This window comes from Ursus americanus, chromosome X (genome assembly GCF_024610735.1).
Source record: "Ursus americanus isolate L20-20 chromosome X, mUrsAme1.1.p, whole genome shotgun sequence".
Lineage (NCBI taxonomy): Eukaryota > Metazoa > Chordata > Mammalia > Carnivora > Ursidae > Ursus > Ursus americanus.
This window is the reverse complement of record NC_142164.1, coordinates 9,136,311-9,713,026: the sequence shown is the minus strand read 5'-3', so window position 1 is coordinate 9,713,026 and position 576,716 is coordinate 9,136,311. Positions and strand designations below refer to the sequence as shown.

Genomic DNA, 576,716 nt, shown 5'->3' with positions numbered 1-576,716 from the left:
AGCTCAAAGTTCTGTGCTAGAGATATAATATTATGAGTCATCTGCTTATATTTGAACTCAAGGAGTATATGATTTTGCCTACGGCAAAAGTGAGACATGAAGGGGGACAAAGAGATCACTGAGGAACTCTGACATTTAAGGGCTAGCTAAATGATAATGAGTCCTCAGAGGAGAATTTTGAAAGAGCAACTAGGAACCTAGGAGGAAGATACAAAGGTTTCTTAGGATCCAAAGGAGTGCTCATGAGAAGTCAATTCTGTCATATGTAATAGAGCTGTCTGGCGAAAGGAAGACTGAAACTATTACTTGGACAAATATGGCAGTCATTGGTAACTATGGAGTAAGAAGTTTTTGTGGAAACACAAAACTGGTGGAGAAACAGGAAAAGACTGAAGTGGTTTAAAAAGTAAACAGATCATAAGATAATGAAGATAGCTAATATAGGCAACTCTTAAGAAGTTTGCCTCTAAAAGGAAGGAGAAATAAAGAACTAGCTGAAGGAGAAAACTTTTAGTGCCATTGTAAAAGCATATATCTATTTTTTAATATACCTTCTCATTAATACTGGTGTGAGACCAGATCAAGAAGTATAACATCCTAAGGAGTTTGGAATTTTTTCCTGTAGACAATGAGGGACCATTGGGAATGATAAAAACAGATATAGATTTTAGAGTAAGGGTTTTTAAGGATAAGATTAACAAGAAGAGAAAAACTAGGTGACTATTACAACAATCCAGCTGAGAGATAATAAATGTCTAAAATAAGGCAGTTGTGGGGGCGCCCGGGTGGCTCAGTTGGTTAAGTGTCCAACCCTTGGTTTCAGCTCAGATCATGATCTCATGGGTCCTGCGATCCAGCCCTGCATCGGGCTCCATGCTCAGCAGGGAATCTGCTTGAGATTCTCTCCCTGTGCCCCTCCCTGCACTCCACACACACACTTTCTCTCTTAAATAAATATTTTAAAAAATAAAATAAGGCACTTGTAGTATATTTAGGGATATTAATGAGATGCAATTAACAGGATATGGAGGTAAAACTAATGAGAATATTAAAGATGACCCATAAATATTACTCCTGAGTGAATGGGTCAATGGTGGTGTCACATACAGAACTGGGAAAAAAGGAGGAACAAGTTTATGAGTAAGGTAATGGTTGGATTTGAATATACTGTACTTGTGAAATACCCAAGTGAAAATGTGTACTAGATGTATGGGAGATGGAAGATGGAAAGAGATGATTACGTAAAAGAATAACTGCACTTAAGGTGTTTCATTGCATAGAAGCCTGGTGTGAACTTCTCAAATTTCAAAATCCAGGAACATTTTTTGTTTGAAGCTATATTTATGTTTTCATTTTCCTAGATTGAGTATATAAAACTATAAAATATACAGTTTCATTAGTTGAAAAGGTTTTCCCTCTCTAGGAAACTGTGTATCAAGAATTCTACACAAGAGTTGTATAATTCAATAAAGTCCCAGAGGATACTTCAGGGGAGAAATAACTACCAAAGAAACCAACACATTTGGACTGACAACTCTAAATGATGTATTTCTGTTTTCACTGACAAACAATTCTTTGGCTTGGTTTATTATTAATATCGTCTCTCTCATATATGCTTGAAAATTACCCACCAAGACACACAATTCATCTTAAATATACAGTAGCCTACGTTTATCTTGATGGGTTGAGGTTGGCTGACTTTATGGAGCACTGGAATGTGCAAGCCTTTCAAATCAACTTCAGCTCATTTTATTTGGAAGAGTGAGTTTGTTAACACTTTAAATGAAATTGGGGGAAAATGACTGTATCACATTTGTTTCCTGAGTCTGAGTGACATATAAGTCTGTATATGTATTTTATTCCTAACTGCCATCTTCAAAATCAAGGGACCCTAATTGGGAAACTTTATTGTTTGTATGCACTCTGCCAAATTCTGACATCCGACACAGACACAGTGTAATGCATACTCGTTTCCACAGCGATATGGTAGGTGTGGAACTCATTTCTGCTTATGAATAAAATATATTTTTTAAGTTTCTTACTTTACTCTGAAGATATTTTTTTTAAAGATTTTATTTATTTATTCGACAGAGATAGAGACAGCCAGCGAGAGAGGGAACACAGGCAGGGGGAGTGGGAGAGGAAGAAGCAGGCTCATAGCGGAGGAGCCTGATGTGGGACTCGATCCCAGAACGCCGGGATCACGCCCTGAGCCGAAGGCAGACGCTTAACCGCTGTGCCACCCAGGCGCCCCTGAAGATATTTTTTCTTAAACGTATTGTGTTATAGATTCTGCTGTGGTTGTGAGTCATTAACTCTAGGCAATAATATATATGGTGTGAAAGGGCAGTAATATTTAATAGGGCAGATTGAGACTGACTAGAAATACAAGTCTATGGATGCCAGTCTCCATATGTGACCCTGAACAAGCTATTGAACCTCTCCAAGCCACAGCTTCTCTATACAATGCAAACATTAAGCTATTTGGAAACACTAGATAACTAACTGCGTTCATAAATTCTTACCTTCTATCCCTGCTCTGGGTTAAGTTCTGTTTCTCCATCCTCCTGGAGTAGTCTGAGGAACATGATTACTGGCCTTACTACATTGTTTTTAAAGGTTCTGTGCAGGGCACCTGTGTAGCTCAGTCGGCTAAGCGTCTGCCTTCAGCTTGGGTCCTGATCAAAGGGTCCTGGGATGGAGCCCCACGTCGGGCTCCCTGCTTGGCTGGGAGCTTGCTTCTCCCTCCCTCCTGCTCGCTCGTGCGCACTTTCTCTCTCTCTCGCAGTCTCTCTCTCTCTCAAATAAATAAAATCTTTAAAAAAAATGTTCTGTGCATAGCCCTGTACCATAAGGATTTTATGTCTTACTCATCTGTTCATCATCCATACAAAGCAAAGAGCATAGAGCCACAGTATGTGCTCAGTAAAGCTCTATTATACTGAATATTTTCCCATTTTCGTCCTATTGATCTCACTTGTATAGGATTAACCACTGGTCTTTGCAGCCCCACTAGCAGAGAAGATGTATCGTCATTTATCCATTTTATTTTTTTATTATATTTTTTAGTTTAAAGATTTATTTATTTACTTTAGAGAGAGAGCATGCACAAGCAGGGAGAGAGGTACAGTAGGAGGGGCAGAGAGAGAATCTCAAGCCAACTCCATGCTGAGCTCAGAGCCTGATGTGGAGCTCAATCTCACAACCCTGAGATCACAACCTGAGCCAAAAGCAAGAGTAGGAGGCTTAACTGGGGCACCTGGGTGGCTCAGTCATTAAGTGTCTGCCTTCAGCTCAGGTCATGATCCCAGGGTCCTGGGATTGAGCCCCACATCGGACTCTCTGCTCAGCGGGGATCCTGCTTCTCCCTCTCCAGCTCCCCCGTGCTTGTGCTCCCTCTCTCGCTATATCTCTCTGTCAAATAAATAAATAAAAAATCTTAAAAAAAAAAAAAAAAGAGGAGGAGGCTTAACTAATTGAGACACCCAGGCACCCATTATATATCCATTTTAAATGTCAACTCCTCTAAAAGGTCAGAAGAGTTCTCATGTCAATCAGGTTTTGTTGGTGAATTATAAAATGCTGAATTCAATTTGCAATAGAAAGACCCTGTAATAATTGTTATTAATTCTGGCTGATTATATAGCTTAAAGCCATACCATGCATAATAGATTTGGTTTCTGATATAAAATCTATGAAGGATATAAGTGATGGGAAGGGAGGATCAAGGCCCTCCAGTCTCAAGACAATCAGAAATTTACTCAAACCCAATCTCAGTGTAGACAAACTAGCAACTGAAGGATGATTTTGAATAAAAATAAGTATAAATTTATTTCTTTATTGAAGTTGAAGAAAAAGTGGGAAAACTTCAAAAATAAATGCATGCCCCAGAGCAGTTTTGCAGGAGTGAAAACAGACCACTGATATAGCATGCTGAGATGGGGGGGGAAAGATCAATTATTCGAATTAATTTCAAGTCAATAATTCAGCAAGAGTATATTGTGGGTATGGCAAAGTCACTGGCACTCTGGGCAGTGCAAAGCTGTAACAGATTCAGTACCTAACTTCGAAAAGCTGGTCACCTAGGGAAATAAAGATACAGATGCAGACAATACTGGGTGCTAGAGCAGAGGTTCAAAGTACTTTAGAAACACAGACAATAAGAGAAATTCATTTGGCCAAGGATTGAGGGAAGGACTGACAAAGAAAGTAACATTTAAACTGGACAGTCTCTTGAAGGACAGAGAGTATTTTGACAAGAAGACATGAGGAGGGGTGGGAGCTAAACCAGCGCCTGGCTCGGAGCAGTCACCTCGCTGTGGCCATGGAGGGTTTCCCTGGCCAATGTTGCCCCCACCCATCTACAGCATGGAAAATATCTTCGCCAACCTCTTTAAGGGCCTTTTTGGCAAAAAAAGAAATGTGTATGCTCATGGTGTGCCTGGATGCTGCGGGGAAGACCACCATCCTGTACAAACTGAAGCTGGGTGAGATCGTGACCACCGTTCCCACCATAGGCTTCTCTGTGGAAACCGTGGAGGACAAGAACATCAGCTTCACCATGTGGGATGTGGGCAGCCAGGACAAGATCCGGCCTCTGTGGTGCCAGTGCTTCCAGAACACACAAGGTCTCATCTTCGTGGTTGACAGCAATGACAGAGAGCAGGCCCTCCCCAGCGCCATGAACGCGGCTGAGATCACGGACAAGCTGGGGCCGCAGTCCCTGTCCACAGGAACTGGTATATTCAGGCCACCTACGCCACCGGTGGGGCCGGGCTCTATGAGGGACTGCTGTCCAATCAGCTCCGCAACCAGAGGGAGCCCCCCCCCCCGCCCCCGCCTCCCCTCTTCCCCCCTGCTTTACTCTCCTGTGGTGTGAGTGCCAAAAGCTGTCTCCATGGTTGGTCACAGCGGGCCTCACCAGGCTGTCGATGTGCAGACGCAGCCTGTAGCCGAGCTTTTATTTAATGTAAATAGTTCTGTTCTCGATGAGGCCGTTTCTGGTACTCCTAAGCAGTACTACTCAGCTTTTTTGAATCAACCCACTGTTCAATACTGAGAGGGATTTTAGGCACACGGGGCCTCCAGGAGGTGCTGTGTCGGACCAGCCTGGCACTCCTCCTCGGGCGTCTCATCTGTGTTTTGAGATCTGTTTTGGTGGCTGGTTTTTAACCCGAAATTACAAGACAGGGAGAACACTTGAACACACAGAATGGTTCTGCAGCGGAGGCCAGAGTCTAGTCCACCAGTGGTCCGTTCTCGTCGGGAACATGAGACGGGGCACAACCAGCCGCGGTCCATTCTGCATGGTCACGAGAGGGTCCCTGTGATTCGCTCTGTCTTGGGTCATCCCGCATCCCCTAGCGTTTGTGCTTGTTCTTGTGCTTACACAACTGCCCAGGAGACAGGCTGGGGCTGTGGCCACCGCTCACCGACCCCTCGGAGGGACCCTGTCCTTCCCTTCGGTCCGTGTGGTCACTGTGGCTTGCTCCTGGCTGCCCGGGGTCTGACCAGCACCAGTGCCAGCAGGCGGGCCAGGCACCCTCCAGCCTCAGGCCCTACCACAGCCCTGCCGTCTATATGTGCTTTCACACCCTCAGCCTGCAAGGGTCAGACTTGCCCTTGAAAGGACGACCTCTACTGTTTTCTTCTGCATATTGATAAACACTAAAGAAGCTGGAGCTGTTAAACTTTATCTTGGGGAAATCCTCAGAACTGGTTTATTTGGTGTCGTGGAACCTCTTACTGATTTCAATGCACGATTAGTAATCAACTGCTTTGGATACTTGTTTTCAGTTTTCATTTTGAAAAACAAGCACTGTAATTATAGGTACTAGAATAAAATCTCTTAACTATTTGAAAAAAAGAAGAAGGGGTGCCTGGGTGGCTCAGTCAGTTAAGCGTCTGCCTTCGGCTCAGGTCATGATCCCAGGGTCCTGGGATCCAGCCCCACTTTGGGCTCGCTGCTCAGTGGGGAGCCTGCTTCTCCCTCTGCCTGCCGCTCCCCTTGCTTGTGTTCTCTTTCTCTGTCAAATAAATACACAAAATCTTAAAAAAAAAAAAAAAAAAAAAGGATGACATGAGGAGGGATGGTAGAAGCAATAGCTCAAAAGCAGAAGCAGCACACTCAAACTCTAAGCAGTCGACTCCAGAACAAAGCGTACTGCATTTACTTGATGTTTATAGTGTTGACTCGCCAGCGTCTCTTACCTCTTTCTTCTAGTAATGGTGCCCACAATATCTTCTGGAGTTGATACTTTTCTTTGTGTTCTTTCATTCGGTTGGAACTGAACTGACTCCAATAGGTTGGAGTGCAAGACCCAGGCCTGGTCGATTGATTCATGGAATACCCTTAGCCACAGGGATGAGTTAATGAGTGAACATGTGACCTCAGCTGGTCCAATTAGAGTGAATCCTTGGATCTGTACTGAATTTATTGGGAATACATACACTCTCTTTACTACTATACTTGAATTTGGGCAGATTCAGCAGGTCACTGGATAAAGCTGGATAATGAAGACAACACAGGTGAGGGCAGAGCTAAGAGTGGAGACACACCAGGCCAGGATATCAGTGTTTCGGCTCCTAGTTCAAGTCTTACTCAGGACTTTTTTACATAAGCTAACAAATTCTCCATTTTTAAAGCCTGTTTGTGTTAGGTTTTCTGTCACTTGCACCCAAGGGGTCTTGTCTAATATTCACAGAACGAGAGAAAAAATAAGAAATGTCTAGAAAATTAGGGTATAACTTGTATCAGATACTTGCCATGTCTGTCTCTTTTTTTACCTGTTGCTTCCCACCAAAGCACAGAGGCTGCTTTCTTGAAGATTCAAACACTGCCAGCGTGGGCTAGTAATGAAGGTATGAAAGGTACGGGCCCAAGGCCTCAGCAGCTCATTGGTCTTCTGGTGGGGCTCCCTACTTTTCCCATCTTTGCAGCAATCAGTTAACAAGCAGTCTTCTCCTGGATCCCAAGTGCCTCACTAATTTACTTTGAAAAGTAGCAGAGCTGGTGCCACAACCATCTAGGATCTCTGCAGGATGTTATTTGCAAGAACAGCTTTGAATGTAATTCTCTATCTTAGAAAACTACCACTTTGGGGTGCCTGGGTGGCTCAGTCGTTAAGCGTCTGCCTTTGGCTCAGGGCATGATCCTGGCATTCTGGGATCAAGCCCCACGTCAGGCTCCTCCCCTGGGAGCCTGCTTCTTCCTCTCCCACTCCCCTTGCTTGTGTTCCCTCTCTCGCTGGCTGTCTCTATCTCTGTCAAATAAATAAATAAATAAATCTTAAAAAAAAAAAAAGAAAACTACCACTTTATAGGCATACATACAAAAGAATACTACCTTGCTAAAAATAGGTTGCCTCAGTTACATTAAAAAAAAGAGAGAGATCATAAAAAGAAAGGTGAGGTTGATGGAAATTATGAAAACTTCCTTTTAGCAGAGGATGGTTAGAGCCTTTAAAATGTTAATAACAATAATCCTTGCTGATTTTATAACATTCCATTTATTACTTCCTAAAACATTCACTGAATGCCTACTGTGCTAGATGTTTTGCCAATATAGATGAATCTGTTGTTCTAGCCCTCAAGGAACTCAGAGTTCTAGGAGGATAGATAAGACCATCTTTCCTTCCTTTATTCATTCAGCCAAAATGCCTGCCACATGCCAGACAATGTTAGGCATTATGGACTGAGCAAGAAAAAAAATATTAAAGGCAGAAATTGGGCCTGAATTGTGAAGGCTATGCATCAGCAAAATATCAGGCAAAGAACTGAGTGAAGCGACAGACTTATTGGTATGTGGTAGCCAAAATGCAGGCAAAGCAGACAACATCAGTTCTAGAAGAAGCAGGCTCTCACACTGCTTGGGGCTGTTGGTCTCTAATGGAAAATGACTCTGACAAGGAGCTTTCTTTTCAACTTATTTTGAAATAATTATAAATTCAGAGGAAGGTGCAAAGATAGTACATACAGGTCCTCGGTATTCTTCACCCAGTCTCCCTCAATAGCTACATCTTCTCCATCATATAGTATCAAAACCAGGGAGCTGATATTGATATGATATGTGAATATAGCTCTATGTCATTTGATCATATTATGTAGATTGGTAAAAGCACCACCTTAGTTGAGATACAGAACTATTTCACCATGACCAAGATCTCCCTTGTGCTACCCTTTTAAGAACAATGCCCTTCAAATCCAGTTGTGAATTCATTTGTCAACAGAACTGTTAGAAATCTAGAAGTGTCCAGATGAACTTGCTCCCCCTGATTTCTGACTATGAAGAAAGGTAGTAAAGCACATGCTTCCAGGGTATAGTTACAAGGCAACATACCAAGAGGTACAAGAGAAAGGACGTCAGTGGTGTCTGTTTTGCATTGGCAGTGCTATTGCAACATGCGAGGTTTTGATCACCATTCAATATAGTTTAAGATTATTGGTAAGATTTTTGTTTTGTTTTGTTTTAAAGATTTTATTTATTTATTTGACAGAGAGAGACAGCCAGCGAGAGAGGGAACACAAGCAGGGTGAGTGGGAGAGGAAGAAGCAGGCTCTTAGTGGAGGAGCCTGATGTGGGGCTCGAACCCAGAACGCTGGGATCACGCCCTGAGCCGAAGGCAGTTGCTTAACCACTGCGCTACCCAGGCGCCCCTATTGGTAAGATGTTTTAATATTGAGTTTATTTTTTAAAAATACAAGTGCAGTAATTACCTCTGTATCCACCATTAATTAATGCCTAAAAAGAGGTTACTTAAGCCTCAGAGTTGGTAACATGTAAGAAAACATCTAGTGACCAAACCAGTGAACAGTTGACAAATGTAAGTAGTGATCTACTAAAAAGTCTGGGAAGAGCAAATTTAACAGTTCAACCTATCTAAAGCGATAACATCTTTCATATGGTGAAGCACCACTTTTGGGAACAGTATCAATAGATCAATGTATGTTTGTTTGTTTTTTTTACCCGATATTCTCCACAGTCAGTGATCTAAGTCACACTGTGTGCACTATACCTACAGCTTCATTACAGGGTTTTTAGTAACTTAGAATAAAATTTTGGCCACTTTTCAAGGCAAAATGGTTTAATCTTCAGGATACAGTTCTCCTGTGGAAAACCATTGTCTTGGACATCTGCTGAGTAACTAATAGAATCATTTGTGTATGTGGAAGTTAGGCTTATATAGAGGACATCTTTCTGTGCCAGAAAAAGCACATGCTAAACATAAAAGAAATCATTATGAACTGGATTAATAGATGTATAGAGAAAGAAGTTGAGAATCTGCCATTGGTAAGATTTGGCAACAGGTGCAGGATATTCAAACCCTAATTTCTCATGAATGAGGAATGAACATCTGCTCAGAATAGCAATGGAAGGGAATATTCAGATTTCTACTAAATACACTCGCAACAACAGGAGCCATGGGACCATAACCAAGACATTTTTTCTGTATCCATTTATGTGCTAGTTAATACTCCACTAACTCTGAATTGAGCAGTATTCTACAGCAAAAGTTGCAATTCGGGTTATGCATTCTGATCACCATTGGAGCTTACTTAAAATGCTGATACCTGTTTCACACCCCAGGAGTACTGAATCAGAAAATTCAGGAGTGATGTTCTAGAATATGTATTGTTGCAAAGCTCCACCACTGATTTCAATGTGCAGCCAAGTTTGGAAACCACTGCTCTAAATACTGTTCGGTAGAATAGGTCCAGAACTAAATTTACCTCCTTGATTCTCAGTCTACTGGCCATCCAATCCATTCCACCTTCTATATACATGTATTTCTTCAATCCATCTCGTTCTCTCAGGCGTTACTTACTACTACTGCCTTAGTTCTGGGCATATGAACTTAGACCGTGGCAGGAGTTAGTTTCAGTCTTGCACCCAGAGGGTAGTGCCACATTATAGGGCCAACATCCATCCATGCATGGGCCTCACAATAGCCTTACTTGGAGAACACTATACAACATAGTTCTGCTCCTGATAATAGACATTATTGCAGAAATCCTGGAGGGGACAGGAAGCAGGTGAGACGGCTAGGAGAGAACACAGTGTATTGTAGGAGAAGAGGCAAGAGTAAAGCAAGAATATGTCAAATTGGATATTTGATTTTATGTCTAATTTTCTCAAGAAATATTTATTTTCTTGCAATGTGTAGAGATGTTAGGGTTATATTTAAATCTGACTTGTCATGTCCCTACTGAAAATGTTTCACTAACCCCACACCCCACTGACCTTGTGATAAATTCTAGATCTTTGTATGATACTTCATGCACCGTATGATTTGCCCGCCTGCCTCCCTTCCTTCATCTTCACCTGTTTTTATGACTACCTTCAGACACCCTCACACTAGACGTATTTAAACATTTACTCTTTTGTTTCTTCTGCATTTTGTAGACACTTCTGCTCTGACCTTAATCATTAAACTAATCATTTGTTCATGTGCCTGTATCCCTACTACATGATCAGTTTCTTGAAGTTGAGCTTTGTTTTTTCTGCTTTATTTTTCCATATCTTTAAATATTTGTGAAATACTAATTAAAATTTCATTGTGGCCAGTGCTCTCTTTGGCAGCACATACATATACTAAAACTGGAACAACACAGAGAAGATTAGCATGGCCCCTGTGCAAGGATGACACACAAATTCGTGAAGCAGTCCATATTTTTGTACATAAGTGATGAATCACTAAATTCTGCTCCAGAAACTAATATTGCAGTGTATGTTTTCTAAAATTTAAATTGAAAAAATTTCACTGATGCTAAATATTTCATATTCTATGACTATTCCCCAGTTTCTGGGATTTTAGGATTGTTCTTATTTTCTCTTTTATACATCATGCCACAAAATACATCTTTATATATAAATATTTGACTGTTTCAGTGTATATGTCTTTTGGGAATATTTAAAGAATTTGGTTTAATGCATCAATAAATATGGAAGTTTTTCTTTTCTTTTTTTTTTTTTTTAAAGATTTCATTTATTTATTTGAGAGAGAGAGCACAAGCAGGGGAGGGGCAGAGGGGAGAAACAGGCTCCTGGCTGAGCAGGGAGCCTGACATAGGGCTCGATCCCAGGACCCCGAGATCATGACCTGAGCCAAAGGCAGACGTTTAAGTGACTGAGCCACCCAGGTGCCCCAATAAATATGGACTATAAGACTTTTTAATTCATACTGAAAAAGAGCTCTAAAGAAAAACTGTAAATTTTGAATTCTCATCAGCAGTGTGTTAGGTCTCCTTACATTCAATGATATTTACAGACCATCTTCTCTTTCCTATTGACACATTAATTCTTGGTAAAGTTATGTAGTGCCATATTCTAAACAGTTTATTTATAAAGGTATATGTTATATATACATATATATAACTCATAAATTTACATTTATAAATTTACTCCTAAATCTGTATTTCTGTCAGCCCCTAACTTTCCTATAGAACTCCTGACTCATATATTCAACTGCCTATTTGACACCTCTGCAGAATTCATCAAAAAGTAACTGAAATTTAATTAAAAGTCAAAAAGAACAAACTTTCCCTCTGCCACTTATTATATATTATATTTAAAATTATACTTCATATTACATTTTAAAATTCAAGACAGCTATAACAAGATACCTAAGAATACACCTAACCAAAGAGGTGCTAGACCTGTACTCTGAAAACTATGAAACGCTGATGAAAGAAACTGAAACTGACATGAAGAAAGAGAAAGATATTCCATGCTCGTGGATTGGAAGAATAATATTGTTAACATGTTTATATTACCCAAAGCAATCTACACATTTAAAGGAATCTCTATCAAAATACCAACAGCATTTGTCACAGAACTAAAACAATCCTAAAGTTTGTATGGAATCACAAAAGACCATAAATAGCCAAAGCTATCTTGAAAAAGAAAAGCAAAGCTGGAGGCATCACAATTCTGGACTTCAAGGTATATTACAAAGCTGTAGTAATCAAAAGAGTATGTGGTACTGGCACAAAAACAGACTCACAGATCAATGGAACAGAATAGAAAAGCCAGAAATAAACCCACGATTATATGGCCAATTAATCAACAAAATAAGAAAGAATACCCAATGGGAAATAGTCTCTTCAAGAAATGGTGTACTGTATGGTGACTAACATAACAAATAAAAAATTTTTATTAAAAAAAAAAGAAATGGTGTTGGGAAAACTGACAGCTACATGCCAAAGAATGAAACTGGACCACTTTCTTACACCTTACGAAAAAATAAATTCAAAATGGATTAAAGACCTAAATGTGAGATTTAAAACCATAAAAATCCTAGAAGGGCAGACAGGTAGTAACTTCTTTGACATTAGCTATAGCAACTTTCCTCTAGACGTGTCTCCTGAGGCAAGGGAAACACAAGCAAAAATAAACTACTGGGACCTCATCAAGATAAAAAGCTTCTGCAAAGCAAAGGAAACAATCAACAAAACTAAAAGGCAACTACTGAATGGGAGAAGATATTTGCAAATGACATATCTGATATAGGGTTAGTATCCAAAATATGCAAAGAACTTACAAAAATTCAACACCAAAAAAACAACCCAATTAAAAACTGGGCAGAAAACATAAACAGACAATTCTCCAAAGAAGATAGTCAGATGGCCATAGATACATGAAAAGATGCTCATCATCACTTATCAGGGAAATACAAATCAAAACTATAATGGGTATCATCTCACACCTGTCAGAATAGGTAAAACCAACAACACAAGATACAACAGGTGTCGGCAAGGATGTGGAGAAAGAACACTTGGGGTGCCTGGCTTTTTCAGTCAGTAGAGCATGCGACTCTTGATCTCAGGGTCATGAGTTCAAGTTCCACATAGGCATGGAGCCTACTTAAAAATGAAAGAAAGAAAGAAAGAAAGAAAGAAAGAAAGAAAGAAAGAAAGAAAGAAACAAACAAACAAACAAACAAACAAACAAACACTGGTGCACTGTTAGTGGGTATGCAAACTGGTATAGCCACTCTGGAAAACAGTATGGAAGTTCCTCAAAAGTTAAAAATAGAACTGCCTTACCACCCAGCAACTGCATTAGTGGATATTTACCCAAAGAATAAGAAAATACTAATTTGAAAAGATATATGCACCCCTATGTTTATTGCAGCATTATTTACAATAGCCAAGGCATGGAAGCAGCCCAAGTGTCCAATGATCAATGAATGGATAAAGAAGATCTGGTACACACACACACACACACACACACACACACACACACACAGGACTATTACTCAGCCATCAAAAAGAATGAGATCTTGCCATTTGCAATGACATGGCTGGAGCTAGAGAGTATTATGCTAAGTGAAATAAGTCAGTCAGAGAAAGACTACTATATTATTTCACTCATACATGGAATTTAAGAAACAAAACAAGCAAAGGCAAAAGGTGAGAGGGACAGAGAGAGTCAAAGCAAGAAAGAGACTTTTACTTATAGAGACCAATCTGATGGTTACTGGGGGGTAGTGGGGAAGGGAGATGGGTTAAATAGGTGATGGGGGGGCGCCTGGGTGGCACGGTCGTTAAGCATCTGCCTTCGGCTCAGGGCGTGATCCCGGCGTTCTGGGATCGAGTCCCACGTCAGGCTCCTCTGCTGGGAGCCTGCTTCTTCCTCTCCCACTCCCCCTGCTTGTCTCTCTCTCACTGGCTGTCTCTGTGTCAAATAAATAAATAAAACCTTAAAAAAAAACTAGGTGATAGGGATTAAGGAGGCACTTGTGATGAGCACTGGGTGGTGTATGGAAGTGTTCAATCACTGTATTATACACCTGAAACTAATATTACACTGTATGTAAACTAACTGGAATTAAAAGAAAAACTTTTAAAAATATAAATAAAAAAATAAAATTCCAGAGAGCTGATCAATAGTCACTAATATGTCCTTTTATTTATTTTTTATTTTTAAATATTTTATTTTTAAGTAATCTCTACACCCAACATGGGGCTCAAACCTAAACTCTGAGATTGAGCGTCACATGCTCCACCGACTGAGCCAGCCAGGCACTTCTGTCCTTTTAGTTTTAAATGATTTGATTTTCTACATTAAATTATTTGATCTACTTGATTTTGTTCCAAAGTACAAGAATTATCTATATTTATGTCTTCAAACAGTTCATTTAATTATTGACTAGGCCTTAATTCTTTATGATTTTTAATACATTTCTCATAAACTTACTTTATGCACACATGTGCGTGTGTGTGTGTGTGTGTGTGTGTGTAGCAGTAGTGGAGGTGGTAGTGGTTACAGTAGCAGTTGTAGCAGTGGTAACAGCGATGTGCATAGACTCTGGAATTGGTAAACTGGATTGGATTACTAGGCCAACCATTCAATAGTCATATGACTATGGACATTTTCCCTAAATTCTTTGTACTTTAGTTCCTTGCATATAAAATGGGAATAATAGTAGTCCTGGAGTGTAATGTTATATGTGGATTAAAAGGGAGATAACGTGTGTAGCAGAAGCTATTAGCCTCCCAACAAAATCCACCCTCCCCTTCTTTAAGCCCATAGTTACGTTACTTTTTTGCAGCTGCTCATCCAGTTAGGCAGGGCCATGAGACTAAGTTGTCTCCAGAGTAACAGGTATGGAAGTGATACATGAAACTTCCACATGTGGCCCACCTAAACCTCCACCATGCTCTTTCTGCCTCTGGCTAATGTATGTAGGTGGTAATCATGGGAAGCTTGGAAGCCATTTATGTCATATTTTGAAAAAGGCAGAACCTCTGTCAGCCTCGGCCACTTTATAAATGACTCATACAGACTAGAGCAACCAGTAAACTGGAATCTCTACATAAGACTTATTATAGAAACAAGATACAAACTATCTTTTGAGCTATTATATGCCTGGGTCCATTTGCTACCACACCCTAACCAACTGTAATATCACATATAAATTGATGACTAGAGTAACTAATTAGCACATCATAAGGGCCTAACCAGTATAGATATATAGCAAGATAAGGAATAGACAAACGCAGATAAATTTGAGATATCAAATATTAGTTGCTTGTCTGTATGTTCTGTTTGATGACCCTGTCAATTCTTGTACAAATATCACATTTTTTATAACATTTTGACTACTGTAAACTATGCTGTATTCCTTAATATCTCGTAGACTGAGTGCCACTTTATTAATTTTCTTTTCTATAAATATCTTTTTTTTCCAAATAGATTTTAGAACCATTTTGTCAAATTAAAAGAAATATAAGGGATTTTCAGCTGGATTGTTATTAAACCAATGAATTAAATTGGAGATAATTAATACATCTACTTTATTCATTTCCCCAGAGTAATAAGCTATTTATATCCACTTATATGCTTCTTTTAGAGAAATAAAATAAATGTGTGCTTTTAGTTCATTTCTAATGTTTTTGTAATTACTCTGAATAAGATTTCTTATACTTTCAATAAAAAGATTATTGCCCACACATATTACCAATCTCTCATATATATATATATGCATATATATATATAATATTATATAATCACATGTGTTGAAGCTGTTAGCTGTCCATTAAAATCCACCTTCTCCTTTTTTAAGCCCACAGTGAGATTACGTTGTTCCAGTTAAGCAGTTAAGCATGACCACAGAACTAAGTTGCATCCAAAGGAATAGAAAGATGGATAGATGGATGGATGTGTACATATGTGTATATGTGTGTGCCTATATTTATAGATATATAATCTGTATCTCTGTATGTTTTATCTCTAATATATATATATATCCCAATATATATATACATATATCCCAAACAGATATAGATATATCCCTGTGATAGTTATGTATTTAGGTGTATGACATGACTTCCTTGAGCTTTCATCATTTCTACTAATTCTTATAGTATTATAATTTTAATTGGTTATCTTAGCTTCACTAGTTATATGATCTCTTACAATTCATCTCTTTTTTTTCTATTCCATCTTTCTGCCATGACCAAGATCTATAGAATAGTACTAAATATTAGAACTGATAGAAGATTTTGTTATATTGATCCTTATGTTAATGTAAACACCTCTATGGTTTCAGTATGATGCTGGCTTTTTAAGAATCACATATTATCAATCTTATTAGTAATACATTTGTACTTTCTAGTTTTCTACTTAGGATTCTACTTTAAAAGTGGTCTGTAGTAAGGGCACCTGCGTGACTCGGTTGAGCATCCGACTCTTGGTTTTGACTCAGGTCATGATCTCAGGGTCCTTGGTTGAGCCCTGTGTTGGGCTCTGCGCTCAGAAGGGAGCTTGCCCGTCCCTTTCCCTCTGCTCCTCCCCCTGTGTGTGCACTCTCGCTCTCTCATGCTCTCTCTAATGAATAAATAAAATCTTTAAAAGTGGTCTTTAGTTTTTGTGCTTATTTTAAAAGGATTTAGTATCAAGCCTGTATAATTTGAAAACAAATTGAGAAATTTTATGTACTTTTCTATGATTTCAAATAATTTATAGAGCAAAGCACAAATGAATCACCCATAAAACTGTTTATTCTAGAACTTTTTGGTTTCAGGGTTTTTTTAAATGTCTATAAACTTTCTTCCACACTTATTGATATATTAGTATTTTCTACCTTTTGAGAATTTTTAGTCACATATATTCTGAGAAAATTATCCACTTCAGTTAGATTTTATAATTTGTAAGCATATAAATGACACAGCATTCTCTCCCTCCCCTCTCTATTTCCATTTCTGTGGTTATGCCACCTGGGTGGCACAGTCGGTAAAGTATCTGCCTTCAGCTGAGGTCTTGATCCCAGGGTCCTGCTCAGCAGGGAGTCTGCTTCTCCCTCTACCCCTCCCCCTGATCGTGTTCTCTCTTTCGCATGCTGTCTGAAATAAATTCTTTTTAAAAAAATCTAATTTCTACACATTTTATGTCTTCTTTCTTCATCATTGGCAGAAATTTTCCTTACTTTATCTTTACTCTATCTCAAATTGTCTTGATTATTCATTCACTAAAATTTTAATTCTTTCTGTATGTTTTATTTACTTAAAATTTTTGAGGAAACAATTTGGGGAAGACTAGTTTCTTTTCTCTACCTTTCTAGCTTATAAACAATTGGGAAACATTAAAAGAATGAAAATATGGTTGGAGTCACACTATAGCAACTCAAATGCAGTTAAAGATGTAGTGCAGAATGTCCTCTTCCTGATATGAACTTATATAGCCAGTCATATGCATGTACAAAAGATGGATAGTGTTTGCGGGATGTGGACCAACTCTTACAGTAGGCTTGTATTATCACATGGTAGATAGCAAGCAAAGTACATACTTTCTAAGGGCATCCATATTTAAGGTAAGAGAGAAGGAGGGACAGACATGCGCACAATGATTGACTTTTTCCCTGTGACTCCATTATTGATTAACATAGTCCCACTGGGTATTGGGACGGGACCTCCCTGTCTTCACCAGTCAGACACATATCTTTTACTATGCTGGGGAGGCCTGGGCTATGGGTTTTAGAATAGAGTCAGAAAGGTTAACTCCAGTACTGCATCATTCTGGGAAGTGCTATGGGCTCTGGAATCTGACTACATGTGTAGTACTGGCTGCTGACAGCTTAGACCTGAGTATCTCCTGGTAATTCCTTCCAGTGGGAAGGAACTTTCATTCCCAAGGTTATACTCATTCCCTGAGGGCAACCCAAATCCAAAGTTGGGTAGATGTAAGGGTATAAAGGTATTCAGCTACTGTGCCTCAATTTGAGACAAATATAGAGGGCCACTCCAGATCCAGACCTCCCTGTGACATTGACTATGGCAGAGACCTTTGTTACAGCAGCTAAAGTTCAACTTCCTCTGCCTAATCCTTCTTTACTGTCTTACATGTAATTGTTGCTGAGAGTACTTACCAATAAACTTCCTCATACGCAAATCTCTGTCATCGAGTGTGTTCCCTGGGTAACTCAACCCAAGACAAATCCATACTGGAAATACCCAGGGGCTTCTTAATAATACTAGACCCCAACCCCGGAGACTCTGATTTAATTGCTCTAGGATAAAGTTTAAGCATTTTAAACACTCCCCAGATAATTCTAATGTGCAGCTAGGGATGAAAACCACTGTCTTAACCCATTGAGCTTAGTAATGAGGCATATGGTATGGCCATTCCCCTTGGGAAAGTAAACTAGTAATATATCAGGGCAGTACTTCTCCAACCCTGATGAGGTAGCCCTACTCCTGCATCTCTAGTATCAACTACTTCTGTTTTACGTATCTTTCTGGAACCAGCTGTGAAGACAGTTCAAATTTTTGCCCTCAGAAGACTACAAAGTGGGTCAGAATAAGACATTAATAAAATTAACTTCAAGGCTACATTGTACCCTAGGCAGAATATTTTATCTTTATTCTATTTTCCATTTCAAATTATGCCTATCTGCATTGTTTAATATAACTCGCCAGAGATTATGCAATTAGCCCAAATAATTACAACATGAAGGATGCCCCAAATTTGAATACTCTGAACCCCCCTCAATTATTTCTTTCCCAGAGAGAAATTAAAGAACAAAAATGAAACCTCCTCAAATTAAAAGTTCAAAGAAATTAAAGTTGAAAATGTTTGCACTTCCAAATTTCTTATTCCTGTAGATCTCAGACAGAGGGCATGTGTAGAGATGTGTTTCCTTCTTCAGCATCTATAACTAATCTCCTCTGGAAATGTGTAAGTGCTTGAGTACTACCTCAAAAGTTGAAATAATCTAACTTCCTATCTCTCATGTGTTTCCCTTTTCCAAAGCATTTCAGTGCCAGGCCAACATCAAGAAAATTTAGGTATCAGGAATATAAAGCCAGCAGCACGTAAGTTCCCTTGAGTGACATTATATTCCTAGAACCTGGTATTTTGTATGTTACAAGTGCCCATTTTTGTTAGCAGCCAGACAAAAGCAGATACAGCTGGTGTAAAAGAAGGAGACAGAAAAAGCGTAAGAGATGAAAAGGGTAATGCAATGATTATTTTAATTTTTGTGCTTTGTTATTTGATTACTGTCGAAGTTGAATATTTTCCCATAAGTTAATTATCTTAAATACTTTTTATGTGACAGTCTGTCCAAGATTTGAAGTATGTAATTGACACAGTATACTTAGGTTCCTTAGGGCAATGAGAAAACCATAATAACCTTGTGAATTGGTTGGTTATTGATTTATAAAACTGTACTAGTTTTCACAACATAAAATTATGGGGATATTGACTAGTCCAGAAGCCTTGTTAACCATATACTATAAAGGAAGTTGAACACAAACATGCTAAAGTGAAAATGCATACAATGTTCCCCCAAAATTAAAAACTCCTAAATACAAATATGCTTTAAATGCAGAGTCAGGCCTACTGTTGGAAGCTGTTCACTAGTACTGAAGAAGGTCATCAATTCACTCTACTTCTTTGTATCTAGTTAATTTTCTCCTCTGCTTTGCTCAACTTCAACCTACTCACATATTATTTTAATCTGATTGTTTTAGGTGCCTTCCCCAGACAGTCTCAATTGAGGCTCTCCTGAAATCAATCTGTCCTTATGGGAAACATCAGAAATCTACGCCCAAGTAACAGGCAGAATTTGAAATTTGTTTCACCATTCTATGCCATCAACTATATGCCCAGAAGGAACCCTCAACAATTCTGGGTACACCTAGAGGTAACTTGCACTTATCCTTACCTAACTAATCCAGTCTCTATTCCTACCATATGTTCTGACACTCCAATTCCCCATGGGTTATGGAAACCCTGAACACCTTTTCCTCGAAAACTAGATTCTTGATTCCTGTGTGATCGCTGCTAACAATATTTGATGGGATTCCCACAGTTATGCCTAATAATTGAAACTCCTTGGATACAACAACCTCCAAGGGACCACACTTGAACAGACAATATCCATTTTGGTTCTAACAAGTGAGATTTCACATCCTCAGTCCAGATTTGAGTTTAGTTGCTGCTACTATAGAACATCTCTGCCTGCCTCCCAACACATACATACCAGTTTATCTCCATGTATATGTTTTTGCTTTGTAAATGGTAGAAGAGGGAGAAAGGCTGATGAGAGATTCATGTGAGGAGGTATAACCAGAACAGCTTTATTTCAGTGTTTTTACTGACTATAAACTATCACATCATATGTATATATTATGCTTTATTTGATCATTCTCATACTAATGGGCATTTACTTTGGTTTCAGGTTTTTTTGTGACCAGTGCTAAAAAGGAACACCCTATTACTTATGCCCTTATACACTAGTGGGATTGAGTAAAAGGAGGTATATAAATAATATAAATGTAAGTATATATAAAAGCAAATATAAATGCAAGTATATATATAAATCATCAGAATGGGGTGCCTGGGTGGCTCAGTTGGTAGGGTGTCTGTCTTCGGCTCAGGTCATAGTCCCGGAGTCCTGGGACTGAGCCCCACGTCAGGCTCTCTGCTCAGCAGGGAGTCTGCTTCTCCCTCTGTCCCTCACCCCCTTGTGTGCACTCTCTCTCTCTAATTAAAAAAAAAACTTTTTAAAAAATAAAACATTTGTAACGTTTCACATCTCTACTATCAATGGGTAATCTTTCTAATATTATCCACTTAAAGGATACAAAATGATATTTGTTACTTTTAGATTTCCTAACTACAAGTAAAATTTGATCATGTCTTCATGTATGTGTTGGCCATTGGATTTGTTCTCTTGTGAAGTGTCTATTAATCATTTTTTAACCATTTTCCTTTTGTATATTCTTTTCCATATCACTTTGTAAGAGTTTTCTGTATATTACAGTGTTTTATTTATTTTTCTAGAGATTTATTTGATAGAGAGAGAGAAAGAGTGAGTGGGGGGAGAAGGAGGGGAAGAGAGAGAATCCTCAAGCAGACTCCCTGCTCAGTGTGGAGCCTGACACGGGGCTCAATCTCAGGACCCCAAGATCATGACCTGAGCTGAAATCAGGAGTCGGACACTTAACTGACTGAGCCACACAGGCGCCCCTATTCTAGTGTTTTATTTGTTTATCTCTCATTTGCCTATTAATTTTGTTTGTCATGTTTCTGCAACCAAAATTTCTAATTGTATCGTCAAATATGTTTATGTTTTGTTTCATAGCCTTTGGGTTTCCAGTCTTGGTTAAGAAGTTTTCATGAATCCCAAATTATACAATTAATTTCATTTATTTTCTTACAAGATTTTATGGATTAATTACATACGTAACTGGAGTTTATTTGGGCATATAAGATGAAAACCCACTACCTTTATCTCTCAGATGGATTGCCAATTGTACCAGGACTGTTACACAATTCTTTTCTGACAGAATTGAACTACCTACAACTGTCATATATTAAAATATCATACATACTAATATACATCTCTGTACTCTTAGTATGTTCTAGTGATACATTTTTCTATTTCTTTACCAAAACCTATTTCATAATACTCTATATTATGTTCTTGTATGTATTAAGGAAATTATTCTCACCTCTCTTTTTATTTTTATCGGCAATTTTAGAGCATATATAATCATATAAGTTTAAAATCATTCCATAAATTTCCCAAAATAAATCTTTTGGGATCTTAATAATAATTGCATTAAATTTACATATAATTTCAGAAATTAATACCTAATGGTTTTAAATCTTCTACAAGGAGACAGTGACATAAATATTATCCACAGTTGATTACAGTTAAAAAGAATGAAGTAGATCTATTTATCTATCTGTACATCATCTATCTATCTATACTTTAACCTGGATAAACCCTTTTAAAAATGCACAAAGTAATATGTAATGTATGACATTTTTGTGCATTTAAAAAATATGAGGGGCGCCTGGGTGGCACAGCGGTTAAGCGTCTGCCTTCGGCTCAGGGCGTGATCCCGGCGTTCTGGGATCAAGCCCCACATCAGGCTCCTCTGCTGGGAGCCTGCTTCTTCCTCTCCCACTCCCCCTGCTTGTGTTCCCTCTCTTGCCGGCTGTCTCTATTTCTGTCGAATAAATAAATAAAATCTTAAAAAAAAAATATGAAACAATACTTTGTATTATTTACAAACATTTTACATATGTGGTAAAAAGATATGTTTTGTAAATATTTTGTGTATTTTAGAGAGAGAGAGCATAAGTGAGTGTGGGGAGGAGCTGAGGAGGAGGGAGAAAATCTGAAGCAGATTCTGTGCTCAGGATGGAGCCCAACTTGGGGCTTGATCTCACAATGGCAAGATCATGACCTGAGGTGAAACCAAGAGTCAGACACTTAACTGACCGAGCCACCCAGGCTCCTCAAAATATTTGTAAACAATAAGTGGAAAAGATGCATATCAATTCAGAGGCACCTCAGTGGCTCAGTCAGTTAAGCATGTGCCTTTGGCTCAGGACATGATCCCAGGGTCCTAGGATTGAGCTTCACATTGGGCTCTCTGCTCATCATGGAGCCTGCTTCTCCCTCTCCCTCTGGCTCTCTGCCAGCCTGTGCTCTCTCTCTTTCACTGTCAAATAAATAAAATCTTAAAAAGAAAAAAAAAAGAACTACCCTACAATCCAGCAATTCCACTACTAAGTACTTACCCAAAGGATACAAAAATACTGATTCAAAGGGATACATGCACCTGATGTTTATAGCAGCATTATCAACAGTAGCCAAATTATGGGAACAGCCCATGTATCCACTGACTGATGAATGGATAAAGAAGAAGTGGTGTAGATATACAGTGGAGTATTACTCAGCCATCAAAAAGAATGAAATCGTGCCATTTGCAATGACATGGCTGGAGCTAGAGAGTATAATGCTAAGTGAAATAAGTCAGAAAAAGACAAATACCATATTCATATGTGGAATTTAAGAAACAAAACAAATGAGCAAAGGTGGGGGAACAGAGAGAGGCAAACCAAGAAACAGACTCTTAACTCTAGAGAACAAACTGGTGGTTTCCAGAAGATAAGTGGGTGGGAAGTTTAAATAGGTGATGGGGATTAAGGAGCACACTTGTTGTGATGAGCACTGGGGGATGTATGGAGGTACTGAATCACTGTATTGTACACCTGAAACTAATATTACACTGTATGTTAACTAACTGGAATTTAAATAAAAACTTAAAAAAAGAAACAAAACAAATGAGTGAAGGAAAAAAAGAGAAATAGATAAACCAAGAAACAGACTCTTAACTATAGAGAACACATTGATGGTTACCAGAGGGGAGGTGGGTGGGGGGATGGGTGAAAATGGGTGATGGGGATTAAAGAGTACACTTACCATAATGAGCACTGAGTAATGTATAGAACTGTTGAATCACTGTATCATACACATGAAACTAATACAACACTGTATTTTAACTATACTGGAATTACAATAAAAAATGTATCTCAGAATTGATCTCCCTCCACAGAGTACCCAGCATAGAACCCAACAGTACATGGGCACCTTGTGGATTTCATTCTGTGGGAGTCTCCTGAGATGACAATGCTTGACATGGACATAGACATGTCCATGGAAGTTAGTGTCATCAGTGAATTTCTCTAGGAGGCTTTTCTAGCAGTGGATTAAAAAAGTAGGAAATAAGGGCATCTGGGTGGGTTAAGCATCTGCCTTCAGCTCAGGTCATGATCCCAGGGCCTGGGATTGAGCCCCGAGTCAGGCTTCCTGCTCAGCAGGGAGTCTGCTTCTCCCTCTCCCTCTGTGCTCTCTCTCTCAAATAAATAAAGCTTTAAAAATATATAAATAAAAAAAGTAGGAAACAGAACACATCAAGGTGGATACTGTGTACTGAATATAGCTGCCAGACAATCAGACCTGGTTGTGATGACTTAAGAGAAATCCTTGAGAACTTGCAGAAATAATTGAGGTATGTTTTGGATGAGAGGACAAAGATCCTTGTTTGTATACAGACAGTAAATATCTGGGTAGCTTAGTAATAATAATAACTAACACTTATCAAGTGAGTTCTATGTGCCAAGAAATGTGCCAAGTGACTTTTTCTACTTGTATTAACTTATTTTTATCCTTTCACTGTGTAAGGTTATTACTGTTGTTACACCCTACTTTACAGGTGAGGCAACCGAGACTAAAGGGGTCAAATGACTAGTCTAATGTCACAAATCTTTAAAACCTGGGTACTTTTAGTCTCCCCATTCTATAATATATACATTAGAACTGCGAACTTCACACAGGGTAAATATTGAGGTCTATAACACTACCTGGTTGTAAATTAATAGGCACTGAAAAGAGTTTTAAAAACACAGAAATCTCTCCTAAAAGAGACAAGCCAGTTAAGTAAGGGTTAAGTTGTCAACAAGTTGATCAAAAGCTGTCACAACCAAGCCAATCACAGACCACCTACAGGGTAAGATTTGAGTGACATCTATTAAACATACTGCAAACATTGAAGACACATCCATGTGAAGATTTACCATAGGCTCTTCTGGCTCAAGATGGTGAACTGACCCATGAATTAAATGCAAGTTTCATCAGGGAAGCACTGAATATGTGCCTCATATTTCACTGAAAATAAACTGAGGAATTCTCACAGGAAGTGCAGAATGACTAGACTGAAACAAAGGTAAATTGGACAAAATATGTGAAATAATGTTTCCAAAAATTTTTCATTGTGGAGATTAAAAAAAAAAACTTCACAGGAAATGAAGCTATTCTCTTGATAACTAACTTTGTAGGAAAGCTCCTAATGAAAATTCAGAATTGCTACTTTGAATGAAGTAAGCTACCCAAGTTCTAGGATTCAGATCCTTGAATTGGTCTTAATCTCTGAACTGTCAGAGCCAAATAAGCAATTGCTCTTTGTGCTTATATGAGATACTTTATATATGTGTGTGTGTGTGTGTATATATATATATATACATATGTGTATATATATATATTTACACATAAAATCTCATGGATCTTAAAACAACCACCAACTTTATTAACTGTAATGTCTATCAAGCAGAAAGAATGGTAATCAATTCATAAACTCTCCTTTACAATTCACAAAATGGGCTACAAAAAATAGACTTAGATATTTTTCTTCATGATTAGAGATGCACGTAATGTTTCAGAAAATCAGCTTTTCACCAGAAACACAAACAAGGAAGTGGATACCTAACCTCAGCTGTTCTTCGTTATAAGCAAGTTAGTATTTAATAAGTGATATATGAAAGAGTTATGTACAAAATATTATTAATATATGTTAGGATACTTAGTTTGTGATCAATTTTGTAGTCTTCTATGATAGTCATAGAATCACTATAGCTATAGAAATAGGAATCTAATGTAGATTGCTTGTGTTTGGTTAATTACTAAAGACATTAAACTATAATCCATCCATGTACTCACCCATTCAACCAATATTTATTGATCTACTACTATGAAATGGGGATAGAGCAATAAACGAAACAGACAAAATCTCTTTTCTTCCTAACCAACAGTGCAAGGATCATATTTGAGGAAAATAATTTCCCTTTTCCTTATTTAGTGATATTTCCATAGCAGCTTCCTGAGAAAAGTGTTGTTATGAATACACACAGGGCAAATTTCATTAGTCTTGAGCAGGGGTTAGAAAACTTTCTCTACAAATGTCCCGATGGTAAATATTCTCAGCATTGCAGGTCATATATTTTCTGCCACAAATACTTGACTTTACCCTTGTAACATCAAAGCAGCCATAGATAATATGTAAAGGGATGAATATGACTGTATTCCAATATAAGTTTTTTTGTTTTTTTTTTAATCAGATAGTAGCTGGATTTGGCCCATGGCTCTAGTTTTTTAACTCCTGGTCTTGACCATTTTCAGGTTAAAAGAAAAAAAACTTAATTTATTAGAAATGGATTTTCATATGAAGTGAGTTAATTTTACAGTGAAATCATATATACATAGATGGCCCAAATAAATGAAGGTACAAGACTGTGTAAACTTGCAATCTATGCATTTATGAATCATAAATGGATTAAATTAATGATAGATAATTGATGGCAGAAAGCTATTGAATTGTGCTGCCAGCAAACCCATGGAAAACTTGTCTTTACATCAAGCTCATAGTAGAAGACATTTTTCTCAACAAAAAGATACAAAAATTGCCTCCAATTGCAAAAGTTCAAAAAACTCTGGTCACATAGAAAGCAATGGAGCCACCAAAAAAGTACAAATATGGTTTACTTAATATTCTGATTTGAAATACAAAGCTACAGCAGTATATACCTCCAGAGATGGAACTAAGCCTTTTATACAATTGATAAAAACTCAAATTAGAGGAGTTCCATTCCTAGCCCGCACATAAGTAAAAACATAGACTTAGCAATAATATCCCTGGAAACCCTCATTACTAAATATAAGTAGAACAGGAGCAATAGGACACACAGACTAGGTAGGGCCCTTATGAAATCATACCCCTCCTCTTAGTCATACTGATTAAGGTTATCAGCAATTCCTTACTGCGGAAGAACCAGGGAATAAGAATTAGAACCCCCTTTATATACTGTTTCTCATTCCAGAACAGGGCATTAGCCCTTCTCAACTGATACTTCTGTAATCTTCATGGAACTCCTAAGTCAAAAAGCCTCCATGAATGCAATTCCTCCATGAGTGCAATTAAATATTGATACCTAAATTTTTCAGACCCTACCTGATTATTAGAGTTAAGATTCTGTTGCCCACGGAAGCCAACTCTAATGGGTTTCTACTGATCCACGACAGGACAACTTGATTATCAAGAAAGATAATAAATGCATTATACTGATAAACATCAAATACATAAACATCTTTGAGTTCATAATACTAAATAATAACTCATTGGACACCTTTGGAGACTGTAAACAACTCATTACTATACAAATCCATAGAAGGAAAGAAATAAACATTTACCTTACCTTTCTAATGCAACCTCGGGGTATCCAAATAGTTGAAAAAACACATTTATCTTTTACAACAGGATTCTAGCCAATAAAGGCAGAATGAAGAATGGTATTAGGAAAAACACTTTTGTAACCCTGAATAACATAATGGAGCAAAGCCATTATCATCATTGTTAAAACCATCAGATGAAATATTGATGGTAACTTTATTTTGGAGAGATCAGGCTGATATACCTGAAGGCATTGATGAATCTTGATATCACTAAAAATGGGACATCCAGATCTTAATTATCTCATGATTTCTTGCAAGAGAAAGTACACAAAACCTCATAAAAAGTACTCGTTTAAAGTACAATTTAACCTGAATCTAATCATGCCTCCAGATCTAACTCATAGTTTGCGGAAAATACAAGATAAACATACCACAAAATTACAGCAAAAACCAGGATGTGAGCATTCTACAGGACAAAGGACTTTCTCTAATAAATGAATTGCATGATAAAGAGGTATTTGGGGACTATTTCAAAATAAATGAGAGGAGACAAATCAATCAAATGAAAACCAACTATAAAAAGACATTTTGAGACAATCATGGCTATCTAAACATGAACTGAATATTACCTGATTTTAAGTATTATTTTGTTAGATGTGATAATGACATAATGGGTATGCCAAAAAAGTCCTTAGAAATTAGCAACTCATACAGAAGTATTTATAAGTTAAATGATGTGATGTCTGGAATTTAATCTAAAATACTCTCCCTCAAAAAAGTGGGGAGACTAGGTGATATAAGGTAAAATGTTGGTAACTGTTGAAACTGGTTAATAGATTCATGAGAGTTCATTATAGTAATATTATTTACTGGTTTGACAATTTGGGAGATAAAGAGTTAAAAGATGCTGGTATCCAGATGGGCAAAACAAAGTAAGTTATACTCAATATAGAGAGTTAACAAAATGAGACTTGTTTTGAATTGGATAAGCTTATATGCTATACTCACATACAATCAAGCATGCTATTTTTTATTTGAAATTACCCAGTATTTTGGTTCAATTTACTAGTCATTAATTACTAAATAGTCAATAAGCTAGACTTGTATTTCATAAAGTCATTTCCCGCTTTCCCATTATAAAGAAAAAGATCTGTGTTTCATTCTGTGTGTGTTAATCAAATTATCAATATCTGTTCAAATCTCAAATACTAAACATAATATAAATACAAAGAGCTGTTGATTATCAAGAAGTCAGAGACAGGTCAATGCGCTGAGAATGTGTTTGTGCAGACATAGAGTCAATCAGGCCTGCATTACCAAAACCTAAATATGTAAGAAATGTTAATGGCATTTTAAAACACAAGCATAGCAGAGACAAAGTAGTGGTAATATGGAGCCCAATACGAATGCAATTCAAAAGATGATGAAAAAATACACCAAATACCAGGAATAGCATCTCAATAGAGCAGTAGGTCTTCATAATGAAACAATAGATACATTTTTATTTTCTTCTTTGATTTCCTTTGCATTTTAAAATTTCTTCAACAAAGATATCTCATTTATGAGATCAAAGTCAATTTTAAGAAAATAAATTCAGAAATAAGTGGGAAGATGTAGGACACCTAGATGATATACTATGAATGTGCGTTTACTCTATATACATGAAATACAAAGAAAAGGTGATCAAGATCGGAAAAAGGACAAGACTTGGGGCACCTGGGTGGCTCAGTCCTTAAGCCTCTGCCTTTGGCTCAGGGCCTGATCCCAGGGTCCTGGAATCGAGCTCTGCATCACACTCCCTGCTCCACTGGGAGCCTGCTTCTTCCTCTCCCACTCCCCCTGTTTGTGTTCCCTCTTCGCTGGCTGTCTCTCTCTCTGTCAAATAAATAAATAAAATCTTAAAAAAAAAAAAAAAGAAAACAAAAGAAAAAGGACAAGACTCTCAGGTTTGTAAAGGCTCTGTTCTTTAAAAATATTAAGGAATAAGACGATGTAGCTACAGACCACCTTTCTAGAGGGGAATAAGAAAGCTTTGCTTGTTGAAATTGTATTATGTACCAGGTTACATGCAAGGAATATTTAGTCAGGAACTTTTGCCTGGTTTTATTTGTTGCCTCATCCTTGGGACTTAGAGTACCCAGTGCATAGGGGGCACTTACATATTTGTTGAAGGAAGGAATACATGAAGGTATTTTCTCAGTCTCTGCAAATAAACCTTTGAAATAGGTGATGATAGAGAGGTGAGTAATTTGCACAAGATCATACAGGCAAGAGACAGGAACCAAATAGGACTAGAATCCTTTAAAGTTATTTTTGGGGCCTTCACATTCTCAAATTGCATAGGTAATTGTAGCATTTTTATTGAACAGTATGTACATCAAAGTGACTCAAGTGTGGTTACAATGCAAGCCCCATGAGAGCAGAGATCTTTCTTTTGCTCACTGATTTATCTTAAGTGCCTAGAACAGTGCCTGCCACACAGTGGATTCTCAATAGGTATTGAATGAGCATGAGGGCTTATGGGAGACCAGCGAGCCATCTATTTCCTTATGTCTGTAAAGCCAGATTACAGATAATAGGAAAGTATAAGTATAGATGTTATCTAGAAACATTTAGGGAGCCTATGCCAAATCACAAATATAATGGAAGTTGGGTTTAAGAAAAATATTTCAAAGGATTTCCATTGATTTTGAGATAAATAGAAAAATCCTTAGAATTGACTATAAAAGCCTACATGGACTGGCCCCTCACGACACCATCCACAAAACTCTCAGCATGCTCCATGTCAAGTCAATGCTTAAGCCACACAGCTTGCTTGCTTTTTTTTTTTTTTAATATGCCAACTATACTCATACCACAGAGCATTGTATATGCTATTCCCTCTACTTGGAAAAATACTCCTTCCTCAAATTTCCTGAGTAAACCCTACTCATCCTCCAGATTTTAGCTTCACTATCACTCCCTGTCAAATGTTTCCCTTGTTATCATCAAGGTTAAAATTGTACATTTGTTGACGTGATTTGAAAAAATTAGCATCCAATTTTCCAACTGGACTGTATGAGGCAGAGAATGTGTCTCCCTTTACTTCACCGGAGGAGCCTCTGCTTCTGGAATAATACCCAGCATATACTAGCTGCTCAATAATAACATCCTAATTAATGAGTCAATGAGTAAACACAATTCTGGCAGTCATACTCAAGATTAATTAGAGAAAGCAAATTATATGTATTTATGCAAAGAAAATGAAAACACAAATTTGAGAAGATATATACACTCCTATGTTTATTGAAGCATTATTTACAACAGCCAAGATATGGAAGCAGCCCAAAAGTCCATCAATAGATGAATGGATAAGGAAGATTTGTGTGTGTACACACACACACACACACACGCATGCACACAATATGGAATATTACTCAGCCACAAAAAGGATGAGATCTTGCCATTTATAACAACATGGATGGACCTAGACGGTATTATTATGCTAAGTGAGGTAAGTCAAACAGAGAAAGACAGATATGATATGATTTCACTTACATATGGAATCTAAAAAACAAAACGAACAAAAGAAAGGGAGAATTAGACCTATAAATACAGAGAACTGATGGTTGCCAGAGGCGAGGAGGATGAGGGGATGGGCAAAATGGGTGCAGGTAAAGGGGAGGTAGACGTTTCCAGTTCTGGAGTAAATAAGTGCCAGGAATGAAAGGCACAACATAGGGAATATAGTCAATGATACTGTAATAACTTTGTGTGGTGACAGATGGCAGCTACACTTGTGGTGAGCACAGCATAATGTATAGAGTTGTGGAATCACTATGCTGTATACGTGAAACTAATGTAACGTTGTGTGCCAACCATACTCAAAAAAAGAAAAAGAAAACTGTAAGACGGAGGTGTCAGATGAGAGACAGTACTTATAACTGATATAAGGGTATTAACTTCTAGACTAGGATTATGGCAATGGAAATGGAGAGAAAGGTATAACTACAGGGCTACTGTTTATTTGTTTGTTTGTTTTTACTATAAAACAATAAAGGGTCACCTGGGTGGCTCAGTCAGTTAGGTGTCTGACTTCGGCTCAGGTCATGACCTGGGGGTCCTGGGATGGAGCCCCACATCAGGCTCTGCACTCAGCAGGGAGTCCGCTTCTCCCTCTCCCTTTGCCCATTCCCCTGCTCATGCTCTCTCTCTCAAAAAAATAAATAAAATCTTGAAAGAAATAAGTATTTATTATAAAAACTTCACACAGCCCAGAAAAGTCTATATGAAGAATAAAAGTCCCCAGTCCTAGTCCCCTGAATCCCATGTTCCCATACAGTTCATTGTTAACAGTTTTGTTTTCCTCCAGAGTGAAAATGTAAGTATGTTTGTATATAAACATGTACATTTTTTCACTACACACATGAGATTTTATAGGTATCTCCTTTTGCATCTACATATCTATTTTTCATCTCCTCCACCCTGCTCTTTTCCGAGGCAGACTGAAACGTATGGATGACATCACCAAAGTTCTCTTGCCCTCTCCTCTGGCTTTCAAAAGGGTTCAGCCAATGGGAGGCTCTAGCAGAAGATTAGAGGGAGGCGAGTTACATAGGAACTGTTACCTCTGTCCGGGCTCCCTCCTTGCTAGGGCGCTTTACCTCTGCTGTGTCCCTCCACAGAAGAAACTTCTCTCCATACAACCTAACCTGCATGATTCTCTCTCCTTCTCAATCCTGCTAACTCTTCCCTTCTCTCATCAATGTGGCCCCAGGAGTGGAAGCAGCTCTGCCATTGCTAGATGCAGGTTCCTGCACTATTCTCTGTGGCTGTGACCCACCCGCATCTAATTAACTGCTTCATAAATAAACCCTCTTCACATTATCCTAATTCGGTGGATCATCAATTTCCTGCTGGGATCTGATTGATATCGGTATCATGCTCTATACAGCGTAGTGTAGTGTCCTTGATCTTTCCACTTGCATCATTTTACTGATTCTGTGAAGCAAATTTTTCATATTTCAACATCTTTGTAATTGGGATGCATTTTACAATTAATATTGCATTACAGCTTAATTCTCAGTGTTTTCACCTCCTTAGTGGTATATGAAATGGTGATGCCTCTTAGAATTGATGAAATACAATAATATATCTTGGACCTCTATGCCTATCAGTAAAAGATAGAACACAGAACATTTGATGGAGGAAAATTCGTTGTGGGGGCTTCTGAGCGATAAGACAAACATAACCACATATTGAAGCTCAGATACCTGAGAGAATAGTAGTGTCACTAACAGAATTAGGGCCATGAGCAGGGGGTGCTGGCTTGCATAGAAGACACTACTGAATTTTCAAAAGTCCACTGGGTACTTGGAGGTAATAACATTAAGGCTTACATTAGAAAGCATCACTAGGGATCATAACAAACTTTCAAGAAGAAACCAGTGTCCTTGGTGTAGACCTGTCTTAGTCAGCTCAGGCTGCCCTAACAAAATACTCCAGATTTTAAAAATAAACATTTATTTTCTCACAGTTCTGGAAGCTGGAAGTCCAAGATCAAGTGCCAGCACAGTTTGGTTCAGGTGAGAGATGTCTTCCTGACCTGCAGATGGCTGTCTTCTAACTTTGTGCTCATAGGGCTTTTCCGTGGTACACAGACAGGGAGGGAGAGGGGAAGAGACAGGAAGAGAGAAGCATTCTTTTCTTACAGACCCACCAATCCTACTGTATTAGGATCCCACTCTCATGATATCATCTAAAACTAATCACTTCTCCAAATAACATCACATTGGGGGCTAAGGCTTCAACATATGAATTTGGGGGCACACAATCCAGACCATAGCATTCTGCTCCTGGCTCCTCAAAATTCATATCCTTCCCACACGCAAAATACATTCAATCTATCCCAACAGCCCAAGACCGTTAAGTTGTTCAAGCATGAGCTATAAAGTCTAAAGTCCAAAGTCTCATCTAAATATCATCTAAATAAAATATGGGGGAGATTCAAGACACAATTCTTCCTAAGACAAAATTCCTCTTCTGCTGTGAACCTGTGAAACAAGTTTTGTGCTTCAAAAATACAATGGTAGGACAGGCACTGGATAGGCATTCCCTTACAAAAGGGAGTATTCAGAAGGAAGAAGAGTAACAGGTCCCAATCAAGTCCAAAACCTATCAAAACAAATTCCATTAGATCTTAAGCCTTGAGAATAATATTTTTGGTTTGATATCTTGCCTTCTAGACCTGCTGGGATAGTAGTATAATCCCCATGGCTCCGGGTGGGGAGTTCTGTGTCCATAGGTCTGCTGGGCTAGGGTATTGTTGGAAGGTCCAGCTCCCACAGTGCTACCAAGCTTGTCTCAGTTCTTTTATGTGAAAGTATTTGGGGACAGTCACACAAACACACACACACACACACAAACCCAAAAAGACCATGCTTTCTAAATCACCAAATAGTCTGTAAACTAGACAACATCAGCCAATTTCTAATTTGTATACTATTTCCCATCTTTATACCAGTGAGAAATAAGGATACATGGAAGTCGGAAACTGAGAAAGGAAATAGATGGAACAATAGTTAGCTATGTACAAGGGAGAGTCAGGGATGTCTGTTGAGTACTTTTCCTAATACTTGAGAGGTGATTTTTATATGTTGACATTTGGTAGCTTTTCAAAATGGCCATAACAAATCACTATAATTGTCATTCAATCCGGGCTGACTACTTTAGTCCCTCTTGTCCCAGCTAAAAAAATCTCATTCATTCAATTCATTCAATCATCAATTCAACAAGCATATTTTGGGGGCGCCTGGGCGGCTCAGTCATTAAGCGTCTGCCTTTGGCTCAGGTCATGATCCCAGGGTCCTGGGATTGAGCCTGGCATCGGGCTCCCTGATCAGTGGGAAGCCTGCTTCTCCCTCTCCCACTCTGCCTGCTTGTGTTCCCTCTCTCGCTGTATCTCTCTCTGCCAAATAAATAAAATCTTTAAAGAAAAAAAAAAAAACAAGCATATTTTGATCAGCTTTTTTGTGCCAAATAAAAGTCTGATTTTTTTTTTTTTAAGATTTTATTTGAGAGAGAGAGAGATAGCAGGAGGAAGGGGAGGGGCAGGCGGGGAGGGGCAGAGGGGGATTAATTAATGGTAACTTTGGTCTGTAACAGGGATTGTCAACTGGGAATGATTTTTACCCTCCCCCACTCCCCAGGGGCACCTGGCAACATCTGGAGACATTTTTGGCTATCACAACTGAGTGGGAGGTGCTATAGGCATCTAGTGAGTAGTGGCTAGGAATGCTATTAAACATTCTGCAAGGCACAGGACTGCACCCCACAACAAAGAATTATTTGACCCAAAATAGTGCTAAGGCTGAGAAACCCTGGACTAGATCTCACCATTCTCCAAAAGTCACTTGTTACAAGTAATTACATTCTTAATACTAAAATAAATTATTTAATGGCTATCTCCACTGCTACACTGAAGCTCCATGAGGTCCAAGACTATGTTCTGTTCATTGCCATGTACTCAATGTCTAGCATACTTTTTAGCACATAGTGGGCATTCATTGACTGAAAGGGAGATTAATAATTGACCAGGGACAGGAGTGGGCAAAAGTTAAACGAACTGTAAGAAGGTGCCAGATCATGCAGGGTCCATAACTTGGGGGAGAGATACAAAGAGTGGTTTAGAAGAAGGGGAGCCTTTTCCTCAATATATTATTAGCCATCTTCCCAGTCTTGGTTATGGAAAGCTGACATTTTCTCAGAGTGTTCCAAAGTGCTATGCAAAAGCAATTTTAAGATGAGTTCACTAACCCCTGATTCTGAGCACATTATCACCATAACCCCCTCCTAGAACTGCAAAAGCATTTCTTATCTGTGTAGAATTTCTGGAGGTACCACTGCTGTTTCATGAAGGGGCTTAGACTTTTTCATGGCAAGAATGGGCCATGACCAGACTTTCATTTTAGAACATTAACTCTTGCTGTCATGTAAAATGGTTTAAAGGAGTAAAGACTGAACACACAGAGAACAGTTAACAGACTGCCTGAATGCAACGGGAGATGGGAGAGGCTGAGACAAAAACCAGAGGCAGTGGAGCTGGAAAGAAGTGCATATAATTTTAGATTTAAAAGGGTTAGGAGTAGGTAAAAGAAGAAGTCAAAAATGATCCTAGATTTCTGCCCTGGAAAATTAGGTGGATGTGACAGGAGAGAAAATGGAGGAGGAACAGATCTGAAGGTGAAAATGATTTCTGTTTTAAATATGTTGAGATTAGGGTATATGAAAAACATTTGAGTAGAGATAGCTGGTATCCTGTTGCAATATGTTACCCTGAAGTTCAGAGGCTGATCTGGGCTGGAAATGTAGCTTTGTAATTCGAGAGAACACTGCTAATTTGAGCAGTGCCAGTGTCTAAAAGCACCAAGGCAGTAACAACAAGGGAGAGAGCATACAAGGGATATCTAAGTATTAAAGCAAAGGCAGAGACCACCAAAGAAGACTTTGGAAGAGTCTGCCATGTACAAGGAAAACCAGGAGAGAGTGTATTCACGGAATCCAAGGAAGGAGAGGTTTTTTTTTTTTTTTTTAAGATTTATTTAGAGAGAGAGAAAGAGTGTGCACACGCGCACAAGTGGGGGGAGGGGCAGAAGGAGAGAGAGTCTTAACCAGAGTGTGGAGTCTGACTCGGGACTCAATCTCTCGACCCCATGATCTTAACCTGAGCCGAAATCAAGAGTTGGATGCTCAACCAACTGTGCCACCCAGGCGCCCTATGAGATTTTTAGAAATAAGAAAATAGTTAACTGTGGAAGGTAAGGGCTGATGAATGGGTTTTGAATTTGGTGGTCACTAAAGAAACTATCAAGAACATTTTCAGACAAATAAAGGAGTGGGTTGAGTGGGTTGATACGTGGGAAATGGAGTGGGTTGAAAAGAGTGGGTTGAGACGTGAATAGGAAGAGAGGAAGTTCAAAAAGATGCCCAAACCTTAAGAGGCTTCACTCTAAAGGTGAGGAGGACAGGGCTAAGGTCGGAAGGAATCTGACATGGAAAGGGGGATTTTTTTAAAGAGGAGAGCTACCTGAGTAGGTCTAAATGCTAATAAAAGAAGCCAGGAGAGATGCAGTGGAGCTGGCGCATTCACCAACAGCAGATATAAATGGGACTCCTCCGACCAGGACTGGCAGGGACCAGCAACTGTGAGGAACAGCCTAACTGAAACGGCATCCGCAGCAGCCATTTCAAACATCCTCCACCAGCCTCCAAGCTCCCTCTTCATCACCTTCCCTTTCGCTCCCAACAAATGGTGTTCTTTTCTGCTTCACAGCAAAGAAAGGCATTCCTAAGGATGACACCTGAACCAAAAACCACAGAGGAAAAGATCTGGCTACAAAATAACTCCACATGTTCCTGTAGAGGAGGTTGGTGTAGGAGGTAAGAGCAGAGCCTCAAAGGTAGACAGACCTGCTTTAGCACCACCTGTTGGCCACTTACCAGCGACCTGAGCTTGAACAGACTGCATAACCTTGTTTGTCATCTACGAAACTGTGTGTAACAACAGTGCCTACTTACCCCTGATGTTTTGATAAGTTTTAGATTAGATAGTAAACGATCTGCTCGGTGTCTGGTACATAGTAAGCATGCATGCAATCAGTGGCAGACAAGAAAAAAGATCAATGTGATATAGAAAAATGGGCAAAGGCCCGAAGAGAAGCTGCAATGGCCAGTGCATTCAGGAAACTTTGTTTCAAAGAAATGCTTACGAGAATATCCATGAGAATTTTTTCCTAAAAGATTGAGAGAGTTTCAAAAAACAATGCTTAGAGTTGGCCTGGGTATGGGGAAATCAACATAGTCATACGTTTGCTTTTCCTTGGAACAAAAATTAATATCATATATCTGAACTTTTACAAAATATCTGACAGGAAAACTAATGTGATTCCAAAGCCTTTAACTGAGGCCCTTTGACCCACAAATTCCACTTCCAGGAATTTATCCTAAGGAAAAAGTCATCTTCTAACGAGATAATTACACACATATGTATGAAAACTGCCTTTTATCATAATGTTGTTTATTACAGAGGAAAAAACACAATCAATCTAATATCCTTTAATGAAGGATTGCTAAACCAGAGTATATGCCTTCTACAGGATACTGTAGAGCCCTTGTAAGTGATGATGCATTGTATCATGTGGGAATGTGGAAATGTGTTTATGATACACTGAAATGTAAAAAAAAAAAAAAAAGGAGGTTACTAAAGAGTATGTATATATCATGAGATGATTTTCTCTAAAATTAAAAGTACACTTGTGAGTGTATTCACAGATTTTGTAAAGTCTGCAAAGACCAAAACATTAATAGACGATGGCTCTAGGTGACGAGATTACAAATTACCTTTATTGTATTTGTTTTTATGACTTCCTGAATCTTCACTGAGAATATATTAATTTTATAACTGAAAATAAGATATTTCTAAAAATAAGGTATATTCTTATTTATCTGGTTATTTCATCTAGACAATGACCAAAAAATGGATTGACTTTGTCTTTAACGGAGGTAATGTGTCTTTTTTTTCTGCCTGTGGACTCGATTGGAACAGTTTAGAATGCCAAGAACACATAATTTTTAGAATTTAACTGCATCTAGATTTTCATACCAACTGAAGTTAGTTTTATAATACTAAATCTCTCTCTTCATACACACACACACACACACACACACACACACACACACACACACAGACTAAAGGCACCTTTGAATCTCTATAAAATAACACACGCCCTACAGTAGAGATTTGGGGATGCCTTTAATGTGCAAATAACTGATTCTGAAGAATGGTGCTTAAGCTACTTCCTGGTTTTTACAACGTTTCTCTTCCTAAAACGCCTCTGCTGAATTGGAGTCTACCTGCCCCCACCACCCTAGAGTTGACCAAATTTGTTTTCAAAGGGCTATAACAATCAATGAACTTCTTTATTTGCCTTTAACCAAGAAGTTCACCTGCAGTTTTCCACAAGTGAGCAGGACAGCTTAAGAACATTTTGAATCAGCTTGGGCAGAACTAGGCCAGTTCTTTGTAGAGACCTATTCCATGGACACCTATTTACTCTGGAGACTTGACTCTAGTTCGCTGTGTGACCCAGGGTAATTTCCATCCTTTCCAGGGCTTCAGTTGCCCTGGAAAGTGGTGAGTTAGATGATCTCAGAATTTTCTTACATCCCTAATACATTCAACTCATTTGATAAACTAATTTGCACCAAAATACAGATACGTTAATAGTCTCTCATGTCAAACTTGGGGTAACAGGGATTTTCAAAGAGTACAATTTTTCCAGTAATCCTGAGTGAAGGGTTTGGAGAAGCCAGGGACCTCTTTTAATTTAACAAATATCTATGGTCTCTAGTGTGACAAGGGCTTTGTTATGGTTTATCTACTTGACTTGCATTGTCTCCTTTTCAAAATTAATGCTAATTAGTTGTTTCTTGAAGGTTAAACATTAAAATTTCTGGACATAGGTATTTCAATATTTGCACTAGCTATCAATGGTTAAATCCACCTGTGTGAAGCGTGTGTGTGTGTGTGTGTGTGTGTGTGTGTGTGTGTGTATGATGGAAATGTAGCATATGCTACCTAAAGCAAATGCTTGGGAATTCAGATGCAAACAGACTTGGCTCAGTAATATGTCTGTTTATATGGGTTTTTTTCCTTTTGATGGAGTGTAAAAAGTGCTTCGCTTTACAAAAACCTATGATATGAAAATCCAAACATACAGAGTATGCAAACTAGCAAGTGATTATAGCCATGATAGATTTATTTCCAACTTCTGCAAACATATAATCAAGCTGCTTGGTCATATCCAGTCTACTCCATTCTTAGAACACTACAGACACTCAGAGATGAGGACTTTCTCTCAAACACAGGATACATACCTTCCTTTTTGCCACATATTTACGGAAGCTTGTATGCATGCATGACGGGGGTGGGGGTTGTTTTTGCTGTTGTCATTTACTTATTTTCTGAGGTGATTCTGCCTGCCCAGAAACCAGAAGAAAACTTAAAACACTTTATCACCTATAAATTAGTTATAACTGATGTTCAGAAAAAAACAAAACAAAACAAAACAAAAAACAAACCCCATCTTAACACCCTCTTGGCAGGACAAAGCTCAGCCTTGTAATTCTCCGACTCACCTACAGCACCTAGTTAACACTATGGGCAGTGTCAGCCTGAAACAGAGAAGCAACAGGACCACTATCATGGAAATGGGCTGCACTCACTGGTCTTCCTCGCCTGGAGAGCCGACTTCTCACCATCGCAAATCACTGAGCCCTAAGGCAGGTTCTTTATTCGATCCATTTACAAACGGAACTAGGATTAGTCAGGGCAAACCACAATTCTTCTATCTCAAATCCAGGAAAGTAAATGTATGAGCTTTGTCCTTCCTCTAGGGACTAAGTTCTCCTGATGTCTCAGAGATATGGAGAGAAATTAATCAATTAGCTATTACCCTACCACAAAATCTAAAAGGATCCCCAGATATCCTTTCTGACTAATCAGACCCAATAACCGCCTCAAGCTCAACTGCATTTTTTTTCAGAAAGTGTTAGTTGAAACATAATAATTATTCAGGAGATAAATCTCATTCCAATCTAATTAAGTCAAATATAAGAAAGTCATATATGATTATACTACTTTAATCCGTTATCATTTTAAGAAATGTTTAATTATTTCATTGGTATTATCAAGACAGTAAGTTGAATTTCAATTAAACTAAAATATCATTCAGTAAGCAATTAAAATATATTTAATTAACCTAGTAAAAATATTTTGTGTAATATTAAAAACCCAAATATCTTTCTAAAGTTTACATAGTAAAAAAAAATGCTTTCTGAAATATTCAATTACAAGGGAAAGAAACAACAGACAAGACATACGCTGAGTGAAATAGTAAGAAACAATGATATATAACAGATACATAAATTTAAGATGCAGGCCCATAAAAACCACAATATGCATTTTATTAACCCTCAGGCAAGGGAAAGGATATGCATAAAATTCATTAGAATGACTGAGGAAAAGGGGAATGGGGCCAGGGAATGGAAATAAAGGAGAAGAGAGGAGTAAATACACAGCAGAGAACTAGGGCCAGTCAGGGCAAGCCACTATTTTTCTACTTCAAATCCAGAAAAACAAATGTGTTAGCTTTGTCCTTCACCTAGGGACTAAAATTCTCGTGGTCCCAGGGATATGGAGAGAAATTAACCACTTAGCTGTTACCCCATTAAAAAAAATCTAAAAGAATCACCAGAAATCCTTTCTGGGAAAGGATATGCATAAAATTCCTTAGAATGACTGAGGAAAGGGGAAGGGGGGCTGGGGAATAGAAATAAAGGAGAAGAGAGGAGTAAATACACAGCTCAGAGACCTGAACAATTAACTCAAGGAATGTGATTAACTCATCCTCTACACTTGATGTCAAAACCCCTCCACTACCACCCCGAGAAAGAAAGATCTGGGGCGGTAGTATTTAACATTAGAAACCCTGGAATACAGAGGTGATAATAAAAACAGGACTGGCTGGTACTTGGTTTTACTCTCATACTAGAATTCTCGGTAGACAATGCTCCTCATTATTGCCGGCCCCCTCCCACTGCCCCACCCTTAGGAGGCCACTGCTATACCCCAAGTTTCTTACTAAGAAAGTACTCTAATTAGTGTTGGTAATTATGGCCTGCAAATACCATTATTTTAGTGTTTAGGGGATGAGAGAGCAGAAGGCAAGCTGAGGTCAAAGCACAAGCTAACCCCCGCCACCCCCACTCCCCACAAGTGGGATATGTGTGACATTCCTCAGGCCCTTCTGGCTGCCTGAGAACAAAGGAAAGGGAAAAACAAATGGTTAACTGACAGAGATCACAGTCGTGCAGGACAGCAGTCTCCATCAGTTTGCAACTGGCCTAATGATTTACAAGGAAAAAAGCAATTTTCAAAAACCTATAGACTCAATTTCCTGGAGCCCTAACATCCCCCTCCCCTCCATAGGATAGAAATCCTTTATATCAGTCACTCCTCACAACCCCAGTGCAGGTCTTTCTGCCCACAGGTCCTGTCCCTGTGCTTTAATAAAACCACCTTTTTGCACCAAGAATTCTTCTTCTTCTTCTTTTTTTTAAAGATTCCATTAATTTATTTGACACAGAGAGAGAGAGCACAAGCGGGGGAGTGGCAGGCAGAGAGAGAGGGGGAAGCAGGACCCTGGGATCATGACCTAAGCAGAAGGCAGACACTTAACCGACTAAGCCACCAGGTGCCCCTCTACCAAGATTTCTTTCTTGGCCATCAGCTACAAACCCCAACACTCCAAATCACATCAAGGGATGCTGTTGGTGATTTTCTGTAGGATGAGTTTTTTATCTAAGGGCCTTTAGATTCTTACAGCATAGGATGTCACGCAACAAACACCATGAGCTATGTGGCCTGGAGGTGATCTGTCTGCCTTTTTGGGAAGTATGCCACTGCCAACCCCCATTACATCTCAACCCATCTGGACCCCCATCTCTCTCTCTCTCTCTCTCTCTCTCTTTATCTCTCTCTCTCTCTCTCTCACACACACACACACACACACACACACACACACTCTCCATGTCATTTTCTTCCTGCCAGGGGAATAAAGTGTTAAGGAAGAAACTGGTTTTCAGTGCTCAGTCCTCACTTCATCCTTATGCCCTGTGTCTGCCTGACTGTGGACCTGCAGGTCTGGCCCCTGGCTTTGCAGGAACCCACATGCCTCCCTTCTGACACACTTGCTTCCTCCCTTCTCTCTCTCCTCACCATCAGAGAACTCACAGAGACACATCTTTTCATATCTTGTTGATTTTATTTTAATCATTGCAATCTGTGTACACTGCTGGTGTGACATTTGGTCTCGATGTGGTTGGCCATTTCCCCACAGGCTCCTCTGGAGACTTTGCAGACAGAGGTCTCCAGGCCTCTCTATACACAGTGCATTACTTGGATCCGCAGAAATCCCCTGGGTCTTTTGGTTCTGCTTCAGCTGAAGCTGTGGTCTCTTATTTTGATTCACTCTCTTCATCAGCTGCTGATAACAGACAAATGTTGTTGGTCTTGTTTCTCTCTTGTGCTTTATTGAACAGGTGACAGAGGTTTCAGAGGATCTTTTGCCCGCACGGGCTTACAGGGGCATCTCTACCCTCTTGGCAGTCCTGTGCACTTGGAAGGGCAACAGGGCAGGCATAGAGGGCATTGGTTTGGGGGAAGAGGATAGAGACTGGGTGGAAAGGGGGCTTCCGAAGAAGGAGTGCAGGCTGAGGAGGGGTTTGTGTGAGGCAAGGGCAGGCGAGGTCGATGAGGAAGAAGAGGAGAAGTGTGGGTTGGGTTATCTGACCCTGGCATTGTCCCTGCATTTGCTTTGAGAGAGTGTCATCCTCTCCTGCCTTTCTTCTCTTGGGGTTGCCTGTTTCCCCCTTTTGATTAGTTACCCCACACATGTAGTTGGCTGTTTTCTGCTTGTGTTTGACTGTTCAATATCTGTGCTAGGTTCTCATCCATGCTTAAGCCTAATAATGGTCTACTCCAGGGCTCCTACCCTCCCTGTATTTACCCCTCCCAAGCCAAACAGGATCCACACCCTTACCCTTTGGTCACTGCTCTGGCTAGTGGTAGCCCTGGGGTGGCTCCATGGTGAAAGGATTTGAGGCATGGGAGGGACTAAGATGTTCCAGTTGGATGGAGGTATTTCTTTAGCACCCCTTAAAGATTCATGCCAAAGTGACTTGCCACCTCTTCATATCTCCCCTGGTTCAATTCTGGTGGCACAAATGGCAGGGAGAGGACATTTCCTCCACACCATTCCCCATGGCCACCCCCATTCAGTGGCTCATTCTGTTGTCTCCCACCCTTCACCACTACCTAGTATTTTGGATGCCTTACCTAAAATCCCTCCAAGGCAAAGTGGCCATATTTAAGTGTCCATGGAGATGTTAGTCACCCCACTTGCCTTCTACAAATTCCTCTTATGCACCTTGAAGACCTTTCACTTATTGGCTACCACCAGGGAATTTTTCCATCCTACCTCCTTTTCCTGCTCTCCTCAGTTTTCTTTCTTTTTTTGTTATTTTTAAAGATTTCTTTATTTTAGAGACAGAGCAGGAGCGGGATGGTCAGAGGGAGAGGGAGAGAGAATCTCAAGCATACTCTGCACTGAGCATAGAGCCCAACATGGGGCTCAATTTCACCACCTGAGATCATGACCTGAGCTGAAACCAAGAGTCAGATGCTTAACCTACTGGGGCACCCAGGCGCCCCTCTCCTCAGTTTTCTATTGAAAATCACTGTCTTCAGGCTGCCAAGGATTCAGTGAATAAATTGCTCTACTGGGCATCCTCATCTTGTTTCAAATTTAAGGGACTGACTTTATCTCAGTAGGTGTAATACACAAGACTCAGATTTTACCACTATAGGCAAGGAGGGGCAAATGTGCACATGCTGGAAGTTGGGCTGGGTGTTTTCTTGCAGAAAACTGTAATTTAAGACTTAGGAGTACACTCAGGGAGGGGATTGTCTTAGGCAGAGGCGCGTGTGCCTTCTGTGAAAAGCACTTCTCAACATAAGTCCTCAGTCACCAGAGACTTTCTCACCTTATTTTACTGCTGGCACTGTTAACATCTACCTCCCTTCCTGCTCCTGTGGCCTCCTGGACAAATGAAGCTTATCTCATTCCTATAAGGAGGGACTCTAGGGGAATTCATATTTATGAATGGCTACATAACAAGCTTCTAGCTTCTTGTGAATAAGTCCTATTCATTTAGCTCATTATGTAAAGGGTCTCTCATGATTTTAGCCTTGGGGAAATGGGTGGTGGGATTAGCCATAGATCATATGTTCCTAATTCTAATAGCAGTTCCAGCCAGCTTCACCTGGGCAGATGTCCTTTTCTGTTAATGGATCTTTTCTGGGTTTCTTCTGGATCAATCACTTTCTGAAAGTTACTGGCTGCTTACTCACTGAAGATGCATTGATACATTATACTACTTAAAATATTTTCTTAAAGGCACAAATAAACATACCATAAGGTCAGAGAAAACTGACAAAATTGGAAAAATATTTAACACATATCACAGATAAAGGGTTAATATCATTAATATATAAAGACTTTGAGGCGCTTGGGTGGCTCAGTCCGTTAAGCACCTGACTCTTGATTTCAGCTCAGGTTATGATCTCAGGGTTGTGAGATCAAGCCCTGCATCAGGCTCCACACTGGGCATAGAGCTTGCTTAAAATTCTCTTTCTCCCTCTCCCTCTACCCCTCCCCGTTCGTGCTCTCTAAATAAATGAATGAATACAATACAATACAATACAATACAATACAATACAATACAATACAATATGTGAGAACTTTAAAAACAATGGGACAAAGGACCCCAAATCTGGTAGAGAATGGGGAAAAGACATGGAATGAAAATTTACAAGACACAGACTGACTCTTAATGATCTAAAATAATGTTTAACTTAACTAAAGAGAAATTCAAATTCAAACAACCCCAAAATATGGAGACTGATTCAGAACATTTGAGTTACTAGCCAAAGACATTTAAAGTTATTGTAACTATATTCTGTATGTACAACGTTAAGTACAAACATAAAAGATACAAAAGGGTCATGTAGAACTTTTAAGAGAAGAAAAGCACAGTATTTGAGATGACAAATTCACTGGATGGGATTAATGTCTGATTAGAGATGACAACTATAAAGTCTTATGTGTTTGAAGACATAACAAGTGAAGCCATCCAGAATAAGACAGAGAGAGTGAATTAATATATACAATGGATAATACACCATGACCAACTAGGGTTTCCTCAAGGAATGCAGGTTTGGTTAAACATTCAAATATCATTAAAGTAATATATCAATAAAAATTTTAAAGAGCATAATTGTATCTTCAATCATGTAATCAATAAAGGCAGAAGATGCATTTGACTAAATCCAACACTCATGATAAGAACACTCAGCAAATAAGAATAGAAAGTAACTTTTCCAACCTGATAAAGGCCATCTATGAAAAACCTGTAGCTAAAATTATAGTGGAAAGTGAAAGACTGAATTTTTTCCGTCTAATATTAGTGTAACAGGACAAGGATTTCCACTCTCCCTGCTTCTATTCAACATTGTACTGGCAAGTCTAGCCAGCACAGAAAGACAAGAGAAAGAAATAAGTGACATTTTGGAAAAGAAGAAATAAAACTATCTTCATTCACAGATAACATGATCATCTATATAGAAAATCCAATGGAATCACCAAAAAGCTATCAGAACAAGTGAGTTTAGCAAAGTTGCAGAATAAAATGTGAATACACAAAAATCAGTTATATTTCTATATATCAATGAAGAATAATTGGAAACTGAATTTTAAAATACAGAACTATTTACCAGAGCATCAAAATTATGAAAATGCCTAATGATAAATTTGACTGACAAAGATGTGAAATCCTGTATACCAAACTACATTGCTGGGATTTATTAAGGAAGACCTAAACAACTGGAGAAAGACCTAAACAAGTGCATGGATGGGATGATTCAATACTGTTAATATGCCACTTCTTCCCAAATTGATTACAGATCCAATGTGATCACATTCCAGTTCCAGCAGGCTTTACCCTAGAAATTAACAAGCTGATTCTGTAATTTATATGGAAATGTAGAGGACCCAGAATAGACAAAACAACTTTGAAAAAGAGGAATAAAGTGGAAAGACTGCCATTATCTGGTTTCAAATGGTATAAAGGTACATGTTTCAAGATAATGTAGTACTGGTATAAATATAGAAAAATAGGTTAATGGAACAGAAGATAGATTCCAGAAACAGACACATACATATATAGCCTGATGATTTCTGACTAAGGGGCAAAAGAAATTCAGCAGAGATGCAAAGGACAGGAGGGGCAGGAAAGAAGAATCACAAAAGGACAAAAGGAAACTTTTGTAGGTGCTAACCGTGTTCACTCTCTTGGTAGTGGTGATTTTATAGGTTTATGCATAAGTCATAACATAAAATTATATGATTGTTAATACACGTAGTTTATTATATGTCAATTACACCTCAATGAAAGTTTTTAAGATCACAGGATTTGGGTTTTTTTATTTTTTGTTTTTTTTTAAAGATTTATTTCAGAATGTGAGCGTGCACACATGCACACGTGAGTCAGGGGAGGGGCAGAGGGAGAAAAAGAATTCTTGACCAGACTCCCGCTGAGTGCAGAGCCCGATGCAGGGATTCAGGGATGCAGGGATGCAGGGCTGGATTCCAGGACCCTGAGAGCATGACCTGGGCCAAAATCAAGAGCTGGCTGCCTAACTGACTGAGCCACCCAGGTGCTCCAAGATGATAGGATTTAAATCTTTATTCAAATCTTGCTTTTGTCACTTAGCTATTTGCATGACTCTGGGCAAATGAATATTTCTAATTCTCTGTATCTTCATTTCTAAGATGGGGGTGATAATATTACTTCCTCACATATCTCATGAAATTATTGATTAAAATATGTAAATCACATAATGCTCAGTAAATGGCAAATAACTTTAGTGTCTATGTCATCTTGTTTAATGTTGTATAAAATCACATTGTAGATGTGTATGTCTTTAACCCACCCTGATTATTAGCTTCAAATTCTTTAGTATTAAATAAAATAATGACCCATCATTGCACATTTTTTGCACACATGCTCAATTATCCCCTTAAGATAAATGTCTGCAAATGGAATGTTTAATTCAAAGAGTATGCACATTTTAAAAGTTTTTTGATACATGTTGCCAAATGTACTTCTGGTAAGTTTTGTGTTAATTTGTATTCCCAGCAGCTCTGTATGAGTATATTGCCTTTTTTCCCCCTTTCCATATCCTAGCTGGCAGTGAGTATTCCTTTTCTTCTTTACTTTAATCTTTCTTATCTGATAGGAGAAAAAAGAATGTATCTTTTTAAAAATCTTTCACAAAGTCCTTTAAACTTTTAAGAGAAGACTGAAAACATGATTAGGAAAATGCAGATGTTATTGTGAAGCCATGAGATCACTTAATAAAAGGGTAGGGGCCTGCTAGCCTTAAGTCATGGTAGGCACTGTTGATCATCTACCCAATCTGTCATTTTTCTTCCTTACTGGTGGAAAGTTACTTTGATTCAGCCAGCTGCTTCCACAATGTGGCCATATGACTAAGGAGTAATCAAACAAACGAAGGGTATAAGGACAAGTCAAAAGAAAACACAAAATTTTTTTGTTTGTTTTTTAAGATTTTATTTACTTATTTGAGGGAGAGAGAGTGCATGAGAGAGAGAGGGGCACATGTGGGGGGGGAGGGGCAGAGGGAAAGGGAGAAGGAGACTCCCCACTGAGCAGGGAGCCCACTGTGGGGCTCAATCCCAGGATCCTGGGATCATGGCCTGAGCCCAAGGCAGATGCTTAACCAACTGAGACACCCAGGCGCCTCCACAAATTATTTTTTTTATTATTATCTGTTTCACTCAGTTTAGTGAAGGTCCACACAAGCTCAATTTCACCCTTCACAGAAACATTCCAGAGAGAGAGGTGAGTAAACATAATCCTGAGAAATTTCACAACCTACCCTCAATTCAGAGTGTGGCTGATGGGGAGAATTCAAAAGACAATGTGGACAAAGATGCAGAGTTTGATTATTTAAAAGGCCCACCCGTGAACCCCTCCTCCTCTAACTACAGTCCAGAAAAACTGCTAGAATTTGCTATGATTCTCAATTCCCTGCTGAGAGGAGAGTTGAAGAGGAAAAGCAGAAAGACCATAAAAACTCAGAACTAATTATCACTAGCAATAAACAAAAATTTGGTCAAACAGGAACCAGAGGAGGGACAGTGGGAGAAGAGGGAGAGTGAGGAGGGAGTGGGAGATGGAGCAAATGACATCTGAAAACACTTAATATCTCCTCCCAATGTAAGGAATCCTTAATCCAAGACCATGTTACACTTGGCCTTTTACTCTTCTGCTTGGGATGGTGGGAATATTCCTTGAAATAAAAAGGGAAAAGGGGAAAATAAATCTGGCTAGGTCTGACACAAGCTAAGCCCTAATACTCCACAATGAACAGGGTAAGCTACCTGACATGGTAAGTTCTCTCTCACTGGGAAAATGCAGGAAAAGTTACAGGACATTTAACAAGAGCTTAGAAGATGAGACAAAGCCCAAGTCTGGCAACCATTTCTATGTAGAGCCCCAGTTGATACCTTCCTTTCGCTGCACTCACTCCTGTAGTCTAGAGGAAACTCAGCTCTAAAACAATTCCCCTCCAAAATGGAATGGGAGTCAAGAAAAATTCATCCGAAATATATCAACAGAAATAAACGGACTGGTTAAAGCTGTTCATTCCTAGTATAATTAAGATTAAAATAAAGTATTAAGGCATCTCTGTAAAGATTCTATGGAAGAATGAAAAAAATAGCAAGCAAAACAGATAAAGCTTTTGCTCAAAAGGAAATAATCTACTCAGAAAACATTTACCACTATATTGACTAAATAGGATGTCACAATAAATTAAGAGCTCCAAATGAGATAAAACATCAGAATGAAACTTAAAATGAAAAGGAATGGTACGAAGCCAGGGAAACAACTGAAGACTAAAACATCATTATTGAACTAATATACAGTGTAGAAATAGCAAGTAGCTCAGCAGTCACAGATGTAAACCAAACATAGATGTTATCTTTGAAGCAGAATTCCCAACAAACAGAAATAGAAATGTAATCAAAAACATTTAAAAATCAGAATTTGTAGATCAAAATGTCATACCACACTTAAAAAAATAGATACAAAAGGATCAACATTTCATTATTCTGGCTATGTTATTTAATTCCAAGGACTAAAGGATAACTGTTTAGTCATCCGGGCAGAAAAAGTAAGGGAGTGGGAGAGCAGACAGACCTCAAGGTTCCCCATAGCAATATTCATCTGACAAGAGAGCAAGGTCTACAAAATGTTGGATCAAAAAAGTATAACCTCGGGCGCCTGGGTGGCTCAGTCGTTAAGCGTCTGCCTTCGGCTCAGGTCATGATCCCAGGGTCCTGGGATCAAGCCCCGCATCGGGCTCCCTGATCAGTGGGAAGCCTGCTTATCCCTCTCCCACTCCGCCTGCTTGTGTTCCCTCTCTCGCTGCCTCTCTCTCTGTCAAATAAATAAATAAATAAAATTCTTTAAAAATAAAAAAGTATAACCTCAAAGTATTTAATTAACAGTGGCAAAGACTGCTAGTTTTTCATGTATATCTATTCTCCCCTTCTTACATAGTAACAGAAGTTTTACTTGAGCATATAAGCATAAAGTTAAACTGTACCTTACTGATCTTCCCTCTTAGAGGGTGCAACTCTAAACTAAGATAAAGTACTGGCCAATGGGATGCAAACAAAAGTCTTATGTTTCATTCTAGATTATGCCCTCTCTTTATATTTTTTCCCCTTCTTATTGGCTCAAATGTGGTCATGACATTGGGATTCACTGTGTGTTGAACTATGCTTCTCTTAAAAGATATGTTTTTGGGGTGCCTGGGTGGCTCAGACAGTGAAGCATCTGACTCTTGATTTTGGCTCAGGTCACAATCTCAGGGTCATGAGACTGAGCCCATGTCGGTCTGCTTGAGATTCTCTCTCTCCCTCTCCCTCTACTCCTCCCCCAATAAATAAATAAATCTTAAAAAAATAAAAGATTCTCTCTCCCTCTGCCCCTCTCCCCTAAAATAAATAAATCTTAAAAAAAAAAAAGATTCTCTCTCTCCCTCTGCCCCAAATCCCTCCCCCCCCCCCCCCGCTAAAAGATATGTTCTTAGAAGAAAACCTAGGAGTAAATCTTCATGATTTGGGATTTGGCAATGGAGTCTTAGAAATGACACAAAAATCATGAGCAATATAAGAAAAAATAAGTTGTATGTCATCAATATGAAAAACCTGTGCATCAAAGGACATTATCAAAAAAGTGAAAATATAGCCTCTGGAACGAGGAAACATTTGCAGATCATAGATCTGATAAAGCTTCTAGTATCCATAATATACAAAGAACTCACAGCACAACAGAAAGACAAACCACATACACACACACCAAATTTTTAAAATAGGCAAAGAATCTAAACAGACATTTATCCAGAGAAGACAGACACGCTGCAAAGAGATATATGAAAAGATGCTCAGCATCATTAGTCATCAGGAAAACAGAAATCAAAACAACAAGGTACCACTGCACATCCACTAGGATGGCTGTAATTTAAAAACAAAACAAAATAAACAAAACCAAAACATAACAAGTGTTGACAAGGATGTGGAAAAACTGGAACCCTAGTTCATTGCTGGTGGGAGTGTAAAATGGTTCAGCAGCTGTGGAAAACAGTTTGACAATTCTTCAAAAAGTTAAACATAGAATATACCATATGACCCTGAAACCCACTCAAATGAATTGAAAACAGGAACTCAAACAAGTATATATACACACATGTTCACAGATGCACTATTCATAATAGCTAAGAGGTGCAAACAGCTTAAATGTCTATTGACAGATGAATGGAGAAACAAAAAGTTGTACAGTGTACAATGGATATTATTCAGCCAGAAAAATGATGTATTGATACATGCTAGAATGTGAACTTTAAAAACACCGTGCTAAGTGAAAGAAGCCAAATGCAAAAGATCACATGCTATATGATTCCATTATCTGAAATATCCAGAATAGATATATCCATAGCCACAGAAAGCAGATTGGTGGTTGCCAGGGGTTGGGTAAGGGGGATTTGGGAGAAACTGCTTAATAGGTAAGGGGTTTTACTTTGGAGTAATGGAAATGTTTTTGAATGAGATAGAGGTGATGGCTGCACATCATTAATGTACCAAATGCTGCTAAATTATACACTTTAAAATGGTTAAATTTTATATTATGTGAAACTCGCCTCAGGAAAATATTCTTTTTTAATTGAACAAGAGAACTATTTAAGTTTGAACCCCTGTGAGTGTAACTTTCTTTAGAAACAGGGCCTTTATAGATGCAATAAAGTTAAAATGAGGTCACGCTGGGTTGGATGAGCCTAATCCAATGACTGGTGTCCTGATAAAGAGAAATATTTGGATACAGATACAAGAAGAAGGCCGTGTTACAACTGAGGCAGAAATTGGAGTGGATGCAACTGCAAGCCATGGAACAAGGAAGCTAGAAAGAGGCAAGAAGGAGTCTTCCCTAGAGCCTTCAGAGGGAACATGGCACTGCAGACACCTTGATTTCAGGCTTCTAGCCTCTGGACTGTGAGAAAGTAAATTTTCGTTGTTTAAGCCACCTGGTTTGTGGAAATTTATTACGGCATCCCTAGGAGATGAATGTCGACCTAGAGCAGCAGCCATCAGAGACCACAGGATATAAGCCTCATGCTGAGAATGGCAAAATAATAAACCGTAAGAGGCCTGGGCATAAGCATTTACTATGCAAATAAAGCCTAGCAGTGTTGAAAGAAGATGTCTTAAGACATCATCAGAAACAAACCACTGAGAGAACTATGTCTGGCCTACAGAAAAGATGTATGTTGGAAAACCCGGTGAACTGGAAAAAGGGACTGCAATTTAAACTTTTTTTTTTTTAAGATTTTATTTTTAAGTAATCTCTACACCCAACAGGGGGCTCGAACCCATAACTTCAAGATCAAGAGTCACACGCTCCACCAAATGAGCCAGCTAGGTGCCCCTAAACTTTCTTAATATAACTAAAATAAATAATGCCACTGTGAAATGTTAAGTGAAAAACATTAAATCACAGGCATCAAATGTACAGATGGCAAGTTTACAATGAGTGCCTATCAAGCACAGTGGAAATTATGTGTCTTTTTTTTTTTTAACATTATTTATTTATTTATTTGACACAGAGAGAGACAGCCAGCAAGAGAGGGAACACAAGCAGGGGGATTGGGAGAGGAAGAAGCAGGCTCCCAGTGGAGGAGAGAGCCCGATGTGGGGCTCGATCCCAGGATCCTGGGATCATAACCTGAGCCGAAGGCAGATGCTTAACGACTGAGCCACCCAGGCGCCCCCCGTCAATTAAAAAATAAAAAAAATATTTTCATCACATTTGTTCTTTGTGTCATTAGTTATTCTGAAGTTTAACTTTTTTATTTTTAAAGATTTTATTTATTTATTTGACAGAGAGAGAGACAGCCAGCGAGAGAGGGAACACAAGCAGGGGGAGTGGGAGAGGGAGAAGCAGGCTCCTAGCGGAGGAACCTGATGTGGGGCTCAATCCCAGAACACCAGGATCACACCCTGAGCTGAAGGCAGACGCTTAACGACTGAGCCACCCAGGCGCCCTGGAAATTATGTGTCTTGAACAAAACTAAAAAACTAAGCTGTTACAAATTTCAGTTTTACCAGTAACACTGCTGCTCAGCATGTTAAATGCATGACTGAGCATTTACAGGAAATGTATGGGAAATGTTAAATTATCTGTTATGTCTTCTATTTCCAGATATAAGTGTGGACATAAGGTTAAATTTAAATTTTTTAAAAATTTTTAAAAATTCTCTAATGTCAAACTTCATGAAAATGAATTTATATTGTTTAGTATAATATTTTTAATTAATATAGATAGTATGAATCAATAGATACATATGTAAGTTTCCAAAGTGCATTATAATACTCCTCTGGAAATCAGAAAGACGAAGGCAAGAATTCTACAAATATCTCAGGAACAGTAACCCAAAATAAAAAAAAATTAAAAATTTAAAAAACCAAAGATTTTATTTCCAGGTGAAAAAACTTATATTTGTAAAAGGATGAGCTCAATGTCATTAAGCTGTCATGTGTCTGTCTTCCCCTGAGGAAGGTCACCTAGGTCTCCAGACCACCCTCAATGGGCTCCAAGGTTGTCTTCTTTACCAGCTCTTCCTTCATGTAACCTCAATGCAATGACTTCTGTTAGAGCAGGTGCTCTTATAGCATCTGTCTACAGACTTAGATAGGAACATTTCCATGTTTGTTTTCACTAAACTTTAACTGAAATTCCGCCTTTCCTTCCATTATGAATGGAGGCCAGCAATATTAGGAGTGGCTATGATTTTGTCACCAACAGCAATAAATATTTAAGATCACATTACAGGTGTTAAAGGTGCTTTTAAATGTTGTTCAGATTTAGACCAACTGCTAGATCTTGTTATGTAATTCAATGGGAAAAAAAACATAAAATATTCTATCAAACATTTGTTTTTGCTGTTTAGATATTTCATGGCTGGTAACCCCATAAATTCCACAGAGTAAACTCTCCAAGAAAATGAAAAACCAAAACAAAACAAAAACAAAAAACATCTGTTTGTATCCAAATACCATTTTTCCATCTATTTCGTAAAATTTCCAACTACCTTGAATATAGTAGATTAGTATCGATAATATGGTCATCATTATAAAAGGGACAGTACAGAATAAAATAACTGTTCCTGTGAAAAATGACACTGCTTGAACAAATTTCCTTCACAGCTATTCAATCTGTAAAACTGGGATGTCTTACAGGCTTGCTGTGATAATTAAATGGGATAATAGGATGGTATTTGGTATACAGTACAAGCATGGCAGCTATTACTATTAAGAGTATTGTTATATCATGTATGTGTTGCAAATTAAATTACCAGCAATTCATGACTTCTCCTTAGATATATATAACTATGTTTCTTTAAATTCACCACTCCAAACTGAATCTCTAACACATGAAAGGCTATGTCTCTAATATTTCAATTGAGTTCATAATTGAACTGCCAACATTTTGGAAGCAAAAGTACCAAAAGGTTTTATAAGGACAATATTGGGAGAGAAAGACATTTTAGTTTGTAATAATTAAAATTCTGGGCCTCTAAAATTTGGATTTTGAATCACTCTCTATTTGAAGAAATGCCCATCGTCTTGTTTTGGAAAGAAAAATTATTCTGAGACCTTCAAGTACATTTTCAGAATTCACATGGTTATATACAATTTGGGGAGGGTGTAAGAAATTATAAGTGAAGCTGGAAAACTAAGATTTTGGTCATGCCAATTGTGAAAAATAAATTCTGACTTCCAAAAGCAATATTGGGAAAGAATTTATTTAATCTTTCATAAGACCCAGTTCCCCATTGGCAAGGATCCAATTTATTAATCTTTGTATCCTCAGCATCTAGAATGATATATGGCACAGAGTAGTTACTTAATAAATGTGCACTGAATAAACAGTGTTGATTGCTGGAAAAGAGGGGAAATTGTGAACTCCCTCAAGAAAATAATCTGTAAAATACACAGATACAGGAAGATGGGTAGAGAAAAATTTAGAACCCAGAGAGCTCACCAAAGGAAATTGTATTTCAGGTCTGATACATCATACCTTGGTCCAATCTCTCTCCACATTAGCCTGAGAATGAAGAGGCAGAAAATTTAAGAGGAAGCTCTGCTAGGTAGGAAGTGAACTGAGGCAGAGGAACGAGAGAAAGCAAGCTCGGAATTTTGAGGTCCTTCTTTGCAGGAGGCGCTACACTGTGGATATCTTAAGGACTCTTTCAACAGTTCCCCTTCCTTAAACTGTCATAACAAAGGAGAGGAATGGAGGGAAGAAATCTGGAAATGCCAAAATGGCACATTGTGTCTACCCTTTATTCCTCTCTGCAGTAGAACCAGGAAGAAACAGTGAGGGGGCCCAAGTGGGCAACAGAAGCTCTGTGGTCCCTCCTTCCCAGTTTCTGTCATCTCACAGTGTTTGATTCCCCTACAATTCCTACAGCCAAAAAGTAAAAGTCCCCGTTCTAGTAAATGGAAGCAAATATTTACCTTTAAATCTACCATCCCCGCTATTCCAACAGTCACAGGACCGTCTGAATCATTTAAAAAAATTTTTCATATGCTTAAGTTTTAGAGTAGTTTTAGGCTCACAGCAGTATTGATAAGGTACAGAAATTTCCCATATATTCTCCATCCCCACACATCATCCTCCCCCACTATCAATGTTTCACACCAGAGTGGTGCATTTGTTACAACTGATCAACCTACATTGACACATCATGACCACCTGAAGTCCATAGTTTACATTAGGGTTCACTCTTGGTGTCGCACATTCTATGGGTTTGGACATACATATAAGGCTGCGTATTCACCATTATAGTATCATACAGAGTAGTTTCACTGCCCTAAAGACCCTCTGTGCTCCACTTATTCATTCATTATTCATCCCCCCCTCACCCCAGGAAACCACTAAACATTTTGTTGTCTACAAAGTTTTTTGTCTTTTCCAGAAAGCCATATTGTTGGAATCATACAGTATGGACCCTTTCAAATTGGCTTATTTCACTTAGTAATATGCATTTAAATTTTGTCCATGTCCTTTCATGGCTCGATAGCTCATTTCTTTTTTAGCACTGTATAATATTCCATTGTCTGAATGTACCACAGTTTATTTATCCATTTACCTACTGAGGGATATCTTGGTGGCCTCCAAGATTGGGCAATTATGAATAAAACTCCTATAAACATCCCTGTGCAGGTTTCTGTGGACATAAGCTCTCAACTCCTTTGGGTTGACACCAAGGAGCACGACTGCTGGATTCTATGGCAAGAGAATGTTTTGTTTTGTAAAAAACCACTAAAATGTCTTTTAAATAAGCTGTACCATTTTGCATTTCCACCAGCAATGAATGGGAGTTCCCACCGCTCCACATCCTTGCCAGTCTTTAGTGTTGTCAGTGTTCTGGATTTTGGCCATTCTAATAGGTATGTAGTGGTAGCTCATTGCTTTACCTTGTATTTCCCTGACAATGTAGGATGTGGAGCATCTTTTCATATGTTTATTTGCCATCTGTATCTTTTCTTTGGTGAGGTATCTGGTAGGGTCTTTTGCCCACTTATAATGGAATGGTTATTTTCTCATTGTTGAGTTTTAAGAGTGTTTTGTGTGTTTTAGATAATAGTCCTTTATCAGATATGCAAATATTTTCTCCCAGTCTGTGGTTTGTCTTTTCATTTTCTTGACAGTATCTTTCACAGAGAAGAAGCTTTTAATTTTAATAAAGTCCAGTTTATCAATTCTGTCTTTCATGGATTGAGGCTTTGTCATTGGGTCTAAAAAGTCATTGCCAAACCCAAAGTCATCTACATTTATTCTTAGGTAATTAATCAGGAGTTTTATAGTTTTTGAGTTTTACGTTTAGGACTGTGATCCATTTTGTGTTAATTTTTATGAAGGGTGTGAGGTCTATGTATAGATTTTTTTTCTTTTTGCATGTGGATGTCCAGTTGGTCCAGCACGATTTGTTGAAAGGACTATCTTTGCTCCATTGTATTGTTTTGCTCCTTTGTCAACTATTTAAGTTGGTCTGTTTCTGGGCTCTCTATCCTGTTCCACTGATCTATTTGTCTATTCTTTTGCCCACACCATACTGTCTTACTATAAAGCTACAGTAATCAAGTCTTGAAGCTGGGTAGTATTAGCCTTCTAACTGGGTTTTTGTCTTTCCATATAAACTTTACAGTAAGTTTGCCAAAATCTGCAAAATAACTTGCTGGCATTTTGATTGAGATTGCACTAAATCTATAGATCAAACTGGAAAGAACTGACATCTTGACATTATTGAGTCTTCCTATCCATGGACATGGAATATCTATTTATTTAGTTCTTTATTTTCTTTCATCAAAATGTTGTCATTTCTCTCATACAGGTCTTACATATATATTTTGTTAGATTTATACCTATGTATTTCATTTTTTGAATGTGTACTAAGTGGTATTATGTTTTTAACTTCAAATTCTACTTGTTCACTGCCAGTATATAAGAAAGTGATTGACTTTTGTATATTAACCTTGTGTACTGCAACCTCTCAATCCCTTTTTGCTTCAACTAACAACCCTCTATACTCCATTCCTCACCAATACAATCTTTTGATTCCCTTGCCCACAATTTTCTACTCAACTCTTCATTTTTCATGAAAGGGCAGAACTTGACTGATTTGGAAATATCTCCTTGTTCTACTCCAGGTACTTTCTGTAGGACCCAGAACTTGAACCATGACATTCTCCACCAACTCCCACTCAGGTAGCAGGGTGAGAAGGCCCTTAGCCTTGGCAAAGCTGGTCTGTTTCTCTGCTTATCTCCTGTTGTTTGATGACATGTGATTTTTTTCATCACTTCTCCCTAGGAAAAGTGGCTAGTATCCTTTTTTTTTATAGCATTTTCCAGCCCCAGCCATCTCTGGAAAACCAAGGGGAGTTTCTCCTTCCTGATACATTCAGATAGGAAATGACTGTTCTTACAACAATCAAAATAGTGAGCCACAGAGTATACTCTGAGTCCCTAAGCTGTGATAAAGAGCAGTAATAAAGTGATAAAGGCTGTGATAAAGAGCAGTGATAAAGAGCTGTGACTGGTATCATCTATACAACTCAATCTTTGTGGCTTAATTATTTGGATTCTGCTTAGGCTGCTGGATTCTTGGTTAAAGTGACAGCTACATTTCTGTTTCTTTTTCATGTTTCACCCCACACATACTGCCATTCCCCCAGAAACTAGAAGGCATTCCCTTAGAAGTTACTGCTATCCTGAAGCAGACCCATATATACAGAGAACAAACTGATAGCTGCCAAAGAGAACGGGGTGGGGGAATGAGAATATGGGTGAAGGGGATTAAAAGGCACATACTTCCTACATATAAAATAAGTAAGTCACAGAGATTAAGAAGTACAGCATAGGGGGTCGCCTGGGTGGCACAGCAGTTAAGCGTCTGCCTTCGGCTCAGGGCGTGATCCCGGCATCATGGGATCGAGCCCCACATCAGGCTCCTCCACTATAAGCCTGCTTCTTCCTCTCCCACTCCCCCTGCTTGTGTTCCCTCTCTCGCTGGCTGTCTCTATCGCTGTCGAATAAATAAATAAAATCTTAAAAAAAAAAAAAAAGAAGTACAGCATAGGGTATACAGTCAATGGTATTGTAATGGCCTTGCATGGTGACAGATGGTAGCTAGACTAATACATCCCTGTAGCTCTATGTGTTTAAAAAAAAAAAAGTTACTACTATCCTGCTTATACCTGTCGTGATAATTTTTATGCATCAACTTAAGAGGGTCACAGGATGCCCAAGTGGTTTAACATTATTTCTGAGTTTGTCTATAAAGGTTTTTTTGGATGACATTTAAATTGGTAGACTAAGTAAAGTAGATTGCCCTCTCTAATGTGGGTGGGCCTTATCCAGTCAGTTGAAGGCCTGAATAGAATAAAAAGGCTCACGCTCCACTGAGTAAGGGAATTCCTCCTGTCCCTCTGAACTGGGACATCTACTTTTTCCTGCTCTTAGCCTAGAACTGAAACATTGGCTCCTGCTAGTTTTCCAGTTGGCCAGCTTTCTGACTGGTACTACACCGCCAGCTCTCCTGGTTCTCAGGTGTTTGGACTTGGACTGGATCTACATTACTGGCTCTCTTGGGTCTCTAGCTTGCTGACTCACTCTGCAGGTCTCAGAACTTGTTAGCCTCCATAATTCATGTCAGCCATGATAAATCTCTCTCTGCTCTTGGTTCGGTTTCTCTGGAAAACTGTAACACACCTGTCTTCTCCATACTTTGATGTGAGAGTAGGTGTGTTGGCCTACAAATAGCCTGGCCCTTCCCTCTGGTACCCTCAGATTATTAAGATCTCTACTTTCCCCCATCCCTGCAGGCCTTCAATGCCAGGAACCTAACATGGATTGAGTATAAATAGTAGCATTTCAGTGTAAATAAATCCTGCATGCCCTTACTTATTTCAATAAAACTAGGTTTTTCAGTTTCTTTGTCACTACCATTTTTCTGCACAGGACCTGAAACAGTAGGAGTCACATTATTATAAGAGAAATTAGAATTTAACGTCAAAGCATCAAATGAGCAAAGATATTAATGAAAAGGTAAGTCACAATCTTTATGTAGTTGGATATGATTGTACCAAGACACATAAGGTTAAATTATGTCAAAAATATAAGAAGAGGGATGCTTGGGTGACTCAGTTGGTTAAGCGACTGCCTTTGGCTCAGGTCATGATCCCAGGGTCCTGGGATCGAGTCCCTCATCGGGCTCCTTGCTCAGCAGGGATCCTGCTTCTCCCTCTGCCTGCTCCTCCCCCTGCTTGTGCTCGTGCTCTCTTTCTCTCTCTCTCTGACAAATAAATTAATAAAATCTTTAAAAAATATATAAGAAAAAATTAACAAAAAACTAACTCATGTAAGATCTTAACACCTCTATTTTAGGCATTTCACACCAATTAGGCAAAAAATTAAAATTATGGAAAATATAAGTAATAACATTAATAAGGTTAAATTTAATAGCTGCATAGCATACTACATGACAAATAAATAGAAAATATAGCCTCTTACCCATATCTTTATGGATCATTTATAAAAATAGATCAATACTGAGCTAGGAAAATACCTCATTTCTAATTTCAGAAATTGTATAGGCCATATTATCGGACCACAGTGTAATAGAAAAAGAAATTAATAGATTCACCAATAGATTCTAATAAACAAAATAAAACTGCTTGGATTTTACAAATACTGTTTTGAAAATATATTATGTCAAAGAGTTAATGAAAGCCATAATTATGTAATTTTAAAAAATAATATATAAAATATTCTATATTAAAATTGATGGGATTTAATGCTTTTGTTATGAGCTAAGAGAAACTAAGTGAAAACAAGCATTTAACTGAGGTTAGAAAAAAAGAGACTATATCTAAGATGAGAATGAGTAAACAATAAGATAAAAAGCCAAAATTAGTGGATATGAAAATAGAAAATTGAAGAATAAATAAATGCAAAATTTATTTACTGGAAACCACAACAGTGGAACAGAATAATTTCTAGTCTAAACATAAAAGGGGAAAAAGCACAGATAGCTGCTCTTAAATCTTACCTTTGTGAGTCATTTATGTTGTTTCGCTTCAGTTTTAATGAGATGTGTTTTCTAAATACACATAAACACACAATACATATGGTGTCTTATAAAAAAGGTTGCATTCTTGAAAAAGCGCATGTAAACTAAATACATGTGTGTCAAAGCAATTTTCCCTTATGAAATAACTGTAAAGGATGTCATCACATCCTTTCCAGAAAGCTAGCTGCTGTAGGCTAGTATGAATTTCGTACTCTGGTGTTCACATATGGAACTGCTGAGGCCTGTCCTACTCTGTCTCATTGGTGAGAAGGAGTAACTGTGGAGAAGAAACCAAATGCCCCTGCACCAACTTGAAGAAAAGGCAATGAAAAACCACCTACATTACAACCCCAAATCAAGTGGCCTGAGGAGGTTTTTAATCAAGGATGTTTCAATATACCATTTTAGGTTGTTTGCATTGTTACAATATACACATCCTCTGGTTTCCCCAGACATCCTGGAAAACCTGCTAAACACACAAAGGCTTTATGTGGAGATTACACGGCTAAATGCCACATCTGGGATGTTCCGTGTACAAGACAGAAAGCATAAGGAGTGTGGGGAGATGATCTTGAAGCAGAACCAAGTCAACAAGGAAGGATACAAAATCAAAAGGAAACATGTAAAAGGAAGCCACATAAATCTTGAGGAAACCATGGGTCTTTTTACTAGGTATGGACTGTGGTTCAAGCTTGCTCCGAGATGATGGTAAGGAGCAGGGGGAGCCAACTAATCCTTGGGATGGCTATCTATGTATTTATGTATGTATGTATGCATCTATCTATCTATCTATCTATCTATCTATCTATCTATCTATCATCCATTTATTTCCATCCTATATTCCAAGTTGTATATCACAGTTAGGAGTACACCCAAAGTGCTTCAAGAAGATTAATCTTAGCACTCTACTCCCTCACAGAACTTATACTGGGTAGACAAGATCCTAGATATTTATCTTGAAAATTATTGGTATTAGATGAAGAGAGTGCCTTAGTTCTACTACAAATTAAGTCATGGGTTTCCAAACTGTTCTTATCTATATCTATAAATTCAAATCCAAGCCTGCAACCTCACTGAAGTAGTGAGTATGTATTTCCCCTCTGTACCATGTCACTCATCATACTAAGGATATTTTACAACTATTTTAAACAATGTCAAGACTGACCATACATCTGTATTTCCCACCAGTTTCTCCATCAGTTTCCTGTTACGGCACTTTCATGATATTCAAATGCCTGAGATTATTTATTTATTCATTCATTCATCCATCCATCCATCCATCCATCCATCCATCCTTTATTTTAGGATTTTATTTCAAGATCCCAATCACAACTACCTTAATGCGTTCCAGTGGAATACTGACCTACCTTCTTATGCAGCACTTTCAGGTTACATTAATTTTTCCCGTTAAATTTATCCACACAAAAATTGACAATGCAAGTCTCCTATAAGTTCTATCTTGCTTAAATTGTCACCACTGTCTTACAGCCTAGGGTACGTGCATCACTACTGCGATATTGCTAGTGGCTTTAATTCTAAGTCCTATTTAATTGCTTGACATAACTTTCATTATCTAAGAGCTATGGGCTTAAAATTATATTCTAAATCATTTTCAGTTTCTTAAAAAGAAAATTAGGTAGTTCTATACTTTTTAAACTTACATGGTTCACTCTGATAATAAAACATCACATGGAGACAAGTTGTAAGAAATGAAAAAGAATAAATACTTCTTCTTTGGTCAGAGCTAGTTCAAAATTCATATTAACAATAGCATACAAGATATATTTCAGTGAATTATTTAATAGCTTAAACATATTCAGCATTCAGTATTTCCATGACACATAGGTGGCGGTGATTTATCAAAATCTTTTGGATGATCAATTTGTAACAACTGAATAGGCTGTCTTTGTTTGCCTACTGCAGTAGTACTAAATTACTTTCCACGTGGAGCTGGGAGGCCATGTGAAATAAAGTTCAAATAACCGTTTCCTTCCACACAAGTATGAATTACCTATATTTACCAGCTCAAGGGTAATGGGCAAGGAAAGTGGTTCACTATTTGGATAGGATTCTCAAAGTAATCCAATAGTCCTACCCAGCACTCTTAGATGTTTCAAAATCTTTTGATACGGTGTACTGCCGAGAAGAAGAACAAACAAATAGTTGAATTGGGTGAAAAAATGAGGGGCAATCATAGCTAATGCATTATGTCAAGTTTTCATCACTACGTTTGTACCATTTACATCCCAAACAGATTATGACAAGAGCACCATGTACCCACTTCTTGGTGTTTAGTATTTATTGAAAACTCAGAAAGTGAATGGATAAGAATAGAAGAGTCTATCTGCTGGAGATGATTACAAAATGTTAAATAACTTGCTTCAGGGCTCCAATGTTATTGGAATTGTTAATGTCATAAAGCAGATAGTGAAGTGAGACAAGATGCAAAGCCCTATTTTCCATGAATATGATTAAGACAGCATGTTTATGGCAAGGGGCAATTTAGAGTTCCAGTCTTAGCCTTGTGCCAACAGCACATGCATGTGCATACACACATACACACTTTTCTGTGTTGTTTGGTTGTTATTGAGGATAGAAGAAAAATAGGGGCTCAGACGGATTAAGTATGTTAGATGAAAAGCACATATGTTTTTATTCCCTGTCAAGTGCCCTTTCCTTTTGCTGCCTTTAGACAACCAAAGTTACATGTGGACTTGATTCCAAGCACTACCATTTTATCCTTGTTGTTATAGGTGCAGTAAATACTGATGGGTTTAAATAGCACAGAGTAGCCTCCAAAAGAAAAAATTCAATGCATTCACAACTTTCTGAGGAAATAAATGTATTAGTAAGAAGAAATAAAATAATATGTTTTCCAGATTGATAAGGGTAAAACTGAAATTTCACTTAAACCACATCAACCTAGTAGTTAGCCTTGATTCCCCACTTTTTGTCTCCTCCACATCTAAGTCATCAGCAAGTCTTGCCCGTTCTATCCATCCATCTTTCTTTCTTTCTTTCTTTCTTTCTTTCTTTCTTTCTTTCTTTCTTTCTTTCTTTCTTCTTTCTTTCTCTTGAGCGAGCGAGAGAGAGCACATGCGTGCATGTGTGCGAGCAGGGTGGAAGGGGCAGAGGAAGAGAATCTTAAGCAGGCTCCATGCCCAGTGCAGAACCTGATGTGGGGCTTGATCTCAAGACCCTGAGATCATGACCTGAGCCAAAATCAAGAGGTGGATATTTAACCAACCAAGCCATCCAGGTGCGCCGCCCATTCTATCTTTACAATCTCTCTCCTTCCATCTACTTTTCTCAGCCTCTATCACTACTATTCTAGTCTTAACAACCATCATCTCCCAGTTGAGCTACTTCAACAGCTCCTCTTGTTTTTTTCACCCATTCCCGTGCCATACCCTCTGCACTGGAGAGATTTTCTAAAATGAGAATCTTCACATTCAAGTCACTTTCCTGCTTAAAACCTATTCAGAATCTTCTATTTCCCCTAAGGATAAAAGCAAAACTCCTTAACCTGGCTTCAAAAGCCCTTTTTGATCTAGTCCTTACCTATATCCCCAACCTCATCTCCTACTTCTCCCTCAACATGCATTCTGCACTTCAATTAAACCAATCTGCTTGCTGTTTTATAGACAGGCCTTGTTAATTTTTTATCTCTGCACCGTCTTTGGTTTCCTCTGCCTGGTTTCCCTGCCTACCATGGGTTGCCAGGAGAACACTGCAAGATGAAACTGAAGCCTCTGCTCCTGTTACTGTCTTCCACCTGTGAATGACACCACTATCCACCCATTTCAAAAACCAGAAGTTAATGACTCAGCCTAAAGTTCTCCCACTTTCAAAAGGTTTCCATATCCTGTGGATTTTAACCATTTAGAATCGATCATATCTGCCCCCTTGTTTTCATGTCTATTTCCTCTGCCCTAGTTCAAGCTCTCGTCAAATGTCACACCTGGATCCTAGCAACAGCCACTTAACTGGTCCCATGAACTCCCCACTCCTTCTAGCACTCCCCATATCCTACCAACAGGGAACTGTAGATTGCTTCACTTCAAAGCAGCCTGGCAGGATCAGCTACAGAGGAGCTGGGATCAAAGCAGTTGTACTTCAAAGGTCTTATACTTCATCAGCTGCAATGGCAACCAAGGAACAAAACAGAAGCCTTTCTCATGCCTTCATTATGATGGATTGTGCCCTACCCACCGCAGGTAGGTTGCAAATACACACATCTTGTTATCCTTGTGATTTGATTGCATCCTTTAGCAGTTGGGAGTTGTCAGAAAAGAATGAGAGATCAACAAAGTATAATACATAATTCATCAAAGTACGAAGCATCATCATGAAAACAAAGAAAGGACTAGAGAAGGAGAAGGCCAGGGGTGAGGAGCACCCAGGTGGCTCAGTCAGTTGAGTGTCCAACTCTTGATTTTGGCTCAGGTCATGATCTCAGGGCCATGAGATCAAGCCCGATGTTGGGTTCTGCGTTCAGCACGGAATCTGCTTGGGACTCTCCCTTTCTCTCTGCCCCTCCCCCTTCTTGTGTGTGCTCTCTCAATAAAATCTTTTAAAAAACTAAATTTTTTAAAAAGGGGGGGGCCAGGGGTGATAAGAGAACACAGGAAAAGTCACTGGGCCAGCAGAAATTCAACCTGCTAAATGTGTGGGGGGTCAGAACATAACTATTAGTATTGCTTAATTTTTCCTGCCAGCTCTGCAACTAACCAGCCGTATGTCCTTGGGAAAGTAATTCAACCCCTCTGAGCCTATTTCCTTTTTCATAAAATTAGGGAAATACTAAAATCTATCTCAAAGGATATCTGGGTCTTAAATGAGGTAACAGGAGTGATACACTTAACTTGGCATATAGTCTGTGTTCAATAAAGGCTTCCTCAGCATTCATAAGTCCCTTGCCACAACTCTTCCCAGGTTTAGTTCTTGTTTTGTTTCTTATTCTCTAGCAAATTACAGTCAACAGTGAGAGATGACCAGGCCATCAGACACAATATGCTTCTAATTTGTGCTTTGCTGAAACAGTGGTAATGCATCATTCTATCAGCTGGAAAATTAGTTTAATTAATTGGCTTCCCTGAGCTGTACCTTCTGGAGTAGATATGAAAATTTCTTAGGACACCAATATCTATGGGTAAGCAATCAAGCACTTTGTCCACATAGGGCACAGAGCAACTTCTGCTGTCATGAGGGACAGGCATACTTTAGTCACGTCCTAGAGATTTCCAGGAGCCCTTCATGTCATCCTTTGAACCTCCCTACATGCCTGCAGATTGTTACCAAATCTCTGGTTTCCTCAAAATTGTCTAGGGGATGGAAGATCTACGGTGAGTAACATGTGGTGTGAAGAGCTTGGTGTCAAGATCTTACATTGGGCTCTCACTGTGCTATATTCAGTGGCCGTGAGGTTCCTCCTAGCCTGATTTGTAAAATGATTTCCATGATTAATGAGTGGTTATGACAAGACAGCCACAAGGAGAAGTGGGTAAGAAAAGAGAGAGCTACTGGAGTGGAAACTCCCAAGAGGTGTGTAGAGAGAAGTGGTAAATTTAGAGTGAAAGGCTGTAGGGAATAGTAAATTGACTGTGAAAGGAGAATGAAGGGCTGGTTTTCAAAACAGAAACATAAAAACATCAGCCAGTTTTCCTATGGAGTTGCTCCTCTCCCATTAGTCAGAAGAAATGTCAGCAGTTAAGATGAGGTTCTCCATGGAACTTCTAAAATAAGCAGAGAAGATCTATTTTTTCCAAGACCCCATTTTGTACAGGGGGCAAGGTTTATCAGGTTTCTCCAGAGAAACAGAACCAATATCCAATAAGATTTTATCCTAGATTTTATACTATATGTATTATAAGATTTGCATTCAGGAATTGGCTCATGCATTGGTGGGTGCTGGCAAGTTCAGAATCTGTAGGGCAGGCTAGAAACGCATGCAAGACTTGATGTCCAAGTCTTGAGTTTGAATTTTACAGGGGAGGCCAGCAGGATGGAAACTGAGGCAGGATTTCTCCCCCCCTGCCAACCCCAAGGTAGGATTTCTATGTTATAGTCTTAATTCAGGAAGTCTTAATTAAGGCAGAATTCCAGGAAGACTAAGTTTGTGCTCTTAAGGCCTTCAACTGATTAGATGAGGTCCACCTATATCGCTGATGATAATCTCCTTTACTTAAAGTTAACTGATGGTAAATTTAAGCATGCCTTCAAAACATCTTCACAATAATATCTGGACTAGTATTTAACCAACCAACTGGGCACCATAATCTAGCCAGGCTGATACATAAAATTTAACCATCACACAAAGGAAAAATTATCAAGAAATTAAAAAAAAAAACAGCTAACAGAAGGACAGGCTACCCAAGGTAATGAAGTGGTGGACATGCTGTTATGCCCATTTTGCAGATAAGGAAACAGGCTTATGCCTTGCCTATAAGGCAAGTAGCAAGAATATTCAGGGCAAAATTATAAAATAGGAAAATCTTTCTTTTTTTTAAGATTTTATTTATTTGAAAGAGAGAGAATGAGAGCACATGGGGTGGAGGGGCAGAGGGAGAGGGAAAAACAGACTCTCCTCTGAGCAGGGAGCTCACCACCTTGGTGCTCAATCCCAGGACCCCAGGATCATGACCTGAGCTGAAGGCAGACACTTAAGAGACTGAGCCATCCAGGCACCCCAGAAAATGTTTCTTTTGTTGTCCAAACATTTATATCTGCCCCTGATGCCCAGTACTTTATGAGTAGTGTCAGCCAGTTGGAAAACCCCATCCTGGTCTGTCCTGTAGAGCCCTAATGCTAAAAGAATAAGACTGAACATCAAAAATCCTCAGCACTAGCCTCTGTTCCACCACTAAATAACCTCTCTCTAGGCCCCAATTCCCCAATCCTTAAATCATAGGTATTGACAGTGCATTATCCTGGGTTCCAAGCACTTTGTCCCTGAGGAGCTGATGGTTAAGACCAAGGACAGGATGGTAACTATTACAAATAAACAAGATGAAAGACAGTATGAGCAGAGCTTTGTCTCTAGGGACCTCACCAGAAAATATGTGCTGAATAAATTTCTGTAGGTTTGAATCCTAATATATCAGTTGGAATTGGGTTTAGCTGTAACAGAAACCGGACTATAGTAAATTAAGGAAACAGCAATTTTTTTTTTTAACGCAACTAAGTCGGGAAATTCATCGTCCAGGCTGATACAGCTTTTTCACAAAGGCTCCTTGCAGCTCTCATCTCCACCTTCTGCCATCTTTAGCATGTGGCTTTTTCCTTTCTGATATCAAGATGGTTTCAAAAGTTGCTGTTCCACCTCTAGGTATTATTTCCATGGCTAAGCCTGAAGAAGGATACATGTAAGCTGAGTCTGACTCTTTTTATCAAGATAACTAGCTTTCGTGGAAAACCTACATGGTATATTTCTGATTATCGGACAGAACTGTGTCTCATATATAGTAACCAAAGCTCCAAGATACCCCAGAAACCTGAATTTATAGCTGACCGCAATTCTACTCTGGGGGAAAATGATTCTTCAGTAAGGAAGTGAAGGAGAATGTCTTTTGAATAGACAAGTAGCAGTGTCTGCCATACCCAATTTCACTGCCAAATAGCTCGGCAATCTTGAGCAGGTTAGGTCACTTCTATGATCACAGGCATGAAGTCAGCCAGCTCTGGCTCAACCATGCCTAGTTTTGTGAATCTAGACCAATTCTTGCTAATCTTTTCATGTATAATAATTACAGGATAGAGAACCCGTCATTTTCCCTATTTTACAGATGACAAAACTGAGGCTCAGAGGAAGTAAGAAACTTGTTCAGGATCACACAGTTCATCAATAGTGGAACCAGGACCCAAACCAAGGTATGTATTACTTGAAAGCCTTTGCTCGAAAGTACTGCCTATGTTGCACCAATCCCAGATCAAATCACAAAGGAAGGGCACCCAGAAGGCATAATGGCTCCTTTTCCCTGTTCACTGTAGCCTTTGCAAAGTAAAGCTGACCAGTTAAACAGGTAAGGCAGAGCGGCCACACCAGCACATGATTTTATCAACCATATGGACATGACCAGAGTCACTGGGAGAAGAAATAGGTCCAAAGTATCCCCGAAGGCCCCACACATAGTTATTCAATACCTTCTTGTCCTTTTTCTTTTGATTGCACCCAGGTTCCCAGAGCAGTTTGTTTCACTTCTGGGACAGTGCCACAATGCTGCTTCCTTGACAAATTAGGCTCGGACAGGTTTCCCCTTTTGCCATTAGACCATAACACTATGGGCTGTGGTTGGACATCCTAGAGCCACCTTGTTCAGGAGTCTGCTACGGTACTTTCTTGAGTGATAATGCTCGTGCTAGTTGGTTTTCTTTCAAGGGAGTGCTGCAAATGCTACTTCGTTTCTGTGAGCAAAACTATGCAAATGACCAGATGTTTGTTTCTCCTTATGTCTTATAGACACCAATCGGGATTAAATTGACTTATTTTTTCATTGCCATTGTACTTTTGGTTCTGACTTTTGGTGCAGGCCTGTATTTTCTCAGATTATTAATTATTTCAAAAGCACTATTTAACCTTGTACACGATGATATATTTCATGATCATTTTTTTCCTATCATTTTCTCTCCAACACAAGCAAGTAAAGTGGTTCACTCAAGCTCACAAAGCTTACTAGTGGCAGAATGGAAACTAGAAACCATTCCTCATATTCTCAGTGCTTCTTAGTGTAAAATCCAATTAATCATTACAGTTAATTTATTGACCACTTATAAATATCTTAATGTCAGCATCTCTCTCATACCAACACCTTGAAAATTCTGTATTGTCCTCTATATTTTAATGCTACCATATTAAAAAATTAACAAGAAACCTCAAATATCTTTAAGATTGTTAATATCACTTGCCTTAGATTGAAATCTTACATAAACAACACAGTTTTCTGGGTCTATTGACCAAAAATATAGCCTTTGTGCGACTTAGAACAAGTTACCAGTTTAGAAAAGTAAAAGGAGTACCCAGCTTTAAGGTTTCTGCAAGTGTCCACCAAAGTGGACCAAACCAGATGAATTAACAACTTCCAGTGTGTTTAGATAAAAAGATGCTCAGAGGATGGAGAACATGGCCTTCTTGATTTGGTCTCCTATCTCCAACCTCATAACTTGTGTCATTAGCGTAAGAAGCTAATGAAAGGTATTTTCCTTCAGCAACAGATCCAAAAGATGATGCAAATCACATAAGATTTCAATTTTGCATTAAGATGGGCACAATGTTGACAACTTTTTAATGCAGTCACATTTGTTCAAAGTATACCCATGTATATTTAATATATACTGAATATTTTTCACTGCTAAGACTCAGTTGTGCTATTGCTACACCCTAATTTACCTCTGGAGGGAATATTTTCAGCAATTTATGACTGAATTGAAAATGAAAATAAAATATTTCTTAGCGATGACAAGTGGAATTCAGTCAAATTCAAGTCCAGAAGAAAAATGGCACTGCACCACAACCATAAACTTTTAGAGAAAGACAATTTCCAACAATGTGATTTATGTTCCTAACATTCTAGAATTCTGTCTTTTCCAACATAGCTTTGCAATCAGTTGAGAATGGCAGGCCTTGAATGCACATTATTCTCTAAACATGGCATTGCCCACTTGAATGCCACTGTAAATAAAGGAGCCACCGCACTGCCTGACATGTGGGGTGCCAGAGGGCAAGTTACCTCAAAATTAACTTCTGTCTAATATGATTAGCAGTCGGCAGCTGCAGGTGCCTCAATGCCTCTGACACTCCAGGAAGACCTAATTGCTTCTCTTCAAGAATTATAAGCAGAGGCTTTGAGCTTGAAGTTGGTTTTCGGACTCTTAAGATTTCTGAATCTCTCCATTCTTTTAAAGAGAATAATTTAACAAAACCAATCTCATTATACTAAGTTGGCCATAGGAGGGTGCAGACAGAATGTTAACCGGAAAGAAAAAGCATATTAAATTGCATATACAGTATGATCTCAAATAGCTAGGATACACATGCATAAACAAAGTGTTGAGGGTAATCCAAATGCTGGTTATAGCTTATCTTTAGGCAGTGAAATTATGGGAAATGGTCATTTTCTTCTTTGCATCTTTCTGGGTTTTCAAAACTCTTTTTAGTTTAGTATGTGCTACATTTTTAAGCAAAAAAAAAAGTCACCATTTTAAACTGATCAATTGAGAACATTTCTTCGTAACTGGTACCTTTTATTTCCAATGGTTGGTTATAGATTGAAGTGTTCATTTCTTTAGTCTAACAAAAAAAGAGAGCTATTTCCTCCTTTTTATTTTCCTGATTTGAAGATGCCACAATGAACTCCTCTGAGAAGTTTTTCCTGCATTTGATGGTTTGGCAGTAAGCCTACTTAATAGAGAATTCCTGAAATGTGTTTATGTATTTTATCTTATATTACCTTGATCTACAGCTACTTTCATGATGAGAAATGCATTAAAAAATAATGGAATGATTCCCTTCACCTTTGCTCTCTTACTTAGGAATGAGATTTGGTGTCAGAGTTGCTTTTAGGACCAAAGAAGTACTCCCTGGAGCAACTCGCCAGAACAAGAAGACAAGACTAAGAAGAGGGCATTGGTCATCCTGAGATAATGTATTTTATTAGGTTATGTTATATATTATGTTATGCTATATTATTATTGTATATCTCCTATGCAGTATGGTCCACAGAGTCACTTGGGATCCATCTCTGACTCAGAATCTCTAGAGATTGGACCCAGGAATATGCAACTATGAACACAAGTCCCAGGTCATTCTAGTATAAACCAAAGTTGTCAACTATTATAATAGTAATTCAAGAAATTGTAGCTTTTTTCTTTTTAAATCATTGTAGCAACTATGGGTGAGATTTCCATTCAGGATCACAGCCACAGTTAGGAAGATACAAAGGCTCACTCTGGAGTCATCATGTATTGCTATTCCTTTTCTAGATTTATGATCATTGGACCAAGTAATACAGAAGATCATTTACTCTCATTAGCTCAGGGAAGACAAGTAGAGATCATTTTTCTTCCCCATACCCTAGTTGGGTGGCTCTTGCTTCATAATGCTCTGATCATGAAGCAGTACTCTATAATTTTCATTTATCTATGCAAGCAAACAATTTCAGCACTTATGTGCTTATGCTTGCTTGGTACTTTGCTAGTTAGAAATACAGCAGTGACTAAGAGGTGGTACCTTACCTCTTTTAGTTTCTTATTACTTCAATTACCACAAACTTGGATAGCTTAAAACACAAATGTATTATCTTACAGAACTGAGAAGTCCAAAATGGGTCTCACTGGGCTGAAATCAAGGTGTCAACAGGGCTGTGTTCTTTTCTCGTGGCTCTATGGGAAAATCTGTGTCCTTGCCTTTTCCAGCTTTCAGAGGCAATCTGCACTTATTTCTTGGCTCCTGGCCCATTTTATCCATCTTCAAGGCCAACGAAGTTAAAGCCTTCTGACCCTTCTACCACTGTCATCTCATCTCTCTTTGACCACAGCCAGGAAGGATTCTCCAATTTTAAGGACTCCAGTGAGTAGATTGGGTCCATCTGTATAATCCAGGATAATTCCCTCTATTTTAAGGTCCTAACCCTTAATCACATCTGCAAAGTCCCTTTTGCCACATAAGGTAACATATTCATGGTTTCTGGGGATTAGGATATGAGCATCTTTGTGGGGGTAATTATTCTGCTTACCACACTATTCAAAGTTCAGTTCTGGCAGGGAGAAAAACATAACAATTACAGAGAAATGTGCTACAGCCCATAATAATGACACGTACAAACACCCATGGCAGCATAAAAGAGTAAGTAAGAAATTTCACCTTTGGATAGGGAATAATCTGGGTAGGTTTCCCAAAGAACGTGATGCTTGAGCTGGATTGTGAAGGGCATTAAGGAGAAAGAACATAACATGGACTGAGACACACGAGATTTAAACTCTAGCTCCACCTCCCATAAGCTGCATGATCATGGGCAAATTTCTTAACTATTCTAAGCCCAATGTCCTCGGTTGTATTTACAGAGTAAACACTTTACTTCTCATAAGTTTGTTGTATATTTAAATAAGTTAAAGGTGGTAAAAGTGCTATGCAAACTGTAATGTCCAGTAAATGAAATGGGTTACATTTATTAATATAGCTTCTAATAAGGTTTCTAGATATTGCAAATAAAAATATAAGGCAACCAGTAAAATCTGAATTTTAAATAAATAATGAATTTTTGGGGAGTATAAGTATGTTCCATGCAATATTTAGGATATATTCCACTAAAAAGATATTCATTCTTTATCTGAATTTAAATTTAACTAGGCATCCCATGTTTTATCTGGCAACTCTTTAAATTTTGTTTTAAAGACTTTATTTATTTTAGAGGGAGAGAGAGCACTTGCGAGCGAGGGGAGGAGTTGGAGGGGAGAATCTCAAGCAGACTCCCCACTGAGCGCAGAGCCCCATGCAGTCTGGATCTTACAACCCACAGAGATCATGACCCGAGCTGAAACCAAGAGTTGGATGCTTAACTGACTGAGCTACCCAGGTACCCCTTTAAGTGGGGTTGTAATCACTTTCTGCTACTAAGAGGACAGCTGCCAGATATGCTTTGTTCTTTTTGAAAAAATCTAAGAAAGCCTCTTTGTTATGCAAGAGAAGTCACTTAAATTGATGCAGTGGGAGAATTCAGAAGGAGCACTGGCTTTAGAGTCAAAAGGTCATGAATGCATCCCATAGTCCCATGAAATGCCACTTCTCTCAGCTAGAGATAGTACAGTGGAGAATGGATCATGGGCTTTGGAATGAGACATCCCTGGGTTTCAAACACAGTTTATTCCTTTAGAAATTTTATGACTTTGGATAATGGACTTAATGTCTGAGCCTTAATTTCCCCATCTATAAAATTGTGATAATCACACAATCTACTTCAAGAGCTATTTTAAGGATTAAATGAAGCATTCAGGTAAAGAGACTTAGCACAGTGTCTGAACATAACAGTGCATAAAAATATCAATATAACAATAAGTCCTAGAAAGCTTTATATTCTTATGACAGAATCTGGACCGTAATTAACTTTCATTTTATCAACAATAATGTCCCTAATATATCTGTGAGATGTAAAGACCTCATTATTCTTCCATTACATCAATACTCATTGGGCCAGGCATTCGGATGGGTCCTGATGTGGAATAATAGGGAACCAGAGTCCTCACTCTCACAGAGCTCACAGTTTCGATAGGGTGCCAGATAAAAGAATGGATGCGGTGAATATTGGAACTTGGCGCCATTTTCACCCCCTTCTCTACTGGTCCCTAGTAGGGACTAGAAGACTAGAGACTACATTTCCCAAATTCCCTTGCCAGAAGGATTCAAGGTACAGCTTAGGTTCTGCCAATATGAACCATAATTTGACATTTGTAAGGCGAAAGAGAAGCGGAAGCCACACTACCCTTTCTCTGGAGAAGCAGACCAACACCTGGGCTTTAAAAGATTTTGTAGCAGCCTAGAGGCATTTCCACAGGAGTAACCTATCTCAACGCTGCATGGCAGTTGTGGCCATATTCACCAGTTCCTTGCTGTTGTTTCCTGACCTGAGAGAAGGGTGAACAGCATTAGGGGAAGCAAGCAGCAACTCCTTAATTCTGGAAAGCTAGAGTTGAACCCAAATCTAGTGGTAGCCTTCTTGACCTTCTTTCGTCCATCTCTTCCAATTGATTCATAAGCACCTAACTTCCTGTGTTGAATCTCTTTCTTGAAATACTTGCAGTGGTGTCTGTTTTCCTGTCCAGCTCTGATATAACAAGCAATTGCAATAGCATACCATAAGCACAAGGTGATCTGGATACACATAATATGGACACCTAATAGCATATTTAAGGTACACGGAAGTTTCTTTGGAAACAAAATATAGCTTATAAAAGGAACATTAAGTATTCCAGTCTGGCTGAATTCAGAGACAAAGAAGAGCGGTGAAAGATAAGGCTAGAGAAACCGTGTGTGGGGCGTGGGGGGTGGGGGGTTGGGGGTAGGATAGACAGTGGTGAGATTGCAGAGGGCCTTGTAAGACTACAGACCACGGGATGGCAGTAGGGTAAGTGGGACTGAAGGAATTTAAGCAGAGGAATGATGGGATCAGATTTGAGAAAAATCATTTTGCTGCTGCTGTATGGAGAACAGTCTGTATGGCCTAACAACAGAAGCAGGGAACCAGTTAAAATATTGTGACAGATCGGGTAAGAAAACATAGTGACTTGGACTACAGACATAGAAATAAAGATGAGGGAAGTAGTTAATTTCAAGATATGGTTTTCCTTTAGAATTGACAAGATTTGCTGATAGATTAAATGTAGTTGGGGAGAGAGATAAAGGAGTCTAGCATAACACCACTTTCCGGCTTTAGGAACCACATAGAGGTGTCATATACTGAAAAGGGCAAGTTTAAGGAAGTACTCAGTTTAGGAGGAGAAAACCAGACTTGAGTATAGAACATGATAAAGCAGAAGTGCTTCTGAGGCACCCAACTGGAAATAGCGAACCAGCAGTTGGAGACAGAGGCCTAGAAATCTAAGGCAGGCATCAAAGAGGGTGGGCATCTAAATTCAGGAGTCATCAGTATTTAGATGGTAAATGAAATGCACTGCATATATGAGGTAGCCTAGAGAGGATGTGAAAAGTGAAAATAAAATGATAGCTCAGTACAGATGTCTCAGGAACTTCAAATTGAGGGGTTTCAAAAAGAATATGATAAACTGAGTTTAAAGCTATAGAGACATCAAGTATAGTAAGGTCCAAAAGAAACCCACTGGATTTATCAACATGTATGGCACTGATTATCTTAATATTGACTCTTCTTGGCAAAGTTATGGAAGTAGAAGATAGACTGCAACAAGCTGAAGAACACAGAGAAAGGGAGGGAATAGAGTCAAAGGGTGTAGAAAACTGAAGAACTCTAGCTAAGAAGAATCATATAAAAAGGACTATAGCTGGAGGGGGTCATGGAGTGAAGGGAGATTTTTGCAGATCTGAGTTTAAATGCTAATGAGTGGCAGCCAGTAGTGAGGTTGAAGATAGAGGAGAGAGAGGGGTTGATTGATTAAATATACCAAGAAGTTAGGAGGGAGTAGAATTTAGAATACTGATGCAAGATCGGCCTCACACTGGATAAGAGCTTTAAGAAAGGATGCATGCAATTGTAGATGTCTCTTGGTGAGGTGACAGAATACTGGAGAAATTACTACTAATAGCTTCTGCTTTTATTGAGAAGTAGCAGGCCACAGAATGGAGTAAGGAGAGAGGCAGCAGAGTTTTGAGGAGAGTAGTTTGAATTAGCCACACCTTTAGAATTTGCCAAAACGACAATCAGGATAACAAAAGGACTGATGGAAATATTCAAGGCCTCGTCCAGAAGCCAAATCCCAGTGCCTCCTCTTATTACCATATGATTGGTAGCATGCTAGGTGACTTGGATGAGTCTCAGTTTCTTTATCTGTTAAAATTAATAATAATATCCATTTTACAGGGCTGCCACAAATATTAAATTAGATTAGATTACTGAATGATGTAATGGATATCTGTGCTTATACCCTCCCAACATCCCCTTTCTTCCTTATAACAGAAAGAACCCTTCTTTCCTGCTAGGAGTGTGTTTCATGAAATTTGAGATGGACTTAACCTGCCTACCTGAGGACATGTGATCCAGGCCTGGCCAATAAGAATATTGACCTCCCTGACCACAATGATTGGATCAGATACCTATGTCTATGTTTATCTATAATCCAAACAGAGCCAACTGTTTTTTGTTTTGTTTTGTTTGTTTTGAGATTCCCATTTATAAGGTACTATACAGAGATATACATGTGATGTTTCTAGTGGCCATCTTTGCCACCACATTTCCCAATAAAAAGGTCTAACTTCCCTGATACTGAAAGTAATAGAGTAGAAAATTTACCTGTGAAGTGAAGAAAGGCACAAATCTGTTTCTTTCATTTGAGCATATAGATAAAGAAAGATCAACTTGTGGGTTTTTCAAGCCAGTAAATTCTTTTTTTTTTAACTTATTCTAATTAAGGTTAGTTTTCTGTCACAAACTAAAGAACCCCAACTACACATAAAGTGCTTCGAAGTTGTGTCTGGCACATGGGTTGAACAAACTACAGGTTCGTTATTATAATTACTGTAGTAATACTGGTATAAAAAACATAAGTTGTGGGGCGCCTGGGTGGCACAGCGGTTAAGCGTCTGCCTTTGGCTCAGGGCGTGATCCCGGCGTTATGGGATCGAGCCCCACATCAGGCTCTTCTGCTATGAGCCTGCTTCTTCCTCTCCCACTCCCCCTGCTTGTGTTCCCTCTCTTGCTGGCTGTCTCTGTCTCTGTTGAATAAATAAATAAAATCTTAAAAAAAAACAAAAACATAAGTTGTTTTTTTTTTAAATCATATTCCCACAGAGAAAAGAGACAAAGATGCTAGAAGCTTCCTTGGCATAGTGGGACAATGCAAAAAAGGCACAGAGAAAGAGTTGAAGATGTCTCCATGCTGCTTTAGCCAGATTTCAATGACACTGGAAGATGTGAATTGTCTTGCTAGTGGGAAGGATATAATGATACAATACGATTTATGGAAAAAGAAACCCCTTTCAGGCTGTAGTGATCCTTAATGAACTACTATTACAGACATACTAACAAATTTAGGAAGTATGTAGTGATTTGATATGATCAGACAAATGTCAAGGTTATAAAGGATAACTGAAACAGACAATGTCCTGTGAGTAAATATAAAACTCAACCAGTGCTGGTAAAGGTTGATTGGCACAATATGAGTTATCCTAGAGAGAGACTAAATACAGTAGTAAAATGGAGCAGCAGGAGTGCCAAGAGCTCTGAATAGGAAGGAAATAGGTACATCTGGAAGACAGTATCAAAGAGAAATGACTGACGGAGCAGTAGGTCTATGTGTGCTCACTATTTATCAGCACTGGTCTTGGCAGGATCCAGGTGCAAGCTGAGTCGGATAATAAAAGTCTAATAGTTGTCTGAAACTCACTCAAAACATTATAGAGATCACACTGTTAGCTCCCTTCCATTGGTTGTTATTACAATGATTTTTATACATTAGCAGTATAATGTAAACAAATAAAATGGGACAAATATAAGTGAGAAATATGAGAGTTAGGAAGAACAATGTGTGGTACAGATAAGTGCTTAATAAATGTTAGCTATTATTATGATCACATGTGTGAAGTAGAAGTTCATGTATCGTTTTTCAATATGAGCCTTAGGGAATATACTGATTGACATGTGTTTTTGAAAAACAGTAATACAGAGAAAAATAAGTACTTTCCAAATCTCTAAAGACAAAATGTCCAAAGAAACATGGTCCAGAGAAACAAAATGAAGAGAAGTACACAAACATAATGTCTAAATCATACAAATCAAGTGGACCAATGGATGGTTTGTGGTGGGTAGCTTGAGCATTTCTCCCTTCATCTATTCTTCAAAGCCAACTTCAATTCATAACCACAACTACAACAGTAAAAATAATTACTGATTTGATTTCATCTAATTTCACATAAAGTGTCAACAAATATCTTTAGAAAGCTTTGACTTTTATCGATCAGTAGATAATTAAAAACCATGTCTTACAATGTATACACAACTTGAAGATAAGTTTCCTAACCTTTCTTACAACTGAATACTACCTTTGGGGCTTAGAACCTACTCATACTGAAATTCTGAAACAATGAAATTATCATTAAGTTACACTAAAATTCAAAAGCTCTCATATTTAGGTAAAAATAAAATTCAACACTATCATTTAAAAAAACCTAATTCAAAAGAAGACATTTTTCAAATAAAAGTTACCAGCAAACACAAAGATAACAAGAGCAAGGATAACAATGTTAATTGAAAACTAAGTAAATTTTAAGTCAAAAGAGAACTGGGGATAAACAAGGTAATTTTTACCAATAAAGAGAGGAATTTGCCTTTAAATATAGCTTTCGTGATTTCCATAGGCCTTGATATAAAGGCTGAATGTAAGATTAGTCTGTAGACACAAGAATTATTCAGGTACATGTCCTTTTACATTTCCAAAGGTTTTTGATATTGTTTAAATTTTTATCAATTTTTGTTTGTTACTACAGCTAGAAAAAGTCTTTGTCCACATTCCGCATTTTTTAAAAAGATTTATTTATTTGAGGCGGGGAAGGGCAGAGGGGGAGAGAGAATCCCAACTTGACTCTGTGCTGAGCATGGAGCCTGACACGGGACTTGATCCCATGACCCATGAGATCATGACCTGAGCCAAAACCAAGAGTCGTAGCCTTAACCAACTGAGCCACGAGGCACCTCCACATTCTGCGTTTTTGAAGTTACCAATCAAATACCTTACAAACAGATTAATACAAGTAACCTTATGTAACTACTTGTAATAGCTGTTTACTATGTGAAGTTACTTGTATTATCTGCAGAGTATACAGTGTGATATTTCTCCATTCCCTCAATCCTATTAGCTACATAATTCAGATTTTCTGTCTTTGTTTATTTGATCAGTCAAAAACTGAGAAAGGCATATTGAAGTTTCCCAAAACTTAGTCAGATTTTCCTTTTTTCCCCCTTTTCTTTTTTTTAAAATTTAAATTCAATTACTTAACATTTAATGTATTATTTGTTTCAGGGGAACAAGTCTGTGATTCATCAGTCTTATATAATACCCAGTGCTCATTATGCTTCTTTCTTTCTTTTTTTTTAAGATTTATTATTTTGAGAGGGAGAGAGAGAGAGAGAGAGAGATATTCTGGAAGGGAGGGGCAAAGGAAGAAGGAGAGAGAGAGAATCTCAAGCAGACTCCCTGCAGAGCCCAATGCGGGGCTCAATCTCACAACCCTGAGGGTCACAACCTGGGTCAAAAATCAAGATTTGGACGCTTAACCAACTGAGCCATCCAGGAGCCCCAGATTTTCCTTTTGTTTCTAAGAGTCTCTTCATTGTTTGATTTCTGGCTGTGGTGGGGTTTGTTTTTTGTGGATATGAATTCTTAGATGTTATTTCTCCATGATTAAGTGTTGAGGCACAAACAGCATGAGGTCTGGAAAAGTACTCAGAGGGGAGATGGGCCATGATCCATGCAGTCAGAAAGCACCAGGAAGATCTAGAAAGAAGGAACACCAGTGTGTGCAGCTGTCCAGAAAAATTTAAGGCATCTGCCAACCACCATTGTGTGGAGAAGCTCCATGTCTGCAAAGAGTAGATGTCCGTGAGTCCCGGCTGCAGGTAGAAGGATGGGGTAGAAAGGACTGTTGAAAATAATTAAGGGGCCCTATGACAGAAGTAGAGTTCAGGAGAGGGGGTACTGTTATGGCTTTTAATTTACTTTAAAATACTTCAACATAAATAGTGGCATATGTATTTGTTCTTTAAGTTACACTTTGGCCGCAGTCAGTAATCCTAATTAAAAATTCACACCCCAGATATTTGCCAGGTGATATTCTAATCAGAAAGCCCATGCTCCATAGGTGACTACTAAAGCACTTCAGGTATCTTTACCTAGGAGCACCACCAGAGGCTTGGCTAATTGGCATAACAGAGATTAGAAATGGGCTCTCACTGCTGAAATTAGTTGTATTCAGGATTTGTGGACTGGATACACTATTTTACAGACAATGTGTACATATACATGAGAAAGGTTTTGAATGGGGTCTATACCTTCTCTGGCAGTGACCCCCTGGTCCTGACTCCAGGTCTTACTAGTCCATCTCCTCCTTTACCCATCCAGTCCGGGAGGTTAAAGGTATTTTCTTTTTATTAATCCCTGGGTTGCCACACTATCCTGTTTGGCCTCTCAGCTATCCTATCAGCTTTGTAACCAAATTCCTGCATTAAAGTGCCTCAGTTTTAAATAATTACAATGGGTCCTAATTAGATCATTCCTCTAGAATAAAGCTGCATCTATCTGCTTCCAGTGAACTTTTCGGGCAAGATGTGGGCAGAGCATACAAAAGCCCAGGTGAGTGGGACTTCACTAAGCTCACAAAACAGTTTGTATGATTTGTCCTTGTTTGTTAACAGATGTTTAACAAATACTGATATACTGGCAGAATTAGGTCCAAGATAAGCTTCATTATAATCTGGAAGTAAGGCTTTGGGGTGGTAGCTAACCTTCACTTAACTTCTAAATATTACTCTCTATTGTTATCTACCAGAAAGAACCTAAGGGCTGTACATGAACAAACAGGCTTGAGTCAGTCTGAAAACGTTACAGTGACAATGGAACAAGACACTGACCTGGGATTTTGAATTTTCACTGAATAGGAACAGAGCCTAGGGTAATAATAAGTTTGAAAATGGGACCAAATACCTTCAGCTGTGGGGTGTAGAAGGAAAAGGGCATGGAACAAGGATGTCATTGTATCTGCAAACTCAATCTAACTCAACAGTGTGATCTTGCTGCCACAAGATTGACAGGAACTTATTCTCCGGAACAGGGAAGACAGTAGTCACACTTGACTGTGCCAAGTTGAGGTAGGTTACTTTGTGTGTATCATGCTCAGTTGGAGGTATATGGACTGAAAAGAACAGAGACAAACTGCATTTACCAAAAACAGAATATCCAGACCATGGAGTGCATTTGAAATCCTGCTGCATGCAGGATTTCCTACATAATTTATGGGGTCAGTGTGAAACAAAAGGGCAAAAATTAAGAACTTCAAGGTGCTGACAGCAGAACATTAAATCAAGTATGAGGTCTTTCTGAGTGTGGATCCCCCATGGGACTGGCTCAAGCTACATGCCTATGAAGTCAGCCATTGCTGTAGGAGGAATACTAACATTAGAAAAGAATATTCTTCAAATTAAAGCCCATCAACAATGGGTTACTTGTGAGAGCAGCAGGCACTCTACCATGTGTTGTTAGCCCTGGCGTTGCACAAGGAATACCATCGAGAATTTGTTTAAAAGAAAACACAGTACCAGTCCAGAACCAGATTTAAATGGGCAGGCCCATCAGGCGGCTGCCTGAAATATCAATCTGTAAGGGATACACTTAGGTATTAGAACTTCACAGAGAATGTAAGGAGATAGAGTTTCATTTACCAAAACTCTGAGACAGACTACTTTGTACAGTTGACAAAAATATTTTGGAATGCCTCTCATAGTAGGTGGGTGGGTGAGTATGCAACAGGCATCTTCAAATATCAAGAGATGGTCACTCAAACTTTCTATGGAGCATGGATCCAAATAGCGGCAGAACTTCCTTGAAGAGGAGTAGAATATGTACTTTGGGATCATGACAGTCTTTCTTGGGATAATAGTCATCAGACATTCTTTATCCTTCCCCATGCTCCACTAAATAAATGAAGACATAAAATATCAGTTTTAAGGGGTAAAAAATGTATTAGCCCACAAAGGGTCTCACTTGCCTCTCTTCGGCTTTACCTAGGCTCCACCCTAAAAGACTGCTTCAGTGGGTCTGCAATACTTGATAGGAACAGATGATTTTTAACAAGCTCAGTGAGGTTTATGATGGACAGCAGTGTTGGAAATCATTGCTGTGGGTATTCCTACAGACCCTGGAGCACCACTTCTCTGGGACTTGGTAGAATGGTTCTTACTTGGTAGTTAGCTGGAACAGAGAAGGGCTTCACAATTTCTTCCAAATTGAATGTTCACTGATTTCACTAATCCACTATCAGTTAATTGAAAGAAAAGATGCTTCAGGCAGATTGGTGCTATTTCCCAAATGTGTCATACGCATCTCTACCACTGCGATTTTTATCTCTCATTCCCCACCTTTAAATTTCCACCCCTATTCCTTCTCCTTTCGCCCTCTATCAAGGCTCGCAGCAACTTCCCCCTTGCCTTCCAACCCACCCCAGCTCTCACTGACTCCGGCCAAGGGATAAATGTGGTCTTCTTTATCTACAGAATATGTAGAAACCTTAGCCTACATTAGCTCATACTATTACGCCTTTATTTATATCCATGGCTCATTATACCAACTATTTGGTGACCCTCTTAGGGACAAGTAGTATTTCTGACAGTGCCCCGGTAGGGTAAGTGCTTGATAAACGCAAAGCTTTTTGTTCATTATGTAGAGGTTACGTCAGCGTCACTTGCCATACTGACTTTTATTGGAAAAGGCCTCTGCCTCATCTGATAAGTGCAGGTAACAATATTCACCTCACACTTATTGCGGTATTGATATGAGAAAACGTATGTAAAAACACAATGCTTCATTCATAGTAGCTGGCCAATAAATGGAAGGTCCTTTCTTTCATTTCTTAAAGGCTTGGTTTCAATAGCTGCTTTCTTCTGAGTTTGTTTTTTTTACAGCTCTTGGAAAGCTCTTGGATGGCCATGTCAGAGCACAGAGGGGCAAACAGAACAGACGTTACTCGATTTGACTGTGAACACAGGTTCATGGTTGATCTACAATTTGCTCAGGTTTGGTCTGTGGAAAAATTTGTAATCACAAGTGAGGAACCTAATTCTCAATAACATTTAATCATCTTTAACTTGCCTGGGGAGGCCTTAAGACTTAGGTAAGCTTCTTTTTTGGAGCCGCATCTATTGAAAGCTCATTTCAAACCAATGTAAAACTTTTTTTATGGCAAGCATCAATGGATTTCACTCATATTCCTTATCATTGACTCTGTGTTTCTGTGCTATGCCCTGAAGAGGCTGGCAATGCAATCAGGGGATCTACTATTATATTACTGGAACATGTATCAGTCAGGATGGGCTAGGTTATGCAGCAGTAAAAAAGAGCCTATAAACCTCAGTGGCTAAAAGAACAAAGGCCTATTTCTGGCTTACACCCCACGTCCATCTTAAATTGGCCGGGGGTGGGGATGTAGCACAGATCTGCTCTACATTATTCTCACACAGCAACACAGGCTGAAGAAGGCTCCATTTCCTTCCTTCTACAATGAGAATAGGAAATGTAGTGAAACATGCAATAGCTCATAAGGATGTCACATGGAGGCTCGTATTTCACTGACTAAAGCAGGTCACTTAACTGTGCCTATTTTCAAAAGGGATGGAGAAGTACAGCTCAACCATGAGCCTAGAAGGAAGAGAAATGAAATCTTTATAAAGAGCTTTAATGACTATTATAGAATTTTATTCTGCATGACTAATGTGTATATTAGTTTCCAACTGCCCTGATTTTTTTTTTTTAAGACCTGGCAGGGGTGCCTGGGTGGCTTAGTCAGTTGGGTGTCTGTCTTCGGCTTGGGTCATGATCCTGGGGTCCTGGGATCAAGCCCCACATTGGGCTCCCTGCTCTGTGGGGAGCCTGCTTCTCACTCTCCCTCCGCCTGCTGCTCCACCTGCTTGTGCTCATGCTATCTGTCAAATAAATAAATAAAATCTTAAAAAAAAAAAAAAGACCTGGCATATATACTGCCATGACTTTGGACATCTTCTCCCTCAATAGTTAAGCAAGCACACAATCTTTTCCCCATTTGAAATAGGCTTCATATCTGTGATGCTAATACTTTCAGATCAGGTGGGCCATGCAGTGAAAGATAAAAATGTAAGTGAACCACTGTAGATATAGAAAACTATATCTAATTAAAACTTTTACATATTACATTCTTACTATGTGTCAAAATTTATACTGGAGATAAAATTATGACTGACATTTCTGACTGAAGCATTCTTTAATACTAAGTCTTACTGGACATTATACAGCAACATATTCATAAAATATTTGCAAAATTCAAGATAATGTTTCCCTCTAATTTACAAATCAGGGCTTTAAATCTGATTCAGAGTTTCTGAGTTCAAAAATTCCTACTTAGGAAAAAAAATGGGGCACCTGTGTAGCTCAGTCAGTTAAGTGTCCATCTTTGGCTCAGGTCATGATCCCAGGGGTCCTGGTATGGAGCCTGAGCCTGCATTGGGCTCCCTGCTCAGTGGGGAGCCTGTTTCTCCCTTTCCCTCGCCCTTCCCCGGCTTGTGTTTGCGTGCGCGTGCTTTCTCTCTCTCTCTCTCCCCCTCAAATAAAATCTTTAAAAAAAAAGGAAAAAAAGAATCCATTGTAAGTATACGTCAAGCTCTACCTTTTTAAACTTAACTATCAGCATAATTTTATGTATGTATGTATATATTTATTTGTAGATATTTTCCTAGTAGACACTTGATACAGACCCTTGGAAGTGGAAAAGTGAATCAATACAAAGCCATGGAGAATCAAAGAAAATATTTGGACTCCTCATTTTCAATCTTGTTCTTTTATGTTTTTGTGTTTGTGTAAGTAACTGCTCTTGAATCCTAAACCATGGAAAGGTGAAAGTTTTCATAATCAAAAAAACAGCAATTTCTACTTAGATGCCATGGTTATGTGATATTCATCGGTAAGCTACTGTATCTAAAAACATCAAGAAGCCAGATGCAAAGAGCTACTAGAATGATAAAATAAGGACCAGGGACACCATTAAATATCATGGATAAACTTAAGGAAATAGTCTAATAATCGTAGAATAACAGTTTTGGAAGGGAACTTAAAGGTCTTAATAGAAGAGAATATATTGCAGGATGCTATATTTATCAGAATCTGTTTTTTGGGGGGAGCAGATGTGTTTTCCTACAAACGTTTCTAGAGCAACGGCTGTGTACCAGCCACTTGATAAAGGCTAGGGATATCATAGACCTTTACCTCGAAAATTTCATCTTTTTGTCAAAAAGGAATACAGGGGGAAAAGACAACTATAAATTGATTATATTCTAATAGAACTGGCTATAATATGTTTTGGGAAAATAAATATAAGATTGATTGGCTGTCTGTGGGCATGGGAAATGCTGCACTGAGGAGATGTATCTTGAACAAGGAGCTTGCTCTCAGGAAAAGAAGGTACAGAGAACAGAGAAGCAAGCTTAAATTCTGAAATCCCAAAAGAACATGCTAAAATATGGAAATGGAAGTTTGGTATAACTAGAGCAGAGTAACGAGGGTAGGAGGGGTATAAAGAACGATTCAAATAAAAATCAGAGCCATGTCTTAGGTGGAATTACATTTGAGGCTACAATGGTTCAATGGCAACTCATGGAGGGGCTATAAACAGGAGAATAATATGATAGGATTTGTATTTTAGAAAGGACACTGTCAGTTTTATTTTATTTTATTTTATTTTATTTTATTTTAAAGATTTTATTTGAGAGAAAGAAAGAGCACGAGGGCAGGAGGGGCAGAGGGAGAATCAGACTCCCCATTGAGCAGAGATCCTGATGTGGGGCTCCATCCCAGGACCCTGGGATCATGACCTGAGCCGAAGGTAGACACTTAACCAAATGAGCCACCCAGGAGCTCTGTCAGTTTTTTTTTTTTTTTAATCAGGTTACTAAAGAAAAATCACCCTGATCATGAATTTTTTATAAAGTTGAAATTTTTTTTCCTAATTATTCCAAACAAGATTACCCTCAATAATGTAGATGTATCTCATTTAATCCGTTGAAGGTATTAAGAACAAAAACTGAGGTTTCCCAGAGAAGAAATTCTGCCTCAATATGACAGCATCAACTCCTACCTGAGTTTCGAGCCCACTGCTCGCGTATGGATTTTAAAAATTACCAGCCCACACTATCACATGAACCAAATCCTTTCAATAAAAAAATAATCCTTAAACACACACACACACACACACACACACACACACACACACACACACACAAAGCATACACAATTGTTGGTTCATAACCTCCTCAGGAGCTTCCCAGGTGTAATGTGAAACTGGAGGGCACAGAGAAGCAGAAGAAAGAGGCAGAGGATGGGGGGCGGGGTGCACCTGGGTGGCTCAGCCAGTGAAGCGAGCAGGTAGGGTCTGCCTTTGGCTCAGGTCATGATCCTGGGGTCCTGGGATCAAGCCCTGAGTCGTTGGACTGCTCAGTGGGGAGCCTGCTTCTCCCATTCCCCCTGCCACTCCCTCTGCTTGCACTCTCTTGAAGAAGAAAAAAAAAAAAAAAGGAAAGAAAGAGGCTGGCCATGCCAGGGTGGTAGATGGCAGGTTTAATAAGCCAAGGGAACTTACATAGGAGGCTTCTCTTGGGTGGCAGCAATATAAATAGATCCCCACACTTGCCCACCGAATCTTAGAAGCTTATATAGAGAAAGGCCTTAACTGGATTCAGTCAAGTATACTGTGTAGGTGTTCTCAACACTACATCAACCATCTCAAGGCTACGAACTTGGGAGCAACCTCTGGGAGCTGGAAAGGCAAGCAAAAAGCTGCATTCCAAGGACAGGTGAGGGGATGAAAAGCCTCTAATCTCCTGGGTCCAGCTCACAGGTCAACTGGCAGTCATGTCTTCTTGATGACCTTTTCCAACATTGACATGTTCTGGTTAGCTAGTTTTTGTCTTCTCATTACACAAATTTGGTGTAATTTCTCCTCTAATCACTGTAGTTATAGTACAATCAAAACCAAAATTGACCTTTTAACACTTAACCCCCTTTCTCTTATTCTATTAGAATTGGAACTGTTCTCCATCTGTAGGAAGGCAAGAAAATTCACGGCCTCTCAGATTCAGAGAGGTTACTTTGAGCTTGGTAGGAAACCCTCTTTGCTAATTAATTAGTAGGACTGGTCCTATGGACCAACTTTCTAGAAGGAAAACCATCCATCCCTCTCCCATTATTTTGTTGTTGTTTTTTAAATTTTTTAAAGTTTTCAAATTTTAATTCCAGTATAATTAACAGTTATAATAGTTTCAGGTATACAATATACAACTGTATCCAACAATTCTATACATTACTCAGTGCTCATCATGGTGAGTGTCATCTTAACTCCCTTCACCTGTTTCACCCATCCCTCCACCCCCTGCCCTCTGGTAACCATCAATTTGTTCTGTTTTTTGTCTTCTTTCTTTTTTTCTTTCTTTCTTTTTTTTTTCTTTCTTTCTTTCTTTCTTTTTTTTTAAGATTTTATTTATTTACCCGAGAGAGAAAGCAAAAGGGGGGAAAGGGGCAGAGGGAGAAGCAGACTCCCCACTGAGCAGGAAGCCCAATGAGGGGCCCCATCCCAGAACCCCAGGATCATGACCTGAGCCGAAGGCAGATGCTTAACTGACTGAGCCACCCAGGCGCCCTGTGTTTTTTGTCTTTCTCATTGTTAGTTTTGTTTCTTAAATTCACATATGAGTGAAATCATATGGTATTTGTCTTTCTCTGACTGTCTTATTTCCCTTAGCATTATACCCTCTAGATCTATCCATGTTGTTGCAAATGGCAAGATTTCATTCCTTTTGATGGCTGAGTAATATTTCATTGCACACACACACACACACACACACACACACACACACACCCCACATCTTCTTATCCATCTATCAAAGGACACATGGGCTGCTTCCATAATTTGGCTATTGTAAATAATGCTTTAATAAACATAGGGGTGCTGATATCTTTTCAAATTAGTATCTTCATATTCTTTGGGTAAATATCCAGAATTACTGGATCACATGGTAATTCTATTTTTAATTTTTTGAGGAACCTCCATACTATTTTCCACAGTGGCTGTACCAGTTTGCATTCCAACTCATTGTGCATGAAGGTTCCTTTTTCTCCACATCCTCACCAATGCTTGTTGTTTCTTCTGTTATTGATGTTAGTCATTCTGACAGGTGGGAGGTGATATCTCATTGAGGTTTGGATTTGCATTTCCCTTATGATGAGTGATGTTGAGTATCTTTTCATGTGTCTGTTGGCCATATGGATGTATTCTTGGGAGAAATATCTATTCAGGTCTTCTGCCTATTTTTTTAATTGGATTATTTGGTTTTTGGTGTTGAGTTAAATTCTTTATATATTTTAGATACTAACCTTTTATTGGATATGCCATTTGCAAATATCTTCTTCCATTTTATAGGTTGTCTCTTAGTTTTGTTGATAGTTTTCTTTGCTGTGCAGAAGGTTTTTATTTAGATGTAGTCCCAATACTTTATTTTTGGTTTTGTCTCCCTTGCCTCAAGGAGACATATTTAGAAAAACGTTGCCATGGCTGATGTCAGAGAAATTACTGCCCATGCTGTCTTCTAGGATTTTTATGGTTTCAGGTCCCACATTTAGGTCTTTAATCCATTTTGAGTTTATTTTTGTGTATGATATAAGAAATTGGACCAGTTTCATTCTCTGGTATGCAGCTGTCCAGCTTTCCCAAAACACTTTGTTGAGGAGACTTTTTTCACTGAATATTCTAGCCTCCTTTGTTGAAGATTAATTGACCATATAATTGTGGGTTTATTTCTGGGTTCTCTATTCTGTTCTATTGAGCTATGTGTCTACTTTTGTGTCAGTACCATACTGTTTTGATTACTATAACTTTGTAGTATAACTTGAAATCTGGGCTTGTGATACCTCCAACTTTGTACTTCTTTTTCAAGATTGTTTTGGCTATTCGGAGTCTTCTGTGGTTTCATACAAATCTTAGGATTATTTGTTCTATTTTTGTGAAAAGTGCTGTTGGTATTTTGATAAGGATTGTATTAAATGTGTAGATTGCTTTGGGTAGTATGGACATTTTAACAATATTTGTTCTTCCAATCCATGAACATGGAATGTCTTTCCATTTCTTTATGTCACCTTCAATTTCTTTCATCAATGTTTTATACTTTCAGAGTAGAGGTCTTTTCCCTCTTTGGTGAAGTTTATTCCTAGGTATTTTATTATTTTGGGTGCAATTATAAATGGGACAGTTTTCTTATTTTTTCTTTCTGCTATTTCATTATTAATGTATAGAAACAGAATGGATTTCTGTATATTGATTTTGTATACTTCAACCTTACCGAATTCATTTATCAGTTCTAGTACAGTTTTGGTAGAGTCTTCAGGATTTTGTTTTTTTAAAATTGAGTATCATGTCATCTGCAAACAGTGAAAGTTTCACTTCTTCCCTACCAATTTGAATGCTTTTTATTTCTTTTTCTTCTCTGATCGCTGTGGCTAGGACTTTCAGTACTGTGTTAAATAAAAGTGGTGAGAGTAGACATCTTTGTCTTGTTCCTGATCTTAGGGGAAAAAATTCTCAAATTTTCCCCATTGAGTATGATGTCAGTTGTGTGTTTTTCCATATATGGCCTTTACTGTATGTTGAGGTATGTTTCCTCTAAACCTACTTTGTTGAGGGTTTTTTATCATGAATGGATGTTGCACTCTGTCAAATCCTTTTTCTAATCTACTGAAATGATCATATGGTTTTCATCCTTTGTGGTGCTGACATATCATGTTGATTGATTTGAGAATACTAAACTACCCTTGCATCCCAGGAAAAAATTCCACTTGACTGTGATGAATGATTTTTTTAAATGTATTACTGGATGCAGTTTGCCAATATTTTGTAGAGGATTTTTTGCATCTGTGTTCATCAGAGATAATGGTCTGTAGTTCTCTTTTTTTTGTAGTGTCTTTATCTGGTTTTGGTATTAGGGTAATGCTGGATTCAAAATAAACTTGGCAGTTTTCCTTACTCATTTTTTGGACTAGTTTAAGAAAAATAGGTATTGACTGTTCTTAAAATGTTCACTGGGAGTTTTTTGATTACTGATTCAATTTCATTGCTGGTAATTCGTCTGTTCAAATTTTCTGTATCCTCAATCAGTTTTGGAGGTTATAGGTTCTAGGAATTTACCCATTTTTTCTGGTTGCCTAATCATCCCTCTCCCATTATCAAGGTGTTATTATAAGAAGTATTTTCCTTGATTTCTCAATCACCAAAGGCTAGGATATGATACAGTAACAAACAATTCAAAATCTTCTTGGCTTAATATAAAATTAAAAAATGTATGTATATCTTGCTCTTTCTGTCTGGCCATTACAGGTTGGCAGGGGGTTCTCTTCATTGTACTCATTCATGGAACCAGTCTGATAGAGCATCCAGCACCTCAAAAGTTACTAAATACCTTGCCAGAGGGAAAAGAGATCAGAGGGTCTGGACCCAGCAATTAAATTCCTCAGCAAGGGGGCACAATTCCACCCAACCACATGAGGGCCAGGACATACAATCCTACCAGGTATACCAAAGACAGAAAATTGGTGAACAGTACTAATGACAACCTTATCTTGTAAAACAGTCTTCTTCCCTCCAATCATCTCACCCAGGGAACACAGCAATTCAGAGAACCTGAAGTAAAAGCATGGCAGTGGTTGTATTTCACTGATGGTTGGCCAGGTAAAGGTATGAACTTGAAAATATGGTTTCCGGTCTGGGTCATTATTCTTCTTCTTTCGAATCTTGTATACAGTATGAAACAGTAGATCCACCAGTATTCCACAACATATAATTCTAAAGTTCTAGAACTGTTTCTGGTTTGAGACAGTTTATCCTCATTATAAACAGGTAGCTCATTATCTGTATCTGTGGCACTGGATTCCCTAGCATTAGATCATTGGTTTGATTTGTTGCCCAATTTGGGTTGTTCTGTCTTTTTTTCAAATCCCATTTCTATAATCTTAAAAAATAATTTCTTTTATAGTGTTGAGGTACCAGAGTAACTGTTCTAAAGTGTAACAGGACTGATGTCAAGCCCTTGCAATGGAGTGTTGATTTCTCAGGATGGAATAGACATGGCTGTAGTGACCTGTAGTATTGAAGCTCCTAGGATTATTTATTTGTACATTTTGAGCTATTTATTTGCACTCTGTCAAATCCTTTTTCTAATCTACTTTTTAACTATGACTACCAGCAAATGCCTATCCATCTAGGCTCTTATGTGGCTTTGGGATCTGAGTTGATATTGTCCATGGCATTAAGCAGAATTGTTGACTCTGTAGTCTACTTTTTCAATGATATCCTCATCCATAAAGGAGCAGCACAGAGTAACCAATGGCAGTACTGCTGCACTTTGACAGCAGCTGGAGACAGAGTTAAGTCCTGAACATGGAAGCATACAGACTTTCTTCAAGTTTGGTGCCTACTCAGTGTCAGAATACAGTTCAGCTTCTCTATTCCAGTGCCTCTCAAACTTTAATGTGCACATGAATATCCTGGGGATCTGGTTACAATACAGATTCTGACTCATTGAGTCTGGGGTGGGACCTAATAGTCTGTATTATTAACAAGCCCCCAAGTGATAATGGTGCTATTGATCCATGGACCACATTTAGGGTTGCAAAGATCTCACCCCTCTTCAATGTCCCCCCCCCCATTTTTTTTTTAAACAATGCTATGCCTTAACTTTGCCTAGGTCTCCAAATTTCCCAGGCAGATCAAGTTTTATAAGGGGTTCATTTCTCAACAATTTGCAGTCTGAGTATAGCCTGCATGATGCCTAATAGCCACCTTTAAGTGTCTCATAAATGGCTGCTTTAAAGAAAAAAAAAAAAGGAGTTACTTTTATTTAAGCACTCACTTTGCACGAGTGGTAAATAATTTCCTATTTAATGTTCTAATACGTATTACTCTGTGAGATAATCAATTTTCCACCTTTTACAAGAAAGAATAATAAGTTTCAGGGAGGTGAAATGACTTGCCTAGGGGCCAACAATTAGCTAATGCACTAATGCACTAATGCACTGGGCTTAAAATTTTGCCCTGTATTAACCCAGAGCCTAGGCTCTTCCTCCTGGGCCACATGGTCTCTAAATGGGAATTTCATTTTCCTATCTGCTGAAAGCCCCTAACAAACCATCCTTTCAAGTCCGCAAAGTCACTGTAGGAGAAAAGGGGAGATGCCAGTAGCCTATTAGAAAACTTTACTCTTTCCTCAAACAAAATATTCATGTTAAATAATGATAATATAAACTATTTCTTGCACATGCACTCCAATGTTTATAGCACCAATGTCCACAAGAGCCAAAATATGGAAAGAGCCTGATGTCCATCGACAGATGAATGGATAAAGAAGATATATACACACACAACCACACACAATGGAATATTACTCAGCCATCAAAAAGAATGAAATCTCACCATTTGCAGCGACATGGATGGAACTAGAGGTTATTATGCTAAGTGAAGTAAGTCAATCAGAGAAAGACAAATACCATATGATTTCACTCACATGTGGAATTTAAGAAACAAAACTGATGAACATAGGGGAAGGGAAGGAAAAATAGGATAAAAACAGAGAGGGAGACAAACCATTAAACAGACTCTTAGTTACAAAGAACTGAGGGTTGCTGGACATGCAGTGTGGAGGGGGATGGCATAACGAGGTTATGGGCAGTAAGGAGGGACCTTGAGGTGATAAGCACTGGGTGTTATATGCAACTGATGAATCACTAAATTCTACCCTGAGATTAATAATACATTATATGTTAACTAACTTGAATTTAAAACAAAACAAAAACCCACTATTTCTTGTTCCAAAGTCTCATTTTTAATAGAAATGGTCAGTAATGATATTATGTTTCTTATGATCTCATAGACCTTAAATCATTTTTAGTAAATTTAAGTTTTGATAGATCACCTTCTCTTCTGTCTACTAATACCGGCAAAGTTAAATACATCCAGAGGGGTTTAAGTGTTTGGAAATGCAACTGGTAAATTATTGCTGCAAAAATGTTGTGATATGTTAGTAGGAGCAACACTGGATTTTAGAAAACAACTTAAAGCTTTCATTTACTCTGACATCAATGTCCAATCAGTGTTCCATTCTTATTGTGTACAGCAATTTTAATTATAATTTTTTACATAGTTGCAGAAGTTGTCATCTTACTTCCTCAAATTTTATATGTCATTCATAGCACTGAAAAGGCTAATATTCTCTTGTTATCATAAACCTCTTTTGAAGATTATTATATCTAATATGGAGAAATAAATTGATTTTGATATTTAAAATATAGATGGGCCAATTGTGAAATTTAGATTCAAATTAACTTTATTCTTTCATTTTCTAGAATTTTCTATAATGGAAAAGTTGGTATTGATATCAAAAGACGCTACAAATTCTTAGCATCAGTAATGTATTTCCATCAACATCATAAGCTATGTTTTCTTCAAGTAACTTTTAAAACCCTGTGGTGCATTCATGAAAATTATGTATGTAGATTTTTTGTTCCTGCATAGTTGTCCTTATTAACTTTTTAGAACACCGTAACAAATTAGTACTGAATAAATACATTTAAAGATAGATATTTTCAAAAATATACTTTTGGCTTGTGATCTGAAATGTGTATCATTATTAATAGAATCAAAAGTGTCTAAAAAAGTAGAGTTCCCTGGGTGGTGCAGTTGGCCAAGCATCCAACTCTTGGTTTCAGCTCAGGCTGTGATCTCAGGGTCTTGAGATCAAGCCCTGGGTTGGCTCCAAGCTCAGCAAGGAGTCGGCTGGGGTTTCTCTCTTCCTCTCCCTCTGCCCCTCCCCTGTGCTCTCTCTTGCTCTAAAATAAGTGTATAAACTTTTTTAAAAAGTGTCTAAAAAAGCACTGCACATAGCCTCTAATTGAAGTTTTAGTGGCACGATGGCATCACCTTTATTTTCTCATTGAGTATTTGGCAAAGGCTTCAAATTTATGTAGAGTAAAAGCTTTTCAATGCATCCTCACACTTCATTGATAACAAGAAGTATTGTTTAGTTTTTGGATATTTTAAAAATTGGTGGCGTCAAAGGAATTTGATGCATTATTCACTCCAAGTAAAAAGTGCATACCAGGGAATATAGAATACTTTATAGACTAGATTTTTTTCCAAGCATAATCTATTTCAATCCATTGTTTTCTATACATAATTGATAAGTTATTGTATCCCTAGCCCCTCAAATACTGTTTACCTACATTTAGTCTTTGTAGGTAGTCCTAAAACATGTACATTATCTCTCTCCAGCTACGTCATTCCCTGGACCAAAAAAAATCTCAAAAATATACACATGAATATATTTGCTATTGGGAAATCCACAAATCTAACAAAAAGGATTATCTGCTCACTAGGGATTACAACAATGTATTATACACAAAATAATTAGGTACCTAACATTTATTAAACATTATTCAAAACTATTTCATTCATCTCATCTTCTACTACTTTTTACTATTTCACTTTGTATCTAAACTTCCAAGTAATATATAATATTATAAGGTATTAATGTTTGTGCTTTGTATAAATATTTTGCCATAATATTATAAAATGTCACTATGGTTTCCTCCAAATGAAGGCTTCATATGGTATAAAACGTCACTGTGGTTTCTTCCAAATGAAGAAAATTCACTATATCATATGAGGATCCTTTGAATACTAGACTTTGTCTCAATAGTTGAACCAGCAACCAACAACAAAAAGAAGCCTCTGAGTATGAGGAGAATCAGTATCTAGAATCACTTTAAGATATTACCTGAAGATTCAGTTTTTGAAAACAAATTAAAAGACATGAAAAGAAATGGGTGTGATTCATACACAAAGAAACAAAAGCAGACAACAGAAAATGTATTTCAGAGGGTCTAGATGTCAAATTGAACAAAGAATTAAAAGGAGTCATTACAATTATGTTTAAAGAACTAAAGGAAAACATGCTTAAAGAAGTCAAGGAAGGAATTGGGTGCCTGGGTGGCTCAGTTGGTTAAGCATCCGCCTCTTGATTTCAGCTCAGGTCATGATCTCAGGGCTGTGAGCTTGAGCCCTGCATCGGGCTCCCTGCTCAGGGGGGAGTCTCCTTGAGATTCTCTCCATCTCCTTCTGCCCCTCCCCATGCTTGTGTGCACATTCTCTAAAATAAATAAATAAATTTAAAAAAAAAGTCAAGGAAGGAGGGTGAAGGGTAACATCAGCATCATGGTGATGTTCTACGTTCTTCCTTTATGTCTGTCCCTCTTAAACAAAGAATTAGACATTCATCCATGAACGTAAATGCCTTTGTGGGAGTTGTGGGATTCAGCAACATATGCCAAGTGACCCAGGTGGAGTCTTACCAACTCATGCATCCACATATAGAGACAGATAGACCCTGATATGGGGTGGGTAACCAGCACAGCTAGCAAACCTGCCCTAACCTGTCTCACTTCAACTGGGAAAAAGCCTAGAGTACAGAGATTGGAAAGATATTCACAAATGAGAGAGAATTTGCAGAAACCTTCCTGCCTTCCAGTCTTTCCAAGGGAAAATTCCAGCATGCTACTAGAGCAAAAAAATAAGAGTTTGGGTGCAATAAAGACAGTAAGAGGAACTTTGCCAACACCACCCCTCTACCAACTCAACATAGCATGGGTATGAACTATCTAGCAGTGGAGACCTCCCCCACTGTGGAAAAGGAAAGCAGTGAGTGAGTGCCAAGGCTACCCCAGCTCTGCGGGACAAGACTGGGGAAAACCGTTTATCTCCAGCAACACCCAGAATACTAAGGAAAAACCTCCATGACTGGGAGCAGGGAAGAGATCAGGAAAAAGGCAGATAAGAATATCAAAGAGTATTCTAGGAACATAGTTCATGATGATTGTACTCAGGACTTCAGCAGGAAGTCCATCCATGAGCCTCTGCGACTGCCTCATCAGAAATTCTCCCTACCAATTCTATGGGAAAGCCCAATACCTTCAGTGCTAAACCCACACCTCCCTCTACTCTGCAGCATTATTCATAATAACCAAGATATGGAAACAGCATTAAGTGTTGTCAACAGATGAATGGATAAAAAAGGTTGTTGTGTATATATGCAATGGAATATTATTCAGCCACAAGAAAGAAAATCCTGACATTTGCAAGACTATGGATGAATCTTGAGGGTATTATGTTAAGTGAGAGAAGTCATAGAGAGAAACACAAATACTGTATAGTGTCACTTATATGTAGAATCTAAAAAGGTTGAACTCATAAAAATAGAGTAGAATGGTGGCTACCAGGGGCTGGGGGCTGGGGTATTTAGCGACATGCTGTTTAAGGGTATGCACTTGCAACTAGTAGATAAATTAGTCCTGGAGCTCTAATGCACAGCATAGTGATTTTAGACAATAATGCTGTATTATACACTTCAAAGTTGCTATTAAAAGAAAGGAGAGAGAGAATCTCCAGCCAACTCCGCACTGAGCATGGAGCCCAAAGCGGGGATTGATCTCACGACCCTGAGATCATCACCTAAGCTGAAATCAAGAGTTGGACACTTAACTGACTGAGCCACCCAGGTGACCCATGAGAAAGGTTTTGGGAGCAAAGTTGTATTACAGTAAGGAAGCTACACCAGATAGTAACTTGAATTCACAAAAATAAGTGAAGAGAATTCATGATGGTAAATAAAATCAATGTAACAAATTTCATAAATATATACTTGTTCTCTTTTTTTGTTTTTCAGCTTTTTACTAGGTAAAAGAATTATATAAATAGGGGCGCCTGGGTGGCACAGCGGTTAAGCGTCTGCCTTCGGCTCAGGGCGTGATCCCGGCGTTATGGGATCGAGCCCCACGTCAGGCTCCTCCGCTATGAGCCTGCTTCTTCCTCTCCCACTCCCCCTACTTGTGTTCCCTCTCTCGCTGGCTGTCTCTATCTCTGTCAAATAAATAAATAAAATCTTTAAAAAAAGAAAGAATTACATAAATAACTGTATAATTATTATAACAATGTATGTTGGGTTTGTAACATATATGAATGCAATATGTATAACAATAATAGAAAAAAATGAGTAAGAGTGAATAGAACTATAAAGGAATATTTATATTTATAGTGAAAAAATTATTAAAAGAATTAAGATATTATACTAGAAAATATTCACAGTCCAAAAGAAAGTAGGAAAGAGGAATACTGGGGAAAATGTTTGAGACCTATACAAAACACAAAAGTAGAATGGTAGACTTATAGCCAAGTATATCAATAATAATATTAATGTGAATATATTAAACAACCTAATCAAAAGGCAGAGATTGTCAGGCAGGACCAAACCAAACCAAACCAAATAGATGCAACTACGTGCTATCCACAGGGAATGTATTTTAGTTTCAAAGATACAAACCGGTTAAAACCAATTGTTTCTTAATCTTTAAGTTTTGTAGGCGGCAAAATATACTGTCTATCCTCCATTGTCTAAAATCATCCTATTCAGATGGGAAAAAAAAGAAAGAGGAATTAATGTAATGCACCATTTTAACAGAATAAAGAACAAAAAAATAATTAATCATCTCAATGGACACAGAAAAACCACCTGACACAATTCACAACACGAGGAAGAAAATAGAAGGAAATTTCCTCAAACTGATAAAAAAGCATATACAAAAAAGCTACAGCAAACATCATACCTTTCCCTCTCAGTTTAGGAAGAAGACAGGATGCCACTTTTGCCTCTTCTATTCAATATTCTACTGGAGGTTCTAGATAGGGCAAATTAGTCAAGAAAAAAATAAAAGAGCACCCAGATTTGAAAGAAAAAAATAAAACTATCTTTATCTGCAGATGACATGGTACTGCATACAGAAAATCCTAAGGATTGCAAACACACACACACACACACACACACACACATCCATACACACATATATAAACACACACACACACACACACACACACTCATAAACTATTAGAGGTAATAAATGATTCGGCAAGGGTACAAAATACATCATCAATACACAAAAATCAATTGTATGTTTTTACACTAGCAATGAACACTCCAAAAAAATGAAATTAAGAAAACAATTCCATGCTTAGGGGCGCCTGGGTGGCACAGCAGTTAAGCGTCTGCCTTCGGCTCAGGGCGTGATCCCGGTGTTCTGGGATCGAGCCCCACATCAGGCTCCTCCGCTATGAGCCTGCTTCTTCCTCTCCCACTCCCCCTGCTTGTGTTCCCTCTCTCGCTGGCTGTCTCTATCTCTGTCAAATAAATAAATAAAATCTTTAAAAAAAAAAAAAAGAAAACAATTCCATGTTTAAAGCATCAAAAAGAACAGAATATTCAGGAAAAAAAAATTTAAGAGTATCAAGACTTAGACACTGAAAACTCCAAAATATCACTGAAGAAAACTGAAGAAGATCTAAGTAGATGGAAAAACATCCCATGTTTATAAATTGGAAAACTTAATATTGTTAAGATGGCAACACTCCTCAATCTATAATTTCAATGCAATCCTTATCAAAATCCCAGTTGCCTTTATGGCAGAAATTGACAAGCTGATACCTGAATTTATATAGATAAACAAAGGAACAAAAATAATTTTGAAAAAAATGAACAAAGTTTGAAGGATGACACTTCCTTATTTTATTTTATTTTATTTTATTTTTTTTTATTTTTTTTTTTATTAATAACGATTTTTTATTATATTATGTTAGTCACCATACAGTACATCCCCGGTTTTCGATGTAAGGCTCGATGGACACTTCCTTATTTTAAAACTTACTATAAAGTTACACCGATCAATACCGTGGTACTGGCCTACGGACAGATATATAGATTAATGGAATAGAACTGAGAGTCCAGAAATAAACCTATATGTTTCTAGTAAGTTGATTTTCAGTAAAGGTGCCAAGACCATTAAATGGGCAAATGGTCTCTTCAATAAATGGTGTTGTGACAACTGGATAACAACATTCAAAAGAATGAATTTGGACTCCTCATACTATATAGAAAAATTAACTCCAAGCAGGTCAAATACCTACATTTAAATGTATAAAATTCCTAAAAGAAAACACAGGTATAAATCTTTGTGACTTCAGATTAAGCAATTAGTTTTACTTTGGCAGTAAAGCATAATAAGGGAAATAAAAACAGATAAATTTGACATCAATAACTTTTATGTTTCAAAGGACACTGTTACACAAAGTGAAAACACTGCACACAGAACGAGAGAAATATTTTCCAAAATATATTTTATAAGAGATTTGTATCTAGAAATATAAAGAACTCATACAACTCAATACCAAAAAGACAAATAACCCAATGAAAAAATGGGCAAAGGATCTGAATTGACATTTCTCTAAAAAACATGTACAAATGGCCAAAATCACATTAAAAGATTCTCATTGTCATTATCAATGCAAATTAAAACCATAATGAGATACTATTTCACACACACCAGGAAGACTACAATTAAAAAGCCAGATAATAACAATTGTTGGTGAGGATATGCAGAATTTGGAGCCCCTGTATACTGGTGCTAACACTGTGGAAAGTAGTCTGCTGGTTTCTCAAGTAGTTAATTATAGTTACCATATAATGTAGCAATTTCATTACTAGGTATATCCAAAAGAAATGAAAACAAACATCCCCACAAACAAAATGTACACAAATATTCATAAATGCATTACTCATAATAGCCAAAAAGTTCTAACAACCCAAATGTCCATCAAGTGATGAATGCATAAATAAAATGTAGTATATCCACACAATGTAATATTCAGCAATAAAAACAATAAGGTACTAATACATACTACAAATCTGGATGAACCTTGAAAACACGCTAGGTGAAAGAAGCCAGTCACAACAAACCATATATTGCATAATTCCATCTATATAAAATGTACGGAATAGACAAATCCATACAGACAAAATGTAAATTAATGGTTGTTATGGATTCAATGTGTTCCTCCAAAGTTCATGTATGATAGCCCACATACCCAGTGTGACTATATTTAGAGAAGGAGACTCTGTAGGAGGGCAAATGGGGCCATAAGGGTGCCTTGATCTGTCAGAATATGTATCTATTTTTTTTTTTTAAGATTTTATTTATTTATTTGACAGAGATAGAGACAGCCAGCGAGAGAGGGAACACAAACAGGGGGAGTGGAAGAAGCAGGCTCATAGCGGAGGAGCCTGATGTGGGGCTCGATCCCGTAACGCCGGGATCACACCCTGAGCCGAAGGCAGACGCTTAACCGCTGTGCCACCCAGGCGCCCCTGTATCTATTTTTTTAATGATTTGTTTATTTAAACTTAGCTGAATTGTGTTTTAGGGTTCTGTGGAAGGTATAACTTATAAGAGATGAAACTGAGGAGATTTCTAATCAAAATGTTAAAAGTATGGCTTGGTTTTTCCTTACTACTTATAGTAAAACACTAGAAGAGAGAGAAATTGAAGAAATTGTTAAGCAAAAAGAAACCAGAACTTAAAGATTTGGAAAATTTGCAGTCTGTCTACATTGAAAAACAAAAAATGATGAAGCAGGTTTCGAAGGAACACTAACAGTGTGGCTAAACAACTATTTGATAAGGAGATTAGTATGGATGTGAACCACACATTTAATAAGCCATCTCAGCAGAAGTCAGGGATGGAGACGAGATTATATCAGGAAATACACTGCTTGTTTGGACCACGGGGAATAGGACAGGATAACAGTTATTCAGTTAAGAACATGTTTCATCCTTAAATATGGAAGAAAGAAGAATGACTGTGATCCAGAAGGTGATCCAGAAATCTTCAGGGCTGCTCCTCCCACCATAGGCTCAGGAGGCAAAGCTGTTTCCTCAGTCTCAGAAATTTCAGAAGGTGGGACCTTCTCAGTTTCAAAGGGTAAGGCGACCCCCACCCAGTGGCTTGTGGGGCCAACCCAAAAAGCTGAAGGAGAATAGCTACACTGCAGGGCCTTGTGGGCAATTCTGCCACCCCAATGGATCTGGAGGGCAGAAAATGGAAGCAAAGAGGATTATTCGATAGCCTGAAAAGCCAATGTTGAATTTTTTACTTGCTTGTGACCTGTCACCCCTTTCTTCCTTCTGATTTCTCCCTTTTTTTTTTTAAAGATTTTATTTATTTATTTGACAGAGATAGAGACAGCCAGCGAGAGAGGGAACACAAGCAGGGGGAGTGGGAGAGGAAGAAGCAGGCTCATAGCGGAGGAGCCTGATGTGGGGCTCGATCCCGTAACGCCGGGATCACACCCTGAGCCGAAGGCAGACGCTTAACTGCTGTGCCACCCAGGCGCCCCTGTATCTATTTTTTTAATGATTTGTTTATTTAAACTTAGCTGAATTGTGTTTTAGGGTTCTGTGGAAGGTATAACTTATAAGAGATGAAACTGAGGAGATTTCTAATCAAAATGTTAAAAGTATGGCTTGGTTTTTCCTTACTACTTATAGTAAAACACTAGAAGAGAGAGAAATTGAAGAAATTGTTAAGCAAAAAGAAACCAGAACTTAAAGATTTGGAAAATTTGCAGTCTGTCTACATTGAAAAACAAAAAATGATGAAGCAGGTTTCGAAGGAACACTAACAGTGTGGCTAAACAACTATTTGATAAGGAGATTAGTATGGATGTGAACCACACATTTAATAAGCCATCTCAGCAGAAGTCAGGGATGGAGACGAGATTATATCAGGAAATACACTGCTTGTTTGGACCACGGGGAATAGGACAGGATAACAGTTATTCAGTTAAGAACATGTTTCATCCTTAAATATGGAAGAAAGAAGAATGACTGTGATCCAGAAGGTGATCCAGAAATCTTCAGGGCTGCTCCTCCCACCATAGGCTCAGGAGGCAAAGCTGTTTCCTCAGTCTCAGAAATTTCAGAAGGTGGGACCTTCTCAGTTTCAAAGGGTAAGGCGACCCCCACCCAGTGGCTTGTGGGGCCAACCCAAAAAGCTGAAGGAGAATAGCTACACTGCAGGGCCTTGTGGGCAATTCTGCCACCCCAATGGATCTGGAGGGCAGAAAATGGAAGCAAAGAGGATTATTCGATAGCCTGAAAAGCCAATGTTGAATTTTTTACTTGCTTGTGACCTGTCACCCCTTTCTTCCTTCTGATTTCTCCCTTTTTTTTTTTTAAAGATTTTATTTATTTATTTGACAGAGATAGAGACAGCCAGCGAGAGAGGGAACACAAGCAGGGGGAGTGGGAGAGGAAGAAGCAGGCTCATAGCGGAAGAGCCTGATGTGGGGCTCGATCCCGGAACGCCGGGATCACGCCCTGAGCCAAAGGCAGACGCTTAACCGCTGTGCCACCCAGGCGCCCCTTGATTTCTCCCTTTTAAAATGGGAATATCTAACATATGCCAGTCCCACCATTTTATTTTGGAACCACACAACTTGTTTGGCTTCACAGGTTCACAGCTGCAGATAAATTTTGTCTTGGTATGAATTATACCTCGAGTGTTAACATGTCTGATTTAGATGATATTTAGATGAGACACTGGACTTTAGAGTTGGTGCTGGGATGAGTTAAAGTTTGGAAGGCTGTTGGGATGGAAAGAATATAGTTTGCATGCAAGACAGACATGCATGAACTCTGGTTCAAGATGGCAACATAGAAAGACTCTGAACTCACCTCCTCCACAGAACATACCAAATTATACATTTTAAAAAGATTTTATTTATTTATTTGACAGAGAGAGAGAGAAAGAGCAAGCACAAGTAGGGGAAGTGGAAGAGGGAGAGGGAGAAGCAGGCTCCCCACCAAGCAGGGAGCCTGGTGTGGGGCTCAATCACAGGACCCTGGGATCATGACCTAAGCCGAAGGCAGACACTTAACTGACTGAGCCACCCAAGTGCCCCCAAATTATACTTATTAATAGAACAATTTCCCCTGAAGAAGAACTGAGGGCTGACAGAACAGCCACTGAACAACCAAAGATAGAACAGCCAGAGAAACAGACATGCCATGGTTTAAAAGCATGGCTAGCATAAACAGCCACAGCTCTAGCCAGCCAGCAAAAGTCACCAAGCACACACAGTCATATAGGGGACACAGTACAGAAGACCATTCCTTCGACTTTGGGAGAAGTAGCTGTTTTGCCTAAGCCACAGAAACAAACACAGAAAGTCAAGCAAAATGGGGAGATAGAGGAATATGCTCCAAATGAGAGAACAAGAAAAAAACTTCAGAAAAATATCTAATGAAACAGAGATAAGCAATATGTCTGATAAATAATGATCATAAACAAACTCAATGGGCTGGAGAAAAGAATAGAAGAATTTAATGAGACCTCTGATAAAGAGAAAATATTGAAAACAATCAGTCAGAGTTGAATAATACAGTAACCGAAATAAAAAAGACACGAGAGGGATCAACAGTAGATTAGAGGATCCAGAGGAATGTATCAGTGATCTGGAAGAGAGGGTGATGAAAAGCACACAAGATGAACAGCAAAGACAGAAAAGAATTTTTAAAGATGAGGACAGAGTAAGAAATCTCTTGGATCACATCAAGTGAACAAACATTTGCATTATAGGGGGGTGCCAGAAGAAGAGAGACAGGTGTCAAAATGTAATTGAAGAAATCATTACTGAAAATATCCCTAATCTAAGCAGGAAAATAGATATCCAAGTCCAAGAAGCACAGAGTTCCAAATAAGATGAACCCAAGGAGGTCCATCCACACATGGCACAGAATAATTAAAATGTCAAAGGTTAAAGATAAAGAGAGAATCTTAAAAGCAGCAAGAGAGAAACAAAAAATTACCCACAAGGGAAAACCTATAAGGCTATCAGCTGATTTTTCAGCAGAAATTTTGCTGGCCAGAAGAGAGTGGCATGATATATTCAAAGAGCTGAAAGGAAAAAACCTACAACCAAGAATACCCAGCAAGGTTCAGACTCCAAGAGAGATAAAGAGTTTCCCAAACAAAGGATAAAGGAAGTTTATCACCGCTAAACCAGCTTTAAAATAAATGTTAAGGGGACTACTTCAAGTGGAAAAGAAATGGCCAAAATTAGACCTAAGAAAAATATGAATAAAAAGATGTAAAATATAATGACATATACATAAAATGTGGAGAAGGGAAGTAAAAAGGGAAGAGAAGGGGGAAGAATAGTTTTTGTTTCTGTTTGTGTTTTAAGAATGTGTTTGAACTTAAATGACCATCAGATTAATATGGACTGATATTTACTAAGGTTATAAATGAACCTCATGGTAGCCACAAACCCAAAATCTATGATAGATATACAAAAAATAAAGAGAAAGAAAGGCAAACAAAATGCTATAGATACTCACGGATCACAAAGAGCAAGAGAAGAAAGGAACAAAGAAGAACAAAAACCAGAAAACAAATTTTTTAAATGGCAATAAGTACATACCTATCAATAATTACTTTAAATGTAAATGGTCTAAATATAAATCCTTCAATCAAAAGACAGAATGGCCAAATGGATTAAAGAAAAACAAACAAACAAACAATGCTGCCTACAAGGGACTCACCTCAGACCTAAAGACACAGACTGAAAGTGAAGGGATGGAAAAATATTCAGCATGCAAATGGAAGTGAAAGAAAAAAAAAAAGCCAGGGTAGCAATACTTACATCAGACAAAATAGACTGTAAAACAAAGACTGTAACAAGAGACAAAGAAGGGCATTACATAGTGATAAAGGGAGCAATCCAACAAGAGGACATAAAATTATACATGTCCATGCACCCAACACTCTAATGCCTAAATACATAAAGCAAATATCAAATGATATAGAAAGAAAGTGATGGTAATAGAATAATAGGAGATTTTAACACTCTACTTACATCAATGGATTTATCATCCAGACAGAAAAATCAATAAGGCAACAATGTTTTTGAATGACACGCTGGACCGGATGGACTTAATAGATATACACAGAACATTCCATCCAAAAACAACACTATGCATTCTTCTTTTCAAGTGTACATGAAACAGTCTCTAGAACAGATCACATATTAGGCCATAAAACAAGCCTAGTTAAATTTTTTAAGATTTATTTTTTTAACGATTTTATTCACTTATTTTAGATATATATATATAGAGAGAGAGCACATACAAGTGAGTGGGGGAGAGAGAGAGGGATAAGCAGACTGCACTGACCATGGAGCCCAAAGTGGGACTCAAACCCATAACCCCAAGATCGTGACCTGAGCCAAAACCAGGAGTCAGCTGTTCAACCCACTGAGTCATACAGGTGCCCCAAGCCTTGATAAATTTAAGAAGATTGAAATCGTACCATGCAACTTTTCCTACCGCAATGGTATGAAACTAGAAAGAAGAGAAACACTGGAAAAAAAAATCACAAACACATGGAAACTATACAACATGATACTAAACAACCAATGGGTCATTGAAGCAATCAAAGAAGAAATAAAAAAATACATGGAAACAAATGAAAATACAATGGTCCAAAATCTCTGGGACACAATGAAAGCAGTAATAAGAGGAAAATATATAGCAATACAGGCCTACCTCAAGAAACAAGAAAAAACTCAAACAATTTATTTAACCTTATGCCTACAGGAACTAGAAAAAGAAGAACAAAGCCCAAGGTGAGCTTCTAAGGAAATAATAAAGATCAGAGCAGAAATAAATGACATAGAAACTAAAAGAACAATATGAAGAAAAAAAAAAGAATGAAACCAAGAGCTGGTTCTTTGGAAAGATAAAACTGACAAACCCTGAGCCAGACTCATCAGAAAAAAAGAGAAAGAACCCAAATAAATAAAATCAGAAATGAGAGCGGAGAAGTAACAACTGATACCACAGAAATACAAAGGATTATGAGAGAATACTATGAAAAGTTATATACCAACTAAACAACCTAGAAGAAATGTATAAATTTCTAGAAACATACAATCTTCCAAAGCTGAACTATGAAAAAATAGAAAATCTGAACAGACTGATTACAAGTAATAAATTTGAATTGGTAATCAAAAACTACCAAAAAATAAAAGTCCATAACCAGATGGCTTCGCAAGTGAATTCTACCAGACATTTAAAGAAGAGTTAGTATCTATTCTCCTCAAACTATTCCAAAAAATAGGAGGAAAGATTCCAAGTATACTCTACGAGGTCCACATTACACTAATACCAGAACTAGACAAACATACCACAAAACAAACAAACAAACAAACAAACAAACAAAAAAACCCAACACCCCCCCCCCCACAAAACTGCAGGCCAATATCCTGACGAACACAGATACAAAAATCTTCAACAAAATATTAGCAGACTGCATACAACAATATATTAAAAAGATTATTCATCACAGTGAGGTGGGATTTATTCCTGGGATGCAAGGATCGTTCATTATTCAGAAATCAATCAACATCATACACCACATCAATAAAACGAAGGATGAAAATCATCTCAATAGATGCAGAAAAAGCATTTAACAAGATTCAACATCCATTCATGATAAACACGCTCAACAAAATGGGGTTAGAGGGAACATTCCTCAACATAATAAAGGCTTTATATGAAAACCCACAGCTAAGATTACCCTCAATGATGGAAAACTGAGAGCTTTCCCTCTAAGGTCAGGAACAAGACAAGGTTGTTCACTCACACCACTTTTATTCAACTTAATACTGGAAGTCCTAGCCACAGCAGTCAGACATGAAAAAGAAATGAGAGGCATTTATATTGTTTAAAAAAAAAAAAAGCTAAACTGTCACTATTTGCAGATGACATAATACTATATATGGAAAATCCTAAATACTCCACCAAAAAAACTACTAGAATAAATGAATTCGGTGAAGTGGCCAGATACAAAATTAATATCCAGAAATCAGTAGTGTTTCTATACACTAATATCAAAAGAGCAGAAAGAGAAATTTTTAAAAAGCAACACTTTTTACAATTGCACCAAAAAGAATAAAATACCTAGGAATAGACTAAACTAAAGAGGAGAACATCCTGTACTCTGAAAACTATAAAACAATGATGAAAGACACTGAAGATAACACAAATGGAAAGATACTCCATGTTCATGGACTGGAAGAATTAATATTGTCAAATGTCCATATTATAGCAATCTATAGATTCACTGTGATGCCTATCAAAATACCAACAGCATTTGTCACAGAACTAGAATACTAAAATTTGTATGGAACTAGAGAAGACCCCAAATAGCCAAAGCAATCCTGAGAAAGAAGAACAAAGTTGTAGGCATCACAATTCCAGACTTCAAGTTATATTATCAAGCTATAGTAATCAAAACAGTATGGTATTGGCACAAAAACAGACACATAGGTCAAGAGAACAGAATAGAGAACCCAGAAATAAACCCATGATTATATGATCTATTAATCTATTACAAAGAAGGCAAGAATATACAATGGGGGAAGAGACAATCTTTTCAATAAATGGTGCTTGAGAAACTGGAGAGCTACATGTAAAAGAATAAACCTGGACTACTTCCTGACATCACACACAAAAATAAATTCAAAATAGATTAAAACCTTAAAGTCCTGAAAGCATAAAAATCCTATAAGAGAACAAAGTAATTTCTCTAATATCAGTCACAGCAACATTTTCTAGATATGTCTCCTGAGGCAAGGAAGCAATAGCAAAAATAAACTATTAGGACTACATTAAAATAAAGAGCTTCTGCACAGCAAAGGAAATCATCAAGAAAACAAACAAACAAAAACAACCTACTGAATGGGAGAAGATATTTAGAAATGATTTATCCAATAATGGGTTAATATCCAAAATATATAAAGAACTTATACAACTGAACACCCAAATGCAATCCAATTAAAAAATGGGCAGAGGACCTGAATAGGCTTTTTTTTTTTCCGAAGACATCCACATGGCCAACGGACACATGAAAAGATGCTCAACATCACTAATCACTAGGGAAATGCAAATTAAAACCACAATGAGATATTACCTCACACTTGTCAGAATGGCTAAAATCAAAAACACAAGAAACAAGAGTTGACAAGGATGTGGAGAAAAGAGGAACCCGCTTACACTGTTGGTGGGAATGCAAGTTGGTACAGCCACTCTGGAAAACAGTATGGAGGTTCCTCAAAAAATTAAAAATAGAAATACCGTATGATCCAATGATTCCACTATTAGGTATTCACCCAGGGAAAACAAAAACTCTAACTCGAAAAGATATATGCACCCCCAATGTTTATTGCAGCATTACTTACAATAGCCAAAACATAAAAGCAAGTGTCCATCAATAGAAGAATTGATAAGGAAAATGTAGGTATATATACAACAGAATATCACACAGCCATAAAAAGATGAGACTGTCATTTATGAGCATCAAAATGGATGGACCTGGAGGGTATCATACTAAGTGAAATAAGTCAGACTAAGAAAACAACTACAATATGATTCCACTCCTAAATAGAATCTAAAAAAAAATGAATAAACAAATGAAAAGCAGAATCAGAACTATAGAGAACAAACTGATGGTTGCCAGACGGAAGGGGAGTGCGGGATTGGGCAAAATGGGTAAAGGGGAAAGGGAGATACAGGCCTCCAGGTATCGAATGAGTAAATCATGGGAATAAAAAGCAGAGCATAAAGACAGTCAGTGCTATTGTGACAGCGATGTGATGGAACAGATGGTAGCTATACCTGTTAACATAACATAATGCAAAACTCGTCAAATCACTAAGCTCTACACCTGAAACTAATAGAACACTGTATGTTAATTATACATTAATTAGTTAATTAATTAATAAAGACATGCGTTCTGAGGGGCCAGGGCACAATGTCATGGACTGAATAACAAATATATTTGGTGGTAACACAAACACCGAACCGCTAGTGTGGCTGTATTTGGCGATGGGGCCTCTAAGGAAGTAATTAAGGTTAAATGAGGTCCTAAGGGTGGGCCCTTATCTGTTAGAATTAGTATCCTTAGAAGAAGCAGTGACACCAGAGTGCTTCTCTGTCTCCAGCTCCTTTCTCCCCCTATGCTCACATTAAGGAAAAGCCTTGTGAAGACATAGCTAGGAGGAAGACTTCTGCAAGACAGGAAGAGAATGTTCGCCAGAAACTGCATCAGCCAGAACCCTTGACTTCTAGCCTCCGGAAATGTGAGAAAATAAGTTTCTGTAGTTTAAGCCACCTAGTTTATAGCATTTTGTTATGGCATCTCAAGCAGACTAATACAGTTGTTTATGTGAGGGGGATAGGTATTGTGGGAAATAGCGAGTACGGATTTTTTGGGGGGCGGTGATAAAAAATGTTCCAAAATTGGTTTTGCAATGGTTGCACACTATGAATATACTAAGAAACACATACTTTAAATGGGTGAATCTGTGGTATGTGAATTATTTCAATAAAGCTGTCAGTAAAAAAAGGTTAAATCATGAATATTATATTCTTAAATTATGCTGAGCTTTTCCTCACAAGTTGTCTCTGTTCTACAGCCAACTTCAATTCTGAATACTGAAGCCCACTATTGATGTGCAGTTTATTTTGTTCACATTTTCTAAAAATATGCACCCAATTATCTTCAATTGATTTTCTCAATCCACAGAGTGTGAAATAGAGAAAAAAATATTAAATCCTTCAAAGTAGAATAGATTAACCAGGATCTATTGATGTCTTGCCCTGCATCATTTGGAAGAATTCATGTAAATATGTTTCTGGAAACTTACTACCCTTTCAAAGTTAAATCTTTTATCTGAGGTGGATAATTTTCCACAAGAGTATCCCACCATTTAATAATCAAATTACACAGCCATGTTTCTGAATTGGGACAAACTGCATTTTTTTAAATGAATTACTGGGGTTTATCTTGAATTTTAAGAAAAAAAATGGACAACAGTTATGTTTTATATGTATGTAAAAGGTATCTTAATATACTACTCCATCAGGGACTTATCTATTCTGTATTCTACTGAAAGTTGTAGATCTGAATTAATTTCCTATTTATTTCCCTGGCATTTTATCTGTTTTCCCCAACATTTTATTCATTGCTCCAAATAATTTTCTTTCATATCTTTCTCAATGCCTTTTTGATTTCTGCTCTCTGATCCTGATATATACTTTAAAAATTTTCTTTCTAATTTATGTAATTTCAACAAATAAAATGTGCATAATATAGTTATTGGATTATTAAAAACAATCTCTAGTTTATGTCTGTGTAGTATAGTTTATTAACAGTAATACATGTTATTTATTAAATAGTAATTCATGTCATAATGGAGGTACTTTATTTAAATTGGGGACACAGCAATATCATCTGGTACAGTGAACAATTGGCTGATAATATGAACTGAAACATAAGTCAAATTCTGTTTAAATATGAGTGAAGCCCAGGAATTTGTATTTTTACACACTTTGCAGGCCGTTCTTACATGTAGCCAGAGTTAAGTACCACTCAACCAGGTTGGTGATGTTAAAGTGTCCTATCTGTTCTGGATCTATGGGACTTTTCAAATGAAAATCAGTATACAGGGTGGCCTGTGAAGCTCTCAGTTTCAGAGGCACACACACCAGGCATTTTATTTTAGCCCCCAAACATTGTTTGTATTTTAGAGATATTTTATACTTTTATTCTCTAGCTCATGACATGGCTGAATGGTTAACAGTGGACCGGGGAAGACTACAAAGGGCTGGCCTACAAAACCAGGAGATCCAGCTATAGGTGTCAGGAATAAGGGGGAGGGTTTTAGTAGAGTCAAACAATTAAACTATCTACTCTGTGCAAGGCCCTAGGTACTTACAGGAAATGAACTGGACATGGAATTAGAAGTCCTGTGTTCAAATCTAATTACCTATACTGACTTGCTATGAAACAGAGTGATGATTAAAAGAGAAGGATGCAATGACATGGATGGAGCTAGACAGGACTATGCTAAGCGAAATAAGTCAGTCAGAGAAGGACAAATACCATCTGATTTCACTCATATGTGGAATTTAAGAAACAGAACAAACAAGCAAAGGGAAAAATGAGAGAAAGAGGCAGACCAAGAAACAGACTCTTAAGTACACAGAACAAACTGATGGTTACCAGAGGGGTGGTGGGTAGGGGGATGGGTGAAACAAGGGATGGGGAGTAAGGAGTGCACTTCTCCTGATGAGCACCAGGTGATGTATGGAAGTGTTGAATCACCATATTGTACACCTGAAACTAATACAACACTGTATGTTAACCAACTGGAATTTTAAAATTTTAAGAAAAAAAAAATTTTTTTAAAGAGAAGGAGCTGGATCAGACTTCTTAAAGTTCAAACGCTGGCTCTATAAATTACTACTTTAACAAACTGCAAAACTACTATGCACTTCAACTCCCCCAACTATAAAATAGGTTTGGTAATAACAATTGTATAAAATAGGTATTATAAGGATTTAATGAGATGATATGCATAAAACACATAAGTCAGTGTTTCGTACATTTTGATCAGATATGCTGTAGTTACTATTGCCCTATTAAAATTAAAATTTTAAGATCTTCCCTATTCCTAGGCTTTTAGTATTAAATGCTATTTACACATTCATTTGTCAACATCCATTATGTACATGCTATATGGTGAACATCATTGAAGACCACAGTATTTCTGTACCAAGATGATACAGAAACACTGTCAAGAAGTTTATCATCTGGTATGGGAGATAACGTAAGTACATAATATAAACTGGAAGCATGCATGGTAGAAAGCGACCATGTGCTAAAACAGGTACAGATGCCACAACTTCCAGAGTTCTGGCAAAGGAATGATCACTTGCCACTGGAGCTATCAATAGGAGCTTGATAAATGTGTTAACATTTACTTCAGTGCAGGGCCTAAAGGATTTGGAGATGAAAAATTGGGAGGGAAGAACAGAGCCATTCCTGGTGGTCAGGCAGTATGAGAAAAGTGAGAAGGTGGTTAAAACTAACCAGGTCCATAAAACGATCACAAACTGTAAAGTGCTCGTCGCTGCATTTTAAGTCTCGAACTTCTTGGCATTCACAGAAAAACATTCATAAACATGATTGCTTTCTAAGACAAACAGGAAACCAGGGTACTGCACAATGATGTTTGCAAGAGAGCTTTGGCTTGTTGTTCATGAGGCATACTCAAATAGTAGCAGTATGTCGTCAACCCAGACCTAACCCAGTTTGCCTTATGTTAACTGGGCCAATTCCCACAGTGGAGAGCGGGATGAGAATCTGCTGACCTGCGAGCTACCCGTCGCCCACTCAGGCACATTAAAGGATGGGCATCCACTGCCAGTATTCCTAGCTGAGCTGCAGCTCACAGTAGAGAGGAGAGAAAACTGCAGCCACTGTATTTCTGAGCAAGCTGCTTGAATAAAAATAGAGATCTGCTGACTACGTATTCACTATATCTGCAGACATTTCCCAGCTGGGGAAATAGACTTTTCCCCCCCTAATTTTCCCCCTTTTGAACATTTACTTAAATTAGCCCCTCCACCATCCCTCCTTCATAAAAAAAGATAATTTTGTTGAATTAGTATTTTTAAAATACATTCATACTTCTATTTTTAAAATTCTACATTTGTTCCAATTGTTCTTAACTGTTAATCATAAAATATCTGCTTTTCTTTTGGTGATAAAACAAGGCCTCCATGTATTAGTCTCTGAATCTACTCATCAAATCAGTTTTTTTTAATTAAAGAAAAAGAATATGAGCCTATGACATCATTAATGCATTAATAAATAATAAATGATGCATTAATAAATGCATTCTGGAAACACTGAAGATTTATAACTATCTACAGAGATTTTAGAGAGGAGGTATGGTATTTTCTTCATTCAAAAAAACACTCTCAGGCCCTGTTCCAGCATTCTGCATATATTAAGCTCCTTAATCACTAAAGTAGCTCTAAGATTCTCATAGAGCTTTACACACTTTGCAGGCCATTCTTACATGTAGCCAGAGTTAAGTACCACTCAACCAGGTTGGTGATGTTAAAAAGTGTCCTATCCGTTCTGGATCTATGGGACTTTTCAAATGAAAATCAGTATACAGGGTGCTCTATGAAGCTCTCAGTTTCAGTGGCACACGCACCAGGCATTTTATTCTCATTTTGCAGTTAAGGAAACTGAGGCACAGCGAGATTTCATAACTTGTCTAAGGCCACTCAGCCAGAGTGTAAAGCAGAAGTGGGATTCACACCCAGGCAGTCCGTGTCCAGGGGCCATACTCTTCACCTCCATACTACTCTGTACAAATGATGATTTTAAGAACTGATACATTTTCACATCTGAAAAAAGAAACATCCAATTCCAAATGGGACTACAATCTCCTGTTTTCTACTTTTTTTCTCCTGTCCTAATTCATGACCACCGACCTTTCTGCTTAGTGATAATATCATGCCCCATAGGAGAGAGATGAAATGGTCTTGCCTGCATGTGACAGTACTATTAACACACTCTAGGATAATATTAGCCCCCAAACTGAAAGTAATATTGTAGCTAAGGATGGAGTTGTTGCACAGATTCCATGAGGTAACACAAGCGTAAGTTTTTGTCATGAAGAAAGCAATTAATTTATATTAGCTAAATTGAAAGGGATGGCAAACATGGTTTTCATGGTCTCTTCTACCAAAAATATTCTTTAGTTGCAAAACAAACCCGCACACCTTCATTAACCCAAACATTTATACTTGGATGAAAAACGTTTAAGGTCCTTCTTAATTAGAATGACAGATCCTGTGTACATTAAGCTTATAAAATTACAGATATTTCATTTTGTTGATCAGTGACATTTTTATGACTATGGCATAGAGAGAAAAACAATGTAGTACTTCAGAGCATGAACTCTAGAATTCAATGGCCTGGGTTCAAATCCAATTGTACATACTGACTGTGTGATCTAACACGAGTTACCTGTCTGTGCCTCAGTTGCCTTGCCTGTATAACAGGGCTGATAACAGCACCCAGTTCATTGGTCTGTCATGAGGGTTAAATGCACCGATTCATGTGGAATACTTAGATCATTGCCTGGCCCATAGTAATTGCAACCTTCAGTGAAGTCTAACACGTACACTCAGTGTGTGTGTGTGTGTGTGTGTGTGTGTGTGTGTGTGTGTGTGTGTATTTCATTGTAAAGAAATCATGGAAAGGGCTGAATCCCACATCTAGAATGATTTCTCATGGAATGGGGACAAAGCACATAGGACAATGAAGAAATCCCCGGCTTGCATTCATTCAGTAGAAACAAGGTATCAAAGCCACAGTTGACCAAGAAAGGTCCCATGAGTTTGTAGAAAAAGCAGGAGAGTATTTTGGACTCTCCACAACCAGGGGAAGTGTATTCTACCCACTCCTCCAACAACCCTTGGTGTTGATGAATTTTATTTTATAGATGAAGACACAGATGCAAAGAGAAGTTAAATAATGTGCCCAATTTTATCTAGTTTATCATTAAGACTCTTCATTTTATAGTTGAGGAAGATAAGAGCCAAAGAAATTAAAACAGCTAGTGTGTGTTAGTTGAGTTAGTAAACTAGAAGTTAGTTTGACTTCTAATTCCAAACACCTGCCACTGCGCCATACTTCATCTTCCTGAACAAAAGACTTGTGATTACTTGTGGGGAGGGGTCAGTATTGAACACTATAAAATGCATGAGACTGGTAGTAGGCTGCTTAAAACAGACAAGAGGAAAAAGGGAGGGGACGGAAACAACTTCAATTTCCAGCCCAGAGAACCTTCCAAAAAGCACAGCTGGCTGAACTGAGAGAAGTTCAAAAATATGTAAAATATACATTTATTTCTTTACTTTGTCAAGAACAGAAGACCATACAACTAAAAGTGTCCAAAATAACCAGCCAGACAGCATTGCACTTTTATTTATTTTTGGCTAGACAGACAGACAGACAGACACACACACACACACACACACACACTTGTTTGTTAAAATTCAAGCAAGTGCTAATAAAAAAAATAGCCCGCTGAGTTTGCATATGAGAAATTGTGCTTCATTACCTCACCTCAAAGATTCCTTCATGAATTATGAGGACGTATTTCTTGGGGTATTAGAGCAATAAAGCCATTGCTTACAGATGAACTACATAGTGTGGACTGGTCAATCTTCTGTTACACAACATTCTTTAATGCAGATATTAGGTCAGAAAGATGGAATTTCTTGACCATACGTAGTAGGTCCTAAGCATATTTTTATTGCCTGCCTGAAAGAATGGGCCAATGAATCTTACACGTCTTGTATACAGAACCTTGAAGGAAATATTGTCTATTATTTTAGATACATAAATTAAATATTTAGAGGCCTTGATTCAGAAATACGACACAAGAACTAACATGAATGTGAACTCTGCAACAGCTTCAAGAAACATTTGGCAATTTTCCATCATAAGAACATCTTATCTTCGGTTTATATCTTGAGAATTAAAAATGTCTCCAAGTAGTTTATGAAGTCCAACAGTCTCTTAGGAGCTGAGATACAATAAAGCACTGAAGGTGGAACACATTTTTACCAAGTCATCACTTCTGGGTTATCTATCATTAAATCACTCCAAACTAATAAAGAACAGCAAATCACTTGATGGTCACAGAGTCAACACTTAGCAGAAGATTGAAATGGTAGTTTATGAATTTGACTAGGATAGCCAACCAATTTAGATAAGTCTAGAGCTAAATGTGGCTTTTGCTCTGAATTTATGAAACCAGGCTAGGTCAATACAAACTCCAAAGAGATCAATTCATTGAATAATAAATTAGGCAAATGGGATGTTTTGTTGAAATACTAAAATATGTCAAAATATGAGTTCCATGGAGACACAGGCCATGTATAGTAGCAAAAAAACCCCACAGTCATTGAAGTCAAATAGCAGGTAAGGTCCTGGTTCCACCACCTACTGGCTGTGTGACCTCAGGTGAGTGGCTTAACCCTTTCTACCTCATTTCTCTCATCAGAAAAACTGGGACTGTTTCACAAATACATCCCAGGGGTTATTATCATGCTTCTATCATGCTCTGCTTTACCATTTGACAATATGAAGAAAACAGTAAGGAGTACTGAATTTGGAACCTTTCAGAAACTGGGTTTATACCCCCAATTCAAGGCATGATGAGTCTATCGTTGCAAAGAATATGTCAATATGCAAATATTATTTAGAAAGAGGTCAGTGGATTACTATAGAAAATGAGCCTTAAATATGTGTTAATTTTTTATGTGTGAATATTTTTGATTAAAAAATAGCTATTACTTTTTTCCTCGACCATACAGAAGCAGTAAAATAATTTTGATTCTATGCCCATATGACTTACATGTGAGGCATCCAGCACAGTGTCAATTGATCCCACTAACATCTAATGAAAGGCAGACATTAGCCGAAGTTTATTTTAGCCATATGAGGCAAATGGTATAAACACTAAAGAAACTGCTGAAATGTTTATTTATAAATATAATTTATAGCATATCATTTTCTAAACTCTGCCTTGTTCATCTCCTTTTCATGTTTTGTTTTGTTTTCCCAATTAAAAAAATATACAGTTCCTTATATGCTACAGTTGGAAATAAGTATAAATCAGCTGCAGGAACTGTATAAAAATTAGATTTCTTATATATTCATTTCTCTCGTTCAGTTTAAACATTTGGTGTCACTATGTAAAATGCTTTTAATGTTGTTAGTTGATTTTTCTATTCATGTTCCAATTAATCAGACACCATAATATGAAGTGATACAATAATTATGTAATTAGGTAGCATATATAAGGTTGTGGACCTTATATGTGGATGTATCTAATTTAAGGCCTCTGGTTTCTAACAAGGACACCAGATGCTCTAAGTCTCTTGGCCATCTGGCTCTCTAAGGAAATCATCTTTTTCTCCACTTCTTAGAATGCAACTCATAACTAAAACCATTCTTATTATATATTAAATTACAAAGACTGATAACTCCTAGCTTTGCTAACTTATACAAGATACTGCTATGGCAAGGTTATCAAGTAAAAATGCTAATGTAATATTTATATATACACTGAGGAATAGTGTACAGAATATACCCAGATTCCTTCTTTTAGTGACGATCCTATTATAATTCACAATGAAAGCTTGTCCATATTTAAATATTCCATTACAATGACGGTAGAGAAGGAGAGACCCTGGGAGATCTATTCCAACCTCTTCATTTTACTCCTCCATAAAGTATGGCTTGAAAATAAAATCAACTACAGCCTGGGGCTACAAGCAGTCTTCTGTTTTTCAGTGCACCCTCCACTGCTTTTTGCCACAATGTATTATAAAGAAAAATACTCAACAAAGAATTGGCATAATAAGAGTTTCTCAATGAAACATTATTAAACTTTCAAATATAAGAAAAAAGGAACACTCACTAAAATGAGATGTTCCCTCCATTTTTACAAATCACTGTTTGAAGCCCTCCTTCTCATGCCCCACCAAGTCCCACCAAGAATGTTGGTTCAGAGAAGTAGAAAGAGCTGGGAACAAATTAGTTCTTCCAGTGAAACTCATGAAACAGTGAGAGAGAGAGAGAGAGAGAGAGAGAGAGAGAGAGAGAGAAAGATCTACACTGTGAAGGTGTTCCACAGATGTGATCTCCAGAAGTCAAATCCATGCCATTCTGAAAAGAGTAGGCAAGCATTCCCCTATAGCTTTCTGTCCCAAGTCAGTCAGCCTCAGCTGCAGTCATACAAATTCCACACTAGTGTCCAAAATCACCAGTTCTATAGCAAGAGAAAAGCTGTGGCTGACTGTGTGTCAGTGTACATCAACAAAAGAGAAATCAACATAAAAGATTTTACAGATAAGAGATTTAGAGGTTAGGGGAAATTCCACTGAAGGAATATCAGGTCTAAAACTAATTGTTTAGCCCTAAACTGTTGGCAGCACGCTTAAGTCTGTTCATTTCAGTAAATTTTATCTGCATTTGGCATAATCACTGCTGCTACCCTGTTGATGATTATAGTTGCTGTGAGTGATGTTAGCCCATTGCCACCATAACAGCTGTTAAGCTGCCTGAATACGCTGTCATTTTATTGACAACAGAGCTTTCATTACAAAGCAAGGAAGAAAACATAGATTTGGTCTATTCAGCTTCTGGTAGTGAAAGACTATCACACCCCAGAGCGCCAAGAACGGGACAGCCAACACAGAGGCAACTGCACTACCTCTGCACAGAAATATTACAATGCATCTGAAGTGTGAGAATGACGGTCCACCAAGCTTGAGGCACACTCATAACGGATGAAGAAAATGTATTGCCATTTTGTGTCAGGAGGTATAATTGTTGATCTTACTTGGGAATCTGGAATTCACAGATAGCAAGAAACTAACTTAGCATGGATCACTGCAAGGTACTGTAGTTTTTTTTTTGTTTGTTTGGTTGGTTTTTATTTTATCCTTGAGAAGATTGTGATCTTGTAAAGAAATAATAAATACTGAAAAGTAACAGAAGTTAAATTTCCAGTGAGGCAAACAAGCGAACAGTTTCTAAAGGCTAGGTTAGTCAGGGAAAATCTCCTGAAGGACTTGCTCCTTCAAGTACAAGTAGGATTTCCACAGACCTAGCACAACAGGGAAGATATCAAGGCAGGAAAAGTAACATAAGCAGAGGCAGTAAAGATGAACAGACATTGAGTGTTTGCAGTAGAGTGAACAGGCCTGATTATCAGGAGTGGAGAGTGGAAATCAGGTGGGAGTAGGAGCTTCATGATGGATTATGGAAGGCTGGACCTGCCAGGTTTCATCTAGATTAAGGTATTGTCCAAATATGTATTTTTTTAAAGGATTTTAAGTAATCTCTGTACCCAAGGTGGGGCTCCAATTTACAACCCCAAGATCAAGAGTTGCATGCTGTACTGACTGAGCCAGCCAGGTGCCCCTCCAAATATATATTTAAGTCTAGGAGTTTTGTATACCTAGGATGTGTTTAGGTCAATCTGCCTTGAAAAAATGGGTTAGAGTTGAAGACAAAATAAAATACCTGTAAATGCAGGTGTTATATTTGTTTTATACAGAGAGGTTCTTAATAACTTTGAAAATGTCATTTGCCTAAATGATGATCATATACTTAGAATTATAAACATATATGTGTTTGTAGATATCTCTAAATAGAGTGTACTTGTTATATTGGATAGGGCTCTGACCTAGTGGATATAAATTTATATAAATATATAAATATAAAATGCAAATATATAATATGTAAATATGTGTGCTTGAAAATTAATGTGTTAAATGTTTTTTTTCTTCAAATACTTTAATGAAACATCACTGAATTTCAGAAACCAACTGAAACAAAAACTGAAGGGAAAGTCCATATGCTTTGGTTAGTATTCTAAGTAAAACCGCCCTAAAATTTCTTTAGGTGGGCCTACCTAGTAACAAAACAACCAGAAAGTGGAAAGTCAATTATTTAAATAGAAGCTTGGGGAGGGAGGTGCCTGGGTGGCTCAGTCGGTTGGGCATCTGACTTTTGGTTTTGGCTGGGGTCATGATCTCAGGGTTATGAGATCAAGCCCTGCAACAGGCTCCATACTCAGCGAAGGTCTGCTTAGGATTCTTTCTCTCCATTCCTCTGCGCCTCCCTCTTTTTCCCTTCCCCTCCCTGCCCCCATGCTCATGTGTGTTCTCTAATAAATAAATAAAATCTTTAGGGGCGCCTGGGTGGCACAGCGGTTAAGCGTCTGCCTTCGGCTCAGGGCGCGATCCCGGCGTTGTGGGATCGAGCCCCACATCAGGCTCCTCTGCTGTGAGCCTGCCTCTTCCTCTCCCACTCCCACTGCTTGTGTTCCCCCTCTCGCTGGCTGTCTCTATCTGTCAAATAAATAAAATCTTTAAAAAAATAAATAAATAAAATCTTTAAAAATGAATAAATAGGGGCACCTGGGTGGCACAGTTGGTTGAGCATCTGACTCTTGGTTTTAGCTTGCATCATGATCTCGGGGTTGTGGGATTGAGCCTCACGTTGTGCTCCATGCACAGCATGGGGTCTGCTTGAGATTCCCTCTCACTCTGCCCCTCTCTACCATGCTCTCTCTAATAAACAGATCTTCAATAAGTAAGTAAGTAGGTAAATAAATAAATAACAGCTTGGGAAACTACTTGGCAGAATGGGAATGTTTGGGATATTGATTTACATGAAAACGCAGCATAGGAAATGATACATATACAGCTATGTGAAATATTGACCTATCGGCAAGTACTAGAAAGAAATGTGTACATTTAGAAGATAGGGTTATGGTATTATGAAAGATCACTATTTAAAAGTATAGGTTATTACTTATAATTCTTTCTATAGTTTCAAATGGTAAATCAAGACAAATATGTTGATAATTTCAATCATGTTAGAAAATGGACAAAGGACCTAGACTGGCTTAGAGTCTAGGCAGTGGATAAGAAAACATAGTTGACATGGCAGTTATCTAGCCTGCATACTACCACTCCTCAGCCTGTGCCCATGACAGACATCACTAATCAAACTTGGTCTTCGTTCCTTATCTACAGAGAATCCCCAGAAGGCATTATCAATAACTCAGAATCTTCTCACAAGATGAAACCTCTGTGCTATCCACAGCCAATAAAAAGCTCTCTGCAATAGATACTCAATGTAGAAAATCTTCCACAAAAAAACTAAAACCAACAGATACCAAAATTCCACTTTTCTCTGAACCCACAGATTCATATTGTTTAAGCCAAGATGTGTCCAAACAGATTCATCAAATTCTTATCTGAGTATAATTAAGCTGAGCAAGATTTTGGCAAGCACAAGTCTATTTTCATTTTAAGCATTTTGGAGAAAATTGCAAGAAAATATGGAAAATACAGTAAGGACTTGATAAATTATAGATTTTATTTGCTTTGTCTATATAGCTTCCACTACTTCAGTCAACAATTCATTCAGATAAAATATATGCATTTGCAGCTACCATTGGCAGGATATTTATGGAGCATGTGAGAAATGGCTCCAGTGTGGAAACATCTCCTAATGGATTTTCCCTCAATATTGGGCTAGAGAAAACTTCTCTTTTGTTGTTGTTTTTAACCTCAAATACTACCGTAGTACACTGAACATTTTCATTAAGTCTCTTGAGTTGGTTTTCTGTCCCTGGGCTGAAAACCTCATCTAGGATAACAAGAGGGTAAAGTCGGTGTCATGGCCAGGACACACCTTTGAGAAAAACACCTTGATTCTGCCCTGATTATTGCCACCTTTACACCCCACTGCTCAGTTAGTGTCCTCTCTGTCCACGTTTTAGCAATATATCTAGAGGTTCTATCCAACATACATTTAAGTGAGAAGACAACAAGCCTGGGCAATAATTCTTAGTTAACTTAAGTCTCTCTTTCACCTTAGGGGAGTAACACTATAAAAACCAAACACAGCCAGCACTGAACAACAGCAACTCTTGAAAACATTATCCTGCCTTCATACCTGTAGGTATGCTCCTCACAAGGCCTGAGTTGACCGGCCACTCTGAGTGTTGGATCAACACCTTGCCTATCTTTTGTGACTCAGCATACTTGTTATATCTTCTATACTACCTACCAAGACACAGTTAATTTTTCTTCCCTTTTAAGCTCTCTACCTCTTGGTGTTTGCCTCCAGTACAGCACTTTCTCAATTCATTAATCACTAGTATTTAAATTCCTTGAAGGTAGGGAATAGGTTTCAGTAATTGTTATAATCCCAACAGAGTACACAATGCTGGGCATATAGTAGACACTTAATTTTCTGCATGTTGATCAAGGAATTATAGGTCTGGGTCACATATAAAAGTTGGAGGGGTCCTCTAATGGGATATAGGGACCCCAGATCATGTAGTATTCTTCAAAATGTTTGTACTCAGGTGAAATCAGAAGGCAACTTGGGTAGTACATTTTTTTTTTAGAAGTGTTCAAATAAACATTTGGCCAGCTGGGGTGTGGGAAAGAGAATGGAATGATCTCTGTGACAGGCTGAGATCATGTCAGAATTACATTAAGTGAGGTACCCCCTTTCCCACCATGCGCTACCTCTCTGTCTGGTTTCTACAGATTTTGTGTGTACGTTTGTGTATGCATGCACAACTGCTTGTAAGATTGAGGACAAAGAGAGAACTTAGATATCAGCCTAAGGAACTTAGACTTAATTTCATAGGCAATGAAGAGGTTGTGAAAACTTTTGAGCTGGAGAATAATAAGCCCAGACTGTACTTTAGACCAATGGTTCTTAACCAGGGATGATTTTGACCCCCTTACTCCAGGGACATTTGGCAATGTCTGGAGACATTTTGGTTGTCACAAATGGGAACGTTGGTGCCACTGGGATCTAGTACGTAGAGGCCAACAGGCTGTTGAACCTCCTACAATGAGCAGGATAGGCCCCTGCTGTAAACAATTATCTGGCCCAAAATGTCTTCAATGCCAAGATTGAGAAACCATACTTTAGAGCAACGTTTCACAGAAACTATTTCATAAACACTGCTTCCCTGAGATGTAACTTGAAAAAATATTTTTTTACATAAAAATGGAAAATGCTGTTTATAATATGCCTTTTATTCTTTTATTCAAATTCTATATATTGAGCACTTGCTATTTGATGGGCATCATATGACCATTCTGGAAATATACCAATGAAAAAGGCAAACAAACCTTTGCTCCCATGGGACTACATGTTATATTGAAAATTTGTTATGTAAATTAACATGCTAAAGGCTCTGAAAAGTGCTGTCATAAACACTTTACTTTAACCCAGCATTTCCTAATAACATTTGACAACGCCCTTTTCAAAAACAGCATACTCCCTATTAATATTCCTCAAAATTATCCTATTTGAAACAGTTTGAGAAACACAGCTTTTAGCTGATAAAGTAAATGCCAGTGGACAGGATTATCAGCGTGAAGTCTGGATTCAGAGAGGCCAGCTAGATTATTGTAATAGTCATAAAATAATAATGGCAATAGCCTGAAATACAGAATTACTGGTAGAAACGGAAAGAAGATGGATAGAAAAGATATTTCAGAGGCAGAAGCAACAGAATTGAACAGGGTGGGTGGCAAGGTTGGGGGATGAATAAAAGATGACTCTGACACTTTCAGCCTGGAAAGATGAACTCTGTTTTCAACATTTCAAGATCAAAAATATGCACTGAAAAATATGGGCTTAGATATTGAGACTGGAGATTTGGAAAATATAACATAAGCCTTGGCTTTAAATCTGATTTTCAAGGGTAATCAGGGAGATGGTTAGGGACAAGGGAAGCATGGTCAAAACTTTGAGAGACAGCACCACTGAGGGAGTGGGTAAATAAAAAAAGAAATCATTAAGGAGGTAAAGAAATAGAGACAAAGGAAGAGATCCAGAGAATGGCTGTGCTATAGGAGTCAAAGAAGCCTGCCTGTAGATTCTTGTCCTTTAGTTCAACAAAGATGACATTAACAGGAGTAAGGTTCACATCTCTGATACAGTCAATTACACAAAGTGGATCCTCTCTAGGGCCTGTTCTCAGATAGCATACAACTCAGTCTTCCACAGCTCTTCACCATGGTGTCTGTCTAGGTCTTGTTCTTTAGACCTCGGCATGCATTGCCCCATGCCTTTCTTAGGCCTAGAATAAACACAGGCCCAGGCAATTAGCAGTTTTCCCCACTGCAGTACTCTTCTCTTTGCCATTCTTATTATACTCTGGTGATCTTCACTGTCTGCCATTCAGTTTTCCTCTACTCAGTTCCCCTCAAAAGGGAGTCGTTCTGGCTTATCAACTTAATGCATATTCTATCTTCTCAGCCTTAAGCCTAGGGGGAAAAATTAAGCACAACTGTTAGTTTTGGTCTTCCTCGAAAAGGTTATAATTATCTAGGCCTTGCTGGAACTCTCAAAGCTGCTAATTTGATTTTTTAAAAAATCTTGGTAATTCTCTTCACCACTTAGGTCCTGAGTCACACCCACTCTTCTCTTAAATTAGGTTGTTGTTGTTGCTACTGGTTTTTAAAATATCAAATCTAAATTTGTATTTGACAATCTAGGAACTCCAATGATCTCATCTATAAAATGGAGATTGGGATTTGATGTTAGTTCCTATTTCCAAGGGTTGTGGAAAGGAGCAAATGAAATCATATGACAGAGTATTTGCAAACATCATTATTATTATCACCATTATTCTCTATTTATCTTGACTGGTATCAATTTCATACTGTTTAGAGCCACATAGTTTTGCAACGGGAAGGACTTCAGAAAGTTCACCCAGACACATGATCCAGCAACCTTGATTCCTGGGTTCACTCCCACCTTACCAAATTTGCTCCAATGTTTGTATTTAAAAACAAAAATCAGTGTTTTAAGAACTGACTTGCTCCTACATAGCCAGGAACTGCTAGGTATCTATAAACTAGTCCTGGATTCCTAGGAAACTTAAAAGGGATATTTTCTTTCCTCTCAAATCTATGGATTTGTGATCTTCTCAAATACAAAGGTAGCTTGCTTCCTCATTTGTACCATGAGCATGGTGACAATACCTACATCATTGGGTCACTACGGATATCGGAAAGATTCGCTATCAAGCATATGGCACAATTTCTATCCAGTATAGGCATTTTATATTTTGTAATATCAATGATTATAATTTTTAAAGATATATTTGGCTACAGACCCTCCTCTCTTATCTGCTCAAACAAAATACAAAAAGGTAGTTTCACTTTTTATCTGCCACATTACCTTTTGCTTTATTCCTACAATTAAGCAATTACTCCCAAGCTCAGACCCCCGTCATTATACACTAGACTTTATACACTGATATACATATACTTACTGCATGCCTGGCCCAAAGCATGTCTCGCCATCTTGATATAAATGTGCCACAACTCTTGGGTAATGGAGTCTAAACCTTTTGGTCTTTAATATGTAACTTTTCCAAATAGCTTGCTTCTGGTTAAAATTATTTCTCTTCTCTGTACTTTCAGCAATGTATTGGTGCCCATCATAGAAAGGGCATGTTTTACAAAAGGACATATGTCAAAGGCAACTTCAATATTGAAAAAGGACCTATATTCATCCACTAACTTTGTAAGTATTATCACATGAGACCAGTTAGTAACACTTTTATTTAGGAACGGTCACTGTAAGAACTAGAAGCACGTTTTATACCTTCAGAAAGGTTAGCCATTGGAAACTGCAGGGGGTGTGTCCAAGAGGAGAATTTCCATGTGTTTTAAATGTTCTCTTGAGGTTTGAGAGAGAAAGATTCCTCTTGGATTTACTTTTTATATAAAGGGATATACAGCCAAAGAAACTGAATGTACCTTACAGAAAAGTCAAATGTTAAATTAAGAAAAGAGACAATAACAATGGATAAAATACCGAAGCATATCATTGCAAGACAGCCAACCATGCAATTCTGATGTTTCTCTAAAATAAGAAAAAGGATTTAAGACTACAAAATATCATTTCTGTATTCTACGGGCATCCTCTGAATTATTAGTGGTAAGCTCAGTACTAAAATCAAGTTTCTTTCTCTGTTTAATAAGTAAGGCACCTATTATATATTGATGTCATTTTATAACTCAGGGATAATCGTTTTTAAGATTTCCATATTTGAATGTTTAGACAAACGATGATATAATACAGTGGATGACTGATTATTTTAAAGGACATGAAAGTGGGAAGTAGACTGCCTGGATACCTCTATATGAAATAGTATCCAGTTATGGAAGCAAAATATAACATAATACGCAAGTACTATATACACAGTCCAAAATACATTCACATTACTAGAGACTAGAAGAGGATATGGGATAAGCTTTGATTTGACTTTCATAATTCTTTTTATAGATCACTACTTAATTGCACAATTTTTAAGTGAAAACAATCTGCAATCTTTGCATAAAATTGAAAAAATCACAGGTTTTAAAGGAACCTTCAAGGTCAACTAGTCAAATATCCCCTTATCCACCTTAAGTCGCTGTCCATCAGCTTTAATACCTTAGTGATACAGGTGATACTTGCACATAAGCACTGAGACACACACATACACATATTATATAGAAAAAAAATAATTCATATCCCATAATAAAAGAAAGAAACTTGATATGCTGCTCTCAGGAAGAAATAGATACAGGTCCATTTGAGGAAAAATAGAGAAAAAAAAAAAAAGAATCCCTAACACCATGGACATTGAGTGGTTGTAGGAATTCACTTAAGAGAAAAGATCAAAGAAAAGATAACAGGTACATTTGACTAAATAATGACTAAGGAGTTGCTGTCCACAGGTGTTCAAAAATCCTAATAAAAGACGGAAATTATAGAGATGACTTGAAGCGTATAATTAAAAATAATGGGATTAAATTGAGAAAAGGAAAATGTACCTAGAATAGAAAAGCCCCAACTTCCAATGGGTGAAATCTATTAGACTGGGACGTACTCTTCTAAGGAAGGCAGCAAAGTCTTTCAATGCTCAGCACATGGTGGCATCATACAGGTCAAAGCCTGAAAACAGAAGCACAGAAACACTGCCCAGGTCCAACAGTGGATAAAATAGCCTGGAACATATTTGCTTTCCCTTTTCTTGGATTCTTTCTTAAGTAATTTCATTCACCCAAAATGAGGGCTATCTTTTTACCTTGGCTTTCATTTCTCAATCTAGCAAGGGCTAATGCCCTTCTTGAACAAACAAGAGAAAACAGAGGAGTAAAGAAGCCAGAGAAATCAAAAGGTAATTTAACTAAAGCTTTTTATTTTCCCTAAATCTGACTGATACCTACTCTGTTTTGGGGTCATTTTTCCCATGCCATCTAAAAAAAAGGATAGATGTTTGCTATATAGACTACATTTACATATTGTTATTATTACATTATTAATAGAAACACATGGAAATAATCCAACAAATACAGAAAGGTACAAAATTAAAAGGTATGGTTCTTCTGACTCCTCCCTTAGGAACACATTTGTATCATTTACAGTTTTAGATTGTCTTTGGTTGACTTCATAACTCTAAATAGTTTGCTTATAGCTATATTTATTTATAAAAATTAAACAGAATACCAATGGCTACTAACTATCCCCCATATGCATTCTCCTCTTCTACAGTAAAAGCATTTTTTTAGCTGGGTACATATCTGTCCCATTAAAGACAATATGTTTCAGTGTTTCTTATAGATAGGTGTGGTCATGTGACTAGCTCTGTGACTAATAGAATATTAGAATAGAGGATGTAAATATTTCCATGCCATGCCCTTAAAGTGATGAAATCGGTCTTCCCCCTCTGGTTTTCCTTATTTCAAGGCCTGGAATGAAGTTATGAAGGTTGAGCTAGAGCACCCACACGGACAGCAAGATGAAGGCCATGTGTTTAGGATAGCATAGCAATGTAATAAGAACCTAGATCCCAGATCCTGTCAAACCAACATACAGTTGGCATTTCCTTGCTCCAGCAGCATAGTTTACATTCTGAACAATAAAAAACTACCTATTTTGGAGTGCCTGGATGGCTCAGTCGGTTAAGTATCTGACTCTTAATTTCGGCTCAGGTCATGATCTCACGGTCATGAGATTCAGCCTCACATCAGGGAGTCTTCTTGAGATTCTCTCCCTCTCTCTCTGCCCCTCTCCTGGCTCATGCTCTCAAATAAATAAATAAATAAATCTTTAAAAGTACTTATTTTGTATCTGCTATGAAAGGTAAGAGATTTAACACACTCCTACTACCTGACACTCTCCCTCTTCTAATTTTTATAAATTATATATTTTGAGCTGTTCTCCTTCCTGACATTATAACAAATAATTTTTAAAATTTTATTTATTTTTTAAAAAAGATTTTATTTATTAGAGTGAGAGAGTGAGAGTCAGAGCACAAGCAGGGGGAGTGGGAGAGGGAGAAGCAGGCTCCCTGCTGAGCAAGGAGACCAATGCAGGGCTTGATCCCAGGACCCTGAGCCACACAGGTGTCCCACAAATAATATATTTAATAAATGTTTCTTGATCCTTCAAAACTAGATGGTCTCTCTTGACTTCCCATTGCATAAGATATGTTAACACCTGTATTACTTCTCTTACCCTCCTATTAAGTCATATCATATTTATAGTCTTTTTCAATTAAGTCTTCTGTGCTTTGTTTATAGATGGATTCCAAAAATGGCAAACCGAGAACACTACAGACCAATAGCTCTTGTGAACATAGATGCAAATATCCTCGAAATAATATTAGCAAATTGAATCCGACAGTGTATAAACAAGATTATACAATACAACTGGGATTTATCCAAAATATGCAAGGCTGGTTCAATATTCAAAAATCAAATAATGTCAAAAAAATAATATAATCCATCACATCAACAGGCTAAAAAAGAAAAAAAAATCATATGATTATATCAATAAATGACAAAGCATTTGACAAATTCCAACACCCATTCATGATAAAAAAAAAAGAGAGAGAGAGAGAGAGAGAGAGACTCTCAGTAACTAGGAACAGAGGGGAACCTCCTCAACTTGATAAAGGAGATGTACAAAGAACCTACAGCTAACATCATACTTAATGGTGAGAAGATCAAAGCTCTCCTACTAGGATCAGGAATAGGCAAGAATGTCCCCTCTCAATACTTCTTTTCAACATCCTAACCTGAGTCCTCACTAGTAAAAAAGGAAATAAAAGGTACTCAGATTGTAAAAGAAGAAATAAAACTATCTGTTCACAGATGACATGATTGTCTAATGTACAAAATTCTCAAGACACAACAAAAATATTCCTGGAACTAAGAAGCAATTATAGCAAAAGTTGCATGATACAAGATTAATATACAAAAGTCAATCACTTTCCTATACACCAGCAATGAACAAGTAGAATCCAAAATTAAAAACACTATTTACATTAACACCATCCAAAATGAAATATGTGGGTATAAATCTCACATTGTGTATAAGATCTATATGAGGGAAACTACAAAACTGATGAATAAAATTAAAAAAACTAAATAAATGGAGAGAGATTCCATGCTCATGGATAGGAACACCCAATATTGTCAAGATGTCAGTTCTTCCTAAGTCGATCTATAGGTTCAATACAATCCCATTCAAAAATCCCAAGAAGTTATTTTGTGGATACCTACAAGCTGATTCTGACATTTATATGGAGATACAAAAGATTCAGAATAGCCAATGAAAGAAGAAGAAGAAGAAAGTTGGAATACTGACACTATCTGACTTTAAGACTTACTATAAAGCAACAATACTCAAGACAGTGTGGGTGTTAGCAAAAGGATAAATAGGTAAGTGTAACAGAAGAGAGAGCCCAGTAACAGACCCACATAAATATACTCAACTGATTTTTCAGAAAGGAGCAAAGGCAATACAATGGAATATGGGCTTTTGCAACAAATGGTGCTGAAAAACTTAACATCCACATTAAAACAAAAACAACAAAAACCAATCTATACAGACCTTACACCCTTCATGAAAATTAACTCAAAATGGATCACAGACCTAAATGTAAAATGTAAAACTACAAAACTCCTAGAGGATAACAAAGGAGAAAAACCTAATGAGCTTGGGTATGGTGAGGACTTTTCAGATACAACACCAAAGGCACTATCCTTGAAAGAAATAATTGATAAAACTGGACTCATTAAAATGAAAAACTTATGCTTTGTGAAAGACATTAAGAGAATGATAAGGCTAGCAAAAGACATACTAATAAATGTTATTCAAAATATACAAATTACTCTTAAAACTCCACAATAAGGAAACAAAAAACCCAATTAAAAAATGGGCCAAAGACCCTGACACCTCACCAAAGAAGATATATAGATGGCTAATAGGTATATGAAAAGATGTTCTATCTCTTCTGTCATCAGAAAAATGCACATTAAAACAATGAGATACCAACCCGTATCTATTAGAATGGCCAAAATCTGAAACACTGACAACACCAAATGCCAGCAAGGATGTGTAGCAACATTTATTCATTGATAATGGGAATGCAAAATGGTCACTTTGGAACACATTTTGGCCATTTCTTATAAAACTAAATATACTCTCAATCACATGATCCAGCAATCATGCTTCTTGATGATGAATGGAAAACTTATGTTCAAATGTAAATCTGCACACAGATGTTTACAGCAGCTTTATACATCATTGCCAGAACTCAGAAACAACCCAGATGCCCTTCAGTAGATGAATGGATAAACTGTGGTACATCTCGACAAAGGAATATTATTTAGTGCCAAAAGGAAATGAGGGGCGCCTGGGTGGCTCAGTCGTTAAGTGTCTGCCTTCGGCTCAGGGCGTGATCCCAGGGACCTGGTATCGAGCCCCGCATGGGGCTCCCTGCTCTGCTGGGAGCCTGCTTCTTCCTCTCCCACTCCTCCTTCTTGTGTTCCCTCTCTCACTGGCTGCCTCTCTGTCAAACAAATAAAATAAAATCTTTAAAACAAACAAAAGGAAATGAACTACCAAGCCATGAAAAGTCATGGAGGCAGGTTAAGTGCATATTACTCTGAAAGAGACCAATCTGCAAAGGCTCCATACTGTAGGATTTCAACTATGTGACATTTTGGAAAAGACAGAAGTATGGGGTCAATTAAAAGATCATTTTTTTGCCAGGAGTCTGGGGTAGGGCGAAAGGGAGGCACAGGGATAAAAAGGCAGAGCACAGGGGTACCTGGGTGGTTCAGTCAGTTGAGTGACTGACTCTTGGTTTCAGCTCAGGTCATGGTCTTGTGGTTGTGGGATGGAACCCCATGTGGGGCTTGGCACTCAGTGTGGAGTCTGCTTCAGATTCTTTCTCCCTGTCTCTCCCCCGCCCCTGTCTGCCCCTCCTCTATCTCTCTCTCTCTAATAAATATATAAAATCTTTAAAAATAAATTTTTTTAAAAAAAGGCAGAGCACAGATGATTTCTAGGGCAGAGAAACTACTATGTATTATACTATAATGGTGAACACCTGTGATTATACATTTGTTCAAGACCATAGAACATACAACACTAAGAATTAACTCTAAATAAAGGGATTTAGGTGATTATCATGTGTCAATGTAGGTTCATCAGTGGTAACAAATGTATCACTTTGGTAGAAAATATTGATAATGAGGAGGCTATACATATGTAGGGGAAGGGGTATATGGGAAAAATCTGTTTGTTGGCCACAAACAAAACAAAATGAAATATGAAGATTGTGCCATAATTTTAGGCATTTTAGTGATGCAGAATGCCATCTTTATGGGTCTGCGCCTGATTGTACAGCTAATAATATTTACGTTATCTTATTATATATTGATTTTTCAGGTTTTTTTAGGACTTAGTTTCTTAGAGCAGTTGCAGTTCATAGCAAAATTGAGGGAAAGGTACAGATTTTTCCCATATACCCCCTTCCCCTACATATGTATAGCCTCCTCATTATCAATATCTTTTTTCTTTTCCATTCTTTTGCTTTTAAAATGTCATTTCAGTAGGTTAATTGTCATCTGAAGCTCTTTCATTATTAGATGATAATAATAAACATTAATAGATATCTTTGTATCATACAATATATTTTTTTGTTTTATATCCTATCATTTAAAAATTTCATTTTCACACCAATCTTTTGAAATAGCTTTCTGAGAGTAAACAAGTTCTCTACATAGCAGCCTACACAAAATCTCCAAAACAGCAGCACAAGCTAAAAATCAGACCAAACAATAAAATTGACAGAGGCATTTTCCCTAACATTTACCTCATTAACTCTCAACTTCATTGAGGAATAAATCAATCTGGAAACCTCAGTGTATAGCTATTAAAGCGACTTCTCTAGAAACATTAATTGGTAATGTTAGACCTCTGAACTGAAATGTCAAATAGAAAAAAGGCATTTTTAAAAAGTAACTACCATATATTTGGTGAAGGAAGGGACAGGTAATTTGTTTTCTGTGTTTCTGGGACTTCAGTAAGACAAAGGAGTAAAACTAGCCCATCCTTCCACACATGAAATAAAGAATTCCCTCAAATGACAGGTGATTTTTTTAAAACCGTGGTTGAATTCAGTGAAATGCCCATGTGTGCTTTTATGATGCCATATATACCACCTTTACCTTGAGTGATGATTATAATACCTTGTATAGGTTAAGTTTAGTTCCTGGCCTAAAAGCCAATTATCTGGAGAATGATGCTTTAATAATGTGCATATTAAGAAGGAAGCAAGACATCGAATCCCATAAATCATCCAAAATTACCAAAATATGACTTCTACTTTAAAGTGTTTAGTGGAGGATGGAAGATGGATCTTTGAAAATGTCATAGTTCAGGTGAATATAGTTAAAGTCTAAGAATAGTAAGAGTGATACTGAAGCACTTGGGAAGTACAGGGAAAGAGCTGTAATATGAACAACTCAAGGAGTAATTTTAAGAACATCTTGGGTGTGCTACAAGCATTCTATTCTTATCTAACAAATGGGGAGGGAACCTAAAAATTAGCCACATTAACCTCTGCTGCAAGCAACCTTAATCGCTTTGATTTGTATCTCACTGTGATATTTCCTGGTTCTGGGTGATGTTTTTAAAGGCTTAACATTCTGGTATACCTACAGGAAGAGGATATTGTTTTTATTCATCTTATTTCTCACAAACGTGTAGCAATTACCAGTAAAGTGAATCAATTCATCACACTCTTACATTTAATTAATTAGACACTATAGAAAGACTACAGATTTATTTCCATTATTGAAAGAAAATCTAATTTTATCAGATATATTCCAATCATATTCTCTTTGGGGGTCTACTAATACCTAGTGAGATAGCAATTATCCTTAATGTTAATAGCTAAAACACTTCCAATAGCCACTCAAGGTAGCAATGCGTCAACATATATGGTATGTAGAAAACTTCTTGCTAAAGATTATTATAGCTTCATTAATCACCCACTATGTAAATAAGGTTGATGAGAAAAAGCAAAGGGGGACTTATTTAGCCTAGGCAAACAGCTCTGTGAGAAGGCAGCAAGTATTAAATATCAGCTCTCAGGTGGAGGAAAGGATTCCAGTAGTAGAATCACATTCTCCTTCCATTGCATATGAAACAAAATGCAATGCTTTGAAAGATAGGATATTTAGGTGAGATGTAATTCAATTCCATTGGTATTTAGTAAGGCCTATGTAGGAGAGAGAGAAGGTAAACTACAAAGCACCTTGATGATAGGGTTAAGTGTGGAAGAAAACAAAACACCACGGACACAGTTAAATAACAAAAGAAGGGTGTGTGTGTGTGTGTGTGTGTGTGTGTGTGTGTGTATTTACTAAGGAGTTGTCAGAAAAAGGTAAGTTAACTGTGCACACAGATGAGTAGAATTTATACTCGTGAAGAGGAAGAAAATAAACAATCCAGGAAGAATGAACATAACTAAGAGAAAAGGTAGAGACGCAGGATTGATGCCAATCTAAATGGGGCTATTTCCTGGGGTGTGATGGAAAAGATGAGATTTGTAATAAAACTCCCTATAATTACTAAGGATCTTTACCATGTATGGAAAAGTAAGATTATATATATATGAATATGTTATCTTATTACTAGAATTATTATGCCTAGTTGGTAGATGAGGAAAAGACATTTCAGAGAAGATAAATTGTTTGGATAAGGCCTTATGGTTAGAAGTGGAAGACTAACACTGAAACTCATTCTTCTCTAATAGAATATGCCCTTATTATGGAAGCTTTCAAAGCTAGGGAAAGGAATTTGATCCTACAATCATGGAGGTCTTGTCACAAATATAAGATATTAGGTAGGAAAACGAAGATCTTACTGATAGTAACAGCATCTCCTCTCCTTGCCTGAAAATATTTAGGCATTAGCCAACTTTCTTAACTGACTTAACTTTTGGAAGTCAGATTATTGAAAACTACACCTTTGGGGAATTCAATTTGTTATCTTTTCTCTAAAGTGGTACTCTTTCTATTTAATTCAATCCAATCCAATCCGTAATACCTCCATCTTGTTGGTCATTCAGATACTCAGAGTCACTCTTATATTCCCTTTTCTTTGCCCAACTCTCATTGCCCACCACATCAGAATTCATACATTTCTATCTTCAGATCTGTAGCTTTTACAGTAGTCCAGGCTCTCACAAATCTGTGTTGGGAAGATTCTACTGGTTCCTAGTTCTTTTTTACTTCATCTATCTTTTCTTCAGCTGTTATATAGAGCGGGAACGAAAGCTTCCTTACACAATAATTAAATCCTCTAATTGCTGCTGTTTTATTAAATAATGATGATAATAATAGAAGCCTATAACTCAACACTAGTTTTATGTTTCCAACGAAGAAACAGTTTATTATGGTAGTTAATGGCATGGTTCTAGAGTCAAAATACCTGTAATATTAGTCTTGACACTATCATTTACTAGGTATATAATCTTGGGAAAGTTACTTAAGCCTTCTGAAACACATCTTCATCATTAATGAAATTAAAGTATTAATATTTTACATGCTGAACTGCTGAGTGGATTAACAAAGATAATGAAAGTAGAGCACCTACCCTAATGTTATTGTATTAAACTTTCAAAGGACACCCAGAATTTAATCTGATCCTCACAAAACTATAAAATAGGCTGCTTATAATCACCATATCTGCTTGACAGATGAAGAACACGAAAGGAAGAAATGCTTAGAGTCTTGGCAAAAGTCATTTTGAAAGCATTCAATAATGAGATAGGACTAAAAATCAGTCTTGTGTGTGAAAACCGTAAGATGTCTGAATGGAGAAGACAAGAAACTATGAAGAGCTGCACATGAAAAGGGTTTATCATTGTTTTGAGAGTGCCAGTTCTCACTGAACAATTAGTATATGCCAGGCACTGTTTTAAGTGATCTATAAGCATGTATCATTCAATCCCCTCAACGACTCTAGGTTTGGGACTATTAGTTTCCCCTCTTTAATGGATGAGAAAGTGAGGTTCAGAAACACTGAGTAATTTTGGCCAATGCCACCCAACTATTACTTGGCAGAAGGGAGACTTGACCCCAGGACTCTCTTAGCTACTAACCACTAACACATACCAAAGAAGGAAGTATTTTTTTTTTACACTGTGTTGCCACATGCTTGGAACATAAATCTCACATACAGAATTGTTTTTTCAAAGGGGCCTCTACTTGCTGAGACAAATAATCCAAGATAAGAATATACTAATAAACTGAATAAACTGTAGCTATAAACATTTATAAAGACGCCCCTGGAAGAAGTTGTCATTTAAGTGATGCTATTTCACTCAAAGGCAAAAACATCAAGGAGTCATCTGCTATTCTCTCCAAAATTCTGTTAACATGTGAACAAAGATCTCCTCAAATATAGTGTTTTTCCTTATGCTACTGTTACAGTCTTAGAGACCCACACAAAGAGGTACAGTCTTCACAGTCCTGAAGTACCCTTCCTTATTAAGACAAAGAACCTTAATTAAAAAGCTACCCCATTTAATTGTCCCTACACACTTGGAAAGGGACCATGGGATAATTCCTTACATATCTCTGCATGTATGACTTTATAAAAGTTGTTTTCTATACTAACTGTTCCTATATTCTTGGAAAAAACATTGAAAAATAAAGTATTATTGGGGCACCTAGGTGGCTTAGTCGGTTAAGCATCTGACTCTTGATTTTGGCTCAGGTCATGATCTCAGGGTTGTGAGAATGAGCCCTGCCTCAGGCTCCTTGGTGCTCAGCCGGGAGCCTGCTTGAGAGTCTCTCTCTCTGCCCTTCTCCCAACCTGCACTTGCTCTCTTCCCCTAAAATTGGTGGATAAATCTAAAAAGGGGGGGGGGTATTATTTGCCACCAAAAGTCCCCAGTGACTTGGATAAATAAACCCATTTCAAGGGGTGTTTGTCTCCCCACAATGTCATTATGAAGAATTACAAGCAAGAAATAGGGGGCAATTTGTCCCCAAACTGTACCTATACACATGCTAGGACTTGAAATCCTAAATGAGGACTTACATGCCCTCAGACTCTTTGTGTACCTTGGTAAAACAACCACAAGTAAACCCCAGATTGCCCTCATGTTAGCTCAATCCTTGGAAAACCACTTGAGATCTAGAGCTGTGAGCCTCAATCAGACGGCCATAGTCTGCCACAAACACCACCAAGCAAGGCCATATTTCCACCCAGAAATTCCTTATTCAAATGGAAAAACACTCTAAATAAAGATATATGTATCCTATATCACTAAACCCTCACCCAATTAATCCCAAACAAGGGTTTCTCTGTTTACAATCAGTATCTACCTACACACAGATTTAAAAATAAGAAATATTTGTCCTCGAAACATCACCATATAAGTAAATGGCCAGGGAATCGTGTATGCGAAATATTTTATTTCCTAAATTGCCTGCAAGTATGGGGGAAGAGGCTTAGGAGTTATTGGTTTCTAGCTTGCCAGTGATGCTGGGTTAGCAAAGCCCCGATTCAGGTTTACTCATTTTTTTGTTTTAAGATTTTATTTACTCATTTGAGAGAGAGAGCGTGAGAGAGAGACAGCAAGCGAGCACAAAAGGGAGAGAGAGCACAAGTAGGGGGGAGGGGTAGAACGAGAAGCAGGCTCCCCACTAAGCAGGGAGCTCAAAGAGGGACTGGATCCCAGGACTCTGGGATCGTGACCTGAGCCAAAGGCAGATGCTCAACCAACTGAGCCACCCAGGGGCCCAGGTTTACTCATTCTTAAATTGTCCCTGAACATACAGAAAAATATTAACTGGTAAGGCTTTTCTTGAAAGGAGTAGGTGTTCAAACTATCCTTGTATACTCAGGGAATGAACACTAAGTAAAAGCTATTTGTCCCCCCAAAATCCTTGTGTTTAATGAACTGCTAAAGAGTTCATTTCTCACAAAATATGACAATAAGGTCCAAAATAAAACCCACAGATACATGTATCCAAACCAACCTTGTGTTGATGACAAACATCCACACATTTATCTTCCCTGTCAATATAAAGATTTGTTTTTTCTGCAGGCCAAAATGCTACTTTTCCCCCACAGTTGCAAGGCATCTATAGAGCCTTTTTCAATCCTTTGAAGTCAGATATTTGCTTTATGTTCAGTTAGCCAGCATATAGCACATCATTAGTTTTTGATGTAGTGTTCCATGATTCATTAGTTGCATATAACCCTCAGTGCTCATCACAACATGTGCCCTCCTCAATACCTATCACCCGGTTACCCCATCCCCCCACTCCCTCCCCTCTGAAACCCTGAGACTATGGACTCCAAGATATTTGCTCCTAAAGCCAGAGTAGAGGATCAAGATCCTCTCTCCAAATGTTTAAGATAAAATCTGCCTTCAGTAGATTATCATTAGTAAAACCTCTTCATTTGAAATCTGATCTGATTCTCTTGAGAAACAAGAGCCTACTTTTCTGGCTCCCCCAAAATAATGTTATGTAATCTACCCACATAATATGTCATGATGAAGAAGGCCATCTCCTTAAACCCAAATCAGAAGTCATCCAGATTAATAGAACATCTGCTATCAACTAACTGCCTCCCTCCAACAGTCCCACTGCAATGAGCAAAACAATACTTAACAGAAATACACATCATCGCTGCAAAATTTTGCCCAGGTGCAACTAGGTTGAAGGAAGGGCTACATCCAAAGCAAACACCTGCCAGAGAATAAGTGGAAGAAAATCCTAGCAAATGTCCACCAACACCTCCAAATTCTGATTGGCAAGTACTGGAGCCAACCGGAAGATGAGGAACAGCTGATGCAGGATAAATCTTAAACCTATAAGCATCTCCCACTATGTGTATGGATTGGCGTTGAGAGAAGCCAGCCACAAAGCTCACCTAGATCTTGGAATCTGTGTGAAGGTGCCATAACTAAAACTGGGGACACTGTCATGGTTGGCTTATAAATAGGACAATGTTGCAAGGATAGAAGGAAGTGAAAAAAAGCTGAAAGTGAATTAAACAGCAAGAAGACTCTGTCATCACCTCTCTTTCCCCACCCCAATATCTCATTTTAGTTCCCACAGAAGGGTAGAGAAGAATGTGCAGTATAATGAGGAGTCAGGATTGTGGAATATATTAGTTTTAAATTTCTGTGTAACAAATTACCACAAACTTAGAGGTGTAAAAGAACACGGATTTATCAACTCACAGTTTCCATGGGTCATGAGTCCAGAAATTGTTAGCTGGATTCTCCGCACCGGGTTTCATAAGTCTGAAATTGAGTGTTAGGTGTGTCCTCCTCTGGAGGCTTGACTGGGGAAAGATCTGCTTCCAAACTCCCTCAAGTTGTTGGCAGAATTTATTTTCAGCATGGCTGTACAACGGAGGTCCTGGTTTTTTGGTGGCTGTAAGATGGGAAGCGCCCTCAGTTCCTAGGACACTCTCAGGTCCTTCTCACATGGCCCTCTCCAGAGGCCCTCTCGCACGTCAAATCTCTCTCACCAGGAAGAGCCCAGAACCTTTTCAAGAGTCTTGTGATTAGATCAGGTTCACCTGGGCAATCTCCTTATTCTAGGTCGTGATTTAGGACTTAAATTACATCTGTAAGTACCCTTACAGCAGCACCTGTCTGATTAAATAAGTGGGAGAAGATGTGTTTATAACAGGAGTGAGACTTTTGAAGGCCATCTCAGAATTCTTCCTACCACACTGAAGTGAAAACCATGCTGATGAGAAGAGTGGCTCCAAATAAGGCACCTCTCCTTTCTTTTTTCTTTTTGCTTGTTTAAATATAATCCAACAACACTAAAGAAAAGTTTTAAATACAGATTCCTTAAAAAAGGTAATGCATATTCACTGGAGAAATTTTAGAATAAAAAAGATAAAAATCACCTATAATCCCACTACCTAGAATTAATCCTTCTTAATATTTTGTAATATTACATTCCATTCTGTAATCTATATGTATGTAATAAAGATGGGATCACACTGTATATAGGGAAGACACTGCTCCTTTCATTAGTGGTTGGGCAGTCCTCATTTCATTTGAACTATGCATTCTGAACAGAAGCAATATCATCCCCAAAGGGGTGAAAACTGATTTGGATACAGGGGAGAAATCTTAGATATTACAATGGTTTGGGGACAACTAAAGCTCTACCTGACAAAATTTTATTCATTAGTATTTAATTTCTCTCATTAGGGAAAAATTAAATTAAATTAAAATTAATTCATTCATTGGATTAATGAATTAAATTGATTGATTTATATTGCATTTAAATTTAATTTATTTTTTTCCTTAGAGGGCCAATAATAAAAGAAAGGTTGAGTAACTCAGCTTTTAAGGATCCTCCTGGGCCTAAATCGTAGACAGCTCTCCACCCTGATTTCTGAAATTGTCACAGTTGCCTCTGTAGCTTTTCTTCTTCTACAATGGGAGAAAATTCACTTGCTGCTAACAGTATAAAGAGTAGGTGTCATACTAACTTAAACTTACTTAAATGTTGGTTAGCTTTCTCATTACCTAAAATTTTCAATTACAACCTCAGTAGCAGAGTCCAAGAACACGTATCATTATCTCCAGAAGCCAAAGGAATCTAATCTTTCAATAGTCTATAAAGCAAGAAGAAATATCACCTTAACCTTTAAATAATAAATCTGGCCAGAGATACTAAAATTGAGGTGCCCTCTACATATGTGTCAAGAGATTTAAAATTGGTCATATTTTTGACCTGGAAATTTAAATTCTAGGAATCTATTCTAAGGAAATTTTAGAGATAGGGATAAAAACTGATGTAGAAGTATCTTTATTTCAGTGTTATTTATAATAGTAAAATACACATCAACAGCTAAATAAATTACAGTATATCATAGGGCGATATATTAATCTAACATTTAAAATGATGTTTACAAAGATATATAAAGATGTGGGGAAACAGGATATAATGCTAAGAAAACAATGAGCATGTAAACATTAAGTCCTGTTTCATCTTAATGTTTTATATGTATATACATATAAATAAAGACAAAAATGCCAATAGCAATGGGATTATAGGTAATTTTATTTCTTTTGTATGTTTGTATTTTCCAAATTTTCTATAATGTAAATGTATTGCTTTTACAGTTATAAAAAGAAAACCTTAAAAAACAAAGGAGTCCTAAGTTGACAATGTAATTTCAGCATGCTCGTTGAATACAGAGACTCGTATTATCCAGTCAAACACCTTCTGCTCCTCATTGCTGTCATCCACCAACTCCTACTTGTTCGTGGAAACTGTATAGCTCCTGGATCACTGTCTTCCTCTTCACTCCAGCACTTGCCAGCGTTTCAGTGACATTCAATATCCAAGATGATGACCCATGCAAGAGCTAGGACTCAGGTCTTTTACCTCCTTAGTTTCAACTACCTGTACTTCCAACCTACTGCAGACACCCACTCCAACAATCACATTCTGGGTATTGTTATCTCTGGCAACTGTACCGCTTTTGAAACTGCAGTCTCTAGCATTTTCCTTTCTAACCTCCTATACCTCCAGCACACTTACTGTAGTAGCCAAATCTGACAACGCTTTTACCTCACTGAAACCTCCACATTATTGACCCCCACACACTTTTGCTCATACTTCATTAATGGATAAAGCCAAAAATGACATACAAATGGCTAACAAGTACATGAAAAGGTGCTCAACATCACTAATCACTGGGGAAATGTAAATGAAAACCGCAATGACATATTGCCTCACACCTGTTATGATGGCTATTGTCAAAAAGACAAAAGTAAGTGTTAGCAAGGGTGTGGAAAAAAAGGAATCCTTATAAACTGTTGGTAGGAATTTAAATTGGTAAAGCCATTATGAAAAATTGTATGGATATACCTCAAAAAATTAAGACTAGAACCACTATATGATCCAGCAACTCCACTTCTGAGTATATAGTCAAAGGAAATGAAATCAGTATCTCCAAGAGATATTTACACTCCCATGTTCATTGCAACATTATTCACAATAGCCAAGACATGGAATTAACCTAACTGTCCACTGACAGGTGAGAAATAAAGAAAATATTGTATTTTCCATTCCATATATTCCAAAATATTACACATATATACACAATGGAATATATAATATTTTGGAATATATGGAATACACACACACACACACACACACACACACAGGAATAGAATTCAGCCTTAAAAAAAGAGAGAAATCCTGCCATTTTGGACAACGTGAATGAACCTGAAGGGCATTATGCTAAGAGTAATAGGCCAGACACAGACAAATACTGCATGATCTCACTTATCTGTGGAATCTAAAAAAAGTTTAATTCATAGAAGCAGAGAGTAAAATGATGGTTTCCAGGAGGAAAAGGAAGGTAAGGGAAGTGGAGAGATGTTGGCCAAAGAATACTAAGTTTCAGATATGCAAGATGAGTAAGTTCTGGAAACCTGATGTACAGCATGGTAAGTATAGTTAAGAACACTATGTTGTATACTTGAAATTTGCTAAGAGAGTAGATCTTAAATGATCTTGCAACCACCACAAAAATAACTATTTGAGGTGATGAATATGTTAATTGGCTTGATTGTGATAATCATTTTATAATATTTATGTATATCAAAACATCCCATACACTGTAACTATATAAAATTGTTCTCTGTCAATTGTATCTGAATAAAGCTGGACAAAAAAAAAGATCATTGGGGTCTTTGATAATTTTTAAGAGTACAAAGCAAAGAGCTTGAGAACTATTGATTTAGACTAATAAACACAGGAGCACTTGTCAAAAATAAATCAAAGCTGGAGCCCTGTTTGTTAGGAGGAAGGGGAAGAATGACTGTTGAATAAGGAAGCAATAGTGCCTGCATCTCCTAGGCCTTTGCAGAAGCCTCCAATAACCATTCTCTCCATGTCCACTCTTTTAATCTCCATTCCTACCCCTATGCTATGTGGAGACATTGCAACTGGAAATGCATACTTAAAACATAGCTTAGCTTGTATATCTTTTTTTTTTTTTAAAGATTTTATTTATTTGAGAGAGAGAGCAGGAGAGGGAGGAGGGTCAGAGGGAGAAGCAGACTCCCCGCTGAGCAGGGAGCCCAATGTAGGACTCAATCCTGGGACTCCAGGATCATGACCTGAGCCGAAGGCAGTCACTTAACCAACTGAGCCATCCAGGCACCCTGTACTTCTAAGAACTGTTCAATGGATATCCATTACATCTACAATCCAGTTCAAACCCATTTTATTTTATTTTATTTTATTTTATTTTATTTTATTTTATTTTATTTTATTTTATTTCAATTTATTTTATTTTATATTTTAAGATTTTATCCATTATTCATGAGAGACAGAGAGAAAGAGAGAGAGAGGCAGAGGCAGAGGGAGAAGAGCCTGATGCGGAACTCGATCCCAGGACCCGACCTGAGCTGAAGGCAGATGCTAAACCAAGTGAGCCACCCACGAGCCCTCAAACCCTTTTTAGCAGCCCACGAAACCCTGTATAATCTGACCATTGCCTGTGAAGCCATACTGTGTTCTGGTTTAGAGCATGTGCTCCAACATCAATTACATAGTTTCGAGTCCCAATGCCACTCTTTACCAGCTGTGTAACTTTCTTTTTTTTTTTTTAAATGATTTTTTATTATATTATGTTAGTCACCATACAGTACATCCCCAGTTTCCGATGTAAGGCTCGATGATTCATTAGTTGTGTATAACACCCAGTGCACCATGCAATACGTGCCCAGCTGTGTAACCTTCTGCAAGTTACTCAAACTCTTCATGTATTCTTTTCCTCATCAGTAAAATGGGGCTGATAATAATAAAACCAAATTCACAGGCTTGCTTTGAATATTGATGGAGATAATCCATATAAAGTTCTTAGAAGAGGTCCTGGCCCAAGGATGCTCTTAGACAATGTTAACTGCTGCCTATTTCTCCAACCTCATCTTATGCCACTCTCCCCTTTACTTGCTAGTCTCTAACCTCACTTAAGCATTCCAAGTTCAGGAACTCTTCACCTGCTTCCCCCACACCCGCACCCCCCCAACTATAATATCTTTCCCACTGCTCTACACATAGGTAGCTTCTTCTGCTTTGGAGTGAGGCTTACATGTCAGTCCTTAGGGAGGGTTTCACAGACCATGATTTCTAAATAAGACTTTTTCTCATCCCCACCCCACCTCTGACTGCTACTCTATGTCACAACAACCTGTTTCTCAGTGGCACCCATCGCGATTTTAAATATTTATTGTTCACTCATTTTCTGTCTCTACCATTGAACTGTAAGCTCCATGATAGGAAGGAATGCACCTGTGTTCAGCCTGTGTCCTCGTGACTTGATGAAAGCACTAAATAAACATTTCTTGAATGAATACATGAATGAATACATGGCCACAAGATACAGTTTGCAGCCATGATTACCTGAACTTGCCGGTTCCAAGGGTCCAATAAATTGAGGGGAAATCTAACCAACATACAACCAACAAAAATTACATACAAAGTCTAAATGCCAGTTAGTGCCCATGATGATATGAATTAATGAAAATAAAAGTATTAACTATGTCTGTTTTCTCTTTTACAGCAAAATCATGTCATCTCCATATGTGTACCTAAAAGTATTGATCCTTTTTGCCCCTCGTTTGAATGGCAAGATATACCACATTCAAATGTCTTGAAAATCAAAAATCGAAAAATCCTAGGGGCACCTGGGTGGTTCAGTCAGTTAAGCATCTGACTCTCGATTTCAGTTAAGATCATGATCTCAGGGTCATGAGACTGAGCCCCACGTTGGGCTCCACGCTGGGCGTGGATCCAGCTTAAGATTCTCTCTCTCTCCCGGGATGCCTGGGTGGCTCAGTTGGTTAAGCCTCTGCCTTTGGCTCAGGTCATGATCCCAAGGTCCTGGGATTGAGTCCTGCATCAGGCTCCCTGCTAGGCAAGAAGTCTGCTTCTCCCTCTGCCTGCCGCTCCCCGTGCTTGTGTTCTCTCTTGCTCTCTCACTTTTTTTTTTCTCTCTCTCTCTGACAAATAAATAAAATCTTTTTTTTAAGAAAAGATTCTCTCCCTCTGCCCCCCCCACTCTAAACAAACAAACAAACAAACAAAATTCTAGAATCTTAGATATGGATGGAACTCTTAAGCTCATCATCCAGCCCAATACCTTCACTTTGCAGGAAAGAGAATATTAAGTCCTAAAGAGGTAAAGTAACCTGTGCAAAATACTACAAATGGAATTGGAACCCAGTCCTCCTGAACCCTAACCCAGTTTCAGAAAATTTCTCATCACGATCCCTGGGTAAATGCAAAGTTTCCCTTTTATAATGCTCATTAAAAACCATTATCAAGGACACACATTTATGTTGAACTAAAGTATTTTGGAATAGATGCTGAAACAGAAACACAATTCATGGATTTGATCATTGATCAGCCCTGCTGTGGAAGTTGAGCTTTTGCATACATACCTAAAATATCATAATTCCAGATTGAGGGAAAGCTAAGGATTAGCCTGGTGGTATGAAATATGAGCATTGGTTAGAGGTAAAGCTTCATGGAGTAAATGGGTTTTAAGTTGTGAGTTCTTTTCAAAGGCAAATGATCTGGCAATAACTTAAGTTGAAGTCTTTTAGGAATAAAATGCAACATTAGCTTTGTATTAGAATTTGTGCACCAAATCAATAGATATTTTGTAGATAAATAGTCTTCAGGATAACTGCATGAATCTTAGAAGAAGGGGGAACAAAGCTGTGCCTTCTTTCTCAGTATGTCAGCTTCTCAATACTTAAAGGCTACACCAGCATTGATTGTTGAAAACTACAAAAGATTAACATCCTGTGAACCTGTGAGCTAATCTGTTAGTGAAAGATGTTTCCTTCTATGTAAATTGACTTCATATATTTCAGTCTGGCGTCAGTTCTTAGTTCTGTATGTGTCTACAGATTTTCACTCCTTTACCTTTGAGAGTCATTATAATGAAGAAAGCACATGAATAAAGATTACATTAAAAACACTGGAATTTACAATTTCAAGAACTATAGCATTACTAGTATTGTGAATGCTAATGCTTTTAGTTCTTGCCTATGTTGTTATTCTTCGATTCTACTCTTTTATTTTATGTCATATTTTTGTCCTTTGTGGAAAAGGCTACAATTGTTAAATCACAATTCCATACTGTGGGTGGGCAACCTTGACTTTGAAAGTCTCAGTTTTTTCATCTGAAAGATATGCTAATGATAATATAGCTTACATTTAAGAGGGCTTTTAAAAAGATGTGATGAGGGGCACCTGGGTGGCACAGCGGTTAGGCGTCTGCCTTCGGCTCAGGGCGTGATTCCGGCGTTATGGGATCGAGCCCCACATCAGGCTCCTCCACTATGAGCCTGCTTCTTCCTCTCCCATTCCCCCTGCTTGTGTTCCCTCTCTCGCTGGCTGTCTCTATCCTGTCGAATAAATAAATAAAATCTTTAAAAAAAAAAAAAAAAGATGTGATGAGATGATAGACATAAGGCATTGAACACAATGCCCAGCATGTAGAAAGCATCCAAAAACGTTAATGGTTACCACTGCTCGTAGCAGTTGGGGTGGTGGTGGTGGTCACAGTAATAGACCAGTGTCCACTGTTTAGTCACTGTGCATTTCTCGGTGCGGGCTGAGCACAGCTCTGTGTATTCAGGTACGGAAAGGTAGGCAAGGAAAACATGCTTGGGCTCTGTTCATTGAGCAGGTATGCAGAAGGCAGAAGATAATCAGATTTTGACTGTTCCAAGATAGGTTGCAGCCAAATCTTCTTTTTCTTTATAATGAATCATTAGAACCAAATTCATTAAAAAGTTAATGTGGTAAGAGGATACCAGCTTCTCCTACTAATTCATTTTCACTTCATCTTTCATCTGGAAAGCTGAAGCTAAAATTATATTGTGGGTTTAGTGTCTGGGCAAAGCTAATGTTGAGTGAGCACAATGTCTGGTCCTCTGCCAGATTTCCAGGGTAGGTATCAAATGAGGAGAAAAGCACCTCCCTTCTGTGACCAACGAAAAATTATTTTTAAAAGGATGAAGGTGAGAAATTCTCAAAGCTACTGCTGTGTCTCAAGTTTTTGATGCTGAGAGCCTTGAATTAATACAGTAAGACACAGGATATGAACAGCTTTATCAAGCACATCCTACTGAGCTACATGTCTACATAGTACTAAATCAAACTCCAAGTCTTTTTTTAAAGTAATAAAGTATTAGGTGTATGCAAAATCTAGTGAAGAGTCCAGGTGCAAGCCCCAGGTAGGAGGGAAGGGAGAGGAAGTTGGCTTATGGACTATGTTGAAGCCATACGAGGAAGAGGTTCTTATCGGACAGCCAGGGTATGAGTGAGTAACCAGGAAAGGGAAAGGATGTCAAGGCACAGAGGCAAAGAGGATGAGAAGCCTAACAGAGCTACCTCTTCCCATTCCAGGATAAAAATACACTGGGGGGAGATGTCACTTAATAGCACCTCCTACAAAAAAACAAATCTGTGAGTTTACCCACTAGAATAAGAGGCAAATTGAGGTGGGGAAGGATGATGTTGACTAGGCAAATAGGGGTGTTGCTGAAGGGGTTCTGGTGGGCCAGCAATTTTGCACTTCTAGTATTCTTCACTCTGGAAAAAGTCAGCTGTAGCCTGGGTTCTGCTTTGGAGGGATCTGAGTAACATAGGGGTGGCATGTATCCCAGGAGGACAATTGAAAGATTTTTTTTTTTTAAAGAAAATCAGTCCAATCTGCATCTTGACACCACATAAGACTTCAAAAACCTATTTGCTTTCCTGAATTACTCTATTGAAGATTAACTCAACAAGTTTGTAGGAAGGTAAACCTATTCCAAGAGAGGTCTATATTGATTCCATTATAAATATTGTAAACATACAGACTAACAAAGGAAAAAAGATAGCATCTTCTTTGGTGTTATATTTCTTTCAGTGACTTTCCATGTGATTCATTAAAGATATTTTTAACTTTTTTCCCTCAGTTAAAAAATTACATATATAAATCCTGACTCTAGAATTGCACAAACATGCACAGCTGCTGGTCTAAGCTTATAAAAACAGCAAACAAAACAAAACACAACTTGGCACAGAGCCATGGTTAAACCTTTTGTAACTGAATTTGAGGGGAATGTAGGTAGAAATACATTCCACACAGAAGAAATAATTTAATTCTAGTTATATAGAGAGGACTCCATAATAATATAAATTATTTTCCATGTCATACTGGGAGAACACATTATTCTTAATCTCGTACAACAAGAAGGAAGCTTGATATGTTTTTGAGAGCACTTTGACTCCATGTAGGTATTTACCACTCATAAGAAATTAGAGTCATCTCCTTGTTTAGTGATAATTTGGGAGGCCCTTTGTTCAAGTTTTATACTGGGGGAGAGTTCCAAATTTATTTCTATTAATTGGCTTTTTGTTAATTTCTATAATAACTGGGAAATAACCAGTCCTCTCATAAAAGGCCTACTGGATAGGTTGAACTTTGGAAAGAGAAAGAAAAAAGTTTGCCTAAGGTTCTAGGTGAAGAGAAGTGGGAACATCAAGTTTTCGATCAGCATCCAGTTTTTTCTTTTTTTTTTTTTTAAGATTTTATTTATTTGACAAAGAGAGAGAGAGAGCACAAGCAGGTGGAGCAGTAGGCAGAGGAAGAGGGAGAAGCAGGGTCCCCGCTGAGCAGGGAGCCCCATATAGGGCTCCATCCCAGGACCCTGGCATCATGACCTGAGTCAAAGACAGATGCTTAACCGACTGAGCCACCCAGGTGCCCCTCCGGTTTTCTTTTCAATTAGATTTGCTGAAGCAATCCAGCTTCTTGAACCCATCTATCAAGTTGCAGGGTCTATAATCCAATGCCCTAAACATATCTCAATAAAGAGGACCAGGGTTTGTTTTTGTGTGGAGTGGGGGTGGACAGAGGGAGTATCAGGGAGAGAAACATGATGGATAAAAAATCACGTGATCATTGACAAATTCTCTTGCATTTATTCTAGACCTCTTCATAATAAGGCAGCCACCCTTTATCAAAAATCTAGCAGGTACCATCCAGTCACATAAAGGATACATTAAAGATGTGAAGGTTAAAGCCCCCTACCTACTTCCAAACCCTTTACCAAAAGAAAGGGGGATGGAGGTTGGAGGTTGGGAACTTCCCCCAAATAAATCTGCATTTGAAATAACAAAGGCAAATATAGCTGTGCCAAACCTGAAGCCTGCGAAGGTACCAATAATTCTTAGATTCAGCTACGTAATGTCACCTCAGTTACTGACAGAAGTCTTGCATCACGGATCTAAAAAGACCAGATGCCAGCCACTCCTCCCAGGCACTTTGACAACTCTCTATCCCCCCACATTTCTAAGTACCCACTAGGTGGGCAGTGCAGCCTCAATATGGGAAACATCGGGCCACGTGGTCCACTATTTCCTTCTTTTTTTTTTTTTTTTAAAGATTTTATTTCTTTATTTGACAGAGATAGAGACAGCCAGCGAGAGAGGGAACACAAGCAGGGGGAGTGGGAGAGGAAGAAGCAGGCTCATAGCAGAGGAGCCTGATGTGGGGCTCGATCCCATAACGCCGGGATCATGCCCTGAGCGTGAAGGCAGACGCTTAACTGCTGTGCCACCCAGGCGCCCCCCACTATTTCCTTCTTGAGAAGTTTCCCAATTGTGTCATTTCTCTCACCTTGAATGCTTTCTCCATCTCTCTTTAGTCTACGTCTTAGTATCCACATTAAAATCCCAGAAGCTGGTTCACAGTGACCCATCATCACTCCCATAATCCCTAAACTCTTCTTTTTACCACTGGTTTGGCACTTCGTCTGTACCACTGTTTGGGAGGCTTCCCTTGACCCTAACCCCGTGATAGGGGCCCCTGTGTGTTTTCTCTTTACACTCTGCATGCACCTCCATCTAGCACCTACCCCAGTGTTACACATTTGCCTGGCTGGGTAACTCTGTCTCCCGCACTCTATATGGAACTCCTTGAGGCTAGGTTTTATTTTAATTTGCTCTCCAGTCTCTACCACAGCACCTGTCTCAGATGTTGCTGTTACCAGCTTTATAATCTTCCATTATGTTGGCTTTGTATGGCAACAGGACTCATTTGTTTTCAGCTTTGAAAATGGACTAAGGATCCTTTTTTCTATGTTAAGAGGATGATTCTGATGCCTAAAAGTAAGATAAAATTTTTTCATCCCCCTATGAAAGTTTTGGTGGGGGAGGGGAAGCAAGGGTTGTAAGGTGTTGAATAAAACTAATGTTTCAAGATCATCTAACATGAGCCAGGTATTACTACTTTCACACATTATTGCAACACACATACACACAAACACATACACACAACAACCAAAACAACAAAAAGTGCAGAATTTATGTTATTATCTCCTTATCAGAGGTGAGAGAGAGAGAGACAGGGAGAGAGATTTTAATGTACTGGCCCACGCCGTTGTGGAGGCTGGCAAGTCTGAAATCTGCAGGGCAGACTAGCAAGCTAGAAAACCAGTTAAGAGTTGATGTTGCAACTCAAGTACAAAGGCAGTCTGCAGACAGGGAGGGAGATCTCAGTCTTTTTCTCTAAAGGCCTTCAACTGATTGGATGAGGTTCCCCCACATCATGGGAGGTAATCTGCTTTAATGATTTAAATGTTAAGCTCCTCCAAAAATATGCCTTCACAACATCCAGACTAGTGTTTGACCAAATATGTGAGTAATGTGGCCTAGCCAAGTTGACACATAAAATTAACTATCATACTGGGTAATACCAAAGAGTAAATACTAGCAAACTCATTTTTTATAGGCTCTCCTAGACACCACTTTATTTTTTGACCTTAAAAAAAAGTTTTGTAAAATGAGCCTACGAACTCTGAATCTTCACCTGGGCTGAGGTAGGGATTCTCTCACCCAGGCAAGGAAGAGGGAGAGAGATGTGATATGGGACCTCTGTGGGTTGGAGCAGGACAAAGAATGGAAGAAGAAATACCAGCCTCCCCCACCCCCACATGAATTCCTAGAAATTCCCCCTTTCTGAACCTCCTCTTCTTCCATTTCCTCTCCCTGCCTCAGGATCATCCGAAATTCAGCGGCCCAGCAGGACATGTTTTGAATGCACCTAATGCCCTGTGTTAGTTGCCTAATAGCCACATAATCTCTCCTAGTCATCTCCAAATCTTTGAAACTATGGGCACTTTTTCTTCTCCCTATCAGAATCCTTGTTTTTCTTCTGCTCCTTCCAGAAGGTATGCCAACAAAAAGCAAGAACATTCCTAAGGAACATAAAGAGACCCCTACTTGCCCTTCCTCCCTCCAGTATAAACAATGACCACAATGATATGGGCCATGGTTTACAATTTGTGTAGCTCCTTCACATTCATCATCATATATGACCCTCAAAAATTAGATAAACAGGATAAAGGTTATTGTCAATTCAGACTTCATATTTAAAGTTCTAAAGAGCAAGTAAGTTGAATGTATTATATATTGTGAAGGAGAAAATAATCTAATTTTCTTTTCTGGCATACAATTATTCATGAATATTGTTACTATTTGAATCATAAGCCTAGAGTAGACAGAAATCTGGATGACTTTCCAGGTCACAGAATTTTACCCAGGATCTATGCCATTGCTGTACCCATACTCTTCTCTGGAGGAACCATTTCTCTCCCCCTGCCCCAACTTATAGTGACCCGAATGGGAATTACTTGACCCTCTCTCCAGAACCCCAATGATTGGGATGATAAATGGGCATCTTACCATACCCCTAACCCAGTGATTAGTCCAAGGGAGGGACAGAAGCCTCGACATTTAGTCACCGAGAATTTTCAAATTGAAGATTAGAGAAAAAAGCCCAGTTTCTCCTCTGACACAAGTATGTAAGACTGTAAACCCAGAAGCCAATATGGACAAGGTTTCAACCATAAAATGATGGACAGCCTGAATGAACAAAGCTATTATTAGAGAATAGCAAAGGCATGAGATGGCCAGAGACGCTGAGAAAATTGTGAAAGTGACTGAATCCCTGCTCTAGCTCGGTCTCATCTTCCTACTGCTTAGTTACTGAGCCTTGATTACTTGGTTACTTTGTACTTAAACCAGAAACCAAAGGAGAGAGTTTTTTGAGGAAAAAAAAAGTTTCTTATTATCTACATACTATCCTAAGCAACTGAAGATAAATCCCTTAAAGTTTTGTTAACTGATTGAAATTACATATACATAGGCAGAGCATTTGCTTCTGGAAATAGTTTTAGTAGCGCTATATTATTTTACCCTTTCCTAGGCAATACATGGAAGTGCTCATAACAATGTCAATTTCTTTGTAGGAAAATGTTTTAACTACTTGGGTGACTTTTTTAATGAAAACTAAGTTTATTTTATAAAGCACCAAAGTACGTAGTTAACATAATATTACTTTTTTGAAAAGTGAATTCTGAAGGGAGGCATCATAGTAGTGAAGACTCAAAATTGTGAAGACACTGATTCTCCTAAAATTGATACACAGGTTTAATCATATTCCTTTCAATATCCCAGCAATATTTATAGATTTAGACAAGTTTATTTTATAATTCATATGGAAAAATCAAAGGAACTAGAATAGTGCAATTTTGAAAAAGAAGAATTTTAAAGTGTTAAGTATATAGGACCAGTCCGTTCAATTTCAAGATAATACATAGCTACAATCATCAAGAGTGGGTAGTACTGGTAGAGGAATAGGTACAAAGAATCACGGCTTATATTTGAGAACTCAGAAACACACCCATACAAATTTGTCTACCTGAATTTTGACAATGAAATTCAATAGATCAATTTTTATTTAACAAGTGGTGCTGGAGCAACTAGACATAATAAGCAAAAACAAAACAAAATGAAAAAACAAAATAAAAAAACCCCACCACAGCTTAGGTATCACACTTATACAGATATTAATTATAATAAAATATAAAAAGTAAAACTATAATAGTTGAGGAAAAAGTAAGAAAAACTTCAAGACCTAGGACTCAGCAAAAAGTTCTTTTTTTTTTTAAATATTTTATTTATTTATTTATTTGACAGAGAGAGAGGCAGCCAGCGAGAGAGGGAACACAAGCAGAGGGAGTGGGAGAGGAAGAAGCAGGCTCCCAGCAGAGGAGCCTGATGTGGGGCTTGATCCCAGAACGCCGGGATCACGCCCTGAGCCAAAGGCAGACGCCTAACGACTGAGCCACCCAGGCGCCCCTCAGCAAAAAGTTCTTAAACTGGAAACCAAAAGCACAATTCATAAAGGAAAGGGAGAATAAATTAGACTTCCTCAATATTAAAAAAAAACACACAACAATTTTGCTCTACAAAAGATCATGTTAAGAGATTACACAGACAAGTTAAGTACTTTCAGTTTCAACTTGGACATGTAAAGACCTTAGAAGTCATCACTCCCTAAGAAAAATGTTGAACAAACTGAAAATCAACAACCTTCTTAGATCCAATTAAGGTCACAAAGTAAATTGTTACCCCCAAATCAGGAGAGACAGATGAATACAGAGAATTACAGCTTACCAGGGAACAGAAGCTTCTATAGGCAGTAAAAGGGCAGAAATTACCTAAACAGTAATTTGAAAATTGTTGGAGGTTGAATGGTACCTATCTTGAGAGTTAAAAACTCCTGGGGATCCAGTCTTACAGGTGACCCACACTTTCATAAGTTTTACCTCTAGGAACCCCACCACACTGGAGCAAAATTCCCTCATGATTCCAGCAGGGGAAGGGTAAAACAACTGTTTTGAAATCTGACCAGGGCATTCTCTTCTCAGTCACAAAGGCTTACTCTCAATGGAAGCTACTTTACCAGAGATTTATCTGAAGTAGGATAAGGCCAAGTAGACAACTAGAGCTGCCTCTAGCTTTCTTATCTTACATAAGGGGAGAAAAAAAAGCTAAGAAACTCTTCTCAAGGTCACAGTCCAGAAACCCAGTCTTACTAAGAAAACTCCAAGATCTAATCTTTTTTTTTTAAAGATTTTATTTATTTATTTGACAGAGATAGAGACAGCCAGCAAGAGAGGGAACACAAGCAGGGGGAGTGGGAGAGGAAGAAGCAGGTTCATAGCAGAGGAGCCTGATGTGGGGCTCGATCCCACAACGCCGGGATCACGTCCTGAGCCGAAGGCAGACGCTTAACTGCTGTGCCACCCAGGCGCCCCTCCAAGATCTAATCTTATGATTTATAGAGAAATTCCCTTCTATAACCTCACCACCACATCAGCAGGGCTCCATTATAATAACAGTTGATTAAAACCAAGAGAGCTGTAAGACACAGACTTTAAGAAGTAGTTTCCAGGGAAACCCAAAGAAAATAAGGCAGACAAAAAAGATACTGGAGGAAACTGAAGACACTGACACCAAAGTTACAGCAAACATTAAGTGCGGCCTAACTTTTAGCTAAATAAATACAAAACCTCACACAAAAGACTTATTTACTTCCATTCCTATTACTCCATACACCATGATGGGATTTCAACAAGGAAATTACAAGACATGTTAAGATGCAAGAAAAACTATAATCTGAAGAAATAAAGTAAGGATCAGAAACAGAGGTAGACAGAGCAGAGATTTTTAATGATCAAACTAGGAATTTTAAAAAACAATTAATATGCTAAGGACTCTAATGGAAAAAGTAGACAACATGCAAGAAAAGATAAATAATACAAGCAGAGAAATTCTACAAAGACCCTAAAAGAAATGTAGAAATAAAAAACACTACAATAAAAACAAAGAATGCCTTCAGTGCACTCATCAGTAGCATAGACTCAGGTGAGGAAAGCACAGCGAGATTGAAGATAAGTGAATAGAAACTTCACAAACTGAAAAGCAAAGAGAAAACAAATGCAAAAAAAGAACAGAATATACAAGAATTGTGAGGCAATTTTAAAAGATGCATCATTTGTATAATTAGAATTATCAGAAGGAGGAGAGATAGGAGCAAAAGAAATATTTGAGGTGATAATGGCTGAATTTTTTTTAAAAAGTTAATGACAAACACAATACCACAAATCAAGGAAGCTCAGGTCCAGGAACACCAAGCAGGGTAAATACCAAATGAACTAACCTTAAGCATATAATATCAAAACTGAGAGAAACAAAGAGAAAATCTTGATAGAAGTTGGGGTGGTGGGGAGTGTTTGTATGGGGGTTGGGGGAAGACACCATACCTGTAGAGAAACAAGGCTAAGAATTATATAGGACTTCTTTTCAAAACCATGCAATCAAATAGAGAGTGGCATGAAACATTTAATGTGTTGAAAGAAAAAAACTACCAACCTAAAATTCTGTATCCAGTGAAATTATCAATCAGAAGTAAGAGGAAATGAAGATTTCTTACACAAACAAAAATTGAAGGAATCTGTCACCAGTAGACCAGCCTTACAAGAAATGTTTAAGCTCTTCAGTGAGAAAGAAAATGATGTAGGTCAGAAACTCGGATCTACATAAAGAAAGTAGAACATTACAGAAGAAATAAAGTAAAATATAACATTTTATTTTTCCCATTGTTAGTTGATCTAATAGATAACTGTTGGTTCAAAATACTGACAGCAACAATGTATTGGGTGATTACAGCTTATGAATAAGTGAAATAATGACAGCAATATTTTAAAGCACACGAGGGAGGAACTAGGAATATTCTGTCATAAAATACCTGTATTTCTCATGAAAAGATACAGTGTTACCTGAATGTGGACTTAGATTAGTTGCAAGTGTATATGGCAAACTCTAAAAATAACTTTTTTAAGAACAATTGATAGACTAATAGAGAAGAGAAAACAGAATCATACAAAATCTCAGTTAAAGCCAGAGAAGGCAGAAAAATGGGGAGGGAAGAAATAAAGAACAAGTACAACAAACAGAAAACAGTTAAATAATAATCCAATATTATCAATAACCACTTTCAATGCAAATAGTCTAAATATACAATCTTAAAAAAGAGAGACCAGCAGTGGATTAAAAATTAAAGCCTACAAATAAGAACTATATGCTGTCTACAAGCAACCCATTTTAATTTAATGACACAGATCAAGTAGAAATAAAGGGATGGAGCAAGATATACTAAGCTAACACTAATAAAAAGAAAGCTGGAGTACCTCTATTAACTCCAGAGAACGCATACTTCAAACAAGGAATATTTCCAGGGATAAAGAGGAATATTACACAATGATAATATCAATTCTCCAAAAAGACAAGACAACCTTTAACGTGTATGTGTCTAACAACAAAGCATTAAAATATATAGGGCAAAACCTAATAGAAGTGCAAGGTAATATAGACAAACCCAGTCTTTTAATTGGAGACTTTAATGCCCCTCTATCAGTAAGTCACAGACCCAGCAAGAGTAAAATCAGTAAGGATATAGTGGGTCAGAACAGTACTATCGATCATCAGTGTCTAACTGACATTTATAGACTACTTCATCCAACAAGAGCAGAACATACATTTTTCTCTCACATGGGACATTCACCCAGATATACCACATTCTAGGTCATAAAATACATCTTGACAAATTTAAAAGAATAGAAATCATATAAGAATATGCTCTCAGATCACAGTTTAATTAAACTTCCACCATAGGTAACTGGAAAAATAAGAGCAATGTAGACCAACTGCAAATGAAAGAAAAGAAATAACAGAGCAAAAAAATCAATGACATTGAAAATAAGAAAACAGTAGAGAAAACAAACCAAAACAAAAGATGATTCTTTGAAAAGGTAATGACATTGATAAATCTCCAGCCAGGGTTACCAAGTAAAAAGGAGAGAAGACACTAACTCTTCCTTTTTTTTTTTTTAGATTTTATTTATTTATTTGACAGAGAGTTAGACAGCACAAGCAGGGGGAGGAGCAATGGGAAAGGGAGAAGCAAGGTTCCCCGATGTGGGTCTCAATCCCAGGACCCTGAAATCATAATCAGCCACTCCACCAACTGAGCCACCCAGGCACCCTGACACAAACTCCTAATATCAGAATTGAAATAAGCATCATCACCACTGATCCCACGGACATTAAAAGAATAATGAAAAAATATTACAAATAAATCTACGCCCACAAATTTGATAACTTAGATGAAATAGACCAATTCCTTGAAAGACATAATCTAACAAAACTCACAAAATGAGAAATAATCTGAATAAGCCCATATCTAATAAATACATTGAATTAATAACTAATCACCTTCCATAAAAGGAAAGCACCAGGCCTAGATGGTTTTACTGGTGAATTCTACCAAACATTTAAGCAAGAAATGATGCCAATTCTATGCAATCTCTTCCAGAAAACGGAAGCAGATGGAACGTGTTCTAACTCATTCCATGAAGCCAGCATTGCGGTTATACCACAAGGAGATAAAAACGTTGTAAGAAAGAGGGGCACCTGGATGGCTCAGTCAGTTAAGTGTCTTGACTCTTGTTTTTGGCTTAGGTCATGATCTCAGGGTCATAAGATCAAGCCCCAAGTCAGGCTCTGTGCTCAGCGGGGAGTCTGCTTGAGATTCTCTCTTCCTCTCCCTCTGCCCCTTTCTTCCACACATGTTCTCATTCTCTCTCTGTAAAGTAAATAAATCTTTAAAAAAAACATTGTAAGAAAGAGAACTACAAACCAGTATCTTTCATGAACACAAAAGCAGAAGTCCTCAGAAGACATTAGCAAATCAAATCCAGCAATATATAAGAATTCTTCAACATGACCAATTGGTTTTTTCCCCCCAGGTATGCAACCATAGTTTAACATTCAAAAATCAATTAATAAAATTCATCACATTAACAGGCTAAAGAAGAAAAATTCTCATGATCATATCAAAGGTTTCAAAAAAAGAATCTGAGAAAATTCAACAACAATTCTTAATTAAAATCTCTGAGTAAACCAGGAATGAGGGGAATATCCTCAACTTGAGAAAGAACATCTACAAAAATCCTACAGCTAACAGCATACTTCACGGTGAGAAACAATGCACTGTCTCCTGAAGATCAGACACAAGGCAAATATGTCACCCCCATGATTCCTATTCAATATTGTACTGCAAGTCTTAGCTAATGAATAAGATAAGAAAAGGAAATTCAATGTATACAGATTGTGAAGGAAGTAATAAAACTGTCTTTGTTTGCAGATGACACGATTGTTCATATAAGAAAATCCCAAATAGTCAGAAAATTAAAAAATCTCCTGGAACAAATAAACAATTAAAGCAAGGCTGCAGGATACAAAGTTAATAGATAAAAATCAATCACTTTCTTATATATCAGAAATGAAAAATAGGAATTTTATATTACAAACTCAACACCATTTATATCAGCATCAAAAATAAAAGAAATACTTCAATATAAGAAAATATGTATAATTTCTATAGAAAGAAATCCACAAACTATAAAAAAAATCAAAGATCTAAATAGAGACACAGTCCATGTTAATGGATAGGAAGACTTAATATTGTGAAGATGTCAGCTTTTCCCAACCTGATCTATAGATTCAATACAATCTCACTCAAAATCCCAGCAAGTACTTTTGCAGATATTAACAAACTAATTCTATAGTTTATATCAAAGGCAAAAGACTCAGAATAGCCAACTCAGGGCACCCAGGTGACTCGGTGAAGCGTCTGCCTTTGGCTCAGGTCATGACCCCACGGTCTTGGGTTAGGACCTCACATTGGGCTCCCTGCTCTGCGGGGGACCTGCTTCTCTCTCTCCCTCTGCCTACCGCTCCCCCTGCTTGTGCTCCCTCTCTCTCTCTGTAAAATAAACAAAATCTTAAAAAAAAAATAGCCAACTCAATACTGAGGAAGAACATCAGTATACTGACACTACACAACTTCAAGGTTTGCTACAAAGCCTGGTAATTAAGACAATATGGTATTAGCAGAACACATACACATAGATAAATGGAACAAAAAGAGAGCCCCAAAATAGACCCACACAAATATAGTCTACAGATCTTTGAAAAAGAAGTAAAGGTAATTCAATGGAGAAAGGACAAACTTTTCAACAAATGGTACTAGAACAACTGGACATCCATATCCAAAAAAAAAAATCAATAATAAATCTAAATAGAGATTTTATATCTTTCACAAAAAATAACCCAAAATGGATCATAGACCTAAATATAAAATATGTAACTATAAAATTTCTAAAAAAAGAAAAAACACAGGAAAAATCTAGGTGACCTTTTATTTGGTGACGACTTTTTAGATGCAATACCAGAAGCATCATCCATGGAATAAAAAATTGATAACTTACATTACATTAAAATTTTTTAAAAATCTGCTCTACAAAAGACACTGTTAAGAGAATAAAAATACAAGTTGTTGACTAGGAGAAATTATTTGCAAAACACATATCTGATAAAGGACTCGTATCCAAAAATATACAAAGCACTCTTAAAACTCCAAAATAAGTGAAACAACAAACCAATTTTAGAAGTTTAATTAGGGGCACCTGGGTGGCTCAGTTGGTTGGGCATCTGAATCTTGATCTCAGCTCAGGTCTTGCCCTCAAGGTCTTGAGTTTGGGCCCTGCGTTGGGCTTCATGCTGGTCATGGAGCCTGCTTAAAAAAATAAAGAAAGTTTAATAAAACTTTGTACAATTGTCAAATTCAAAATATAAGGAGATGGGTTGAACAGGAGGTTAGACACAGCCCACAGCTGAATTACTGATCTGGAAGTAGAGCTGAAGAAATTATGGAGAATGAACCATAAAAGAGAAGTAGATGAAAAAACAATGAAGAAGAGGTAATAGATAAAACAATTAGAAAGACTAACATATGTCTATACATACTGTGAAAATAATGGACGCAAATGAAGACACATGCAAAGGAATCCACAGACTTTGAAACATTGTAGTAAAATTTCAAAAACTAAAAGGCTAGGAGAGGGCTTTAAAAGCAGGTGAGAGTAAAAAGAGGGAGTCCATGGGACTGAACATGGAAGGAGCACATGGGTAGTCCCAACAATATTGCTAATGATCCAGTTATGAGTTGGACAGTGATTTCACGGCTATGCTTCATAATTTTTACATATTATCAGTACTCTTTGTACTACCAGAAAGTACATAGTAAAAATCATTTTAAACTCTTTCCCATATATCATTTCACTTGTTTATTATACCACTCTGAGGCAAGTTTTCCCCACTTTACAGTAGGGAAATTGAGATACATTGACTTTTCCATTGTCATATATCAGGTAAATAGAGAAGTGAATCTAGAACCAAGTTTCAGACTTCTTCTACAGTGCTTTTTCAGTTAAACTGCATGGCCTCCCAGAAACATATCATGTGAGAGGTAATTCTTTGCCATCTACATCCATATTCAAATTTCTAATAAACACACATTCATAAAATTGACTAAAAGGAAAAATAGTCATTCTGGCTAAAACCTGACACTCAAATTCTCCATCCAGAAGCTCAATTATAGCCAAGTAGAAAACCCTATTAAAGTAAATTATGTTAAATGTGCTGACACAGCCATAACTGTATCAACTATATCTCTGCTTTGAACATTATTCTACTTTGACTAAGAATTAATGGGTTGTGGAGAATCAATTACAATCTAATAAATGTACCATTGGAAAATCTGAAGAAAAAAATGTAGAATCATTGTCATAAACAACAAAGCAAAAGAATTCAATTTACAAAGAACTTAATATTCATTTTTATACATTTTTTCATTCGTAATTCACTGAAGTGTTTACCTACACATCTTTCTTCCATTTGTAATCACACATCTAGTGAATGACAGAGTTAGATTCAAGGTAACATTGTGGAAGCTTGGCAGTCTGGCTCCTACTTAGGTAACTTTCTTTTGTGTTTCTCTACTAAGAAAAAGTATTTTTTTTTATTACTAGCAGTGGTGTTTAGTAGTGATTTTTCATTATAATTAGCTTTGAAAACAATACTCCTACTCCCCTACCTGATAAAAGTAAAGGCATTTTGAGAAGCTTTGTCCTTCTTACATTTGTGAAAATTCTTAATTCTCCTCCAAAATCCTGGTTTTAAAAGAAACTGCGGTTATATCTATCAACACACAAAAAGTCTGAGTTTAAAAATAAAGTAACTCAAATTATAATTCTAAAAACAATTCACTGAACTGCATTACTCAATTGATAGCCATTTGTTCAAGAAGCCCATATTTTGCTTAAAACTAATTAGTGAGCATAGACACAGATAAGTAAACTTGACATTATTAATTATCCCTCATACTTTATCTCATAAGAGAAAATGTCGTGAACACTGAGATACTCAACAGACTGAATGGTTCCATGCAACACACACACACATAACACACACATAGGCTCTGAAATAGGAGATTTATCTTTTAAAAATAGCCTAATATGATAAGGAAAAATATGCTTAAATTTTCAAAAGATTAAAATCACAATTAAATTCATGTTGAGACTTAAAAATTTCAAATTTTTGAAATAATTATTTGATCTGACTTAGAAAAAAGTTTAGTCCTTTAGGCAGCTATGATCTATTCTCAGGCTTTAAAAACAAGACAAGGTAGAGTTTTGTAAATTAAAGGATGACCCTGAAACAACATTAATTCAGAGACTGTGCTGCCTCATAAACACTTTTACTTAGAGAAACTGCTAAACAAAAAGCAAAGTATTTACCCATAAGTTAATTTTGTATTCCACGGAGTTACATATTTGTAGTTCAATATATACAGTAAACTGATTTTTTGAGTTGTGCCTTATTTAAGGTGTTGTGTTAGAATTTTAAAATGGGGGGCGCCTGGGTGGCACAGCGGTTAAGCATCTGCCTTCGGCTCAGGGCGTGATCCTGGCGTTCTGGGACCGAGCCCCACATCAGGCTCCTCTGCTATGAGCCTGCTTCTTCCTCTCCCACTCCCCCTGCTTGTGTTCCCTCTCTCGCTGGCTGTCTCTATCTCTGTCGAATAAATAAATAAAATCTTTAAAAAAAATAATTTTAAAATGGGCTTTTGGAGGTATCATTAATATGGCATTATGGCATCTATAGTCAGTCGATGAATAACTTTATTAACACAATATCATGAATAGATAGTAGACATTTACCACTAACATTTCTTAAACAATATATCTATTGCACTTTACATTTGATTTAATAAAGGTGGATAAAGTAGAGACATGGGAATAGCAAGTTATATTCAGGTTCTGGATGTGTTTCTTACTCGCTCTTCATGGCTTGCAAAAATCCTATAAAATCTGTATCTCAATTTCTCCATAAGTACAACTGGAGTAATAACTACTCTTCTAGTCACCAAAGTTTACATATAAAATCATGAATGTGAAAATACTTCAACAAAAGAACAATTCTATTCAAATATAAGGTATCATAATTATCAGCTGCAGTATCTGATTGTCTTACCTTTGCTCTGGAGGGAAGTATTTATGGGATTTGGAAAAAACATGAAGAATCTCAAATACTGGGGCACCTGGGTTGCTCAGTGGGTTAAGCGTCCGATTCTTGATTTCAGGTCAGGTCATGATCTCAGGGTTGTGGGATTGAGCCCCACATTGGGCTCTGCACTGGGTGTGGAGCCCACTTGAGATGCTCTCTCTCTCCCTCTCCCTGTCTGACCCTCTTCCTCACCACTCTCTCTCAAAAGAAAAAAAAGAAGAAGAAGAAAAGAATCTCAAATGCCATGCATTTGGGGAAAAAATGGCCACTATTACTACTTGCCTATAACCATGTCCCTTCAATGTAACTTTCCAGCTCTTCTAATCAAGGGATGAGGTCTATTTTATCTATTTCTCCATTTCTTGAATCTAGGCTAGTCTTGTAACTTGCTTTGGCTAATAGATAGTGGTGTGCTGATAAAATGTCAATAATACACTCTCCTAGGGAAAAGAAGTCTTAATTTGTAGCATATGCTGATTTCTGAAGTATAAAAACATTCCCTTATGACCAATTTCAAGGTATCCACATATCCTTAATGCTTCTGCATCAATTGATACGACCATATGATTTTTTTCTTTAGCTCATTAATATATCCACTCTCAGGAGTTCGTATACATTGGCTCCAGGATGCCAGTGCAAATAGAACACTGTAGAGATGATAGTGTTCCACTCTGATCCTAAGCCTAAAGAGGTATTATTGCCTATTACTGCTCAATTTTTTTTGGATCCCTGCCCCACTGTCATGTGAATAAGCCCAGGGAAACCTCCTATAGGAAGAGAGAGAGCTGACTCAATTACTCCCACTGCCCCAGCCAAGAGTTCACCAGTCTCCAGAGCAGAGACACCTAGCTGAGTTCCAGCTGACTGCAGATTTATGAGGGAGCTCAGATAAGAAGAACCACCGAGCTGAGAGAATTCCCAAATACCATGAACCCACATAAAACTATTCCAAATAAGTATTTGTTGTCTTAAGCCAATAAATTTTTGTGTGGTTTGTTACACATCAATAGACCCACACTATTAGTGAATATTATTCCATAACAATGAGGATTGGCTTCCTGTACTCTTTGATTATAGGGATAATCTAAAATATATATGTATATAGTTTGAGTTGATAGCACATTGAATAGTGATATATACACTTAAACCGAAGCCCATCTTTCAGCTAGAACACATAGATACTAGAATATTTGCTATTACTTATTTTTGTTGACCGTTTTGCTATAAAATATAAATGATTATAAAACACTAAAGATCAAATAAAATATGGTAGCCAAGGGTGTCACTTAGAAAGTAGCTCTCCTAATTGTCTGCATCCTCTTTCCAATTCTAAGAGTTGACAATGAGACGAGAGAATTGTTCTACTCAATGGTATAAATGATCATACAGAATTTATTAAAAGAATGAATAAATGAAAATGAACTCCATAATCAAACAAAGCATGTGTTTCCATAAAGTTTTCCAATAGCAAATGCTTAAAAAAGAAAATATTCACTTCTTCTCTGTAAAGTATACATTTAAAAAATGGATAAAAGTCTACTTTTGCTTTTTATTCCTAGGCATACATAATTTACAAAAATTCTTAGAAAAATTTTAAATTGGGTTGGCAAGCCAGTTTTGGAAATTCAGTTTGGTGGACCTTTGTTCCAAAGGAGGAAAAAATTTATCTGGTATGCAACTTCAATTTCTATTGATATGTTTTTCATCTTTAAGATGAAAACACCTTTTAAGTGAACACTTTCTTTGAAAATTACCAGGATACTTTCTTTCCCATATACTAGAAATGTTAAATGATACTGCCACTTAAAAAAACTGGTTCAACATGATCAAAATGGACGTCACCATTAAGTATAATGGTAGCAAGTGTGGTTTTGCGGATGATTTTTATCAAGTTCAGGAAGTTCCCTCTATTCCTATTTTTATGAGAGTTTTTGTGATGAATTTTGTCAAATGCTTCTGAATTGGTTGATATGATCATATGATTTTTTTTCTTTACTTTGTTAATATGGTGGATTACACTGAAAGACTTTCAAATGTTGAACCAGCCTTGCATATCCAGAGGAAACTTCAGTTGGGTCATAGTGTATAATTCTTTTAATGTATCACTCAAACCTATTTGCTAATATTTTGTTAAGAATGTTTACATCTAATTCATGAAATAGTTACCCTAGTTAGTTTGCTTGTTTGGGTACTGTGTTTGGTTTTGGTATCATTGTAATATAAGCTTCATAAAATGAATTGGGAAACGTTTTCTCTAACGTTTTCTCTTTTCTAGAAGAGATTGAAGAATCGGTGTTAATTCTTCAAAAATCTAGTAGAATTCTCCAGGGAAACCATCTGGGTCTGGAGGTTTTTCTTTTTTTTAATTAAAAATTCAATTTCTTTTATATTTATAAAGATATACAAATTATGTATTTCATATTGGGCGAGTTGTGGTAGCATGTGTATTTTGGGGAATTCATTCATTCACAAAGAAGATACACAGATGGCAAATAAGCACATGAAAAGATGTTCAACATCATTAGCCATTAATGAAATGCAAATTAAAACCACAGTGAGGTATCACTTCACACCTGCTAGAATGACTACAATTTAAAAAAAATAATGACAAAACCAAATGTTGGTAAGGATGCAGAGAAACTGGATCACTCATAACTTGCTGGTAGGAATGGAAAGTGGCACTGCCACTCTGGAATACAATTTCTCAGATTCTTAAAAAACTAAACATGTAACTTTCATTTTTTCTCTTTTTTAAAAAGATCTAATTTATTTGTCAGAGAGAGAGAGAGAACACAAGCAGGGGGAGAGGCAGGCAGAGGGAGAAGCAGGCTCCCATTGAGCATGGAACCCGATGTGGGACTTGATCCCAGAACCCCAGGATCATGACCTGAGCTGAAGGCAGATGCTTAACCAACTGAGCCACCCAGGCGTCCCTAAACATGCAACTTTCATATAACATAGCAATTATACTCCTGGGCATTTATCTCAGGTATGGGCACACAAAAACCCAAACACAAATATTTATAGCAGCTTTATTCATAGTAGTCCAAAACTGGAAACAGCCCAGTTACACTTTCATGAGTGACTGGTTAAGCAAACCGGTACATCCATATCATAGAATACTTCTCATCAATATAAAAGAATTAACTATTGATACATGCAACAACTTGGATGAATCTCTAGAGAATTATGACAAGTGTAAAAAGCCAATCCCAAAAGGTTAGACACTGTAAAATTCCATTTATATAACATTCTTAAAATAACAAAATTATAGATCACATATTAGGGTTATCAGAGCTTAAGGAAGGGATGAGGACAGGAGGGAATTTGGTGTAGACATGAAAGGGCAACATGAGAGATCCTTGTGATGATAAAAATGTTCCATGTCTTGATTATATTGATGTCAAAATCCCAATTGTGATATATAAGTTTGCAAAATTACCACTGGGTAAGGGTACAAAGTATCTCTCTGCATTTTTTTTTTACGACTGTATGTAAATCTATAACCACATTGAAATAAGAAATTTCTTTTTTTAGAGAGAGAGAGAGAGTGGGGGGCAGGGGCATAGGGAAAGAGAGAGAGAAAATCTTTTTTTTTTTTTTAAAGATTTTATTTATTTATTCGACAGAGACAGAGACAGCCAGCGAGAGAGGGAACACAAGCAGGGGGAGTGGGAGAGGAAGAAGCAGGCTCATAGTGGAGGAGCCTGATGTGGGGCTCGATCCCATAACGCCGGGATCACGCCCTGAGCCGAAGGCAGATGCTTAACCGCTGTGCCACCCAGGCGCCCCGGGAGAGAGAAAATCTTAAGCAGGCTCCACGTTCAGTGCAGAGCCTGACACGGGGCTCAATCTCATGACCTGAGATCATGACCTGAGCCAAAATCAAGGGTTGGATGCTGAACAGACTGAGCCACCCAGGCACCCCAAAGTAAGAAATGTTTTCTAAAACAGTAAAACTGGTTCAAACAAAACACATTTTTTTATATACATCCAACAAATTGTGGCTACTCTGATGGAGACATGTGAAATGAATAGTCTAACAGATCTTGGCATTGAATAACCTATTTAGGGTTAAATTGTTTATTATCACCTAATCATTCATTTGTAAAAACTTATATTTACTGAGTGACAACTGAAGAGTCACTGTAAGCAATCCATTGTAGTAAAATATGTAAAGATATTATGACTTGGATTAATGATATTAGATATTGTTTATCATTTGTAGTACCAGATAAGTTCATCCGACATTAAAGGAACTTAGGATATGCAAGCATTACTTACCGGATGAATGAAATACTCCCTCCAACACACTTCAATATGGCTTCCCATGTGCCAGGGAAGCTCAGATACTAGGTAGCAAGGTCTCCCAGAGGATGGTTTTAATGAGGTAAGGTGAAGATAAATGGGAGAATCAATCAGAGATGTCTAGAACCAGCAAGAGCAATTTTCAAATATATTCTGAGTTAAGTAACATTTTTGAGTAACTACTATGTGTCTGGAATTGTACAAAATGTCTTCACTTTCATATTCAATTTCACGGCAGTGTGTTGTGTTGCAGGTGAGAAAACTGAGTTCAAGGGGTCAGGTGTCCTCTAGCTTAACAGAACACTTATGGATCCCAGAATGTGGCCTGATTTCTTGCAGCCTTTTTCTTTTTTTCCCACTTAGCAACTTTTGAGGGATCCTAATGAAAATAAATATATACATATACTAGTAATTTTCAGCCTAGAAAACAATACACATTTAGTAAATAATACAGAAAATCTTTCCTCTACAGAAACCCATGACTCTCACACAATTATTTATATATCTAAAATGCATATACCCCCTATTCCATTTTCTCACCATTAGGAAACCACTGAAGCAGAGGAAAAATTTGATTGACATTGATAGCTGCCTGCAGAACAGGTTTTTGCGGAAAATTATAATGTCTTTCTTTTTGAAGAAAGCATCTGGGAATTATGAAAGATTGATAGCCTTGATGGCTAAAATTTTTAGCATATTCACCAAAAATGCAAAAAGGGTTATATATTTCTTAGAGCTCTCCTTAAAAGCAGTTTATTTTGTTCTTCTGTCATCATGTTTCATTAAGAGGCTGACTGATGATTCAATAAGCATGGCATTAATACTACCAATTGTTCTTTAGGCTAGATCTATGTGTTCAAAACAACCAAAAGAATATGGAGAAGGCAAGCAAAAGACTCCTCGCATCTGAGGGATCAGTGGACACCACTGCTGGGCTAATATGACAATAGATATTGACACCAATTATGAGAACAGCTCCAAAGGCTTCATAGATGCACCGGGGTGTCTACATGTAGGCTATGTCTGTGATACCAAATTCTAAATAAAAGTTGAAAACTTTGAAAAGTATTCAGATGCTTTGTCTATACAACATAAGCATTTGAAAATTCAGAAAACTTTTTATTGCTTATATTATCAATCAACTTAATTCAGTGATCCAGATTAATACAATGGAAACTCAGTGTCCCAATTTGGTTCTTCTGAGCCACTGAAACACACTACCCAATCACTGATACACATAGGATTCCTTTAGGAGAATTAGCAGTTAGATATTACCCAGTAAGGAAAGGCAGGTATTTATCTTTACATAGGGGCCAATGTGTGACAAATGAGCAGGACAATCCGTATTTCTCCCAGATGGAAAAAAAGCCTACTTGCATAGTAAATGTAAGATTGTTTTAGCCAGGAGCCTTACTTCTGAACTCCATGCCTTTACCACAGAGGTTCCACTCTTAGATGCCAGTTGAAATAAATTGACTAGGACAACAGAATTTGAAGATGCTGTCAGAAATAGAAGGCAGCAAGGCAGCCCATTCCTTTTTTTTTTTGTAAGTCATCTGACACACTTAGGAAGAGCTTCACTGATTCTGAATGGATCTCAGTGTATTATGGCTGACTTGATTTGACAAAAGAATAGCTGGGTCCACTTCAGTCAGGTGTAGTCAGGAACCTAGAAATGTCAACTTAAACCATTCAGGTGACTCTCTTCTTAAGAGTAGAATGAATGACACCAAATATTTTATTGGTTAACTATTCTCTCAAAAGAAATATCTGACTTTCTGGGGTGCCTGGGTGGCTTCGTCAGTTAAGCGTCTGCCTTTGGCTCAGGTCATGATACCAGGGTGCTGGGATCAAGCCCTGAAGTAGGGCTCCCCAGTCATGCTCTCTCTCGCTATCTCTTTCTCTCTAATAAATAAATAAATAAATAAAATCTTTAAAAAAGAGAGAAATATCTGACTTTCCATTGCTCTTATAGTAAGATCCAAACTTTTTTAAAAAAAAAGTTTATTAATCTCTACACCCAATATGAAGCTCAAAATCATGACCCCAAGATCAAGAGTCAGTGCTCTTCCAACTGAGCCAGCCAGGTGCCCATAAAATCCAAACTCTTTACCATGACTTATGGGCCCTATATTGTCTAGCGTCTGCCCACCTCTTCAGCTTCATTTTCTTTCATTCCTCCTGCCCCTCCATCCACTCACATCCATAGAGAGGCCCTTCTTAGAGTCCCCAGAATCCTGACTCATAATTAAACTCACTTATATGATATGATTTTAATCTTCCCCTTTGGTAATGTTACCACATTCGTTTAATGTCTGCCTCCTCCACTAGACTCAAACTTCCTCAAGGACAGAAATGCTACCTTAATTGCCACTGTCTCTTTAGCAGCCAGCACAGAGACTGGCACGGACTAGCTCCTTGGTAAATACTTACTGAAATTACAAATGGATGAATCCATGAGGAAGTGAGTAAGTAAAAGTGAGTTCTGCTTTATTTTAAGAGCAAAGGAATGTAGGGTGACAAACCATCCTGGTTTGCCTGAAATAGAGGGGGATCCTAGAACATGGATCTTTCAGTTTTAAAACTGGGACAGTTCTAGGTAATGTGGGATGAGTTGCTTATCCTACACATGACCCTTGATTTGTGAGGGTATAAATGTTGAACAGACACTCAGATTTTTGTATACACATTCTTCATGGATGTTCTCGACTGTCTGCCCACATAAAAACTAAGTGAACCAACCAGACAACCAAAACAAAAATGTTTTTTTCCTTAACAGCACATATTTTGAGGCCTTAGTTTTCCAAGTAATTACAAGTTAAGCAATCATTCATTCTTAATCTCACCTGGATAACAATAAAAATTTATGACTGTCTACTTCATCCTTCATTCATCTCAATCCTCTGATTCTATGGAAATCTGAGGTTGGAGACCCATTCTTATTTTGTCTCCACACTGACCTCACTTCTATAAAATTGGAAATTACAAAAGTCACCTTCTATCAAATGGGTTAAAAAGTGAGTTTTTGATCTTAGAAAAAGGTTTTGATCTTGAAAAAAAATAAGCTATTTGGATTAATACAAAGTCACTTCTTTAAACCATCTTTTTGCAAAAAGGCAGCAAAATAAGTGGTAATTTTGATTTCATGGACTATTTCTGACTCTGCAAGTTCTTGTAGAACACTATTTACAATAAGGTATATTTTCTGAAATTAGCTAAAAAATTCTTGAGCCACAGTATTAATTCACTTTAAAACACCCTTATTTTAGGAATGGCTAGGTGGCTCGGTCCGTTAAACGTAGGCCTTTGGCTCAGGTCATGATCAAACAGGGTACCCGCTCAGCAGGGAGTCTGCTTCTCCCTCTCCCTTTTCCTCTTCCCCCAGCTCATGCTCTCACTCACTTTCTTTCTCTTTCTCAAATAAATAAAATCTTAAAAATAATAAAATAAATAAACAATAAATAAATAAAATAAATAATAAAATAAGATATAAGATAATAAATAATAAAATAAAATAAACAGATAAAATAAACAAAACACACTTATTTTAGTAGGAAAATTATTATTTGGTGCTATTGTATAGATTTTAAATTTCCTCCAGTAAATCGTATATGATAGGTTTCAGTAGCCAGTTTGGCTTAGGCTGAAGAATTAGTTACATTACTTAAAGTAGGGCAAAGTAATTCTGGAACATTAAAAAAAAAATCTGTCATGTAGAGAAGCAAGAGGTACATCTATATAGTGAAAAGACATGAAAGACCTCTTCTTAGCCATCAGTTAAGCCATGAAGTATAAATTATAATATGCTTTATTTTACATAGTAATTCTAAAAAAATCATAATTTATAATTTTAAAAAATCAATTGTAATATGATCTAATGAACTTCTAAGGAGAGTTATATTTATACTCCCCTTATTTACTACTTAAACTCCAAACTTCATGAGGCAAGTATCTATAATTTTCTAGTTGTCTTTTTCTGACCCCTAATGCCAACAGATTTAAAGCTGCAAGGGGAAAATTAAATAGTATATCAGTGGACTTTAAAAACTGAAAATAAGAAAACATGCAGGTAAGAAAGCATGTTCTTCAAATTAAAAAAAAAAGCAAACCATTATTTTTTTAATAGTACATCTTAGAAAGAAACACAAACAGCTGTTAATTATCTAGCAGTTAATCTCAATATTTGGTACAATGCTGAATTATGTGAAGAACATGTTGAAAATACATATGCCTAGTTTCACCCTAGAACCCCTGAATCAAAATCCTTCGAGCTACTGCTTATGTGCATCCCTGGTTAAGCAACACTGCTCAATACTGCAAAGCCTTGGCCTCTGTGGGGAAGGAAAAAACAAACAAACAAACACTGAAAAGACAAAAGAAAACAAACAAATAAAAAAGCAGGTTAGTAATGCATTTAAACAACCAAGTTACTAGCCCATTCTTCTCTGATCAGTGGTCTTTGTTGAGCATCCTGAGCAAAGAAGTGTAGGATGATGAGAACGGAGAAACCTTTGTTAGATATATAATTAAGAAGACTTTTGCGACCCTGAAGGAAGCAACTTTAGAAATTGATGAGGGCTGACTTCCAACTGCAGAGGATAAGGGATTTAAGGGAAGGGAGGAAATAGGAGCAGTGAGAATAAACCTCTAAGAAAGACAGAAAACAAAGAAGCTCAAAAATGTTTCAGGACTAAGGGAGTTGCTTTTTTCAGAATGATGACAACCAAAGTCAAGTATATTTGTCAGAATAAAGAAGGAAAAGAAAGGCAGGCAGGCAGGCAGGCAGGCAGGAAGGCAGGCAGGCAGGAAGGCAGGAAGGCAGGAAGGCAGGAAGGTCATTAATGTAAAATGCATAGTCCAGTGCCTGGGACATAGTAATCACTCCATAACTGTTTGCTACTCTTAAAATTAATATTCATGCTGTTCTTGTTCTAGTCTGAGTAATTATTAGCCGAGATCCTTAACTATCTTTGAACAAATACGAGTCGAATAAATAAATGTGAACAACAAGCCCCATAGAAGTGACTTTCTCCCCTTTTGTAACAAAAGGAAGAGCCCCTTAACTCAAAGGAATGTGGTGAGAATGGAGTAAGAAGATATCTGTAAAGCCGTAAGCACAGTTCGGAGATGTAAGTGCTCACTAAATATTATGTACTATTACTACTGTAAACCCAATCTTTCCAATGTTACTATCATAAAGATTATTTAAAAAGCTGCTCAGAAAACTATTAGTTTATACTAATATATTCAATGATACTAATATATTGATAATACTAAGAATTATAAGAATAATATGTGAGTATTCACACATGTATATCCATACGCATAGTTCTCTACACAGAGGTAAATAAATGAATATATGCATAAATTTCTCAAGGTTGATGGTTCTCAAACACACATAGGAATGATCTGAAGAATTTATTAAAGTATAGGAAGTCTGGAACACAGTTTGAGAACAATGCTTTAAAATTCCAAAGAATATTGGGAAAAGCGATATTTAGTTGACTGAGTCTTAACTTAAAATAATTATCCCCTCAGTTCACTCGAATTCCTTTTTTCTGTTTTGTTTCCTGAGGGAAAGTTACCATGCTGTTTGTCCAGGATATTATTATTATTACACGAGCTGATTCCAAGGATTGCAAATAACCTAGAAAATGTTTGAAAACATTGCCAGATTACTCTCTGCTGAATGTGTTACCAGAGGCTCTAAAAACTAAACTGGGCTATCCAGACGCTGAAGACTCCGTATGGCCCTTCCTTTCTTTACCGAGGTGCTCTTCTTTGACAGTTAATTCATAATTTGAATGTTAATGAATTGTGGCATAAATTCCTGAACTTGGAAAATAGATATCAGGTTTCCTTATTTCTGTATTCACATGAAAATGCATTCTTGCTTCTTCTGCTCAAATCATGATGGGAAATGTGCCTTGAAGCACTCAGAAATATATCAGAACTGAACTCAATTGACAGTTGAATCATAAAATAATAAGAAACTCAATGTTTCACAAAATGGTCTCATTGGTGAATACTGTTTATCCCTACAAAATGCATTTCAGCGCATCTGTTTAGCTACCTTGTTTACCCCCACAGACTTCTCTCGTTTAGACCAATTTCCCTTTTTGCAATGTACCCCCTCAAAAACAAATGAAACAGAAAAATGATTTTGAAATGTCAACTATTTTTAAAATCTTGTATCCTTCAGTATTTCCTGTTGCCCTCTGATGTGTCTCCCCTAGCCCCATGACCTGTAAATTTGGGCAACTTCAATTAAAAAGAGTGCTTACTTCAGGACACAAGGAACAAAGAAGTCAGTTCTTAGTTTCTGCATTTCGAAAGCAAGATGATGACCTAAACAAGATTTGGGAAGACGTGCTTTGGTATGTCCATCCACCTGCCCACCTAGGGAGTGAGTCAAATGGTAAAGTACAAAGAAAGCCAAACTGGAAACCAGGAGGTGGATAGGAAAGTCTCAAGGCCTAGAGAAGTAGCAGGACTCAAACGGTCATGAAATCAAAATAAAGGAGGATAGAAGCAGGATTGAGGATGTGTCGGTACATGCCAGTGTTTAGAGTGCAACAATGAGGAGCAAACGTACACCTCACCTTCGATCTCTTAGCACAACATAATCTCTCCAAAACTTAGATGAAGGAAATGGGCAAACCCTAATTTAAGTACGTATTTCTGACTTGGCAGAATAGGGGCTCACAATACAGTTTTCAAGAAAATTAGACAGAGTTCACCTTATTTTGTAGAATTGAGACTACCATTTGTTAAAATCAAACGAGGGAAATCTTTTTACAATTCTTAGACCAAAAAAGCACGTGAGCATGGTGCCCAACAGTTTCTAAGTCTTCACTGATGGTAGATTTTAAGAATGATTTTAGGTAACTGTATTTTTTAGGTTGTACATTTTAAAAAGAAGATGGAAAAAAAGCCAGTCTCCATCATATTTCATGTCCCCTTTTAACTTGAATTAATGACAGCCATTTGTAAACAATGTGGCAGTCTGGTGGTTGTAAAGAACAAATGCTTATACTTAACTATAAAGTAGTTTGAGTCAACCACAGAACTGCTAACTCAGGTTTTAAAATCTGTTCTGCAAATCTGTGTAACAGAAGCTTAGACTTCTAGAGGATAAGATGCTTCTGATTCCAAAATCCTTTATTCCCAGTCTTTCTGCTTTCCCATGCATTGTTTTTTTTATTACATGCCAGGGAATGGTTTGTGAGTAACAAATTATTCTGCAGTAAATATCACATTTAAATGATAGTTAACAATAAACCTGGGTCAGATGCAAGTAATTAAATCCTATTCCTTGTAGTCATCAGTTCCATAAGTCACCTTCCCTGTCCACTGCCTTCATAAGGGCTCAGTGGAACCCCTGGGGCTGTATAGAACACGTCTTAAAAAAAGTAGTGCTCTAAATTGCACTTTTAAAAAAGAAGGGGCATACCGTAACTCAAATTAGAAAAACAAAGTATTGCTCTGAATGCGTCCCTTGGTGAATATGTAAGGTTTTATATAATATATTCTTTAGGCAGATGACTTTATGTAAAGAGCTACTTTGAGAGTGGCCAAGGATACTGGAAACAGTCTAGTCATTTCAACAGTTTAAACACTACCCCTTTTCCCTAATTTCTAAGATAATCTTTTCTTGTTAAACTCAATCCAAACATTTCCCAAAAGGATCGCTGTGATTTTATAACCCAAAGAGGCAGTTTTCTGCTTTTGTATCTAGAGAAGGACTTGTATGCAGAACTAGGCTGCATTATTAACTGTACTTAAGTCAGCTTAAATTGTCACTCTTTCAAGGGCTTTCGGTTAATAGCTAACTCTAAAGTTAGTATACTCACAGTCTAATGATTAGATTCTATTTAGAACTCACTCATATTTTCATGGGTAAAAACAACAAAAAACAAAAATATGACTGGTTCACAGCTTACTATATAGTTGGCTTGACAAAAGTACCTGCAGGTTCTCCTTCAGGCAGAAGGGTGACAGAAATTTCCCTAGAGGCCAGCCACTCTAATGAGAAAGTAGCCCAGGTATGGTCAACTAGAATTACTTGATGAAAAAACCCAGATAACTAGTGGTTGCCAGTGGCTGGGGGGTTGGGAGAAAAAGGACGTTGCTGTTCAATACGTACAGAGATTCAGTTATATTGAAGGAATAAATTCTAGAGATCTGCTGTACAACCCAGTTCCTATAGGGAGCAGTATGGGATTAGGCACGTCAAATTTAAAGAGCTGAATCTCATGGATTTTTTTTTTTTTTTGGCCTGCTATTTATTTTTTCCAGATTTATTGAGATGTAACTGACACTGTGTGAGTTAAGGTGTATAACATGATTTGATACACATATACATTGCAAAATGATTACCACACTAGGTAAGTTAACACATCTATCACCTCACATACCATTTTCTTTTTCTTGTTCTGTGTGTGTGTGTGTGTGTGTGTGTGTGTGTGTGTGTGTGTGGCATAAGAACATTAAAGATCTGCTGTCTTAACACCTTTCAAGTAGACAATACAGTATTGTTAACTATAGTCACCCAGAACTTATTCACCTTATAACTGGAAGTTCGTATCCTTTGACCAACATTGCCCTATTTCCCCCACCCTGCAGCCCCCTAGCAACCACCAACTTACTCTTTGTCTTTGAGTTCATTTTTTCTTAAATTTCAAGGTGTCATCATACAGTATTTGCCTTTCTCTGTGTGACTTATTTCACTTGGCCCAATGCCCTCAAGTTTCATCCATGTTGTCCACAAATGGCAGGATTTCCTTCGGTTTTAAGGCTGAATAATAATCCATTGTATATATATACATTTTCTTTATCCATTCATTTGTCAACTGACACTTAGGTTGTTTCTGTGTCTTGGCTATTGTGAATAATGCTATACAGTGAAGGGGGGGTGGAGCGGGGGCAGATATCTCTTTGGGATAATGATTTAATTTCCTTCAGATAAATACCCAGAAGTGGAATTGCAAAATCATATAGTAGTTCTATTTTCGATGTAATGAGGAACTTCCATATTGTTTCCCATACTGGCTATACCAATGTACATTCCCACCAGCAGTATACAGGGGTTCTCCTTTCTTCATATCCTTGCCAACACTTGGTATCTCCTGTCTTTTCAACAACAGCAATTCTATCAAGTGTAAGGGGATATCTCAGTGTGGTTTTGATTTACATTTTCCTGATGATTAATGATGCTGAGCACCTTTACATTTACCTATTGGCCATCTGTAAGTCTTCTTTGGAAAAATATCTATTCAGGTCCTTTGCTCATTTATAAATCAGATTGTGTTGTGGTTTTTTTTGCAATTGAGTTGTAGGAGTTCCTTAGGTATTTTGAGATTATTTCCTACTCTTCAATTTTTTGGAAGAGTTTGAGAAGGATCAGTGTTCATTCTTCTTTACTTGTTTGGTAGCATTCGCCTGTGAAACCGTCTGGGGTCCTAGGTTTTTCTTTGCGGAGAGCTTTTTAATTACTGATTCTATCTCCTTACTCATTATTGGTCTGTTCACACTTTCTATTTCTCGTGATTCAGTCTTGGTAAGTGGTATGTTTCTAGTAATATATCCTTTTCTTCTGGGTTATCTAATTTGTTGGCATATAGTTATTCACAGTACTGTCTTATGATCCTTTGCATTTCTGTGCTATCAGTCATAATGTCTCCTCTTTCATTCATAATTTTGAGTTCTCTCTCTTTTTTGCTTGGTTAATCTGCAGTTTGTCATTTTTATCTTTTAAAAAAAGTCAACTATTCATCTTACTAATCTTTTCTATTTTTTTCCTATTCTCTATTTCATCTCTTCCTGCTGTAATCTTCATTTCCTTTCTTCTGCCAATCTCAGGCTTAGTTTGTTCTCCTTTCCTAACTCCTTCACGTTTAAGTTTGGATTGTTTATTTGACATCTTTCTTTTTTTTCTTCATGTAGGTGTTCATAGCTTTAAACTTCCCTCTTATAACTGCTTTTGCTGCATCCCATAAGCTTTGGTATGTTGTATATCCATTTTCATTTGTCTCAAGATATTTTTTATTTCTCTTTTATTTCCTCTTTGACCCACTGGTTGTTTGGGAATGTGTTGTTTAATTCTACGTGTATGTAAATTTTCCAGTTTTGCTCTTGTTATTGATTTCCTGTTATACACCATTGTGGTTGGGAATGACAGTTGATATCATTTCAACCTTTTTTAGTCTGTTAAGACTTGTTTTGTGGCCTAACATGCAATCTATCATAAAGAACACTGTGGAGCACCTGGGTGGCTCAGTCGTTAAGCATCTGCCTTCGGCTCAGGTCATGATCCCAGGGTCCTGGGATCCAGCTCTGAATTGGGCTCCCTGCTCAGCAGGGAGGCTGCTTCTCCCTCTCCCTCTGCCTGCTGCTTCCCCTATTTGTGCTCTCTCTGTCAAATAAATAAAATCTTAAAAAAAAAAGAATGTTTCAAGTGCACTTGAGAAGAATGTGTATTCTGCTGCTGTTGGATGGATAGAATATTCTGTATATACCTGTGTGGTCCATTTGGTCTATAGTGTTGTTCAAATATGTCGTTCAAATTGCATGTTAAGTGTTATTACTACAACAAAGCAAAAATAAAAACAAGGAGATGTAAGAAAATTTTAGGAGGTATTGCATATGTCTCTTACCTTGATTGTGGAGATGGTATCACTGGTGTCTGCGTATGTCCGAATTTATCAAATTGTACACATTAAGTATGTTCTGTTCTTTGTATATCAATTACACCTATCTATATAAAGCTGTTAAAAACAGAACTATTCCTGGTCCCTAGTGAACTGCCAACACAATGAAATATATCATCCACTCTGATTCAAAACTGAGAAAATGTCACCTCTGTACTCCCCATGGCATATGAAGCCCAAAGTTATGATGGCCACAATTTCCTTACCTTCTCTGTTTCTCACTTTGTCCTTCCCAATACTACCACTTCCTGATATTCTTCCCTCAGAAAAGACCACTTGATTCATGCCCACTCATAGTTCCCTCACAACAACATGTGCATTTTTAAAAACATGTGCATTTTTATTGTTGCTTTTATTTAAACCAATCTGTCTGCTTCTGTTAAAGTTTGCTAGCAATTTATAACTTGATTCACAGTCACAGCCACATTACTCCTCTCAGGGACTTTGCCCTTTCTCCTCTTCTGAACTTTCGAAGCATAATTTGACTATACAGAACAAAACATATCCCTTTTGAAACATAAAAAGAACAGTGGTTTCTCAGGTTCTCAAATCATGACAAATCCCAAATCAATGGAGGGCAGATTAGGAGGGTATAACGTTTGCATGGGAAAACAATAAGGGCACTGGACCGGCCCAGAGCCAGCCAGGGAAGCCCAATGGGCAGTAGCACTGGGTGGATTTATCCCTAAAGCGGGAAAATGAGTTCAAGAGCATCTGCGAGAAGAGCTGTTGCCTCTCCAGAAAGCTTGAAAGGCAGAGGGAGCTTAACTCCTGATTAATGCAGAACAGTCAGAGTTGCAATTTGTAGGACCTGAATAAAAGTGTTCTTCAGTTGTCTCCCACTTGTTTTTCCAAATATAAACCCCTTCCAGTATCTGCCAAACCGTTTCTTTGGATTCAAGGCAACGTCACAGCTGTACAGTGACTACCACAAAGTGTCATCTTTTGCTAGCAAGTACAATTTCACACTTAATCCAATTTCTTTGTGGTTCACTAATTCTTTAGTGATTACAGAAAACACACACTTCTGATATTAAAAGAAACTAGTTTGATATAAGTATGGTTTCATCAGTGAGTGCCAACTTTTCAGTCTTGGAGCCTCAGTTATTCTAAACCATGTGGTTTTCTAGATAGCTGAAGGTTTATTACTTTAAGCTCAAATACTTGGTTTTAATAATTTACTATATAAATATTCTGAAACAGAGTGCACTCTAAGGGCCTTTGTAAAATGAGAAATCTGAACGGAAGTTAACCATTTCCCACTGTCTTAGGGTACTGACTATGAATACCAGTTATTATACTTCAGTGCCATGTACCTTGGGCTCCTGCAGGCTATTGATACATATACAGGGTTATTTGTCCTAGATAGCTTAGAGGTATGTTTTAATAGTTTTCCTACATTGTATTCACGAACAACTATCACTACTTACTTCAGTCAACATTCCAACCTTTAGAAACTTTTCTCACTTCTAATTTTGTGCCTCTAATGTAGGGTGGATTCAGAAATGAGATAATCCACATTTATTACTATTGTAGTTAGAAAAAGATAAAGAGGTACTGAATACAGACAAGAGAAATTGTACTATTACCAAGACTCATTAACTTTATCAGACATCACAACCTCTCTTTGGCCACTTTCAAGTCCTTTTGATTTAATGATGGGTTCCTGACTGTATTCCCTATAAGTGAAACTTCTAGTTTGGTAAAGTGTTACTATATTTTCATTCATCTTGGTATATTTCATATTTTTCAAAGATTAATTTCTTTGTTGTTTTTGCTTTTGTCATTCCAGGTAAATGTTTGTTGTTTTTGCTTTTACATTGCATTTTACATACAGGTAAATGTTTGTTGTTTTTGCTTTTGTCATTCCAGGTAAATGTTTGTTGTTTTTGCTTTTACATTCCAGGTAAATTCCAGGATGATCCATAGATCATCCTCTGATCTATGAATTAAAATATACCAAGAAATTTTATTTTTGTCTATACTGGCATAATTGCTTATATTTTGAAACAAAATAATTCTTATGCGATATTAATGTTTAGAAAATGACTTATGCAAAGGCCTTTTTTCCTTCCATTTCACTTGATCTAATCAAGAGCCATTGATCTGAATTAAGAAAGTACATTTCATGCTAAGAGAAATAAGTCATACTGAGAAAGAAAAATACCTTATGATTTCACTCATACATGGAATCTAAAAAACAAATGAACACAGACAAAAAGCAGACTCAGGCCTATAAATACAGAGAACAAACTGATGGTTGACAGAGGGAAGGAGGGTGGGGGGATGGGCAAAATAGGTAAAGGAGAGTGGGAGATCTGGGCTTCCAGTTATGGAATGAATATTATGGGAATAAAAAGCACAGCATAAGGAAATACAGTCAAGGGTATTCTAATATCGTTGTATGGTGACAGATGGTAGCTACACTTGTTGTGAGCACAGCATAATGTATAGGGGTGTTGAATCACTATGTTGTACACCTAAAACTAATGTAACATTATGTGTCAACTATGCTAAAAAAAATTTATTTAAAGAAAAGAAAGTGCATTTTGCTGGCAACTGTTTTTGCTATTTCTGAGCTAGTTAATATATATATACACACACACACTTTTTATTATATATATATTTCCTTCATTCACTTTATTCTTATTGGAAAATATTGTACAAATCTAGTATTTTAATTTCCCTTTTTATCTATAATATTATCTTCTAGAACTTGTCGTATCAATATTTTTACATGATTTTTCTCAAACCACAGAACTGTGCACCTAAAGGATGCAAAAAAGAATTAACATTTCATAACATTTTTTTTCTTTCTTAGGGACATAAAAACAACCTTTAAATGGAAAGATACTAAAATGAAGATGTAATGGATTTTTCTATATTTAATTGCTCAACTAGAATAATGATGATATTGGTTTTTATTTCATGATATAAGATTATAAACTTCTTTTTTTTTTATAATGGCCACTATTCTTCCATCCATATGTGTGCAGATATGTGGCGTGGAAGGTATGTGTGAGGTTAGAGTCTAGATAGGATTTTTGCTAATACCAATGACTATATAGCTGTATTTAGAAGTAGAGTATTATGTGGGAAAGAGTAGGTTTTGGAGACAGATAAATCTAGATTCATACATCCACTATCAATACATTAGCTGTGTGACCTTGGACAGGTTACATGGTCTAAGCCTCACTTTTGGATCATCTGTAAACTGCGGATAATAATACGTACCTTGAAGGATTTGGGGGAAGATTAGAATTGGTATGTCACACAGAAAGCACTAAATACATAGTAATTATTATGGTCCTCATCATCATTGTATCTGAATGGGAAACTAGCTAAAACTCAACTCAAACTTCAGCTGTTCTACTTACTAGCTGTGTGATCTGGGTCATGTTAAACTGAACATTTATGAGCCTAAGTGTTATCACCTGTAAAAAGATTATACTTACTTCTTAGTGTCATTATGAAGATTAAATGAGATAATGTATGTAAAGCACCCCCTATGGTGCCTGGCTGTGGTTCAGCTATCCCAAAGAATTAGTTTCTTTTCTACTCTCTTGTGAAGATCAGATGAAGGAGGGATTAGGACTGGATCTAACCAAGGTTTAATTATCATTGCATGTCTTGCAGTGAACATTCATGGAGTCTTTTTGCTTTCCGTCATTTTAGGAAAACGAAGACGTATGGAGTGATAGGATAAGGATGGAAAAACACAGATTTAGGGGCTTATTTATTTACTCCAACGCCCCTGAACATTTGATGACATCTACCATGTGCAAAGCCCTTTCCATGTTTTCGAGCTGAAATGTTTAACTCAAAAATTATATTCAGCTTATGGTGGGTTTTAAGAAATGTATGCAGATCATGTTTCTGCCATTATATCCTTAGCCCCAGGTACCTCTTTATTTAATACACAAAAGAATTTGATCACAAACCAGAAGACGGAACAGTGCCCAGCATGGGTTTCAGTTTTTCAGTTCCGGTAGTCCTATCTTTCAGCCAGGAATTATATTGCATAAAGTTTAATTTTATGTTATTAAGTGGTAAAGTATGAATAGGACATCCATTAAATGATTACAAATTCAATGGGTAGAAAAATATATACTGTAAAAACTCGCCCTCTTAGCCCACTGCTCCCTAGCAAACAATATTACATTCTCCTATGTAGCCTTGGAGGGAACTTTAAAAAGTTGTTCTTCACTCCTCCTGTTTCTCTCTTTTCTCTACTATTTTCTGAAATAAGTATGCAATGAACAGTCAGAAAGATGTGTGCATCTTGCCCAAGGTGAAGAGTCAGAGAGATGGTAGATGCTATTACATCAATTGTATTTACCATCATTACATTTGTATCAAATGATAAAATCAACTAAGAACCTTTTTAGTGTTACAATCCTTGAATGCATCAGAGATTTTCCCAGTGAGAGGTCTCAAGAAATTAAAATGAACTCTGTAGCTATGTTATATGGTGTTCCAGGACAGCTCAAAATAAACAAGTCACAGTAGCAAATATGCCCCAGAAAAACAGACATTCTCCCAGAGAAGACATTCATCCTGACCTCTCACTCTTGTGTTCATTACTTTAAAGAGAGTTCAATTTTGTCATCACAAATTCATTTGAAAGTACCTGATTAACTGCTGTTTGCCCTCAAAAATTTGGTATTACTCATACTTAAAAAAAAATTACACATTATCCAAGAGAATTGTAGGAAATAAATGGTCTCCTGCAACCATTTTCCTTTCTGAAGCTATTTCATTGCTATAAGCTGTGTACCAGAATTAAGGTTTTAGTGGCTTAAGGAGTTGAAGATGACATGCTTTGGAGCAAGATAAAACTGAATTCAGGTTTGGACTCCTTCGTTAGTGTGCTGAACCCCAGTAAGTCTCAGTTTTCTGTGCGTAATATCAAGATAATAATACCAGTGTGCAGTGCTGTGGTGAGGATTTCAAGGAACCATGTAACACTAGAGGGCACTTCAAAAGTAAATAATACCAGCAAGCACTCAAATGAGAATATTATTATTTTGGTGGTGGTGGTATTATTATATGTAGCAAATGAGCCTGAAGCAAACGAGCATTTGCTTTGAGCACATTTCAGGAATCAGAATGGAGGACATGCTGTATTTATGACAACGCACTATGATGATTCTAAACGTGGAACCAACTGACTGGTGAGAGTCAGCTACAAATTAAGCCAGCTAAAGACCAAAGAGGAGTTTTGATGTGGAATGAGTAGTAGTGGGGTATTCAAAACGGCGCATTTTCCCACTGTGTTGGCAAGGGTCTGGACAAAGGGAATACTAAATAAGGTGGAAGGAATACTAGACTTTAAGAGAAAAAATTTTTTTCAGTGCCCAGCCATATCACTTTACGTGTGACTTCAGCAATCATGCCTCCAGTTAGATTCCCCACACAATCATGATAAGCTCCAAGAACCCCTCTATTCCTGCTGTTTTATGAGTTTCTGGTAATGGAGTTTTTAAGAAATTGATAGGATGGAGCTCACAGAGAGGACTGCTCTTACAAAACATTGTTTGCTGTCTCAGTGCAACTGGTCAGCACCACAGCACCTACCACACCAGTGGGTGTACCACATAGATCAGGGAGCACCTCTTCTCCTACAAGCTCAACCCACTGTCCGCATGCTACATTCTCCCTTGCTAGCCCCAGAGATCTGCAGCACACCAAATTGGAAAAGGACATATGTAAGCTTCAAAATGTGTATTCTCTTCATTAACAAAATGTGTTAAGCAGATTGAAAGTCTAAGGCAAGCGTTTTTGTTTTACATGACATGAGAAGTCACTTAGTATCCTCTAGTTTTGCATTGTCTCAAGCGAAGACGGACCCAAAGTGGCTTCATTTTCCCACTGACCCTTTCCCATTTTGAAAAAGCAACATCTGGCTTGTGACCATAACAACAGTTTGTGCCTTAGCCTGTGAAGTAGCTTTTCCACAGATTGCACTTTAAAAAGAAGTATTCCTTTTTGTTTCACTCCTTTGAAAGATTTTGAACTGTGAATTGTGTAATATAATAGGTTACTTTTGTCTTTAAATATAAGAGCTATAGTTAAATGTTAATAGTTTATATTGACTGCAGAAGCTATCTCTGCTGACCATATATTGTATGATGTTTTTGTTTCCTGAAAAATTGAGTGGTTTAAATACATATGCAGTGGTGTGCTGAAGCCAGCTTCATGAAACTTGGCTGTTACTATTTTCCCCAAATCTACATTCAATGTCATATTGGTAGCTTGAAATTGGTTATGTTGGGAATATTTATACCATGAAAATCAGCAAATGCTACAAATCAGGAATTACCCACCCAACCCCCAAGCCAGTTGCTACACATTTCCTAGCACATCATCCACCATTTCCTTTACAAATTTGTGACAAAATGGCATCTTCATATCCATTAGACATTGATTATTTACCAATTTACATTGAGCCTTGCAACATATCTCCTAGGGATCTCTAATGCCCAGATCCAAGAGATAGATGGCTGTGAAGGGAAGGAAGTTAATCTCCAGTCTTCTGTAGCACTCAAACTGCTATTTTCACCTTCAACAAATACACTCTGATATCACTATTGTGAAAATATTTGGCTGATGTAAATGTGATGTGAGTGGTAATATTCTTTATTTGGTATTGCCCAGAGCAAAGCTTATCACAATAATAAGTGATATGCATGTTACCACATTATTTATGTTCAAATTCCACAACTGTATATAGCAAAGCTGCAATAAACAAGCTTCCCAAATATCAGTTCCAATTCAGAGAAAGATTAAGGAAGAACGGGAGTCTCTGAGCAGGGGGAAAGGTACAAAAAGAACACAAAAGACTCGTTTGGCATCAGCCAATATTTCCTAAACTGCTAATCAGTTGTCTGAGATAGGGAGGCAGGGTAGGAACTTAGGCAGGGGATGGGGAATATATCAAACAAGAACACTTTAGCTTTTAGAAAAATCTGAACTCTTGAGTCATTGAAATATTAAAGGAATTTACCAATCAAAGAAGAAAGTGATGATTTAAATGGTTTCAACGTGGAATAATTTCCAAAACTCCTAGTCAATTATTATTTGGCATAGATAATTAAGGCCCATGAAGTGATTTTCAACAAGGCAAAGATTAAAAGGTTGATCAAATCTGAGGATAAAAACACGGGAAAGAAGAAAAAACAATAAAGAAAATCTGCACAGAGTATAAGAGTTCTTAAGTCCTATGAATGCTAACAACTGTATCTGAAGTCATTTTCTCCCAGAAAACCAAAACCAAAAAATACTACTTGCATCTGTATTTTGGGAGTTTGTTAAAACAGACTGTTAGGGAGGTAAATCTGCAATAACTCAACATGATGATACTATTCCTCAACTTTACTTAAGCCCATAGAAAAGTCACTTACAACAATAAAACATTATATTAAAAGTTAGACAAAGTGAAAAATTCAATCTATTACATGGCCAGATTGAATAAAATAGTCACATTTTAAAAACTGAGCTAAAAAAACCTGAAATGATGTTAAATTAATTTGTAACTTGTATATACGAAGTCAGTGACTTACATTTACCGTATGGAGACGTACTGTCATTTATTAAGTTGGATGCTAAGTACTGTGTACTTAGCACACATTCATTATCTCATGTGATCCTCATAATAAATATAGCACAGGAAACAGTATTTGCATTTTACAAATAGGGAAATTGAGGCCCAAAGACATTAAGGAACTTATTCAAGTTCACACAGCAGGCAAATATATTAAAGCTTAGTGGGTTTTTTTTTTTAAGATTTTATTTATTTATTTGATACAGAGAGAGAGAGCACAAGCAGGGGGAGTGGCAGAGAGAGGGAAAAGCAGGCTCCTGCTGAGCAGAGAGCCTGACGGAGGGCTCTATCCCAGGACCCTGGGATCATGACCTGAGCCGAAGGCAGATGCTTAACCAACTGAGCCACCCAGATGCCCCTAAAAGCTTAGTTTTGTCTGACTGTTAATTATAGCTCTTTCAAGTTTACCAATTACTGAGCCCTTTTAAATGTATCCCACTTTTTGTTAGGGCAGTCATATAAACAGAAAAAAAATCACAAATTAAGATACCTCTTATTAGAGCTCAAAAAAACTGCATAGTAAAATCAAAATATGACTCGTTTCTGTAAGAATAGAGTCACAGTTTTACATAAGACTGAATGGATTGATTACTACTATCAACCTGTGTGTAGTGAATATTAGATTTCTTTTTATCTATCTAGCCCCTTTTCTTTCTTTCTTTCTTTCTTTCTTTCTTTCTTTCTTTCTTTTTTTTTTTTTGTTGTTGTTGTTGTTGTTTGTTTTAAGTAGGCTCCATGCCCAGCATGGAGCCCAAGGTGTGGCTTGAACTCACAACCCAGAGATCAAGACCTGATCTGAGATCAAGAGTCTGACACTTAACCGACTGCGCTACCCCAGTGTCCCTAGCCCCTTCTGTTTAGGGGGAAATCCCCCAATAGATGTAATCTTATGTAATTCTGTGTTTTCCTTGCCCTCTAAATTAGGAACCAAAGTGGGGCAGTGTCGCTCTTTTAATTTTCTGGCAGTGGCTTTGGGTACACAGTAAGGAAGGGCTAATAGGGCATTTCCATCTAAAACTTTGACTCTGGAATAAGTGACACAAAGATGAAAATTCAGTTCAGATCCTTTCCTGATGAATGTTGTGGTGTCCCCCTGGAAGTAGCAATAATGATCAAGAGTAGGAGAGTCTTACATAAAATGGGGGGATAACAGTAGATGTGCTTTCCTCTCACTGGCTCTTCCATAAATGCCTTCCTGCCTACCATTTCCCAAGTTCGGTCCTTCTACATTTTTTTTTATTAATTCTATGAGCCCCTGAGATCCTCCCAATGACTTTCCCTCTCTCTCTCTATTTAGCAAGAGTCAGCTTCAGGGTCTGCACTCAGTGTGGGGTCTGCTTGGGATTCTCTCTCGCTCTCCCTCTGCCCTTCCCCTGCTTGCTCACTCTCTCTAAAACAAATAGATCTTTTTAAAAAAGTAAAATAAATAAATAAAATATTGTCCATAAATGAGGCTCCCAAGTTTGCAAAGTATAAATGACTCTTTTTCAGAGACTGTAGCCCAAAGCCACCAGTACTAATTTAACCCACAAATTAATGCTATGTGAGTCAAAAACCATAAACCCTTGTGTAGGAGATAGTTTGATACTCAGTCTACCTTATAATCCAACAGTCCTACTCCTGGGTATATGCCCAAAGGAACTGAAATCAGTATCTTGAACAGATAGCTGCATACCCATGTTCACTGCAGCTTTATTCACAATAGCCAAGATATGAAAACAACCTAAGGGTCCTTGACAGACGAATGGATAAAGAAAATGTGAGATATTTATCTCTCTGATCATATATTATTCAGCCATAAAAAGAAGGAAATCTTGCCATTTGTGACAACATGGATGAAACCTGAGGGAATTATGCTAAGTGAAATCAAACAGACACAGAGAGACAAATACTATACAACATCACTTATATATGGACTCTAAAAAAAAAAAGACGATTTCATAGAAATAGAGAATAGAATAGTGGTTGCCAGGGGCTGGGAGGAGGGGGAAATGGGGTATTGTAGGTCAAAGAGTACAAACTTTCAGCTATAAGAATATGTTCTAAGGATCTAATGCACAACAAGGTGACTACAGTTAATAAAACAGTATTATATACTTGAAAGTTGCTGAGAGTAGGTCTAAAGCGTTCTCACCACACACAAAAATAATTTACTATATGAGATGATGGATTTGTTAATTATCTTGATCTTGGTAATCATTCCACAATGTATACGTATATCAAATAATCATACTGTACACTTTAAATATATATTTGTCAATTATTCCTCAATAAAGTTTAAAAAGTCATAGAACTTCTTTTTTAAAGTAGGCTCCATGCCCAGTGCGGAGCCCAATGCAAGGCTTCAACTCACAACCCTGAGATCAAGACCTGAGCTGAGATTAAGAGCCAGACACTTAACTGACTAAGCCACCCAGGTGCCCCAAAAAGTCACAGAATTTTAAAAAATATATAATTTGTGATTAATAGTTAAGACAACTCAGATTACTTGGGGATTATATGCTTTAAACTTTTTTTAAACAAAAATCTATTAAACAGTAGGGAAAAAGGAAGGAAGAACTGAAGGAAGGAAGGGAGGGAGGGAGGAAGGAAGAAAAAAGAAAGAGGAAGGGACGGACAGGGAAACACACCTAAGGAAAATAAAGTACTATCAACATATTCTATATCTGAGCCACTAAATTGCCTAACTTCATAATCAGGAAACTTTGAATCTTAGTACAATAACAAGGAAGTTCCATTCAAGTGTTCAATGTCATTCATATAATAACTACAAGTAAAAATAGTGCATAGTTTATAAAATGACAGTACTTACTGAAGGCAAAAACCCGTGGCTGACAGCCAACAGATGGTCTGTCAGAGTCAAACTGATGAAAATGTCCCCAACTACATTACTTGAAAACAACTTTGCCTGAGAAATCAGCTTCTTAATAGCAGAAGGCACATTTACTAATTGGTCTAACTCTGGATCATATTCCACACTCTTTGTTTAAAAAAAGAAATTAATTCATAATTTTCCTGATTATTGTTTAGGAAAGATCACTCAATTCAAAGGTTAATGTTCATCAGGCGCACAGAAAACAGGTACATGGCAGGCAGCTTCTAAGATTAAGACAAACGTGTCAGGCAAAGTCAGAAAAAGTTCAAGTTTCACCCATCCCAAATAGGGAAATAATGTCTGAGTCTTATCCAACTCCTCTCGCTGGATCTTACCACCAGACTCTGGGATGCAGTCTGGAAAAGCAAAGCCTGGGAAAGCAAGAACTCTTTTCTCAAAGGCCTACAATAGAGTTGGTATATGCCACCAATCAAGAGCTCCTTGCTCTGGGTCTCCCACCCTGGTCCTACTAGGCTGTTCCAGGATGGGGGATGTAGTAAGATGTTAGTATCAGGAGGGCCCAGAGACATGCATACAGACATGAAGAGATAATCAAACAGTGCTAAGCAATATAGACAAAATACAGGATTCCAATAAAAGAAGAAAACAAACCGAAGCTAAGCTACCAGATAGTATAGGGATTAAGAGTGCAAACTCATGAATGAGTAGGTGTAGATTTCCATAATTTTCTCATCTGTAAAACGGAGAAACTAGCATCTACCTCATAGAGTTGTTAAGATTGAATAATAGACATAAATCACTCAGAACAGTGTCTGTCACATACTATGAACTCAATGAGTATATTCTCTCTCCATTTCCCGCCTCTAAAGTAGTATGAACTAACAGCAGCTACCTCTTAGGGCTGTTATCAAGTTTTAATTGAGATAATGTGGGTAAAGCACTGAGCACTCTGTCTGGCCAAAAGTAAATATTCAGTAAGTATCTACTGTTGGTACTGTTGTTTATAATCCCTTTCTTTCTCCCACTAAATGTCCTACTGTCAAGCACATTGCCTGCTCTTCCCAAACTTAATTTAGAACTCCTCTTCCCATCACTGGCCCACTACTGGTAGAGGTTGAGGCCAAGAAAATCTCGAGGTTTCCGTGGGGGTTAGGGTGCTGGCCAACTCTGGCTAATATGTTGCCTTCAGCTCTCATTCTTATATATCAATTGCCATCACAAGAGATGGTCTTCATCATATAGGAGAACAAAATAGGGAACAAGCTAGAAAAGCTGTAAATTAGGGATTATGCTTATTCCTAATGCAAGTATGCATCCATATCCTCAAAAGCTTCCATTCAAGACTCTCACAATTGAGCCTTTCCCATGTTTTAACAAATAAACCCCTTCAATCGGAAAATCATTGACATGCCAAGGTAGCAGAGTTGATGGCGCTGCATGAAGGAGAAAATGTTTTATAGACCAGTGGATAAAAAAAAAGAACTATGTAGTGGTGACTGAAACATTTCACACTTTTGATGTCTGGCAAGCAAGCAAAGATTGGGTTCTGAAGCTGAATCTGTAAAATGTACATTATTGACATTTGATCCTAGAGGTAAAATTAATCCAGTTCCACTAACTTTTAAGAGTAGTTTCATCCATTTTTTCCTAGAATTTCCCTTCCAAGTGGAGAAGAGTAAGGGGCCAGGAAACACAGGGCATATTCATAAAAAGGAAATCAATCCTATTTGGCTGGAGTAAACAGTAGAGATAGGAGTGAGCAAAAAAAAAGGCAGGAAAGGAAGGCTGGAGTTAGACTGCGAGGGCCTTGAATACCATGCCACGGAAGTTGGGCTTTCGACTATTTTGAGCTGGCATGTTAAGCAAAGCTTATGTTACATGTATATTTTGATTATGTTATGAGTTACATAACTTTGTAAACATGTCTGAAGAAAAAGAAAAGGAGATATAGGACACTGTCCAGCTTTATTGTGTAGGTCAATGGTCATTATAAAGGACCATAAAGCTCTATTTTTTTTCCAATAAGTCAAGCATTCCATTACACTTTATATCTTAAAACTGGCAGATATTTGATTTGAGAGAGGCGCCACATATGTACATTCCTAATTGATTCATGCATTTTACCCCAAACCTTCTTACATATTCCCTTAGGCATGTTGCTACTTCTGCCTTTTAGAGTTCTATATTCTAGATCTGTTTTTGTGCATTGTTTTCAGGCTATCATTTCAAAGCCAAGTGCATTGTCAGAGTATTCCTTAGAATTCCCTTGGAAACATTTTGAAAATCTAAAGTTGCATATTTAGAACGAAAGCTTGAAGTGCTTAAGTTTACATAAGTCACGTAATATGTGGACTTTTGCTAAACTTAAAAGTCCGGTCTTAATGTTTAAAATTCTTTTTTTTTTAAAGATTTTATTTATTTATTTGACAGAGACAGTCAGTGAGAGAGGGAACACAAGCAGGGGGAGTGGGAGAGGAAGAAGCAGGCTCTTAGAGGAGGAGCCTGATGTGGGGCTTGATCCCATAACGCTGGGATCACGCCCTGAGCCAAAGGCAGGCGCTTAACGACTGCGCCACCCAGGCGCCCCAATGTTTAAAATTCTTAACCATAAAACATAAAACATAAGCACCCATATCTAATAGCCCAGGAGACTAATTAGTTTAGAAAACAAATGTTCTCAAGTCCCTCTCTCCATCCCCACCCCAACCCAGGGTCATTTTTATTTACCACGTTTTAAACTGAAAAAAATATTGAAAAAAATATATAAGGCTGAAATGGAAAAGCTTTAAACTAGTCTTTCAAAATATGGACAGACTCTTAATTATGGCAACAGTATAAATAGAAAAGGGCCCTTAGACTATGCATTATTTTTACAAATGCTTATAATGAACTCCTTTATAGAACCATGCCAGTGTAGAGCTAATTTAATTCGGTTTTCAATTAAAAATGAAGAGAACGGTAATCTATTGCCTACAATCCCTTTCTCAAATACAATGCAACCAACTTTCATTTTAATTATCCAGGAGTTTATTCAGAAGAATAGTGCTAACTTTAGGAAAGAATTAAATAATCTGCAACTGCATGTTATGAGCAATCTCATGTAAGATTCAGGTTATGATAGCTATTAACAGAAGGTATCACAGTAACGGTTTACTTCCATTAAAAACAGTGTGGTGTGTGTTTGTGTGTGTGTGTGCACATGTGCGTGGTATGTGAATGTACACTCTATCAGATCATGGTATGAAGCAAAATTTGACAAGCTCTAGTTCTTTGGCCAAATCCAGATCACCACCTGTATTTATAAGTAAAGATTTATTGGAACACAACCATGCCCATTCATGTCCATGACTGCTTTTGCAATACAACAGCACAGTTGAAGAGTTGCCACAGATACCATATTGCCTCTAAACCGTAAAATATTTACTGTTTGCCCTTTAACAAAAGAAGTCTCCAAACCCCTTGTTTAAAGAGTCAGACTTAGATACCGCTTACTAAAAAATTTTACTCGGTATCAAAAATTTACACAAGCAAGCAAAATGAAGACATTAGGCAAGTAGTCTCTCTAGCAATGGATTACAGTTATCGTAATCCCCAAAACTTACTAAAGATTTACAGGCACATCAGTGAGAGACAACATACAAAGAATCAATGGAGCATCTTTTGTGTCTCTTTTAGACATATAGACTTAGGAGAATTCATGAATCACTTTTGTCATTTTGCATAAGTGTTTTCCAGATCTCTACACACAAGGGCTGCATCTGTACCATCTATAAATATGTTCTAAAGGAAAATTAGTCAACTGGTTATTTTTCATATAAACTAGGTAAACCTAATTTTTATTGCACTTATAGAATAGTTTGGCATGTTTTGACAGACTACAATGTGTCCTTGAACAAAAGGTCAGTAGTCAGTCGATTCAAGCTTTATAGACAGTTTGAATGACTCAGCTTTACGTAGTAGATAAAACACACAGATTTACTCAGAGAGACCAAACCTTAACTCCTGATTATACTTCTTAGCAGCTGTATAACCTTGAGCAAGTGGTTTGTCTTCTTTAAGCATGTTTTTTTTCATTTGCTGATAGGTACTTCAGAAGGTTGATGTAAGGATTAGATGAGACACCACATACATAATACATTCTACAACACCTGGCACTTAGCCAATAATCATTAAAACATAACATCTTTTCCTTTACCAATAATGTCTATTTTTTTCAATCCTATTCAGATACATAAAGAATTGCGCTGGACTTAAAATTTTTTAAATTACATTAGTGTCAAATCACTATGTCGTACACCTTAAACTAATGTAACAATGTGTATTAACTATACTTCGATAAAAAAACAAAAATTGCATTAATAGTTTAAAAAAATGAACTACTGAAACCTAAGTGAGTGCATTTTAACAACTATGATGACTCTAAAAGATAGACAAGATTGGTGGAGTCAACCTGAAATAAATCTAAATCCAGGGAAGGGAGGGCAGGGGACATACACTGCTGCTGGAAAGAGATGCTCAAATAGACAGAATTTTCACAGAACCATTTGTTTGCTTTATCAATGATACATAATAGTTTGCTCCTTCTTCATTTTTTTTGTTTGAAATAGGCTATATGTCCATACATGCTACTGAAACTACCATCTTGCACAAAGCCGGAGGTACCACAATCTCAGATTTGAAGATACACTTCAAAGTTTATAGTAATCAAAACAGTACGGTACTGGCACCAAAAAAAAAGACACACAGACCAATGAAACAGAATAGAAAGTTCAGAAATAAGCTCACACTTTAATGGTTAATTATTCTATGACAAAGGAGGCAGGAACATGAAATGGGAAAAAGTCTCTTCAACAAATGGTACTGGGAGAACTGGACAGCTACAAGTGAAAGCATGACATTAAACCTCTTTCTTATATCATATACAAGAATAAACTCAAAATGGATTAAAGACCTAAGTGTGACACAGATCATTGGGACAGAATAGAGAGCCCAGAAATGGACCCTCAACTCTATGGTCAACTAATCCTCAACAAAGCAGGAAAGAATATCCAATGGAAAAAAGACAGTCTCTTCAATAAATGGTGCTGGGAATTGGACAGCAGAAGAATGAAACTAGACCATTCTCTTACACCACACACAAAGATAAACTCAAAATGGATGAAAGACCTCAATGTGAGACAGGAATCCATCAAAACCCTAGAAGGGACCACAGGCAGTAACCTCTTTGACATTGGCCACAGCAACTTCCTCCAAGACATGTCTCTAAAGGCAAGGGAAACAAAAGCAAAAATGAGCTACTGGGACTCCATCAAGATAAAAAGCTTCTGCACAGCAAAGGAAACAGTCAACAAAACTAAAAGGCAACCTACAGAATGGGAGAAGATATTTGCAAATGACATGTCAGATAAAGGGCTGATATTCAAGATCTATAAAGAACTTCTCAAACCCAACACCCAAAAACCAAATAATCCGGTCAAGAAATGGACAGAAGACATGAACAGCTGCTTCTCAAAGAAGACATACAAATGGCCAACAGACACATGAAAAAATGCTCAACATCACTAGCCATCAGGGAAACACAAATCAAAACCACAATGAGATACCACCTTACACCAGTTAGAATGGCAAAAATTAACAAGGCAGGAAACAACAAATGTTGGAGAGGATGTGGAGAAAGGGGAACCCTTTTACACTGTTGGTGGGAATGCAAGCTGGTACAGCCACTCTGGAAAACAGTATGGAGGTTCCTCAAGACGTTAAAAATAGAGCTACCCTACGACCCAGCAATTGCACTACTAGGTATTTATACCAAAGATACAGATGTAATGAAAAGAAGGGGCACATGCACCACAATGTTCATAGCAGCAATGTCCACAACAGCCAAACTGTGGAAGGAGCCAAAATGCCCTTCAACAGACCAATGGATAAAGAAGATGTGGTCCATATATACAATGGAATATTATTCATCCATCAGAAAGGATGAATACTTACCACTTGCATCAACATGGATGGAACTAGAGGGGATTATGCTAAGTGAAATAAGTGAAGCAGAGAAAGATAATTATCAAATGCATTCACTCATATGTGGAATATAAGGAATAGCTAACTGAACATTGAAAAAAAATCCAGAGTTTTTATGGATCAGCTTCTCCACAATCTACCTCCGTCAGGATATGTAAGAGCTTCTCAATCAGACTTAACAATCAATTCTTCTGGTTTTTAGACCCTCTGGCAAGGGAAATAAAAGTAAAATGAAACAATTGGGACTACACCAATATAAAAAGCTATTGCACAGTGAAGGAAACCATCAACAAAACAAAAAGGCAACCTACTGAATGGGAGAATATATTTCCTAGTGATATATCTGATAAGGGGTCAATATCCAAAATATATATAGAACTTATATAACTCAACACCAAATAAACAAATAATCTAATTAAAAATGGGAAGAAGATCTGAATAGACATTTTCCCAACGAAGACATACGGATGGCCATCAGACAAATGAAAAGATGCTCAACATCATTCATGTAGAAAAAGGAACCCTCATGCATCGTTAGTGGGAATGCAAATTGGTGCAGCTACTATGGAAAAAGTATGGAGATCCCTCAAAAAATTAAAAATAGAATTACCATATGATCCAGTAATTCCATTATTATGTGTTTACCCAAAAAAAATAAAAGTACTAATTCCAAAATATATATGCACCCGATGTTTATAGCAGAATTATTTACAATAATCACAATTATTTATAAGAGCCAAAATATGGAAGCAGCCCAAGTGTCCATGATACACAAATGGATAAAGAGGAGGTGGTGTGTGTGTGTGTGTGTGTGTGTGTGTGTGTGTATAACAGAATATTACTCAGTCATAAAAAATAATGGAATCTTGCCATTTGCAACAACATGGATGGACCTTGAGGGTATAATGCTAAGTGAAATAAGTCAGTAAAAAAAAGACAAATACCATACCATTTCACTGATATTGTGGAATTTAAAAAACAAATGAACAAAAAAATAATTAAAAACAAAGAAAAAAAGGGACAACCAAAAACAACAGACTCTTAAATACAGAGAACAAACTGGTGGGTTGCCAGAGGGAAGATGGTTGGGGGGATGAGTAAAATAAAGGGGATTAAGAGTACACTTATCTTCATAAGCACTTAGAAATGTACAGAATTGTTGAATCATGATATTAATTATCTAAAACTAATAAAACACTGTATGTTAATTATATTTGAAGAAAAAACTACCATCTTGCCCTGTGATTGGCAGAAACCCAACTGAAACTACTTTTTAGATGGAGTCTATTTTAAAGGGCAAGAAGAGTTATCAGAATGATGGAAGTAATTCAAGAAGTAATTTGGTTAATGATGGGTTTTTTTAAATTTGACATATACTTTAATAATGTATAATAGCAGAATTGCAAAAATTTTTAAAATAGTGCATGGAGTCAGAAAGAACACAAGAACACTCATGTCATTATTTTGAACTTTAAAAATACCACTACAGGACTAAAATTATTTTGAATGAATAGAAATATCAAAAGAATAAGGAGAAAAGAATCCCCAATGGTATATACTTATGTCAACATTTCTTGAAAGAATTCTTTCCATTTCCACTACAAGATAGATTAATGTATTCTTTGGTGAATTAGAAATGCAAGAGAAGGGGAGTTTTCATTCACTTCATTCAATTATTTGAGGGTAACAAAAATAACATCTTTGGGGACTGAATAATTTGATGATTATAAAGGCAATTTCAATTGCCTGTTCGCAATCCATATTCATTTCATATCCATTAAGGACAAATTACACCACCCTATTTAGCAGAAAAATAAAAGAATGAGGATGCTTTCAGAAAAATTACAGCTCTTACGTGTGGCCCCTTTTATTCAAGTACAATCAAGTGCATCTGTGTGTGGAAGAAACTGCAAATTCATGAATTAATTCTTAAAAAGACATAAACAATGAAGGTCAAGATACAAAACACAAACTCTTTTCTGTTGGACGTGGGTATCTAACACTCCATTATCAAAGGAAGATTTCACCCGGGGCATTATTTTTGAGATCTTGTTTAGAAAAGAAGTTTAAATGTGTCTATACAATTGATGTTTTCACAAATTAGATACTTGGAGCCGTAACTTTATTTTTGTATCAGTATGAGGAAGATGAAATGTCTGTCCCAAATTAAAATCATACTTGTGATTCTATTGTTCATCATTTAGAGTACTTTCCCTTCCCTTCCTTCTTGTTTATTTTTTTTTTTTTTAAAGATTTTATTTATTTATTTGACAGAGATAGAGACAGCCAGCGAGAGAGGGAACACAAGCAGGGGGAGTGGGAGAGGAAGAAGCAGGCTCATGGCGGAGGAGCCTGATGTGGGACTCGATCCCAGAACGCTGGGATCACGCCCTGAGCTGAAGGCAGACGCTTTAACCGCTGTGCCACCCAGGCGCCCCTCTTCCTTCTTGTTTAAAACATCCCTATGCACCGAACATTTTAATAAAGCAATTTACGTACTCTTCTGGCTTACATTGCATAAGGAGGCAGGTAGAGCACAAGTGGTTAGAGCACAGACTTTGCCGTCAGATGCGCCCATGTATAAATCCTTTTTTACCCTCTTCTTGGCTGTGTGACCATGGTCAAGTTCTTTTACCTCTCTAAACCATGGTTTCTTCCTCTATAAAACAGAGATAATAACAGCATGTCACGTGTGGCTGTAAAAATGTACAAATACATTATATTACTATAACATATGATACATTATTTACAAATATAAAAACCATATGTGGAATTAACTAAACTGTGATGTTTATGTGTATACAAACAAATGTATACTGTACATAGGATACATACATGTAATGTGTGCTTGTTAATGTACACATGGTGTTTGACTAGGATTTAGCCAATCCTAGATTTTATAGGTGAAAAGTACATGATACCCAGATAAATTGAATTTCAAGTAAACAACGTATTGGTCGTCCTGTATTTTATCTGGCAATTGTAACTAGGTTGCTTTATTGAGCTAGAGCGCTTTCAAATGTCCCCACAGGTAATAGTTGTCAACAAATTTACCTTCATTTTATAAGTTAAATTAGGGTAACAGCCAGTTTATTAAGTGGCCTGGAATAGTCCCATGCCAATTCTGATCAATCTGCTTCTCCATCTCTTGATAACATCTCTTGTAGATCATATAGTTCTCGTCACTTATAAAAACTATATAATTTTCAGATATTGGGTTCTATTTAAGATGGCTTATGTCTAATTACCTCTAAAACATCACCTGATCAAACTAACTCACACATTAGTGCCATGCCAAGATGTTAGCTGCCCCCACTGCTATTATGGGATGCTCCATGTCAAAACTACTACCTGAGCAAAATCCAGGGAACACGGGTCATGCTGTTCCAATCAATTTTTCACCATCTGACATAGTGGGTAGGACACTGTGAGAAGCCTACAGAGTTTCCACTATCCCACCAGTGTTCAGACAAGGGGGACAGTGAGCTGACTTTCTTATAGGCACCTCTAACCTCAGGAACCATTTTACCTGGTTTGGGGAGAGGAGGAAAAAAATCAAAGCCTCATCAATTGCTACAAATGCCCTTCAAACAATTCCTTTTTAAATATCTTGTCTTCTCTGAAACAAGCTAGAGGTGGATGGTGATGTTTGGACTTATTCCTTCTTTTAGCAAAATCCTACATGGATGTGTGTCTAGCACCTTTCTTTAGAATGTATGGACACTACTGTACATTTTTCTCAGCTTTGGGACTTCAGCTAAAATCTGAGACAATAAAAAAAATTTCATTTAACATCCAGATACATTATTTAATTCACACTAATAGAACTAATTTAATTACAAAATGCCAGCATTTTCAACTTCATTAATAAGCATCATACATGATATTTATTGACAACTTAAAAACTGTATTCAAGATAAACGCAGACTGTAATCATTTGATCTCAGTGAAACCATCATTTAAAAATCATCAACTCTGGCGGCACCTGGGTGGTTCAGTCAGTTAAGCATCCGACTCTTTTTTTTTTTTTTTCCTTTCCATTCAAAGAACTTCCTCTGGTTGTTTTTTTTCTTTTTTTTTCTTTTTTTTTTATGATTTTTTATTATATTATGTTAGTCACCATACATTACATCCCCGGTTTCCAATGTAAGGCTCGATGATTCATTAGTTGCGTATAACACCCAGTGCACCATGCAATACGTACCCTCCTTACTACCCATCACCGGTCTATCCCATTCCCTCACCCCCCTCCCCTCTGAGGCCCTCAGTTTGTTTCTCATAGTCCATAGTCTCTCATGTCCACAATAGCTAAATCATGGAAGGAACCGAGATGCCCTTCAACAGATGACTGGATTAAGAAGCTGTGGTCCATATATACAATGGAATATTACTCAGCTATCAGAAAGAACGAATTCTCAACATTTGCTGCAACATGGACGGCACTGGAGGAGATAATGCTAAGTGAAATAAGTCAAGCAGAGAAAGACAACTATCATATGATTTCTCTCATCTATGGAATGAAGCATAAGCGTCCGACTCTTGATATCAGCTCAGGTCTCGATCTCAGGGTCAGGAGTTCAAGCTCTACGTTGGGCTCTATGCTGGGCATGGAGGCTACTTAAAAAAATGATCAACTCAGTATTGATATTACGTGATCTATGATATTCTGATTTGGAACTCTGCAGGATGACTTGTAATCACTTTGGGGTTCATACATTATTTCCTTTCTTGACATTTAGCTTAATTAATCTCTAAATTCCTTCTCTGGAAAGTCCTTAATTTAGGGTTGACACAGACCTATCTTGACTAGTTTCATGTTTCTTACCATATTTATTACTTAGCAGTTCTGTAATTTTCATTCCTTTATTCATGGATTTTTTTATTCTTATAGTTAATAATTCCACTTAAAAGTCTTAAAATGTTTCCATCATTTCAATATTGAGTACCTATCCTAAGAAAATACTCTTAAATATAGAATACAAGTTTTATGCACAGAGATAGCCACTGTGACACTATTTGACATATAAAAATAACCTTTAAAATTGTCTATGCATAGAAAATTAGGAAAGCAAATCATGACACATATACTGAATATATTGTATGTCTATTTTAAGTGACATTTATAAGGAATTTGAGAACATAGGGAAATCGTTTTATTTTGTAATAAGTGAAAAATTAAATATAAATCTATATGCTTTATAAGAATTACATTTAAAACACTTAATTAATAATAATAATAATAATAATAATAATAATAATAATAATAAAAGGCCAGTAAGAAATATACCACGCAAGCCAAGGTTGACTTTGGGTGGTAGTCTATGGGAGATATTTTTTCCTTCTCAACATCCCAATTTCCCATTTCCCCAATTTTTCTGTAATGAGTATGTATTCCTATAGGATAGGAAAAAACAATTTTATTTAAAAGCAACTTTTCAGGGCACCTGGGTATCTCAGTCAGTTGAGCAGCTGATTCCTGATCTTGGCTCAGGTCTTGATCTCAGGGTTGTGGGTTCGAACCCCATCTTGGGCTCCAGGCTGGGCATGGAGCCTACTTAAAAAAAATGTTAAAAACAACTTTAAATGAGCCTTTGGAAAACTGCCTTCTTTCTCTTCCACAAATCAAATAGATGAAACAGCTTCCTCTTCCTCCTCTTCCTCTTCCTCCACCTTCTCCTCTTCCTTTTGTTCTTTCTTTTGGTCTGACATTAAATTCATTTTGACTTAAATTAAAAGCCACAAATAGTTGAATAAATGTATTCAAATGGCTGAACAAATGTATTCTATTGTTATTTTTTATCTGATGACTAAAATTTAAACTTTTCTACCAGCTATTTTGGTACCCTGAAGAGATAGCTATAATGTACCCAGAGATGAGGGAGCTGCTTTGTACTGTCATACAGTCTTCATTCTAACAAAAATTAATTCTTAATCTTTTGCATACCACTTTTAAATTGTCTTTTTTCCTTTATAAAAGATAATGAATTGTAGCCAATATATTATAACCATCTATTATTACTATGCTAACCATCATCATCACCTACTATTTATGGAACAGTTTCTTAGTTAGACTACTGAAAGAACCTTCTAACTGGCCTTCCTGCTTCTACCTTGGCCACATAACAGTCCATTCTCAGTAAGTATCCAAAGTGCAATCTGTGACGTTTTAAAATATGTCAACACATGTCATTCTTCTCTTCCAAAACCCCTCAATGACTTCCTATCTCAGAGTAAAAGCCAAAGTTTTTATAGGGAACCACAAGCCCTTTATTGGTCAGATTCCATTATCCTCTCTGGCCTCACCCCCTGTCTTCTTCCCTCCACCAAGGTCAGTTGGCTTTAGCTATGGCCACTGGCCTCCTTGAACTTCCTGAAAATTTTGAACACGCTCTTGCCTCAGAGTCTTTACATTTGCTCTTTCCTCTGCCTGGTCGGCTCTACCCAGTGCACATGGCTTGTTCCTTCATTTCTTGAAGGTCTCTGTAAAGTGGTCTCCATATGAAAAAGGACCCTTCTCCTTAGACCCTGTACTTTTGATCTATACCTCCTCCTTGATTTATTGGTCTAACAGAATGCATCATCCTCTGACGCACTACATATTTTACTTGTCTGTTTAGTGTTACTTTCTTACTAAAATGTAAACTTCATGAGGCTAGAGATTTGGTTTTGGTCACTGCTGTATCCCCAGTACCTAGAACAGTTATCTGGTATAGAGTAGGTGGTTGGTAAATTCTTGGTAAACGAAGGGGGGGGGTGTGAAGGGAAAGGAAGGAAAACTTTACATAGATTATCTCATTTATCTTTTTTTATTTTTAAAGATTTTATTTATTTATTCGACAGAGATAGAGACAGCCAGCGAGAGAGGGAACACAAGCAGGGGGAGTGGGAGAGGAAGAAGCAGGCTCACAGCGGAGGAGCCTGATGTGGGGCTCGATCCCATAACGCCAGGATCACGCCCTGAGCCGAAGGCAGACGCTTAACCGCTGTGCCACCCAGGCGCCCCAGATTATCTCATTTAAATCTCCCAGCATCTCTGTAAGGTGCTAGTGTTATTATTCCTATAGCACTCATAAGAAATCTGAAGTCTAGAGAGTTAACTTAGTCAAGATCACACAAACTGCAAATGACAGAGCTGAGACTAAAAACTAGTTGTCTGTCAGGACAGTCCATTCTCTTCACCTCCATGCTTTACAGATGACATTAACAAACACAAAAAAGGTACCAGTGTTTTATATTCGCCTCAGCCAGCGTTGTGCTGTTGAGCTGAAACAGCCCTCAAAATAGTCTTGGGAAAACTTTCATGAGGCCAGATCCAGCTGGGTGTCTTGGAAAACATGTCTGAGCCTCATCCTCCTCATCAGTAAAATGTGGTGGATGGAAATCAGTCTCTCAGTCCTCATGTCACTCCAGCATTTTTAGGAACCTGTTCAGCTATATGGTGAAATGCTTATCTTCTCCACTCAGAAACACCAAAAGAGAATTTCCTCTACTAGGCCGTGAACTATAGGATAGTTAAACTCTGGCACCTACTCTGGTTTAAAATAACATAATAAAACAACAACAAATGATCATTGTGTGCAATCTAAACAGGACCCCCAACTTCAAGATGGAAGCTGTTTTACTCTTCTCTGGAGTTTCAAAAGGAAACTATCAAACTATGTGATTCTACAGAGGATACAAAATCAGTGTTTACATCTGAATCTTTCCTTTAGTGAACAATATGGAGCGCTCACTATGCAGGGGCCTGGGAGAGTAAGTAAAAGAAGACATGATCCTTGCCTCTGAATCACTCACAACCTGGTAAGGTGGGAGCATCTCATGTGTATGGCCTGCTTCTGTGGAAATATTGTGTAGCTGTGGGTAATATGTGTGCATACTATACACACATACATGGTATATACATGTGCACATGTATATATTTATACCTATGGCATGCAAATATGTATATGCTGTATGTACAGTCGACCTTTGAACAACACAGGTTTGAATTATGCAGGTCCATTTATACGTGGATTTTTTTCAATAAATGCAGCACAGTACTGTGATGTATTTTCTCTTTCTTATGACTTCTTTTGTTTTTAAATAGGCTTCATGCCCAGAGTGGAGCCCAACACAGGACTTTAACTCATGACCCTGAGATCAAGACCTGAGCTGAGATCAAGAGTCAGATGCCTAACTGGCTGAGTCACCCAAGCACCACCCCCTTATGACTTTTTCTTAATAACATTTTTTTTCTAGCTCACTTTGTTCTAAGAACACAGCATACAATACATATAACATCAAAATATGTATTAACTGTTTATGTTACCAGTAAGGCTTCTGGTTAACAGTACACTATTAGTTGTTAAGTTTTTGGGGAGTCAAAAGTTATACACAGATTTTTGACTGCATGGTTGTCAGTGCTCCTAACCCCCATGGAGTGTGTGTGTGTGTGTGTGTGTGTGTGTGTGTATGCGTGCGTGTGGTGAATATATTTGCTGTGCATCATTTTATTTATATTACTAAAACTAAGGGGAAATGATGAAACCTATCTAAGGAATTTAAGTTAAATGCCTATATACTAAAATGTCTCTCCCAAATCTGTTACAGGGAAGATTATTCTCTTAATTTCTCACTAATAACTGTAAAATGGTCTCGGGTACACTATTCATCCCATAGAATTCATTTGTCTTTGGTTTTTGAAGAAAATCACTCCTACTATTGCCTGGCAGAGATGCTCAGTATAAAGACCTTCTGCCTAGCGTCAAGTAGCAACAGAATTCTCCTTTACTCTTTCTTCCTTTAAATTCAATCTGAATGGAAGCCCAACCTTTGCCAAGCTGCTGCAGTTTCTCTTTACTCCCTCGTCTCATCTTTAAAGTCTACATAAAGATGCCTGGGCCTGCCTGTTGCTGTTACCATAGCAACACCCCCTTAAGTTCATCTATGAGAATATTCCAGATTTCAGTTAAGTCTATGATGGTGTTACCTGGGTCAGTTAGCTCTGTGGAATCTACAATTAGACAAGCTCATTAATAGTAAACCATTAGCTTTGAACAATCAACTGCTTAATTATTTCCCTAAAATAAATCACATCACTCATTGTTCAGACTGAGTAAATAGATGCCAATGTTGACAAAGTTCATTTAACTTTTTGAAATTGCAAAGCAAAAAGTTGTGAGTATGCATTATTTATACATTGGTTTAAGACTGTGCTTGGTGAATAGACAGCTACATTTAGTAGTATTCTGAAACTGTCAGGAAATACTTAGAACCTAGACACCCTGGCTCTTTCCAAATAGGATAGCTGATAGAGGAGAAAAACAAACATTTGGATGACTGAATTTTCCTACTTTTCTTCCTGATATGTGGCGGTGTGTAAACTGATGATTTTAATAGATGCTCACAAATTCTGTAACTCAACCAATCAAGTTCCAGCAAGAGTATTTTTTATTTCTCCTTTTAAAAATACCGACTTTGCTGTCCTAATAATCAATTAACTAGAGTCCACTAAAACACTGCTAGCTCAAATGTCATTACAATTTTCAAATACTAATCAAATACCTTTTTTCGAGATATTCACTGTGGACATGTTTGTACTCAAACACTTCCAATTTTATAATAATTGGTAAACTACAACAGTTGGTTGAATTAAACATAATGGAAAAGACATTTTGTTTTTGTTTTCACAACAACAAAACAGATCAAATGGGCTATTTTAAAGTTGTATCTTCCTAAGCAAGCAGGTGAGTCATTTGGACTGTGGCCAGTTAAGTCACTGAGTATGATATCTCTTAGTCACCACCATCTGAATTTTCAATAATGTCTGAAATCCTTAGAAAATGGGATTTTCCCTGGGCATGTGATTGCTGTAGTCTGATACTGTGTTTAAGTCAAGACTTAAGGATATTGCTTCAGAATGGTTCATTCCAAGAAAGTTCCCATGAACATTTCATATTGTTCACATCAGTCCAGTGCCATGTAGTGCTATATTGAAGCCTGAGGCAAAAGGAAAAATCAGTACTACTGATCCTGTCTTTATTTAAAATTTTGATGTTATGTTCAGAGTGGATTTTTTGCATTAATTTTGATTTTTAAAAACACTACATTAAAATATTATTTATCTTGATTACTTAAGGTTTTGGCACTCCCTTAAATTTTGTGCCAGAAGCAACTGCCTCATTCACCTGACCTAGTCCTGGCCCTGCAGCAGTCAATAAAAATTTGAATTTCCAACCTCAGGCTGTCCAAACTCCAGAATACCTTTGGGGTATATGAACGCAGTTTGATTTGCAACCACTAGATGGAGACCTTTTCATTAGGTAACAGACCCCCTCCCTCAATCTACAGAAAATGGCAGTTGTCAAAGAACATTCAGATTAAACAGAACTAAATTCTTGGTTAATTTTTAAAATGTGTTAGGGAAAAAATTGGCAAGCAAGAAAGAAAGCTGGTATTGTCACTGGTAGAGTCTGAGTTGAAGAGTCCTGAGTTTGACTCCCAATCTGCTGTGTTTTATACCAGCTGTGTAGCCTCTCTGAGCATCAGTTTCCTTATCTGTAAAATACAAATAAGGTCCCAACCTCATAAGGTTGCTTTACATGCTTATGAAATCTCCTAAAAAATGACTGTTCATCAATAAATATGTTTCTTTTCTCCTTTGCTTCTCTTACAGAAGATTGGAAATAGAAGAACAGTCTATTAGCACCCAAGGAACCGCACTCGACATCATGCCCCTTTCTGGTTACCGTTATTTTAAACCAGGTTTAGAGGCACACAGCTTCAGAAATCCCACGAAACCTTAAACTCTGTGTAACCTCAGTCCTGAGACCAGCTCCTATTCTTTTTCTAAGTCAACCTACTTGCTATGAAAATTGACAAGTTCATTTCCTTCCAACAAATCCTTATTGAGCACCATCTATGCGCCCAGGAGTCTGCCAGATGCTGAGGCTATGAAAGTAAGACAAAACACTGTTACTAGGAGCTCACAGTATCTAAATTAGGTGTGAGGTTAAATAATAAAGGCATTACAAATTATGACTCAATTTTACAAATAAATGTTGAAATCGTACAATATGCAAGTGCTGTATTGTGCACTGACATGCATGCCAATACCGAGCAAGTCAGAAAAACACAGCCCTGGTAGAGTCAGAGAGACTAGCAATCATATCTACTTCTTTCTAGGTATGTGAACATTTGTAAGCCCCCAACTCTTCTGAGCTTCATTTACTTTTATCAGTAAGTTCGAGTCAATAATAATAATGATCTCGTGTGATTGTTGTGAGGATAACATGATACACTGCATACTGCATACTGCATAGGACAAGCTACGGCCCATGGTAAGAACTCAGTGTCACTCATTATTATTAGTATTAATAGAAATGTTGGGTTACATGAATAAACTGCATACTGTGAGGCTTCCCGTGCAGAGGAATTACTTTTATCTCATTTCCTCTTCTCCTGGCAGTTGGAAGAATGAGATGAGATTGTTTTTTCTGATAAGCCTGTAGAAGATCCTCTAATGAGGAAGACTCCCAGGACAATTTTCTTCACAACTGAGTATGCAGAAAGGAGAGACATGTGAGTAAACAGGCTGAAGGCAGGTGGTGGTAGTGACGGTGCTATCTTGTAGACTTTGTGGATTGCTTTGCTGGATGTAAATACTACCACTGTAGCAGATTCCAAGCTACCAGAGGTTTAATAACCAGTCTGCAAATTTTTTGAAAATTCAATAATCAGTTCTCCTGCTCTACTTTGAGCAAGTTCCAGCACACCACCAACAGAAAGCTATGGACACCAATGGACTTGTTTAAGGCATTGAGGACTTCAGAAACTTAAGCCTGAGAGCTTTTTTCAGATTTATTATTAATTTTTTATTACAAATTTTATTTTTAAGTAATCTCTATACCCAATGTGGGGCTCAAACCCACAACCCTGAGATCAACAGTCACACACTCTATCAGCTGAGCCAGCCAGGCGCCCCTATTTTTAATTTTTAAATAAAGATTCTGAATCTTATTACAGGACTTCCTTATATAAGGGCCTCTGTCCCTTGTATTTTAATACTGGTATTAACGCTATGCAATTTTCTCAGCTGATTGTATTTTGAATAATGGATTCTGAACCCTTCACTTGGAACAGTGTTTACCTCCTCCGTATCTAGCTTGTTTGTGTAGTGAAAATGGTCTACATTCTTACTAACCCACCATCAGTAAAAAAAGAGCAGGGATGGCACCATGTTGTTTTCCAGATTCCCCTAATCTCTCCATTTCAGAAGGAAGCTCAAGTCTGGATGGGTGGGGGGAGGTGTTAGTTGGGGAGGTGGCGGTGAGGGAATCAAATTTCTTACAATATGATTGAACAATTCTCCACAATTGAAGTATAAGGACGTGGGAAATTAACTTGATGACTGTTATATTTACCATCATGCTGGCTTTTGCCAATAAATAGTTAAAGGTAGAAAACAGTCCATTATGGACCTAATGAATGCTACCATTTAGTCAAAGCCATATAGTGACTATTATCAGGTGCTGTGTGTGTGTGTGTGTGTGTGTGTATATATATATATATTATATATATATATTATATATATATATATAATATATATATATATACAAAGTTGTGTCATTTAACCCTGACACAACTCTGCATGTTTTATAGAAATTCATATCACCATTTTACACACAAGGAAATAGAGGTGCAGAGGAACAAAATTACTGACAAAGGTCTTGCCACTAGGAAATAGAAATCAGGATGCAAATCCAGTCCATGTTCTCAGAAGTCTGGGCACTTTGTAAGGCTTTGAGTATATAAAGATGAAAAAGAAATTATCCTGGCCTTAAGCAGCTTACAGTCCAGCAGATCTTCATAAACATCTCTTATATGCCCAGGACAACCAGGCCTCTGTCAGCCAAACCACTAGCAACATAGTCTAGAAAAATGGCCCAAATCACCAACCACAGCAGCCCCACCTGCACATTATCAGTGCATCTATCTGCCTTCCTCACAGATTGGAAAGGTTCAAGTTTCTTAGGCTCAGGTGAGATAGTGCATGGGGGCAAGAGAAGGGCAGTTAGAAAATCACCTGAAAGCTTTGGGGACTAGTCTTCATAAATTGAGCTATTCAAATATGTACTTTCTGCAAATCGATGAGAAATTAAGTGAAGAATTCATACTGGCCATGGCGCCAGGACTCTCAACCTAAAAGTCTAGAAACATAAGTGAACCAGACTGAAATGCCTCAAGTACGGTTCTCACATTAAATACAGGACACCCACTAAAACCTGAAATTACAATAAACAATGAGTATTTTAGCATGAATATGATATATCGCAAATACTGCACGACATACACTTAATGTTGAATATACTTACTTATATTTAGTACTTATGCTAAAAAATTACCCATTTATTTGAAATTTAAATTTAACTGGGCATCCTGTACTTTTAATTAGCTAAATCTGGCAACCCTAGACTCAAGGGAAAAGTGGGTTCACAGTTATATAACTGTATATTGCTCCCATCCTAATCTTTGCCCTTTGAGTAGCCCGGCCTACTGTATATGGAGCTGCTGAGACACACATAAAAGCTAGCCACTGGCATCCCCCAGGCAGAAAAAAAATTAACATTTTCCCAGGATGCTTTTCACTTACCATTGACTTTACTCCTATCCCTTTCAACCAGACCACCTTAATACCTGGTATGCCCCAGGCATGCTTACTTTTTAAAGTTGCATCTCATAGCATACAAAACATATTTAAATGTATCCGCATTAATATCTTTGTCTCTATGTATACAGTTGAGTTCACTTGCAGGCGAATAGCTGACCCAATGTTAAGTAGTCATTTAATTAAGCATTTATTCATTTCAATTAAAATTTTTTTTTCCTAATTTGGAACCAACATTTTTCCCAAGTCTCAACCTTTTTCATAGTCCCGTGCAAAACACCTAAGTCCTAGGTCCCATACATTGTGTACCAAATGGATAAAATGGGGTCTTCCTCATCTCCCTCCATCTACAAGGGATGGCAAGGGCACAGGCAATTCAGAAATACTTGATTTTGTGCCTATCAGTGCTCCTGGAAAAGACAGTAGGCTTTATACATTTTTTTTCAACTGAATCCTTGCCAAATGCACTGGCCATGAAAGCATGACCCTTAACTGGGAGTAAAGTGATGGGGAACTCCTTGTCCTGGCTTAGTCATTTATGAAACCAATGACCCAGAGCCCTCCGTGAGCCTTGTACACAGAAGAAAAAAGAACAAATCTCACCCTACTTCCTCACACAACTCCTATAAGGATCAAAGGAGATCACACTGGAGAAAGTGTTTGGGAACCTCTAAGGTGCCTAAAGATAGTTGGTAACCACCCTCTGGATTCTTATCAACAGACTTCTGGGGTGATTTGTGCAAAGGGTCTTTTGTAATAAAAAAATTTTCAAAACACAGACACCCCATTTTGCTGAGCTATAAATCTGAATTTTTATACCAGGTTTCCTTAAAGCAAGATTTCTCTGTTTTCAACTACAGTAACAAAAAAAGGAAGACTGTCTTAATCAGAAAAACTGTCATTGTCACTATGTGGGTATCTAAGTCAATTACTAGGGCACTTTGGTAGATTAGACTCATTTTGAAAGTTGTTTGTGAAATGTATTTAATTGGTTTGTCTGTTTTGATTTTGAGTGTGAGTCTCTGTTGCTGTCCATGTAATTATGGCAGTTTTTGCAACACACCACAGAAAAAAACCAGTTGTTCAGTCTGAAGGCAAGACAGAGATTCTGTGTGTACATTGTATATAAAGCCTTCTGGCTGTGAGTATTAAACTCTGGTATAATGAAGACCTTGTATTTCTTGTATATGAGGCCAGCACTCTTCTTATAATGCCAGGGATCCGGCATCCTCTAAAGACTGGGAGTAGCTGCTGCCAAAAATGACTGAGTATCGTGAAAGCCCTTGTACTGTACAGTATGATTGTGGAGAGGGTCCATGGGAAAGACCTGAATTTGTAAATAAAATATTTACAGTCTGAGTTAACTGAGGAGCTCCACACACTGGATGTGTGTGTGTGCGTGTCTGTGTGTGTGTGCATGCGCATGCTCATTTTGATACTGAGTAGATTCCAAAGCCAACTGAAATGCAGTAGTTGTACAATTGATACTGATCGATTCCGTGAGAAAATTGGGATGAGTAAAAGATTTGCAGGCCTTGCTGTCTGAAAATAGTGTATACTATTTTTTAAGGATGCTGTCTTATTTCAAATACACATCACTTGGCTGTTCATTTTCTGCTCTCTTATGTCTTTAGGTTTTCAGGTTAAACTATACTTAGAAAACATTCATGGCTTTACATTTCCCCCCTCACTGAATATAATTTTTCTTTGATTTTTTTTCCCCAAAGGACTCACATGCCATCTTGATTTTGCCAAATGAGGTACCAAAAAAGGTATACTAAGGTTTCCAATTATAGAATGACTAGTCACAGGGATGAAAGGTATAACATAGGGAATATATAGTCAATGGCATTGTAATAGTGTCACATGGTGATAGATGGTAGCTACACTTGTGGCGAGCACAGCATAATGTACAGAGTTGTCAAATCACTACGTTGTACAGCTGAAACTAATGTAACAGTGTGTGTCACCTATACTCAGAAAAAAGTATACTAACATATTGAATATTTACCACGTTATAAGTAATTATACCCTCAGTGCCTTTTATGTACACTGGTTAATCCATCCAGGAGCATGTGAAGTAAAGACAATCAGTACTCTCAATTTACAGGTGACAAACTGAGACTCCAGTGACAAAACAGGTGATTTAGACATTCTCCATTAAATAGTAATTCATTTTTTTAATTTTTGCTTTTTTAGAAAAATTACTCTTTTCCTCTCTCCTTACACCAGATGATATTCTTATTCTTAAAAGCCATCATATTTCTGGAGGCATTATTAAAAGAACCTTTGAAAAAATATCTTCTCTTGCAGTCTCCCAAATCAGCATACAGGCTCCTCATTTAGTACAGATTTCAGTACGGCCCAACCAAAGATCAGAGAATGAATAAAATGTCATCCTTGGCAGACTTACAGTCCCCTTCACCGGACCACTGAGCCACCTGCATTCCTGAGCTCTGGCTTGCTCACACCCTCACTCAGCACTAAGTATTTGCTGAGCTGGTTGTCTATGGAATTACTCCAGAGACACGAAGGAGAGAATGTAAAGAGCGGACAGACCTGCTTTCCTCATCTGTAAATGAGGCTACTGCTGCCCACTTCATAAGGTAGTTGTAATATCTAAATTAGAAAATATATCTGAAATTCATTAGTCTTATCAGTATTGAAAAAACAAGAAAGGAAAGTCACTCATTTCAACCAGGCAGCTGTTTATTCTAAATGACCTATCTAAAGGCCTCTTCGTGACACATCTTTTTTTTTTTTTTAATGCCTCTGTTAGTTTTAGACAAATCTAAGATCTGGCTGACTTCTTATGATAAATGTTGAAAATAATATCTTCATAATGAAGCAAAAGCAGATTTTATTTAGTTAAGCAGTTGTTTACATTAATAGAGTACTTACTATGTGCCAGGTACTATTTAAGAACTCTTTATTCATTATTTCACTTAATCCAAACAACTTGCTAGGCACTGATTATTACCCTCATTTTCCAGATGAAAAAAAGGTTCAGAGTAAGGTACTTTAGCCAAAAGCCACTCTACCAATAAGTAGCAAATAGACCTAAATCCTATTCTATAAGATTCCAGAACCCATCAATGAACTACTACTAGACTACACTATTTTAGACTCACTCAGAACTGATGAGTGGGCTCACCCATAATTCATAGCCCTTAAGTATCAAGTCCCTCACCTCTCAGGCAGGTCTTTGTTTTTGTCTGTAAATTGAAGTAGAGAGGTTTACTAAAAATCAAATAAAATAACTTCAATCCAGATATTTGTGGAGGAAATAAACTGAAGAGGCATGAATCCTTAATCAAGACAGTATGGAGGATATATAGACCATGGGAGAGATGCAGCTAAGGGAGATATGGGGTCCGTGGGAATACATGGCCCAAAAGAGAATATGTGGCCCGTGGGGGATATGTGGCCAAGGAGAATATGTGGCCCAAGTGCCAAGAGCCATTCCAATCCCATGTCCATGACTAACATTCTACTGTGATCATGAAACTTTTCCCACTGAATCTGGACTTAACCTAAAAATCCTCCTGAACATAGTGCCCCAAGTCAGAGCTACTGCTCATTCATTTACATATTACACATAGGACTACCAAGTATACAGCTCTCTTCTCAGAGTTAGCGTGTGAGATGAAACTATTTGCCCATCCCTTACCAAAAAAACAAAAGTAGACATAAGCAGAGTACCCATTTCTAAGTTACAATGTTTTATTCCAGAGTTCTAAGGAAACTTGTACTTAATTTATGGGGATAGAACTGAAACATCTTTTAAAGGAGAAAGTAAATTTGATCCTTTTAAGCAATACTTGTTTAAGTTCTTGTTATCTTGCACAAAGCATAGAATATGTTTGTTTAGTCAGTTTGGTCTCTCTCTAGATTTTGTCCCTTTTAGACATTGAAAGCCCGCCTGTCGTCAGTAAGTACATGTCTCTACTTCTGTACAGGGATTTGTGAGGTTTAAGAGGTATCTTTCTGGAAGAAAGCTAAGCCCGTAATAGTTCTACAGATGATACTGGAGGTGTAGTCCATACATGTTCCAAAATTATGTTAAAATTTCTAAGGAGAGGACCCATAGCTTCACAAAGAGCCAAGTAAGATTTCTGGTTCAATTGCACACGAAGCCCAACAATATTTGCTGAGTAGATATTGAATAATAGGCACCACAGCTGAATCTAGGTACAAAGATGACTACAAAACAACTGCCAGCCCAATGGCGTTCACAGATGTCCAACTTTCTGTGCTGCAGAATCTAATGCCCCACTAGCCACCAGTTGTTAAATTCCATGAGGTAAGAGTATCCTGGAGTCATGTGGAGTACCTGAGCCCAACTCCCTCTCCAGGCCAGCAGAGACATTCTGCTGACAGCCACTCTACTGCATCTCTCTTTGAAATACACAGCCCTAGCTGCTTCACCTGGGAAACGGAAAAATGCCTTTCATCTCTTCCTGATGAGTTGCAGAAGAGGAAAACAAAGCACTAGGTAATTTCTCAATAGGTCCCCTTGCTACATGAAATTCTCAATAAATCATGCTGTTAACGTTTATAAAGATCACAGTTTGAAAAACAGCTTGGCACAAGGAGAGATTTGAAGTACAGAGACCAGTTAAGAGGCTATTGTAGTAATCCCAGGAAGAGATTACGAGGGCCTGAAATCGGGGAGTGGCACCAGGGACAGAGAGAAATAGAGGGATTTTGAGAGCTATTTTCGAAGGTAGAACTGACAGGGGCTGTGAGAAATGAAGCTCAAGATGTAGACCTGAAAGAGCATATAAAGGACTTTGGACACCACATTAAGGGAATCAGATATGATCCTAGAGGATAGAAGTTACAAAATGGTGATCCGCGATCCCGCTAGCCTGCAGACCCATGTTGTTTTCCCCACCCCCAAAGGATTAAGAAAATGAATTAGTTGCCAACATTTAAAATCAAGAGATGTAACATAAAAATCTGGATTTATACTTTCTCTTGAGGAGAAAAACAAAGGAAAAAGGGGCCCACAATTCTGCACGACAACACCAGGCTGGAGCTAATCAGCTAATGGGTTTCAGACTTCTCCTTGGGCCAGCTTCCCACATTTCTATTGCCTAAGACAACTGGTATGTTCCTTTTGCTGTAATGAAAAGTCCCTGAAATGTTTAAACTGGGAAGCTTCGTATTTTTAAAATAGACCACACTGGTGACACCATTGATAATGAACTGGAAAGAGACAAGATCAAAGACAGTGAAGGGGTTCAGGACAGCACCCCCACCACCACCCAAATGTGCCACTTTGGCATTTGGCTCATTTTGAGCCGAGGACACTTGAGACCCTGGGGGCTCAAGAGAAACTTTTGTTCCTCCCTTAACCACACAGAAGAATCTAAATTAGGGTCTTTCCCAGAATAAGGGTTATTAGCAGAGATAAATTTTATCGGAGTGACCCATCTGTATGGTAGGGCAAACATCTAATTACCAAACATCTACTCTTCTTATTGCCCTGTGAAATGCATTCCTTTTCTCTGAAATCCCAGCCCCTACACCCCCTTCTCCTTAATTCAGAATGACTGATATACCTCATTTTGCCTGTCTTCGGAATTTCCACATCTATGTGGATTCCCCATACATTCACCCTATTAAATTTTATTTTCTCCTGTTCATCTGTCTCATGTCAATTTGATTCTTTTTTAAAAATTTTTTTTTATTATATTATGTTAATCACCATACAGTACATCCCTGGTTTCTGATGTAAAGTTCGACGATTCATTAGTTGTGTATAACACCCAGTGCACCATGCAATACGTGCCCTCCTCACTACCCATCGCCAGTCTATCGCATTCCCCCACCCCCCTCCCCTCTGAAGCCCTCAGTTTGTTTCTCAGAGTCCATAGTCTCTCATGCTTCATTCCCCCTTCTGGTTACTCCCCCCTTCTTTATCCCTTTCTTAGTCCAGCTAGAAGGACCTTTGAGGGGGCAGGAATTCTTGCTCCCCAACAACAGGAAGACCAGTTCAGAGACTGTGGCAGTATTACATGTAAGAGAGGAGGAGACTTGAGCTAAGACTACCATTGGGTAATCCCAATGGAAAGGAGAGAGCAGCTTCCAGATCTATTCAAGGAGCTGAACCAACAGGGCTTAGTGATTGACTGGGAGTGGGAGTAGCATGCAGAGGTTGGGGCAGAGACAAGGATGACTGACTCTCAGGGTTTCTGTCTATGAGTATCTGGGTTTAGGTTAAAACTACAGAAGAAAAAGCTAATTGCAAAGTACAAATTCTCATCCTAAATTTCAATATAGTCGTTATTTTCTGAGGGAAAATGAAGAGCTGCTCAATGAGTCACAGACTATATGGAAAACTAACCCAAGATACTACTTGCCACCCCAGAAAATAAATGTCAGAAGATGAAAACTTTACTTCAGGTACAATTGGATGCATAATCAATTCCTTCTCCTTATATGACCACAAATTCTGCCCTACTGTGGCCAAGATGAACAATGGACTTCAAAGCAAAGTGAAGGAGAACAAGATGAACAAGCATAAAGTGAGAACACAAATCCATCCCATTACTCCCATTATTCATAGTTCACTAAAGGAGCAGCTCTATACTGTATCTATATGATGCCTGTGGATGTTTATTAAAAGATTATTACAAAGACTTGACACATAAACTTAATTCCATTTTCTTCTATATTAGCTAAGTCTGCCAGTGATAATAAATGCTGTCCTGAGGGGAAGAGGAGAGATTAAGGCAAATGAAATTACCATTAAGCCATTTCTTCTTTTCACACACACAGTAATATATAGTTCACTGAAAATGAGCATTCACAATGATTACAGAAGTGTAAATATTTACCAATATAGCGATTTAAATGTTCTCAAATTAGATGTAAATAAAGAGCCTTCAATTCTCTATCAAAAGAAGGTGAATCCTGATTTGCATTTTCATCGTTATTTACTATCAATTGTAAAGCTACTGTCAGGGGGAAAGGCATCTATCTAAAACTGGGAGATTTTGCAAAGCTGACTTAAAGTAAAATAAAATACCCTCTTTATCATGACCTATTTTTCCCTTTTATTCACCTCTCAGAGGAGGAGATGAATGGAGTTAGACTTGAAAGAAATTAAACAGATGGAGACAACTTGTAGGCAAGTTGCAGAAATCAACCCTTGATCATTTATATTAAAAACTAACACTTATCAAATTCTCTTTCCAAGTCAAATAAGCAACCAGAAAGAGGCATTGCTAATTTGTCAAGGATACTTCAGACTGAATTATGGTATGTAGCATGAACTGAGAATCTTATTATGGTAAATTTGCAACTCATGTCTCCAAATCAAATTTGCCTCTTTTCTACTAGAAATGATGTATTTTTATCTAATAGCTCTTTTTCCATATTATCTATGTCTAGATGCTATTCTTCCATTTATATATTGTGTTGCATGTCAACAGCTTACATTCCCAGAAATCTAGCCCTTAAAATCACCACCATGATCAACATGATTATACTAATTATATTGCTGTTAGACTCCATGGCATCAGACTGAGGTGATGTAATTATGGCTTCCAAGCAATGACTTTTATGGTTTCCTTCTTCCTATATAGTGTATTTCAAAACAATATGCTCAAGTAAAATTAGACCTCGCTACTAACCCTAATTTCACAGAAGGTTATTTAACTCCAAAAGTTAAATAGTCTCTGGTGAATGTGTCGTGGCTGATTACATTATTTTCCAAAGTTAACTGACTTTGATCCACTTGTATGTGCTTGGAGCCCTCATACTATCCCTTAGTCTTCTTAACTAGGAATGTTATCAAATGGTCCCACTTTAACTGCAGTTTCACCTTGACAGCACCACAAACCAACCTGCTAATGTTCTTGGAATCATAACTGAAGTGCACTGATGCCCTCATAGTTTTCCTGAATTTCAGATCTAACCCTAACCACAAACAAGATAGCATCGGTATATGAGGCTATATGAACACAAATACACATGAAAATTTTGTTAGTTTTTTTTTTCTGGTTGCATTCTATACCACCCATCAAACCATCACCAAAGTCTAAATAAATGTGATTTGAGACATCTGGGGAAACTGTTCTATTGATGGTTTTCATTTTATCTGAAACAAACATATTTATATTCTCCCAGGACGAGAGCAATCTGCTGGATGTCATTTAAAAGTTCAGCAACTTGGATTATTTCTCTCTGACCAACACTTGTCCCTTGTTTCTAATTTATGAAGAACATTCCAAGAAGCTTTTCTCCATAAAGAGAACAGTTATATATAGATAGACTCAATGAATGCTTTTTTTTCTTGGCGTTCCATTTACTAAGGACAACAGATGGACATTCTAAACCGTTAATAAATGCAGACGAAAGATGATATGCTGGCTGGCTGGCTGGCTGGCTGGCTGGTATGTTAGCAGAGTTTTCCCAAGAAGAAACAATGACTTAAGCTAAGATGAATGCTCCCCAGTTGTTTAAATAGATGGTTCAACACTTGTTTTACTAGGTAGTAAACACACGCAGTGTTAACTGACAATTTACAAGCATTTAATAATCATATAAATGTATCATACATTGATTTGAACATTGGACAGTTTATTGTTATCCTCAATAAAGGGCTTTGGAGGCAGAACACATAATTATTTTGTAATTCCATTTAAAAGGATAGAGAGCTAATCAAGCATGTTGCTAATAAGAAACAATCAGATGAAGAGACCACACAGCTGCTAATTTCCATAATCTATACTGCATATTCCTGCTCGAATCCTAGACCACAACTCTATTCCGAAATCCTATATCACAGTGGTTTCACACAATCTTCCATTTTGGTCACCACTTTCCCAAAATATTGTTAAGCCAAAAATAGAATATACATACAGACATAGCCTTGGACCAATATGGATCACATAAAAAGAATGACTGTCTAATCAAAGTCTATACAAGGTTAACAAATTTAGGCATGCCTATAGTCACTGGGTACTTGAATGCCAAATTAATGTAGCCATTTTCAAATAAACTTGAGAATAAGAATCTGAAGTGTTTGACAGTGCCTAATGAGCCATCATCATAAGCAATAGAGTGTTAAAATGGAAAGAGGAAAATACTGTTTGAGATGCAGTTTTCCTGATTATTTTTAGATTTTACACAGTATTATTTCCCTAATGCAAATGGCATGGGAATGACTACTTCTTCCTAATTTAGATCTAAAACTGATGCACTGTGACCAAATAACTAGACATCACTTTTTATCCAAATTCCTTGATCCCAAACACACATAAGAATTTTAATAGTTGTCTATATTTAGTGGGACTGATCATCTGGCATGCATAAAGGCCATCCCAAGAAGCCCTGTGGCCCTCTTATTTTGCACATGTAGGTAAATGCTGAAAGTTATGTGAAAGAGGTCTTTTCATGGAAGCTGATGGCAGTTGTGAAGAATTTCACTGATACTTTTGTTCTGACCTGAATCATTCAAACTAATCCAGAAGAGTCTTTGCAGTCACGAGCAGGATCTGGGGAGGGGGCTCAATCTGGGCAAGGCTGCTGCAGTTGGAATTAGAACTTGCATCAGATGCCAAGCGCCCCACCCCAGAGCCATGGTGACTGACTTGCATCCCTGCTGGAGGAGCCATTTCAGAGGCCTCCAAGGAAATCAGAAGTTGAGACTATCAGTACAGCCTGGCCTGGTAGAACAGGTGGCCCACAGTAAGGCAGGGTTATTGGTCTGCATTTGGCTTGGTGTGTCCTGCAATAAGCTACGTCTTGGTGTTCTCCCCTTTTGCTCCTTGTTCCTAGAAATAGCCACTTCTCTATCAGACTGGATTTCATGATATCTTTTTTGTTTGTTTGTTTGTTTGTTTGTTTTAAGCCATTTTCTTAGTGCCTAAAGACCATCAGTGTAAAAGACTATCTGACAGAGATGCCCTAACATTAACTATACAAAGGATACCACTGTCAGGTTCAGTAGCCTCAGACCTCTGACTTCTGCTGTTCTACTGGCCATCATACTTTTGCTCTCCCTCCTCCCCAGGACTGGCAGAGTTTAACTTTCATTAGAATTCATTTTTTCTTGCATGTTCTTTCCCTTTTCTCTTTTCCTGTGTAAGACACTACTCCTCCCAGACTTTTTGAAATATCTGTCCACTTTACACTTTATTTTCTCTTTCCCTAGAACCCTGACAACATCTGCTTTGGCTCAAAATCACAATGGACTCGTTAGTAGGGTATTCTAAACCAAACAGGCTTCAGTTAGGTGAATATCCCATAGATAAACAAAATGTATTTTCCATGTTAATCCTTTTTGAATCCAACAAGAGAGTATTCCGCGGAAGCAAGTCAATCAATTAAAAAGGCAAATATCAGAGAACTACAGAATGTCAGAGCTGGAAAGGGCACCTGGAGGTCATCTAAAACAACCTCCTGGGGCGCCTGGGTGGCACAGAGGTTAAGCGTCTGCCTTCGGCTCAGGGCGTGATCCCGGCGTTATGGGATCGAGCCCCACATCAGGCTCCTCTGCTAGGAGCCTGCTTCTTCCTCTCCCACTCCCCCTGCTTGTGTTCCCTCTCTCACTGGCTGTTTCTGTTAAATAAATAAATAAAATCTTTAAAAAATAAATAAATAAAAAAAATAAAACAACCTCCTCATTTTTTCATATGAGGAAACCAAGGCCCAGTGAGGGTGAGTTGCCAAAAGTTTCATTGAGTTAAGAACAGAGCTGTACGTGAACTACGTAGCAGAAACTATAATGATGTCTATAACTTAGTATGAAATGCACCCCAAAATAAGATGGATTAAGAAACAGATAGAGGGATAGATATGATAAGTCAAGTGCAGTAAAATATTAATGATAGGATCTAGGTGGAAGGTTGATGATTGTTTGCTGTAAATACTTTCAACTCTTCTGTGTATGCTTGAAAACTTTCATAATAAAATACTGGGCATTTGAGCATTGCAAAAGCCTTATACAGCTAGTAAGTCACCAAATTGGGGACAGATGCTTCATGACAGGTCTGATGTATGCATGAGTGAATGCTGGTATCCACAGTCATGGTAGATAACCTAATGTGGACTCTTACTCAGAGAATACACTTCTTTAAGATACATTGGAAAGACTCAAAGAGTTAAAATGGTTTTGATTTAGTCAGGACTCCTGCAATTTCAGGTGAAAGAAAATCGCCTCAGACCGGCTTAGCAAATAAAAGGACCATACTGGTTTCCATAAATGAAAGGTCTAGGGATAAACCTGGCTTGACCCTCCATCTCCTGGCTCTGCTTCCTTTTGCATCGGCTCCATACTCATTCAGGCTTTCCGTTCCTAGTTGGTAAAGTCTGTATACTCCCTGTTGATATCCTCATAGGCCCAAACTCAGAAAAAATGAGAACATGCCTCTTTTAACAGTAGAAGCAAAAGGCTAAAGAGTGCATTTCATTTGCTCTGCCTGAATTTTGTGGCCATCCCTAAACCAAAAACTATCTGCCAGGATACTGCAATACTCTGAGACTGGGCATGTCTAAACTGGCATGTGCATAGGGACTGTGAGGAGGGGAGGCTGATGTCCCAAAGGAAGTTCCAATCTGTATTCCCAAAAGTCTAAGGATGGATAACCAATCATTACAATGAAATGTCATACCACAGGTTTGCTGTCAGAATTATCTCTTAGATTGCTGAGAAAATCATCTTAAGGTCTGTGATGGCAGCAAGGAGTAAAGGTCCTAGATATGATCCACTTTCCAGTAGATTCCATAGTGTGTTTCTAATCTGAGGAATCTCTCCCCAAAGGATCACAAGTGCAAAGGGTGCAAGTGGCCCATTTCAAGAATGCACACAACTGAGGGCGCCTGGCTGCTCAGTCAGAAGAGCATGAGACTCTTGATCTCAGGGTCGTGAGTTCGAGCCCACATTGGGTGTACGGATTACTTAATAAATAAATAAACTTAAAAAAAAAAAAGAATGCACACAACTTTGGGACCACAAGAGTTCCTTGGAGAACAATCTAAGAGTTGGTGAAAAAGGAGCTTAAACTCTTGGTACACATGGATTCCAGACACATGGGAAAAATGATAAATTTTAGGACACTTAAAGTCAGAGATACTCTTGAAGCCACATTCTCAGGAATCTTAGCTTTTTTGTAAGTCAAATTGGAAGGAAATCCAGTGACAGTTCTTGTCTCTAATTTAAGTTAATTTCCAAATAAACTTAAGAGTAGATATGAAATATTTCATTAAATTAGGTTACATTAACTGGGCTAGTTATTCTGATTTGGTGATTATATCATCAAATATACTGTTTAATCAAGACCATTTTTATCTTCATAATCATGAATTAAATTAAGCAGAATTATAAATGCTCTAAAATTAACTACAGCTGTCTCTCCATTCCCCTTCCCAGGGTGGAAGTACCAGACTGACTAGTGCTGGTCAATGGGGCCAGGCTGCCACGAGCAGGGCGGAGTGTTGCCTGCAGGTGGCATGCATGGAGCCAGAGGGCAATGACCAAACAGCTCCAGGCGAGCCTTCCCAGATTACCCTCAGAGGAATATGTCTCTAATGGGTCATGAGAACAAGCAAGGCTGAAAGCCAAAGTCAGAACCATAGTACGGAGCCAAAGGTTTTAGATAACTCAAGAAGATTAAAGCAAGAGACTGTGACTCATGACTGGCAAAGGAAGATGCCCTGGACAAATCCTAGAGATAAGACTGCTGGCAACAGATTCAGTAAACTGGTTAAAGTATCCAGGGTGGGGAAATATACTGACCAGTTTCCAATAATGCCTGGCAGCATACTCACAAATCTAATTTGATTCATATAAAAACAGCCCTCCAGTTCCAGCCTGACCTAAGCAGTTCTTTCTAAATGTAGAGTGCTACCCAGAAAATGTCTTGAAGAAATCTTTAACGCGCAAGGGTCTTGATCCAGATATTTTCACCTCCATAATATCTTTGTATAAATTGTGAAATTTGCTGTTTTTCTACATTTTTCTCAGCTATCAGGAAGGCAAGGTCCATCTTTCATTCCAACATGACCACCAGGTTGACCAACATGGTAAATGCATAAACTGTAAAAAAAAAAAAAAAGGTATTTTCGTCCATTCAAGAATTTTTTTACAGAGTATCTACTACATGCTAAGCCTCATGCTAGGCAGTGGGAATGCAATGGTAAGTAAAAATAGACATAGTGATGAGAAGTGTCTGGAGGTGGTGCTGACAGGTTAGCGGGGCCAGAGCATCTAGAGCTTCATGGGTACATTAAAGAGTTTGGCCTTTATTCTAAGAGCAATAGAAAGCCTTTGGAAGAACTGGAATTGGGAAGGGAGGTGTTGTGATGACACCAAAGATCACTCTGGCTGCTGTGTGCAGGGTAACTGGAGGGGACAAGTGGGGACACAGGAAGATCAGCTAGAAAGGAGGTCACTGCAGTAGTCCAGGGAAGACAGGATGACGGTTTAAACGAAGGTGGTGATTACAGAAAATGAAGAAAGATTTTAGAGAGAGAATTTGCAGGATTTCCTGATTAATTAGACATCAGGGGTATTGGTGAGGAAGAATAAGGTGATAAGGATAGCATGCATGGAGTAATCTAGAACTTGATTTAACAGCAAATTCACTCCCTCTGTAGGGGTTCCTGTATCAGACAAACAGAGCAGCCCAATATCAGTTTTCCCCACCTCTTACAGACTAGTGACATATCTGTGTTCACATCACTTTACAGACCATTCAGCTTTAAAAGAAGCCTTTTCATTTTGCAAGGACCAGAAAGGACACTCTGTGCTGACCTAAGAGAAATAACAAATATGATATTGAAGAAGGTGTAGTACTTTCTTGATGTCATATTCAAAGGTTCTAATTAAAATGCAAGGAGCCCTAAGTTCTCCTTCATTAACCGTTATGGATTAATTATCCATGGCTAAATCTCAATTTCTGTTAAACCTATTTCAGAAACCACAAAGCAGGGAACAAGAAACACAGGATATTGGAACCCATGCAACATCTTCCAAGAGAGAAGTATTTCATTTTAGTTACCTAAGCACGGGAAAGGCAGCATGGTGTAGAGAACAGCAACACTAGAATCAGGAAAAGCTAAGTGAAAACCTTGGTTCTGCCATCTAGTAGGCGTGTGACCTTGAAGCACATTATTTCTGCAAGTATTTTCTTTTGTTTAAAATTCATTTAGGAATCTTTGACTCACAGATTGGTCTACGGTTGAATTAGGTAACTAAACATAGTTTTCTCAAACACCCATAATGAGTACAACAGTACCTACCCTTCGGGATCATTGCTGGGTTGAAAGATAAAGTAACAGACGTAAAATGTATGGCACACAGAAGACAATAAATGAGAGCTATTAGGAGGAAGGGAAACCCTGGGCCTGTTCTACATAACAAAATAGGAAAAATATCACTGAGAAAAATTATTCATCTCATTATTACATCTCATTATTTAAATAAAGCTGATATCAAACTAGTTACAGCCCCTTTGATGAAATTCTACTTCTTTTCAAACCAATATTGGGTGCAGTTTTAAAAATAATTTATTTTTAAAATACATTTTAATTTATAATGCAGTCATCTGAAAAAAAAAAACAACATTATTCTGGACTACATTAATGCCATGATGTAAAATTCTCAAATTTACCTTACTTCAAATGGTACCTTATCAGAGAGATCTTCTCAGATTATCCTACATAAACTAGTACCCTTTCCTCCATCCAACTTACAGACAATTCCATTACTGTGATTCTTCTCACCCCCTCTATCCTTTACTGCTCTCCATTAAGCACCTATCACCAACATCTGACATACTGGGTAATTACAGACAGTCCCCAACTTACTATGGTTCCACTTAGGATTTTTTGGCTTTACAATGGTGCGGAAGCGACATGCATTCAAGAGAAACCATACTTGGACTTTTGGATTTTGACCCTTTCCTGGGCTAGCGATATGTGGTCGGATCCTCTCTTGTGATGCTGGGCAGCAGCAGTGAGTGGCAGCTCCTGGTCAGCCATGTAATCACAAGGGTCAACAACTATTCTGTCCCTATATAGCCATTCTGCTTTTCACTTTCACTACAGTAGTCAATGATGTGACATAGCCAACACTTTATTATAAAGCAGGCTTTGTGTTAGCTGATTTTGCCCAAGTGTAGGCTCATGTAAATGTTCTGAGTACCTTTAAGATAGGTTAGGTGTATTAAGCACAGTTTCGATTTACAGTAGTTTCAACTTAAAATGGGTTTATCGGAACATAACCCCATCATGAAGCGAGGAGGATCTGTGCTTGTTGACCTGTTTACGTTCTATCTTTCTCCAGTAGAATGCAAGTTGAAGGAGAGTAGGACTGTTTTGTTGTGTTTTGTTCACTGATTTATCCTTGGCACCTAGAACTACACCTGGCACATAGTGGGCACCAAGACATAGGTGTTTTTAAATGAATAATAATATTTCCATACACTTACCAAATAAAGATACATTTACTAATATGAAATACTATAATAACGAAGCTTTTATGCAATCTACATGTACTTTACAGTTTAACCTTTTTTTCAGCTCACATTTCCTGTAAGGAGGTTAGAGAAGGCTTTAACTCTACTTTGCTGCCTGGCACCGCACTGCTAATGTATGATTCCGTTAGTGAAGCCCAATTCTAGAAAAAGCAAGTACAGTTGCAGTGTCACAAATGCAGAAATCACTTTGAATATGCAAAATAACAGTGTTCAGTTTGTATCTGTCATTTAATGAATTGCTTATTTTCAAGCTGAATTTCAAGTTTCTTGTATTAATGAAAGTATATGCAAATAGTGACTTTTTCCTCACCCTGAATTACAAAGGTTAAGGGCAAAGAATGAACACCTGCTGTGTGATATTGCTTTTGTACAGATAAAACAAAGATTTGAAGTTCGATTTATAAACATCTGCATAATAACAATGCATGATCAACAAAAAAAAAGTCTGGCTTCCTTCTGACAGAGAGTAACAGCAGCATACGATGTTTGATAGAGATCTGTATTTTCCCCTTCGCCACAAAAAATGTGTTTTGCTAATACAATGATCTGAGATAATTCCTGGCCGTCAGTGTCTTATTAAGCCCCACCCTAGAAAAATTGGGGCGTAGGCAGACCTTGGCTTTTGTGTGTTGCCTGTCCTTCCATGCCACCACCAGCGCTGTGATCACTCCCAGGCAACAACAAGCCTCTTAAAATAGCCCCTTTCTTCTCCTCATGACCTCCTCCTCTGCCAAATGTCCAGTGTAGACCCATCCTTCCACTCAAAAAAAAAAAAAAGTTGAAAGGTTAATTTATGCTAAATTGTTAAGCTCTTAATGATTCCAGAATAGGGGTGCCTGGGTGGCTCAGTCAGTTAAGCGTCCACCTTCGGCTCAGGTCATGATCTCAGGGTCCTGGGATCAAGCCCCCACGTGGGGATCTATGCTCACTGGGGAGTTTGCTTCTCTCTCTCCCTCTGCCCCTCCCTCTGCCCCTCCCCCATCTCACACGTGCTTGCATGGGCACTCTCTCTTCTCTCTCTCTCAAATGAATAAAATCTTAAAAAAATAATAATTCCATAATGATTTTTGGATTGAGATCTTAGCGAGAAATCAGGCTTCATCACTTACTATCTGGCTTTGGACAAGTCATGTAATTTCTCTTTGCTTCATTTTTCTCATCTATAGAATGGAGATAATAATAGGTAAGTACTTACCTCACACAGTTGAATGAAGATTAAGAGTGAGTGAGTGTGTGTGTGTGTGTGTGTGTGTGTGTGTGTCAAAGCACCTGGAACTTAGTGTTATTTAAGTATTTGCTTAAAGAGAGAAGTCATACAATATAGTCAAAGAAGTGCCAGATCCAAATTTGGATCTGACCAATTAGATTGATTTGACTTGATCTGATTTTTTTCCGTGACGTGGGCAAGTTACCTAATTTCTCTGCATCTCAGACTCCTTGGTAAAATGGGAATACTCCCTACTTTACAAAGTCAGATTAAGGATTACTAATGTCCTATATAAAGCATCTAGAATATTATCTGATGCAGAGAAGATGCCTGGAATAGTATTAAAATTATTCTTTGCAACTTAAAAGAGGATTGTGGGATGCATTCATGTTATTCTAAACTAATGAATGGGATAGTGGCCTCAAGGGAAGGGTTTCACTGAAGAATGAGGCCTTTAAGGTATCTTTTACATCAGATCACCATTAATGATAGAAAATTTTGGTTTTAATACCACATGTGACAGATTGTATTTTCCAGGGATTATCACAGCAATCTCTCCAATGCCACATGCTTCTTCCTGTGCAACTTTGACATGTCTAAAATTTAGAGGTGAGGTATATGTCCCCTCCCCTTGAACTTGGGCCTTGGTGACTGCCTTACCACTAGAGATGCTATATGACTTCCAAAGCTAAGTCCTGAAAATGCCATGCAGTTCTGCCTAATTTGTGGGGGACACTCCTTCTGGGCATGCCATCCACCATGTAACAGAACTGCCCTGAGGCTGCTATACTGTGAGGAAGCCCAAACCAGCCCATATGGAGAGAACAAACATACGGAGAGGCCCTAAGACTACATGATAAATGCTAAGTCAGAATGGCCCAGCTAAGCCCCTCCCAAATTCTGGAAGCTCAAAAACAGTGAGAAATAGTAAAATGGTTGTTCTTTTAAGCCACTAAGTTTTGGAGTGGTTTGTTATACAGTTTTAGATAACAGATTACCTACGCCATGGTTTTATTGTGATTTATTACGTGGAAAAATCTTTTATTATATCTTACTATATCTTATTTGACACAACTGTCTCATGAAAATAGATATTATCATCTCTTTTATGGCTAAGGAAATGGAAGATCTGAGAAGTTAAGTGATCTTCCAGAGGTCACACAGCCAAGAACAATGGCAGAGCAGGTACGCAAACACAGATCCTCCAATTTCAAGCCTAAAAGCTGGTCTCTCCATATCATCCATCTAAGAGTAAAGGACTTTGGGAACAATGATATCAAAACTGCTGATGATGCAGCTTTTTCTTGGGTTCACCAAACTCTTTCTAAATAGATATTGTATAGGCAGATGTGATTTACTTCAAATTTTTCCTAGTGTTTGGCTGATGGATTTCCATAGTTTGTACCATAATTATGAGTTAGTGTTGTTTTTAACTACTTGAAATGAAAAACTGAAGCATGTTCAATATTTACATTTCATTTTAGTAGATCTTAGTCATTTTATTGTTATTCAATTTCACATTGTAGTTTTATGATTTCTCACTTGCATGAATATTAATCGGAATGGGAAATGTACTCAGTGATTTAAACCCATGTTTTTTAAAGTATTTGGGGAAAAAATCTAATTAGGGCAATGTGTCCTGAAAAAATAATCTTTCTACAACAGTGAAAATTACTGCCATGTCATTGTGTTCTCTGAAAATGCACAGTGAACAAAGATAGCCAATTAAAAAGCATGATAACTGCTCTCTTGAAATTCCTACAGGTAATTAAAAATGTCATGCTTTTATTTCATCGTGTATATTTTCAACATACAAATGCCTCTCTTTTCTTCCTGATAATTCTGACTACTGTTTGTTTCTGATTGGTCATGGTGACTGAAGGCTGTCTGGTGAGCACTGTAAAGTGAGCATCAAGAATCATCTCTCTTCCAGAAGGGCCATATGCACCCCAATGTTCATAGCAGCAATGTCCACAATAGCTAAATCGTGGAAGGAGCCGAGATGCCCTGCAACAGATGACTGGATTAAGAAGTTGTGGTCCATATATACAATGGAATATTACTCAGCAATCAGAAAGAATGAGTTCTCAACATTTGCTACAACATGGACGGCACTGGAGGAGATAATGCTTAGTGAAATAAGTCAAGCAGAGAAAGACAACTATCATATGATTTCTCTCATCTATGGAACATAAGAACTAGAATGATCAGTAGGGGAAGAAAGGGATAAAGAAAGGGGGGGTAATCAGAAGGGGGAATGAAACATGAGAGACTATGGACTATGAGAAACAAACTGAGGGCTACAGAGGGGAGGGGGGTGGGGGAATGGGATAGACCGGTGATGGGTAGTAAGGAGGGCACATATTGCATGGTGCACTGGGTGTTATACACAACTAATGAATCATCGAGCCTTACATCGAAAACCGGGGATGTACTGTATGGTGACTAACATAATATAATAAAAAATCATTATTAATAAAAAAAAATAAAAAAAAAAATAAAAGAATCATCTCTCTTCCACATATTACCCTGTGTCACAAGCATTCTCTATGGTTCCAGACTGGAGTGCTTCAAGGTGAATGGAGCATGGAACCAAGGATTTCATTTGATTTCCCCTCCTAAAAGATCCCCAATTCAGAATTCTATTACTTTGGTATCCCGGATTTCTCTCCTTCAGCAATCGTTGACAAAGAAATGTTTTTGAGGATAATTATCAGTTGAGATTTTGATTTTATGGCTATTTTTAGAAATCTGAGACATGTCACTTCCTGAAACTCAGATCGACATCACCAGCTTGCCTAGGATTATAGAACATCAGAGCCAATGGACTCCCATGAGTTCATTTGGTCCAAACTCCTTGACAAATAGGCCAACTGAGGGTCTAAGACAGGAAGGACCTTGTCCACAGTCATACAGTAAACTGGTGGCTGCCTTCCCCTCTATCCAGAGCCCTCTTTTGCTGGATTTCCTTTACTCAGTGAGCCCCCTTTGTCAACTTTTGCCACTGGGAGTTTTGCCCCTGTCGTCCCACCTCACTATATCATAGATCAACATGACAAGGACCAAATATATGATCCCTATTTCTTTCCCATGCAACCCACGGTCCTTCAAACCCTTCACTAGCCACATTGCAACAAGCATTATAGGGCAGACAGCCAAAAGACTGTGGAATTTACAGATTGAACTCTTGGGTGATTGAACTCCAAGACGCGCTAGCCCTTCCTTATGCAAACACCTACTCACCCTGTGAAAACTGCTTGACCACATTGTGACAAGGCTGTGAGTACTGTAATAAACTATCTTCTTCTAAGACTGAATGCATAAGAATGTCCCCAGACTCTGCCCCACCCCAGATAGCCACACACTCAAGCAGATTCCTTTCCTATTTGCCCCTCAGGCTGTTCGCAGTTGAAAACCAAGAAAGAAATGTCTGTTTTCCCCCTTCTGGGCTAATATTTCCTTTGATCTTTCTCTTTGGTTCCTGACCAGCCTCTTTTGTTTCTAGAACGTCTAAATGGGAGAATTTCCTCGGCTCAGCATATATTGTTGTGAGTGACCAGACCCACTCAGGAATGACTGAGAGTCCCAGGATCCTACTTGCTAGGGAAGGAAGTTTGAACACATCTAAACAGAAGGAAAAAAGAAACAATGTTTTATTTTTAATTAAAGCTATTAGCTTGATTTCTAAAAATATTTTAACATTAAAAATGTAAATGAGTCATTTTCATACAAGTCAGACTCGCCTTTAGTATGATCTATACGGGACAGATGAATTTTGAAAAATAAAATTAACTAGGTAATTCAGGAAGCACAACTCTGATCTAGGAAGAAACAAATTTTGTAGAGGCCTGAATTAGCCACATTTCCCCTCTGTCTAAACCAAATTTAGTAAATAGTGCCTCATTTCTTCAACGTGCTTCAGAGTCATTATTCCAGGCCAAATGGAGTTTGCTCCATTCAGCAGCAGCATTAATGTGGCTCCAAGTGAGGTGTCAAGTTTCCCACCATGAACTCTAACACTGAGATAAACTGTCACAGCTGCAAGGGTAAGCGATGGTTCCAGGCCAGTCATCAGTGTAGACATGGCCACAAAGTGGGTATAAAGTGCCCTTATAAAATGGAAAACACTTAATTAAGCAAACAGTGAACCCCAGAGCTTTTCCCACAATACAGAGAAGTCCTCCAATGCAAAAACAACCCTATTATAAGTTTCTCCATGTGCCCACCATGTAGTAGACACGATATATTTACATTGTGTTAAAAACAAGGAGAAAAGAAATAATCTTCTCAAATTTGGCAATTAATATATTTCAGTTTTAATGAATACTATATATTTAAGATCTACACAACAATTTTATAAATCGGTGTTCTCAAACTTGAAGGTATGCACGCAGGAATCACCTGGGAAGCTTGTAAAAATGCAGACTCCGATTCAGTGGGCCAGGGATTCCACATTAGAAAACAAGCTTCCAGTTGATGCCTATGCTTCTAGTTCACACACCATACTTTAAGTGGCAAGGCTCTAGACTAGAACTTCCAACCCAGGGATGCAGTATTACACTGACAACTGACATCCACATCCCTTGGGGCAGCTGGGCAGGATCTGAACCAGAGCCTTGGGCAGTGAAGTTTATCCTAGGGTGTTGTGCAAATATTATCATTTTCTACGTGTACCACGAAAGAGGAAAGGTTTGGAGGCACATCTCTAAGTAATAATGGAGGTTTACCATAATTCTCATTAGCAATAAATTATTCTTAAGAATAATCATAACAGTAATAATAATTGTCATTTATTGCATCTTTACTATGTGCCAGGAACTGTGCCACATACTCTACATGGCTTACTCATAAGTATAATTCTTATAACAATCCTAAAGATACCTGCTGTTATTAGTCCCTAGGTGACTTCGACTATTCCCATGGCTTTGCACTTTAAATATTATCTATACATTGATGATTCTCAAATTTATATCTGAGCTCTGACTTGTCCCCTGAACTCCAGGGGTGTTATCCAACTGCTTACCTGTTTCCCACATGCTCCTCTCCCAAGCTGCTTCTATCCAATCGCTCCAGCTAAAAAGTGAAGGGTCTTTTTTTTTTAACTTCTCTTTCCCTCACCCTACATACACATGTGACCCATTAGGAAATACCATCAGCTCAACTTTCAGAAGAAAATCTGAGCCAGTCTACTTCTATCTCCGTTGGCACTATCAGCTCTGGAGTGGACCACTGCAACAGCCCCCTGGCTCTATTCTGTCTCTGCTCTTCTCCATGAGCACCTTCAGTTGTCTGGAGGGAGGTGCCATGTTTGCAAGCGCAGCTGGTGAGGCCAGACTAGTAGAGTGGAGCCAGATAACAGCAAACACGTATACTGCCCTCACTATGTTCTAGACAACTTTCGAAGTACCTTGCACAGAATAACATACTTAACATTCACAATAACCACATGAGTCATGTTCTATTATTATCCCCACTTTACAGATAAGGACACTAACGGACAGAGAAGCCAAGTAATTTGTGCAAGGTCACCCAGCTAGTGAACAATGGAACCAGGATTCGAACCAGGGCAGACTGACTCTAAAGTAAATGATCTGAACTCCTCTGCTCTATTTTCTTTATGAAAGGTTTTGTATGTCACACTAAGGACTATGCACTACGACCTGAAAGCCAGGAGAAGGAGTATTAAAATTGGCAAATTCAGGGCACCTGGGTGGCTCAGTCAGTTAAGCGTTCAATTCTGGATTGAGATCTCATGATCTCAGGGTCATGAGACTGAGCCCCTGCATTGGGCTCCACACTCAGGGGGGTAGTCTGCTTGAGATTGTCTCTCCCTCGCCCTCACCCTCTGCCCCTCCCCAGCTCAAGTGTGTGTGCGCTCTCTCTCTCTCGCTCTCTCTCTCTCTCTCAAATAAATAAATAAATCATTTTTAAAAAACTGGCAAATCCACTAGGTCAATTATGCGGTCTATTTGTCTACAGACAAGTAAACAAACAAAGTCGAGCAAATGATTACTTTTTAACTGAATTGATAATGTGAGTGAACTGAATCAAAACAGTCAAATTGCTTAAGCAAACAGGCAGCTTCCCTTGGAAGTTGTGTATATTGCTAATTCTACTAGTCTACTATATCCTTGTGAAAGTGTCCTTAGGGAACCCCAATTGCTTTAGATAAAGAACATTTGTCTGATGCTTCCATATATTTAGACCAGTATATATTTTTATACTTTTTCTCAATGTATAATTCTAGTTTGAATATGAAGTAGAAGAGTATGAATACCAATCTCTTTCATGACTGTAACAATACCTTGCCTATTCTGAAAAGTATCTCTCAAGAGACCTGGCTTATACTGAATTCACTCTTAGAAAATAAAACCTGAAATGTCATTCAGTACATCTCTGGCAGCAATCAGTCAATGCACTATGCTAATAAAACAGATCTATTCATGTCTATCACTTGTCTCTATGGGTTTGAGAGGAAAGCCACATAGTAGAGTAGGCACATACTCCCATGGTATCCTGTGCATGTGACTCTTTAAGCACTGACCACACTGTATCACCATGGTCTGCTTACTTGACCATCTCCCCACTAGACTATAGGCTCCTCCAGGGCAAAAACCATACTTTGTTCAGCTTTGGATCCCAAGCACCTAGCACAATGCTTAAAAAAGAGTGAGCCCCAGGTAAATGATTATTGGATAAAGGAAGTGACATTTCACATAGCTGATCACCCCTTCCTTCTTAAATACCTTTCTAACTTGATGTCTGGATACTACTGTCTTCTGGCTTCTCTCCTAAACTTACCGGCTATTCCTTTTTAGTCTTCCTATGTTCTACACTCACTCCTTTGTGGAATTTCCTGTCTCATGACTTCAAATGCCATCTATAAGTTGATGATTCAAAAATCTTTATACCCAGATCATTCACCTAAACTCTAAATTCATATAGTCAACTGCCTACTCCACGTTTCCACTGAGGTGTCTAAACACAAGCCTAATATATCCAACGTCTAACCCTCGATTTCTACTTCTTTTTTTTTTTTTAAAGATTTTATTTATTTATTTGACAGAGACAGCCAGTGAGAGAGGGAACACAGCAGGGGAAGTGGGAGAGGAAGAAGCAGGCTCATAGCGGAAGAGCCCGATGTGGGACTCCATCCCGGAACGCCAGGACCACGCCCTGAGCCGAAGGCAGACGCTTTAACGACTGCGCTACCCAGGCGCCCTCGATTTCTACTTCTTAATCTACTCTTACAGTCTTCCCCATCTTAGTAAGTGGCAACATCATTTTTCTAATACCTCAAGGCAAGAAATTAGAGTTTTAGGGGCGCCTGGGTGGCTCAGTTGTTAAGCGTCTGCCTTCAGCTCGGGTCATGATCTCAGGGTCCTGGGATCAAGCCCCACATCAGGCTCCCCCGCTGGGAGCCTGCTTCTCCCTCTCCAACTCCCCCTGCTTGTGTTCCCTCTCTCTCGCTGTGTCTCTGTCAAATAAATAAAATCTTAAAAAAAAGAAATTAGAGTTTTATAGCAGTGTTCAATCTGTCAAGCAAGTCCTGTTCTCTCTCCTTTCATACTCTATCTCTAATTCAACCATTTTTCACCAGCTCCACTGCAACCATCCTAGTTCAAGCCTGCAGTATTGTGATTTATAGGAAATACATACTTGGTCATTTAGATGACCAAAATATATCTCTCATATATATTTGGTCTTTTCCACAGTTCCTGGCTCACACCTCCCCAAACCCATGGAATTTCCTGAGTGATAAGAGCAATGAGAGCATCTTTTGTTATATTTGTTTTGTCCCTGTTCCCTAAAAAACTCTTCAGAGTCATAAAGGTGAAATGGGTGTAACCCAACTGGGTTTATGTTAATGAGGTGACTTTCAGAAAGCACCTAAGGATGGGGACTGGTTGCCAGGGGTACCAACCATGATTAGAGGGTTGGAGTTTTCAGTTCTACCCCCTGATTTCCAGAGAGGGGGGCAGGGCTGGAAGTTGAATTGATCACTGATGGCCAATGATTTAATCTATTGTGCCTATGAAGCCTCTATAAAAATTGAAAAGGAGGGAATTTTGAGAGCTTCCAGGTTAGGAAACCAGAATACTTCCATGTGCTGCAGTGCCATGCTCCAAACTCCACAAGGAGAGAGCTCCTTTGCTCAAGACCTTACCCTATGCGTCTACATCTAGCTGTTTGGTTCATATCTTCTAATATCCTTTGTAATGAACTGGCAATCTAGTGAGTAAATGGGTTTCCTAAGTTATGTGAGACACTCTAAAAAATTAATTGAACCCAAGGAGGGAGTTGTGGGAACTCTTAATTTATAACAGTCATTCAGAAGCACAGTTAACAACCTGGGCTTGCTATTGGCATCTGAAGTGGGGAAGGCAGTCTTATGGGACTGAACACTTAATTTGTGGAATATGATTGAGTCTCCGTGTAGTGTCAGAATTCAGTTGAATCATAGGACACCCAGCTGGTGTCTGGAGCATTGGTCTTTGACAAGGGAGGAAATTCCCACTTCACAAGTTGGAATTGGGTCCAAAACCCAAACAAGCCACCATCAATCTCTTGCCTCAATTATTGCAAAGACCTCCCAACTGGTCTCCCTGTTTCAAACCTTGCCCTGCTACAACTACTCTCAACAGGGTATCCAGGGAAAGAAAACCCTTTAAAACCTACAGCAGATCATATGACTTCTCTGCTCAAAACCAACCAGTGGTTTCCAAGCATACTTTCAAAATAAAATCCAATTTCAGTACGATCCCTTACAGGCCCTTTCTGGCCTGCCTGTTTCCACCCTTCTGACTTCCTCTCCAAAAACTACTCACTCTGCCCCTTGCTCTCTCTGTTGCACCTGTACTGGCCTCCCTGCTGTTTGGAGGGGAATATTCCAACCACATTTTTGTTGCTTGGAATGCTCTTACTTCATCTCACATTCCTTCAGGTCTCTTCTCAAAGGCTTCTTTTGAAGAAAGCTTTCCCTGACCACCCAATATAAAGTAGCCCACATCTCATCCTCATCAAGTTCTATCCCTGTTTACTCTAAATTATTTTATTTTCATAGTACTTATCACTATTTGACATGTGTAAAGGTGTGTGCTTTTTCTTACTGTCCTGCCTCTAGGCTTTAAGCACCATGAGGGCAGGGACTACTTGTATTTCCAGTGCTTAGAATAGTACCTGGAACAGAGTGGGAACCCAAAGAATTTTTCTTGAAAAAAAAAAAAAAGGATGAAAAAAATGACAGATTCTAGAGAGCAAAAAACCAAATTGTAATTATATTGTAGCTGGTGAACTTCAAATTCCAATTCCAAATCCCCAGAATCTGTGAGTTCAAATTATACTCATCTAACTTCGTGTCAGCTGGACCACTGACGCTGTCTTTCACAACTTTGTATTTCTAATGCCTAGCATAGACCATGGGACATGCAAGGTACTCAGTAAAGCTGAATGAATGAACATATTTTACCATTAGAAAGAAAGCCTAGCTATTTCAGCTTGTGCCCCCTAGGTTGATATGAGACAGGCTTGTTAAAGATGATTGTAAAATACTTTACAATTGTCGGGCACCAGGAGCCTGCATGGTAACAGTTGGAATTTTATTTGAATGGGGAAGCCATTAGCACTGTGGTTAATTCAGTGATCTGATTTGTCCACAAGGGCTCCTTCATGTGGCTCTAACAGCCCTTCTCTTATGAGGGAATTAACCTGCTTGCCTTTGCAGAATAGGATGATAGGGGCATTACAGATGAAATCACAACACTGCTTAAGTCCTATAAAGCTTTATATTTACACCCAACTAGAATCATCTGAGAATGACCCAGAATCATGAAGCCTATTCTAAAAAAAATGAAATTATGGCTGAGAATCAGGGAAATTCAGTTAACATACAAAAATGCTTATTTTAAAAAATTACTCATCAACATTGGAAAGTCTGTGCTTTTAAGGAGTACATAATATTCATTTATTAGATTTGTTTATTGCAATTTGTTTTTAATTCCTTGAGTATCATTTTCTGAAACTTCAACATTTCTTCTATATAACAGTGACTATAAAATGTGTTATTCAAACCGGAATACTTTGAGAGTGAAAGGGGGCCCTAATAATAATTTTCATTTACCACAGGGTCAAAATGAGACTACCTCAGGCCACCTGCAACATGGGGTTTCTCTGTTCAGATGTATGTGGATAAGCTCTTCTGTAGATAAATTTCATTTTTTAAAAATCCAGATTTCTGGTTGTGTGCCTTATGTTCAGGTCATGCAAAAAAAAAGTACATACCCAATACAATTAATCCAATTACCCATATCATATATATTTAAGTTTCTTTTTCTCCATGTCCTTTCATTTATGACTCAGGAACACCTGCTTATCATTTTTGACAGAGGAGGAAACCGAGAATATGCAGCCAGCTCAAGGCCCCTGCTGCTCCGTCAAGAGAAGTAGGATTCAAACCCAAGGGTCTAGACTCCCAGAGTTAAGATTAAAATACAGATATGTCTTCAGAGTCCATGCTCTTTTCAACCCAGCCCACAGCAACTTTCACTAATCCTTCTTAAGTTGGTGGGGTATAGATAAAATAATGTTCATGAGTTGATGAATACTGAAGCTGGACAACGGGTAAGTGGAGGTTCATTATACCATTCTCTGTAAGTTTTGTTTTTGTCATTTTCCATAATAAAATGTATGTTTTAAATCCCTTTTCTTCCTTGTACTCTAACTCCAACTTTCCTTGAATGCTAGGTTTAAGAATTAGAGTACATACATTGCTGTTTCTTTCTTTAACTTTTTACGATGACAAAATTAATACATGTTCATTTAAAAGATTCCTAAAGTAAAAGCAGAAAATAAATTTCTTTATAATCTACTCACTTCGAAATGAATATTTTAATATACTGATGGCTCACTTTCTACTGTATTAGTAAGAACTAAATAAGCTAAATGGATGCGAAGTGCTTAGACTCATGCTTGTACTCAATAAACATTAAAAATTATTATTTAGATCCATAAAGGTATTGCTGTCTCTGACCACTTGATATTGGAATATCAAGTCAGTTCAGTCAATATTGAAAGAAACATAATTTCTGACTGAAATGACTGTATGTTTTCACATCAAACAGTCAGTCACGCTCTCACTTTGTCAGCTATATAAATACTTTAAATGTCCTAAATTACTCTAGTGAATATAAGACATCTGCTTTAAAATGGAAAACACTTCAGACAATCATCCAGTCTGCTTTTCCTAAGTCCCCTAACCATTCGTAGGGGCCTAACACTCAAAGGCCCTTATATGAATTTACCTAACGTATAAGCTTGCAGAACTTGAGAACCTCAGTCCTAGGCCTCTCCACCAACCCTAACCACCCTGCTTTGAGGAAGATGGAGAATTTTCATCTAGTTTCACAAAATAATGGTAAAGTACCAAACTGTTCTGAAAATATCCAAAATAAAGCTTCAGAATTGCTCCTGGCAGGTCTTCTTGTGAAAGCAACACACTATCAACCATACTTAAAATATAATGATCATGGGGCACCTGGCTGGTTCAGTCAGAAAAGCATGTGACTCTTGATCCCGGGGTTGTGAGTTCGAGCCCCATGTTGGGTGTAGAGATTATTTCAACTTAAAAAAATATATATAATGATCAGATTCAAAAGTGGCAACACAAATGCATCCATACTCTGGTGATGACAATGTAAAGTCGTGGCCTGATCTTTAAGAAAATAATCTGTAGTTTTTGTAAGCATCATCAAAGGCTTTATTAAATGAGGTTTTACTGACTACTCCCTTTTTATCTTACCTCATACTGGGCACACATATCCTCTGAATCCAAAAAATATTTATGATTGGCTTATATATAATAGGAAACGATCACCTTTGCTTACCAATAGAAAAGAGTTAAATAATTTATCTACTTAAGGGACTAGTATAAAACAATGAAAAATGCCATCTATGGAGACTTTAGCAGCATGGAAAAATGTGGTATAATGGTGGGTGGCTAAAGTACTATGCAAACTATCTAAGCAATGTTTTAACTACGTAAAAAGGCACACATATTTTCAACAACTGGTGGTGGGCACAGAAGATGGTAACAACTGATCTAGGTGATGGGAATATAGATATATTTATTCCCACTGATTCTCATCAATAATTGCTGTGACACAGAAGCAGAATATACCATGCAAGCATATATCATATGTCATGCAAGCACATTACACACGGGATTTCTACTTGTCAGCTTTTTCTTCTAATCATATTTGTGCCTCCTACTTCTAATCTACAATGCCACCATTAGGTTTCAGAGACACTGAGTAAAGTTAAAACTGAGCTACAAAGACCTGGCTACTTCGGCACTCCACTAGCTGAGTTCTCCCCCATCATAAGGCTGTATACCAATGTACAGCTTCAATTGCCCTCTCCGGCCCACTGGGTTATGACTACACAGCTTCTCTAACTTAGCATAGGAGGACTTCACCCATATTCAAGAATACCAGAACAATCCATAGCATTCTCTCCTGGCCTATCAGCTTCTTTACACACATCTCAACTTTACTGTCACCTGTGACAGACAGAGGAATGCATTCAACCATGCCAGGGCATCCATTTCTCTCAGATTTTCTTTCTCCCAAGGCTGTTTTTCAAAAGCCTTTGCTCTGCTCTGCCTTCCACTCACACTTCCTTTTTTCTCCAAATTCCCAGATTACTTCCTTATGATTTCCTCTATACATCTTTGTAAGCCACCATACCTCCGGAATGAACTCTAAGAGAAGTGTTTCTCAGTGATGTGATACAACTTGCAAAGTCATCCCACCCCTTCAGCAGTGCCAACCAGGTTATGTGTTTCGGTTGTCCTGAAAGGCTTGAGACATTGTCAGTCCCTATGTCAGGTGCTCTAGAAGTTTGATAAAAAGCACAATTACAAGTTTCCACATAATTACTACTCTGAAAAGGGCAATGTTATTGCTTACCCTGCTACAGGGGAAAAAAAAAAAAAAGACGCAGACAGCCTCTCCTCTCCTGCCCTGCCTGCTGTTCCCTTGTGGTGTATTAAACTTCTATCTCCTTTAAGAAAAAAAAAATCAGGGGGCACCTGGGGGGGCTCAGTTGCTTAAGCGTCAGACTCTTTGATTTCAGCTCATGTCATGATCTCAGGGCGTGGAATCAAGCCCCACATGGGGCTCTGTGCTCAGTGTAGACTCTGCTAGTTCCTCTCCCTCTGCTCCTCCCTCTGCTCCCCCTGCCCCCGCTCATGCTCTCTCTCTCTCAAATAAATAAAATCTTAAAAAATATATACTTTACATCAATGTTACTAGATGTTTTTCCAATTAATGCAATTTCCTTGAAACAACTTCAGAAAAGTAACAAAGGTGCCCAAACAAGAGAAAAGCAATGACAGTCACATCTCATACAATTAAAATATGTATCTAGATGACATGGCAATGCTCTTTTCCCCCTGCAATAGCACCTCATACAACAAAGTCTTTGGCCATTATATAAGTTCAAAACCAGCTTATTTTCTTATTCCTTCTCTATATAGTGGTAAAAGGTGAAAGCTCAGGATTCAAGCTGGGTTGAAATAGCTTCACCAGGACAAGTTATTTCCCCTTTGTCAACTTCAACTTTCTCATCTGTAAAATGGGGGAAGAGTAATAGTGCAGAACTCAGAGCTGTCGTGAAGATTAAATGAGATAATGTGAAATGCTTAGCATAATGTCTAGACTGTGGAGATGTCCAATAAAGGCTGGTACTGTTAATATTAGTCCACACTTTTGCTGAAAAATGAAATACATTAAGGAAACTATGCAATCAACATGACTGATACCACTACTTAGTTGTAAATGGATAGAATGTGGCTTCCAATATTCAACATACAGAAAATAGAACAATTAAAGACTCAAAACTTTTTCTAAAAAAGAGAATACAATCTTATGAGAGAGTAAAGAATCGATGATATAATATACCTGAAATAAGATAATTACAACAAGTAAATATTGATGTTAGTTTTAGTGTTTTTTTTTTTTTTTTGCCAAGGGAAGTATAAATATCATCACCTTGGTTTTCATAGTCTATGTTGTCTGAACAACACATATGCTCTTACCTTTAGAAGCTAAATTTTACAGGGGCGCCTGGGTGGCTCAGTCAGTTAAGTGCCCAACTCTTGTTTTCAGCTCAGGTCATGATCTCAGGGCTGTGAGATCAAGCCCCACGTTGGGCTCCATGCTCAGTGCTCAGTGTGGAGTCTGCCTGAGATCCTCTCTCCTTCTTCCCCTTTTCCCCTCCCCCTGCTTGTGTGTGCACACACGCACTCTCTCTCAAATAAATAAATAAATTAATTAATTAATTAATTAATTAAAAAATATTTTTTACAAAAGAAGCAAAATTTTACAGAGCTAACCTCAATGAAGAATGTACGGTATTAATATTTATAGAATGTCTTCATTGTGGCACTTGCAACAGACATGTATATACTGTCCGAGTAGACAAGTTTTATGGTCAGGCCATCTGGAGTTCAGAACCAACAGTGCAGTAAAAACATTTTAGGCACTCTTCTTCCTGGTGATCTTACCTTCAAGAAAGCATTAAGAAGAATATTCCAACTTTCTGCATAGTTACAATTAAGATCAGCAATTTTGAAAGTCATAATAAATAAAAGGGGAAATTCTTTTTCTCAGAATGTAGGATTTTCATTTCCAGGGCAGCTATTAAAAAAAATGAAAGGATATAGGACAGTTAATAGAACAAGACTCTAGACAGATAAGCATGTTATCCCCCTATCCCAGGAGCTCCGATCTCAAATTGCATTTTTCTGGAAGTGAATATTTGACCAAATATATTCCTCTGAAAACTGGAAGAATGAGTTTATAGGAAAAAGGAAGCATGGCAGACTGTATTTTTCAAAGATGGCCAAACCAATATACCTAATTCATCTCACATGCCCTACCAACCAGTGTGAATGATCCCCCTTGCTCTGAGGCAGGCTCAATACTCTTTCCCATTGTATCTGAGTGGAAACTTCTGACGGCTCAAACAATAGTAGGTCAGAAGCGATGCCATAACTTCTGACACTAGGTTTCATATGCATGAAGCTTCTACTTGGCTCTCTCTCTGGGTACATGCACCCTTGGAACATAGCCACAGTGTTATGAGTAATCCTGGGCTACACGAAGAAACCACATGTAAGCGTTCTGGCAATGATTCCTGCAAAGATCTGAGCCTACATGCAGCCTCAATTGCCAGACACGTGTGTGAGCGAGCTTTCAGATGATTCCAGTCTCTGGCTGAGCCTCCAGCGGGGTAAGGATCCAGACATGAGCAGAGACAAGCTGCACCCACTGTGCCCTGTCTGAATACCTGAACTGCAGATACTGTGAATATAACAAATGGTTGTTTTTCACCACTGAATTTGGGGATAGTTTGTTATCCAGCCATAGTAACTGCAACAGGAAGATAAAGTAGGTTGCAGTGAAAAACCCACCAATTCTTCGATTATCCTCCTTTAAGTATATACCACCTATTGAAAGGTGCTCTTTTTCTTTTAAGATTTTTAAAAAATTTATTTACTTGAGAGAAAGAAAGCAAGAGAAAGAGCATGAGTTGGGGCGAAGAGCAGAGGGAAAGGGAGAAGCAGACTCCCCATTGAGCAAGGAGCCCAACATGGGACTTGATCCCAGGTCCCTGGGATCATGACCTGAGCCGAAGGCAGACACTTAACCAACTGAGCCACCCAGGCACCCTGAAAGGTGCTCTTTTTAACACCATATTAGCTGGATGAAGATTGGCTGAGCAAACAGGCAAGTGGCCTTCCTGACTCAGGAAGGGTTTTCCGGAAGGGCAAACTTGAAACTAATAGGCAAGGCAACACAACAAATAGAAAAACAGGCTCTGATTCTCCTACAAACAATCTCAAAGTCCATTACCGTGAGCATTCCCAAAGCAGTACTATGCAGATTTTTTTGTTAGGGATGAAATAGTTGAAAACAGATTTGGAGAACATCGCTACCTCATGTTATATAGCAAAGTTCATCTTCTCCTCAACATACTTAATCTCTCTACATAACCCTACATCCTACTCCTGGGCCCTTGATTGCTTACTTAATTTCCCTGCCTCCATAATGAGGTTAAACTCATTCATACTGATGTATAAATTTGGCTGATACCTAAAATTGGTGCTTCTCTGCTGTGGCTTGCCACCCAGATCCCCCTTTCAGAACAAACACATTTCTTTCCCCCATTGCCACAGCGCGGGCCACTGACAGTTCAGAACTGAGTCCATCCGTGAAAATTACTTTTCCAAGTCCAAGGTCACAACTCTTGCCTGCAGGGAGCCCAAATACAGTGACCGTTTCATGTGAGGATACAAAGTCTTTGCCTCATTTCAGGGAGATACCAGCTCAGCTCCAGAGCTCTCTTTGGGCTCAGCTGCAACCTCTGTGGTAGCTGTCACAGTTCAACTTCTCCCTCTGTCCAATCCTGCTTCCCTCCCTCCCTTATAGATGTCATGCCTGAGACCACTCCCCATAAGACCTCCTGCACACAAATATGCCTTAGTCTGTTTTTGGAAACCCAACCTGCAACACATCCCCAGTGGAATTTTTAACAAAGGTTCAAGACCAAAGCAAAAAGAGTGAAGCTTTAATCATGGAGTGTCAGGTATTAGCTAGCAGGTAAAGTGGGATTGAGGGTGAATATTGGGAAAGGCTGTCCTAGAAGAATGTGGGCTTTTTTCCTTTTTTTTTTTTTTTTTTTTGATAGTGACTTTCTGGAGTACTGTACTGAGAGAGGCAGGGCTTGGGGAAGGAAATATCCTATGATCAGCTGATTATTGTGTACCTTGGACAAGAGATGGCGTGAGACATCACACACACCAGGCAATTACCAATTTAGTGGTAATTATTCAATAAATAATATTTTTAAATAATTTTGTTGCATCTCTTTTTTTATTCTTAGGGTAAAATTCACATAACATAAAATGAATTACTAACCTCTTAAAAGTATACAATTTGGTATAATGAAGTACATTTAGAATGTTCAACTATAACTTCTATCTAGTTCTAAAACATTTTGCCACCCAAAAACATAACCCCAAAGGCATTAAACAGTCATTCCCCATCCCTTCCCCTGCCAGCTCCTGGCAACCACTAATCTGCTTTCCATTTCTACGGATTTGCTATGTCTTCTTGGATAATTGACCCTGTTATCATTAATACCCTCTTTATCACTGATAATTACTTTTGTTCTAAAGTCTGCTTTGTCTGAAATTAACTTAGCTACTCCCAGCTTTCTTTTAACTAGTGTTAGCATGGTATATGTTTCTTCAGCCCTGCAGTTTTGATCTATATGTTGCTATATTTAAAGTGAGTTCCTGGTCAACAACATATAACTGGGTCTTATTTTTGATCCACTCTGGCAGTCCCTGTTTCTTGGTGTATTTAGACAATGAAGATCTAAGTAGTTATCGACAAAGTTGGATTAATATCTACCATATTTGTTCCTATTTTCTACTCATTGTACTTATTTCTATTTGTGGTCTTTTATTATATTTACGCCTTCTGTGGTTTTAACTTAGCAATTTATGTGATGACATTTAACGTATCAATTACACTTTTTTAAAACTTTTTTTAGGGGTACCTGGGTGGAGCCGTTAAGCATCCGACTCTTGGGTTTCAGCTCAGGTCATATCTTGGGGTCCTGAGATGGAGCCCTGTGTCGGGCTCCTCACTCAGCAGGGAGTCTGCTAGAGATTCTCTTTCCCTCTCTCACTCCACTCTCCCTGATCTCTCTCTCTCTCTCTCAAATAAAGAAAAAAACACTTTTATTAGCAGTTGCCTTAAGTTTTGCAACATACATTCATAGCTAATCCAAGCTCATTTTCAAATAACTCTATACTGCTTCGTGAGTAGAGCAATTACTTTAAAGAATTCCTAATTCTTTTTTTTAATTCATCCTTCCTACTCCTTGTATCACTACTGTCATTCATTTCACTTATCCATAAACTGTAACCACCGAATTCATTGTTGCTACTATTATTTTAAACAAACTGCTATTAGATCAACGAAGAATTCAAATAAAAGTTCTTTTGCCTTCACTTTCTCTTTCTTTATAATCCTCTTTCTGTTTTATGTAGGTTCGAGTTTCTGACCTATGTACTTTTCCTCCTCTTTGAAGTATTTCTTTCAACATTTCTGACAAGGTAGGTCTATTAGCAGGAAATTTCCTCAATTTTTGTTTAAGAAAGTACTTCTTCGCTTGAAGGATAATTTCACTGGACACAGAAGTCTAGACTGGTGGGTTTTTTCCTATCAACACTAAATATTTCACTTTATTCTCTTCTTTGCGTGGTTTCTCAGAACTCAAATGTAATTCTTATCTTTGCTCTTCTATAGGTAAGCTGGTTTCTTCCCTCTGTCTTCTTTCAAGATTTTTTCATCTTTGATTTTCAGCAGCTTTAACGTGATATGCCTAGATGTGTCCTTTTTGTTTGATTTGGTTTGGTTGGGTTTTGTTTTGTTTTGTTTTTAGCTTTTATCTTCTTTGGTGTTCTCTGAGCTCCCTGGATCTGTAGTTTGGTGTGTCTGACATAAATTCAAGGAAATTCTCAGTCATTATGCTCTAAATATTTCTTCTGCTCCTTTCTCTCTTCAACTTCTGGTATTCCCATTATCCATATGGTACACCTTTTGTAGTTGCCCCATAGTTCTCGGATATTCTGTTCATTGTTTTTGCAATCTTTTTTTTCTCTTTGTTTTTCACTTGTGGAAGTTTCTGTTGACATATCCTCAAACTCACTGCTTCTTTCCTGATATGTCCAATCTACTAATCAGCCTAACAAAGGCATTCTTCATTTCTGTGTTTTTTATTTCTAGCATTTCTTCTTTATTCTTTCTTAGAATTTCTATCTCCCTGATTACATTACCCATCTGTTCTTGCATGCTGTCTATTTTTCCATTACAGCTCTTAGCATATTTAGTTATTTTAAATCCCTTAGTCTGATAATTCCGGCATTGCTGCCATTACATGCGTCTGGTTCTGATCTTTGCTTGCTTCTTCAAATTGTGTTTTTAAATTTCCCTTTAGTATGCCTTGTAATTTTTTGTTAAAAGCTGGACATGATGTATGGGGATAAAAGGAACTGTGGTAAATAGGCCTTTAATGGTGTGGTGGAGTGGGGGAGGGTAAGCATTTTATAGCTCTGTGATTAGGTCTTAGTCTTTAAGCCTGTCTTCTTAGACTGTGACCTTTACAAGTGCTTCTCAGTCTCACACCCTTTAGGAGAGCTAAAAAAGGCTGAAGGGGAATGGAGATGGATATTTTCCACCCCCCCCCACCCCCCGGCCAGTTACACTTTCATAAAACTTCAGTATCTTAGATGCAGGTTAAACAATCTTTTGAGGGCAGGCCTTGTTGACAAGAACAGAGCGCTCAAGGCATATTTCAAAATGGCTACTACCCCTTCCTCTTCCCACCCCACAGCCCAAAGCTGGAGGTTTTTCTCCAGTCTTCACTGTGAGGAACTCGTAGGGCTCCTGGAGGTAAAACTCACACAAAAAAGCCCTTTCAAGACTGTGCATGGCCAGAGTCTTTTTTACTCTCATATTTGTCCACACAGAGCCTCCAGCAACTCCTTAACTACAGTTTAGGCTTTCCTACCCTGGGGAAGTGATGCATATTTTTATGGGCATTTATTCTTTTTTTTTAAAGATTTTATTCATTTATTTGTCAGAGAGAGAGAGAAAGAGCGCGCACAAGCAGGGGGAGCAGCAGGCAGAGGGAGAGGGAGAACAGGCTCCCTGTGGAGCAGGGAGCCAGATACAGGGCTCAATCCCAGGACCCCAGGATCATGATCTGAGCTGAAGGCAGATACTTCACCGACTGAGACACCCAGGTATACCTATGGGCATTTATTCTTTCCCTTTGGTTTTGTGGGTAGGTAATTCTGCCTGGTATGAAATTCTTTATTGTCAGGAAAGTTAACTAGGGAGAGGTGGCTTCCCTCTCTAGCCATGAGTACCTTTGGGGGAAGGTCTTTAAATCTGTAGCAAGTGCCCCCAATTCCCTCAGTTGTAATTTCCTAAAGTGTCCTTTGCCCACAATAATTGTTAATAGGATCCTGAACAATTTCCATTCTTCTTTGCAAACTTGACATGCAAGAAAGAACCTCCTAGGGGCACCTGGCTGGCTATCGGTGGAGTGTGGGACTCTTGATCTTGGGGTTGTGGGTTTGAGCTCCACGTTGGCATAGTTTACTAACAAAAAAAATAAAAATAAAAATAAATAAAGGACCTCCTAGCCATTCCTGGCACACCAATTGGGCACACATTAATCTAGGAGATTAACATATTCTCACTTAATCCTCAGGGAAGTGGAGACAATAAGCAGTAGCCCCATTTTACAGGTAAGAACACCAAATCTCAGAGAGGTGAAATGATTTGCCCAAAGTCATGACTCCTGGTGTGCCAGGCTCCAAAACTTTAGTTGGCAAATACTGCACTATACCATATATAATATACAATATATAATATACAAAAAAAATCTTACTTACTAAAGAGAATATTGTGGGATAAAAGGAACTTAAAGAAGAAGGAAACATTCTATAATTTTTCAGTATCCTTTCCTCTGTATGTGTCTGAAATCCAAAGGTTAGATACCTCCTTTGTGTCTAATTTCATCTGCCTCGTGTTTTCTATTAACTTTATATAGTGGTAATACATTTGGGCCCTAAAATGTTATCACAGGTCATTAAAAATAAACAATGAAATTTTACTATGATTATCATCATTATAAATTAAGAAATATCTGATGTAGGGGCACCTGGGTGGCTCAGTGGGTTAAGTCTTTGCCTTCAGCTCAGGTTATGATCCCAGGGTCCTGGGATTGAGCCCTAGGTTGGTCTCCCTGCTCAGCGGGGAGCCTGCTTCTTCTTCTCGCCTCTGCTCATGCTCTCTCTCGCCATCTCTCTCTCTCTCTCAAATAAATAAATAAAATCATTTTAAAAATCTGACTTAATACTAGTCCTTCAAATGTTAAGAGTGCTGACTGAATTCACTATTTTGCTTTCCTTCTGCTAGCTGGTTATTAGGATTGTGGAAGGCAAAAGAAAAATAATATGATTTACAGCAAAGGCCTAACTGAAAGTGGGTCTTATGAAACTCCGCAATTTCAAAGTGCATCGGACAAGTATGAGATTCCTCAAAAGAAGAATCCCTTTTTCAGAGCAACAATCAGGAAGAGAGGAGTCCCATGTTTGAGACCACACAGGTTGGAAGACAGGTCCTGTGATGAATTAAACACCTTGCAGGACATCATAAATTAGAGAGCATGCCACACGCTCACCCAGGTGTACACTGTTAGTTGACAGAGCTGGTGTTTAACTAGTTTAGTAATCTCCATTGGTTCATGGTAATGGTTCTAACCATTGGTTCATGGTAATTGTTCTAATTTAACCCAGCTGCTGTGTTTTGCAAAAGAATTTTCCAAATGCATATGTTTTTTCTTTTTCGTTTTCTTTTTTAAAAAGATTTTATTTATTTATCTGAGAGAGAGAGAGGGAGAGAAAGAGTGCGCGAGTGAGCATGAGCAGGGGGAGAGGCAGAGAGAAGCAGACTCCCTGCTGAGCAGGAAGTCTTACCCTTGGCCCTGAGATCATGACCTGAGCCAAAGTCAGCCGCTCAACTGACTGAGCCACCCAGGCACTCCCATATATGTTTTTTCTAAGTGATGTGTGAAATGCGTGAACTCAAGTATGTTTAGATGTCAGTGCCATAAAAGGGAAAATTCCGTAATGCAATCTCTAAAACTAAGTATGCAATCATAATATCTTTGAATTTGTATTACAGAAAATATGCATATTTTGCCCTTATGTATCTGATGAAAAGTCAAGTGATGATAATATTTATAATGAGTAGATAAAGAGTTCAGACTCTTAAGACTGCCTGGGTTTGAATCCCCATTTCACTCACTTACCATGGGCCCTGTTCCTCATTTCCCAATGATAGTGACAGCAATAGTACTAGGCTCATATGTTGGTTGTAAGTGTTAAATTACATGATGTATATGAAGTGCTCGATATTTAATAAGTGCTAAGCAGTGCTGGACATACAGATATAATTATTTGAAAATGTTAGATGTTATTAGTATAAGTGTTCTTCACTGTTAGTGAAGCATTTCAATCCAAAGGAATTATTCTTAGTTTAAATGTGCATTGGTTTGCAGGTTACTAAAATGAAATAATTATTTGGAGTCTTTTTCATATTAAGCTGACTTAATATAAAAACAGTAATCTAAAATAAAATAAGTATATCTACTATCTGTACCCAGAACTTTTCTTTGGGTACAGATCAGCCTCTGTGTTCTACTGAAACCTAAGCTAAAGAGACTCAAATCTATTATCTTGGATAGTTCTGAACCCAGATTAATATGCCACATAGTAGGAACGAAAGACCCCAACTTTTACTGACCAAGTCTACATTCAAAGAATTAGATATCCAGAAACCACCTTCAAGGGACTTATGTAACTAGCCCAAGACTATATATTGAGTTATAGCTAGAGCTGGGACTAGAACCACATATAACATGAGTCACTGTCATTAAGTCTTTCTCTGCATTACTCTGCTACCCTCACTTCTCACGTCTGTACCATCATTCAGCAAATACTTACTGGTTGTCTATTGTGTCAGGCTCCATGCTAGGTCCTGGTGACGGCATAGCAAACAAGATTGAGGAAACTGGTGGTCAAGCCACCCCACATCCTTGCTATTGTTCAGGTTTCTACATTTAGTAACTCTTCTTTTTCAAGTGATACCAAGTTTTAAAAAAACAACTTTATGATTTCTGCCAGGGGAAATACAGTCAAAGTTGTTGGAGATTTTGGTGTAGAGAATGATTGGCATGGTAAGACATTCTAGCCCATAAGAAAGAGCAAAATGTCCCTAAATTACAGTTGAACATTTTGTAAATAGCTTCCCAGGGCGAACTCATCCAGATCAACTGCCTGAGGGCGGTTATGTGACTTCCCCCTAAGGCCCTTACTGTGATACTATTCATCAGAGTGATGACACTCACCAAGACCATGTCCAATCATGACCCCATGTCAGAGAGCTGCAGAAAGATACTGTTGGCTTCTCTGAGTTCAGTGTTCTTGGTATATCCTCCATTTGCATCACCAGATCCATTTTCCACTCTTCTCTACCCTGCCCTGTGCGAACCACGGACTATATTAATGGGCTCTCTTGACTCCTGACTTCTGCTTATTTTTGATCAATGGGAAGCCGCTAAAGATGACTGGAGGGGAAGGAGGAGAATAAAGTCAGAGTACTTACCTTTTGTGCAGGGTTTTCCTAGTCTTGTTTCGTCCCTTTACCTAGACCATCACGTTTGTTTCTGACAGTTATTTCCACAGAGCTCTCTCATTCTCCAGGTTCTAGTAACTACTATCTGACCTAGGGTTAGTAGCATTCATCCTGTTTCTAGCTCCAGGTTACGTCACTACTTCTTGCGGTTTCCCTATACTCTTCCCTTCCTTCGTAATCAATGCTTCATGAAATTCTTCTCTCATTATCCTATTTGAATTCGAGTTTAATCTGTTTCCAACAAGGGCCCTGCCGGCTACAGTTCCTTTCATTACTTGTCCTTCAAACAATTTCAAATCCCAACAGCATCTGCCGTGCTTTCCTCTGGTTACTATTTAATTTACCTCTATTCTTCTTAAAAGTATGAGGCCCACAACTGGAAATAGTTCTCAAAGTGTGGTCTTATCAACATGGGAGAATGTCACCTCTTGCTTTAGGTGCTACATTTCTATGGAACTTAGTCAAAGATACCAGTTGCATTTTGGCAGCCTTTTCACACCCTTGGCTCAGATTATACTGTCAATTGAAATCTCTAGGCTGACGTTTTAATACTACTGTTAAACCAAATGTATCCTATCCTATTCACAAGATACTACGTTTGGGACACCAAGATGTGAACATGCCATTTTTCCCTAGTAAATTTTCCTTGTTTGATTAAAGCCATCATTCTCGTGGTCCCAAGTCTAGCCTACTGAAACCCTTATTGGATTTAGATTCTGTTATGAAACAAATCTTCCAATCCTTGTGTTATTTTCAGACTTGATCCATATATTGTCTATATCCTTACTCTAAGCCATCATCACGCACATGTCCAAAAAAGAGGGCTGAGAATAAACAGACAGCAATTAAGCACATGAAAAGATCTCTAACATCACTAGCTGTCAGGGACAAGTAAATTAAGACCATGGTAAGATATCACTACACACCTACCAAAAAGGCTAAAAAAGTGATGAAACCAAATGCTAGTGAGGATGTGTGGAAAAACTGGATTACTCATGCACCGCTAGTTGGAATGTGAAATAATACAGCCGTGCTAGAAAACTGTTTGGCATTTTCTTATATAAAACTAAACACAGAACTATCACACTACCCAGCAATTACACTCCTGGGTATTTATTCCAGAGAAATTAAACCTTATGTTCACACAAAATCTTGTATACGAATGGTTATAGAGCTTCTTAATAGCCAAACACTGGAAACAGCCCAGATGTCCTTCAAAAGGCAGAATGATGAAACCAACTGTGTTACGTCTTATCTATGCCATGGAATACTATGCTAGGGATAAAAAGGAATGACTTATTAATACATGCAGCAACCTGAATGAATCCCCAGAGACTTATGCTGAGTGAAAAGAGGCTAATCCCAAAAGGTTACATAGTAAATGATTCTATTTATATAATACTCTCAAAATGACAAAATTATAGAATAGTGGCTGTTAGGAGTTACGAATTTGGGGGCTGGGGGGAGGGATTAAAGGGCAATATGAGGAGCTGCTGTGTTAATGAAAGTCTCCTGTATCTTTACTGTGGTGATTGTCAAAGTAATCTCCACATGCAATGAAATTGCAATAAATACGCACACATACACATGCAGATGAGCAGGTATAAAACCGCTGAAATTTGAATAAGGTAGATCGATTACATCAATGTCAATTTCTTGGTTGTGATACGTACGATTATATCAAAATGAAAAGTTTAATTTAAAAAATCAATCATAATTCTATATACTAACAAAGAATATGTGGAAACCAAAATTAAACACACAATATTATTTACAAGTTACTCCAAAGAAAATGAAACACTGAGGTATAAATCAAACAAAACATGTACCAAGTGGTAGGTGTAAATATTAAAAATCCAAATATCTTTCTAAAGTTTATAAAATAAAGAATTTATCTGACATATGCATTTACAAAGGAACAACAGACTAGACATACTCGTAGGAACATGGATGATCTTAAAAACAGGGCTCAGTGAAACATCAAGAAACAAGGATGGGGGTGCCTGGGTGGCTCAGCTGTTAAGCGTCTGCCTTCGGCTCAGGTCATGATCCCAGGGTCCTGAGATCGAGCCCCGCATCAGGCTCCCTGCTCAGCGGGAAGCCTGCTTCTCCCTCTCACACTCTCCTCGCTTGTGTTCCCTCTCTTGCTATCTCTGTCAAATAAATAAATAAAATCTTAAAAAAAAAAAGAAACAATGATGAATAATATATAAAAAAAAACAACAGATACGTAAATTAAAAGCAAATGCCCAGGAAACAATTAATACACATTTCATTAACACTAAGGAAAAGTATACACATCAAAGGGTGCATGGGTGGTACAGCTGGTTAGACAGCCGACTCTTGGTTTCAGTTCAGGTCACGATCCCAGGGCCATGACATTGAATCCCCTCTTGGGATCTGTACTCAGTGAGGAGTCTGCAGAGAGTCTCCCTCTGCTCCGCCCCCCAAACGTGCACTTGCTCGCTCTCTCTCAAACAAATTTTTTAAAAAAGAAAAGTATACACATCAAATGCATTAGAACAATTGCCTATGAAAAAGGAAATTGGGCTGGAAGATAGAAATAAGAGGAATGAATGAGTAAACAGGAGAGGGTCCTGAACAAGTCACTCAAGGAATGTAATTAATTCAACCCTCTACATTTTTTAAAAAATATTTTATTTATTTGACAGAGAGAGAGAGACAGCCAGTGAGAGAGGGAACACAGTCAGGGGGAGTGGGAGAGGAAGAAGCAGGCTACCAGCGGAGGAGCCTGATGTGGGGCTCGATCCCAGAACGCAGGGATCACGCCCTGAGCCGAAGGCAGACGCTTAACGACTGAGCCACCCAGGCGCCCCAACCCTCTACATTTTTTTTTAATTAAAAAATGTTTTATTGGATTTGTCACAATATTGCTTCCATTTTAAAAGAGAAAGATCGGTTCACAAAATTGGAATTCCTATTAGCTCAACTGAGTTCTTTTTCATTGACTCCCAGGGAAAACCAACATCATACATATGAATCACTGTCCACAATACATCATACCCAATAATAAGATACCCAGAACCTCAAAAAATCCAACAAGAAGTGACTGACTGCTAAGTTAAATAGATTTGGAAGAGAATATATACATTCATATCATTTCTTTGGTTCTCCATGTTGATTGGATTATGGCAATAACTGGTCAAATCTGCCATTATTTTGTGCATGTTAATAAACTGTATGCAAACATACATACTGTATGCTGTTCTGCTTCCGCAAACAAATTGAGCCTCTTAATTCCCACATCTGTAAAATGGAGGTAATGGTAGCAAGTTCGCTGTTTCTCTGAGGATCACCTGCCATAACATAGGCAAGTAAAGTGCTTACTCAGTGTTGGATACCCAGGAAACCCTCCGTAAGGGCAGCTGGTATCCCTGGTGGCTAAGGATGGCAGATCGTCCGCTCTGAAGCTCCATCATTTGCAAGTCCCGTCACCTTCTCTGCCTGTTCCTTCAGCTCTCAAATAATAGAGCCTACCCCATAGGGCTGGGGAGAAGAATAACTGAATTTGTAAATGTGCAGCACTTCGGACAATGCCTAGTACACCTGTGATGCTCACTACACATTAGCTGTTTATTTTCTGTTCTCCTGAGCATCGTACCCGCTGTTTGGATAAACTGCAACAAGAGCTTTAGCTGTCTTTAGACAACTTTAGCTATCATGAAATTCTTTTTTTTTTATAATAATTTTTTATTATGTTATGTTAGTCACCATACAGTACATCCCAAGTTTTTGATGTAAAGTTCCATGATTCATTACTTGCGTATAACACCCAGTTCACCATGCAATACGTGCCCTCCTTACTACCCATCACCAGCCTATTCCAATCCCCCACCCCCCTCCCCTCTAAAGCCCTCAACCCTCTACATTTGATATCAAACCACTCCATTATTACATACACACACACACACAGATTTTTTTTTTCTGGGGAATACTTAATTACTGACATTAGACATACTGAAGTATGCTGGTGATAACATAAAGATCAGCTTTTACCCAATTTTATTCTTGTATTAAAATTTTCTGTAGACAATGCTCCCCTTTATTGCCTGTGGGAACGGGGATAACCACTCCCATGGTCCCATCCTTGGTAGGCCACTGCTCCACCCCAAGCTTCTTAAGAAAGTGCATTAATTAGTGTTGATATTGTGGCTTCCAAATATCATTATTTTAGTGTGTGGTGGTGCTGTTAGTGACTTTCTAGAGGGTAAGTTTTTGGTCCTGAGGGCTTCAGGTCCTTATAGCCTAGAGTGGGTTACAACATATACCACTACAAGGTAGGTGGCCTGAAGACAATTTTATTGTTTGCCTTTTTGTAGGAGTGTCAGTCACTCCACACCCATTACAACTCTCCCCATCTATTGCCCCCCCACATACACACACTTAAAGAAATACCAAGTCCTTTTCCTCCTCACCTGTGAGATAAAATGTTAAGATGTAAATCTGTGTTCAGTTCTCAGTCCTGACTCAGTCTTTGTTCCCTATGTCTGGCTCACTGACATTCTGGTCTCCCAACCCTCCAGGGCCTGCCTTACCACCTCCCTTCTCCAACACCTGCCTATTCCCTTCCTTCCCTCCCCACCACCACAAAACTCACAGAAACACACATCTCTTATTGATAACTTGATTTTATTGTCATCATCACCACCATTTTTCAGATGTGGTCTCTGTGTAGTTGGCTATTTCTCCATTGCATCCTCATGAGACACAGGAGATAGGCCCAGATCTCTGGCCCCTACCACTCACATGCCATTACTTGGATCATCAGAGCTCTCTGGGGTCTCTTGTTTATACTCCAGCTGACTCAGAGGTATTTTCTTGTTCGTCCTGTAGTAACAGACTATTATCGTTGGCTTTTTTGCTTTCTCCATTTTTTTCAAATTCTGTTGATGGCCCAACGTTACCCTTCTGATTGCCTTTTGCACCTGGTAGAAAAAGAGGATGAAGCCAGAAGGACATTAGTTTGGAGGAAGAGAATAGAGGGTGGATGGCAGGGAGGCTTTATGAGAAGGGGTGCAAGTTGGGGAAGGGGCTTTTGCTAGACAAGGGCAGTGTAGGGGTTGTGGGATGGGAATATAAAGAGGAGAAGCATGAATAGAGACATCTTACCTTGTCATTTTTGTTGCTGTTGTTGGAGTGACAAGAAATGTTCTTCTTCTTCCTTCCTTTGGTGCGTGGGTTTGGCCATCTCATTCTCATACTTGGTTGTTCTACATTTACGCTAGGCTCTTCTGGTGTGCAGATTCTATCACGTATTTAAGCTTCCCAGTGATCTATCCCAGGGCTCCTGACTCCTGTGTGCATACATACACATATCCTCCCTTAGGCAATGAGGAGCCACACCCTTTGGCTTTGGTCATCAAGGCACTGTTTCAGGGAATGGTAGCCTTTGGTGGCTTCAACATCACAAAGCACTACTTCTGACATCTCTGTGGGTTGGGGGATATAGGTTTGATGCTGTGGTTGTTTCTTTCACACCCCTAAAGATAGATCCCAAAATGACCTGTCATGCTTCTTTATCTCCCATGTACAATTCTGATGGCAAACACGACAGAAAGGAGTTTCTTCCAGCCATGCTCCACAAACACGCATATTCTGTGGTTTATTCTGTCTTTTCCACTCTTCACCATTGCCTAGTATTTTGAATTTCTTACCTAAAATTTCTCCAAACTAATGGAAACATATTTAAGTCTATGAAGAGATCTTTTTTTGTTTTTTATTTTAATCACCCATTGCTCATCAGAACGAGTGCACTCCTAAATCCCCAATACCTATTTTACCCATCCCCCCAACCCACCTCCCTTCTGGTAACCATCAGTTTCTTCTCTATAGTTAAGAGTCTGTTTCTTGGTTTATCTGTCTGTCTGGTTTTTTCCCATTGCAGTCTCTGAGGAGATTTGAATCATCCCATTTTCCCACTACAAATCCCTCCTATGTACTTTGAAGACCACTTACTTCTTGTCTATTGCCGGGCAACTTTTCCTTTTTTTTTTTTTTAAGAGTTTATTTATTTGAGAGAAAGAGAGAGAGAATGAACAAGCAGGAGGAGGAGCAGAGGGGGAGGGAGAGGGAGGAGAAAGAATCTCAAGCACATTCTGTGCTAGGCACAGAGCCGGACGTAGGGCTCCATCTCGAAACCCTGAACTCATGACCTGAACCAAAACCAAGAGTCAGACATTTAACCAACTGAGCCACCCAGGTGCCCCAGTCCAGGCAACTTTTCTATTCACCTCCTTTTCCCCAATGTCCATGTAGATTTCTTCAGTTTTTGGTTTCCAGTCTGAAATCACTGCCTTCAAGCTGTCAAGACTTCAGTGACTAACTTTCGCTACTGGGTATCTTCATCTTGTTTTAAATCTGGAATGCATGTTCACATTAGTAGCTAGAGTATCCTAACATGGGTTTTACCAGTATAGAGGGAAAGGGGCAGATATTCAAAATTTTTTAAAAGATTTTATTTATTTATTTGAGAGAAAGAGAGCACAAGCAGGGTGAAGGGCGGAGGGAGAAGCAGACTCCCCACTGAGCAGGGAGCCCAATGCAGAACTCAATCCCTGAACTCCCGGATTATGACCTGAGCCGAAGGCAGACACTTAACTGACTGAGCCACCCAGGTGCCCAAGCAGCAGGTATTCATAGGACAAAAGTTGTTCTGAGTGTTTAAATGCAAAACCCTATAAGCTAAAACTGACTTGAGCACCCAGAGTAGGGGTTACTCAACTTTATACTGGAGGTTCTGTGCATTGCAACAAGAGAAGATATTCAGATTGCGGGGTGCCTGGGTGGCTCAGTCGTTAAGCATCTGCCTTTGGCTTAGGGCGTGATCCCAGTGTTCTGGGATCAAGCCCCACATCAGGCTCCTCTGCTAGGAGCCTGCTTCTTCCTCTCCCACTCCCCCTGCTTGTCTCTCTCTCACTGGCTGTCTCTGTGTCAAATAAATAAATAAAATCTTAAAAAAAAAAGAGAGAAGATATTCAGATTGGGAAAGGAGAAGTAAAAATGTCCTTCAAAGACCATGACAGTTTATGTACTAAATTCTATCAATGTGAAAAAAAGCTTCTAGAACTAATAACTAAATTTATCAAGGTTGCAGGATACAGGATCAATACACAAAAATCAATTGTATGTTTATATATTAATAATAAATAATTATAATTTTTAATTAATAAGCAATTAGAATAGTTTATTAATTAAAATTTAAACCTCTAAAATATCACTAGAAAATACGAAGTACTCAGGGATAAATTTGACAAAATGTATAAAAGACATATACACTAAAAGGCAGAAAACATTGTGGAGATAAATGAATGACATAATGAAATAAATAGACCCACACACTTTGTTTATGGGTAGGAAAACACAGTATTGTAAGACACCAATTCTTCCCCAAATCATCAACTCAATACCAATCAAAATCCCAGAAAGGCTTTTTTTAAAAAAAAGATTATTTATTTTAGAGAGAGAAAGTGGGCGGAGTGGGCGGGGGACAAAAGGAGAGGAGAGAGTCCCAAGCAGACTCCATGCTGAGCGCAGAGCCTCATGTGGGGCTCAATCCCACAACCCTGAGACCATGACCTGAGCCAAAACCAAGAGTCGGATGCTTACCCAACTCTATCACCCAGGCGCCCTCCCAGAAAAGCTTTTAACAGAAACTGACAGTTATTCGAACATTCACATAAAAATGCAAAAGACATAGAATAGCCAAAACAACTTCTAAAATGTGATGAATTCTTAATAAACTCTGTGGATTGAATCAATGTTAATGTTCTAATTTTAATAATATACTGTGATTATGCAAGGTTTTATCACTGAAGAAGGCTAGGTTATACACAGGACTCTCTTGTATGTAACTTTGAAACTTCTTTTGAATCTATAATTATTTCAAAATTAAAAATTAAAAAATTAAAAGAAAGAGAGCAAGAGAGAGCCAAGGGTAGAACGAGCATGTCCCTAGACTCCTCTAACAGGAATTCACACAACTTCATAATGAGAAAATAACTGGACTAGAGCCTTGATTCTTGATCCAGTTTTCATCCACCACATACATCTTCATCTCATACACCAGAACATCAAGAAAGACCTAGCAAAATGCCCTGCTGACATCCAGACACAACAAATTTATAGCATTCCCATGACCACAGACTAAATACAACCAAACAAAGAGAATGCTGTTACTAAGGTATACCATTTTCTTAGTGAACTCCAGGTGATGTCTAGTGATTACCACTTCCATTTATTAAATGCCCACAGGCCAACTTTTAAGGTTTTTCTTTAACTCTTGACTGTAATTAATATTGAGAATACCACCCCATCATGTGATGATATATGTATATATATATCAAATAGAGACTCAAAATGATTAAAATTGTTGACAATAACATCCTTCCATTTTCTTAAGTAACTGTTTTCTAAATTTGCTTACCAAAAAAATATCTCGAAGGGTGTAATGCTACCCAATGAAAACTCTTCAAAGCATTAGGAATATATTCAGTTCATACTTTGTGTTGAACTACTGTGATTGACTTTATAAAATAATCCCTGTTGCGCTCTTCAGTTGTTCACTTTTAAATGTTCCACCTAAATGAATGAGAAAAAAATTAAGGGCCATCAGTGTACACTAAGTTCATTTTTATTGAAACTTTCCATTTCTGATGTGTTCAGTTTTCAAGAATATTCTTCATCATACCGGATTGAGGAACACATTCAAAGTGACTCTCCCATGTCACACTGCAAGTCAGAGTCAGATCCAGGCCCAAAACCAGGGACTCCTATTTCTGTTTTTGCTTGTTTTCTGGGCTTTTGTACAAGTGGTACTGTAGACTGACACTGATTTCACTATAATAATAACCCTCAACGACATTTGCAATGACTTTCTCTATGCTGTTGTATTTTTTAACTATAGAAGGCAGGTTTAAAAACTACACAGAGCACCAGACATGGGATGGAATCTGCTTGAGAGTTTGCTTCATTCTGGACACAAAGGGCAAGGTGTCAGAAGCCAACGACACTTTTTCCTCTCCAGCATGGGCAACTAAAGAGCAATAGACCGGGAAGAGTTGAGGACAATGGAAGGAGGGTACTTCCTACAAGCTTTGCATGTGATTTGCTTTGGAAAATACCAACACCATCACCTGTACCACAACTCCTCTTACCACTTATAACACTACTACTACTACAAATGGCAAGATATTCCATGCACTAAGAACCTACTACATGCCAAGCTCCGTTCTCAGCATATGGGATCAGTCACAGCCCAAACAGAAAACAGTGCACACAAAATGGAATAATTTGACAAAGCGGAGGGTACAGGGAGACCATCAAGGAGACTGCAGTCACAGCAGCTGCACTGCTATTACCGCAGACCTAAAGAAAGAAGAAGAGGGAATGGTTTCTGGAACCTGGAAAGGCCAATAATCATGAGGAAAAAAGCCATCTTTAAAAGAGCAGTGACCTCTATCAGGAGAAGCAGCCAGCCCAAGGTGACTGGCAGACAGGAAGACAGGAGATTAAGCACCCTGCCCTCACTGTTCTCCCTACTTCATTTCTCCTTGGGGCTCCCCAATAATCAAACCCAGTGGACTTCTGAGGGTCCAGGAATGACATAATCCATAGGAAACAGCTTCCCTGGATGGAGAGCAGGGTCGCGGAGAGTGGATCCGGAAGGGCGGTGGGCACATATCCAGCAGAGACGCAAGATGCAGGGCAAAGCCCACTCGTGGATGCACGTTCTCATTCCAAAGGGCAGGCCAGGGAATCGAGGCCCCGAAAATAATCTGTACAACGTTGTGAAACAGGATTTCTAACTCCCGTTCTTCAGGCCCCAAGGTGCACATGCTTTCTGAGACTCTGGGTAAATTGTACATCCTCCTTCAACTTCAATTCCCCATCTACAAAATGAGGAAATAGGAAAAACTGGTGCTAACTTTTAAAAATATGCTATCATTCCATAATTCTCACTTTTAATAATATTAGAATTCCTTTAAGCTTTTAATCCTATTAGGATTCCAGCCAACCTGCTTACAACCCCAAAGTAGAAAACTCTACGGGGGACTAACCTGGCTTGAATACCCTTCCGCTCTTTCTGACTCAGTCATCACTGGCAGGGCAGCAGACCCAGGTGGCACCTAGGAACAAAGCCCTTGGTTCAATCTGGAGGATTAGTTCAACAACGGGGTGCTTTAGACAGAAGTAAACCATAAAACAAAGACCATTAACTCACTCAGTAACCCTTGAAGAAGCACATGCTCTGTGTTGAGCACTGCACTAAGCACCAGGATATAGAGACTGGTAAGACACGGTCCCTGTCATGCACTTTTTGAAAATTTCTCTGTCCCATGCCTTCCCAATGTAAACTTCCATACCTGGCATAGTGAAAAGTCATTTCCTTCCTATTAGAAAATAACCTCAAACCCTTACAATCAAGCATTCTGAATTTTCAGACATTTTCTACAATGCTCAACATTTTCAGGCTTTATTCCTCTCAGATGCCTAAGGCTAAGGAGTGTGATCCTTTATTACTATGCCGAATGCTTTAATGCCACATGATACATGGAAATATTAGTTTGCAATAAGAAATACCTTCAATTGTACACATCAAAGAAAGAAAAAAAGCACTGTGATTTTTTTTAAAGATTTTATTTATTTATTTGACGGAGAGAGAGACAGCCAGCGAGAGAAGGAACACAAGCAGGGGGAGTGGGAGAGGAAGAAGCAGGTTCCCAGCAGGGAGCCTGACGTGGGGCTCGATCCCAGGACTCTGGGATCAGGCCCTGAGCTGAAGGCAGACGCTTAATGACTGAGCCACCCAGGAGCCCCTGTGACTTTTTTTTTTTTTTTTTAACCCCATGGCCTGACAACTTGAAAGAACATCCTTTTATTCCATAAAGGCTATTTGGGAAACGTTTTCCAGGAAACAATGCTAGGTATTGAGGTATTTTGAGGGAGAAAAGAAAATTGTGCTGTTAAATTTTGTTGTATGTCAATTATATTTCAATAAACATTATTCTAAGTGCAACAGTTTGTCTATATATAGTCAGCATATTTTATTTCTATTTTAATTTTGTCATGTTCTCAGTGACAATGTAGAACCTAACGGAGTACAATGAGAAATCTCTAGAATGTAATCTGCCCCTACATCTTTCTTTACCCCCACACCCATCCTGACGAGAAGAGCTTCCTGTTTTACCCATGTTTTAGATTCAATTCTTTTTCCCAGGTCTTCTGCACTCTAAATGGAAAGACATTATTTGAAGGTCCGTTCAAAGATAGAGAAACTGAGGCACATTGTCCACACTCTCTGTCCAGGGTGAACTGCTGAGGTGTCTTGTCCCTTGCACTGATGTGTATCCAACCAAACAGGTTTTTCTTTTTTTTTTTTTTAACTATAAAGATTAAACTGTTTGACATTTAAAAAGTCATTCTATCCATTTCTATAGCCTTAATTAAATTGTAAATTTCAGGAAATTATAACACCAAGCAGAAATGTCATAAAGCCAATAACGGCCAGGCTGGCGTAAAAGATGATCCCCGCCGCCCCATTCACACGCCCCATCACTACGGCGCTGTCCACACTGAGCTTGCAAAAAAGCTCTTCATACTGACCATGGTTTACTTTCCTCTTCCCAACTAATGGCTATTTTGAATATGTGCGCTTTGTGAATATCAACACATTTGTCTGACGTACTTCCCTTGGTTAAAGACTGTTGAGTTCACTGCCTCAGTAACAAACATTTTAAGATGCATCAAAAATTCTGCTTTAGAACTGCTTTTCCAGTCGTTACACAATATGCAATTTTTCCTGCTCTTTGCTGACACATAAACAGCATATTTTATTTTGCATAGTGCTTTCTATTTAGAGACCATTCGCACCTTACAAAGCATGCCTTTCTAACACAGGCACATATAAGGACAGGAAGAATGAGGGTGGCGGTCTCTCTCATGTAGACGTTCAGCACAACAGCGTCTGCACCGTGCCGCTGGATGAACATACACAGACCTCCATTTCTAACCGAGCCGTTTTGTTCCTTCCGTGGACGACACAATCCATCTCTCACGTGGGACTCACACAGTCCCTCTGAAGCCCTTTCAGTTCCATCAATATCAAGAGCGATTGCTGGCGAAAGCTGCCAGGATGTCATACAGTGGAACATGGATACCACATGCTCTGCTGGGGGATCTCCAGGAGAAGGAGGAAAGTCAAGGCAGAGAGAGTTCCAGATTTCCAAAAACTGGGCTTACAACCAGCAAAGTTCTCACCTGGCTAAGCTCGGCTCTGGGATGAATGACAATGAGCCACTGGGGATGACAGAGGAAAATATGATTTTTACTAATAATGACGGGTTTGAACAAAAGCCTGCAGTTAATTTATTCTGTCCTTCCATGAGAAGATGCTTACGTTTTGCCAGGATCAACATGATCAGCAAAAAAATCATGGGTGAGGGGCGACTGGGCGGCTCAGTCAGATAAATGTCCGACTCTTGGTTTCAGCTCAGGTGGTGATCTCAGGGTCGTGACATCAAACCCCACATCAGGCTCCACACTCAGTGCAGAGTCTGCTTGAGATTTTCTCTCCCTCTCCCTGCCCCTCCAGCTTATACTCTCTCTCAAATAAATAAATACATCTTTTTAAAAAGTATTCAGAAACATTTGGGGTGCATTTCCAAACAAGAACTAGTATTACAAATGGCAACAGCATCCCATGAGGTCAACACTAGAAACAACTAATTGGAATCATGGAGACATCTGTATCCCCTTACTGGCCTTTCAGGTGCACTGGCAACAAGAATTCACTCTAGCCCTAGCTACCCCTGCACTGAATGCCCTCACCAGAGAACCTTATGGCAATGGCAGAGTCCGTCTCACAACACTTTCCCAGTAGAAATCCCTGATTGTCTACTGAGCTCCTATCCCGGGCCAGACACTGAGCTGTGAGAGACACAGCAATGAATCATACATGGAGCCTCCATGGAAAATATGGTATACTATGGCATGAGTGAGGGAGAGCAGTGAGAGACAGGGATGGGGTGCCATGGAGGCTCAAAGAGAAAAGATCACAGGGGCGCCTGGGTGGCTCAGTTGGTTAAGCCTGACTCTTGATCTCAGCTCAATTCTTGATCTCAGGGTCATGAGTCTAAGCCCCATGTTGGGCTAAATGCTGCGTGTGGAGCCTACTTTAAAAAAAAAAAAAAAAGAGGAGATCACAGAACGTAGAAAGGGTCGATGAAGGAGATGGACCCTGAAAGGGCTTTTTAAAAAATTATTTTATTTATTTGAGAGAACGTGGGGGGGTGTGGCAGAGGGGGAGGAGGAGGGACAAGCAGACTCTGAGCTCAGCACAGAGCACCATCTCACAACCCTGAGATCATGACCTGAGCAGAAACCAAGAGTCGGACACTCAATGGACTGAGCCACCCAGGTGCCCCACGGGAAAGGACTTCTATGGGTACAGGAGATATGCTTTAATGGGGAAGAATGAAGCCACTCAGGAAGGGGCAGCTTAGGGGAAGGAGGATATGGGTCCGGTTGACTCTCTCCCACACCCTCACAGCACTGCCTGTTTTTTCCACTTTTCACACCCCTGTATCATCGTCCACTTGCTTGTCAGTCCCCCTCACAAGGACAGGAATCCATGAGAACAGGGACCACCATGTGTTCAATTCCCCATCTCCATCTCTAGCATAAAGCAGCCTATGGCAACCGTATGCCAGACACTCATCAATATGTGCTCCACCGATAGCTACACAGGTAAAGACACGAAACTCCAAGAGATAAAGGGAGATGAGAGGTACAGTTTGCACACACACTTATGAGACGGTAGAGCTGGGAGTCAAACACAAGTTCCACTAACTCCAGATCCGCAGATGGAAAACCCTGTGTCCTGCTAGACCGTGATGATCGGAGCAGATGGGAAGGGAAAGAAGGGACAAAGGACTGCCTTTTCCTGTCATGTGTCACAGGAATCACAAACATCACACCACGTCAACTTTCACTGTTTCCTTATCATGCGGCATGAGACAGGGGCTGTTATAACTGTGAGGGCAGCGGCTGGGGGGCGGGGGGGCGCATCCTGACACAGCCAAGTGTTTGTGCCCATCAATGTCTGTGCTGTCCATCCAACATGAAAATGCTACCCTGGGAAAAGTTGGATGAAACCTGATGACGAGCGTGAAGTCAGGGCTGGCCTCTGAAGTCCACGGACCTAGGCTCCAATTCCAGCAAGGCCACTTGCTACCTGTGCCTGGGGACACATTCACTAACCTCTCAGCCTCTGCTTCCTCAGGCGATAAGGTCTCCTATGCCGGAGGTGCTTTGGGAGGAGGCGACCCAGACAGCTGTGACGCACTTAGCCAGGTAACGTCAGGTATCGTCGCTGGGACCAAGGCGCACAGCCTTCTTCAGCCACGGCTCAGAAACAAAGACTGGAAGGGAGTTCCCCAGGCCGGAGCTGCCATGGTAAGCATACTTTCACCAGTCGACATGGCCTTTTATAAGACTTGCCATGGACAAAAAACAAAACTCCAGGGCCTGATGGATTCTCCGGGGAATTCTACCAAACATTCAAAGAAGAAATAATACCTATTCTCCTAAAGCTGTTTCAAAAAATAGAAACAGAAGGAAAACTACCAAACTCATTCTGAGGCCAATATTACCTTGATCCCCAAACCAGGCAACAACCCATCAAAAAGGAGAATTACAGACCAATATCCCTGATGAATATGGACGCCAAAATTCTCAACAAGATCCTAGCTAATAGGATCCAACAGTACATTAAAAGGATTATCCATCATGACCAAGTGGGATTCATCCCCGGGATGCAAGCGTGGTTCAACATTCACAAATCTATCAGTGTGATAGATTATACCAACAAGAAAAAAGCCAAGAATCATATGATCCTCTCAATAGATGCAGAAAAAGCATTTGACAAAATACAGCATCCTTTCCTGATTAAAACCCTTCAGAGTGTAGGAATAGATGGCACATTCCTCAATCTCATAAAAACCATCTATGAAAAGCCTACAGCAAATATCATTCTCAATGGGGAAAAACTGGAAGCCTTTCCCTTAAGATTAGGAACACGACAAGGATGCCCACTCTCACCATTATTATTCAACATAGTACTAGAAGTCCTTGCAACAGCAATCAGACAACAAAAAGGGATAAAAGGTATCCAAATCGGCAAAAAAGAAGTCAAAATGTCTCTCTTCGCAGATGACATGATACTCTATATGGAAAACCCAAAAGAATCCACCCCCAAACTACTGGAACTTATAGAGCAATTCAGTAACATGGCGGGATACAAAATCGATGCTCAGAAATCAGTTGCATTTCTATACACGAACAATGAGACTGAAGAAAGAGAAATTAGGGAATCCATTCCATTCCATTCCATCCATAGCACCAAAAATCATACATTATCTTGGAATTAACTTAACCAGAGACGTAAAGGATCTGTATTCTAGAAACCACAAATCACTCTTGAAAGACATTGGAGAAGACACAAAAAGATGGAAAAATATTCCATGCTCATGGATCAGAAGAATTAACATAGTTAAAATGTCCATGCTACCCAGAGCAATCTACTCTACACTTTCAATGCTATCCCGATCAAAATACCAATGACATTTTTCAAAGAACTGGAACAAACAGCCCTTAAATTTGTGTGGAATCAGAAAAGGCCACGAATCGCCAAGGAAGTGTTGAAAAGGAAAAGCAAAGCTGGGGGCATCACAATGCCAGATTTCAAGTTGTACTACAAAGCTGTGATCACAAAGACAGCATGATACTGGCACAAAAACAGACACATAGACCAATGGAACAGAATAGAGAACCCAGAAATGGACCCTCGGCTCTTTGGGCAACTAATCTTTGATAAAGCAGGAAAAAACATCCGGTGGGAAAAAGACAGTCTCTTCAATAAATGGTGCTGGGAAAATTGGACAGCTACATGCAAAAGAATGAAACTTGACCACTCTCTCACACCATACACAAAAATGAACTCCAAATGGATGAAAAACCTCAATGTGAGACAGGAATCCATCAAAATTCTAGAGGAGAACATAGGCAGCAACCTCCATGACATCGGCCACAGCAACCTTTTTCATGACACATCTCCAAAGGCAAGAGAAACAAAAGAAAAAATGAACTTGTGGGACTTCATCAAGATCAAAATCTTCTGCACAGCCAAGGAAACAGTCAAAAAAACTAAGAGGCAGCCCACGGAATGGGAGAATATATTTGCAAATGACACTACAGATAAAGGACTGGTATCCAAGATCTACAAAGAACTTCTCAAACTCAATACATGTGAAACAAATAATCATATCAAAAAATGGGCAGAAGATATGAACAGACACTTTTCCAATGAAGACATACAAATGGCTAACAGACACATGAAAAAATGTTCAAATCATTAGCCATCAGAGAAATTCAAATCAAAACCACACTGAGATACCACCTTATGCCAGTTAGAATGGCGAAAACTGACAAGGCAAGAAACAATTGTTGGAGAGGATGTGGAGAAACGGGATCCCTCCTACATTGTTGGTGGGAATGCAAGTTGGTACAGCCACTCTGGAAAACAGTGTGGAGGTCCCTTAAAAAGTTAAAACTTGAGCTACCCTATGACCCAGCCATTGCACTACTGGGTGTTTACCCCAAAGATACAGACGTAGTGAAGAGAAGGGCCATATGCACCCCAATGTTCATAGCAGCATTGTCCACAATAGCTAAATTGTGGAAGGAGCCGAGATGCCCTTCAACAGATGACTGGATTAAGAAGATGTGGTCCATAGATACAATGGAATATTACTCAGCTATCAAAAAGAACGATTTCTCAACATTTGCTGCAACATGGACGGCACTGGAGGAGATAATGCTAAGTGAAATAAATCAAGCAGAGAAAGACAATTATCATATGGTTTTTCTCATCTATGGAACATAAGAACTAGGAAGATCGGTAGGGGAAGAAAGGGATAAAGAAGGGGGGGTAATCAGAAGGGGAAATGAAGCATGAGAGACTATGAACTCTGAGAAACAAACTGAGGGCTTCAGAGGGGAGGGGGGTGGGGGAATGGGATAGGCTGGTGATGGGTAGTAAGGAGGGCACATATTGCATGGTGCACTGGGTGTTATACGCAACTAATGAATCATCGAACTTTACATCAAAAACCACGGATGTACTGTATGGTGACTAACATAATAAAAAAATATTATTATAAAAAAAAAGAATAGGAGAAAAAAAAAAGATGATGTCCACCATTAACATCATCGATTATGAATAGGGAAGCATGAGTCAAAGTGGTTGTGGAACCATTAGGAAAGGTGGAAAAAAAAAAAAAAGACTTGCCATGGAGAGCGATAATATACGGATCCAATCTGAGGTTAACATGTGTACAACTTGCCACCGGGAATGTGAGGATTTGAGCAGGAGCCTGGAAATGGCAGGTGCCTTTCGTAGATGGGGTGGCTGCGGGGTTCTCAGCAGCAGCGCTCATTCAGGCAGGTTGGGGGTGCAAACCCACCTGGCCCTACCTGGAGTTGCAGCCAGGGCCATTCTCACTGATCAAGGCCCATGCCATTCCGGGTGTCTAGTATCTGTCCAATCGCTCTAGGTTTTACACTTGCATTGGTGCTCTGACAGTCAGAGTGCCCGGAGTGCCACAAAATGGGCAGCAAGGGTCCCAAAGCACCCTGCAGTTGCACAAACTAGGGGACTGCTTCAGGGGGATGAACACGGGCACCAGGGCCACAAGATCCTCCAGAGTCTGTGATGAAACCTGACCTCCTACTCCTTACCATGGGCAGACCCTCGCTCTTGAGCTTTCCCAAAAGGTGTGTGCGCCAGCATAAACTGGGTTCTTCTAACCATAATGATGACAACTCTTGTGTCCTTATGGGGCCTTCTTTTGTGCCAGGAGCTTTCAAGGCACGTATCTCCTTTGGCCCTCCCAATAATCCCTCCAAGGAGGCACCGTCAGCATCCCCGTATTACAGCAGAGGACACGCACTCACAAAGTAGACAATGATGCGAATCAAAATGACAATGACACATCACCTCACACCTGTCAGAATGGCCATTATGAAAGAAGACAAGAAATAACAAGTATTGACAAGGACGTGGGGGAAAGGGAAGCGCTATGCACTGTTGGGAATCCAGGTGCAGCCACTGTGGAACACAGTTATGGAGGTTCTTCAAAAAGTTTAAGATGGGGGGGGCAGGTCTATTTTATATTTTGTACTGAGGGCAGAAGTGAATAAACCCCTTTATATTTGGGGGGGAACTTTAAAATAGAACCATTGATCCAGCAATTCCACTTCTGGGTATTTATCCAAAGGAAATGAAAACGCTAGCTCAAAAATATACACACGCACCCCCATGTTCGCTGTAGCATTTACAACAGCCAAATCATGGAAACAACCCGAGTGTCCATCCACAGATGAATGGATAAAAAAAAAAAAAACATGGAAGATGACTGAGCCATAAAAAAGAATAAGATCTTGCCATTTGCAACAACATGGATGGACCTTGAGGGCATTATGCTAAGTGAAATAAGTCAGAGCATATGACAAATACCATATGATCTCACTCATATGTGGCATCCTAACAACAACAAAAAAACAAAACCAAGAACTCACAGATACAGATAACAAACTGGTGGTTGTCTATGGTGGGGAGCAAAATGGTTGAAGGGGGTCAAAAGGTACAAACTTCCAGTTATAAAATAAAGAAGTCATGGGGATGTCATGTACAGCATGGCAACTATAGTTAATAACACTGTATTATAGATCTGAAAGTTGCTAAGAGCATAAATCTTCTAAGTGCTCATCCCAAGAAAGCAAACTTGTAGCTACATGTGGTGACAGATGTTAACTGGACTTACTGCGGTGATCACTTATTTTGCATTACGTACAAAGAACGAATCATTATGTTGTCTACCTGAAACTAATATAATGTTACACGTCAGTGATACCTCAATGAAAAATTTAAACACTAAAAAAACCCAAGCGGCCCTTCTGTCATCTGGTGCCCAGCAACGAGGGACTCAGGAAATGCTGGGTGAAGTGCACGCAGCTGAATGAGCCAGCTCTTCACCAAAACCGGAGCCTCGGCAGCACCCCGACTCCTTCATCCAACCAGTCATGAGACACAGTCACTTCTGCCAGAAAGCTATCTTTGGAATCCTGCGAGCCTTTTCGTTTTCATTGCTACAGCAGCCTTGTTTGAGGCTCTCACCACTCATGTTTTCCCCCTGCCCTCGGTTGGCACCACAGATATAACGAAATTTGAAATCCCGGCACGACGCTGGAAGGGGCTCTGCACTGGAGCTCCAAGCTCTTTCTGGGGCTACTTCTCACCACTCCCCTCACATCCCACCCAGTCTGGGCTCCCGGCACAGGAGCCAGCCACTTCCTTTCTCGGAGAGCTCACACATAGTCACTGCTCACTGCTTTTGCTCACGCTACCTTTTCAACCTCAAACAGCCTCTGCACCTCCTCGACTCCGACCCCGTCTTATCCCTTGCCAGTCAAAGCCTCCTCCGCCAACTGAGACCTTCTCTGACCCCTGAGAAAGCATTCATCCATTGCTCCTCCAAACTCCCATAACTCTTTGATTTTATTTTTTCTCATGACATTACGAGGTAGTATACTTTAGGAGAGAAAGTGGAGTCAGGCAGGTTTTGTTTAAAATCCTACATCTGCTACTTTTTAAGAGTCTGACTTTGGGCATGTCATCTAACCTCTCTATGCCTTAATTTCCTTATAACAAAAGGGACTGGTGTAATCTAAATAATTAAAGATTATTTCCCTTGTTCATTCCTTGTATGTCCCATGTGCCAGTGTGTGTGCTCTCTCTCTACACACACACACACACATACACTATAATATATATATATATATATATGTATATATATATATATAGGCACAATACAAGTACTCAATAAATATTTGTGGAATGAATAGAAAATTAGTATATTCTTAATGAAGGCTTCTCACTTGAACTGATGAATTCCATTAAACAGTTGTACTCTGATCCCAGGATGAAGCAAAGGTATAACAATGAAAGAAATGTAATCAGCTCTCACTTCCAGCCCAGCATTCGCCAACTTGATCACTGTCATCATGGCCATCATTTTCTTCTTACTGCACTCTCCTTCCTATGCAACCTTGATTCCAAAGAGATGAACGCACCTAATTACCCTTACAATCGTTCCATCTTATAATTAATCAAAACCAGCTGGGAAAGCAAGTAGAAAATTCCAATTTTTTCAGCCAAATTCCTTTCCTAAAATTGTGGAATGACTTCAATAGATATCATACTGAAGATGCAGATCCCTGACTCCAGAGATCACAGCTGCCTGACTGAGGGTCTGATGGCTACGGACACTCAAGGATAAGGCCCATACTCTGTAAATGCTCAATATTATGAGAAAGAGTAAATAAATACACAAGAGCCCATAGTTGATTCAATTCGGATGTTCATCATTCAACACATATGTCAAATAAAGGCATCTTTACCTTTGCAAAATAATTGTATATTTCTTGGTTAATGTAAATACCTCATGAAATAAAAACCAGAGCAGCACATGAGTCACTGAAAAGCACACCACCTTTTCCTAATATAAATTCTCACAATTGATTCTCACAAAATCATTTCAAAACAAAAAAAAGACAATATGCACAGAAATATTTACCAAAGTTTTTTTTTTTTTTAATAATAGCAAACATAGGGGAACAAGTCAAATGTACAACAATAGGGAAATTTTTAAAGGATAAGTTATGTTACCTCTCTAGGTCTCAGTTTCCTTATCTATAATTGGAAACAATATTTACTTAATTGTTTTAGGGGATTAAGTTAATTAATATAGGTGAAGTATGTGCATCCTATATTGGGTTCCATGAGATTCCCCTTATTAATAAATATCCTTTTCACTTCGGGTCTTTTGAAAGATTTGTTTCTTGCTCCTTACAATCAAGTGATCCCCAATTCAGATGGGGAAGAGTGGGAGAGAGAGAAAAACACAGAAAAACACTGCCCTCTCCATATTCTCCCTGTAGTGTATGGAAAAATACAATGAATGTTTAATTATAGGTGACATAATTTAACACCTATAAAATTTCAGTCCAATATTATTTTTTGTAGAGATGCATGCTGACAATGGGCCACCCCATTAAGCACCATATGTGCAAGATCTCATTAAATACTTATTTCTTCCATCTTAAAGATGAGGAAACTGAGGCTCAGAAAAGTTATATATTGTTAGTTGAAAAGATATAGAAGGCTTTATTTAGGACTTCAATCTCCTGCATAGGTGTGTGTGTGTGTGTGTGTGTGAGAGAGAGAGAGAGAGAGAGAGAGAGAGGCAGAAAGAACACAAAAGTGAACAAGCAGAGAGTGGGAGTTGGCTAAAGGGTTGACGTGTTTTTTTTTTTTAAAGGTGAGTTTCTTTTTTTTTTTTTTAAGATTTTATTTATTTATTTGACAGAGAGAGACACAGCCAGCGAGAGAGGGAACACAAGCAAGGGGAGTGGGAGAGGAAGAAGCAGGCTCTCAGTGGAAAAGCCTGACGTGGGGCTCGATCCCAGAACACTGGGATCACGCCCTGAGCCGAAGGCAGACGCTTAACGACTGAGCCACCCAGGTGCCCCAAGGGTTGACATGTTTTGAAGTTAAATTTGCCTAGAAGGCTACTGTTTTTACCCAGTGGTTTTTTGTTTGTTTTGGTTTTTTAATTTTTTTTTTTTGCATTGTTTGTAGAAGTTACTCAAGATCAGAGTACTGGTCTTAAAGTTTCATTTGTAACCCATATAATTCGTCTTTATTAATGCTTAGGTATGTGTTCCTTTGGGGCTAGGCTGTGTGAAGTATAGAGCTGTTGAACCATCACAGCCGGAAGGCTGAAGTCCTTAAAAATCACTCTCTTCTCTCTGGCTCCCCCACTGTTTAAAATCTAGTCCAGAATCACACAGATCTGCCAGATCCCAAAACCAGAATACCTAACCACAAAGGTGACCTCCTAGTAGACTTTGCAGGGGCAATAATATCTGCTTTTAAATCTTACATTATTTAAGTATTGTGCAGTTTATAAAGAAATTTCCGATCTGTGATCTTGTGACCCAAATTGCCAAGAAACAACACTCCTATTTTAATGGGACGGACTTAAAGATACCTTAATGTAGCACAGATAGCCCAGACCTCACCAACCTGAAATGTTACTTTTATTTTTCATGACCAAAGCATGGAGCTTAAGCCTCCACCAACCTGGTTGCTGGAAATCCAACCTCTATTTAAAAAATGTTCCCTCTGTATATCTTGGGGTACTTCCCATGGCCCCTCATAAGACTTTCAGTTGCAGGCATCACACAGAGTCTGCAGGCATCACATAGAGTCTGCTCTGTACTTCTTTGCTTTATCTCTCCCAGGTGGCTGCCCTCCAAGCCAGTGGGAAAAGGCTTCACCATTATCACTGCCCATCTTGCAAGGCCCAAGCTCCACACCAAGGCTGCTATATGTAGGTGCTTTCCCAAGTTCCCATTAGGGCACTGCTGTAAGAAAAGCCTCCAAGAACTTAAGTTCAGGGTCTCAACACCGCCCTGAAGCAGCTCAGCCTGCAGTCAGTCTCAATGCACACAAGGAGTTTTGAAGACTTTGGCTGGAATCTCACCCCTTGCTTGCCCAGAATTTCATCAATTATCTCATAAAAATGCAATTCTATAGATTTCTGGGGCCCAAACTCTTTTAACCAGAGGAGCTCAAACCCATCCAAAGGGCCAGATGGCAGACTGTCTTCAAGTGGTTCTCTGGAAACAGATTCTGAGATGGAGAGTTGCTTACTGGAGGCTAACTGAAGAAAGCTCTTGAAAGTGACAGTGTTGAACTTTACCTGAGCCCTGGGTTCCCAGAAGGCAATGGCAGTTAGGAACCTGACCACTAGCACCACCACTTTTTTTCTGCTCTGAAAATGGCTAACTGCAAAGGACCACCTCAGCCTGGCCTATTTGCATATACCCAGATAAAGCCATCTCTACACTTCCACTCGGCCTCTACAGCACTCCTATACAAAGCAAATGACTCCCCTGTCTCCTGCCTTTATAAAACTCCAGTCCTTTCCTTTCCCTTCTCATCAGTGAATATCTTACCTAATCCAAAAGCCAGAATAAAAGCATCTCCTTAACTGCCATGTATATTCTTTTCTTTTAAGTGTGTGATTCCATTTATGTGAAATGTCCACAACAACCAAATCCACGGAGACAGAAAGAGGGGTTAGTTGTTGCCAGGGGCTGGGGAGGGGGCTGGAAAGTGACTATAATGGGGGGAGGGCTTCTTTTTGGTGCAATGGAATGTTCTGGAATTAGTGGTGATGGTTGCACAATGAATGTACTTAATGGCACTGAGTTGTAAACCTTAAAATAGTTAAAATGGTTAAAGGTTTACGTTACGTGCGTTTTGCCACAATAGAAAAAAAAAGAAATTTAACCACCAAAAAAACCTCAGAGAATAGTTGTCACTTACAGCTGTTGAACTTGGGAGCTGTTCATCAGGTTTGGTGCCACGCGCAGGAAGCTTGGGTTGTTCAGCAGGCTGGTGGTGTCAAAGCCCCTGACACCTCCCATGGGACTCGCTCTAAGCTTCAGCTCCGCCATCTTGAAGTTCAATTTGTAGTTCCTGTTGTGGGGATCCAGCTCCAAAGCCTACCTATCCTAGGGGCTCGGCTGTGCTCATTCGAACTGGAGAGGGCGAGGCTCGCTCTGCGCGGGCTTTGCTTTAGGACGGGTCTATGCAGTTGGCCGGCTCACAGTCCTGCCCCGCCCCCACGTAGCTCCTGAGTTTGCTGAAGGCCATGGCTCCGTTACAGAAACAGATGGCACTGGCCAGGTTCAGCTTAACGGCTTTCCCGTAGAAGTACACAGCAGCCTCAACGTTTTCTACGTTTCCTTCGGTTTGGGGGGCACTGTGTCTCGGCCTAGCGCTCCTCTGAAGGCCGAGTTTGTTGGGGTTCTTCACGTCCCGCGGCACCTCCTTGCCTGTGGCTGCTGCTTCAAACAACTCCGGAAGCGTCTGAGGAAGTGCGAGGCCCCTGCCTTACACCATCAGCCCAAGAAGGAGTCTCCAGGCACTGGACTGCAACTTCCAAACTGTCCTGGGGATCAGATGGGGGGTCCCCCAGGTGCCAGAGCTGTGTGCGCAGGAACCTCACATAGAGAGGTATAGGTCAAACGCTTCCTGCTACGCACTTTGAGACAGGAAGAGACTATGCCACGGAGTTCTCGTAATCTCTCGGGCAGCTGAAGCGGGCCCACCCACGCGGCTGCGCCTGCGCACTGCCGTGCTGCTCCCCCTCCCGCCTTCCCAGCGCGCCACCATGCGTGCAGAGAAGGAGCCTTACATTCTGTCTTTGACAGGCGATAGGCCTGTGAGGAGATGAGGGAGGTAGAGTTGAGCCGTGGAAGATGCCAACCTGCAATGTGGTTGCAAATGGGGTCTCGGGTGATTCTATGAGGGCTCCAGAACTGGGGTGGCCCTTCAGAGTTGTCCTGAATTCAGGAGAGGCTGCCCCACCTTTGTATCCCTGAATTAGCCAGTTATTCAGCCCCCAGGAGCGGGTGTAACCCAGGGCAATTTCCAATGAGAAGAAGCAACTGTGAGCTTCCAGAGGCCTAACTCCAAGTAGCTGAAGAGGGTGCCTGCACAGCGGATCTGAGCCAAAGTAGCCGCTGCATTGACGGAAAACTGGCCATTGATCCTCCACGTCTCTGTACTCTTTCCATCCCAGACCTCAAGGAGAACACCTCCCCCCTCAACTTAAAAATCAAAAGCTGCCATGAATATCAGTAAATGAAAAGGATGCAGACAAATCTGGGAAGGAGCTAAGATACAAATGATAGTAAGAAACAACTGGAGAAAACGGATGGGCATGCCCTCTACATACATTTTGGAGCTCTCGAGGAGTGTTTCTCAAGCTGTGGTTCACAGATTTTCCTGGGCTAGTACCTTAATGCATTAAACTTGTGTTAAAAAACAAAATTCAACTCAGTAATTTGAAGATCTAATTGGCTTTACTCCACAACTCATGAATCGGGCAGCATCCCATCTAGCAAATAGAAAGACGTTCCAAGGAGCTGTACAAAATGGAAGGATTTTATAGAGAGATACAGGGTGGGAGGAGGAGAAGAGATTATTAGCAAAAGAAAAGAAAGAATTGTTTTGGGCAAGGTCACCTTCTCTTAAGGTCATGGTGGGGGGGGGGTCTTACCTTGCAGATTACTTCACTAGTGCTGATCAGGAAATTCCAGACTGGTTTGAAATTCCACTTTTGGGAAAGGCTGATACTGCAATTAGGTTAGGTATTAAGTCTTGGTGGGGTTTAGCAAAAGTGGCTCCATTTTGGGCCTTTTGCTCTTTTTAACACTTGATAAGCCAGTCTATAATTTTGTTTCTGAAATGAATTAGCAATATATTCATGACTATTTAATGAAAATAAAATTGAAAAATCAAGTGAGACCATTTGTTGCTACTTAATCAATGTCATCCCAAGTTTCTCCATTCTTTCCAAGGAGAGGTTTTTCTTACTGAACTGCATGTGAATTTGTACCAGTTTGGGTTCAAGACAGAAAATTGTAAGTAACTCTTTTGTCATCGTGAGCCTAATTCTTTGTACATCTTTTTTCCTTCTTCCCAGAGGCATTTACTGAGCTCTGTTCTGTGTCAGGTATTATTCTATACCCTATGGAGGAGACAAAATTTTTTTCTGTATCTTTCTACCCTTAATCACTGCCACCATGAGGCACAGATGACTTTGCTAGGGCAATGTCAGTGGTAAGGGAGCAACAAAATACAGTCCGCAGTTAACTGAGGAGCTGATGCTAATGAAGACAACTTTGTGCAAACTGCTCTTTCTAAATTCTGCAAATCTGGAACCTAGAAGCGTTGCTGTTCTACGTTGGTAGCTCGGTGGAGATACAGGGTGGTGGGAACATGTGTTTTGTTCTCTTGTTTTGCATTTTGTTCTATAGTGGGAGAAACGGAGCATGTTTAAATGCTGGTGAGAAGGAACAAGGAAGCCAGTAGACTAGATTGAAGATAGAGGAGATAGGATCATTTACCTGAAGAGGAGTAAGAAACAGGATTTGCCTCATACTCAAGGAAGAGTACCTCTTCAACTGTGATTGGGGAAGGGAGAGGTTAGAGCAAGAGGCCAGCAAGTTAAAGACAGATGGACTGATGCAGGATTATGGTTTTTCCAGATACACAGGACAGTGAAGAATCAAAGGAGTTGAAGGATTTGGCTAGTGACTAATAGAGGAGATAGATCTAACATCTAGATTAAAATAGAAAAGGGGGGGGTGAAAACCAAAGAAAATGGAAGGGTCTGAATTTGGGAGAAAGCAAATAGGTTTTTTTTTTAAAGATTTTATTTATTTGAGAGAGAGAGGGAGGGAGAACACGAGCAGGGGGGAGGGGGCGGAGGGAGGGGCAGAGGGAGAGGGAGAAGCAGACTCCCCGCTGAACAGGGAGCCTGTTGTGGACTCAATCCCAGGACCCTGGGATCATGACCTGAGCCAAAGGCAGACACTTAACCTACTGAGCCACCCAGGCACCCTCAAATAGGTTTTAAAAAGCAAGTGTTGAAGGAGAGAGGAGAAAAATTGTAGCAAGAGCTAGCACTTAGTATATGCCAGCCATCATTCTAAGCACTCAATTCAAAAATAACCTCAAGAGGCATATTCTATTACTTTCCAGGTTTTGTATAAGAGGAAACTGAGGCAGTAAGTGGTTAAATCATGTGTGCAAGGTCCCATAACTCAGAAGTGGTACAGCTATGGTCAGTCTGGTTTTTGGTTTTGGTCTGTGCTTTCCTCTGCCTCCCAACCAGACAGGAGAGTTTGAATTTGTGATTTCAAGTTGCCTTTTGGGTAATGATGAGCTCTAGGATGGGGTCTAGGGTGTGGCCTAGTAATGTGCTACTGAACTAGGACAGATGCTGGACCTAGAACCTAACAGAACAGCCCTCCTGCCCTCTCCTTCTGCTATGCAGACAGGACTGCAGCACCCCAAGGACCTTCTGCCCGCCATTGTAATTGCAGCCTCACTGGCCTCTGTGACCACCTGGGCTGTGACTGGGTACCCAACAGAGAAGATGACTGTGAAGCCAACCCAAGAGGAACTGCATTGAGGAAGTTCAAATTGAAAGATCCATCCATATTCAAGGAATAAGAGAGCACGCCAAAAATACACAGGTAGAGCATAGCTCTGACCTATGCCACATTTGCAAAATCTTCACTGTGAGTTTTCTTTTGCTAGGTGTTCTCTGTGATTCCAGCTAAATGTTTGGCATTGCTCCAAGAATGTCAGTTTGGGGCACACAAGTAAAGCAGCCCTGCATTATAGTTGCATCATTAGTGGAAGCCTAAGAAGTCTTCATCACCCCAGCAAATGTGTAGTGCCCTGGGTTCAAAGCCCTGACTTGAAATACAGCTATTTGAGTTAGAAGGTTGCTTTATTATCTGTTATATCTTCAGAGCCCCAGTGCTAAGAAAACTAAGTACACGGTATCTCCTCATCTGCAGAAGCTGTTAAAGAAATGCCTTAGAGCTTTCTAGCATTTCATTATGCTAGCACTGGGGTATGAAAAGAAATTGCAGTTTGTATCCCAGTTATGACTCCTACAACTGTAACCCTGCCCATGTTCCATAAGCCTCTTGAGCCTCACCTTTCTTATCTGTAAGATGGAGATAGTAATCGTGTAAATGAGATCATCCCTGAGGAGTGCTTAATTGAGACCGGCTCATAGCAACACCACACTCGCTGTGGTGGTGGTGGTGGTGGTTGGTAGTAGTCGTTAGTGTACATGTTTGCACTTCCTCATCGCCCATTCACTATTTTCTGTCCCTGCCCCTCCACTGAAAAAGTTCCTATCCCTCCCCCTCCCCTGAAAATGTTCCCACCAAAGTCATCAACATCATCCATCATGCTAAAACTAATAAATATCTTGTAGTTCATCTCCAACAGGGCCTCTTGCCAGAGGTCACAGAGCAGTGAGTGATGGCCCCGAGATTCAGATTCAGACTCAGTGTTCTTTGAGTTACTGTCCTAGACCCTCTTCTCATCTCACTTTACACACGAGACTTGTGTGATCTTATCCATTTTCCTGACTTCGAAGGCCATTTTTAAGTGTTTATGATGTGCCAGTGCCAAGTACCATGTTAAGCATATATGTGATGGATGGATGGATGGATGGATGGATGGATGGATGGATGGATGGATGGATTTTTTAAAAATCTCAGCAATAGCCTTATGAGATAGATATTATGATTCTATCGTTATCTACACTTACATGGAGAAACTGAGGCTCAGAGAGATTGCAAGGTCACCCCGCTAGTAAGCGACAGAGTCGTGATTTGAACCCAAGCCTATCTAATTCTAAAATGACTGCTCTGGGCCATTACATGTAGTATACTACGGTAGAGTTTTTCAAATAGTGCCCCCCTCCAACTTCATGTAAGATTAAAATAAATCAGTCCTGAATGGAACTCAGATATAAAGTTTCCTGAAATATCAGGGTATTCAGGTGTACCTTTGCAAGAATGGAGCTGGATGTGCAGAACTGCTAGCCTCAAATGCTGGCTCCAGAATAATGACGGCCATCCCCCGGCATCCTTCATGACCACAAGCCCCTTAAAGCCCAGGTGGAAACACAAAAGTTTCAACTGTGAGAGGCAGGGGCAGGCAGAAAACTGGGGTTTTAGCATTCATGCTGCAAATAAAACAAACTCTGGCCTCAGCTCTCTGATCGTCAGGATACCCAATCATCTACTTCCTTCAGAAGGGGTGAGGAATGGGCCCTCCTCGCCCCCAGTGTGGCCATAACTGTACCTACAATCCCCGTATATCTACCGAGGCAGAAGGTATGACCATGCAAGGGAATTTGGCAGTGATTGCCACTGCCATAAGTAATATCTACCATTTTATGATTCAGCATTTCTCTCTGTATGATTCTTCCAAAGAGTATAAATAATTCACACTAAATTATAGTTACTAGAAGGATATTTTAAACCTAAAGTTGAAATTTATACAATTAGTGTCTAAAACCACCTTGAAGAGAGAAAAGCAAACATTTTGACTATCTAAATAACACTTTATAAGGCTTTTAGGTAGCTTACTTAACATTCCTTAAATTAATAGTGATTTCTACATGAAAGTGAAATATGTATAATTTTTACATTAAAATGAAATATTATAAAATATAATTAAGAGGCTTATCAGCATTCTCACATTTTGGGGGTGGAATGCAAAGGTATGAATTCAGAAGCTTATTAAACTGGATGACTGATTGCTATATCTTTTTCTTAATTATGAAATATTTATACCCCTGATGTCATAGACCATGCAGTATTTATGCCAGATGTGCAATGAAATCTATATTCAATATTTGGGCAACTTGACAGGGGAAAGAACCTATCCCCTAAATTGATTCTAAAATTATCTTCAATTTAAGGCATTATCTCAGAATTGCACATAAAGCTCTAAATTCAAGAGAAAGTAAGATTATTTTTACTTGAATTACCATAGAATTTGCTTCAGGTCTTTAGTCACTTTGCCAATAGAGATAGCCAGAGTTTTATTAAGCACTCCTCCATCTGAATGATAATGTTGCTATGGACCCTTTCCCATCCCTAACCCCACGTGCCTATTTTTAGAAAGAAATCCATGCGTCTTTAAACATTAAAATACAACTGACTCTTTCATCACCAAGGCCAGGTTTGGAGGTCTTCCAACAGAGAACAGATTATAAACACGTGAAAAGGCAGCTTTCTATAAGGACCTTTGTTTCCTTTTAAGCATATAGGTGAAAATCAAGTGAAGCCCTAAGGCAGAGAGTTCTCAAACTATATCCTGCATAGAATTATCCGCAAATTCCTTGACTCAACCTCCAGGCGCTAAATCAGGAGTAGGTGCAGGTTGGGACCAGGGAATCTGCATTTTAATGAGCTCCTTCCAATGTTTCTGATGTAAATTGTCCCTGGATTTCACTTAGTATAATTTGCCCTAAGGATTCTTTCCCTGACATTCAGGGATTATATATTTATATGACCCACAGGTCATGTATAAAAGAAAGAGTTTGGGTACTGGGGCAGATGGCCTGGGCTTGACTGTAGACTCTGCCATTTACTGGCTCTGTGGCTTTGGGAAAATCACTTCATCTCTCAGATTCTGTCCTCTCATCTCTAAACAGAGAAAATTAATCCTTGTCATGTGCCCCCCAGAGTTCTTAGGGGGATCAAATTAGATAATGGCCATGTGTGGCAGAGATGATATTATGTGCTCACTAAATTCTTTTCACTTCCCTTGTGAGCACACAGCTAGACTGCTTTTCCTAGCCTCGCGGCTGCAGTTACTAGAGCCCTGTAGTTGTGTTCTGGCCATTGGAAGATGATGTATGTTACTTTGCTCCGGACTCCTCACCACTACCACCACATTTTTTGCTTTCACCATCTAGATGTCAATTCTCAGAGCAATCTTGAGAGCCATGTGTGGAACATGGTTGGCCTTGGACTTGAAAGACTACTTGGAGCTGAGCCTTCTCTCTGCCAACCTGCATTGAACTGAAAGGTGCACAAGAAACAAACTTTGTTGGGTTAAGCCAGTGGACATTTTTGAGTGATTGATTACTGCGACTAATCTACTCTGTGAAACATAGTCATATATAGATAGAAGACATTAAGTCAAAGCACAAGAACTGGGACAGTGAAAAAAGACAACTGATAGGCCAGGCTGCCTTTTTTAGAGTAGGCATTGGATCTGAGGAAGACCTTCTGCCCACAAATGGCCTCTTTACTACATGTTCACCCATTCCGTTGGGCCTTTTGCTGACAGTGGATCAGAGAGACAGAGAATAGGAAGCAGGATGGGAGAACAAAGACATTGGCAGCAATGAAAAGTAGGGACCAGGGATGGGGGCATAGGTGCCTGGAGGGAGGGTGGCAGACTAGGCTAGCATAGAAGCCTGAGGTCCTCGAAGAGCACCTTGAACTCAGGAGTCAGGCAAACATCCAGGCATCAGGGAGCACACAGGTAATGAGTGTCAAGAAAAGCAGCAAAGCAGAAATTAGGCACTTTGTCCTAAATCAACAAATGAGCAGAAGTGAGTGGTCAGTATAAGCTATGGGATTGGAGAGGGCAGGTTCAAAGACCAAGAAAAAGACTGTGCTTCCACACCACTAGAAATTCTAGCCATTCTTCAGAACTCGCCTCAAATGCCACTTCTTTTATATAGACATTTTTCCCCCACCTCTTTGATAACGCCTCCAACCTAATCAGGAGTTTTAATCTGGAGTCCATAGACCCAAGGAGTATAGAACTTCCAAAGGGTTCTTGAATCCTCTGAACTTGAATGCAAAATTATGTGCTTGTATTTTGGGGGACAGACTCCTTGCTTTGATAAGCTTATGAAGCAAAAACTAAGAATCACTTCACTGGTTTTGTGAACACATGAAATGCAGGCGTTTGTTTTTATCCATCTCTTTACCCTCATGCTGAGCACAAAGTAGGTGCTCAGTAAATGATCACTGAAGGGATACATGTGTCTTTCTCTGATTCTCTGATTCTCCAAGTTGAAATTGCTCTCTTGGTCTTTGTGTTTTCCAAACCACTTGGTTCTTCACAGACTGCATTGCATCTAAGCTCATTGTTTACTTGCTGTTTTTCCCAACCTATAATCACTTTAAGGGTAAGCAGAGTAGGATTCATCTTCATATTCTCAAACATTGTCTAAGACAACAAATAGCATAATTCAAGACACCCATTACATCATTTGATTTTTATAGCAATCACGAAACATATGTAGTCTCATAGTCCCCATTTTACAGATAGAAAACTAAAGCTTAGAAAGGTGAATAGGTTTATTTAAGGTCATATAAGATAGTAAGTTGAGAGCCCAGTGTCAAATTCTTGTCTATCTGATTCTAAAGCCTTGTACTGTGTTTATATTATATTATACTTTACTATATTACAATACGCTGCTGTAGCTGTTCCTCAAGATTGTTGGATTGAACTGACTGGAACCGAAACAAATTTTATGGACATGAAATAGGGATGGACTATGAGACAATCAGAAACTCTCAATCTAGCCCAATCATCTCATTTTACGGGTGGGAAAATGGAAATTTAGAGTAAGAGAGTGACTTGTCCAAACTTGGGCAGCAAATAAGTGGTCAAGCTGAGTGTCTTGCCTGCTGAGTCGATGCTCATTCTTCCATTATGTTCTGTTCCTCCCTTGTTTCCTTGGTTCATGCTGCTCTGGAGTGAGATCAAAGGGTCAAATCCAGGTAAATTTCTATAAAAAGGTCTGACATGTCTTTGTAGCTTAATTTAGCTCATTAAATATTTTAAGATATCCTTTGACAGCTGGTAATGATCATGGTTCTTGATTAGACAATGCATTTTCATGCATCTAATTTTCTCCATTTTTTCTTTCAGATATTCTTTTTAAAATGGAAGCAGAAATGTGCCAGATCTTATGATAAATGCAGTCTACTTAATTCATAGCAATTGCAGCCCCTCATTAGTAATAAATTAAATATTGAAAAGACCAGATCCTTTCAATGTGTCAAAAAGAGCCTTGTCACTTGGCGTAATTGAAGAGGTCAAAGTGTGCATTTTATAATGATCATCCATATCCAGTATTTCTGATTCAACTCACTCAGCCTCTATGACTCAGGGGACTTATCCAAGACACTTGTTGAGTTACAAACAGGGCCAAATATGAGGAGCAAAATACAATCATAATTTGTGTCTAAGAATCGTTGGACAGATATTCAGAATTGACGCACATCATTGAACTAGGATTTTCACCAGGAGAAACTGCATTTAATTGTTTCTATATGACTTTAACACATCTCCTCATATCAGACAATTTTAAAAAATCGAATTACTTTGGTACTGATTTTACCAAAAACAATTCCATTGAAAAGCAAATAAATATTTTCAAAATGCAAAATACCAATTCAAAGTATTAGCTTGTATTTCATTTATTTTTTACCTAAATGCTTGATAATAGTACCATTTTTGTCTCCCTTAATTGACTGAGGTCAACCAACTGCTAAGCTAGTTCAACCAGTAGTGAAATCAGTCATAAAAGATGAGTTTTGATAAAGAGAAACAGAAAAAACAGTGAATTAGGGATCAAACAAATATTGCTTTAGTCTAAACGTCCCTCACATAGTAAGACTCTGGCTGTCTGTGAGAAATTTACTAAATGCTTTTTTGATAATTTTGTTACCAAATTTAAAAAAGTAGGGAGTACTAAGCAGTTCTTTAGCAGAAAAGCTGATAGGCTTAAATATTATAATAGCATCTTTTAAATGATGAAACCATATCGTCAAAGGGAATGTGTGTGATAGAAATGCAATATAAGTAAAAATGTCCATACATAAAATTCATTCATTCAACAAACATTGATTGAGTGCCTTGCAACTGAGTGCAAGCTTACAGGCCCAGTGGTGCATAGGTTGGAGAGTTGACTAAGGCAAGAGTCCTGCCCTCTAGGAGCTACTACCCAGTAGTGGTACAGTAGTGGTGACAGCAGTGCAGAACTAACTGTAATAAAAGGTGCCTAAGGCAAGAGATAGATGAAATATAGTAGGAGTTCAGGGGAGGACGAGAGCAATTTCAGCAGGGGAAATATTTGAAATCGCATAGTATCTAGAACTAACACTCCAGTGAAAAGCCAGCTTATTTCCTGGACATACTATTCTCTCTAATGCAATATGGTCATGTTATGCTGGTGGTCAAAATGGAGTATTTACAGGAGCACAAGAAGGTCTGGGAAAGATCTCAAAAGAAGTCACATGTCAGCTGGGCTTAAAGAACAACAGAATAGGGGCACCTGGGTGGCTCAGTTGGTTAAGCATCCGACTCTTAATTTTGGCTCAGTTCATGATCATAGGGTTGTGAGATTGAGCCCCGTGTTCAGACCTGCCACGTTCAGCTGTGCTTTGAGCCCCGTGTTGAGCCCCATGACGAGCTCCGTGCTGGCACTGGGCATGGAGCCTGCTTAGATTCTCTCAATCTCTTCTTCTGTATCCCACCCTAAGCAAAAAAAGAACAACAGAACATAAAGATGGAGAGGTCGACGGAGACTTGATCATTTAAGGTCTTAAAGACTGTGTTAAGGTATTTGAATTTTGTCCTGTGGCCAATGGAGAGCCATCAAGGGATTTTTAAAAAATATTTTATTTATTTGTCAGAGAGAGAGGGCATGAACACCAGCAGGGGTAGCAGCAGGCAGAGGGAGAAGCAGGCTCCCCACTGAGCAAGGAGCCCCACGTGGGACTCGATCCCAGGACCCTGGGATCATGACCTGAGCCAAAGGCAGATGCTTAACTGACTGAGCCACCCAGGCGTCCCCCATCAAAGATTTTAAGCAGAGGAATGATGTGGTCATATTTGCACTTGAGAAAGATCGCTCTGGTTACAATGTAGAAAATAGATTAGAGGGGAAGGGGGCAGGTGAGAAGGCAGGAAAATTCACTGAATCAGTTTTTAAGTTAAAATGATGAGGACCTAAGAAGGTAGTGGTGGTAAGGCTGGAGGAAGTGAAAATTATTTCACTGTAGAAATGGAACAGAAATGATAAATCTTAAAGATACTTAGGTAGAATTGACTAAACATGGTAAAATGATTGGGTTTGGGGGTATAGGGAAAAAGAAGAGTCAAAACTACCCCTCAGTTTTTACCTCAGCTGACTATATAGTGAATAATAACATTTTATTAAGATACAAAACAGAAGGAACACATTTCAATGGGAGTGGTGGCAGGGGTGGAAAACTGGGAAAAAGAAAGTGGGAAACTGATCGAACTCCATGAAAGCATGAATCACTTTATTTTTCATCACTGTAGTCCCAGTATCTGGCTCAACAAATCCTAGAATGAATGAATGAATTAATTAAATGAATTATTGCATTTGAATTACCACTGAATGTGCTTGAATCTGTAGAGTAAAAAGAAAGCTCATTTCATTCATTGACCTAATAGTTGTTGAGCACCTGCCATATGCCAGGTAGAATTTTAGGTATAGGGGATATATCGGTGAGCAAAACAGTGGTGGACCTGTATTCATAAACTTATATTTTAGTTTAAATATAACAAACAAATATACACTTTTTTCATTTGGTGATAAGCACTATGAAGAAAAATGAATCAGCATAATGGGGTTAGAGAGTGGCTGCATGTTTTACAATAAAATAGGCTGGGTAGTCTTTCTCAGGAGGTGATATTTGAACAGAGAAGGGAATAAAACGGAGTAGGAAATGTGGCTATCTGGGAAAAGAGTATTCCAGGCAGAGGGAATAGCAAGTGAAAAAATCCTAAGGCAGGAGCATGACTAACAATGTTCGTATTCAAAGAATAGCAAGAAGGCAAGTGTGACGTGGGGAAAGTGGGCGGGAGGGAGAAGGGTAGAAGATGAGGTCAGAGAAACTAAGGGCTGGATTATGGAGAGCTTTAAAAGCTAGTGTAAGGACTTTGGCTTTTTCTCTGAATGGTATGAGGTCCAGTGGATGATTTTTAGCAGAGAAGTGACACGGCCTGATATGTTTTAACAGGATCACTCTGCTGTGGGGAGAATAGTCTGTAGAGAGGCAAGTGTAGATAGAAGCCAGTAGACTGGCTAAGAGACTCTTGAAGCCATCTAAGCAAGAGATCATAATGGTTTGCACAAAAGTGAAAGCAATGGAGATGGCATGGTAAGAAGGGGCTGGGTTCTGTTTTTGTTTAGTTTTTGTTTGATTTTTGTCTATTTTTGGAAGGTAAAACTGGCAAAATTTATGAAAGTGAAAAAGGAGGCAAAGCGGATTCCAAAGCATTTGGTTTAGACAACTGAACAACAACAATAACGTTGCCATTTACTGAAATGGTAAAGATAATAGGTGGAGCAAGTTTTAGGCTGGGGTGTCAGTAGTTTGGTGTTGCATGTGTTAAGTTTGAAATGCCTATTAGTGCAGATGTGCAGTTGGCAGTTATGCATACAAATCTGTAGTTCATGTAAGAATTCTGGGCAGGAGATAAAAACCTGGGAGTCATCAGTATATAGATGGTATTTATAGCCACAGGACAGGATTGGATTGGACCACCTAGGAAATGAGTATAAATAGAGAAAAACATAGATCCAAGACTAAGCCTTGGGACATTTCAAAGTTTAGTTGGCAGCAGGATGGGAAAGATCTAAGCAAAGAGCAAAAGAGATCAGTAAGGTAAGAGAAAAAATGAGAAATAGTGGTGTCCTAGAATCAGATGAGTTAGTATTTTACAAAGGAGAGGGCAATCAACTTTCCAAATGTTGTGGACAGATCACATAAGGGGAGGACTGAACACTGATCTTTATATTTGGCTACCAGGAAGTCACTTGTGACCTTGATAACAGCTGTTCCGTGGGGTAGTGTGGTTTGGATGTAAGCATGATTACAGTGAGTTCAAGAGAAAATCCGAAGAGAAAAAGTGGAGACAATAAGTGGTAATTAATATTTCAAAGAGTATTGATGTAAAGGGGAGGATAGAAATGGGCCACCTGGTCAGAAAGGGAGTGGAGGTGCAAACCATGTAGGATCTTGTAGGCCAGCATTAGTACTTTGGGTTTTACTCATAGATGGGGAAGCATCATCCTAGAACAGAATGCTGAGGAATCCAAATATTTAGAGGTCTAGGAGAGAAGGAGGAAGCAGCATAGGAGACTGAGAAGCTGTTAATGAAGAAGGAAAATCAGGAAAGTATTTATGCAGAAGCCAAGACAGGAGAAGACAGAGTGGTCGACTATGTCAAATGCTGCTTTGCAGGCAAGCAGGATGAAGTCAGTCCATTGGGCTTGCAAAGATGGAAACTGTTGCTTTCCTTACCAGAGGTGTTTCCATTGCTTCAGTGGAATAGGAGGGGATAACACAATTTCATAGTGGGTTGAGGAAAGTTGAGAAGACCCAAGAATAACAGTAATTAGGCACATAGATCTAGGAAAGAGGAGATCCACTCCAATGACAGATATAGAAGGGGGAAATGTGTGTGTGTGTGTGTGTGTGTGTGTGTGTGTGTGTGTGTGTGTGTGTGTGTACCATAAAATGCATAATAGTTCCTTTAAAAAATTGCCACCAGGAATTGAGGATTTAAAGACTTAACACTGGAGGGCGCCTCAGTGGCTCAGTTGGTTAAGCATCAGACGCTTGATTTTGGCTCAGATCTGATTGAGATTGAGCTCCGCCTTGGCGGGCTCTGTGCTCAGTGGGGGAAGTCAGTTTGGGATTCTCTCTCTCCCTCTCCCATTCCCTCTGCCTCTCTCTCTCTCAAATAAATAAATCTTTAAAGACGTAAGCACTGGGCTTTAGGGGACTAAGGTTGCTCACCATTGAAGAAGATTTGCATGAATGGCCAGTGTAATTCTAACTCTTATAAAGGTGTGAGATTGGTAATTAAAACCAGGAATGAAGTGACTGAATTTGAAAAGTAAGTGGAATTCAGATTTTAATGACTTCAAAGCTAAAATTAGTACATTATTACAATAATTATATCTTCCCCTTTTCCTGGTACAATTATCTCCCCCATCTCTCTTTGGTTTTGAACTCTTCCTGATATTTATTTAAGTCACCCTTTGTGAATGCACTTTTACTATGAGTCTCTTCATAGTAAATCTCTTTTGGAAATATGCGACTGCAAATAATACATACCTTAGAAACTAGGGCTGAGGTGGAAATCTTGAAGAGGAAGTAATTCTAACCTGTGTCTCTCCTACGAAAGAAAGTTTCTCGGAAAGCCTTACAGAGAAGTATTTGGTAAATGTGGAGCTGGCCAGAAGGTAAATTAGTGCTGAAGAATTGTAACAGTATACTTCAACTTTGACAGACTAATGCGTTAGGGGCTGACCTGCTACGGAGAGAATCTTTGTGGCCGCTGATCAAAGCAACCTTCGGCAAGGTAACTGGATACATATAGAACATTACTGCTTTCAATTCTCCCCCTGCTGCCCATCCCCGCAGCCCCACTGAGTTTCATACAGACTCTAGCCCTACTGTTAACATGTTTACTTCTGATTAAAATTTAACTACCGCTTATTGAGCAATTACTCCGACTTAAGTATTGGTTAAGCTAAAATAATAGCTGACGTTTAGTGGAATGCTCGCTGGAAGTACTTCAAGGCCGTTTGATGCCCACAACAAACCTCTTTGGTAGGTACTATTATCCTTTCATTTTACAAACGAGAAAACAGAGGAAAAGTATGTTGAAATAACTTGCTCAACGTCACACACATAGGTAGCAGAGGAGCCATGATTCAAACCCAGGTGGCTCCAGCCTCTACGCCTTTAACCACCAAGCTCTACTGCCGCTCGAGGACCAGCACACGTTACTTCACTCGCGTTTGAATCTCCATTTTACGGAAGAGAAAATTGAGGCTCAGAGCAAAGAGTCAGTAAGGTGCTCAAGATAACACAAGTAGAAAACAGAAAGAATTTCCATTTAAATCCTGTTACTCTTTCCACACTCACAAAACACTTGATATATTTAGAGCTTACTTTTTCCTCAACCCCGTAATTGCCAAAATGAGTTCCATGGTCTGTTTCAAAGGGCATTGTCAAAAAAAAAAAAAGGGTCCATTTGCAAATACTTTGGAGAATGCTGGGCTAAGCAAAACTAAAGAGCTATTTCTTTCTACAGGTCTTTTCAATGCCTTTGATATGGTAATGTACCTTTTGAAGTTTTGGGGGGTCAGTATTTACCAACTTAACCATGTAATTTTTTTTTCTCAGAGCATCTTACTAGCAAGTGCATAGAACATACTTAGTCTAACTGCATAACTACATTCCTGAGCACACATATCTCTGATGACCTTAATTAGATTGAAAGGCAATCTGGTTTCTGGTTTCTGTATTCAATTAAGAGGCACTGATCTTCATGGCTGAGATGCAGGATGTAGCCTTTTCTCAACAATACCAAATTTACATGCCATTCATTATGGTGAGTTATTTTGAAGATGTCCAATCATGTCCAATTGATATTTGTTGTTTTAGAGAGTGATATTTTCAGATTTGGTCCCAAAGTTCTAGGGGGAAGTCTTTATTTGCAGGCATTCCATGCCCTACACACTGACAACCATCTCTGAGGGTGCTGACAATACTTTGTGATATAATTTGGTGGTTTCTGTTTATGTAAAGCTAAGTGAATACAGTCCATTCACTTCTTTCATAGGTGTCTCTGCAGTTGAATGGGTTACATGAGTAGTAACCAAGAAAAGAAATAAGAATATTTAAAACATGGGAGGATAAGAATTGGATAAATATATTTATTTTCATCACACTTTAGCTCTAATAAAGTGACACCTATAATGATATCTTCTTCAGTGATGACACAGAAGTGATGATAGTGATGAGACGGTCTCAAGCCAGAAATTATTCCACATCCCTATTATGACATCAATGGAGAAGCGGTATTTGGGGATAGCACTAGCCTTGGAGAATCTACAGGAAGGTGCAACCCCCCCCCATTATAAATAAATGTAAAAATGTATCATGTGCCAGAAAAGACAAAGCTAAAATGCAAATGCTTTTTTTCCTCAAGGACGTCATTAGGAATAAAAGCCAATAGGTCATTGTGACATGTTGCCAAATTTCATAGCTGTTTGGGAAAGAAGCAGAACCTCTGTTTCCTTAAAAAGACCAATTGAGATGGGGTTGAGTAAGGTCCATATAAAGTAGATAGGTCTTAGGCCTATAAAGGAAGAAAAGGGAGAATACACACGCGCACGCACACACACACACACACACACACACACACACACACTAGTTTTGCGCTTGGGTTCCTATAGTTGTCACAGAATCAGGCAATACCAGAGTTGGAAGAGACCATTCAGCTATCTGACTTATCAATCCCATCGATAATAGTTCCCCCAAGTGATTATCAAATATTTGCATGAATGAACTAATGGGATACTCTTTTTCACTGCTATAGAATTTACACTAGCCATCTGGGAGGGCTTGTGTTACAAAAAAGAACACAGATTTTAGAAGTAGGATAGACTAGGTTCAACTCTGACTCTTCTACTTATAGCTGTATCAGCCAGGGTGGACTAAGTTATGTTACAGTAATAAATAACTCCAAAGTCCCTGTGACAAAAAGGAATTTATACAACAGAACACCTACAGCTTAGACCAAGATCATACAATAAGGATATATAGCAGCCCTCTCTTGGGTCTTCATGACCAGTGAGAAATGTTTATTTCTTACTTATGTTATGTATCCGATCCATATTGGCCGTCCCTCCCCTCTGACCTTGTTCCTGCTTCCTCTTAGAGTGATGGTCATATGTGAGCACAGTCCTACCCAGTTCTCATCTCATTAACATAGCACCAAGTTGAGATTATAACAGGCCTCATCCTGGACACCATGTTTCTCTTCATGAAGTAAGGACATGTCACACTCATAAACTCAAAGGCTATCATTGCTGGTCAGAAGTCCCTAGGGACCCAGCAACATTAGATTCATTTGTAGAGTGTTTCGGAAGGAGACATTCACAAGCCCTACTCTTTTGGTTTCCAAGGTTTTGGGTAGAACTCTTGAAACTGGTACACGGATGAGGTTGACAACTTCTCTGTAGCATCCCCACAGCCTCTCTTCACTCTATATCTTAGGCTCTTTCCAAATGTTCGCCATGGACCAAACGTATACTTCAGAACAATTGGAGCACTTGTTAAAAATGGTTTCTAGAGCCTCCCCCAAAATATAGAACCAGAATTTCTGGGAATTAGGTCCAGAAATTTACATGTATAACAAATACCTTAGTTGAGTCTGATGTGCAGTTAGATTTGGGAACCCGTGATCCAGTTCAACCTTCTAGCTAATATTTGAACTACCCATAATCCTGCCAAAAATTTTACAGAAAATATCACCTTGAGCTGAGTGAAGAACTTACAGGGTAGAACACTTAAAGATTAATTAAGGCAAGAACATAAGATAAGGATGCATATACATAGCAGCCTTCCCTTGGGTCTTCATGGCCACCAACAGAATCATGAAAATGTATATATATATTCGGAGTTAAGAAGGGACTTGAGATTCCAATTAGTCCAGATTTCCAAAGTGTGTTCCATGGCACATGAAACCTTTAAAAGGGAATTGCAAGTTAAGTTAGACTGGGAAACACAGAACACTCCATCCCGTGTCTTGGAGTGTTAAAATGCACTTTAGTACAATAAACACTCTGATAAGTACTGCAGCAAATAAACCTGTTTAATAAAATCAACATTTCCCACAATTATTTGAGCATAGAACCAATTTTTAAAAAATCACCCTTAGCCTGAAGAATCAGTGTTCTATGGAACAATTTTGAAAAATAGTGATCTAGGGCATGGTTCATCTGATGCATAAATGTCCTATCCAACTGTCTAGCAGGAGCTCTCTAAAATTGGAGGCTAATAATTCCATTTCTGACATCTCTAATTGTTCACACATGGATCAGCATCTTGTTTTCTATCTCTCTTATAACCTAACTTCAGGCCATATGTTCTATATCTGGAGATAACATAACACAGTGAAATGCATGTGAAGTTTACTATCAGAAGTCCTGGGCTTCAATCTGGCTCTACCAACTACTAATTATTTGACCTCGGGTACTCTTTAGACTTCCTGAACATAATTTTTCTCATATACAAAATGATACTCGTCTCACAAGGTTTGTGAGAATTAAATGAGATAACGCCTGTGAAAAGCTTAGCACGGTGCCCAGAACACGGTAAGCACTCCAATAACAGCAGTATTCATTCTATTTACAGATGAGAATACAAAGTGCTTAGTTTCAATACTGAGGGAAGAAAGTTCTGTCTTGTTCTCACCCCTATGCACCCTGCCCTGTATACCCATCTCCTTTCCTCAGTGCTTTCCCTCCAGATTCACCTGACCTGTACGGATTCATATCAGTCTGAAATTAACATCCCAATAAATATCATTTTAATAAAAACAATTCCATTGACCCTATTATTCCCTAATGTTTCAGAACACCAAGAAATGAAATACAATGTGAGCATATTAATCTCCCGAGGAGACACGATAGATGAAGAAACACTGAAACAAAATAAAACTTGTGGGACTAGTGGGGAGGTGCTGGAGGTGCTATTCTAAGAACCAGTGTGTCCTGTGAAAAGCCTTTTCTTGGAAATATTTAGTGGTGACTGCAGTGGGATTACTTACTCATCGACACTACACGTTTATAGGAAAGCCAAGTCAATAGGACATTCCACATACTGAAGCATATGGTTGCCTTACAGCGAAGCAAAGAGTGTGTAGGGAGACAATTATGGCTGTACCTACATATTAGCAAAGCAAAGATGAAAAGTGTATTGTTTAAAAAGCAGTGCAGCTGCTCCCATTAGAAAAAAAAAGAAAAAAAAGGACGTGTTAAAATTCCAACTCTGTCATTACCTAGCTCTAAAATTATGTAATTTAAATTCTTTGAGACTTGGTTTCCTCCTCTGTAAAATGGGCGATGCAGGAGGTTTTTTTTTTAATTTGGTGTCAAAATTCTAGAAACTTCCATACAATAGGATCGATTTACGATAATTTTTAAAATGATAATCAGCTTTAAAAACCATTAATTGTCAAGGACATAAACAAGCAGTTAATATAAAAGGAAGTATAAATAGCTTATAAACATAGAAAAAGATGTTTAGCTTCAATCATAATTAAAGATATGCAAATTAAAACAGTAATGAGATACTATTTTTCACATATTGGAATGGTAAATATATGAGACAAGTTTTTGTCGGTGTGGGGAAACACTCTCATACAATGTTGATGGGAGAATAAATTGGTATAGCTTATTGGAAGTCAATTAGGCATTACAGATCAACATTTTAAGTGTACATCCACTTAAACCTAGCAATTCCTCTTCTCAAAAATTATCCTAACAATACATTCACATGTGTGTGCAAATGTAGCATGTGCAAAGAATTTCCCTGCAGTAATGTTTTTAACAGCAAAAGCCTGGAAACTACCTCAGTGTTCATCAGTAGATGACTGATTACATAAATTTTGGTTCGAATAATATAAGGGCATTAAAAAGAATGGTGGCAGATAGGGAAGCTGCTCATGGAGCAAGATGCTCTATATACATTAGATGCAAAGAAATAAAGGGTAGACTAACTCGCATTTAATAATTACTGAGTGACTGCAACTGGCCCTTTGTTTATTAATTCGCTTATTCTTTACATCAAACCCTATGAAGTAGGCTCTTTTATCATCCCAATATTACAGATAAGGAACTAGAGGTACACAGAAAGTTAAGTGGCACGGCCATGTTCAAACAGCCGGTATGTGACAGAAGCCTGCTGTAAACCCAGGTAGTCTGGCTTCCCAAGACTGCACTATATTAAGCGCTATGCTTTTCTGCCTCTTCCTGTATAGAGGCCTCTGTATTCTTCCACTGGAAGAAAACGTAAAAGAAAATATGTACATATGCCTGGATAGGACTAAAAAAATCCCGGGAAAGATATCCAAGAAACTGTTAGCGGCAGTTGACTCTGGGTTGCGGTTCGGGGGTGAGACTCCAGATCGGAGGAAGAGTTGCTCTGGGTCATATACGTCTCTTCAGTTTTGTTTTCTTTTGTCTTTATCTGTTGCTTGAATTACTTTTCATTGACTGATAACTATAAAAGCAACTAGCTTTTTAGGGTAAAAATAAAAGAAACTAATACCCTCATTTGATAGATTGGGAGGCTGAGAATGAAAAGGGGGACAGGACCCACTGAGTTCAAGGAGGTAATTAATAGATGAGTAAGGACCACAATCCTCATCTGTTTCTTACAGCTTTCTTAGACCTCTTATCCCTGACCCTCAGAGACTCTGTGGGTCAGAGATAAGAGAGAGACTTCGGTTTCATTGTTATTTTTTTATTTTTTAAAAAGATTATTTACTTGAGAGAGACAGAGAGAGAGAGAAGAGTGAGCACACGAGTTGGGGAGGGGCAGAGGGTGATGGAGAAACAGGCTCCCCACTGAGCAGGGAGACCCATATGGGGCTTGATCCCAAGACCCTGGGATCATGACCTGAGCTGAAGGCAGATGCTTAACTGACTCAGCCACCCAGGCGCCCCTAATCTTATTTTTAAAAAATATTCATTTATTTATTTGAGAGAGAGAGAGAGAACACATGTTCATGCTTGAGTGGGGGGAAGGGCAGAGGGAGAGGGAGAGAGAGAATCTCCAGCAGATTCCCTGCTAAGTGCTGAGCCCGATGGCATGGGGCTGCATCCCACGACCCTGAGATGATGACCTGAGGTGAAACCAAGAGTTGGATGCTCAACGGACTGAGCCACCCAGGCGCCCCTCATTGTTAATCTTTTTAAGTTTTTTAAACATTGTATATTTTTTAAATTAAACACTTTGTTTAAAATTCCTTTGTAACACGAGCAAACTGAATTCAACAGCACATTGAAAGGATCATATACACCATGGCCAAGTGGGATTTACTCCAAGGATGCAAAGATGGCTCAACATATGAAAATCAATTAATGTGATAAGCCACATCAACAGAATGAAGGATAAAAATCACATGATCATCTCAATAGATGTAGAAAAAGCACTTGATTAAATTTAACAAACTTCCATGATACAAACTCTCAATAGGGTAGAAATAGAAGGAAATCACTTCAACATAATAAAACCATATATGACAGGTCCACAGCTAATATCATATTCAATAGTGAAAAGCTGAGAGTTTTCCCACTAAGCTCAGGAACAAGGAAAGTATGCCCTCTCATACTATGGCCACTTCCATTCAACATAGTACTGGAAGTCCTAGCCTGAACAACTAAAAAGAAATAAAAGTCATCCAAATAGGAAAGGAAGAAGGAAAGGTGTCTCTGTTTGCAGATGATATGATCTTATATATAGAAAACACTAAAGACTCCAACAACAACAAAAAATATTAGAACTAATAAATTCAGTAAAGTTGCAGGATACAAAATCAACATAGAAAAATCTGCATTTCTATATACTAATGTTGAACTATTTGAAAATGAAATTAGGAAAACAATCCCATTTATAATAGCATCAAAAGGAATAAAATACTCAGGAATAAACTTAGCCAAGAAGATAAAAAGATTTGTACACTGAAAATGACAAAACACTGGTGAAAAAAAATTTTTAAAAAAACCAAATAAATGGAAAGATGTCTTGTGTTCAATTGGAAGAACTAATGTTTTAAAATTGTCCATACTACCCAAAGCAATCTATGAATTTAATGCAATTCCTGTCAAAATCTCAGTGGTATTTTCTACAGAAATAGAAAAACCAATTCTAAAATTCATATAGCACCACAAAGGACCCCAAATGCCAAAATAATCTCGAGAAAGGAGAACAAAGCTGGAAGCATCACAATTCCTTACTTCGAAATATATTTCGAAGCGACAACAATTAAAACAGTATGGTACTGGCTTAAGACAAACAAATAGTCTGACAGAGCAGTGTCACTGAGTTTCTAGAATCCTTGGTGCCAGAGCTATTTATGCTTTGCAGAGTATCCCAATAGACCAGACTTTTCTAAAGTTGCTGATATTTTTTTCCACCTTGAACCACCAGTGCTGATAAAATTGTCTATTTTGCTCAGGCATGGGAACTTGCCAAGAAGTTATTAGCCTCTTTGATATGCTGGGATTCCCTTGAGTTGGACAGTTTTGTGTACTTAATCACTCGTTTTTTAGCAGCACTCCCATGGAGAGACAGCAAGAAGGAGAAAAAAAAAACCAACCCAGATACATTACCAGATGGAGAAAAGCATTAGCCACACTTGACCTTTGGAGTGTTCTATCATTGTCTTCTAGGCCCACATCCGGGGAGATCTCTGTTGGGCAGATGCCTGGAGCCAGCCTGCATGTGTTCAATATCGAAACCTACAAGAAAACTGAAACAAACAAGCAACAATGTCTGAACATATTAGGTCACAAAGAAAAACCTGAAGTGTTGTTTAGTGTATTTATATGGAAGTTGAGGGCAGAAGTGGGGAAGGTGAGAGGAGAAAAAGTCCAGTTCTATTTTTTGAATGAAAACATAACACAGGAAAGGTCCTCTTTTAAAATTTTTATTCAACTTTTCCAGGATGATGAGTCCTTTGACTCTGTTTAATTCAATTCATTTATAGTCAGTCTCTTTCCAAATTAATTTTGCTCCTCTTTTCTGACCTTTCCCCTGTGAGGAAAAACTAAACTCAGTGCCCTGTGAAATGTCTCAATTTTTGCTGTGCAAGTGGGTAATGATGTTTAAAGCTGGAAAATGGTATTAGATTTCATCTTCCTACCTGCTCCAAAAAGTTTGCAGCCCTATCCTGGGCTGCTACGTAGGGGATCATCATGACTATAAAATAATTTTGAGTGTTGCTATTAGTGGTAGGCAAATGTACATCCACAAGGAAGTGAAGAAGGGAGGACAGGCATGGCTAACCACAGCATGACACATGATAAAGAGCGTAGCAGTCATTTCTCCTCCCTCCAACAGAGACAGACAGACAGACAGAAAGAAAGAAAGAAAGAAAGAAAGAAAGAAAGAAAGAAAGAAAGAAAGAACGAACTAGAACTTCAGAAGAGTGAAACCACAGAGCTTCAACAAATGTATCCGGAGCCTCCTCCCCTCTTTTGTCATTATAGTCTGAGATCCTAAACGATGCTGTCTCCTTACCACTTTGCGTGCAAGACTGGGTTTCCTGCCTTTCTTCGCTGTACCCTCATGGAGTAGGGAATCAACTCAACAGACACCTCTTCCCCAAATCCACTTCTCATGGGACACAATCGAGCACCTCTATGAACAGAAGCACCATGGGAAGAAGGGGGAGGTAGATAGTGAGTATTCCTTAACAAGAGCGGTTTGGGGCTTTTTTTTTTTTCTTTTTTTCTTTTGGTACCATAGAGGCCAAAATGGAAACTCAGTTTCAGGTTAGAGGGAATAGGCTCCTTCTCTTCACTCTGTTAATATTTCATCCACAGGGTTCTAATTACTGAGACCCAAGTGCAACTGACTAGACCACCCAGCCTGTTGCTTTATTTCTAAGCCACACTCCAAGGATGATCTCTGTTCACGGAAAGGTGACAGCTCACCCAGACCCTCCTTCCTCAAATGCAGAGCAGACACACGCACAAAAGAAAATGAAAATGGACTCTTCCTTATAGAGAAAGAGGAAAAACAGGAAAGGGAGGCAAAGAAAGAAATGAAATGACACCCTCCCTATCGCCTGAAAGCAGCGGCGAGGGTGAACTGGGAGACACAAAGACCTCATGTGGAAATTGCTAGGAGGGTGCAGAGATTTTGCCTGGAATGGAATAGTTGAGAGCTGTTTTTAAAAATCTGCAGTACTCAATTCGTTCATCCCTGAGATGCCTGAAAAGAATTAGAACAACACAAGTCCCAGCAACAAAAGCTACGTTTGAGCTCAGCAGCGAACACCCGCCAGTCGAAGCAGGAGTAGTGCAACAGCCTGCCCAGCTTTCAAGGTTTCGAAAACAATAACCCCAAACTCCCTCAAGGGCTTTGTTGAGCTAGAAGGAAGTACAAACTCTTGCACTTGATTGAGAAAACACCTTGACTTCAGTCCTTTCTAATTCAGATTGGAGATAAACAGCCAGAAGTACAGGCCCATGCATGACAGAGTCAAAATTCTGTGGTATCACTACAAAGTGCGATTTTTGCCTTAACAATGCCAAACTTCTGTGTTAAGGCAAACGTTGCTGGAAAGAACCGAGCTGCAAGATCTTTGAAGGAAGGAGGATGTCTTGTTCTCCATTGTCTTTCTGAGTATATACCTCAGCACCTGGCATGCAGTATTTGCTCATTCTTGTGTTCATTTATTAGAGAATTTATTGGAAAGGATTATGGCATGTGGGGGCAAAAGGAGCAACTGCAACAAAGAGAGAGGAGACTTTGCAAGAAAGAAGGCAAAGAGTAAACAATGCTAGAAAGAGCTAGGTATCAGGAAGTGGCATGAGCGAGGGTGGCAGGTAAGCAGTTAGAGATACCCCTCAGGAACCGTCCAGTACCTTGAGAACACCAGGCTCTCCTGTCCCTCTCCGCCTTTACACAAACTGTGCTCTCAGCCGGAACTTCCCTCTCCACCTATCAAAATCCAATGCATCATTCAAAGGTAAGGTCAAATGATACCTGCTTTTGCTCCCCACGGCTGAACACCTGTTCAAGCAGCGTGCTGTCTTTCTATTACAGCAGTGAGGATGTGGGGTTCTCATCAGTCATTTTCACATCGGCCTCCTCTACTGGGCTGTGGTCTCTATGGGAGCTGGGACGTGGTCCCACTATTCCGCACCCCGCAGCACTCAACCCGGAGAAGACACAGAGTGGGGACTCAGGGGAAGTGCATTAACTTCAACGTAAAGAACGCACTCTATTGAGGAAATGCTGCCCTGGTGCGGGGAGGGGGAAGGGTGGTGTGTTCCTGCCCCAGTTTGCTCCAGTTCAAAGCCTGCAGCAAGCCACTGAAGGGCCAAGATTTCCCTATTTGTTCCTCATCCCTGGTGGGCAGCGCCGCTGGGCATAAAGCCTCTCAGAAACGCCGGGGTTTGGTGACCTTCCCTGACAGCCCACCCCTGATGCCCTCTGGGGCTGACTCTAGGCACGCACTTTGACCTTGTGGCTGGATAGGACCCGGCTGCCAGCCCTGCAGTCTCCATACACATTTCCTCTGGAATCCTGAAGTCTTCTTTGCGCTCATCTTTTGCTACCACTTGACCCAGTCTTTTGGTCCTGATTCTTATCTCATTTCTCAGACTATCTCCATCTGTGGATTCTGTGTTCTGTTAGGGCACGGAGTCCCACAGCTGTTCTGACATCTGTCTTGGATGCCGTCCAAGTGGGACTGGTACCAGACAATCCTGGTGAGATAGCACTGATGTCTCTCAGCAACACTGGACACGGTCGGTCACCCCCTCCTTCTTGACACGCTCTTCTCTGGTCCCAATTTCTCTCTTTTGCAGGTGCTTTCCCTTCCAAGCTGCTTCAACAGCAGAGATTCTCGCAATTTAAGGTAAAGAAGAATAGCCTGGAAAGCTTAAAATGCACGTTCTTGGGCCCTGCCCACAGGTATTCTGGTTCAGAAGGGGTCTGAGGATCTGAATTCTAACAAGCACCTCATGTGCTTTCGGTACCGTGGACGCACGGATGACACTGAAAACCAAAGCCTGAACCAGCTGCAATCGTTGCTGGGCCTTGCGTTTTCATTCTGTGACCTCCTTCTGTGACCGCCAGTGTCAATTCTGTCTCTGGCCTAAGCTGCTCCTCAGAGCTCCTGTTGGACAAAAAGGCACCCGCCTACCCGACACCTTGAAGGCTTCCAGCCATTTCCAACTCCCCTGGAGGTCCTCATCTCAGTGAACGGCATATTCTTCAACCCAGCTGCTCAGGGCAGAGGACTCCGAGAAGCCCCCTTGGCTCCCCTGTCACCCTCGACTCACGTATCCGGTCTATGGGCAAGGCCGGTAGAGTCTTCATTCACAATCCGGCCCACAGCCACACACTGCCTCTGTCCTTAACAGCTTCGATCGCCTTCATCTTTTTTCAGTACTACCGAAAGATCTCCCTGACTGGTTGGCCCACTTATACTCTGGGCCTCACTTTCCAGTTACCTAATCAGGGCACCTCCAGGCTTTATAAACCTCCATTTACTTCTCAAAGTACCTGGTAGTCAGACTCCTCGCAGGCCTTTCGCAATTTAGCCTGGGGGTCAGCACCGTGGCTTGGGGGCCAATCCGCCCACACCACCTGTTTCCTTGATGAAATTTCACTGAAACACAGCCCCACCCGTTTGGTTTGTTTACTTACTCTCCACAGCTGCTTCCGGGCTCCAACAGCAGAGCTGACTCGTTACCGCAAAGACCACATGGCCCACAAAGCCTTAAGTATCTGCTCTCTGGCCCTCTGCCCAATAAGCCTGCCAACCCCTGGTCTAGCCTCTGCCTACTTCACCCGCAAAACACAATGAGCTAATTCCCACACCGGGGGCTGGGACTGTGTTGCTCCCTCAGTTTCAAATGCTCCGCACCAGCCCCACTCTTCAACAACTAATTCGAGCTCACCCTTTTGGTCTTTAATTTAAATGTCCTTTCCACAGGACAGCCTCGACTAACTGAACCCCCCACCCCCTTCTCCCCACTCCAATATGACCGTGGTCGAATGAATGAAAGCCGCTTAGGGGACACACGTGGGTCTTTAGGAGAGTAGGTTTAAGTCGGTCCGCCAGTTCCAATCGAGTGGAGCTCCATGAGCTTTACATGTGATACGACTGAAAGAGAGAGAGGACTCAGTCCACTGTTCGTCGCAGGCCCGACACGCCCCCATTTGTCCTACGAACATGGTCTCCTCCTCTCCTCCTCAATACCCTCTCTTAAAATACCCCGAGAGTGTTAACACACGTGTGCACCTGTGAACTAGCTGCAATGTGAATTTGGTATTTGAATGTGAGTCAGGTAGAAAGAAAAAACATCAAACAGAATTAGAATTTTAATGGGAGTGGGAGCACTTGGCCACTGTCACAAAAGAGGATGTTTGAACAAGGAGCTATGGAGCTGCCCTGGCAGCAGGCAGGGAGAAGTGGGGGCGCGGGGAGGCCAGAGGGTCAATGTGCTTTGTAACATGTCAGCAACAAACCAAACGAAATATTTTTATTCCCTTCTATTCTTTTCTACATAAACATTAATTCGGGAGAGGTTATTTATACATTTAACACTGTGACTGTTTAGAAGTGAAGTATGATTCCAAAGTGTAAAACTGCTAATTTTGAATGAATTGTTAACTAGTACCTGAAGGAATACTCTTTGTGATTGAAGGGGTCTTTTTTTTTTTTAAAGAAAACTTTGTCTCCATGGAATGAAATTCAAATAAGTATTGCTGAGAGTCTTTTTTATAATTCAGATAATTTGTGGTTGCTATTCTTAATATAGTCTGTTGAGCTATAGCCTGAACTAAAATTCTTTGTAATAATTTTCAATTCTATCTAATTGAGGGTAAATAATAAAAAAAAAAAATAGACCCAACTCTAATTAGAGAAGATGATATAACAATAAACTAACCTTTGTGTTCCATTTGCCAAGCTCAAGAAATAACCTCAAAACTGAAATGTAGGACTGAAATCATAAATATGAGCACATCTTATCGCTGCTGGCGTGAGGTTGTTACTAGAGTGCCACCTTCAGTGCAATGTACAAAGGAAGTTGTTTTTTCCTTTGTGAGAAAATTAAACATCAGAGACTATTCTTTTTGGAATGCTGACACAAAATGAAAACACTAAAAATTAGAAGGAAACTTATGTTTCTTCCAAAATGATGCTTCACGTCTAACTGGTATTTGGGGTTCTTGATTTGTTATTCTAATATCCAGTGGATATCATCTATTAGTAATTAAGCTATTGTAGATCGAGGATTTGAATGGGACAGAAGAGATATTTGAAAGTTTTGACTCGCTTCATCAATGACTTTAGTGTCTAAACCAGAGAATCCTAGGATCTTAGACGTGTCCTCCAAGAACAACTAGTCCAAGCTTGCATTCAGATACATTTTCTTGAATAACATCCATCCTCCTTGTCACTTTGGATACTTGTACGGATAAAGAACTCTGTATTTTGAAATCTAGCTCATTCCAGTTATGGGCTGCTAGAAAACCTTATGGAAAATGTCCTTATGCTACATTGGAATGTCTCCCTGCAGCCTCACCCACAGATCCTCATTCTCCTCCTTGGAACTTCCAAATAGAACAGTGTAATGGAAATAGCATTATCCTGTGAGTCAGGAGAAACAGGTTGTAGACCAGATTGGTCTTAATATGTTACTTGGCTTTGGGCAAGTCACCTTCCCTCTCTAGCCCTAGTTGCTTCCAAACGAAAAGAAATAGGGATGAAATGATCTGATTTGCAAATTCAAGGAGGATGTATGCTCCCGTCCTCCTGTGATGGTTCTTAAACCTTGGAGGTGACTGGTTACCAACAGGCTCTTGGTTTACCTCTGTTCTGATACCCTTTAAGATGGAATAAAGACCATTAAGTTCTATCGTAAGACCACTGCGTTAGGTCAGCCTCTGGCCTTTTTCAATATGTTTATAGTCGTATGAGCAGCTGAAATCAAATACACATTCGAGATTAAATAACCAAGTTAGTGCTCACACATTCTACGCTGCGGCCACATCTAAGCAACGAGGATGACTGTGCAGAGAATGGAAATGCTGTTCTGGAACCGAGTCCTACTTCCCTCATAACGCACAGATCGAAGCCTACAAAAAAGCCGACATGTTCAAAGGAAGGTGATTTACCTTGATGTAATTTTAATAAAATGCCTGTGTTTTTGGTTCTCCGAAAAGCCCTCTTTTCCTAAGGACGGGCGAGTTCCCTTCTGAATCCTGATGGTTTTACCCAGTTTCCAATACACATTTCCGTGTGACTGCTTAGTTACATATAGAAAAAAAAATGCTTTGTGAATTTTCACGGTGAGAATTGGTACAGCAGCATTTCAGCAGCTGTGCCAAATCTGAGCAAACGACTATTTTCTGACATAGTGCAAGGAGAAAATAACAGCCATGTTTATGGCAACACATGGCAAACCTGCCCACGTGTCAGCAGTAAGAAACTTCTTTAGTTATTGCAGCTGATTTCTCTGAGTCCAGCCCGGGAGTTAAAGCACCGCCCTCCGATTCCACTGCAAGGAGACCTCAAACACAAGAAATATCTTCCTAAAGTTGGCTTTTCCCCCAATAACTCACTCTGTCTTCTTATAATTATTTTTGTGTCAGCAGGACTTCCTTTTAAATCAATCACTTACTGTACTAAATTTTCTATATTTCTGGAACTTATAGAAGGAAATGAGCAGATAGAAGTGTGATGATTCTTTCTATAAATAAACTGTGAGTTCCCAGGATGGAATTACTTCCCACTTTGAAGGAGAACTAGGCATAAAACAACTAGTAGCTGTTGTGGGCTGGAAAGTTAACTGGTAAATAAAAACAAAGATGGCAATGTGGAAAACAAATTCGGTTGAAATGCTCTCTACGTGTGGTAATACTACAATGGCAAATATATGCTTGGACACAGAATCCTAGATTATTTCGTGTGTCCTGTCACTAACGACCAAGCGGCAGTGAAAAAAAAAAAAATCTCTCCCTGAGCTAGCCTGTGCCATAGATGATGTTGGCTGTTCATAGCAGCAGAAGAGAAGAATTTCCAGCAGGGAGGACTTGGCAAATGTGACACATCCTGCTATGGAACAAGGAGACCCATGGCAGAGACATGGCTTCCCGGGGGTTCTCGCAGGAAATGGCTTTTGAAATATGCACTTGGTAATTTGTATTGAAATACAATTTCTGAAAACAAACCAAAAGGCTTAGCAGCTTTTTACCATGGGATTAGGAACCCAAATGTTTGCATCGATTTCTTTTGCTCCTTATCAAAATTCATTATATGCACTATCCATGTTTCACTTCCTATTCTTATTAAGCACAAATACTGCTTATTGGTTTTTACAATCAGTCAGTTCGTGATGTCAGTCATCCTGGGAAACAAGTCTACGGGAGCCGAAAAGGTAACCAGTTGTTTTAATTGTTTAATTAAATTGTTTAATTGTTTAATGTTTCCTTGAAAACATAGGAATTACTAGTGTTGTGTTGGTACATTCTGGGTTTCAGGTCTATTTACAAGAAATAAAGTGGAGAGAGAGAATAAGGAGAAGGAAGTCTATGACTTGACATATGTTGCCATGATTATTGTTAGGACTCAGATTCTGAGTTCTTTCTGATAAATAAACTTTTTTTTTTCTCTGCATACTCCTTTGCCCTTATCCTTCCTGATCTTAACTTAGATACAGAGCTCTTCGGTCAGTAATTTGCAGCCTACTTCTTCTTTTTAACTTCCATGTTCTAATACTGCCTAATCAAATTCTCACTCTAGGGTTCTTTATTTTGGATTTAGATGTCTCTACACGGTTCTCTGAATAATACTTGTGAAAGGTAGCAGCAGCATTGATTTGCACCTTGGTTGGCTACCTGGGAGTTCCATACGCTTACAGATGGAAGGATGATAATGATGATAAAGTTAACAAGGAAAATCAAAATCAGATATTAAGACAGTGGACATTACTGAAATCCAAGGAGGCCCCGGGACGTAATTGAGCCAAATTTCTGGTATATATGAACGCAGTGGTCAGGTTTCCATTTAAAGTGAAGAAAAAAGCAGGACACTTATCATTGGGGCCCCAATACCTACTTTGATTTGGAAAATCTAGGTAGTCAAGGCAGAAATATTTTGTTTATATCAACTAAGTAATTCCCTTTGTGCATAATTTACTACTTGTGAGTACTCGTGTGTGTGTGTGGGTGGGTGGGTGGGTGTGTGTGTGTTATGTAGTGTGTGTGGGGAGGCAGGTAAGTGGACCTGGCCTATTCTGTTTTGTTTGGTTTTTCTTTTAGACCTGGCCTATTGTACAAACTAACAAAACAATTACATCGGCCAAAACCCAAATTATTTGCATTTCTTCTTGATGTTGAGTTTTACTGATTTCACACTAATAAACACACTGAACGGCTACAAATATGACCTATAAGAAAAGACTTTTATTAGTGAAAACAGCATTAAAATTACTGAATATCAACTCCAGAATTTTATCACAATGGTTCAGTTTACATGAAACAATAGTGAAAATATACATTGCAATTCGTCGTTGGGAGAACTGAGCTTACTATGATTTTCAAAGACTTCCATGAGCAGTACCCATTACACAACATGGCTTCCTCAGGTTGGTAACCAGCAACACAGGACACGGTCTAGTATCTGTAAGGTACCGACTAAGAGAAATGCCTTGTTCAGAAACTTTAGAAGACTATTTCCTTCCTATAGCTAATTTGAAAGTGATGTTTTGTATTTTTTTCATTACATAGCCCTATAATTTCTCTGAAGACCTTATTCATGAGCTTTTTAAGTTAAACAAGTAATTTCTCATTTCTGACATTATTGATGAAATCACTAGACCTTCTATCTAGCCAGTGTCTACAAAAGCAAACTAAGGTGAAGGGCCGAGCAATTCTTTCCTGGTTCTGGATACTGTAGTCCATGGATCTGGTAATTATTATGATTTAATGAAAAATTGGAATCTTTTTATTCTCAACAGCAATTATTTGGCTCGACGTATTTAAGTAGGTGTCTCGCAGCCCCACTTCATTTCCCCTCTGTAGACACAGGAACAACAGGCTAAAAGTAATCTTTAAAAAATTTAAGAAGTCCTACTCTTTCATATAAGATGGACAACACAGTTTGCCTTCCTGGATTTCCCCTTCTGAAATGCAATCTTATCAACCAGTGGAAACTAACACAAAGCAAACTTCAACATTAGATTAAGGGCAATTTTGTCCAAAATAAGTTATTAAAATTCATTTAACCTCCTGTTTGCTTTTAATTTAACAAAGGACAGATAACCAGCAAATCCAAAATTGAGGATTCACAATTATCAGGTGAACTTGATATTTGTTGCCAGTTATTCCCGGTAAGCGAAGCCACAAACAGGATATTTTAGTTCAGCCCATCTGACCATCGTGACTAATTGAATGAGCACTGGAAATGAAGCCAAACCTTCATTTGATACCACTCGTCTACATAACTGAGTGGCCGCGGCCCAAAGCCCTCTTCTCTGTACTCACTAAGAACTAAAATAAGTCATACAATCACGGGATGTATATCCTGTGATACGTAAAACATTTAGTCCAAAAGCACTTGTATGTGCTATCTATACTGTTCACTTCTTCAGCATAGCTGGGTACAGACCTAAAACCACAACACCCTTCATTTACATTCTCTCTCTGTTTCCCTCTCTACGTCCCTTCCCATAAGGAAATGTGCAGAAGCATTTAAACAGATAGTTAAGATTGAATATTAATATTTGCTTATCTGCAGTTATGTCAGATCCCAACTGACTAATGGGAATGGGCTGCCAGTGGAAAGGAACACAGATTGCACAGATGTCGGAAAAGAAAGCATCTCTTAACAGAGATTTAGCAATTACGTTTAATACAAACAGTATTCTAAAGCTCTGTATCTTACCCTCAAATCTAGGTGAAAAGATCAATTTGGTTAGTGCTTTATTTCTTCTGAAAGATAATGGAAAGATAAATATATTTAACAAACAGTGGCTTCAGAAATACCATTGTAGCAAACAATTTTATTAATACTTTCATAAAAATGGCATTTAATAAATTCTCTCTAATACCTTGGTATTATTAAAAGCAAACAAAAGTCATTAAAACAGTTTCTTTCTGTGATTTACATTAGCTTTTATAGCGTGACTGGATTTTTATCTTATAAACTAACCTAAAATACTAATAACCAAATCAGGGTAAAAACAATACAGTGTGTTTTCTTTATTTCAAAATAGTGATTATAAATACATTCTTAATATATTTTCTCCCCAGCTCTTTGGATGCGACAACAATAACAAAACAAAACAAAACAAAACAAAAAAAAAAACCAACAAACAAAAAAACCAACCAAAACCCAAAAACAAAAACCTCACTGTGCTCATTTCATACGATATCAATGTACAAATCATGCAAAAGATACTATAGATTACTATTACTGCCATACATTTCAGGATGTGTTCTGTTACTTCTGCAGTACCTGCTGACGTTACTCATGAGGCCATGCCCTGTACACTTTATGCATCCTACAGCTTAAAGAAACAAAAATGCTTTAAAAAAGCAACAAAAGAAAGCTGGTCTTAAATGATTTTCTAATTAATATATTTAGTCTATTTTTCAGAATGGAAAACTAAATATAGAATATAAATTGCCTTATGCACTTGAATCACTGTATTTTAATAGCTGCTTTCTCATAAAATTACACAAAGATTTACTTTTAAAGAATTGAATAATTTTTATTGATTTCATAAAAAAATAATTTAAAACTTGATTTATATTACACGGACATAATATATTATCTCAACCCCTTCACTAATTTCATACGATCTAATCTTCTTCGCAATCATTCTAACAGAGTCCAAGCAAGTGATACAATGCCAAGAAGCCCATGATGTGTCAGACCACATTAGAAGTGAGCACTTCTTGGATTCTCTAGATTTGAATCAAATCTACCAAAGATGCTGCACTGACATATAGATCGTTCCGCAAGGGGTTAAACTAACATCAAGGTTATAGTTGAAGCCAACAAAATGTAGATACAGTATCTTAACTGCTCTTGTACTCAACTCAAAACTTACGCCTAACTACTGTATCATAAAATGTACAAGTAGAACTAATGAGAGACAGGTGCAAAACAGTATACACCGTATAACGTAGGCACAATGACTTTAGTTAAGGAAAATAGATCAGCCTTAACCAAGGATTTGTTACTGTTATTCACTTACAGTTAAAACTGCCAAATAACCACACACATTGAAATTACTTTTTTAAAAAAGTTGAACATTTAATACCTTTCGGCAGAAGAGTATGAGATAGCCAATATGCTACAGCAAGCTTTGAGATGGTGGCAGGTACTCTTGCCATGGACAACTGCAGAAACCTCGAAACCTCTTCAAAGCATCACTGCACTGAATAAAAGGCATCATCCCAATGACCTATTATCCCCAGATCATGGATAGAGCTTTCCGGTTCCTCCCATAAGTGTTTACTTAAGATTCCTCAATCCATACTTTATTGACAGGAGAAACTCAAACACTTTCCTTGAAGCCTTTGCGTCTTTATCCTGTCAGTATGCATTAGGAGCCCTTTAATCCATGGATGCATGCAAGCGTGGTAATGGCATATTAAAAGTCCTTATGAAATTGTAATGAAAACACACTGTTGGGCGCACATCTTCATGTCTTTTCTTTCAAGATCAGAAAGCAAGTATTTGTATTTTTTTAAATATTCATATAAAGTTTTCACAGACATTGTCATGAAAATTAAAACTACACGTTAAAGTTTTAAGAGCACCAGCACATACATATGGAGACAATTTTTTCAGCTATTTAAAAAAAAATCTCCAAATTATCTATATGTATGCATATACACCCAAATACACACACACACACAGGCACACACACACATACACACACACTCTCTAAGAATGCCAAGTTGTTTATTTGTTTTTTGTTTTTTGTTTTAATCCTGGAACAAACATATAAAGCCCTGAAATTAGTACTAATGAAGGGACTACTGTTACAACTTTAGCCATAATATCATTTTGGAAGCTGTGCCAAAACATCTGCCACTTGAAGTTCATGAAGAATGTCTATGTTTACCTTCTTGGTCATCTCACTGATTAATATAGTAATTATAAGGGATGGAGCACAAAGAAATATACATATGCAGGCAGGCCAAGAAGGTAATGTGTTTCAGGATGTCACTGCTAATTGGGAGCTCCTAAAAATTTTTGATGGCTCCCATTATCGAGTCCTTCCTTTGACCAATTTTGACTTGGAAGTTAACGGCACAAGCAAACGCAGTGGCGTAGCATTTGTAGTTGCAGACTGTGAACTCAACTGAGACCAATGAAAGCATTTTACAGTGCGGCTTTGATAGCCGAGATTACCATGATGGTCACTGCTCTACTGGGTTATCTGATAGTAGCTGGAATGATGACAGAACAGGATACTGATGCATACGAGATAGAACTATTAACCTTACTCATTAATTTTTTTAAATATTTGTAGTGAAAACTATTTGAATTAAGCTCATAGAATCCTGAAAAGCAAGACAACTGATGGCAAATAACAACTGCCCCAGACACGATACTATAAAACTAAGGAACTTATTTTAAAATGCACAGTTGGTAACAAATCTGAAGATAATATGCTAAATTCTCAAGAATAGCACAGAACCGTTTTTTTGTATTTTTTTGTGTTTTTGTGGTTTTTTTTTGTTTTGTTTTGTTTCGTTTTTAAATTATACCTGATCACAATGTCCAGAATATTTCTGTACACAGAAGCTTCAGTTTCGGTTTGGTATATTTTCTTCTGTCTAAATTGATACATATTGATAAATTCCCTGTGATCAGGAAAACAAGTCAGGCATATTAAATACATATTAAGGAGTACATATTTTCCTATTTAGTATACAAAGTACTTCATAAATATGAATTATGTTACAAAAATAGCTTTGGGTGCGCTCACACGGTAAGCACTTTGCTAATTTCGGACAACCTTTAAGGATTGCGGGTATTTCACGTAACTGAGAACAAACTGTAATGTTAGTTTAATTTGAGCCTTGTTTAATTCTGATAAACACCATGTATTTCTTCAGATCACCACAAATGCTATGTAACTCACATTGACGTTTTTCTTTTAGGTTTTATGTATAGACAGGTAATGCTTAAAGTGTTCAAATTTATTTTATAGTTAGGTAATGCATGGTATATTTTACACAAATATTTGTACAATTTAACATTATAAATCCAGCGGTTTCAAGATGCAGGCCATAAAGTTTACCGATTTACAAATACTATCGAATGTTCTCTCTTTGCATGCTTTTTTTTTAAACTTTTCAGATAATCTTTACACAGAGTTGTTACAATGCCACAAATCAAAAGGGTTTATTCCAGTTCCACCGACTTGATCTGCGTGCAAGCTGAAGGACCCAGCTGGGTACAAACACCGGTACCAGTTTTCTCGAGTTGGCTTTACAAAGCACGAAGAGACGAAGGTTTTGCATCGGGGTACAAAACAGATTTGCCTCTTGAGGTTAAATTCAGTGTGTTATGTGTATAAAGCATCCCTTTGGCAACAGAGTTTGCAGTATCCCCACAGGACTCCACAGTATAGGTTTTATGTAGTAAAATCTATTAAGGAATTCTCTTCTACTGGACACATCTTTGCAGCTACAGTTAATGAGACAGCCTCCGAAACACCTGCCTCTATGCCTATTGATAATATAGTATTTGGAAGTTAGAAGTCAACAAAAGGCACTTTCATCATTAAATAAATGTCCTCTGTATGAAGTGAGATTGCATGACCTAGATCTTGTTCAAAGCTGTCTGCTCCTCGAGGACCTGTAGGTAGTCAGGGGAACTCTGGAGTTTTGCCTTCAGTTCAAAATACTCGCTGCTCTTCCTCTGCTCCACGATAATTTTACTGTGGTTGCCGCCTATCAGTGACTTCTTGTTTTTTTTGTCTTGTTGTTTTTCTGGATAGCGGATCTCAAAGCCACTGACGCCTATGCTGTTGTACTCCTTTTTGTTTTCCAGAAAATTCTGAATAAACACATTGGAATCCCTGCTCGGGAATAATTCATCCAGCTCATCAATTGTGCTCAGTCTCTTCCTGCTATCCACGTGTAATAAATCTTTCTCCTTGTCGCCAACATTTCTCATAACGACTTTCTGTCCTGGAGGATCTGAAAACATGAAGCCGGTTTCGGACTCTTTCAAACCGCAGGTGTGGCTCTTGCTCATCTGCTCTATGGTTTGTGGGATGAAAGCTTCGGTGCCCAGTCCGTCTTTTTTATTGGTCTTGTGGTCATGCTTCCTCAGCTGCAGCTGCACGGAGCCACACTCAGGATTCCCCAGGCCCTCGTGCTTGACCGTGGGCTTCTTGTTTCGCCGCAGCACAAAAACAAGAAGACAAAAAGCAACGAACACAGTTAGGATGAGGACCACTAAGATACTGAGGATTAAAATAGACAGAGGCACCGGGCCACCGGGAGGACTTCGAATGGGACCCAGCGGGGTGGTGAATGTCATGGCAGGTGCAGGGCTCGTGAAGGGCGCAGATGGCTTGTTTAAGAGCTTGGGACATAAGATTTCATTTTTGAGGGACTTCAGTTCGATGTTGGCAAACTGCACAGGTGTCTCACATTTCAGTTCTTTCATGACAATCCCGTCATTCAACTTCTCCAGCCACAGCTTTAACGCCACCAAGTCACAGGTGCAGTCCCAAGGGTTGCCCTCCAAGTCAATCTGTGTAAGAGACTGCAGCTGATCGAGGACCCCGCTGACAGGCAAGTACATGAACTTGTTGTTCCGCAGGTTCAGTCTGGCGAGGGGTGCTCCCGAAAAAATGTAAACAGGCAGGCTCTTCAAGAGATTGTTGTTTAAGTACAGTAACTGCAAATTTGGCATCGAGTCAAAGGTGCCTGCTAAGATCTCCTTAATCAAATTGTATTCCAAATACAGATACTGCAGGTTATGAAGGCCTGAAAATATTTCAGGATAGAGTCTTTCAATCTGATTGCCATTGAGATACAGCCTGCGTAAATTAGTGAGATTGTGGAATACATCTCCCTTGATCACTGTAATCTGATTGCTGCCTAAATGGAGCAAATCCAGTCCTTCAAACTCGGCGAAGTCGGCGATGTCCACGTCTTTGATGCTATTGCCATTGACATGCAACTTCTTGGCATTTAAAGGCTTCGGTACCAGTTCAGACATGGACTGTATATTTTTCTCTTGGCAGTTGACACTCAGTCCCAGATCCGAAGGGTATGTTTTGCAAAAGCAGGGTGCTGGGCAAGGTGTCAGAGGAGGCACCCTTGTTTGGTAAGACACAATCTGACTGAGATTGCGGTTGGAGAGGGACTTGCCTGCCACGATTCCAGAGATCTTGGAAGGATTTGTGGTTTTCGGTGGTTTGGTCACTAATCTGTGTAAGGATGTTTGGGTCGTGTGACCATTGGGAGTCGTGAAGCCATTCTCCAGCTGTGATGGAGGCAGGATTCGTACATCAAAATCACTGCCTGTGCCCATGGGGCATAATTCTTGTTTGTTGGTTTCTTTTAAAAGCCTTCCGTATAAGTCACTGGGAGTTTCGCAGATAGCCTCTCCTATGTAAATGTTGTATGGCATATTCTCCAGCCAAGCTTTTAAAGGCAACAAATCACAGCTACAGTTCCAAGGGTTATCTTCCAGTTGCAGTTCAACAACACGGCCTATGTGTTCCAGAACTCCGATATAGGGGAGCTTCTGGATTCTGTTCCCTCGTATATCCAGATGGGTCAGAGATGCGAATCGGAAAATATTATCAGGAAGGAATGAAATCAGATTGTCATTAAGAATGAGAACTTTCAGTTTGTGGAGCTTATTGAAGGCTCCTCGTTCAATATACTTGATTAAATTGTAGTCAGCCTGGAGATACTCCAAGTTCTCTATGCCAAGGAAAGTGTCAGCTCGGAGAATCTTTAATTCATTGTTGTTCAAGTGCAACTGCTTTAATGCACTGAGCCCAAGAAAGGCTCCTCCCTCAATGTTCTGCAGTTTATTATTTCCCAGCTGCAGGGATACTGCGTGTGAAAAATTCAAGAATGTATTTGGATAGAGGATATTTAAAAAATTGTTTTGGAAATTGAGGTGATAAAAATTAGACCACGGTGGTTTCAGCTGATTTGGTCTGTAGACCGAAACCTTCTCACAGTTGACATAGAGCACATTCTCGACTGACACGCAGGAGCACACATTGCAAATTTCCACCGATATGTCAGAATCTGCATTTGTCGAAGAAATCAGGGCAGACAAAATCAGAAAGAGCCAAAGAAACATCTTCTTGCAATCAGCAAACAACTTTATGCTTCTGAATAAAGAGAAATAATCTAAAAAATAAAAAGAAAACATTTTTTCAATGATCATTACTTGAAAAAGTAACTTGCGTTTACATCATACCATAGTGAACACGTGGCTGTAATGATTAGCTTTGTATTTTGCTGCAAGTAGTCTCACTCAGGTGAGCAATAACTGCCATAAATGCCGTCAGTTTTATTTCCGTACCTGTAGTTTATACCCATTTTACATGTGCAGAACACACAACAAACAACAGGAGAAACAGGCTTAAATGTGCTTAACCCTTTACAATCTGTAAATATTTGATCTACATGGGCCATCAAACTCCACCCTTGAACACAGACCTTTTGCAACTCTAATGACTGATCCCAGGTCATCAACTCTGCCTTTGTAGTTTGCACCACAAAGGCATTTCAATCTACTCTCTGGGCTTCAGCTTGGTACAGGCCAAACAGAGGAGATATTAGAGCCCTGGGTTCAACGAAGGGTGGCAATGGGAGGGACTGGGGTGCTACAGAGGGGACTGTCAAAAGAACAAGGAAGAAGGAGCCCTGGGAAGAGATCCGCCTGAGCTTCAGCCTACAGGTAAGCACACTGCCACGAGCCCGTTCACTTCTGCGCATGGCTGCCTTAAAAACCACAGATGACCCAGTGAGGTTCTAGAAAAATAACTGAGTAGGAAATGGCCAAATTTTAATTTCAAGTAAATACACAGTACCTAATTTCTTGTCAGTCATCTCCCAACCGGGGGGGGGGGGAGGAGGACTTTTGTCTCTGGGTCCCTGAAAGGAGGAGAGAAACCTTCTTGCTCCTGAATTGCCTAGCAGACATTCAGACAGCTTTCCCACCCCCCAAGAACTGGCTCTCCTGTCTACCTGGCCCACTTCCATTCCTTTACAGGCCATTTTGAACCAGGTCGGACGACTGACACTTGGCTCAGGTGCTTATCTCCTTTACTTTGACCACAGACTAGCACTGCTGAGGAAGAGGAGTTCACACACTACAATCCTTGAGTGCTTTTATCTGCAGCACCCGATACATTTAGTATAGTAGATGTCCTAAAATCATCACTTCCCAAACACCCCCTCCCAATATCACCACCCCATGTCTCTGTCTATAAACAAATCACGAATCACCTAGTGGAGTTTAATGCTTAGCAAATTAACCCGTTGTGGCCATTCCCTTAAATACTGCATGCATATACAAATATATGCAATGTTTCCCGGAAAAGCTTAAAAGGAAAAGCAAGCACTGTGCATTGTACTGATGCAATTTTAGCCATGTGAGTCTTTTCCATCTTGAATGGGAAGCCGGCTGCAATTTCAATATGGTTACCACCAAATATTAATTAAATAAATAAATTACCCAGGAACACACGATGAGGGAATGATACAAAGAAGTGTCACACAGAAACTCCTTTGTTTATTTTGCCCACGAGGAATCAGCTAGTGGTAAAACCAAACAAGTCTCAAGGTAGACCATCCATTAGCCACGACCCAGAAAGATTTGCATTTTAAGTAGTTTGGTTCGGAATACAGCCGGCACTGCCGAGATGCTCCTTGCCAGCCATATAGACATGCATTTCCCCTATTCACCGTGATAGTTTGATTGGCAGTGCAAAAAGAAGTCATAAATTCTTAAGTATGACATCATCCAAGCCAACTTTCATTGTAAAATCAAAATTTCACATGATCAAAATAAAACAAAACAAAAAAACCGAATAACCTGAATTCAGTACAAAAACAAGAACAAGGAGCATCAGCAGATCTGAAATTGCATAAGGAGCTGCCCTCCTCCTCGTAATTTCTACTTTAAATAGCAAGGGGGAAAAAAGCCACAAGGACGAGCTAGGAAGTTCCCAAATGCATCTCCTGTGAAACAGAGAAAGCCGCAGGCAGCTGGAGTGTCAAGCGAGGGAGAGGGGGAGTAGATCGCCAAAGAACAGGGACTGAAAGGGCAAGAGACCATGGAGTAGTGGTGAGAGGAGGCAAGAGAGCTAGAAGGGAGCTAGAAAGAGGGGAAGGGGGGCACTGAATGTAAGCGAAAGAAACCTCCATTCACATGGTACCACTAAAACACGCACATTTTAAAATCGGGGGAAAAAAGGAAAATAAGAACCCCCCCACAAAGTATGAGTTGGGTACCAAAAGCCATCTCTCGGGCTGGCGAGAGCGGCGCGTCTGCCAAGAGCGGCCCGTCTCCCATCTACCTCTCCGTCTCTCGATCTCTGTGCCCTGCAAGACGCTCGGCTCCCACAGCCGGCCGGGACCGCACAAACCTGGCTAGCCTTACCACATATCCGGCATCCACCAGAGTGCCGTTCCTGGCGCTCCGCGCCCGTGCGGAAGGAGCCGGCCTGCGGGGGACAGACGCCTGCGGGGGGTGGGCCGAGGTGGCTCCCCTGGAGCCGGCAGGAGAAACCTCCGCCCGCCCGCCTAGGCGGGGGTGGGGGGCTCGGCCGAGAGACGCGGTCACTGCCGCCCCCTGTGCGCTACCTCGGGCCGGCGGCGACGCGGCTGGAGGGGCTGCCGGCGATGGCGCGTACCGCAATGTTTTGCCGCATCCCGGTGCCCTGAGCCGGCGCACAGCCCCCTCCCGGGTCCCGGGTCCCGGGCCCAAGCAGCGGCCTCGTGGGTCGGGCAGCAGAGGCGGGGACCGTTCGGGATGTCGTGGGGGCCTTCAGCTCCGCTGCGCACACATTTCTCCGCGCGCTCCCGTCGCACAAGGGGCAGCTATTGGAGTTTCCATCCGCCTCTCTAGACCCGGGCGTGCGGTGGTTGAGGGGTCAGAGACGCCCAGCTCAGGCCACGAGGCCGAGGGCCACAGGGGCGTCACTGGCCCGCTTGTCACAGGCAGAGTGACCGGTGGCTTCGTGGCCGAGAGCGGCAGTCCAGGCACCCCCTACCCCCCCCACACCCTTCCAACCCCCCCCCCCCCACACACACTGACCAGCCACAGAGTGCTGCTCTCACCAAGCCAAAAATCAGCTCAACATTTGGGCATCTTGCAAAGTCGCGCTGCCAGCACTTGCCCGGCTTTGCAGGGCTTTTAGAGTTACCTACCGGCTTCTCTCGTATTCCGTGTTGCTGAGTGCCAGTAATCTCCGACCAGCTCGGGGGCCACTGCCCTGAGCCCCCGATCCATGTCCGCCCAGAGTGCTTGCGAGGGGGGCGCAGAAAAAGCCAGCGCAGCGGCCCCGACAGCCCGAGCCACCCTAGACCAGGACACTTTCCCCGCCGCCCCGGCTGCCCGGGGAGGCAGCGATGTTAAGGACATCGGATTCTTTTGGTCCTCAGGGACTTGCGACAGCGCGCGCCGTGGGTAGGCAAGCCGGGTGGTGGTGGGGTAGCCACTATGGTCGCTTTGGCCACTCCGCCGGCCCCAAACCAACACGACCCAAACTAAAAATAATAAGCTACCTGCCTCCCTCCGCGCGCACGCGCGTGTACACACACACACACACACACACACACACACACACTCGCGCTACCGAACCAAGCGGGGAAGAGGCAGCGAGTGTCGGTGCAACTCGCGCAGCCCCGCTGGAAATTCACCCACCTCCGGAGCCCAGCAGCTCTCGCAGGGCCCGCCGCGCCGCGATCCGCTCTGCAGTTTCCACGATGGTCTCTACGTGATTCGGGATAGAGCTGCTCCGCGCCGGCTCGCCCGTCAAACCCACCAAGCAGCCCTCGCAGGCAAGCAGGCGGGCAGCGGCGCGCGCGCGCGCACCCGGCCAGACACCGCGCGCGCACCCAGCCCCTCGCACAAGGGCTGCACCTTTACATACACGCGCCGAATCCCCGCCCCCGCCCCCCCCCCCACACCCCGCACACACGCAGCCTCCCTCCCGAAACTCAGGAACCTCGACCCCCGCACATTGCTGAGGCCCCCTGTCCCCCATCCAGACACCTCCACTTGATTCCTCTTCTACCCACACGCCAAGAAAGCGCACTTTCCTCCAGGCATCCGCCCCCTCTTTATGCCTAAAACACCCCCTAGGGAGGAGCGACCCCTTTCCTTACGCGTAGAGACCCCAGTCTCCAAACGCGAGCGCGCCAACCTCCATCCTCCCACCACATACACGCACACTCGGGTCCTTTCTCCTCCCTCAGTCCCCTAAGAACGAAGGCGCGCGCGCACACACACACACACACACACACACACACACACACACACACACACACTCACCCGGGGCGTTCCTTTGAGAGAGCAACCAAGAACCCTGGCAAAGCCAAAGAAACGTCGGAGGTGGGGGAGGGGGCGAAGGGAGGCAGATAGGGTCGTCGAGTCTACGCGGGATTGAATAATTCCAGGATCGAGGGGGGTGAGTCAACAACAATGACATTCAAAGGCAACAATCGCACTTGGGCTTTGTATAACGGGTACAGTACCTTCGGCTAATTGTCACCCCGCAGATCAGAGGGCTCCGGGAATACTTCTTCGGCAGCGGGCGATCCTGGATGGAGCCTTCTTGGGACCAGTTTCCTGCGATCCAGTAGTATCCTCACTCCCCCTACCTGTGTGCGCGTAAGGGGCTGGGGGCTTTAAGGCAAAAGTGTGAAGCTTTAGCCCAGAGTGAGACTTATTTAGTGGGTTTAGGGGGAGACGGGTTAATTCTCCGCACCTTAGAACTCTGCGAGCCTTTGGTGTAGAACGGGTTAAGCAGTACGATTAGAGCTGGAGATGGGGAGAGGGGGAGAGGGATAGAGGCAAGAGAGGTGTGGGACTGGGAGAGATGCCGCACTTGCGACCAAAAGAAGAAAAAAAAAAATCTGCTTTGGCTACTGAGCATGCCCAGTTCCCAGCTCGAGCCCTATAAGGGAGGCATTGTGTGCGTTCCACTTCTCCGGGCTTTGGTGGTGACCGGGAGGGGACTTTGGTTGGGAAGGGTGGTGGTGAATGAGAGGCTTTAGGGAAGGGGGGCAAGGTTTGGAGCTTTGGGGCTGTGCGGGAAGAGACCCATGGGATACCTTGGGGAGTCAGAAAGGAGACAACGGAAGGGACTACGAAAAGTCACTTCGGTAGCCCCCTCACTATCATGTCTATACCAAAGAGGCTTTAGCAATTGAATCTCAAATATCCAGAGGCTGCAAATCCAGCGTGTGGATTGTCTAGGCCCCTTTCTTCTACCCATTTGCTAGTGCTTCCACAACAGAGTAGGAATATCCCGGGGAAAGGCTAATGTTCAAACGAGTTTCGTGCAGACTGGGAATTTAGTTAATAAGCTTGGCAAGAAAGCAAATGTACCTGTGGGGCGGGGGACTTTGGCTATCGTGTGTGTGTGTATTTCAAATACCTGGCTTTCCTAACCAGGAAAGACTAAAACGGTCGTTTTACTCCCCTTCCCCCAACCTTGCTGTTTTTGTAGGTGCTTGGCTAAGAAAAACAACTCTCTCTCTTTACTTTGTGTCTGTGGGGATAAACTGGCTCCAGGTAAATAGAGCTAAGTTATAAATGGCAAGCATTTTCCTTAGCCCATTCTTCGCCACATTTCAGGTAATACTGCAGGGCCCATTTCTTCAGGACCTATGTTCTGCCTAATCCACTTATTCAAATTCCAGTCGCTCTAGCCACAATAGGGTATAGTCAGGACCCAGAAATGCTTTTACTTAAAAATGAAAAACTCTTTAAACTAAAACTAGCAATAGCTTTGAAACCAGAATTTGGCTGTCTGCCTGAACTCCTACAGTTAAACATTTACCATAATTGGTTGATGTTTAAAGGCCTCAAATCTAGGCAAAAAATCCGATGAGCAAAGGATTCATTACATTATTTGTGGATACTGTCCTATCTTCTATATTATCTGTGGTATCTATTCATACATAAGTTCCAATTTTTTCGTTTTTGTCATTTCATGAGGCTGTCTTCAGGTTATATTCATGCAAATGTTTGCTGGGCACAGCATGTACATAGAGATGCATGTACAATAGTTAAATGAATATTTAAATAGACATGTGTATATAGGCATATTTTCTTATGACCTTGGTAAATATTGCATCTTTCATTAAGAATCTTTTCTCTACCCCCACTCTTTACTGTCCTTAAAAATTTCGTCTTCTTCTCTTTTAAAAACCTAGAGGCAGAAATTGAGTGGGCAGCAATGGTAAATTTTGCTGTATTCCATGTAAAATCCGTTACGAAATAGCATTACTTAAGGAAACACTAAAGGATCCGTCCATAACAACATAGGCACTTGTGCAGCTCCTCTTAGTAAGGTGAAATTTGTTTCCTCCATAGGTAACAGCTGCAGTATGTTGAAAAATCCCTCTACTGTTGTACATTTGAACAAAGCAGATCCTGCTAATTAAGAACTCACATTTGCATTATATTGTATAATGCAATTTGAAAGTGGTAATGGATACCAAACCAAGTTGGCATTTATTCTAAATGCAAAGGACTCAGGAAGCTACAATATATTTTATCAGGATAGAGGAATTGTTTGTCCTTTACTATAAATGTTAACAAGATTCAATAGAATGAGCAAAAAAATTTTACGTGAAAATATAATGCACATTCCAAGCACTGTGATAGCTGAAAAGGCCAGATTTGGACAGTAAATATCAGATGATTTAAATGCCTACCTTTATTCAACTTTAGAAACTGTTCTGAGAGTTGACTGTAATTTGACCGTAATAACTGTGAAATGTTCTTTTTCATATGGGTATGGAGACGGAAGTCTGAAAACAAGTACACCTAGAACATCAATAAACTACAATTAATAATAGTGCTAAAAGCTTATCGGTGATTAATATCCATGTCATTAAAATGAATGCTTTCATATAACATATTTTGCTGCTTAAAAATGATAAAGTGGATACTCCTAAAAATAACATAGAAGTAACAGCTTCCATGCCTTCTGCTTCTTTTGCTTTCAAATTTAAAAACCCAATCCTTTAGTCCTGCAGTCTCTTTTCTAGCTCCTAGAATGACACGTGATATCCATATAGAACAATAGTAAACTAAAGGAAATTGCTAGCTTAAAAAAAGGAAGTAAATATATAAATAAATAAAAGTGTTAAGAAAACTCCAGCACTATTTATGGCAATGGAAAGAAACACAAAGTTGATGTTCTTCCTAAAATATATGAATGCAAATATTGTGAGACAGATTTGCAATAGCTTCATTGTTTTTCTACAAATGTTCCATCGTACTTAATCTTGGCTTTGCCAGGAGTACAACTGGAACCACAGGACTACGCTGATTTGCTGTGTCTCCCTCTTTCAGGGCAAATGAACAACTGCCCAGGAATCGCACCAAGCTCCTGGATATCCTTAATTCCAAAGACAGTTTTAGTCAGTCAAACGCTACCATTCACAAATGAGTAAAACACCAACAAAACTTGGCCCTTTTCAGTGGTCTTGCACTGTCATATTCCTCATTTATTCTGCCTTGTCTTGCTGTTTTGTTTTGTGTTTTGACTTGAGTAATCTCTACACCTGACGTGGGGCTCAAACTCAGGAACCTAAGGACTGAGCCAGCCAGGCGCCCCCTGTCTTGTTGCTGTTTAAAATCAATTTAGCCTTAATTTTGGTATCCAGGTATCGCACACAGATCTTTCAGTGTATCTTAATTTCGAAAATATATTTATACTCTGGCATTTAAGAAATTACGAATTTGGCATCTCTCGAATTGGAATACAAGAAAGTTCTGAAGATGTTAACATATCTTCTGGGAAGAGATGTTTCTAAGACCAAATAAGTTTAGAAGACCCTTGCTTCCAGAAAGCTAAACAGTTTTTTAAACTTTGGGATTTCTCAGCAAATTCAATGATATTAAAACTGCATTCTGACTTACTTGACCATGGAAGCCCTTTTTGTTTTAATCACATACACTTTGAGAAACCTTGTACCAATTGCTCATTTTTGCCAATTTTGTGGAAATCAGGAGCTGAAGGGTAGCTTTCAGATCATAATCTAATCCATACCATAAAAACTACTACTATCTATTGGGTGCCTCTTCTTCTTAGCCGTATTGCTTCCAACATTATTTCCTTTAGTTCTCTGAACAATACTGCAAGGGAGAGATTTTTCTTCTTTAAAAATCAAGGTTCAGGGAAGTGAAGTGGTTTGTCCAAGGTCACACGGTAATAAGAGACAGTCAGGATTTGACCCCAGGTCTTTGACGTCTTCCACACTTTCTTGCCCACAGAGGAATCAAGGCAATTTTAGTTTTGAAAGCATAATAGATTTTCCCCTCAAAGATAAACACTTGGGACACCAATGTTTGCAAGCAGTAAAGTATTAATACTCAACACTAGGTTAAACCAATAAAGGACATGGAAAACAGTTCAGATCGATTACGTATGAGGGGGTCTCTTAAATCAGCTGCTTTCCCCCTTTGCCAATAGTGGGCTTGTTGCATCCATCTTGCTCTTTTAACTTTCATACCTGAGTTGATTCTGGACCTGTGATGTCTCAGTTGTCTCTTAGTAGAGACAGTCGCCTTTGCTACTGCCAAATGGAGCCGGGTAGAGCAGTAGTGTTCATCTCTAAACTGACTCTGCTCTCCAGGAGGGCACTGAGTAATCGGAGAAGGTGAGATTAGTTGATTGATTGATTAGATTATACCAACCCACGTGACTTTCCATTTTTCTGGGGTCCTTCTTCGTATTACAGCTGGTAACCTGTTTCCCCCCTCCCCCAGATTCTAAGGTGTCAGCTATTAATGCGTTGAAATCTGAGTACTCCAGGCATTGGCTGATTTTTCACAAATTATTTCTGGAGGATTAATAAAGAAGAATATCTTGTTTCAAAGGATCTTTGTAATTTTGGCTCCTAATGAGTACTCGTTCATAGAGCGCACTCATCCCACCTATATTCTCTAGACTAACAGTTTTGTAAGCCACAGATGCTGGTATAATAGTGTGTGTTCTGTTTACCTGTTTTTCTTTCTGAGTATTCTCTAACTTGAAAAAATACCAACTTTCTCACTCACTGTCAAAGATTAAAGCCCGGAAACAAGCTCCACTGCCCTCAGACAACTCAAAGATAATAAAGATCGTGAAATAAAAAATAGGAAGTTAATAGCCAAACAATCTACTGTGAGAATTACTCCCATGGGCTGTACAAGTTCCAAAACACCAACCAAAGCTTTGTCAGAAAGACAGAGAAGTTGATGAGAATCCTTCCATTTTTACCATGCTCCATTCTACCTAGGGAACCAGAGTACTATCCCCAGCCAGCAAAACGTGATTTTTAAAAAATTTTGCAAAAATATTGAGGGTCTCTTTGTCCACTGCTTTTTATAAGAGTATGATTTTGCCTTAGACATTTAAACTTAAAACTTTCCTTCCAAACTGATCTTGTTTCTAGCCCCTCCTCTTTTGTTTTAGGAGATTCCCTTTGGACAGTTCAAAACGTGGGTCAAAATCAGGGACAGGAAACAAAAGCAGAAAAGGCATAATATGAAGATATGAGTTATGGTGTGACTGTATCCCAATTACTATATCAAAAATAAAATTTATCTCTTTCTGAAGCTCAAAGGGTGAGTCAGAGGAAAGCAGAACATCTGTGTAAGCCAGTGTCACATATCTGTGATTGACTACCTTCTTTTTCAGTTCCAAATGGGAGCTTCTGTTTCTCTGATCTGACTCAAATTGAGTAATGTCCACCCACATAAGGTCTTCGTGAGAAAACTGTCCCCAGTCTCGTGCCAAGGGATCACAGTATAGGAAAAACTGGCATCACAGAGAATTCCCACTGTATCTGCTGTATGTACGCAGCATTGTTGTTAATCATAGAATTTCAGGGTTTAAAGGGACCTTACAATTCTTATGGTTTAACCACTCCCAGTCAAAGCTGAAATCTTCATCAGTTGGACACTCAGGGCTTGAATACACTCAGTGATGGGGAGCTCACTGAGGGCAGAAGCTCCAGTGAGTTGCCTAGCAAATTTATTATGGAATTTCTTTTTTTTTAAAGATTTTATTTATTTATTCGACAGAGATAGAGACAGCCAGCGAGAGAGGGAACACAAGCAGGGGGAGTGGGAGAGGAAGAAGCAGGCTCCTAGTGGAGGAGCCTGATGTGGGGCTCGATCCCATAACGCCGGGATCACGCCCTGAGCCGAAGGCAGACGCTTAACTGCTGTGCCACCCAGGCGCCCCTATTATGGAATTTCTGCAATCATTACTGATTTGTAAATGTGAAAGAAACATAAAATGAGACGCATGAGGATTTTAAAGAATACATGAAATTTGGAACCAGAGGGACTTGGGGTGAAATTCTTGCTTGGCTATTTAATAGTTCTGTGATTTAGGGCGGTTAACTTTTCTCAGCATTCATTGCCTCCTCTGTAAAATGGGTATGACAAACTGAGTCTCCCTGACTTTTATGAGGATTAACTAAGATAATGCTTACAAAACACCTAGAATGGTGCCTTTCTGGCACAGAGAATTATTATTTCCTTCTATTCATAAGCAGAAGAAACTCCTAGATACACACAAAAAACAAAGAATGCTAATTGTCTATGCATTTGCTACCTGAGTCTCTATGAGGATGATAAGTAGAAGAGGATGATGGGATTATTGGCTTGTTTTGCTTAGTTTTAATTGTTTCAAAAGCTAGAAACCGTTATGTTAATATAAATACATGGATACTTACACTTCCTGGTATCTTTTAGCTACTTTTCTATTTTCATCAATTATTAGTTTTTTAAACCATTAACTTCAACAACAACCTCTGTCGAGCTAAGCGTCACAAACACCATCATTATTTTTTTAAAAGAGTCTTTCAGTCTTGCTTCCAGTCTAGAATTCATCTTCTGTGCTCCAGAGCCACAAGAAGTGGAAATATCATTATTTCAATGAAGTTCCTCATAATGGCCCTGGAGAGAATATTAAAAATACGTTTTCCTGAAGCCTCTTACTGAATCTGTTTTTGGGAAGACAGAGAAGGAGACAGAAAAGGGGGGAATGGAACCACAGTATCTATAGCTGTGATTTGTAGCGTTATTTGTACCATATGGCAAAAAAAGTTCAAGTGACTTGGGGCACTAATTTTATCATTTTCTCTCTAGAAAACACGTATTTTTAGAAACTTAATGACCTGAAGAACTAGCCTTCTTCTATCCATAAGATTGTTTTGTCATAAGCGTGGCACGTGTGTTTAGAGAAAAGAAAAGTCAGATTTGACAAGATGTGATACAATTGTATCTAAGATCACCATCAAAGGATAAATTATGTATAAATTAATTCAATCTCCATCATCCAATAACGATTCAGACAGATATGGTGACTACAGGCATGTGTCTGAGCTGCCGTTAACTGGCTGTTCTTAGAATCCTCATTGTTGGAAATGTTGAACTGTAACTCACATGATTGGGATTCTGTTTGTATTTCCCCACAGCAAAAATATTCTAATGTAAAAAACTGTTCAAGGTATGACCTCTAACCAAACTATTTTTCACAGAGTAAAAGTCGTTGGGCATTTTACTTCTTATAGCTGAAACTATTCAATAACATTTCATTTTTATTAGCTTTATGGATGAAAGAATATCCAGAAAACCAAAACTATAGGATCCAAGTACTCAGGGCAATGAGAAAAAAATTACAAATGGACCATATAATGATGACTCCTCTCATTTCTCTGCCTGTGTTTCAAGAGATGTGAGTTTCCTGAACCTTGAAGGGAGAAGAGTCTCACTGATAGCCACTCTTACTTCTCCTTGAGAATCTGTCCTATATGACAAGCGGCAGGGCATGCTTGTGCTGGGGCAGTGGTCTTGGGATCGGTGGGCCTTCCTGCTCTTCCATTCCTACCTCTCCATGCACACTCGAAGAGGGTTTCTGGTCAAAAGGGTAGGAAATGCCATTCTTCAGTTAGAAATTTGGTGAATGGTCAGACCTGCCTGGACAGTTGGCCAGTTATGTTGTGCAAACCAAAAGACCTGTGACGTAGGTTGAATGTCTCTAAGCACTAGCATCTCAACTTGAAATCAAACCTATTGACAAAAGCCTCTATTTTGTTAATACGTGTTTGTAAAAAGTTGTAGGATTTTATAGAAGAGAAATTTGTAAAGGGGGTTATGTCTTGCAACAAAAGAAGTTGAATTTGGTAAATATCCTGGAAACTATAAGGAAATAATCTCATCTATTAATTCCATAGTAACAAAGCCTGGCAAGAACTGGTGATTAAGTGGATTTTAGCTCAAAAGGTAAATATTTTTGGCTCTCTTTTCTGGCTCATTATTAAATATTATTATGTAAGATACCTCTAATTCATTAGAGATTCTGCTTTTATCATTTATTAAGACTAGTGGCAAGAACAGATTCGCCTAGAGGGGAAGAATGGATGAAGGAGAAACTAGCATAGCCGTGCATTTGATATAGAAATTACACACAATTCAAATCATTACCCACTTCAAGTAATTACTTTCTTTTTAAGCATGTGTTTTCCCTTCTTTCCCACTGACTGTAAAACATTTGCACTCAGAACTTTTCCAGAAAAAGGCGAGCTTAATCCTCAGAGTTTCTAGGGAGCCACATTGCATCATAGGCCACATAGGCATAAACTCTCCAAAATTAAAACACACCAGCAGCACTCCCTCTTCCCATCCCCATCCCAATTGTTGGTTTGGTAGCTGCACATTGAAAGAGTCAAAATGTACACTGAAAATAACGTATTTCACTCTATCTATTCTAGGAGTAGAAAACCACCTTTCCCTTCAGATTCCAAGAACTCGATGAATCCAAGAACATAGGAAGTTAAGATGGCCTGACTGCAAATAATCTGTTCAACCACAACATTCAGTTCCTTTTAAATCTTTACTGAATACCTACTACACATCCAGGCTCTGAATCCCAAGGTGAAAGGCACTGCCTCTGTCCTCCGAGATCTCTTCCTTTAGGGATAAAGCAGATGAGACCATGTTGTAATAAATAATAGTTTATAATGTATCGAATGGAAATGCCCTTGAACCACTGAATGCTCATTTTAAAACTTTACCAAATTTCTCACTTTCATTAATACTGTGAAATCCTATAGTTGAAGGCAGTAGTGGTAGGCTTCCGTGGCACATATTCAAGGAAATTAAGAAAATCAGAACATTGCCTTCCATCAAATGGCAAGGTCAACAACTTATATGTCCTTCTGGAGATGACATAGTCCAAAACTTTGGTATTCCTCCAGAATACAGAGTCAAAATTTACGGTGTGCCAGACATATTTGGAGAGGACATTAACAGGAAATGTTCTATAAAATAAGAAATTAAATCATGTACAAGGGCCAGAAATTGAAACAACCAAGATAACCAAAAGAAACAAAATGAAAGGAAACACCAAAACAGTTAAGAATCTTTTCAAATTTGATATCCAAACCATGAAAGCTGTAAGAAGGGTGACATGTTGTTTAGCTTCTCAGGTGGAACTGAGAGCAAAGTATAACTATCTCCGCTAACTTACCCACATATATGTATGTATGTAATATATGTACATGGGAATCTACTGATCATGAAACAGCAACCAAAAAACCCCAACCTCTTCTCAGGAAATAAGAGCTTCTGGCAATGAAATCCTAAATATAAGCATGTCTGGTTCCACGTTATTACTTTTTTTCTTTTTTTACCGATATACACAAATTGGCACAATATTTAAATGGGTCATTTGAAAAAATATTTCAAGAAAGAGAAGAATCTTGCCGAAATTGTTTTACCAAGACTGAAAAGTGGGTTCCTTTATGTTTTTTGACTGTTTTAGTAGGTCAAAACAGACTGTAAATTTACTTCTTAGAGCCGGTTAGCCTTGGGACTCCTGCTGCAGTCTGACAGTGATGCCTTCTAATTGTTGTTTATGGATGTCAAGAGACTTTACACCTTTTTTTTTTTTTTTTGGTCTTTGGTTTGCTCTGATTCTCTTTTTTAACGTGGTGTTTAATTTGTGCTTTTGCCCAGTACACCACCAATAAACAATTCTTGACGGAATGTTGCATGTGAATCTGAGCAGATTCCATTGGAATTTTGGTAGTCAGGCTTTGCCATTACCCCTCTCATTTCCGATGCTCGACTGCGTAAACAATCCCCCGCCCCACCCCTACTTGCTCCCTCTTCCAAAAAGGAAGGAAGATAGAACGAACGCCAGAAAAGGGGACATTGGCATCTTACACTGAAATCCTGTTTTTCTAGTCAATCTACTTGAGATTGAATTTTTTTTAAACAAAATTATTTGGGAAGAAAAAAACATTTTCCCTGCTGTTGCTGCTGTATTATTATTTGACTGATTTTCAGTTTATTAGTCATTCATCTGGATTGGTGCCTGTATATTTTCCGAAAGGTTTAATATGGAAAATTATTTATTTGGCTATACTGAATCTTTGCTCAAAATTATATCTTTTTCCGTATCTAAGAAGCTTCACAGATATTTCCTTATTCATGCTCACAATATTCTTGTAGATTGTAATAAAAGACACTACAGTAACATAGGTTATAATATAAAAAACAGACGAAAGCAAACTTGATTAAGGTGACATTAGTCGATAAGTTAGGAGCTAGGAAAGAACAGTCCGAACTGCTACAATGTTCTGTGACTCTTGAAAGCAGGTAACTACAATATTGTCATCATGGGTAAACAGAAGGGTCTTGGGATGATGAGAGAAACCGGAGCTGGAACCGACTGCTCCTGCCAGGGTAAAGAACAGTTGTTAGGCACTGCTGACAGGATCGCCAAGTAATCAGGAAGGATCTACATCCCTGCTCTCTCCTCCAAACTTGCAGCCTCTCTCTAGCAGAATTTACCCCACTGGCAAAACTTAAGAGTGCGCCCCCTAACGGAGGAGAAAGGGAATTTGTGGAGTCCCAGGGCCAGGATCACGGAGCAGTGTGTAGAAGCCCCCTCTTTAGTTACTTAGTATCCAGATCCATCCTCTGTATATATTTACTTACCTTCCATACAACACACAATGCTTTCTGTCCTTCCTCGGATGAAGATGCTTCCTCCTTTCCTCCAGTGCGAAATTCCAACAGTCATGTTGTCCATCTCTAGCTGCTACTAAATGCTCTTCTAATTCCACATAAACTGATATAATCCAAAGACTGACTTGTAGTTAACTGCCAGCAACCACCCTTGTATAAAATAACAAGGGGGAAAGAGGAGAGAGGGAAACAAATTGCACGTGTGAATATATATAAACGTCACTATGCAATGGAGGTGTGTGTGTGCAGGGTTGTTTATGCATGGCTGCTACAGGACGTTTCTCTTTCACGACGCTGGAAATGTAAGTACTTTCTACACTACTCCTTCCAGGTTTCCTTCGCCCTAAGTCAGGACTCAACTAGTTGTTGTTCTTTTTGAGACAACGTCCCAAACCTTCACTCTTGAAAGCTCTGAATTCTTAGTCCTGTCCTCAACTCTTTTCTAAAGCATTAGATTTCCATTAATCTTTTCTGTTGGTCATGAGAGTCTTAAGAGGCAGCATGGTAGCAGGATTAATCTTCTGTGTAGCAGCAATCAAAATTGTTCGTGGTGATCAGGACTAATCTTCTGCAAGGGAAAAGGTATAGGTGTCAGGTGATTTTCATTGGCATATCGTCCAGCAATATTGGTTAAACTACAGTTGTTTTTGATGATGCCAGTCTTCCAGATCTCTTGGCCTGTTATGGCCCCTGGAGGCAACATAAGCTGTTTCCTGAAGAATGGAGCAGTGGAAAGATCGGTAGTACACACTAATGCAGATAACTCAGCAGAGTGAATTTGGTTAGACTTTTTTGATAGTTTTAATGTGACAGTACTGATTTCCAAGACTGCATTCACCTTTCATTTGTGATAGTCTGAAACGAAGACTATGTCTAGTTGATTACAGGACAGCAGGTAGATTTGACAGTGAAATAATGGATTGGCTTAGGGAAACCACACTGGCTTTCCACAAGTTAAATACCTTTGACCCGTGCAGGCTGTCTGAACCTTCCTCTTTTTCCCTTTACAGAGGCTTCACACATTACCCTGTGTTTCTCTGATCTTTTTTATTTCTGCCATACACTGTAGCCCATGAAGCTCCTCTTCCCCGTAAGACTAGCTGCAGAATAGGATTTAGCAGTTTCTCTCTTTTTTGTCCCCTCGAATATTCTTCTTAATTAAAGTGTTTTCCTGTTAATTACTATGAGAAAAAAGATTGAGGCAAACAGAAGTACCACGGTCGGGGGCGCCTGGGTGGCTCAGTCGGTTGAGCATCTGACTCTTGATTTTGGTTCAGGTCATGATGTCAGGGTCGTGAGATCGAGCTGGAGATTCTCTCTCTTCCCCTCCCTCTGTCCCTCTCCCCGCTCTTTCAAATAAACATTTAAAACAAACAAAAACAGAAATACCACTCCTTCAATTCATTTGACAAATCATTTTTGAACACTTACTTTGTGCCAGAAACTATGCTAAGCACTAGGTTTTTTTAGCAGTGGAACTGAACAGTGCCTGCCTTCATGGGGATTACAGCTTTCGAAAAACATATGTGGTTATATAGCTCTCAGATATCTTTCAGTTATTCGAGTGATTGTCCCTGCTCTATAATTTCTTACTCTCCTGCTAGATTAGGATATTATCTGTGTTTTCTAAAACAGAAAAATCACTGCCACCCAGTTGGATATTAAAAGATCATTTAAAATCAGAACGGTTTCAGAAAAACTGCAGCCTGTGTCATTGGATGTTCGGCTGAACTGCTTAGACTCCAGTTCAAAGCAGCAGATTCAGGCTTGCACCATCATTATACTTGGGAAATTTGGTTATAATTTTGAGCTTGTAGAAACGTCTCTCTCTTCCAGGATCATTTCCATAATCTGTGAGTATGTCCTCTCTGCCACCTGAAGTTTACTTTTATGATTTCCTTGCCTAAGGCAAGTGGCTTCCTGCCTGCCTTCATTTCTTTCATCTCTCTGGGAAGTCTCCAAATCCAAGAAGTCTTACTCTCTTCCCTGTTTCTGGCCTCTACACTGAATGAATAATTTTCCTAAAAAACATTAAGTAACCATATTCCAGACTGGTTCTGTACTCAAGCAAACTGTGGTTTTTTTTTTCCCACTTATTGTTCTAGGTTAATGGACCTTCATCCATGGGCTCTGTCTCTCGTTCATTATCATTGAACTTGCTTTGTGTCAGGCACCATTTTAGGTGGGTTTTATGTGTAATTTGACCCTACCCTCATAACAGCCCAATGAAGAAGGTGATTTTATTAACTATTTTATAGAAGGGGAACTGAGGTCCAGAGAGGGTGGAGTTTTGTTTTGTTTTGTTTTCAAGGTCTTGCTCCTACATCTTTTTTTTTTTTCTTTCTTTCTTTAGAGAGGGAGGGGGGAGAGAGAGAGAGAGAGAGAAAGAGAGTGCTCGGACGAGGGGGAGAAGGATAGGCAGAGAGAGAATATCAAGCAGGCTCCACGCTCAGGGCAGAGCCTGACTGGGGCTCGATCTCACAACCCTGAGATCATGACCTGAGCCGAAATCAAGGTCAGATGCTTAACCGACTGAGCCACCCAGGCACCCCTCTTCTACCCTCTTGTAAGGTAACTCACAGCTGCAATGTATGGGTTCTTTGCAAGATTTAACTGGGTTCAAGAGCAACGTAGTCAATAGTACATGTGGTTGCCACAAACGCAGATAGGCTTCATTCATGAAAATGCAGTGCTTGTAATAAAGACGGTGATCATTTTGTCGCAGGTCAGATGAGAAGCCACTGAAAGGACTGACGGGTGGTGTCTCACCTGTAAAACTGGAAGCTTAGTTGTCTTGAGTCATGGAGAGGCTATCTGATAGAATAGGGATTAAAATTTCTGTACATATACAGAGGGGAGAACTATGCAGAATAAATGCGTGTTAGAAGAATGTATTTGAACTCATATTAAGGTAGAATCTTAGAATTGTCCACAAGTGGAATGAATGGGCTACTGCAGAAGAATGTCAGTTACCTGTTTCTTGCAGGATTCAAAAGGCTGAGACATCACTTTGGGGTATGTTGAAGAAGAGAGCCAGTACTGAATTAGTCACATCCAGTGAAATGCATTGATACATGATAAATACCTAGCATACAGGCATGCAACAAATGTCACTGTTTATTCCCACTATTTCCAAGAGGGAGATTCATATACCCTACCCGTTCTCATCTTTAGTTACTCACTGCCTGAACCTTTCCTGACTCTTCAGCTAAACCTGACCACTTCCCACTATCTTTTTTTTTTCCCCCTGCAACTTTAGGTATTTGCCTCTGTGGCTCCCTTTGCCTGGAAACCTTACCATGCCTTTGGAAGTTCTGAGAAAATGCTTCGAGATGGATCCCAAATGTCATCCCTTCAACAGAGCCTTTAATTGAGCTTTTCAACCCATCGTGTTTCCTCAAAACAGTGTAAGTACTTCACTACCTTTTAGAGTCTGTTGTACCTAAATCCTTCCCCCATCAAATTGTAACACTTCTCATGGGACTGTTGTCTGAATCCATTTTTGTATTTGCTTCCTCTTATCCCCATTCAACAGCATGTATGTTACACACCCCAGTACCAGGCACGATCTGCCTGCTTAGTACATGTCAGTTGAATGGAATGGAATGGAATTATAGCTTGTTGTGTGAAAATGTTAATTAAGACAGCTTGTGGTCCTGATTCAGTGGTAACGGGACAGAAGTCCTAAGACTCTGAGTCTCATTTGGGGTGAGTAGCTAATAGATATGTGGGGACTTTTCTCTAGAAAAACCCATCTCTAGGTACATCCAGAAAGGTCCAGTAAAAGAACTGGAAAATAAAGAAGAACAAGTCAGAGCCAGTTTAGGCTTTCACACCTAACTGTTCACACCTATAAGCAATGGCTTATTTCTCTTCACTTGGATTTTTTTTGCCAGTGGCCAGTGATCTGCAGGGAGTTTTTCTCTTATTTCCTTAGCCAGTTGGTGAATAATTACAGCTTCCATGCCCCATACTAAATCAAGGTGTCTTGCAAAGCAGCCTAAACCATTGTTTCCTACATAACTTCTAATACTTATCAGCGAATTATGGTGATGACAGCATCAGAATTTTAAATGATTTATGTTGCCCCTCAAAATAAATCCCATTGTAATTCCATGCAAATTATTGTGGAAGGTTTCTGGTGGTAAATTCAAAGTACTTGAATCATCTTTTCTTTAAATAATTTTTAATCAGCCAACATTATACAATCTTGCATGCAATTAAAAATGTCATAGATAGTGTGAGGAATCTTTATGTTTCAGCATTTTAAAAATCTATTTTTGGCCTGGAGTTTTTTGCTAAATCCCAGTGCTTTTGTTGTTTCATCTATTTCAAGCTTATGATAGGCATCAAGGCAAGACCAGTTGGGAAGATTAGCCAATGTTATAGGTAGGATAGTAGAGTTAAGGCCATGACTTATTACGCATATTCATCTGTATTTACTTTCATTTAGGCATATAAAATTACAACTTGATTTAGCAAAGTTTTTTTTTTGCAATAATCAGTTCTACCACAAAGCACAAAATATTCTTTTTTTTTCGTATTTGCAACAGATCTTCTTTCACTCTTTACTCTATTTTCCCTTTTCTAGGCTTTTTTACATTAAATGTTTTTAGCTACCCTAGACCATTAAATACCCCTGAAGTTCTACAATTTCTGCAGAATTTACCCAGATTGCTTATAGACTAGCCAACCCCTTACTCTTCCAGCCCCATTTGGTCACAGAGCTTCTTCCCATGCTTCACAATCCAGCTGACAATGTAGATTCCTAAAGTGCTATTGGATGTTTTCTTTGTGATCATTTCACTCTGTATGTGTCTTGGTTTGATGGTTTGATTCCAGTTTTGTGTCTTTAATTCTTTTTTTATTGTCTGATAAAGGTTGCTAGGTTCGAAGAAACCATCTGTGTGATTCACTCTGTATAAGGCCATGTAAAATTCGGCTTTCAATAATTTTTAAAAAAGATTTTATTTATTTATTTGGTGGGGGTGGGAGGAGCAGAGGGAGAGGGACAAGCAGACTCCACGCTGAGTGCGGAGCCCAACACAGGGCTCGGTTCACGACCCTGAGATCATGACCTGAGCTGAAACCAAGTGTTGGACGCTTCACCAACTGAGCCACCAGGGCGCCCTGGTTCCCAATAATTGTTAATGATGAATACTCCCTTTTAAGAGGCAAACAGGAACTATGCTTCTTTTAATTTAACATCTGTTGGTGGATAGAAGAGGTTTGCTTCATTGTGCTGTAAGGGATTTGACTGAATTAGTATTTGTCCTGTTGTGACTTGTTACGATGTGTTTTCAGAAAAGAAAAAAAAAGAAAAGAACAATGTCTTCATAGATTTCTTGCATTGTTTGTTCTATGGCTAACTTAATATTAGGAAGCTTGCCCTTTAGTCCTATAACCAGATTCTGGACCAAAGATCTATACAGTCAGGTTGAAAAGCATGTTATCTTTGAGTAAGTCTGCTCGGATGTGAGCTAAAGCTATGTTCGAGGCGTATTCCACTATGTACAGTAATGTAACGACCACTCGTGCTACTAGCGTCTGGCACAGGTGCACATGTACATTCGGGGAACGCTATCAGACAGGAGTGTACTTAGAAAAGAGTGCCCGCGCACCGCCTAACCCTTAAATATCCTTAGATGGTTAAAATAAACCTACCGCCTCCATTTTGGTGTGTTGTTATAATCCACGCCAAGAAGGTAAACAAAGTTTATAAAAAGTTCCTTTTCACGTGTTCTGTTTGAAATCTGCTGGCACCTTCAATTTTGACTAACTATTTAAATACAGCTTCCTCTATCACAGCTGGTTGCCTGTGAATGAGAAATATTTAAATACCCTGCTAAGTTTTCTAAATGGAATTTTTAGAAATTCCACATTATGCATCTGCATATGCAATGTCAGCTAAATCATAATACAGCATAGTAGTAATACATTTCTTACTTTGGTAATTACTTTATTAGCTAATTAGTATTAAAACAGATTGCCAGAATACCTAATATGATTTCTTAACTGCTGCTAAGTGTTAAAGAGTAGAACTGCTACCACTGGTAATTCATGGGGAGATTTTTAAACGTTCTTGTCGTAGTAATAATAATTATAAATGAGTTGAAGTTAGATGCCTACACTCTTACAGCATGGTGGTGGTGGTATGGGCCTCACAACCTTTTTGAGAGAAATGAGTGACTGTAGTATTCAACCCCCTTAACAAGTTACCTGGGATGTATTTGATGAGCCTACTAGCTAGGAAATTCTCAAGGAACATCAGTATGTCAGATAGTATAAATTAAAGAGGTATTTTATTTTATTTTTATCTTTCCTATTGCACCTCAGGCAGTTTATTGCACGTAACAGGTAGTCAAATAAGGTTTGCTGCATGAGTGCATGGGTCTCTATCCTTTTGGGAAACATGAACCTTTGGGTGCTTGCATACATTTCTACATAAGCCAGAGATCAAGTCAGCTGTATATCAAGCACGGACCTTGACCTTTAAGAAGGTATATCTGGCTAGAGTGAAAAAAATATATAGAGTGCTTAAAAAATGTACAGTCCCTTGAGTGACAGACCTATATGTGTATATTCATGCTATAAGTTTTGTATATGCATATACTTATAATAAAAATATTCATGGTGGAAGTCTTTAGCATATAGCTTCAAGAGACAAATTCTGAAAACGTTCACCATCAGCTTTATACTGAATTCCTCAGTCGTCCTGCAGCTGCATGAATATCACGGTGTCTTCTTCCCTGAAAGCTATCATGTAACCCTTGGTACAGTGCATACAGATCTGGCTTTAATCTTGGCCCTTCCTTTTACTTGCTGTGTGGCCTCGGACACATAACTACACATAACCTCTTTGGGGTTCAATAGCTTCACATATGACGTAGGATAATAATACCATCCCTACCCCAGGCTTACGGTGATAATTAAGTGAAGTCATATACGTAAAGCCCTCCCACATTATCGTTTTCCGATGCACGCTAGTTGCCTTGCACCTGCTTACCACCAAATGTCCACACGTGCAGCTGTGAGAGTCTCTTACTCAAGCCCATAAGTCTTTATCTCAAGAGGATTTTTTTGTTTTCCAAAATCATCTTAAAAATCTATTTACGTGCTTAAAAACCTGGTGCAATTCTGTTGTTCGGAATCTATTGTTTTTTAAAACTTAAAAAAATTTTTAAAGTAAAAACTGTATATTTAAAGTGTACAACATGATGATTTGATATCCATATACACAGTGAAATCATTACTACAGCCAAGCTAATTCACATATTATGTCTTCACATAGTCACCATTATTATTATTATTTTTGTGATGAGAACACCTGAAATCTACTTTCTTTGTAAATTTCCAGTATTCAATATGGCGTTACTACCTATAGTAACATGGTGCACATTAGATCTCCAGACTGATTCATCCTACGTAACTGCAACTTTGTAACCTTTGGTCAGCATCTCCCTATTTTCTGCACTTCTCACCCTTAGTAACCACCATTCTACTCTCTGGTTCTATGTATTTGACTTTTTTATAGAAAATCTGTTTATTGTTAATCAATTAGTGCGCTATTTGCCAGTGACTGATCTTATCACCCAATAGTAAGAATTATCACAATTTATTTACTTTTGTAAACACATCATAACATTTACGTTGTGGGTCTATTTTATTAAGCTATTCAAATATAACAGAACAACCAAGGGACACTCAACTAAGGTAAGTTTTCAGATAATATGGGTAAGATGTCATTTCCATTATTCATGGATTGGTCTCATAAGCTACAACAAATGGAACTTTCAGTCTTTTGATCACATTTGGAAGTCATTACATTGCTGCGTTTGATAGCTGCATCCTCTCAGGTAACCTCCGGTCGTTCACCAATGAACACAACAGAAGAATAAGACTCAGTCAGCCTTTGGGTCCTGCCGTAGGCAGATGCAGCCGACCTGACTGAGTCGTGAGAAAGGGGCCAAGCTTTACTCAGTTCAGGTGACCACACATTTGAAGACTGTGCTGTATAGTACAGTGGCTCTCTCAGATATTATATTTGGCAGGGGCCTACCCTGTGACACTCTCAGGGAGGAGGAGTGTCCAGTGCCTTAGGGCCAAAGCCAGGTGATGAGGCATAATCCCCATGAAGGAAGCTTTAGCAGGTTAGTGATTGGTTAGTTAGTGAAAGAGTCATGATTGCCTAGGGGCATAGAAGGTAATGTACGAGGCCAGCCAGAGAGAAAGAAATAGCTGGCTAATCAGAATAAAAGGCACAAACTGAAAATTTAATGGGACAGTGCTTCTAGGGTGTAAGCCACTGTAGGGAAATCCCATGGCTACAAATGGGATGATTAAGGTGCCCAGGCTGGTATGAATGATCAGTGCTGGAGATCTCTTCAGAGTAAGAGGTGAATCTGCTCTGATCAGATAGAAGTGGAAAGGAGGAATGTGAGTAAAGAAGTTGAATCATGGCATAAAGTAACCAGCGTCCTTTTATAGGAGGAACCAGGAGGTTAAGAAAACACTTACTGCTACACACCAAAACCTAGATTTTTATGTCATATTGTTCTGGGTCCCTTGCAGGAATAGAAAAAAAAAATCCTAAAATTCATATGGAATCTCAAGGCACCTTGAATTGCCAATCAATCTTGAAAAAGAAGAACAAAGTTGGAGGCCTTACACTTCCTGATTTTAAAACATATTACAAAGCTTCAATAATCAAAGCAGCTAACATAAAGACACACACACAGATCAGTGGACCAGAATAAAAAACCTAAAAATAAACTCTCATGTATATAATCAAATTATCTTCGACAAGGGTATGAAGAAGGCACAAATGGGAAAAGAACAGTCTCTTCAACAAATGGTGTGGGGATCCTTAGCTTACACCATATACGAAAATCACCTCAAAATGAATTAGAGCTAAACATACTACCTGAAACTATAACATTCCTAGAAGACAACAGAAAGGGAAATCTTCACGACACTGGTGTTGGCAAGTTTCTTGGATATGATACCAAGAGCATAACAGATAAATGTTATCTGTTATGAAACAGATAAATGGGAGGGCCCCTGGGTGGCTCAGTCGGTTAAGCAGCCAATCCTTGATTTTTGGCTCAGGTCATGATCTCTGGGTCCTGGGATCAAGCTCCGCCTTGGGCTCTGCCCAGTGGGGAGTCTGCTTGAGATTCTCTCCCTCCCTCTTCCCTCCTTCTGCTACTCCCCCTGCTCTCTCTTTCTCTCTTAAACAAAGAAATCGTTTAAAAAAAGATAAATGGGACTTCATCAGACTTAAAAACTTTTGTACATTAAAGGAAACAGACTGAAAAGGTAACTTATGGGATGAGAGAAAAGAATATATTCGGTAAGTGGTTAATATCCAGAATATATAAAGAACTCCCCAAATTCAACAATGAAAACCAAGTAACCTGATTTTAAAAATGGGCAAAGGACCCAAGTAGACTTTTTTTCCAAAAGAAAACATAGAAATGATCAACAAGCATATGAAAATATGGTCAACATCATAATCATTAGAGAAGTGCGAATCAAAACCACAGGGAAATATTACCGCACTCCCATTAGGATGGCCGCTATGGAAAAAACAGAAAATAACAAGTGTTGACAAGGTTGTGGAGGAAATGGAATCTTGAGCATTGCTGATGGGAATGGAAAATGGTGCAGCCACAATGGAAAATAGTATGGGGGTTCCTTAAAAAATTAAAAATAGAATTACCATTTGATCCAGCAATCCCACATCTGGATATATATCCACAGTATTGCAGTCAAGATCTCAAATCGATATTTGTCCACCCATTTCACTGCAGCATTATTCACAATATCCAAGAGGTATGTCCACTGTCTGGTGAAGGGGTAACGAAAATGTGGTATATCCGTACACTGGAAAATTATTCAGCCTTTAAAAAGGAAGGAAATCCTGTCACATGCTACAACACGGACGAACCTTGAGGACGTTTTGACGAGTGAAATAAACCAGTTACAAAAAGACAAATACTGTATAATTCCACTTATATGAGGTACCCAGAGTAGTCAAAACCACGGAAACAGAAAGTAGAACGGTTGGCTGTCAGGGACTGGGGAATTAAAAATGAGGAATTGTTGTTTGACAGGTTCATTGTCCCAAGCTCCTGTGGCCGCAATTACGACCATAGCAAACAAAATCGATCCTAAAACCTTAAAAAGAAGGGCTTGCATATGTGACTTAGGTGAACCAGGTGGCTTAACACTTTCTAAAGGTCACACCACCAGTTGGCCGGGAGCTGGAAGCCAGACCTGATCGTCAATCCAAAGGGCTTTCCTCTGGAGTTTCCCTCCCTCACCTTACCCTCTGCTAGCACGGCCCCTGGCACACAGGGACTACTCTAGTACAAATTCTGGAAGAAATGAATGCCTCACAAATTACCTAATCACTTCCCTCCTTTGTTAGTTGAAAGAAAAGTAAACATTTTCCTCATGCTTCTAGATATGAACCAGACCAAGCAATTCTGCATGTAAATAATTTGACCGCTGCTTAATAAAATGCACATGACATAATGGCACTGAAATACTTCAAAATACAAAACAATTCTGGAAAGAGGTAAAAAAAATAACAAAAATGGAGCATCGTCATTAAATGTCTCCATTTGATACAGCCTTCACTGAATGTCTAAGTTTGAACCTGTAAGATGTCCCACTGTGGTGTGCCTTGCCCCCAAATATGTGTTTGCTACTGATTTAGAAACACATTCAAAGTGATACTTTTGGAACCTTTGGCTTTCCACAAAGTATTTTCCAAATCTATTATGTTTTATATTTCTTCAGCCACCAGGTGGCATGTGCTTTGCTGCTGAAATATACAATAAAAATGTATAATAAAAATGTATCCTGAAGAGAGAAATTATATCAGGTCTTACATATCTAACAAAAAAATAATGATACTGGATTTTATCATGAATTCAATCAGCAAAAACCTGCACGCTAATAGATTTGACAGTTCTCAGTACCTCACATAAAGACCTTGGGAGCTGTAGGGTAGACATTTATTCTAGCAAAGAGCTCACAAATAAAATTTATAACTGTTTTAAAATAATTGAGTATAATTATTTAAAATTATACTTTTTTAACTTAAGGGATTAATTTTATTAGTGACCTGTCTTGTAAGATGGAGGTAAAAAAAATCTATTTTTTCATTTCTATTATACTTTGTAACCCTGCTTATCAATGATAAAACCACACACTAGTACCTAGTATCAGGCCAAATAAAGGTAAAGATATGTTTCACGTTAAGAAACCTGTCCAATATTAAGAAAAAACAGGAGGTAATTATTCATTTTGTTTAAGAAAGTCCCCCTACAAAAGGATCACAGCAACATTGCTTAAAAGAGTGAATTTTTGAATTTAACTTTTCATCTGACATTCCGAAAAAGGGAAAGAGGCCAACCAGGTGCTTATGAAGTTGTAGCAGCCCTCTGGGGCTGGAGGAGCCTGTGGGAATGTGGCAGGATAAAATCAACCATTTTTTCCCCACTCGATAGTTTAGTTTTCTTTCTACCTCCGATCCCAAATCCAAGTAGCTAAACCTTTTTTGTATTCACCATTCAGGAGAGCCATCTGACAAGGCACAAAGCAGAGGAAATGGTTTTCTTAGTTTTGGTTTCCAAAAAACTTATACTCCTAGGGAATGCATATGACTACTGACATAGAAAAAAAAAAGATACTTGAGGGAAAAATAGCATTGTATGAGCAAGGGAGCTGAGGAAACAGGTTTTTCTCAGAGGCTGAAATGGATCTCCATGGGTAGAGAGGACTGAGGCATTTGCAGCTCCCCGCGAAGAGTGTCAATACTTTGCTTCCCAGGTAGAGCCCTGGGGAGGTGCCAGACTCCAGAGAATGAACGGTCGTGTGGCATGTTTCGACCTGCGGCGCCCCAGAGACAGCTTCAGAGAAATTTGTCTGCCTCAAAGTAGCAGGGAGACAGCGGAAAGCGTCCCGTGTGCTAAGGACAAATAGTCCTTTTCCATGACATAACCCATTTTCTAAAAGGGGAAACAGCTGTGTCAATCAACGTGTACAGAACTTATTATAATTGAGTTTGAGAAATGCCCAGATATTGCCAAAGCCTGTGAAGGCACAAGGAGAGCTATGTAACACCCCCGGACAGAAATAAGCCTCACCTAGATAGGCTTTTATTGTCTGTAGCTGTCGGTACATGTGGGTGGGTGTGTTTTCGTGTATCTGGGGTAATTGACGTAGTTTTGTGCTCTTTGGTACCAGATTCTTGGACGTAACCAGTAGGGTCTCCTCAACCCAGATACCTAACTATAATAATACTCAAGGGGTTCTTTACTTTGAGGCCCCATGAGAATGACAAGAATGCTTGTTGAGACTGTACCCACACTCTGGAATTAGAAATCTCATGTCTACATAATTACCTATAATAAACTCTGATCTTGGTTTCCACCTTGGTGAAGAGTTGAGTTCTCATCCTTTCTAAATCGATTCTATGGTCCTGTGAATCTTGGTTTGTGTTGGAATATCCATATCTTATTTGGGTCACCTGCATTACTAATCTTGGAGAGTTCTTAATCATTGCTCACCAACACCAGGGATGACGGCATAACGCCATGGCTCTTCGTGCTCTAACCTGAGTACCTCAGGATCGGTGGCCCTTTTCTCTGAAAGCTGCGATAGTAGAAAGAGTTGTCTCACATTTGTTGAGCATGAACTATGTGTGAGAATGTCTTCTAGGCATTATACACGTATAAATTATTTCAATATTCATCACACACTACGTGAGGTTCTCTTACACAAAGAGTCTTCTTGAATTTCAACTGACACTGAAAACAGATCCCTGATTTTGCTGTCATGACATTTCATAGTCAACACCAGTAAAATCTCCCACAAGCAAGCATTAGATTAGGACTTGACTGTGTACTCACTTCATGCTCAAAGTCATAGGGATGATACCAGGATTAGCCATTCCTGGCGGTGTCAGAGAAGGCCTCGTAAATAAAGTCATGCTTGAACTTTGACTTAAAAGGTGACTAGCAATTTGATGTGTGTGTGGGGGGATAAGAATAGCCCACCAGAGGGAGCGCTATCTGTAAAGAAAAGTTCCTAGAACAAGAGTGCTTGGCTATTTTAGGAATGGCAAAAATTGGGTTGATCACATATAGGGAAGGGGTTGCTGTTGCAGAGGCATGCACTTGACAAATGTGTACCCCGAGACTGACGAGCCAAAGCAAGTCACTTAGCCAGTGAGTGAGCCTCGGGGACTGCCCAGCCTCTCTACCCCACCCCCCGTGATTCCCTAGTCATCATTACTTATATAGTAGTTCTCAAAGAGCGGTAAAAATAAAGTTTCTCTGCGGAAGAAAAAGGCTATAAAAGAAAGCCAAATGCTAGAGCTGGTGACGGAAATGTAGAATCCAGTAAAGCCCTGTTCCTTAGTCCAAAAGTAGAAATTGTGAGCAAAATAATTAATGGTATGTGGAACTTAGTAGCAATTTGAACTCATGGCATAAATGCTCAATATGGGAACAAGAAAAAGTAATTCAAAGAACTACTCATCATGCACTCCAGTAACAATTCAGTGAAATTTGAAAAAATGGTATTTAACTTACAGTTAGATGTTTTAGTTATTCTTTACTGCATGTTAAAAGGGAAATTATTTACAATAATGGCTTGCAAAGTTGGAATACTGTAAGTCTTAGACCTGATTTCTCAAAAATGTAAAGGGTCTATTATAATCTAATTTTGTGTCCCACTGTGTCTCACAGAATATTAACTTCAAGTTATTTTCCCAGCTTTTACATCATCCTTAGATGTATCCTTTATGATAACTGCTTAATATTATGTTTTATCAATACGGTTCTTTGGCTGAGCATTAAAGTTGTTTACGTTTTTTTTTTTTCAGGAACAAATAAGAATGACCATAGACATTTTAACAAAACAACCCTTCTAAAACCTCGTTTTTTTGATTAGTCACTTAGGATAAATTTCCAGGGGTGGAATTGTTAGGCAAAAGGTATAAGTATTTTATGTCTCTTGATAGGCGTCACGCATTCTCCACCGAGAGGGCTACATTCACACCATGAAAGCCATAAATGAGCAGACCCTCACAGCCTCTCCAGCACTGGGATTTATTATTACACTTATTTTTACTTCTTTATTACATAAAAATGGGGTCTCGTTTTGTTAAATTTTGCAGTTCCTTAACTCCTTAACCAAGTGGGACTTAGATTTCCTGCATATTTACTATTTGTATATCTTGCGAGAACTGACACCTCAGGTCAGTTGGTAATTTATTGCCTGGGATTTTGGCGTCATTGCCTACCTTTCTTCATTCACATGCTCTCATCTAGGGAGCCACCACAATTCTCCGGTATACTTGGCATTCACAGATGCAGTTTTAATGCATATCTATTCTCTACTGGCTACTTTATCCATTAAGCAAGTCATTTCTGAAATTGAAAAGTATGTAGAAGGGTGGGGAGAGGCAGCATGTAGACTTTCAAAGAATGCCACGTAAAGGAAGTTAATAAGTGGTGAACAATAGTCGCTGACCTTTTATGATTCAGGAAAACAAAGGAATATTATGGCAACAGCGTAAATTATTATGGCATTACCATGCAACTGTGATGGACTACGGTAGAGTTGAATATTCAGAAACAGTTTCCATAAATATTCAAATATTCAACTACCTATTTTAAGCTTAGCTCAAATGAAGATTTCTTTGGACAATTTCAAAGCATGCTCTCTGTAAGTGGTTTTAGAGTCACGTGGGTGTAATTGAAAGCGTGGATGTTGGCTGTAAATATTTCATGAACACTTTTCTAGGCTGTTTTGGCAATTGCGGTCGAATGGGATCAGTTAAGGTTTCAAATAATGTTAATATTCATGGGTTTTGTAGACTGACTTCAGGTTATTTTATAAAATGCGCAAGAATTGGGGATTCTGTTATATAGAATATCCTCTACTACTACTAATAGTAATAATATGTTGGAGGCATTGGGTCATGATTATGTTAACTAAAAAACCAGAATTCCATAGAAAATATGTGCTCTAATGATAAACAAGTTAAGATGCTTAAAGATAATATTCAGTGTGATGAGCACTCTGTGTTCTTCTAAGCATTGTACATGTATTAATTCTTTTAATGCTCATCACGACACTACAAAGTAGTATAAGGGAGGGCAAATATTTTTCCTTCTACCCTTCTGAGTTATTGGCTGAGTTTGCCTGTAATAAAAACCAGATTAACAGACAAAAACAAACAGAAGTTTATTAACATGTACACCTCAGGTATACAGGGCAAATACCCAGGAAAAATGAGTAGCTCAAAGGGATGGCTTAGAATTCAGGATCAATACCATCTTAATAGGGAAAGGGGAGGAGGGAACATAGGCTTTTCAGGGGAGGGTAAATATTTTTAGGAAAGTTGACTAGGCCCTTAGAAGAACAGATGGGAAGTACAATGGTTTGTGACAAAGTTTATCTGGGTATAGTATTAACTTCTAGTCTCCTCTCCTGTGATAAGAGCCAATCCTCCCTGGTTGATGAAACTCCCAGGGAGAGGGTCTATGACAACTGAGTTCCTTTTGGAGGATCTTGTCCTTAGGCAGGTAAGGGAAGGTCAGAGAAAGCCTCTCCCTGCATTTGCGGTTCTCGAGTACCTGTAGCCCACAATAATCCGTGTGTCAAAGTGGCATATTTTGGGGTAGCATATTCTGCTACCCCTCAGTAGGTACCGTTATAACTCCATTTTATAGAAGAAACAGAGGCATAAAAGGTTATAAGAGATGCATTTAGACGGTGAGGATACTCTCCTATATTCCATTTTTCTACATTTTCAAATTTTTCTATTATAAACATGCATTCCTTTTATACTGGTAAAAATAGAGTATGCTTTCCAAGCTTTTGCATCCTTCATGCTGACCGGGACACACGTGTGTTCAGCTTCACACCTGCTCGTATAGAAGACAAGTGTCAGCTTTAGCCATCCAGGTGGGCATTTGAGCAGTCGCTATCTGCGTATTCAGTTTTACCCACAGGGCACAAAGACAGAACGGCCAACATCAGAAAAAGTTGTCCCTTCTCTTTATGAAATAATAAAGAATAAAACAGATGTAAGGCGTGATTGATCTCGCAAGAGGGGTGTGCAAACAAACAGCCTCCTGGTGAAACCAACCAGAAAATTGTGGTTAGGTAGAGTTTTCCTGGGAGAAGAAGAAAACAAGAGTTTGCTGCAAACTCCAGCTGAAAATATAGGATGTCACAGGATCTTTTTTAGATCTTATGATGATGTCAACTGCAGTGAAAATACGCCCCCTTCCATTCTCAAACATGAAGGCTTTGAATTCAAAGCCTTTCTTACCACACAGTTAAATGTAGCAAAGGAAAAATGGTCACCTAAAAAGGCACCCAAATAAAGTGATAAAAAGCCGTTAAATTCCGTTCATACTGACAAGCATTTATTGAGTGCATGACATGTACTTGGGGCAGGTAGGGCTAGGCACTAAGAATATAAAAATAAATAGGGGCGCCTGGGTGGCTCAGTCGCTTAAGCGTCTGACCCTTGGTTTCAGCTCAGGTCATGATCTCGGGGTCAGGGGAACAAGCTTGGAGTCTGGCTGCGTGCTCAGTGCAGAAGTCTGCTCCTGATTCTCTCTAGCCTCTCCCTCTGCCCCTCCCCCTGCTCATGCTCTCACACTCTTTCTCTCAATACAATCTTTTAAAAAAAGATAAGTTAAACATGCTTCTTGGCTCATCACAGATTTCCACCTATTGGGTATGCAAGCATGAAAACAGCTCATTTTGGTACAATGGGTTAGTATAAGAGATGCTTTCCAAGAGCTGCTGTACTTGTGACACGGAGGGAAGATGGGATAAACACACATCCTCAAGGTCCCCGAGTTGCTACTAGGTACAAGGACCTCCTTTATGTCCCAGGCATGTGTCTGGAAACTTCGTAAAGGCAAGGACCATGACTGTTTGCTCTCCACTGTATAACCAGAACTTCAGCCAACTACCTGGCCTTACTGAGAGCAAGAGCGACGTAGTCGTCCCCCTCCCCCATCCTGCTGTTTCTGCTAGAACAGGAGTTGGAAAATTATGGACAGAATCTTACCATGCTTTTGTATGGCTCACAAGCTGAGAATGGGCTGGACACTGTAAATGGTTATACAACGCCACGTTTTACAGAAAAAGTTTGCTTAACACCCCCCCTCCCCACTCCTTTTTTGGTCACGTGTTCATCTCTATTGCTTCCATGGTCACCTGACTTTTATCTCCTGCCTTTCTCAAGCAACTTTCATAGAAACTGCTTTAGTCTGTCCAGTTTAATTCTGATTTTCTCACCTTGTCTTCTGGAGGTCTGGACTTCCCATTTCAGCACTTATGATTTTCTTTCATTATATGTATGTATTTTTTTTCTAAGAAAGATACTTTTAAAGTTAACTGACTTAGAACATATCACCTATATTTCTAGGCCCTATTGAGATGTTATATATTGCAGGATCTGGATGTGATTTGAATGGATATTTTATTAGTTTTAATTTAAATCGACGGAAGGAAAATGTGCTCATTAATTTAAAAAATGCAAGCAATTCACAAGTAGAGCTAGCAATTAAAGTATCCTTTGACTGTCCTGGATTCCCAGCACCCCTAATATTTTCCCCCTTCTCCTCCCTTCTTCACAGAGGAAACTTTTTTTACTAACCAGGCATACCCTGCACATTTTAAAATACATTTACATACACAAATACACACACTCACAACGGGTGTGTTGTCTTCTATTATGCGTAAATGACATAAAAAGTCATAGCGTACATAGATTTTCAGCATATTTTCCCCCATGAACTTTTCTCGATACTAATATCCTATTTGATTTTCCACAGAATTCAATAGTTTGCATGTACTGTAATTTAATTAATTGATCTTTAAGAATGAATAATCATGTCATTTAGAGCACTATAGTCATTCATGTGGATTTTTTCATTTCCCCCCCATTCACTGGGCACTTATTTTATCTTTGTCCATTTCCCCTTCTATCCCTTAAATCATATAGGAACTCCAGGTAGTAGACTTCCTAAAATAGCATCAATTTTCTTGGAATGGAGTGCCTCATACATCTGTAAAATGAAGGCTCATTTTCTCCCAAGAATATCTTTAAGAAGTCTTAGAACTGCATGTAATGTGTCGATGATTTCTCAAATCATTTTTTGGACCTGGACTACATTCTTGACAGTATTTCTAATGGGGGACTGTTGGTCTACCCTTTCTGTTTTCCCAAATTAAGTAAACAGTAAATAGGAGCAGAAGTAAATTCAAACCCTGTTTTTAGGCTGTCTGCGTGATATAAACAGCCAGAAGGCAGTGAAAACCCTGTCGGTGCCCAGCTGAGTGGTGGCTCAGACAGCAGGACATCAAGTGCGGTAGCGGAGGGCACAACTGAGTGCCGCGCGTGTGCACAGGAGGCTGCCTTCAGTTCTGCTCTGGGGCGTCAGGGAAGGCTTCGGGGAGAAGGTTACAACTTAGCTGAACCTTCAAGAAGAGTTTTCCATGTGGGCAAGAGGAAAGAGGTATTTGAGGGAGGGGAGAGGCTATTTGTAAAGGCACGGGAGAATGACAACGTATGGTGTGGTCAGGGCTCCTCGGATGGAGAATGCCATGGAGAGGCCAAGTTGGTAAGGGCTGAGTGACGGCCAGGGTCAGATGATGGAGTGAAGACTTGATCTTGAGGGTGATGGGGAACCACAGAAGGACTTTAAGCAAAGGCTTGAGAATATGACATCTGCGTTTTAGAACAGGGGTCAGAAAACTTTTTTCTGTAAAGGGCCAGATGATAAACATTTTAGGGTTTGGGGGCCATCTACGGTCTCTGCTGCATATTCTTTTTCTTTTTTGTTTCTCTTATCCTTCTCCTCCTTTTCCTCTTCCTTCTCCTGTACCTCCTCTTCTTCCTTCCTTCACAACCCTTTTAAAGAGGTAAAAACCGTTCTTATCTCGAGAACCACACAAAAACAGGCCGAGGGCTGGCTTTTGACCTTGGGGCCTAGTTTGAGGACCTCCATTTTAGAAGAGAGTGGCTTAGGGTAGGGATGCCTGGGTGGCTCAGTTAGTTAAGCATCTGCCTTCAGCTCAGGTCGTGGTCCTGAGGTCCTGGGACGGAGCCCCGCATTGGGATCCCTGCTCAGTGGGGAGTCTGCTTCTCCCTCTCCCCCAGCTCATGCTCTTGCTCACTGTCTGTCTCTCTGACATAAATAAATAAAGTTTGAAAGTCTGAAGTCATTGCAGACATTGCTCATCTTTTGTCTCCGTAGACTGTTGGGGGTGGGAGGGGCAGAGTGGGGACCCAGGAGGTTGTGGTTCTGACTGGCAGTGTTCTTCCCGCAGAAGCCCGGGCAGGGTCGGGGCTTAGGGCACAGCAGCCTACTTTTAGGCATGCTCAGCTGAGAGGCTGGCAGGCCAGCTCCACGGTCAAGGAGGTGGAGGCGGGCTGAGATCGCAGGGACTGGTTCAAAGAGCGCCGTTGGCAACATGAGGCCGGAGGCTCGCAGGAATTCCACGAGGGATTCACGAAGCTTTTTCTATGAAACCCATGGCCTCAGTGTGGGGCAGCTGGAGGCAGTTAAAAGGGCAGCGGCAGAGCAGAGCCCCTACCGAAGCAAATCATTTAATGCCCCAGTCACTAGAAGCACCGATGAAACCATGCTTAAGAAGCAGTTTTTTAAAAAAGAACTCTATCTTAGGACTTAAAACTTATTTCATTCGATGGGTCATGAGAGGTGTTCCAACACTAATGGCAATAACTTAGGTCGAGTGAAAGTCCGCAACGTGCCAGGCTACGTGCTTTCTTGAACCCTCCTCACAGCCCTGTGGAGCAGGCATTCTTCTCTTCGCCACATTTGACAGATGAAGACATCGAAGCAGAGAGGCACGGACTGACGTGTCCAAGGCGATACCCCTGGGATTTGAATCCGGGCACTCTTAAGCACCACACAGGGAAGATGTCTTTAGATACCATTTTCATATCCACAGTAATTTGCGAGCCGACTTAAAGCTAAAATGTGCTTAGAAAGTTTGTCCACTGCCTTTACCCTCGGGAAACAAATATCTCTTAAAGTTCAATTGCCACATTAAACATTTACCATTTACCTTTCATACTTCCTCCTCTGAACAGAGATTTCCCCACCAGTCTTCAGTTCTGAATTCTGCGTTTATATGTGCAATTCATTGCATTAACAATTTCTGAGATATTCAAGAGCTCAGAAACCATGGCAAATTCTCGGAGGGGAGAAAACATTCAAGTTTATAAATTTGGGTATTAAGCGAATTAGACCCTATTACGACAAAGAGACCTTTGGTTTTCATGCATGATGTGATAGAAAAAAAGATAACAGAAGAATGTCATTCAATGTTAATCTGCACATTTCATTTTTATCCTAATTGTGTGCAAATGAAAAGGGTCTCTGAACATTCAAAAGGGCTTTTCACTACTCATTAACCACATATAAATGCATGGGCAGTGGTTTGCCCCAGAAAATTGCCTTGAAGGTGACTTGAATGTATAGCTTCTGGTTAAAGGGCAGACCTTTCCTCCTGGCCTCATCAATTCTTTGGCTCTCAGCAGTTAGAATTGCTAATAATTGTGGAATTTATTACCAGCTCTGATGGGGTTTGGGTCATAGTTTGTGCACCAGGGTCAAAGTAAAAAGAATACTGCCGATGTGATTTGATGTGCGACCTCAAACCACATGTAAATGGTTACAGCCCTAGCTCTTCAGAGATCAGATTCTGGAGAGCTCAGATTCATTCTCACACATGTACCTGTTGCTCCAGCTACATCACACAACCTGAAGACCCTCAAATGTTTCAACTCTTTGTTTTGCCTCCATCTGTTGCATTGCTTCTCTCCTTCGGAAGCACTCCTTTCCACTTGAAATCTACACAAATAATTTTTAAGAGTTTTGTAGTTTTTAAAAATCTATATTGATATTTACAAATAAATTGAGAAAATACATTAAAAAATAAAAATAAATTACATATATGATACATGGAAAGTGTATTCTTTTTGTAAAAGGTTTAAACAACATAGAGCCACGTGTGAAAGAGCCTCGTTATCATTGCCACTCTGTCTCTTGCATAAATTGAGACTTTTTGTTTTTATTGTAATATATAGTGCATTTAGAAAAATGCATAAATATTATATAGATGTGATTTTTTGTTTCTCTTTATGGTCTAATTCCCTATGTTTGCACTCCCAAATATATAGTTTAGTTTTGCCGGCTTTTGCACTTTATTTAAATGGAGTAGTGTATAACGTATCTTACTTTTTTCACCCTCCATTTGGCTTGTGAAATGATTCATTAACTTTGATGTGTGGCTGCAGTTTGTGTAGTATTTTGTTCTCTGCACATGGGGACAAGGAGGGGAAGGAAGAGAGGGGAAGGGAAGAGGGAAGGATACAATTAATTTTTGAATATTTATTTTCTCCCCACAACCTTGCAACACTCCCATTAATTCTAACAATTTACCTGTAGATTCATTAGGATTCTCTAAACATGAAAAATACAGTGTTGAATATAGGTGATAATACCATGCATGCATCTTTGTCTTGATCCTGTTCTCAGAGAGGAAACAGTTCAACTTTTCACTAACAAGTATATGTTCACTTCGGTTGTTTGAAGTCTCTTTGTCAGACTAAGGGGATTTTCTTATATTCATAATTTGCTGAGAAGTTTATTATTCTTTTTAAAATCAGGAATGGATGCTAAATTTTATCAAATGTTATTTCTTCATCTACTGAAAGGTCATACGTTCATTTTTCATCTGTTCATGTGTTAATATGTTCCTTTACTTATGTGAATTTATAATGATAGAGCAACCTTGCATTCCTGTGATAAACGCAACTTAGATGTGATATATTATCCTTTGTAGATATTGCTTTATTCACTTTGTTAATGTTTTGCTTATGATTTTTACATTATGTTAATGAGTGAAACTGAAAAGATTTTTTCTTTCTCCTCTATCTTTATCTATATATGGTATCTATATATGGTATCTATTATATGCTAGTCACATAAAAAAAGAGTTGGGATGTGCTTCTCTTACCATCTCTTTTCTAGAGGAGTTTGTGGGAGATTGGAACTATTTCTTCCTTTACTATTTGGTAGACAGCAAATTCAGTATTCTTGATTATTTAAGAAATATTCTTTTCTGAGCCCATATTATTTTTATGTTTTTCTAAGAATTTTTCATTTTACCTACTTTTCAAAAAGATGTTGGCATAAAATTAATCAAGTATTGCTTTATCTATAGAATCTGTCCCCTTCTTATTCCTGACATTATTACTGGCTTCTCTTTAACAAATCTCACTAGACATTTGTCAATTTTATTATTTGTTTTCTAAAAACAAACTTGATTGTGTTGATCCTCTTTTTTTAATTTCACTTATTTTGGCTCTTAAGTTTCTTCTTCTTCTTCTTTTTCTTCTTCTTTCTTCTTATAAATTTTTCTTTTACTTTCTTTGAGTTTGTTTGCTGTTCTTTTTCTTACAAACTGGTTTCCAAAGTAGCTGTACTATATTCCATTCCCACCAGCAATGCACAAGCATTCCAATTTCTCCACATCCTCACCAATTCTTATTCTTATCTGTATTTTTAAAAAGACTTTTTATTAATTGTAGGGAGAGAGGGTGCTTGAGTGGGGGGAGAGGCAGAGGAGAAGCAGACTCCCTGCTGAGCACAGAGCCTGACTTGGGATTCGATCCCTCTACTCTGAGATCATAACCTGAGCCAAAATCAAGAGTCCAATGCTTAACTGACGGAGCCACCCAGGTACCCCTATATTTTTTATTGCAGCTATGCTAGTGGGTATGAAGTGGTATGATACTGTGGTTTTGATTTGTATTTTCCTGATGACAATTTACATTGCACATTTTTTTCATTGAACATTTTTCTTGTTCTTATTGGTCATTTATATATCATCTTTGGAGAAATATCTATTTAAGTTCTTTGCTCAGTTTTAAAAATTGGGCTATTTTTCTTTTTATTATTGAGTTGTAAGAATTTTCTAATTATTCTAGATACTAGTCCCTTAGAAGACACATGATTTACCAAATTTTTCTCCCATTCTTTGGGTTGTCTTTTCACTTTCTTGATGTGTCCTTTAAAGCACAAAATCTTTTAATTTTGATGAAGTCCCATTTAAGTATTTGTTCTTTAGTTACTTGTATTTTAGTTGTCAAGGAACTCCTGCCTAACTCAAGGTCACATGTATTTACAACTACGTTTTCTTCTAAAAGTTTGATAGTTTTGGCTATTACCTTGAGATCTTTGATTCATTTTATGTTAACTTTGTATAGGGAGAGAGGTAGGGGTCCAAATTCATCTTTTGTTTCATTAAAGCCATTACAAAGGTCTGCCCAGATTTAGAGGGAGGGAACATAGCTCCAGTCTGTCAATGGCAGAGCGTCAACTTCACATTTGAAGAAGGGCATGCAGGTGTGATAAATCTTCATTGTGGGCATCTTTGTGAAATACAATCTGTTCTAACTGGGGCCACTGAATAATCTGAGAGCTGATTCATGAATTTCAACTGTAATCAAAATTGACCATATGTTCACTCTTTTGAGGAGAGGGTCTATAGTTTTAATCAGATCCATAATGGTACCCATTTGCTGAAAAGTCAAAAAAAGTAAAATTTAAAAGCTTTAAAATTGAAGCGACTGATAATTCTATGTCATCTCTTGGAACGGTGGGGATTCTATAATAAGGGAATTCAAATATTAATTTAGAAGAATAAAGACCTTCAAGTGGATTTTTAGGACTCAACTAATTGTGTGAAGATAGCCGACAAAGCAGAGCAGGTGGGGCCCTTGTTCTCTCCCCTCATAGCACCAAATAGGTGCATTAGTAACAGCATATGATCCATATTTCATGGCTCAACTTTTGCCTAGTTCACGCTTTAACACGATCTCCTCTTAGGTCCCTAAACTGTCAATCATATATCAAATTTTGAGTTGTTATAAAACAGCCAAACAATGAGCTATTGCGCAGCGGTGCTTCCAGCCAGACATCAGTTCAATTTGAGCAGTGTTGCAATTCCCGGTGAACATCAGGGTTTATTGGATCATTATTTGAATGTTTTACATTTATTTTATTTTGTCCTTATTAGCTAATAAAATGAGAGGAAAATAGAAAATCAAATATACTGGTGCGTAGCTCTCATAAACTTAATGTAAGTGAGAGAAAAGAAAACATGGCAGCCTCTCAAAGCTGTAAATCTTTAACTTCAATCAAACTTCAACCCAATAACTGTGTATTCAGAAATGAAGGAAAAAGAACCAAATTAGAATACAGGAAATGATACAGATGCATTGCAATCGTGTTTTTGTGAAGTCTGGACTCAGTGGGATATAAACATGAAATGGATTTATTTTTTTCTCCTGTCTGTCATTTCCTTCAAACACAATCTATTGAATCTCTCTTTCCTGTCCTTTAATAAAGTCTTGAACAGATTTCATAAGTATCTGGTCACTTTTGGTTATTAAAACTCAGCACAGTTTACAGTTTCAGTATCAACCTCTATTTAACCTGCATTTTTCTTCCCTTCCCCTTTGGCATAGGCTTAAACTGGAACCCTGATAATTTAGGGGTGGCAAGACAGGATCTGAAGGAGATGCTTCTTCTCTCCTCCTTCTTCAAGGTCTAACTCGGCCAGTGTGTTGAAGTGAACAGGAAGTGGGAGAAAATGGACACATGAACACATCTCTCTTTACTTCCTGGATGTGATTGTATTTGTTTGTTTGTTTGTTATTGCTGCTTCTCTGTTATCTCCTCCTGGCCATCAAGGTTCTCTGCAAGAAAGGCATTGAATTGCTGGCTCCCTTGTAGGCCTATGTTTTAGTTTTGCAAGAGTTCAGTAGATTTGTGATTGATTGATTGATTGATTGATTGGTAAGTGATCTCTACACCCAATGTGGGGCTTGAACTCATGACGCCGAGATCAAAAGTTGCATGCTCTTCCAACTGAGCCAGCCAGGTGCCCCTGGATTTGTTTATTTATGTAGTTCCCTAGTGTGGAGGATGAGGAAGTGGTTCTCAACCTGTGTGGTACAGTGCTTTCCTACCACTCAAGAAGTCTTTAAAAATGTGTGAAGGCATTATTGGTTGTCAGGGTAACTAAGACAACATTTAGTGTCCAGGGACCAGGGATAATAAATGTAATACACAAGGAGATCAGAGTCAAGAACGATGCGTGCAATGCATGAACAATCCCTGGAGAATAGTGATACCTCAATGCCAATATCCCCTCTTTAAGAAACACTGTTGAAATACTAAAATACTTTTTTATTCACTAGCAAATAACCCCTAACCTGACATCTCCCCTGCCTCACCCCCTGCCCCACCAGTGGCCCTCTGCAGTGGCCAGCTCAGCCCCCAGCCCCATATCCTCCATTATCTAGTGAATATAGACAACTTCTGGCACAGCAGGGTCCGCCTGGGACCCTGATTCCCCACCAAGGCTAGAGTCCATTCTGGATGATGGATGGTGGATGGATGGATGGGTGGATGATGCCAGCGCACAAGCCCAACCATCCTCGAAACAAGTGTTCTTGACTCTGATTTCTTTGCTCTCCCCTTTCCAGTCCTCTTAAACATTCTAGGAAGCTACAGGAGAGGAAACATTTTGAGATGATGGTTGGAGGTACCAGGACAAGACATGCTACCACTTGATAAAATTAGTGAGCCCTTGCAGAAGTGTCTGGTCACGAATGTTGGAGGTATCTTAAGAAGACAGGGTACTTAGTGCCTCTTTGTCCTTAGCTCTAAGCTCCAGGTTGTATTTCTGGGGTAATAAGAAAAATCTCACTCAACGTCCTATAACATCATAATAAAAAATCTCGTTTCAATGTGAGAGGTAATTAGGAACTTTTAACATTTTTTAATTAGCTCTCTGGGAATAGTGCCCAGTTTTCACAATTCTACTTTAGTATAGATTCCCTTCCCTTTCCCTCCTCCTGGGAATGCATTAGGAACAAATACTGGTGACTAAATATAGGGAAAAGAGGTCAGATAAGTTCAAATTCATGAAATGTTTGCTTATTAGACTTTGGGGTCTTTGTTACTCTGTGGAATAGTGAAGTGATACCAGATTTGAAGTCAATATATTGGTTCAAATTGTGCTTCTGCCACGAATGGCCTGAAGGAGATGGAGGTATCAAGGATGAAGCTTAGGTTTTTGACTATGCAAATGTATGGGTTGTGGCGTCATTTACTGAGATGGGGTTGCTAGGGGGGCAGGTTAGAGGAAGAAGATCATAAGTTTAGTTTGGGGCATGCTGAATTGGAAATACCTTTGAGGGTCCCAAGTAGAGATATTCAGGAAACAGACTTCCCGGAGTTCAGAGGAAATATCTGAGCCGGAGTTATACTTGTGGCTATTAGCTGTGTATGGATCATAATTGAAGCCACAGGAGTGGAATGAATGATCTAAGAAGAACGTAGAGTCAAAGATGGGAGGAGGATCTAGCACTGGGAAGGAGGGATTGCAACATTTAGTGTTTAGGTAGAAGAAAATGAATCAGTGCAGGAGCAGCAAGGGATATGAGGAGGCTCCAGGAAATGAGGAAGGTTAGTTTGCTTCTTATTTTTACATTCTTTTCTTTTACCATGTGTGTTGATGCATTACCTGACATCCTTATCTATCTTATTGCCTAGACTTAATATCAACCAGCAAGCTCGTCCTCTGTTTCAGATGGATATTGGTGCACTCATTGCTGTCCTTTTCATCTGCATTTTTCTTACTTGAAAACTCTGTATTCATTCCTCTGGAATGTCAAAAAGACATTTTCTAAAGCATGTGCTACAATTGGCTTGCTGAGAGAAAAAAAGGATGCCTGCAAATGGTTGAAACTGCATCTTCCACCCTATACAACAGAAGGCATTGTTACTGTTATTTTCTTACTACTTAAATTCTGCAGTTGTTGCATACTTTCTCAGCAAGATGGTCCAACCTTGAGCACACTCTTGCATTTCCTTTATGGGATGGCAATTTGCATTTTCTTTTATTTAATTTAATGCACTGTGGCAGTGTGTAAAGTTAAACAACGTTAGCATTTATGATTAAAAGGGGAACGTAGCAAGCACCATCGTCATTTGTCCAGTTTGTTGTAGATCTGTGTGTATGTGTATGTGTGTATTCTCCGTTGACCCTCTTGAAGTAAGAATGTCATATTATTTCTGGGAGTAACAGATCGTTTTCTTCCTCTAAGCCTTCCTCCTGCCCCCACCACACAGACACACAGACACACAGACACACAGACACAGAGACACAGATGCACACACACCCTACATGCACACATATAGATGGTTTTACTTTTTGAAAAAAAGGGTTTTCATATACTTATTTGGTTTATTTGGAAACTTAAAATTCACACCATGGTAAAACTAGAATGCCTAATAAATAGACTATCACTAAATGGCAAGTTACTAGTATTGTTTGTGATGAATTCTCTTAATTCTATTCCTCAGTAATATTCTATAATTCATAGCAGCCTTGTCTAGTTCCATACATGGAGTTTGATGGCCATAGAGCCAATTGAACAACTCATTAACTTTTATTTCTTTTTTATTTTAAGTTCATTGCAACTTCATTTAGCCCAGCAAAAACACATGCTGAAACACTGCCAGAGACTTGGCTAGCTAAATACCATGGAGGTTAGCATTGTAGAAGCAGTCAAACCCAGAGCAAAATTGTCCTTCAGTTTAAGCCTAAATTTAGCATGTCAATAGGGTGATAACCTAAAGCCAACAACTCTGAAAGATCCGTCTGCTTTCCCAGAGGGCAAAAAATGTTCCTGTTCAGAATATTAGGCAAGAACTTCACAGTCAAATTGTAAAATAAAAACTTTCATGAATATTGGCAATATAGTCTTTTACACAAGAACCTAGTCAGTTACCACTTAGTAGATGAAGATACCAATAATGGTCTTCTCAAACCCAATCAACTGCATTCTAGGAGAACACATTCAAATTAACTCCTGCCATAAATTCATGTTTATGTGGCCTGAGTGGGAGTGTGGGAGTGTGGAGGAGGGCATTAAGGAAGAAAACAATTCATTACTTTTATCAGGAATATTATATTCTAACTGTAAGAGGGTCAGGGAAGAAGGGCTAATAGGTACAGTTTGATTTTTGCAAGCAAGCAAACCAACAACAAAACAAAACTCCAGACAAATCTAAGTTCCATAAGGAAATTGTTGATAGTGGGTGATTTCAAATATCAAAGGAAGATAATTTATACCTATGCTTTCTTCTAAGAGTTTTATAGTTTTCCTTCCTTTACTTAGGTCTCTGATCCATTTTTTTAAAAAAGATTTAGTTATTTATTTGACAGCGAGAGAGAACACTGGCAGGGGGAGTGGGAGAGGGAGAAGCAGGCCTCCTCCTGAGCAGAGAGCCCGATGCGGGGCTCGATCCCAGAACGCTGGGATCATGACCTGAGCCGAAGGCAGACGCCCAACGACTAAGTCACACAGGCACCCCTCTCTGATCCATTTTGAATTAATTTTTGTATAGTGCGTGAGGTAGTGGTCCAACTTCATTCCTTTGTGTATGGATATACAGTAGTCTCAACACCATATGTTGAAAAGACTACTTTTTCCCCAGTGAATTATCTTGGCACCCTTGTCAAAAATCTTTAGAGACAGAAGGTAGATTAGTAGTTGTCAGATGCTGGGGAGAAGGAGTTTGGAGAAATAGGGAGTGACTGCAAAAGGGTAGGGTGTTTCTTTGGGGGGTTTAGCAAAAGTGTTCTAAAATTAGTGGTGATGGTTGCACAATTCTGTGAATATACTAAAAACCATTGAATAGTATGCCTTTAATGGGTGAATTGTAGGATATGACAGTTATCTCAATAAAACTGTTAAAAATTTTACAAAATAATAATCTGTTAAAAAAATTAAAGGAAGGAGGTGAGGTGGGTGGGGAGATGGTCTTATTGGGTGATGGACATTAAGAAGGGCAATTGTGATGAGCACTGGGTGTTACATGTAAGTGATGAATCATTAAATTCTATTCTTGAAACCAATACTACACTATATGCTAATTAACTTGAATTTAAATAAAAAAGAAAAAAATCAGCGGAAGACTTGATCAATCTGGAAGTATAGAACCAAGGCAGTTCCAGGGATGAGCTAGCAAGAAGTAATGGGCAATTTCTTAAGGATCTTGTTTTCAGAGTCAACAGTTTTTTAGCATCAACAGATTTTTAAAAAAATCTTGTATCATTCAGTACAGAATTCAACTTTTCAGGAGAAAAAGTCAGATTGGTCTAACATGAGCTGCATGCCTACCCAGTGAGAGTGGAGGCAGTGGGTGGGTGCCCTGGTTATCAGTACTAAACAGACTACAAGTAATAATAATAATAATAATAATAATAATAATAACAATAATAGCAAAGCCTAGCACACAGTCTCTTTTAGTCTGTACCAGTCACTATGCTAAGTGCTTTGTATTTACTGACTTATTTAATTTTTAAAAATCACCCTATTAAGCGACTATTAGTATTATACACCCTTTATATAGAAATGAGAACAGAGGATCATCAAGGTTAAGAAAATTGCCCAAGGTCACAGCTAGTAAATGAAAGAACTGTGATTCCGACCCTGGCAGTCTTGTTCTAAAGTCCACGCTATAGAATCGCTCTTTAAAAATGGATTTTTCAAAAACTCATAATTTTTCGCATTCTATCTCTTATTATCCTGGGGTTAGTGTGTTTACCAAAGGAAAAATGTTATCAGGAGAGAGAAGCAACACTGAGCTGGCAAAAACAACACAAGATCACCAGAGGAAAAAAAATAAATTAGTAATTATTAAGCCCATGCTGCACGTTAGGCATTTTCACAAATATCATCCATCCTACTATGTTATCAGTGTGCCCTACAAATCCATTCTTCAGTCTTCCCTACCTGGTACCCCAGGCGTCTGCCCTGAATGGACTACAACAACTTGAGTCCCTTGCCCTCTGGCTTCTGTTGGGTTCAGTGAATAAGAGATCGGAGCAAGGGAAGAGTGAAAGGGCAGGTGATTTATTCCCCTGGCTTCCTCCCATATGGTCACCAAGAACTGGTGGTTATCTACCAACTAAAGCTTCCCGCTCCTCTCAGCCTTATCCTACCTGCAATGACAGATATTTCTTTTGGTTCCTATAATGCTACCCACTATTGCTAGAAACCCCTGCGGGTTCCCCTGAACTCTGCCCACACCTTGTAAATAGCCTGTCTATTAAACCTCTCCAATCACTCCTTTCGAGGGTGAATCATAGCAGGACTCTGAATGATACACAGGAATTCTATAAGGTCAATAAAATTATGTTGGTTTTGTTGCTGAAGAATTGAATCTTGACCAAGATTCCAATCAGCAAGTGACAGAGCCAGAAATCGAACCAAAGTATGTTTTTACAACTTCCAAGCATTGGCTCTTTCTTTTAGTCAGAACTGGTTACATAAGCTACAGCCTGTTAGCTATATCCACAGGAAAACTAGAAATCTGACTGAAGAGGGGATGTGTTTCAGAATGGTTTTAAACGAGCATGACTCATTTCAAAATTCAATCAAATCTCCCTTCAAATGTACTATAGCTATAGCCAAGTGTTTCAGGTGGGGTGTGGTGGTTAAGAATGTGAAATCTGAAGTCACTGTCTGACTCTCCATCTGTTATCACTTTGTGACTTTGGGTAAGTTACTTGGATTCTTTTTGCCTCAATTTCCTCAATAGTAAGATTAGATTAGTAATGGTGCCAGCTTCATAAACTCATGGAAAGGATAAAATGAGCTAATATATGTAAAGTCCTTAGAACAGTGTATGACTCATGGTAAGAGGTCAATAAACGTAGCTATTGTTATTATTGACCTCAATGTAGCCACTTCTGTTGCTTCAAAACCTATGGAACAGATTCTTACAAAGAGAATCCTTCTACTTTCTAAAGATCAGAAACAAAATGAGCAGCTTCTCTTGTGGTTTCTTTACTTAACATGTTAGAAGGAAGGTAACCATTACAAGCAACTAGTTACATCCCTTCTTTGGGTCTTTTAGGGTTCTTATTGCTCAGAGGTCTCTTTTAGTGTAATTGTTAGGTAGGTAGAGATGGTTCCATGGTAAAGATAGCTTCATACGACCTATGCTTATCTCTATGAATATAGAGCTGCTTTTTCTTTTTCATTTTTTAAGTAGGCTCCATGCTGGGCATAGAGTCCAATGCGAGGCCTGAACTCATGGCCCTGAGATCAAGACCTGAGCTAAAATCAAGAGCCAAAAGCTTAATCAACTTAGCCACCTAGGTGCCCCATAGAGCTTCTTTTTACACCAAGTATTTGTCTGGTTGTGTTTTCTTACCTAACCCCCCTGGTGGCCAGAAGCACTTCAGTATTTTTTGCCAGGGGAGCAGCTCAATGGCTACACTGGAATCCAACTTTTGCCCTTGGTCTGATCAGCACTTGGTTGAGTTGTCATAGGCTTCCAATGACAGAAATTGGAAAGAGTACTAGATTGGGAGTTATGAAATCTGAGTTCTAACTGAACTGTTTCAATATGTGACCCATGACTTTGGCCAAGTTGCCAACCCCCTCTGACTTAAGTGTCTCATCTATCAAAAGAAGAAGTTGGGGGGCGCCTGGGTGGCGCAGTCGTTAAGCGTCTGCCTTCGGCTCAGGGCGTGATCCCGGCGTTCTGGGATCAAGTCCCACATCGGACTCCTCCGCTATGAGCCTGCTTCTTCCTCTCCCACTCCCCCTGCTTGTGTTCCCTCTCTCGCTGGCTGTCTCTCTGTCACATAAATAAATAAAAAATCTTTAAAAAAAAAAAGAAGTTGGGTCAGTTGATGGATAAAAGTCTTTTTCTCTCTTGAAATATCATGGCATTACTGAGGGAATCGCAGGAGTTTATTAAAGTGGCTGGCCTTCTTCTTGCCTCACGTGAAAGCTCAATAGCAAAGCAGAAAGAGCAAGGCCTGAGGCAACAAGTAAAAATGGAAGCTTAGCATGGCTTTACCACTTATTCCCTATATGAACACTGAAAAGTTATTTAATATTGAATAACCTCAATTTCTTCATTTTAAAGGTAAGATATACTTCAAAGCATTATTAGAAGATGATTCATTCAATTTCCAAGTAAACCATATGATAGCTCTACTAAAAGTCAAGCAACTTACCATTTCATTGAGGAGATTAAGGAAGATCTCATAAGGGAATTACTAGAGCATGGGAACTTGTGACTGTCTTTTTTCAAACCACAAATCAGGAGATAGTATATGAGAAAAGACTTTTTTCAGATTTGTGAGTTTATTTATGGGAAAATTCATATGACTATATAAAAATTAGATTCGATTATGCATTTACAGAATTCTCTGAATTAAAATAATTAAAAGTGTATGACATAGAGTGTACTGGGAAATTTCTGGTGGCCATACACGTAAACTAAAGGCCATGCATGACATATATAAATGTATATACATGACAGGGATTCAGAGATGAATGAGAGTCATAAACATTTGCCTTGTACTTCGTTGTTACTGTGGTTCTGACTGACCATTCTCTCAGCCCTGACACCTGCTCCTAGAATGGTCCTACAGGAGTCAATGGCACCACTTACAAAGCTGCTGTGAATCTCTGTACCACAGTACAGGATATTCTTTCAAACTCCTTTCTGTCTGCTCTAAATCCCATACAACTTTGTCCCTTTACATCCTAACTCTTTAATTTTTTCATTCTGATTCCCTTATTTTCTTTTAAAAAAATCCTTAGGCTTACTGAGGTATAGTTTACCTACAGTAAAATTCAGCTCATTTTAGTGTATATAGTTAGATGATTCTTGACAAATGTCATGAATCACCGCAACTGTGATAGAGAATATATCCACCACCAGCCCCCCCCCCCTCCCAGTTCCCTCATGTCTCTTTGAAGTCAATTTCCATCCTTTCACCTGCTGGACCCTGGCAAGCACTGATCTATTTTCTATCAACTATTGTTTTGTCTTTTCTAGACTTTCATATACACGAAATAATATATTATGTAGTCTTTTGTGTTTGGCTTCTTTCACTTAGCATAATGCTTTTAAGACTCATCCATGTTCTTGAGTACATCAGTGTGTATTATTTCAATGTTGAATATTTTTCCATTGAATGAATATACCGTATTTTGCTAATCCTTTCCCCAGTTAATGAACATCTTGATTGCTTCTAGTTTTTTGTGATTATGAATAAAGCTACTATAATCAGTCATATAGAGGTTTTTCATGTCAATGTTTTTTACTTTCCTTACCTGGGAGTGGGATTGTTGGGTCATATGATAATAATATATTTCATTTTATCAGAAGAATGCCTAACTGTTCTCCAAAGTAGCTGTACCATTTTGCATTCCCACCAGCAATCTATGAGAGATCTGTTCACTTTGCATCTTTAGCAGCCGTTGCCATATCAGGCCTTATATTTATAGCCTTTCCAGTAGGTATGTAGTGATATCTAATGTGGTTTTAACTTGCATTTCCTTAATGAAACAATATTTATATTTATTAGTATTTATACCCAGAAATGTGCATGCCACTTCTGTTAGGCTGTGTGTGGGTGACTCAATCTAGTCAGGAGTTGAGCTGAGTTTAGGTTTTGCTGTTGCGCTAGTTACCTTTAGTGCATACATATGCCTAAATGACACATTTCTTCAGTGACGAGTTGCTTCCTTGTGGGGCCAGAGAACTGGAAGTCTTTTCTCAGTGTTCCTGCCCCACCCCCAGCTTTTGGCAGGACTGATGCACCTGTACAACAAAAGAGTCTCCTTGTTATTCAGTGAGAGTTGGTGCTGTGGGCTGAGGGGTTCTTAGTTCTCCAATTCCAGCCTCAGTCTCCAGCAGACACTGCACCTGAGCCCCAGAGGTAGGGATTTCACCATGTTCCTCCTCCTCCTCCTGGTGACAGTCAAGGTCTGTCATGTATCTGCTTGCTGTATTGGATGGAAGAGAGCTTTCAGCCACTTCTCTAGTGGTAGCTGGTCTTCTGGGCCTGAGAGTTTTCTAGTCTTCCCCCAAAGACAGATGGGATTTGGGTCTCCCACTCCTCCAGAAGCAATGTGACTTTGCCTGGGTCCTGAGAGCAGGAGGGTTTCCTCCCCTTCCTCCTGGGGCAGATGGCTTGTTTTTGGGATGAAAGAAGAATCTGGGGAAGTAGGTGGAGTTTCTTGCCTGTCCTGCAGTGGCAGCCAGTCACCAGCTACATTCCTGCAGTCCAACAAAGCTCTCGGTGCCTCTAGTCTCTCTAGTGCACGGCTGGGGGAGCCCTGGGAAAAGAGCTTGCAATGAAGTGCAGACTCATCTCTTGTCTGGGTCTTTCAAGCATTATAAATTAATCACTAGCCCAAGGTAGACCTTTAATGGGGCGCCTGGGTAGCGCAGTCGTTAAAAGCGTCTGCCTTCGGCTCAGGGCGTGATCCCGGTGTACCGGGATCGAGTCCCACATCGGGCTCCTCTGCTAGGAGCCTGCTTCTTCCTCTCCCACTCCCCCTGCTGTGTTCCCTCTCTCGCTGGCTGTCTCTCTGTCACATAAATAAATAAATAAAATCAAAAAAAAAATTCATTAAAATCTCAGTTCTTTTCTTCTTACCTGCTTTTTATTGGCTACCTCTTCCTGTCATGCTCTCCTAAAGATAAAAAAGTTTGTATATCCTGTCTCTTTTCAAAGGGGCTTGTCACTCTGAAATTTGGTTCAGCAGGTTGCTTTGTGAGCTCAGCGATCTGAGCAACTCCGGAATAGCTGTAGGTTTGTAGATTATCTGCCCTTTTCTTATTGTTAGGAGAGAGACAGAACTTCTTTCGACTCATGTTTTGTTTTTTTTTTTTTATTTGGTCACTCAGTCTACACTGTTTACCTTGGAACAGACCATGCCACCTTGTGTCACTGTTATGGAGACTGTAATGCTGGGCTAAAGGCACTTTACACCAAGGTTAAGCCTTTGAAATACTGCCAGCTTCCTCCCCTAACCCAACATGCCAAGTCTGGGAAGGAGGTGAGAAACCTGGAGGAGGTAGGGCTTAATCTGCACCTTGAAAAAAGGAGAGGCTTAACAAGAGGAGATGCAGTCCAGAGTGCGATGTGAGTAAAAATGTATGTTTTCTTTCTAGCTCCCTTCCCTCTTTATGTCTGAGGGGAGTCAGTTAACATTGGTCCAACCATGTGACAGCCTCTTTAGGGCACTTCTATCTGATGAAGCTACTTTTCTCTCCAAAAGATCATGATCCTTCTCCATTCCATGACTTGGGCTTCATCCAGAAGAACTGGCTGTGTAACAATTCCCATGAGGTAACGTGCATGTGTCCAAAAGTAAATGTTGCCAGAGAACTGCCCTTTGGCAAAGCCTCAGCTTACATAAATCATAGATTTGTAACCTGCCAAATGTTAGCCTGCTTCAGCAATGAGCTTGAGAAGATGGTGTTTCCCTACAATTTCCAGTCTATGATTTCTACTAGCAGAAGAACCCTTTCCACTTTAAATAATTCCTTCTCCTTTCCCAATTGACCTAACTGATGACTGATGATTCTATAGTTATAAAGTCCATTCTGTTGCCTTCTATTAATACATAGATATGTCTATAAGAACTGACTCTAAGGCCTTATCAAATGATAATATCTCACTGTGAATGAGTATATTTTGACCCTTCCTGAAATTCAGGTGAGAGAAGAGATACGGGAGAGAATGTGTGCTTACTGGTATTCTATTTGGGTGGGGTATGGGCAGGTATTATGGGCACAAAATAAGGAAAGGAGAACAGAAAGTAGAAGCTAAAGTCATTGAAGATGAACTTCTTGAGTTTGATCATATGCCCAACCGAGCTGGCAGTGAATCACTCTGAGGAAGAGATGTCCTAAGTAGACAAGTATCTTAACAAGGGAAATAATGATCCACTCGTTACCTTTCTGAGGGTCAGAAAGTTCCCATTTATCCCACTGGTCTAAAAATAACTCAAGAAAAGAACTGGATGTGGGACACTAATTAGATAGATCCCTTCTACTCTCCACTTCTCAACTTCCCCATCTGAGAAGTGATAGCAATGGATTTGAATATCTCTAAGGACCCTTCCATATGTATTTTCATGTTTTTAACTTGTGATAATATTTCATTTTGGGGATGTAAAAGTTATTATTATAAATAAATACTACGAAACAGACATTTTAGGCTGTTTTCCAGGCTTTGTGTTAGACAGAGAAAACCATGTATCAGAGGCATTGATTTGGCGCTTCAGTGCCTTTCCTTCATTGATTGTTGATCATATTCCAAGCAAAAATTCATTTTAAAAAATTGAAGCAGTAGTCTTGGAAATGAAATGACAGTGATTTGTAATCCTTTATGAAAAAGATGGGAGTTGATTTTCAGACCTGGTGTCTCATGCCTGTTTTGGCACAGGCTGCAAGGCACTGTGAAGAAAAACTCATAGCCTGGGTAAGGAAACATCTCATATCTTTTTGCATCCAACCTCCTTGGCAACAGATGCAATCCTGCACTTTTTATAATAATTTTTAATTATAAAGTCTTGGTAAACAGGTGGCAATCTGGCTACCAAAACCGTACAAAGTATATATTACCAGACCCAGGTTGGGGGTGGGTGGGTGGGAAGAGGGATGGAGAGAGGAAGGAAGAGAGGAGGGAAGAGGTGAGAGACACATCCTATTGACCCTCTTTACTCACATGATTGATACTGGCAATTTATTTGGTGCAGATTTTATTATAAAATCAATATTCAATCTTCCAATTTTGGAGAGCCATATGTCAGAAGCTTTGCTAGGGACATTACGGACTTTATCCTACTTAGTCTTCAAAACAACAAATGAGTTAGTTACTATTATATTCACATGTTAAATAAGTTATCCAAAGTACAGATAGGTAAGTGAATGAACCATGATTTGAAAATGGCTTGATCTAATTTCAAGGCACTAATCTAGATGCTGTGAAAGGACTTTGCACACCTAACTAAAGTCCTGAATAAACTGACCTTTAAAAATATGAGGTTTGTCTAGGTGGGCCTGGCCTAATCAGGTGATCCCCTTAAAAGCAGTGAGTTTCTTTGGCTGGTAGCAGAAGTGCAGAGAGATTTGAAGCCTAAAGGTGATTCAATGTGAGGAATCCTACTGCTCACGGTGATGCTCTCAGGTCTGTGGGAAGGCCTGAAGACAGGAACTGCAAGAAACCTCTAGGAGGTTAGAAGATCCCCCAGCTAAAACCAGGAAATGGGGCCTTGGGTCCTACAACTGTAACAAACTGATGTAATATAAACCACATCTGAGCAGAAGGTTTCAATGCAAATTGTATGGTTTAGATACAGCTCATGGTTCATGCTCTTCCTCTTTGGCACAAAAATGGGAATGCCTGACACAGGGGCTGCTCTTTCAGTCAGGGTCCCAGAATCAGACAGTACATGGAACTGAGTCAAGCGGAAGTAAGGAAAATGAAGCAGAGTCATAGCAGCCGAAGCTGCCCTGTAACTACCAACATGAAATGCAACTTAAAAATACTGCTTTTCTGTAAGCTACTGAGTTCGGGGGGCTGTTATGCAGCAAAGCTGAGTGACATGTACAATATATAGAATTTTTATCCTCCTTTTTTAATTTAATAATTTGATAGTGTGTTAGTTATCTACTGCCAAATGACAATCTCACCACAAACTTTGTGGTTAACTTAAAACACCATATAGTTATCACGCAGTTTCTGTGGATCAGGAATTTCGTCACAGCTTAACTGGATCTTCTGTTTCAGAATCTCACAGAGTCGCAGTCAAGATGCGGGTTCATCTTAGGCTCATCTGGGGAAGAGTGTGCCTTCCAGCTCAACTGGCCATTGGTAGCATTCGCTTTCTTGCAGGCTGCTACACCGAGGGTCAAAATTTCTCACTGGCCATCTGCTGGAACCCCCTTTCATTTCCTTGCCATGTGGTTCTCTCCATAGGGAAATCTCAAAATATGCCAGCTTGCTTCTTCAAAACCAGAAAGGGAGAGAGTGTCTCCCAGCAAGCATGTAATTACAAACATTATCAAAGACGTGATATCCCATTACCTATGCTGTATTATTGGATAGATGAAAGTCATAGGTTCTGCCCATACTCCAGGGGAGGGGATTATACACAGGTGTTAACCCCAGGAGAAAGGAATCAAGGAGTGCTATCTTACAGTTTGTCCATCATAGACAGAACTTATGTTACTAAATGTTTTTCAAAAATGTACTTTTTCATGTTTGCACAATACCTCATAGAAATAGATAATAATTTAATTCATTATGATGTAATAAATGTCCCATCATGTCCAAATTGGCTTCTAAGGCTTCTTTCATTAAATACTAAATCCTTATATATACAAAGGCTTATTTCAAGAATGCTTATTTTTCTTTTTTTTTATTTTAATGTTTTTTTTAATGTTTTTTTTATTGCATTATGTTAGTCACCATACAGTACATCCCTGGTTTCTGATGCAAGGTTCGATGATTCATTAGTTGCGTATAACACCCAGTGCACCATGCAATACGTGCCCTCCTTACTACCCATCACCAGTCTATCCCATTCCTGCACCCCCTCTTCCCTCTGAAGCCCTCAGCTTGTTTCTCAGAGTCCATAGTCTCCCATGCTTCACTCCCCCTTCTGATTACCCCCCTTTCTTTATCCCTTTCTTCCCCTACCGATCTTCCTAGTTCTTATGTTCCATAGATGAGAGAAATCATATGATAATTGTCTTTCTCTGCTTGGCTTATTTCATTTAGCATTATCTCCTCCAGTGCTGCCCATGTTGCAGCAAATGTTGAGAACTCGTTCTTTCTGATAGCCGAGTAATATTCCATTGTATATATGGACCATATCTTCTTAATCCAGTCATCTGTTGAAGGGCATCTCGATTCCTTCCACGATTTAGCTATTGTGGATAATGCTGCTATGAACATTGGGGTGCATATGGCCCTTCTCTTCACTATGTCTGTATCTTTGGGGTAAATACCCAGTAGTGCAATGGCTGAGTCATAGGGTAGCTCAGTTTTTAACTTTTTAAGGGACCTCCACACTGTTTTCCAGAGTGGCTGTACCAACTTGCATTCCCACCAACAATGTAGGAGGGATCCGCTTTCTCCACATCCTCTCCAACAATTGTTGTTTCTTGCCTTGTCAATTTTTGCCATTCTAACTGGTGTAAGGTGGTATCTCAGTGTGGTTTTGATTTGAATTTCCTTGATGGCTAATGATTTTGAACATTTTTTCATGTGTTTGTTAGCCATTTGTATGTCTTCATTGGAAAAGTGTCTGTTCATATCTTCTGCCCATTTTTTGATTTGTTTATTTGTTTCTCGTGTATTGAGTTTGAGAAGTTCTTTGTAGATCTTGGATACCAGTCCTTTATCTGTAGTGTCATTTGCAAATATCTTCTCCCATTCCGTGGGCTGCCTCTTAGTTTTTCTGACTGTTTCCTTGGCTGTGCAGAAACTTTTAATCTTGATGAAGTCCCATAAATTCATTTTATCTTTTGTTTCTCTTGCCTTTGGGGATGTGTCATGAAAAAGGTTGCTGTGGCCGATGTCATAGAGGTTGTTGCCTATGTTCTCCTCTAGGATTCTGATGGATTCTTGTCTCACATTGAGGTCTTTCATCCATTTGGAGTTTATCTTTGTGTACGGTGTGAGAGAGTGGTCAAGTTTCATTCCTTTGCATGTAGCTGTCCAATTTTCCCAGCACCATTTATTGAAGAGACTGTCTTTTTTCCACTGGATGTTTTTTCCTGCTTTATCAAAGATTAGTTGCCCAAAGAGCCGAGGGTCCATTTCTGGGTTCTCTATTCTGTTCCATTGGTCTATGTGTCTGTTTTTGTGCCAGTACCATGCTGTCTTTGTGATCACAGCTTTGTAGTACAACTTGAAATCTGGCATTGTGATGCCCCCAGCTTTGTTTTTCCTTTTCAACAGTTCCCTGGCGATTCGGGGCCTTTTCTGGTTCCATACAAATTTAAGGACTATTTGTTCCAGTTCTTTGAAAAATGTCATCGGTGTTTTGATCGGGATAGCATTGAAAGTGTAGATTGCTCTGGGTAGCATGGACATTTTAACTATGTTAATTCTTCTGATCCATGAGCATGGAATATTTTTCCATCTTTTTCTGTCTTCCTCAATGTCTTTCAAGAGTGATTTATAGTTTCTAGAATATAGGTCCTTTACATCTCTGGTTAAGTTAATTCCAAGGTAAGGTATGGTTTTTGGTGCTATTGTAAATGGGATGGATTCCCTAATTTCTCTTTCTTCAGTCTCATTATTCGTTTATAGAAATGCAACTGATTTCTGAGCATTGATTTTGTATCCCGCCACATTACTGAATTGCTCTATAACTTCTAATAGTTTGGGAGTGGATTCTTTTGGGTTTTCCATATAGAGTATCATGTCATCTAAGAATGCTTATTTTTCTATTATTCTGTTGTTGATTCTCAAGCCAATGCCACTAATTTTAATTACTCTGCTTTTAGAATATGTTTTAAAATATATTAAAATTAGCCTCTAACTTAAGGGATGGGTGATATAGTTACATATTTTGCTTTCCATAATCAATATATCCATGGAACATCTTTTTTTAAAGATTTTATTTATTTATTTGAGAGACAGAGTGAGAGAGAGAGAGAGCACGAGCAGGGGGCAGGGGCAGAGGGAGAGAAAGAAGCAGACTCTCCACTGAGCAGGGACCCTCATGTGGGACTCGATCCCAGTACCCTGGGATCATGACCTGAGCCGAAGGCAGACGCTTAACCGACTGAGCCACCCAGGTCCCCTATCCATGGAATATCTTATCACATCGATCTTAGTACATAGCTCTATCTGAAATAATTCAAGAAAAACCCACTAAAATAAATCTATGTAGATTCTTTTTAGTAATCATCTCAAAGCATTTTTACAACAATTTAACTTTTATGAACCATATTGGCATTTTATTAAGTGGAATCACACATGAGCTCTCTAGAGACAGTCTACATAATTGGGGAAAGGAGGTAGTTGAGAGCAAAAGTTCTTTCAATATTTTGTCCACTGGTGAGCATCTTAACTGTACTTAGGTATTCATGAAACAAGTGAAGCAGAGATAAACATATGCAGAAATGGTAAGTATGAGGAAGCCAGGAAGCAGTTATGTAGTAAGCACTAGTATGCAAATTGTTTATGTTCATTTTCATTACATATGCATAAATATATACACCTACATTTAGTTTTAATGATATTATTTGGATATCTTTAAAATATATAAGATTATATACATTTTGAAAATCTAGAAGCAAGAACGAGCAGAGAAGTCTTTTGTCTATTTCTAGATTTGCCCATCCGGTTTTCTTTACGTCTACTAGCTAATGAGCAATATTCTGCCTAGAGGCAAATGTACCATATAACTCAATCCTTCCCTTATGCTAACATATTCAAAAGGATATGCAAATTATGTAACAATAGTAAAGTCATCACAGTTCTCAGGGAAAATAATTTCCATTTCCACCAGGAGGTTTACATAGATAAATGAGCATAATAAATAGAAGTGAGGGTCCTTGATGCTTGACCAACTCCTGCCACATCTAGTGCCTTCTCAGGTATATATTCACAAATTGGAGTGATAAATAGTTTCAAATAGTTTCTTATTTAGATGACTTACATTTCACTGTTTATCTAGGGAAAGGTAAATGTCCATACATTTCTACTTCACGCTCTCATTGAACTTTCCTGAACTCTTTTTGTGTACTCAGATTTTGAAACCAAAATATACTTTTCACTTCTGTACAAAAGCAGAATCTGCATAATCCATGTTCCCTCTACCCTGTGGAAAGGTATATAAAAAGACCATGATAGTAATAAGAGAGGATTTCGGTGGATTCCTTCTGCATAGGTACTGCAGTTGGCCCGGTCCTAGGAACCCAAATCAGCCAGAGAGATAGGGCTCAGAGCATGCCATGATGGGGACCCTCTGAACTGACAAGAGTTATGACATTTCTACTGCTTGGCAGCCAGACTGAAGAGGGCTCCTCCTCGAGGGATACTGTACATTTATTTTCAAATACAGAGTCTGGATGGGGGAAGAACCTGACAAAATAGAGAGACTAACATTTATTGAATAAATGATGTGCCAGGCGCTATGTTAATCACTAAATGGTGTTTCATTTAATTATCACAGCAACTCTATGAGGTAGGCACCATGATAATTAGAATGCCCATTCAATTTATTTTCCATATTAGAACACGGTGGAGAACAGAATGACAGCTATTAATAACTAAGCTCAGACAACAGGCATTAACATGGAACCTTTCTAGGAAAACTGTAAATATGGTCAGTCTTTTATAATCCTTATGTTACAAATAAGGAAACTGAGGTTCAGAAAGATTAAGTAATATCCCCAATCTCCATGGCTAGACAATGAAAGATCTAGGAGTCCAACATTCTTGACCTTACCATTTCATGGAGTGAGCAGTTAATTAAGAAGCAGTAATTCAGGAGACTTTTGCTACAAAATGACAGATTAATAACATTTCTACTCTATTTCCTTCAATAAAATCCTCCACAAAATAGTAAAAAGAATAAGAGATAGAAGAAAAAACTCCATCTTTAATGAAACAGAAATTATCACAATCTCAAACCACAACATATATAGAATTTCTGTCAGAACAGTAGTGCTCATCAATCCCGTTTGCAAAAATGTACTTAACACAAAAATCCAGTCAACCCAAACAGTAAAGCAAAATAAAGAACCAAAAAAAATGGAGAAACATGGTATGAAAGAGCTGGGATCAAGTACTGATTCTATTAATATTTGGAATTTAAAATGAAAAATGGTAGGAATTACAGAACAGAAGGCAAATGTTACGAACACTGACAACGTAAAACTTGTATTAGAGGTGTAAGAGAGGAGGAGAATGGGAGGAAGTTTAAGAATATCTTCCTTATCCATGGAGAGACATCAAGTGTTACCATTTAACTTGATGAGTCAATGAGTAGATGTTTAATCATATTATTTAAATTTAGAAAGTTAAAGAGAAGTATAAAAACAAAGAATGTAAACCTTCAATATTACCAAAAGGAGAAAAAAATACAAACGGAATTAAACCTAGAATTTTATAACCTCATAAAGAGTATAAGCAATCCTTCCAGAGCACTGAAACAGTAATAAAGTGAGTAAAATGGAAAGAAAAATTGCCTGCTGATGAACAAGGCAAAGCTAAGACTATCGTGGTAACATACATTTCTAGATGTACTGGCCAACACAACTAGTCAAATGAAAGAAATGAAAAGAAGTGAGAAAATTATCCATATTTGCTAATAATATGGTTATTCATCTGGAAAACCCCAGAGGATAAATTGAAACCCTATTAGAAATAATAAGAGAATTCAGTGAGGTTCTGAAAACAATCAATGGCTTTTCTGTATGTAAAAGCTAAGCAGGTATAAAATAAAATGAAAGAAAAATCTCAGTCATCTCTAGCTATATGATCTAAAACATCTAGGCATATTTTTCGGCCTTAAAAAAGAAAGAAATCCTAATATTTGCAGTGACATAGATGAACCTGCAGGCTATCATGCTAAGTGAAATAAGCCACACACAAAAAGGAAAGAAAAAAACCTGCCTGACTTATTTCACGTAGCATAATCTCCTCCAGTTCCATCCATGTCAATGCAAATGGTGGGTATTCATCCTTTCTGATGGCTGAGTAATATTCCATTGTACATATGGACCACATCTTCTTTATCCATTCGTCTGCTGAAGGGCAATATCATACGGTTTCACTTATATGTAGAACATAAGGAATAGCAGGGAGGACATTAGGAGAAGGAAAGGAAAACTGAAGGGGTGGAAATCAGAGGGGGAGACGAACCATGAGAGACTATGGACTCTGGGAAACAAACTGAGGGTTTCAGAGAGGAGGGTGTGGGGGATGGGTTAGCCCGGTGATGGGTATTAAGGAGGGCACGTATTTACATCAGAAACCAGGGATGTACTGTATGGTGACTAACATAATGTAATAAAAAAAACATTAAAAAAAACTACTGAGTATATTAGAACTTACCAAAAATGAAGTTTTGTTTTAGCCTTACTGCTTGTTTTTTGAGATAATATTAAATATCATATTTAAACAACAAAAAAAAGGAGGGCACGTATTGCATGGAGCACTGGGTGTTATATGCAAACAATGAATCATGGAACTTTACATCAGAAACTAATGCTGCGCTATATGATGACTAACATAACATAACAAAATTAAGAAATAAAAAAATTAAATAGAAACACAGGCACACAAATATAAGTAAAGCTGGGGAAATCTGATTAAGATCAATGGCTTGTATCAGTATTCTAGTTGTGATATTATATTGTTGGCTTTTGAAATATTACCTTTGGGGGAAACTGGGTAAAGTATGCAAGGAATCTCTCTGTATTATTTATTACAACTGCATGTGAATCTATAATTATTTCAATAAAAATTTCAATGAGAGAGAGAGATCAAAGATAATGTAACTCATTACACCAAAACATTTTCAGATGGCTATTGTATTTAAATATATATTTTTTTAAAGGGGGGAGAGGGAGAGAGGCATCTGATTAACTTTTAATTTCCATATCAATAATTTTCTCTCGATTCTGGTGTTTAAAAACAATTTTTTCAATGTAAAGAAATTACGTTTTAAAGGAGTCCTTTATTTTACCCAATCTGTTATCATGCATTGATTTTTAGCTCATATTGTACGTCAGCAATTCTTGCCCTTTGCACCAAATCTAAACTCCCTCTCAACACATATATTTAACACTTCCCCAGCCCATCAAGTGCACAAAAAATTTTATTGATATGATCTCTTATTTAGTGAAACAAGCAGATCAAAGAAAAATGAAATTAAAAAAAGGAAAAAAATTATATCACTCACTTATATGTAGAATCTTAAAAAGTTAAATACATAGAAGCAGAGAGTAGAACAGTGGTTACCAGGGGTGGAGAGGAAATTGCGGAGATATTGGTCAAAGGGTACAAAGTTGCAATTATGTAGGATGAGTCAGTCTAGAGATCTAATGTGCAGCATGGTGACTATAGTTAATAATACTGCATTAAATACTGGAAATTTGCTAAAGGGGTAGATTTGAGGTGCTCTCCATACACAAAATATGGTAACTATGTGAGGAGATGATATGTTAATTAGCTTGGCTGTAGTAATCATTTCACCGTGTGTGTGTGTGTGTGTGTGTGTGTGTGTGTGTGTAGCAAGTCATCAGTGTTGTACACCTTAAATATATACATTTTTACTGAAAATGAAATTTAGGGGTGCCTGGGTGGCTCAGTTGGTTAAGTGTCTGCCTTTGGCTCAGGTCATGATCCCCGCATAGGGCTCCCTGCTCCATGGAGAGCCTGCTTCTCCCTCTCCCTCTGTCTGCCACTCCCCCTGCTTGTACTCTCTCTCTCTGTCAAATAAATAAAATCTTAAAAAAAAGAAAACTTAAAAAAATCTAGGCAGAAATATCATAAGAAATGGACAGCGCTTATATCAACTTGAAACTATAAAACTTTACTGAGGTTCTTAAAATTAGCTTTAAACAAGTGCGAACATACATCGAATTGTTGGGTAGTGAGCTTCAATATTCAAAATTATTGATTCTGTTTAAATTAATATACTATAGGTCATTCTAATAAAAACAAACAATTTTAGATACAACTTGACAAAATGATTCTAAAGTTCATCTGGATAAGAAAATATAAGAACAGCAAGGAATCTTCTGAAAAAGAAGAGCAAAGAAGGGGAGCTAGGATTACTATATACTACAACATTGTATAAAACAACAATAATCATAACTGATTTTGGGACATGAATTGCCTGATGAACAGAACAGAGAGTCCAGCTAGATCCAAACACTTCTGGAACTTAGTATGTAGTAAAGTAGCATCTTTAATAGTGGGGAAGATAGATTATTCAATGTATGTGCAACAAAATATTATTCCACCAGAAAAAAGAAAGAAATCTTGCCATCTGCTACAACGTGGATGAATCCAGAGGACTTTATGCTAAGTGAAATAAGCTAGACAGAGAGCGAGACAAATATTGTATGATCTCACTTATATGTAGAATCTAAAAAAAAGCTGAACTCATAGAAATAGAGAAGAGATTGGTAGTTGTCAGGTACTAGGGGGTGAGGGAAATGAGATGTTAGTCAGAGGGTACAAATTTCCAATTATAAGAGGAGTAGTTCTGGGGATGTAACGTACAGCATGGTGACTATAGTTAACAATACTGTATTGTATACTTGAAAGTGGCTAAGAGTAAATCTTAAATATTCTCACCACCACCACAACAAAAAAAGTATATGAGATGACTATTACATGAGATGTAATTATATGACTAATTATATGAGATGAAGGATGTGTTAACTAACCATATCGTGGCAATCATTTCACATGTATTTGTGCATCAAATCATCACATTGTACACCTCACACTTACACAGTGTTAAATGTCAGTTATATCTCAATATCTGGAAAAAATAAATGATACTGGGGCAACTGGCTAGCTGTCTTTGTACATAGTTGTAAATCTTACTTCCTATTTCCCTCCTTACTCTTAGGTGTATAGCAGATAGATTAAGTATTTAAATAGAAAAAAAGCAGAAATAGACCAGATGGAAACATGGCAAAATCTATGTGTACACTTGGAGAGACCTTTCTAACATGAAAAAAAAAAAACTGTAAGTGAAAAAAGAAAAGAATGGTAATTTGATTATATAAGTCTTAAAAATTTCTGCATGACAAAAATATTACAGTAGTCTAAAGAAAAATGACATAATTGGAAAGAAAGATTTTATTTTATTTTACTTGAGAGAGAGAACTGAGCATGAGTGGGGGGAGGGGCAGAGGAAGAGGGACAAGCAGATTGCTCCCTGAGCTCAAAGCTCGATCCTGGGACCCTGGGATCATGACCTGATCAAACGCTAACTGACTGAGCCACCAGGCACCCTGGAAAGAAAGATTTCTAACATCCAGGCCAGATAAGACACCAATTTTCTTAATCACTGAAATAGCCCATATACTTGAATAAATAAGAAAGAGAAAATCAACCTGATAATAATAGCCAAAAGGAGGGAGTGAAACAGATCATATAAAAAGAATTTAACAACAACAAAAAAAGAATTTAACAAATGGTAAAAAATGCATGTGGTCACCGATAATTTAAGCAATACAAAATAAAAAATGACAAAATATTATTTTTAAACTATCAGATCAGACAAGATAAAAAGTAGTTTTGAGAGGATACAATAGGAAAGGGTGAGAAGAAGCAAGCACTCATACAGTGTTAACAGAACTGCAAATTAAGGAAAAGTATTTTGAAAGATAAATTGACATTATTAGAATTTTAAGTGTATATAACTTTTGACTTAATGATTTGTCCTTTAGGCATTTACTATACCGATAAATTTGCACATGTGATCAACTACATATATAAAACCATGTCTGTTGCAGCATCCATGTCAGAAGGGGAAAATGACAAAATTTTCAATGTCTTACTGGTTATGTACATCATGGTACATCTGCAACATAATACTACGTATTTATAATATTCAGGGAAATGTGTAAGAAAGATGCCTAACATATACTGTGAATGAAAAAGAAAAGTTGCAGAAGAGTATTGTGGTATGATACCATTTTATATATAAGTTCTACTTCCTATCTGTACACATTATTTCTGGACAAATTACACACAAAAAACTTGGCAGTTATTTCTGGCACTAAGATTAACATTTCTGGTGGGGGGAAGGAAGTAGACTCCTTATTCTATTTTATACATTTTTAAGGTGATTTGATTATTTTTCCATGACAATTTCTTTTATAACAAAAGTAACTTGTATTTTATTAAGTAGCTATTGAAGATTCATTAGTTACAAATCTTATTTGTAGACATTATTGACTGTTCTAAGTATGCTTCCCCAGCAAACGGCTTCGTGAATTAGAAATTCCAGTCGTTTAAAGAATATTTAGTGAGAACCTACTCTAGGCCATTGGCATATACTGAGGAAATATAAAATTTCTCATGGGAAAAAAGAAAACTAGAATTAGGTTTTTTTCCTGAACATGTAGCTCTATTTTGATCATTTGGGTTACCCTTTGGCAATCCCATTGTTAAAATAAAAAACAGAGTCCAGCTTTGAAAATTCCCTGAGCAGACAAAACCAGTTTTTTAAATTTAGCTTATTCTTATTCTTTATGTCTCTGGAAATCATAAGCAAAAACTTAAACTGTTTCTCAAGGTTAATGTGAGATAACCATGGACCAATTCCCTATCATTTAAGAAAATTCTAATATTATAACCAATCGCTGTGAAGAACAGTCACTGACTCCTCTCTATATAAGCTACTTTATAACAACGCACCCCTGAGCCTCATTTTGTGTTTTGGTTTGAGTGCTCCTGGTTGGCAAACTGTCTTTTTGGTGTGGGTACAATAAACTTTTACTAAGTACCTTCAGTGATTCATTCATTTTACTTCTGTTGTTTATAAACTTTGACAACACTTTATCTTAGCATGCTAGGCATTCCCAACAAGAACATAATGCATGGTTACTTACGAAAGAGATACCTTAAGTACAAATAATGATGATTAAAACTGCAAATAAATTAACTATAAGATCCAGGAGAGGGCATAGCCTAAGTATTTCTATTCCGGGACTACACATGCAAGGCATATCCTTAAGAAAAGAATCATGCCCCTTGATCTATATTAGAACCTGTAAAATATACTTCCATCATAACAACAGTGCATTGTAATGTAGAGTCATAGAACACTAACCAAGTGCCAACTGGGTACAGATTATCCAAAATTCCAAAATCCCCCTCCTGACTTTCTAGAATCTTCAGAATCACTCTCCCTTTTTCTTTCTTGATCTTCCTCTGATTCCCTTCCATTGCTCCAGTAACGTCCAAAGTCTCCAAGCCTTTCGTGGCCTACTGACTGCTCCTCCTATGCTTGATTCCTTTGCACCCCAGCTCACCCCAACACACACCTTATAAAATCATAGCCAGAGGGAGAAACAGCATAGCACACTGCAGTTAAGAGCATGAACTATGGAACTACTTTCTAGTTTCTTGACTTTGGGCAAGTTACTTAACCCATATGTGCTTCATTTTCCCCACTTCATGGAGTTATTAGGAGAAGTAAATGAATTAAATTAAATTAAAAGAGTAATAGCTCATTTGTAAAGTGCTTAGAACAATTCCTCTGGCACATAGCAGGCATTATGTAAGAACTTGTTACATCAATAAGTAAGTGCTACAGGGCTCAGCATAGACATTACTATCACCAGGGCACTTTCCTCACTTTTCCTTCCACAAAACTGGGTTAAGTGTCCCTCCTCTTTGGTTACCTCCTCCCTGTGCTCTGGCTTGTCATTGCACTCACGGCCCTGCATTTTAATTGTCACAGTGAAGATGTTCCTCATTTGGCCAATGCCTTTTTTAAGGCAGGACTTTTGTCTTTTTTGCCTTCTGCCAAATCCCCAGTGTCTACAACAGTACCCAGTGCAGATGTACATGACCAAAAAAAATGTTGAATTTTATAAGTGGTTCAAATGCTAGGGCTCTCACTCATTTTATACACCCACTTATTATTGTACTGCACATTAGAAGTATCCAGTAATAATAAAACTCAAGATAATAGTAATCACAATATACCTGCCATGGACTGAGTGCTAAGCATGTGGCAGAAAGTGTTAAGTGCTCTATGTATAGAATTTAAGTGAATCCTCATGCAAGTCCAGTGATGGAGGGGCCGGTATCATCCCCACATTACAAATGAAGAGACTGAGGCTAAGCAAGACTTAGCACCTTACACAGGCCAAACAGCTAGTAAGTCACAGCTTGAAACCCTGGCATTCTGACTCCAGGGTCTCTACCCTTATCAAAATTGACCAACTGTTGTTGAAGATATTCACTGTACGAAGGAAACATGCAGCTAGGTAGACAGAGATATGCAGAAGCAGAGACTTCCTTCCTTTCAGGGACATCCCCTATTAAAATGAAATGGTATAAAAAACAAGGTGGAGAGTGCCAGAAACTGCTGCACCTTTTGTATGGATTATCTCACAGAATTCTTGTATTAATCCACTGACGTAGGTACTGATGAGCAAACCAATTGTGGGGAGGTTCAGTATCTTGGCCTGTGTCAAAAATACACCCTGGTATGACTTCATACTAGTTTCTTGTGACCTGTAACATAGCTATTTATAAGGAGGTTAATTAAAAATAATAGTGTTGGTGATGGCATTTTAGAGACGACATCTGGGTAAGAGAAATACAGCAACCGGATCCTCCAAATGTGTAACATTGGTTTTTCAGCGAACAGAGATGAACCCTGGAGAACATAATAGAGGAGGCGAGTGAAGTCCAGTGGTGGTGGTGCCACATCCTTTCCCTCTTTACCTACTTATCCTTTCAGAATGGTCCTGCTGAATGCATTTTTCTTCTTGCATTTTTGAGGTTCGGGGTTTTAAGAGATGTATGCTTCCCAAATCAGTTGATGTTCTGGAATCTTTCCACAATGTTTATTTCACTCTATAACTTTGTCTTTCTTCAACCAGCATGCATTTTTGCCAACTTTTCAAAGCATCTCTTACAAAAGTGGTTTTTTCTTATAATAATTTTTTATTATGTTATGTTAGTCACCATACAGTACATCCCTAGTTTTTGATATAGTGTTCCATGATTCATTACTTGTGTATAACACCCAGTGCACCATGCAATACGTGCCCTCCTTAATACCCATCACTGACTACAGTTGTATTGGTAGATTTTAGCTTATTATTTTGTAGAGCACTTTCTGGACCTGAATTATGACAATCGAGACCACATGTTATGCCGTCTATGACTTCATAACTGTACAGTAGCTGAAAAGTCTGCAGCGCATTTATTCAAGTGCAATCAAATTTCATTATGTAATCCATCCCCTTCCTAATCTTCACTGTCTTGCTGTCCCTGGGAAGATTTTATTATAGGTTCCTCACTGCCTCGCAGGTGCATCCCCTTCTAATTTACATGACTTACTGTAAATTTATATGTCTTAGCATATAATTCATTTTACTTCTGGCTTGTTTTTGCCAGAGTCCACACAAGATTGCTTTTCTTTGGAGAGTAAGCCCTTTCCAGATATGCTTACCTGAGCAAAATGCATAACAACAATGAAGCTAAGCCAAGCGGTAACAAAACAGAGTTCTAACATTTTAATGTTTATCTTTTGTCAAGTCGTATTATGTTGATTAATTTATGAAGCTGAGCCCCTTTAAAATTCTTAGACTTTTCAGTGTTAGCACCCTTAGCCACAAAGTCAGGAATTTCAATTTGATAGCTTCATGGAACGTGTCATCGTGATTATACTGAGACCAGATGTCTAGTGTCAAATCATGCCACTGCACTTGGTTCTTTGAGCTTTTGGTCAGGAAGGCATAATATAAATCTAACACTTAAATAAATGTCATGTTCAATGTGCCAGAAAACTCCCAAGATCAAATTGGATAGCAGATGTTGGCAGCAAGTCTTCTACCATCCACGCATGATACTGATGTGACTTGTAGGCAATGTTCAGAACAAGTCCATTATGTTGGTCTCCAATGATGCTTTTCATGTGAATCCCTGTGCAAATATGGACAGGACTGAACCAATTAGAATGGAAGGCTAACTATATACAGAGAGAGTCCTCTAAAGTGCAATAGTGTACCTTATTTTAGAATAACCAAGTACTCTAACTGTCCATGACACATTCCTTGTCTCTTGTGTCTAACTAGAGAGACAGATATTTGCAAGTGATCTGAAGAAAATGGAAACTTTCATTCAAATCAATTACTACTTACTAATAAAAATGGTCCCATGGCTTCTCCGCTAGGAGCCTGCTTCTTCCTCTCCCACTCCCCCTGCTTGTGTTCCCTCTCTCGCTGGCTGTCTCTCTCTGTCAAATAAATAAATAAATAATATTTAAAAAAAAAACGGTCCCATGAACAAAAGGAGAAATAGTTAAAGATTTGTCCTTTTGGTATAGATGTGTAGACTAAATTGGAAACAGGTTAAGTAGAAACTTTTGAGTATTTCAATAAAAGTAAATGTAAGCACATATCTATATAGATAAGGCCCAAGTATTCTGAAGATAAAAACTTGCAGTGCACAAAATCAATAAAGAACACATTATTTCCTCAAAATTACCTTTCTTCAGACATTGCAAAGCGCTGTTAAGTCAGACTCATTAGAGAGATGCCCAGTCTGAATTGGTGAAATGTCTTCAGTATTTAGAATTCACTTTATCTATATAAATTTTATTGCTCTGAACTAATTTCAATAATATCAGTAAAGCATAGTCTAATAGAACGTTTAATGAGCTTTATTTTAATTAATAGATAAGGATAATTTGTAACCGACTCATTGTTTGTATTCAAGTTGATCTTGCTAATGTCCTTGGAAGCATTTGTTTCTCTAAGCAGTTTAGTATCCTTCAACATTTTTCATTAACATTGTGAATAGGTGTGCCAAACCTTTTCTGCATAGATAGCACAAAACGGGAGTTAAGTCCACAATTCTTTAAGTTATCTTAAGATTCAATAATTAAGATTTGAGTGACTTATTGAAAAATTCTTCAGAGGCGCCTGCGTGGCTCAGTTGGTTAAGCATCTGACCCTTGGTTTCGGCTCAGGTCATGATCTCGGTCGGGAGATCAAGCCCCGAGTCAGTGGGGAGTCTGCTTCCCCTCTCTCCCTCCCACTGCCCCTTCCCCCGCTCATGCTTTCTCTAAAATAAATAAATCTTTAAAAAAAAAGAAAAATTCTTCATAGTGCACTGATTACATGCAAGACAAAACTTCAGAAGTACTGGAAGAAATTTAAAAAGAACTAGAAATCTAGCAGAATTCTATTTTACTCTCTCCAGACAGTACTGAAATAATTGGTTGATTAGATCAAATTAGGATATTTTGCTAAAACAAAATAAAACAAACAGAAACCCTCAGGTTGTTTAATAGAACTGACTAGTCTTTTTTTTTTTTTTCAAACTGGCTGATCCCATACCATCAAAATACCCCAAATTTATTTGGTTTCTTAAAATATATATTTATTTGAACCAACAGCTTTTTTTTTTAAAGGAATAATGTGGTTCTCTTTAGAGAGGTGTTTTGAATGTTGAAATTATTCATCAGTCTTCAAGAAACTACTGAGATCATTCTATGTTAAGGATAAAATTTTTGAGACCTTATGCCTGCTTACAGGTTGCTAGCAACATTTTATATATAAAATGATAGCTGGATAGATAGATACAGGGTAGGCCTCATTCATTCCTCTCTTCGTATTTTCAACTAAACTAACATGGTTTGAGTACCTGCTGTGCCTGGTTCTAAAGTTTAAATATGCATATCATTTTGCCATCTAAGATATGGTATAGGAGATGCTACAATTAACCAAGTATATTAGGATATGTTCAGTAACAAATTAACATGGAGTATCAGCAATTTATGATAATAAAAATTTCTTATTCAAGCAAAGGCCTATGCAGGTCAGATGACTGTCCTCCATCTTACAACTATGCCATTTGGAACATGTAATCCCTAGGGTTTCCAAGACAGGGGAAAAGTGGGTTGGAATACCGTACAGGATGTTTTTAACAGGTTAAGTCACTTCTGTTGACATTCCACAGTTCAGAATTGTGTCATAGGGACCCTAGCATTACTTCAAGGAGGCTAGTGAATGCTGTTTTCATTTGCACTCGGGAAGTGGAAACTGTGATCAACACAGAGCAATTTCTCTATCACACTATCTTATTTTAGGTTCTCCTGAATGTAGAGCTGAAGACAGAGATCCAAGTACAGGTAGTTTATTTGGGAGTTAATTCCAGAAGCAGGAGTAAGGGAGCAGAGAGAGGAAGTCAGGTTAGGAGGAAAAACCAATATGTTGATTGGGACCACCACCATGGGCAATAGGGTGTTGGGATCAATTGTGTTGGGATCTCCTGAAAAGTGTACAGAATTCCTGTCAGAATTGTCCACCTAACAGAGGTAGGATAACAAATCCACTAGTTTTTGTCTCTCATTGGTTAAGGATTGTTCTTGAAACAATAATCTCACATCTCTCATACGTGGAAAGAATATTGCTATCCCCTTACCATTGGGGAAGGCCCTGGGAAGAAAGCAGAAAGACAACATGGCAAGCTCTTGAGGTAGGACGCTGCCAGCATGAGATGACTGAGTTCACATGAAAATGTCCACTGCCAATGCAGGTGAAATCAGATGTGTTCTGAACATGTGATATGGAGAATCAGAGGCATCTGCCACATACAAAAACTAAACTTTAGCAAAAATAAAGGAAACAAATACCTTTTCTTCAAAGATGTCCCAGATAGGAGCTATGGTGTGGAATCATCTGGATAATTTTTTTTTAAAACTGCATTTGACTTTCCCATGAGAACCCAGTAGGGGTTGTATTTTTGGACTATGAAATCAATTGGAAAGTAAAATGCGGAGGTGAACATTTGCTCAAGCAATGTAATCACAGTAGACAACTTACCCAGGTGGCTCAGCCCAAGTTCCTTTTGCTTTTCTAGAAGTCTCCATCCCCAGATCCTATTAGATAACTATTCCAGTGCTCTACTTCTGTAGACATTATTGAAATGTTTAGTTCTCATTTCTTTCTTCCTTTAGCTGACAAACTTAACAGAGAAATGTGTTTATTAGTTATTAAAAATGAGGTTGGGGGAGATCTATAGAAATTCCCCACAGTCCTTCTCTTGAGGCACCCTATATTTTCCTTCTATATTTTCAAATTTGAAGTCGACAGGGACAATTAATCATACAAAAAGGCAAGGTACTGAAATTCAGCAAATATAATGTATAGTGTGCTTTGTGGTTTTAATGAATGCATTCTTAGTGCACCTTTCAAAGTGCATATTCAGTTGGTTCTGTGATACTGCAGCCATACTTTCTTTTCTCTCTTCTTGTCATAGTTTCTGGTTAGTACATTCTAGTTTGTTTATGGTTGATACTTTCAAAGAAACATGATTTATTGACTCCAGTGAGCCTGCTGAATATTCACATTAGCCTTACTTTATATGTATTTCCATTTAAATGTCTGTAAAATAAAAGCCACCTCTTCACAATTTTGGCTATAAATTCTCAAAACAGAAATTTATAAGCTAGTGGTATATTTCAAAAAAACTCTCCTAAATTTTATCCAATTAGAAAACCTCCCAACTTTTGCTCCCTTTCTGTTCTTTAGGGCCTGTATCCTTATTACAGCCCTTGTCATATTATAATTTTGTTTTCTTGTTTGTTCCTTTGTTGTAGTTGGAGCTCTCTACCCTAATGGCACTTAGTAGGGTCTTAGTAATATTTGTTTAATGAACAAATGGTTAAATAATGTGTGATTCGAGTCCCTGGATTGTGTTAATTTCTTATTTAGAATACTATGCTTCTCTTGGGATGTTGCCCATGAATAAATGCATACTGAATCCCCAAAAGGACTGCCGAAGTATAAAGACAGTGAACAAAGCAAACAAGTGATATCCACAAGAGAAGATACAAATATAATCCAGCAAACTGTGGACTGAAATGGGACCTTATGGATGTTCGTTTTATAGATGGGGGAATTGAGGACCATAGGAAAATGATTTCCCAGGGTCATCAAATTATTTAGCGGCAGAGCTAGATTTTCAATCCCAATCCACTATACAGTATGAAAGAGAGAAGCTAAAAAGGGCTATGAAAATAATTTAAAGGTTTAAGGATGTGGTTCAAAGATAAATGTTATTTAGACTAAGATTGGTTGGGAATTGATCATACCCAAGGGGTCAGTGGTGACCCCTATCTCACCAAAAATAATTACAAAAGGATGAAGGTATTGAATAGAATAAATGAGTTGGGGAAGAGGGAGAGAAGAGGAGTAGACTAATCACTGTATTTCTGAGATTCACAATTTAACATTTCCTGAAATAAGAGTATATTTTGTAATTGAAAGGATCTATGTAGGTCTCAAGTCTGGCCAGTTACTTTTTGACTGAATTATATTACTCCCTCCTTGACCCCGCCCGCCCGACAAAAAGATGATCTATCTACTAAGGGAAGCAAACTGATGAAATTTATATGTGTTTGTGCTGAGCTGAAGTCATTCTGTAGCACTGCTTAAGTATTTATTTTCTGAAAGGGCTCTTTTTATTTAATACTTCTCCATTCTATTATTTCCAGCTAGTGGAAATCCATCATGAGTATTTAAATCTCAAAGATGAGCTAGATTCTAAATCTGCACCTCATGTTTCTCAGCTGAGTCTCTTCTTCAAATTATATATGCATTTTCTGTATCTGTATTCCGATTCATTTTTCACACTTTCACAGTCTGGGATGGGAACCATACATTTGGTAGTTCTTGACCTATTTTTAAATTTTGTCAATTTTTTTTCAACTTTTGCCTTTGCCCGGGAGGAACAACCACTTTAGATTGAACCACATTACAATTATTTTTGTAAACTGAATCCAAATTGGGTCACAGTGCTATTTTTGTCTCTAATCAACTTAAAAGCATTTTTTCCACTATTTCTGCTTTATGGGTTTCTTTCTAGATATGTTTGCTCTTATTCTAAGGACCTTTCTAGCTGTAATTCTGGGATATAGATAAATGTACAGTGTCATGATCAACAACGATTTCCAGCTTGTTCTTGAATAAAATCTTTGAAAACATTTGCTCTTGTGTTTCCAGCCCTCTGTGGCCTCAAACTATCATGCTGAAATGACTTCCAACCATTATAGCTTACTAATTTTAAGTGATTTTACTTTCCACCATCCTAATCACTAGAGTTCCAGAAGATTGAAGGGATCATCCAATTCAATATCCTTATATCATGACCAAGAAAACTGATGCCCAAAGAAATTAGCCAATTTTTCCAAGATCATATAGCTCAATAGCAGTCTAGCCTAAATTAAAATTCAAGGCTCTTGACTTTTGCCACAAGGCTCTTTCCACCCTACCATAGTATATTTATTTATATGACTAACGTCTAGTTCATATGTCTTATTTTAAGCTCCAAAATGTTTGTAATCTGATTATTTTAACCTCTGACTTGAGCTTTTGTGAAAATAAAGATAACATAATCTACTCTTACCCTTATCATCCCAAATTATCTCTACTGTCAATAAAAGATGTCTTCATTTCCATGTATGGTAAGAAGCACATTGACATAGCATTTTAATTTGAATTAACAGTAACACTTAGAAAGGAATGCCAGATCAAATAGTATAATTGATCTTCATTATAATTCCAGTAAAGGCCAGCAGCTGTATAGTTACAGCCATGTTGTGTTACAAATGTTTTGAAAAAGTAATTAAATGAATGGCTCTGGACAAGACATTAGAACCATAGAACCAAGGTGATAAAGTAAATGATGCAGATACAAGCAAACAAAATACCCAACAAACTCAAACAAACCCACCAAAACAAAAAATAAAAAACAAAACCCCAAAAACACAACCCACAGTCAAAGTACTTTCCTGTACAATATTTAAATAATATTGTTACCCATTATTTTAAGTCTTAATATTGTTATTTTCAGAAATAGGGTACTCCTAGGGATTCCAAATGTTGGCATGAATTTTTTAAATGTTTTATGAATTAAGACAAAGATTACATGTTGTTATAATGACATTTGGAGGCATTCAACAACAGGGTAGCATAAGAAATCTATGGCTATAGAACAGAGAAAACTCATTTTCAAAGAAAATGTGTGACCAAATACAAAAGTGAGAATGGTTATGTACTAGTGGGTGCTAAAGAAAACATCCTCTGTTTCTGTTACAACTGCTTATGTTCTAAGAGAATGATACATTCTAAAGTAAAGCAAAGTATTAACTCATAGCTCCTGTGCAGTCCATCTAATACTTTTAAAACCTACAACTGAGGTCTTCAGAGGGGAGGGGGGTGGAGGAATGGGATAGACCGGTGATGCGTAGTAAGGAGGGCACGTATAGCATGGTGCACTGGGTGTTATACGCAACTAATGAATCATCGAACTTTACAACAGAAACCAGGGATGTACTGTATGGTGACTAACATAATATAATAAAAAAAATTAAAAAAATAAAGTGAAAAAAATAAAGGAGACAAAGAGTCTCGACAGCTAAATGTAAAAAAAAAATCTTTTTTTGAAAAGTTAAAAAAAAAAACCCTACATGTAATTCTTGAGGTGAATGCAAAGGCAAAGTCAACTGAGGTAAGTAAAAACTCTGTTTAAACAAGCAATGGTAGGCGTGCCCGGGTGGCTCAGTCAAGTGTCTGACTCTTGATTTTGGCTCAGGTCATGATTTCAGGGTTGTGAAACTGAGCCCCATCTTGGGCTCCATACTGGGTGTGGAGCCTGCTTAAGATTCTCTCTCCCTCTCCCTCTGTCCTTCTACCCCCCCTCACCCCTGCACCCCCCACTCTCTCTCTTAAAAAAAGAAATGAAAATAAAAGAAAAGCAATAGTATATTTTTTTGACACACTAAGTTGCCATTCCGCCAATAAATTCCAAATTTGCAGCCAGCTTTGAAATCATTAAGGAGTGGTTCTATCATGTGGCAATAAGCAAACAGTTGCACAGAAGAGTCATCACAGGAAGCCCATACCTCTGATTTTGTTATTTCAATTTAATAATAGCTATACATATTCAAAAAGAAGATTGGGAAAATTATCAGTAAAATCAATGATTAGAGCACCCGTCCTTCAATTATGTGGATGGGTCATCACAGAAAATACTCCAAGGGGAAGGGAAGCTAAATTACTGAGATAATTTCTTCCATTTCCCCACTCATTTTTCACGTGTAAGCACAATACCTTGCATTCTATATTAAAAACCTTTTTTGGCCATTTATTGATGTTACTGATGAATTCTGGCTTCTCTTCATGGTCATTACTCAAATCTGAGAGCATATGCTTTAAAGTCAAAGGAAGACAAACTTGTAAACTAAAACAAAATGTTTTCAAGAGGGAACTTAGGGTTAAAAACTACAATCAATAGACTGGAATTATCTGGGGAGCTTGAAAAAATATAGATTCCCTGGGGCTCACCATAGACCCTCTTGTTATGGGGTACAGGGATATGTATTTGTAACCAGGACCAGTGATTTTGGGGAATGTTTAGCTGTTAAGGTTCTCTAGGACATTTCTAATATATTTCATGTCTGAAAAATATTTCATGATTTCAGTCTGAAATCATGCTTATTACCTGAATTCTTTTCTGAATCTATTTATAAGCCATGGAAAGTCGTAGGGAGAAAACCATTCCCATTAAAATTCCTGATTAGAGCAGTCTGCATCTGGTATTTTCATAGCAGCACAACAGGAGAAATGGGTACTTTAAGATCTGTGCAAACTTTTATCTGGTTCTACACCTGAAACTAATATTGCACTGTATGTTAACTAGCTGGAATTAAAAAAAAAAAAACTTGGGAAATAATCTTCTATCTGGTAGAAGGCCTATTGGCCTGAAACTTTTATTTGGAGGATGTTTCAGAAATGGTTGGGTACAGACTCATTGCTTTTTGTTAGAACTAAATAAATGTATTTCCATTCATCATAAATGTTATCAGTCACCAAAAAACACACTAATATTTATGGAATTTCTGCACAACTAATCTGATATAGTTATTAAGATGACAAAATTAACAAAATCGACATGGTTACTATACACAGAATCATCAATTACTCAGATTTTTAGGCAATCATTACTGAAGAAGACTACAAATCCTGAAACCAGTTGTGAAGCTGTGACTGGGCCTTTTAAATGACAAAAGAGTCATTTCTGTTTTTCGAATCCTGATGTATAATTATCTAACTTGCTTGAATTTGTGGTATACTTGCACCATTTGCCACTTTACCAAAGTAGACTTAAATGTTTTGCAGCGATGTGATGGTGAATGGAAACCACTGCATTTGAAAAGAAAAGTAAATACGATTTGTACCATTTAGCAATTTTTTGTGGCTTTAATAAAGGTCTGAGCTTGGCTGTGGATTGTTTTCTAATTTCCTGTCAGGTATACACAACTAGTTTGTAAGTTTCCTGAGTCAAATATGAAGGTTTAGAATGTTACCAATTACACAGATGTCTCTGAACGGTGATGTGGTGGTATGGAGAAGCAAACTATGCCAGTATTTTACTGAATGTTTCTATTACCACCTAGAGTTTGATTTCATGTAGCTGTATCTCCCACTTGATACTTAAGACAAATAATGAAACAAAGGAAAAGAATTTCCTTTTTAGTCATTTTTCAATTATAAATACATGCAAAATCAGCATGAACATGTAAATGTATTTTAAAACTTATTACATCACTTATTAGTGTATAGAAATGCTGGATATCTCTAACCTCATCTAATATTTACCAATTATTTATACATTTATATCTCTTTCTTTGAAAAAGAGTAGTCAAAGATTTCGAATACAGATCTTTCTCAACTTATAGTGTCTTAATAAAGCTACTGTAAGGTGCAAATATTAAGTCAGTAATGCATTTAATACACCTAGCCTACCTTAAATGCTCAGAACACATACATGAGCCTATGGTTGGGCAAAATTATCTAACACAAAGCCTATTTGATAACAAAGCGTTGACTATCTCATATAATTGACTGAATACTGTACTGAAAATGAAAAGCAGAAGGGTTGTGGGGGTACAGAAGGGTTTTAAGTGTCTCAGTTGTTGACCTTTGTGATTGTGTGGCTGATTGAAAGCTGCAGCTTGCTGCCACTGCTCGGCTTCACAAGACAGGATCAGACTGCATATTACTACTCAAAGTTGAACCATTGTAAGTTGGGGACCATCTGCACTCAGAAATTTTCTAATTACACAAGAGTAGTTGTGCTATTTTAATAATACTGGGAAATCAATTGCAGGGGTTTATAATAACACATGTATACTATAGAGAAAATGACCTTCGATTTGATTGTGCTCCAGGATTTGTGACATTGTGTTATACTCTCAAATCAACTTCTCATAATGAAGCCCTATATTATCGACACAGGTTATTTCTCAACTTTAAAACTCAGTAAAATAGCATTTTCTTTGGAAAGGATTTGAAGAATTGGATTTATTTATCACAATACAAAATGTGCCCACTTTAGTATTAAATATACTAAAAATAATTCACCCAATTTACTAGCATTAACAAATAAGCTAAGCAAGTATATAAAAGCACTGCTGTGTAAAAAATATACAGAGAATGGAGACATATTTAGTGATAGGACTGAAGTTTTCTTGCTGTTTTAGCCTGTGCCCCATATTGCACAAGTGATGTTTTAAATATTGTCCAACCTCAAACATTTGGTTCAAAGAAGAGAAGGTAGTTAATGTGCATAGGGGCATGTATGCTCTGTCTGTGGTTGGAAGCCTGTATTTAAAATTTAAAAATGGGGTGCCTGGCTGACGCAGTCGGTAAAGTGTGCGACTCTTGATCTCGGGGTTGTGAGTTTGACCCCTATGTTGGGCATAGAGATTGCTTAAAAAATAAAATCTTTTTTAAAAATTAAAATAAAATAGTGTAATCTGCACTATGCTATAGTAAGAATGTTAAAAATCTCAGTGATTTAACACAAGAAGTCCTTATATTTTGCTCACTCAACCTGTCCCACACTAATAGGCAGTGAGATGGGGTATGGTAGGTTCACAGATCGATGGATGGTCTACCTTGTGATGCTACCATTTCAACTGGGGGATTCTACAGCACCAATGTCAAGGAAAGAGAAAGTATGGAGACTTTCACCTAATCTTAACTGCTTCCGAGGGAAGCGACACATAATCATTTCCCTCATATTTCGTTGGCTAGACTTAATCACATACTCCCACCTAGCTGCAAGGGAGATGGGAATGCAGTTGTCTGTGTGCTCAGAAAGGAGAGGGGAACGAGATGTTTGTGAATGCTGTAATACTGACCATAAAGATAAAGGGCTAATTGTTAAATATATGGAATCAGGGCACGAAAAATTCAAGCATTTCAGTGGAATTTGTCTTTAAGATTCTATGCTCTATAGCTCCTAGAGCCATAGCTTATATGATTTTGTATCTTTAGTGGATAGGACAATGCCTGACACATAGGTGTTCAAAAAAATTTTTTTGAATGCCTGATTTTCCCAGAATCTATAGAAGAGTGAGAGCTTGAGTTGTTTGAATTGGAAGTGATATCTGCACCCAAACTGCAAAAAATACTAGATTTATTAGGCAGATAAAAAGATATAACCAGTTAATAATAAGTCAACTGATACACATCAGCTTGGTGTAAAGTTAACCTACAAGTTCAACGTAATCACCTGTTTTTTACCTCCTGGTTTTAACTGTTTCTTGAGTAGGGAGACAAGCCTCGTTAAAAGAATTCTAAAAGCTAGCTGAACTGAATTGAAGTAGCCAATCAAGGAAAGCTGTCAACATCCCACTTATGCCTACCACAAATTCCATCACGCGTGTCACTATGGTGGCTAACCCGCAATCTGTGCTGAACTTGAGGGCTGGACAGCACCTTAGAAAGTCTTTGGTCTCAGGATGTTAACTTAGTACCACTCCTCAATCCTCTGCCTGTGGCAGATATTTTGCTGTATATTTCTATGGGCTTGTAAGTAAGCTCAGGGCCATGCAGATAATTTGCTATATGTACTGTGGGCTTACACTATAAGGTATTGTGCTATAAACTTTATATGAATTGTCTAGTGCATTCCTTACAGTACACTCTGTAAGGCAGGTAATATTATTCTCATTTTACAGGTGGGGGAACAGAGGCTTAGAAAGGTTAAGTGTCATGCTAATGGTTACACAGTTGGTAAGCGGGTCCAGGAAATTTTGATTCCAAATCCAGTACTCTTCACCACTGCTCTTAGTCATTATGAAATAATGCAGTGACAACAGAATGCAGTGACGATATTGAACCAGGACACTTAGAATCTTTCTGAACACAGTGACCCAAGCAACCATTTCCAATCTGTGCTGATTGTCAAGGTAATTGAAACTTATTTTCCTTCTTTGTCAACTGCCTTAATTCACATGAGAAAACCAAGGTCCAGAGGCAAGAGACTGTCTAAGTCTACCCTCAGGATCTAGCATCATAAGTAGGAGAACTCTGCAATCTGGACGTAAAATCCCAGGTTTGTACGTGGGGATGTCTACTGAGATCTCTACTCCAGCAAGGGTGGCAGCTCAGAAATCAGGGTCACTTCATTCCCATTTGACAATGGACCCATCAGAGGGCCCAGTCTCAGGGTGTGGAGCATTTGAGCATTTCTAGAAGACCCAGTGAACACTTCTTCAATGTTTTTCCATTAAGCATTTAGTCAGACAAAATGGTGTGCCAAAGGTAATGCAGAATTTCAGGGAAGGGAAGAATTTCAGTGACTGCTTTAGTTTGATTACCCCAACGAAGCTAAATCATGTCTGGTGCCTCTGGTCACCGATGAGGCTGACTCACAAAGAAGGAAATCCAGAAAGTCACAGAAAGGAAAATGTTACAGAAGAAGAAGAGAGGATAAGAAATAGAAGGTGGAAAATGGAAAAGATAAAATTAGAAAATACTTGTCATGCTGATTAGTAGAGAGGGGCTTAGCAAAAATTCTCATCGCTCTTCCTGTGAAGTTCAAGCTCAGTCATTTAGGCCCTCAAATTGAACACACAGACAAAATATCTCACTTCAGCATGAAGGCTGTGGCTTCTTCAGTGCTTGTTGGTACAAGATCTTTTTCCTCCCTTAATTCCTCATTTTGTGTGGTCTGGATTTCACCTTTTCCCACTGAGCCAGTCTCCAGTTGTCTTGATCAGTGTCTTTGGGGCCCTGAAGTGTACCAAGGACCCTCAAAGGCAGGCTGAGTGCCTGCTGTTTATCTCATCCCAAAGCTGCAGTGAATCTCCTTGTCTGAGGATTTTAGGTGCGCCCTCCCTCCTGCTCAGAGACGACAGCTAGCTTTGGATGAGGGGTTTCAGGTTTGTAGAAGCACTTGAACCTTTTCAAGAAAACTCTTTCAATTTCTAAAACATGAAGGGTTACAACAAATGAGGGCTCTGGATGTCTTCACAGTAACTTTCCTTACAATTCATTTTCTGTTCATGCATTGCATGCACTGGGCTCTTCACATTGCTAAGAAAGCAACAAGAAAGGAACCTCATTTTACTGCATCTCATTGTGTTAGCAGAACAGAAATGTTGAATGAAAGACGGAAATTAGTGAGGGAAATTCTACATTAACCTTAAGAGCATCTGACAGAACATCATATTCTGTGTAATTTAAACACCCGAATAGAGCAAGCAGAGTTTAATTAAAGGAAAACTATAAGCTACAAACTTCAGACAATTATTCTAAAGGGTGCTTAACAATATCTGCACTTAACTCGTTTTGATTATTTCCAAGACCCTGGTACTATTATTCTGAATATCTAACATCACCAAGTTAAGAGAGTTGTAGATGTCAGCCTTGGTAAATGACAGTCCAATGTGCAAGTTTAAAAACTAACATTCACTATCCATTGTTGATAAAGTATACTGCTCTTCGGTCAGATAGGGGTGTAAGGTGTGTGTGTGTGTGTGTGTGTGTGTGTGTGTGTGTGTGAATGGAAAGCACAACCTGGTATTTTGGTGTTGCCAAGAGAAATCCTGCTGATAGTCACAACTTCAGTGAATTCACTACCAGTTCCGTGTCTGACCTTCAGCCTCAGTGTCAGAGATTCTCTTCTGCACTTGCCTGAAGGGAAAACTGCCTTCGTATATGCATTACTGTTGCTTTTCATAGGAGCAACTGCATTCCCACTCTCCCTTGCAGCTAGGTGGGAACATGTAAGTCTGGCCAGTGAAATATGAGTGGAAATGACTGTCACTTCTCCTCAAGGCAGTGAAAATACCCGATCCGCACCTAAGGACCCAGGAGTTAGAGTCACTTTGAAGATGACTTGTTTTACCTCTGTGGGCTAATTTTGTTGTCTCATAGCCCCACTCTCTGAGAACAGTCCTATTTTGTTCACTCACAGGTGTCCTGGGGTGGAGGCTAACTTTCCCTCTGAGAAGTTGTTTGAAAATCACTCCTTTAGCTACGATTGGTGGAAAAATGAGGAGGCTTAAACTAAGTTGTGTGTGGAGATCTTGACTTACATGAATTATAATCACATATATTCTGGAAAAAGGAAGAAAAACATAGAAAATACCTTCTAAATTAAACCTAGTAATTGGGTCTGAACCTCAGGATTGGCAGGAATGGAATCATATTACCCTGACTTTGAGGCTAACCCTTCAAGATTAATGTCTGTTTAGGACTGGACCCTTTTGCTACATTTACAGTCCTGAAAGGGTACTTTTTCTTGTTTACTAACACTGGAACTCTGTGACACTGCCTGTTTGCCCTGGTCGCCACACTGTTATTTTACACACCAGTTTCAGTAACTGGATCCGTATTTTATATCCCTGTTTATGTATTTCCAATTTGTTTCCTTTCCCACTATTCTCATAGGGCTTAGGGTTAGGGATCAGGGTTCCGCTTTGTCCCCACTCAATCCCTCCAGGAGTGCAGTTGCTGCAACTCATTCCCACGGTTCAGACTGGTTGCCTAGTGCTACACCTCCCTAATGCTGGTTGTTTGTCTTGACTAGACCCCTGCTTCTAGTTGATGGCTAGACCATCTTGGTGCACCTGTATTCTTTAGAGAGAGGGGCATACGTTTGACCTCTGGACAGAATTAACAACAGTAGTAACCCTGGGGCTCCTGGTGACATTTATAAATTTCATGGAAAAAAAATCTTATAAGCTTCTAGAGAAAAATAATAGGTAACTTAAAGAAGGAAGTGACTCAGATTGTTATAAGATAATCCTATCTGCAACAGGGGAAGCTATGTAAGTAGCATTTTACTTACATATTCATAAGAATAAAGGGCTCTGATCTTACAATTTGAACCACACATATATCTTTCATATGTGAGAAAGGAAAAAAAGGCATTTTTGATATGCAAGAGCTTAGAAAATACAATTTTAAGGAACCACTCCAGCTTAGTAAAAAATGAATCAGAAAAAGACTCAAGTTGGGAGAAGAGTAAATAAACAAGGAGCAATAGTGACAATAAAACATAGATAGGGGCGCCTGGGTGGCACAGCGGTTAAGCGTCTGCCTTCGGCTCGGGGCGTGATCCCGGCGATCCGGGATCGAGCCCCACATCAGGCTCTTCCGCTATGAGCCTGCTTCTTCCTCTCCCACTCCCCCTGCTTGTATTCCCTCTCTCGCTGGCTGTCTCTATCTCTGTTGAATAAATAAATAAATAAAATCTTTAAAAAAAAATAAAACATAGATAAAACTGAATAATTGTTGCTAATGTACATGTGAATTATCATGAAAATGTTAAGAGTAGTTTCTGGACAGAGAAAATAAATTAACTCTGTAAAAAATAATAACTTACAACCCACCTTTCAAATCTATGACACCAAAGATAGGAAGTGGGGAAAGAATAAAAATATGCAAAGGGTCTTCACTCAGTGCATTGTGGTTACATAGTCATTCTTCAGTTTTTGCACAATAATATATCAATATTCTTTTTTTTTTTTAAAGATTTTTATTTATTTATTTGACAGAGATAGAGACAGCCAGCGAGAGAGGGAACACAAGTAGGGGGAGTGGGAGAGGAAGAAGCAGGCTCATAGAGGAGGAGCCTGACGTGGGGCTCGATCCCGGAACGCCGGGATCACGCCCTGAGCCGAAGGCAGACGCTTTAACCGCTGTGCCACCCAGGCGCCCCTCAATATTCTTTTCAAGTAGGTGTTTTACATGTTTAGGGTACAGAAGAATTATGTAGTACCTCTTTGAAATTGGTAGCAGGGGGAAAAAGAATGCAAAACGAAAAAAATGAAGCATTCAGAAAAAGATAAAAAAAAGATAACAAAAAGCTAATTAAATAGAAAATTAAAAAATAAAGTTTTAGAAATAAGACCAGACATATTGGTAATTATAATAAATGTGAATGGGTGGAATTTACCTGCTAAAAAAAAAGTTGTGATTAAATGTATTGCTCACAAGGACAAAACCTAAATTAAATTATATAGAAAGACTAAAAATAAAGAAGTGATTAAACATATATTAGGAAAATGCAAATCGGAAAGTAGGGCAAGCAATATTAATATCAGATACAATGAAATTTTAAGCCAATAGTATTATGCTCGAAACAATATATGAGCGAAACCCATAAGGTAAAATGCTCTAAGAATCAAGAATTGGATGAAAAACACAATTGAATTGAAAGACATTAACACAGAATAAGTAGGACAAAAAAGAACACAACATCACTTCTTTAATACTTCAGCAAAGAAAAAAATTCGTAACCTGGTTATAATCAGAAAGAAATGTCAGACAAACAAAACTTTAGAAAACTTCTATAGAATAACTGTCCTTCAAGAATGTCAAAGTCATGTAAGTCAAGTAGAGACTGAGGAACTCTTCCAGACTGAAGGAGACTGGAGAGACATGACAATTGAGCACACAATGTGTAGTCCTGAACTGTACCTTTTTTTTTTTTTAAGGACATTATTAGAACAATTGGCAAAATTTGAACCAGGGGTCTGGAGGAGGGTATTAAGTTTTCCATGCTATTTATGCAACTCTTCTGAGAGTATGAAATTATTTGATAATAAAAAGTTAAAAAATAAGTAAAACAAAATCAATAATGATATAAAAGATTCAAATAGGTGTAAATGAGGTTGATTTAATAAATAAGAAGAGAGCAGTTTTTCTAAAAAAAGAATATATATTTTCCCCACATACCTATGGACTTTTATTTTTTAAATTAAAACTTTTAAAAATTGAAATATATAGTTGACACACCTATAGGACTTTTTTTTTTTTAATGATTTTTTATTATATTATGTTAGTCACCATACAGTACATCCCCGGTTTCCGATGTAAGGCTCGATGATTCATTAGTTGTGTATAACACCCAGTGCACCATGCAATACGTGCCCTCCTTACTACCCATCACCGGTCTATCCCATTCCCCCACCCCCTCCCCTCTGAAGCCCTCAGTTTGTTTCTCATAGTCCATAGTCTCTCATGTTTCATTCCCCCTTCTGATTACCCCCCCTTTCTTTATCCCTTTCTTCCCCTACTGATCATCCTAGTTCTTATGTTCCATAGATGAGAGAAATCATATGATAGTTGTCTTTCTCTGCTTGACTTATTTCACTTAGCATTATCTCCTCCAGTGCTGTCCATGTTGTAGCAAATGTTGAGAACTCGTTCTTTCTGATAGCTGAGTAATATTCCATTGTATATATGTACCACAACTTCTTAATCCAGTCATCTGTTGAAGGGCATCTCGGCTCCTTCCACAATTTAGCTATTGTGGACAATGCTGCTATGAACATTGGGGTGCATATGGCCCTTCTCTTCACTACGTCTGTATCTTTGGGGTAAACACCCAGTAGTGCAATGGCTGGGTCATAGGGTAGCTCAATTTTTAACTTTTTAAGGGACCTCCACACTGTTTTGTGAAAGTGATCAAACAATGGATACTGGATGCATGTTTTCTGCATGCTGTGTATAGAAATGGTCAAAAAATAACACATATAGTTAAGTAGCATTACTCTTGAGGAAAAATAAGCACATATGAGTTTTTAAGGGAAAGATGAAATAAAATCTTGTCTTCACAGCAGACACAGTATTTTGAACAGCCGAAGCCTATAATTTCATGGACAAAACATCATTATGTATAATAGTGTGGATAACTTATGAAAATGTCTTAAGTGCAAATGGTTTCCAAAAGGACTGACAAGAATTTGGCTCTTTCCCCAAATCTAAAGATCTTCCTAAACTCATTGAAGAAAGAAAGTGATGACATATCATTAGGCATAGTTAAAACTCACACTTAAATGCTTTCCTAGAACATGTAGAATATTTTTGAGAGCCAAATGAAACCGGAGACTAGAATTGGAACCTAGTCTCTGACAAGTTGAAATATCCAACGTTCCAGCTGTTGAGTGCAATGTGCTTGTCAACTTTGAATCTTATGGTGTGCTGATAATAGTTTTTACTGAGACATGTCTCCATAATTTCTGGGTCCTCATTTTGTCTTAATATCCCAATCAATCTGAAACGGTCATGAAATACTTGGTGTAGTCACCAATACCCTATAATTGTAAGTTAGGATTTTCTAACTAAATAAGAGTAAGAAAAGAAACTGACCATTTAGCTCAGTTATGTATAAGTCATATATAAATTTCTGGTGAAAAAGTCACATTTGTAGACTAGAGACTAAACTAGTGTTATTTTATAAAATGGGAATATATATGATCAGAATTAATTTGTTAAGTGTCATTACACATGGCATGCATAAAAAGGACACAAGGGAGGCAAGAATGGTTGTATAGGGACAAGGTTGGAGATTTTTCAGTAATTCATGAGAAATATGACAATTGTTTGGGTAAGAATGTTGCAGTGGAGATTTAGTTTAATGGGTGGGTACAAGGGGTAGGTGCTAAACCTATGGGACCCAATAAAGATGAAGTGAGGAGAGGAATCAAAATACGGCCTATGTTTTTGGCTTTTGTAGAACATTTTATCTTTTACTGTAAGTAAGAGCACAGGAAAAAGAACAAGTTTCAAGTGACAGAAAGAACATTCTATTTTATCATGTTGAGTCTAAGGACTGTGAAAACTCAATAGGAAAATGTCCAATAGGAAGTCATTTATATGAGCCTGGTATGCAGGAGAGAGATTTTGATTGGACATTAACATTTTGAAGTCATCAGAATACTTATGATAATTAAAACAATAAATTTGATAACATCATCCAGGAAGCATGTGAGTGAAAAAATATAGGGCAGATCTTTGAGGAAATACACATTCGAGGGGAAGATAGAGGGAGGCTATCAAGAGAGTATGGTGTCAAAGAAGTCTAAAGAAGAGAATCTTTCAAGATGGAAGGGTGGGGAATCAACTGGTGAAAGTGTCACTGAGAAATGGAGTGGCGTGAGGGCTAAGTATCTATTGTATTTCCTGAAATAGAATTCATTTAGCAGCCTTATTTTGAGTAGTATCATTGTACTGATCAAGGTGGAATTCAGACTGGATTCCCTTAAAGAGTGAATGCCAGGTATATTGAAACCATAAGCATAGACAACTCTTTAGAGAAGTTCGTACATAAGCATGAGAGAATTAGGGCTGACTCAGGCAGTGAAGTTAAGAGGAAAAATTGAAAAGCAAACAGACACTTTTCCAATGAAGACATACAAATGGCTAACAGACACATGAAAAAATCTTCAAAATCATTAGCCACCAGGGAAATTCATATCAAAACCACACTGAGATACCACCTTACGCCAGTTAGAATGGCAAAAATGGACAAGGCAAAAAACAACAAACGTTGGAGAGGATGTGGAGAAAGGGGATCCCTCTTACACTTTTGGTGGGAATGCAAGTTGGTACAGCCACTTTGGAAAACAGTGTGAAGGTCCCTTAAAAAGTTAAAAATAGACCTACCCTATGACCCATCAATTGCACTACTGGGTATTTACCCCAAAGATACAGACGTAGTGAAGAGAAGGGCCATAGGCACCCCAATGTTCACAGCAGCATTGTCCACAATAGCTAAACTCTGAAAGCAGCCGAGATGCCCTTCCACAGACGAATGGATAAAGAAGATGTGGTTCATATATACAATGGAATATTACTCATCCATAAGAAGGAACGATTACCCACCATTTACAGCAACATGAACGGGACTGGAGGAGATTATGCTAAGTGAAATAAGTCAAGCAGAGAAAGACAATTATCATATGGTTTCACTCATTTGTGGAACATAAGGAATAGCAGGAGATCAGTAGGAGAAGGAAGGGAAGAACGAAGGGGGGTAAACAGAAGGGGGAATGAAGCACGAGAGACTATGGACTCTGGGAAACAAACTGAGGGTTTTGGAGGGGCTGAGGGTGGGGCATTGGGCTAGGCCAGTGATGGGTATTAAGAAGGGCATGTATTGCATGGAGCATTGGGTGTTATACACAAACAATGGATCATGGAACACTACATCAAAAACTAATGATGTACTGTATGGTGACTAACATAACATAATAATAATAAATAAATAAAACAAAAAGCAATAAAGACAGGTAAAAATTAAGAATATGTAATTGTTGGGGCGCCTGGGTGGCACAGTGGTTAAGCATCTGCCTTCGGCTCAGGGCGTGATCCCGGCGTTATGGGATCGAGCCCCACATCAGGCTCCTCCGCTATGAGCCTGCTTCTTCCCCCCCCGCCCCTGCTTGTGTTCCCTCTCTCGCTGGCTGTCTCTATCTCTGTCAAATAAATAAATAAAATCTTTAAAAAAAAAGAATATGTAATTGTTGGGGTATCTAGGTGGCTCAGTCGGTTAAGCATCCGACTCTTGATTTTGGATCAGGTCATAATCTCGGGGTCCAAGGATCAAGCCCTGCATCGGGCTCTGTACTCAGTGGGGAGTCTGCTTGAGGATTCTTTCTCTCCCCCTCCCTCTGCTCGCTCTTGCTCATTCTCTCTCTCTCAAATAAATAAACAAAATAAATATTAAAAAAAGAGTACGTAATTGTTGATGGGAACAATTCAGTAGAGAAGGAAAGGTTGAAAGACAGGAACAATGAAAAGGTGGGAGAGTGTGAAATCCCAAGCACAATGTGAGTGGTATAATTTAGATGAGAGGAGGCACACCTTAATTCCAACCAGAAAGAATAAAGAAAAAGTGGGTATGTATATAGGTAGGTTTGTAGAACGTGAATTCAACTGCTTGGAAATATACCAGGTAGGTTTGGGATATTGGAAGTTTCAGGAAATTGAGAAAGATCTGAGGTAGTCTTGTAGAGAAAGAAGGTCAAACTGATGAGAGAAACCTTAGTAGAACTCCTACTTAGTGGGTGGATCCAGTTGAGGCTAGTAACCACTAATTTTAGTGTTACCATCAGCCAAGTTTTATTGCTTTTTAAAGTTTGGTGGCAAGAGCAGAGGTGAAACTTAAGCTTATCCAAGGTTAAGGTTCTGTCAGATGTATGTGAAGAAAGGGAGATTAGAAGAGTAGTTGAAGTTACAGGCAGTATAAAGTCTATCAGGTTAAGAGTTGAGTTGACAGGAAGAAAGTTGAGAGGTTACTAAGAATTTGAAGTGCCTATAACTTCAAAGAATAATAGTAGAAAGAATAAATGAATGAGTAAGCTGGAGGTTATGGTAAAAAAGCTAGAAGGAATTGGAGGTCGAATATTTCTGAATGATGGTACTAGTGTGTGATCGTACAAGTTGGCTGAAGTAGAGTGTAGAAGGAATACATTGGATGTTAAGAAAATGAGAGACCAGTGTATTGAACAGCTCATCTACATGGATATAGAAGGATGATAGCAAGGCTTGAGATAAACAGTAGGCTTATTGTTCAGGCGCCTTTGCCGTGTTGAATAACTGGAGGAGACTTTTGGATACAGTGACAAGAAATGGGAGAAGGTGATCTAGCTGGAAGGAATGAGTCTTAAAAAAGTAGAATTTTAAAAGCTGGAGTAATAATGTTTGAAAGCAGGATTGTAGCTCTAGGAGGACATCGATCTCAACTCTAGTATCTAAATGGTGGGAGTTGTGAAAGATTCAACAGCTTCCACTGGAGAAGCAAGATGGTGTGCTTATAGCAGAACTGGATTAACACTGAGGCAGAAATTTATGTTTACTGAGTAGGGTGCTTGAACTGATGACTTAGGAAATGAAGCATATTCAGGTCATGACAACACTCAGATTATGACCTTAAAGTGAATGGGTAAAGGAAAAAAATGTTTCTGTAGAACAAGGAGGTCAAGGAACTGAGAAACTAAATGCTGGGTAGGTTCTAGATAAGAAGGAACACTTTTCCAGAACGCAGCAAAAATTCTGAGTAGAGAGGAATAGAGTGAACCAAGTCAGTAGATAACAGTGACAAAATGAGGTATATAGTTGGATGTATACCTCAAAGGAGCAAGAGTATTTCATATTATGGGAAGAATAAAGATCTGATTATAGTCATGGGGAACAAGGATGATGCCAGTCTGATCTCCCTACTCTGAAATAGGTGTGGAAGAGCCTTCACTTGAAAAGGGATATGCCAACTCCAAGGGTTTAGTTTTAATTAAGGTTTTTACTTAAGAGTTTAGGTTTTAGTTAAGTCTGTTTCAGTTAAGATATTAGTTAAGGCTTCAGGTTTTAGTTAAGTCTGTGGAGGAAATTATGATTAATGAGGTAGTAGAAATAACAGAGGACATGGTGGAATGATTTGGGATTAAAGAGATTTTTTTTGAACTCTAAAACTATTTATCTAACTACCTGACTACTATCTCCATTTGGATATATCAAAAAATAATATTGGCCTAAACACATCAAAGAATTAACACATGATTTCCCCTCCACATTCCCCCTGCCCCCCAAAAATTCCTAATCCTTCTTGTAGTGTTCTGTATCTATCATCATCTTGCAGCTGGATTTCTCCGATAGCCTCTGGTTGGTTCATCCTTACTCATACAACTCTTCCCTCAATCTTTTCTTCACATTGTAGCCAGTGTGGTAATCTTTAAAACTCAAATGTCTTGCCATTGCTCTTAGGATAGGGGCAAAAATTCTTTAACATCCTATCCAAGGGCCTGCATCATCAAGGCCCTCATTATCTCCTGTGCTTCATTTAGTTAATACTCTGGCTCACTCTACACTTTAGCCAAACTGACCTTGCTGTGATTCATCGAATACATTATAATCCTCTTACCATAGGTTGGCTGTTACCTATAGTTGTGTCGACTTACAGTGTTATCTTATTTCTTCCTTACTCACCTTTTTGCCATGTGAACTAGGCTAGGTCCTTTGGATCCCAGCTTAAGCGTTAGAGATGGATTCATTCAGGTTCCTTTGTTGAATATTCTTAGACCCTAAATGTGAAAGAACAAACAACAAAATTTCTTGGAAAAAACACAGGACAATATCTTTATGCCCTTGATAAAAGACAGAGGTGGCACTGCAGATAATTGGGGGTGGAAATTATGAACTATTCAATTCATGGCACTGGATAACTGTGTACCCATTTGGGATAAAAGTAAAAACAAACCCCTACCTCACATGATACATATAAAGAAGTTTCAGGTGACTTAAAAATATGCATTATCTTTTAGGAACATAAAAGAAGTTACAAAAGAAGTTCTTCTTAATAAGTATAAACTAGAAATAGTCCAAGTGTCTATCAACAGTAAATGTGTTAGTGTTACATTCATACAATGAAAAAAAGACAATAAAAAATAATAAATTATTGTTACCTATTATGACATAGGCAAGATTCACAAAGTCCAGGGAAAAAAAAGCCCTAAATAAAAGAAGAAATATTGTGTAATAGTTACACAAGTAATCCTAGTCTATTGTGATGAAACAAGTAAGAGTAATCTATGATAAAAGTCAGAATAGTGGTTGTCTTTCTAGGACAGGGGAGATGGTATTGACTGGAAAGTGGCATGAGAGAGACTTCTAGGTTTCTAGAAGTGTTTTACCTCTTGATTTTGTTTTTGGTTACATGGATGTATTAATATGTAAAAATTCATCAAGCTATACATTAAGATTTGTTCACTCTACTGTTTGTGTTTTATATCTCTGTAAAAATATTAAGAACTCTCAAGAATTTGTCCCTATGCATCACTGGAATTTCACTAGAGCGTAAGATCCATGAACTTAGGGACCTTGTCAGTCTTATTAACTAATGAATGAATGAATGTAAAGAGAATTTGAAGGCTGGATCAAAGGAGAGGAAGCCCAGGATATGATGCTGAGAGGGTTTGCTAGGATAGATGGTCTCTAAACTGTTACTTGTAAACTACAGAGAACAGCAGAGTTCCTTGGGAGATGACTGGATATCCCAAGAAATTTTGATGCAGTAGTTCTGGGAGTGGTGCCCAAGAATCTGAGGTTTTAACAAGTGTCCCAAATAACTCTAATGTAGGTAGTCCCAGGTTCATGTACTGAGAATGATTTTTCCGAATGTTTATATTGTAGAAAGAATCAAAAAAATCATGGAGGAATGACTGTACCCTAAAAAGGAAAGTCAAGCTTTGTAATAGAGTTGGTCACTCCTTTCTCTGCAGACCTTCAGTAGTGACCTACACCATGAACCTTGAGATTAGCACTGGTAGTGGAGAGATCTGGTGGCTGTAGTGAATACTGGGAGAAGGGCAAGCATGAGTATCTGGGGCCACCACACAAAAGTATGGGCTATAGGAGATGGTTAGTAAGAAAATATGGGTTGACTGGATTGGAACAGGTGTGATGGGGGATGATCTGGCTGATCCCACTGAATCGCTGAGTTCTCAAAGCATGCTTCGATATACTTCAATTCTATTTAAACTTCTTTTTTTTTTTTTGGCACTTCTCATTTTTAACTTCGTGTTACTCTTGTTTGTTTACATGGCTAACTTGGCCTCTAAACTGTGAAATTCTTTTTTTTAAAAGATTTTATTTATTTATTTGACAGAGAGAGAGACAGCCAGAGAGAGAGGGAACACAAGCAGGGGGAGTAGGAGAGGAAGACGCAGGCTCCCAGCGGGAGAGCCTGATGTGGGGCTTGATCCTGTAACGCCAAGATCACGCCCTGAGCTGAAGGCAGACGCTTAACGACTGAGCCACCCAGGCGCCCCTAAACTGTGAAATTCTTTTTTTTTTTTTAAAGATTCTATTTATTTATTCGACAGAGATAGAGACAGCCAGTGAGAGAGGGAACACAAGCAGGGGGAGCGGGAGAGGAAGAAGCAGGCCCATAGCTGAAGAGCCTGATGTGGGGCTCGATCCTTCAACGCCGGGATCACGCCCTGAGCCGAAGGCAGGCGCTTAACCGCTGTGCCACCCAGGCGCCCCTAAACTGTGAAATTCTTGATGGCAGAGGCTATGCATATTTTTCTCAGTAGTCTATGTACCTAGTATGGTTTTTCTTTAATGAACAAATGTCTGAATTTCATTGAGGCCAGAATTCAGGGGGAAGTGGGATATTGAACATAAGTTCCAGGGAACAGTACATACACATCAACATGCATGTGAACATAGGAATGATGGGACAAGATGACTTTGGCAAGCTGGGAGACTGAAGTTTTCATGGTCAAGCATACTGATACATATCATATCAATGAAAGTCATCTTTGCATATGTTGATAAGATCTTTTATAAAGATGTGGGACTATGATAGAGGCCATATTTTGGTTTGTTATACTTTGGCATTGAGCATAATAACCATCTCAGGGCAAAATGCTTATTTCCTATGAGTGATTAATTAGGCATTACACAACTGTGTGTTGTCAGCATCAAGTGTTTTCTGTCATCAGATTTCAAAAGAACTTTTTATCTTGTTTCTGCATGGGAATAAGGAAATTCAATAACCATGAATATTTCAAAGTGCTTATAATTAAAACTTCATGTGCTTGGCACAAAAACATGTTTCAAAGATTGAGCCAATTGTTTGCTGATTCTGCTGTCAGTCTGCACCCGTGCATGCTAACAGCTGGCTAGTAAACACTGCATGGCATTGCTTCTCAGCCACTGTGGAAGGAATGGAATCTCTCTTTTTTTTTGGATAGCATCATTAATATTCAAATTGGTATTGCTCATGTGGTACTTCCCATTAAGCTTTCCATCTGGGGCAAAATAAGCTCACCCAAAGGTGGGGATAGACAAACTTTTACCACGTTGAGCCACTGAAATAGAATATAGTCTACTAGTGCTAAAGAGGAATGTGGTGATCTAATTCCTTTCCAGCTGAACCTAAGGGAAGGCCAAGCTGTGCAGAGCCCTTAGAGAAGGGGTGGGTGTTCTTTTGCAAGGTTGGGGTAGGAAGGTGGGGAGCAATTAGTGGTATGTGCAGCCAAAGTAATAAATGCCAGAGGTTGTGTATACAACTCAACAAAGTCAAGGTAAACAGGCCCAAACTGTCTCCGATATGAGGGTCCTACATTAACAGCAAATTGAAGCCTAGCCCCTAAACAGGGCAGAGAGAAGAATAAGAAAATCAATGAGAAAGTGGTACAGATGCAGATGGATCTGGAATATGGCCAGGTGGAATGCAAGCATCCATGATGGCTCTTTGTGCCATTGTGAAAGGTCATGTTTGAATCATTTAAAGGAGAGAACTGAGACAGGGATCACCTACCTTCTGCCATGCAATGCAAAGAAAGACTAGATTCAGAGGTAATTATCAAAGTGCCTTGTTAGAAGTTTGCATCCCTACTTATAGAACCCCACTCAGTCGTTCAAAGTTTTGACCACAGAGAGTAGGGAAGCTACTGAGCTTCATTTATTTTATAATCAAAATGTTCAAGAAACACAGACCTGAGCTATTACAATTGTCATTAAGCAGATGGGGAAACTGATACTTGGAAGGAAGTGGGAGCAATGGGACCCTTTCCATGCTTCCTATTTCCTTGTAAGTCTGCAACTTTGGCTCAGTTTGCTGCTTTCTCTGAGTCGGCCTCTATGATCTCATTCATTACACCTTTACTGTCAAGTGACCGATTTAAAAGTATTTCTTTTCTATCTCTGCTCTTGGTTGATTACAAAGCTTCATGTCTGGAGAGCGGCTTTCATTAAATCATTCGTAATAACAGTGAGCCAAGGTTCATTCAGTCTACAGTGTGATACACAGTTACTTTATTGTTTCTTCTACAATTTACAATTATTTTCTTTAGGGAGTGAAGGTTAAGAGGAAAGTGCAATAGTCTATGCAATTTTCTCTAATTCTCAATATAGTAAGGTCTAGGTATATGCTGATTTGGTAGCAACTCAATTTTCATAATTATGCTAAATATTCTTTTGCTCCAGTGTTAAGCCTTGACTTCCCAGCCCTACTCAGCTACAGGTACTATTTCATCAAACTACAGGCTTTGTGCCACCCAAGTCATGGTCCGATATTGCAATATTAAGCCAAACTGGCAGAATATTAGGAACCCTATTCACATCAGTGGGTGGAATCTGGAACCAGTCTTGCTATTCTGAGCACCCAAATATCCACCTCACCATAAACACTGGGCATCTGCCTCAGTTCCTTTTTAGCTAGTTTAGTCCCTCTTTGGAGCCATGCCCCCAACACCCTCTCCACTTGGAGGGAGCCCTAGTTCTCTACCTAGTCTGTGCCAATCCCTCATCCAGTAGCTAGGCCCTGTCTTCTGTTCCCAGGTCCTAGCTTGGATCCTATGTCAAACAAGACACACTAACCAGCCCTAAGAATTTCCTTCTATTTGAATGCAGACTATCTACTGGGGAATCATGTTCGTGTGCCCTACCCACTATATTAAAAGCACTGTCAATACCATGATTTGCTCACATTACCTCTGAGTTTACCATATTCACTGAATACTACGTTCCTCAGAGCCCAGCATTAGAGTTGGATTAATCTCCTTAACCCTAGCGCAGATTATCTATAACAGTTTCTTCTATTTTCAAGCTAGCATGCCAGCAGTTTGAATATGTCTTGGGGGTTGTATCAGACTTTCATAAGAAAAGTCCAATGATTTCAAAGAAAAAATAGAATAAGAGACTCCTGTGTGCGCCAACAGGACAACGATAGCATTTTTACCAAGGTGAACAGCAAGGACAAATTCAAAGTCATTGTCTAACTTTCCCAGCTTCAGTCCCAGCCCCATTTAGTTGCTCCCCTAATACTTCTAACCCGTAAGTTTAGCCCCACCTACTATATGAGTCTGTAGTGAACTAGCCTGGTAAGATGACAGGCATGTCATCTTTACGAATTGGTAGGATCTAGACTGAGTGCTGCCAGCTGGAACCTCACATGCCTGGATGTCTGTCTTGGGTATGTAAGTACTCACTTCTTCACAGCTATTCCCCCATTCTTTTATGCTCAGCCCATATCACAGTGTTCCTTCTTTGTTTTCTTAATTTGTACACTGAATCCACAGAAACCTGTGTAGAACCCTAGTATACTTCCTCAAAACCCTGATGCTCTACTAATCTCATGTAAGCCAACTTCCCTGAAGAGTTGGATCTAGTGTCCTTTATGCCTAAATTCTCAACCAGATGGACCCTCCCACCCCCAGGATGCATGCTGGTCTGATTCAGCATCATTACACCTCAAAATGCCTACTGCCACGTCCTACCCATCATATCAGGCCTTATTGACTCTCAACACCTATCACTCCCGACTGAGTTAATCATGTTTCCCTGAATATTGTGATTTGGATGCTATAAGCATATAAGTGGCCAGCTCTGGAGCCAAATGCATGTTGTTAGCCCTATTCTGGTCCTAGCTTCACCCCAGCATCATTCAAGTTCAGCTTTCTTTCCTTCCCCATTGGCCTGTCATATTTCATACCTACGATTTTTATACTTAATTCCCTTGTCAAGATAGTATAGTCTCTGGTTGTAGCAGAGACACTATCCATGCCATGAAAATCCCTATTCCATATAATCATTAAAGCACTGTGAAAAATTAGGAATTTGCCAGCAAATATATTTTGATTCTGCTTGAACAGTGTTTTAATTTTCTTGCTTTCTCTTTCTCTTTTTAAATGTCATTCAGTAAGGCTTATCTTCCCTTTCACTAGAGGCGCCATCACTCCATATTGTCTTATAAGTGGCCTGCTTTGCTCATTTAGCAAACCTGCCTAGACCCTGAATGCGTTTAGGTTTGTGACAAAGCATAGCTAAGGTAAGTTTAAGGAAGAGTAAAAGGCTAAAAACAAGCATCTGAAAAAAAGCAATTGCAAAGGAAAGAGAATCAAACTTTAGTATTCATATATTTTTCAAGTATCTATGTTTGCAAATTGGCTTAATGTAATAAAACATGCTGGCAATAACATGTTCAACATTACATGAATTGGCAAACAATGCATTTGAACCATAAGAATCTGTAACAGAGGAAAAGCCTCCCTGATAAAGTGCAAGAAAAATAAGAATTATAAGAGACAATTTTTGAGGGAGTAAATGATCTGTTCAGGATCTGGTAGATGATTCTGTTCAGGAAATATAATGTAAAATACTACCTCAATCCAAACAAACTTCATTTCTGTTAAGAGGAATTGATAGTCAAAAGAGGGGTTTGAAGAACTTGGTGGTTATATGTAGTATTGCTTTTATTCTATGGAAAATTTAAGCTATGTGTCTCAGCTGTGGTTAAAAAAATGGATGCATCTATTTTGTGTGTGTGTGTGTGTATATATATAGTTATAGTTAATATACATATATATTTTATATGTATAAAATATAATTAAATATATACTTTATACATATATAAAGATATAGTATACATATGTATAATGTATAAGTATATATTAATATACATATATGTATGTATACATACAAATACATATGTATATAATATACATATTATATATATAAAAATATATAAACATAAACATAAAATATAAAAATAAAAATTAAAAAGTATATAGTGGGTTTCTTTGGATTGCTCTCCACGTCTCACAGCATCCTCTTCTATGCACCATGTGCTCCATCCCTCAGGGTTTTTAATATTTTCTTTGGGCCCTAGAAAGAGTCTATTCCCTTTGCCTGTAATGTGTTTTCTGCTCTTATATACTCAGTGCACTCCAAATCAGAATGCTACCTCATCTGCAAATCTTCCCATTACACCTTTAGTAGGAGTCAGTAGCTCCCCTGTTTTTGCCCTTAATGCTGCTTCTTCATTTATATAGTTCCTAGTATGGAACACGCATGATGCTAAGAGCTGATGATCCCAAGACGAACTGAGTAGACTTCCTGAAAAGAACTCATGATGTAGTGGGGGAAACAGATGGTATTAACTATGATTGAATATAATGGAATGATTCCTCTTGAAAGGAATGTGCAGGGACTATGGTAGTATCAAGGACAAACAAAGAAGTCAACCTGGCAAGGATATGAAAAACTTCTCTGAGGTGGGGGTCTCTGTGATTGCATTCATTACATTGTAATATAGATGTTTATATGTGTGTATATGTAAATATGTGCAAGAGTACAGAACACCACAATCTATCAACATTGTACTGAAACTGGCACACGGCCATAGACATTGGGTTCCCTATGATGTTGCTGAGGGAGAACTGGAAGATTCTAGAAAAGGTGCTTCTATTGATAGACTACATGGGTTCACATCTTGATTTCATCTCTTAATAGATATATGATATTCAGCAAAAACATAACCAAGCTTCATCATCAACATTTGTGAATAAAAGCAAAATGACAGTACCTGTCTCACTGAGTTGTTGTGAAGGCTCAGTGGTTTAATATATGAAAACCTCTTAGCACACTGCCAGGTTTATAGTGGCACTCAAAAAACCTTAGCTATTATTATTGTTGTTTTTGTTGATAATGTTCTTATAGTTATTATTAATACAACGGCTACTCATATTTTTATATGATACTCTTCAAAATTTGAACTATGTTTCACTTAGACTCCTCTCTGAGCTAAACCAGGATATAGGAAGTGTTCTAGGCTTGATGGGTTTTAGCCTGTGGGACAGAAATCTGGCCAAAATATCATAGTACCAGAATTAAACAGAAATGTGTAGATTAATTGATCAAGCCTTTTGGATTCAATAAAGCAGGACTACCTGAAACCAATGTTTGGAGGATTTAGCATAATCCCAAGTCTGACTATTAACCAAGATGCAAAACATAAGACCTGCGTCAGCATGACTAAACTGCCTCCTTCAAACTTAACCTAAAATAGAGTCATAAAGATCAGCAAGACAGTCGTAAAGATAGCACAAAAAGAAAGGCAGGTGGGGAATGAAGATAGAAAGGGAGGCCAGAGGTGAGGAGATGGAGGAAGAAGGTGAGACAGAAGGAGGGATAGAAAAAACGTGAAAGGAGGAAGAGAAAAAACTCTAAAAGGAAGAAAAAATTAAAAATAATTGATATGATAAAATGCGATATAACCCAATTGTCTTGAAAAACCATATATTTTAGGTGGGGATGATAATCAAAATACTTAACAATCAGGAAGGTGTAGAAACTGACCAGTCAGAATGGGCATGCTGTATTCCTCCAGTATGTCTCTACCAGTTGACCAGGAATTTTGACCTTAGGCACATTTCAACTCAGACATCTTATTGCTTGAAAAGATCCAGGGAGAATAATGCTTGCCTTCTTGGAGAGTTAATTTTACTCAGTTAAAAAAAATTGGTGGGAACATTACTCTTAAACTAAGAAAAACATGACATATTATTGATTTGAATGCCAACTTCACAAATATTTCTAGGAATAAAACTTGGGACTTCAAAAGGATATTGAGCTTCCTCAGCCACTGAAGACTACATCTTTAGTTCTTCTGGAGCATGTGTTCACTCTTCATAAATTGAAGGGAGTTTGAAAAATATTTCTTAGATGTCTGGGGAAGGAATTTATTAACCCCACAGTGCTTGGATCTAACAAGAAAGAGAAGAAGTTTCCTGTTCCCATTTGTGCCTGTGTGATTAGCTATATCCTATACTTGATTAGAACATTTGCATAAATCCTGGGAAGGGGAGGGCTTGGAATGCCAGGGAAAAGTGCCTGCCTGAGGAAATTATGCAATGAGAAAGGAGGATATGGTGGGATTTGTCGTAGGTTGGGATCTCCAGTAAGCTAACACAAATAGAGATGAGAATGCAGAATGGTTATTAAGAAGTGTCTCTGGGATCAACACTGGTGGAAGGGAAGGGAAAGAAGCAGGATTGGATAGAGGGAGAAGTTGGTTTGTGACAGAGTCTCAACAAAGGCCTCAAGCAACACTATAAGGTGTTTTGAAGCTGGGACGGCCCTTTAGAGTTGTCTGAGTGTGGGCAAGGAGACTAGGCTTTTATACCACTTCAGTGATTATTCACTGGATATGGGCTGCTCCAGGGAGGCGGTGCAACTTTGGGCAAGGTGGATCTCTTCAGCGGAGGAAATTTCTGTTGAGAGCTAACAATTGAGGGTGATGCTATGGCCAACACTCCTAGCAGCTGGAGGAATAGGTCTTTCAGTTCTGAAAGAGGGAGATCTGAGTGGAGCATCAGAACTCTCACTGTAGGACAATTCTACCTATGCTGGAACATTACTCAGCTTGGATTTGCAGCAATCTACTCCCCAAAGGTTAAGTGACGTAGGCCTTGGGTTGCTTCTGGAGCTCTCAGATATCTGAAGCTTCACTGCAAAGGAGTCAAGGCCAGAAGTTTAAATCTCATGTTCCATTTTGTAGGATTTCAAATTTGCATTCCTCTAAGAAATTTGTATTGAATACCTAAAATGTTCCAAGCATTTCTCTAGACACTAGGGATTACAAAGGTAAGCAAGGCAGACATGATTCTCACCTTCTAGGAACCTACAGAGCGTAAAGAGATTAAATTTTCTTATTAAATAGCTAATCTCAGTAATTTGGTAAATATTAGCTATTCTTATCCTTGACAGCTAAACAGGCTAAAACAAGAGAGTTACAAATGGGACACTGCTTAAGTACTTTTTGAGGATTTGAGAGACTACAGTTTAATATGTCATTGATTCAGCACAAAGACTGAATGGTTAATTGGTAGGCAGGGCCAGCTGACTTGTTCCTCCTTCATACATTTATTAGTTATATGAGCTTGGATAAGTTACTTGGCCTCTCTGTGACTCAGTTCCCTCAACTATGTGTGGTGCAAGTACGTAGTCTTGCAATGTTAGTCCATATTACGTTAAAACTCAAATTTGATACTTGAAAGAAATCCTAACTATACATTTCTACTTTCCATCTCTTTGTAAACAGCATCCCTCCGCCCTTCCCCCCGTGTCTTCATACCCACATTATGGTGTGACTTCTTGTCCCAGACTTGGATGGGTTTTGTCCTGAAGATTTACCTCAAATTAGTATCCGTATTAGCAAGCACGCAGGACAAGAAGTTGAAATTGCATATTAGCCTAGTTGGAGTGGGAATGCCCAATCGGCTCAGTTCAGAGTTAAGCTGAAGCTTAGTAGCCTCTGGGCATAAACTTTAAAATTGAATGATTAAAATTCAATCATTTTCCTGTCAGATATATTAAGAAAGACAGTACATAACTGAAAGAAATCATAATCAAGCTGTGTGTATACACAGGACTATTGGATCATGATTTAAGGTTTAATTAACCAGTCAATTCTTATTTTTCTATATACGGTGGTTGTTCTGAGTTACTGGGTTGGCCATGACAGTCAAAACCAATAGTTAAGTCACAATCCAGCAATTGCCCTTTTTCCCCATGTAGTGCACTATTTTGAAGAAAAAGCCTCAGAGGCATTTAATATAAATGAAAAGGAAGTTAAAAGTTATAGTAACTGCCATTTTCTGAGTGCTTGCCATGTGCTAGGTTCTTGACGTGCACCCTCTTTAGAGCTCAGATCTATCCTGAGGCAGGCCTTATTTGTATCTAATTTTGATAGATGAGGAACGTGAGGCACAGAGAGGGGCAATAATTTCCCTGAGGTCACCACAACTGCAAAGTGGTAGACTCAGAATTGAAACCCAGGTCTGCCCGACTCATATGCATGCCAAGCTTCCTCTCACTGGAAGCCAGTTCAGTGTCACTTGTTACATACTTGTCACTTGTTACTAGCTTATTGTGTACTCACTTGTATTTGTTGGTGTGTTTTACCTCTGAATATGTTTGTTGCTTGACAGATGAACACGTGTGGTGCATTAAAACCACCACCACCACCACCACCACCATCTCCTCCATCACTAATATTTATTGAATGCCATCTGTCCGTCCTAGTTCTAACTTGTATATTTAAGTTATTTAATCCTCACCACAATACAACCCTCCAAGGGAAGCATTACAAGTATGCCCATGTTACAGATGGAATAACTGGGACACAGAGGAGCTAAAGAGTAGTTGCTTTATTTTTTAAAAACATTATTTATTTACACTACACAAAAACTAATCAAGTACTGTATGGTTACTAACATATCATAATAAAAAAACATTATTTGAGAGAGAGAGAGAGCGTGCGTGCGCACAAGCAGGGAGAGGGACAGAGGAAGAGGGAGAGAGAATCCTCAAGCAGACTCCCTGATGAGTGTGGAGCCCAGAGCAGGGCTCAATCCCAGGACCCTGAGATCATGACCTGAGCTGAAATCAGCTCAACTGACCAAGCCACCCAAGTGCCCCAAGCACAAAGAAAAGTATGTGACAAAAAAGAACTACGTTACCCACAGAGTCTAAAATATTTACTTTCCTTTAGAGAAAAAGTCTTCCAATCCCAGGTATAGAGTCCAAATCATGGAGATAGTAAGTAATAAAATCAAGGTATATTCGTTTTGAATTCCAGCCATCCAACCATGGTTCCTATTTGAGTGTTTCACTTAGAGTTTAATAATAATAGCAATAACAACAGTAATATCAGTAGCTTTTAGTGTTTACTTTGTGTCAGACACTTAAGGATGGACTTCATGTAATATATGGTTTCATTTACTACTCAGAACACCCTGTGAAGGTGCTTCCCAGTCATTGTCCCATTCAGCTTCCATTTCTTTCTCTCCAAAAAGTACTCCTAGTTAGTTCAGATCTCTAGTTCCCAAGACTCATGTAACGTGGTAGAAGATGGCCAACCCCACTGTCCGCTCAGCAGTAGTAGTCCCAGTTCCCATGTCAGTGAGCATCAGAAGTGGACCTGTGATCTACTTCTGGCCAATGAAACTTGAGGGACTGCTTTTGTGAGAGTTTCCCTTGTTAAAAGGAGATACTAAGAGAAATGGTCCCTCTTCTGCCTCGGATATTGACTTGTCTGGATGTGATGCCTGGATATGCTGCAGACATACTGCTCTGACCTGGAGGGAAGCAAAGCCAACATAGGAAAGAGGACAGAGGGAATCACAAAGAAGCCAAGCTTGGAGGCTGCCCTACCTCACGATTTCTTGTGATGAGAATAATGCACTTCTTTATGATTAAGCCAGTTTCAGAGTCATGGTTTTCTGACACGACTGATCTCTGCAGTTAATATTGTCCCTATTTTAGAGTTGGTGAAATTGAGCACTGTTTGTCTTGGCAGAGCTGGGACCGGAACACAGGCCTTTTCTACTATAAAGCCTGTGACTTTTTTTCCACAATCGTATTCTGACTTGATAAGAGGAAGAGAAAGAATAAGTTTGACATACAAAATGACACATTTTATACCGTTAAGTAACAGGAAAATTTATGAGGTAGGCAACAGTGCCTACCCAGTTGTCTTTCAGGCATTATAACACATTTTCTCTGCCAGGCACGTATATTACAAAACACTCCTGGCATATCATATACACACACATTAGTGAAGAAGCTGCCAGACTGCATGTATTCCATGGATACATATGAATAATTTGAAAAGATATAAAGGGCAATCTGTCCTCATTCTGTGACAGAACTCCCATTAATGTGCAGTGGCTCACATGGCTGGGTTGACTTAACACAGTTAGGCCTGTCCTTTTGCAACTTGGGGCTACTTGCCTCATGTTCTGAAGTTGAATGTCATTTTATTCAATTACACCATTAAAGTGATGTTATCCTATATAGGACGATGCTGACATCCCTAAGATTCTCAGAGTTTGTGTCTTTGGCAGTGTCACCTGACACAATGCTGAAGTGGTAATTGTGACTTCCGGCCCTATAAAAACTCAAAGCATCTGTACTATTCAATATTTATGATTGCAACCAATGAAATGCAAAATCATACATATAAATCTATCCTTAAAGATATATAACTGGTGTTTAAGTATATCCTATCTGTACTTGAGTTGAAAATCATAACTAAAAATTCTCATTGCAATTAGTACAATTTACAAGTTCTTTTTATATACACACATGTGCACACATGTACTTTGTAGTTTGTGTATCTATACATACATATAAATATGTATGTATGTATAAATATATGCATATACTTTCCTGTGTCTTCATAAATAGTTTATATTTGGAAACCTGATGGTCGAGTAGATGACATCAAAGATGGAATTCTAATATTTATTCACTATTCCAATATAGATATTTAGAAAGTACAGATTTTTAAAAATATTTTAATTTTTTTTATTATATTATGTTAGTCACCATACAGTACATCCCTGGTTTCTGATGTAAAGTTCGATGATTCATTAGTTGCGTATAACACCCAGTGCACCAAGCAATATGTGCCCTCCTTACTACCCATCACCAGCCTATCCCATTCCCCCACCCCCCTCCCCTCTGAAGCCCTCAGTTTGTTTCTCATAGTCCATAGACTCTCATGCTTCATTCCCCCTTCTGATTACCCCCTCTTTCTTTATCCCTTAGAAAGTACAGATTTGCTGGATGTTACAAAATATTTTTGACATTGAGTTGAGTTTTCCATACTATTCTAGCTTGTGAATTTCCATTTGTAGGAGTTTATAATGACTTTAAAATTTAATTTGTACCAAATTACAGTTTTTTTAAATTTTAACATTGGAATAAATTAGCCTGTAATTTCTTTCAAGACTATAAATTTATATGAGTGATTTTCTACCATAAATTAGTCCTAGATTTTTCTTGATTTCAGTTGCATCATTTAAAATTTTCTTTGATTTGAAAAGTTTCATTCCTGGGTGGTGATGACACGAACTATTAACCAAAGACATGATGCTTGCTTCCCAGAAGCATGAAAGACAGCTTTCGGCACACCATAATGCAGATGAATGGAGAGGAGTGGGAGAAATCTGTGAATGTTTACCATGATTTAATGATCTCTTGAAAACCATCCCTTCTTTTTGTCTCAACCAGCAGCCAGTATGTTCAGAGAGTGAGAAAGTGTGGGAGCACACACAGTGCTCTCTAAAAGACAATATTTAAAATGAGCCCAGGTTCTTCCATGGCTGTTTTTTCTCCCTTCCAGTTTAATACTAAGCCAATGCTGTCTGACATGATTCCTGAAATAGACACAGATTACTTATTGGAAAGATATCTATTGGAAGAACATAAACAAAATTTGAAAGGTGAGCATTTGGTTTTAGAAACTATTCTTCTCATTTTACCCTGAAAGTATCAAAACACACGAGCACTGAGTACTTCTAGGAATACAGTCAAAGGTACAGAGGCATTAAAATTTTTTATTTCGAAAATTTGTTAGGAGAATTTTCTTTTCATTCACAGGATCTTCTGAGGGCTAGTAAGGACAGTTGAGAAATTTATTAACTGGTATGCATGCTAGGCTAAGGGTTTTAATTTCTGGTTTCCTATTATTGCTCACAGGTATATGTAAGCACAATGAACTATCTTCAGTTAGTTGAGCACACATTAGAGTCTCACTTGTGTGCCCCTGCTATGAGCCCCCATATACCTTGTATTTCCCCTCTTAGAAAGCTTGCCCAGCTACAGAGTACACACTATTCCATTATCTTGCTCGGTGCTGTGCTGACAGCATGGTTGGCACAGGGGAGACATCCAATGAATTGACACCAGAATGAACAGGTCTCCAGTCATCCTACAGCATGTCATGAAGTTTTTCAAAAACAAATCAGCAAGTAGGATGGAGGCTTTTGGAATTGAATAAATAAAAAGGTGTCATTCATTACACCAAGGGGGAGATCTTATAAATCACTTCAAGAAGCTAAGCCCCCCAGAATTAGGATTTCATTTTCTTCTCTTTGTTCAGGATGAATGTAATGACAGGAGAATTTGGGGCTACCAACCACTACAAAAGTACAAAGTGGGGGGAATTTTATCTAGACTTAAAAGGTCAGGAAGGCTTCTCTGAAAAAGTTAAATCACAAATACAATGCTTTTCTTAACCATGTTCAGTAACATGTTTTACATACATGGGACTCTTGAAAATATTTATGAGGGGAAGTATATAATACATGGCAGTATAATTGTTGGCCTAAGCATTAGATACTATTTAAGAATTTATAAATGTAAACAAGTATCCCCCCCCCCCCCGCACACATGCACACACAGAGAATTCACTAATGATACACACCTACTCATCTCTGGCATCTCTAGCTAGCTGAAATCGCTTCTCCAAACAGCTTTGCTGTTGGTCCCTGGCTTTTGATTTTAAGTTAGCTATTCCCCTTCCCTGAGCAGAAAGAGCTCTTGTGCATGTGTGTGCACATGTGTGCAGGTATGTACACAAGTGTACATGTTTGTCATTTGTACCCATTTTTACTAAGTGCATGAATGCATGTTTTATGTTTTTCACACCCATTCTTCTGAGATTAGGTTTCAAATGGCATGCCCTTGCAGCATCACATTTAAGCTCCTTTCAATGAAAAACTGACGTCCCGAGGTATAGAAGAGAACGAATACTTCTGAACTGCTCAGGAAATTCACTGAAGATGATTTTTGAAACTGTTCTTGAGGCAGAAAAGACTCAGGCTCATTTAAATCTATCGCTACACCTTAAGCGGCACTTTAGGAGAGGTCACTATTTTGGAGCACTGTTCTTTTTGAGCTAAAAGAGACTTACAAATATTGTCCAAAGTCACCTTATCTGATAGAGAACTGAAGCCAATGAGCCAGAACACATTGTCTGAGTGCATGAACAAACAAGGAAGCTGATGCCAAGAAATAGGAATCAATAAACAGATATGTGGCACGTATAACCAGATAAATTGGGGCACCTGGGTGGCTCAGTCGGTTAAGCATCTGACTCTTGATTTTGGCTCCATTCATGATCTCAGGGTTGTGAGATTGAGCCCCACGTCAGGCTCCATGCTGAGTATGGAGACTGCTTGAGGTTCTCTCTCTCCCTCCTCCTCTGCCCCTCCCCACCCCACTCACACACTCTCTCTAAAAAAAAAAAACCCAGATAAATGTATGGCATTATTATGATTACATTATTATTACAACTATTATTTCAGTTCCTTAGATAAACCAAACTCTTTCTTACCTCGAGGCCAACTTTCCATCTGGCTAACTCCTACTTTCATTTATATGTCAGCTTAAGTGCCTAGTACTCTAAAAACACTTAATGTCAAATACACAGAGGTTCAAAAAACCCTCCAATTTAAAAAAATTATTTAAAAAAATGCATATATTTTTTTAAAAAACTTCCCCTGACTCCCAGTTCTAAGCTACCCAATGATTGTTATGCATTTTGTTTCCCAAAGGAAACAAATTTTAATTATATCTTTAACTAATACAATTAATGTCTTTTTCTTTCACTGGATTGTAAGGTCTAACGTGTAGAGATTATGGCTGTCTGGTTTACTGTTATATTCTCAACACCTAGCACAATGCCTGGTAAATAGTAAGTGCTCAATTAGTTCTTGACGAATGAATAGATTCATCAGCCTATCACTGGAACCACTGACTTCATGAACAAGTAAGAAAGTGATTTGGGGCAAATTTCTGGGACTGGTGCTATTGACTGCCAATCTACTTTATGTCATCACTACCTAAGAGAACCTGTTGTATTTAACAACTATTAATGGAGGTATAGGATTTCTTTTTGGGGTAATGAAGATGTTCTGAAATTAGATAGTGGCAAGCTGTACTTTAGCTGTAATGTACAACTTTGTGAATATACTGAAAACCACTGCGTTGTGCACTTTCAAGTTGTGAGTTTTATGGTAAGTGAGCTATATCTCAATGAATTATTTTAAATCTATGAAGGGGAGAGACCATGGTGAACGTCCACCCACTTCAGTGATGTGGGCGTGGTCTGACTTTACAATTCCATAGTCATCTAGAAGACGGTTATATGTTTTCAACATTTGCACTAAAAATTAAAATGAAGTTAATTTCATTGAAAACCAGGGATTTTGCTATTAGCGGTATGGTGCTATGGCTCTAGGCTTTATGTCATCCAGTCTAGGCCTTGCCAAATCTCTGCAGTTGTGTGATATTGCTCAGAATATTAATGTGGCAATGTTTAAGCTCCCATGATATAAAGGACGCATGAAGCAATGGATGTCACAAAGGATTCAAGTGACAATTCACTGGCTACCTCTCCTCCAGCCCTACTTTTCCACTAGGAGACAATTCTACAAGCAGGAAACCACTGGCAGACTGAAATACCCACACCAGATCCTTCCATCCCTGTCCTCAGGAGGATATACTACTATGAATTTTTCTTCTCCCTCATATGGTTTTCCCACTGCCATTCAGGCTGATTGCTGAAACGTTTTCAAAGTGAAGGCCTTTCAAAAGAGGCAAGCTCAACCAGAGGCTTTGCTTGGCTATGGGAAGGCACAGTCCTGATGTTAAACCCTCACTGTTTACAGTAGTATCTTAGTACAAGCCAATAGCTTCAAAACCACATGTCAGGGACTGGGGAGAAGAGCACAGAACACAGGGCAGCAGTCATAAAAAAGTTCCACCTGTCTTTTGGAAAGTAACAGGCATTTTGGCACCAATAATCAACCGAACCTCAAGATGATAGCAAAAAACTTCACTGCCTCTAGACAGCAGGGACCTGACTTTGATTTCTCTATGTGCCATTTAAATATTACCTACTACACCTGTGTAAATGTTATTAGTGCCCCCTTTCACTCTCAAAAGTGTCCTTGTTTATATGAGAACTTATATGGTCACCTTAACTAAGAACCATCCCTGATAAATGATAACACAAAAGCGAGAGCTATTAATATTATTATTAATATTACTATTGTTCCAAAGGAGACCTCATTCTCTGATTGTTACCTTGAACAACTTCGAGCTGTTATCCCTTTTAAATAAAAACTATGATTCATTTATCTCCAGTGTTTACATAAACCATTTAACTTTTTTATTCCATGCGAATACACAGGAGACAACACAGTAATGGTTAAATTAAAAAAAAAAAAAAACAGAATAGGGCCATAGCATAATTTTCTCAAGACTCTGTGCTGTCTTAAATGATTTCATCTCTCTCTCTGGAGACTCTTAAACAATTTGTAAGTTATTTCCTTCCTTTGTAGCACATGGTAATCCTAATTTGTAATGTCACTTTAGTCACATTCTTGGGGATTTAACATACTAATTTACAAGAAGTTTCTTAGAAAAATACAACACATGGAGTTTATTATCACAGTTTTGCTTTTATTGGCTTACAAAAAAACCTAAGTAAGCAGGAGAAAAGCATAATAATACTGATTCGTTCTAGTAGTAGGTAGCCCTGGAAATCTCTAAAACTCGTCAGACTGTGTTACACCCCTTTTCCAAACAAGCGTCTGTCAATATCTTTCAGAATAAAGCCTGCAACTCATAGCAGGGCAACACGGTCTTCCTTACTGTGACTGAAGCCTACCTTCCATCTTCTTCTCTTGCCACCCCTCCCCCCCATTAACTTGTGTACATCAACTTCCTACCACACAAGGGACAGTCATCAGCGTTCCTTCGTGCTCTGGCATGCCTGCTGAGTTCTATTTCCTCTGCCAGGATCGAACTATTCTTGATGAAAACCAATCTAAAATACCAGTGAATTCAGAACCCTTGCCTATCCCCCTGTCCTTTTGTTTTAGGATTATGAATTTTAAGTCAGGTGGGTAGTTGGAAGGAAGAATGATATTATAGGAGCTGGGAGTTATGGATTTCCATGATGCCCTCACATTCCCAGTGGAGGATTGGCCACAATGTTTCCTCAAGGGCAGGGGTCAAATTCCTGTTCATACTTCCATTCTCCTTCTCCCCTCACAAGTACAGGGCTTCCTCCAGAGTAGCTGTTCCATATATATATTTGCTAAATGAGGGAATAACACATACTCATTGTGACAACTACTGCCCTTGTTATTTACGGCTAACTCCTCCACTGGTATTTTTACAATAGTTGTAATATTTAATCAGTATAATAAGTTTAGAAAATACAGAAAAATACAAAAATAAAATCATAAAATAGCACCTCCCAGAGATAAAAATACTTCACATTTGGATATTTTTCCTTCCTTATTCTTGGTCAGTCTAGCTAAAGGTTATTAATCAATTTTGTTTAGCTTCGCTAAGTAATAATTTTTTGCTTTTGTTGATTTTCTGTACTCTTTAATGCTCTAATTTCTGCTTTTCTTTACCAGACTCTTAAGGTATACCTCTTAGGTTATTTTTTAAAATATTTCTTTTTTAAATGTAGGTGTTTATAGCTATAAATTTCCCTCTAAGCACTGTTTTAACTAAATTTGATAAGTTTTATTATGTTGTGTCTTCTTTTACTTTCAGCTCAAAGTATTTACTAATTTAACTTCCCTTGTGTTACATTTTTGGTCATTGATAATTTAGTAGTGTACTATTTAACTTTCATATATAATAATCACCCAAATTCCTTTTTATTTATTTATTTATTATGTTCAGCTAGCCACTGTAAAGTACGTGATTAGTTTTTGATGTAGTGTTCCATGATTCATTACTTATGTATAACACTCAGTCCCCATCACAACACTTGCCCCCCCCCTTAGTACCCATCACCCTGTTACCCCCTTCCCTAGCCCATCACCCTGTTACCCCCTTCCCTAGCCCCCTCCCCTCTGAAACCCCCAGCCTGTTTCCCAGGGTCCATAGTCTCTCATGGTTTGTCTCCCTTTCTGATTTCTCCCCCTTCAGATTTCCCTCCCTTCCCCTATGGTCCTCCGTGCTATTGCTTATGTTCCACATATGAGTGAAACCATATGATAATTGTCTTTCTCTGCTTGACTGATTTCACTTAGCATAATTCCCTCCAGTTCCATCCACGTCGACGCAAATGGTGGGTATTCATCCTTTCTGATGGCTTATATTCTATTGTATATATGAACCTTATCTTCTTTATCCATTCATCTGTTTTGGCTATTGTGGACATTGCTGCTATGAACATTGGGGTGCATGTGCCCCTTCTTTTCACTACGTCTGTATCTTTGGGGTAAATACCTAGTAGTGCAATTGCTGGGTTGTAGGGTAGCTCTATTTTTAACATCTTGAGGAACCTCCATACTGTTTTCCTTTTTAATTTTTAATTTTACTCCATGGTGATCAGAGAACATACTATGCACAATTTCAAACTTTTTAAATGTATTGAAGTTTGTTTTATGGCTTAGCCTATGTCCTGTCCTGGATGATGTTCCATCTGTGCTTGAGAAGAATGTGCATTCTTCCATTGTCTGGTAGAGTTTTCTATAGATGTCTAGTTGGTTGTAGCGTTATTCAAGTTTCCTATCTATTTATTGATATTCCGCTTAGTTGTTTTATCCATTATTGACAGTGGATAATTGAAATTTTTATTACCATTGAATTGTCCATTTCTCCCCTCAAGTCTCTAAGTTTTTGCTTTTTAAATTTTGGGTATGTATAATATGTTTATGATTGTTACATATTTCTAAATAGTTGACCCTTTTATGATGATAAAATATCCACTTTACCTCTAGTAACTTTAAAAAATTTTGTTTTGTCAGAATTGGTATAGATACTCCTGCTCTCTTAAGGTTGCATGGTATATATTCCCAAATTTTTCTTTAAAAAATTTGTGTCTTGGGGCACCTGGGTGGCTCAGTTGGTTAGGTGTCTGACTCTTGACTTTGGCTCAGGTTATGATCTCAGGATCATGAGATCGGGTCCCACATGGGGCTCCCTGCTCAGCAGGGACTCTGCTTAAGATTCTCTCTCTTCCTCTCTCTCTGCCCCTCCCCCCTTTCACACCCACTCTCTCTCTCCAATAAATAAATCTTTTAAAAAAATTCTAAAAAAATTGTATCTTTGAATCTAAAGTGTGTCTCCTATATACAGCATATGGTTGCATCTTGTTTTTTATCCATTTTGATAATCTCTAAATTTTGATTTGAAGGATCAATCCATTCACATTTAATGTTTTTATTGGTACCTTTGCATTTATATCTGTCATTTTGCTATTTATTTTCTATACGCCTCATGTGTTGTTTCTCTTTTCCTTATTTATTGTCTTTTTATGCATATGTGAATATTTTCTAGGACATCTTAATTTATTAATGGTATTTTTATGATATGTATTTTTTCCAAGAAGTTGCTTTAGGGCTTACCCATCTGGTCAGAATCAACTTCAGATTTATAATAACTAAATTCCAGGGTGATAAAGAAAAGTTATTACTCCTATATAGCTCTGTTCCCTTCTTCCCCTACTTGCTGCTGTTATCTGTATACACATTACATCTGTATATGCTAAATACTCAACAATATATTTTTATAATGTTACATAATTTTGTATCTTAAAGGAACTAAGAAAAGAAAAAAGATCTAGCATTTATTTACATTGGTTCTCTTCTTATTTACATTTCTGGTTCTTTTAATATCTACCTGTGGATTTATTACCATTTCTTGCCATTTCCTTTCTCTACTGCAGATTTATTCCCCAAAACTGCCCTCACTCCATTATTGTCAAATACAGTCCGGTTTTATATGCTGTAGACCCAATAGTAAAATTCAGTTTATAATATTTTATTCAACTGTATAATTCCCTGAATAATTACATTTAGTAGTGTTCTTTGTTGTGTGTGAATTTAAATTTTCATCTGGGTTCACATGCTTTCAGCCTGAAGATCTTCCTTTATTATTAGGCAGTGTCTGCTAGCCAAAACTCTTATGGGTTTTTGTTTATCTGGGAATGTCCCCCCCCCTTTTTTGTTTTCGTTTGTAGTTTTTCTGGCTATAAGTTGCTTGGTTGTTTCTTTTTTTCATCACTTTGCATATGTCACTCTTCTGCTTCCTGGTCTCCATAGCTTCTTGTGAGAAAGTGATGAAAAACAGGATTCTTATTGGGGTTCCCTTGCACATGAAGAGTCACATTTTTCTTCATGCTTTCAAAATTTTCTCTTTGGCTTTGAATTTTAACATTTTGACAATGATGTATCAAGGTATAGATTTCTTTTATCCAACTTAGAGGGTGTTAAGTTTTTAGATTTGTTTTTCTTCAAACTGGGGACATTTTCAGGCATTATTTCTTCTCCTCTTTTGTCTTTATCCTTCTCTTCTGGTACTCCATTACATGCACATTGTTGTGCCTAATGCTGTCTCATGCTTTATCTGATGTGCTGTTCATTTTCATCCATTCCTTTCCCTTTTATTTTTTAGACTGAATCTCTGTTGACAGATCTTTGTGTTCACTGATTCTTTCTCATACCAGCTACTCAAGTAAAATTTTCATTTTGGTAAGTATGCTTTTCAACTCCAGAATTTCTATTTGGTTATGTGTATGTTTTCTGTCTTTTTATTGGTATTCTCTATTTGATGAGACATTGTCATCACACCTTTATTTCATTCTTTAGATATGGTTTTTAGTTTTTTAAAACATAATTATAATAGATCCTTTGAAATCTTTGTCCACCTAAGTTCAAAATCTGTGTCCAGAGGCAGCTTCTTCTGTTTGCCTTTTTTTCCCCCTGAATATGGCTCACATTTCCATATTGTTTTGCAAGTTTTCTTTAAATAGCAGATATTTTATATATTTAGCAAGTCTGGATTTTGATTTTGTTTTTTTCTTCTAACAGTTGTTGATGTTTTATTCATTTTCCTTTTTAAGTGGCTTTTCAGGACTTAATCTGTGGTATCTTTTTCCTCTGCACTCTGTGGTCACTGGTATTTATGCTCTGTTTTTATTTTGCTTCATTGAAAAGTTATTTCATTTCATCTTATTTAATTTTATCTTCCTGACTTCCTGCAGGTAGCTCTTATTTGTACATGGCTTAGTGGTTTGGCAACAATTGGTCAGAGTTTTCATCAAACACCTTGAGTCAGTAAGTCTTCCATCCCTTGCTAGTAGATATGTGTGTGGCTTGAGGGATGTATTTTAAAGTTCAGGAAGTTTTCAAGTTTCTAGATTTCACTTTCCTCAAAGCCCTCTTAGTTTTCTTTGTGTACATTTGCATATTCTCTCAGTCAATTAGGAATCTGTGGAGACTTTGTGTTCTCAAGTCTTCCCTATACAAGCATACAGTCTCTCAGCTGGCCTGGGTTATTTAGATAACCTGGGTTTTCTTCGGTCTCTCCTATGTATTTGAATGAGTCAGCCAAGTATGTGTGGTGTGCTTATTGAGCTTTTCCATGGCTTGCTTGTTTCCAGGATTTCCCTGTTAAATTTGTAGTAGGCCTTCCAATCTGATGTCCACCCCAACAGGGACTACAACCTCTGGTGAGCAAAGCTGCAGATCTTTCCTATTTGTCCCTGAATATGTGTTTTTCGATCCTCTGCTATAAATCAAGTAGGCCCCCAGTACCAATAAACCTGCTATAGCATTCTCACAGCCAACCCCATCCTGGTATCACTACTGTTCTGACTGAGCTCACAAGTGATGGGGATAGCTTCAGGCCAGAACACCAAAAACTCCTACAGTTCTTTTTTTTTTTTAAAAGATTTTATTTATTTATTTATTTATTTATTTATTTATTTATTTATTTGACAGAGATAGAGACAGCCAGCAAGAGAGGGAACACAAGCAGGGGGAGTGGGAGAGGAAGAAGCAAGCTCATAGCAGAAGAGCCTGATGTGGGGCTCGATCCCATAACGCCGGGATCATGCCCTGAGCCGAAGGCAGACGCTTAACCGCTGTGCCACCCAGGCGCCCCCCTACAGTTCTTCTTTTAAAGTATTTTATTCATTTATTTGAGAGAGAGAGAGAAAGAGCACAAGCGGGGAGGAGGGGCAGAGGGAGAGGGAGAAGCAGGCTCCCCACTGAGCAGGGAGCCTGATGCGGGACTTGATCCCAGGACCCTGGGATCATGACCTGAGCCCAAGGCAGATGCATAACTAACTGAGCCACCCAGGTGCCCCACTCCTACAGCTCTTAATTGAATTGTAGTGAATTTTTGTGAATAAACTCTTCTCAATATGTTGTTTGCATTAGGTCAATTTCCATAGCCCTTAAAAGGTTGTTAGCAGTCATTTGTCCAATTTTGTAGTTGTTTTGGGGAAAGGATTTTTCAACTTGTTCACTCTTCCATAGTAAAAAGGACCCTCTCCCATATGAGTATATTTCTTACATAATTGATAACTACACGGTAGTTCTTTGTATTAAAGTATCATTATTTATTTAAGTATCTACTTTTGGCAATTTAGGTTCCATTTTTTTTTTTTTGCCTTGGAAATGCCATGAACATTTTTGCATGTGAATCTCTCTTTCCTTAAGACATTTCTATAATTGGAGTTATTGAGTCAAAAATATAAGCTTTTAAAGGTTAGAAATACATCTTGCCAAAATCTTTCAAAACCATAACAATTTATGCCTTTCCCAGCACTGTAGGAGAGGGTTTGTCATACTATACCCTCGTCCATTTTGGGAATTAATATGAAAAATATATGCACTAGATAACTGAAAAGATTCAGCATTTTTTGAGTTGCTTTTCCAAATGTCTTTATTCAGCTCAACTCTCTGTAATTCTTTATTTAGGATTAATGGTTCTTTCCTCTTTCCCTGGCTACTTCATTTGTTACCTTTTCTTGCAGTAGAACAGCATATCATTTCACGTCATCACATACAACATCAACGCCCTTTATCTTTCTAATGGAGCCATTTTTAGAAACAGCATTCTCATTATCAGTTCTTCATGACTGTAAATTGATTCATCCAATTCTTAAGTTTTAAATTTTAATTAGGTCACGGGAATATCTTTTGACTTTCAAGGAGTACAAACTCAAAGTTCCTTTGCAAAGTAGTAATCCAACTTTTATAAAATTTAAGGAGAAAAGCAATGGACAATAAATTTCATTTTAAACATTTTGCTTTTATTAGAATACTTTGTTAATAGTGACTAAAACACATTTGACTTTCTCCACTGTAGATATACATTATGTGAACTCATTGATTACATTTCTGAGGTTATGATTCTGAACATTTTCTTCTAAAGCCCTTTTCCAATAGAGATTTATCATTGTTCATTCTTCTTTAGCTATGATGGATTGAATCCAGAAAGATAACCAGCCTAGATTATATTACAGCACCTTGTCTATTTTTGTAACAATGTCCCTGATAGTGTTCCCTCAGAAATATCTAGTACTATTAAAAATCTTTAAGAAATTGGTTTTTCTTTTGGAACTAATCTTTCTCCCTGATGTTATGTCCCAGTAAAATCCATTCACCTCACAACAGCCAGAACGAGCTTTTAAAAATTCAAAATCCATGATTCCCCTTCTTAAGATGATTTGGTATGTAATAGATTAAGGGCCACGAATATCTCACATCCCGGTATGTATATCCCTATTAAATGGCTTTGTTACTCCTTTAATTAAGAGGTAAAATCTATTTACCTACACCCTTGAATCTGGAATAGCTTTCTGCCTTGCTTTGTGCCCAAGAATGTGATAGGAATGATTAATACATGTTCACGAGCCATGACTTACAGCTTCTATTTTCAAACTCTTGGAATGCTCCCGAGTTTGTCATGTTAAGAAGATGGTCTAGCTTATTGAACAATAACAGACCATGTTGTGTAATAGAGCCTTCATATCCAACAGCCCTCATAAACGGCTAGGTGTGTAAGTGAGGCCAGCTTGGAACTTGCAGCCCATCATATCCTACAGCCGAATGCTTCTACATGAATTAGCTATGGAAAAACCTGCAAAGGACCTAACCAGTTAACTTACAGAATCATGAGGAATAATACCTTATTATAGTTTTAAGACACTAAGTTTTGGGGCAGTTTGGTAGCAATAGCTAACTGATATAAATGCCTTCTCATTCCATTTTGCATTTAACTCTAATTTGTTACCTTTGCCTATAAAACCCTTCATTATCCAGCATTTCTGCCTCCAGAATAACTCTTTTTTAATACCATCCTTCTTATCTTTATCACAATCCACCTAGTTGCAAAATCCTGAAACCTACAATTGCCTTGACAACTCCCTCTTCATCAACATCCTTATTAGCAAGCATGTTCTCTTGCCTCAAATCTCATCATGGCCAGAGACCAAAACATGAACCATGGTCTCACAAATAAAAATAGGCATGAAAGTTAGGCCTCGAATCAACCCCACTAGCAAATACCTCCTGATGGTTGATCGGCATAGGTAATCTAAAGTTTGCAAAAAATTTATGACGATGAAAATACTTATTTTTGTGAGGGTATGAGTAAACATGCACTTTTATAACATTTATGGAGGGTAATTTAGTAATAGCTATTGAGGTTTAATATATATATATATATTTCTCAGAAATAATAAGATGACTTCAGGATACTCATCCTAAGGAAATAAATTAAAAGAGGAGCAAAGACATATGTACACGGATTTTTGTATTAACAATGCATATGAAATGATCTGTCTATCAACAGGTATTTAATAGATAAGTTATTAACATAAATACAATGGAAAAGGGGGTAGTCTTAAAAAATCTTGACATGGAACAATTCCCATGATAGGTTGTTAAGAAAAAAGAAAACAGCGGTAGAGTATGAAGTGTTTGTTATTATTTTTTTACACATATAGTACATATAGCAATCTCCCATCACTAGATGAAATTACATTTCAGAAGAAAATTACAGCAAAGCAGGTCTGGTAGTAGAGGAAAATATTGGGTGAAGAGAAGCTTTAACATATATTGGACTTGCTAAACTCAAGCAAAATGGAGCTTAAACTTTCCTTGGGTAACAAAGTATAAATCCTGAAGACTGGAAAATTTGGAGACAACACTAAAAACAAAAAGAGAGAGAGAGAGAGAGAGAAAGTGTGATTCCTTCTCAATGTCTATAATCATAAAAACGAAATGACTTTTTAAAAAACTTCTTGTGTATGGGCATGTAGATCAGATAACGCATTGGAAGGGAAAAAGACCATTCTCACTGAATGTATACTCTGAGATAGGAGCTATAATTTATTTGAGCTTTCTGAGAAAGATGTTAGTAGCCCATACTTATGAGATATGTCCCCTCAAAAGTATTACTCAGCTATAAGGAGGGAAAATTAAAAAAAAAATTGTATGCACTTGCTTGGAAGGGCATGAATCTTCCTCTCCATTTACAACATCAAAGAATTGTAGAAAAATGTATTATGAATAACACTGTCATTGGGAATCTTGTATTAAGAGTCCATACAGTTTGGTGTCTCCCTATGAGTTCTTGTCTAATCCTCCTATCCCTCAACATTGCCTATCATGCAGTCTCTCAGCAGATTCAGACATAAAATCAGCTGCTCACCAGCTAACTGGCAGTATCATAAGTAGGAAGAGGGCTTGGTACTTAAGTACAGGGAAGAGCAGCAGGAACACCTTCTATGGAGTTTCTAAGAATGGATTCCTGGCTTGGCAGACAACCATAGGCTGAGAAGATATAGAGAAGTGAATAAGAAGAAAGGCATGAAATATTGTACCATGTTAAAATATTAATAAAAAGATGGAAGACAAATTTCATACACATCCATGTATGTGTATATACAGAAAAGAGATCTAATAATGAGAAGTAATATTAAGTAACACCTTCTATGCTTGGTAGATGATGGATATTATTTTGTTTCTAACCTGAGAAGTTAGATTCAGTTGTTCTATTTTATATGTAAAAAAAATTGAAGTTGAGGGAAAAGAAACATCTTACCCAAGGCTCCATACGTCACTAAATTCTTTGAGGCAGTGTTCACAATCAGATATCTCTAATTCCATTATTTTTCATTCTGCTATATAATGTTGCTTTGGTAGTTCAAGGCCAAAGGGAGGTAAAAACAAGACTTAAATGGACTTATACTCAAGATCACAATGTGAGTGTATGTATTTGTCTCCCTGCCTTCCAGATTCCCACTGAAATCACTAAAGAAGTATAAAAATATAAGGAAATCTAATTTATGAAGGAAGTATATGGGTGTTCATGGTTCTACCTGATGTAGGGACTTTTTAATTTTTTCCAGCTTTGATTAAATCAGGAAACCACATTTACCCTATTAAAATGAGCAATATTAATCATCAAGAATATATTTATTAAGAATGCAGTTTCTAGAGCAGGAATGCCTGGCTTCAAATTCCATCTTCTCTAATTATAAATGGTATAACTTAAAAAAATAAATTGTATAACTTTTGTCAAGTTGAGATTCAAATCAGTTGATATTTGTGAAGAGCTCAGAATGGTACCTGGTGCATAGTAAACCTAAATAAATATCTACTAAATAAAAAAAATTAAAAAGAATGATGGTTTTTTTTTTTTTGTATGAGAGACCTTTAAGCAAGAAGGTAACTTTAGCACTAAAATCTAATACTTGCTTCTCTGAATTTCCATCTAAATGACTGCAATATCCTGAATAATGTCCCCCAAATAGATCCAACTACTCATTCCTGGAACCTGTGAATGTTACCCTATATGGCAAAAAGGGACTTTGCTCATGTGATTGAATTAAGGACTCTGAGATGGGGAGATTCTCTGAATTATCTGAGTGAGCCCTAGATGAAACCACAGGTGTCCTTAGAAGAGCAGAAAGAGATTTTAAGACAGAAGAGGAAGGAGGCTATGTGATGATGGAATCAGGGGGAGGAAATGCAATATAATATGGAGGTATGAACCCAGGAAGAAGGACAGCCTCTAGTAGGTAGAAAAGACAATGACTGGATTTGCCCACAGAGCCTTCGATGTGAGCAGAGCCTAGCTGACACCTTGATTTTGGTCTCCTAAAACCCATGTCAAAATTCTGGCCCTCACAACTGTAGGAGAATCAAGTTGTGTTGAATTAGTCGCCCAGTTTTTGGTAATTTGTTATAGCAGCCATAGAAAGCTAACACAATGAATAAAGGTATATATGAATGGAGAAAAATTATATTAATGCTAGAGACTAGGGAAGGGTAAATGTCAATTTCTACTCCTTATAGTACAAATGTGATCTATTTAAAGAAAGACATGGGGCTGATTTTTGAAGCACTTCTAATAGAAGAGCAGTATGTCTAGAAAGAAACAATACACCATTTACTTTAGGTAGCTGACATCTGCAGATGAAAGCATGCTGTGGCAGTCAGAGCATACTACCTTGACTTCCCCTTAACAATGAGGCCAAACCAACACAACCTGCAATCCAATAGTGTCACTTGTTGCACCTACAATTACTCCTGGTGAAAGCTCCTGTGCTAAACAACAATCTGTGAAGTAACAGCAGGGCTGGGCTAAGAGTTGAACATAGATTCCTGACATGAAAATCCTTGACAAAAAATAGATAAGAGGTATTTCTGTACAGACACAAAACTCCCTACTAGGCATACTCTTGTTTTTGACCCTCTCCATACTTCTGTCAATGAACTAGATCCCCAAGTTAGAAGGAGAAATATTTAGTGAATATATTTTCTCTTGCTTTAGAATTTGGCAGAGACCCAGTCTACTTTCTAAGAGCTCCATCTTAAATGAACTTTATTGATAATAAAAGAATATTCTGCATGCCTAGACACTTCTTTGTAAGGATACATAGAAAAAAATCAATAGATCCAAGGAAATGTATTGAAATTCAAAAGCTCCTTTCAAAAATTAAAACAAATATTTTAATCTAAAAGAGATTTACTGGAAGAAACAAAAGAAAATAAGGAAAACATTAAATCTATAAAGCTAGACCAATCATGATGAGAGAATAATCAATGAACATGAAACATTGAAGGAAGGTGAAAAATATTATTGTCAAATAAAAATATGTTATGGAGACACAGAAACCACAGCTAAAGTCTTTTGGTTAAGACTCCTGATAATGGTTGTTGGCCTCTACTTATTTTTCTCTCACATTCCAAAACACAGCTCAATGAAATGTTGTTTGAGATTTTTGTCATAAATATTATTGACTGAATGCCTAAGCATCATTCTTGATGACACTGTTAAGTATGCACAGGAATTTCATTTCCTGGTTTCATGTTACCTTTTGCTTTGTTTATTTAACAATGTGATTGACACTCACATTTAAAAGTAACATCATATTAACAACTCCTGACACAACCTAGAACAATAAAAAGTAAAACATTTCAATTTCTTTGAAAAATAATCCTTTTGTAAACCATTTGACAAATGTGAGAGGAGTTTCCAGTTACTATAAAGCTGATAGGAATCTGTTGAGAAAAAATTACCTGGAATGCACTTCATAATTTACTTAAGACTTTTCTTCATGAAATACAGTCTTGCTTTAAAATGCCTGAAAAGATGACCTTTGGGTAGAAAAAAATACATAGAAAGAAATAAAAATGAAAATGCAATAGTATAAGACCTTTGGGTTGCGGCAAAAGCGGTCCTAAGAGGGAAATATATAGCAGTACTGGCCTACCTCAAAAAGAAAGAAAAATCTCTAATAAACAACCTAACCTTACACCTAAAGAAGCTAGAAAAGAAAAACGAAAGAAGCCTAAAGCCAGCAGAAGGAAGGAAATAATAAATATTAGAGCATAAATAAATGATATAGAAACTTAAATGATAATAGAACAGATCAAGGAAACCAGGAGCTGGTTCTTTGAAAAAATTAATAAGATTGATAAACATATAAACTACCAAAACTGAAACAGGAAGGAGTAGAAGGCTTGAACAGACAGATAACCAGCAAAGAAATTGAATCAGTAATCAAAACTCTCCCCAAAACAAAAGTCAGGGCCAGATGGCTTCACAGGCAAATTCTACTAAGCATTTAAAGAAGAGTTAATACTGTTTTTCTCAAGCTATTATTCCAAAAAAACAGAAAAGGAAGGAAAAGTTCCAAATTCGTTCTACGAGGCCAGCATTACCCTAATACCAAAACCAGACAGAGACTCCACTAAAAAGGAGAACTATAGGCCATTACCCCCAACAAAAATGGGTGCAAAAATTTTCAATAAAATACTAGCAAACCGAGTCCAACAATACATTTTTAAAAATCACCATGATCAAGAGTGGTATTTAGTCCTGGATTGCAAGGGGGGGTTCAATATTCACAAATCATTAAATGTGATATACCACATGAATAAAAGAATGGGTAAGAACCATATGATCATTTCAATAGATGCAGAAAAAACATTTGACAAAGTACAGCATTCATTCATGATAAAGACCCTCAACAAAGTGGGTTTAGAGAGAACATACTTCAACATAATAAAGGCCATATATGAAAAATCCACAGCTAATATCATCCTCAATGGGGAAAAACAGAGCTTTTCCTCTGTGGTCAGGAACAATACAGGGATGTCCACTCTCACCACTTCTATTTAACATAGTGCTGGAAGTCCTAGCCTCAGCAATCAGACAACAAAAAGAAAGAAAAGGCATCCAAATAGCAAGGAAGAAGTCAAACTTTCACTCTTTGCAGATGACATGATACTCTTTAAGAAAACCCAAAAGAATCCACCAAAAAACTGCTAGAACTGATACACAAATTCAGTAAAGTCACAGGATATAAAATCAAGATACAGAAATCTGTTGCATTTCTATAAGCCAATAATGAAGCAGCAGAAAGAGAAATTAAGGACTCAATCACATTTATACACATTTATAATTGCACCAGAAATAATATGGTACCTGGGAATAAACCTAACCAAAGAGGGGAAAGACTTGCACTCTGAAAACTATAAAACACTGATGAAAGAAATTGAAGATGACACAAATGGAAAGACATTCCATGCTCATGGATTGGAAGAACAAATACTGTTAAAATGTCTATACTTCCCAAAGCAATCTACACATTTAGTGCAATCCCCATCAAAATATCAGTAGCATTTTTCACAGAACTAGAAGAAACAATTCTAAAATTTGTGTGGAACCACAAAAGACCCTGAGTACTAAACTTGAAAAAGAAAAGCAAATCTGGAGGTATCACAGTTCTGGACTTTAAATTACATTTCAAAGTTGTAGTAATCAAAACATGGTACTGGCACAAAAATGGACACATGGATCAACAGAATAGGATAGAAAACCCAGAAATTAATCCACAGCTAACCGACTGAGTCACCCAGGTGCCCTGAATTAGGAATTTTTAATGTATAAATTTCCCTCTGAACATCTTCACTGCATCCCATAGCTTTTGGTAAGTTGTAGTTTTGTTTTCCATTGTCTCTAAGTATTTTCTAACTTCCTTGTGATTTATTCTTTGACCCATTGCTTGTTTAAAACTTATTTTTTTCAGTTTTCCTGTTATTACTTTCTAGCTTCATTTCATTGTAGCCACAGAAGATACTTTATATGATTTCAATCTTTTAAAAATTCATCAAAGCTTATTTTGTGGTCTAACATATGGTCTACCATGCAGAATGTTCCATGTGCACTTGAAAAGGTAACTTAACTTTAAAAAGATATCATGCAAATAAAGCCAGAGATCAGTATCATTCATATATATTAGATACAAAAGTCATAAATTAAATATTAGGAAAACAAATAAAGAAATGGGATAAAAATAATTTACCATGTTGAACTTTTTATTTTAAAATTATATTCTAATATGAGTGGGTTTAATAGTAAAAATATATGAGTCAGTTAAAGGTTTAAAAATTTTATGAATAAATCAATCAAGAGGTATTTAATACATTTCAGTACTTCCTGAATAAAAGCCCTCATAAAATAGAAGACAATTTTTTAAACACAATCAAGGATATCGATCTTAAAACTATGATGGATACCCTTCCTACTAGAGAAAATAAAGAAATTTTATCCTGAAAATCAAAGATACAGATTTTGATAATTATCTCTGTTATTTTACATTGTCTGGGAAGTTCCAATCAATATAATAAAATAAGAAGGAAAAGTAAAGCAATTGGAAAGGAGAAGATGGTATCTTTATTTGCATAGGCAGTATTTTCTACCTAGAAAACTCAAGAACATCAACTGAAAAGCTCTTAGAACTACTACAAAGGCACATACTATGGACACACACACAAAAATCACTTAAAAAACACAACAGGAACAACAAAAATTATAAGATGTTTAGTAACACATTTAAGAAAATAAGTGAAGTATCCTTTCCTGATTAAAACTCTTCAAAATATAGGGATAGAGGGAACATACCTCAATATCATAAAAGCCACCTATGAAAAGTCCACAGCGAATATCATTCTCAATGGGAAAAAATGGAAAGCTTTTCCCTTAAGGTCAGGAACATGACAGGGATGCCCACTCTCACCATTTTTGCTCAACATAGTACTAGAAGTCCTAGCCTCAGCAATCTGACAACAAAAAGAAAAGGCATTCAAATTGGCAAAGAAGAAGTCAAACTCTCTCTTTGCAGATGACACGATACTTTATGTGGGGAACCCAAAAGACTCCACCCCCAAATTATGGAACTTATACAGCAATTCAGCAACATGTCAGGATACAAAATCAATGCACAGAAATCAGGTGCATTTCTATACACTAACGATGTGACTGAAGAAAGAGAAATTAAGGAATCGATTCCATTTACAATGGCACCAAAAACCGTAAGATACCTAGGGATAAACCTAACCAAAGAGGTAAAGGATTTATACTCTAGAAACTACAGAACACTTACAAAAGAAATTGAGGAAGACACAAAGAGATGGAAAAACATTCCATGCTCATGGATTGGAAGAATAAACATTGTGAAAATGTCTATGATGCCCAGAGCAATCTACACTTTCAATGCAATCCCTATCAAAATGCCATCAACATTTTTCACAGAGCTGGAAAAATCCTAAAATTTGTATGGAACCAGAAAAGACCGTGAATCACCAGGGGATTGTTGAAAAAGAAAACCAAAGCTGGGGGCATCACAATGCCTGACTTCAAGCTATATTACAAAGCAGTGATCATCAAGACAGCATGGTACTGGCACAAAAACAGACACATAGACCAATGGAACAGAATAGAGGCCCCAGAAATGGACCCCCAACTCTGTGGTCAACTAATCTTTGACAAATCAGGAAATAATCCAATAGAAAAAAGACAGTCTCTTCAATAAATGGTGCTCTGAAAATTGGACAGCCACATGCAGAAGAATGAAGCTGGACCATTCTCTTACACCATACATAAAGACAAACGCAAAATGGATGAAAGAACTAAATGGGAGACAGGAATCCATCAAGATCCCAGAGAACATAGGCAGTAACCTCTTTGACATTGGCCACAGCAACTTCTTTCAAGACATGTCTCTAAAGGCAAGGGAAACAAAAGCAAAAATGAACTTTTGGGACTTCATCAAGATAAAAATCTTCTGCACAGCAAAGGAAACAGTCGACAAAACTAAGACATGCAAATGACATGTCAGATAAACGGCTGGTATCCAAGATCTACAAAGAACTTCTCAAACTCAATACACGAGAAACAAGTAATCAAATAAAAAAATGGGTAGAAGATATGAACAGACACTTTTCCAACGAAGACATACAAATGGCTAACAGACACATGAAAAAATGCTCAACATCACTAGCCATCAAGGAAATTCAAATCAAAACCACAATAAGATACCACCTTACACCAGTTAGAATGGCAAAAATTAACAAGACAGGAAACAACAAATGTTGGCGAGGATGTAGAGAAAGGGGAACCCTCTTATACTGTTGGTGGGAATGCAAGCTGGTACAGCCACTCTGAAAAACAGTATGGAGGTTTCTCAAGATGTTAAAAACAGCACTACGCACTACTCTACGACCCAGCAATTGCACTACTAGGTATTTACCCCAAAGATACAGATGTAGTGAAAAGAAGGGGCACATGCACCCCAATGTTCATAGCAGCAATGTCCACAATAGCCAAACTGTAGAAGGAGCTGAGATGCCCTTCAACAGACGAATGGATAAAGAAGATGTGGACCAAGGGCGCCTGGGTGGTGCAGTCGTTAAGCGTCTGCCTTTGGCTCAGGGCGTGATTCCGGCGTTCTGGGATCAAGCCCCACATTGGGCTCCTCCGCTGGGAGCCTGCTTCTTCCTCTCCCACTCCCCCTGCTTGTGTTCCCTCTCTCGCTGGCTGTCTCTGTCAAATAAATAAATAAAATCTTTAAAAAAAAAGGATGTGGTCCATATATACAATGGAATATTTTTCAGCCATTGGAAGGGATGAATACCCACCATTTACACTGACATGGATGGAACTGGAGGGGATTATGCTAAGTGAGACAAGTCAAGCAGAGAAAGACAATTATCATATGGTTTCACTTCTATGCGGAACATAAGGAATAGTGTGGAGGACCACAGGAGAAGGGAGAGAATATTGAATGGGAAGAAATCAGAGAGGGAGACAAACTATGAAAGACCCTGGACTTCGGGAAACAAACTGAGGGTTACAGAAAGGAGGGGGTGGGGGGATGGGGTAACTGGGTGATGGGTATTAAGGAGGGCATGTATAGTGTCGGGCACTGGGTGTTATACGCAACTAATGAATTGTTGAACACTACATCAAAAACTAATGATGTATTTTGTGTCAGCTAATTGAACACAATAAAAAATAAATAAAAATAAATAAAATGACAAAAAAGAAAATAAGTGAAGTATCATATACATAATGTGAAGTATGCGTGTGGGGGTGTATCTTTATTTGGATAATTCAAATGTAAAGTTAAGGAATGCTCATGACATGGGAAGACTGACTATTTTAAAAACTCTCAATTCTTCTCCAATTAATATGTAAGTAAAGAAATGCCAGTAAAAATCCCAATAGCAACTGAGAATTAACAAAAAGTTTCTAAAGTTTATCTGGAAAAAAATATTTCACCACAGCCAAGAATAAATCAAAAGTTAATCAGACAGTACTTGCCCTACAAGATACTAAAATAAAAATGTTGCTGTAAGTTAGAATACAGTTGTATTCAAGTAATAAATAGAGAAAGAAATCAGAAAGAACATATATGAAATATGCCATACTTCAATACTAATAATAGAGGTATAAATTGAAACAGTATAAACTGTACTTTTTAACTGGGGAAATAGCCAAAAACAATTTTAAAGATAATACTGAATGTTGGTGAAGACTAGAGCAACCAGACTGTTCATACACCACAATTGTAGGGAGATGTGGCAGTATATATTAAAAGTCTTACATATGGCAGACCCTTTGGCAGAACCACCTCCTATTACATTCCTTCATATTTGGTCATAATAAACAGATGACTGAATGAAGGACCTGAGAACTATTAAATTTCAAGGGAAGAAATATGCCAGCTTGTGGGCATCACTTTCTTTTTGCTGATGATACAACAAATATCAGTGAAAAAAAGAAATCAGTTATCCACCTTGGGACTTGTTCTCTTTGGTCTTATTTTGTTATAAATGTTTAAATTTGCAATTTTAAATAAAATCAAAACCACAATCATGTCAGTAATCACTTTGTACTCCATTTCCTTTCAAAAAATGCAATTAAATAAACACTGAAAGAATTAAAGGGACAAAATGATTAGTGCATCTTGACATTAATCAGGTGACTTTAATCATCATCAATTATAATATGATAACTTTTTGATAGACTTGTTTTTTTATATTTCATTCCTTGTTTAACACAAATAAATCACTCTGTACCCTCCCTCCTCAGAAGGGCATATTTTCATAACCTTTTAACTCCTGAAGGAAATAAAATGTTAAGCAACTAAAAAATGTAACATCACAGTAGCAGAAAGTTAGCAATACAGAAATTAACTGCAATTAGATTTGCATAATGACATTTTCATACAGACATGTAGAGGTTCCTTCCTTTCTTATCTCATTATTCACGAATTTTTTAACAAAACACCAATTTCTTAGAAGTAGAGCTAGAAATGTGTCTCTTTTTAAAGAACACCTTCTATTTTATAAGGCCACAAGCTTCCTAAATAACAACATTAGACAAATGCAATCAACAGCTAGAGAAATGATTAACTAAAAATGTGTATCCACAGTTATTGCTATGATACAAGGAAAACTGTTTAACATTAGTAGTCCAAAATGTTTTGTATACTGAAGACGGTGTTTGAATTACTGAATGGATTTAATAAATTTCCAGCTGAAGCTACCCTCTCTACTCCTGTGGACAAAGTTCCCTAACCAAACAAAAGTTCTCTCAAGGGAACCAGGTACAAGTCCTGCTTATCCTTCAGGTGTACATTTCTTTTATTTTTTATTTTTAAAGATTTTATTTATTTATTCGACAGAGATGAGACAGCCAGCGAGAGAGGGAACACAAGCAGGGGGAGTGGGAGAGGAAGAAGCAGGCTCACAGTGGAAGAGCCTGATGTGGGACTCGATCCCATAACGCCAGGATCACGCCGTGAGCCAAAGGCAGACGCTTAACCATTGTGCCACCCAGGCACCCTTCAGGATCACATTTCTGTTTCCTCACAGCTCATGGAATTATTCAAACAAGCCAATCACATCCTCCTGCTGGAGAATCCCACCCTCTTGATACTACAAACCTGCCCCCGACAGTCCCTGGTTATTTATTCTGTTGCTGAATGCAACCTCCATGTATTCCTGCATGGTACACAATGTCTTCCTTTCTTGGGCTGTGAATATATGTGTCTAATAAGCTGCTATTATCCAGTGTCAGATGTTGTGTGTTCAGCCATCTCAATAACGAGGATGGGAATCTCTCCTTCATTAATGGGATAAAAAGCAAACAAAATAATGAATAAAATACATAAGGGGGGTTAAGGATAGAAAGTAAGATAGTAATTTGTAAGATAGTGGTTTATAATATATAGGCACAAATTATATACATGTTAGATACTGATACTGGGTAAGCAAGTAACTTGTGAGACAAAGAATGTGTAATATTTGTTAAATACAAATAGCATGTAAGTTAGTTACATATAATACACATTAAAGATATGATACAAAGATATCTTTGTGATGGAGCAAAGAAAGATAGTTATAGATAGAAAGGGATCGAAGGACCAAGTCATAATTTCTAATCATGCCACCCCTAAGGCAACAGCTATACCATCTTTAAATTGGCCAACCACTGGTGACACCCAGTTTGATTCCATCAAGGTCCTGTATGTGTTCTACTAAAGAAATGTATACAAAATTCATAGCTGCTCAGCAGGTTAATTGGCAAGCTACAGCTGTGGCAAGGCATATCCACTCCCACCCCACCATGTCTCCCAGATAGAGCATGTTATGGTTCCAGGAAACTTTTGCCAATTGTTCTTCCTCGATCATACCAAATCTCTGATATTCTTTTTTAAAAAATCTTTTTCTTTTAAAGCTTATTTAAGTAATTTCTACACCCAACTTGGGGCTTGAATTCATGACTCTGAGATCAAGGGTCACATGCCCTTCTGACTGAGCCAGCCAGTCGCCCCCCCAAATCTCTGATATTTCTTATCCATACCATCAACAGGAGTAGCTGATGTGTGTTGGGGGAGAGGTATTATACGTCCCCTTGTTTATGATGGTGTGATTATTCCATCCCACTTGCATCTTCTTCTAAGTGTGATAACTTTCCATCCTTTGTCCCAATTTCTCACTGTTCATTGTAAATTAATTTAATAATCCATTTGAGTTACTTCATTTGTTCTGTGTGCCTTTATGTCCCATGACTTCTTTTTTTTAATTTTTTAAAAATTTTAAAAAGATTTTATTTATTTATTTGACAGAGAGAGACAGCCAGCGAGAGAGGGAACACAAGCAGGGGGAGTGGGAGAGGAAGAAGCAGGCTCCCAGCGGAGGAGCCCGATGTGGGGCTTGATCCCGGAATGCCGGGATCATGCCCTGAGCCAAAGGCAGACACTTAACGACTGAGCCACCCAGGCGCCCCCCCCATTTTTAAAAGATTTATTTATTCATTTGAGAGAGAGAGAGCGAGAATGAGGGAGGGGCAGAGGGAGAGGGAGTGGGAGAGTAAGAGAATCCCAAGCAGAGCCCCCTCTGAGCATGGAGCCCAATGTGGGGCTCGATCCCAAAACCCTGAGATCATGACCTCAGCCAAAACGAAGAGTCCGATGCCCAACTGACTATGCCATCCAGGTGTCCCAAGAGATGACTTACTTGGTAATAAACTTGAAAATCACCTTTGCATCAATTTAATTTCCTACATAGCACTTTCCCTGACACCTTTCCTTTCAGGGTTCCCTATCCTACTTTACAAAAGAAAGGCATACCTCTTTCCCATCCCTATTTTACTGTGGTTCATTGACCCATAGTAAATGGCACTAAATGGAGAGACAACATGAAATACTGGTGTTAGTGTTGAGAAACTGAATGAATGAGAAGTCTGAGTAGCTAATTCTTTTGTAAACTAGGTGGTTTTCATTTCCTTACTTAAAACAAAATTGAAAGAGACCCATTGGAGCGTTCAGCTGACAAATTATTTGCATATTACTCAGAAGAATTTTAAATAATTGGGTGTGCAAATTTTCTAAGAACACATCTATAAAAAACAAACAATTTCACAAAAAAATAGATGCTGATCCCTATTTCATTAAGGGCTCGAAACATGACATTCATTTGATAAGTGACTTTTTTCTTTTACAGATAAAAGAATTACTTGAAAAAATGTTCCATACATCTCATTCAGAGATATATTTCCAATTAAATTGTCCTTTTCATGTTTAATTGTAATTTATCAAATTTGTACTTTAATTTTGTTATTTTGATCAACTGTGCACTAAGAGTTATAATGACAACTTATGCCCCATGCGATTTTTAAAACTTAAGAGTTTAGTCATAGGGTATTAAAAAAATCAAAGGAGTATGACTTTCAAACATAAAATATATTTAATTAGGATAAAATCTCATGACAGAAATGGAATGATAACATTATATTCAGGAGAATAAGTAAAGGTACATATATCTTGCTTATATAAAACAGCTGTTCATACATGTTTAAATGGATGACAGCTTGCTTCAAATCAACATGGTGTCTAGAATTTATTGGATATTTTTGAAATAGAAGTGAAACCATTTTGTTAATAAGGACCTATGAATGAAGGTTACAAGTAGGAATGACCCCTCTCACTAACACAGTTAATAAACACAAGAGCAGAATTTTTACTTCCTGTTCTGGCAACTCTAAGTTCTGTTGATTTGGAGGTCTTAATCTCCAAGAGATGAATGCTTCTAGTAGTAGACACAATGATTTCATTGCATTGGAAAATGAGACTGCCAACTATATTTGGTTCCTAATGACATTGAATTGACAGATACAGGAGGGGTTAACTTCCTTGCTGGAGTGACCGATTCAGAGTATTAATGTCTCTTAGTGCTTCCATATCCAATAGTAAAAATTAGTAAAAGGCAATAATGGCCCATTAAAAACTCCAATCAGCAGAGGGGCTGGTTAAAAGTGAAGGAAACACAGAATAGGTAGGGGACAAATAGAGTTTTAAATACCAATTATGGCCTCATGACTGTTACAGAAACAAGAGATATATAGTAGCTAGACATATGAGGTTCCTTACTTGTTATATAAATATTTTCTTTCTCCGTTTTCCCCATTATTTTATTTCAGACATACTGGTAGTGGTTAATTTTACAATTTAAATTTTAGATTAAATATGTAGGTCGGATTATTACTGAGCTAGAAGAGGAATTAACATCTTTTGTATTAGTATGGGGATTCTGTGTCTTCGTTTTAATGGGGGAGAGTGTATGTGACAGCATCTTTGTTTCCATGAAGAATAGTTACAAGAAAGAAGCATGATGTTCTTGTTAGTTCTGTTATACGTAACTTCAAATATGGGAATAAAGATGAGAATGGATGCTAAGCAAACAAATGGATAGACTGTGCTAGACAGTTTCATTTGCTTTCGGCTTCATTTCCCACAGATTTCCCTGTATTGCACAATGTTGGACACTTAAAAACTAATTCTCAGACTTTCTTGCCAGTTAGCTTCCATCTAGGTTGCGTTTATAGAAGGCACAGGGGAGACTGGATGGCAAGAGAAAGAAGGAATGCATATTTTCTTTTCTTTCTTAGGTTTCTGGTAGTGCCTCTGAGAAAGTCTCAAGCAGACCGGATGACCTAGGCTTCTGGGTTCTGTTTGACAGTGCAATTCCAGGGATCATATGTCAGCTTATGCTCTGGTAATCTTGGTCATACAGTGCTCATGGGCACTGGATCTAACAGCAGCAGCAACAGTGTTGGGTTACCCCAAATTCTCTGTATTTTTCAGGGTTAGCAGAAAATAGATTGCTTAAGGTATTTAGATTTCACTGGACAAATTCACAAGTTGATGTAATTATTTTAAAACATCAATATTTGAAACATGTCAGGAATTAAATCTCTTCCTTACTTACATTTTTTAACTTAAAATTTGAAAAAAATTAGATGGCATCATAAAAAATGTGCCAACACTTTTAGAGGGTATATGAGCAAAAAAGACGACTTTATCCTGCAAGGTCAGGACTGGCTCATAATCATATCTCTGAATCCAGTTCATGGGAAAAGCAAAAAGAAGCAGCTCAGGGCAAGCAATTTCCTTTTAAGCGAGTCAGAGTTTACATAATTGTTTCCACTACCCTTTCTTTGGTGATAACTTAATGACATGGCCATACCTAATTCAGAGTGAGAGTGGGAAATTTAATCTTTAGCTGTGCGTCCATATGCTCAGGTACATTCACTGACTTTAAGAAAGATAAGGTTTTTACTCACAAATAGCAATCACTGCCACTGTATGTCCAAAATCCAATTTCACAGTCTTAGATTTATATTGGAAATACCTAATGAGGTTTCTTTTTCCTGGCCTCCAAGGCCTTCCTAGCCTCCAGAACCAACTGCCTATGACTCAGAATTTCTACTTCTAGGAATATGCATGCATTTAACAGATATTGAACAAACTCCCACTACATGCCCAGAATTCTTCTAGTAGCTATGAATACAGTTTTCAGTAAGACAAATATGATCTCTGCCCTCATGGAGCTTATATTATGCTGGGGGTATCTGATGATAATGTTTAAAAAAAGATACTACAAAAACGGATAAATGTTAGTAAGAGTAGAAGCAGACAGACCGCCTCTTTAAATATTTCAGACCCAAGGCAAAATTGCAAGCAGAGGTACTCCACATGATTATTAGATACTTAATTATATATCCTTTACAAGTATTCATGGAATAATCACAAAATTAAGAGTATATAATGCTGCAAACTGAGTCTCTTTAATTCCAAAAAATAAAACTAGAGATAGGTGATGTTCTTTGATTACAGAAAATACAAGGAAACTTATATCTCAAATTTAAATAAAACAATAAAAATTTTTAAGAAACTAATGGGTAAGAGGCAATATACACTGACATTTCAAAATTCATAGATATAAATTATAATTAAAACAATATCAGAACCCGTAGGGTACAGCTTAAGTAGTGATCAGAGGAAAATTCGTAACGTTAAAAATATATGTTGGTAAAAAAGCAAGAATAAAAGATATTTGAAATAAGCATCTGACTGAATTAAAGAACAATAAAATAAAAGTAGAAGGTATTAATACAGATAAGAGCAAAAATGAATGAATTAGAAAAATAACAATAGGACTTATTATGATTATAAATAAAACGTAAATTACAACAATTCTAAATTATGATTTGTTGATTTAAAAGTAATAGGCAAATATTTAGCTAACCTAATGAGGAGAGAAAGAGAGAAAGCAATGCATTTGAATGAAATAAAAAATGATAATTCAGAAATAATCATATGAACAGATAAAACTACAATAAACTATTTTTTCAACTTTATGCTTTAATAAATGTAAAAACTTGGATAAAATAGATAATTTTCTAGAAAAACATACTTTACCTAAACTGACCACAAAATTGTTCGAAAATTCAACAGACTAATTTCCATAGACTATGAGAAAATTATCAAACAGATTATGCCACTAGACAAAAACAAAAACACAAAAATATATCCAGTTCAGATGATTTCACTGTCAAATTCTATCTAGCTTTTAAAGAACAACTATTTTAAAAAGTTCAGAACATAGAAAATGAACAGAGCCAAGAGCTACTTACTTTCCATGAAATTATTTTAACAGTGATCAAAATTACAAAAATTGGCACATAAAAAAATTAAACTATAGACCAAGATAATTTAGAAGAATTGATGCAAAAAATCAACATACAATATTAACTATCCAACAGGACATTAAAAGAACAGATCCATAGGGAGTGAGTAGTTTGAGGAATGCAAAGATGATCTAGTAATAGGAAATCTAATATACTTCATCATCATAATGGATCTAAGAAAAATAACTTTTATTGACTCTAAAATTGCTGGAAGACACACGGCAAACTTCAACAAACCCTTAATTTAAAAAACAGTCAGTAAAATGTGAATATGTGGCTATGTTCTTAACATAATATAAAAGAATATATATATCTCACCCCCAAATGCAGCATCAGGTTTAATGGGGAAATACTAGATGAATTCCCACTAAAGTAAGTAACTAGATAAAAATATCTACTACTACTATTTAATGTTATTTTGGAAATACTGGATAAAACAATTGACAAGTAAAATAAATCAGCTATAAATAAAAAGGGAGGAGGTAAAACTATCCCTATTTGCAAATGATACAATTGTATTCATAGAAAACCCAACAAAGGGGAGCCTGGGTGGCTCAGTCATTAAGCGTCTGCTTTCGGCCCAAGGTGTGATCCCAGTGTCCTGGGATCGAGCCCCACATCCGGCTCCTTGCTTAACAGGGAGTCTGCTTCTCCCTCTCCCTCTGCTTGTGTTCCCTCTCAAATAAATAAAATCTTAAAAAAAAGAAAAACCAACAAAAACAAGTGAAAAACAAAAGTACTATAAATCAGTAAATTAGTGAGGTACAAAGTAATATACAGAAATCAGTGACTTTCATATGTATACACAACTACCAGTAAGATTGTTATTTTGATGGAATGAATGACATAATGAAAGAAGCCACACATTTAAAATAGTAACAAAAAAGATAAGACATTTAGGATAAGTATTAAAATTAATAGGTAAGTTTTATATAAAAAGAACACTTTAAAATCACTCTTGAAGGACACAAAAGAAGGTAGACAATAACTGCTGTCCTGAATAGGAATTGTAAAAAAAAAAAAAAGCATGTTATTATTATTTCTCCCTAAACAAATCTATAAATGTAATCTGAACTCCTCAGAACACACAAGATTACAGTTAATAAGTGGCAGAACTGTGAGAGGAACTCAGAAGAGCTGTTTCAATGTCAGTGTCCTAACATACTGCACTAAACTGTCTAGAGAGCATCCTCGTTCTTTTTTTTTTTTAATTTATTTAAATTCAAGTTAGTTAACAAATAGGGTAGTATAGGTTCCAGGAGTAGAACTTAGTGATTCATCACTTGCATATAACGCCCAGTGCTCATCACAAGTGCCCTCTTTAATACCCATCATCCATTAGCCCATCTCCACAACCACCTCACCTCCAGGAATCCTCAGTTTGTTCTCTATAGCTAAGAGTCTCTTATAGTTTGCCTCTCTCTCAGGTATTATCTTATTTTTTCCTTTCCTTCCCCAATGTTTACCTGTTTCCTTTCTTAAATTCCACATATGAGTTAAATCATATAATATTTGCCTTTCTCTGACTTATTTTGTTTAACAAAATCCACTCTAGTTTCATCCACATTGTTGCAAATGACAAGCTTCATTCTTTTTGATGGCTGAGTAATATTCCAGTGTGTGTGTGTGTGTGTGTGTGTGTGTGTGTGTGTGTGTGTGTGTATTTATATTTATAAATCTCACATCTTCTTTATCCATTCATCAGTTGATGGACATTGGAGCTCCTCCCATAATTTGGGTATTGTTGGTAGTGCTACTATAAACACTGGGGTGCATGTGCCCCTTCGAACCAGCACTTTTGTATCCTTTGGATAAATACCTAGTAGCACAATTGCTGGGTCCTAGGGTAGTTCTATTTTTAACTTTTTGAGGAACATCATACTGTTTTCCACAGTGGGTGTACTAGTTTGCATTTCCACTAACAGTGTAAGAGGGTTCCCCTTTCTCTGAATCCTCTCAACATCTGTTGCTTCCTGAGTTGTTAATTTTAGCCATTCTGAGAGGTGTGAGATGGTATCTCATCATGGTTTTGATTTGTATTTCCCTGATGATGAGAGATGTTGAGCATCTTTTCATGTGTCTGTTAGTATGTCTTTTGGAGAAATGTCTCTTCATGTCTTCTGCCCATTTCTTAACTAGATTATTTACTTTTTGGGTATTGATTTTGATGAGTTCTTTATAGATTTTGGATACTAGCCTCTTACCCGATGACATTTGCAAATACCTTCTCCCATTCCATTGGTTGCCTTTTAGTTTTGTTGACTGTTTCCTTCACTGTACAGAAGCTTTTTATCTTGATGAAGTCACAATAGCTCATTTTTGCTTTTGTTTCCCTTGCCTCCAAAGACATGTCTAGTAAGAAGTTGCTGCCTGCTTTCTCCTCTAGGATTTTGATGGTTTCCTGTCTCACATTTAGGTCTTTCATCCATTTTGAATTTATTTTTGGGTATGGTGTGAAAATTTGGTCCAGTTTCATTCTTCTGCATGTGGCTGCCCAATTTTCCCAACACCATTTGTTGAAGAGACTGTTTTTTATTTCCATTGGATATTCTTTCCTGCTTTGTCAAAGATTAGGTGGCCATACAGTTGAGGGTCCATTTCCGGGTTCTCTATTCTGTTCCATTGATCTTTGTGTCTGCTTTTGTGCCAGTACCATGCTGTCTTGATGATTACGGCTTTGTAATACAGCTTGAAGTCTGGAATTGTGATGCCTCCTGCTTTGGTTTGCTTTTTCAACATTACTTTGGCTATTCGGGGTCTTTTCCTGTTCTATACAAATTTTAGAATTGTTTGTTCCAGCTCTATGAAAAATGCATGTTTTTTTAAAATAAGGATTGCACTGAATATGCAGATTGCTTTGGGTAGCATAGCCATTTTATTTATTATTTTCTTATAATAATTTTTAATTATGTTATGCTAGTCACTATACAGTACATCCCTAGTTTTTGATGTAATGTTCCATGATTCATTACTTGCATAACACCCAGTGCACCAAGCAATATGTGCCCTCCTTACTACCCATCACCGGCCTATCCTATTCCCCCACCCCCTCCCCTCTGAAACCCTCAGTTTGTTTCCCAGAGTCCATAGTCTCTCATGGATAGCCATTTAAAATATTTTATTTAATTATTTGTGAGAAAGAGAGTGTGTGCAAAAGAACATGATCGAGGGAGGGGCAGAGGGAGCACAAAGACTCCTTGCTGAGCAGGAAGCCCAATGCAGGGCTGGATCCTAGGACGCTGGATCGTGACCTGAGCCGAAGGCAGATGTTTAACTGACTTAGCCACCCAGGAGCCCCGGTAGTATAGCCACTTTATCAATATTTGTTCTTCCAGTCCAAGAACATGGAATATCATTTCCATTTCTTTGTGTCTTCTTCAATTTCTCTCAGAAGTGTTCTAGAGGGGCACCTGCATGACTCAGTCGTTAAGCATCTGCCTTTGGCTCAGGGCGAGATCTCGGGGTCCTGGGATCGAGCCCCACATCGGGCTCCCTGCTCCGCTGGGAGCCTGCTTCTTCCTCTCCCACTCCCCCTGCTTCTGTTCCCTCTCTCTCTGGCTGTCTCTCTCTCTGTCTAGTAAATAAATAAAATCTTTAAAAAAAAGAAGTGTTCTATATTTTTCAGAGTACAGATCTTTTATCTCTTTGGTTAGGTTTATTCTTAGGTATCTTATGGTTTTTGGTACAACTGTAAATGGGATCAATTCCTTGATTTCTCTTTCTGCTGCTTCGTTATTGGTGTATAGAAGTGCAACAGATTTCTGTACACTGATTTTATATCCTGCAACTTTGCTGAATTCATGTATCAGTTCTAGCAATTTTTCAGTAGAGTCTTTCAGGTTTTGTACATAGAGTATCATGTTGTCTGTGAAGAGTGAAAGTTTGACTTCTTTCTTGCCGATCTGGATTCCTTTTATTTCTTTTTGTTGTCTGATCACTGAGGCTAGGACTTCCAGCACTATGTTGAACAACAGTGGTGAGAGTGGACATCCCTGTCGTGCTCCTGACCTTAGGGGAAAAGCTCTCAGTTTTTCCCCATTGAGGATGATATTAACTGTGGGTCTTCCGTATATGGCCTTTATGATGTTGAGGTATGCTCCTTCTTTCCCTAATTTCTTGAGAGTTTTTATCAAGAAAGGATGCTATAGTTTGTCAAATGTTTTTTTTTGCATCTATTAAGAGTATCATATGATTCTTATCCTTTCTTTTATTAATGTGTGTCACACTGATTGATTTGTGGATATTGAACCACCCCTGTAGCCCAGGAATAAATCCCACTTGGTCGTGGTGAATAATCCTTTTAATGTACTGTGGGATTCTATTGGCTAGTATCTTGGTGAGAATTTTTGCATCCATGTTCATCAGGGATATGGGCCTGGAATTCTCCTTCTTAGTGGGGTCTTTGTCTGGTTTTGGAATCAAGGTAATGTGGGCCTCATAGAATGAGTTTGGAAGTTTTCCTTCCATTTCTGTTTCATGGAACAGCTCTAGAAGAATAGGTATTAATTCTTTAAATGTTTGCTGGAGTTCTCCTGGGAAGCCATCTGGCCCTGGACTCTTGTGTGTTGGGAGATTTTTGATTACTGATCCTTTTCTTTACTAGTTATGGGTCTGTTCAAATTTTCTATTTCTTTCTGTTTCAGTTTTGGTAGTTTATATGTTTCTAGGAATTCATCCATTTCTTCCAGATTGCCCAATTTGTTGGCATATAATTGCTCATAATATGCTCTTATAATTGTTTATATTTCTGCAGTGTTGGTTGTGATGTCTCTTCTTTCACTTGTGATTTTGTTTGCGTCCTTTTTCTTTTCTTTCTGATAAGTCTGGCTGGGGGTTATCAATTTTGTTAATTCTTTCAAAGAACCAGCTCCTAGTTTTGTTGATCTGCTCTACTGTTTTTTTTATTTCTGTATCATTTATTTCTGCTCTAATCTTTATTATTTCCCTTCTCCTGGTTTTAGTCTTTATTTGCTGTTCTTTTTCCAGCTCCTTTTGGTGTAAGGTTGTGTATTTGAGATTTTTCTTGCTTCTTGAGGAAGTCCTGTATTGCTATTTACTTCTCTCTTATGACCACCTTTGCTGTGTCCCAAAGGTTTTGGACTGCCATGTGTTCAGTTTCATTTGCTTCCATGTATTTTATTTAATTTCTTCTTTAATTTCCTGGTTAACCCATTCATTCTTTACTAGGATGTTCTTTAACCTCTGTGTATTTGTGGTCTTTCCAAATTTTTTCTTGTGGTTGACTTCAAGTTTCATAGCATTGTGGTCTGAAAATATGCATGGTATAATCTCAATCTTTTTGTACTGATTGAGGCCTGATTTGTGACACGGTATGTGATCTATTCCAGAGAATGTTCCATGTGCACTTAAAAAGAATGTATATTCTGCTTTAGGATGAAATACTTTGAATATATCTGTTAAGTCCATCTGTTCCAGCATGTCATTGAAAGTCATGGTTTCCTTGTTCTTCTGCTTAGATGATCTGTCCATTGCTTGTAGTGCAGTGTTAAAGTCCCCTATATTTTTGTATTATTATCAGTTTCTTTATGTTTTTATTAATTGATTTATACATTTGGCTGTCTCCAAGTTGGGGGCATAAATATTTAAAATTGTTAGATCTTCTTGTTGGATAGACCCTTTTATTATGATATAGTGTCCTTCTTCATCTCTAATTACAGTTTTTGATTTAAAATCTAAGTGAAGCAGAGAAAGACAATTATCATATGGTTTCACTCATTTACGGAACATAAGAAGTAGGAAGATCAGTAGGAAGAAGGAAGGGGGGGTAAACAGAAGGGGGAATGAACCACGAGAGACTATGGACTCTAGGAAATATATAATATCAGAAAACTGATACAAACGCCTGACAACTAAAAATATGTATTTAAGTATATTGTCTTGAGTTATTTAATGGCAACAGTTTGAGTAGTTAATGAATCTAGAAGGCACTTTTCACTTCAAACTGGATCTCTTGCTTCATTTTAGGGTTTATAGACAACTGAGCTGAATTGTATTAGGCCAATAAGAGAGAAGTATTTGCTTTTGAAACTTAGAGAATTAATAATACTTTAACAAAAACCATTAAAGCCACTCTCTTACAGATTATACCTTGCTCACCTCTTTTTCTGTATGTATAATTTTGTATCAATTACAGTAAGCCTTCACAGGATATTATATTAAAGTCAGGAGCTCCTTATAGAATAGAATCTTTAAAGCAGTCTACTATTAAGGCTTAAAATATTGAATAGAAGTAGCAGGCTTTTGGGGGGAATTACAGGTTTCGTACTTATAATATGAGAATCTGTGGTGTTCTGGGGTGGGGGAGAATCCATTAAGAGTTATTATTTTCCATTAAAAGCAAAAAGCATGCTCAAGGAGATTGTTGTTAAAAACTGACTTGATTTAAGGAGGAAAGAAGTTGCATAAACAAATGAATCACCAGGAGATGGTTAATCAGCTTTGTGTGACTCATTACAAGAATCCTTTAATACCTGCTAATAACATGCATTTGATATCATATTTATAATGCTGAACAGAATAAAAACACTATAAGCTGCATTAAAATGTCACTTGTTGAAAATTACTTTAGATGTTTGTTTAAACTAATATAAAAATCTTAACTAAATGTGTTCTCATATTTGAAACTGCCCTACATATAGCCCCACAAATGAATCTATCTGTGCTTGGTGGTCAGCTTTCTTGATAAGGATTGGTGAATCCCAAAATTCTGAAAAGTAGGGCAGCTGAGACATCGGGGAGGGAACATAGTCCTCATTCTGATTTGACACTGGATATTAACTCAAGCTGTACTCTTATGGTATAGGATAAGGAGGACTGAACAAGGAAAGCAGAGACCTGGGGCCTAGACCCAGTCACTTCACCTTCCACAGCACCATTGTCTTATCTGTAAAAGAGACATAACAGTACCAGGATACTTTGTGTTTAATGTTTTTTCCCAAAGTACAAGGTTATTTTGGGGATCAATATGAGAGTGAGCATGAAAGCGCTTTGCAGTTTGTGAAATTACATACATGGAATATTGTCTTTTTATTTTATGAAGAAGAAGTTTTGTTCTAATAACTGAATATATTTTTTTGATGAATAAAAGATAAACACAAGTCAAGTATGTTGCATTATGTGCTCAGTTAAATCAAGCCCACAGAAACGTATTTTTATTTGAGCATACTCAATGTTACATTAGTTTCAGGTGTACAACATAGTGGTTCGACCTTATGCTGTGTTCACCACAAGTGTAGCTACCTTCTGTCACCACACAGTGCTATTACAGTATTATTGACTATGTTCCTTATGCTGTGCCTTTTATTCCCATGACTTCTTCATTCCATAACTGGAAGCCTGCACCTCTCACTCCCCTTCACCCATTTTGCCCAACAACCCACCCTTCTTCCCTCTGGCAACCATTAGTTTGTTCTCTGTATTTATAGGTCTGATTCTGCTTTTTGTTTATTTATTCACTTGTTTACAAAAATGTATTTTTAAGCTGACTGTATAACATTGCATTTATTTACTTTTCCATGAATTTATGCAAACTTCTGTTTTGCATAATTATATTTTAAAATATATCTGTTGATATTAGCCAGAGCACTTTGAAAAATGTGCTAGCATTTAATACAGCAATATTTAAGAAGTGGAAATAAAATAAATATAGATAAGGCAATTGGCACTTAAAATTCTAAGTACACCATTTTTAAAAATGAATCTTAATTACATTAATACCTTATATCAGCATAACATTTCATAGTTTAAAAAAATATTTCTACTTGCATTACTCTTTGATTTTCACACTCACCCCAAGTAGTTATTTATTTCACTTTACTGGTAAGAAAATGGAGATTTTGAGAGGTTATCAAGGCTATCACTTCTGGTAAACGGCAGAACTGAACTAAAAGTCAGTTTTCTTCCTCCCCAAATCATTGGGCTAAGCATCATGATTAACTTATTAAAGATAAAGGGATGCCTGGGTGGCTTAGTTGGTGAAGTGTCTACCTTCGGCTCAGGTCATGATCCCAGGGTCCTAGAATCGAGCCCCATGTCGGGCTCCTTGCTCAGCAGGGTGTCTGCTCTTCCCTCTGCCCCTCCCCCTGCTTGTGCTCTCTCTCTCTCTGTCAAATAAATAAATAAAATCTTTTAAAAATTTTATTAAAGATATATGTATTGGGGCATATTCTATGACAGCTTTTCCATATTTTAAGTAAAAATTTTCTTTCACTTACCTGATTTTTAATTATCATTGATTTTAATGCTGTGTTTCTTTAATATGGCAAAACAAATGGCAATAGTTGTACATATCTGGGTGTATTCCTGCTACCATGGTTTGGCCTGCTATCTCCTCTGCTGTTTCGACACTGCAAAATTTAAAAGGTATCTACATGTACTAAATGAGTAGATATTTAAATCAGGGTAACTCTAAAGAGTCAGTTCTCTGCAGGGATCTGAGAATGAAGGGCGAACACTTGAAGAAATGGCTGGGAAGAAACCCCCTGCTGCACATCTCTGTGTTTTTCCCACCACTCTATAATGCTAAATATGCATCAGAGTATGGGGCTGTTCATCCAGTCTGGATTAAAAATACAAGGATCTAAATAAGTAAAAAGGGATGAGGTTGGGAATAGAGTATTCCAGAAATTCTAAATGTCATGACATTTTCTATTTGCACAGAGGCAGCGTGGACAAAGAACACTTAATTGAGAGCCACTGGCTCTATGTGAGACTGGGCAGGTCACATCTCCCTCCAGTCTGCACACGCTGCATCTGCAATATAAGGATATCAGGACTCTCTAGAGACTACTTAGGGCTCTAAGGTGTTTTTTGTGTAGGTACCCTTGTACAACATCTTCTTCTGATTTAACATCTTTCCTCTCTCTTTCTAACTTTCCTCGGTCTGGCAAAATCATACACTTCCTTGAAGATACAGCCATAGCTCAAATGCAGCCTCTCATAACATTTCCCTGACTCACCCAGAAAAAAATGCTGTTTCTCCTGTCAAATTGAGTTTCTTGATAGCAGGGCTCTGTCTGATCACTTTCGTGTCCATAGGCCCAATGCATATTAAATGCTCATTGCAAACTAAGTTTGGTTTAGAATAGACACTAAATAAATGTCTGTTGAAATATTAGGCCAATCTTCAGTGGTGTGCTGTCCCTGAGAATATGGTCAATAACGCTAAGGGAATGACCCTGTGCTGAATGGAGAGGCCTACAAGACACATGGTAATGTATATTCTCTTCTAATATCCTTTCAAAAGGAATGAGTACAAGAAAGATATAGAGAGGTGTTCACTTAATATTAAAAGCAAATGTTCAGGGCAAGTGGAAGGTAGACCGTTCCATCTATAAAGCAATTAGTGCCTTTATCCAGTAAGATCCTCCCTCAGGCTTTAAGAAATGAAAAATTAATGCATGCAACTCCCATTGGATACAGTAGATATTGTACATAAAAATTCCCATGCTTTATGTAATAAGACACAACCTCAAAGTATATTGGCTAAAAATAACTGAATTTTAAAAATTTATTCTTTGAGCTTTCCCTTTATTGATTATAGAAATGTTTTAACAGGTGACTCAAATCCATTGTTATTTCAAACTGAAAACTCTTTCACCATTTCTACCATTTGGCCATACAGAAATCCCAATAGGCACACCATTTTAACTAGTCCTCAGGAGTATCTGAAAGTCATACTGTCTGAAATATCAATATATAGGTATAAATTTCTCCCGTACAAATAATGGAAACTTTGACCTCAATAAAAGAATACAGGCTTTAGATAATTCATTGAGAAGATGCTTACTTCCTGGCTTTTTAATAGAACACATTTCCTTTTCTTTTGTTTATAAATCTCTCAGCACCTTGTGAATCTTAATTGCCTGATGTTATAATTCAGAGGCAGACATATAATAGCAGGCTTCGTGACAGGTAAGTGCATACACTGAAACGGAGAAAGAGGAAGACAGCATTGAGAGAATGAATTTTAAAGCCCACAGATAGTAGCTGTCTTGAAACCACACCTGCACATTCATGCCTAGCTCATACCCCCCTCCTGTACTTCCCAGTTAACCTCTCCATGAAGCCTGAAGTATAGACCACTTGTGTTCACACACTGTGCAGATATTTGTTCAAGAAGATAAGGATAAGGTCTGCTACTTCACTGCTTTGATTTATGTACAGACTGAATTCACTAAAACTTGGATCAGTTTGATAGAGAACCTGAAAGTATGAAGGTGACTTAGGTTTCCACATCAAAAAGAATATTAACTCATTCAGGTCACAAACAACTTCATGTATCTGCCCTAGGTCATAATTTAGAGAGGTGTTTGGTTCAAATTATCCTTCTCCATTTGTGGGTGTTTATATGCGGGACAGCTAGTAGGCAGGGGCTGGTGAGGGCAAGGAAGCTTAGGGGAGTCAGCTGGCTTAGGCTAATGAGCTCAGTGCACAATTAGCTCTGGTCACAGTGATTGGTTTAGAGGTAGGAAGACGGCTAATAGTTGTCTAATCTATGTGAATGGCAGGACTTTTGATGTCGCTTACCTTGGACCTTAAAATTAACTCAGAGGTGATAAATTTCAGGAATATAACACCAAGATTAGAACTGAATGAGTTCTAAGGTTTATGCTTTGTAACCCCCACCATGCACCCATAAGTTTCTAAACCAAAAGACATCTAACATCTTGCAAATTTAGTCACTGGCACCATTTCCTCAGGGGTCCAAAATAATTCACAGGTGGTTTTCTTAAGGTACTTTCAACAAATGTATATCATAGGGAATGGCTTAAAACACACTTCAAAGCACTTAATGTGCCAAAAACCCTTTACTGTAAGGAAGGAAAGTGAATGTACAAAACCCAGCATATAAAGAAATAAGACAATTTAAAAAGAAAGATTTCACTACATATTTTGATATATTTAGTTTGGAAAAAATTCCCCAAGTACAGGAAAGTAACCAAAGATAATTATGATATTTGAAAAAGAAGAAAGTCATGGTATGGGAGATTGCTTTTACTTATAAACTAGAAACAGCTTAAATTGTAGAAGATCAGTTACGGAGTCAACCTGAAAACCAAAGTTTTAACTAAGCAAAGCTCATATATAGTTCTGTGTCAAGCATCTTATTAAACTACTCCTCTGGTTATTAACAGACATAACCTACTGTTATGGCACCTGCCTCTCTTATATTCTCTTTATGAGAGAAGTAGTATGTGATAGAAGGAGGAATATGAGATGAGGAATCAGAAATGAACTGTAATCCTAGCTCGACAAATTACAGGTACTATGACCTTGGATAACCCATTTAATTGCTCTGCATCTCTGTATTCTCATCTATCAAGTGGGAATAATGTTAATACTCCTTAAATCCAGTTTTTAGTCAAATGTAATAACATATATCAAATTGCTTATTATTTTTATTAGTTTGAAATTTACATACTTATTATATGATATCAATAAATATGGAACACTATAGTGACAAAGAAACTCTTCTATATGCATACAATCTTGAGATAACTGCTATTGATATTAATGCATTTCTCTCTTTTGATGTAATTTTTTAATATAATTGAGATCACCCTAAATATAAAACCATCTATTCTTTACTTTGATTTAATGTGCTATGATAATAATTTCCTTAGGACTTTAAAAATATTTTAGTATAATTTTAAATGCTACATATTTATGGTGTTAATTTCTTTGTTTAAATAATATTTGGTCCTTTCTATATATTGTTTTGTTTTTCTATATAATGATTCAGTGAAAATCTTTATGTATAAGTCTTTTATTGAATTTTAGTTTATTTCTCTAGGCTAATTCCCAAAAGTGGAATTATTGGGTGACTATGAACAGTTTTTAAACGATCATGCATACTGCCAAATTGTCCACAGAAAGTTTAAACCACTTGATTCATCCACTAGGTCATTATGAGAATATCTGTCTTACAGCAACTTTGCTGAAATTTTGCCCTTAAAGTTTTCATTAAAATATTTTATTTTCCATATCTTTGATTATTTTGCAAGTCTTTGATTACTCATAAAATGAAACATTTTGAAAAGGTCTCTGAAATAGTAAAATGTTATGTAAACATTATTCTTTTTTGAAGCCATTTGTTATCACTACTCTGCTGTCACCTCTGGGCACCAAAGGTGCCTGCCCATGCCCTGAGCCTTGTCTGTAGTTAAACTATAACCCTGCCACACCATGAAGCACCTTTCAGAATTCTCTGATTCCTCAAGCCTTGTAATAAGCATCAGGTTTACTTGCCTTGGATATCTGACTTGATTACTGATATATGAGAATGTATTTACTCCCTCTACCACACTTCACTTATCGACCTCTCTAAGGATACTTACCACCCTGAAGGGGCATCCTACAAATATTATGAAGTTGCTATTATTGGGGCCAATTAAATTCTGTGAAGATATTAGAGATGTTACTTGTTCAATTGTGTGGTGGCTAAGGGCAAAATGAGATTAGTATAAGGGAGCTCATTTCATATTCTTATTTCCCATGGGAAATCATATCAAGTTTAATTTTGCTTACATGAATTATTTGAATGATGATATTGAAAACATAATTTTCAGATACGTAGATCCTATTAGTGGTAGAAAATCAAGACAAGCAACAAATTAAGATTTACAATGTGAACTAAACTCTGCTGGTATGAAATTCAGGCAAATGTAACATTCAGCCAAATCCATTAGCTCATGGAAAATATCAGTCCAACTGGCTTTTTGACTAAAGCAACAAGTAAGTGGACAAAGTTGGCTAAACAGGTAGTGTCCAGTTTGTCAGGCCTTAGTGTAAATAAAACAGTTAGTAGGATACAGTTTAATTTCTGGTCCTTTTTTGGCTCTTAGTTAGATATTTGCTTTTATACTGATCCCCAGTCACTATCCTTATCTCTCCCCCTTAGCTACCTTACCTTTTTTCTCCTGGACTGCCATTGAGAGGTGCTCAGTGATGGAGGCTAACTAATGTTGCTTAAACTCATTTTTTGCCCTTTCCACCTAGAATAGATTTCTTATTTCTCTGCCCTATCTCATGAAAATGTAGACATGATTTTATAATTCTCTTCTAGCAAGCTACCACTGTTCAGATTAATTCCTGCTGATTCTAGGAAAGACCACAGAGCAATTTTATTGCTCAAATGGAAATGGATTCTAATTCATTCCAATTTTGATTTTTATAAGACTGTAGGTACCTATATAACATTAAATATGACCAATGAACCAAAAATGAAGCCATCCAAGAAAGCTTTGTGATTAACCTCTGGTGATTTTAAACAATGCCTTTCTAGACACATTCATGAAATGAACAAAGTTTGATTACATGGCTGGCCTTTCCCACCATTCTCCACACTGCTTCTCTCCTTCCCCATGAATGCGGTGCTCCCACAATTTCCTTTCCCTTCTGACAAACAAATACTTAGGATAAGATTGCATTAACTTTCTCACAGAATGAGGTGCAAGAACTGATGAGGCTGAATGTAGGCCTCCTCCCAAGGAGCTGGACTATTAACGGCTGAAGCTAACTTCACTTAAATCAAGGTAACATATGTCTAGTTGCATAATGGGAGAAAGTTGGCACTTATGCCACCACTCTTCCCTCCCACATCCATAGCAGTCATCACTGATTGATCATAAGACTCTCTCCTGCTGAGGCAGGAAGCACCCTCCTCAGAATCTTTCTCAACACACTGATTCAGGCAGTGACTGTTAACTAATCAGAATTGGTGTTCAGAAATGAAACTTATTTGCCACCTGTGGTTTTAACGGAACATTTTTTAGGCTTGGGAAGTCCGGCTGATAAAGGTGTTTAGAATCACACTCATTTTCTCTGAACTTATACCACACAGATAATTGTTAATATTCCATTTTTAAAAAATTTTTTATTTTTTAATTTTTATTTAAGTTCAATTAATTAACATATAGTGTATTATTAGTTTCAGAGGTAGAGGTCAGTGATTCATCAGTCTTTTATAACATCCAGTGCTCATTACATCACCTGCCCTCCTTAATGTCCATCACCCAGTTACCCCATCCCCCCACGCCCTCCCCTCCAGCAACCCTCAGTTTGTTTCCTATGATTAAGAGTCTCTTATGGTTTGTCTCTGTCTCTGATTTCATCTTTTATTTTTTCCTCTCTTCCCCGATGATCCTCTGTTTTGTTTCTTAAATTTCACATATGAGTGAAATATGATAATTGTCTTGCTCTGATTGGCTTATTTCACTTAGCATAATACCCTCTATTTCCATAAACATCATTGCAAATGGCAAGATTTCATTTTTTGATGGCTACATAGTATTCCATTTTATATATATACCACACCTTTATTCATTCATCTGTTGATGGACATTTGGGCTCTTTCCATAGTTTGGCTACTGTGGACATTGTTGCTGTGAACATTGGGGCTCATGTGACCCTTTGGATTACTACATTTCTATCTTTGGGGTAAATACCTACTAGTGCAATTTCTGGGTCATAGGGTAGCTCTATTTTCGACTTTTTGAGGAACCTCCATACTGTCTTCCAGAGTGGCTGTACCAGCTTACATTCTCACCAGCACTATAAGAGGTTCCCCTTTCTCCTCATCCTCACCAACATTTCTTGTTTCCTGACTTGTTAATTTCAGCCATTCTGACTGGTGTGAGATGGTATCTCATTGTGGTTTTCATTTGTATTTCCCTGATGCCGAATGATGTGGAGCATTTTTTCATGTGTCTGTTGGCCATTTGGATGTCTTCTTTGGAGAAATGTCTGTTCATGTCTTCTGTCCATTTCTTGACTGGATTATTTGTTCTCTGGGTGTTGAGTTTGTTAAGTTCTTTATAGATTTTGGATACTAGCCCTTTATCTGATACATCACTTGCAAATATCTTCTCCCATTTTGTCGGTTGTCTTCTGGTTTTGTCGACTGTTCCTTTGCTGTGCAAAAGCTTTTTATCTTCATGAAGTCCTAATAGTTCATTTTTGCCTTTGTATCCCTTGCCTTTGGAAAAGTGTCTAGCAAGAAGTTGCTGTAGGCGAGGTTGAAGAGGTTCCTGCCTGTGTTCTCCTCTAGGATTTTGATGGATTCCTGTGTCACATTTAGGTCTGTCATCCATTTTGAGTCTATTTTTGTGTATGGTGTAAGGAAATCATCCAGTTTCATTCTTCTGCATGTGGCTGTCCAATTTTCCTAACACCCTTTGTTGAAGAGACGTTTTTCCACTGGATATTCTTTCCTGCTTTGTTGAAGATTGTTGACCAATCTTCAGAGTTGGGGGTCCATCTCTGGGTTCTCTATTCTGTTCCATTGATCTATATATCTGTTTTTGTGCCAGTACCACACTGTCTTGATGATTACAGCTTTGTAATACAGCTTGAAGTCTGGAATCATCATGCCTCCTGCTTTTCTTTTCCTTTCCTACATTCCTTTGGCTATTCGGGGTCTTTTCTGATTCCATTCAAATTTTAGAATTGTTTGTTCCAGCTCTGTGAAAAAAGTTGAAGTTGTTTTGATAGGAATTTTTTTAAATGTTTTTTTATTATATTATTTTAGTCACCATACAGTACATCCCTGGTTTCTGATGTAAAGTTCGATGATTCATTAGTTGTGTATAACACCCAGTGCACCATGCAATACGTGCCCCCACCCCCTCCCCTCTGAAGCCCTCAGTTTGTTTTTCAGAGTTCATAGTCTCTCATGCTTCATTCCCCCTTCTGATTACCCCCCCTTTCTTTATCCCTTTCTTCCCCTACCGATCTTCCTAGTTCTTATGTTCCATAGATGAGAGAAATCATATAATTGTCTTTCTCTGCTTGACTTATTTCACTTAGCATTATCTCCTCCAGTGCCATCCATGTTGCAGCAAATGTTGAGAACTCGTTCTTTCTGATAGCTGAGTAATATTCCATTGTATATATGGACCAAAACTTCTTAATCCAGTCATCTGTTGAAGGGCATCTCAGTTCCTTCCACAATTTAGCTATTGTGGACAAAGCTGCTATGAACATTGGGGTGCATATGGCCCTTCTCTTCACTATGTCTGTATCTTTCGGGTAAATACCCAGTAGTGCAATGGCTGGGTCATAGGGTAGCTCAAGTTTTAACTTTTTAAGGGACCTCCACACTGTTTTCCAGAGTGGCTGTACCAACTTGCATTCCCACCAACAATGTAGGAGGGATCCCCTTTCTCCACATCCTCTCCAGCAATTGCTGTTTCTTGCCTTGTTAATTGTTGCCATTCTAACTGGCATAAGGTGGTATCTTAGGGTGGTTTTGATTTGAATTTCCCTGATGGCTAATGATTTTGAACATTTTTTCGTGTGTCTGTTAGCCATTTGTATGTCATCATTGGAAAAGTGTCTGTTCATATCTTCTGCCCATTTTATGATTTGTTTATTTGTTTCTCATGTATTGAGTTTGAGAAGTTCTTTGTAGATCTTGGATACCAGTCTTTTATCTGTAGTATCATTTGCAAATATATTCTCCCATTCTGTGGGCTGCCTCTTAGCTTTTTGACTGTTTCCTTGCCTGTGCAGAAGCTTTTTATCTTGATGAAGTCCCACAAGTTCATTTTATCTTTTGTTTCTCTTGCCTTTGGAGATGTGTCATGTAAAGGTTGCTTTGGCCGATGTCGTAGAGGTTGCTGCCTATGTTCTCCTCTAGGATTTTGATGGATTCCTGTCTCACATTGAGGTCTTTCATCCATTTGGAGTTCATTTTTGTGTATGGTGTGAGAGAATGGTCAAGTTTCATTCTTTTGCATGTAGCTGTCCAATTTTCCCAGCACCATTTATTGAAGAGACTGTCTTTTTTCTACTGGATGTTTTTTCCTGCTTTATCAAAGATTAGTTGCCCAAAGAGCCGAGGGTCCATTTCTGGGTTCTCTAATCTGTTCCATTGGTCTATGTGTCTGTTTCTGTGCCAGTACCATGCTGTCTTTGTGATCACAGCTTTGTAGTACAGCTCAAAATTTGGCATTGTGATGCCCCCAGCTTTGTTTTTCCTTTTCAACAGTTCCTTGGCGATTTGGGGCCTTTTCTGGTTCCATACAAATTTAAGGACTATTTGTTCCAGTTCTTTGAAAAATGTCATTGGTATTTTGATCGGGATAGCATTGGAAGTGTAGATTGCTCTGGGTAGCATGGACATTTTAACTATGTTAATTCTTCCGGTCCATGAGCATGGAATATTTTTCCATCTTTTTGTGTCTTCTTCAATGTCTTTCAAGAGTGATTTATAGTTTCTAGAATATAGGTCCTTTACGTCTCTGGTTAAGTTAATTCCAAGGTAACGTATGGTTTTTGGTGCTATTGTAAATGGGATGGATTCCCTAATTTCTCTTTCTTCAGTCTCATTATTCGTGTATAGAAATGCAACTGATTTCTGAGCATTGATTTTGTGTCCCACCACATTACTGAATTGCTCTATAACTTCTAATAGTTTGGGAGTGGATTCTTTTGGGTTTTCCATATAGAGTATCATGTCATCTGCAAAGAGAGACAGTTTGACTTCTTCTTTGCCGATTTGGATACCTTTTATCCCTTTTTGTTGTCTGATTGCTGTTGCAAGGACTTCTAGTACTATGTTAAACAACAGTGGTGATAGTGGATATCCCTGCCGTGTCCCTGATCTTAGGGGAAACGCTCTCAGTTTTTTCCTATTGAGAATGATATTCACTATGGGCTTTTCATAGATGGCCTTTATGAGACTGAGGTATGTTCTCTCTATCCCTACACTGTGAAGAGTTTTAATCAAGAAAGGATGCTGTACTTTATCAAATGTTTTTTCTGTATCTATTGAGAGGATCATATGGTTCTTGTCCTTTCTTTTATTAATGTAGTGTATCACATTGATTGATTTGCAGATGTTGAACTACCCGTGCAGCCCAGGAATAAATCCCACTTGATCGTGGTGAACAATCCTTTTAATGTAGTGTTGGATCCTATCGGCTAGTATCTTGGTGAGAATTTTTGCATCCATGTTCATCAGGGATATTGGTCTGTAATTCTTTTTGGTGGGGTCTTTGGTTTTGGGATCAAGGTAATGCTGGCCTCATAGAAAGAGTTTGGAAGTTTTCCTTCCATTTCTATTCCTTGAAACAGCTTCAGAAGAAGAATAGGTATTAAATCTTTAAATGTTTGGTAGAATTCCCCTGGGAAGCCGTCTGGCCCTGGACTCTTGTTTGTTGGGAGATTTTGATTACTGCTTCAAGTTCCTTGCTGGTTACGGGTTTGTTCAGGTTTTCTATTTCTTTCTGTTTCAGTTTTGGTAGTTTATATGTCTCTAGGAGTGCACCCATTTCTTCCAGATTGCCTAATTTGTTGGCATACAATTGCTCATAATATGTTCTTATAATTGTTTGTATTTCTTCAGTGTTGGTTGTGATCTCTCCTCTTTCATTCATGATTTTATTCGTTTGGGTCCTTTCTCTTTTTGTTTAAATAAGTCTGGCTAGGGGTTTATCAATCTTATTAATTCTTTCAAAGAACCAGCTCCTAGTTTCATTGATTTGTTCTACTGTTCTTTTGGTTTCTATTTCATTGATTTCTGCTCTAATCTTTATTAATTCTCTTCTCCTCCTGGGTTTAGGCTTTATTTGCTGTACTTTCTTCAGATCCTTTAGGTGTAAGGTTGGTTGTGTATTTGAGACCTTTCTTGTTTCTTGAGAAAGGCTTGTACTGCTATATAATTCCCTCTTAGGACTGCCTTTGCTGCATCCTAAAGGTTTTGAAGAGTTGTGTTTTCATTTTCATTTGTTTCCATGATTTTTTAAAAATTCTTCTTTAATTTCCTGGTTAACCCATTCATCCTTTAGTAGGATGCTCTTTAGCCTCCATGTATTTGAGTTATTTCCAAATTTCCTCTTGTGATTGAGTTCCCATTTCAAAGCATTGTGGTCTGAAAATATGCAGGGAATGATCCCAATCTTTTGGTACCAGTTGAGACCTGATTTGTGACTCAGTATGTGATTTATTCTGGAGAATGTTCCATGTGCATTCGAGAAGAATGTATATTCTGTTGCTTCAGGATGGAATGCTCTGAATATATCTGGTGAAGTCCATCTGGTCCAGTGTGTCATTCAAAGACCTTGTTTCCTAGCTGATCTTCTGCTTAGATGATCTGTCCATTGCTGTGAGTAGGTTGTTAATGTCCCCTACTATTATTGTGCTATTATCAATGAATTTCTTAAGTTTGTTATTAATTGACTTATATATTTGGCTGCTCCCATGTTAGGGTCATAAATATTTACAATTGTTAGATCTTATTGTTGGATAGACCCTTTAATTATGGTATAGTATCCTTCTTCATCTCTTATTACAATCTTTGGTTTAAAATCTAATTTGTTGGGATGCCTGGGCGGGTCAGTTGGTTAAGCATCTGCCTTGGGCTCAGGTCATGATCTCAGGGTCCTGGGGTTGAGTCCCATGTCAGGCTCCTTGCTCAGCGGGGAGCCTGCTTCTCCCTCTGCCTGATGCTCCCCCTGCTTGTGCTCTCTCTATGACAAATAAATAAATAAAATATTAAAAAAAATAAATAAAATCTAATTTGTCTGATGTAAGTAATGCCACTGCAGCTTTCTTTTGATGTCCATTAGCATGATAAATGGTATTACCCCGCTACTTTATTTTATTTTATTTTATTTTAAAGATTTTATTTTTATTTTTTTGAAGAGTTAGAGATAGCCAGCGAGAGAGGGAACACAAGCAAGGGGAGTGGGAGAGGAAGAAGCAGGCTCCCAGCGGAGGAGCCTGATGTGGGGCTCGATCCCACAATGCCGGGATCACGCCCTGAGCCGAAGGCAGACGCTTAACGACTGCGCCACCCAGGCACCCCTACCCCGCTACTTTAAATCTGGAGGTGTCTTTGGGTCGAAAATGAGTCTGTTACAGACAGCATATCAATGTATCTTGCTTTTGTATCCAATCTGCTACCCTGTGTCTTTTGATTGGGGCATTTGGCCCATTTACATTCAGAGTAACTATTGAAAGATATGAATTTAGTGCCGTTGTATTACCTGTAAAGTCACTGTTTCTGTATATTGTCTCTGTTACTTTCTGGTCTATGTTACCTTTGTGCTCTCTCTTCACTTAAAGAATCCCTTTTAATATTTCTTGTAGGGCTGGTTTGGTGATCACAAATTCTTTTAGTTTTTGTTTATCCTGGAAGCTTTTTGTCTCTCCTTCTATTTTGAAAGACATCCTAGCTGGATAAAGTATTCTTGGCTGCATATTTTTCTCATTTAGCATCCTGAATATATAATGCCAGTCCTTTCTGGCCTGTCAGGTCTTTGTGGATAGGTCTGTTGCCTGTCTAATATTTCTACCCTTGTACGTTATGGACCTCTTATCCCCGAGCTGCTTTCAGGATTTTCTCTTTCTCTGAGATTTGTAAGTTTCACTATTCTATGTCAGGGTGTTGACCTATTTTTATTGAGTTTGACGGGGGTTTCTCTGTTCCTCCCGGACTTGAATGCCTATGACTGAGCATTTCTATCTCAGACACATGACCCCATTTCGAGTCTCCAAACCCTGTAGACTCCTGTGGTGCACACCTGTGCTGCTCCTCCCGTGGGAAGAAGGGGGGGGTCTCCCTGCGGTTCTGCCACTCGCTGGGCCCCTGCTAAGGGAGCAGTTACCAGACCATGCTCTGATTTGCGGTATATGGCAATCCCAAGCTGAGAGCCCACTCCTGGGCCAGCTGAGTGCAGCTGGCTTCCCTGCTCTGATGCCTGGTGTTCCTGTGACCCCAGGGATCCTGAGACTGCCACCTGAGCACCTTTCAGGTAGGTATGTCCCTCACTGGAGCAGACTTCTAAGAGTTCTGATTTTGTGTTCTGCTCTTATATCATTTTCCAGTGCTGGCTTACAGAGGTTCCTTCCCCCTCCCACAGTTTATCTGCCAATATATCACCTCAGATTCACTTCTCTGCATCACCTACCTTGCAGAAAGTGGTCACTTTTCTATTTGTAGAGTTACAGCTATTCTTTTCTTAGATCTCTGGTTGAGTTCGCAGGTGTTCAGAATGATTTGATGGCTATCTAGCTGAATTCCTGGGACCAGACAAAACTAAGGTCTCCTACTCCTCCGCCATCTTGGACTATCTGCCCTTCATCTTCCATTTTTATAATACATAAATGTCCTAGAAGAATTCCTCTTCATCCTACTGAGTTCTCTCAATTGCACAATGAAGAGCTTTTTGCATCTGATAGACATTGGTTTAAGTTTTAGCACTATAACTTAATGTATAACCCTGGTAAAGTTATTGAACTCTGATGACCCTCAGCTTCCTTATGGGTAAAATGAGAATAAGAATGATTGATAGGACTGTCCAGAAGATTAAATGAGATACTGTGGGTAAAGATCTTTCTCACTGTCTGATGATAGCCAGTACTAAACTTATGTGCCTTCTATCCCTAAATCCTCCTCAAAAGTAAGAATAATCTTTGGTCCATTTAACCCTATTGTGAAAAGTAAAAAAAAAATGGTATAAGAAATGCACACTAGGGGAAAAACCTTATAACTCATTTAATCTCTGAATCAGAGTCTCAGAGATGCAAGGAACTAATCAGTGGCTTTGACTGGAATGGCCAGGGTCCCACTTCCACTTGCTATATGCACATCCATTGTTTGATCACTTTCTTTGACCCAGTTTTCTTTGTATCCTGCTTCTTAAGTGGTACCACATTATAGGGAAGACCTTTCTCATACTTTCAACGTTAAACAGAATTATTCTAAATTTAGATTTCCCCCAGATCTTACATCTCTCTAGATTTGTAGTCTATATGAGGCAAGTTTCATCCCTAGCATTTTATGTCAGACATAAATTATAAAGCAGTCAAAAATGACCTAGCATCCTTGGTGCACTAGTATTTTTCAGTTCTTATCACTATTCTACTTTGAATAGGTTATGTTTGGAAGACATTGAACATATTCAAAATCCCCTGAGTTTATAATAATTTTTGCCTCTCCTGACAAGATGACTCACCAGGACCAGGACATAAGTCATATATGGTTTCCCAGTATTTTCCTTTTCCTTAACAATCCTTTACATTTGTATAATATTTCATAATCCAGAAAATACTACTCTTCACTCTTCTTTTTGAGTCTCACAGCAATTCTATGAGGTACCAAGGGCAAGAATTGTCACCTTTTGGCATATAAAAGAAACTAAGCTCAAGCAAGGTTAAATATTGTGCTTGAAGTCAAAATGCTAATACACAGTAGAGCTCAGAGTAGAAACAAGTTCTGTATGAAAGTTCAAACTGTTAGCATATCCCAGTACATAAAACACACCAAGAGTACAATTTTAGTCAACAGGACGAATACACATTATTCCATTTCCAGGTCAGAGGAACATTAAAATCTCCCCAAACTCAATTTATTTTTTATTCTGAGCAGTGTGCTCTATCATAATTTCACCCCCCCCCCCCCATTAAATGCATTCTGCCTTGGATCTCAATGAAGTCTTTAACTGAAGAAGGATCAAGAGAATTCTCTATATCACATTCAGAAAGGCCTGAAACATTCCAAATTCCTGTCAGCAGAGAATCTCTGGGAATGCAAGAAAACCTGCTATAGTGTACATTGTTGAAATAAAGTGCTTAGCCATCAACTGATTAATGCCATTGTCCTCTTTAGGTCAAGGCTATGGATTGGGATCTTAGACATATAACAATTTCCCACGAACCACTATGAGATTTTATATGCCTTATCAGAGTTCCATGAATAACAATTCACTACCAAACTATGAGCTCACAAAACACAAAGGGCTTTGAAAATCCATGTCTTCAAAAGCTGGAACTAAACGGATAAAAAATGTTAGAAAACATATCATGAAAGATGCAAGTGGGAGGAGGCCAAGATGAGTGATTGATTGTATTTAAATATTTCTATGGTCTGTGTATTTTGAGGAGGAAGAGAAATATACTAACTTTAGACTTTCTTAATACAAATATACATATTACAAGGTAATGGTAAAACAAAACAAAACAAAACCACCACCACAACCACATCAGAAAAGCTAAGTGTAATTACTACAAGTTTAGAAATAGAATGGCTAACTTCAAAGGCAGTGCTGAGGAAAATGCGTAAGTAAAGAAAGTCTGATAAACTCAGTAGAAAGCTGTAAAGAAGTAAAGAAGGAAGGAAAAGGAAAAAGAAAACATAACTAAGTAAATCAAAAAGGCAGAAATTAGTTATATCAGTGATCACATTAAATATAAAAGTTTTAATTCATCTATTACCTGACAGATGAGGGGGAAAAAGCATTTATATTCTTCCTAAAAGAGATACACTTAAATCAAAATCATACATAAAGTTTAAAAAAGACAGAAGAAAATACATTCCAAGCAATGCATAACCAATGCATGGTACAGCATCATTAATTTCAAAGAGATCACATTTTATATACAAGACATTATTATGGATATACATGGACACTGCCAAAAATATGGCAACCATAAACTAGTATATACCTAGTAACATAGCCTTGGATTATATAAACTAATACTAGGACTATTAGGACTTCTGGTTTCAGCTTCGACATTTCAAGAGCTTAGACACTGTTGATCCAATTTTTAGAACAGGAGAAAAGTGGAGCAAAATGAAGATAAATGACATTGTTTGACCCATCAGAGAACTGAAGTCATAGGACACACCACCACACTGAAATCTGGAGAGACAGGGAAATACAGAGGACCATAGCTCAGATGAGTTTATTTGGGTCAGAAGACATTGTAACTGCAGACTGACAGGAACAATTAAATGGTAATACTGATGAATTCCTGGAGGATTTGTATGCACTGGCATGGGAGAAATAAACGTCTGGAGCCCAATATTACTGACATGTTCATGGGCTTTCACTGCTAGAACCCCCATGCCATGCTCTCATGATGAAGATGAAAAAAAAAATTACTTCATGCTTCTGGCAGGGTGAGGGAAAAAAGTAAACACTTTGAAATATACCCAGAGTGTCCTCCATAACAAAGGCCTACTCTTTAGGAGAAAAGACTTTACCAGAGCCTTTCCAACTTAGGGTCAGGGCAATTAGCCAATTCCAGGCTGCTCTAAGCTTTCTAAAGAAAAATGAAAGGCTAAGAAACATTTCTGAAGGCCACAGCCCAGGTATTCAGTTCTACTAAAAGACTGAAATTTAATAACATAGTAGAGACTGATTGTCCCTGCCCATATCTTACCACCACATCAAAAGGGCTACAGTATAATAACAGTGGATTACTGCTGAAAGAACTGGAAGGCTTAGACTTTATTTTTGAAGGAGTTCTTAGGTAAAACAGAAAGACAACAGAAGGGACCAAACAAGGTCATTAGAGGTAACTAAAAGCTCTGGTACCTGCGGCTATAGCAAACTTGAAACATAGCCCAAATCCTTGCCAAGGTAACATAAAACTTCATAGTAAAGGCACATTTATCTCAGTCCCTATTACTTGGTACATCATGTCTGGCTTTCAACAAAAAAATTACAAAGCATGCTAAAAGACAAGAAAAAAAATGTGGTTTAAGGAAACACAGTGAGCATCAGAATCAGACTTTGATAAGGCACAGATGTTGGAATTTCAGACAGGAATTTTAAAATAAGTATGATTAATATGTTAAGAAAGGGCTCTAATGAAAAAAGTTAATGTACAAGAACAGACGGGCAATTTAAGCAGAGAGATAGAAACTCTAAAAGTAAGCAAAACCAAAGAATGCTTTTGATGGCCTTGGACATGGCCAAGAAAAGGATCAATGAGCTTGAAGATCTGTCAATTGAAAGTTTCAAAACTGAAATACAAGGTGAAAAAAAATGCAACGAAAATAGCAAAATATCCAAGATCTGTGGTGATAATTTTTAAATGTGTAACTATGTATAATTGGAATACCAGAGGGAGAAGGAAGAGAGAAAAGAGCAGAAAAATTTTTCAAGTAATAATGGCCAACAACTTTCAAAAATTAGATTAACCAAACCACAGATTCAGGAAGCTCAGAGAATACCAAGTAGAATAAATATCAAATAATCTACACCTAGACATATCTTATTTAAACTGCAAGAAACCAAAAGCAAAGAAAAAACTTTGAAATTTTAAAAAAGAAGTATAAGGGATATTGTACATATCAAGTCACCACTGATGTGAATTGACAATGTGATTAGTCTAAATGCACCTATTAAAAAGGCAATAAATAAAAAAGAACTACATACATAGATAATATTATTCCAAGTATATCAATAATCGCTTTAAATGTGAATGGTCTAAATACAGACATTAAAAAACAGTGATTGTTAGAGTAGATTGAAAAAAACATTATCTTAACTATATTATCCAGAAGAAACACAGTTTAAATATAACAAAAAATATAGATTAAAAGTAAAGGGGTGAATAACGATATAACATGCTCTCACTATTCAAAAGAAAGCTAGAATCACTACATTAATTTCAGATAAAGCAGATTTCAGAACAAGGAAAATTATCAGGGGTAATGAGAGGTACTGCATAATGATAAAGGGGTCCATTATCCAAGAAAATGTAACAATCCTTAGTGTATATACATCTAACAAAGAACAACAAAAAAAACGTGAGGCAGAAACTGATAGATAATTGATAGATCAGACAGGCAGAAAATCAGTAGGCATGCAATTTACCTGAACATCACTATCAATCAACAGTGTCTAATTGACATTTACAGAATACTCAATGCAACAACAGCAAAATGCTCATTCTTCTCAAGCTCACATAAACACTCACTAAGACCATATTCTGGGCCATAAAAGACAGCTTACTAAATTAAAAAAAAAATGGAATGATACAAAACATGCTCTCAGACCACCATGGAATTAAACTATAAATCAACAATAGAACTATAGCTGAAAAATTACAAACTAGTTGGAGACTGAAATAACACATAGTTCAAAGAAGCACTTTCAAGAGAAAGTTAAGAATATTTTAAGCTAAGTAAAGGGCATCTTATCAAAATTTATAGACTATGGGAATGGAGAGAAATTTATAGCATTAAGCAAATGTATTAAAGACAAAAGTTCTAAAATCAATAAGCTAAATTTCCACCTTAGGAAACTAAAGAAAAGTAATTAAAGCCTAACACAGGCAGAATAAAATTAACAATAAAAATTAGTGCAGAAATCAGTGAAATTTAAAAGCAGGTATAAAGAGATCAGGGAGGAATAGAGCAGAGGACCATAGGGGAAGGGAGGGAAAACTGAATGGGAAGAAATCAGAGAGGGAGACAAACCATGAGACTCTTGACTCCAGGAAACAAACTGAAGGTTAGAGAAGGGAGGGGATGGGGGGATGGGGTAAACTGGGTGATGGGCATTAAGGAGGGCACATGATGTGATGAGTACTGGGTGTTGTAGGCAGCTAATGAATCATTGAAAACTACATCAAAAACTGGAGATATACTATATGTTGGCTCATTGGATTTAAATTAAAAAAATCACACACACAAAATAAAGAGGTCAGAAAGGAAGATGGTGGCAGCACAGGCAGACCCTAGGTGTGCCTCATCTAATGAATACTACCAGATAACTATTAAATTATCCTAAATACCCCAGAAATCAATCTGAAGACTGGCAGAACAAACTCCACAACTAAAGGTAGAGAAGAGGCCACTTTGAAGAAGGTAGGAAGTGTGGAGAGGGGTTTGGGAGAGAAACGGATTGTGGTCCCTGCAGCGGGGAGGGAGCTATAATCTTAGAGAAGAGCCAGAGAAAGACTAGCACACAAGGGAGTGCACAGGGAAAATGAATCCCCCTAGCAACTGGCTTGGACAGTGAGAGGTTGAATTTCATGAGTTCTGGGGCTTAAAGCATGGAGTTTTAAAGGTCAATGGGTTTGGCAGGAATACAGCCTGGGAGGGCACTGTGCTGCTCTTGGAGAGAAGGCAGACAAACAGCCCACAGACATACAGCAAGGAAAAAGTGATCTGCAGAGCACCTGGAGCACACAGTGGGGAGGTTAGCTGCTCATCTCAGAGCATGCCTCAGAGAGTCAGCATTCATGAGAGACCCCTCTGGGAACCAAGGAACTGGCAAGAGCCATTTCCTTCCTCTACTCCTCAGCATAAACACAGAGCCACCTGTGGAAACCAGCACAGCGCCTATACTCACTATCTAACTTGCTTACGCCAAGCCCCACTCCCCGAGCTCCTGTGAAACTGCCTTTCCCAATCACACTTGCCTCAGTCCCAGATCTGTGCTTCCCCAGAGGACTGGCACAAACCCCTGCCAACATCATGTTTCTTAATGCTTGAGTTTTGTGAAGCCTTGATTCCGGTGGTGGTGGCAACAGGTTTCATTCCACAAACAGACCAGAGCACACCTTACCACATTCAGGCCAGGGACCAAACACTGCCCTAAACAGGTAAAGAGAGACTCTGCAGATGACTGGCCTGATGGATTAAGTGGCCAGGACACAACAGCAGAGCACATGCAGCGCACATTGGAGACCCTCCCTGAGTGCCAGGTCCTGGGGAACAGGGAACACTACACAGCAGGGCACCACAGGACCTCTTCTTCATAAAGATACTACCCTCAAGAACAGGAGATGTAGCTGTCTTTCCTAACAGAGTGAAACAGGCACAGAGATTTAGATAAGAGGAGAAAACAGAGGAATTTGTCCCAAATGAAAGAACATGACAAGGTCATGGCCGGAGATCTAACAAAACAGATATATGTAACATGCTTGAAGGGGAATTTAAAGCAATAATCATAAAGATATTCGATGGAGTTAAGAAAAGAGTGGAGGACATCATGAGACCATTAAAAAAAAGATAAGGAATAACATAGCATAGATAAAGGGTCCAATAAATAAGAAACATACTTGATGGTATGAACAGTAGGCTGGAAAAAGCACAGGAATGACTTAATGACCTAGAAGACAGAGTAATAGAAAGTAATCAAGTTGAGAAAAAGAGAGAAAAAAAGAATTATGCAAAATGAGATTAGAATTAGGTAACTCAGTGACTTCATCAAACATAATAACACTCATATTATAGCAGTCTCAGAAGAAGAGAGAGAAAAGGGGACAGAGAATTTACTTGAAGAAATAATAGCTGAAAACTTCCCTAATCTGCAGAAGGAAACAGATATCCTGATCCAGGAGGCACAGAGAACTCCCAACAAAATCAACAAAAGCAGAGCCACACCAAGTAATTAAAATAGCAAAATAGAGTGATAAAGAAAAAAAATATTAAAAGCAGCAAGATAAAAGAAGTCAGGTACATAGAAAGGAAACCCCATAAGGCTATCAGTGGATCTTTCCACAGAAATTTTCCAAGCCAGAAAGGAGTGGCATGATATATTCAAAATGCTGAATGGGAAAAATGAGCAGCCAAGAATACTCTATCCAGCAAGGCTATCATTCAGGATAGAAGGAGAGACAGAGTTTCCCAGACAGACAAAAACTAAAGGAGTTCATGACCACTAAAACAGCCCTGCAAGAAATCTTAAAGGGGACTCTTCGAGTGGAAAGGAAAGACCAAAAGTGACAGCATGAAGGTAGGAAACACAAAAGCACTAAAAATGGAATATTTCTGTAAAAAGTCAGTCAAGGAACTCACAAAATAAAAGGATGTAAAATATGACACCATATACCTAAAATATGGGGGAGGAGAGAAGTAAAGAATAGGTTCAAACTTAAATGACCAACTTAATATAGACTGCTATGTGCAGAAGATTTTATGTACAAACCTAATGGTAATCACAAAGGAAAAACCACTAATATGCAAACAATAAAGAGAAACAAATCCAAATAAATCACTAAAGAATACCAGCAAATCATGAAAGACAGACAAGAAAGAATCAGAGAAAATCTTCAGAAACAACCACAAGTAAAACAGTGGCAGTAGATACATATTTATCAATAATTACTAACTGATGAATTATTGAATACTACATCTGAAACTAATGATGGCTAATTGAATATGAGTATGTTGGCTAATTGAATTTAACAAAAATAATTACTTTGAATGTAAGTGAACTAAATACTCCAATCAAAATACATACAGTGATAGACTGGATAAAAAAACAAAACCCATGTATATGCTGCCTACAAGAGAGTCATTTTAGACCTAAAGACACCTGCAGATTGAAAGTGAGGGTGGAGAAACATTGCATCCATTGCTAGTGGATGTCAAAAGAAAGCCAGAGAAGCAATATTTATATTGGACAGAATAGACTAAAACAGACTGTAACAAGAGACAAAGAAGGACACTATATAATAATAAAGAGGACAATCCAAAAAGAAGATATAACAATTATAAATATTTATGTACCGAACATGGGAACACCCAAATACATAAAACAGTTAAAACAAACATAAAGGAACTAATCAATAATAATACAATAATAGTAGCAGACTTTAGCACTGCATTCACATCAATGGACAGATCATCTAAGCAGAAAATCAAGGAGGAAACAATGATTTTGAATGACATGCTGGATCAAATGGATTTAACACATATATTCAGAACATTACAACCTAAAACAGCAGAATACACATTCTTTTCAAGTGCACATGGAACATTTTCCAGAACAGATCACATACTAGGCCACCAAACAAGCTTCAACAAATTTTAAAAGATCATGCCATGCATCTTTTCTGACCAAAATGCTATGAAACTAGAAGTCAACCATAAGAAAAAATCTGGAAAGACCACAAATACATGGAAGTTAAATAATAGGCTACTAAACAATGAATGAATCAACCAGGAAATAAAAGAAAAAATACAAAAGTACATGGAAACAAATAAAAATGAAAACAATGGTTCAAAACCTTTGGTATACAGCAAAAACGGGTTTTAAGAAGGAACTTCATAACAATACACACTTACCTCAAGAAGCAAGAAATATCTTAAACAACCTAACCTTACACCTAAAAGAAATAGAAAAAGAACAAACAAAAACTAAAACAAGCAGAAGGAAGGAAATAATAAAGATTAGAGCAAGAACAAATGATATTGAAACTAAAACAACAATAACAACAACAACAGAACAGATCAATGAAACCAGGAGCTGGTTCTTTGGGGAAAATATCAGTAAAATTGATAAATCTCAAGCCAGAATCATCAAGAAAAGAAGAGAAAGGATCCAAATTAATAAAATCACAAGTGGGAAAGGAGAAATAACAAACACAACAGAAATATAAACAAGTATAAGAGATTATTATCCAAAACTATATGTGAACAAATTGGGCAACTTAGAACAAATGGATAAATTCCTAGAAACACATAACCTATCAAAAATGAAATGGGAAGAAATAGAAAATTTGAACAGATGATTACCAGCAAAGAATTGGTAATTAAAAAACTCCCAGGAGCTGAAGCTTCTATATAACCTTGTGGTGTTCGAAAAAGAATGGCTACAATGAATAGTGCTATGTGGCTCATGGAGGAATATGTGATGAGTGATTTTTAATTTGTTTGGAGCTTGCGATGATTCTTCCTCATAAAGAGAGTATGAAGAAATGATGTACCATGTAATATGTCAAGGGATTTAGTGTCATAATTTGTGATAAGACATAGCTGCCTAGTTTGAGTAGTACACAGGGGGCTTCTACATGTGTTTTTGGTGATCAAAGGTATAGCCATTTTACTGGAAATGCTTTTATGCATGGCAGTAATAGGGAACTATTAGATCAAGAATTGGAAATTTTTGAGTTCAGTATTGAATTATTAGAAAATGTAATGAACCTATAAGATTTTTGATAAAAATTAGTACAATGAGAAGTGGAAGTGATTCTAGTATATAAAATAAGAAACAAATGACTGTATTTTATTGTTCTGTCTGATTTCCCCAGCAGGTAATAATACTTAGGGTTGGGACTAATGTTGCTTCAAATAAAATGAAGAATAAAATCAATCCTGTAGCTGTCAATGCTGTAATTAAGAATATTTCTAATAAAATTAGTATTGTGGGAAAAAAACAAAACAAAACAAAACCTCCAAACAAACCAAAGTCCAGGGCAAGATGGCTTCACAGGCGAATTCTACCAAACATTAAAAGAAGAGTTAAGGGGCGCCTGGGTGGCTCAGTTGTTAAGTGTTTGCTTTAGGCTCAGGTCATGATCCCAGGGTCCTGGGATCAAGCCCCACATCGGGCTCCCTGCTCAGTGGGAAGCCTGCTTCTTCCTCTCCCACTCCCCCTGCTTGTGTTCCCTCTCTTGCTGTGTCTCTCTCTGTCAAATAAATAAAATCTTAAAAAAATTAAAAATTAAAGAAGAGTTAATACCCAGTCTTCCAAAACAATTCTAAAAAAATTGAAAAGGAAGGAAAGCTGTCAAATTCATTCTATAAGGCCAGCATTACCCCCATATCAAAACCAGATAAAGACTCCACTAAGAAAAGAGAACCAGGGGACAATATCTCTAGTGAATATAGATGCAAAAATCCTCAACAAAGTACTAGCAAACCAAATTCAACAATACATTAAAAAAAATCACTCACCACGATCAAGCGGGATTTATTCCTAGGCTGCAAGCGTGGCTCGATATTCACAAATCAATCAACATGATTTATCACATCAATAAAGGAAAGGATAAAAACCATATGATCATTCCAATAGATGGAGAAAAAGCATTTGACAAAGTACAACATCCATTCATGATTAAAACCCTTAGCAAAGTAGGTTTAGAGGGAACATACCTCAACATAATAAAGGCTATATATGGAAAAACCTACAGCTAATATCATCTTTAATGGGGAAAAACTGAGGGACTTTCTCCTAAGGTCAGGAACAAGACAAAGATTTCCACTCTCACTTCTATTTAGTACTAGTGTAGTAGTACTAGAATTCCTAGCGACAGCAATCTGACAACAGAAGTAAATAAAGGGCATCCAAATTGGTAAGGAAGAAGTAAAATTTTCCCTATTTGCAGATGACGTGATACTCTATATAGAAATCCAGAAAGACTCCACTAAAAAACTGCTAGAACTGATAAATGAAGTCAATAATGTCACAGGATACAAAATTAATGTACAGCAATCTGTTGCATTTCTACACAACAATAATGAAGCAGCAGAAAGTGACATTAAGAAAATAATCCCATTTACAATTGCACCAAAAACAATAATATACCTAGGAATAAACTTAATAAAAGAGGTAAAAGACCTGTACTCTGAAAACTATAAAATACCAATGAAAGAAATTGAAGATGACACAAAGAAATGGAAAGACATTCCATGCTCATGGATTGGAAGAACAAATATTTTTAACATGTCTGTAGTACCCAAAACAATCTACACATTTAATACAATCGCCATCAAAATACCAACGGCATTTGTCACAGAACTAGAACAAACAATCCTAAAATGTTTATGGGACCATAAAAGACCCTGAATAGCCAAAGCAATCTTGAAAAAGAAAAGCAAAGCTGGAGGCATCACAATTCTGGACTTCAAGTTTTATTACAAAGCTATAGTAATCAAAACAGTATGGTACTGGCATAAAAATATACACATAGATCAATAGAACAGCCTTGAAAAACCAGAAATGAGCCCGCAATTATGTAGTCAATTAATTTTATTTTTCAGTCAACCTTTGACAAAGCAGGAAAGAATATCCAACGGGAAAAAGATGGTCTCCATAATAAATGGTGTTGGGCAAACTGGACAGTGACATGCAAAAGAATGAAACCAGACCACTTTCTTACACCATACACAAAAATAAATTCAAAATGGATGAAGGACCTTAATGTGGGACAGGAAACCATTAAAATCCTAGAGGAAAACACAGGCAGTAACCTCTTTGACATCAGCCACAACAGCTATTTTCTATATAGGTCCCTTGAGGCAAGGAAAACAAAAGCAAAAATAAACTATTGGGACTACATCAAAATAAAAAGCTTCTGCATAGGAAAGGAAACAGACGACAAAACTAAAAGACAATGTATAGAATGGGAGAAGATATTTACAAATGACATTGGATAAAGGGTTAGTATCCAAAATCTATAAAAAACTTATCAAGCTCAACACCCAGAGAACAAATAATCTATTCAAGAAATGTGCAGAAGACATGAACAGACATTTTTCCAAAGAAGACAAATAGATGGCCAATGGCCACATGAAAAGATGCTCATCATCACTTACCATCAGGTAAATGCAAATGAAAACTACAATGTAGTATCACCTTGCACGAGTCAGAATGGCTAAAATCAGCAACACATGAAACATCAAGTTTGGGCAAGGATATAGAAAAAAAGGAACCCTCTTGCACAATTGGTGGGAATGCATACTGGTGCAGCCACTGTGGAAAACACTATGGAGTTTCCTCAAAAAGTTACAAATAGAACTATCCGACAATCCAGCAATCCAATCCAGCAATCACCCTGCTGGGTATTTACCTAGAGAATACAAAAATACTAATTCAAAGGGATACTTGCACCCCTATGTTGATAGCGGCATTATCTACAATGCCAAATTATGGAAGCAGCTCAAGTACCCATCGATTGATGAATGGATAAAGAAGATGTGGGATGGATATGGCTATATAAATGGAATATTATTCAGCCATAAAAAAGAATAAAATTTTGCCATTTGCAGCAACATGGACGGAGCAAAAGAGAATAATGCTAAGTGAAACAAGTGAGTCAGAGAAAGACAAATACCATAGGATTTCACTCATATGTGGAATTTAAGAAACAAAACAAATGAGCAATGGGAAGAAAAGAGAGAGACAAACCAATAAACAGACTCTTAACTCTAGAAAACAAACTGATGGTTACCAGAGGGGAGGTGGGTGAGGGATGGGTGAAATAGGCAATGGGGATTAAGGAATGCACTTGTTGTGACGAGCACTGGGTGATTAAAAACTTGAAAAAAATGAGATATCCTTGTATAAGTAGAGTATCTAGCAGAGGCTGTTGTCCATAGTAGCATTAATAGGTGTTGGTTAAAGAGAACAAAAGTTAAAAAAAAAAAAAAAAGAATGCTCACTGAATAATTATAATAGCATGAAGTGGCATTACATGCCCAACAACAGACAAAAGGACAAATATATTATGGTACATTCTTACAATGGGAGACTGTAGAATTAAATATGAATGAACAATATATAACAACATAGTTTTCATAAACAGACTGTAGATAGAGAAAATCAAGTATACAATAATATAAAAATTAAAGCATTCATGTAACTTTTATAAGATATAATATACAGCTCTATATGTAGTAAAAATTATGACTGGTAAGATACACACAAAAATTTATGGTAGCGATAGGAACATGTCTAAGGACTTTTTCTGTAATGTTCTATAATTTTTATAAGTAGAATATTTGAAGTAATAAAGATCCAAAGTAAAAATAGGTTTTGTGTTCTTAATAACATTTCAGAGTACACGGCATTTATGAACTAAGAATAACCAACCATAAGGGGAAAATGTGAAATTACGAACAATTTTCCAGAAATGAAAATTCACAATTGTCAAATAAAAATATACCACGAGGGAAGCATAAACCAGATTGATGCATAATCAAATCACTGAAGTAAAATACAAATTTATTATATTTTACCAGAACCCTGAAGAAAAGAATGAAGACATTAAAATAATAAAATAACCTCTAAGAGACACAGAGAATAGATTATGGAAATCTAAATTATACATAATCTGAATTCCAGAAGGAAGAACAAATATTAAAATTATTAATGAAATTAATGATCAAAAAAGTATGAAAGGAAATCTTGAGGTGAAAAAGACCCAATTATCATTAATAAAACCGTGTACCATGCAATGGCAAATAATGAAAAATAACCAAGATTTTGATTTATTTTGGAAAAATCCTTTCATTTCAAAGTTTTTCTTTGTCCTTATAAGCAACTTAGTAGAAAGAACAATTTGATGGTAAATGATCAAATTCAGTTGCTTTTTCTTCTTTTTCTTTTCTGCATTGTTTTAAACACTAGAGGAACTAGTTCTACAGAAGGCTGAGAGAAAAGATTTTATGAATGAGAAATTATATACATAGTCAAGGTGGCACTTATGGGAACTTAGCAACAACAACACTTTCTCAGATATCCAAGGGTGCAGAAAGAATGCCACCTACATAATTCCCAGAAGTATACTCCTCCTCTCAAATTGCTAGAACTTGAAGATTTGCTCCAGTTTCCTCTGGAAATAATCAAAGCAAAGAACTCGAGATGAGTTGTTTATAGGAAAAGACTTGCTGTGAGCACTAAAGCCAGTTAAGATATAGACTTAAGTCTAAATAATTTAAGTTTGGTAATAAAATCTAAAGCTATGCTAAAAACACCTCTTAAAAGATGATATATTTTATAAGATACTTCTGTGACAATAAGTAATAATCTGAATATAAAATCTCATAGGGAATAAATAGAAGTTGCCAAGGAATAAATCTCTCATCAGATAGGATATGAGAGACACGGCTTCATTGTTAAATAATTATAATTAAGTTCAAATATGTATTTCAATATTAACGTAACCTCCTGAATGAAAACAGGGTGTATGTATACCTTCCAAATAAACTGAGAAAGGTATTTTATTTAATAAAACAGGAAAATATGTCAATGACAAACAAGTTATAAAAATATATAAAGCATCAAGGGGTGCCTGGGTGGCACAGTCAGCTAACCATCTGACTCTTGGTTTGGGCTCAGGTCCTGATCTCAGGGTCAGGAGATCCATCCTGGTGATGGGCCCTGACGCCACGCTCAGTGTGGAGTCTCCTTCAGATTCTGTCTCCCGCTGCCCCTCCCCCTCGTGCACCCTCTTTCTCTCCCTTTCTCTCTCAAATAAATAAATAAATCTTTTAAAAAACATAAAACATCAAACAGGATGACAGAAGCATCAAAATGAATTTATTCTAAGGAAAAATATAAGAATAGTTTCATTTTAGAGCGTGAACCAATTCAAGGAGCCTAGATCCCTGAATCTGTACCCAAAGGAGAACCACTCAGTCAGGATCATTTGCATTGGAATTTTCAGGAGCAAGAAGTATGTGACACTTATTACCATTGTACGAACCTAACTTACTAATACATAAATTGATGTCTTGGTGTGCAGCTGTAACAAAAACCTAAAATACGTGTTTGGGTGCCAGGAAGCAAGGTAACAGATAAAAGAGGCTAGAAAGATGACAATGTATTGTATGCAGTGTAAATCTTTTAATAAGTCATTACCTTCAGTAACTTGGAGGTATAATCAGATGTATACTTAGCCAGCAATCCTAGAGAAAAAGGTTGAAAAACTTTGTAGTGTGTGCTGCTGGGTATTGCCCGCAAATATCTGGCAAGATAATATACCAAAGAGATGAACTCGGAATACAGTCAGTTTGCAAGCTGACTAGGAAGAGAATTGGGAATGAAAAAAAATGTTGAAGGGATAAGATTTCAGTGATACTTCTCAGCTGAATAAAGTGATCCAGGACAATGATGAAATTAAAGGTATGGTTCCCACTCATTTTTACAAATAGCCTTAAGATAGCTACTATTTTTTTTATTATGTTAGTCACCATACAGTACTTCATTAGTTTTTGATGTAGTGTTTTGATGAGTGTGTGTATATTATTTGTGTAAGGATGCAAAATAAATCAGAGTTGAGAATTATATGTAGGAAATGCTTGTTCGTATGGTTACTGGTACATGGAACAGACTTGAAGCAAATAGATCAAAATCCTTCAGTCTCTGATAATTGGAAAGTTAGAAGAACTTGCAGTCTCATCTTTCAAGAACTATAGCAAGTTAAGACAGCTGTGGAGCCACAGGACACATTCCCATGTATTTCAGATGTGACCAAGGAGGATAATGTAAAAGAACTTCCTAGAAGATAGAGCCCAGCCTCAGCAATAATCAACAAGAATTCCCTCTCAGTGAGTAGTAGAATTGGGCCTTAATCAAGACTTCTTACCTCCACAGGTTAGGGGGCCTTCATAATGCCTGATTTTCAGGATTTCAACCTTGCTAGGTACTAGTGACTGATGGGTATGTATTCCTTTATTCCTTTTCGTCAATGGAAAGTCCTTCCTTCCTTTGCTGGGTTGCTTCCTTCCTTCTTTCCTCTAATATCCTTTTACTTGCTCCACTACTTTATTTTTGATATGTGTGGTGGTGGCCAGATAACTTGTCTTCTTTAGTTCATAGGTCACCAAACTGAAAACAATCACATCTAGTCCTAAGGGAGAATACTGGGCATAGCCTGGAGATTCTGAAATTTAAGCTGGATTCGTTACACAGATGGGACTTTGGTTTTTCTTCATTAGGCAGTAGATGAACATTTTTAATTTTATGGGAAGGAGAGTGAAATGGATATTTGGCAACCAGAAGGACAGACTATGGCAGAAACAATGCTATTTGCCTGGCAACACAGGAAAACTACATTCCTCAGCTTCTTCTCTTGCATCTAAATGAGACCTTGTGAATAGTAGTTCTGGTCAAGGGACTGTGTTAGAAATGAGGTATTATTGTTAACAAAAAGATTTTTGAGTTTTGTAAAAAATAGCCTATATGGACTAATACAGTAAGAAGCACATAAAACACAGATTTCATAGAAAGGATAAAAACAAATAACTAGGCAAAAATATAATGGAAGTCATAACATAATGAAAGCAGATATTTTAATATTACTGAGAGATAAAGGTGAATACAAACTTAAAAGCATTCAATGGGTATAAGATTATGTTTTATATTTAAAAGTCACACAGAACAATGAAGGTGTACCAATACTAATCATTTATGTAATCAATATTACATCAAAATATAAAATAATAGTTTTTATGGATAGTAAAAACCGATAAAATACCATCATACTTGGACTGTGTTACACAACTTGCTTTGTCTTTGATAAGTCAAATTGATAAATACAAATGATATGGATGAATTGAGTGTAAATAATTCAGCTAATGGGAAGTTTTATGTATGTATCTATCCATTTATCCATCTAATTGTAAAATTCTTTTCTAGTATACAAACATTAGTTTAATGAACTGTTATGCATTATGCCATACAGAAACTTCATAAATTCTACAATTTGGAAATAGGAAAGGCCAAAATTTTGGACCTTAAGCATTTAGATTTAAAAATTTTTACAAAACTATTTCTTAAGTCAAAGAGGAAATCATAACTTTAATTAGGGAGGATTCTAAAAGTAAATCCAGGGAGAAAACTACACATCAAACCTTTAAGAAGTGCCTAAAGTGGTATTCACTGAAACATGACTGGCCAAACCATAAATACTCACAGTGTTCCGTAAAACATAATTAGTGTCAACTGATTTCATTATTACAGAAAATTTTAAAAATGAGCTACATGGTCTAAGCATTTAAAGCAACAATAAAAGACAAGCACCAAATGTTGCAGGAAGGATGAATTAATAAAGATAAAATAGAAAGTTAATGAATTTGAAAACAAAAAAGCATAGGATAGGTGAAAATATCAATAAAAAGAGCAACTTCTGGCAAGCTTGACCAAGAGAAAAAGGAGAGAAAATGTATATATAAAATATTTTTAGGTGTCAAAAGAAATGTAACCACAAATAATAGAGGTCATACAATTATAAGTAGTTATGCACAACTTTATACTAATAAAGTTGAAAGTCTTGATGAAATGGATGATTTTAGAAAAAATCAGTTATACAAATGTATTCAGAAATAAAAAACTTAAGGAAAAGGACTGCATTAAAAAACGATACCCACTCTGAGATTTTGTAAGAGGTGATTTCTTCTAAATTATTATGGAAGAGTTAATTATCATCAATTTATGCTATTATAGAACACAAAAGAATATAAGTGACTCTTCAGTTCATTTTAGAAAAATAATATGTCCTTGAAACACAATACAAAATTATATTTTTTGCTTTAATCTTACCTATGCACCCCAAAATACACATAGTGAATAAAATACTACCAATTCAAACACACAGCTATAGTAGAAGAGCCAGTAGGATTTATTTCAGAGAGGTATATATTTTTTATTCATGAAACTTCTGTTTGTCATATCAAGTGAACAAAGATCAAAACCATATCATCTTGATAGATCCCAATTAGGCATATGTAAAAGGAATTTTTATCCCCCATATAATATCATAGTTAACTAAAAATAAATATTCTTAGATTAAAATGATAAAATACATATACCTAAAACTTACATATGGAGTAAATGTTATAACTTAAATGCTGTAATATAAAACCATTCTTATTAAAAACTGGATCAATACACAATGGTATGTAATAGCATTGTATGGTGACAGATGGTAGTTACACTTGTGGAGAACATAGCATAATGTACAGACTTGTTGAATCACTATGTTCTACACCTGAAACTAATGTAACATGTCAACTATGCTTCAATTAAAAAAAACTGAAGCAATGCAAGAATGATTCCCATCATCTCTAAAACTTAACTGTTTTGGAAGTTAGAGCCATTACAAGAAAAAAAGTATATTTCTTGAAAAGGATACAGATAAGCTACTCAGATAATACATTGGGTTTTTCAAAATAATTTTTATTTTGTTATGTTTCAGATAATACATTGTTCAACCTGAAAAATTCAGGAAAATTGACTTGAGGTTTATTTGAAAGTACAGATGGTTCAATAACCAAATTATATGAATTCACTGAACTGTAACAAGTGAAGATAATGCCCACTGCTAGGGGTTACTGTGAAAATTAGATAAGGTAAAGTAGATGAAGTTCCTGGCACAGAATAGGTGCTTAAGAAATGGTAGTTCCTTTTCCCTTCATTTGGCCTTATCACTCAGTTGAGGAAACAGAGTATGGATGCTAGCATGTAAATAATAAAACATAGCAGGCAGCATAGACAAAGAGTCATGTGAATGGTATACATAATTTGACACAGTAAGAATTCTAAGGAAATTTTCAAGGACTGGGGTCAGGAGAAGCTTCCTGAAAGAAAGAAAAGCTTAGAATAGAAAAGGAGTCAGGAGGACCTTCCATATGTAACCCATTTATGTTATGGGCTGAACATGGTGGGGATACAAACAACAAACTTTATTACTGCATTTTTTCAAATGAACTCTGTAAGATCTTCCTTCAATGCCCTCTTAATATCATGGAGGATTCCATATTTTTTCCAGCCATGTATGTTTATTTAGAATAGCGTCATTTGATGGTATTTAAATGTCCAGTACAATCAAAATAAAAACTCCATCATCACTCATTCCATTGCAACTGTTACTTCCTACTCCCCAACCCCAATTTGTGCTGGTGAAAACAGCCCTCCTATCAAGATTATTCTAGCCTCTCCTGCCAAGATTATTTTAGCCTCTCTACTGCTCACAGTGTCTACGTGGCCCATTAGACAAAGAAAGTCTTAATTTGGTGAGAGTGCAACTAGCTTTCAGGGGAGCTCTTTCTACTAAAGTTCTCAGGAGCAGGCTTTAAACTTTGCCAGGGAAGAATTAGGCACTAGTCCCTGTGTTCCCCCAAATTCCAAGGAACATGGGTTAAGTTACAATAAAAATTTTAATACCACTTTGGCCATATGACATCATTCAGAGCTTGCTGGGCCTTTTCATTTGGCTGGAGATGGGTTATGGCAAAGGGTACTGAAATGTTACAGTACTCCCTACTACTACACATACAACCATCTTCAAAGAAATAATTGTTTCATTACATGAATAATTTATTTTGAATGTCTTGACTTCTTTTATACACTATGGAGGTGGGTGATGGTATAAAAATTAAGGAGCAGTATATCCAGCTCTCAAATGTTCTATAAGGGCATGTTCATCAACTCTTTTTACAATATATAGGTACTTGATATCCACTATCTTCAGTTTTAAAAATTACAAGATTATATGTAAAGTCCTATTTAACATCTTGCTAAATAAGCAAAGGGAGCGGCATAAATAGCAGCTTAGGAGTGTTGCACTGATTTCTTCCAAGAACAATGACTAGATTAATTTGGTTGAAGCAAAGGATATTAGCAATGTGATAGCATAAGAATGTTATAGGGGAACTCAGAACAAGATCACAGATGAATTTTAAAGAAACCTAGTACATGTATTACCATGTAGGTGAAGTTGTGAATCAAGAAACTGACATACACGAGGCACTCTTTTTTTAAAATCTGAAATCTAGATGAGGTTCTGCTGTAGTGTTAGTAATTGTGTATATCTCATGGAACACATTTACATGATTATGATCTAACCATATGTACTAATTTCAGCATATTTCCTGCCATGTCAGAACAATTCTGTATCTACAAAAAAACGAGGGTATAGTCACTGGGTTTTCTCCACTTTTAAAGGTCAATATCAACTGCCAATTCATAGAACCACAGGATGTTTAAGCTGTCTGAACCCTTACAGATATCGTCTAGGTTAATCCCCACATTATCCAGTTGAGGAAACTACAAAGATGGTAGGTCAATTTACTTAACATTTACTTAACATTACACAGCTAACCAGAAGTAGAAGTCTTCTATCTCAGTGTTCTCTGACTAAACAAATTGATCCAGGAGACTGTAAAATAATGGGGGTTTTGTTTTCATTTTTGTTCTGAGTACCAGGACTCCTGAGTAAGTGGTTTATTTTACCTTATAGACCTCATACAATCATGTAACACATAGACGGAGCAGGCTTGCAGTAAGGGTGGAGAATATGAATTCTATTTTGGACATCTGCAGTGTGCTTGACTTTCAAACTGTTATATAAACTTTGTGAGGGTTGATGCTGTATCTGGGTTACCACTTTGTATATTTGCAGTTTCTAGCACAGTGCTCAGCATACAGTAGGCACTCAAAAATTAGCATTTATCATCATTATTATAATAGTACTATACAATGATATTATAATTACCATTACTATTACCTAAGTTCCAAGAAGACAGCAACTGTCTGCATTGGTGCTTGGAAACATGAGGAAATGAAGCAGGATGAATAAGTAGTAAGGCATGGCTGATTTATCTCTTTGGGCCATGAAATATCTCTGAAGTTCTTAGTGGATTATGACCTCATATTTCTTTTTTTTTTTTTTAAAGATTTTATTTATTTATTTGACAGAGATAGAGACAGCCAGCGAGAGAGGGAACACAAGCAGGGGAAGTGGGAGAGGAAGAAGCAGGCTCATAGCAGAGGAGCCTGATGTGGGGCTCGATCCCACAACGCCGGGATCACGCCCTGAGCCGAAGGCAGACACTTAACCGCTGTGCCACCCAGGCGCCCCATGACCTCATATTTCAAAAACCTTTTTATGTTGCTTTTTCCTGCCATTCATTCATTACTTCACAGAATATTTATGGTGTACCTACTATATACGAGGTTCTGTGCCCAGCACTGGGGCTATAGAAGAGAATCAGGGCTCTCAATATGTAGTAGGGAAGGCTAAAAAAGTGAAAATTTTAGGTTCCCCCAGCATGGGGATGTGATGAAAGCAATATTACAGTATTACAGAAGAAGAAACAATTAAATCTACCCAAGGGGTCAGGGAAGGTTTCAGCACTGAGTAAAACTGGCACTATTCTCCATATAACATTGCTCTCCTTGAAGTTTCTGATCTTCCTCTTGATGTGAATTAATGCTATGCTTCATAGAAAAAGTTCCATTCATCATTTTAGTATGCTTTCTTTTAGCTTCTCATGAGTACTTGGTTTTAAGAATTTCTTTGTTTTTGTATTTTAACCACTTTTTTTCTGTTTATATTCTCCATTTTCTATCTCCATTTAGTTTAATCTCTAGGCCTGTAGTGAGGTTAGTCATACTGAGAATTTGTAACATATAGGATAAGAAAATAAACTGCAGATACAACAAGTATTTACTGTCCACTGCTGAACAGAAGCAACAGGTTGAATTTAAGTTGTCAGCAGAGATACCTGCTTCATGCATAAGAGATGAGATAGTGCACAGAATGTCACAGGCAGTGGAATGAATCCAACTTCATGGATTCAAGTTTAGGCTTATAAAGTTACACTGAAGAACAAGATAAAAAGATAAAAGACTTTCCTAACAAGAAACATTTTGAGCAGCTAAACTTAGAGTTGGTCAATAGTACTAGAAATTGAATGGTAAGTGAATTTCCAAAGAAATTCTCTGTAAGTTATTATTGTACTTCTAACCAAATAATGAATTTATACACACTTCCGAAGTAGCCTAAGTCAACCACTGTCCTTTTGATTTGTGGTCACTGATAGGGCTCAGGCACTTTTAAATTCACCATCTAAGACTGAGAGTTAGCTTTTTTCCTCCAGATTTCCTCACAAACCAGTCAAACTCTCACTAGTGCCCCTACCTACCATCTGCACCAAGAATGCCCTGGATTAATGTTGAGGGCTTTGGTTGGTTTTTAATCAGTGACTGCATGAATGGAACAGACAGGATGTGAAAATCACAGTAAATTTCAAGAAAAAAAAAGCTAAAATGTATTTGAAAGAAAAAATACCCTGCTCTTCAGAACATGTTCTAAATGTAAGATGTTATTATGAAGTGAATTGAACATAGTAAACCATTTACAATTGGTTGGTCTCCTGCTACTTAGATCAGTCTTATACATTTGGGAAAGAATGGAAGTTCTGAAGTAGGACGGTTGATTTTATAAGCACTCTTGGTTACAGTAGTAGGGTCTTAGCTATCCAAGCAAGTGTCTTCCTAGCTATTCTGTTCATATTTTCTATTTCTTCATGATTCAGTCTTGGTAGGTTGTGTGTTTTTGGAATTTATACATTTCTTCTGGGTTATCTAATTTGTTGGCATACAACTATCCACAGTATTCTTTTATAATCCTTTTTTATTTTTGTTGTATCAATTGCAATGTCCCCTCTTTCATTCCTGGTTTTAGTTATGTGAGTCTTCTCTCTTTTTTCTTAGTTATTCTAGCTAAGAGTTTGCCAACTTTACCTTTTAAAAAATGCTCTCAGTTTCATTGATTTTTTCCTATTGCTTGTCTGTTTCCTATTTCATTTACCTTGACTCTAATCTTTATTATTTCCTTTCTTCTGTTAGTTTGGGGTTCAGTCTGTTCTTCTTTGTTATGTTGTTGATTTGAGATATTTTTAATTTTTATTATTATTTTTCAATTTGAGTATAATTGACATGAGATGTTACATTAGTTTCAGGTGTATAACTTAGTGATTTGTCAAGTTTATACATTATGCTGTTTCACTGCAAGTGTAGCTACCATTTGTCCCCATCATCCCTATTACAATATCATTGATTATATTCCTTATGTTTTGTCTTTTCTTCCTGTGACTTACCCAAGATATTTGTTTTGTATGCATTTACAGCTCTAAACCTCCCTCTTAGCAATGTTTTTGCTGCATCCCATAGTTTTTTGTATATTTCCATTTTCATTTGTTTTAAATATTTTTCAATTTCTCCTGTGATTTCTTCTTTGACCCATTGGTTATTTAAGAGTGTACTGCTTAATTTTCACATATTTGTGGATTTTCTAGTTTTCTTTGTGCTACTAATTTCTAGTTTCATTCCACTGTGATCAAAAAAGGCACTATGATTTCAATCTTCAAGAATTTTTTAAGATTTGTTTTTGTGGCCTAAAATATGTCTATCCTGAAGAATATTCCATGTGCACTTGAGAAGATTGTATATTTTGTTATTGTTGGGTAGAATGGTCTCTATATATCTGTTAGGTCCAATTGGTCTATAGTATTGTTCAAGTCCTCTATTTCCTTGTTGATCTTCTGTCTGGTTGTTCTATCAATTATTGGAATGAAACCTTGAAGTCCTTAGTATTATTGTGTTGTTATATGTTTCTTCCTTCAATTCCGTTAGTATTCTTCATATACTCAGGAGTTTTGAGAGTTGGTGCATAAATATTTATAATTACTATATCTTCTCAGCAAATTGATCTTTTTATCATTATGTAATGCCACTCTTTGTCTCTTATGACAGTTTTTTTTTTTTTTATTTAGAGAGAGTGTGTGAGTATGGAGGGGGGTGCGGGCGGGGCAGAGGGAAAGGGAGAGAGAATCTTAAGCAGGCTCCATACCAGCATGGAGCCTGATGTGGGGCTCAATCTCACAAGCCTGAGATCATGACCTGAGCCGAAATCAAGAGTCAGATGACTTCTGATTAACCGATTTAATCGACTGAGCCATCCAGGTGCCTGACAATTTTGATTTAAATCCAGTTTGTCTAATATTGGTATAACAATGCCTGTTCTCTGTTCATTACCATTTGTATGAAATATTTCCCCAACCTATCATGTTCAGCCTATGTGTGTCCTTAGACCTAACATAAGTCTCTTGTAGGTAGCATATTGTTGGATCCTGTTTTTTCATGCATTTGGCCAATCTATGTCTTTCCATGGGGAGTTTAATCCACTTTCATTTAAAGTAATTACTGATAAGGAAGGACTTAATTGCCATTAAAAAATGTTTTCTTCATGTCTTGTGGCTTTTTTGGTTTCTCCTTTCCTCTCTTACTGCATTACTGTGTTTCTTTCTCTTTCTCTCTCTCTCTCTCTCTATCTTTCTTTCTTTCTTCTTTCTTTTTTTTTTTGGTAGTACTATGCATGAGTCCCTTCTCATTTCCTTTTGGATATACTCTATAGATATTTTCTCTGTGGTTACAGTGTAATTACATAAAGCATCTTAAGGTTCTAGCATTTTATTGTAAATGAATAACACCTTAACTTTATTCACATACAAAACCTCTAGTGCTTTTATAGACCCCCCCAACACTTTGTTATGGTCCCAAATTACATCTATATATTTTATACCCTTTAACACAGATTTATTATTTTTAATTTTTTAATTTAAATTCTATGCACCAAAACTATAATAGTACAGGTTACTGTATTTGTCCATGTATTTACTTTTATGGAAGAACTTTATATTTTTCTATGGTTTTGCCCATTCATTTCAACATAAAGGACTCTCTTTACCATTTCTTGTAGAACAGGTCTAGTGGTAATGGACTTCCTCAGTTTTTATCTGGGAAATCTTAATTTCTTCTTCATTTTTGAAAGATTTTTGCCAAATATAGTATTCTTGGTTGTTAGTTTTTACTTTCAGATTTTAAATATGTCATCCCATTCCTTTCTGGAATACAAAGTTTCTACTAAAAAATCCACTGAAAATCTTATGGAAGTTTCCTTGTATGTGACAAATTGTGTTCTCTTGCTGCTTTCAATATTCTCTTTGTGTTTGACTTTAGACAGCTTGATTATAACGGGTCTGGTATGGTTTTCTTTTAATTTATTTTTTTTAAAGTTTTTATTTAAATTCCAGTTAGTTGGGGTGCCTGGGTGGCTTAGTCAGTTGGGCAACCAACTCTTGGCTTTGGCTTAGGTCATGATCTCAGGGTCATGAGATTGAGCCCCATGTTGGGCTCAGCACTCAGTGCAGAGTCTGCCTAAGATTCTCTCCCTCTGCCCTTCCCCCTCTCTAAAATAAATATATTCCAGTTAGTTAATTATAGTATAATATTAGTTTCAGGTGTAGAATTTAGTGATTTAACACTTACATACCACAACTCGTGCTCATCATAAGTGCCCTCCTTAATACCATCACCTATTTAACCCCTCCCCCATCCACCTCCCCTCTGGTAATCATCAATTTTTCCTCTATAATTAAGAGTCTGTTTCTTCATTTTCCTCTCTCTTTTTCCCCTCATGTTCATTTGTTTTGTTTCTTAAATTCACATATGAGTGAAATAATATTTGTGCTGTTATCCATTCATTTCAGCATAAAAGACAGAGAACAGTTTGGAGGTTCCTCAAGAAGTTAAAAATAGAACAGCCCTATGATCTAGCAATTGCCCTACTAGGTATTTATCCGAAGGATTCAAAAATGCTGATTCAAAGGGGTACATGCGCCCCAGTGTTTATAGTAGCACTACCAACAAAAGCCAAGTTATGGAAAGAGACCAAATGTCCATCAACTGACGAATGGATAAAGAAGAAGTGGTATATATATACAATGGAATATTACTTGGTGATCAAAAAGAATGAAATCTTGCTATTTGCAACAACATGGATGGAACTAGAAAGTATTATGCTAAGTGAAACGAATCAGTCAGAAGAGGATAAATACCATATGATTTCACTCATATGTGGAATTTAAGAAACAAAACAGATGAACGTACAGGAAGGGAAGGAAAAATAAAATAAGATAAAAACAGAGAGGGAGGCAAACTATAAGATACTCAACTGTAGAGAACAGACTGTGGGTCACTGGAGGAGAGATGGGTGAGAGGATGGGCTAAATGGGTGACGCGCATTAAGGAGGGCACTTGGGAAGAGCACTGGGTGTTATATGTAAGTGATGAATCACTAAATTCTACTCCTGAAACCAATAGTACTCTACATGTTAACTAACTTGAATTTAAATTAAAAAAATAAAAATAAAGATGCATTTGTAAGGCTGTTCAATACTACATTATTAAAAATTTTAAAAATAGAACACATTCTAGTCTCAATGAGGTATTTGATAAGTAAATTAGAAAATGCTAATACACTGGTGCAATGTAATACTATGCACCAATTGAAAGGAATGATGAGAGATATACAGGAAATGACATGAGAAATGTGTCCAATGCATATTAAGTTAAAGTCAAAAATCAAAAATCAATATATATCGTATGATCCCATATTTGTAGAAAACAAAAAAATTGCACAGCACATGCGACATGTCATATGAAATGTATCAAATGACACAATATGAATAATAAACAAACTGCATTACATGTGTTACATGTCATCCGACCTGCCTGTTTTGCTTCAGTCTCAGCCTATTGATAGTGATGCTATCGGCTAGGAATGCCTGCGACAGTCACCTGGGCTGTACTCCTTGTGGCGACTTAAAACAGACATTTCCCCAACAGGACCCAATGTTGTGGCTGGACTGACCCTTGTGGTTTGTATTGTGATTGCAAGACATACCTGAGCATCAAGGAGCTTTGAAAATACAAGGTTTATTACTTGCAAGTCGTGTAACGGTACATGCCATGCCTGAGGCCACACAGTGAGGTCATGGGAAGAGAGAAAGAGAAAGATCATGCTGGCCTGATGTTCTTCCTTTATTAAGGTTGAGGGTGGGGGCCTAGGGTTTCGCAGGATTATCCTTTATTGGTGAATTTTAAACATAAAAGCAGGAATTGAAGTGTGGGAAAGGAAAAGCAAGGCCACTGAAAAGGTCAGTTATCTTGGCCATCCAGGGCTTTCTAAAAAGGGAACTTCATGGATGGGGTGGCCTGGTTCTTTATATAGTTGTGTAGCTGGCAATGTGTTTATTCCAGATAGATATCATTAAAATGGAGGCCTCGGCAGTCAAAAGCTTATCATCAAGCACTTACATTACAATAAAAAAAATCTAATTGTCAGTTACTTACAATACATTGTCATGTGGCATAATATAGATGACTTTTCAAGAATAAACTATAAATTTTTAGTAGTACTTATCTTTGAGGATTACAATTAGGGGGCAGGTTCGAGGAGCTTCCTTTTATCTCTAATTTCAAACACTTATGTATTTTTTGAGAGTTTATACTCACTGTAATTATATTTTTTTAAGTTTTTATTTTAATTCCAGTCAGTTAACATACAGTATTACATGAATTTCAGGTGTACAATATAGTAATTCAACACTTCCATACAACACCCTGTGCTCATCAAGACAAGTACACTCCTTAATCCCCATCACGTATTTCACCCATTCCCTCATCCCCACTTATGTATATATTTTAAAATATTTTTATAACAAATATAATTCTGAAAACATAGTTTTTAAAAAATCAGTTACAAATACTACAGAGGGAACAAGACAAGGGCTAACAATTATCCATTTGCCTTAGCAGCAGTGGTCTTGTTCATGGCACTTCCAGTTTTAAGTTAATATATTCTTAAAAACCCCAAATAATGAAAGTATAATTTGTAGTCAAATAAATCATTTTCAAGAACAGTTTTAGGCTTTTGAAGTCAATGTAATACCTGTATCTCTAGCAGCTGTTCATTTCAAATGCCCTACATTTAGGTGGTTTTAATACCCTCCTGTCACCTTCATCGAAATATTATTTGTGGATCCTACCTTCATCTTTCTTACAGTTGAGGTACAATTAAGGTAGTTTCTACTGAAGAGGGAAAAAGAATTATGTTTTGTGAATCTTTGTACATCTGAGAAGAGAGCTCCCAACGCATATGCCATAGCATAAAGTTGTACCAAAAATGGGTGACGTGTCGAGGAACTGACCCTCTTCAGCTCCGGGGTGGCTGATTATAGTCTGGGTCAGCCAGAGCCTCAGGCTAACAGTTGCTTGTTTTGAGCAGCCACAGCTACTTACCTTATTATGCTATAAAAACATCTTTTTCTGTATGTGTTATGAGGTGAAAAAAGGGCAGGATAGTGGTACCACTACTTGAGAACATCATTGTTTTCTTCCCACATGTATCACAGGTCAATTGGGTACAAGTCTTAGGTCACAATTTTTTATCCCTCAAAATATGGTAGGAATTTCTTCATTTTCTTCTTGTATTTAGTTTTTTTCTGAGTAGAATAGAAAACTGTTCAGGTTGATTTTCCTACATTTGTCAGTAAACATTTTTCCTGCTTTGGTGATTGGCGACTTTATAAGTATATTAAAATTTACAGGTTTTGCAAAGATATCCCCCATGAGTTTCTTTTCATTAATTTTGCCTGAATATTTATGAGTACTTTCGATCCATATATGCACATCTGTTTATCAGCAAGGGAATATTTTCTTTTATTTTATCTTTCCTTACTGCTTGGGTTCCTATTATGCTAGTTTTTCCTCTGAGCACCTACAATTCTCTGGTCCTCTAAATCACATTGATTTTGTGTTATTACCATTTCTTAAATTTTCTTCTGTACTGATTGAATTTTCTTTCACATTGTCAATTATTACCTCCACTGCAAAATTTTATTTTGCTCTACTGAATTATTTTTACATGTCATCATTGGCTTATTTAAGTCATGCATTTGTAAATCTTCCTTTTTCTCATCTTAATCTCTTTTTTGTTCTTATTCCTGTTTCATACATACTCTCTTTTGCTCTTGCAAACAAGAAAGAAGTCTAAATTTTTCATAATTTGTCTGAAAAATAAACATTTTTCAGGCATTAAAATTCTTTCCTGTGGTGATACCTCCTCTGCCTTTTTTTTTCCTGCTGTGTTGTGTTAGAGGTGTTTCAATATCTGAGAAAGTGCTAGTAAGAATGGAAAAAAACCTTGGCCAGTTCCGAATTGACAGAGCATCCTCCAAAACATATATACTTTTCAGGTGAGCCAAAAAAAGTTTCATGTTACTAGAGGGGGCAGTTGTGTGACTTTAAGGTAAACTTGTTAAAATATGTATAAATATATATTAAGAGGCCAGTAATAAATCACGTATGTTTTATTGAGGCACTCAGTAGTCCTAGAGAAACTACATAGCATCCAAACTGGGACTGTTTCGACAGTAAAAGGGGCACTATATTAATACTTACTTCAGAAAAATGGGTATAAACTGAGATTGTTGCAAGCAAAGTGAGATAGGTAGTCACTCTGTGTAGTTCTGCAGCAGTTAGTTGCATCTGCAATGTCTGTGTTAAACCAGCATGTGGGAAAAGTTATTCTTCCCTTCTTCCAAACATCCTTTAATCACTTCCCACAAAAAATACATTTAGTGGCTCTTCCACCAGGATGGAACTTTCAACTTGTGGGCTGCTCTTCTCTATAGTCTATCTTCTGTTTCTGTGTGTCTTTTCTGATATTTTAAGAGGATGTTGGGAAGGAGGTATAGCAGGGATAACTTGCTTTCTGCCTCACTGACAAGTCTTAAAGGTTATATTTAGTGAATTGCATCAGCTACGTGTCTTATTCAGCTCAAAAAGCACAAAAGATCCTCTATCCCCATAAGTAAGTATGCCAGTGTCTCACCTAGGCATAATTTGAGGAACATACTCTGTGAAAGGGGTTCTGTGCTTCAATGTTTTGTCAGGTTGAGCACCATGATTACCAGTTCCACAGCTGTTATCACTTAGGTAGGCTTTGGTGAGAAACATGGGCTCTCATGCTGGGGAAAGGTAGAATAATATGTGTAGAACAGGTCCTGGGAGAGAGACAGATACTGGATCAGTTGGACCCCTGTGTCAAAAAGTCAAATTAAGCATATGCAAATTCCCTCTTAGCAGGGAACATATAATCTAGAGGGTATAAAGAGTTTACGATAGCTAGAAATTTTAGGTACTACGTAATCCTCAAATTTAAATGTGAAGATACCATGGTTCTGTATAGTCCGTGAATTTTAGTAGTTCATATTAATGAGCACTTACTGATAATAGGTGCATTATCTTCATTAACTCATTCATTCTTCACAACAACCCTATGAGAATAGATAGTACTATCTCACTTTACTTGTGAGGAAATCAGGGCTGCAAGAGAATACTTGAGCCAAGCTATGTAGTTGAGATTTATACAAAGGCCCATGGTGACTAGGCTGGTGATGGGTATTAAGGAGAGCACGGATTGCATGGAGCACTGGGTGTTATACGCAAACAATGAATCATGGAACATTACATCAAAAACTAAGGATGTACTGTATGGTGTAACATAGTAAAAAATTGAAAAACAAAAAGGTCCATGGTGCAGTAGCCCAAGCCCTTAACCCCCCTATGTGATATTCTACATGTGTAATACTAACTTACACAGATAATGCTGATCTAGTCCCTTGAGACAGGTGTCTTACAAGACCTAAGATGCCAAGTTTTCAGTCAGTCTGATGGAGTTTTATGGTTTTTTTTTTGTTTCAAGTTTTTATTTAAATTCTAGTAGTTAACATATAGTGTAATATTGGTTTCAGGAATAGAATTTAGTGATTCATCACTTACATATAACACCCAGTGCTCATCCCAACAAGTGCCCTCCTTAATACCCATCACCCATCTAGCCCACCCACCCACCCCCCTCCCTCCAGCAACCCTCAGTTTGTTCTCTATCATTAAGAGTCTCTTATGGTTTGCCTCTCTCTTTTTTTCCCCCTTCCCCTTTGTTCATCTGTTTTGTTTCGTAAATTCCACATATGAATGAAATCATATGGTATTTATCTTCCTTTGACTGACTTTTTTCACTTAGCATAATATACTCTAGTTCCATCCATATCATGGCAAATGGCAAAATTTCATTCTTTTTGATGGCTGAGTAATATTCCACTGTGTGTGTGTGTGTGTGTGTGTGTGTATAACATCTGTTATATATATAAAAAAACTGAAGGCCGGTTGTATGGATGGATGAGGAAAACAGTGAAGGGAGCACTAAGGAAAGCTCATGACTCAACAACCGCACAGATCTAGCTACAGGGCTCACTAAAACATGCCATGCCTTGGATATCATGACAGATTTCAGATTCTGAAGGAGTTGGGTCATGCTTATATATCTAATGTCAGTCTGACCAGGATTAACTCAGGATCAGGCAGGCTGGGTAAGGAGGTGTCCCTGATCTTGAAATTAGAATAGTACTGATTCTAGCTTGGAGGAGCTGAGAAATCAGAGGATGACTACAATTTTAATATCTTCAGAAAGCTTCCCTTGTTAAAGACTTCCTTAAAGTTTGAAATTGAAGACAAAAGAGAAGTCACTCATGGGTAAGAGACACACCGGGACAATGAAACTCTTATATTAAAACATTGTTTCAGATGTTTTGGAAAGAAAACATTAGATTTAAAATTCAGTTACATCATGTAATTATATTTAATATTGTCTATGAATAGAGATCTATTTAATGATTCCAAGTTGAGAAAATAATTTTTGACATCTGTTTCAATATTTTGGCTGTATTCGTGACAAGTCGAATTTCAAAGATAGTTCAGTGGAGGCTCACTCATCATAAAAAGGAAGGAAGCTAGAAAAGACAATGAATCGAGGTATTGAAGCATCCTTTGGGACATATGGCAAATGACTTTTTCTAAAGAAAGAAAGAAATCGAACGATTATACAATAGAAATGTGTATCTGAGGATCAAAATTCAAAGTGAGTATCTTCCCCGTTCTACTCATTCAGGTGAAGTTCAGGAAAGCAGGAATTCATGGACAGAAACTTGGGATTTCATGGTGACAAAAATGCTCAGCTATGGTGAATCATAAAGGGGAAGGCAAGCAGCAGGGTCAGCAAGGTCTTGCAAGGTCAGCAAGGTATGTGCAACTAAGTACAGTTTGGATCAGTCATGTTTTACAGATCCATCTTAGGAAGTGCCCAGGGCCATCAAAGCTAGATTGACATTACTACAGACATTTTCGGGTTTGTTTGTAGAAAGTGAAGAGAAAGACATTACTTAGTATCAAGAAAATATAGATTAGCATTTTCAAAATGACTCAGTGTGGGGTAGGCTGGGGTAGGGGCAGTGAAAAGTTTATTTTGTGCAGTATAAGCCACATTATACAAATCTCATTAACATATTATCTCATTTCATCCTCACAACACTTTGTGGTAGGATACTATTATTATCTGCATTTTTGAGATGAAGAACTTGAGACTCAGAGGGCTAGAGTAACTTGCTTAAGCCCACGTACATCGTAATTTGGACTTGGGGTCTATGACGAAAGCCTATAGTTAATGTCTGTTGTTATGAAGAGTTACATTGGCTCCTAGAGAATTCCTCACCTTTATGAGGTTTCCCATTTAGGATGATTTATCTTGGCCCTGTCCTTGGGAGCAAATCCCTAGTTCTAAGGAGACCTTTATAGATTAGATCAGCGTTAATTTTGTATAGCAAGTAGATATGTGTAGTTAATCTGGGGTCCTTCTGGATAAGATTCTAGGGGTCAAACCAAACCCCACAGATAGGTGTATGAAGCTTATGCAATGCCTCACATGGACTCCAGCAGTTCAGATACTAAGATGAACAGTGCACAGCTTTTTGTCTCAAGGAAAGGTCAACCCCCAAGGCAAGGCAAGAGATCCAGGTTATCTCAAGATTTTATCTCAACACTTTAAAATCCACCCTCTACTAAATTCACCCTTTGCCCTTCCTGTCCACACCACTACAGTGAATGCCTCCCCATTTGTTTTCAACCCTCTCCACCTATAACCACACAGCTCTCTGCAAGAAATACCCATTAACTTATTAACCACTTAGCTAACTTCTATTTATCCTTTAAGAACAAGTTCAAATGACATATCCTGAGTGAAGAACCTCTTAATTCCCAAGGTAGGTGCAATCACTTTATCTTCTGAAGACCTCCAATTTTTCCAGACCTCTGCTATAACGCCTTCTAGGTAGCACAGCATAGGTCATAAACCTGTAGGTCATTCCAGGTCATCATCCATTTATCCTCTTCCCAAACCAACATTTACATCATAGTAAGGTATAAATAATACTTAATAAAATTTATAACACATAAGCACTTAAAAATGATGTGTTATTAACCAGAAATTTTACTTATAAATAAGACTTACTTGTGGTAAATTTGCTGACAGTATAGTCATTTAAACTTCTAAAATGGACTCGCTTTTGGGGCACATGGGTGGCACAGTCAGTTAAGTGATGACTCTTGGTTTCAGTTAATGTCGTGATCTCAGGGTTATGAGATAGAGCCCCACGTCAGGCTCTGCACTCAGCATGGAGTCTGTTTAAGACTCTCTCTCCCTCTGCCTCTGCCTCTCCTCCCCCGCTTCTCTGTTCTTGCTCTCTCTCTTTCAAATAAATAGATAAAAATCTTTAAAATACACTCACTTTTGAGTGACTATAGTGAGAGGGCAGGAATATAAATTTAGGACTGAAATGGAGATGAACATAAGATCTTACATAGGAGACATGGTTACATAGTATAGAAATGTGGATTCTGGGGTGAATGAAAACCAAGTTTAAAACCCTGCTAGTAGAGCAAGATGGCAGAGTAGGAAACTGCAGGACCTCTTTCTCCCACCAGAGATACCAGGTTAACAACAATATACAGACTAGAATACCTTTCTGAGAACTCTAAACACCAGCTGAGAAACTACAGCATTCAAGGGCATTGTAAAGAAGGGATTCCAGTGAAGGGGGTAGGAAAAGTCATAGCATTTGGTGCATCTGCTTATGCCCCTTTCTCTATGCAGCACTGCACAGAGCAACCAGTAGGAAAACCCCCATACGAGGGCTCCTCCCACAGGAGAGAAACAAACAAAAAATGGACCATATGTCCAATGCTCTGTTTTGTCGGGGGTTGCTCAAGGAACTGGTTTGTGTTTTACCTGACTTGAAGTACTGATGAGACTAGTACCAGAGTTTGGAAGCCACTGAAAACAGAGGTGAGCAGCAGTTCTTCAGGCAGATGCTAGAAGAAGCAAGAGATAAGAAAAGGTTCAGGAGGTTTCTAAAACCTCCAGCCAGACAGATTGGTGAAAGTCTTTCCTTGCATGAAGTCAGTAGGCAAAGACTGAAAGAGGTGGTTGTTTTTTTCAAATGCCAAGGTCCCAGAAAAAAATTACAAAGCACGTAAATTTAAACCGGAAAACATGGCCCAACTAAAAGACCAAAATAAAACTCCAGAAACTGACTCTAAAGAAATGCAGATCTGTGAGCTGCCTGACAAAGAATTTAATATAAATGCCATAAAGATGCTCAGTGAGGTAAAAAGAGAACACAGATAGACAACAAAACAAATTCAGAAAAATGATGCATAAACAAAATGAGAATATCAACCAAGAGGTAAACACTATAAAAAAATTACATAGAAATTCTGAAGCTGAAAAATACAACTGAACTGAAAAAATCATTAGTAGGGTTCAACATTAGGATTCATCAGGCAGAGGGAAGAATCACCAAACTTGAACATAGATTATTTGAAATCATCAAGTCAAAGAAGCAAAAAGAAAATAAAATGGAGAAAAGTGAGGAGAGGCTAAAGACTTATGGGATACTATCAAGTTATCAATATCTGTATTATGGAAATCTCAGAAGAAGAGATAGAGAAAAGAACAGAGACCTTATTTGAAGAAATAATGACTGAAATTTTCCCAAATCTGAGGGAAAAAATTGATATACAGATTCAAGAAGCTGAAAGAACTCCAGCTAGAATAAATTAAGACATTTGGGGTCTTTCCATAATTTGGCTTTTGTTGACAATGCTGCTGTAAACATCAGGGTGCATGTATCAATTTGATTTAGTATTCTTGTGTTCTTTGAGTAAATACCTAGTAATGCAATCGCTAGATCATAGGGTAGTTCTATTTTTAACTTTTTGAGGAACCTCCATACTGTTTTCCACTGTGGCTGCACCAGTTTGCACTCCCATCAACACTGCATGAGGGTTCCCCTTTCTCTACATCCTCTTCAACACCTGTTGTTTCCTGTGTTGTTAATTTTAGTCATTCTGACAGGTGTGAGGTGATATCTCATTGTAGTTTTGATTTGCATTTCCCTGATGATGAGTGATGTCGAGCATCTTTTCATGTGTCTATTAGCCATCTGTATGTCTTCTTTGGAAAAATGTCTCTTCAGGTTTTCTGCCCATCTCTTAACAGGATTATTTCTTTTTTGGGTGTTGAGTTTGATAAGTTCTTTATAGATTTAGGATACTTGCCCTTTATCCTATATGTCATTTGCAAATATCTTCTCCCATTCCATCTGTTGCCTTTTAGTTTTGTTGATTTTTTCCTTGCTGTGCAGAAGCTTTTCATCTTGATGAAGTCCCAATAGTTCATTTTTGCTTTTGTTTACTTTGCCTCAGGAGATGTGTCTGTTAAGAAGTTGTGGTGGCCAAGGTAAATGTGGTTGCCTCCTGCTTCCTTCTCTAGGATTTTGATGGTTTCCTATTTCACATTTAGGTGTTTCATCCATTTTGAATTTATTTTTGTGTATGGTGAGAGAAAGTGGTCCACTTTTATTCTACTCAATGTGGCTGTCCAATGTTCCCAACTCCATTTGTTGTAGAGACTATTTTCCATTGGATATTCTTTCCGGCTTTGTTGAAGGTTGTTGGCCATAGAGTTGTGGGTCTATTTCTGGGGTCTCTATTCTGTTCCATTGATCTATGTGTCTGCTTTTGTGCCAGTACCATGCTGTCTTGATGATTAGAGCTTTGTAATACAGCTTGAAGTCTGGAATTGTGATGCCTTCTGCTTTGCTTTTCTTTTTCAAAATTACTTTGGCTATTTGGGTCTTCTCAGGTTCCATACAAATTTTAGAATTTTTTGTTCCTGTTCTGTGAAAAATGCTGATGGTATTTTGATAGGGATTGCACTGAATGGGCTGATTGCTTTGGGTAGTATAGCCATTTTAACAATATTTCTTTTTCCAATCCAAGAACGTGGAATGTCTTTTCCATTTCTGGTGTCTTCTTCAATTTCTCTCAGAAGTGTTCTATAGTTTTCAGAGTACAGATCTTTTATCTCTTTGGTTAGGTTTATTCTTAGGTATCTTATGGTTTTTGGTGCAATTGTAAATGGGTTTGAGTCTTTGATTTCTCTTTCTGCTGCTTCATTATTGGTGTATAGAAGTGCAACAGATTTCTGTACATTGATTTTATATCCTGCGACTTTGCTGAATTCATGTATCAGTTCTAGCAACTTTTCAGTAGAGTCTTTCAGGTTTTGTACATAGAGTATCATGTCGTCTGTGAAGAGTGAAAGTTTGACTTCTTCCTTGTCGATCTGGATTCCTTTTATTTCTTTTTGTTGTCCGATCGCTGAGGCTAGGACTTCCAGCACTATGTTGAACAACAGTGGTGAGAGTGGACATCCCTGTCGTGCTCCTGATCTTAGGGGAAAAGCTCTCAGTTTTTCCCCATTGAGGATGATATTAACTGTGGGTCTTTCATATATGGCCTTTATGATGTTGAGGTATGCTCCTTCTTTCCCTAATTTCTTGAGAGTTTTTATCAAGAAAGGATGCTATAGTTTGTCAAATGTTTTTTTTCTGCATCTATTAAGAGTATCATATGATTCTTATCCTTTCTTTTATTAATGTGGTGTGTCACATTGATTGATTTGCAGATACTGCAGACCAGGAATAAATCCCACTTGATCAGGGTGAATAATCCTTATAATATACTGTTGGATCCTATTTGCTAGTATCTTGTTGAGAATTTTTGCATCCATGTTCATCAGGGATATTGGCCTGGGATTATCCTTCTAAGTGGGGTCTTTGTCTGGTTCTGGAATCAAGGTAATGCTGGCCTCATAGACTGAGGAAGTTTTCCTTCCATTTCTATTTCATGGAACAGCTTCAGAAGAATAGGTATTAATTCTTCTTTAAATGTTTGGTAGAGTTCCCCTGGGAAGCCATCTGGCCCTGGACTCTTGTGTGTTGGGAGATTTTTGATTACTGATTCCTTTTCTTTACTGGTTTTGGGTCTGTTCAAATTTTCTATTTCTTTCTGTTTCAGTTTTGGTAGTTTATACGTTTCTAGGAATTCATCCATTTCTTCCAGATTACCCAATTTGTTGGCATATAATTGCTCATAATATGCTCTTATAATTGTTTATATTTCTGCAGTGTTGGTTGTGATGTCTCTTCTTTCACTTGTGATTTTACTGGGGTCCTTATTCTTTTCTTTCTGGTAAGTGTGGCTAGGGGTTTATCAATTTCGTTAATTTTATAAAAGAACCAACTCCTAGTTTTGTTGATCTGCTCTACTGTATTTTTATTTCTATATCATTTATTTTTTTAAATTTAAATTCAATTAGCCAAGGTACAGTACATCATTAGTTTTTTCGATATAATGTTCAGTGATCCATTAGTTGAATATAACAATCCAGTGCTCATCATATCACATGCCCTCTTTAATTTTCTTCACCCAGTTGCCCCATCCCCCCACCCACCGTCCTTTCCACAACCCTTAGCTTGTTTCCCAGGGTCAAGAGTCTCATATGATTTGTCTCCCTCTCTGACTTCTTCCCATTCAGTTTTCCTTCCCTTCCCCTATTGTCCTCTGCTTCCTTATGTTCCACATATGAGTGAAACCATATGATAATTGTGTTTCTCTGAATGACTTATTTCACTTAGTGTAATACCCTCCAGTTCTATCCATGTTGATGTAAATGGTAGATATTCATCCCTTCTGATGGCTAAGTAATATTCCATTGTATATGAACCATATCTTCTTTATCCATTCATCTGTTGAAGGACATCTTGGCTCCTTCCACAGTTTGGTGATTCTGGAGCAGCAATATGTCATGTATTTCTGCTCTAATCTTTATTATCTCCCTTCTGCTACTGATTTTAGGCTTATTTGCTGTTATTTTCCCATTTCCTTTAGGTATAAGTTTAGGTTGTGAATTTGAGACTAAAGCTTCTTAAGGAGGGCCTGTATTGCTATATACTTCCCCCTTTTGACTACCTTTGCTGTGTCCTACAGGTTTTGGACTGTTGTGTGTTCATTTTCATTTGCTTCCATGTATTTTTTTAAATTTCTTCTCTAATTTCCTGGTTAACCCATTCGTTCTTTAGTAGGATGTTCTTTAACCTCCGTGTATTTGCGGTCCTTCCAAATTTCTTCTTGTGGTTAACTTCAAGTTTCATAGCATTGTGGTCTGAAAATGTAGGTCATGATCTCAATCTTTTTGTTCTGGTTGAAGCCTGATTTATGACCCAGTATATGATCTGTTCTGGAGAATGTTCCACGTACACTCAAAAAGAATGTGTATTCTGCTGCTTTAGGATGAAATGTTCTGAATATGTCTGTTAAGTCCATCTGTTCCAGTGTATCATTTAAAGCCATTGTTTCCCTAGTGATCTTCTACTTAGTTGATCTGTCCATTGCTGGGAGTGAGGTGTTAAAGCCCCCTACTATTATTGTATTATTATATAGGAGTTTCTTTATGTTTGTTATTTTTGTTGGTTTTTGTATTTTAAAGATTTATCTATTTTAGAGAGAGAGAGAGAGAAGGGGCAGAGGAAGAGAGTGCAAGTGAATCTCCAGCAGACTGCCTGTTAAGTGAAGAGCCTGACAAAGGGCCCTATCCCATGACCCTGAGGACCATGAACTGAAACAAAACCAACAGTCGGGTGTCCAGGGCACCTGGGTGGCTCAGTTGGTTAAGCGACTGCCTTCAGCTCAGGTTATGATCCCAGGGTCCTGGGATCGAGTCCTGCATCAGGCTCCCTGCTCTGCAGGGACCCTGCTTCTCCCTCTCCTTCTGCCTGCCACTCCCACTGCTTGTGTGCTCTCTCTGTCAAACAAATAAATACAATCTTAAAAAAAAAAAAAGAGTGGATGTCCAACGGACTGAGCCACCCAGGCACCCCTCTCTAAGTTTGTTATTAATTTATATATTTGGCTGCTCCCAAGTTGGGGGCATAAAGATTTACAGTTGTTAGAATCTTCTTGTTGGATAGATCTCTTTATTATGATATAGTGTCCTTCTTCATCTCTAATTACAGTCTTGGTTTAAAATCTAGTTTGTCTGATATAAGTATGGCAACTCCAGCTTTCTTTTCATGTCCATTAGCATGATCCATGGTTCTCCACCCCCTCACTTTCAATCTGGTGGTGTCTTTGGGTCTAAAATGAGTCTCTTGTAAGCAGTATATCAATGGGTCTTTTTTTTTTATCCATTGTGACATCCTATGTCTTTTGATTGGAGCATTGAGTCCATGTACATTCAGAGTGATTATTGATAGGTATGAATTTAGTGCCATTGCATTACCTGTGAAGTCGCTGTTCCTACAGATTGTCTCTGTTCCTTTCTAGTCTTTGTTGCTCTTGGTCTCTTTTTCCCAATCAAAGGGTCCCTTTATTATTTCTTGTAGAGCTGATTTCGTGTTCACAACTCCTCTAGCTTTTGCTTTTCTTAGAGACTCTTTATCTCTCCTGTTCTGAATTAGAGCCTGTTGGATAAAGTATTCTCGGCTGCATATTTTTCCCATTTAGCATGTTGAATATATTATGCCACTGCTTTTCTGGCCTGCCAAGTTTCTGTGGACAGATCTGCTGCTAATGTTATGTGTGTACCCTTGTAGGTTAAGGACCTTTTGTCCCTAGCTGCTTTCAGATTTCTCTCTTTTGAAATTTTGAGTTTCACTACAATATATCTTGGTGTTGGCCTCTTTTTGTTGACTTTTGAGGACAGTTCTCTGTGCCTTTTGTACTTGAATACCTGTTCCTTCCCCGGATTAGGGAAGTTCTCAGCTATAATTTGTTCAACTAGACTTTTTGCCCCCTTTTCTTGCTCTTCTTCTTCTGGGACACCTATGATATGGATATTATTGTGCTTTGTGGAATCCCTGAGTTCCCGAAGTCTATATTCATGATCTAATAGTTTCCTTTCCCTCTTCTTTTCAGCTTCATTATTTTCCATAAATTTATCTTCTATGTCACCTGTTTGATCCTCTGTGCCTTCCATCCTCCTGTGATTACATCAGTCCATTTTGCATCTCAGTTATAGCGTTTTTTGTTTTGGTCTGACTAGTTTTTAAGTCTTTTATCTCTGTAGCCAGGGTTTCTCTGATTTCTTCTATGCTTCTTTCAAGCCCAGGTCATATTCTTATGACTGTTCTTCTGAATTCTTGTCCAGATATATTGGTTATATCTGTTTTGAGTAAATCTCTCGCTGTGATTTCTTCTTGATCTTTCTTTTGGGGAAAATTCCTCCACCTGGTCATTGTGTCTAGGTTTCTGTCTTTTACATATTATGAAAGTTGTTATGTTTCCTGCTTCTGAGAGTAATACTATCTTAAGAAGGGGTCATACACTGTCCAGGGCCTGGTGCTTCTTGAAGTGTTTTCTTGAAGTATGCTGTGTGCACTCTGCTGCTGTTTTGGCTGCTCTTTCACACAGGTCAGTCCTGGACCTTTAATTAGCTGTGCTTTGATCTGTTTGCTAAGATATGCCTGGAAGAAAAAGAAAAGAAGAGAAGAGAAGAGAAAAGAAAAAAGAAAAGAAAAGAAAAGAAAAGAAAAGAAAAGAAAAAAGGCCTGATCCATGAAAAAAGGAAAAGGAACCAAAAAAGCATACAAAGGACCAAGAAAAAACCAGAAGCCTGATTCCAAAGAAATAGAAAGAAGGAATAAAGGGGAAAAAAGAAAAAAAAGAAACCTAATCCAAAAAAAGAGAGAAGGAAACAAACCAACCAACAAAGGAACAAAAAACTATAAGGCTGATATCAAAGAAAGGGGGAAAAAAGGAAGAAAAAAAATATATAAAAGAAAAAAAGAAAACAGAAAAAAAGAGACAAGAGAAAAGAAGAGAAGAGAAGAAAAAAGAAAAGAAAAGAAAAGAAAAAAAAAGAAAAGAAAGCTTGATTCTATATCCACCAGAACTGAAGCTGATGCCTTGGAGCACTCTATGAGTAGACTTGGTACATGTGGGGACTTGTGTTGGTCTTCTGAGGGAGAAGTCGGCGGTGCTGGCTCACAGTTCCCTCTGCCTTAGTAAAGATGCCCCTGCTGGGCACAGGGGGTCAGGGTTTGGTGTAAGAGACTCCAGCCTCCACTGGAGGTGCTATGTTTCTCTCTGAAGTCCAACCACGCTGGTGGGTGGGGGTGGAAGATGGCATCACCCCACCCTCTTGTCCTGTCCCAGGGCAGGAGACCTCATAGCTGCTGTTCTTCAGGAGGCTTTCACAGAAAAGTGAACAATTTCTCCTGTGTCCCAGGCTTTTGTTAGATCCCTGCCTTTAACCTATCTGTGCTTGGCCTTTGGCCGCTCAGTGCCACATTTCTCCTGTGTTTTATCGTTGGCTGGTGGCTAGGATTGAAAACTCCACATCTTAAAGGGCCCTTCAAGGTGTGGACCTGTTCGCCTCCCCCAGAGGAGAGCCTCCCAGTGTGCCTGGCATCATTCTGTCCCAGAAAAGTAGTCATAGCACGCACATCGTGGCTGGAGTCTATTGTGGTGCACGGTGAAAGGCTGTGACTGGGTTATCTGGCCTCTGCATGTGCGCCTCTGCCCCCTGCTGTTGAACTGCCACTCAGTGGCTCCCGATGGGCCTTTTGTCCCCGGAGAGGCAAAGTAACCTCTTCCAAATGTACTCCACGAGGGAGAGTGATCTCTTCCAGTGCAACCCAGGGGATGCCCTCACCAGGGCATGCTGTGCAAAGCCTACATGTTGTTCCCTCTCCTGCTGTCTCCCTCTCTCCCTGACTTTGCCCTGTGGAAAGGGTTCCCTCCCATTCACAGCACCTCGGCTTTTCTTTCCCCTGATTCACAGCTTTGAACTTTGCATCTGTCACATTCTCTCCAATAGTGCAGATTGTTTTCGTAATCCTCAGATCGATTTCCTAGTTGTTCAAAATGATTTGATGTTGATCTGTGTTCAAGGGATGAGGCAAGCTCAGGGTCCCCCTGCTACTCAGCTATCTTAACTCCTATAAATGCATCTTTAAATATTTGTGCATGCCTTTCCATGTGAAAAGTTTCTAAAAATAGAATTTCTGAGTTGGGGGTGTGCTTTTAATGTTCAGGGTAATTGCTGTGTTGCCTTCTGAAAAGATATGGCATTTTACAGTCAACAAACAATGACACAGTTTCCTCATATCCTTGTCAATAATGTAGTTTACCATCTTTTTACTATTTTCTTTTTTTCATATATGATAGGCAATTTTCACTGAGGTTAACCATCACTTCATATGTTTATTAACTACTTGCCTTTCTTTTGTACGTATCTTATTCCCATTGTTCGTCCTCCTTTTTTCTTTCCCAGTTTATCTGTGTGTTTCCCTCACAAATTTGTAAGAACTATTTGCATATTAACTGTAACAATCCTCCATCTATTAAAAAGTTACAAATTTCCAAGACATAGTCTTGAAATGTTTGTCCTATTTCTTGGTACATAAAAGTTGAAAATTTTTAAGCCATACTTTTTATCAGTGTTTTCCTTTATGGCTCCTCTCCGATCTAGGAAGACCTTCCTCACTCTAAGATTGCTCCTTTAGTCCCATATCCTTTGTCACTCTATTGTGTGGCCTGTTTATGACTCTAATCCTTACTAACCCAAGTAAAGTTTAATCGGCTGAGTCCTTCAGCATTCATTCAAATATTCTCAGAAAAATGCCATTTTCCATGATCAAGATCTGGAGAAATATGTATTGTTTCTCACCTTTCTCTCTCATATCTAACTGCCTACCTTCCATTTTACTTCCTTTCTACTGTGATATTTAATATGTATCTCATGCTTACAAAAAGTGCTTGGTTTTCTCCCCAAATCTGCTCATCTGCCAGTCTTCCAAATATAAGTAAATAACTTCAATATCCAACTATTTCTCAGGCCAAAAACCTAAGGGTCATTCTTAACTTCTCTCTTTTCTTCTGGAATGACATCCAATCCATCAGCAATGATGCCAAATCTACCTCCAAAATAGATCCCTTTTTCTTCTATCTTGGCCCTCTCCAACTTCTTCTCCAAACATCAGCCAGAGTGCTCTTTTGGAAATACATTTCATATTATGTCATTCTCCTTTAACCTCCTACAGTGGTTCTTCCCAATTACTCTTTGGTTATACCTCAGATTTTATAAAACAACTTGCAAGGGCCATGATGATTTGGCTTCTGATTACATCTACAGGTTTATCCCTTACCTTCGGCTCCCTTCACATTTTATACTGAAGAAAAACTCTAACCCTGCCCCTCCTCACATGGGTTTTATACATACCTTTATTTCTTCCAGAAGAATTTCCCCCTTCTGCTCCCATTTTTTTTTATGGCTCATTCTTAATTTTATTTCAGGTGTCAGCTTTTCCCCTTATGTTAGGAAGCCATTTCTGACCACTAGCCCCCAGATCACATTAGGTATCCCTACAATAGGCCATAATTGCCACACCAACAATAGGGTTAAAATAGTTTGTTTACATGTGTAGGTCCCCTATTAGACTGTGAGTTCTGCAAGGCCAGCAGTTCTATCAGTTTTATTTACTTCTGTCTAGCACAGGGATGTTTAGGAAAAAAATTTTTTTTGAGTATAGTTGACCCACAATGTTACATTAGTTTCAGGTATATAACACAGTGATTTGACAACTCTATACATTATGCTGTGCTCACCACAAGTGTAGCTATCCTCTGTCACCATACAACACTATCACAATATAATTGCACAAGGACATCTTACCAAATCTCTTATGCATCAAATAATGGACTAGATAAATGATTTTCAAACCAGATTCTTCAAAGTACTAAAAGCACCTTACAGATAACTTGAAAAAGGAGGTATAACAGAGGAGAGGAGGTAACAGAAGGAGGGCTTCTGGAGCCTCAACCTCACTTCAAATACAGAAGCTACACTTGTGCTAATACTGTATATGAAACTTTTGCTTCTGAGTTTGTTTGAGAAAAGATTTTGGTGAGAAAAAAGTTTGAGAAACAATTGAGGTCCATGATATTGAAGATCCCTGAAAGCTCTGAATCCTGCCATTTTGTGAAATTGCAAGAAATTCAAAGGCTAGATTAATATAAGATGAAGGAATTAGACTTTAGTCTACATACAAAAGGTCTTCAAAGAGGTTTGTGCCAGACTTAGAACATTTTGGACAATTCACCAGATCATTTACATTACTATATGAGACAATCATTCAGTAAGCTATTTCTAGGAGGACACTTCCCCCCCCCCAAGAGTGCATATCCTGCTGCCTAGACACAAATTACTATGTCATGCCTGCAGAATTAGAATACTATTTTACTCAAACTGTTCTTCAAACCCATGATAGTTTCATTCCATTTTAGTTAGTAACCCAAATAAACCTATAAAATCCATGGCTTTTCTCTTGCCGATGGGAAACTCTTGATTCAGGAAATGTGATTGAATATAAAAGGAAATATTCAGAGAGGAAAGACACAATTGCACAACTAATTAAATCATTTGCCTCTTGCCTCAGAGGTTAATGAGCATCCCAAGCAGGGATCACAAAACCAAAATTAGACATTTTAAAAGTGAGATAAATAGGTATTGTAATCTTGCTATTAAAAATTATTAAAGCTTTTAATACTGTTCTATCTCAGACACACACACACACACACGCACTTTTGTAATGTTTTCACATCATGAAGAATAGGATTCAAGAAGTGTCAGAGACTTTGAAGACGATATGGCACAAATTTTCTGCTCATCAGATGTGGAAAAGAAGCCCAGGGAAGGGAAACAACTAACCCCAATCATTCAAGCAGTAGAAACAAGACTGGAAGTTAGGGCTATGACTCTTAATTAGGTTATGTCTTTGATACTTAATTTCGCCTTATTCATATTTTTAAAAATATATAATAATCTAAGAATAATATTCCCAATGAGGCAGTGCAGCACAGAAGAAAGAATATAGGTTTTAGAGGAAGACAGATCTGGGTTTGAGTTCCAGTTAGATCCTTTTCTAGTTTCTTAAATACTTTGGGCCTTAGTTTCCCCACCTAAAAAACATGGCAATATCAATTGTGGAAGATTATGCTTTTCAAATATGGCCACAATAACATCTCCCATTCTGCATGCTCTTCTATAATGTTACTTAAAGATTCTTACTCTCAGTAAGTGGACCTTTGTCCCGTCCCTCCAATCAGATTGGGCTTATGACTGTTTTGAGCAGTAGAGGACAACTGAGTAACGTTATATGACTTCTGATGCTAAAGCAGAAATGCCCCTGACCCTTCTACTGGCTTCTCTTGTGACACTTGCTTAGAGGAAGGGAGCTGCTATGTATGAAGTCCAACTGTTCTGTGACTGCTATGGTGAACTGGTAGACAGTCCTGGTTGGGATTCCAGCCTACATCTACTGGACACAGTAGCCAGCATCTACTGCCAGCCATGTGAGCAAACCATTTTGAATGTTCAATCTCGCAACCTTCAAATGACCAAAGCCCCCGCTGACATCTGGCTGCAGTGGCATGAGAAACCTGAAGAACTAGACAGTGAAGCCCCTCTTGAATTCCTGACCGGTTAAATCATGAACATAGTCAAAACATTTTTGTTTTACACTAAATTTGGGGTCATTTTTTATGCAACAACAATAATCAGAATACATGCTATATAAGGACTAAAAGGTAAAGCAAATAGTACAGTGCTCACCAAAACAAACACAGCTAGTTATTACTGAATTTCATTAAAGAAGTGCCCATTTTTTATATCAAGGCAATGACAATTTCTCATTATATCTAATTTAAGTTCAACTTCAAAAACATACATAATTGCTTCAGGTTAATTTGGGGGCCCTCATATTTTTCATTTTCATTCTCTTGTTCTCACAGGTACTCTTTTAAAAATTTTTTTAAATTTAAATTTAAAAATAATTAATTAACATACAGTGTATTATTAGTTTCAGAGGTAGAGTTTGGTGATCTATCAGTTGCATCTAACACCAGTGCTCATTACATCAAATGCCCTCCTTATATACTCTCAATTCTTTTCTTTCTCTAGGTCTTGGTCCTGTCCATTTAGACTTGCATCTAAATAAATTATTTTAGTCTAAATAAATATGTATGTATTTAGATAGATACTATTTTTTATAATAATATTTTTTTATTATATTATGTTAGTCACCATACAGTACATCCCTGGTTTTTTATGTCATTTTAAAAGTTCTCCCAATGCAGATATGCATCTATTTATAAAATTAAATATTCACTTATGCCAAACACGTATGCTTCTATGTATCAAATGTATACGTAGAGTATATGCTTAGAGCACGTAAATAAAGCCACACAATTTAAAAGAATTGCACCTGATCACTTGTCCTTCTAATATGTGAAGAACATACATAATTATTTCCTAAATAATGGTGGGGTATTTCCTGCATAATGAATGAGGTAGGACTCATGTTTGGGAAGGATGTTCATTAAACAAAAATGAATATCATCTTAAATGCCATAATATGGCTATTTGCCTGCATATCACAGTACCTGAAAATAGTCATATCTTCTCTCTAAATAACAGTCATGCAATGAAAACTGCTAAATGTTGGCATAAATCAAGGGAGCTTAGAGCTAACTCAGTGTCCAGATAGAGTAATTTTCAATTTATTAGGTCCCTCTTCAGAAGCTATTGTTCATCCTCTCCCTGTTTTTATATCTCCCATCACAGAACACATTATGTATAAGGAAAACTTTTATCTATTGCTGTGGATAGAAGGAAGGCAAGTCCCACTTTTGGAGGACACACTATGTACCAGGTATAACACTGTGCTGTTTCACACATCACTGATACTATTTAATTCGCCTAGTATAGCTTTGTGAAGCAAGATAACACTTGGATATATGTGTTTAGTAGCAGTACAAATAAGCAATCATTCTCTTCATAGATCCATAAAATACTAGTCTTGTAAGAAATTTTAGAGATCATCTAGTCCAGAGATTTTAAACCAGTTTGGCTTCAGTGCTGGCAATATAGGTAACATATTATCACTAATATCACTAATGTTAATAACCAAAAGATCTGAGGAGAGTAAAGTTGGGGTAGGAGCACATGCAGTTTGAAAAATAAAAAAAATCATCCAGGATTTTCCAATACACTCCTTTGGATGCATATTCCTTACCTCTCCCACCCTTTACCTGCCACCCCCATTTGAGAATCATGAAGTAGTTGGATACTCTTTCATTACAAATGAAATAGTTACAACATTATGCCAACAGACAGGAAGTGATTTGGCCAAAGCATATACTGCAAGATAGTGTTAGACGCAGGTTTAGAACCCTCGTTATTTCTATGTTCTTTCTTCTGGGACACTGCTTACTTCTCTTCCAAAATGTGCACTAATGTGCTTATTTTCAAAAATGCTGCATTTGAGAACTGATCAGGCCATCCTTATATAAGCAGAACTTATTGTGTCCAGAATGCAAATTATTTGAGTGCAAGGGCCTCAATGGTCTTCATATTTTAGTCAATGTCCCATTTGCAAGATAAAGCCTAGAACACTGGTGTTGGAGTCATCATCTGTAATTCCAGGCAAATGAGAGAAACACCATGCATACTGATTACTCCCTCTGCAAAACTGAAGTTGATGGGGAATTTGGGACGGTCATAACCACGATAGGAATTAAAATTATAACCTGAATTGCTATCTGAACATGAATCAAAGTATTCTACCACTTACAAAATGGGTGTCCACTCCCTCAGAGATGTATTCTTTTTGCTCATTTTGTTGATTGACTTTTGGCCTGAATGTAGATGTGGGAAGCAGATACACTTTATTTGATTCTGTGGCCCTTATTTGTATTCTTTTATTAATTCATTATAGCAGAACATTCAATATATTTTAATGCAACCAGAATAGAAAATGAGCTCCTTCCAGTGGCCCATTTCACCTCTATAAATTGTTTTTATCAAATTAAATCACTGGACAACGAAACCATTTGATTTTCTTTACTGATGGTGAATGCTGCAGTTTAGTGGTTCTCAGGGATCTTGGCATTCAACTTCAGGATAGAGGCACCTTTTGTGAGGCAAAACCATATTCACCTTTGAGTCAAGACTGTTGGAAACTTACTGAAGAGTAGATGCTGTTCAATTACTCAGGGACAGAAAAGGTTTGCTTTCCCTATGGCTTTATTCTTTAATTTGTTTCTGTGTCCTCATGCTCCTAACCAATATCATTTACTAAACTCTAAGCTTGATCTTTACCCAGTGCAAAATACTACTCAATCTGAGCACTTGGTCCTATCTTCTTCTTGCATACCATCCATCTCACCAAGAGTGACATTATTTGTCTTCTCCAACAAATGCTAACTCTTCCTTCCTTATAATTCTAATGAAGTTTCCCTTGGACTTTTCTTAACATTTTCTTGCCTACAACTTTCCACTTCTCATCTCTATCACCATCTTTTAGCATCCTTACTTAGAGAAAAAAAACACGACATTATTTAAAACAAAAATAATTCTCTAAAGTAAAGCTGCTTCTTTAGTTATTTCTCTGTTGCTCACAATTGCAAACTTGCAAAGGCAATACTTTCCCTTTAAAATTATGGCTACAGATTGCATTGATTTCACTCTATTTAAGTGAAATCAAATGATGCAATCTAGAAAGGGAGAGAGGGATTCGATAGAACTAGAATAGACCAGAGGAGACTAGAACCACAGGCCTGAGAGTGTGTGTGGGAAAATATCTTTTGCTTTTCCTTTAAATTCAATTGGAAAAAAAGAAGCTTAAGGTCCAATTAGCTTCTGTGACTGTGGCCTGGATAGAAGGTTTTAGCCAATTGTTGTTGAATATCATCTATAAAAGAAAGAGTTTTGTCTGTAGCACCAAAGGTGAGCCCTGGGGACCAACATGTTTTCCAGCAATATGGGTTTAAGAAGAACTAAAAATGTATGCTGTTATGACACTATCATTTTGTTATAGAATAAATAAGTGAAACAGTGGGAATAGATGCTAGAAGCATGCATACTTTATTAAATAAAATTATTACTCCATTTAAAAATCCAATTGTGATTGCAAATAGCTTGAGAATAAAGAGTAAATTTGCATAAACTGTTTAAAAAGGGATTCAGATTCCAGGTTTTGTTCTGTCAAATTGCACTAACCAATGTGATGACTAATTAGGAATCCAGTGTGTTCACACTGTGGCCTCAGAAGAATTATAGCAATATATTTAACTATTAAAAATAAATGCATTACAGGTAACTAAATCTATCTGATTATGCCAGAGATGATTTGCTGTGGCACGTGGAGCTGGCTTATATTAACATGTGTGTGGAATTGCCTCATCACCTTTATTTTAAAGTACATATCTTAACTGCAGGGACATCTCAAACAATGCATGGATTAAGTGCCATTGGTACTTAAATGTCAGCTAAAAGCTGATAACCTGTTTCTACATTCAAAATTAACCCTGGGTCACATCTGTTATGTTTATTAGCTAACCCCAAATACCACATAACACTCTATTTGAATTTTTCTTTCCACGTCTTTTGGAGCTAAATGCAAGGAGACTAGAACTGAGAGATGTCATTATCTATTCACAGAGTAGATGTGCCACTGTTTGCACAGACACACATTATGTGACACTATTCTCCTTTGTCCTTTTTTTTTTTAAGATTGTATTTATTTATTTGACAGAGAAAGACACAGTGAGACAGGGAACACAAGCAGGGGGGTGGGAGAGGGTGAAGCAGGCTTACCACTGAGCAGGGAGCCCAATGAGGGGCTCTATCCCAGGACCCTGGGATCATGACCTGAGCCGAAGGCAGACGCTTAACGACTGAGCCACCCAGGTGCCCCTCTCCTTTGTCTTGACCTGTCACCTCCAACCCGTCACAGTTGAAGGCACTGATCCTTCCACCAACATAGTCCCTGAGCCAATCCTGCTGAGGGAAGGAATATCAAAAGAGCCACCACAAACTACAAGTGGGGCCCAGAGCTACATGTTTGCTCTTGATTTAGTAGGCAGGTGCTCGTATACCTGTATGACTACCCTATCGGTGCACTCTTTGTGATGGCTAGGGTTTTCCTCCTGCTTCTTTGACAAGTCCTACAATTCCCACTGGACAACTCTGAACCCCAGAGCCTGACATCTAATTTAGTTCTTGTTATCCTTCTCCTCGAGGGGTGGATTCTGCATGCTACACCCTTGTTTCCCATCCTTTCCTCCATTCCTTAGACACTAGCTAGGATCTTGCTGGGAAAGAACTGAAACCACAATATTTGTTAAAACCAGCTCAAAACAATCGCATCCCTTTGGACTTAATACACTGGACAGTTTGGCCATGATTCTCAGCGTCTAGTGCTATACCTTGGCTCAACCCCTCTAAATTCCCTCCTAGCTACCTTTCCTTTTCCCCACCAGCAAGCACCACCACTAAACCTTATTCCCTACTTGACAAAGCTAACCAAGAGATAATAACTACTGATATTAACAATCCAACAGCATTCCCCTGGTCCAATTCCCTGCCCACTCTCAACATTTTCAGTAATAATGAATCTCAGGTAAAATAAAAATAGTTGACGTGATTCTTCATGGAGTGATCGTACGGTCAGCATTTTCATAGCTAAACAGTTGCATTTGGTCTACCCTACACTGAGTCTGGTCACAACAAAACTTGAGAATGGAGGGTGAAGAACTTGATGTCTATGTCTAATACTCTGAACATGTTGGCCTCCCCTTCCTCCTGATCACTGCTTCTGATGCATTTTTATTCTGAGATACAATGCTTTGAAATAAACACTATGTTTAAAATGTCTGCTTTGTAATTTGGTAGTCACATACATGTAGTTGAAAACAAGATCATAATACTACACTCGGAAACATATAATTTAAGTGAGTAAGAGGTTATGTATTCTAAGCAACCTTTTATTTCTTGAACAACTATTTTTAGTATGCAAATATACAGATGTGCACACTTGTTGCTTTCTAATGAATAAATTGTGTCAGATCTAACAAAAGCAATAACTGTTGTTTAGTTATAATTTTAAAAAGAAATTTTCACTGCATCTTTTTTGTGTTTTATTTATATGAGGCTTCTATTTTTTTTGGTTACAGAATCTACACATATCATCAACATGAATACTGTGATATTAAAAACACAAGACTCTTAAGCCGATATGGCAGCAAATGTCTAAGTAATACTTGATGTTTTTAACTAGAATATCCACTGATTAGGCCAGATATTCAGCTCAGCTAAACCAAAACAAAAATCTTGCAGCTGATTATAAAAATTACTATCAAATATTCATGTCTTATCCAAATTGGAAATGGTACAAGAATCCAACGTTCCTTGTTAGGTTATATTTCTTAGCAAGGTTACATCAATATCAATTATGTGCTAAGATGTCAACTGGCTTATACAGGGTAACCTAACACCTTCATTAATATATTGCAAATTCTGTAATCTTGATATACACATGCCTATGAAATAAAATGATAAATTGGAACCATTTCAATAGAACAAAAAAATTATAGCTCTATGGGAATTTTCTATGCATAAATTGAAGTTTAATGAGATATATGATAAAGTCATTATTTTGTTTATTTTCTAATGCTACTGTATGCATATTTAAAATACCTATATTTAGCTGTATATGTGTGGATTCATATTACATATAAAACATGTTAAATATTCACACACATATATATATGAATATATATATTCTATACATGTATACATGATATACTACATACATAATTTGGGAGGCACAGAATATTTGATTATTTGAAGGTATACCACATATTTGTGGGCATATCATATATTTTAGCTAGAATTATATGAGACCAAGGGGATCATTCTTTTTTTTACCAATAGGAAAGCCAAGACTCCAAAGTCCAGGATCTTTCCACTGCATTATCCACCAGGAAACCTTCTATCAGTTATTTCAAATTTTACCATCCAACTAAGGGACCCCTCATAAATTTGTTTTCATTATAGAGAGTCTGTAGGTGATTTGATGGACATCATCAGCCAAAGTAGATTTTTACTTAGGGGTACTCTTCAGTATAGGATTTATTAGGTGGTAGGTAGGATGGCAGGTGGAGAGAGGATGATGAATAGAGGAGAAATTATATAGGATAATGCATGCTGATTGCAAAAAAATAAAAAGGAGTGGGTAAGTATATAGGAGTCAATGTGAGAGGAAAACATCAGAACTGAGAGAAACTCTTCCTAGTAGAAAGGCAATGGAGATGAATAATCTTGTACCTCACACTTTTGGACTAAGATGGCATTTAACTAGTAGCGTACCACTAAACTTTTCCCTAAAATACACAGAATAACTAAAACAAACACATACACACACACACACACACACACACACACTCCATTATAAAGAGTCTTCTGTCTATTGTCCTAATTTAAGAGAATTTTCTATTAATTTCAAGACCCACAGCACTGAGTTAAGACTCACAATCAACTAATATAACTTATACATCCCTGCATAAAGGAAATCTGAAAGTCTGCAAGAAAGATGCTTTGTCCTTATCCCCTTGCCTGTACTGTGACTGAGATATCCAGGGTTTGTACCAACCAGAAACCTGTACAACCATCTCTCTAAACATATTACTGTTTTTATTTTTTACAGCAATCTTATTGGGGTAAAATGTATTTACATATACTAAAATGAACCCATTTTACTATGCTGTTAGATCAGTTTTGACAGGCACATACACTTCCATAACCATCCTCACAATCAAGATACAGAACATTTCTATCACCAAAAAGTTCCTCATGCCTGCACCTAGTCAGTATCGACCTACTCCCATAGGCAATTATTAATCTGATATTTATCAACCAAGTTGAGTTGGCCTGTTTTTAAATTCCATATAAATGATATTATGCAGTAAGTGCTCTTTGTATCTGGCTTCTTAAGCTCAGCATAACGTTTCTGAGAGTCATCTATGCTTATGTATGTATTAATAGTTCATTTCCTTTGCATGGTAGTATTAATTGTATCGACATTAAAATATTTATCTGTTGTGGAAATTATTGTTTTCAATATACAGCAATTTAAAAAAACTGCTATAAAATCTGTGAACAAGTCTTTGTATAAACACATCCTTTCATATCTCTTGGATAAATACCTGGGCAATGTCCCTTTGAGGATTGTTTTTTTTTTTTATTTTTTTTTATTTTATTTTTTTTTATTATTTTTTTTTAATGATTTTTTATTATATTATGTTAGTCACCATACAGTACATCCCCGGTTTCCGATGTAAGGCTCGATGATTCATTAGTTGTGTATAACACCCAGTGCACCATGCAATACGTGCCCTCCTTACTACCCATCACCAGCCTATCCCAATCCCCCACCCCCTCCCCTCTGAAGTCCTCAGTTTGTTTCTCATAGTCCATAGTCTCTCATGTTTCATTCCCCCTTCTGATTACCCCCCCTTTCTTTATCCCTTTCTTCCCCTACTGATCATCCTAGTTCTTATGTTCCATAGATGAGAGAAATCATATGATAGTTGTCTTTCTCTGCTTGACTTATTTCACTTAGCATTATCTCCTCCAGTGCCGTCCATGTTGTAGCAAATGTTGAGAACTCGTTCTTTCTGATTGCTGAGTAATATTCCATTGTATATATGGACCACAACTTCTTAATCCAGTCATCTGTTGAAGGGCATCTCGGCTCCTTCCACGATTTAGCTATTGTGGACATTGCTGCTATGAACATTGGGGTGCATATGGCCCTTCTCTTCACTACGTCTGTATCTTTGGGGTAAATACCCAGTAGTGCAATGGCTGGATCATAGAGTAGCTCAATTTTTAACTTTTTAAGGGACCTCCACGCTGTTTTCCAGAGTGGCTGTACCAACTTGCATTCCCACCAACAATGTAGGAGGGATCCCCTTTCTCCACATCCTCTCCAACAATTGTTGTTTCTTGCCTTGTCTATTTTTGCCATTCTAACTGGCGTAAGGTGGTATCTCAGTGTGGTTTTGATTTGAATTTCCTTGATGGCTAATGATTTTGAACATTTTTTCATGTGTCTGTTAGCCATTTGTATGTCTTCATTGGAAAAGTGTCTGTTCATATCTTCTGCCCATTTTTTGATTTGTTTATTTGTTTCTCGTGTATTGAGTTTGAGAAGTTCTTTGTAGATCTTGGATACCAGTCCTTTATCTGTAGTGTCATTTGCAAATATCTTCTCCCATTCCGTGGGCTGCCTCTTAGTTTTTCTGACTGTTTCCTTGGCTGTGCAGAAACTTTTAATCTTGATGAAGTCCCATAAATTCATTTTATCTTTTGTTTCTCTTGCCTTTGGGGATGTATCCTGAAAAAGGTTGCTTTGGCCGATGTCGTAGAGGTTGCTGCCTATGTTCTCCTCTAGAATTTTGATGGATTCCTGTCTCACATCGAGGTCTTTCATCCATTTGGAGTTTATTTTTGTGTATGGTGTGAGATAGTGGTCAAGTTTCATTCTCTTGCACGTAGCTGTCCAATTTTTTTTTAAGCCTTTTAGAGTAACTTCTATAGTTGCCTTTACTCTAAGCCTACTATATCTGTGCTATTGAAGAGCAACTCTTGAGATTTCTACTAAATGTGTCAGGTGTCCAGTGAAGTCTCTCCACTCTGGCTGGTCAAAATTGGAATGGATTCCAGTCCTGTGTGAACTCAGAATTGTTCACCTTATAGCATCCCAGTATTACATTGCCTAATCTTGGGAAGTTTTATCCCATGTATGTGCAACTTTATATTCAGCAATATACCCATGGGGACACAGTGCAGACTTCTGGAGCTCTTTGTCTATATAGAGTCTCTTTCCAAGACTCTGCCTTACATATTTTAGCTACATTGGCCTCTTGTAACTCTAATATCTACCTCAATTCAACAGAACCTCTGTGTTATGCATTGGTTCCCCATTCCTGCACAACAGTGCAGAAGGTGTCTCTGGGCAGAAAGACTGGGTGATCATAAGTTTCACTCCTTTGTTTTCCTTCTCTCAAGTATCACTGTCATGATCTGCATGTCTTTCAATATCTGAAAACAGATGTTTCATATATTTTGTCCATTTTTCCATTTGTTTCCAGTTCAATGCAAGTCAGATTTCAGACATTTTGTGATGATTGAAAGACAACATTCATGGATATGGCTTTTGAAGGTGGTCCTAAGTACTATGCCCTTCCCCTCAGATCTTTGGTTATTCCCCACACAGTAAGATACAATCATTCACACACAAGACAGAGCAGAAGATTGAGGGGAGTGATAACGATTTATTGTTTCTGGAGGGGGATAATAACCACCTAAAAATTTCTAATGGATGGGATAGAAAGATAAGGAATTCTGGTTTCATCACACGTTGGGGACCTTTGGGATGCATGTGCTTCTTTGGTTTAGTACGATAAAGAGAGAAATGGTGGAAATGAGTAAATATTTCAACTCAATTCCAATGAGACATACTAGAATATTCACTGAAAACTGGACCGACTCCTGTGAACATCCATCTGTACTCTAGCCATAAATATGCCAAGGGTATTCTACCAACACCCAAGTGGAGGGGTTTTCAGGTGTAAATTTTAGGTCTGATTATGGTAGCTAAGTATTTTATCAAGTAAAGACATGTTCTATTGTGACTTTCATGCAAATGTTCTTACTCTAGTATTTTGAGATTCATTATTCTGCTGATTTGCTGCTTTCACATGAGACCATAAACTTTATAGTTTAATATTTCTGTTGTGATATCTGGCAACACTACTCATATGGGAAGAGAGTGGGGCCATGAAAGAGAATACACCACAGACTCTATTTGTTGATAAGCATGGGATCTACATTGATATGTTCTTGTTTCACATTGAATAAAAAGAAAGAAAGCTACTTTGCAGAGAAAGACAATTATCATATGGTTTCACTCATTGATGGAACATAAGCAGTAGGAAAATCGGTAGGAGAAGGAAGGGAAGAATGAAGGGGGGGTAAGCAGAAGGGGGAATTAACCACGAGAGACTATGGACTCTGTTCCCAAACTGAGGGCTTCAGAGGGGAGGGGGGTGGGGGAATGGGATGGGCTGGTGATGGGTGTTGAGGAGGGCACTTATTGCCTGGTGCACTGGGTGTTGTACACAAGTAATGAACCATGGAACTTTACATCAAAAACTAGGGATGTACTGTACGGTGACTAAAATAATATAATAAAAAAATATTATAAAATTGAAAAATAATTAAAAAAATAAAGAGGGATTTCATTTTTAATTTTGCAAAATGGATTCAACCAACAGACTAGCATGTACGTGCACACAATGCTGTTTTCATTTTTAAAGTCATCTACAGAGACTGCAGAAGCCTGTTTTAGAGAGAACCATTAAACCCTTCAAATTCACCATACAGTTAAACAGGGGCAGGGTAGGGTGAGGGACATAAGCATTTCAGCCAATAAAGAAGACACCTATTTGGGGGGGAAAAAAAAGGAAAAAAAAAGAAAGCTATTTTGGGTCTCTGATAAAACAATATAGAAATAAAGAAATGGAATTTCATCTTAATGATACACTATGCTTCTGAAAATCATTTAATACATGATTAGAAGTAAAATACTTCAAAAATTTATTAGAGACAATACTATCAAAGTGTCAGTTTTAACAACTTGATCTATAGATTCAGTGCAATCTTAATCAAATTCCCAGCAAGTTATTTTCTGGATATTGACAAACTGATTCTAAAATATATATGGAGGAGAAGAAGAACCAAGAATTTTCTAACACAATATTGAAAAAGACTAAACTTAGAGGACTGACACTACCCAACTTCAAGACTTACTATAAAGCTACGATAATAAAGATAGTGTGGAATTGGTGAAAGAATAGACAAATACATCAATGGAACAAAATAGAGAGCCCAGAAATAGACCCATATAAATATAGTCAACTGACCTTTGTCAAAGGTACAGAGGCAATGCAATGAAGCAAAGACAGTCTTTTCAACAAATGGTGCTGGAACAACTGGACATCTGCATGTAAAAAAATGAATCTAGACACTGATCTTATATCCTTCACAAAAATTAACTCATAATGAATCACAGATCTAAATGTGAAATACAAAACTATAAAACTCTTGGAAGAAAACATGAGAGAAAACCTAGGATAATCTCGATATGATGATGGTTTCTTAAATACAACAGCAAAAGAGTATCTATAAAATAAATAATTGATAAGCTAAACTCATCAAAATTAAATATCCCTGCTTTGCAAAATGCAACATCAAGAGAATGAGAAGACACGTCACAAACTGGGAGAACGTATATGCTTAGGACACATCTGAGAAAGGACTGTTATCCAAAATATACAAAGAACTCTTAGACTTCAACAATAAGAAAACAAAAAACCCAATTAAAAATGAGTCAAAGATCTTAAAAGGCACTTCATCAAAGGAGACATACAGATGGCAAATAAGCATATGAAAAGATGCTCCACATCATATGCCATCAGGGAATGCAAATTAAAACAATAAGATTTCATTCTACACCTACTAGAATGGCCAAAATCCAAAATACTGATACCAAGTGTTTGTGAGAATGTGTAACAACAGAAATTCTCATCGTTGCTGGTGGAAATGCAAAATGGTATAGCCACTATGGAAGAGCGTTTGGTGCCTTATTACAAAACTAAACATATTCTTACCATATGTTCCAGCAATTACACTCCTCAGTATTTATTCAAAGGAGTTGAAAACTTCTGTCCACACAAAAACCTGCAAGTGAATGCTTACAGAAGCTTTACTCGTAACTGTCAAAACTTAGAAGCAACCAAGATATCCTTCAGTAGGTAAGAGGATAAATAAACTGCGGTACATCCAGACAAGGGAATATCATTCAGTGCTAAAGGAAATGATCTATCAAGCACTGAAAATATATGGAGGAAACCTAAACCTATATTAGTAAGTGAAAGAAGCCAATCTGCAAAGACTACATACTGTATGATTCCAACTTTGAGATTCTGGAAAAGGTAAAACTTTGTAGACAGTAAAAGGATTTGTCATTGTTTGGGGTTATGGGGGAAAGAGGCATGATTTGGAGGAGAACAGATGATTTTCAGAGGAATAAAACTATTCTTTATGATACTATAATGATGGATCCATGTCATTATGCATTTACCAAAACTCATAGAATATACATCAACAATAGTGAATTCTAATATAAACTATCGACTTTGGGTAATGAAGATGCATCAGTATAGATTCACTGATTATGACAAGTGTATCACTCTGGTCCATGATATTGATAGTGGGGAAGACTATGAGTATATGGTGGCAGGGGTTATATATGAAATCTTTTTTTTTTTGGTATAGAAAGAGCCCAAATGCCCATCAACTGATGAATGGATAAAGAAGATATAACGGAATATTACTCAGACATCAAAAAGAATGAAATCTTGCCATTTGCAATGACATGGATGGAGCTAGAGAATATTATTCTAAGTGAAATAAATCAAAGACAGTACCATATAATTTCATTCATATGTGGAATTTAAGAAACAAAACAAATGAACATTGGGGGGAAAGAGAGAGGCATACCAGAAAACAGACTTTCAACTATAGAGAACAAACTGAAGGCTACTGGAGGGGAGGTGGGCAGTAGGATAGGTTACATGGGTGATGGGCATTAACAAGGGCACTTGGGGCACCTGGGTGGCTCAGTTGGTTGGGCATAGAACTCTTGATTTTGGGTCAGGTCATGATCTTACGGTTGTGAGATCAAGCCCCATCTTGGGCTCCATGCTCAGAAGGGAGTTTGCTGGAGATTCTCTCTCTCCCTCTCTCTTTGCCCCTCCCCCTGCTCTCCAAATAAATAAATAAATAAATAAATAAATAAATAAATAAAATCTTTAAAAAAAGGAGGGCACTTGTGATGAGCACTGGGTATTATATGTAAGTGATGAATAGCTAAAGTCTACAGTTGAAACTAACATTACATTGTATGTTAACTAACTGGAATTTAAGTAAAAACTTGAAAAAAGAAAAAATGAAATCTCTTTAATTTCAGCTCAATTTTGTTGTGAACATAAAACTGCTCTAAAAAACAGTCTATGTGAATAAAATGGATTCACGTTCAAGATCAAAACATAACCTCTGTATTTTGTATTCTTTTGGTAAATACTGCATAGTGCAATTGCTGGACTGTAGGATAGTTCTATTTTTAACTTTTTGAGGAATCTCCATACTACTATTTTCCAGAGTGGCTGCACCAGTTTGAAAGGATACAAAAATACAGATTCGAAGGGGTACATATACCCTGATGTTTATAGCAGCATTATCAACAATGGCCAAACTATGGAAAGAGCCCAAGTGTCTATTGACTGATGAAAAGATAAAGAAGATGTGATTATATAAACAATGGAACATTACTCAGTCATCAAAAAAATGAAATCTTGCCATTTGCAATGGCATGAATGGAGCTAGAGTGTATTATGCTAAGTGAAAAAAGTCAGAGAAAGACAAATACCATATGATTTCACTTATATGTAGAATTTAAGAAACAAAACAGATGAACATAGGGAGGGGAAAAAGGGAAGCAAACCGTAAGAGAGTCTTAACTATAGAGAACAAACTGAGGGTTGATGGAGGGAAGGGGGTGGGGAATGGGCTAGATGGCTCATGGTTATTAAGGAGGGCATGTGTTATGAATAGCACTGGGTATTATATGTAAGTGATGAATCATTAAATTCTACTCCCGAAACCAACATTACACTATATGTTAACTAACTAGAATTTAAATAAAAATTGGGAAGAAAAAAAAAACCCACCTCAATATATTTTAACAATCACAAAATAAAAAGTTCATGTACATTCTTTCATCAAATTGTAAGAGTTAGAAATCAATGTTAAATCATTTAAATCCAATTACTTATAAAATTAAAGAGAAAACCCCCTTCAAACTCCAAGTCAAAAGAAAATTGAAAGATATTTAATATGCAAGTTTGCATGATTTTACAAGGATCACAAAGCCAGTAAGAGAGCCAGTGATTCAAATCCATCTAACTATAGAGCCCACACCTCTTTTTTAAAAAAAGATGTTTATTTATTTATTTGAGAGAGAGAACAAGAGAGTACATGAGCAGGGGGAGGGGCAGAGGGAGAGGGATAAGCAGACTCCCCTCTGAGTGCAGAGCCCAACATAGGGTTCTATCCCAGGACCCTGAGATCATGACCTGAGCTGAAGTCAGATGCTCAACCGACTGAGCCACCCAGGCGCCCTGAGCCCATAGTCTTAACTGCATTATCATAAACATTTTCAGACGCAGTGACAAGTGTTACTATAATGCATTTGGAAACCTCAATAAAATACTGTTTTCTGAGAAAATTACCAACTTTTCCTAAATTCAAAAGCTGAAAGAATTAATAACTGTGGTAAAAACTGAAAGAAAAAACAACAAAGAAACATTCCCCCAGTACTTCTGAATATGTGGTTTGAGAGGTGCATTCTTTCAAGCATCAGATATGGAATCATTTCCATCCTTTATAACTGCCTAAACACACTGAGGCAAACAAAGTACCTGAATTGCTTTGTTCCTAAATTTAGTTAGATTCTTTACTTATACAAGTAAATTGTAAAATATTGTAGAATAGTCAAATTTCACAGAAAAATTCCTTTATCACCATATTACTCTAAACATGTTTGCTAGACATATCTTGTTACTCTAAGTAAACCTCTTATTGGAATCCGCTCATTTTGTTGGGTATGTGAACTTGCTAATGATTTACATGCATAAAATGGTAGAAATATGTATTTTTTCATGTATGTATTTGTTTACATTGTGCTCCATGGATCATTATGCAACTTACTACAATGATAATGTAGAAAACTTTCCATTTCATCACCTATCTACCTTGTTTTATTTTAATTTATATTTTAACTACTGCAGCACATTTCATAGTGCAGCAGTACCAGAGATTATCCCATGCCAATGGGTATTTGTATTATTTCCAATAGTCAGTATCTCAGTGTAATAATAAACATCTATATCTATATCTACATCTAGATCTGTATCTAATGTATAATACACACATGCCAGCATCTAGTGTATTTCCAGGCTAGGATGTGTGAAGTAGGAAGGACGGTAGTAGAAAGTAGTAGGATACAACATTTATATTTTAACTGTCTCCCAAAGTGTCAATAATAATTTACACCATCATTTAAAAAGAAAACCCCATTCTCCTCACTTTGGTCAAGACTCAACATTACTGAATTTTTAAATAATTGTCAATCTGTTAGGTGAAAAATGGCACTTGACTATTTTTGTTGGTTTTTTAGTTTTCACTTCTTGGATTACCAGTGCGACTGAGCCATCTTTTCAATTTTCCCTGTGGCAAACTCTCTGCTCCAATCCCTTGCCATTTTTTCTATTTAATATTTATATTTTCCTTATTGATTTTTAGGTAAAATTTATGCATTATTAATGTTGTTACCTTTTATATGTGTTGGAAATATTTTCTTTCAATCTTTTTTTAAAATTTTGCTTTCTGGTGTTTTTGTCATATACAGAGTAGATTGTATTTAATCTTCACATATCAAATTTAACAACATTGATCATCACAGGTTTGCCTTCTGAGTCATGCTTACAAAAGCTTCAGCATCCAACATTAGAAACACATTCTCAGTAATGTGTCATTCAGAGAAAGTGATTAAATTGATCTAAAAAATGATTTTTATAAACATGTCATCCTTTGTATTGATCAATTATACTTTTGGTTCCATGAGATGTGTGTTAATTGATATTTTAAAATTTATCTTAAATGTTTCTTACAACGACTCAACAACGTTTGAGTAACCATGTATAAATAATGTTGGTGTTTGTGTTTTGAGTATATGTGCATGCATTTGTGTGTGCACAGTAATCAATTTATTTTAGGTTGTACTGAAGTTTTCAATTTCATCTACTTCATACCATCAACTTCATACTATCAAATGAGTATAAAGGGGGAAAAACTATATGATACTGTTGTCAACCAACAGGAAGAGGAAAAGGGAGAGAGGGAATGCACGAGAGCAGGAATGAGAGATACAGATGATAGGAAGCATGTACTGTTATGTTATTGGTAAATAATTGTCCTGGTTTAAATTTCATGTGCTGCTGTGACTTCATTAAAATATATCCCATTTTATTGCTCAAAAAAAAAAAAGAGAGAGAAACGTGGTCTACATATTTTCTGGTAACATTTCTGTACCCTCCTTTTAACATCAAGTATTTTATCCACAGATGAGTTATTTTCCTTCTGCAGAAGTAATGGAATAATTGTTTCCATGTACACTCGCCCTGGCACTGCAGAGTCCTCACTTTGGGGATCTGGACTCTGCAGTCCTTGGCTTCTACAGGTCTGAAAATAGGTTCACTCAGGAAATTGGGTGAGGGACAATGACTTTTGATAGGGAAGAATACCCTTAGATTCATGAATATCCATCCTTGATTAGTTTTCAATTTATGTTCTTGATTGAGGATTGACACCTGTTTTGGCTACCATCAAGTCTGCCTCTAAAGATGTTGTACTCGATTAGCCATCTGCATAACTTTCTGCAGAGCAGGATCCTGTGGTTGCAACTGCAATGTGGTCACTTATTATGAGCACTGCATCCACCTTGCTTCTGATGTTAAGCACCATCATGTGATCTCTATTTTTTCTGGATTCTATCATCCCATTGCTATCAATGAGCCCATTTTTGGAATAGCAACTCCTGTCATTAGCCTTGGCCTACAGATATCACCCCACTGAACTTCACAATGATGCTGGTACCCCTTTCATTGATGCTTTCCTTATTGCTTTGGTAAGTGATCTACCCCCAGGTTCCCAGTTGGGACATAATCATTTGATATATTTTCCTGCCTTGCACAAGAAAGGTAAGGCAGTATATCCTAATGTCTACCTCTCTGAACCTTTTAATCCCTTCTTTCATGTCTACCATGGCAATTCTGGAATTTCAACCTCACTTCCTACAGAGCAACATTTTTTTGTTTTCAGGGAGCCTTCCCAATAATGCTTCTGCACAGTGTCCAGAAATTCTTACATGGATCTTAAATCTTATAACATGGAAGAGTATCCTCAAATTGACAAACTCTTATCTGACTTTAGGTTCTACTCCTCTCATCCAGCACACTCCCAATCCAGTCCTGTGCATCTTCTTCAGCTCTTGATTGTAATAAGAATAATTCCTAAGTGCTGAGATATTTATATAAATCATATAATCCTCACAATAAACTCTGTGAAACAGTCATAATTTCCAATTTTATGGATGAATACACTAAAGCATAAAAGGATCAGATAGCTGGTACAAGGTTACCCCTTGAGTAAGTGATGGGTTAGTTTCATTCCAAAAGTCATATTCTCAATCATACTCCTCTTTGATTCAGGAAACTAGCTCAGAAGTGGTGGATTTGGGCAGAAGGGTAGTTTCTTGACTCTTTAGTATAATTTTCTAGTCACTATAGCGTTGATATGGGAAACAAAGGCAAAAGAAAAATAATTACATTTCCTTACTACCTATAGCCCATTGACAAGTGTTTGAAACAGGCAGAGTGACATTCCTCTAGGGACTCAATTGCCTGGATGTTGACACTTTGCTAAGGGCAAAAGGAAATCTTAGCTTGAACCCCAGGATCCTATAAGTCTACTTTAACATATAAAAATTCTTTTGGAAACTTCCTTTGTCTCTAAATTCCCCCAAGATATATGTTGACAATCATCCCCCAAGCATATAACCCACTGATATACATCTGAAGGGTCTCATGACTAAGGTTTTATTAGACAGTAATAAAAGACCTTTTACCATCAATAGCTAGCCCCCTCAAGGTCCTGGAAACCTTGCTTCCAAATTCCTTAGAGACTGACGCTATTCCTAACCCCTCCCAACTTGAAAGTATATAATGGCCCACCCCTCATGACCCCAGGGCAGCTCTTTCTGCCCAGGGTCCTGTCCCCATGCTTTTTGTACCAAAGACATCTCAAGAATTCTTCCTTGGCCACCCGCTTCGAACCCTAACGTCTTTCCTATATCAGCATCACTTTAACCATCCAATTATGAAGATTTTAACTATCAAATTAAGCCTTAATGAATGAATCCTTCTATATACTGTGCTGTGAGAAAAAAAAAAGTTTTGTGAATGGAAAAAAAAATCCTAGATAATGTAATAACTGAAACCAAATGTAATAACTATAACTGAAGTTCATACAGGAAAAGTTATGTGGAAGGACATCTGTTAAATTGTCAAATGTGCCACCAATCATAGCTTTTTCCCAAGCATGTTGCATACAGATTTACCCTTCAGAGGGTGGACTCTTTCAGATTATGTCTATGAAAAAGCCAAAATAGATAGCTATCAAGGACTCATACAGTTGAATGGGGACCAAAATCTATAATTTAAAGATCCAGAAGCCTCATTTTTATAAGCAGTAAAATATAAAGGTCAGAAGCATAATTTATCCTTAACTTTTTCTTCCAGTATAACTTACACTAGAATTATGTTAACACTTGTGGCTTTTGGGCAATCAAGGTCACCTTAGCTACCAATGCAACTTGAAAAACTTGTTATTTGGCAAACTAGACTTGGAAGCCTCACACACAACCAGTCTTTGTAAACTGCATCCAATCAGACAAAAGTGAAAGACGTGGAAATCTACCTTGAGTAAAAGACCCAATACTGTCATAGAGATATGCCTCCCAAAGTTTTCAAAATAACTAGAGACAGCACAAAAGCATTCATATGAGAAAACATTTATTCTAAGCTGACTATAATCAGAAATTGGTATAGCTGAAAAGGGAAAGGGATACTTTCAAATGTTCCATTTAATACTATAATTCTGCATATCCACAATAAATCTGGTCTTGAATATAGTTGCAAAGTAAAAGGTGAATTTTAACCACACGCCAGAGTTAGAAACAGACTTCAGGTAGGAATGCTTAGACTTCGGCACTGGCTCTGCCACTAATATGGTGTGTCACATTGGAAGAGTCACTTTTACTTTTCAGAACTTATTTTATTCATCAGTAAAATGAAATGATCTCAAGAGGATTTCAAACTCTAAAAAACTATGACAGCAAATAAATAACTTTGTTGTTTTTGACATACTAATATTTTCGCAATGTCTCTAAAGTGGTTGACTGAAATACTGCCTTTTCAGATGGCTGTTGTAGAGTCCTCCTTAAGGAGAGGTTCCTCAAAGAAGGGAGTATTATCCCACTTTCTCACAAGTGGGAGAAAGTTCAGAACATGCTAATTGGGCAAGCTTGAAATTCCAAAGATCTGCAAATGGAACAGGTGCAAATGTAAGTGGTGATAATTGATGGCTAATTATGCAAGCAATAACACACCCCAGGGTATGGGCTTGTCTGCCAATACATACACGCCTTGGGTGTGAGTTTATTAGCAGGCAAACACACACCCTGGAGGTTGTATTGTGCAGACAAAATGCTTTTGAAAACACAACATGGTTTTAAGTGGAGTATAAGATTCTGAAAATATATTAGCACATAAAATAGTTCAACTAGAACCAAGTCAACAGGCCTAGTTCAGAAGAACATTTCCTCACATAATCCCCATTCAACCCCTCACTCAGTACTTATCATTCTGACCCCTTGTCCCTACACCTGATAAATTCAAAAGAGCCATTTGTAAAAATATCAAATGTCTTCATTTGCCTTTAACTAGCATTTATTGAGAACTCATAGGGTAAAGCCAGGAAAATATTGTATCATAAAGGATCAAGTATATTTGACCACTCTGTAGTAAATGGTTTTCTAGTCTCTTTATTCTGATGGTGGAGCATAGGCCCCAGGAATTGATATTTAATGATGACAGCCAGAAAGGCAATGCCCTTAACTGAGAAGAAAATTGAAAGAAAATTATGAAAGGGCAAGATTATTAAGTTTTTGTTGCCACCTGGGCAGATTTCATGGGTGGAACAGTTTCCCCAACTGAGTATTAGGGAAGAACTGGTCAGATATAGACTATTGGGGACCAGTGGTATGTGGTCCCCAGTCATTTCTCACCACCTCCACTGTTATGACCCTAGTCCAAGTCACCATCATCTCTAACCTGGACTACTAGACAGCCACATAATTGCTTTCAACCTTATCCCCTTTCAGTCTGTTCTCAACACATTAGCCAAAGTGATTCTGTCAAAATAGAAGTCAGATCATGCCACTCCTCTGCTGCTCAAAATGCTCTGAGGTTCCCATCTCACTCAAAATGAACACTCAAGCCTTATAATGGCTATAAACCACAGATATGGCCTCTTCTGTCCTCTCTGACCTCTGTTCTTCCCTACTGATGAGCTCTCCATGAGTCCAGTATCTACTGTTGGACCAAGATTGTACCCAAGAATGTAATATAATGATTTGTTCAGCCTGGGTCATATGTTATGGTAGGGATGGGAATTCATGGGATGTGTATGGATCAATGTAATTGACAATTCTACTGGGACCTCAAGTAGTATGAGATCCTTATACTCAAATATAACTTTTACCAAAAGAGAGGATAAGGATAATATATAGGGAGGGCAATGATAATCACCTTAAATCCATGTATGTGTATATATTTGGCACAAAAACTCGGGGAGCCTTCTTGAAAAGTGCCTCGCACATACTTCAAGCCTAACTAAGATAGCCACCTAAAACTCATGTTTTTCTCTAGGATTTAGCTTTGCATTATGGCACTATCAACCCAAAGGCATCCCGTGACTCCTAGCGACATAGGTTGGTTTTTGAAGAGGGAAGTTTTGTGGTGTTAGGTGAGTCTCTTTGGAGTCAATGGGAGGCACCTAGCTTCTCTTGTACTGATGGATATTGTTTCTTTTAAAAAGTAATAATAAGTAGAAAGAGACAATTATGGACTCCTAAGAAAACTAAACATTACCAAGGATCAAGTAAACTCTAGAAGGTAGTCTACAATAGGTTTAAAATTACATTTGTTAATATCACTAGGGGAAATTTAAAGCAATAATGCTAAATTTCCTGGAGGGCTTAGGTGATCAAATTCTTCAAGAAGTGAAACTACTTAAAGAACTGTGTCCAAGACAGACAATATAATGAAGATCTTAGGTATAAAGTCATGTGTAGAGAACACCTGGGCTAGCCTAGAGGTTCTCCACCCAGCTGGGAAGTTCTGTTTGCTAATTTGTTTTACTATCCCAAATCCTAGGACTCATCCCAGACCAGATGTTCTTAAATTTTTATGCAGATTAAAATAATGAATGAGAAGTGAGCTCTTCATGATGATATGGGGTTTCCGCAAACACAAAAACGATGATCAGATTCAGGGAAGCTTGCGAGTATGACGAGCATGGTTAGTAGTGATAGTATCACCAGTAATGGTGTCACACGAATCATAATCATTAATTTTCCCAGATATTTTTGTCATAAAGATTTCTATATCTAGTCTCTCACATAGCATATAGACACTGTCACAGAGACATGTCCAGAAAATCAAATCTAATTCAAAGTTTCTTAATGTTATGTTGAGAAAGAACATATTTTCTTTCTTTTTCATTATTTGTCAAAATTTATATAACAGGCGAAAACTATTTGGTTGGTATAAAATACAAATATTGCTTAATCCTGCCATGGATCATTTAGAGATAATTATACCTACTGGAAGGAGGCACAGGTGGTAGCTTTCTTCCACAATAATGTACCATTTCATTTCAACAAGCAATTGGCAACTGCCTCTGCCAGATCCTACTCCACACTAAATGACAATCAGAAATGCAAAAGCATTGGCATGAGGTTTCATATTCCACCACAGAATAAGAATAATCTCATTATTTAATTTGAAATTACAGTTAAGTCTTTTCTATATTCTTTCTTTGACGTCTTTTTTTCCTGTCACACACTCATTGTCAATAAGTTGGCTGTAACAGGAAACACCCAAGTGGATGCTAATATATTGCCATAGATAACAACAATGAAAAGCGTAATATCTTTTACCATATAGGATGCTATCCTCATTCCAGCTAGTGACAAGAAACAACTGCTACTATATCAACCGTGACTGTTTCAAACCGTAATGTAACTCCCAGGAAACTTGAATGTGCATTTTTTTCTTCCAGAAAGGTGCAATGTGAACTTCTCTGATCAGATTATGTCATTGAAAACTCAGCTGGGTTTAGAGATGGGCAAAAAAAGTAACACTGAAGCATAAAGCATAATTTTTATCTTTATGGTAATAAAGTAGTCTGACAAATCCTGTATTTAACATGTTGTAAAATGTCTTCCTGGGGCATTTGACTACCTCATTTCCCACTGGTACAGGACACTTCTCCAGATATAAAGCTGACAATAGGGCTGAATAAGGAATTGACTAAGATGTTCATTTATATAGAGTTAAGGATGGTTTCGTCCAGGTATGGAAAATATGAGCAAATGGAAGCTGTATCAGATTGTAGATAGACAGGCTAACTGAATAATCAACATAAAAGGAGCCAGACATAGAGGAAGAGTAGTGGGAAAAAATAGATACAGAGGAGTACTCAAGAGAGCAAAAGCTTGGAGATGATTAGAGACAAAGCAAAGAGAAATCCTTATGACCTGTGAGAAAATATTGCAGTTATTTTTCAATGGGCTTCTGGGGCTTCAGGTACTAGAAAGAGTAAGCCATTGAAAGTGCTACTGTGGCGATCTTTCTACATTAATTATCCCAACTCAATACACTCCAAAAGATATTTATTAAGCTATCTTTGTGTATAGAGTGCTACATTAGACCCACAGCTTCCTGGCAGTAGTTTACGGCAGACAAAGTGATTGCTTTCATTGTCCATGTCCCCTCTAGTTGATTGGTAACAACTACCTGGAGCTCTGCGTGGATGAAGATTCTGATAGTATATCTGGGTTCAGCAGGAATGATTGCCCCAAGGTCTGTCACGCCCCCTTTATAGGATTTTTGGTGAGGATTAAATGAGATAGCCTATATAAAAAGCTTAGCATAAGGCCTGGAACAGAGCAAACTATGTGAATAAGATGCTCTTTAGTAGAACATACTGCAAAACTCAAATCAAACATATTTAAAGAATAAAGAAAACTGGCTCATTAACTGAAAGGTCCAAAGGTTGTATATGTTTCACTCAAAGTTTCAACCACAATTCACAGATCATTCAATGATGCTATCAGTGGCTCTATTTCTCTATGATTGTCACAGCTCTGCTCTCCTATCTAGGCTAGTTTCTTCCCCAGACCAGTTTCCTTCATGGTAGCAAAATAGCTCCAGCAATTCCAGGCCTCACATCCACACATCAAATACTCAACCCAGCAGCCCATACTGGAGTGAGCTTCTATAGAACAAATGGAGAATGGATATTGGGGTTTTAACTACAAATATCTGTTTCATAAGCACTCAATAAAGGTAAACTATTACACTCATGAATATTCTTAGTAAGATGGGTGACTGGTAGCTTTTGTGTTACAGGTTTGCAAATCTTGTTTTGTCCACTTACTATTACATTTGTCCAGCTTATATTTTAATAAACAAGTTGAAACCAGTCATAGAGTAAATTAACTGATCAATGGGTTCTAATAGCAAGGCTGATTACTTTGCATAAATCCAGGCTTGGAAAACTCAAGGTTGTTTGTCCAATACAATCTACCCAGAGGAACACTGGTGAAACCAGTTACATATCACTGGGTTTCTAGCCATGTGCCCAATCTTCTTAAAGGAGATCAGAATTTGTGCACCCTCTACCAAACCTGATTCCACTATTTCCTGACCATCATACTTGCTGATGGCTCATTTCATAGATCATTCTTTCCTCTGGCCCTAAGGTTAGATGTGATTCACTCCCTATCTAGGGGTAGTAGAAAGCCTACAAAGAGTTGTGCATCAATCAAACCCTCATCTAGTTACCTCTGACTATGTACATTTAGATCCAGAAATACCCTGAAAAACTCTCCAGGATGTGATGAATATTATAATATAGATATAACCAAGGTCCTAAATGATTACAGGAGAAGTAACTTTCTTTGCCTGGAGCAGTCAGAAAAGTTCCCTAAGAGGAGGCAGGCTTTGAGATCAGTCTTTGGGTTCAGAAGTTTTGAGTGGGCCAATAGTTAAAGGAACATGATCCTATGATAAACCACACATGTGTTACCAAAGCCACCAAAAAGATTTTTGAACAACTTGGAATTCCTTGCTTCTTAAAAAAAAATTATCTATCTATCTATCTATCTATCTATCTATCTATCTATCTATCTATCATCTATCTGAAAGAGAGTGAGTGGGAGGGATAGCGAGAGACAATCTGAAGCAGACTCCATGCTGAGTGCAGAGCCTGATGCAGGGCTCGGTCCCACAACTGCGAGATCATGACCTGAGCCCAAACCAACAGTCGGATGCTTAACTGACCGAGCCCCCAGGTGCCCCCAAATTCTACTTCTTTTAACTGAACTATGTGAAATTCTATAAGTTAGATATTTACATAAGTGTATCTTTAATTAAAAACATACAGAACTCTATCAGTCATTCATATTTTAGTGTGAATTTATTCTGCCAGAGTGCTTTTCCCATAATTCTTAATAGGTATGCCTTGCTCTAAAAGACTGGGAATTGGATTTGAGCTCATGACTATAGAGTTTTCTTTAACCTGTGATTACTGTGCTGTGTTGTGATTAAACTGAAATCAGGCAAGAATATGGATTTCAGTGTATCCTGAAGATTCTATGACAGAACATATTGATTTTCTAAATTTTTAAAATCTTTAGTCTTTGTTCTTAGTTCACAGGACAACTGTTGAGCAAATGGTCAGGGCCACATTTTTAAAAGTGGGCAAAGAATCAGAAGCAAGATCACGGGGGATAGGACATCATGCCCACCTTACTTCCTTTGTCCTTGAATGGTGTTAGAGGAAAAAGGTGATTTGGTGATTTGTTTTATAATTAACAGAAAAGCAAAAACTTTACCTCCTTCATGACTTTACTTCCTTTGCAGATAAACATTAAGGATAATCTATTTGTACTTCATCATTTCATGCATGGAGAAACTGAGGTCCATGTTTCCTATTTCACCAATAAGCCAACAATCTTTCTACAATAATTATCTCAACTGAATACATTTCAACAGATACAGTGCTGCATTAGACCCATGGCTTTCAGGCAGCTTACAACAAGTGCTTGTTTCTTTTTCTTTCTCCCCAGCACCTAGAACAGTATCTTACACATAGTGATACATGTTTTTTGAAATGATGAATTGCAGTGTGAGGATTTTGCACAGCTAAATATATGGGAAAAAAAAGAAGAGAAGTTGTCAAATGCAGCAACACATTCTCCTTTACTTATTGCATCCTAACTAATACAACTCTGAGTTCCAAATCATCTCTTTTTCTCAACAAATATTTAGTTAGACCTAATTATCCAAAAGAAAAGAAAGCTGTTGGAGAAATTTTAAGAATACACTGAGAGGGAGTTCATGTCAGGATGTAATTTATCATCTTGGGTGAGTATGGCAAAAGATGCATTTTAAAAAGGCTTAAAAGCTTTGAAGAACGTATACAGATGCTTTAAGAAAGAGAGGTGAGAGAAAATTTCTATTAACACACCTCTTACATTTTAAGTATGCATTTCATGGTGTTAACATTTTATGTTGCTGGCTAGTTGTTTAGCTCACTCAAAATTGTAAATGGTATAGTGTAGAGACAAAGAGAGAAAGTAAGATCAAAAGTATAAGGACATTAAAGATCTGCTGTTTCAGTACATTCATTATGATGTACTCCAATATGCTATTACAATCTCAATAGATGTCAATGAGGCTTCCATTATCATCAACATGAGTGGTCACAATGGCTCTTTCAAATCCATTATCTCTAATGTCAAAGAGTCTAATCTGTACTTCTTCATAGCAGAGGCACCTTACAACTAAACTTCTGCTTTTGTTTTTTGACTATGATTTTGCTATTGTATCAAGTTGTACAGGTACAATCCTAGCAGATTTTCAATGTCAACTAGCAGACATCTTGGCCCCATCTCACATTATCTACCCACTAACTTCAGCTAGTGTTATGAACTGAATGTTTGTGTCCTCCCCAAATTCATATGTTTAAGTTCTAACCCTGACATGAAAATATTTAGAGGTGGGGCCTTTGGGAAGTAATAGTTTTGGATGAGGTCTTGAGGGCCAGGCCCTCATAATGGGATTAGTATCCTTATAGCGACAAGAAGAGAGACCAGAGTTCATTTTCTCTCTCCCCCAGCCCTGTGAGGGCGCAGTGAGGAGGTAGCAGTCTGCAAACCAGGGAAAGGGCTCTCCGTAGCAACCAGATTTGCTGGCACCGTGATCTTGGAATTCCCACCCTCCAGAACTATGAGAAATTAATACCTATTGTTTAAGACACTCAGTCTGTGGTAATTAGTTATGGCAGCCCAAGCTAAGACAGCTACACAGCTGATATTTTCATCTGGGATGTATATGCCCATAAGCTTATGCATATATGTATGTGTGCTTGTGGGAGATATTTCATTTTGCAATAAAGGTTACAGAAAGTCTTCTCTTTTTTTTAAAGATTTTTATTTATTTATTTGACAGAGAAAGACAGCCAGCAAGAGGGGGAACACAAGCAGGGGGAGTGGGAGAGGAAGAAGCAGGCTCCCAGCAGAGGAGCCTGATGTGGGGCTCGATCCCATAACGCCGGGATCACGTCCTGAGCCGAAGGCAGACGCTTAATGACTGCGCCACGCAGGCGCCCCTACAGAAAGTCTTCTATCTGCAGAATAGCAGTATATGACGAATAAAATGTCTTAGAATTGCCTGCAGTATGCATACTTTTGCTACAATCAGATGTTATCAAATCAGTAGGAGACATTTAGTGTTATTTAGTTTAGGGAAGTGGTTCTTTTTTTTTTAACCATTTAATATTTTTCTTCAACCAGAATACATTTGGAACTCCAATGTATCAACTGGATTAAAGTAAAGACCTTCTAGCCTGAAACTTTTACTTTACAGATGAGGAAACTAAGTACTAAAGAGAGGATAAGATTTATTTAATTCCACACAGCCAATAATTGGTAAAGGCAAGTCATAAAACCAGCTTGTTCCAACATGTAGGTTTTCATCAGCCTGCTAACACTAACTAGCTGTATGACTTAAGCAAGTCATTTAAATTTTTTGAGTCTGTTTTCATCATTTGCAAAATGAGGATAATAAGGTACCTACTTCATAATATCTATTTATAAGCATTATATGAAGTACTCTATGTGAATATTTCTAGTAAACTATAATGTGCTCTAGAGATATTACTTATCATCATCATCACCATTTCCTGACACTGAACACAGTGTTTTTGCCATCATATATTTAGCTTTTGACTTCATTTTAGCAGTAGTATCCTTTATTCAAACATAATCTTCCTTTGCCTTATTCCCAGGAGACCTGGAAGGGCTCAGCAGAACCCTGAAGTTATAGGAAATACAGTTAGGAAATACTGTGTGTCTATCTTCTTTTTTACAGATGGACAATATATTTACTTTTCTCTACATTTCATCTCAGATCTTCCGAAATACAACTAATTAGAGATTTTTTTCTATCTCTAGAAAATCATCAGGAATAACTAAGACAATCTCATGTGGAGTAGGTTAAACTGCACAGAACAATGTTAACAGAATAGTTAGACCTATTTAGGCTGAGCCTGCAATACCCACAGTTTTCTCATCCCTCCCCACCCAGAGGCTTGTTACTTTATTCATTCATTCATTCATTCATTCATTCATTCATTCATTTGAGAGAGAGCGCTCATGCGTGCATGAGTAGGGGGAAGGGGAGAGGGAGAGGGAGATGCAGACTCCCCACAGAGTGGGGAGCTCAATGTGGGCCTGATGTGGGGCTACATGCAGAGCTTAATCCCAGGACCCTGGGATCATGACCTGAGCTGAAGGCAGACGCTTAACTGACTGAGCCTCCCAGGTGCCTCTTGTTAGTCAGTTTATACCCAGTCATTAAGCCCCATAAGATCTGGCATTCAAATGTACCAGCAGCACAGAGAGATCCAAAAAGCCTCATATTGATTGACCAAGGAAGGTGCAGTGCTACAAATCAAGGAATACTGTTATCACCATTGATATTCTTCTGACATTCATGATCTCATTTAATCTTCCAACTGACCTTATGAGGAAACTAGAACCTCCATTTTAGAAATGATGCATCAGAGCCTCAGAGAAGTTAACTGATTTCTCAAGCAACAGAGCATGGATTCAAAATAAGCTCTATAGGATTTCAAAGTTCTTGCTCTGTTAAATCCCAAAGCCATAAGAAAAATTCATTAATTCACTCATCCAACAAAAATTATCCATCGCCACCGTGTTCAAGGCATTGTAAAAAAAAATGAAATAAATAAATGAGATTACACTCTGTAAAATTCTAGAATAATAAAAATAATATGCAGGAAAGTTTATGCATGATCTGAAGCTTCTGGATTGACTGAGATAAGTATTTTTAAACTTATGATAGCAATGATTTACTTGAGTGACACTACTTTTTTCATCTTTATTCTTAAAAGTCATATGTTGTCAAGTTATACTTTAGGAATCAAATGCTACCATGGTTAAATATACAACAGCCTGTAGGTTTAGATAATCTTGCTAGAACTCCATGCTAAATTTAAAAGCCTTCTAGTTACCAACCTGTGTCTAGAAATTAATTTCATATGTGTATATATGTATGTATACATGGACATAATCAACCTTGCCACGTCCAATAATATGGTGTTTTAACCTACAGAGCTATAGATGGATTGATTGAGGTTGATAAAAAATATATGTATGTCTTCATTGGAAAAGTGTCTGTTCATATCTTCTGCCCATTTTTTGATTTGTTTATTTGTTTCTCGTGTATTGAGTTTGAGAAGTTCTTTGTAGATCTTGGATACCAGTCCTTTATCTGTAGTGTCATTTGCAAATATCTTCTCCCATTCCGTGGGCTGCCTCTTAGTTTTTCTGACTGTTTCCTTGGCTGTGCAGAAACTTTTAATCTTGATGAAGTCCCATAAATTCATTTTGTCTTTTGTTTCTCTTGCCTTTGGGGATGTATCATGAAAAAGGTTGCTTTGGCCGATGTCGTAGAGGTTACTGCCTATGTTCTCCTCTAGAATTTTGATGGATTCCTGTCTCACATCGAGGTCTTTCATCCATTTGGAGTTTATTTTTGTGTATGGTGTGAGATAGTGGTCAAGTTTCATTCTTTTGCATGTAGCTGTCCAATTTTCCCAGCACCATTTATTGAAGAGACTGTCTTTTTCCCACCGGATGTTTTTTCCTGCTTTATCAAATATTAGTTGCCCAAAGAGCTGAGGGTCCATTTCTGGCTCTCTATTCTGTTCCATTGGTCTATGTGTCTGTTTTTGTGCCAGTACCATGCTGTCTTTGTGATCACAGCTTTGTAGTACAGCTCGAAATCCGGCATTGTGATGCCCCCAGCTTTGTTTTTCCTTTTCAACAGTTCCTTGGAGATTCGGGGTCTTTTCTGGTTCCATACAAATTTAAGGACTATTTGTTCCAGTTCTTTGAAAAACGTTCTCGGTATTTTGATCGGGATAGCATTGAAAGTGTAGATTGCTCTGGGTAGCATGGACATTTTAACTATGTTAATTCTTCCGATCCATGAGCATGGAATATCTTTCCATCTTTTTATGTCTTCCTCAATGTCTTTTAAGAGTGATTTATAGTTTCTAGAATAAAGGTCCTTTACGTCTCTGGTTAAGTTAATTCCAAGGTAACAGACACTTTTCCAATGAAGACATACAAATGGCTAACAGACACATGAAAAAATGTTCAAAATCATTAGCCATCAAGGAAATTCAAATCAAAACCACACTGAGATACCACCTTACGCCAGTTAGAATGGCAAAAATAGACAAGGCAAGAAACAACAATTGTTGGAGAGGATGTGGAGAAAGGGGATCCCTCCTACATTGTTGGTGGGAATGCAAGTTGGTACAGCCACTCTGGAAAACCGTGTGGAGGTCCCTTAAAAAGTTAAAACTTGAGCTACCCTATGATCCAGCCATTGCACTACTGGGTGTTTACCCCAAAGATACAGACGTAGTGAAGAGAAGGGCCATATGCACCCCAATGTTCATAGCAGCAATGTCCACAATAGCTAAATCGTGGAAGGAGCCGAGATGCCCTGCAACAGATGACTGGATTAAGAAGTTGTGGTCCATATATACAATGGAATATTACTCAGCAATCAGAAAGAATGAGTTCTCAACATTTGCTACAACATGGACGGCACTGGAGGAGATAATGCTTAGTGAAATAAGTCAAGCAGAGAAAGACAACTATCATATGATTTCTCTCATCTATGGAACATAAGAACTAGAATGATCAGTAGGGGAAGAAAGGGATAAAGAAAGGGGGGATAATCAGAAGGGGGAATGAAACATGAGAGACTATGGACTATGAGAAACAAACTGAGGGCTACAGAGGGGAGGGGGGTGGGGGAATGGGATAGACCGGTGATGGGTAGTAAGGAGGGCACATATTGCATGGTGCACTGGGTGTTATACACAACTAATGAATCATCGAGCCTTACATCGAAAACCGGGGATGTACTGTATGGTGACTAACATAATATAATAAAAAATCATTATTAAAAATATATATATATATGTAATACATAATTGCCTTAAAATGTTCATGACTCCAGTAGTTCAGTACTGAGGGACACAATGCTAAACACTGGAGTTAGGTTAAACATAGAGTAAGACTTATAGAAGGAATTCAAGTATCAGAGTTTAGGTCTACCTTTGACTCTAACTATACACTCCCTTCCTTAGCTAAGGAACTTGCTTATCATTCTCAGCTTGTACATGTGGGACTTGAACTGGTCGTGCTTAGGGACTAGTCTTAGGACTAGAAGACTACATTCCTCTACTCTGAAAGTCCCTACCTTTTTCAATACATACACATTGCAGGAAAAGGAAACAGAGATAATGAAAAGGAAAGAAAACTAAAACATTAGTATCACCAAATCCCATCACTGAAAGATAACCACTTATCAAAATGATGTGTAAAGATTCTGATATTTCAACTGTTTTTCATATAAATATATTCCATATATATTCATATATACATTAAAGCAATCTTATATTTTTGGACTTTTAGAGATTCTCATTTTCAACTTGTTATTATTAAGGATGATATTATGGTAAGGATATTTGTAACTATGCCTTATCATGAATGTTCTATTAAGGAATTAGTATTAATTTCAAGAAATTAAATTAACAGTCAAAAGCTAATTTTAAAATACTTTTGATATGTAATTTCTAATGGTCTTTCAGACACACCATGAATTTATATTCCCATCAGTAGAGAATGAGAATATCCTTTCCTCATACTCTAACAAACATTTGGTGCTATTATTCTTTTTGTTATTTGCTGATATGACGATTATGGTTGTTATGTAGCAATATTCCTGGAATATGGTGAGGCCATTTGATCTATAGAGTTGAATCTTCAATCAGGTACAGAAGTCGTCCTGAATTATGTCTTTGAAATAGTTTTATCTTCTGTTTTCTTCCTCAGAGATACTAATTATGAGCATATTAGATCACCTTTGTTTACCTTCCATATCTACCACTAGATGGATATCAGCAGTTGTATACCTTTACCCTTGGAAAGACGGCCTTGGGAATTTTTGACCTCTCCTACTTTAGAGAAGATAATGGTCAGCTGGCTCTGCCCAAAAAGAGCAGCAGCCAGTATGTGTTCTTTCCTGGCATCTTCCTTCATCTTAGTCTAAATTTTGCTGTGCTTGGCAATTCCTCTTTACGTATTTTGAAGTGTAGAGCTATACCTATACAGCTGTTCCCTTATTTTACCAAAAATGAAGCTCTCTCCTCGTTTTGAGGTGTTTTCAAAGATGAGAATTTAAGTTTGTTAAAGCTAGTACTATCACTTCAGTTATTTATTATCCATAAATCCATATTTGGTATAAGTATCAAATAATATATATCCACATTTTGTTAGGATACACTTTCTTTCATCCTTTCAACAAGAGACAAACTTAAAAGATCTAAGTTTTGAGTAGAATTTTAAAAGAAAAATTTCGAAGACATGAAAATAAAACACAAAAAATACCTTCTTAAATGGAAAACTATTGCTATGCTCTTTGCACAATGGGAACTTGACATTCTTGTCAGACTGAGTTCTTTTTCTGGTTGTATACAAGCTATTCACTTCTAGCCATTCTGAGTTCTGTAACATTGCCACTTCTGAACTTTGAAAACAGGCACTTTGACATTTTGCTATTTCATCATGAGGTAAGACCTCAAACTGATCCCAATTATCCCATATAAACTTTTCTTAATCTGATCGTGAAAATAAATCATGCATATTTTTTAAAAATTAGAAAAGTAGAATAAGAATAGTCATCATTTATACTATCTTAAACCTAATTTCTTGATGAATTCTGTTTATTGCTGACCAATCATTTCTCTAGATCACTTATTCACCTCCCCACCTATTATCCTACAACCCCCAACAAAGCATAATATTACTTGATTAAAACAACTTATGATTTGGAAAAAGGTATAAGCCAACAACAAAAGAACAATTATCTTTCTGTTTCTCAAAGCTGTCTTGTCACTTACTAGATATTGTCTATTCTTCAAAATTCCAGAATTCTTATCACCTGCCATTCACATTTGAATTCAGTATTTTTTCATCTCTAGCATGAAATCAAGAGACTTATAAGAAAAAAGTAATATTAGAAACAGATAAAATATCTACTATTCAAGAATTATCAAGCTGTTTTGACATACGAAGCAGAACATCATCTAAATATCAGCTGACCGTCTAGTTATTGTTAAACATTTTCTGTTTATATCTAGGCAGAAATTTGGGATATGGAGATACTGCTCTTGCTATCACCTTCTCTCCTGGCTTCCTATGTCCTAGCCTGACAAAACTATTTAAAATTACTGAATGTGCCATGTTTTCTCTAGCTTCCCTGCTGCTTTGCTTCTGTTTTTTCCCTTTGCTGGAATACTCATATCACATATTTAATCTTACTGCATATTTTATCTTACTGACTTTTATTGATTCTTCAAAAATCAACTCAGGTGCCACATCTTCCATAAAGCCAATCCCTACCCCCACCGTCTCACAAGTTGGGTCAGGTGTACCTAGAGCACGTTGAACATCACCCAATCACTATCTCAACATTAAATATTTCCCTATCTGTATTAGTATCCTACACTTGATTATAAGCTCCTTCGGAGTTATGTATTCCCAGCACCTCAAGCAAAGCATGACCCAAAGAAGGAGCTCAGCAAATATTTGCTAAATGAAGGAATGGGGAGTAGCTCTAGAAAGCACCATGTGCTCAGGTAAATGGAAAAGTTACATCAAATTGTTTTATTCATATTCACAATATCTACGCAGGGTAAGTAGAACAGGTATTATTGATACAATTTTGCAGAAAGGTAAATCTATCCTAAGCGATCAAGTTAACTTGCCAATGTAATTCATTTGGTAAGTGGAAAGAGCCCTCTTTCTGTTATTTTCCTTCCTTCCTTTTTTCCTTCCTATTGTGTGTGCGTGCGTGCGTGTGTGTGTGTGTGTGTTCCATTTTCATTATCCATTCAACTGTCTACAGACCCTTAGGTTAATTCCATGTTGTGGCTATTGTGAACAATGGTTCAATAAACATGGAATGCAGATATCTCTTTGAGATCCTAATTTTAATTCCTTTGGATACACACCCAGAGGTGGGATTTCTGCATCAAATAATAGTTCTACTTAATTTTTTAAGGAACTTTTTCACAATGGCTGCATCAATTTATATTTAACAGTGTATGAAGGTTCCATTTTCTCCACATCTTCACCAACACTCATTATCTTTGCTGTTGATAAAAGGTGTGAGGTTTTCTCACTGTGGTTTTGATTCGCATTTCCCTGATGATTAGTGATGTTGAGCACATTTTCATATACCTGTTGGTCATTTCTATACCTTCTTTGGAAAAACGTCTATTCAGGTCCTTTGCCCATACAAAAAAAATTGGTGGGTGGTACTGAGTTGGAGGAGTTCCTTATACAATTTGGATATTAACCCTTTATCAGATATAAGATTTACAAAGATTTTCTCCCATTCTGTAGATTGCCTTTTTCTCTCTGTAATCGTTTCCTTTACTATGAAGAATCTTTCCTGTTTGATGTAGTCCCACTTTTTAATTTTTGCTTTTGTTGCCTGTGCTTTTGATGTCATATCCAAGAAGTCATTGCTAAGATCAATGTCAAGGAGCTTTATCCCCATGTTTTCTTCTATGAGGTTTATACTTTCAGGTCTTATGGTTAAGTGTTTAACCCGTTTTAAGTTAATTTTTGTGTACGATTTGAGATAAGAGTCCAATGTCATTTTTTTGCATTAAATCCAGTTTTCCCAATACCAGTTATTGAAGATACTATCCTTTCCCCCATTGTATATTCTTGGCACTCTTATAAAAGATCAATTGATGGTATATACATGGGTTCATTTCTGTGCTATCTGGTTCAATGGTTTATATGTCTGTTGATATGCCAGTAAAATACTGTTTGATTACGGTAGCTTTGTAATACATTTTGAAATCATGAAATGTGATGCCTCCGGCGTTGTTCTTCTTGCTCAAAATTATATTCACTATTCAGAGTCTTTTGTGGTTCCATATAAGTTTTAGGATTTTTTCTGCTTCTGTAAAAAATGCCAGTAGGATTTATACAGGGATTACATTAACTCTGTAGATTGTTTTGGGTAGTGTGGACATGTTAGCAACATTAATTCTTGCAATTATGATCATGAAACATCTTACCATTTATTTGTGTCTTTTAAAATTTTTATACCAATGTTTTATAGTACTTCTTGTAAGGCAGGTCTAGTGGTAATGAATTCCCTCAGTTGTTTCTTTGGGAAAACATTTTATCTCTCCTTCATTTTTTAAAAAAGATATATTCATTTATTTGAAAGGAGGGAAGAGGGGCAGAGGGAGAGAATCTCAAGCAGACTCCCCGCTAAGTGTGGAGCCCAACAAGGGGCTAGATCTCATCATCCTGAGATCATGACCTGAGTCAAAAATCACAAGTCAGACACTTAACCAAGTGAGTGAGCCACCCAGGCTCATTTTTTTAATGGGCAGTTTTGTTGGATATAATATTCTTGGTGGGTAGGGGTTTTTTCCATTTGATATTTTGAATATATCATCTCAGTCTTTCCTGACCTGCAAGATTTCCACTGAGGTATCTGCTTATTGTCTAATGAGGGGTTTTCTTGTATGCGATGAGTTGTTTTTCTCTTGCTGCTTTCACAATTCTCTTTCTGCTAATTTCTCTTTCTGTTCTTCTGGGACTCCCATAATATATATGCTGGTTGGCTTGATAGTGTCTTAGTAGTCCCACAGGCTTTCTCTACCCTTTTCATTCTTTTTTTGTTTTGTTCTTTTCCTCTGTATAATTTCAAATATCATCTTGGTATTCATAGATTCTCTTCTGCTTGAAGTCTGCTGTTGAAGCTCTCTATTGAATTTTTCGGTTCAGTCATTGTATTCTTCAGTTACAGAATTTCTGTTTGGTTCTTTTTTATGGCTTTTATCTCTTTATTGAATTTCCCATTTATTCAGGTATTGTTTTACTGATTTCATTTAGTTATCCATTTGTGTTCTCTTGTAGCTCACTGAGCTGCATTAAGACAATTATTTTTGCATTCTTTGTCAGGCAACTTCTAGATCTCCATTTCTTTTTTATCTATTACTACAACTTTATTTTGTTCCTTTTGCATTGTCATGTTTCCCTGATTCTTCATGTTCCTTGTGATAACCTTGCTTTGGTGTCTGTCCATTTGAAGAAGTAGTCACCTCTCCAGTTTTTACAAACTAGTTTATGGAGGTAAGCCCTTCACCCATCATCATAGCCAGAGATTCTGGAGGATATCCTAATTCCTTTCTGTGGGTGTGCCTGCTCCACTCCTCTCATTCCCTCCTGAGGAGAAAGATTTAGGATTGTCTGCCTACTCTTGATCCCACAGAGCTGTTTCAAGTGCTGAGGCCACCTACTCCTTTTCCCTAAAGGAATGCCCTGAAACACGGATGCTGGGTGCAAGCTCCCCTTCTCTTCCTCTATCCTGAAGGAGATATTTTAGGATTTTGCACCTCTTCCTACACCACAGAGGCATACTGAGTGTTGAGAGTAACCTGACCCTTTTCTATAGGGCAATACACTGAGATCAGGGACAATGGGTAGAAGCTCCGCTACTCTCCTGCCTTCCTAAAGGAGCAGTCTCAGAGTTGTCTCCTTCCAATTCTGCAGGGATGAGGCAGCTTCTGTGATCCAAACACTGTCTGTAGGGGCATTCACATGCCATATGTGGGGACACATGGGGTGCCATCCACAAGGGTGCATAGGAAGCCTTCTCTGGTGGTGCCTGGACCACTGGCTGCAGGGCCATGTGGGGCACTGACTGTGGGAGTGCATGTGGGATAGATGGCTGCTGGCGTCTGCACATGTGTGGCCTGGCTAGAAGGGTCTGTGGGCAGGTTAACTGACAGGGTCTGTGGGAAGGCCCACCAGTACAATATGCAAACTGGTTGTTTTAATCCATGTGTCAGTGGCCTCTATTCTGTTTTTAGCTGCTCCCAGACATTCAGCTATGCTGATTCTCTCTGTATACTAGGTGAGATGAGAAAGAAGCCGACCTCTCAAGCAATGTCTCAAAAGGTTGGGGATGCCAGACACTCACTTCACTCAGTCTTTCCCCTGCAGGAGAAATCATGGACAGAGACAGTCTGTCTCTACACTAGTCTGCCAGCTTGGGGGAGGGTTGGTATGGATAGAGTGAAATGGTTCTTAGTGTTCTCAATATGGCTGTTCTTGACTTTTCTTCTCTACTGGGGTCTGAAACCTCCCAACTAATCTCTGGAGCTTTCACAAAGGTATTTTCATCTGTAGACTGTTAAGTCAGCCTTTCTGTGGAGGGGGGATGAGGTCTAGGACCTCCTGTGCTGCTATCTTGATATAAGTTTCTTTCTTTATCTTGATATAAGTTTCTTTCTTTATCTCTACCCTTTCATCCATTATTGCGTATCCCAAATACTGCTAGACATTGAAGAATACTGATACAAATAAGATATAATTTATACTTTTCAGTTGAAGTCATGGATTTATAAATATAAAATAGAAAAATCTAGATGTATGAAAAATATACTGGACTACTGGCTGGAAGAAGAACACTGTGTTGGCTCACACCCTCTGAAAAGCAGATGCCAGAATGGGGTTAGATATTGAGGGATTTATTCTGGAAATGCCTATTAGGGAAACCTAAAGGGCACAGTAGGAGCAAAAGAGGGAGCCATCAGACTGTGATACAGATCTAACCCCTCTGAAGGAGAGAGAAAAGGAATGAAGATTGAATAGACAGAGATCTCAGACTATAGGGCAATTCTAAGTATCTTTTGGTAAGGCCAGTGGGAAGCTGTACAACTTGTAGGAATAAGCCTGTCATAGTGTTTGTTCAATTCTCATTAGCTGAGAGAAGACCATGGGAAATGTGACCTCAGTGCAAGTGTAGTGTTGGATTTAGAATGCAGCTGCTGAGACCATCTGTCAATTGTGCAACTTGGAGCAGGAGATATGATTGGCACATTTTCATAACTATCACAGACACCTTCTTTATCTGGGGGATTCACAGAAAGAAGTGAGAGACAGGGGGTATGACAGACTTATTATATTTCAGTCAGCCAAAACAGGAGTTCCAAGAAAAAATATATGGTAGTGGTAGTAATGATATGTATGTGTGTGTGTGTGTGTGTGTGTGTGCGCGCGCACACGCACTCACACGCGTGGGGGGAATGGGAGGTAAGTAAAACAGATTTACCTCCAGAAAAATTTATTAAATGTAACACTTTCAGACATTTTAGGTACTATCAGTGTAATCTTTGTGAGTTGTCCAATTTACAACTGAATCATTTAAGTGGTCGAATGACTTAAATCGGCATTTCTCAATGTTAATTCACTGAACAACAGTTCACTAGGATTATAATATAGCTAGGGGATGGATCTTGCATTGTCAAATATCTTTTGAAAATACTGAGCTAAAGTAATTTTGCATGGTTTGTTTGTGTGTGCGTGTGTGTTTCCTGAAGATTTTTTCAGAATCTGGGATATGTACATTTACCTGGTGAATCTCCGTGAAGGAGATTTAGTATGCAGTGTGTCACCAGTGTAATTGACTGAGGAAACCTATTTCCACAGAGCAGCTCCTATAAGTAGTGCTCTGCAGAACATTTTGAGAAACGGTGATTTAGTTGAACAATCTTGTATTACTGAAACTTTTTTTCACACTTATTGAAGGAATGAGATATTAGAGCCTTAGAGTATCATTTTCATAATATAGAAATTCTTTCTATACACTGACAGATCTATTGCATAGAAGTGGTTGAGAGCATGGGTTCTGAAATAATGTAGAACCAAGGTGTGATCCCTATACCTGCCCCTTACTAGCTGGGTGACTTAAAGCTGTGCTGCTATAATGATCTGTGCCTCAAGGTCTGAAAGGAAAACAAGGATCTTTTGAGTACTTCCCTTGTACAGTTGTTGAGAGGGTTAAATGAAAACTATTCAAATCACCTCACACCTAGGAAGCACCTTCTAAATGTTAGCTGTTATAATTAATAAACATTTCCTCAGAATCCATTTCCCCAATGTGTAGAAACACTCTGACGAAATGATTCATCTGTATTAGCTGTGGCTCACTCAGACTCCTCCCTTCCTTCCTTTCTCCCTTCCTTTCAGATTTGTCTGAGTATATACCATAAGGTGGTAAAGAATGGCAATAAGGACAAGAAGAAAGATGTTCAAGGACTCTGAAACTTAGTAGCTGAGGAGTGCGATCCTTGTCTTTTTGAAGAGAGAACTCCTTTTCTGAAAAGAAAGGCTGAGCTTGGGAGTGAAGGCTGAAGTTAAGTCATTCCTCGTGAAGGGGCCAGTAACGAGCAAACTGCAAAGGTTTGAAGCAGTATCGTGGGAGTAGTGGCAAAAACATGAGCTTTGGAGCCAGATATTTACGAGTGCATTTCCTGATATTGTCATTATTTAGTTGGATGGACTGGGGATAGTCACTTAAAGTTTCCTTGCTTCATATTTCTCATTGTAAAATGGACAAATGAAGGCTTAAGATGTTATGATGATTAAATGAGATCATGTATGGAAAGGATCTGGGGCCACAGAGAATGCATAAGTGGTGCTCAGCCAATGTCAGGCTTTAAAGTTGCAGTTATGGGGATTTTCGTAACAATTTACAACGCATTTGAACATATCTATCAGGGTTAATTTAATCTGAATGGAAACTTTACAAAATGTTCCTTGCTGATGTTTTTATGAACTGAGAAAGAGAGAAAACCAGCCAAGATGCTGAAATAGCCAAAAGGAGAAAAGAGAAGTATATAAGGTGGAATTGTGGCATTTTACAAGCAGTCTTTTTTTTTTTTTTTTTATTGTTGTTGTTCTGAAAACTGAGGTTGTCATTAGTGTTTGTCGGAAATGGTACCATTGTAACAAATGGGAAATGACATCTGAGGGCTTAGACTCAATGCCAACTACTCTCTAAAAACAAGTTCAGAGTTGGGATTTTAAAATAACCATACCCAGGCCCATCCTAAGAGATGCTGATTTAATTTGCATGGCACAAAGCCTGGGCGTTAGTATTTTTTACAAGCTCTCCAGGAGATTCTAATGTGCAGTCAGAAGGAGAACTAGTGCTGTAGTTTACCTAGACATCTATCTCTAAGGTTTGGTAGATATGATGTGAAATCTCTGGGAGTGAATATTTTGCAACTGTTTCTCACCTAGGCATAGTAGTTTTACCTCTCCCACCACTCTGCTGGGTACAGCAACTCCCTGCCAGTAACTATCATTACTGCACTGGGCGTGATGGACTCTACCACTGCTCTAACAGGCCTGGAAGTTTCTGCCAATCAGTTCCTCTCAATCAAAATATCACATGTGTACAACTGTCTATGTCTGTGCTGAAAAGTTGATGTTAGTATAGCTGGAGCTTTGAATCAGGGAGGCCTATCCATAACTGCTGCAACCCTTTGAGACTTCAGATTTCCAACATGGAAGCAGTCACAACAAGTAACCAGCATAGACACGTGAACTGCCAGTGGATACTTTGAATTATCCTGAAGGACAAATTTCAAGTCAATCATTAGGGTATGGGAGAATGAGAATTTGAATATTTTGTTTAATGACATCAGTTGTGTTTTTAGAGCAGGGTTTGACAAACATTTTTGTAGAGGTCTAGATAGTAAATATCTTAGAGTTTGTGGGCTTTAGGCCTTTCTCAAAACTACTCACCTCTTCCATTGTCACGGGAAAACAGCCACAGACAATGTATACAGAAATAAGCATGGCTGTTTTCCAATAAATCTTCATGTATGGAAACAAGCAGCTGGCTGAATTTGGTCCATGGGCTATAACTTGCTAACCCATGGTTTATAGACGTGATACTTGACTTATTTGGATTATGATCTGAGTAATGTTCACATATGAAATAGAGTCATTTTGATGTTTGGGACAATAGCAATAAAAGCGTGAAAAGACTGCTATATGGAGGAAAGCACACTTACCTCACTGCAGGTATGAGAAATACCTGTGAACAGGCTGATGCTAAAATTTACAAGACACTACAGACTGATTTAAAACCTCTGGGCAGGTGGAATACTTGAGAATATCTTCAGGAAATTAATTACTCTGATGACCAGGGAGCAACCAGAAAAGGAGTGTTGGGAAAATGACTTCTTAATCCACTTACCTTCGACACTAAATTTAAAAACTGTATGCCACCAAAGTTCACGCTGCTGAACCAAGGGTGACATGCTAAAAATTACAAACAGAACTTGCATACTAAACTAATTCTGATGAGGAAGAATCTGAGTATTATAAAAAGATTAGCCAAAAAAAGCACCCCAGTCTTAACATTACAAAGACCGGGGGTACTGAGGAAGGTTAGAAAATGGTAAATGAGCAGAAGGTTTCAGCCATTTGAGGTCTGCAACATGATAGGTTTGTAAGATTGCAACCAGGTCCTGTAAGCTAGTTCTAAAAAGTATTTATTTTGAAAATTTCCTAGTACCTAAAGTGCAAAAGGAGAAAATAAGGAGAAAAGCAGAAGCTAGAAGTTTTCTGTTTCCATGCCTGAGATATATGTGCACAGAACTGAGGAAGGATTACATAAAACAGAGCTACAGTATTCTCCATCTGCTACAGAACAGTCCACAAACACGGCCCAATGACATTTGCACAACACCCTAAGGAGCTAGTATTTAGTGATATCATCTTAATCTCAGAGTCCCATATTCCAAATGCTTGTCCAGTGGAAATTATCAAATCAAATTCAAACTTGTGCCAATAAAATAGTAAACTATTCAATACACGTGTCCTTAGTGAATGAATGGAAGAATAATTATTATATTCTGAATAGATACACCATATTAACAATACACTGGACCCCATGTTAAAAATTCCCTAAAGAGTTTCTCAACCTGCTTTGGTCAACTCAGCCATTCTGAGTGAAGTTACAATCCCACCTGCTACAATGACTCACCATGAAGTGATGAGGAAGGAGAGGATGATGTGTGTCCCAAATGGGATGAAGTGCCAAATTCTGTGGGAGGCACGGTAGTTTGCTATAGCTCACTTATAGTTAATCCTAATAGGACCTCCTGCCCTCATCTTCCCATTTCAGTTGCTCTAGTCTGTCTCCTAGGGAATCTTGTTTTTTTCTGCTGAATTTGATGAATGCGTACTACCAAATCCTTATGGATAAAGATGAAAAGATAAAGAGCTGCCATCTCTCCTTCAACAGTCTAATAATTTGAAAAGTCCATGCCAAGGAGACTTATAGGACTTTAATAAATTACAGTCGTTGATTGAAGATTTGATCAGTGATATGAATTTTCTGGAAATTACAATTTATTTAGAATGAGATAACTATGTATAACATGATATTAAAATGGATCCTTAGGCAAAGAGCCAAGGTTGATAAATTCTAAAATCAAGCCTAGTCCCACACCTAGATGCAAAGCAAGTGTGAATAATTAGGTCATACAAATCTCAAACCCCTCACATCCATTAGAGGCTATATAAAGGGATCATGAGTTAGAGACTGAGAGGTTTTGAGAAAAGGATTGCTAGAGAAAGATAAGAGTTTGCAATGAGTCCCATTTACTATGGGGTGAGAATGAGGTGCTTGCCCCTCGCCTAAAGCTTGTGGGGAAGAACTTTGAAGGCATAACTGAGAGCTTAAGACATGGTCCTGACACTGGGGTGGAAATTCACTGGGCTTAGAAAGAGCAGTGAAAGACAGACTGGAGCAAAGCATATCAACAGCCTCAAGAAAACTGTAGAGATCACCCGTATGAGGGTGGGGTATTGCTGAAGAACCCAAGAAGAACAACAAAGTACAGGGAAAGGTTCCACCATGGCACCTCAATGACCCTGCATGTATCTGCATAGGCCCCACAGGCAAACGGTTGAACTGCAGCCTCCCTGGGTCTTGGCAGAATGCAGAGTGACACTCCTGGAACACAAGGGGATGGAAAATCTGTGAAATGCTGCACCAAGACCATCTCCCATTTGCCTCCTTATCATCTCTGGGAGGCTGTCATGTGACAGTTTCTCAGCACCTCCCACGTATTGATGAGATAGGGGCTTTCTGCCCTGTACCCCCCTCAGAACAGAGCTGTAGAATATAAACTGTTGATAAATAGTACAGTTGGCTCCTCCACAATGGGGTATCCCATGCAGTCACCTAGCCCCTTTGTTTCAATATCATTTTTACTGTGTGGGACAGGGACCAGGGAGAACCCGTACCTTTGAGTAGTCTTCCTTTCTTTTGTTATGTAATAAATAAGTAATAACTTTCTTTAGTAACATGATAAGTTCTCTGAATGTAAAATTATACCACTGCATCTTTACCAGTTGAATTAGTCAATCCTTGACTTTTCTATTGCATATACTTGGCCCAGGATAAGGGAGAAAGAATTAACTTTAAATATTTTCCAGCCCCAGAGAATATATCAGTAGTTGTCCATTGTGGTACGAGTCAAGTAAGAATGTGACTATACTACATTTTCAATTGCTTCATCTCTATTCCAAGCCCTACTTACCAAGCAGAGAAAGAGATGTAGAAATGCAAAGCAGGCAAACAAACAAACAAAAACAAACCCAGACACATCCTATTTCCCGACTGGAGGCTTGAGCTGGAACAGAGGAGAGAAATTCTACCTTGAAATCACCTGGAAGCATGAGACTGGGGACCCATGTAGTATCTGAAAATAACCATAAATCTGTGGGAAGAGCAGGTATTCAGTCAGGAGCATGGAATAGACAGTCCAACAAAGCAAATTTAAAGGGAAAGTAGCAAACAAAACAAAGTTCTTATTTGCTTGTTTCCCATATGCCCTGGCAGTGCAATGCATTGATTCCCTTTTGCCAAAAAGCTAGAGAAGTAATAACAATGGTTCAAGGTAATAAACTGCCTGAGAGAAGCAGAGCTGGAGTTAACTTTGGAGAACTGTCAGTTTTTCTAGAACACATTAAATTCAATAATCATTGTATCAATTAGATGCAGATACTACCCTACTTGCTGGTGATATGCTGGGGAAGAAACAATAAACAAATAAAGGAAGATACAAGATGAATGCAGATAGCAAAAAGTGTTATGGACAAGATAAAACTGGATGGTGGGATGGAGAGACACCTGGATGGGGCATAATTTATATTAGATGATCAGGGAAAGCCTCTCTGGTGGGAAGAGCTTTCATCTCAGATCTGAGAATGAGCCATACATGCAAAAAGCCTGGACAGAGGGAATAAACACAAAGGGTAAGGGCTCTGAGGCTCAGAGATGTAGTAAGAGGAGAAATACATGAATGAAAGGTGGGAATTAATTCATTTATTCAACAAATATTTATTATTGAGCACTTACTCTATGCCAAACAATATCCTAGACACTATGAGTATAGTACTAAAGAAAATCAAGATCTAAATCTTACTTTTTCAATCAGAGAAAGACAATTATTATATGGCTTCATTCATAGGTGGAATATAAGAAACAGTGCAGAGGATCATTAGGGGAAGGGAGGGAAAACTGAATGGGAAGTCATCAGAGAGGGAGACAAACCATGAGAGACTCTTAACTATAGGAAATAAACTGTGGGTTGCTGGAGGGGAGGTGGGGGGATGGGGTGATTGGGTGATGGGCATTAAAGAGGGCATGTGATGTGATGAGCACTGGGTATTATATGCAACTGATGAATTACTGAACACTACATCTGAAACTAATGATGTACTATATGTTGGCTAATTGAATCTAAACAAAAAAAATCTTTACATGAATGGAAAAAATCTTACTTTTATTCTACTGTATAGGGAGGGCAATAGTCAGAAAACAAACACATCTAAAAGTGTTGTGTAAAATAATTTTTTAAATTGGTGAAATAGAGGGTGATTGGTTGGTTTTTATAAGGTAGATGCAGAAATATACTCATCTACAGCGACAACTGAGCAGAGACCTGAACAAAGTGAGAAAGCAAATCATAATCATCTGAGGTAAGAACTTTCTAGATACACAGAATGATGAGGGCAAAGGCCCTGAGGAAGGTATGTGGTTGGTACATTCGAGGAACACCAAGGGGGCCTATTGCTTGGACTGGAGTAAAGTACAGGAAGAGAGAACAAAGGAGGTAAGAAGGCAGGCAGCCACCTCATGCAGGGCCTTGTAGAATATTGTACAATTATTGGTTCTACCTGAACAATATGGGAAGTCACTGGATAGTTTTGTTTAGAGGATATGATTTAATTCATATTTTAAAAGGATCACTCTAGATGCTGCATGAACAGCCTGTATTGGGGAAGAATGGAATGAGGGAAACCAGAGAGCTAGTACATTAATTCAGGTGATGGTGGCTTGGGCTATGGGATAGTGAAGGAGGTCAGAAATAGGTTCTGAATATATTTTAAAGAAAGTACTAACAGGAGTTGCTGATGGATTGGATTTGGAGGTGAGAGAATGCGATGGATCAAAGATAATGCAATGTTTCTTTTTGTCTGAGGAATTGGTAGAATGGAGGTAATCATCTGGGGAGTTACTATTAGTAGAGAAGGGGTTTCCAGAGGCCAGGGACACTCTTATGGTTAGAAGTGAAGACAATAAAGAAATCATGAATCTGAAAAGCAGTAGCCAGAGAGAGAAAAGTAGAACCAAGACAATGGTGTCCTGGAAAACAGTGGAAGAAAGTATTTCCAGGGATGGGTGATCAATTGTATCAAATGCTACTGAGAGGGTGAATGAGAAAGGGACTGAAGATTGAACAGTGCATTTGCCTGTAAAAAGGGATGGAGAAGTAGATAATAACTTAAAGAGCATGTGACATTGAGGGAGGTTTTTTGTTTAATTTTTGTTTGAAGAGGAGATCCATTCCAAGATGTTTGCATAATAGGAATGGTGTGCTAGGTGAATAATTGATAATTCAGGAGAAAGATTTCCTGCAGTGAAGTCCTTCTGCAAGCAAGGAGGTTGGACTCTATTGCATCACTAGAGGGGTTTGGTTTTAGATCTCAGCACATTTAGTTAATTAATTGCATCAAAAGTGAGGGCAGATTATGTGGATATAGATATAGGTAGTTTGACAGTTTGGATGGCAAGAACATAGGATTTCTCTTTTTTTAAAATTTTACTTATTTATTTGAGAGAGAGAGAGAGCGCACAAGCATATGAGCAGGGGGAAGAGGAGAGGGAGAGGGATAACCAGATTCCATGCTGAGTGTGGAGTCCAACGTGGGACTCCATCCCATGACTCTGAAATCATGACCTGAGCCAAAATCAAGAGTCAGACGCTTAACTGACTGAGCCACCTAGGTGTCCTGGATTTCTCTTTTGATTACTCCTATTTTCTTATTGAACTAGGAACCAAGGTCATCAGGTGAGAATGTTATGGATTAAGAATGAAAAAGGTACAGGGCACATGGGAGGCTCAGTAGATTAAGCATCTGACTCTTGATTTCGGCTCAGGTCCTACCCTCTTCCCTGCTCATGCGCATGCACATTCTCTCTCTTTCTCTCTCTCTCTCAAAAAAAATAAGAATGGAGAAGATGCAAATATCTTCTACAATTCCATAAGTTGCCTTTTCATTTTGTTCACTGTTTCTTTTGCTATGCAAAATCTTCTTAGTTTGATACAGTCTCACTTATTAATATTTGCTTTTGCTGTTCATGCTTTTGGTGTCATATACAAAAAAATCATTGCCAAGACAAATGTCAAGGAGCTATTTCCCTTATGTTTTCTTCTAAGAGTTATTTGGTATCAGGTCTTATGTTTAAGTCTTGAATCCATTTCAAGTTAATTTTTGTGAGTGCATAAGATCTTAAATTTTCTCACCACAAAAAAGAAATGGTAAATTGGTACAGCCACTGGGGAAAACAGTATTGGGGTTCCTCGAAAAATGAAAAATAGAAATACTGCATGTTCCAATAATTCCACTACTGGGTATTTACCTAAAGAAAAATGAAAACACTAACTTGAAAAGATATATGTACCCCTATGTTTACTGTAGTATTACTCACAATAGCCAAGATATGGAAGCAACCCAAATGTCCATCAGAGAAGAATGGATAAGGAAGATGTGGTGGGTATATACGATGGACTATTACTCAACCATAAAAAGGATGAGATTGTGCCATTTGCAACAACATGGATGAACCTAAAGGGTATTATGCTAAGTGAAATAAGTCAGACTGAGAAAGACAAATACCATATGATTTCACTCATATACAGAATCTAAAAAAACACTGGGTGTTATACGCAAATAATGAATCATGGAACACTACATCAAAAACTAAGGATATACTGTATGGTGACTAACATAACATAATAAAAAATTATTTTAAAAAAATCTAAAAAAACAAATGAATAAACAAAAAGCAGAATCAGACCTATAAATACAGAGAACAAACTGATGGTTGCCAGAGGGGAAGGGAGTGGGGGGGATGGGCAAAATGGGAGAAGGGGAGAGGGAGATACAAGCTTCCAGTTATGAAATGAATAAGTCATGGGAATAAAAGGCACAGGATAAGGAATGTAGTCAATGATATTGTAATAGTGTTGTATGGTGACAGACAGTAGCTACCCTTGTGGTGAGCGTGGCATAATGTGTAAACTTGTCCAATCACTATGTTGGACCCCTGAAACTAATGTAACATTGTACATCAACTATACTCAAACAAATTTTAGAAAGAAATGGTGATTATGTGACATAATGGAGATGCTAGCTAATACTACAGTGGTAATCATTTTTTGCATTATGTAAGTATTTCAAATCAAAACACTGTATACCTTCAACCTACATAATTATATAGGGGAAAACAGTGTCAATAGTGTTAGCAAGATAATAGGTGCTCAATAAATATTTGTTGAATAAATGGATAAGAAAAAAAAAGAATGGAGAGGTGTAAAATAATAACTGAGCAAATATTAATAAGTGAGACTGTATCAAACTAAGCATAAAAGGACCAGAAAAAATGCAGTAGGATTTTTGGACAGAGGGAAGGCCCACTTGGGGGTCCTGGCTGTGAGACCAATCTATGTAGTTGTTTTTTCTTTGGTTACATTTAACTGCTTGTGGGAAGGTGGGAAAACGAATTTAATAATGACTGCCAGAAGTGAACACAAGTCCTGGAATGAATTCTACTACTATCAACAGGTAACATTTTGTCCATTATAAGTAATGAAACACTCTTGGGATTCTGTTGACACTAGAGGAGGTATTTGAAAAACTACTGGAGGATTGTTCAAAAAAGAAAAAAATAACCTTAATGACCTGACCCGAAGTTAACAAGTCAGAAATAGTCTGGAAAGAGTAGTCCAATGACCATTCAGAAACTAGGCCTCCCCACTGCTGGAGATTAGTGGAGGGAGGTCTGTAAAGGACCTGGCAGTAATTCTGACTTTTGTCTTCATAATTGTTGATCTTGAAATTCTGTCACTTTCAATGTTGATGCCATTTTCAGGGTATAGGAACTGTGCATATGAATATCAGGGAAGAAGCAGCTTACAGCTCTTAGCAGATGAACACTGTCAAGTTGAAACATTCAAAACTAGGGTTCACAGATGTTCTGGGCATCTTTCCAGGTGTGGCTGGCAAATTATTCCCTTCTTTGTGTACTGGCCAGTGCCAAACTTGAAGCATTGGGACACTAGTAGGTAACAGCTCATGCATACCTCACTTCAGAATTCACTCCAGATCTGATTCCAGCAACAAAAAGGCTGACTCTTGGGATGCCTGGTTGGCTCAGTCAGTTAAGTGCCTGCCCTCTGCTTAGGTCATTATCCCAGAGTCCCAGGATTGAGCCCTGCATCAGGCTCCCCACTCAGCAAGGAGTCTGCTTCTCCCTCTGATCTTCCCCTCTCTCACGCTCTCTCTCATACTTTTTCTCACTCATCCCAGGGGGATGGCCACAGTCTTGTAGAAGCCCTGGCAGAAAGCTTGGGGCTCCCTCCTAAGGTGGTATCTGCATGTGGATGACAATTACATGGCTTTTCGCAAACTGTTATTAAAACAAGCTGAGAGTTTCAAGACTACAATGCATAGACCCCGAATTAAGGGAAAAAGTGAAGATAAAAAGCAAAGGCCTTTGGTTAGTAAGAATCAGAGCTGTCATACACTAGAATTAACAGTGCTGAAATGCCTAGTCTCAAAGCAATGGGAACAGCTAGGTTTGCTCTAAGGAGTCTCTTCCTTGGCTTTGAATAAATTGTATGAAAATTGGGGAATCTGGGCACAGTTAAAGACCTTAGAATTGATATGGATCCTGATGATACCTGAAGATTTCAAATCCATTTATAAAACATATTGCTGCTGCAGAAAACACACTATCTTGCTGAACAAAACAGCTTATCTGAAAAACCAAAGAACGAGTCGTCAGAGTTTCTGTGAACTTGGAACCAGATAATCAGAATATTTGGAAGAATGTAACTTCTCAGGAAACAGAGGACATATACGGTTGTGTAGGTTAAGAGATGCCTTCCGGTTTATGAGTTTCTGAGGGAAATTTACCCAGATCTATGAAAAGATTTTGAGAAGCGGCTATTATATGAAATAGTCCAGTGAGCTGGCATACCAAAGCTTATATCTGACCCCTATAACTTATAAATAAGCCTGTAGTCTGACAGAGTCAACTGAACTTTATTAAGCGTATTGTAGACACGGTCGCTAATAATGCACCTTAGGTGATGCTACTGGATTGAACTGTGGTGGGTACTTTTAAAATCTTCAATGGATTCCTCAAATGCCTATTGATCTCTCTTTGAAGCAAATGACAGGAAGTAGGCTAGGGATGACTTAGAACTCAGAATGTAATGATACTTGCTAAAACACACACACACATACACACACACACACCCAAACCCCAAACAAACAAAACATAAGATGCAGAGGGAGAGATGTACATGGAATTCTGTTCATTTATTTATGCTTCTGGTGGGCATGTGTTTGTAATCACTATTTGCCAATTACTAAGCTAGCAGCTGATAAAAACACCATGGTACTTGTCTTGAACAAGAAGGCAGATCCCCAAATTTATTTAATCACCCTCCCATTATTTACCTTTTGCTTCTCTTTCTATTAACAACAAATGCTGACAACCAATAAGCCCTTTCTAGCACTATGTGATACTAGGGTCAGCAGTTAAATAGACAACTCTTTTCTGCCTAAAATGGTAATTTCTTCTAATCATAATAGCAATCAGATCCCTGGAAGGAAAGCAATAGTCAGTAATGGATCAGTGCTGCTCTCAATACTCCAACAACGGCATGGCTAAAGAAAATACCAAAATAATGGAGCCTTATGTTCATTGCATTTACAGCTTTAATGGCATACCTTAAAATTAAGGCTTGGATAGGATGGTCTTAACACTTAAACGTGGAAGAACAGACTGATCAGACCCATATTCTATTTCTTAAGTTCAATAGAAAGCACAAGTAAACTGTATACCGAAAAGCATTTCACTTCAAAAAAGAGAGGAACTGTTGATTGAATTCTTATCTCTGAACATCCAGTCAGCTTAAATTTTATGTCAAACTACAAATTGTCATTGACGCCTATCATCAACATAGAGCTTTTCTACCAAAAAGCCACTTTCCCTGTGTGAATTCATCTCCTGCCTCTCAGCAAAACTTCAAATATGTTTTCAAATGTGCAATATTCAATGCCTCTCATAAACACCAAGAAAACCCCAAAAGAATTTCATTTCTAAGTGTAGCTAATGTAGGGATGAATCAGATTTCCAAGTGAGTCTCTGAAACATTCTTACAAAAAGTGTGACCAGTCTGCAGAATTAGACTGTAGACTTACACATAATGAAAAGTCCAGTCCTGCACTTGCAAAATGTGGCAGGTGCTAAAATTATCAGCTATATCAGTGAGTCGATGCTGCTGTAATTTTCTTATCCTGAGCTATAAATGACGAAAGAAAGAAAGAAAGAAAGAAAGAAGAAAAAGAAAGAACGAAAGAAAGAAAGAAAGAAAAAAGCAGATGATAGAAAACTTCTGGAATGTATTGCTGTGTCATCTAATCTACATTGAGTATTTCTATAAATGTGTTTAGAAATGGTTTAGAGGAGAGTACTTTGGACTAGGAATCAGGTCTGGGTTCTAGTCTTTGCTAATTTTGAAAAGCCACATATGCATCTATTTCTTTTCAGATTGTTCTTTTAACCCAGCTCACTTCAGGTATCATTCACCACAGACTAATAGATGTGATCCATGATGTATGAAAAAATAGCCCTTCCTTGCTCTCACGGCCCCCAACATGCTCCCATTCTTACCTTGACCCACTTAGGTCTGGAAACTAGGCATGATTTATCTTCAATAATACTGATTCTGCACCATTAAACTTGCTTTTTGTAACTGGGTCACTTTGTGTATTTTGAACTTTCCCTCAAGGACCCTTCTTAGACTATCCTTACTGTTTGTTTTTGAAGTAAACAACTTTGGAGAGAATCTCTTGACCAAGTGAAACCTTGAAGGCCAAAAGGCTAGCTTGAACTGGTGCCCGCCTAGTCCCCTGGGTTATGTGGGGGATACGAAGGAACTCAATTTTCTCTCTGTAAAATAAGAGGATGATCCAGATGAGCGCCATGGTGACTTCCTACCCTTTTGCTACGAGTAAATCAGTTTTAAGTTATATGACTAACTAAATATTAATGTCATAGAAGCATACAATCTTTCTAAATTGTTCATATTTTAAATTCCACATATTTTACTTATGAGTAACACTTACTGGAAAAGATAAGATTTATTCATTATGCACAAGAAAGTAAAACCCTTTGTTTACTTAATTACGTGGGATGAAATAAAATCTAGTAGCTTATATATGTCATGGAAATCACTGACTTCTTAATACTTGGAAAGACATATTTAGGGGAAAGATTTTTACTTCCTCTTCCCAACCAAGCAAACTCCTTTAGGGAGAGAACTACCACACTTGTACTTTGCAGCTTTTCCTTTTCCTCCACCCCTTTCATAGCGTCTCCCATGGGACATAATGTGATTTTTTTATTGGTCAGTCTGATGCCTCTATTATGACAGTTTTTACTATTGGGCACACTTACTAGGTTTTTAAAGTTTGGTCTCAACTGGTTTTCTTCTTTTACTTCCTACCATATTTTATATGAAAACACTTTCAATTTCAAAAAGAGAAAATTCTTAGAGGCTGTCAAGACCCGAAGGCAACTAAGTTAGTCATTTGGGTCACTAAGTGGAAGTTGATTAAGCCCCGGATGAGAAGGCATGAAGTTGTATAAGCACAGGTGTGCAAACATGTAAACGTAAGTAGGACTCTTGCATTAAAAAGATCATCCTTGCAACTGTCTTCAATAGCTAATGTGTTTGTTTCTCTTTCTCCAGCTAGTGGGGAATCATCTTCCCAGCATCCCAACATTAACAGACTAATTCAAGTTCATGTGTTAATGTGTTATCCTTTGTGGGATAAAATGTTTGGATGAGAGGGCCTCCTAGGCTGGTCAGATATCTACATGTTGGTTCCTTAGGGATAAATATTCAAGTCATAAAGTGGCCCGATACATCAGCAATATCACTTCCTAACATCCAATTTTCTTTCCTCAAATTCTCTTTACAACAAATGTCGTAATACTGCATACCATGTGCAACAGTGGCCTCATTTACCTAATACTCACCTAACCCAAACAACTGCCCACCTTGAATCTCCAGCACATGGTACCAACTCCTATTTGTTCCAGTATCTACATAATTGCCTGATTCCTTCTTTTTGTGACTCAGCTGAGTAGAGATAGAAACAAAACAGAAATGAAACATGAGTATCTACCAAAAAAAGTGGTAGTACGGACATTCTCTTTGAACTTATACAGCAACATCAATCCTTCTCTACTGTTTGTCCTGGTAAAATTTTCATGCCAAGGACAGTGTCATTGCTGTGACAGTACCCATTAAATTTGTGTAGTACTTCACTATTACAAATATATTTTGTATCTATATTTTATTTAATCTCCTAGGTACATAGATAAGTTCAGTCTCCTAGGTAACTTATTCTGCCACATTTAAGATATTAACAAATATGCATTTCAATATAACATTCATTATGACTAATGTCCTAAATTTGGGTAAAGTCAATTGGTGTGGCCTCAGGGGGTTGGCTCAAGACAAATTTCTATTCAATTCAGTCAGTATTTATTCTCCCAATTCTCCACCAATACGCCAATAGGTAGAAGTTACAGGGAAGCAAAGCTCAGTTCAGAGCAATAACATTGTTCAAAAATAGTACAGTCCGCTTCAGGAAGCAGGGAACTCATTGTTACTAGAGGGCTGGTTGACCACTTGCAGAGCAATTGTAGAGGATATTGGTATGGTTTAGAGGACTCCTTTAGACCCTAAATCTTTAAGCCTGTGGAATTAATTTTTCTACCTATTTAGCCTGTGGCTTCTTATTCATCACCTAAATGAGTGGCTTCTATGTAAAGGCCCACCATTTTGTTCTATTTCATTTTTAAGTTTTTATGTTAATTCAAGTATGGTTAATATACAGCCTTAAATTAGTTTCAGGTGTACAATATAGTGACTCAACAATTATGTGCATTACTCAGTGCTCATCGTGATAGGTCTACTATTTAATCCCAATCACCTATTTCATCCATCCTCCCACCCAAAGGGCCCACCATTTTGGCATCCAATCCAATTTTTTCTAATCCAAAGGCCCACCATTGTCTAGAATTTGGTTTCTAGACTAAATTGTTGGTTTTCTGATCCCATGCACATGCAACCATTCAAGAACTACTTCCTGCATTTTGTATTTCAGCTTTGGGTATAAATTGACAAGCATCATACATCTGTATATAGCTTCTGAATATACATATCATAACATGTTTCTCTTATCTCCAAAAAAAAAAGAAAAGAAAGCTGTGTTAGTCAAGGTGAGTTGTAACAAAATTTGCAATTTTTAATTCACAAACTACTGACATAAAAAAATTTGTCTTTCATATACAGAAATGATAGCAACAACTTTCCATCTGTCAGGATCTGTCAGACTCTCAGACTGGTTAGCCCACCAATTTCTATAGTGAGGACCAGGTTGTACTTGCCTGCCAGCTCAGCACCACAGAAAGCCCTGGGGTTAAGTTAACCTATTTTCTAGAAGAGAAGATATTTTGAGGGGTGCTATACAAGAGTTCTAAATTCAGACTGAAGTGAACATTTATGGTAAATTCACACCAGCCAGACCTTTTCAACACACCCTCATTCTTCACACTCAGGGGAATACCCCATAGCATGCTGCTGCCAGACTTGCCCTCATCCTACAGCCTGCCCTTCTGGCTATAGTAAAAGCAGTATGCCTCAAAATCTTCTATAGTGCCTATTTGATCCATGATAAATTAATGCATCCTTGTTATACCCATGGAGAGTATCTGCTTTGCTGTTGCTGCCCACTCTCTACCCAGCAATTTCTCTCCAGTTCTCTTTCTTCCTATTGAAATAGGCATGGGGGTAAACCAGCAAGTCCACCACATAAATCAGAGGCACACAAATTTTGGTGTTCATTAAAATCGCCTGGAGAACTTGTTAAAACATACATGGTGGGAACCCACTTCAAGAGTTTCTGATTTGGTAGGTCTGGAGTGTGGCCCAGTAATTTTACATGACAAGTTCTGAAGTGATGATGATGATAACGCCAGTCCTGGGATCACACTTGAAGAACCACCAGCATAAGGAGAAATCTGACAAGATAGATACCTGTCTTCTTCATTGCAGACACTTCCAATCTCTGAGTGAATTTCTTGGGCCCTTCACAGATCTTCTGAGTGAGGAAGTTCTCCTTTCCATTCTTCAGTAGGGTGGATCTCGATAAGACCACTGATGCACGGTTTCCAGCATTCTGCATCTTTTTCTCTAGTATTATGCTTATATAAGCTTAAAACACTGGGAGTTGCAGAACCTATTCAGCTGTTTCTTAATAAGCTCTGCAAAGAGTGTGTATTAGCTCCCTGGGACTGCTGTAACAAAATACCACAAACCGGGTGGCTTAAACAACAGCAAATATATCATCATAGGGTTCTGGAGGCTAGAACTCTGAAATGAAGTTGTCAATGGGGTCATGCTCTCTTTTTTCTTGTCTTATCTAGCTTTGGTTTGCCAGCAAATGTTTGCATTTTTTTGTCTTGCAGCTTCCTTCATGGTGTTCTCCTTGTGTGTCACTGTGTCTTCACATGGCCATCTTCATTTTATTCTTTCCAGCTTTTATTGAGGTATAATTAACAAATGAAAAATATATATATTAAAAGTATACGATGTGACAATTTGACTTACCTATACATTGTGAAATGATTACCACGATCAAGCTAATTAACACATCTATGACCTCACATAGTTACCATTTCTTCTGGGTGGTGAGAATATTTAGGATCTAGTCTTTTAGCAAATTTCAAGTATACAATATAGTATTGTTAACTAAAGTCACTATTCTTTATATTAGATCCTCAGAATTTACTAATCTTATAACTGAAAGTTTATACATTTGTGACCAGTATCTCACCATTTCCCTAATCCCCCTCTCCCCAGTTCCTGGCAACCACCATTCTACTCTGGCTCTGAGTTGAACTTTTTTAAGTTCCACATATAAGTGAGATCAAAAAGGATTTGTCTTTCTGTGTCTAGAATATTTCACTTAACATAATCTCGTCCCCAGGTTCATCCATGTTGTGGCAAATGGCAGGATTTCTTTCTTTGTTATGACTGGATAATATTCCATGATATGTATATAGTTCATTTCCTCTATTTCTTCATTCATCACATATATTTATTTAGGATGTTTCCATATTTTGGTTATTGTAATGCTGCATGAACATGAGAGTACAGATATCTTTTTGATATACTGATTTCATTCTTTTGGATATATACACAGAAGTGGGATTGCTAGATTATATGGTTCTATTTTTAATTTTTTGAAATAGAAATAATTTTATTTCTAATTTTAATTTTTAAATAATTTTTAATTTAATTTTTCAATACTGTTTTCCATAATGGCTATACCAATTTACATTCTCTTGTATAGTGTACAAGGGTCTCCTTTTCTCCAAACCCTGGCCAACACTTGTTGTCTCTTGTCTTTTTAAGAATATCAATCCTAATAAGTGTGAAATACTATCTCATTGTGGTTTTGATTTGCATTTCACTGATAATTACTGATGTTGAGCACATTTTTATATTATTGTTGGCCATGTGGATGTTTTCTTTGGAGAAATGTTTATTCAGGTCCTTGGCCCATTTTTAAATCAAATTATCTGATTTTTTGGTATTGGTTTGTATGTGTTCCTTATATGTGTTAGATCTTATTCCCTTTGCAAAAATATGGTTTTCTGGGGCACCTGGTTTGTTGAGTCAGAACATGTGACTCTTGATCTTGGGGTTGTGAGTTTGAGTCTCACATTGGGTAGAGATTACTAAAAAAGAATAAACAAAAAAAGTTGTTTTTCCCATTCTTTAGATTGCTTTTTCGTTGTGTTGATGGTTCCCTTTGCTGTACAGAAGCTTTTTAGTTTGATGTAGTCCCGCTTGTCTATTTTGTTGCCTTTGCTTTTGGTGTCAAATTCAAAAAACGGTTGCCAAGAACAAAGTTAAGAGTTTTTCCCTATGTTTTTCTCTAAGAGTTTCATAGTTTCAGGTCTTAACATTTAAGTCTTAATTTTTTTTGAAATAAATTTTGTATATGATATCTGATAAGGGTTCAATTTTATTATTATACATGTGGATATCAGTTTTCCCAGCACCAGTTATTGAAGAGACCATTGTGCATTCTTGGTACCCTTGTCAAAATCATTGACCATATATGCACAGATTTATTTCTGGGCTCTCTGTTCTGTTCCATTGGTTTATATATCTGTTTTTATGGCAATATCATACTGTTTTGATTATCATTGATTTGTAATATAATTTGAAATCAGTAAGTGTGAGCCTACACCTTTGTTCTTCTTTCTTAAGATTATTTTAGCTATTTAGGGTCTTTTCTGGTTCTGTACATGTTTAGGGTTGTTTATTCTATCATATATCTCTCATATCACCCATCACTTCCCATGTTGGGCAAGAGTACTCCTAGACCCTGGTTGAGAGGGGCTAGAGCCAAGATACAGGGCCATTTCAGAATCTGTAGTTGGACTGAGGTTGGCAGGCCTGACTTTGGGGACAAGGATGTGTGTGTCTACCTGCAAGTCTCTGGGTGGGCAAGACCACTCCAGCACATGGCTGAGGAGCTGGAATAGCGTTATAAGGCCACTTTAGGTCCACAACTAGTACTGGGTTTGGCAGGCTGGTTATCTATAGCACAGGTGGACCTGGCTCCTCCCAGGTCCCTTGGCAAATGTTGCTGGTGGCAGAACCAAGGCCAAGGGGCTGTAGCTTAGTCCACAAGGGGACAGGGCTATTTCTGGGTTTGTAGGCAAAACCATGGTCAATGAGCCTACCATCTGGGCATGGGCATGCCTTCTCAAAATAGCCTTCCTCCAGTTTGGGCTCCACCAGTGTTCTGCAACCTCCTACCTGCATCCCAGCATTCCCACAAAGGAATGTCTGTCTGTGGATGACTATTAAATTATTATTGCTCTGGGAGAATATGAGTGGGGAACCTCCTATTCTGCCATCTTGCTGATGTCCTCTTCATGGCTGTCTTCTTATAAGGATACCATTCATAATGGATTAGGGGCCCACCCTGCTCCAATATGACCACATCTTAACTAATTACATCTGCAATAACCCTATGCCAAATAAGGTCACATTCTGACGTTCTGGGGGTAAAGACTTCAACATATCTTTTTGTGGGAGACACAACTCAACTCCTAATAGAACATGTTATAGAAGGTGTTATTAAATGAACAAGGCATTTCAGAATCAAGAAGATATATTACAAGTCAAGTCAGCTATTGGTTGAGTGTATCCATGATGAGAACTCAGTTTTTGATGCTGTGTTTATTTCAGAGATTTTATTGAAAAGGGAAAAGGAGAAACTAAAAAAGAATATGGAACAAAGAAAGTGATTCGGCAAAGTGTCAAAAGTATTTTCTAGTAATTTTGAAGCAGGCATCTAGATTTTAAGTCTTTTAGTATTTCTGAGGAGCAACTGAGATGACAAGAATAAATGCACATATTTTAAAAGAACATTTGTTCATTTTTTGGAAACAGTAAATGCAAGATATGATTTTTTTTAAAAAATTACAGAATACAAGCAAGTGTGAAGAAGTAAATCAAATCATCCATATACTCATTACCAACCATTCATTGTTACACCAAAATTTTACAGAGCTTCACACACATACCAGACTTCCCAAACCCATAGACCAAAAAAACCTCTGGAGAGTGTGAACTTATTTTAAACACATATAAATTTCCAAAATCATTAACACTTATTTGTGAATTGAATAAAAGTCTCACAGATATGTACTACTCCTTCAAGTAACTGTAGACACTTTAGTGATAAATGAATATATACCAATATAAACTATTACTCGATTAGGAATAGCTTTTACATCTTGCATTTTGTTTTTTAATCAACACTTACCAAGTTACTAATGTAACTATTAACACACAGTCTGTTTCTTTTTGATGTTATAAAGAGAATACACAAGAGATTCCCCACAAACCCCATTTGAAAGAGATTAATTTTTGTCATTTAACATTATGTTGTGAGAAAATGTAGACTACAAATACCATTTAATGCTAGGCAGCATAAATTAAGTGAAATAATAATAGGTCTTCTGTTGACATTAAACATATTATGTCAACTTTATTGTCTGTAAACTGGTAGATTTTATTCTTCACATTCAAATAATGGTATTGCATCCATAAAGTTTATGACAGAACTCAATAAATATGTCCCTTAATTGTTTTTAATTAAAGCACAGTTGACACACAACATTATACTAGTTTTAGGTGCACAACACAGTGATTCGACAAGTCTATACATCATGCTGTCTCCCCACAAGTGTAGCTACCATCTGTCTCCATGCAACACTATTATAATACCATTGACTACATTTCCTATGCTGTACATCCCAGTGACTTATTCATGCTACAACTGGAAGCCAGCATCTCCCACTCCCTTTCACGCATTTTTCTCATCCCCTCACTCCTTCCCATCTGGCAACTATGAGTCTATTCTCTGAATTAATGGTTTTGTTTCTTGTTTTTTCTTTATTCGTTTTGTTTTGTAGATTTCAGATATAAGTGAAATCATATGGTATTTGCCTTTCTTTGACTTACTTCATTTAGCTTAATACCCTCTAGATCCATCCATGTTGTTGAAAATGGCAATATCTCATTCTATTTTATGGCTGAGTAATATTCCACTCTGTGTGTGTGTGTGTGTGTGTGTGTGTGTGTGTGTGTGTGTGTGGTGTGGTGTGTTTGTGGTGTGTGTGTGTGTGTGTGTGTGTGTAGACACACACCACATCCTCTTTATCTATTCATCTATTGATGGACACTTGGGTTGCTTCCTTCTTTTGGCTATTGTAAATAATGCTGTAATAAATTTAGGGGTGCATATATCTTTTCAGATTAGTGTTTTTGTGGGGTTTTTTGGGTAATTACCCAGGAGTGCGATTATAGTATCATATGGTATTTCTATGTTTAAGCTTTTGGAGAAGCCGCCATACTGTTTTCTACAGTTGTTGCACCAATTTAAATTCCTACCAACAGTGCATAAGGGTTCCTTTTTCTCCACATTCTTGCTAACACTTGCTATTTCTTGTCTTTTGATTCTGGTCATTTAGGTATGTCCCTTAATTGCCAAAGAGAACATTACTTTTTTCATATTTTCATATTTGATCTCATTCATAGATGACTGTCAAGAATGGTTTGAAAAGCTGCAAAAGCTCAAGGATAAGGAAAATACCCTCACACTGTAACTGGCTTTATTTGACAATTAAAGGAATAGCAATGTGCAAAGGTAGGTAAAACACTTGATTAGAAATCAGGAGATCTGGAATTTAGCCTTGGCTCTGCTACAGCCTTCATCTATAATATGAAAGGATTACTCCAATGGGTCCTTAATGGACTTTCTAGCAATGATACTTTACTACTCTCAGATTATAAAGTAATATTTAGCATTTTGTTAACTTAGCTGGTCAGATTACAGTGTTAGTAAAGGAAGACTTATGGGTTTGTTTGATTTTTTTAAATGAACTTTTATTTTTGAAATCTTAGATTTACAGAAAAGTTGCTGAGCACAGGAAGTTCTCATATACCATTCAATTTCTCTAAATGTTAACATCCTATATAACCTTGGTTCATTTGGGTAGACTTATAGGTTTAAACCATTCATTTTATTGCCAAATCATTTAACTGAGTTGCCAAGTATTTACTGGGTACCTACTATGTGCTGGGCACCCTTTCAAGCACTATGTATCAGGAACTCTTGTAGAGGGAGAAGAAGGGTGGGGGGAGAGGGAATGACTTTCATGCTGTCAAGAAGCCTATATTATAGTGAGATAAAACACACAATACTGGATAAATAGTAGATAGATGAAAGTATGTGCTAAAGAGAAATGTAAAGGAAGGGAGAAAGAAAGGAGTTGCCAGGAGGCCTTGGAATTGCAATTTTAGATAGTGGCAAGGGAGATTCCACTGTTAAGCTGACTCCTACTTAAGTAAGTAAAGGAAAATAGGGACAGCCTTGAAGATATCTATAAGAACAACATTCCAGGCAAAGGAAGATATCTGTAAGAACAACATTCTAGGCAAAGGAAAGAGAAAATGTAGTCCCGGAATAGGAATATGCCTGATGTCTTTGAGGAACAGCAAGGGGGCCAGTGTATCTAAACTAGAGTGAGATTAAATATAAATTTGCAAGTCATTATAATGACAAATGTGATGAGATGGAGACACTAAGAGCCAGTTTGGAATGTGTTTTTAAAACTTAGTCAAGAGGACAAGCTGATTGATTGTATGAGGAAAAGAGAAATTAAGGATGACTAAGAGTTTAAGTAGGAAAGAGGACAGGAAGGAAAACTTGGGTTTGGCCATGTTAAAAATTGATTCTCTTATTAGATTGTTGAAATGAAAGCCAATTGTAGCAATTCAGAACTAGACATATGACTCTCATTAGCATATACATGATATTAAAAGCTATGGGTCTGAGTGAGATTACCTAAGGAGAGAGTTTATACAGAGGAAAGATGCTGACCTCTGCAACTTTAAGAGTTCAAACAAAGAAGGAGGTAGCAAAGAACACCAAGAAGAAACAGTCAAATAGGAGGGAAAATAGAGAAGTGTGGTATCCCAGAAGCAATGTGAAGAAAAGTGCTCAAAAAAAAGAATGATCAACTGTGTCAAATGCTGCTGAGAGACAAAATATAATGAGAACCAATGATCAACAATTGACTTTGTTTATGTGAACAACATTGGTGACTTTGCCAAAAAAAATTGTTTCACTGGAGGTTTTTAAGATGAAATCTTGATAGGAGTGAGTTTAAGAGAGAATGGATATAGAGTAAGCAGAGGCAAGCGTTTAAACAGTTCAAAGAATTGTACTGAAAAGTGAAGCAAAGAAAAAGAGGGTTATATCAGCATTTTTAAAGGTGACATTTTAGGGAATGTTGGTATGTTCATTAGAATGATTCAATAGCGAGGGGAAATTGATGATGCATTAAAGAAAGGATATCATTACAGTAAAGAAGTCCTTACATAGGCAAGAGGGTTGATATTCAGTGTATAAGTCAGCCTTAGAAAGGAGACAGTTCATCCAGATAGATGTGGGCATAGATGCTTACAGCTAAGGAGCATGTGCAGTCTCTCTTCTGACTGTTTTCACTGGCTCAGTGAAATAGAAAGCATGGCCATCAACTGAGAGCGATAATGGGAAAAGGCGTGAAGGAAGTTTGAATACCATGGAGAAAGTATAAAACTTGCCTCAGAGAGTGGAGAATAAATTATAGGAATATGAAGTTGGACACTGCTGAGGGCCCACCTGAGGTCAGTACCACGCATTTAATGTGAGAACAAATAGTATGGTATTTTGTGATGTTCCAACCACATTAAGCTCCTCACCTATGGCTAAATGTGGGATTTAACTAGGATTTGGCTTTTGAATTCTATTTAGTTTAGTCCCTCAATTATAAATATGGATGCAACTATGAATCACCAAATATTTGGTGAAAATCATTGTCATCAGAGAAAGCAATTTCAACAAAAAGAACTAAATCATAAAGAAATCGTTGTGAGGAGATTAAATCAGTTAACACATACTGAGTGTTTAGAATAGATCCTGGCACAGTTATTATTCAAAAATGTTTGCTATTATTATGTTTTTGGAAAGACATACCAGAAAATCTGTAAAATATGTAAAATTAAGTTTCTTGGAGAGATTCAAAGGACTAACACATGCAGAAAAATTGCTATTAAAAAGAAATAATTTCTAATGTGATGTCAGCAAGATGGCAGAATTGGAAGCTTTGTATGCTCCTTCCTCTAATATTCAACAACAAAACAGTGGATGGATTCATTGGTGAGAAGTCCAGAAAATAACTGAGTTTTTTGCACACACAGTAACTTCAAAACTAGTCATATTAAAGCTAGTAGGAAAATTTGGAACATCCCCTTGCCATAATCCCTACTCCCAGAACAATGCTATATAATCATAAGGAAACCCCTTACTTCTCAGCTTCTCCTCAGGGAAGGAAAGAGTTGAACTACACATCAAACATTCCAATTTTTCTAGGGGATGTCCAAAGGACTGCATTCTGTATCACCTGCCTCAGAGCCCTGATGTGACCTGTCATTCTATAAACTCCTATGAGAAGAATGATGGCAGTTTGAACTAATACACAAGCAGTCACCATAGCCATTCCCCTGGCTCAGTGCAGAGCAAGCAGGTGAAAAACTCAGATCCTAGCTTCTCACTGGGAGGGAAAAGAGTCTGACCATATCACACTAAAAGCACAGGCAAGAAAAGCAAAACAGACAAGTGAGACTACATCAAACTAAAATGATTCTAGCACAGCAAAGGAAGCAACTACAGAGAAGAAAAGGTAACCTATAAAATGGGAGAAAATATTTGCAACTCATATATCTGTTAAGGGATTAATATCCAAAACATAAGGAATTCCTACAACTCAATAGCAAAAAAGCATGTATTTCAATTTAAAAATGGGCAAAGGGCTTGAACATTCATTTCATCAAAGACATACAGAAGGCCAACAGACACATGAAAAGATAAAAAAAAAAAAAGACAATCAACATCACTAAATATCAGGGAAATGCAAATCAAAATCACAATGAGATATCACTTCATACCTGTCAAGATGACTATTTTTAAAACAAGTATTGGTGAGAATGTGAAGAAACTGAAACTACTGCACAATGTTAGTGGGAATGCAAAATGGTGCCACCGTTATGGAAAACAGTTTGGGGGTTCTTAAAAAAATTAAAAGTAGATCTATCATATGATCAAGTAATCCCATTTCTAGGTTGTTATCTTAAAAGAACTGAAATCACTATATTGAAGAGATATCTGCAACTGCCATATTCACTGCAGCTTTGTTTACAAGAGCCAAGACATGGAAGCAACCTAGATGTCCACTGACAGACCAATGGACAAGGACAATGTGGTATGTACATAAAATGGAATGTTATCCAGCCTTTAAAAAGAAGGAAATCTTGTCATATGTGACAACACAATCACCCTTGAGTACATTATGCTAAGTGAAATAACTCAGTCAAAGAAGGAAAAATACTTCATGATTCCACTTACATGAGAGATCTCAAATAATCAAATTCATTGAAGCAAATAATAGGATGGTAATTCCAGGGGCCAGAGGAAGGGGGAAATGGGGAGTTGCTATTCAAGGAGTATAAAGTTTCAGTTATATAAGGTGAATATATTTTAGAGTTCTGCTGTGTGATGCTGTGACTACAGACAGTGCTGTATTGTACACTTAAAATTTGTTAAGGTGGTAGATCTCATGTCAAGTGTTTTTCACTATACTAAAGAACTAACAAGTCATTAAAAATTTAAAACGCCATCGTCAAAAATAAAAAAATAACTCTGTAAATGAAATAAATAGTAGGTGATACCACTGAAGACATAATTTATGATAAGCTATCAAGGTTAATATCACTTCTGAACCCAGTGCAAAAGAAAAGTGATGAAAAATATGGGAATAATTAAGGGGCACAGAAAACAGATGCAGAAGTTCCAAGATACTTGAAAGAAAAACACTCAAAATATTCATAATATATTTCTAAGCAACTACAGGGATAAAATCAACATTTTAACAATGGTCACCTCTGAATGGTAAGAATAAAAGTGACTTCCCTTTTTATAAAAAAAAAAAGATACTCAAAATAGAGAATTGAGATTATGGAAGGGAGGAAATGATGAAAATAATAAAAATAGTTGGATTGAAAAGACTATTGGGGGTTAAGTGTCTTAAAACCCAAAACAATGAATAAACATTAGAAAAGAATACCTATTTAATCAAATGATATTTGAGTAAAGTTTTAGGACCCCAAGAGAAAAAGCTGAAGAGATAGAAAACAAGTTACCTACGAAAGATTTTGTCTGTCCCTTTATCATATCAAACTATTTCCAATTCCTCAGGTTTTTATACTTGCTATTTCATCTGCTTGGAATTATCTAACTTTATTTCTCCACATTACTAGTTCATTCTCATATTTCAGGTTTCAGACTAAAGGCTACTAAGAGTGGCCCTTCTCTTTTCTTTTCTTTTCTTTTCTTTTCTTTTCTTTTCTTTTCTTTTCTTTTCTTTTCTTTTTCTTTTTATTGTTATGTTAGTCACCATACAGTACTTCGTTAGTTTTTGATGTAGTGTTCCATGATTCATTATTTGTGAATACAACCCAGTGTTCATTGCAGTACCTGCCCTCCTTGATACCCATCACCGGGCTAAACCAACCCCCAACCCCCTCCCCTCTGAAACCCTCAGTTTGTTTCCCAGAGCCCATAGTCTTTCATGGTTCATCTCCCCCTCTGATTTACTCTCCTTCAATTTTCCTTTCCTTCTCCTAATGTCCTCCATGCTATTCCTTACGTTCCACATATGAGTGAAACCATATGATAATTGTCCTTCTCTGATTCACTTATTTCACGTAGCATAATCCCTTCCAGTTCCATCCATGTCGATGCAAATGGTAGGTATTCATCCTTTCTGATGGCTGAAAAATATTCCATAATATATACAGACCACATCTTTTTTTATCCATTCATCTGCTGAAGGGCATCTCGGCTCCTTCCACAGTTTGGCTATTGTGGACATTGCTGCTATGAACATTGGGGTGCATGTGCCCCTTCTTTTCACTACATCTGTATCTTTGGGTAAATACCCAGTAGTGCAATTGCTGGGTCGTAGGGTAGCTCTATTTTTAACTTCTTGAGGAACCTCCATACTGTTTTCCAGAGTGGCTGTACCAGCTTACATTCCCACCAATAGTGTAAAAGTGTTCCCCCTTCTCCACATCCTTGCCAACACTTGTTGTTTCCTGACTTGTTAATTTTAGCCATTCTGACTGGTGTGACATGGTATCTCATTGTGGTTTTGATTTGTATTTCCCTGATGGCTAATGATGTTGAACATTTTTTCATGTGTCTGTTGGCCATTTGTATGTCTTCTTCGGAGAAGTGTCTGTTCATGTCTTCTGCCCATTTATTGAATTGATTATTTGTTTTTTGGGTGTTGAGTTTGAGAAGTTCTTTATAGATCTTGGATACCAGCCCTTTAACTATAATGTCATTTGCAAATATCTTCTCCCATTCCATGGGTTGCCTCTTAGTTTTGTTGACTGTTTCCTTTGCTGCACAGAAGCTTTTTATCTTGATGAAGTCCCAAAAGTTCACTTTTGCTTTTGTTTCCCTTGCCTTTGGAGATGTGTCATGAAAGAAGTTGCTGTGGCCAAAGTCGAAGAGGTTACTGCCTATGTTCTCCTCTAGGATTTTGATGGATTCCTGTCTCACACTGAGGTTTTTCATCCATTTAGAGTTTACCTTTGTGTATGGTGTAAGAGAGTGGTCAAGTTTCATTCTTCTGCATATAGCTGTCCAATTTTCCCAGCACCATTTATTGAAGAGACTGTCTTTTTTCCATTGGATATTTTTTCCTGATTTGTTGAAGATTAGTTGAGCCTTTTGTGACCCCACTATTTAAGTAGGCTGCCTGCCATTCTCTGTTATTAACATCCTATTTATTTTCTTCTAATACATATAACTATTGTAATTTCATTTTGCTTATTTATTTTTGTGTCTTGCACTATCGTATAAACTCTACGAAGGCAGTGTGTAATGATCACGTACCTACTATGGGTTCTGGCACACAGCAGGTGTTTTAATTTTTTATTTATTTTATTTTTACTGTATTTAAAGTTTATCCGACATGCTAATTCTTATTTTTTAATTCCAGTATAATTAACACACAGTGTTATATAACTGCAGGAGTACACTACAGCCATTCAACATGTCTAAACATCACTCAATGCATGTAGCTGTCCAGTTTTCTCAACATCATTTTTTGAACAGACTGCCTTTTTCCCATTGCATACTCTTGCTTACTTTGTTGAAGATTATTTGTCCATATAATCATGGGTTTATTTCAGGGTTATTTTGTTCTATTGATTTATGTGTCTGTTTTTCTGACAGTATCATTCTGTTTTGACTACTACAGCTTTGTAGTCTATCTTGAAATCTGGGATCATGATACTTCCAGTTTTGTTCTTTTTGAAGATTTTTTTTTCAATCTGGAGTCTTTTGTGGTTCCATACAAATTTTGGGATTATTTGCTCTAAATCTGTGACAAATGCTATAAGTATTTTGATAGGGACTGCATTAAATCTGTAGATTGCTTTAGGTAGTATGGACATTTTAACAACATTTCTGAGCATGAAGTATCTTTCCATCTGTTTGTGTCATTTTAAATATTTTCATCAATCTTTTATGGTTATCAGAGTACAGGTCTTTTACCTCTTTGGGTAAGTTTATTCTGAGATATTTTCTTCTTTTTGGTGCAATTTTAAATGGAACTGTTTACTTAATTTCTCTTTCTGCTACTTCATTATTAGTGTATAGAAATGCAATGGGTTTCTGTGTGTATATACCCTGTCACCTCACTGAACTCATTTATCAGTTCTAGTAGTTTTTTGGTGGAGTCTTGAGGGTTTTCTATATATAGTATCACAGTCATCAAGAATATGCAATAGTGAAAAGTTTGACTTCTTCCTTACCAATGTGAATGCCTTTTATTTCTTTTTTGTTGTTGTTGGATTGCTTTGGCTAGGACTTCCAGTATTATGTTGAATAAAAGTGGTGAGAGTGAACATCCTTGCTTTGTTCCTGGCCTTAGGGGGAAAGCTTGCAGTTTTTCACCATTGAGTATGATGTTAGCTATGGATTTTTCATATATGTATGGCCTTTATTATGTTGAGGTATATTCCCTCTAAATCTACTTTGTTGAGGGTTTTTATCATGAATGTTGTACTTTGTCAAATACTTTTTCTGCATCTATTGAAATAATCTTATGGTTTTTATCTTTTCTCTTGTTGGTATGATGTATCCGGTTGATTGATTTGCAAATATTGAACCACCCTTGCATCCAAGGAATAAATCCCACTTGATCATGGTGAATGATTTTTTTAAATGTATTGTTGGATTCAGTTTGCTAATATTTTGTTGAGGATTTTGGTGTCTATGTTCATCCCAGATATTGGCCTGTAGTTATCTTTTTTATAGTGTCTTTATCTGGTTTTGTATCAGGATAATGCTGGCCTCATAGAATGAATTTGGAAGCTTTCCTTACTCTTCTATTTTTGGAATAGTTTGAGAAGAATGGTATCAATGCTTCTTTAAATGTTTAGGAGAACTCACCTGCGAAGCCATCTGGTCCTGGACTTTTGTTTGTTGGGAGTTTTTTGATTCCTGATTCAATTTTGGGAGGTTATATGTTTCTGGGAGTTTATTTCTTCTAGGTTGTCCAATTTGTTGGCATATAATTTTTTATAATATTCTCTTATAATCTGTTGTATTTCTGTGGTGTTGGTTATTTCTCTTTCGTTTCTGATTTTCTTGAGTCTCCTCTCTCTCTCTCTCTCTCTTTTTTTTTTTTTTTTTGATGCGTCTGGCTAAGAGTTTATCAATGTTGTTGATTGTTTCAGAGAACCAGCTCCTGGTTTCATTGATCTATTTTATTGTTTGGTTTGTTGTTGTTGTTTAGTTTCTCTTTTGTTTATTTCTGGTCTAATCTTTATTATTTCCTTCCTTCTACTGATTTGGGGTTTCGTTTGTTGCTTTTTTCCCCAGCTCCTTTAGATGTAAGGTTAAGTTGTTTATTTGAGATTTTTCTTGCTTCTTGAGGTAGGCCTCTATTACTATAAACTTCCCTCTTAGAACCACTTTTGCTGCATCCCATTTTAGACTGTTGTGCTATCATTTTCAGATGTCTCCATGCATTTTTTGATTTCCTCTTTGATTTCTTCATTGACCCATTCATCACTTAGTAGCAGGTTGTTTAACCTCCATGTATTTCTATTCTTTCCAGATTTTTTCTTGTGGTTGATTTCTAGTTTTATAGCGTTGTGATCAGAAAAGATGCATAGTATGACTTCAGTCTTTTTGAATTTCTTGGGACTTGTTTTGTGGCCTAATATGTTATCTCTTCTGGAGAATGTTCTATGTGCCCTTGAAAAGAATATGCATTCCGCTGTTTTAGGATGTAACGTCCTGAATATATCTGTTAGATCTATCTGGTCCAGTGTGTCATTCAAAGCCATTCTTTCCCTGTTGATTTTGTTTGGTTGATCTATCCATTGATGTAAGTGGAGTGTTAATATTCCCTATTATTACTGTATTACTATCAGTTATTTCCCTTATGTTTGTTTTTAGGTGCTTTATGTATTTGGGTGCATAAATATTTATAATTGTTAGATCTTCTTACTGGATTGTTCCTTTTATGATTAAGTAATATCCCTCTTCGTCTCCTGTTACAGTCTTTGTATTAAAGTTTATTTTGTCCAATATAAGTATTGCTATCCCAGCTTTCTTTTCACTTTCATTTGCATGATATATACTTTTCTATATCTCACTTTCAATCCAGAGTGTTTTAAGAATGATTTGTGGAATACATGAGAAAAGAATCAAATAGGTATCAGACTTTTCTTTGGCTACATTGAATACTACATTTCATTGGAATAATGTCTTTTTCTCATTCATTCAACAAATATTTAATGAGGTCCTACTATATACCAAGTACTATGCTTGATGCTGGTAATACAGCATATACTGTCTTCTGCCTTGCAACTCATGCACTGAACTTTACTGTAAGCTATCCTTTAGCTGCTTGAACCTAAGTGACAGCCACTCTGTTTGAACATTTTGGTCAGTGTTTGCTCCCATGGGGACATTAAACTCTTTACAGTTATAAATGAATATATCCTCATTTGTTAAATTTTCTTTCCAATGTACTTGAAAATTGCTTAGATGGAAGTGTTTAAAAGAAACATGAGACCCTAAAGAAATTTGAGTCAATCCCACCTAAAAAATATTAAAATTACATATAAGCTATCTAGTATCTGAGGACATGAGTGTTCTCATGTGGATAACTGAGGCCATCTGAAGAAAATGTCTCATTCTATGCAGTTCTGTATGTTTTCTAGGTCATTAAATCCAAGTCATTTTGCCATGCAGGCATCACAATATAAAAGTGAATGCCCAGAGCATTTGCATTTTTTAACACAGCTTTAGCCCTGATCTACTTGTGACTTACTCTTGATCCTATTTTCTTCTGAACTGATTTTTCTACACACAAACTCATTTTGCCTCCATTTGTCACCTTCTATTAGGTATATTCATCATTATTTTTCTGGACCTAACCTTCCATTGCTTTTGTGACCTTTGGTTTCTCTGGGGAACATCAAGCCTGATCTCCTCTATACTGTCTACAAGCCTGTGTGTGTGTTTGATCTTGTGTATTTGATCTTTGTGTGTTTGGGTTTGCCCCAGCCATATGACTATAAACGAGACAGAGTCAAAAGTTTATTAAATACTGAAAGGCTCTTAAATATTGGAAAGTCGAGCAAACTGGTGAGGGAGAAGTCTGGAGGTAAAGGTCAATTTGGCAACAACCTTCTTGACCCACCTTGTAGGTGGCATCTACTTGTGTGTATAACACCCATCCCAGCCAGCTGGCCAAGAGGAAATAGCCCCTAGTATAGTGTATGAACATAATTCCTGATTCCTCAAAAAAGGGCCTTTTTTTAATGTTCACCTCAAAGTCATCAGGTTCCAAAACATGGCAGCTGGCCTTGACAGGTCAAAATGCTGATAACACAAATGGCTTATTACATGAATCCTGGTTTTCAATCAATTGAAAAATTAAAAA

The 576,716-nt window shown here is 38.1% G+C and overlaps 1 protein-coding gene, 1 long non-coding RNA gene, 1 other non-coding gene and 3 pseudogenes across 5 annotated transcripts; 3 read left to right on the top strand and 3 right to left on the bottom strand.

Annotated features, from left to right (window-relative positions):
• Nucleotides 1-4,368: 4,368 nt before the first annotated feature.
• LOC123796737 (ADP-ribosylation factor 1 pseudogene) lies at nt 4,369-4,968 on the top strand (annotated as a pseudogene).
• Nucleotides 4,969-10,563: 5,595 nt separating this feature from the next.
• On the top strand, nt 10,564-10,674 carry LOC123796744 (U6 spliceosomal RNA). The gene has a single exon (XR_006780808.1). It is a non-coding gene; the product is annotated as a U6 spliceosomal RNA (small nuclear RNA).
• A 258,462-nt stretch (nt 10,675-269,136) lies between these two features.
• LOC123796736 (small glutamine-rich tetratricopeptide repeat-containing protein alpha pseudogene) lies at nt 269,137-274,273 on the bottom strand (annotated as a pseudogene).
• A 25,941-nt stretch (nt 274,274-300,214) lies between these two features.
• On the bottom strand, nt 300,215-313,283 carry SLITRK4 (SLIT and NTRK like family member 4). Of its 2 annotated transcripts, none has more exons than XM_087860113.1 (2): nt 312,544-313,283; nt 300,215-308,184 (listed from the first exon to the last, which is right to left on the bottom strand). In XM_087860113.1, the coding sequence occupies exon 2, from the start codon at nt 308,132-308,134 to the stop codon at nt 305,618-305,620; it is 2,517 nt and encodes an 838-aa protein (XP_087716239.1). In that variant the 5' UTR covers nt 308,135-308,184; nt 312,544-313,283; the 3' UTR covers nt 300,215-305,617. The 2 variants fall into 2 exon arrangements, with proteins under 2 accessions (XP_087716239.1, XP_087716240.1); XM_087860114.1 differs by lacking the exon at nt 312,544-313,283 and adding an exon at nt 311,711-311,807.
• LOC148106817 (uncharacterized) lies at nt 308,225-311,428 on the bottom strand (annotated as a pseudogene).
• On the top strand, nt 312,354-546,258 carry LOC148106816 (uncharacterized). Of its 2 annotated transcripts, XR_015723432.1 has the most exons (3): nt 312,354-312,476; nt 326,316-326,463; nt 545,558-546,258. It is a non-coding gene; the product is annotated as an uncharacterized LOC148106816 (long non-coding RNA). The 2 variants fall into 2 exon arrangements; XR_015723431.1 differs by lacking the exon at nt 545,558-546,258 and having other exon boundaries at nt 326,316-336,952.
• Nucleotides 546,259-576,716: the final 30,458 nt, after the last annotated feature.

Bases quoted from the DNA above. Each gene is read 5' to 3' on its own strand.
- SLITRK4 (XM_087860113.1), bottom strand. From the start codon at position 308,134: ATGTTTCTTTGGCTCTTTCTGATTTTGTCTGCCCTGATTTCTTCGACA.